The 575,835-nt window shown below is 42.8% G+C and overlaps 5 protein-coding genes across 8 annotated transcripts in view; 2 read left to right on the plus strand and 3 right to left on the minus strand.

Moving 5' to 3' along the window:
- Positions 1-3,343: 3,343 nt before the first annotated feature.
- Positions 3,344-75,636, minus strand: MNT (MAX network transcriptional repressor). Its single transcript, XM_026710215.2, has 6 exons — positions 75,258-75,636; positions 45,920-46,496; positions 42,180-42,221; positions 40,335-40,446; positions 5,438-5,630; positions 3,344-4,501 (listed from the first exon to the last, which is right to left on the minus strand). The coding sequence occupies exons 1-6, from the start codon at positions 75,325-75,327 to the stop codon at positions 3,795-3,797; spliced, it is 1,701 nt and encodes a 566-aa protein (XP_026566000.1). The 5' UTR covers positions 75,328-75,636; the 3' UTR covers positions 3,344-3,794.
- On the minus strand, positions 20,810-379,625 carry CCDC92B (coiled-coil domain containing 92B). Of its 2 annotated transcripts, XR_015742093.1 has the most exons (5): positions 379,439-379,625; positions 370,996-371,149; positions 346,020-346,067; positions 336,123-338,229; positions 20,810-21,505 (listed from the first exon to the last, which is right to left on the minus strand). XR_015742093.1 is itself a non-coding variant. In XM_026710214.2 (4 exons), exons 2-4 carry the CDS (start codon positions 371,123-371,125, stop codon positions 337,475-337,477), a joined length of 933 nt encoding a protein of 310 aa, XP_026565999.1. In that variant the 5' UTR covers positions 371,126-371,149; positions 379,439-379,625; the 3' UTR covers positions 336,031-337,474. The 2 variants fall into 2 exon arrangements, 1 of the variants encoding a protein (XP_026565999.1); XM_026710214.2 differs by lacking the exon at positions 20,810-21,505 and having other exon boundaries at positions 336,031-338,229.
- Positions 154,737-210,994, plus strand: PAFAH1B1 (platelet activating factor acetylhydrolase 1b regulatory subunit 1). 2 transcript variants are annotated; one of them, XM_026710141.2, is made up of 11 exons: positions 154,737-155,184; positions 176,046-176,257; positions 182,806-182,890; positions 186,623-186,697; positions 187,152-187,358; positions 191,970-192,138; positions 200,047-200,149; positions 201,846-202,074; positions 207,487-207,588; positions 207,943-208,099; positions 210,807-210,994. In XM_026710141.2, exons 2-11 carry the CDS (start codon positions 176,226-176,228, stop codon positions 210,878-210,880), a joined length of 1,233 nt encoding a protein of 410 aa, XP_026565926.1. In that variant the 5' UTR covers positions 154,737-155,184; positions 176,046-176,225; the 3' UTR covers positions 210,881-210,994. The 2 variants fall into 2 exon arrangements, with proteins under 2 accessions (XP_026565926.1, XP_087782400.1); XM_087926274.1 differs by lacking the exon at positions 154,737-155,184 and adding an exon at positions 155,352-155,544.
- CLUH (CLUH binding protein of NUMT mRNA) lies at positions 220,368-310,723 on the minus strand. Of its 2 annotated transcripts, none has more exons than XM_026710178.2 (26): positions 310,459-310,723; positions 274,738-274,922; positions 272,429-272,600; positions 271,697-271,840; positions 270,385-270,512; positions 265,971-266,125; positions 264,091-264,216; positions 262,990-263,137; positions 259,005-259,097; positions 255,568-256,262; positions 250,155-250,381; positions 248,570-248,674; positions 248,270-248,370; positions 245,421-245,573; positions 242,757-242,819; positions 240,792-241,036; positions 239,254-239,338; positions 238,172-238,325; positions 236,625-236,764; positions 234,140-234,220; positions 233,515-233,640; positions 229,812-229,933; positions 228,688-228,781; positions 226,483-226,617; positions 223,890-223,963; positions 220,368-222,015 (listed from the first exon to the last, which is right to left on the minus strand). In XM_026710178.2, exons 1-26 carry the CDS (start codon positions 310,553-310,555, stop codon positions 221,868-221,870), a joined length of 3,996 nt encoding a protein of 1,331 aa, XP_026565963.2. In that variant the 5' UTR covers positions 310,556-310,723; the 3' UTR covers positions 220,368-221,867. The 2 variants fall into 2 exon arrangements, with proteins under 2 accessions (XP_026565963.2, XP_087782265.1); XM_087926139.1 differs by lacking the exon at positions 310,459-310,723 and adding an exon at positions 301,468-301,522.
- A 157,612-nt stretch (positions 379,626-537,237) lies between the features above and the next one.
- The window catches only part of RAP1GAP2 (RAP1 GTPase activating protein 2), a 169,661-nt gene continuing 131,063 nt past the window's right edge, over positions 537,238-575,835 (plus strand). Inside the window, exon 1 of the mRNA XM_087926211.1 lies at positions 537,238-537,974. Coding sequence (XP_087782337.1) covers positions 537,868-537,974 — 107 coding nt within the window. The 5' untranslated portion in view covers positions 537,238-537,867. The remainder of the gene's footprint in view (positions 537,975-575,835) is intronic.

The following is a 575,835-nucleotide window of genomic DNA, read 5'->3' on the forward strand; positions in this document are numbered from 1 at the left end:
CCTCCAGCACTCTCCAAGTAGGTATATCCTAAGATGGACACTAGTATCTCTCCACCCCCTAAAAGCCTCATCTGTCCAATGAGGGCATTGCGCTGGAAGGCTGAGATGGAGGGACTCAGAACAGGTTTTCTGTAGGAGCGGCACAGATCAGTAGCTCAACTGTTGGCTGAGAAAAAGGGAGTCCGTTGGAAAACCCTGTTGTTGAGTTACCTCAATGCACGCCAGCCCCTTTAAATGTCAGCGGAAGGTGGCAGGCTATTCTCTTGCAAACGCAGTAATTGAGGGGGATTTTTTAAAATCAGAGTTTCAACCAGCCCTGGTCTCTCTTTTAGGCAAACGTATTTCAGAACGTTCCACTTTTCCAGCCCATTCGCATAGCCAGAAAGCATCAACACTTGTATTTTGCATTGCCAAATTGGGCTATATGCACCTCAAGATTCTTAAAAATGTAGCAGGGGCTTTGTGGTCCCAACTGAGCCAGAGTCTTGGGATTAAGGATAAAAAGGCCTTTCTTAGGAAATAACTTTACAACTGTGCCAGTATCCAAAGCTGATGCAGTCTTATCTCTGGATGTGGGTGCTGTTTTATGTAAGAACCTTCTCTTTTAAAGAATTTCCTAGGACACCCCAAAATATTCAACTAGGCAGGAAGTCAAATGAGAGATATTTAAATACAGGGAGTCCTTGTTTAGCAACCACAATCGGAGCTTACAATTTGATTGTTATGTGAAGCACTAAGTGAAATGGTGACTGTGCTTGCCTGTTTACAGGCCTACGAAGGTCATAAAAACAAGGATTGGAAAGTTACCTTTTCATCCCTGGTGGAACCGTGAATAGCAATAGCACTTAAGACTTATTTAGTGCTTTACAGCGATTTACAGCCCTGACCAAGTGGTTTACAGAGTCAGCATATTGCCCCAACAATATGGGTCCTCATTTTTACGCACCTCAGAAGGATGGAAGGCAGAGTCAACCTTGAGCCTGGTGAGATTCGAACTGCCAAATTGCAAGCAGCTGGCAGTCAGCAGAAGTAGCCTGCAGTACTGCATTCTTAACCACTGCGCCACCGTGGCTCTTGAATGGTCACTAAATGAGGCAGTCGCTAAGCATAGACTACCTGTGTGTTAGAATCCTATGCATTTGTCATAAGTGTCATTCATTCATTCAGACTCTAGCTTCTAGGAACATTTTCCCAAAACAAAAAGAAACATTTTCTAACATGGATTATTAGTGTTTCACTGCCTGGGAACCTGCTAGTTAAAACAGAAGAAAAAGGAATTGCAGCACTCTTCTGTCGTAATTAGGTCAGCCATGCTAAGCACACTTAAAATTTGAAAAAGCCACTTTGGATACAGCAATGGATTCCACCAGAAACTCCTGCTTACTGGAGCCCATGACAGATTCAGTATAGCACCTAAAATGCAGAATGATTGAGATTGACCAGTCTGCTGGATTTATTCTTGGCATTGTTAAACTACAAGTCAACAAGAAAACAGACCCAAACTATGTAAAAACACAGGCAAACCAATTGAATCCTTTAGGCTGGGTTCACACATCATCCGTAAGAGCCCCTTTGGTTTTGCAAGCTACATTTGAGTCCCACAAACCCAACCCTCCTATACCACAATTGAAGCATGTGGAATAAATGCAATTGTTACATCTTTCATCAAGACTGTGGTGTGAATGCTGCTGTTAGGGGGTTTATCAACTGAAACTAAATACATATGTGTTGGGCACCTTAGTATTTTTTTTTTCATCCAGAATGAATGCAATGGTCAGCACTAGCTTATGGCAAGAGATGATTGGTCCCGAAAGATGGGAATTATAAATTTTCACCCATCTCAAAACAGATGATAAAAGTTTTCCTGTCTCTTTTACCTAGTCTGTGTTACTTTTGCCTCAGCAATACAATTCTAGGCAGGCCAAAGGGATATAGTTCTGGGGTAGGCTTAGTAGCAGAGGATCGGTTAAAATAGGCGATCTCTGGCTGTTAGCTTTTGGTGGCTTTCATTTTGATTAGAAAGAACCCTATCTAAAATCTCAAAGAATTAATGTCAGCATAATCCTGGGTACTGGCAAGCAGCTTAGTCAAGCATGAAAATAAGTTTTTCTCCCCTTTTTCTATCAAGCACAGCTAATTCACAGAGGAATTTCTCTCCTAGGCAAACCATGGAAAGTATGCACATAACAGCCTCTTCTCAGTTGCTTGTTTAACGCTACAGCATAGTTTATTTTAATCACGGTTTACTGAATTAACCAAATCACTTTGATCCACCCAAGTGTACTTCAAAGTTCTCCAGCTGGGTTGATGCAACCCAGAACTGCCAATGAGCTAACAGTAATTTTGCTTGATAAAATCCAGCAGTGTGCTTTGCATGCTACTCTGAACATTTCACTTCCCTGAACATCTAACAAGAAATAAAATGTGCAAGTAAAAAAAATAAAAACAAAATCCCTAAAACTTATTCTTAAACTCACTTCAAGATTTGGAGGCTCCAACATTTCACTACCCTCACACAAACCCTCCGTGTTGGCTACCAACTTCGTACCAATTAAAAGATGGAATAAAACTTAAGAGCAAGGAGCTATGGATGAATTATGCATTTCAACAGAGAGAATTATGACTTGCTCCCTGCTCCTCAGATCACAAGATTTTTTTTTTTTGAGTTTTCATTTCTATCTGGATCCAAGCCACAGGTTGGATCCAAGTCATTCAGGAACCATTAGATATCCAAAGGCCCAGAATCAAACCCCAAATCAGGCATAAAAGCAGTAAGAAAACAATTTTTTTTTTTTAAAAATCAATTGATCAGGTGGTTTGAACATTACAATAAATCACAAATTCCACAGGTGTGCAACCTCATTTTTTTTACCTTTTTATTAGACAGAGGGTATCCTTAAAATGCCATAACAAGTCACAGTGATTATGGATGATTTTACTGAAATGTAAATATAGTGAGGAGTTGGGGAAGGAGTAATGTGTTTTGCCTTTTTTTTTAAATACCCTGGTCCACGAAACCATCTTTATCTTTTCAAGATGCTTTAAAAAAAAAGAAAGGATGCTATCTCTTCTCTCCTTTCAAAGCAGGAGGAGTGATGTTGACATGTGTCCATTATTCCTGGAAACAAAAGGATTTGCCCATCGATGGTGTTCATATTTTTATACATATGTAGCTATATGCAGGTAGATATATATATATAAATATATATATATATATTTTCTATTTCTTTTTCTTTTTCCTCTATGCAAAGTCTTAATAAAAGAGATCAGCCATTAAAAAAAGGAACTATGAAGAAGCAACACATCAAAAAATAAAATAAAATAATGGAAGTTTTTTTTAAAAAAAAAAAACGGTCGTGACGACTGGGGTGGTTGAAAGGAAAAGTCAATGTCTTAAGAACTTTATTACAGTCTTATTTCACTGATTACATGTCAAAAGAAAAAAAAATCACTGTGAAGGACAGTTTATTGATTTATTTATTTTTCTCTCTGATTAGGGAAAATTCAAGTGCAGAAGCAGCCCTTATGGGTTTTTCTACTCCCCACCCCACCCCACGCCCTCCCTCCCATGACCAAGTTTCTTGAGAGAAATCAAAACAGGAAAAAAAAAAAAACTGGGGAAGGGACAGGTGGAGGGAGGAAAGGTTATCTCTGCCTCTCCCGCAGCCCTCTCTCTCTTGCGCCATCTTCTCGCTGGAGGGTCAGGGCCTCCAACCCTCTCTCACTCCTAAATTCTCTGCCACGGGGCACAGTTGGAATGTATGGAGTTTTATCCAGTTGTTTTGCAGCTGATTCTACGCCAGCTTCAAGGTGCTTACGGGAAAAGGGGGCATGGTAACCATGGTGACGGGGTTCAAGACCGTTTGGCCCACCAGCTGTTGGTGGTGGATAACTTGAGTTCCAACGCCGGGCTTCGCCATGACCGCTGGCTGGCCAAGGCTGGCAGTTCCATTCACTTGCTGGTGAGAGATGGCGTGCGCAATGTGGCCCACCACGGGCTGGCTGACCGCCACGGGCTGCGGGTACAGGGGGAGCTGCTGACCCAGGTGGGTTACGTGGTTGAGGGCGGCCGGGTGCACAGTGATGTGGCCGATGGGCTGAGCCGTGGTCGTCAGCTGGACTGGGCTGGAGGTGGACGAGGGTGCGAGGTGGGCAATGTGCTTGGGCTGGGGGCCCGGGAGGACATGGTTGACAGTCTGAATGACGGAGGCGTGGGTAGTGGCCGTGTGGGCGATAACAGTCGATTGCACGGTGGAAGCCGCCACGAGGTGAGTCTGTGCAGGGACAATCGCTTGGGGCTGAACCAGGGCCTGGGGCTGGAGGGGGGGTGGGGCATGGGGTGGGACGTGCTTCTGGGCCAGCGGCAGAACCGATGGGCGATGGGCAGCAGCGATGGGGGCCACTGCTTTCAAGAGCTCGGGATGCTGGCGGTGCGTGAGCTTCGGCAACGAATTGACAGGGCTGTTGTCTTCCATGTCCTCATCCATATTGTCTTCTCCTTCTGCGGGGAGATAAAACAAAGGCAGATGTCAAATTCTGGGCGAGGGAAAAGGTGGGAACCCGCAGGAGGCCAAATCAGGTCATCTGACCACTGAAATCGCTATTTCCGATGCCACATGTTGTAAACTGCCCAGAGTCACTTTGATGCGATGGGTAGAAATTTAATAGAGATAGATAGATAGATGATAGATAGATAGATAGACGATAGATGACAGGTATAGATAGATGTAAATAGCTGATAGAGATAGATGATATATAGATAGATATAGATACATTAGATAGAGAAATAGAGATAGATGTTAATGATATATAGATGATACCATAGGTGGATGGATGGATGATGGATGGATGAACAGCAAAACTTACATACCACTTTACAGTGCTTTGCAGCCCTCTCTAAAAGGTTTTACATCTTGACCCCAACAATCTGGGTCCTCATTTTAACCCACCTCGGAAGGCTGAGTCAACCTTGAGCCAGTGAGGATCGAACCCCTGGCAGTCTGCAGAATTAGACTACAATACTGCATTCTAACCACTGTGCCACCAGAGCTCTTAGATAGAGATGACAGATAGATGATAGGTAATGCAATGCAGTTCATGCAGTAGTAGTGTTACTTAGAGTAACAGAACATCTTTTTATGTAATTAATTTATATGCCATTCATCTCACCACTGAAATGATTTCTCCAGCACATACAAGTTTTATTTGCAGTGCACATTTCCTTCCTTCCTTCCTTCCTTCCTTCCTTCCTTCCTTCCTTCCTTCCTTCCTTCCTTCCTTCCTTCCTTCCTTCTCCTTTCGTCCTGCTTTCTCTCTTTCTTTCCTCTTTCTTTTCCTTCCTTTTCCTTTCCCTTTTATATTTTGTTTATTTTTTATTTTTAATCTTGCCACAAAATGGAATCGTGTTGTGAAATGGCACCAAAACATTCCAACATACCTGAAGCAGTTGAAGTGGATGCCTGATCATCTTCTGGTTGAACTGTCTGGCGGATTATCCGGTCAATTTCCAAGACATCCATCCACTGACTCAACTCATTCTTCAGCTCTGCCAAACGTTGCTGTGTGGCAATTTTCTCTCTCGCCAGCCGCTCCATCTCATGCTCATACTCTTTCTCTTTGCGTTTCAAGGTCTGCAAAGAAAAGCACAAGGTGAAATCAGAAGAAAGGAGGTTCCAAAGGGAGATGGGGAGATTTTTTTTTCTTCCTTGGACAAAAGAAGCATTCCAGGGGTCTCCAACCTGGGCAACTTGTGGACTTCAATTCCCAGAATTCCTCACCCGGCTTTGTTGGCTAAGGAATTCTGGCAGTTGAAGTTCACAAGTCTTAAAAGTTGCCCAGATTGGAGATCCCTGAAGCATTCCACAGAAACAGAGCTCTGGAAGAAAAATCTCATCGCTTGAACTTTGCTCGACCATGCAAATTACAGGAAATCCTCATTTTCTTAGCACGCCCAGATAAGGGAGAAGCTGAGCTACAAAATTTTGTATATCACACTTGCAAGAATGTAGGCCATTAGCTGTCCTCTTCAACAAAGGCCGGGTTTTTCATGGACCTTTAGAAAAATAGCGTGTTTTAAAGATTTTTAGAAGAAACTGTTCAAAAGGAACACGGAATGCCTCTTCAAAGAAGTTGCCACATGCTTTCTCAGGCATGGGCTGCTCCTAACATTTATGATTTCATTTCCCATCACCCTCAGCGACTGGGATCAATGGCTCACACAGGACAAAGCAATTTAAGGACCCAGGATTGGGATGATTTAAAGCAGCGGCATCTTCTCTGCGTTGAATGTGGTAATGCCTCTTTTATATTCCTGTTGCAGCAACTAAAGGGCACAGAGGAGGGTGAAATACTGTTTGTAATTATCTTAAGCAGAGGTCTCCAAACTTGGCAACTTTAAGACTTGTGGACTTCAAACTCCCAGAATTCCTCAGCCAGCCATTCTGGCTGGGGAATTCTGGCAGTTGAAGTCCACAAGTCTCAAAGTTGGCAAGGTTGGAGACCTCTGCTCTTAAGCAATGAGGGTGACCAGCAACAAATCCATCAAGATCACTTGCGACAGGCTGCGGCCTTGATCTCTGTGCCAAGCCAAGTGTCCCCTCTTAATAGCGAGCAGAAAGAATTACAGGTAGACCTCAACTCACAACAATTCACTTAGTGACCATTCAAAGTTCCAATGGCACTGAAAAAAGTGACTTATGGTCCCTTTTCACACTTTTGTATGACCTTTGTAGCATTCCCATGATCACGCGATCAAAATTCAAGCGCTTGGTAACTGGTTCATAATTATTATGACCGTTGCAATGATCCAGGGTCATATAATCATCTTTTGAGACCTTCTGACAAGCAAAGTCAATGGGGGAGCAAGATTCACTTAACAACCATGTTGCTAATGTAACTCCTGCAGTGATTCACTTAACAATTGTGGCAAGAAAGGTCATAAAATGGGGGGAAATTCACTTAACCACCGCCTCGCTTAACAACAAATATTTGGATTCAATTCTGGCCGTAAATCAAGAACTACCTGTACACAAATCCCGAGGGAGGGGAGTATTTAAGAGATTTCCATTCTTCGGATCCACACTAGCTTTGGTGCACAAGGAAATCTGAATATCTATAGAGAATCCCAATCATCCAGGCCATGGTTGTCCCAAAGGTGTTTTTTTCAACAGGCAACTGGACTTCCTTTATTTTTCCTTGAGGATGTTTCTCTTCTCTCATCCAAGAAGCTTGTTCAGCTCTTTGCTCTCTGAAGAAGCTTCTTGAATGAGAAGCTAAACCGTCTTCAAAGAAAAACCAGAAAGTCCAGTTGCCTCTTGAAAAATGCACCTTTAGGAAATCTGACTTCCAATGCAATTTGTTTCTACTGGGAAGGAAGGAGAAGAATAAGGAATGAGCAAATGTAGGGCTGATTCAGGGTTTTCTTCACTGGAAACAATATCCATCATTTTCCCTAAGTGTGCGTTTGTCCCTCTCTGAAGCCTGAGAGACGAAGGAATCAGTGGCTAAACCAACATTGGGCGAACGGTGTTTTAATGATCCAAGGAACCGGATGAATGAGCTTATGAGGTCATAGCTCCTCTACTCAAACATGATTCAGTTACGCTCTGCTCGTTCGATGGCCTGAAGGAACAACTGCGTGAAGCTGAATGGAGTGCAAGCATATTTATATAACACAACCGAGGGAGTTTTTAGATTCAGCTCTTTGAGTCCTACGATTCCACAGCTGGTCTGTCATCACTGAGGGGGTAAAAAAACCCATGGCTGCTTTAAAGAGGTGCAACTGTTGTGCCTCTGTGCCCCACATCCTTTGGGGGAGTTACATTTGCTGAGCCCACTAAAGCAGGGGTGGGGAACAATGGCCCTTTTATGACTCGGGGACTTCAACTCCCAGAATTCCTGAGCCAGCCAGGAATTCTGGGAGTTGAAGTCCACAAGTCATAAAGGAGCCAAGCTTCCACATCTCTGCACTAGAGAGGTTTATCTTGCAACCTGAGAGTTTAAAAAAAAACAAAAACTAGCAAAGCAAAATGCTGCTCTTCCAAAGTTAAATGCAATCGCTGCTGAGCATTCCTGTCTAATTTAAGCTCTGAGAAGCCCCTTATGATAAAATAAAAATATTAAGGTTTTCTTTAAAAAAAAAACACAATTTAATGGAAAGGAAAGGGGATTTGGTTACAAAAATCTTGGCAATGGATAGGCTGATTTTAACATCTATCTGATTTCCAAGTTCATGAACAGGGAGCTTTTTCAATCCTCTTGACGCACCATTCTCCCAAAAACAAAAGAATGTGCCAATCTTACGTGTTTTTAATTCTTGACAAACTGCCATTCTCTGTCCCAAGCTCTGGAAAGGCCGTTTGGAGCTATACTAGCCATGCATTGAGGTCAACTTTACAAAACAGTCATTTAAGGAAAGTGAACATAAGTCTCACTTTCTTCCTTTTGTGCCAATTCTCTATACTGTACCTCAAAGCAAACTGAGGATGGAAAAACCACCTCAACATAATTCTCCTATCCTAAATGATCCAGTTGTGACTCAGATGAAGAAACTCCATGAGGTCTAGGACCTTGAAAAGAGGGAAGGTAGGAATGAGCTGAAGGAAGTGCTGTCTCGGCGGGCCTGATTCTCCCTTTTGTTTAGGGTCTGTGACAATTTGCCACAGCCAACTCGCAGGACAACTGTGAGAAGAAAGGCCGTAAAAAACAGGGCAAAACTCACTAAACGGCTGTCATCACTTGAGACTCTCAAGAAGAGATTGGACTGCCATTTGTCGGAAATGGTGTAGGGTTTCCTGCTTGAGCAGGGGGGTTAGACTAAATGACCTATAAGGCCCCTTCCAACTCTGATTATCCGTTATCTGCTCAGCAAGAGAATTCTGGGGCTCTATTGCTGTCATAAGTCGAGGACTGCCCATAAATTGTTGAGACGAGTGAACTACATTGCATTTAGAAAGATTAAATATTATCGGTTTGTATTAAGCATCTCTTAATGAACACAATCCAGGCCTGAAAATGTCTCTAGAGACAGATTATAAGGTTTTGCAGGCCAGGTTAAAAACGGAGCATTTCCCAAAACACTTAAGAGAGTAAATCTCCCTCCCTCCCTCCCTCTCCCTCTGTGTGTGTGTGTGTGTGTGCTCACATGGCCAAATACATTCTTGTGATTTATGAGTTTGTATTTTGGGAGGTGGGTGGGGGGAGGAGCAGCTTCCTTCCTTTGGTAGTGCGGCCTATTTCACTCCTTTCAGGCATGGCTGGACACCCCCCTCCCTCGCAACTACCTCACCCCACCCGGGCTGCTAATTTCGGCTGACGTCTATGAGTCTTGTTTTCAGAACAGCCTTATCTGAAGGGTGCAGCAGAGAAGGTGGCTGGTTCTGATTTTACCCCAAACAGAAAGGAGCTAAGGGGGGGGAGGGGGATGAAGGCAGGGAGGAGGAAACACAACGTATATCAGCCTCGGCGTAAGATCCACTTAACGCACAAAGGGATGTTCTGAGGGCAAGTTTGTAGAGAAAGGTCTTTTGACTGAATTAGACTGTCAGTCCTTAAACCAGGGGTCCCCAAACCTGGCAACTGTAAGACTTGTGGAATTCTGGGAGTTGAAGTCTACAAGTCTTAAAGTTGCCAAATTTGGAGGCCTCTGCCTTAAACCATCCTCCAGCGGATCTTTGGGGTTGAAAAAGGGAGCTTCTCAGAAAGGGCTCAGAAATGGGCCCTTTGATTTGAAAAGGGTTGCTTTTATCGCTGCAGCTCTTTCTGTGACCTAATGGGTGGCTACAAGTTTAGGAAAGGCAGGTGTTGATTCACCAAACCATTCAAAATTAATTGCAGACTGTGAAACTTTTTCTGTGAGTCTGTGAACTTTTCTCCATGTTATCACTTTCCCTGCATTGAACTCCGTTAAATTGGCAGTTCGGCCTGGCGGGACGGACGGGGACACGGCTTTCGAGAGGATTGCAGGTGAAAAATGTATATTGTGTGTGCACGAATGTATATTGAAAAGTGTATATTGTGTGTACTGCTTGTGCCGAAGAGGCCACAGAGAAGCAAAGTATATTACAACGTAATTATTGTCTTGAGAAAAAAGGGAAACGAGTAAGCTTAAAAAGTTCTGCTCCTTGCAAATACGGGTAATCCTCGACTTACAACGGTACATGTAGTTGACCGTTCAACGTTACAACGGCACTGAAAAAAGTGACTTAGGGCCATTTTTCACACTTACAGGCTTTGTAGCAGCCCCGTGATCAAAATACAAATGCTTGGCAACTGAGTCATACTTATGACGGCTGCAGCGTTCTGGGGTCACCTTTTGCAACCTCCTGACAAGCAAAATCAACGGAGAAGCCAGATTCACTGAACAATCACGGTACTAACTGATCAACCACGCTGATTCACTTAACAACTGTGGCAAGAAAGGTCGTAAAATGAGGCAAAACTCACTTAACAAATATCTCACTTAAGAACAGAAATGTTGGGCTTAATTGGGGTCGTAAGTCAAGGACCGCCTGTGTACACAGAATCTTTATAATAAAGTGCAGTCAATATGCAGAACAATTTGAAAAGTCACAAGAAAGAGAGAGAAGCTGTGAGGGAAAAGTCCTAGACATCAAGGGTCCCCAACTTGTGGGCCATGGCCTATTACTGGCCCGCGGCCTAACTGACATCGGGCCACATGAGTGGGCAGCCGGTGCGCGTGCCTCCATGAACACGTACAGCCTCACTTGCGTGAGTGTCGCAGGCAGTTGCAGCCCCACTCAAGCGAGTCTCATAGCGGGCACTTACGCCCCCACTCACACGTCACCAACGTCGTAGGCATTTGTGTGCGGGTACGCATGCACGCCTGCCCCTCCCACCAAACCATCCCCTCTTTCCCTCCTCCTCCTCCTCCCACTCCGGGGTGCCAACTCTGCTTAACATAACACAACTACCTTCTCTATGCAACTTTCGCCATTATAAACCCATATAAATATTTAACAGGTAACTAAAATGACAGGTTATCCTAAACGATAACAGGCTGCAACGCTTTGTCATTTTGACCCTGTTTAACACAACACACGCACACACAAGGATGCAATTGCTGCCAAGCAGCATGACTCATGTATTTGTGCAAAAGCCGAAGGCATTCATTACGCAGGACCAACCAACATCATCCTGTCTGGTGTCACAATACAATTTGCAAAGTCACCCCCCCCCCGCAATCTGTAGATCTGCCTTGTCCCGAGTGGCAGAACAAGCACTGAAGTAAAATATACAGAAATATAACACTGAACATGCATACAGAACAAACACTAAAGCAAAGTATACAGGAAACACAGCATAGACTACACCAGGGTGGGGCTTTCATTCAAGAAAATCAGAATATATTACATTCTGGAAGCCTGGAAAAAGTAAACTGCAGGTTGTCCTTGATTTACGACCACAATTTGTGTCCAGGATTTCCACTGCTAAGTGAGACAGTTGTTTAGTGAATTTTGCCCCATTGTATGACCATTCTTGCCACAGCTATTAAGTGAATCGCTGCCGTTAAGTGAATCTGGATTTGCTTGTCAGAAAATCACAAATGGTGACCTCGTGAACCTGGGACACAGCAAGCATCGTAAGAGTCAGCTGCCAGGTGTCTGAATTTTGATCACGCAACGGTTGTAAGTGTGGAACATGGTCCTAAGTCACTCCTCTCAAGGCCGCTGTAACTGTGAAAAATCACTAAATGAATGGTTGTTAAGTCCAGGATTACTAAGATGAAAAGAAAAAGAGGCAGGCAGGCTTAAGACCACTTCCCAGACCTTGGCAAGTCATGGTTTCTCAATGCTGACGCAACAATTACAGCAGCTGTATTTGCTGGCACAAAAAATGCACTGGGAAAAATGTGGCTTATTAGGGCTTAAGCTGGATTTCCAAGAAGAGAAGATCAGCACACTTGAGCAAGGATCTCTGATCAAGACTTGTGCAATGAATTAAGCAGGGGTGTTGCCAAAATGGGCCGCAATCTATTTTAGGGGTGTGGTCCAACCTTAGCAACTCTAAGACTTGTGGACTTCAACTCCTAGAATTCCCCAGCCAGGCATGAGACACCAGAATTCCTCAGCATGGCTGGCTGGGGAATTCTGGGAGTTGAAGTCCACAAGTCTAAAAGTTGCCAAGGTTGAAAATCCCTGGGCTAGGTAGGAGATGTGGTTGGGAGGAGTGGAAAGAGGCTCCCTGCAAAATTCCTATGTTAATAGTTACAATATCTTCCCCCAGATAGAAAAAGGACCAGGTCAACCGTTCTTCATAATTCACACCCATTAAATGCTTCAGTAAATAACACCAAGATTCTGAGCCATACTTGGAATGGAAGCAGAATGGACCAGATGTTGCTTTTATCTACTAGAACACGGGTCTCCAAACCTGGCAATTTTAAGACTTGTGGACTTCAACTCCCAGAATTCCCCAGCCAGCCATGCTGGCTGGGGAATTCTGGGAGTTGAAGTCCACAAGTCTTAAAGTTGCCAAGATTGGACCATCCCTAATCTACCTGAGGAAAAAAAAAACACAGGGAATCTTGGCTAATCGAGTTCACGGCCTGCATTATCTGTTCATTAGGGATGCACAACTAAAGAAGTGCTTCAGAGAAGCCTCTTGGTGTCTCTTTAATTCCAGCAGACTATCATTCTAAGGTCCTTGCCAGGTCGAAAAAAAAGGCAAAGCAGGAACAGGTGTATGCTGTACACACCTACACCTGTCCTAAACCATTTCAGCTGTACATCTCTAGGATAGGGTAGCTGAACATTACAGTTTGGGAAGTAAGCAACAATAAAGTTTGTGCTTTTAATACAGGCAGAGAAGTACAGTTAGTCCTCAGCTTATAACCGTTCATTTAGCGACTGTTGAAAGTTACGGTGGCACTGGAAAAAGTGACATACAGCCAAGTACTCACTAGAATTAGAATAACAGAGTTGGAAGGGACCTTGGAGGTCTTCTAGTCCACCTCTTACAGCCACTGTAACATCGCCATGGTCATGTGATCAAAATTCAGGTGCTTGACAACTGGCATGGATTTATGACGTCTGCAGTGTCCTGGGGTTGTGGAACATCATTTGTGACCTTCTCAGCTGGCTTCCAACAAGCAAAACCAATGGGGGAAGCCAGATTTTCTTAATGACCATATTGTTGTTAATAACTGCAAATGATTTGTTTTACAACCATGGTGGAAAAGGTTGTAAAATCGGGTGTGACTCACTTAACAACCAATTTGCATAACAACAGGCATTTTTATCTCAATTATGGTCAAAAGCCAAAGATTACCTGTATGACATAAGGATGACCTGGGGGGGAGGGGGAGGCTTTTCATCACAAACAACTTCAAAATTACGATTTGTTTTCCAATTTTACCGATATTGGAAAAATGAAGAAACAACCGTGAGATAAAGAAACAATTAAGAAGATACTAGACTATACAGAAATGGATAGACTGACATTGAAAATTAAGCAGAAAGAAGACAAAGAATACTATCAAACATGGAAACTATTTTACCAGTGGCTGGAAAAAAGGGGTGGAGATTGAGTATATAATCGGTATTGTTAAGCTAATTAAATGCCCAGACAACATGATGTTTATTAAGCACTAAGAAATGTAAAATGGCGCCAAAGAATTGAGGCCTTTGAACTCTGGTGCTGGAGAAGACTCCTAAGAGTCCCTTGGACTGCAAGGTGATCAAGCAGGTCAGCCCTAGAGAGGAGATCAACCCTGACTGCTCTTTAGAAGGCCAGATCCTGAAGATGAAACTGAAATCCTCTGGCCACCTAATGAGAAGCCTTAGGCTGGGAAAGATTGAGGGCAGAAGAAGAAGGCAGGGACAACAGAGAATGAGGTAACTGGATGGAGTCACTGGAGCAGTTGGCGTGAGTTTAAATGAACTCCGGGAGATGGTAGGAGACAGGAAGGCCTGGAGGAACGTTGTCCATGGGGTTGCGATTGGGTCAGACACGACTTCGTGACTTAACAACAACAACAAGAAGAAATGTCATTAACAAAAAGTCAATATTTTTTTTTTTAAAAAAGCCTACTATTTGTTAAGAAACAATTTTAAAAAATCTTAAGAACCACCATTCCAGTTTAGAACAGCAAATGAATGAACTTGACAATGCTGGAGAGAGAATCTGGGTTAAAAGAAGGGGAGGAACGAATCCAAGCAATAGCTTTGTCGGTGTTCCTATTACCCACCGTCTGTTGGGAGACAAGCGCAGCCAAGTTTAAGGCTTCCAGGAAATTCCTGACTTATCTGGCTGAATATTTTCCCCTTTAGAGGGTGGAGGAAGGGATGGTGGAGAGGATCAACTGTGCCAGACTTGATAAAAATCAACAGGGAGACTAAGTGGGAAAACTAGAAGAGGCAAACCCCTGGCCTGGATGCTTGAAAAGTTCTTTTTTTTTTCTTTTCTTTTTCTGCATACTGCTGAGTTGGACTAATGAGTTTCTCAAAGTTAGCCATTTTAAGATGTGTGGACTTCAAATCCCAGAATTCTCCAGCCAGCGAGGGAAGTCCACACATCTTAAAACGGGTAAAGGTTGAAGAACACTGGACTGAGATCATCCTTTTCACTGCTTCTATGGTTATATACGTTATATACTTAATCCTCTACTTGCGACAGTTCATTTAGTGACAGTTCAAAGTTACAGCGGTACCGGAAAAAAAAAGTTTAGACAATTGGCAACTGACTCATATCTAAATCGGTTGCGGTGTTCCAAGGTCATGTGATCACTTTTTGCACCTTTCTGACAAGCAAAGTCAATGAGGAAGCCAGATTGTCGAAGTGTTTGGAGCATGACTACTATTGTGAGACAACCCAGGAGCACAACACAGCACACAGAGTATTTGTCTTTTAACAGTGGTTTATATACAAGTCGTATACATAAATATACATGTTAGGCACATACCAGGCAAGCAATCAGTCTTCATTACTCTGCAAGGAGAACTACAATGGAGATAGAACATGAGGAGAGAGAGAGAGAGAAAGAGACACCCTCTCATAGCCACCTTTATATAGACAACTTCTTAAAGTGGCAATAACCCTGCTGGCCCAACCTCAGTCATAAAGTGGCAATACCGCTGACTCATTCTCATTGTATCAGCATTTACAGCAGCCTTACAACAGCTGGTCAGCTATTAAATCTCAACACCTTAACACAGATTCACTTAACAACTGTGTTATTTACTTAACAACTGCAGGGATTCACTTAACAACTGTGGCAAGAAAGGGGATAAAATGGGGTAAAATTGACTTAACAACTGTCTCACATAAATTTTGGGCTCAATTCTGGTCATTAAGTCGAGGACTATCTGTATTTAAGGCAAAAGGAACATTTGACACTGCCACCCCCCAAATTCATACTCACAAATACACCTGAGTGTTCACTCTTTCTGGGTGGGGAAAGGAACCCTTTCTCTGTAAGTTCTTACAGATGTACGACAGCAACTTTTAATAATTTTGTGTGAGTGTGTGTGCATGCACCACCATCAGACAAGGCTACCTCAAGGGAGTGGTTGCTATAGCAACTATGTACCTACCAGCTCCCATAGCTGTGCTAGCTGCATATCTAAACCATGTTTTGCACCTGGGTGGCTTTTACTTTTTTTTTGTTTTTTGGGGGTGTGGAGTGGAGAAGGGCCTAGTTCTTCTGGTACCTTCATGTCTTTCTTGTACCTTCAGCAAATCACAACCTGAACAATAGAGGTCACAGTGTCCCATCATTTCTAAGACAGACGTAGCAAAAGAAAACTGTATGCCCCTGTGTAGGGGATTTTTAAAAAGGGTGTAAGTCAATCAGATCTAAACCTTCGATGTGGATTTCACAAGTGATTAAAATGTGTGTCTGTCCATCAATAAATTTGGAAAAAAGAAGAAGAATGAATTTTAGGGGAAGATTTTTTGCATAGAGTGACGAGCAGTTCTCTATAGTTTCCTTTTATCTGTTTGTATATGTAAATTCCTAACTCTAACGTATTTCTTATAGGCAATGAAACATTAAATCATGTTTGCCCAATCTTTTGGCTTGCCTGGGTTGCATTCAGTGAAGAGGCATTGTCTTGGGCCGCATATAAATATATATAAAATAGTTAATGTATATAAATAACAAACTCCCTTCATTTTTTATTATTTTATATCATCTTGTGGGGCTGCATGATTCCACTCATTTGACCATTGGTAACAGTAGAAAATACCGTATATTACAACCCTTGTGTTTGAAGTGAAAATAAAGAATTGCCTACCAAAAAGAGCACCTGCAGTTTGAGGTGTCATAAGCACTTGTATTAAAAAAATAATGGTGTCCGTGTTATGTAAATACATGACACTGTTATCTGAGTTAGCTCTAGGAACACTGCTTATTGGATTGAAGTCTGATATTAGCAGAAGCATTTAGTTCACTTTACTGTCATTGCACCCCGTACAATGAAATCAAACACCATCTTCAGTGCACATCATGACCATGACCATGAAAATAAACACAAACACACATCCTTCACCCTTCACATATTGAACCGAAACCCCCCGACACTGCACCAATACTGCATTATACAGCAGAATTCAAAAGAACTACTGCCTTGGGATAGAAACTATTTTTCAGCCCATTTGTCCTTGTTTTTATTATCCTGTACCGTCTGCCAGATGGTAATAGTTCAAAATAAGGGTTCCCAGGATGAGATGGATCTTTGAGAATGTTTTGAACTTCCTTAAGGCAGCGGGAGCTATAAAGCTCTTCCAAAGAGGGGAGAGGGCAACCAGTGATGTTCTGGGCAATGACTTGAACGCTCTGGAGTGCTTTCCTATCTGCCACTGTGCAATTGGCAAACCATACCAAGGTGCAGTAAGTTAAGATGCTCTCTCTGGTGCAGCAGTAGGTCACCAGCAGTTTTTCATTCAGTTGTTGTTTTCTGAGACGTCTCAGGTAGTATCATCTCTGCTGGGCCCTTTTGACCAGTGCTGCAATGTGAGCACCCCAGGTCAGGTCCTCTTTTATGGTAACACTTAAAACTGGCCACTTGCTCCACTTGGTCTCCATTGATAAGCAAGGGCTGGATGTCTGATCTGTTCCTTCTATAGTCCACTATAAACTCCTTGGTCTTATTGGTGTTGAGGACCAAGTTATTGTCTCCACACCACAAAAGCAACCAGTCCACCTCATCTTGATAGGCAGACTCATCCCACCCAGAGATGAGTCCCACCACTGTTGTATCATCTGCAAATTTAGCAATAGTATTACTTTTTTTCCCAAAGTAAAAACTGCTAAAACTGATAAAATAATTTCAGTGCTTTAGATATCCCATTCCAATTTGTTTCATGCTTTAGTTTCTCCAAATTTACATGTTAGTTATATAATTCAACATCTGAATTGGTTGAACCAGCATCTTTCTCCAGGTTTACAGCCATATATATGTATTTTGAATTCCTCTCTGGAGAATCTGGGTGAAGAAAACAAACAAACACACAACGCTTCAGGAGTACTTCCTACCACAGTTCCTTCCATTAGACTGCTGTGCGCTTTGGAATTGGGAAATTTATTGAAAGGTTTTATTAAGTGGTGGTGGTGTGGGGGAGAGTGTCACATTATACCTGTAAACATTGTAGGAGAAATAGGGAGCCTGCGAAATACTGCTGATCTATGAATTACAGAGACAGCGATGGTGGAATTATGAGCTGCAGATAGGAAAGTCATAAATCTGAATAGCAGGCCCACTGGAAAATCTACCCGCATGTTAAAAAAAAAAAGCACAGTAGGAAGAAATGCTAAAATTTCCATTGCTAAGCAAGACTGTTGCTGAATTTTGCCCCATTTTATGACCTTTCTTCCACAGTTGTTAAGTGAATTGCCACAATTGTTAAGTTAGTAATACGGTCGTTAAGTGGCTTTGCTTGTCAGAAGATTGCAAAGGGTGGTTACATGACCCCGGGACATTGCAACCATCCACAAATACATGCCAGTTGTCTAGCATTCAAATTCTGAACACGACTGTAGGAACTTTGCACGGGTCGCCAGTATGAAAAGCAGTCAAAAGTCACTTTTTTCAATGCCATTGTAACTCTAAACGGTCACTACACAAATGGTTGTAAGTCGAGGACTACCTGTATTGTACAGCTACAACTCATGAAATCTTGCAAGTCTGAAAGTACAAATCTCCCGCCATCCCTTTACAGCCCCCCAAAATAGAGAGGTCCCTTCTGAATCTTTTGTCCTGCCCACTATGCAGCTGTAAGCTTGGGTCCCCCTTATCTGACCGCAGGCAGCCTCCGTCGGCCCACCTCACAAAGCCATATATACCACTCCTCTGAGTGACCTGGAGCCAGTCCTTTTCTTTCATTCCGACCCACCTCACAGGGTGGCTGTTTATGGCGAACAGCGGGAGAGCAAATATGAAACACAAGGAGGAAAGGAAATGGGTCCAGTATATAGAGAAACAAATATACAAAAACGTACCCAGTAGTGCCTGTATGCGCATGTGTGTCTTTGAGTCACTGACAACTGACAACTGTCTGGACCCTGCAGTTTTCTTGGACAAGATTTCTGAAGTTGTTTGCCTGCCTGCCTGCCTGTCCGTCCATCCGCATATCCATCTATAATTTACCTACCGACCTATCTACCCATCTGTCTCTGTGCCTGTCTATCTATTTACCTTGTATGTCTGTCTATCATCTGTCTGTCTATCTATCTATCTATCTATCTATCTATCTATCTATCTATCTATCTACCTACCTACCTACCTACCTAGTCTGTGTGTTTGTGTCTGTCTGTCTGTCTATCATCTATCTACCTACCTTGACTGTCTGTCGACATACCTACCTACCTTTTGTGTCTATCATCTATCTACCTACCTAGTCTGTGTGTCTATCATCCATCCATCCATCCATCCATCCATCCATCCATCCATCCATCCATCCATCCATCCATCCATCCACCCACCCACCTTGTCTGTATATCTGTCTATCATCTACCTAGTCTGTGTATCTATCTATCTATCTATCTATCTATCTATCTATCTATCTATCTATCTATCTATCTATCTATCTATCTATCCTTACCATGTCTGCCTGTCTGTCTAACTACTCACCTTGTATGTCTGCCTGCCTATCCATCAATATTTATTTGTATTTATTTATTAATAAACTCATTTTTGCTACCCATCTTTGCTTCCAAACGAATCTGTGCGGCTTACAGCACTGTCTGCTTTCCTGGGCTGTGAGGGAGGGCCTGGCTCAAAGTCACCCAGCTGCCCTTCCTTACAAGGAGCAAATCAAGCCAAGCAGCAAAGCAGCCCATTGAGATTCTCCTGATTTTTACCCCTTCAGAAAAACGCCTTCTGAATCTGATGCACATGCAGAATGCACGGCGAAACAGGTCCTGGGTATGTTTGTGCATTTTCTATGAGTTGCACGGAGATGGAGAAGCTCATGATGCAAGAGATGCCAAAGGCAACATTGCTCAGAGCCAGGGTTTCTACTTCCCTTCTCGTACAGGTATCAATTACCATTCAAAAATCCACCCTCTGGTGCAGAAGCCAGGGAAAAACAAAAGCTGAATTCAGCACCACGGATGAGACATACTTACACAGATTTGCATAACCGTCTTACAGCTGCATAAATTATACTAATCAGTGGGGATCCTGAAAAGAAGCCTTTCCTTTTCATAGACAAAAACTTCTGTCATTTCACTGGAGTATATTCATGAGGTCTAGCAACCTGCATCTTGTTTTGTAAAGCCAGCCCTTCTGTCTGGGCCTTACGCAGCAGAAGGTGCCGATGCAGAGAAATATAAAGAATGCAGCCCTGGTTCTGGCAAGCCAAAGCCAGTAATGACGTCTACAAGAGGTGCCGGAACCGTGTGTTCATCTGCTACGTGTGTGAAAACTCCACTTGTTTCCTAGGGAACAAAAGTGAGGGTTTCCATAGCAACCGGTTTGTACGACTGGCTCTTTCGGCGCTGCCAACAGCGGTGCCAATGGCAGAGGTTTCCTTTCTGAAATTCTCCTTCCACCAATGTAGAAATATGGGCAGGGAAGTGGAAATCTCTGCACAAGAGTCTTGTGTTTTTTAAAACATTGGGGTTTTTTTTTTAGAATAATCAACCAGTCGAAGGACTTGTCTCCAGAGGTTTTGGGGTGCTCCAACACTGGAGGTCTTTAAGAAGAGATTGGACAACCATTTGCACGAAATGGTATAGGGTTTCTTGCTTTAGCAGGGGGTTGTTCTAGAACACTGGTGCCAACCAGCTGGCCGGGGACCACTAGTGGTCCATGAGAAAATGTTGGTGGTCCACAGAGAAATGTCACCCCAAAAGCACCCCCCAAAGCAATTAATCCAGGCTGTGCCACCCATATGGCCTGCAGGAAGACAAAGCTTGCATCGCTTGCGTTGTGAACAATTGAGGTAGTGAGGGGAGGGGGGAAATGGCGGAGGTGAGGAACTTGCCCCACTCGGCCCACTCACCTGGCCTGGCCACCAGGCTGCTTCTTTCCGCTTCTTTCTTCTTCTGCTTTTGGCTACACACAAGGAAAGCAGCAAAAGTCTTTCTTTCTCTCCCCCAAACTCTGCCAGAAATGAGTCTTTGGGATCCTGCAAGGCCTCTTGCTCCAAGAGGCTGTGCCGGCGCGACAAGTCTCACAAACTTGAGACTCATTTCTGGCGGAGTTTGGGGGAGAGAAAAAAAGGCTTCTGCTGCTTTCCTTGCATCAAGCCAAAAGTCTCTCTCTCTCTCCCCGAGAACGGAGCTGGAGACGGTATCCTGTGATCCCAGATAAAGAATGATCAATCAGTAGGACAATGGGGTGGGGATTTTCCTGCAGACTTTTGGGGGGATTTTCCCAGGGTCTCTGGTCTGCGGGATTTTAAATTATGAGTTTGGTGGTTCCTGAGGTCCAAAAGGTTAGCGACCCCTGGTCTAGAAGACCTCCAAGGTTCCTTCCAACTCTGTTATTCTGTAGGTCAGGCCAGAAAATAGTCACTCCAAGAAATACTGGAACCGTGGACATCACAACATCTTGAAATCCTGGAAAGTTTCTGTCACACCCCTATCATGCCAAAGAGAATCAGGGCATGGTTATTTTTAAATTTATTTCTGATGCTTTTCTCTTTCTCAGGACTACATGGATGTTTGCCTAACGTTGTTTGCGCTTTTTCTACAAGGTGAACTCGAGATTCCTCCATGCAAGTTTAATTTTTCTAGCCTACATCACACGCCCAAAATATGTGAGTTTCTGCTTATGGATTTGGTCCAGTACGGAGTGATGAATCTTGCAATCCATGGAAGTTTGGGAAATTACAAGTAGGCCTCGACTTACGACTGCAACAGAGCCTGCCCAGCACTGAAAAAAAGTGAGTTATGGCTGTTTTTCACCGTTATGACCTTTGCAATGTCCCGGCGTCATGTGATTCCCTTTTGCGACCTTCCGACAAGGAAAGTCAATGGGGAAGCCGGGTTCACTTAACAACGGTGTTACTAATTTAATCACCGCAGTGATTCACTTAACAACTGTGGCAAGAAAAATTGTAAAATGGGGCAACAATTCATTTAACAGATTTCTCACTTAGCAACAGACGTTTTGGGCTCAATTGTGGTCATATGTCGAGGACTACCTGTATATGTGAATAGCAATAGCACTTAGGCTTATATACCGCTTCATAATGCTTTCAGCTTTGCTGGCTGGGGAATTCTGGGAGTTGAAGTCCTCCAGGCTTAAAGTTGCCAAGGTTGGACACCCCTGTTTTATAGCACTCAATAAGTTGTTTACAAAGTCAACATAATGCCCCCAACAATCTGGGTCCTAATTTTTCCGACCTCAGAAGGATGGAAAGTTGTGTCAACCTTGAGCCAGTTAGGATTGAACTGTGGACAGTGGACAGCTGTGGACAGTGTGTCAGCCTCCAATACTGTGTTCTAACTACTGCTCCATTGCCCACACCTCATGCCCACTCCATGTGAAGTGTTTTTCATTTCACTCATTCTCCCAGCTTCTTGGCACATGGACACGTTTGCGCAAAGGAGCAATCATAAGTGGGACTAAAAATGTACAGAGGAGCACTTCATTTGCCCTCCTGCACACTTGCTGAAAGGTTTTTCATAAACCTAGTGGCCCACTTGTAAATACATTTCAGTGAGGTCCATCTGCAAAATACTTTCACACCTGGTTCTACAGTTATTAGAGATACATTTCAAGAGCCTCTGATGCATGTCGCTGTTAGTCACAACCTGCTGTTTCAAAAACATGCCATATTTTTCAGGATGGGTGTCAGAATAGTGCTTTGGAGGTTGTGTTCCAGGTGGTAGGTTGGGCTGATAGAAAAAGTGGGATTTGAACTCAGGGCTTCGTTTGTTCACTCATCGACTGCCTCAAATCCTGATCTTATTTCTTTCTTTCAGCACTGGTGATCGCCGAGATGCCTTCTCACAGCCCCATCTACGACGGATGCCCATCATCTATTCAAGATACAGATATTCCTCAATTTGTGACCACAGCTGAGCCCAAAATTTCTGTTGAAGTAGGTCATAAGCACCTGGAAGGGGAGCATTGTAAGTGGAAGGCTATCAGTAAGTGAAAATTGCCAGCCATACTGAATGCAATTGGCCTGGATTTAGTAAAGGGTAGTAGAATGGATCAGGCCAGGTAAACAAACAGATGCAGATCCAGCCTGACACATGAAGTCTGACTGCCTGCTGATTTTGCAAAGAAAAGTTAGCAGCCCCAGTTTTACAGGACGCAATTTTGCCTTTTCAGGATGGATGACATTATAAAGCAAAATGAGATTAACCCAGATACCTCTGAACTTAAGGAAGAAGAAAGGAAGGGAAACGTGGTAGAGGAAAGACACCTCATACAGCTCAAGTTACCCGAAGAGAAAAACCCACCAGGCTGCAATGTTTTCTAAAAATCCTCTCTTGGACAAGGAGGACTAGAAGCTTAAAAAAACATTGTTTCAGACCCCCTATTGGAAAAACAATTTGCTTTTAAGGTTTTTTAAAATCTGGTCTCAATTGGAATATAGCTAGAAAGGACCTTGGAGATCTTCTAGTCCAACCCCCTGCTCAAGCATTTCAGACAAGTGCCTGTCTAGTCTCTTCTTGAAAATTTCCGGTAATGAAGCACCTACAACTTCTAAAGGAAAGCTTTTCCAGTGATTAACTGTCCTCACTGTTAAGAAATTTCTCATCAATTCCAGGTTGTTTGTTTCCTTGATTAATTTGCATCTGTTGTTTCCTGTCCTGCCCTTTGGTGCTTTGGAAAATAAGTTGATCTCCTCTTTATGGCAGCTTCTCAAATACTGGAAATACTGCTATCATGTCCCCCCTAATCCTAGTCTCTTGGAGCTTTGAGGGCTAGAAGTTTGATTTTTAAAAAAAAAATAAGCTGGGATTCTGATCAGAAAGAACGTAAAAGCCACATAGGCAAGCACTGAATGCAATGATATACAATCTGTTCTTTGGAAGAAGAGAGAAGGAGAAAGCATGACAGTTTCTTGGGCACAGCACAAGGGGGCATGCTTTAGAAGCAAAAATGTTTTAAAAACTTGCAAAACATCCTGTTGTATCTTGCTAGGAAGATCCGCACTACATCCCTGCAACTCATTCTTTCCATAGTCGGAATTCTAAAGGAAGAAGTGTAAAGGTCATTTACCGGAGCTTCTAGTTTGTCATGCTGCTTATCCCCGGATTGCTGGAAAATTATCCCAAACTAGAGATCTGAAGAATGTTAAGAGACCAGCGCTGTTGCAAAGAAAGTCTGAAAAGATCATTGGCGTTTCTTTCTTTTTTCTTTTCTTTTTAAACCTAAAAAGCAAACAATTTTTCCAGCATGGACCTGAAATATAGCAATTTTTCATCTACTGGTCCTCTTTGCCAAAGAGAAAATTTTGAAAAACAGGATACAAATGCCTTTCTATAGCTTATTCCTTTTTGTTATTTATTGAGCCAAAAGGGTTGTTGAATGCCTAGACACAGGTAGATATATAAACGACCCCATGTTTTGAAGTACCACACCAGCAATGGTCAACCTTGAATAGGATTCGTACCTCACACGGTGTCTGCTGGGATTCACTATATAAATGGGGAACAGCATCCTCCCATCAGTGTGATGTGGGGAGACAAACAACACAGACTCGTCCCCAACAGGCTTGTGTTCAATAGTGAAGGAACTCAGGGGAGAGAAAAACATCCCGCAGAAAGCACAGCTCCACAACACAGTCCTTTCAGCAGTCCCAAGAGGATGGATCCACACCCATTTGCATGACTCAGGTGACCCCTGAGGACACAGACAAACCTCCAAGTGGCCTCGATGACTCTCTAAAAAGAATGCAAATGACCAGCTGTCTGCAAGGAGTATAAATCCTTCCATTTCCCCACCATTCAGTCAGAGCTGAAGAAGCTTCTTGGATGAGAAGGGAAATGTCTTCAAAGAAAAAACAAGGAAGTCCAGTTGCCTCTTGAAAAAGCACCTTTGGGACTTGTGGGCCCCTCATCGAAGTATAGATCCTATTGTGACAGGCTGTAAGCTGAGGGCAGGTACCAGTGTCTGATTTTTTTAAAATAATGCTGTGGGCTTCAATGGTTAGCTGGCTATCTGAATTTGTTAACTGAACATTGCTTTCTGACTATATATATTTTTGGACATTCATATTTTTCCGAGTTTTTAACAGTAAATGGGTGAAATGCTAATATATATTGCAAGTTTTTAACTATTTGGACAACTATTTTTCTGAAATGATATAGGGGTTCTTGCTTCAGTAGGGGGTTCGGTTAGAAGACCCCCAAGGTCCCTTCCAACTCTGTTATAGCTTTTGTTAAGTCCATGTAGGATATGCCATGTGCTAAATAAATAAATGTATCGAGTAACAATTACTCCTGTTGTCTAACTGTCTAACAAAATGTCAATTAACTATGCGGCTAATTTAATTGAAAGGCACTCTACCATTATCATTCTTAAAATACATTAACAGGAACTAAAATAAAATAAAATGGATCCATCTTTCAAATTAAATAACCTAGAGCAAGATATAAATAACATTTCAAGCCTTAGGTATAGATTGCCAATATGCCAGTTCCTTTACAATGAAAACGAAACATTCCCAGAAAAAGATAGCAACTAAATAACAGTACTAGCTATATTTTAATTTGCTGTAATAAAATAATATTTATTTCTTTTCCCAGTTGATAGTATAAAAGCTATTACACACCCCAAAGTCTTCAGATTCCGATGGGTCAAAATTCCCAAAAAGCAATTCAAAGCTAGCAAAATGAGGACAAAAACGCCCAAACTCAGCAAGAATCTAGAAGGACATGTTCCCTGGTTCAGCATAAAGGTAGCCCTCAACTTGACTTACAACCATTCGAAGTCACAACAGCACTGAAAAAAAGTGACTTAGGATTAGTCCTTGCACTTATGACCACCACAGCATCCCCATGGTCATGTGATCAAAATTTAGGCACTATTTGTGCTGGTTGAGTGTCTTAAGATCATGTGATCCCCACTTGCAATTTTCCCAGCCTTGCGACAGCTTGCGACAAGCAAAGTCAGTGGGGAGAAGACAGATTTGCCTAATGACCGGGTGATTCACTTAACAACTGCAGTAATTTGATTAACAACCATGCCAAAAATCACGTGCAACTCACTTAACAACTGCCTAGCAATGGAAAATTCTGATCACAAGGATTACTTGTGTTTGCAATATTTGAGCAACGAACTACTGTTTGTGACCCAGCAGATTCATGCGTTGCACCACCAGACTGTGGGGCAGCTTCTGTGAAGAGGGAGGAATTACAAGTAGGCCTCAACTTATGACCGCAATTCAGCCTAAAAATTATGTTGCTAAATGAGGAAAGGAGGAGGGAGGGAGGGAGGGAGGGAGGAAGGAAGGAAGGAAGGAAGGAAGGGTCTTTGAAAAGTTTAGGAGCTCCTCTCCAGGAGCAAAATACAGATAGTCCTCGACTTATGTTTTGCCTCACTTCGCAACTTTTCTTCTCACATTTGTTAACAGAATAACTGCAGTTGTTAAATTACTAACAGAGTTGTTAAGGGAATTTGATTTCCCCACTGACTTTGCTCATCAGAAAGTCGCAAAAGGGGATTCCCATGACCTCAACACACTGCAGCCGTCATAAATGTGGGTCGGTTGCCAAGCATCCAAATATAAATCAAGTGACCATGGGGATGCTGCAATGGTCGTTGAGTGTGAAACAATGGTCGTAAGTTACTTTTTTTCAGTGCCGTTGTAACTTCGGCCACTAAGTGAACTGTTGTAAGTCAAGGACTACCTGTGCCAAACCAAAATTTTAAGCAAACCCTGCCCTATAATTCTCCAAGATGCTTGGGTTTTACTTTAAACATTGGCTTAAACAAGTTCTGCTTGCTAGAAGAATTACAAAATCCCAGACGTGGTTCGATGCAACAGCATTTTGTTCACGTTGGCAGGTTTTCTAGTAGTTTTAGCCACTGGCATTACGAGGAGGAGCTGCTAAAAAGGAACATCCAGGCACGTTTAAGCTGCCCAACAGCTGGAATTGACTTTTTTAATGTAGGTAAAAGCATAAAAACGATGCACAAAACAGCGCCAAGCAAAAACCAGACGTGAACGGAGTTGCCTCAACACGGCTAGAAATGAAATATAATGTGCACTAATCCTATTAATATCGCCTAATTGCCTTTAGAGATTATCAGAGTCTTTTTTGGGGGTGCAAAGACAGGCTTCACCCAAGTCAGATTGCTGTAATCTGCTTTCAGCATGAAACTTCTGCCCTTAAGCTGGGGGGGGGGGAAGGAACCATGTTCATAAGCACATACAGATAGTCCTCAACTCACCACAATTCATTTAGTGACTATTCAAAGTTACAACGGCCCTGACAAAAGTTACTTAGGACAAGTTTTTAACACAATCATTACAACATCCCCATGATCATCACATGATCAAAATTCAGACGCTTGGGAATTGGCTCCTATTTATGATGATGGTAGTCTCCCAGAGTCATATGATCCTCTTTTGCGACCATCCAATGAGCAAAATCAATGGGGAAGCCAGGTTCACTTAGCAACCGTGCTGCTAACTTAAGTGCAGTGATTTGCATTAACAACTGTGGCAAGAAAGATCATAAAATGGGGCAAAACTCACTTTACAATCCTCTCACTTAGTGTTGTGGTTAGCCAGCGGCAGGTGCAGATGGCTGAGGAGAGCAATGACTCTGATAAGGGGCCGGGACCATGAGGGAATGGACTGCTGCTGCCTTCAGGGATTGTGGGAGCTGGCAGCAGTGACGAGGAGGTTCCTGAGGAGCCTGTGCCAAGTGTGCATGAGCACAGGATGATTTGCAGAAGAGAACAGCTGGAGCAGCACAGGGAACTTGGGAGTAAGGATGCAACGTAATGGCCCCTCCCTCCAGGGAATATAAGCCTGGTTTCAAAAGGTTTTTGCCTTTACAGAAGGCAAAAATGCTCTAAGGATCCAGCATCGTGTGTAGAGACTCTGGCTTATCTGGAGAATTCTGTCAAGGCTTTTATGGTTGGACTAATTAGCTGCAAGCCATCTTTTATTTACAAAGAAGTTTATTTGTAGATTAAAGCTGTGAAGGTTTGAGTCGCTGCATTTGTTTGAGATTTTCTTGCTGGTAACCGGGTTGGGTCAGAACACTTAGCAATAGAAATTTTGGGCTCAATTGTGGTCGTAAGTCGAGGACTGCCTGTATACCAAACTTTTCTTCTTGGGTTTTAAGCCAGGACAAGCTGACTTCTGGAAGAGGGAAGAACACCACATATTCTGCTTTTTGAAGACTTTAAAACGAAGTCTGGAAATGACTTGAGAGCAGGGGAAGAAAAAAGTGAGTTTGAAACTAAGGCAGGAATATCCATGCAATTTTGCTCAAAAGGCAGACTTGATTAAAATGAACTTCTGGTGGGGGATAGTGCCTTGGCAGAAAAATAATAATAATAGCCGTGTTTTCTTAATACATTAAATCATTCCTTAAAATGCAAAGATTTATTTTGGAGGTCCTGTATTTTAAGGGATAAAAGCAAAAAGAACTGAATTCACACTGGCCATGGCAGATATGCACTCTTATAAGTGAGGCAAAATACCATGACCCAACTGTGACTATAGGGCCAAAAAACAAATTATCCAACGTAGAATGTCAGAGGGCCCCAATATGGCCTATATTGGAGGTTTTGCTGATGTCCTGTCTGTGATAAATGAAGTAAAAATAGTAGAATGCAGTATTCCAGGCTAATTCTGCTGACTGCTGACTGTCAGCTGTTCGATTCTCACCAGCTCAAGACTGTCTCAGCCTTCCATCCTTCAGAAGTTAGTAAAATGAGGAGCCAGATTGTTGGGGGGGCAATATGCCGACTCTGTAAACCACTTAGAGAGAGCTGTAAAAGCACCGCGAAGCAATATGTAAGTCTAAGTGCTATTGCTCTATATCTGTTATCTAGCCATACATTTACCATCTTTTTAAATTTTATTTTTTATCTTTTGCATTTTTACCTTTTGTGTTTTTATCGAAATGTGATGCAAACGTGCCATTCGATAAATAAATAAAGCGGGAAGCTTGGAAAACCAAAGCAATTATGTAACCTTAAAAAAAGGCTTTTTCTATTTTTTTTAAAAAAAGGCAAAATAAAAAAAAATGAAGAGGACAGAAAGAAACAGAATAGAAAGAGCAGCGAGTCCAAGCCAACCTCATTTACCGGCTTCTGAATTCTGCCTCTGACATGGGGAAGATTCCACCGCCTGGCATAGAAATAATAAAAAAAATTATTATAGCTTCTCCTAAAAGGGTCTCCTCAGTTTCTTGGGCATGAGCAGAGAAGCTCCACGATTTAAAAAGAGCCTATTTAGAAATTTAAAAAGGGGGAAATGGGACTTTTCGGGGGAACTGAATGGGCTTTTCGCTTAACTCTTGCCTTCCAGATTTCCAAGAAGGAGAGAGAGAATGGTGCGTTTCTGAGGGGAGGAAAAAGAAGGCGGGGGGGGGGGGCGGGAAACGGGATTCAAACAATTGGCAGGGCAAAAGCTTTGAGCCACAGAAGGTACTGCTGGCTGCAAAGCTTTTGCACGTTCTCCGCCCATGGAAGGGAGGGGCCCCTTCCCTCCTTCCAGGCCTCCCCAGTTCGTTCCAGCTTGCATTCCTGTCTGGGCAGGCAGCCCTGGTGACGTCAGACGCCCAGAGCCAGCCATGTGCTCTCTTCCCACGTGGTTGTGCTGGCGAGCACAGATGAGCGCGGAACACTCCGTCTGGGGGAGGGGGGGAGGGGAGGAGGCCAGAAGAGAGGAAGGCAGGACTCCAGGCCGACCTTCGCCCCCCCAAAACCCCGCCCCCTCCGCAACAGGGGTGGGAAGCGGGTTCTTGGACGGCGGCCGTACTCCTAGCTGTGTAGCTTACTAGTAGGGCCAGGCGCACAACACCCACAAAATACAGATATAGTCCTTGATTTACGACCGTAATTGGGCCCAAAATTTATGTTGCTCAGTCAGAAATGTGTTAAGGGAGCTTTACCTTTCTCGCCACAGTTTCTGAGTGAATCACTGCAGTTGATAAAGTTAGTAACCTGGTTGTTAAGCGAATCTGGCTTCCCCATGGACTTTTACTTGTTCGAAGGTTGCAAAAGGTGATCCCAGGACACCGCAATGGTCATAAGTATGAACCAGTGGCCAAGCGCTTGAATTTTGATTGCATGACCATGGGGATGCTTGCAAAAGTCACCCCTGTGGAAAAACGGTTGTGTGTCACTTTTTTCGGTGCCATTGTCACTTTGAACGGCCACTAAATGAATTTAAATCAAGGATTATCTGTATAAGTGTATGGGAATGCTGGCTGGGTTTGCTAGGACTGCCCAATCTTAATTATGAAACAAAGAGGAAAATATTTCGGAGGGGGAGGGGGAAGCACTCGACTCAAGGAAGGGAGTGTCTCCCAACTTTACCTTCTGGAATAAAATTGGGTCTGTTTTTCCTTTTACTTTAGTTTACTTTAGTTTATTGTCATTGCACCCCGTACAACGAAATCAAACACCATCTTCAGTGCACATCATGACCATGAAAATCAAACACACATCCTTCACCCTCCACATATTGAACTGGAAACCCCCGACACCACACCAACCCTGCACTATACAGCAGAATTCAAAAGAGCTACTGCCCTGGGATAGAAGCTGTTTTTCAGCCTATTTGTCCTTGTTTTTATTATCCTGTACCGGCTGCCAGATGGTAATAGTTTAAAAAAAAAAGGGGGCGGGGGTAAGGATTGTAAAGGTTTGCAGGTTGGAGAAGATACAGACAATCAATTTTTATTGGTGATGCTGTCAGATGAATGATAGCCAACTTCATCTCAAGAAGATTGGGTCAGGGAAGAAAAACATGCCTTGTGGGACACGCAGGTAGTCCTAGACTTATGACCATTCACTTGAAGATGGCTCAATATTAGGACGGTGCTGAAAAAAAGGGACTTAAAACCCATCCTCAAAGTTGTGACCCATTGCACCACCTCTGCAGTCACGGGGTTGTGATTCAGGCGCTTGGCAACCGGCTCATATTTACAACGGTAGCAGCATCCCGCGGTTGTGTGATCATTATCTGCTAGCTTCTCAGCCTGCCTCTGACAAGCAAAATTTGGACCAGACAATTTTTTTTAAAGAAAAAATCTTGGCTGCGTTTTCCAATACAGGTAAGTCCTTGACTGACAACCATTCATTTAGTGACCATTTGAAGTTACAACAACACTGGAAAAAAAGGGACTTGTGACTATTTTCACACTTATGGCCGTTGCAGCATCCCTAGGGTGACATGATCTACATTTGGACGCTTGACAACTGGTTCATATTATGACTGTTGCCGTATCCCGAGATAATGTGTTTTCTTTTTGTTGAACCTTTTGACAAGCAAAGTCAATGGAAAAGCCAGATTCACTTAACAACGGTGTTACTAATTTGACAACTGCAGTGATTCATTTAACAACTGCGGCAAGAAAGATCGTAAAATGGGGCAAAACTCACTTAACAACTGTCTTATATAACAACATAAATTTGAGGCTCAATTGTGGTCGTAATTTGAGTACTACCTGCAGTGGGCAGTCAAATACTTTCAAGTACCTTGCAAGCAGCTTTCTCAATCTTTTCTGCCAGTGTACAAACATGGACAGCAGCACAACTTTCAAAGCACTGCTAGGAACAACTCATATATTCACACATTACACAACACTGTTATGTTTTAACCATGCTTTATTGAACGAACCAGTTATAAGCTAGAATCTATGTTGCAGTTAAAAAGTCATCATGGCTTGTTTAGCCAATTCCTGGTTTGCTTCCCCTCTCTCTCCTTTCTCTTCTACTTTTGTGTTTTGTGGATTAGGAAGAAACCTGGGTAGAAAAATTATTTATGTTTAATTCACATTTTAAAATCTCCCTCAAAAAGGGACTCTAGGTAAACAGGGCACAGTAAAACATCAAAACATAAAACTGTATATCAAAATTAAAACGTTAAAAAGTTAACATTTTAGAATCAAAATAAGGGGGTGAGAATAAACCCTGTTAAAAAAAATGGTTGACAAAAGCGAAGGGAGGATTCTCGTGGCACCAAGCAACCCCACAACTTTTGGCTCCCCACACAAGGGTAACAGAACCATGTTTGAATCTTTTGAGAAAGAGAGGAGAGTAGGAGGCTACCTCAGTTCTGGAAAGTGAATATTCGATAGAGCGGGGGCAATGGCAGAGAACAGCCTTTTCCTAGACCCTGCCAATAATCCAGGTCCAACCAAACACAAACCAAGTGCAATTCTCCATTTCCAGATGCCACACAAAGCCATAGTTGTCATCAATACAGGGCTTGTTATGGTTTACTGCTGTTAAATAAACCATGGCTTATTTCAATAATGCCATCTGCACAACACAGACAAAACCAAACAGTATTATTTCAACGCTGGCTGAGAATTTTTGTTCCACTGTCACTGGTGCAAGAAGAGGTAACCTGGGGTAAGAAATTGGAACTTGCTCTCAGGTCCATTAAGCTTAAAGAAGTAAATTTCTGTATTCAATGCCTCTTATTTTTAATGTTATTTAACTGCTAACAAAAAGCATTACAAAAAATATGGTTGAGACTTCGGCAAAAATGCAAAAAAGAGCAACTAAGATGATTAAAAGGTCTGGGGACAAAAACTTACGAAGAATGGTTGCAGGAATTGAGTATGGCTGGCCTAGAGAAAAGAAGAACTACAGGTGACGTGATAGCAGTGTCCCAGTATTTCAGGGGCTGCCACAAAGAAGAGGAAGTCAACTTATTTTCCAAAGCACCAGAAGGCAGGACAAGAAACAATGGGTGGAAACTAATCAAGGAGAGAAGCAACCTGGGATTAAGGAGAAACTTCCTAACATTGAAATCAATTAACCAGTGGAACAGCTGGCCTCCAGAAGTGGCGGGTGCTTCATTGCTAGAAGTTTATAATAAAAAATTTGGACATTCGTGGTCACTTATCTGAAATGACTATCTATCCTACTTGAGCAGCAAGGTGGATTAGAAGACCTCTAAGGTCCCTTTCTAGCTCTATTCGGATTATAAAGCAATGGGAGACATACAGATGGAGACAGTTAAATCCTTTCTTCTCTCTCTGCCCCAAATCAGGATATTCATAATATACATACATACATAGACACACACACACATATATATACATATATACATACACACACACACACACACACACATATACATAAACACACACACACACATATTCTTAAGTTTTCGTGGGTATTTATATGTATGGTATTCAGCTTTGTTCGGGTATTTTCCCAAGTCATTATAGTTGTGCTTTTAAAGTTGTAGCAACGTTTCGGCAGAATCTCATCTGCCATCATCAGACGAACACTATGCAGAAGCCTGATGATGGCAGATGAGATTCTGCCGAAACGTTGCTACAACTTTAAAAGCACAACTATAATGACTTGGGAAAATACCTGAACCAAGCTGAATACCGTACATATAAATACCCGTGAACACTTAAGAAAACAAATATATAAAGGGTTGTGTACAGCAGCGGTCCCCAATTTTTGTGCCACCAGGAACTGGTTTTGTGGAAGACAATTTTTCCACGGATGGGATGGCGGGAGAAAGAGAAGTGTGCAACCTAGATCCCACTCATGTGTAGTTTCACTCACCTGCTCTGCACCTCCAACGGTGCAGCCCAGTTTCTAACAGGCCATGGACCAGTACTGTTGTACAGGATCTTAGCTGTTCCTAGCACTGAATCTTCTGTACAGAGAGCACTGATGTCATTCCTGTGATCTATTGGCCTCCCTTTCCCAGCTTAGGAGCCACAATCCTAAGTGTTCCTACCATAGTGTTCCTACTCTTTTTACTTTCTGTATCTCTACTCTAGTCTTCCTCTTTCAGGCCCTGTTATTTCTCCACCTTCTGCTATTTCTTCTTCTAGATGCTGCCGTCTCTTGGCACCACTATCTATCTATCACCACTGCTGTCTTCTCATCCTTGTCTGCTACTACAGCATCTGGTTAATTGGTCAATACTTGCCTGGATCAGGAAGTCCCACAGTATCTTAGTGCTCTTATTCACGATATTCTGTGGACTCTCTCATCTGGATTTAGGACGGTCTAATCCAGTGGTGGGATTCAAAAATTTCTACTACCGGTTCTGTGGGCGTGGCTTGGTGGGCATGGCGGGGGAAGGTTACTGCAAAATCTCCATTCCCTCCCCACCCCACTAGCCTGCTTTCCAGCTCTGTTCTCCTGTGGAGGGCAACAAAAGAAGACCCAGCCAATCAGCTGGGACTCGGGAGGCAGAGAATAGATGGGGCGGGGCCAGTCATAGGTGGTATTTGCCAGTTCTCCGAACTACTCAAAATTTCCGCTACTGGTTCTGCAGAACTGGTCAGAACCTGCTGACTACCACCTCTGGTCTAATCCCTACACTGTGCAAATGTTTCTGTACACAATGCCAGCTATACCCGGGACATAAAAGTTATGCCAAGGAACTGTGTTTGCACACCGGGCTTAGCATAAATAGCTGCACTGTAGCTACTGTGTTTGCTCAAGATGTTAAATTTGTTGAGTATTATCTCAGTGAGGACCTTTTGTGCACTTGTGATCCATTAGATTGTGAAAACCCACCAATTTACTTTATGGTTCAACATTTTTTACAAACAGTGAGAATTGGTTGAGTGAAGCACTGTATTAGTTGTATCTTGTGTATACAACCACAGTGCACATCCGGATCCTTGGAATGCCAAATCTTTCCCTTTTATCTTAGAAGTTTTTTTTTTTCTTTTTCTAAGCTCTGATGGGCATTTCATTTCAAATAGGACAAAAGTAACACAGATTCTTAGTTGGGATAAAATAAAATAAAACCCCAACTTCAAATCTAAGAACAGGTAATCCTTGACTTACAACCACAACTGAGCTCAACATTACTGTTACTAAGCAAGATGTTTGCTAATGGAAAGGTCCATTTTGTGACCTTTCTTGCCAACGGAATCACTGCAGTTGTTAAGTCAGTCACAGGGTTGTTAAAATGAATCCGGTTTCCCCATTGACTTTCCTTGTCGGATGGTTGCAGGAAGGGATTACACGACCCTGGGACACTGCAACCGTCATAAATATGAGTCAGTTGCCAAGCGTCTGAATTTTGATCATGTGACCAGGGGATGCTACAACAATCATAAGTGTGAAAAATGGTCATGCCACTTTTTTCAGTGCTATTGTAATTTCAAACTGTCATTAAACTGTTGTAAGTCAAAGATTACCTGTATTTCTATAATAAGGAGCACTCAAAATGGCACAAAAAGGGTTTCCAGTGTTTTTCTCCAAAGCTGTTGGTCAACTAAGGTGTCACTCCTATCATCACTGCCTTAAAAATATTAAAAAAATCAGGGAACACTAAAAAAAACACACCAACATCTACCTCATTTTTAAACTCTGTCTCTCCTGTCCCAGTTTTCAGCTGGCATTGTTTGGTTTGTGATTTTTAGTTGGTATTGTTTATTTTGTGTAGGCCTTTTTTTTTCCTTGGGTGTGTTGCACAACACCCAGAGCTGCATTGTTTGAGCTAGGAAGGCATCTAACCCTATTAAATAAATTATTAATAAGAAATAATAATAAGTAACAACTTGCCTCATGTAGAACGCTAGAGAGTATTTGGGAAATTGCTCATTCTTTTACAATCCTTTGGGATTACAGTCTGAGGTTTTTACTTTTGGCCACTGTCCCTTTGGATTATATTGTGTTTTTAATTTAGATCAATGTTTCTCAACCTAGGCAATTTTAAGATGGGTGGACTTCAACTCCCAGAACTCCCCAGCCAGCATGAGTTGATGTCCATCTATCTTAAAATTGCCTCCGCTGAAAAAAAACCCAATTTAGATTGTTGTCCATCCCTTTTCACCTCCTAAAGTTGTTTTGGCAAAAAGAGGCAGCTATATAAATCAAAATAAATCGTAAACATTTGAACCAGTCCTAATAAAGGCATTGCTCAGATAGGAGCTGGATTAAGCTTACTTGTTAGCTGAGCTCAATAAACTGTGTCAGAATTGGTTAATACCGTACATACTTACATATAAGCTCATATATAGAGATAAGCCGACTCTTGAATGTTTCACCAAAATAGTATGAAAAATGTGCCACCCACGGATAAGCCAACCAGCATTTTTCATGGTATTTTGGTTAAACATTCAAGGGGTCAGCACTTCTTTGGATTTATTCCCTGAATAAATATGTACGGGATTTTTTTTCTTCCTTTAAATCACGTCCGATTTTCAGAGACCGCCGTTTTTTGGGCAAGCTTTTTCACAAGTGGTTTGAGAGAAAGTGACTGGCCCCAGGTCATCCAGCTGGCAATGTGATAAGACAGGACTAGAACTAATGGATCCCTCAGTTTCTAGCTGGATGCCTTAACCACTCGAGCAAACCGCTGTCAATACAGGATACAAGGGGAATACTTTTAAAAACCCATCCATGTTGTATAACCCAATAGATAAACCCATCCATGCTATAGATTTTTTTCTCCCATGGACCAATCCAGCTGTTTGCTGCTTTTTTTTTTTTTTTTAGTTAGCTGGAAAAATTTCATCACTTTCTACAATGGGATGGGCATTACATTCCAAAGGTGTTAGAAAAAAAGAGAAATATGGACAGTCTTTGACTTATGACCAGTATCATGATCAGAACTTTTGTCATAAGTCGAAATGGACCTGATATAATAACAATTTTTATGGAGGTCATTAAGCAAATCCAGCTTCCCAATAGGTGTTTTTTTGCTGGAAATTGGCAAAATTCCCTCCCCTCTCTTCCCGGTCCAAAATGCAAAGGGCCAGAATGACATCTCCCTGTTATCAATTTTCTTTTAAAAAAATACACATATGGACTCTTGCTTAGCTCTTTGAAAGATGCCAAAAAAGCCAACAGAGTTGTAGGCTGCATTATCAGAGGGATAGAATCAAGATCCCATGAAGTGTTAATACCACTTTATAATGCCTTGGTGAGGCCACACTTGGAATTCTGCATCCAGTTTTGGTTGCCACGATGTAAAAAAGATGTTGAGACTTTAGGAAGAATGCAGAGAAGAGCAACAGAGATGATTAGGGGACTGGAGGCTAAACATACAAAGAACGGTTGCAGGAACTGAGTATATCTAGTTTGATGAAAAGAAGGATTAAGGGTGACATGATAGAAGTTTTCCAACATCTCAGGGGCTGCCACAAAAAAAGAGGGAGTCAAGCTATTCTCCAAAGCACCAGAATGCAGGATAAGAAGCAGTGGGTGGAAACTAATCAAGGAGAGGAGCAACCTAGAACTAAGGAGGAATTTCCTGACAGACAGAACAATTAACCAGTAGAACAATTTGCCTCCAGAGATTATGGCACTCCAACACTGGACGTTTTTAAGAAGAGACTGGACAACCCTTTGTCTGAAATGATATAAGGCTTCCTGCCTGAGCAGGGGGTTTGGACTAGAAGACCTCCAAGGTCCCTTCCAACTCTGTTATTCTATATGAGGTCAAAGAATTTCCCATATACCAAACGCAAAGCAAGAAGGTCTCTGAGCATCGATGTAAACACTCATGTGTGCAAAAAGAAGGGCCAGGGTTGCCATCTTGACTTTTTTGACCTTGCTTCCCTTTCAGATGCTGGCACAGTGAAGAATGCCAAGAGTGGGTGATAAAAGCAGAGTTTGTCCAGAAACTGCCTGTTTTTAAAAATATCCCTGTCTGATTCCCAAACTTTGATAAAAAGGCACAGAAAAGGGGGCCAGATCTCATTTAACTGCCTTTGCAGCCTCTCCCATCCAGACTAAGCTATAGGACCGTGATGGCAAACCTATGGCATGCATGTTGGAAGTGGCATGCAGAACCATTACTGCCAGCATGCGAGCCCTTGCCCAGAGCAGGTCTACTGCGTATGCGCCTGCGCCCACGCTCAACAGCTGATTGTCAGGTATTTGGTCCACTGAACAAATGTCTCACTTAGCAAGAGAAATGTTGGGCTCAATTGGGGCGGAGTTGAATACCACCAGTATTCAATTAGGATTTTGATTTTGATTGACTGATAAACGTGAGTTACATCTGCTGGACATTTGAGGATACAGTACAGAGTGGGATAAAAGTCAAACACATTACTTAACACACAAACACACATACAGGTTTTACAACAGTTAAGCTTCCTGCTTAACTGCCAGCTGACAGAGCTGAGGGCTTAACTTAACCGGGAACAACAGCATCCTGAGTCAGTTACATTATGCAAACTATAACCATCTTGTGGCAGAGAGTTCCACAGGTTAGCTGAGATTGCAGGAAAGCTGCCTTGCTCTATTCATTTGCTAGTAGACTCTTGTCTCTTGTATTCCCATCCTTTTTGCAGACATCAACACGAAGTAGAGAAGTTTTTGATTTTCTCTTCAGCGAAAATCATACTTTCAATAACCAACATGAGTAAAACTTTGGCCGCTGCCACTATGAGAAAAATATTTGCATGCTTTTCCAAGGAATAGCTTCACGCCAGCTTCTGGCATATGTAAGCCATGAGAATCATATGCAAGCTGTCAGCAAATCAATACATAAGGTCATTTGGCACAAGCTGGGTTTTCTACTGAAAATATATATATACCAATAATATTTTTCCCTTCCTTCCACCACAAATGCCACGTTTGCTTTCTAAATTCTCTTCCCCTGCACACCACTGAGACCAGAGGAAGGATCCCTTCAGCTACCACAAGCTGTTAAAAAAAAAAAAACCACACAAGTTTAAAAACTTTGTCATCCGTTTTCAAACAAAGGCTGTTCCTCCAATGGGATGGTACATCAACACATCCAATTACGCAAGGGTTGTTCAGTTCAGCCAACTAATGTCAACACATAGAAGACAGCTATGACCTGTTGGCATGAAATAGAACACAGCTGCGCTAGATTCACCACAGCCTTCAGACACCACATCAGATTCCAGCTCAAGAAATTTAACCGTTTATCTGAATGGGACAAACCACAGCTCCCTGTCATCATGATCTTCTTTTTAACGACTCCATAATCCCTTGCGGGGTGGACTGGGCAACTGAATGGAGCTAGCAGAGTGCTTTTTAATGGCCGGAGGTCCTTCCTGTCACCAATGCAGTTTCATTCGCCAGATATGTGTGCCCAGAGAGAGAAATATCTGCCGCTACTTAGGATCAAATTCACCGCCTCCTGATTGTGAGGCGAAAGCTCCACTTCTAGGCCACCGCACCCATTCCCGATCCACTGTCAAAAACCACAGCTGCCAGTCTGTCCCCCTTGATTTAATCCACACACACAGGCCACTGTTCTAGACCAATGCCCTGCCTAAGGCAGGAATCCTTGAACCATCTCAGTCCAAAGGCTGTCCAATCTTTTCTTGAAAACCTCTAGTAATGGAGCAACCCATGACTTCCAGAGGCAGGCTCTTCTGTTGCTTAACACAGGTAGCCCTCAACTTATGACCACAATCGGGACCAGAAAATTCATTGTTAAGCAGTACAGTTGTTAAGTTAGGTGTCACATGACTGTCCCTGATTTTGTAACTTTTTTTTTTTTTGGTCACCCCACAATCACCATTTGGGATCTTCCCTGCCTGCTTCCCTATGCTTGTTGGAAACTGGCTGGGAATTTCACAAACAGCCATGATGCAGCCACAGGATGCTGCATCCATCAAAAATACATACGGTTGTCACACACCTGAATTGCATTTACATGACTATGGGAACACTGCAATGATTTTAAGGGCAAAAAACCTGTTTGTAAGTCACTTTTCCAGCACTGTAGTAACTTTGGTCACTAAACAAATGGTCATAAGAGGAGGACTATCTGTAGCAATCATAACCAGGAAGTTCCTCCTTCTTTTCAGTTTGGATCTTCCTCTTTTAAGCTTCCACCCACTGATTCTTTTCCACTTGTCTTTTCTGAATCAGGAAAATGAACCCACGCGCTCTATGACATCTCTTCATGTAGTAGAAGATTACTATTATTACAGGCAGTCCTCAACTTACAACCATTCGTTTAGCGACCACTCAAAGTTACAGTGGCACTGAAACAAACTGACTTATGGCCATTTTTCATACTTATGACCGTTGTAGCATTGCCATGGTCATGGGATCAAACTTTGGATGCTTGGCAACTGGCATGTATTTATGACGGTTGCAGTATCCCGGGGTCGTTTTTTACAACCTTCTGACAAGCAAAATTAATAGGAAAGCCAGATTCACTTAACAATGCCACTAATTGAACAATAGCAGTGATTCACTTAACAACAGTGGCAAGAAAGGTCATAAAATGGGGCAAAACTCCATTAACAACTTCCTTGCTTAGCAACGGAAATTTTGGGCTTGACTGTGGTCATAAGTCAAGGACTACCTGTACCTAATTTCAGAGAACATCCCTTATCACATTCTTCTTCCCATATACATTAACCTATTATACATAGGACATTTTTTACAGCACCAGTCAACACACTATGATTTAATTAGATATATATTACACAACCAGAAATCTTTGTCTGCTTGTCCTGAAGCTTCCACCTATCAGGAAATAGAAAGACAGTGGGAAAATCCCTCCTAGCAGATGACATAATGTTAATTTCAATTATCCTTTGCTACACAAGCCATTTCGATTTTTCAAAAAGGAAGAAGGTTCAATATTTAGCTGGGTTTCCCCAATCCATGCAACTTCAGCTTCTATCATTCTAGGTCAAGGGGATTCTGGGAACAGAAGTCCAACATATCAGTTTGGACAAGATTGACACCTGGTACTCCCAATGGGGTCCTTCACATCTCAGAAAAGAGTCAAACCCCGCCCTCCCAAACAATCCATGTTGTAGCCCCTACCTGGATATATCTCAAGGCACTCCTTAGGACGCTGAGGTTTGAGGTTTTCTTGTCGTCAACATTGGGGATGTTTCTCTTGAGGGTCTCAAAACATTCTTTCAAGTGGGCACGTCTATAGAAACAAAACCCCAAATTTAGTCAGCCTGCAGAATGAACTTGATCTTGACGTTGATCAAGATGACGTGCCGATTGGCACGAAATGAGGAAACCATTGGGTATGAGGTTTAAAGTAGGACAAAAACACAGCCCCTCAGTAGCGTTAATTCAGTGTTTGTTTGTCAACCTTGGCCACGTGAACCTTGGCTACCTGAAGATGGATGTGGACTTCAACTCCCAGAATTCCCAAGCTGGGAATTCTTGCTGTCTAGGGAATTCTGGGAGTTGAAGTCCACACATCTTCAAGTGGCCAAGGCTGAGAAACATCAGTGATCTCAGTGAACGTCTCAAATTAATTTTAAAAAGTATTTTTAAATTGCTTCAAATTTTACAATATTCTGGGTGAATATAGTTAATGCATGAAATTATTGTGCAAAACTGAATAGGCTCGATTATTTTGTGATTTTTTTAAAAAAAAATGTTATTTATAGGAGGCACCAGATGCTTCTTAAGGTGACTAAATCCAAACCTAATGATTTAGGTTGTTGCAATGCTTAGGACTGTTGAAGCTAACTTGCACAACTGCTTCATTCAGAGGCATCTGCTGAATGAAGCCAGTGGAGGTGTGGTAGCAGAACAAATAAAAGTCCCCACACCCAAAGACGTAAACACATCTGTAAATTTGACTTTTTGCACCGCCTTACAGGAGTACAAAGTCAACAGAAGCTCCAGATAACTCACATCTCCTCCATTGCCTAACATAAAAAGGCTTTATTTATTAAATTTATTTGCCACCCATCTTGTTTTGAAGCTATTCTGGGCGGATGCAAAATATTTTGCGGCCTACCCAACCTGCTTAGGTCAGCTGACCTCATCTAAGAAATTACTCAGTTGAGATTCTTAAAATGTTAGCAGATGTTTTGGACATCCAGGGATGATCTTTGAAAGAGACAAATCAGAGCAAGAAAAAAAAAATCTGACCATGACAGGCAGGGGATAAAATGTAGGTTTGGAGGAATACACGTTGAGGTAAAGCATTTGAACTGATCAACTCAACATGGAATGAGAAGTTATTAAAATGAAAAAGGGCAAAACACACAGAAGAAAAAACTGGTCAGTATTGCTGTGGTCCAAAACAGGAATCCTCATAGAATATATTCACTAAGGGTTAAATTGTCAGATTCTCTTTCTCTGAATTTGGCTGTTTTTCTGGAGATATTTTCATTACCAGGCTATGTAAACACTTATTGGTGCAACCATCAGCTCGGAAACTGGAAATCATGCTTGGAAGTGGTTTTGCACGTCAGTTTAGCCTAAAACCCGCTTGATGGACAGATCAAGCCAAACCAAAATGCAAAAAAAAAAAGGTCAAAAATTGTTTGAAGAGGGCATCTAACATAGTTTACACATAGCACATTCATAAGGCATCCAAGTAGGCAAAACCACCTATAGCTACTGTTCTGCATAAATTTGGAGAGATGTGAGGTAAAAAAGCAGACAAGCAGCTTCACACTTGGTTTGTATACTGACTTTGAGAAATGCAAACCATGATTAGTGCAAATCATGGTTTGGCATGGTGCTTTAACCGAACAGTTTCTTTTTTGGCACATTCACAAAGCACAACCGATATTCTCAGGAATCTTTGTATGTTCAGAAGAACAACTGGAAAACATCCTTTTTGGAAAACTCAAAACTTTCTCCACTGTATGTGAAAAGATGATTGTTTCGGAATTGAAAAAAGGTACATACCTGTTCTTCTCCAATTTATTATGGACTTCTCGAGTGCCAACTCTAAAATACAAAATATCAGAAAAAGCAAAGTCATTGCCAAGCAGCCAAGTTGTAAAATTAGAAATATTTCTGGAAGAGAAAGCATCTTAATTTTTACACTCTGCAAAGTGTTGTTAAAAGCAGTAGAAAGGAAGTATTTTATTTCGTAAGGAGGGAAGAAGTGTGCATATGCTTGCACATGTACAGGTTAGGTATCCTCGACTTACGACCATAATTGAGTTCAAAATTTCCATTGCTAAGCAAAGCGGTTAAGTGAGTTTTGACCCTTTCGCCATAGTAGTTAAGTGAAGTCCTCTATTTACAACAGTTCATTTAGTGACCGAAGTTACAATAGCACTGAAAAAAATGACTTAAAACTGCTTTTCACACTTACAGCCATGGCAACATCCCCATGGTAACAGGATCAAAATCCACCTGCTTGGCAAACTGACTCATATTTATGATCACTGTGCGGTGAAGTGATCTGCTTTTGTAACCTTCTGACAGGCAAAGTCAATGGGAAAGTTACGTTCCCTTAACAACAACAGTGTGACTAACTTAACTGCAGTGATTCAATCAACAACCGTGGCAAGAAAGATCATAAAATGAAGCAAAGCTCACTTAACAAACGTCTCACTTAGCAACAGAAATTTTAGGCTCAATTGTGGTCGAGGAGTACCTGTAATGCGATGGTTAAGCAAATCTGGATTCCCTCATTGCTTTAGCTTGTCAAAAGCTGGTTGGGTAGGTTATAAAAGGTGATCGCATGACCAGGGGTGGATGCTGCAACAGTCGTAAGTGTAAAAAATGATTATAAGTCACATTTTTCGGTGCCGCTATAACTTCAAGTGGTCACTAAACAAATGGTTTCCAGTCGAGGGCAACCTGGATCTTCTCCCTTCATTTTTCTTGAAGCAATTCAGAAGGACTGCAGACTCTTGCAGCCTCATTGAGCCAAACACACCCAGTCCCACATCACAGACACGCAAGATGTGCATGGCGCACTGATTGCCACATCCTTGTTGCCCTGGTAACAAATGCATCTGTTGTTTGCAGGGAACCTGCTGAGGGAAACGCGCGGCTCTTGCACCCTGTTTCTGACAAGGAAAATCCAGGACATTAGAAATGTGTCATCACGATCACACAAGGCGAGATTATTTTGGGAACCACAAGGGGAAAAAACCTCAGGCAAAAATGGAACTTCTCAGGAATTCTGGAGGGAATCCGACGTACATATCAGATTTGGCATCGTTTACTTTAGCTTGAGGGTTGCGGCCTGTTCAAAACCAGGCTGCAAAAGCCGCAGATGAGGGCGCATGAGTGCAGCTCCACTAGTGCAAGCAGCAAGCACGTGTGTTGTGTGTGTGTGTGCGTGCGCGCACAGCTCCATTTGCACGAGTGGTGGACCCGCCGCTCACATAAATGAAACCATGTGTGCTAACTAACCTGCTGCTCAGGCAGAACCATCCCCTGGTCCCTTCACCACCACCATATCTGCCGGTTTGCAAAGCGGGAGGTGTTGGGGCCCACTACTTTAGCTTATTTCCTGGGATCTCTGCAGGTATTCCACATGCTTGGTCACGTGTGCATTACTGGATCTTCCCGCCAGTTGGTGTCTTTCACACAGGCTGGGACTTCAGATCCCAGAATCCCCTTGCCAATTGAGACAAAAGACAGGGTGGGATTCTGGGAATTCCAGCCTCAGCCTATTTCAAGAGCACCAGGTTGCAGAAGACTGGTTGTTCTAGTTCAGGCATCTGCTTCCCACAATGGCCAGTTAAAAAAACTGCAGAAAACCACCAAACCCAAATGGTATACAATTTCAGCCGCTAGCATTAGTACGTGTGATAGCTCTGAACGCTGAAAATTGAGACCAATTCTCTACAAAGGAGTGTTTGTTCCATGGCTCTCACGATGTCAAAGACCGGACAGCCATTTGTTTAGAATGGGAGGAGGATTTTTGCACTGGGCGGGGGGGGGTTGAACTAGAACCGTGATGGCGAACCTATGGCACGCATAGCCTTCTCTGTGGGCATGCAAGCCGTCGCCCCACCTCAGCTCGGCCGCACATGTGCATGCGCCTCCCGCTGGCCAGCTGGTTTTCAGATCTCTGCTGCACATGCTGGGGGCGGGGCGCATGCATGTGGAATGGCTTCCAAGAGACTGTTTCGTGAGGATGGCTGGTGTGATCGTTAGGTAAGGGCGTGTGAGGCAAGTTCCCCCCTCTCCCCCCCTGGTCTCCTCACCTCATGTTCTCGCCACTGCAAGCAACCAAAGGAAATGGCAGGCAACTGGCTGCGCCGGCACTTAAGTAGGGCTAATTTTGGGGGTAGGGCTTAATTTTAAGCACGTGCGTTTAAAAACATGATAACTCTTCTTTTCGGAGTAGGTCTTCTTTTCAGGGGAAACACAGTAGTTAAGGGAGACATCACGTGCTCACTCTTTAAAACCTTCCCTGCTGGCTTCCCTATTGATTTTCCTTGTTGGAAGTTGGCTGGGATGGTTGCGAATGGCGATCATGTGGCCCCGGGGCAGTACAACTGTCATAAATACATGCCAATAGCCGAAAACCCAATCATGATCACATGACCATGGGGAGGTTGCAAGGACCAATTGTGAGTCACTTTGTTTAGTGCCGCTATGTCTTAGGTACCTAAATGAAGACGACCTATAGCTCGTTCTATCTCCCAAATCTTTCTACTTTCAATGCACACAACAACCTCCTTAACCAAGTCACTTCAAAACACAGAAGGGGATCTTAGGACATGTGTGAATACCGCCCACTGAACTACTTGGTTATACAAGCTCAGGAGATGGATTAACTCCATAAAGTTAAGGAAGCTGGGTAAATGCAGCCCGCAGGTCTGCTGCAGCAGGGCAAACCACTCAGGAGTGATATTAATCATGAAGATGGCAGTGAGGATTATGATAATAATAATAATAATTCTTTTTTCTCCTTTATTCTCATCCTTCCTTCCCTTAACGGAAGAGAAGGCCATTTTATCAGGAAGAGACCAGACCCTTTTCTGTATTACGGAACTGAATCGACCACCACTGAGACGGGAATTTCTGTAAATAAATCATTGCTGTTGTAAGTGAAATCGGGCTGAATTTTTACAAGGAGTTTTACAGTGGTCATTCAGTGAATCATCACAGTCACTAAGCAAATCACACTATCATAAATCAAATCCAGCTTCTTCATTACAATGCTTCTTCAGGCATTTGCTTTGCCTGAAATTAGCAAAAAAGGACATACCGTATTTTTCGGACTATGAGACGCACTTTTTTCCTTCCAAAAAGTGGGTGGAAATGTCTGGGCATCTTATAAAGCAAATACAGGCCCGTTTTTGATCTGCAGAGTCCTTCTGGACAACGGGGAGAGCAAAAACAGGATGCGCGGAAGCAAAAAACTATTTTTTCTTGCTTTCTTCCTCCAAACCAAGGTGTGTCTTATAGTCTGAAAAATACAGTACGTTTAGATCATGGGATTGCAGGATATTGTAATTGGTAATAAATCCAGGGTGGTTTTGACTGCAAATTGCCCTCGTGTAACCACGAGGGTGGTACAGCTGTCATAATGCAAATGCAGGTCATAAATCACTTTTTTTCCCCGAGGCTGTGGTAACTTCGAACAGTCATTCAGTGAACAGTTGTAAGTCGAGGACTACGTGTCCTGAAACACACGCGGCCCAGAGCTGCACACAGGCCCTTCTACTCACCCGCCAGGTCTCTTCTTTTGCTCGCTGGGCTTGGCCTCTTCTAACGGGTTCACTTTGATGTTGAGTGGCGGAGGCACGTGATGCGGGAGGAGTGGCTGGTGGGCAGGTGGCTGGGGCTTAATTGGTGGCTGGGCCATATGATGTGGGGAAATAGCCAAGACGGAAGTGGCATAGTGGGGCAGCTGGCTGGGGCTGGCCGAAGGGGGTGTGGGGACCTTGATGTCCGGAAGAAGGGACCCCGAAGTTTTCTGGATCACGGGGGCCATCAGTGGGGGCTCCTTACTGAGACCCATGTTTAACATAGGTGAGTGCCGCTGGATAAGTGGGGGGGACAAGGTACTCTGGGGGGCTGGCTGAGGGGGGCTGGTGACGACTGGGATGGGGATGACGGAAATGGGAGCTGCCAGGGAGGGGGGAAGAGGAGGGGGAGGAGCTGGAGTGGGCGGAGACAAAGGGACAGCCTGGAGGTCTTTGTGGGATTCTTCCGGCTGGGCGACATGGTTAACCCTTTGCACGCTGGCCTTCTTCTGTTCCTGTTCACGCTCCTGGCAGAGTTTTTCATGTTTTTCATTTTCTTCTGAAAGAGGGAGAAAGAAAGAAAAAATATATATCTTTAATAAGCAATGTGCACAGCTCTATCCACTGTGAAATCACCACAAGAGAATTTTCAAGAATCCACAATTTGTGGCTTGTTACTGAGATAAGCTAGACTTTTTTTGCGAGCTGATGCAAACAGGAATGAGAAAGGGGTCAATGGAAGACCACCAACCTCTGGCCCAAAGGAAGGTCCCATCTCAACTGCGAAAGAATTGTGTAACAGCAATTCAAGATAAGTAAAAGGATGGATCTGATTCCCTCCCACACACACAAAAGAGCAACCTAAAAAAAATGTTTACCTCTCAAAGGGAAACTTCTCACTTATCAGCATTATCTTGTTAACCCCATCCTTTCAACCACATTTAAAAAGCTGCTAGTCCACAGGATTAAAGTTTGTTTTATTCTCCCTAATGGCTTTTCTGATGCCACCTTTTCTGATTAACACCAATTTGTGCTATCAGGCCTTCTGTCACTTTTAATTAGTAACTAACCCTTTAAGGTATTTTGAAATATTACTTCAAGAACCATTCCAATAAGCTCTTAGTTGTCATTGGTATACAGAATTTATTAAACAATAACCTGGTGCTTTCTGAGCTTGGCTGCCTTTCTTGCACGTGTCTCATGACCCAATTAGGAAACACTACAAGTAGTCCTCGACTTATGACCACAACGGAGCCCAAAATTTATGTTAAGTGAGACATTTGTTCAGTGACTTTTGCCCCATTTTACAGTCTTTCTTGCTGCAATTGTTAAATGAATCAGTGTGGTTAATAAGTTAGTAACCTAGTTGTTAAGTGAATCTGACTTCCCCGTTGATTTTGCTTCGTCAGAAGGTCGCAAAAGGGGATCACATGACCTTGGGACACAGCAAGCGGACATAAATATGAAACAGTTACCAAGCATCTGAATTTTGATCACAGGTGATCATGGGAATGCTGCAAAGGTTGTAACTGTGAACAGTCATAAGTCAGTGCCATTGTATCTTTGAGCTTTCACTAAATGAACTGTTGTAAATCGAGAACTATTGATATGCTCTCTGTCATCATCATCATCATCCCATCCACTGTTGATGTTACAGAGTTGAGTCAGGAAAAAACCCAACACAGAGAGCACCAAGGATTTCACAATTCAACCACGGCCTAACAAATATTCTCTTCGGTTGGAATCTATCTATATACTACTAAAAACTCTTCCATCTATATATTACTAAAACGCTCTGGTCTATTTGTAACAGCCAACTGGGTGAAATTGGAGGTGTATGTCAGAGTGTTTGCAGCATGACTACAATTGGGAGACAACCCAGGAGCCAAACACAGCACAGAGGCTTTGTCTTTTAACAGTGGTTTATATACAAGATAGCTATATACGTGGTAGGCAAATACCTGGCAATCAATCAATCGTCTTTACTCTGCACAGAGAACCACAATGGAGACAGAACACACGGAGAAAGAAGTAGGCCCTCTCATGGCCTCATATAGACAGCTTCTTAAAGTGGTAGAAGCCTGTAGACCCATCCTCAGTCTTAAAGTGGCAATAACCATGCAGATTCATCCTCATTGCATCAGCCTTACAACAACTGGTCAGCTATTAAATCTCAATACCTTAACAGTATAGAGCAGGCTTGTCCAGCCCACGGCCCACGGGCCGCATGCGGCCCAGGTCGCCTCGTAATGCGGCCCAGTGCCCACCCCAACCTTCGTGCCAGAGCCAGCGAGGAGGAGAGGCAGGTGCGAGGCGGGGCGAGGCGAGTGCCACACCAAACAGCAACAGAAAAGGTGGGTGCTGTCAGAGCGCCACCTCCTGCTGTTGCCACCGCTGCTGCCACTTCTGCCTCCGCTGCTGCTTCTGCCCCCGCCACTGCTGCCGCTTCTGCCCCCACCACTGCCGCCGCTTCTGCCCCCGCCGCCGCTTCTACCCCCGCCGCCGGTGCTTCTGCCTTCCAGTCCTGCCTCATCCAGCCGGGCCATTTGCAGGAGGAGAGGTAGGCGCGAGGCGGCGAGCTTTCTCCCCCCACAAAATTTGGCTGGAAAATAAACCGTGATAAACTGTGATAAAAATAAATAATTTTTAATAAATAATTAATAATAAAAACATCTCACTAACTTCATTTACAAATAAATTTAATATGTTAACTATGTTTTCTATGGTTTTTTTTGGATGATCAGGTATCGTTACTATTATTTTATTTTATGTGTGGCCCAAACCAAATTTTCATCTTCTAATGTGGCCCAGGGAAGGTGAAAGGTTGGACACCCCTGGTATAGAGCAACAATGATTGAACCAAGGTAATTCAAATGGACTAACTTACTAACTTACATAATGCCAGAACCCATGACTCCTGTGGGAGTGAAATTTGGAGAAACTGTGACCACATTAACATCACCGCTCCTTCCAATGACGCTTCCCAGAAACCTGTAGGTTGTGTGGCACAAGAGAAGACAGGAAGGCTATATCCACTGCTCTTGTTCTAACCTCCGACTCCTCCATCAATTGGCTGGTGCAAGATTTGACAGACCACTAACACTTAATAACTTGCCTAATAAATATTGATCAAATATGAATATGTCCTTTACTCAAAAGGTTTTTTTTTTTTCAAAATTCTGTTACTGGGTTAATTTTGGGCAAGATAATTTCTCAGATTTTTAAATATCACTGGGACAACAAAATATAATTTAGTTTACCACAGTGAACAATAAAACTTAGAACTGATTTCTTGTGTTGGGTCAATTCATAGGCATTAGGAAACAGAGTCAGTACACTAATCTCAGAATTCAATGAGTGGTTTTCCTCACCTCACAGAAACTTCTGGACCAAATTCATGTCTAAGGGGGGGTTTCACCAGTGATCATAAGCAGCCGTCCATTTTCTGATTGATCTCAAAAAAGAATCAGAACATCTAACATCAAATAACTATGCAGTCGTTTGATAAACCAGATTTAACAGGAAGTTGAAGCCAAAAAATAAAATAAAATCCCAATGAGATTCATTTAAGCCTAAAGATTTTAAAGACTTCCAAGAAAATCTGACCTGCTTAACTACAAAAACTTCATTACGCTGATGGAAGAGAAAACCATGTTCTTTACTTACAACGGCAGAAGAAAATTCATCTCGCACATTAAATTTTGTTCACAGAGAGATTGCAATCCTCAAATTTCGAACAGAACCACAACAGAATTACTAGAGAACGGGGTCAAAAAAGTCAAGATGATGACCATGATAGTGTGACCAAGGCCCTGCCCTTTATACATGGGGCATGGCTTAAACCAGGGGTCTTCAACCTTGGCAACTTTAAGATTTGTGGACTTCAACTCCCAGAATTCCTCAGCCAGCAAAGCTCCCAAGGTTGGAGACCCCTGGCTTAAACCACATCATTGCCACCACCATCTTGAATTTTCTGACCCACTCTAAGGAAACTCAAGTACAGGTCTGAACAAAAGTCATCCTGACATGGTAGTAGACTTCTAGTGTACCCCAACACTTTTAAGATGAGTGGACTTCAACTCCCAGAATTCCCCAGCCACCATGGCTAGCTAGAGAATTCTTGAAGTCCACACATCTTCATCTGCCAAGGTTGGAAAACACTGCTCTAGAAATTCTCTGAATTTCCAGAAAAAAATTGAAGACTACAGGAACCAGTAGCACTACTCAGGTGACCCTGAGGACACAGATAAACCTCCAAGTGTTTCAATGACCCTCTAAAAGGATGCAAATGACCAGCTGTCTGCAAGGAATATAAATCCTTCCATTCCCCATTATCCTGTCAACTGAAGAAGCATCTTGTATGAGAAGTGAAATATCTTCAAAGAAAAAAGTCCAGTTGCCTTCCGAAAAAGCACCTTTGGGACAACCATGATCTGTGGCCCACTGGTGGGCCATGAGAAAATTTTGGTGGGCCACAGAGAAATCTCACCCCAAGAGCAACCCCACAAAGCAATTAATCCAGGCTATGCAGAAACACAAGTGCCGCGCCACCCACATGGCCCATGGGAACCCTCCCCACCCACTCACTCCTTACCGAGTAAACTTGCCTGCTAAATTTTTATTTTTCCTTTTTCTGACCATCATCTGTTGTCTGTGCCGGGAGATTTAGATTCCTTAGGACTGAAGGTTTGCTTGCAAGCAAATTCAGTGCAGACTCATGGCAAGCAAATTTGAGAGACTGAGCTAGCCGATGGCAGATAGATAGATAGATGGATCACTGAATGATTCTGTGAGCAACTCAATCTGCCTGCTTTGCCTGATTTTGGGTAAAAGTTGCTCTTTTTAAAAAATAAAAAGTTCAATATTTACATGCATGGTGTGTTGTGAGTTAATTTTATGAGTTTGCTTGCGAGCAAATTTTATGACTGATTGAGCTAGCCGATGGCAGATAGATAGATCTCTGAATGAATCTGCGATTCTGCGAGCAACTCCATCTGCCTGCCAGCTTTGCCTGATTTTGGGTAAAAGTTGCTCTTTTCAATATTTATATAAATATTTATATTTACATACAAGCCATGCCCAGCCAATCACATGACCACCAAGCCACACCCACAAATTAGACCACACCCACAGAACCAGTTAGTGGTCCCTGTGATCTAAAATTATGAGTTTGGTGGTCCCTGAGGTCCAAAAGGTTGGTGACCCTGATCTGGATGACTGAGAATCTCTCCAGACTTTTTGCTCTAGAAAAGCTACAATGATTCAATGTTCTCCCTCCCATCTAAAAAATGATTTTTCCTCCATGTTTGCAAGTTATGAGTATGACATGCACATTTTAAGATTTTTCCAGATTCATGAACTGCTACATTCAGGATATGCCAACTGCAGGGATGGGCAGTGAATGTCAAAATTAGGTGAAGCTGCTTCCTCCAAGGACAGATACTTCATCTCCAAGCTTGAAGGTAGAAATGCGAGAAAGCCAAGCAATGCTGTTTCAGTGACCTTTGTACCTGGGGATACAGAGAGCAACCACAGAACTGGATGAAAGGATGTAGCTGCTTTAAAGAGTTGCACAGATGTGCTACAATCCTGTCCTTAAATAATTCAGAGCATCTTTTGGGAATCAAAATCTGTAGACTGCCTGATCCTATGTGAACCCCACCCTGCTTGGTAAACACATATTTACACTTTCAAAATAATCATACTCAAATTTCTTCAGAAGTAAAAGGACGTCAGAGCGTTTGGCAGCATGACTACCTTTATGAGACAACCCAGGAGTAACACACAGCACACAGAGACCTAAGACATTAACAGTGATTTAATATACAACAGGTATATACAGAGAATATACACATGGTAGCAAAATACCTTCACAAGCAAGCTTTTCTACTTCCTAACACAAGGAAAACTTCTGCACTGAATACTGGCCACAAGGAAAGAGAACTACACCCTCTAATAGCTGCCTTTTATACACACACCTCTTAAAGAAACTTTACCCTCCAGCCTTAAAGAGAAATACCCATACTCTGCTGAATCACTGATTACATCAGTCAGATTTACATCAGATTCACAGCATCGTGCAGCTACTCACTGCTGGTCAGTTTCTAAATCTAAGGAACTTACCTTAACAAAGGCTTTGTAGTACAAGGTTCTGTTTTGGCTTTCGAGTTATTCTATGTGTTCATAAATGATTTGAATGAAAAGTTAGAGCAATGTTTCTCAACATTGGCCACTATTAAATTGCCTGGACTTCAACTCCAAGAATTGCCCAGACAGCATGCTGAAGTTGAAGTCCTGACATCTTAAAATGGCAGAAGTTGAGAAACGCTATACGATTATCATGTTTGTAGATGAGTCAAAGACAGGAGGAGTAGCAAATACCTTAGATAAGAGTATAATCATTTTGGAGTATCCTGACAAGCTGGAACAACAGGCAGGAACCAGGAGATGGATTTTAACAAGGCAAATGCAATATCCTACCTACAGACTTGGGTAGGAAAAAAAAAATCAAAACTAAGAATATAGCATGGTGGATAGGCAGCAGCACACACAAAATGGACCTTCGTGAATCACCGGTTGAATAGGAGACCACAGCGTGATGTAGTTACAGAACAAGCCAACACAGTCCCAGATTGTATCAAAAGAAGGTCAAAGTCAAGATCGAGAGAACACATTGTTCCCGTCTATCTGATTTGATGACATCACAGCTAGAACTACAAGTTTGGTTCTAGGCATAGCATTTAGGGTGTACCCATTCAGATCAGAGTAGCTGAGACAAGCAGTTTAGTTACAGTTGTTGAGTGAATCACTGCAGTTGTTAAATTAGTAACATGGTCATTAAGTGAATCTGGCTTCCCCATTAACTTTGCTTGTCAGATGGTCTCAAAAGAGGATCACATGACTCCATGACACTGCAACCGTCATAAATATGAGCCACTTTGCCAAGCATCTGAATTTTGATCACATGACCCTGGGGATGATGCAATGGTTGTGTGAAAAATGGTCATGTCACTTTTTTCAGTGCCATTGTAACTTCAAACAGTCATTAGATAAATGGTTGAAAGTTGAGGACTACCTATATTTTAAGAGCTATCATCTAAAACTTGTGGAGAAATTCTTCAGAATTACCCCAAAGGCGAGCCAAAACACCTACAACAGATTTACATTACAATGACGCAGGTGACGGTTTGACATTAAAAAAATCCTAATAATAATAATCCTAACACAGGTAATGCTTAATGTACTACCACAATTGAGATTGGAACTTCCATTGCTGGGTGACACAGTCATTAAATGAGTTATGCTCAACTTCACAAACTTTTGGCCAGTCATTAAAGTGAATCACTATGGTCATTAAATGAATTATGTAGTTGCCAAGCAAATCCGGTTTACTCTATTGAGCTTGGTTCTTGGAAGTTGGCTGGGAAGTTGGCTTGCAAATGGTGCTCATGACACTGCAATCATTGTAAATACAGGCTGGGTGGCAAGCACAGATTCACAATCACGTTGACCACAGAGACACTGGGATAGCCATTAACTGCAAGGACCTGTCACTTTTTTTTTTAGCACCACCATAACTTTAAACAGCATTAAACAAATTGTTGTAAATTGAGGACTACTTGTAAGAGTTATTCAACAGACTGTCTATGAAGATGGTGGACTCCCTTGACCAGGGGTCGGCAACCTTAAACTGAGCCACAAAGGTCCTAACCGGAAATCCCATATTCCATTCTGGAGCCAACCGGAAGTCTGGTTCCCCCCATCATAGAGTCTCCTCCTAGAGCAGTGTCCTTTTTCCTCTGCCGACCAGAATTCTGGTTCCCCCACCCATAGTGTCTCCTCCCAGTGAGGCATCCTTTTTCCTCTACCTGTCCTAACTGAAAGCCCTATCAATTGTGGAGCCACCCGGAAAACCCGCCCCTTGCCATAGTCTCTCCTGGCACACCCTACATTTCCTCCTCCCCAACCGGAAGTTCAGAATTGTGGCGCTGACCAACAACAGGGAGCCACAGCAGAGGGATGAAAGAGCCACATGTGGCTCCAGAGCCTCGGGTTGCCAATTCCTGCCCTTGACAGGAATTAATTATGGAATATTCTAGTAATGGAAACCTACACAGGACATGGAGTGGATTCGATCAGAGGTCCCCAGTCTTTCTGGCTTAGCGGGTGTGTGTGTGTGGAGAGATGGTTTTGCACATGCGGTCTTGCCCACCATTTCCGCGGCCCAGTTCCAAATGGGCTGCAGGCCAGCACCAGGCCACGGACCATGGGTTGGGGGCCCATGGAGTAGATGATCTTCAAAATCCTTTTCAATGTTATCATTCAGTGTTTCTATGATTCAACAGGACTAGTTAAAACAACAACTGGAACGCATGGATCCTGTGCTGGTACCTATAAGTGCATGGATCACATAATACTAATTTTAACACCCAGTTTTTATTTTAAAAAGACTAGAAAGAGTTTATGACAACACAATCTCACATCACGGATGACAATCTGCCACATCAACCTCCAGGAACTGGCGTTCAAAGCTACGCTGCCTTCTAGACAAGGAGGTTCCATACTAGATCACAGTCAGTTAAAGGCTTAGCACCTGAATATACACTGCTCAAAAAAATAAAGGGAACACTTAAGCAACACAATGTAATGCCAAGTCAATCTCACTTCTGTGAAATCAAACTGTCCACTTAGGTAGCAACACTGATTGACAATCAATTTCACATGCTTTTCTGCAAATGGAATAGACAACAGGTGGAAAGCATAGGCAGGTAGCAAGACATCCCCAATAAAGGAGTGGTTCTGATCACAGACCACTTCTCAGTTCCTATGCTTTCTGGCTGATGGTTTGGTCACTTTTGAATGCTGGCGGTGCTTTTACTCTAGTGGTAACATGAGACGGAGTCTACAACCCACACAAGTGCCTCAGGTAGTGCAGCTCATCCAGGATGGCACATCCATGTGAGCTGTAGCAAGAAGGTTTGCTGTGTCTGTCAGCGTAGCATCCAGAGCATGGAGGCGCTGCCAGAAGACAGGCCAGTACGTCAGGAGATGTGGAAGAGGCCGTAGGAGGGCAACGACCCAGCATCAGGACCGCTACCTCTGCCTTTGTGCACGGAGGGACAGGAGGAGCACTGCCAGAGCCCTGCAAAATGACTTCTAGCGGGCCACAAATATGCATGTGGCTGCTCAAACGGTCAGAAACAGACTCCATGAGGGTGGTATGAGGATCCAATGTTGACAGGTGGGAGTTGTGCTTACAGCCCAACACCATGCAGGATGTTTGGCATTTACCAGAGAACACCAAGATTGGCAAATTCGCCACTGGCACCCTGTGCTCTTCACAGATGAAAGCAGGTTCACACTGAGCACATGTGACGGACGTGACAGGGTCTTGAGACGCCGTGGAGAACCTTCTTCTGCCTGCAACATCCTCCAGCATGACCGGTTTGGCAGTGGGTCAGTAATGGTGTGGGGTGGCATTTCTTTAGAGGTAGCCTGACTGCCATTACCGAGATGAGATCCTCAGACCCCTTTTGAGACCATATGCTGATGCGGTTGGCCCTGGGTTCCTCCTAATGCACGACAATGCTAGACCTCATATGGCTGGAGTGTGTCAGCAGTTCCTGCAAGACGAAGGCATTGATGCTATGGACTGGTCCGCCCGTTCCCCAGACCTGAATCCAATTGAGCACACCTGGGACATCATGTCTTGCTCCATCCACTAATGCCACGTTGCGCCACAGACTGTCCAGGAGTTGGGGGATGCTTTAGTCCAGGTGTGGGAGGAGATCCCTCAAGAGACCATCCGCCACATCATCAGGAGCATGCCCAGGCGTTGTAGGGTGGTCATACAGGCACGTGGAGGCCACACATTACTGAGCCTCATTTTGACTTGTTTTAAGGACATTACATCAAAGTTGGATCAGCTTGTAGTGTTTTTTTCCACTTTAATTTTGAGTGTAATTCCAAATCCAGACCTCCCTGGGTTGCTAAATTTGATTTCCATTGATAATTTTTGTGTGATTTTGTTGTCAGCACATTCAGCTATGTACAAAGTATTTAATAAGAATATTTCATTCATTCAAATCTAGGATCTTATTTTTGTGTTCCCTTTATTTTTTTGAGCAGTGTAGTCCAAATTGCTAACTCTAATTAGTTCACTTAAGCTGTTGTGCAAGAGGTTTCATTAGTGCATAGTTTGACATACTGTGTCAATTAAGAAAATAAATCAATTCATCAGGTTCAGGGGCTGGTGTGAACGCAACCTATGAGATTAAATCCTATGACCAGAATTGACAGGGATGGTTTTAATCAGTCTTCTCCAAATTGGCCTTTTCCAGATAGGTAAGGACTATCCTATCTCAAGAACGTCAGGATGGGAACACTGATTTAAAACTAGGCTTCCTAACCCTCTCTAAAGAATAATAAAGTCTGTTTGATTTTACCAATCAATCTTGAGCACAGTCCAGTGTGTTTGCTTTGGAGAGCAACATCAAGTAAAAGATAAGGTCCATCAAATTTCCTAAAACCAACACACAGGATGATAACGTACAGTAATAAAAGAGACAGCAAATACAGATTTCTACCTTCCTACATTTTCTGCCTCTCCTTGCAATGGCACACCCCAGTAGGACTAGTTGCCCAACAGAATTCTGCTACTTACCATTAGGATTCTGGAGTCAGTGCCTACAGATGGGTAATTTACATTAGAAGTCCTTGGGAGCACGCTTTATTCTGAAAATCAGGATTTGTGCATTAGTGTATTGTGGGAAACCAGGCAGTCCTTATTTATTGAGCAAACTATGGATTAGAGCAGGGGTGTCAAATGCAATTTCATCGAGGGCTGTATCAGGGTTGTGTTTGATCTTGGGGGGGAGGGTTGGGGGGGGCATGGCCAGCTCGACATCACTCGTTTCAGGGGCCCCTGTGGTGGCCTGAGCGCTCTGTCAGTTAAAATGGGCTCCCAGCAGTGGTGGGATTCAAATTGTTTCACTACCGGTTCTGTGGGTGTGGCTTGGTGAGCGTGGCAGGGGAAGGATATTGTAAAATCTCCAGTCAGAGGGGGTATTGGCTGGTTCTCCAAACTACTTAAAATTTCTGCTACCAGTTCTCCAGAACCGGTCAGAACCTGCTGAATACCATACCTCTGGCTCCCGAGCTCTGTTTTCAGCTGTGATGGCCTCCTGCAACCCTTTGCCAGTGAAAACAGAGCTCGGGGGGGCCGCATGTGTGGCCCTCCTGACCTCTGTTTTCGCTGGCAGAGGCACTGTGGGCCAGTCCTTTGCTGTTTTCAGGGTGGCCCTGCGGGCCAGATCTAAGCATCCTGCGAGCCAGATTTGGGCCTTGAGTTTGAGAGCCCTGGATTAGAGTGATGCGCGAGTCTCGTCTAAAATCAGGCTTGCTATGCTTAAATCCCGAATGAGCAATGAAACACATCCCTTACCATGTTTGAATTGCTCAGAAGTTTGCGGGTGATCCATCGCTAGAGGTTTCTAAGAAAAGTCTGGACAGCCATTTGTCCAGCATGGTATAGGTGTCTCCCGCTTGGACAGAGAGTTGGACTCGAAGGCCTCCAAGTTCCCTTTCCAATTCTATTATCCCCAAACCTAGCTTTCTGTAACCTTTACCACTAGACATGATGCAAGTCTGCATGTCCTGTCTGGCCCTGTTTATTTAAAACACAAGACAGAACCAGCAGCCAGACAGATTAAAAGGGAACTGCAGCCAGATCATTTCTCTATCTTTCTCTGCAACAGCCAGACTCTGTTGACTTACCTTCGTTGACTTCTGAAGTTCCACCGCTAAACATACCTGAGATTAACCTGTTTCAGCCCTTTTGAAAGCTAGACTTTTTTCTTTTTTTTAATCAAGGCTAAGATTCAGTGCATAGGCAAACTCAGGTTTCAGAATTCACAATTTCTCCCTATGCTAATATCTGGGATAAATCTTCTGAATAGAAGTCAAATGATGGCAAAGGGCAATCCAGTTTGTTGACTGAGCTACATTGTTCAGTCCCATATTTTCAATAAAGCCAAAACGAGTGCAGAGAAGAGCAACCGGGATGATTAGGGGACTGGAGACTAAAACACATGAAGAACGGTTGCAGGAACTGGGCTTGGCTAGTCTAGTGAAGAGAAGGACCAGGGGAGACAGGATAGCAGCCTTCCAATATTTGAGGGACTGCCACAGAGAGGAGGGGGTCAAGCTATTTTCCAAAGTTTTCCAAACTTGCCTTCAGAAGTTTTCAAGAAGAGACTGGACAATCACCTGTCAGAAAAGGTATAGGGCAGGGATCTCCAACCTTGGCAACTTTAAGACTTGTGGACTTCAAAGCTGACTAAGGAATTCTGGGAATTGAAGTGCACAAGTCTTAAAAGTTGCCAAATTTGGAGACCTCTGGTTAAGAGGATTGTGCCCATTTCATGACCCTTTTGCCACAGATGTTAAGCAAATCACGAATCATACGGTCGTTAAGCGAATCTGACTCCCACCACCTTGATTCTTCTATCCGTTAGAACCCCGGATGGGAAGGTTGCGAACAGTGATCACATGACCCTAGGACAATGCAACCATCATAAATACATGCCAGTTACCAAGCATCCAAATTTTGATCACATGACCATGGCGACGCTACAACAGTTCTAAATACAGTTAGTCCTCGACTTGCGACCACAATTGGGCCCAACATTTCCATTGTTAAGGAAGTTTTGCCCCACTTTATGACCTTTCTTGCCACAGTTGGTAAGTGAATCACTGCAGCTGGCAAGTCAGTAACCCGGCTGTTAAGTAAATCTGGCTTCCCCATTGACTTGCTCGTCAGAAGGTCGCAAAAGGGGAACCCATGACCCCGGGACACAGCAACGATCCTAAGTACCAACCAGTGGCCAAGCATCTGAATTTTGATCACGTGATCATGGGGGAATGCTACCGATGCTGTGACTGTGAAAAATGGTCATAAGTCAAGTCTTTTCAGTAACCGTTGTACTTTTGAACAATCACTAAATGAATGGCTGTAAATCGAGGACTACCTGTAATGTGTACAACCATCTTATTAAGCAACTTATTCAAGAAGCCGGTCAGTGGTAAAGGAACCCTTTTCCTAAGAAAACCTCAGGTGCTTCAGAACAAGCACCCGGAGTGAATCATATTTCACCCTGCCTGGATCTCTGGAGGCTTTTTCTTGATGCCAAACATCTCATAGCCTCCAGAAATGACTCATACCTTCTCCTGCCTGGCAGGGTGGAGACCTATCAGCCTATGACCAACAGGCAGCACCTGACCCCAATTGAAAGCTTCACTAGGGAGTCACCTGTTGGGGGAGAATTTTTCCTCTCACTTCCTGTGGGAAAATTAACTCACCTGGGTTCTTAAGGGGAAGAGAGAGGCGTTTCCCCGTCTTCAAGCAAGAGGCATTCACTAAATGACGCAGGGCAGCCTGTTGAACAGGTTGCCACTGACTTATTCCAGGGAACCTACTCCCTGCCAGCTGCCCAACAACTTCCCAGACCCAAAACAAAGACACCGGGGGTGCCTTGCAAGGTGGAAATTCAGAGGCAGCATGGTGTACTGGTTAAAGAAGCCAGGGAGATTCAGGTTCATATCTCTGCCTTCTGCCGTAAAGACTAGAAGTTTGACCAGGGTCAAAACCAGGGCATTACCTCGTGGGAATGATGCCAACCTCATCGATGCGGAGTCTAGAAAGAGGGCATGCACAGCAAAACTGCATCAGTTCTTAGCCTGCTATGATGTGCAACCCTGTAAGCCAATCAGCTATGGAGCAGTGTCTAAGCCCCACCCCATACAAATTCAAAGGAAGGGATAGAGCAGGGAGGGGTCTTCAAACTTGACAGCTTTAAGACTTATAGACTTCAACTCCCAGAACTCCTCCTCCAGTCATGTTAGCTCAGGAATTCTGGGAGTTGAAGTCCACAAGTCTTAAACTTGCCAAGTGTGAAGACCCTTGCAACCGAGTGAAGAGCAGCTCAAAACAGAAAATGGTAGACCCATGACTGAAGCCCAACACTGATTGGTTACAGTGCACAAGCCATACCCACCGCTACATTCCTGACCAATGAGAAAAGAGTTACCCATGCAATGAAGCTTTTGCCAATAATTCTTTTAGTTAATGGATGGAACTGGAGGAAATGGTGGAGATTATTCTCCAAAATTGCAGCTTCTGACCTGTGTTGTGTTAATCCTAGCCAAAATAAGCCATGACCATTTAGCAGCTATGGAGAACTGAGTTGTCTGAACAGAGCCATTTGAATTAATATGGGACCCTCCAATATTCTTCAAAATCTCTCTTCATTCAACCTGTCTTCTCCTCGGCATTCAATTTTGTCTTTGGATGCAAACACCAGGTTCTTTAGTTTGCTTAATCATGGTTTATGGACTAAACTGCAGCTGGCTTTCATATACATTACATGCTGAGCCATAAATTGTGATTTTATAAGGCCGGGTTCACCAAATCAATTTCAAAATCCCAATCCCTCTCAATGTTTAGCATACTGGGTGAAGAACAAGAGCAAAAACATTCTCATGCGTCTGACAGCCTCTTTGATCACAGTTGGAGTTTGACGCTACCAGACAGCATAATTCTAGGTTTATAAACATACATTTCAAAACCAAGTTTTCAACAGTAGCTGGCCAAGCAAGGTCACAGTTTGGCCATCTCTTTTTGTTCCTCTTCATGAGAATAGGCCCTGCTGAGATTAGGCCAAGGCAGTAATTCAGTCTCTTAAAAGTGGTTGATCACATGCATTTAAGGAATCCACAAACTGGAGATGAACAAAAAGAAATATTTTCTGCTATAGACACCAAAATCTAGGCTGGAGTGACTCCATCCTTGAAGGTAGCATCCATTCAACAAGCCACTAACACACATGTCCTCTGATACAGAAGTCTCCAATTTTGGCAACTTTAAGCCTGGAAGACTTCCAACTTCTAGCATTCCCAAGCCAGCTTTGCTGGCTGGGGAATTCTGGGAGTTGAAGTCCTCCAGGCTTAAAGTTGCCGAGGTTGGAGACCCCTGCACTAGTAATTGGTTTGGTATCTTTTTGAAGCTAATTAAACTAGCTTACCAGCTAAAAGGTGATTACGGTAGTCCTCAATTTACAACCAGTTTTAGTGACTATAGTTACAGAGGTGCTGAAAAAAAAAAGACTTACAAACAGTCCTTGCGTTTATGACTACACATGGGTCATGTCCATGGTTACATGATCAAAATTTGGGCACTTGGGTCAGTGACGTGTATATATGACGGGGTCACGTGATTGCCATTTGCAACATTCCCAGTCAGCTTCTGACAACCAAAATCAATGAGAGGCCAGATTCATTTAACTTTGTGATTCACTTAATGTTGATTCACTAACAACAGCAAAATTGTTGTAACTTTGAACAGTCATTAAATGAGTGGTTGCAAGTCAATGGCTACCTGTATATTTTGATATATTATTGCCAAGAAAAATAGACAGGAGGAAATTGCTCTGCTCAAGAACACAACAACTCATCTTGCAAGCTTTAAGGATGGAGGAGGTGAACACTGTTGGCTTCATTTTACAGTCTGGGTAAAACAAGGACTAACATACAGTGCTACCCACTGGCTGGATTTACATATCATGCTGTATCATGACAGTGAGAACAATCAACCAATGGAACAGAAGTTGCCCTCAGAAGTTGTGGGAGCGCCAACAGTTGAGACTTTCAAGAAGAGATTGGACTGCCATTTGTCAGAAATGGTGTAGGGACTCCCGCTTGGGCGGGAGGTTGGACTAGATGACCTACAAGGTGCCTTCCAACTCTGATTATCTGTATCTGCTAGACAATAATGAGACTGGTTGGACTTCAGAAGAGATTGATGCATGAATCCTGCCATCGTAACTTGTAAAACTTGGTTTATGATTAGGGATGCCTGACGGCTTATTAAAATAAAGTATTGTATGATATAAATGATGTAAAACCTCACTCATCGTGGGTTTTCTACTTGCCTGGTTTCCCACTGAAATGAAGGCACTCACGATGACTGAGGCATTTGACCGACCACCTTGAAGGATTTCATTAAGAAGTGAAAAACCAGGGGAGGCTGCAGGTTGCAGACATCAAAGACACAGCAATAGCACTTAAGACTTTAAGTGCTTGGCAGCCCTCTCTAAGCGGTTTACAGAGTCAGCTAATTATTGCCCCCAACAATCTGGATCCCCATTTTACCCACCTCGGAAGGATGGAAGGCTGAGTCAACCTTGAGCCTGGTGAAACTCGAACTCAGTACTGCATTCTAACCACTGAGCCACCATGGCTCATGCATAAAAAAAAAGCTACGTGAGTCCTGCTTTTTCCTCCCAACATCGTCAGAAAACAAGATTGTGTAAGGATTGTAATCCCAGGCTGCCAGAGCAGGCAAACTGAATCATACTTGGTTAAACTATTTCAGCAGAAACAACAATATGTAACAGCACTTAATATACTGCTTCACAGTGTTTTACAGCCCTCTCTAAGTGGTTAGCAGAGTCGGCATTTTGCCCCCCAAACAATCTGGGTCCTCATTTTAACTGAACTCAGAAGGATGGATGGCTGAATCAACTATGAGCTGGTCAGGATCAAACGCCTGGCTGTGGCAGAGTTTGCCTGCAATACTGCACTTTAATCCCTGGGCCATCACAGCTCTACATCACCAAGGGAGTCAGAATAACAGTTGGGAGAGGACAGGAGAGGGCCCAGCCCTTATTCCACCTGTGGAAACTATTCTTGGGCATCCTTATTGAGCCTCTATGAGGGTTCAACTGTTGGGGGTTGAACCCCCTGTAGGTGTCCAGCTTCTTTGTGGAGTCATTCAACTGCAACAAGCAAAGTCATAGCACACAGTCCACCTCCTCAAATCCCCCAAAAGCTTTTTTTTTTTTTTTTTCCTATCGAGAGATCCTTCCTCTTCTGCCACATCTGTGGGAATCAAAAAAAAATGCAAGGTAATTAGAGATCCAGCTAGCCTTGAATTAAGGGAGAAATTTCCTGACAGAACAATTAATCAGTGAAACAACCTGCCACCAGAAGTTGTGGGTACTCCAACACTGGAGGTTTTGAAGAAGAGATTTGGGCTGCAATTTATCCAGAATGGCAGAGGGTCGCCTGCTTGAGTAGGGGGTTGGACTAGAAGACCCCCAAAGTCCCTTCCAACTCTACCCTACCCTAACCTATGGAAAGGAGAACAGCTCACTATGCTAGAATCTCACATCTTGCCAAAGCACATTACCGGGCTGCGTTTTGTCTTTAAAGCAGTACGTGAGAACAGACCCAGGACCATTAACCAAACAGAAACTACACTGGCAGCCCGCACAATGTTGCTATGTAAGAAAGTTCCTACCTTTGTTTCCCAGGACATGTCACCCTCTTCCATCTTCCCCTAAAAATGCTTGACTTTATGCAACGCCCTTCCTAAACAAGCAAATATAGTTTGTGCCTATCAGGGGACAGGACTGGACTGGACTATCTGTATCATTTCTTCCTCTACAAGACTACCAAGTTACTCAGGCTGAACATGGACAAAAAAAAGATCACAATTCCAAAGGATTCTTCTGACTGAGACCTGCCTGTCAGATATCCACCTTATCACGGGAAGATTTGAATCCCTTTCATTCACACTCCATATTTCCTGCCAGTTGCATCTCTCTCTGCCCACTTAAGGTATGTAGGATCCTCCCTCCCCACCCCAGGGATCCATTAGAAGCCACAGTGATGTTTTACTCACAACGTCCTCACTAGGCAATAAATGCAAATCGCACGATTTCCCCTTGCATGCACAATGACATCACAATCTGTGTGACATCACCTGCCTTCCCCGTGCCACCATCGCTCCTGCCAACCAAGGAAAAGCGCAGAAGCCTTTTGTTTCCCTTTCTCTGCACATCCCTCTAATTGCACACACAGAAAGTTTAATTGCAATTGTGCACAGCAAGTGGCTTTTCAATGGGAAAACTACAAGGCTTCCTCCAGACAAGAAACAGGGGGGGGTGGGGAAGAGATTACTACTCCCTTGAATGACACGAAATTAAATAGTGAGGTTCCCTTTGGTCCCAGTAAAATCTCAAAGTGTACCTGTGCTTGTGTTGTATGTCAGCAATATGGACAATGCTTGTATTATTATTTTTTTTACAAGTCACACACACCTAGGGGTCATCTAGGGCATGGGGTATTCCTATATCTAAGGGGATGCCACAAAGAAGAAAGGGTCAACCTATTTTCCAAAGCACCTGAGGTCAGGACAAGAAGTAACAAATGGAAACTTATCCAACCAAGAATTAAGGAGAAATTTCTTGACGGTGAGAATAGTTAAAATCAATCAACCAATTTGCCTTCAGACATTATGAGTGCTTCAACTCTGGAGATCTTTAAGAAGAGACTGGACAACCATTTGTCTGAAATGGTATAGGGTTTCCTGCTAGAGCGGGAAATTTGGACTAGAACAGGGGTCTCCAACCTTGGCAACTTTTAAGACTTGTGGACTTCAATTCCCAGAATTCCTCAGCCAGCAAAGCTTGCTGCGGAATTCTGGGAGTTGAAGTCCACAGGTCTTACTTAAAGTTGCCACGGTTGGAGACCCCTGGACTAGAAGACCTCCAAGGTCCCTTCCAACTCTGTTATTCTGTTAAATCCTCCTGGTCACTACCTTCTATATATGGTTGCAAAGATTTGACACAACATGATGGCATCCATCCACCCACCCATTTTGATCATGGCATTGGAGCATGATTGGTTTTCTTTGTACAGATAGTCTCAACTTATAGCTATTGTTTAGCAACCATTCAAAGTTACAACTATAACAGAAATTATTCTATTTTTACCTATTATCTGCCAGCCCCCGCTCCAGCCCCACTTGTAACTATTCCAACAGTTCTCACCCCACTGGTGCTGGCATCCATTATATTATCTTCTGCACCACTGTTTTAATATTATGGCAAGCCACCTGACAGAATCTTAGTGGTGATTGGGAGCTTAGAACCAAATTCCACAGCTGACCCTGGAAATCCAAGAGTTGAAGAGATTACTCTCACTTATTTGGGGGCACACGCTTAAACCAGTCTGGGTCCAAGGGCAGGATCAACCCATGAAACAAGATGCCCGGAGGTTTCAGGAGATGGTATGAAGAATCATCGATCAAATTCAGATCAAGTGAAAGGAATCTCATCTTGCTGAGATCTCATGAAGTTCTCCAGAGATAGGATCTGTTCACCCTAGGAGAAGCACTACTACTGAACCAGTCAACTGTGGTCCTAGTATTCGCTATGTAACCTCTGCTGAGATGGAGAATGTGTGCCGTCTGCCCATGTTAATCGTCATGTGGCCCTGAATGACCCTTGATCTGAATCCACTCTAATTGTTTACACAAGCTTTGACAGTAATATTGTCTGTCTACCCAACTAAGGCCCTCTCAGAGCAGAGACAGGCTCAGAGAAATAGACTTCAGTTAATATATTAACCCCCAATCATAGTCACACACGTATTTAATCTACATTATTTTAGGCGAATGAGGTGTTATGACTGCATTTCAATGCTTTAGAACCACACCAGAAAAAACAAACATTATGTAAGTTTTAAACTGTCAAACCGGTCCAAAGTAGATGATCTTCCAGTACACATCTGTGCTTCAGAGACAGCTGTACTGTCCTCAATTTCAATGGTGTAGGGTCTGCTTGGCCTGCAGGTTGGACTAGATGACCTACAAGGTCCCTTCCAACTCCGTTAATCTGTAATCTAATATATTTGTATATTTGTAATCAGGGTCCTTGCAGTAACCTGTCTGGAAGTGGATCCTCGCATCTTTAGGCTCACCTCAGCAGCCCTCAGTAGCGTTCCCCATACCAGGTATCATGATGGGTCTACCTTGCTTGACACTCTCATGCACCAGTGAAATCAAAATAACAGAGTTGGAAGGATCCTTGGAGGTCTTCTAGTCTAACCCCTTGCTCAAACAGGAGATCCTATATTATTCCTGACAAAGGCTGTCCAATCTGTTCCTAAACATCTCCAGTGATGGAAGATCCACATGTTCTGGAAGCAAGACATTCCACTGATTAATTGTTCTGACAGGACATTTCTCCTTAATTCTAGGTTCAATCTCTCTCTTCCCATTGTTACTTCTTGTCTTGCCCTCAGGTGTTTTAGAGAATAGGCAGACCCCCACTTTTGTCTGTGGCATCCCCTCAAATATTGGAAGACTGCAATTCTGTCAGCCCTAAGCCTTCTCTTTGTTAGATTAGAGCAGAGGTCTCCAAATTGGGCAGCTTTAAAACTTATGGACTTCAACTCCTAGAATTATAGGGGGATAGTTGGCTGAGGAATTCTTTAGTATAGCTGGCTGAGGAATTCTGGGAGTTGAAGACCACAAGTCTTAAAGTTGCCAAGTGTGGGGACCCCTGGACTAGAGACATATCCAGATCCTATATCCATTCATCAGATCACCTGGCAATGAAATGAAGAGGGCAAGTCCATTAGACATTATAGTCCTGCAATGTTTCCAGTGTCACGAAGGTCAGTTCCACAGCCCTATAAAATCTGAAGACTCTTTTACTCCATACTGAAAGAGATTTCCAGGTATAGGATTTGCTCTTGGCCAAGCTGAGCAGAGATACATACTCCTAGAGGTTGTATGTTGGGGTGGTCACTGCTTTCTTCACAGGGGATGTTCTGAGAAGCACATTATGCACATAAGCACAAAGGAGGACCTCTTCGTGTATCCCACAAAGGCCAACCATCGCTCTGGTAAATACTGGAAACTAGGACCAAACCAAAGAGCAGTTTTTTGGTAATGGGACTCATTCTTCCTATATACCCGTGATGGCAAACCTATGGCACGTGTGCCACAGGTAGCATGCAGAGCCATTTGTGTGGGCATGCGAGCCCCAGCCAAAGCTACCTGCACTGCACATGTGTGCACCTCCCAGCTGATTTTTGGCTCATTTGAGGCCTTTTTCGCCCTCCTGAAGGCTGGAGGGAAGCTTCTGCAGCCTTTGGAGGCTGAAAAATGGGCCTTCCGGAAATACCGGAAGTGCCGAAACTGGAGGGCGAAAACGGCCGAAAATCAGCTGGGAGGTGCACGCATGCACAGTGCAGGTGCGGGGGGGGGGGGTTGTGCGCACATGTGCAGGAGGACGGGGTGCATTTTCAGCACACCACAACAAAAAGGTTCACCATCACTGCTATATACCATTTTGAGGAGCTTTCAACTGGAAGACTTGACTTGGATTAAGTAGACCATGAATAATCCATCCAAACTAGAAAATTGTATGAGAGCTTCTGCTTTACAGCTTCTGGGCTTTCAGGTCTCCATCCAGGTTCAATGCCTGATATGTCTGCCCAGCAGTCTAAAACTCAGGCCGATCTCTCCAGCTCCCATTTTCTTCAACAGGATCAAAAGAGAATAGAAAATAGCTGAAGAAAGTCAGAAAAACAGAAAGGAATTCTATTGCACAACATCCATAAGTGACGTATCACTTCCTTTTATCAGGAGTTGCTTCTCGTTGTTTCTGGAGTTGGCAGAGAGCATAAAACTTGGCTCTTTGTTTACATGCGATTTCCAGAACGTACCGTCCCAGGACTCATCTGTCCTTGCCTGTGACCTCCCAAACATGCTAAAATTTTAAAGATGCACATGGGTAGTCCTCAATTTACAACCACAATTGAGCCAAGAATTTATGTTGCTAAGCAAGACAGTCATTAAAGTCAGTTTTGCTCTATTTTACAACCTTTCTTACCGCAGTGGTTAAGTGAATCACTGCAGTTAATGAGTTAGTTACACGGTTGTGAAGTGAATCGGCTTCCCCATTGACTTTGCTTGTCAGAAGATCCCAAAAGGTGATCAATGACCATGGGACACTGCAACCCGTCATAAATATGAACCCATTGCCAAGCATCTGAATTTTGATCATGTAGCCATGGGGATGCTGCAAGGATCCCAAGTGTGACAAACGGTCATAATTCACTTTTTTTCCAGTGCTGTTGTAACTTCAAATAGTCATTAAATGAATAGCTGTAAGTCGAGGACTACCTGTACTAACTTGGGAAATAGCGGGGCAATGAGAGTACCATTTTTCTTGGTTCCTGCCTGCACTAGCGGCTGAAGATACACTTTCATCCCCATTCTATGTCTCCAATCCTTCTCAAGCAGGTTGAAATCTCTCTTTTTTTTTTGTCTTCGCAATTTTTTGGGACTTCATTCTTCTCTTTACTCCTTTTCTGCATGACAATGAGAAAAATCACGAGTAAGATTCACTTGTCAATTTTGACTGGTCCACTCTTTCCACTTGCTCTGAAATAACACATTTTGCATGACCCGACCCAAGATTGTGGCTTCCATGTTATGTGTGAATGGATGGGAACGAGGGGTGTGTGTTTGTGTGTGTTCCTTCTCAGGATTTTGAGCAACCATGCTGGGCCTTATGAGAATGGTTCAGGATCTCTCTTCTACCAGCCTCACCTTCTTGATTTTTGGTTGCATCTGGTTCCCCAACCGCCTTTCCAAACAAAGATAAAAATCTAATTCCCCAACCTGGAAAGCTTTGAGTTCTACTGTGTTGCCTTTTATGGCCTCTGCAATTTTCACAGCAGTTGGAAGGTTTGGTGCTATTCCAGCTGCCGAAAGAACATTATTGGTGGTGGTGTCGGCAAGTAAACATTTCCCTTCAGGTGACCTAAGAACTTACTTTTTTTTCTTATAAGAATAACCAGAAGAACAGAAGATAAGCACAGACCTGTAGTTTTGCGTACTCCCCAAACCAAAAGTCAATGAGATCCAACTTAGAATTAAGGAGAAACTTCCTGACAGTGAGAACAAATAATCAGCGAGACGACTTGCCAACGGAAGTTGTGGGTGCTCCACTGCTGGAGGTTTTTATGGACAGCCATTTGTCCAGAATGTATAAGACAGAGGTCTCCAAACTTGGCCACTTTGCCACTTGTGGACTTCAACTCCCAGAATTCCCCAGAGTTGAAGTCCACAAGTCACTAAGTGGCCAAGTTTGGAAATCCCTGGTATAGGATGTCCTCCTGCTTGAACAAGGGATTGGACTAAAAGGCCTGCAAGGTCCCTTCCAACTTCTGTATTTAGATTAAGGAGAAGGAGCTCTTGAGGAATCTATTTTTTTTTTACTGTGGTTGCTTATGCTTTGTCTATTTGATAAACCAAGATTAAACAATCCATGCGGTTGATCATTTTAGAGCAATATATTAACCAAGGCAAAAATATATTTCCTCTGAGCAAAATATTTAATTCCAACAGAGAACAGTCCAGACCTATTAACTGTAAAGGTTATCACCATGCTCCCCTCCAGATGTTTTACACTGGATAGAAACCATATCTGTATGTGTGTGCACATGCACATGCACACACACACACACTGACTTTCAACTTTTTAAGACCAAGGCTGTAAATTAACTTGGAAAGGCATTTCTGCATTTAATCAACTTGCTGTCAACTGGTTTTCCACTATGTATGTCGGGGTGACACGTTGACTAGGCAGCATGGTCAATTTTCTCCTTTTGCAGGTGGAGTAGGAAGAATAGCAACAACATGAAAGGAGCAGGTAATTTAAGGAATAAAGAGATGGTTGAGAAACATCTCACTAGTTAAGTCTTGGAGGAGTTTGCAGATGTCATCTCAAAGGTCTTTCCAGAGATCACTGAGAAGTCAACGGAGGATGGCAGTGGTGAAATGCTGCCGGTTTGGCCCGATAGCAAAAACTGCTACCAGTTCCCCTGAACTGGTAGTAAAAAAAAAAAGCTCCAACGATCAGCTGAGAGAAGAAAGAAGAGAAAAGTGCAGGACTGGCCCTTCCACCAACCCGTACTTTATCCTCTCAGCTGATTGGCATGGCAGAGCTTCAGCTGGTGTTTGGAACCTGTAGGGAAACTGGTAGAATCCCACCACTGGAGGATGGGTACAGTGCTAGAAGATCAGACAAAAGCAGAGTTTTTTTCCCATCTTCAAAAGGGGGCAAGAGGACTTAAGTAGGTATAGACTAGTCACCTTGACATCAATGCCACATAAAACTTTGCAATGAAGTGTTAAACAGTCCATTAGTAACATTTTGGGGCAGAAGGGGGGAAACACAGCACTGCCTGGCAGCACAAGTTTATGAAAAAAATCATGACAAATAAACCAGGTATCCTTATTATGATACAGCGACCAGTTCAGTTGATCAGAGGATTGGGCTGGATATAGTGTACTTTGGCTTTAGCAAAGCAAGAGAAAGCCTCTTTAAAAATCCTAGCAGAGAATGTGGTAAAACAGGGACCAATCTATGCTATCATTAGAGTTTGATGAACAAGCAAAACCAAATAATGTCCATCTCTTATGAAATTGGGAGTGCTGAATGGAGTTCTGGAAAAGCCCAGCAAAATGAATTTCAGTAGAGATGACTATGAAAATCCTTTATCTGAGTAAAAAAAATCAAAGGCATGTGCATTGGACATGGGCAACGTAGTAAGGAGTAGCCCATGTAAAAATTTAACATATTCTGGAGGGTTACCAACTGAACAATAGCCAAGAGTGTAATGCAACAGGGAGAAGAAATGAATTTCTATTCTGGATCAACAGAAAAGTATTAAGATCAAGAAAAGTTACAATTCCTCTCTATTCTGAGCTGCCAGGTAGCATTTAGAATACCGGGCCTGAATCTGGACACCATATTTTAAGGGAATAACATGAAGATGTTGAAATCCAAAGAACAAGAAAGTGGAACATTTCCAGAGAGATCAGACCACATAAGAAAAAAAAAAATATGAGGGACAGTTCATTTCTGGGTATGCTTAGCTTGCAGGAGAAAAACTGTGGTGAGAACAGGCTTGTGCAGTATTTGAAGGGTTATCATGTGGAAGACAAGGTAGAATTCTTCATTGTCATCTCAGAAGATAAGACACAATGGGTGTAAATTAGAAGAAAGCAATTTCAGTCAGATATCTGAAATAAATCATAAAAATTGTTCAGCAATGGGACAGACTGGAGGTGGTGGATTCTTTTTCAGAGGCTTAAACAGAAGCTAGATGACAATTTATCAGAGGTGCTGTAGTGGAGTCTTGCAATGAGCAGGGAGTTAACTAGAACATCTCCAAGACCACATCCCAGCCTCATATTATACATCCATGAAAACATTCCCAAGAAGCTGGGTCCACAGTCCAGAAGAATAGAAATAGGGTCCAGGAGACCTATGAAGAAATCTTGCTGACCAAGTTAGGGTGTCCCTAACTGGAAGAAAATATAGTTAATATGCCATACAAGAACCATCAAGTGTCTGACACATCCACTGAACTGCATGCCAAGAAAAGGACTCCTTGCAAATAAAATCTTAATAAGAACTTACAGGCAATAGAAACAGTTTGGATGTGGGTGAAAATGACTTTTAAAGGGAAAGATTCTCACTATTTTCCCATAACAGAGATGGATTAGGTTAAAATGCTTTGAGATTCCTGGCTCTAGGTCCAAAGCAAACAATATTCATTCCAACTTAAGAGTAACATGTCAATTCAAATCTTATGCCTGGAGGCAAGTTCGCAAATCAGATGCAAAATAATCCAAGCTCCCTCCTGCTTTTTTTCCCCCCTGCACCTGATTCTCTGGGATATATTATTTATAAACATTGACTTAACCGTGCAATTAACCAGCAGATCAACTTTGAGTATGTTTACATGCTTTTAGATTGGTGGTCACACAATAGGACCAACCCAATCCAAACCATTGCTGCTCTTTTATTTTTAGCAGCAACACCTAGTTGTTGTTTTTTTAAATTCCTCCTGAGATGTAGATTTAAAATGGGGTACAGGTCATCCTCCCAAACATAAATGGAGCCAGAATGTCTGTTGATAAGCGAAGTGTTTTAAGTGAATCACAGAGTTGTTGAGCAAATCCAGTTTCCTCCACTAGCTCTGCTGGTTGGAAGCTGGCTGGGAAGGTCACAAATGGCAATCACACAAATCTGGGATGCGGCAACTATTATATACACAAAGCAATGGCCAAGGGCCCAAGTTTTGATCATGTGACCCTGGGGATGCTGCGAAGGTAGTGTGGGTCCTTGGTTACTTTTTTCAGTGCCTTTGTAACTTCGAATCGTCACTAAGCAAACCATTGTTAAGCCAAGAATTATGTACTGGAGACATGTCATTGCTCTGAGATTCCCTGTACTTATGATGCTATCATTAGGAATGTTTGCTGTTATATAAGGAGAAAGCCAGAAGGTTATTAGAATGGGGGGGGAGGGGGGGCAGGGCAAATTCAGTATAAATATTAAGCTTTTTCTTTTCTTTTTCAGAAGTAAACAAGGGGGACTGCAGGACCAAACAGCGGAATCTTGTTCTTCAACTATTTCCAGAATCCACTAGGATTGTAGAGAAGTAGCCTGTTAAGCAGCTTTGCAGTTTTCTTTATAAACGTTAAAAACACAAAAAGCAAGCAAAACAAAACAAGAAATATGGCAATTTCAAAAGGGGAATGGACGATGGTCTCAGAAGCAATTTTCGTATACTTTGCTGGAATAATAATGATAGACAGATTGCAGTAAAAGGGCGTTTTTTTTCCAAAAAATAAAATAAAAAATACATTGCCCCCTGGCAGGAATCTTTCCTGAATTGTCAAATACACAAATAGATCTAAGATGATCATGGATGCGGAGAGAGGTCGGTTCCAGAAGCCGGAAAAACCCATAAAGGATTTATAAAAAAAAAGAATGCCAAGGGAAAGGGAGGGGGCCCCACATTGTAGCATTATGTCGTAATTCTGATCATCTCCCCCTCTGCCTTTTTTTTTCTTTATTCACGCTTCCCTCAGACATTTCTTTCTCTCTCTCTCTCTCTCTCTCTCTCTCTCTCCCTCCCTCCACCTCGCGGATGCACGCAGACACACAAACACACACACACACTCTCTCTCTCTCTCTCTCTCTCTCTCGCACGCCTTTCCAGGCACGCAACCCTCGCAAGGCCGGAGCAGCCGCCCCAGAGGGATGTGTCCCCCAGCGCACGTGGTCGGGGGCGGGGCCTCGACACGTCATCCGCTTCCCCTCAGCCAATGGGAGGCGTTTGGAACGTAGAGCAAACACGCAACGTTCCAAAACCTTGGAGGTGGGGGGGGCGAAAAGGAGGAGGGAGAAAGGAAGGGTGGGGGGGTTGAGACAGAGGCGACGCCAACGTTCCATTGTGCCCTTAGATCCCGACCACGCGCTACCGCATCTCGCCTTCAAGCCCCGCCCACTTTTTATTTTTACTTTCAGCCCCGTCGCCACCAGCGCTTTTTCTCTCTCTCTCTCTCTCTCTCTCTCCCCACCTCCCTTCCACCCTTCCCAAAAAATCCCCCAGCATATTCAAACGAGCGGAGCCTTCTTGAAGCACATTTCTCATAAAGGCGTCTCACTAGACACGCGTGCGGGGGGGGGGGAGGACAGAGAGAGGCGGAACAAGTATTAAGTATTATCATATGATTTCCCTCCTCCTGTTTCCCCCCCCCGTGTCATTTTCATCATGCAAATAAAAGGGAGGGGAGGGAGAAAACAGGGGGGGGAGAAATAGGCACTGCCTCTCCGCCACCGCCCTGGGAAGCGCCAAACGGGAGTGAAAGGCATGTGTGTGTCGTTTCCCCCCCACCCTCCTCCTCCAAGGAAATCCAGCAGATCCAAAGAAATCCAGCAGATCGGGAGGGCTGGAGAAGGGACATGCATCACCCTACCCGAAAGGAAAACTGGGGAGCGGGGAGGTCTTCCCCTCTCAACAGCTTTCTCTTGTTTTTTTTGTCTTTTTTTTCCAATTTATTTTAATTTAGGCTTGCGGGGAAGGTCGATTCCAATCCACCCACCCGTTTGGCGCATAACTACATGACATCTTAACTCACCCCGCCTCTTTCAGTCTGCCACGCGTTGGGATTAAAACTTGCGGGGGGGGGAGCTGGGAAAGGAACCGGGGGGGGGGAGAAAAGGAATCGGGGGGCACAGAAAAAGCAGCTTTCGGACGCGGAGAAGAAACCGGGCGCTGCCTGGCGATGGAGGCGGGAACCTATTGGAAAGCCTTCCTAATGAATCGAGGTTAATTTTATTGGGGGGGCTGCTTTAACTCAGCGATTAGATGGACCAAGGTGTTATTTCGGCCCCCCCCCACTCCACTCCGTCTCATTGCAAAGCTGGAAAAGATCGATATTTTTTTTATGTCTGTTTGTTTAAGGGAGAGCCCGCAAGGAAGGAACCAAAGCCGCTGGTTAAAGTCTGCAGGAAACGATTTTTTTTTATTATTTTTTTAAACTTTCCGGCTAGCATGTGTCAGCAAATTTTTAGAAAAGAAAAGAGCCCAAGGAGAATCCGAAACAAGACTCGGTTCGGAAGCTGCGATCCTTTTTAAAAGAAGACGGTGCAGTGTTTCCCGGCAATCAACCCCCCGATTAAGTCATCATCGGCGCTTTTACTTCAGAGTAGACGTGTGGAGAGACAATGGCGAGGAGGCTCACCCAGTCGCCCCTTGCGTAATCGGCCCCCTCCCTTGAAAACACCCCGCTTTTCTAGTCTCCCTGCCCATAATTTCGATGAAAACGAAATATAATCTCTATTTATTATCTATCTCCCGGAAGGGGGGAGGGAATCTTGAGGGGGGGGGTAGAGGAGACAGAGCAGAAACTTCCAAATAGGAAACTGACGACAAATCAGGTGACTTCTCTTTCATTACAACATCTCAGCTGAGAAACAGCCTCCAAAAACACGCTTCTCAGGATCAAAAGGGAAATCAAGCGCCTCCACACTCTTCCCCCCATCCCCACGTTCGATCCAACCCGCACCAAAACGGGCACGATCCACCACCGTGCTTTTTTTTTTTTTAAACACGGAAGCGAGTTCCGACGAAGGCAATGGGGCGTCGTGCAAAAAAAAAAAACATAACGAAACCCAATCACCCCAAAAAACCCACCCATCCACCCAAGTGCACCCAGGTCGCGAGCGATCCATAGGCGCGCTTTGCACGGGTGTATGTGTGTGTGTGTGTGTGTGTGTGTGTGTGGTGGGGGAGACAACTTCCCGAATCCCACTGCATTCACGCGGATTTCCTTCCCGTGTTTGGGGCTTCTTGGAAAGAAAAGGATGCCCTTGCCAAATTTGCGCTGCAAAAACTTTGTTCGCTTCCTTTCCGCAGCAAATTTCCTTTGGGAAACGGAGGAGGATTTAAGAAAGGGGGGGTGCTGCCTCTGTCACCCAGCGCCGCAATCCTTTTTCTCTCTTTTTTTTTTCATTCCGAATTTTGCACGCTCTTTTGCACACCCTCCCGGGGTGGTAGTGCCTCTTCTTCCACCGCCTCCCCCCCCGCGCTCACTTACCACGTGTTTTCTGTTGCTGAGCTTGCCATTCCAGAAATCTGGCCGCTTCTAACAAGGTCTCAATGCTCATTGCTTGAAGGCGGCGTCTCGGGGAAGGATCCAAAGTCTTGGGAGACTTCAAAGTTCCCCTTCCCCCACCCGCCCCCCAAAATAAAAATTAATTTGAGGGGCAAAAAAAAAACCCTCCTCACTTCCCCCGACGCCCGCCCTCCCCCCGTGGGATCTTGCTGGGCTGGTGGATCTTCTTTCCCCGCCTTCCAAAAATAAAAATAAATAGAAAACCCGCAACGCCGGCCAAAACGATGGCCCGCCAAAGCCGAGCTTCTACGAAGCTTCCAGACGAGAAAAAGGCTTTGTAACAAGATGGCGAAGTGTAACAGAAACACAACAAGAAAAAAAAAAGGCACTGACACTGCCCTCGGCTACTATACTCAAGAGTTGCATCCAAAACCCGGCCCGGAGTCTTGCGTTGGACGGGAGAGGAGCGTTTTGGGGGGGAGGGGGCGGAAAAAAGAGAGTTTCCCTTTCCAGTAAAGAGGCTGATCGCTTTTTCCTGGGCGGGACCCTTTCAAACGTGCACGTGGACGCCAGCCTGTTAATGTCTTCCCCTGTCAATTTAAACACACACACACACACACACACACAGAGTAGGAGGTCAGGCCAGGCCCTCTGGAGAAGCGAAATAGTTAGTACCTCTCGGCATAATGAGGTCTTTCCGCCTCACCCCGATTGTATCTGGCGACGGGATGGCGTTTGTACGTTTGAACTGCAATCACACGGCAAGGCAAGCGGGGCGAATTCCGGTTTTTGTTTATAGAAAAAAAAAAGGAAAACAAAAAAAAGGCAGGTGACAATCACAAGGCAAAGGGAAGCCGGCAGTTTAAGTGGGGAGTTTCCAAGACAGCCAAGGGGACTCACAAAATTGCAAAAGAAAGAAATTGCCTTGATGGTGGGTTAGAATAGCTTCATAAATGACTTAGATGAGGGGACAGAAAGGAAACATCAAAATTTGCAGACGATACTAATCAACTGGCAGGAATAGCCAACACCCTAGATCAGGGGTCTCCAACCTTGGCAACTTTAAGTCTGGAGGACTTCAATTCCCAAAATTCTGGGAATTGAAGTCCTCCAGACTTAAAGTTGCCAAGGTTGGAGACCCCTGGCCTAGATCAGTGTTGGCCAAACTATGGCATGTGTGCCGGAAGTAGCACGCAGAACCATCTCTCTGGACATGCCAGCCCGTCTCCTGTTGCTCTTCTGGGTTCCGGCGCACGCATGTGCACCAGCCAGCTGGTCTTCCCATCAAAGTGGTACCTATTTATCTACTCTCATTTGCATGCTTTTGAACGGCTGGATGGGCAGGAGCCGGGGCAAGTAATGGGATCTCACCCTGTTGCGTGCAGTCTTTCCAGCTGACAAGCCCAGCGACTGTTTCGCGCTGCCTCTCTGATTGTAATACCACTTTATTTATTTGGGTTTAAATGAATTCTGCTCAATCTCTGAAGTCCTCCAGGCAGATTACCCTGTCGTTTGAAACAGTAAAACAGCATAATTTGCTGCTCTTCCCTTTCAGGCCCAGAAATATTAATGCAAAGGTCAAAAAAAAGGGGGGGGGCACAAAATAGTGAACCGCAGAAATTAAAGGCACCCGATAAGAAAAGGAGACACCACAACGTAGGTGTGCTCCTGGACTCGTGTGGCAGAAAAGTCTCTTGCAGAATTGTATCTTCTTCGACAACTGTGCATCCCGATATGCTGTCAGTCACATCACTGTCAGCTCATCAATGGCCTGTTAGAGTTTGCCCTACATGGGCTGTCCTTGAAGACTATTTGAAAGCTTCATTGGTTCAGCATGCATCATAATACAGTCTACGAAGACAGGCCGTATTTATGATACCATATTAAGGGAGCTGCCCAGGTAGTTCTCGGGTACAATTCAGGTGACCCTGTTGTCACCTTTAAAGTTCTCCAAAGCTAGAAGACTTCCAAGACCATACCTTCCATCATGAATCTGCCCAAATTTAACAAGATCTAGGACAGAGGACTGTCTGATGATCCCACCGCTAATGGAATCTGTAGGGACAACATTGTTCAGCTTCTTATTTGAAGCCGCTTCCTTTGGAACAGCCTGCCTCATGGTATTTAGACAATTGGAATTCCAAAGACCCACAAAGGCATCTCTCCTCAGAAGATTTGGGGGGGAAAAGGAGAGTTACCCCCTAAACTCTGGTACATCAGGGTTCTCATCAGTTGCAGACCAACCACCATTTCAGCAATCTTTTCTAGAAAGAGGTTAAAGATTGGTTGGGTCCAAGGATCAAGTGGTAAGGTGACCTAGTGGTAAAGCTCTTGCCTCACGATCAGGAGGCCGTGAGTTCAATCCTAGGTAGAAGCAGGTAGATGATTCTCTCTCTGGGCAGGATGAGAATATATCTGCTGAATATAACTCCGCATTGGCAACAGGAAAGGCATCCAGCCACTAAACACTCAGCTCCATTCAGTTGCCCTGGCTCCACCCCACAAGGGATTATTACGGGGTCATTAAAAGATGATTGGGTCCAAGGATGGCCTCTTAAGGAAGGGGTGCACCATTGCCTCTTTCAAGGTTGAGGACACCACCCCTTTTGTCATAAAGGTCAATGCTACAGCATGGATGTCCCAAAGGTACTTTTTCGAAAAGACAGAGGGACTTTCTTAGGTTTTTTTTTTTTAACATTTTACTTCTCGGAACTGAGGAAGCTTCTTAAATAAAAAAATGAGATGTTTTCCAAGAAAAAAAACCTAAGGAAGTCCCACTGCCTTTTGGAAAAAGCACCTTGACAACCATGACCTGGATGATTGAGAAGCTCCATAGTCATACAGCACGGATGTAACTATGGGTCAACTCCTTGGCCATTTTAACTCCCCAGGAAAGACCTGGACCCAGCAAACAAATGGCTGAACTGATGGCAGAGAGACATATTTGCTTTCCCTTCTTTGAACTTCTCACCTCTCTCTTCCTGAGGACCTCTTCCACTCTACCCAACTTATTCAGGGTTTCCCTTTCTCTCAGCCGGAGAAGACAATATACGTGTGTGAAAAACATCACAACAGTAGCCACAACCATGCTTCTGTTGCATGGTGGTAAAGGAACCCTTTTCATTTTTCACGCACATTCCTACCAACACCCCTGCAGGAAGTATGGGGGAAAAAAGGGAAACACAGAGAACGTGAATACTTTAACAGCAGGTATCTTAATTTTTTAAAATGGGATGAAACGCTTTTTTCTTCCATCTCAGCCTGGCCACGTTCTTTGGCACGAAGGCCCTTCCTTGCACCCCAGAGCAAAGGTGGGGGGGGGGGGAGGAATGAGAGAAAGGGGCTTTTCAGTGCTCACCTAAACCAAGGGTGTAGAGTTGGAAGCCCACATGTCTTAAAGTGGCCAAGATCGAGAAGAACTGCTTTAAAGTAATTTTTGACTGCATCTCCATCTTCTGAAGGCACCCTCTGTGTCCCCTGCATCTGTTAAAATAGCAGCAGAGCTGAACTTTACTAGCAAAAAGGTCTCTGATCCTAAATAAGCTTACTTATTTAAGGTGAAATTTCCTGACAGAGCAATTAATCAGTGGAATGACACCACCAGTAGTCGTGAATGTTCCAATACTGGAAGTTTTTTTTTTAAAAAGGTGTTGGATAACCATTTGTGTGAAGTGGTGTAGGGTTTCCTGCCTAGGCAGGGGAGGGGGTTGGACTAGAAGACCTCCAAGGTCCCTTCCAACTCTGTTATTCTGTTCTGTTCTATTCCCAGGAGGAAGTCCTATTGATGGCTTTTAGGCACCAGGTCATCTGCATGGCACACTCCTATGAAAAATCCCCAAAATACAGTATGAAGTAGAGATCACAAAAGATCAATTGTGCAGGCAGCGTTTCTGGATTTAAGGGCAATAGAGATTATCCTGATTAGGTCAATCACAGAGAAATGTAAAAGGGGGACGCGGTGGCTCAGTGGCTAAGATGCTGAGCTTGTTGATCAGAAAGGTCGGCAGTTCGGCGGTTCGAATCCCAAGTGCTGCGTAATGGAGTGAGCTCCTGTTACTTGTCCCAGCTTCTGTCAACCTAGCAGTTCGAAAGCATGCAAAAAAATGGAAGTAGAAAAATAGAGACCACTTTGGTGGGAAGGTAACAGAGTTCCGTGCGTTCAATCATGCTGGCCATATGACCACGGAGACGTCTTCGGACAGCGTTGGCTCTTCGGCTTTGTAACAGAGATGAGCACCGGCCCCCTAGAACCAGAAACGACTAGCATGCATGTGCGAGGGGAACCTTTACCTTTACCTAGAAGTTTAAAACTACCACTATCCATTGCTACTGACATGCTGGCTGGGTCTAATGGGAGATGAAGTCTAAAACACCTAAAGAGTACAGGTAGTCCTTGAGTTACAACTGCAATTGAGCCCAATGTTTATGTTGCTAAGTGAAACATTTGTTAAGAGAGTTTTGCCCCATTGGATGACTTTCCTTGCCCCAGTTGTTAAGTGAATCATTGCATTAACTTAGTCACACGGTTGTTAAGTGAATCTGGCTTCCCTGTTCACTTTGCTTGTCAGAAGGTCGCAGAACCAGCTGCCAAGCCTCTGAATGTTGACCCTGTGACTGGGGGAGAAGGCTGCAAGAATCGTTTGGTGTGAAAAATGGTCATAACTCACTTTTTAAAGTGTCGTTGCGACTTTGAACAGTCACTAAATGAACTGTCCTAAGTCAAGGACTACCTGCATTTGTTGACACCCACTGATCCATATAGCATTACTTCAAAAGGTAGTAGAATACTCTACCTGACTCTGTGGTTTCTTCCCCAAACCCCAAAGACTTTAACCTTAGACTGTTTACTATTGACCTCAGCCCTTTCGTAAGAGGTCTGTAGGAGACGTGCATAAGCGCACCAATGTGCCTACCGTCCCTGTCCTATTGTTTCTTTTATTTTCTTATATGTACCCATTTCATGTATTCATACCTATGTATAATACCTATTATCTTGTAAGCAATTGACAAATCAAAATAAATAAAATAGTCTCCATCCTGATACTCTCCAGAGGTCAGGGAAGCTGGCACTGATGGGAGTTGTGGTCCAACTCTTGTGGAAGGCTCTAAAGCAGAGGCCTCATTCTCGCGGCCCGCCGGCCAATTGCGGCTTGTAGGATGATATCCTGTGGCCCCCACCGTGATATGAAAGTATAACATTTGAGGATATTTTTTTTGTGGAATCCCTTATGCGGCCCAGCCTCACCCAGACTCTGCCTCCAGCGGCCCCCAGGTAAATTGAGTTTGAGACCCCTGCTCTAAAGGTTTATTTTGTTGGCTGGGGAATTCTGGGAGTTGAAGTCCACAAGTCTTAAAGTTGCCAAGTTTGGAGATCTCTACTCTAATATATCCCTGCCCTAAGCTAGGGGTCTCCAACCTTGGCAACTTTAAGTCTGAAGGACTTCAACTTTGCTTTGCTGGCTGGGGAATTCTGGGAGTTGAAGTCCTCCAGGCTTAAAGTTGCCAAGGTTGGGGAGCCCTGCTTTAAGCCATTGCTTTCCCGATGTTCCTTTCCTCCTCTTCCTTTTCCTCCTCCTCCCCAAGGCCCGACTCTGTTGCACAACCAAGTTATTTTTCACGCTTGCTTCTCTCTCTCTCTCTCTCTCCGTTCCGTTTTTTTCATTTTCCTCTTTTAGCTGGGCTGCGGCAACTTCCCTTCTCCGGGTTTTGCGGCCGATCGTGCCCCCCCCTCCGCAGCACATTTGCAGGCTGCTCAAAGACGTCATCCGCGGCTGGCCCAATCGCCTCGCAGAACAACAAGGCATGGAGCAACTCCACATGGGCACTCCGCGCCGCGTGTCCCCGACAGCGTCCTCTTTAAAGGGGCCGATCGCTTTCGCCGGAGTTCCTCCTCGTCTCCCCCCACCTCACCCCCGGACAAGACCACGGGGAGAGGAGGGGAGGAGGGGTAGGCGAAAGCACGTGGTTCTTCTTCCCCCACCCCGGAAAAGGGAGCTGCTCCTCCAGCTTGCGTGCCAAAAAGGCGAGGATTTTCCTTCCCACGCTGCTTGCTGCAATAGCTCCGAATGGGAGAGGGGGAAGGGGGAAATGGAGCTTTGCTCATGCGGAAATAAAATAGTCGAGTCCGAGTCAGTCTTGCATGTATGCAAAAAATCTCTCTCTCCCTCCCGTCTTAAGATCTGCGGAGTGACATTTCCTACGATTCCCGGCGAGCGTTTAGCCTGCCGCCGATGTGTCCCTGTCTACGTCGGCTGGACTACAATACCCATCTTCCCAGCCCGATCGGCCTTCGGCGGGCTCCAGTACCCATCATCTCCAGCCAGGCCAATGCCTACGCGCACGTGCTGGGCGTTGCAGTTGTTTTCCACCCCACTCTTCCCACAACCTTTTGCCCCGTCCTATGCAGGGTTATTGGCGAGCGTTCCGGAAGGCTTTATTGGTAGGAAAGTTCACGGAGGCTTGAAAAGCGTCCTTCGGGCGATCTTTCTTGGGGGCGATCTTCGGTCATATCCCTGCAGGGCAAGAGACCCACGGATTTGGTTAAGCGGCGGGTCAGAGGTAAAGGTTTGGGTTAGATAAGCTTGTTGCTCCAGCTCAACAGGCATCAAAGGGCTAAACTCAAGGAGAAGCATCCAAAGGAAGCAGCTCAAACATTGCAATCCTATTGTCTCTTTTAAGCGTCGATTTGCTCCCAGAGCTGCAAATAGAACAGAATAGAATAGAATAAGCTGGAGGGACCTTGGAGGTCTTCTAGTCCAGCCCCTGCTGAAGCAGGAGAACATACTATTAAGGAAGATAAACCTGATCCTCCAAGCAAGACCCTCACTGAGCTCCTGGAAGGCCAGGCAAGGACTAAATGGATGGAAACTGACCGAGGAGATTCAACCTAGAAATAAAGAGGGATTTTTCTGTTGGTGAGAACAATCAACCGAAGGAACAGCTTTTGCCTTTGGAAGTTGTGGGAGCTTCATCACTTGGAAATGTCTATGGAGATCTTCAGTCATCCAAGTCATGGTTGTCCCAAAGGTGCTTTTTGTTTTCAAGAGGCAACTGGACTTTCTTGTTTTTGTTTCGTTTCTCATCCAAGAGAAGGACTGAATGATGGATGAGAAGAAAAACCAGACAGTCCAGTTGCCTCTTGAAAAAAAGTACCTTTGAGATCATCACTGGAGACTATCAAAAAACCTTGTTGCTTGTATCTCTTATTTGTTTCCTGGTATGATTTGATTGCTTGTTTAGTAACCTATGACTATCACTGTTGTATGCTATGATTCTTGATGAATGTGGTTTTTCTGTTTATGTACCCTGAGAGCCTAGTGCACCAGAGACAGATTCCTTGTGTGTCCAATCACACTTAGCCAATAAAGAATTCTGTGGGGGGTTGGACTAGATGACCTACAAGATCCCTTTCACCTCTGTTATTCTGTTCTGTTGTATTTAACTCTCCTCCCTCTTCACATTTTCCCCACAATAACAACCCTGCGAGGTACGCTGAGTGACTGGGACTGGCCCAGAATCACCGGGCTTTTATGTCACAGACCTGACTAGAATACACGATCTCCTTGTTTCTAGTTCGATACCTTAACCCGCTGGACCAATTTAGCTCCAGTTAAAGAGGATTTTACTGTCCACGGAAGAGAACCGCTAATGGCAACATGAACCCCTCCACCCCACGCGGTGCTTAGCAATCCCAACAAGGGCAGATTTCGTTTATTCCCACGAACCTGGAAAAATCGACCTTATGGGGCTTCGCTGTGCAAAGGGGAGAGAGGTGGGAGCCAATACTTAAAGGGGGAAGGTAGATCAGGCCCTCCCCGCCCCTTAAGCATTTTTTCCCCAAAAGTCTCTCCTTCAGTGCCCCAGAAACTCGCACCTCATGTGGACGGGGGCTTCCCGTCCACCTTTTACATATATATGTGTGTGTGTGTGTATATGTGTGTGTGTTTGTATATATGTATATTTATATATTATGTATGTATGCATGCATGTATGTATGGTATTCAGCTTTTTTGGGTATTTTCCCACGTAATTATAGTTGTGCTTTTAAAGTTATAGCAACGTTTCGGCAAAATCTCATCTGCCATCATCAGGCTTCTGTATTGTGTTAGTCTGAAGCCTGATGATGGCAGATGAGATTCTGCCGAAACGTTGCTACAACTTTAAAAGCATAACTATAATTACGTGGGAAAATACCCGAACAAAGCTGAATACCATACATGTAAGTACCTGCAAAAACTTAAGAAAACAAATATAAGTATGTGTGTGTGTGTGTGTGTGTGTGTATATACACATACACACAGGCGCGCCTTTGGGGCACTGGTGGTGGTGGTGGATGTTTAAAAGCCGCATGGGAGCTGTAGTCCCAACGCCTTGCGAGGCCGGGCGACGATCTGGGCGAGGCCTGGCCCATCTGCAACGCCGACAGAGCGAGGAAGAGAGGAAGCGCGCGCGCGCGCTCACGCGGTACACGCGGTTTTGCAGCTCCGGGACCAGCCGCCTGCACGAGACGTGCTTCCTTTCACAATAGCGGGGTGGGTGGTGGAGGGGGAAAAAAAACAAAAAAAAACGAGGCGAGGAGGCGGCGCTTGCGCAGACCCCGCCCACGTGCCTGACGGGAGCGAGTGGGTGAAAGGCGGGGCTTTGCTCGAACCCGGAGACCTTTCTGAGCCGGCCTGCCTAGTCATGGCCGGTGGTGGGAGCGGCGCGCTCGCTTCCTTTAAAGGGGACGCCGCCGCCTTTCGCCAAAAGAGGCGGGAGGAGAAAGCACGTGGGTCTGCGGTGCGCTATAAACCGGCGGCAGCGGCAGCGGCTCCGGCTCCTCTTTTTGCGTTGGAGGGGTGGGGTTGTCGTTTCTGCCTTAAAGCGGGAACGGTGCCGCTTAGTTTGCAGCGTCGCTTCTCTGTTGGGCTGGAAAAACAAGGAAAGGCCATTCCCCAGCTGCTCTTCCTTTCCCTGGAGAATAAATAGCGTCTGTCTGTCTCTCTCTCTGTCTCTCTCTGTCTTTCTCTGAATCTGTGTGTGTCTCTGTCTGCCTCTCTCTCTAGCTCTCTGTCTGTCTCTGTGTGTGTCTCTGGCTCTGGCTCTCTGGCTCTGTGTGTCTCTAACTGTCTGTCTGTCTGTCTCTATCTCTGTCACTCTGTCTAGCTGTCTCTGCCTGTCTCTGAATCTGTCTGTGTGCCTGTCTCTCTGTCTCTGTCTGAGTCTGTCTCTGTGTGTGTCTCCGTCTCTCTCTCCCTCTCCCCCCCTCTCTCTCTCTGTATCTGCTTGTCTCTCCCTCCCTCTCTCTGCCTTTGACTCTCTCTCTCTTGTATGTTGTTGCTTGTATCTTTGATTCATATTGTTTTGTGTAGTTTCCTATTATGATTTTGATTGATTCTTTAATATCCTATCTTATGATTCTTGATGAATGTATTTAATGATGACTATGATCCTGATTATCACTTATATCTCTTATGCATACTGAGAGCTTATGCCCCAAAGACAAATTCTGTGTGTGTCCAATCGTACTTGGCCAATAAAGAATTCTACCTGTATAATTATTGCTGTATTGGACTATCAGCCTTATCTATTACAGCCAATGGAAGCTGCATAGATCATTACATCTGTAAAATCCCTGATTGGGAAAGATGTGTGCAGTCTCCTCATCGATTTTGGAGTTCTCTCTCCCGTCATTCCTAGTACATGAACAGTATTTGTCCACCCTCTTTTTAAAAATCTTCCCCCATTGATGAAAGAAACAGAGGGGCTAATTCTGGCAACATAAGGCCAAGCCTTAAGAACAAATTCACACATTTTGCAAACAGATAGAAACCGATAGCAAATGTCGCCTCTGCAGAGAAGTTGAAGAAATAGTGGACCACCTAGTCAGTTGCTGTAAGAAGATCACACAGACGGACTACAAACAACAGCATGACAAAGTAGCAACAATGGTACATTGGAAGATCTCCAAGAAATACCATTTGCCAGCAAGCAAGAACTAAAATAGACAAAGTCACAGAAAAATGACTAAGCTGAAGTGACTTTAGAATTCAAAGAGACAGACAGCTAACATCCCAGATGAACAATTACCAATAAAAAAGACAAAAATGGTCTAGATCGTGGATGTTGCAATACCTGGAGACAACAGAATGTAGGTAGTCCTCAATTTACAACAGTTCATTTAGTGACCATTCGAAGTTACAATGGCACTGAAAAAAGTGACTTGTGACTATTTTTTGCACTTATGACCTTTGCAGCATCTCCATAGTCACGTGTTTTATATTCGGATAGAATAGAATAGGAGCTGGAAGGGACTTTAGAGGTCTTTTAGTCCAACCCCCGTGCTCAAGCAGGAGACTATACCATTTCAGACAAGTGACTGTCTAGTCTTTTCTTAAAATCCTCCAGTGGTGAAGCACCCACAATTTCTGTTTTGACAACTGACTCACTTATATGGTGGTTGCAGTGTCCCCGTCTCATGTGATTAATGAGGAAACGAGATTCACTTAACAACCGTGTTATTAGTTTAACAACTGCAGTGATTCACTTATCAGCAGCGACAAGAAACACCATAAAATGGGGCAAAAATACCCTTAACAGCTGTCTTGCTTAGCAACATAAATTTTGGGCTAAGTTGTGGTCATAAGTCGAGGACCACCTGTACCAAATCCAGTCCGAACATTTTGGTTGGTTGTGGGGAGCTGTAATGCAATACTCTAGGACAGGGGTATCCAACCTTGGCAACTTTAAGACCTATGGACTTCAACTCCCAGAATTCCTCCGCAAGTCTTGAGTCTTATTCCTGGATTTAAAAAAAAACTTTCTAAGCTAGTTATAAAATAATACTAACAATTTATTATTATTATTATTAATAATAATAATAATGCAACAATGTAGATATGTCTTGCCCTTTTCTAGATTTTTTTTTCAAACTTTCAAAACTAGTTTTCTGAGTTTCTTTTTCCTTTTCCCATCCAACTGGTAACTAGGCCAAACCCTGTTTACTTTCAAAGTGCAGCTCAGTGCTGCCACCTCCTGACGGACACTTTGCATCACCCAAGCCTGTTTTACCCTAAAGTGAACTCAGACCCTGCAGTTAGCATGCAGTCAAAATGTCTATACAGATAGTCCTCCGCTTACGGCCACAACCGAGCCCAACATTTCTGTTACTAAGTAGAGACATTGGTGAAGTGAGTTTTGCCCCAGTTTGTGTCTTCTTCTTGGCCACAGTTGTTAAGTGAATCACTGCAGTTTTTATGTTAGTAACACAGTTGTTGAGTGAATCTGGCTTCCCCGTTAACTTTGCTTGTCCGAAGGTCGCAAAAATGGATCACACGCCCTCCAGGACACTGCAACCGTCATAAATATGAACCGGTTGCCAAGAAGTTGAATTTGGACCCCATGACTACGGGGATGCTGCAAGGGTTGTAAGTGTGAAAAACGGTCGTAAGTCACTTTTTTCAGTGACTTTGTAACTTTGAACAGTCAGTAAACAAACTGTTGTAAGTTGAGGAATATTTGCACAGAATCCATTCCCCCCCAGTTTTCTGCACTTAACAAACAAGTGTGTTGCAATATACAGGTAGTGCTGGATTTAACAGCCCTTTGTTTAGTGGCCGTTCGAAATTAAAACGACACTGATAACAGTTATTTATGACTGTTTTTCATACTTTATGACCATTGCAGGATCTCCATAGTCATGGGATCAAAATTCAGATGCTTGGCAACTGCTCATATTTAGGAGAACTGCAGCCTCTTGCGGTCACATGATTGTGATTTGCAACTCCCCAGTGGTTTCCAACAAGCGAAGCTGGCACCAGGGACCAGTTCTGTGCGGAGAAGTTTTTTCCATGGATGGGAGGGGGCATGGCTTTGTATGATGCCTGCATCCCACAGGTGGTGCTTTGCTTGTTTGCGTGGCCCGGTTTCTGGCATGCCACGGACTGCTGCTGGTCAACAGACCGGGGGTGGGGTTGGGTACCCCCGGTGGTGGGATTCAAAAATGTTGATTATCGGGTCTGTGGGCGTGTCTTGGTGGGCATAGTGCATCTTGGTGGGTGTGTCATGTCTTGGTGAGTGTGGTGTTTTGACTTGGTGGGCATGGCTTGGTGGGTGTGACGGGAAGGATACTGTAAAATCTCCATTCCCACCCCCACTCCTGGGGGAAGGCTACTGCAAAATCCCATTCCCCTCCCACCCCACTAACCTGCTTTCCAGTTCCATTCTCCTGTGCGGGGCAACAAAAGAAGATCCAGCCGATCAGCTGGGACTCGGGAGGCAGAGAATATATGAGGGCAGGGCCAGTCAGAGGTGGTATTTGCTGGTTCTCCGAACTACTCAAAATTTCTACTATCGGTTCTCCAGAACTGGTCAGAACCTGCTGAATACCCCTTTGAGGACCCCTGAGCTAAACCAAGTGTCCCGAACCTGTGGGCCGTGAGGGGTTTGCAAAATGGGTGGTGGAAATGGTCGGCGAGCAAATGAGGATATCAGTGTTCTTCTGTTTATAAGGGCTTCAGGTATGGGTGTGTCCAGTGAGAGTCTTGTGATGGGTCAGCTGTGGGTCATCGGTGAGTTTTGCGATGGGTCTTGTGATAAGGAGATTATGGAAGACCACCTCGATTCCCACAATGGATGAATGGCTACGAAAGCTGATGGCGTTAGCAGAGAAGGGTAAATTGACTGCTTTGATTTAAAAAAACATACAAATACTTTCATTTCTACTTGGAAACCACATCTGGACTTCGCGCCTTGAGTTTGACACCCTTAGGGCATCTAACCATTGAAGTGCAGCATTGTTTATACTAAAAAAAAAATCAGATACTGGATCGGTATATGCCCATAGCTTACAACTGGTCACAATGTGATTTAAGTATGTTTCTATGTTACTGATGGTATACCTCGGGCATAGCTCTCAACTTCAACAAAACACACAAGCCCCTCTCCCACAACAAGGAGGTATCCACAAGGAGGGGACTTCTCTCTGAACATTTATTTTCATTTGTCAATTGCTTACAATATAATAGGTATAAGTAAAAACATAGTTATGAATACATGGATACACATAAGAAAATTTTATATATATATATATATATATATATATATATATATATATATATATATATACATATATATATATATATAATACACATATATACATATATATATATATATATATGGATCTTTGTTGTTCGGGTTTTCTCACAGCGTAAGATTGAAGTATCTAGGCAACGCTTTCGATGAAGTCTCATTCATCATGATGATGAATGATGAATGAGACTTCATCGAAACGTTGCCTAGATACTTCAATCTTACGCGAGAAAACCCAAACAACCAAAGATCCACATACAAATACCCATGAGAACCTCAGAAAACAAATATATATATAACAAATATTTGTTATAAATATATAACAAAACTTACAACCTAACGACCTACTAGTAAGCTTCGATGTCATATCCCTCTTCACCCAAGTGCCAATAAAAGAAGCCTTGACTGCCATCCAAAACAAATACAACCCCCCCAAGCACATCCTAGATCTGACCAACCACTGCCTATCCAATACATACTTCACCTACAATGGACAAAAATACAAACAAATAGAAGGAGCACCCATGGGATCACCCCTCTCACCTGTCATCGCAAACCTCTACATGGAACACTTTGAAACACAAGCTCTAGAAAAATACGACCACAAACCCAAACTCTGGCTCAGATACATAGATGACACCTTCATAATCTGGCCACACGGGAAAGAAAAACTGAACAACTTCCTCACACACCTCAACAGCCTACACCCCAAAATACAATTCACCATGGAAACAGAAGCCAACAATCAACTTCCTTTCCTAGATGTCTTGGTATACAAAAGATCCAATGGCTCCCTAGGACACACCATCTACCAGAAGAAAACACATACTAACCGCTATCTACATACACTCTCACACCACCACCCAGCACAGATCAATTCCGTAGCCAAGACATTCATCTCCAGAACAAAATGCTTAGCCGATGAACAACACCAAAAACCGAACTACACACTCTCACCAACGTACTTACAGCCAATGGATTCCAAAGAAAGAAGATTACCCACCTAATCCAAAAAGAAACCCCAACCAAAATCCAAGACAGAGAACAAGAAAACGGCAAAGCCCTCCTCCCATATATAAAAGGCACTACAGACAAAATTAGCAAGATCCTCCAAAAACACAACATCAAAACAGCATTCTGCACAAACAGAAAAATATCCACCATCCTAAGAAACCCCAAAGACAAAATCGAATTAGAAAACCAAGGAGTATACGAAATCCCCTGCACTGCCTGCCCTACTACATACATTGGACAAACTAACAGAAGAATAAGTGCACGCATTGAAGAACATAAGAACTCAATCAAAAAAGAAGAAACGACCTCTTCCCTGGTCCAACACCTCAAAGCCACAGGACATGAAATTGATTTTAAAAATACCAGAACCATCGCCAAAACCGAACACTTCAACAGCAGAATAATCAGAGAAGCCATAGAGATAGAAAAACGCCCACACAGCATGAACAAACGAGATGACACCTCCCGCCTTCCAGCCATTTGGAAACCCGCCATCATGAACAGATGAGTACCTAACATGAAGAAGGACACCAGACCCACACCCATGAGAGCCACACAAGATGCCACCACCACACTTCCATGTAGAAAACAGACTCACACCCACTCAGAAGATGAGACACGACCATGGACCAGAAGCTGCACTGCAGCTGCATCACTACCCACTACCCTCCAAGACATACATGAAGCAAACCGACACGCACTATGAAGATGCAGCACGACCACGAACTCGAAGCCAAACAGCAAGATCACAACTCACCAGCTCAAATCCCCCAGCAACTAAGACTAACCTGAGCACAACCAAGCCCCCACCTGAACAGAACACGCCTCCAACCAATCAGAACACGGCTAACCCCCAACCAATCAGAACACAGCCAAACCCCCTACCAATGAGAACACACCCCACCCAATCAGAACACAGCCAAGCCCCCACCCAATCAAGTCCCACCCCCACTGGCAGTTAAAAGGAGGAAGCAGCTGCAATCTCACATTACTCTGAGAAGCACAGAGCCGGAGACAGAAGCCTGAAGATGATGAATGAGACTTCATCGAAACGTTGCCTAGATACTTCGAATCTTACGCGGAGAAAACCCGAACAACCAAAGATCCATATATATATATATATATATATATATATATATATATATATATATATATATATACATACATATATACATACATACAATAGGACAGGGACGGTAGGCACATTGGTGCACTTATGCATGCCCCCTAAACATGAGACTAAATTTAAAAAAAAAACTTTCAATCTTCCTGTTATAAAGACCTGAGCAGGCTGTATCTCACCGGATGCCCAGAAATCTCCATGGTGTGTGTGTTTGTGTGTGTGTGTGTGTCTGTGTGTGAATAAAGACTGAATATTTGTCAGGAAAAAAGCAAGGACTGGATTTATAAAGTCTGCCTCTCCCCCTTGTGCAACCACACCATTTCTTTAGCTCTGAGATCTCTCAATCTCTCTCTCTCTTGTGTGGGTTCAGCCACACAATAGCCTGTTTGTTTGCTGCGTAAGTTACTTCCTTGCCAAGTTGAGAGCTGCCCCCCCCACCTCTCCCCAGTCAGGGGGAAAACATAAAGCAGATCCTTGATCGGGAAGCTCTGTCAATCCAAGATCGGTTCCCAGGGACATTGTGGGAGCAGAAAGTGGCTCACTGTTTAAATCCTGGCATGGCAGGAAGGTCCCTAAAATTACAGCTGCGGCTTTAAAGCAAAACCCTTATCCTGCTGTAACCCTGTTTCTCGGAACCCGCTGTAGGAAGTTAGCACCCAACCTTCTCCTAGAAAAATGAAATGTCCTAGGAAATATTAAAAAGGCAGAATATTTCCCCTAAAAAGAGTAGAAACTCAGAAGCAGAAGCTTAATGGGTGGGCCATTAAGGCCTGGGCCAGAATATTCTACATAACAAAGATTTCCAGGTAAAGCTATAGCAATTGCCAAAAGCCCTTTTCAGTGCATCATCAACAGCAAGGCTCAACCAAGCCTGGAACTCAGGACAGCCTACAGAGTTGCCACTGCATGGTCCCATGGGAGTCTGACAACCAATCAGAATACAAGCTCCAATTCAAATCTTAGCAGAGGGTGTAAAACCCAGGCACTCTCAGCATCTTGGCCCTTCCTCCTTCTCTTTTCCTTCACCTTAAAGCATGTGATCATCCTTCTTTGGAGCTCCAAGCCATGTGGTCCTGTCCACCATTAAACCATCCTTCCCAACAGCCTCCATGTTTCCAGTGTCTTTTCCCCCACTTGGAACTGAACCCAGAAGGATAATTCTTCCAACAATATGATGTACGCAAGCTCGAAGAGTGTATCATTTGGGATAGATGCTGGATGATAAAAGATTGCAAAAAAGGCAATTGATGGTTGGTTGGTGTTATTGTTTTCTGTACAGGTGTGGAAATGGGGTTTAGATGTTCAGCTTTGTAGACCAGCATAGCATCCCTGGGCTGATTTGTGATGTGATGTTTTGTGACTTGAATTGGGGGTTGAGGTGGAGGAAGCAATCTGTTTCACTCTAATTTAATTCCTGTAATTATAATTGTTTCTATATTTATAATTGCTTCCATATTTCTATTTTTTTATTGCACTCTAAGTCACGTGGTGTCGCTCTGCGGACCAAGATGGGGGCATATAAATTTAATAAGTAAATAAATAACATTTTAGGCAATGCATGGTTCTGGTTGCTACAATTGCTACATTCGTAGAATGTTTAACCTTAAAAATGAATTTATATAAATGTAAGGCACAGACATGTGTCTCTACCATCCATTTTCTTCTTACAGCCACATCAAAAATGAAATCAGACTTGAAAAATAGTAATAACTATCATTAAAAAGGGGTTAAAATAAAAGCAGTGTCAATTAAATGAAGAAAAATAAAAGAAACACACTTTAAAGAAGGAGTGGCTCAGTGGTTAAGGCACTGGGCTTGTCAACTGGAAAGCTGGCAGCCCAGGTTTGAGACCCAAGTGTTACAACGGGGTGATCTCCCGTTCATGTCTCAGCTCCTGCCAACCCATTACTTTGAAAACATACCAATACAAGTAGATGAATAGGTACCACTTTGGTAGGAAGGCAACAGCACTCCATGATGTCTTGCTGACCACATGACCATGGAAATCTCCTGGCTCAATGGCCTTGAAACAGAAATGAGCACCACCCCCTATAATTGCCAATGACTAACGGATTAAAATCTGCAGGGAATCAATATTTTTACATCACATTGTTGGGCAGCAGAACCCAAGTTACAGTAATTTCATGAGCAGAGGGCGTTCCATAGAACTCTACATGAGAGTTAAGAAAGCTCTCATGTGTCTTGACAGGCCGTGGACTTCAGAAGGCTATTGAAATGTTCAGAGAACAAACTGAGTCACATGGGAGGGGTTAATGGGGGTCAAATTTTGTAGAGTTTTAAAAAAAGGTCCCTTCCAACTCCGTTTATTCTGTATTCATAAAAATACTAAAAGAAGGGCTGAAAACTTCTGAGTGCCACAAAGATCTGGATTTTAATGCCAACACTGCCATCTATTGATCACAGTAGGAATACAAAAATAGCATCTTGTCTTCTCCTGGTCTTTTCTTTAATGGTCTTTGATTTTTTTCCAAGCATCAGGTTCTTCTCCAGGGCATTTTGACAAAATGGATCTAAGATTAGTAAATTTCACCTTTACAGGTAATCCTTGAACTATTATAACTGTCTGGTTTGTCATAGCAACCAAACAAGACAGAGACAGACTTCAATGGATCATTAGGATTGCAGAAAAAAAGCAATTTCAATCAACCTTCCTCCCATTGAGGATCTGTACCCGTTAGAAAGTGGGCTGTGAAAATATCTACAGACCAATGGTGGGATTCAGCCAGTTTGCACCAGTTTGGGAGAACCAGTTGTTCACTTTCTGAGCAGTTTGGTGAACTGGTTGTTGGAAGAAATCATTAGGTCAGAGAACCGGTTGTTAAATTATTTGAATCCCACCACTGTTACAGACCCCACCCTTATTGAAACCCCACATATCTTGGACATAAACTATTTCAAGACAACACTACTACATGCTAAAACAACTTGACACAGGGAATAGTCATCCCTCCCCCCTATGTTATCACACTACTAAATAACTAATTCCCACAACACTGTCTATGCCCTGAAATGTCAAACCACATAATAGGGTTGTATTATATTATCCTTTTCATCTTTCCTATTACCTATTTCCATAGTTTCTTATAAATTTGTTGCAAGTATCTATTATTTATATTGATTAGTTTTTATTTGGTATCCTATTATGATTTATGTTGTTTGCTTATTTAGTATCCTAGGATTATCACTGTTGCATCTTATGATTTATGATGATGGTATTTTATTATTATGATCGTGATTTATCACTTGTTGCTTATGTGTACGCTGAGAGCTTATGCACCGGAGACAAATTCCTTGTGTGTCGAATCACACTTGGCCAATAAAGAATTCTATTCTATTCTATTCTATTCTATTCTATTCTATTCTATTCTATTCTATTCTATTCTATTCTATTCTATTCCTTTCTGTTCTGTTCTGTTCTGTTCTATTCCCTTGTGTCCATTATGATTGCATATTTTTCTGGTGGTCTCTCATCCAGGTATTATTTGTTTGTTTAATTTATTTGCCACCTATCTCATTATGGGACCACTCTAGTCAGCTTACAACAATAAATAAAAACAATGAAATGAAAAGAACTGTAAACATAACAATAGTAAAAGAACCATAGAATAAACAATGACCAGGCTCTATTAACCAGATGTAGCCAAGCATACTTTTCAGCTAAGGAGTCGGGGGCTTCCCACACAACCTTGATAAATATATGCCAGTAACCAAGAGTCCAAATTTCGATCACATAATCACGGGGAAGTTGCAACGGTCATAAGTGTGGGAAATGGTCATAAATCACTTTCAGTGCTGTTGTAACTTTGAATGGTCACTGAATGAACTGTTGTAAGTCAAAGACTACCCGTATTTTGTTTACATTTGGCCAAAGGTTTCCAGAATAGTTCAGGAAGCAGACAAGAGTTAGTTGGGATAGGCTTAAGCCTGGACCTCTTTGCAAAACAAAATCCATTAGTCTTTCCCCCCAAATCTCCCATTTCCCCAATCTTTGACCATTCGAAATTGTTTTTAAGACATGCTTTCAATTTTCTTCCTCAGACTCTAAGCCATTGTTCCTCAGCCATGTCAACTTTAATATGAGGGGACTTCAACTCCCAGAATTCCTCAGCCAGCGTGCTGGTTTCTGGGAGTTAGTCCATAGGCCTTAAAATTGTGAAGGTTGAGAGACACTGACCAAGGATAAAGACCAGATTAGCCATTAAGTCAGTCTTGTTTGGAGTGGTGGTGCAGAGGTGGTATTCAGCAGGTTCTGACCAGTTCTGGAGAACCGGTAGCGGAAATTTTGAGTAGTTCAGAGAACCGGCAAATACCACCTCTGACTGGCCCTGCCCCCATCTATTATCTGCCTCCCGAGTCCCAGATGATTGGCTGGGTCTTCTTTTGTTGCCCTGCACAGGAGAACGGAGCTGGCAAGCAGGCTAGTGGGGTGGGGAGGGAATGGGATTTTGCAGTAACCGTCCTCTGCCATGCCCACCAAGCCACACATGTCCACCAAGCCGTGTCCACAGAGCCGGTAGTAAAAAAAAATGAATTCCACCACTGGGGGTGCACGGGATATTTTATATTTGTGTGCAGCAGAATTGGATGGGAGAATTGTGACTAGCTACTTCAATCTTTCCTTGCAGGAAATTATGCAGGATGGTCACACTTGGTTGTGGATTAAAAAAAGATATACCGGTAGTTAAGATTTCCTCCCCCTCAATGAATGAAATTTCCAGTGTTCTATACTTGCATTTCCATCTTTAAAACGTATCAGGAAGTGCCTCGTTTATCTGAATTATTTTTCAACCAGGATCAGATTTTGTTCAATTCTTTGCATTAGGATCCTGCAATTCTAATTCATAATCCGGGATTTAAAGATGGATGATGGATGATAGTTGCAGGCTATATATGGATGGATGGATGATGGATGATCCTGCTTGAGCTGAGAGCTGGACTAGAAGACCTCCAAGGTCCCTTCCAGCCAGTAGTGTGATTCAAATTTTTTTACTACCGGTTCTGTGGGCCCGGCATGACTTGGTGGGTGTGACAGGGGAAGGTTACTGCAAAATCCCATTCCCTCCCCAACCCACTAGCCTGCTTTCCAGCTCCGTTGTCCTATGCAGGGCAACCAAAGAAGACCCAGCCGATCAGCTGGGACTCGGGAGGCAGAGAAGAGATGGGGACGGGGCCAGTCAGAGGTGGGATTTGCCGGTTCTCCAAATTACTCAAACTTTCCGCTACCCATTCTCTAGAACTGGTCAGAACCTGCAAAATACCACCTCTGCTTCCAGCTCATTCACTCACTCATTCATTCATTCATTTTATTCAAAAAGTCTGAAGGCAGTCGTTATTTATTTATTTTATTAAGAAAATGTATATGGCTGCCCAGCTCCCTCATGGTGACTCCCGGCTTACAGAAATAAAATCCCCAATGTAAAAGTCAATAAATCCCCACTCACCCCGGTGACAACAATCAAACCAACCACTTGCTGGGCTCCATATCACCCTGGAGTCTTCAGGTGGCTCAGCAGAACCATGTCTTCAGGCTTTTTGAAAGAGCATCAAGGTGGAGGCCAACTGTATCTCCACAGGTATGATGATGTTCTCCAGGGAGGGAGACATCATGAAGAAGGGCCTTCTTCTTGGTCCCACTAGATGGATCTTCGTAAGAGGGGGAACCCATAACATATCTTTCCTTCCCGCTTTGGTGGGTTAAGTAGACATAACTGGGGAAAAAAGCTTCAGTTATCACTGGAGAAGGAAGAAGCTGTCAGATCCAAGGCTGATATATATTTGCTTCCAATTTTTCATAAATCGATTGACATATTTTGCCAGGTATGTCCATCAGCAGCTGTCTTGAGTTCATGTCCCATTACACCAGATCATCAGGTTGTAAAATTAAACTTCTATCCCAAGGCAGTAACTCTATTGAATTCTACCGTATAGTGCAATATTAATGTGATATCAGGGATTTTAAGTTCAACGTGTGGAGTGTGAGGGATGTGTGTTGGTGTTTATTTTCATAGTCATAAATTGTACACTGAAGATAGTATTTAATTTCATTGTACAAAGTGCAATGACAATAAAATAAGGTAAAATAAAGTGTGTCAACCTGAAGCTGACCTGACCAAAGCCATCTTGGAGCTTCAGTGCTGCCACACTGGAGCTGAGGGATAGGGAGGGCGAAATAGAGATAGCTGGGGTCTTGTAGCCAAAACAAAATACTTCCTCTTGGGAACCAAGGACATTCTCATACCAGGTCAGAGGAAGGAGGAGTGACAGCACCAGGCAACCAGACAGCGCTGTGATTGGACCATGTGACTGATGGTTTTGAGAAAGTGACAAACTTTTCATTAGGTGAAAACCGCAGGAATCTTCAGAGTCGGTTTTCACCAGAGCTGTGCCAATATGATATATCCAAATAAAATTATTCTTTGAGGAATCTACCAGCCTTGGAGTTTTGCTCACCATGGGTGTATTACTTGGATCCCTGACGTGACTCATTTAATGACCATTGTGCTTAGTGATGGGAGCTGGGCACAGTGAGGCCACAGGGTGGTCACAACCCAATGAACCTCTCTTTCATACTTGCAACATCACACATCATGGGTGTGTTATCACACACTGTATATAAGGGTTGGAGCTTATGTCCTCCCATCCTGCAGGCACCCATACGGTAGAGCTGGCCATAACCTCATTCATGCGGCAGCTGAATTGTCTATCCGTTTTAGCCCTTTTTCGGCAGTTGCCTTATCTGGAATAGTATTTGCACATCTGGATTGGCATTATTCATTGATCAAGGGGGAAAAATGCTTTCTGATGCAGCACGTGGTGCCTTAGCTGTCTAGGAGGAGGTGGGGGGGGAAAGGGAAGTTGCCATAGAAACATGCAATCCGTCGAATTGGAGAATTTTCAAATGGGAATATCGGCCAATATTTCTGCTTAAGCGGGTCTCCAGGTTCAGTGCACCAATCTATTTACTCAGATTCAGCAACCCCGAATGGTCAATGGGCTTCCCCCGTCTTCCCCATGAAAAAAGGACATCACATGTCCCTTTTCTCTCTCTGTACCAGCCTTCTCATCAGTTTGCAAAATCATCAGCTAAACTGATACTAAAAAGCTGTTGCTGGGGTTACTACACATCAGCAAGTATTCCTCCTCATCTTCCCCTGCTGGATTAAGCACCTTATACAAAGGACAGATAGCTATATTTTACTAACTCAAGCTTGATAGCAATAGCAATAGCACTTAGACTTATATACCACTTCACAGTACTTTACAGCCCTCTCTAAATTTACAGAGTCAGCCTATTGCCCCCAAATAATCTGGGTCCTCATTTTAATAATCTTGGAAGGAGGCAAAGCTAAATCAATCTTGAACAGGTCAGGATTGAACTGTTGGCTGTTGGCAGTGTTAGCCTGCAATACTGCATTCTAACAACTGTGCCATCACAGCTTTGATGGCAACCTTCTTGCTACTGCTACCGAAATCTGAGGGGCTGAAATCTGTTTACTGGGCTGCTTCTGCAGGTGCTTGGGAATATGACAGTCGATGAAAAAATGAAAAGATTGCCAGACAAACCTTGCAGCTCTAAGACCAGATCTGGATAATATTGCTATGTCTGGGTTGCAGATGACCACTAGATGGCAATACAGAGATAGAGATAGCTCTTGACTGCCATCTCCTGATTAAAAGAGGTCTTGCAGCCCAGATATGGCAATTGTAGACTTATTATTCCTGTTTTTCTGGGTGTGTCTGTGTTTGTCTTATGCAATGAGGAAACCTAGGTGAGGTGAGGACTGAGCAGAAGTAGATTCAATTTCTGTTGCTATTGTGATATTCATAAAGGAGAAGCTTTGTTTTTCAACTTAACCTTCATAACAAGGTTGTTTGTATTTAATGATGATTTGATAAGAGTGTTTTTCTCTAACACGATTGAACACCTTTTTATAGGATGAGGTATGGTTAATTCTATAATGCTGAAGGCTGGTTATTTTTATGCTTGGTTGTGACGAAAAGATTTCAGGCACTGTTAATCCAGGAAGAGAGAGAGTTTGCTGTACAGGTAGTCCTCAACCTACAACCACAATTGAGCCCAAAATTTATGTTGCTAAGTGAGAAATTTGTAACTTACAGTTTGCCTCATTTTATGACTTTTCTCGGCACATTTGTTAAGTGAATCACTGCAGTTCTTAAATTAGTAACATGGTTGTTAAGTGAATCTGGTTTTCCTATTAACTTGGCTTGTCAGAAGGTTGCAAAAGGAGATCACGTGAATCTGGGACACTGCAAACCATCATAAATGTGGGTCAGTTGTCAACCAACCAAATGTAAATCAGATAACCATGGAGATGCCGCAACGACCATAAATGTGAAAAACGGCCATAAGTCACTTTTTTCAGTGCCATTTTAACTTCAAAAGGTCACTAAGTGAGCTGTTGTAAATTGAGGATTACCTGTAGTGGCTAGAACTGGGAGATTGTTTTAGTCCTGTCTAAGGTACATAACCAGCTTCCAAAAAACCTGTGGAGACTTGCGCAGATAGATGCTGAGAATCAGACACAAGTGAACTGAGGAAAAAATAAATTCAGGAAAAGTTAGCGTTAAACCTAATTATGTCCTGTCAGGTGACATGGATTAGAGGCAATGTCTTGGCTGGAATCAGATAGTGAAATTACAGATGGCTCCTTCTCTGCATGGCGTCTTCTGGATCCCAGCTCCTCCACAGTCTTATCAGTGGATTCTTTCAAAAACTGAACGGTCCTTTTATCCAAATTGAATTTTTCCCTCCAGTCTCTTTCTCAATTGGCTATTTGGGGTGTGTGTGTGTGTGTGTGTGTCCCGTTATTGCTTTTATTTCCATTATTATTTTTGTTTCTGTTATTCTGTTATTGAAGTACGTATGTCTAGTCTAGTGAAAAGAGTGATTAGGAGTGACATGTTAGCAGTGTTCCAATATCTCAGGGGCCGCCCCAAAGTAGAGGGAGTCAAGCTATTCTCTAAAGGACCTGAAGGCAGGACGAGAAGCAATGGATGGAAACTAATCAAGGAGAGAAGCAATCTAGAACTAAGGAGAAATTTCCTGTTGGTTAGAACAATTTGCCTTCCGAGTTGTGGGTGCTCCAACACTGGAAGTTTCTAAGAAACTTCGACTTATTTGTTCGGGTATTTTCCCACATCTTTATAGTTGTGCTTTTAAAGTTAATAGCGACATTTCGGCAGAATCTTGACATTTCATTTGTCTGAAATGGTATAGGGCAGTGGTGACAAACCTTTTTCAGTTCCCATGCTGATAATTGCCTGTGCGCTCATGCTCACATGCCAGCACCCAAAAGGCAATGTGTGCTGCCCCACCACACCCCTGCTCAAGCGCGTGCAATCCCCCGCCGCATGTTGCATGTCTGCATGCGATTCCTGTGCCGTGCACCTCTGTGCATGCGTGTACGATCATCAGCCCCTATGCGCCGTGCGTTTGCACATGTGCACACGATCACCCCGTGCACGCCACTCATCTCTGTACACGTGACCCCTTTGTGCACGCTGCACGTCTCTGTGCATGCGTGCGTGTCTGAAGTGCACCCCCACCCCACCGCGCATATGCGCCAGATACCTGACAATCAGCCATAGGTTCGCCAACATGGGTATAGGGACTCCTACCTGAGCAGGGGTTGGATTAGAAGACCTTCAGGGCCCCGTCCAACTCTGTTATTCTGTGTTCGATGTTTTATCCCTGATGTAAGAGGTAGCAGTGGCACAGGATCAGGAAACAATGAAGATCTTGGGGAAATTATACAGATGATGGGTTTACAAATAGAAAGGACAGAATAATACAGGCCAGTTGTTCTCAACCTGTGGTCCATGATGTCATCACGAAGGTTTGAAACAAGTGCTATGATTCACATAACGACCCTGTTCCTAATTTAACAAACCACAGTGATTCACTTAAGAACTGTGGCAGGAAAGTTCGTAAAACGAGGCAAAATTCACAGAACCGTCTTGCTTAGCAACAAAAAATCTGGGGCCCAGTTTTGGTCATAAGTCGAGAACTACCTGTAGTCCTTGAGCTACAATCATTCCTTTAGTGACCGCTTGAAGTCACAGCAGCAGAGAAAAAAGTGAGAAGAGCTCCTTGCACTTATAACTATTTTAGCGTCTCCTGTCACATGATCAAAATTTAGGAATTTTGATTCCGTGCTTTTATGACAGTTGCAGCACGCCAAGGTCATAGGATTTGTGCTGTTTGTGACTTTCCATCTTCTGATAAACAAAGTCATTGGGGAAGCTGATAAATTTAATGACCACATTTCAAAGTTTAGTGTTCCACATTTGCTTAACAATTGTGGCCACAAAGGTCATAAAATCACCTGTGACTCACTTACCAATGGACTGGCTTAGCTACGTACATTCCGATCCCTCATCCTGGTCGCAAATTGAGGACTATCTGTAATAATTAAAAGTATTTTTCCTAGCTGTGGATGTAGAGAAAAGACACTTCTTTTCATCCTCAGCTTCGAAACAAAAGCAGCTGCAAATGGTTTGAAGCCATTCCATAATTATTACGGAGATAATGAGGTGGAACAATTTATTGGTCCGTCGTTGCTAAACAAATGAGTTCCAGTCATATCAAAGCTGTAATGAAGCTGTCAGAGTTGAAGCACCTTGAAAAGCCACCAGTAGCTGCAAGAGAGGTGACATGGAGGAATTGACATATATATATATCTTTTCGCGGGTATTTATATGTATGGTATTTAGCTTTGTTCGGGTATTTTCCCACATCTTTATAGTTGTGCTTTTAAAGTTATAGTGACGTTTCAGGCAGAATCTCATCTGCCATCATCAGGTTTGTGTATTGAGTTCGACTAAGACGAACTCAATACACAAGCCTGATGATGGCAGATGACATTCTGCCAAATGTCGCAATTAACTTTAAAAGCACAACTATAAAGATGTGGGAAAATACCTGAACAAAGCTAAATATCACACACACACACATACGCACATATCTACATACATACATACATATATGTAGGTCTAGGTGTGTTCAGGTCTTTTCCCGTGTAATCTTACACAGGAAAAGACCCAAACACACCTAGACCTACATACCTGTACCAGTGAAAATCTAGGAAAACACACACACACACACACACACAGAGGGGTGGCCTTCAAAAATTTTAGCAAGAGGTTCTCTGCCCAGTTGCTGGGTGGCTGCAGCCATGGTGGGCGTGGCCATGGTGAGTGTGGCCTAATTGGCCTCTGCACCATGGCGGAGGGGCGTTTTTGCCCTCCCTGGGTTTCAGAGGCTTTGCTCAAGCCTCCAGGAGGGAGAAAACGACCTTGTCGGGCTTCAAAGAGTCTCCGGAAGCCAGAAACAGGCCCATTTCCAGCCTTCCCGAACTTCACAGAAGCCCGTTTTTCTCCTTCCCGGAGCCTTCGCGTGTGCCCTGCACTTTCCTGCATCTAAAAGTGGCCGCATGGGGACTCCTGTGAGGGGAGGGGCAGAGTGGGCGGGGTCAGCTAGGAGTGGGATTTGGGGGTTATCTGAATTGCACAGAATCTTAGCTAGGGGAATCTCCTGAACCCTTGTGAACCCCCAGCACCCCACCCCCAGAGGTGAGATTCCCAATTTTTTAACAACTCCGTGCTGTGGGCGTGGCTTAGGTGGTGGGCGTGGCTTGGTGGTCATGTTATTGGCTGGATATGGCCAACTCAATATCACTCACATCGAGGCATCATCTCCTCGCCTGGCCTCTCATGACTGTGGGGATGCTGTGACAGTCGTAAGTGTGAAAAATGGTCATAACTCACTTTTTTCAATGGTCACTCCACACAAGCAAAGTACCAGCAAAGGAAGGGGAAAAAAAATGCCAGAGAGACAGGAAGTGTAGTCCTGCCAAGAATGTAATAAGGGTTAACGGAGAGGCAGTTTCTGTAAGCAACACCAGAATGTTTCCTTCCTGCCTTCCTTACAGGATTAGGCCAGTAATTTCTTCTAACAACCAGTTCTCCCAACTGCTTAGAATGTTAACAACCAGTTCTAGAGAATAGGTGCGAACTGGTAGAATCCCACCCCTGCCCACACCTGTGTTTGTGTGTGTATGTGCAGTTGAAAGTTACACCCACCCTTCTCCTAGAAGAATGAAATATTATAAGAAATATTAAAAAGGCAGAATATTCTACCTCCCTGGATGAGAAAAGGAGGAACATGGTCTTGGAAAGCAAATCCCACCTTTGTTAATAGCCCCAGAAAGACTGGTGCCAACCTATCTATAAGACAAAAGGCCGGGCCAGCTTATCTACAAAACAAAAAGACCTTCCCCTCAGGACAGGATAGGATTAGCCCCCACTCTAGATCCAAACCAGGATAAAGCCATTAAGCCATCATAGGAATTGCCCACCACCCTTTCAGAACACAACCCTCTTAATTACATCATCACCCAGCAAGATTCAGCCAAGCCTGGGACTCAAGACAACCTACAAAGTTACCCCTGCATGGCCCCATATGGGAGTCTGACAACCAATCAGGATACATTTCTTGCCACACAGAACAGGAAGCAAGTTCAAAGCCCAAGAGAGGGTATAAATCTCTCTCTCACCCATGTGCTCAATTGCTTGACCTATGACCACAGTTGAGCCCAAACCTTCTCTTGGGAAATGTCCCTGAGACAGACAGCTGTTAGTTGTGCATTATTATTATGCATTTACAACTTTTTTGTGACCGTTGCTAAGTGAATGACTGCAATTGTTAAGTGAACCATGTGGGTCATTAAGTGAATATGGCTTTCCTCACTGACTTTGCTTGTTGGAAACTGGCTGGGTAGGTTACAAATGGGGATTCCCAAATCCCTGGAACAGCGCAGATACATGCCGGTTGCCTAGCTAGGGTTGAGCAGGGGAGTGGGTCAGACTAGAAGACCTCCAAGGTTCAACTCTGTTATTCTGATGTTCTGAATTGTTTTTAACTCCAGCCTTCTCCCCGCTTCCATCTCTTGCGTTCCCCAATTGCAAGCCAAGAATGTGAGGTTTGAGACACCAAATTTGTTCCTCTGCCACCAATTTCACTTGCTCTCTCTCCTCCAAATCTGAATTTGCTCCTAAAATGCCCCTATTAAAGGCTTTCTCCCCACACCCAACTCAGATTCCTTGAAGTGTCACAGTTCCTTCATTGTGTGGTTTAATGGACCTTGAAGCCGGCTGCCGTAACCTGAAAGATTTTCATGCATGACAGAGAAAAAAGAAATAACTACTGGGGTCTTTTTGTAAACCCCTCTTTTAAAAAATAAATAATTAAATTCCTTCTGGCTGTAGCTTCATTTTTCTGCTCAGATGGAGAGGCTAACCAGCTTTGCCAGCCTTGCAAACAGAAAAACCAGCCCTCTAATCTGATAAACGGCAACCTATGTTTTGCTCCTCAACGGTGCACAGAAAAAGGGGAGATTTATTTATTTAGCATAGGGCACTTACAGAGGACATGCAATCACGGATATACAAATTTAGCTTAAATAAAGCGTCAGCAAATATATATATATATATATATATATATATATATATATATATATATATATATAGATTTTCAGGGTACAGGTATGCAGGTCTTGGCGTGTTGGGTCTTTTCCTGTGTAAGATTGAGAGTATCTTGGACAAGATACTCTCAATCTTACACGGAAAAGACCCAACACTGCCAAGACCTGCATATATATGTCTGTCTGTCTATCTATCTATCTATCTATCTATCTATCTATCTATCTATCTATCTATCTATCATTTACTTATCATTACCTACCTACCTATCTACCTACCTCTATCTATCTATCTATCTATCTATCTATCTATCTATCCATCCATCTATCCATCCAGGCTTCAAAAATTTTAGAAACAGGTTCTCTGCCCTACCTACCTACCTACCTACCTACCTACCTATCTGATATGTGGACAATACAATATAGGAGATAAAATATTAAATTGAGATAAAGCCATAATAAAATTACCATAATACGGAGCTATAAAATTGCAACGGGATAGTCCTTGACTTACAACAATTCTTTTAGTGACTGTTCAAAGTTACAACAGCACTGAAAAAAAGCGACTTAGGACCATTTTTCACACTTATGACCGTTGCAGCATCCCCACAGTCACATGATCATAATTCAGGCTCATGTTTATGACAGTGGTAGCGTCCCAGGGTCATGGCCTTTTGCAACCTTCTGACAAGCAAAGTCAATGGGGAAGCTGGATTCTCTTTAACAGCCCTGTTACTAACTAAACACCTGCAATGATTCACTTAACGATGGAGGCATGAAAGGTCATAAAATGGGGCAAAATTCACTTAAGAATTTTCTCAGTTAGCAATAGAAATTCTGGGCTCAATTATGGTCATAAGTTAGTCAGCCTCTAATTCGATATCTAAGGAAGCTAACCATCTAATCACTTCTGGTGTGGCTGTGACAGTGGTGGGATTCAATTTTTTTACTACCGGTTCTGTGGGTGTGGCTTGGGGGGGGCGTGGCAGGGGAAGGATGTTGTAAAATCTCCAAGCCCCACTAACCTGCTTTCCAGCTCCGTTCTCCTGTGCAGGGCAACAAAAGAAGATCCAGCCAATCAGCTGGGACTCAGGAGGCGGAGAATAGATGGGGGCGGGGCTAGTCAGAGGTGGGATTTGCCGGTTCTCAGAACTACGCAAAATTTTCGCTACCAGTTCTCTAGAACTGGTCAGAACTTGCTGAATACCACCTCTGGGCTTTGATGAGATTATCCCAAATTTCTTGAAAAAGGAGAGGTGAAATCTAAGACCGGTTGCCATCCTGCACCCCCTTTTAGGCCTAAAAGGATGTTGGAAAAAAAGCCACATTTCAGGCAGACACGAGACTTCTGCTTTTCAGGATTTTTTTCTTTTTCTTTTGTGGCAGTGAAGGAGATGACTAATCAAATCCCTTTTGCATTTGTAACACACGCTCATGGGGTCCTCCTCACAAAGGGGTTTATTTAGAAACTACTCATGCATTGAAATTCAATCATGCCACTTGACTGACGTAGGTTATGGTTGTTGAGGTGGGGCACGTCTTCCATGGGGCTGTCCGAAAGTCAAGGGCAATCAACCAGGCATTAGCAAAACTAGGAGGGGACAATGTAGATCCTCTCTACAGCCTTCCCCCGTGTCCCCCTCCCATCATTACAAATCCAAAAGAATCCTAAATGAAAGGAGAAGAAAGCTTTAGAGCAGGGGTGCCCAACCTTGGCCACTTTTTGGACTTCAGCTCCCAGAATTCCCTGGCCAACAAAAGAAACCTTTAGAGCAGGGGTGCTAAACCTTGGCCACTTTAAGACTCGTGGACTTCAACTCCCAGAATTCCCCAGCCAACAAAAGAAACCTTTAGAGCAGGGCTTTGCAACCTTGGCCACTTTAAGACTTGTGGATATGGATGGCTGGGGAATTCTGGGAGTTGAAGTCCACGAGTCTTAAAGTGGCCATGGTTGGACATCCCTGCTTTAGAGAGTAAAACAGAAACTTTAAGACAGGGGCAAAGCTGGCTGGGGAATTCTGGAAGTTGAAGTCCGCCAGGCTTAAAGTTGCCAAGGTTGGATATCCCCTGCTTTAAGGTAATGCAAAATGGAATAAGCATGCTTGAATTCTCCAAGGTCCTCATGCTGCAATGTTTTCTTAACAGTATGCAGTGCACATATGCTTTCCCCAAAAGACATCTTTCTCTGGGGTGCCAGATGGATAGCTAGGGAGGAGAAGGGAACCACTGTGTCAGTGGTGGGATTCAAATTTTTTATTACCAGTTCTATGGGTGCGGCTTGGTGGGGGTGGTAGGGGAAGAATACTGTAAAATCTCCATTCCCTTCCCACTCCACGGGGAAGATTACCACCAGTTCTCTGAACTACTCAAAATTTCCGCTACCAGTTCTCCAGAACTGGTCAGAACCTGCTGAATACCACCTTTGCTCTGTGTGTGTGTGCGCACGCACGTGCGTGCATGTGCGTGCATACAGGGGTGGTATTCAGCGGGTTCTGACCAGTTCTGGAGAACTGGTAGTGGAAATTTTGAGTTGTTCGGAGAACCAGCAAATCCCACCTCTGACTGGCTCCGCCTCCATCTATTCTCTGCCTCCCGAGTCCCAGCTGATCGGCTGGGTCTTCTTTTGTTGCCCTGCACAGGAGAAGGGAGCTGGAAAGCAGGTTAGTGGGGTGGGGAGGGAATGGGAATTTTGCAGTATCCTTCCCCTGCCACGCCCACCAAGCCACGCCCACAGAACTGGTAGTGAAAAAAATTGAATCCCACCAGTGTGTGTGTGTGTGTGTGTGTGTGTGTGTGTGAGAGAGAGAGAGAGAGAGAGTTTCGTACTCAAACCAGGATACACAAGGGGAGCTGGACGAAATCCTTTTATGAGAGATTCTCTTTGCTGAAAGATGCCTGAGAAATTATCCTGTTTTTTCTCTCTCAACAGCCTGTCGTTTCCTTCTCAACCCCTTTGTAGCTCCTGCTCAGATCAAGGGCTGTGCAGAGTAAGGGCAAAGAACAAAACCCCAGAAGTTTGCTTCTCTCTTTTGGAAGCAGAGGGCTGTGACTCAAGGGCATATCTAATTAATCTCAACCTCTGAACCTTGAAAGCATCAAGACCTGCTAATCAGTCCATCACGCTGTATATCCAAAGCGGAACAGGCCATTACATCCTCACACAAAATAATGAACGGAGCCTTCCTGCGCTAATTCTCTGGGTGGCAATTAAAATACTTGGCAGATGAGCTTTTTTAACCAGTTCAGGGCTACTCATGACTTATGACTCACCAAACAATTGGGAATATCCGTTCCTCCATTACTAAGAGAACCTCTGTCTGTGCTGAATAGAATAGAATAGAATTCTTTATTGGCCAAGTGTGATTAGACACACACAAAGAATCTGTCTTGGTGCAAATGTTCTCAGTGTACATAAAAGAAAAGATACATTTGTCAAGAATCATCTGGCACAATACTTAATAACAGTCATAGAGTACAATAAGAAATCAAATCATACTAGGAAACAGTCAATATAAATTGTAAGGATACATGCGACAAAGTTACATTCATACAGTCACAAGTGGCAGGGGAGGGGCGATAAGGAGTGATGAGAAGATTAATAATAATAGTAGTGAAGACTTTGTAAATAGTTGGACAGTGTTGAGGGAATTATTTGTTTAGTAGAATGATGGTGTTCTGAGAAAAACCTGCTCTTGTGTCTAGTTGTTCTGGTGTGCAGTGCTCTATAGCGTCGTTTTGAGGGAAGGAATTGAAACAGTTTATGTCCGGGATGTGAGGAGTCTCTAAATATTTTCACAGCCCTCTTTTTGACTTGTGCAGTATACAAGTCTTCGATGGAAGGGAAGTTGATAGTAACTGGTTTTTTCTGCAGTCCTAATTATCCTCTGAAGTCTGTGTCTGTCCTGTTGGGTTGCAGAACCATAGAGGTGCAGAGGACAGACTCACCAAAGCTTCACCGATGCTTTAACTTCTGGACTCAGTGACATTCATGGGTACCAACGCATCTCAGTTTCCTTGACATCCATCAGTCTCCTTCTTCCAACTGTTGTTATTATTATTAGAAGAGTTATATTGTTGCCTATTCGCACATGGCAACTCAAGATGGCTTACAGGGGTATAAAAATATCATATATATATATATATATATATATATATATATATGGATCTTTGGTTGTTCAGGTTTTCTCCCACGTTAGATTCGAAGTATCTAGGCAACGTTTCGATGAAGTCTCATTCATCATCTTCAGGCTTCTGTCTCCGGCTCTGTGCTTCTCAGAGTGATGTGAGATTGCAGCTGCTTCTTCCTTGCAGCTGCAATCTCACATCACTCTGAGAAGCACAGAGCCGAGACAGAAGATGATGATGAATGAACTCATCAAACGTTGCCTGATACTCTCGAATCTTACGGAGAAAACCCGAACAACCAAAGATCCACATACAAATACCATGAGAACCTCAGAAAACAAATATATATATATATATATATATATATATATATATATATATATATATATATATATATATATATATATATATATATATATATGGATCTTTGGTTGTTCGGGTTTTCTCCCGTAAGATTCGAAGTATCTAGGCAACGCTTCGATGAAGTCTCATTCATCATCTTCAGGCTTCTGTCTCCAGCTCTGTGCTTCTCAGAGTAATGTGAGATTGCAGCTGCTTCCTCCTTTTAACTGCCAGTGGGGTGGGACTTGATTGGGTGGGGGCTTGGCTGTGTTCTGATTGGGTGGGGTGTGTTCTCATTGGTAGGGGTTTGGCTGTGTTCTGATTGGTTGGGGGTTAGCCGTGTTCTGATTGGTTGGAGGCGTGTTCTGTTCAGGTGGGGGCTTGGTTGTGCTCAGGTTAGTCTTAGTTGCTGGGGGATTTGAGCTGGTGAGTTGTGATCTTGCTGTTTGGCTTCGAGTTCGTGGTCCTTCTGCATCTTCATAGTGGGTGTCGGTTTGCTTCATGTATGGCTCGGAGGGGTTTGAAGTGGGTAGTGATGCAGCTGCCGTGCAGCTTCTGGTCCATGGTCGTGTCTCATCTTCTGAGTGGGTGGGAGTCTGTTTTCTACATGGAAGTGTGGTGGTGGCATCTTGTGTGGCTCTCATGGGTGTGGGTCTGGTGTCCTTCTTCATGTTAGGTACTCGTCTGTACAAAACTTACAACCTAGCGACCTACTAGTAAGCTTCGATGTCATATCCCTCTTCACCCAAGTGCCAATAAAAGAAGCCTTGACAGCCATCCAAAACAAATACAACCCCCCCAAGCACATCCTAGATCTAACCAACCACTGCCTATCCAATACATACTTCACCTACAATGGACAAAAATACAAACAAATAGAAGGAGCACCCATGGGATCACCCCTCTCACCTGTCATCGCTAACCTCTACATGGAACACTTTGAAACACAAGCTCTAGAAAAATACGACCACAAACCCAAACTCTGGCTCAGATACGTAGATGACACCTTCATAATCTGGCCACATGGGAAAGAAAAACTGAACAACTTCCTCACACACCTCAACAGCCTACACCCCAAAATACAATTCACCATGGAAACAGAAGCCAACAACCAACTTCCCTTCCTAGATGTCTTGGTATACAAAAGATCCAATGGCTCCCTAGGACACACCATCTACCAGAAGAAAACACATACTAACCGCTATCTACATACACTCTCACACCACCACCCAGCACAGATCAATTCCGTAGCCAAGACACTCATCTCCAGAACAAAATGCTTAGCCGATGAACAACACCAAAAAACCGAACTACACACTCTCACCCACGTACTTACAGCCAATGGATTCCAAAGAAAGAAGATTACCCACCTAATCCAAAAAGAAACCCCAACCAAAATCCAAGACAGAGAACAAGAAAACGGCAAAGCCCTCCTCCCATATATAAAAGGCACTACAGACAAAATTAGCAAGATCCTCCAAAAACACAACATTAAAACAGCATTCTGCACAAACAGAAAAATATCTACCACCCTAAGAAACCCCAAAGACAAAATCGAATTAGAAAACCAAGGAGTATACGAAATCCCCTGCACTGCCTGCCCTACCAGATACATTGGACAAACTAACAGAAAAATAAGTGCACGCATTGAAGAACATAAGAACTCAATCAAAAAAGAAGAAACGACCTCTTCCCTGGTCCAACACCTCAAAGCCACAGGACATGAAATTGATTTTAAAAATACCAGAACTATCGCCAAAACCGAACACTTCAACAGCAGAATAATCAGAGAAGCCATAGAGATAGAAAAATGCCCACACAGCATGAACAAACGAGATGACACCTCCCGCCTTCCAGCCATTTGGAAACCTGCCCTCATGAACAGACGAGTACCTAACATGAAGAAGGACACCAGACCCACACCCATGAGAGCCACACAAGATGCCACCACCACACTTCCATGTAGAAAACAGACTCCCACCCACTCAGAAGATGAGACACGACCATGGACCAGAAGCTGCACGGCAGCTGCATCACTACCCACTTCAAACCCCTCCGAGCCATACATGAAGCAAACCGACACCCACTATGAAGATGCAGAAGGACCACGAACTCGAAGCCAAACAGCAAGATCACAACTCACCAGCTCAAATCCCCAGCAACTAAGACTAACCTGAGCACAACCAAGCCCCCACCTGAACAGAACACGCCTCCAACCAATCAGAACACGGCTAACCCCCAACCAATCAGAACACAGCCAAACCCCTACCAATGAGAACACACCCCACCCAATCAGAACACAGCCAAGCCCCCACCCAATCAAGTCCCACCCCACTGGCAGTTAAAAGGAGGAAGCAGCTGCAATCTCACATTACTCTGAGAAGCACAGAGCCGGAGACAGAAGCCTGAAGATGATGAATGAGACTTCATCGAAACGTTGCCTAGATACTTCGAATCTTACGCGGGAGAAAACCCGAACAACCAAAGATCCACATATATATATATATATATATATATAATGAATAAAACAAAATAATCAAACAATAAATTAATAAAATAATATAATAGCCCCCCACGTGTTAAGATATTTTACTGTTAAGATTTGACAATGTCCATCAAATCAGTGTTAATGCTTAGCAACCACATAGATGGGTTTTCTCCAGAGGGGCTTGTCTTCCAGAAGGACCACATTTGAAATATTGCATCCACTTCTGGTTGCCGTGATGGAACTTTGGAACTCTAGAAAGAGTCCAGAGAAAAGCAACAAAGATGAACTGGAGGCTAAATATATATGAGGAATGGTTGCAGGAATTGGTCATGTCTACTTCAAGACAATCAAACCGGTCAGTCCTAGAGGAGATCAATCCTGACTGCTCTTCAGAAGGCCAGATCCTGAAGATGAAACACAAACACTTTGGTCACCTCATGAGAAGGAAGGACTCCCTGGAGAAGAGCCTAATGCTGGGAACGATTGAGGGCAATAGAAGAAGAAGGGGAAGGCAGAGAATGAGGTGGCTAGATGGAGTCATTGAAGCAGTAGTGTGAGCTTAAATGGACTCCAGAATATGGTAGAGGAGAGGAAGGCCAGGAGGAACGTTGTCCATGGGGTCATGATGGGTCAGACACAACTTCACAACTAACAGCAACAAGTTCAATGAAAAGAAGGACTAGAGGTGACATGGCAGCAGTGCCCCAATATCTAAGGGGCTGCCACAAAGAAGAGGGGGGTTCAACCTGTTCACTGAAGGCAAGGCAAGAAGCAATGGATGGAAACTAATCAAGGACAGGACCAACCTAGAACTAAGGAGAAAACTCCTGATAGTTAGAACAATTAATCAGTGGACCAACTTGTCTCCAAATGCTGTGGCTGCTCCATCACTGGAGGGTTTTTAAGAAGAGATTGAATGGCCATTTGTCCACAATGGTAGAGGGTCTCCTGCTTGGGCAGGGGGTTGGACTAAAACAGCAGTAACCAACCAATGGGCTGTGGCCCACTGGTGGGCCGCAAGAAAATTTTGGTGGGCCGCAGAGAAATCTCACCCCCAGAGCACTCCTCCAAAGAAATTAATCCAGGCTGTGCAGAACACAAGGCTGTGCCGCCCACAAGGCCCGTGGAAACCCTCCTCACCCACTCACTCCTTACCCTGCAAACTTGCCTGCTAAATTGCTATTTTTCCTTTTTCCAACCATCAGCTGTTCTGCTGTGCTGGGAGATTTAGATTAGCTAGGAAGCAGGAAATGGTTGCATTTCTTGCTTTCTAGCTAGTCTTTAGATCTTCGGCTCAGCACAGCTGAACCTCCCTTAGGACCGAAGGTTCTATTATTCAGTGCAGACTCATGGCAAGCAAATTTTATGTGACAGACTGAGCTAGCCAATGGCAGATAGATAGATCTCCGAATGAATCTGTGATTCTGTGAGCAACTCAATCTGCCTGCCTGCTTTGCCTGATTTGGGGTAAAAGTTGCTTTTTTTTAATACAAAATTCAATATTTATATAAATATTTCTAATATTTACATACAAGCCATGCCCAGCCAGTCACATGACTACCAAGCCACACTCACAAATTAGGCCACGCCCACAGAACCAGTTAGTGGTCCCTGGGATTTAAAATTATGAGTTTGGTGGTCCCTGAGGTCCAAAATGTTGGCAACCCCTGGACTAAACCGTGATGTCCTTTACTTCTCTGGAATGCATTCCCTCCCTCCTGGGCATCCTGATAATATTCCATCACAGGATTAGATGAATGAAACTAGCAATATTTGCTCTAATGCAGTGGTCTCCAAACTCCAAGCAAGTTTAAGACTTGTGAACTTTAATTCCCAGAATTCCCCTGTCAGCATGGTTCATTCATTCATTCATTCAGATTAGAGCTGGAAGGGACATTGGAGGTCTTCTAGTCCCATCCCCCGACTCAAGAAGGAGACCCTATACCAGCGGGGAGCTGAAATCCATATGTATTAAATTGGCCAAGTTTGGAGAGCCCTGCTCTAATGAGAATCAAAGTGGCTGTCAGAACGTGAGTAAAGTAGTTCATTGGTGAAGTTTCATCGTGTTCCAATGGAAGCTGACAGTGGCCACATGCTTAACAGAATCATCAGGACCTCATAGCTGCATTTGCAAATCTTGCTAACCTTGCTGAAGCTCCTGGTAGCATTTGTGAATTTGTCCTGGTCAGTAAATATAGGCTTCAGCATGGTGCACAGACCCAGAAAATAGGTTAATTCCTGAAAGCTGGGTAAGGAAGTGTTGTCAGGGGAAATTAAAAACTCAGTAAAACATCAGCCATGGTTGACGTGACGTATTTAACCTGAATTAACTTAGTAACCATTCTCCAATAAAAAGTAATGAACTATTCTGCATTTGTGCCATACACTGTTGGCAAGGGAGAACTCACAGCTGGGAATCGTGGCCCTGTGGTCAGCTGAACGAAGAAAACAATCATGGTGTTTCTCAAACTTGGCAACTTGAAGACACATGGACTTCAACTCCCAGAATCCCCAAGCCAGCTTGCCAGGGAACGAGTGTCAGAACTTAGAAAACTGGGTTGTAAATACCATTTGGTGGGGGAGGGTCTGTTGGAATTTGAAACAGTCCTTAAACAATTGGTCGTAAGTCAAGGGCTACTTGTACAAGGACACTTATCTAGGATGGGAGTCTCCAACCTCTGGTCCATGGAGCGGTACCAAACTGCAGCATGCCAGCAACTGTTCTGCACAAACAAGCAAAGCCCCATCTGTGGGATGCAGGCAGTGTCAGCCCTCCAAGTAATGCACCCATTGAAAGCAGAACTCCAAGGCAGGTAGATTCCTCAAAGAAAAACTTATTGGATACATCATTTATTTATTTATTTATTTTTATGTATTGATTTGTCAATTGCTTACAAGATAATAGGTATAAGCCGGGGTGGGATTCTACCAGTTCGCACCTATTCGCTAGGACCGGTTGTTAACATTCTAAGCAGTTTGGAGAACCGGTTGTTAGAAGAAATTACTGGTCTAATCCTGTAAGGAAGGCAGGAAGGAAACATTCTGGTGTTGCTTACAAAAACTGCCTCTCCATTAACCCTTATTACATTATTGGCAGGACTACATTTCTTGTCCCTGGAACTTCTCTGGAGTTTTTTTCCCCTCCTTTGCTGGTACTTTGCTTGTGTGGAGTGACCATTTAAAGTTACAATGGCACTGAAAAAAGTGACTTATGACCATTTTTCACACTTACGACTGTTGCAACATCCGCACAATCATGAGAGGCCAGACAAAGAGATGCGTGCCTCGATGTGAGTGATTTTGAATTGGCCACACCCAGCCAATGACCACCAAGCCATATCCACCCAGTCACATGACCACAAAGCCACACCCACCACCTAAGCCACGCCCATAGAACTGGTTGCTAAAAAATTTGAATCCCGCCCCTGGGTATAAGTATAAACTTGAATAAGAATAAAGCAAATAGGTACGAATAAATAGGGGCAATAGAACAGGGACGGTAGGCACGATGGTGCACTTATGCACGCCCCTTACAGACCTCTTAGGAATGGGGTGAGGTCAATAGTGGATAGTTTGAGGTTAAAGGAGTGTGGGTTAGAGGATGTAAGAACAGAGTCAGGTAGTGCATTCCAGGCATTGACCACTCTGTTGCTGAAGTCATACTTTCTGCAATCAAGTTTGGAGTGGTTTACATTGAGTTTTGTGTGCTCTTGCATTGTTGCAGTCGAAGCTGAAGTAGCCATTGATGGGTAGGACATTGTAACAGATAATTTTGTGTGCTATGCTCAAGTCAGTGGTGGTATTCTATTGGTTCGGCCCGGTTTTCCCGAGCTGGAAGCAGCGATGAGCAGCTGAGACTGAACCGGTTCTCTCCACTGCTCTGCTGTTGGGCCCACCTGGGCTCACATACTCACCTTTATCCACTGAATTTGTTTTGACTGCAAAATCCCAGCTAACTATCCCCCCTCCCTGTCCCCTCTTCTGCCTTGAACCCTGAAGCCACAAAGATGGCCCCAGCCAGGTCCACTTTAGGGTTGACAAGCAGCCTGCAAAACCATACCCCCTCTTGGTCCACGGAAAAAACTTTCTCTATGGAACTGGTCCCTGGTGCCCAAAAGGTTGGGGTCTACTGATGTAGGATACTGCTGCCCCGTCCTGCAACTAAGTAAGTATTCTGTATTTTCTGCCTCTTTCAAAATAACGTTATTTTCTTTTCAGTTCCTTCTGCTTTCCGTATGCTGGATGGCAGGTGCAGTTCAGCTAGCCACTTTTTCCAGCAGTGGCTTTAAGAGAAAGATATATATGTAAAGAAATGAATGATTCAGAAAGTGTATAAAAGATTTATAAGTATAAGCATGTTATATAATGAACTGTATTTATTATTGATGGAAGAGCATTGTAAGGCCGTATAGATCAGGCGGCGCTTCGCTTTATTCTGCAAGCACGTTCCATCTGTCCCTCCCTCCCATAAGGCTTTACACTCCATTCATTCTCTTAGATCTCTGAAATATAACACTTCAGTAATATTTGGACGCATTTTGAGTTACCCATCCTTTATATTTGCATGCAGATCAAATAGGAATGGAGAACCTAAGAATGTGGCTGACTTACAATCGATGGCAACCTCTACTAAGAAGACCAACTGTGAGGAATCACGTAGAGATTTGTTGAGTTTGCATTTGAATGCAACCTTATATTATGCTGTATGTTGGAATGAATGCATGTACCAATCTGTAGGAGTACTTTGAAATTCACAGTATTCTTAATGTTTGCCATGCAGTTTCCCAACCATTTGCAACAGAAAAGCCTAGAAAAATTCATATACTGAAATGTTCCCGAAACATTACTTGAAAATAAAGTATTTTGCAAAAAATGTGCCGGTTAGTCAAAATGACAAAGAAAATGTTCTGTTAGGCCAGAGGTATATCCAAATAATTGAGTGCAAAGTATTTTTTTTTAATAAAATGTTTAAATAAGTGAAACTGAGCTTGAGCTGTTCACAAAGCTGAGAAAACCCAGTGTGATATAGTCACACAAAAATACAACACCAAAGTGGTCTAATTCATCCATCTCTGATGAAGGATGCTGGTAGTTGTAATTCAACAATATCAGAGTTCACCTCCTTTCATGTCGGAAACAACAATTAAGATCAGGATGTAGAACAGAGCCAATTGCCCAGCACCTGAATTTTTAATTTTGAGAATGTGTTAACAGTTGTAAATGTGAAAACCAGCCATTACTTTAAGTCACTTTTTTCAGTGCTGTTACTTCGAACAGTCACTAAACAAGTGGTTGTAAGTCGAGGACTACCTGTAATGAGTGGGGCAAGAGGCTCAGAAGAGACTCTCCCCAGTTTCTGGGGCTATAAAGATTTGGGGGCGGGGAGAGGATTGTGAGTTCTAATGTAGCTTTACAATAAAGTAGAATTAGCTCACCTGGTTGTGATCTCTATGTCAGTGTTCCAACTAACAAACTCCAAACCAATAAGCTCTGAGACAGGCATTTTCTCAAAGTTCCATTTTATTAGAGTTGTCATATTGGCACATCTGGGAAAACCCGAATCTGAGAGTTCCGGGTTTTCCCTTCCCCAAAAGAAATTCAAATATTCATCCCCTGCATCCATCAGTCCATCACATGCCCCAATCAAATCTTCATCCCAACTGGAGACCTCCCTCCAGTCACTCCCCTCCAGGTGCAGGGCAACATGTCCTTGACTCTCTGAGAAAGAATGTTGTTGAGTCTCATTGTCCAACTCTCTATGAAATGCCCCCTCCCAAATTCCCAGGCATTAAATGTGGCAGCCTCGAAACGTCCAAGTAAAATATGGCTTCCAAAGCTGGTTTACCCCATGAGCCAACCGAGGGAATCAGCCTTCAACTTTTCTCAGGAACACATTTTATGACAAAGCATATATTCTTGCAAGCTGCCTTTTCATGAAACTTGTTCATCTGAAAGGTGCTAGAAGACTGTTGATTTATTTCATGCCAAACTGGCTCTAGACTTTTATGGCACTAGCAGTTAGACTTATACATCGCTTTATACAGCTCTACACCCCTCTCTAAGCGGTTTACAGAGTCAGCGTATTGCCCCCAACAATCTGGCTCCTCATTTTTACCGACCTCAGAAGGATGGAAGGCCGAGTCAACCTTGAGCCGGTCAGGATCGAATCCCTGGCAGTGGGCAGAGTTAGCCTGCAATACTGCATTCCAACCACTGCTCCGCCAATGGCATTTTTATGATGGAAGTTTCCAATCTGAAATCTGATTTAGAGAGAATCTGGTTTGGGAGATGGGGGAAAAGAAAATTGGAAGGTGCTCAGTTAATTTTGATTTTTTTTTATTTGTTAGGTTTGTTTCCTGCCCTTCCTCCTTTTTCCCATTCAGCTTTTAATTGTATCTGGATTTGAACCCAGAACCCTCTGGGATCCTAATCCAGCACCTACGTTAGCCTTTCCCATCCTGGATGACTTCTGCATGAAAGAGACTTGAATTCCCAGACTTCTCCAGCCAACATGGTCAATACTGAGAATTCTGGCAGTTGAGAAGCTCACTTCTGGAGGCATTTAAGTAGGCACAAGAATGTTTATGATGGCTCAGATAGATACAACTATTCTAGAGAAAAACTTTGTTATGGGAGTATAAAGTAAGAATTAAGAAGCTTACCAAGAAATAACGGAAGTTAACTATACAAAGTCAGTAGAAGGAAACCTTTCAAAAACTATTCAGAAAATTTGACTCAAGAATATCAGCTGCCCCACTGTTTGAACCGGAAAGGAGTGTGGATCGGTGTAATCAGGTGCAGAGCAAATGAAAGGAAAATTGTCGCTTTAAAAGCAATTACTTATTAACATCCAGATGGCAGATGTGACCTCACTCACAAATGTGTTTCAAATATTTATGGGGGAAAAAAAAATATGGTAATTATTTTTTTTCAGGATGTTTGGCAGGAAAAAAAGAAAGAAAAGCACAAGGTCAAAAGCAATGAATGGTGGGCTTTGTTCAAACTTAATTAGCTGCCCAAGTATTAACATAAAAGAAAGTCTTACACACACAGCCATAGGTTTGGAAAAGGGTATAGATTGTAGGATGGAGATGGATTAAGAAATCGCAGCCGAAAGGATGTTCACAGTGCAGTTTGCCATTGTTATTTTGGTTGATTGCACCATCAATCAGATATTTAGACTGGATTTGGCATTTTTATCCATCTACTGCAGGGGTGTCAAACTCGATTTCATTGAGGACCGCATCAGTGTTGTGTTTGACCTGGGGGTGGTGGTGAGTGGGTGTGGCTGTGATGGGCGTGGTCAGGGTGGGCGTGGCTAGCTCCATATCCTGCAGCCTATGTGCGGCCTTCCCGGGCTTCGTTTTCGGCTGCGATGGCCTCCTGCAGCCCTCTGCCAGCAAAAATGGAGCCCAGGAGGGCTGCACGCAGCCCTCGTGGCCTCTGTTTTTGCTGGCAGAGGCACCGCAGGTCGGTCCTTTGCTATTTCTAGGGTGGCCCTGGGGGGCTGGACAGTGGTGGTATTCAAATTTTTTTACTACCGATTCTGTGGACGTGTGTCAACTATAAAACGTGTATACCAAGGCTTCTGCTGTGCAAAAATCTAATTGGAGAGTATGACTGATGACTCTTGACTATGGATGTGTTTCGTTGGATGATACACCCAGAGGGGTGGCGGGGAAAGCAGGATCAAGGGTGACAGTGAATTATGTATCTCAGAGTTGGCTACGCCCAGGTTAATGCGGATGTAGAACGTTAACTTCTAATAAATCCTTCTTAGTTTTGGGAATGTGGCTCGAGGCTCAGGATTTAATTGGAGTAACTGCCAGAATCCTGACAGCGTGGCCTGGTGGGTGTGGCATGGCTTGGTGGGAGTGGCTTGGTGGGCATGGCAAGGGAAGGATACTGTAAAATCACCATTTCCTCCCCTCTCCAGGGGGAGGATACTAACCTGCTTTCCAGCTCTGTTGTCCTGTTCAGGGTAACAAAAGAAGACCCAGAGGATCATCTGGGACTTGGGAGGCAGTAAATAGATGGGGGCGGGGCCAACCAGAGTTGGGGAGGGAATGGAGATTTTGCAGTATCCTTCCCCTGGAGCATGGTGGGAACAATGGTTGGAGTCATTTTTTTTTTTTACTACTGGTTCTGTGGGCGTGGCTTGGTGCGCGTGGCTTGGCTTGGTGGGGGAGGCTTGGTGGGGAAGGCAGGGGAAGGATACTGTAAAATCCCATTCGCTCTCCACCCCACTAACCTGCTTTCCAGCTCCATTCTCTTATGTACAGCAACAAAAGAAGACCCAGCCAATCAGCTGGGACTTGAGAGGCAGAGAATAGATGGGGGCGGAGCCAGTCAGAGGTGGTATTTGCCAGTTCTCCAAACTACTCAAAATTTCCACTACCGGTTCTCCAAACTACTCAAAATTTCCTCTACCTGTTCTCCAAACTACTCAAAATTTCCACTACCCGTTCTCCAGAACTGATCAGAACCTGCCGAACACCACCTCTGACTTGGAGGCAGACATATTCCTCAAAGAACATTTTATTGAGACATATCAAATTGGCATAATCTTGTTGGAAAACTGGCACTAGGTTCCCTTCCCGCCAGTTTTACACCCGAATTAAAAATAAAACTTGGTCACTTCCCCCTCAGAGTCTCCAGTCCCATGGTCCAATCAGCAATTAGTCCAGTTGCTAGGCTACCTCAGTTTCCACCCCTCCAATACCTGCACCAATGTCCTTTATTCCCAGGGGAAATAATTTTATTTTGGCTATAGCACTTCAGCTATCTCTACGCTCCGCCCTCCCCCTGTGTCAGCCCTGAAGCAGTGACAAGAGAAACCTCCCTAGACAAAAGCTACAAAAAGAAAATGGCCTCAGTTTGGCCAACTTCAGGATTGACAATGCCATTCTGAGTGGAGCTATTTTCCCCTTTTGGAAGAAGACTTGGGGAACTGAGGTTTAGCGCTCTCCCCAAAGCCCAACACACAAATAAAATATGGCTTATTTCTGGTGGGGTAAGGCACTATAAAAAGTAACAGTGGTTCCTTAAGTCTCAGCAAAGTTTTAAGGGATCCATTTTGTCCTCAACCCCCCTCCATCCATGGACCAAAATATTTGTCCGCAGACTGTGCCAGCCAGAACCAAGCAAAAGTGTAGCACAATCTTGAAAAGTGAAGTCTTCTTCAAATGGCATTCAAAAAGTTTTTACAGTATTAGGTTGCTGCATCTGTGCAATTTTCCTGCCAGCAACAGAGAAGTGATTTATTTGTTAGCTCTACTGTATTTATATATTTTGCCATTTGTCTGGTGGGGCCAGCCAGAGGTTTTATTTACCGGTTCTCTGAACTACTCAACATTTCCACTACTAGTTCTCCAGAACCAGTAGTAAAAAGTTTTGAATCCCACCACTGGGTTTAACTTGTCCCCTTTCAAAGTGCGACTGACCACTTGGCTTCTCTCCCCTGATAACAGCAATTGGCTGCAACCTGTGTGGACTTAGAAACGAAACCGGCCTGGTGTTCAGACAGGAGATGTCTAAAGCATAGTGCAGCTAAAATTAGGAGATGAAAAAGTGGCCTGGGAAAAGACAATAGGAAGCCACTTCTATTGTGTTGCCAAAACAAGCAACACAAATATGTCTGTCTTGTCACTATAATAAGCGATTTGATTTCCTGCCATAGTCAAAAGACTTTCAGTAGATGACAATCACATCCCATTAAATCCAAACACCCATAGTACAAACAGAGAGAATAAATAAATGGGAGGATAGCTTTACATTTTAATGTTTGACTTTCTCTGGTTTGTAGAAAAGGAAAGTTACTTTGGTTTGGCAGTTAATTTTCCAGGCAATTGCACTACTCAGGTGACCCTGAGGACACAGATAATTCTCCAGACCCAGGACATCAATCTCCTCAATGGCTCTCTAAAAGAATGCAAATGTCCGGCTGCCTGCAAGAACTATAAATCCTTCTATTCCCCACCACCCAGTCAGAGCTGAAGAAGCTTCTTGGACATGAAGTGAAATGTCTTCAAATGGAACCAGAAACAACCATGACCTGGATGATTGAGAATCTCCACAGACATCCAAGGCTATAAACTGGGAGACTGTAAATTCTAGTCCAAGGATCTTCAAACTTGGTAAGTTTAAGACTTGTGGACTTCAACTCCCAGAATTCCTGAGCTAACATGACTGGAGGAGGAATTATGGGAGTTGCAGTCCACAAGTCTTAAAGCTGCTGACCCTTGCACTAGCCTATTGAGGGAATTTTTGAGGGAATCAAAATGATTGAGGGAAATTATTATTGAGGGAACTATTATTATTGGGCTAGTGGTTTGGTCCAGTGGTTAAGGCACTAGGCTAGAAAACAGGTGACTGTAAGTTTTCCGGTCTTAACCATGAAAGCCAGTTGGGTGTAACTTTGAGTCAGTCACTCTCTCAGCCCAACCCATCCTTCAAAGTTGTTATTGTTGTTGTGCAGAACATAGGAGAAGGAAAGTGCGTTGGGTATGTTTGCTACCTTGAGTTAATTGTAAAAATAATAAAGGTATTAAGTTAATTGTAAAAATAATAAAGGAATGTACGTGGAGGAGGTTCTCTTCTAGTGCCCATCAGGCTTTAGGAAAGTTGTTTTTTGCTGCTGGCCTGGATAAATTGACTTCCTTTTGAGTTATTGCATTGTTTCTTTGAACAGGCTTTTAAGAATTCAGTTCTGTTTTTCATTGTTGGGATAGAAACAACAATTGTTGGACAAGAATCAACAGAGGTGAGCTGACCGAGCAAAGAAGTGACCTGGAGTGGAGGATGGGCTTCCTGGCAGTCGGGACAATTGACCAATGGAGCTGCTTGCCACCAGAGGTTGTGGGTGTTCCAACATTGGAGGTTTTTAAGAAGAGATTGCACAGCCACCTGTCTGAAATGGTGTGGGCTCTCCTGTTTGAGCAGCGGGGTTGGACTAGAAGACCTTTGAGGTCCCTTCCGTTATTCCATGATTCTGCCAGGGTCTCCTGCTCGAGCAGGGGGCTGGTCTAGATGTTCTCCAGTGTCCCTTCCATTGTTCCATGATTCTGTAAGTTTCTCCATTTGAACAGGGGGTTGGACTAGATGACCTCCAAGGTGCCTTCCATTATTCCATGATTCTGTCAGGGTCTGCTACTTGAGCAGGGGGCTGGACTAGACAACCTCCAAGACCCCTTCCATCCTTGTTCCTCTATGATCCTGTAGGGTCTCCTGCTTGAGCAGGGGGCTGGACTAGATGACCTCCAAGGCCCCATCTGACTCTGTCATTCTATGAATAGATAGAACTCCTTTTGTTCAGATTATAAATTGCCAGAGAACCCTACAGTTATAGTAGCCATGCAGTGGTCTCAATAAACACAAACAAATCAGGAGAAGAGAGGAAACTGACGTAGGGTATAACCAAAGGCCCACAGAATCTTTTCCCAAAGAGAAATTCTAGCCAGACCTGGCTGCTGCAGGAAATACATTTTGAACCCTTTAAGGCAGGGGTCTCCAACCTTGGCAACTTTAAGACTTGTGGACTTCAGCTCCCAGCATTCCTGAGCCAGCATGGCTCCACGAGTCATAAAAGGGAGCTGGGCAAACTTTGCCCTTTGATGCCTGGAAAATTAGCAGCAAACAAAAGTCTGGTTTTTCAAACCAGGATTAGATCACTCTGGCGGAAAAACAAATCTGGTCACGTTGCCAATTTCAAAAGCCGATACAAAAATTTATGCCACCAAATAAAGACCGAATGCACCAATTATCACATTAAACAAGAGGAAAACCTTCTAAGCACCAATTCCACCAGTGCTTTTTACAATTTTGTAAACAACAAACTAAAAGATTCAAGGTCCATCCCACCCCTGATAGGACCTAATGGTAAAGACTGCAACGACGACACCATTAAAGCCAACATCTTTAACACATTTTTTGGCTCAGTATTTGTAAACAGCAATGGATCATGCCCAGTATTTCCTAGCCGAACCACAGATAACTACAATGATCTAATACATATCGATTTTACAGAAGACAATGTTGAAAAAGCACTACACAATCTAAAACCATCTCTATCTATTGGACCGGATGGAATATGTGCCTATTTCTTAAAAAAGCTATCCACTGCCATAGCCAAACCTCTAAGCATAATCTTTGAAAAATCTTTCAGGACCAGTTCCTTGCCTAACCTATGGTCACAAGCCACAGTCATCCCCATCTTCAAAAGGGAGACCCTTGCCTAGTTGAAAATTACAGACCAATCTCCTTATGCTGCGTCACCTGTAAAGTCATGGAATCAATTATTAACCAATCCATCATCCTCCACTTAGAGACAAACAACCTACTCTCCAATAAACAATTTGGTTTCAGAAAAAACTATCCTGTAATCTGCAACTCTTACACTGCAAAAACATATGGACTACACAACTTGATCAGGGCAAAACAATAGATGCAATCTACATAGACTTCTGTAAAGCCTTTGATTCAGTGGTACATGACAAACTACTCCTAAAAATAAAATCCTATGGTATCTCTGGACAACTGCATAACTGGATAGAAGCATTCCTGTCAAACAGACAACAAATGGTCAAAATTGGGAGCGTCCTATCAAATTCTGTACCTGTCAATAGTGGTGTCCCCCAAGGCAGTGTTCTAGGACCAACTCTCTTCATACTCTACATAAATGACCTCTGTGATCATATTAAGAGCAACTGCGTTCTTTTCACTGATGATGTAAAGCTGTTCAATACCACAGACAATACTGCTACCCTTCAAAAAGATCTTGACTGTGTATCAGAATGGTCAAACAAATGACAACTTCAAATCTCAACAAATAAATGCTCTGTCTTACATATTGGCAAAAAAAATCCGAAAATAAAATACAAGCTGAATAGTCAAGATCTTGTTGATGATCCAAGCTCTGTAAAGGACCTTGGAATACTCACCTCTAATGATCTAAGTGCTAGAGCCCACTGCAACTACATAGCCAAAAAGGCATTAAGAGTTGTTAACCTAATCTTACGTAGCTTTTTCTCTGGTAATATCACACTAACTAGAGCATACAAAACATTTGCTAGACCAATACTCGAATACAGCTCATCAGTCTGGAACCCACATTACGTATCTGATATTAGCACAATTGAGAAAGTCCAGAAATATTTCACAAGAAGAGTTCTCCACTCCTCTACTCGTTGTAGAATACCTTATGCCACCAGACTTGAAATTCTAGAACTAGAAAACCTTGAATTACGCCGTCTTCTGTCTGATTTAAGCATGGTATATAAAATCATACATTGCAATGTCCTACCTGTCAATGAATACTTCAGCTTCAACCATAACAACACAAGAGCACACAACAGATACAAACTCAAGGTTAACCGCACCAAGCTTGATTGCAGGAAATACGACTTCAGCAACAGAGTGGTCAATGTCTGGAATACTCTACCCGACTCTATAGTTTCTTCGCCAAACCCCAAAAACTTTAACCTTAGACTGCCTACTATTGACCTCACCCCTTTCCTAAGAGGTCTGTAGGGGGCGTGCATAAGCGCACCAACGTGCCTACCGTCCCTGTCCTATTGTTTCTTTTATTTTTCTTTTATTTTTCTTATATGTACCCATTTCATGTATTCATAACTATGTATACACTTATACTTATTATCTTGTAAACAATTGACAAATAAATAAAATAAATAAAATAAAAATAAATAAAATCAGTGCATTTTTCCTTGAGCCCTAATATACAGCATTTATGATCTTTTAAAAAGCATGATTTTCTCCACCAGTTATATTCCAAGTTGGAGGTGGAGGAAGCCCCAAGATGACTCCGCTCACAGCAATACAATAGTATTATAGTCACTGACATATTGCTTTCAACGCCCAGAGCAGAGGTCTCCAAATTGGCAACTTTAAGACTTGTGGACTTCAGCTCCCAGAATTCTGGGAATTGAAGTCTACAAGTCTTAAAGTTGCCAAGTTTGAGGACCCCTGGCCTATAGAAACCTACACCTCTTAGCTTTCAGTCTTCCAAGAATTTGGGAAAAGTAGTTTTTTTTTCTGTTCAAAACACACGCTCTCGAAACCATGCAGCACCGCTGCAGAACTACAGCTCCCAGAATTCTTTGGATGACAAAGCTTTGGCCAGGCGAGCAATTTGAAGTTGTCTGACGCAGCATGATGCAAACTGGGTGGGGATGGGAGCGCGAGAGTGTTCAGTCACCAGTTTTGGCTTTGACTAAACCAAACCTTTGGATGTTAGAACCTGCTGGTTTGGTGTAATTTTAAATACACTTAGTAATGAGGAAGGTGCTTACGTTTAAAGTAAATAGGTACAAGTATATTATCAGTTTGCTAGGGGACACCATCTTTCTGAATTCTTTTCTGAATTCTTTTCTGAATTCTGCATATCGAGCCGGCTGATAAAAGCTTGCAAGTGTTCAGGCAAAAGGAAATGATGATGAAGAAGAGGAAGAGCAGGAAGAGGAGGAGGAGGAAAAGGAAGAAGAAGACAAAATACAAAGACCTACAAATAGAAATAGAATGACTGTGGCAAAGGCAGGCAAGGGTAGATAGTATCAATAGTAATGTATGCCTTGGGTGCAATCCCAAAACAACTAGAGCACCACTTGAACACAATCGTCATTGACAAATTTGCCATCAGTCAATTACAGAAAGCGGCTTTACTTGGAACAGCTTCCATCCTGCGACGATATCTGTAACACCGTAAAACATCCAGATTTGCCTATCCCAGGTCCTTGGCAACAACTCAAAAATGCAAAACCCAGTCTGAAAATCTGGTTGACTGTACGATGATCAACAACAACAACAATCAGAAAATGAGAATGGGATGAGAAATAATGGCCAGTGTGCAATAGATAACCGTATTCAGGGGTGGGATTCAAATTTTTAAACAACCGGTTCTGTGGGCGTGGCTTAGGTGGTAGGCATGGCTTGGTCGTGTGACTGGGTGGACATGGCTTGGTGGTCATGTTATTGGCTGAGTGTGGCCAACTCAATATCTCTCACGTCGAGGCACGCATTTCTTTGTCTGGCCTCTCATGACTGTGGGGATGCTGCAACAGTTGTAAGTGTGAAAAACGGTCATAAGTCACTTTTTCAGCGCCATTGTAACTTTGAATGGTCACTCCACACAAGCAAAGTACCAGCAAAGGAGGGGAAAAAAACTCCAGAGACGTTCCTGAGATAGGAAGTCTAGTCCTGCCAATAATGTAATAAGGGTTAACGGAGAGGCAGCTTCTGTAAGCAACACCAAAATGTTTCCTTCCTGCCTTTCTTACAGGATTAGGCCAGTAATTTCTTCTAACAACTGGTTCTCCTAACTGCTTAGAATGTTAACAACCGGTTCTAGAGAATAGGTGCGAACTGGTAGAATCCCACCTCTGACCGTATCTACTGTATATAGCTTGTATTCCAAAGTACAGAATTATATAGTGTATTAATACACTACATAAATCTGTTCTTTGGAATACAAGAATAGTAATTGCATTCTGTCAAGTCTCTTGACAATGAGATGGGTAGCATATAAATTTAAATTTAATAAATCACATAATCAGGTCACTGGAAACTGGTGAGGGGGTAGTTATTCTTGTTATTTTTGTGTTGATGTTTGTATAGTGCAATCCAGCTATTTTTATTGGACTGATCTGGAATCCTGCTTTGTTTACCAGACTTTGGCAAAGGCATACAATAAATAATTATCATTGGCTAATTTCAAGATTTGGAATGTTATGTACAACCAACCACTTTCAGAAAGTGGATTAAAGTAATCATAGGTTACGTATTGACTGCAGCCAGGAGATTCCTACACACTATATAATGGTTTCATAAAGCATATTTTGTGGGCTAGCCACAATTTTCCAAGTTTACACAACACACTCAAGCTGTACAACTGAGGCCGGGTTTATGCAAAACACTAAATCAAATAAACCATGTAGGTGCAATGTAGATGTGCACACCTAACACCAGTCCTAGAACAAATCCTGGTTCATACTATAGACTGGGTGTGTCCAACCTTGGCTACTTTAAGACTTGTGGACTTCAACTCCCAGAATTCCCTAGACAGCAATGGACACCCCTGCTACAGACTAAAACTTGTAACTTGATCTGGCTTAGTGTGTTCTGAGAGCCTTTGGGTCTCTTGATAAATTATAGATTCTTGTGTTAACACAAGCCCAGTTATTTTCTCCTTATTTTGGTATAAATATTTATTTAAGCCTATAGAACTATTGCTGCCTCTCTCCATTCACTTATTTCCATAAAAGTAATGTTTTTCGAGATCCAGTTCATCACTGAGTAGTTTCAGACTGAAGTCTGCTAGCCACTGACATTGTATTTGGCCTTGCCTAAAACAGCTTTGAGGAAGAATATCGCTTCTACAATGCAGAGTTTGGCACCATTCCATGCCTTCCACATGATAGGAATGACCCTATCATAATAAAAATAATAATGCATCAAATCTGAAACCTCTCTTTTATACAAGGAGAAAAAGCTCCCTCTCATTTGTACAGGTAGTCCTCGACATACAACCCCAATTGAGCCCATAATTTCTGTTGCTAAGTGAGACAAAGGGTAGCGGTGGCTAAGATGCTGAGCTTGTCAATCAGAAAAGTCGACAGTTCGGTGGTTTGAATCCCTAGCACTGTGTAACAGAGCGAGCTCCCGTTACTTGTCCCAGCTTTTGCCAACCTAGCAGTTCAAAAGCATGTAAAAATGCAAGTAGAAAAATAGGGACCATTTTGGTGGGAAGGTAACAGCGTTCCGTGAGCCTTCGGCATTTAGTCATGCCGGCCACACAACCACAGCGTGTGGACAGCGCTGGCTCTTCGGCTTTGTAACGGAGATGAGCACCACCTCCTAGAGCCGGAAACAACTAGCATGTATGTGCGAGGGAAACCTTTACCTTTACCTTACCTAAGTGAGACAGCTGTTACGTGTTAAGTGCCCCATTGTACAACCTTTCTAAGAGCCATGCTGGTGCAATATTGCTTGGAATGCAATATTGCAGGCTAATTCTGCCAACTGCCAGCGGTTCGAGTCTGATTGACTCGAGGTTGGCTCAGCCTTCCATCCTTCTGAATGGGGCAATATGCTGACTCTGTAAACTGCTTAGAGAGGGCTGTGGAGCACAGTGAAGCGATATATAAGTCTAAGTGCTATAGCTATTGCCACAGTCCTTAAGTGAATCACCGCTTGTTGTTAACTGAAAGTGGCTTCCCCATTTCCTTGGCTTGTCAGAAATTTGCAAAAAGATGGTCACGTGATCCCGAGACAGCGCAACAATCATAAATACATGCCAGCTCCCAAGTGAATTTTGATCATGTGACCAGTGGGATGCTGCTGCGACAATTGTGTGAAAAATGGTCCTAAGTCACTTTTTTCAGTGCTGTGGTAACTTTGAACTAGACAAACTGTTTTAAGTTGAGGACTACTGTAATTTTTTTTCTGCCAATGATGCTGCCCATCCTTTTCTTCCTCCTGAATGCCCTTAGTTGGGATTCCTTGTCAATCCGATTTGAGGGATGGAAAGAGCTTCGGTATTAGAGGCCTCGTGGCTCCTTTCAACTGTATGCTGTCTCTGTTTCAGAGGGTGCTTTGTGGTTATATGCTTAACGTACTCAGTTGAGGTGCCGCCCAACTAGCAACAGCTCTGGGCAGCTCGCAATCCAGCAAAAGAAAATGATGCAATGCAATGCCAAAAGAAAACAACACAAAGATAAAAAATGGATTGTTTTAAAAGAAAAAAAAAAAAAGCAAGGCGGAACTTGCCATCAAATGCTTCTTTCCAATCATTACGCCTTTATTGCTGGCCCTGAGCAAGTTCTTGCCAATTCCAGTTACATCTGGTAACGTTCACACATGCACACACCTCTTTCCAATATCTTCCTGGCTAGGGATTCCGTCACGGAGGTGGAGAAAAGACAGTTTCAGCTCAACCAACCCTGCAGTCCTGCGTTAACCCCTGCGAGCATTCACCACGTCAGCAAAAAAATAAGAAGAAGAAAAAAAAAAAAGAAAGCCAAAAGCCACGCCTTGGGGTGAGCCTTTGAAAGCGAGCTGAGAAGCCAGGAGTGAGCCAGTTTCTTCTGTTTCTCATTCGGCAGCTGTGGTGGAAGTCAGTAGCAGCCATCGCTTAGGCAGGGAGGGGTGGGATGATGTAAGAATTTTGGCATCTTTACTGCTATTGCGAGGCTGTGCCTTGTTTGCAAAGAGCAGGATGGGTCTTTAGGGCGAAGGCAGGAGAGCCAGAAAGCAGAGAGAGTGTATAGATGCTAAAGAAAGGACAGGCGTTCTTGCCTTATTTTCTTCTTATTCTTCTTATATTTATTTTTATTATATCACTATTATTATTATTATCACTATCGCTATCATTATTATTTGACACAAAAAACAACAGCGTACACAGCAAACGAGATAACCATGCTGGCTTTCGTATCACAAATCACTAGTCGAACACTTCCCAAGGGTTTAGGACTGCGTGATGTATCAGCGGATTATGAGAGCAGAGCCCAGTAAGGTGGCCTTCTGCAGCTGACCAATGGTGATTTTGTCAGCACCAATTGTTTTTAAGTGCTTGCCTAGGTCTTTAGGCACAGCACCCAGTGTGCCGAGAACCACTGGAACCACCTGCACTGGTTTATGCCAGAGTCTCTGCAGTTCGATTTTCAAGTCCTGATATCTGGTTGTTGTTGTTGTTATATTTGTTGGCTGCCCATCTCGCTTCTAAGTTTTTGAGGTTGGAGGGCTTATAAAATTCTTATTAAAATGCAGTAGCCACAGATCTAAGCAGTTTAGCAAGGATATATAGCTTACATCTCAGGAAAACAGTCCTGGACAAGATCTAGACATTTGGGGGTGAGGGGGGGGAAGCAGGAATAAAAACCAAAGGCTTTAAAAAAAATCTTCTCCAAATGGGTAATTAATCACAATTAAGGAGGTCATTTATTTTTACTACAGCTTCTTCTGCCTGAGGCTGGAACTAGAAGTTCAAAGGTTTCTGAAAGAACCAACATATGTGAATGTAATGAGGAATCAGAAACACCAGGTGCTAACAACGAGAAGAAATAAATCCTTTTTATACGCCAATTCAGGGTTTCACGATGGAAAGAGAAATAAAGAATCCACCAACCGTTTTCTTCAACTTGTCCTCGTTAAAACAGTAAGGACAGGACAACTCCTCAGCCTGGTAAATTGAAGAGAATAAGGCAATAGTATAGTAACTTCTATTGATTAGTCAATTGGCCATATTAAGAAAACAGAACATTGGGATCACAATCCAATGACAATTAAATGGAAAGGACAAAGAAGAAGATCTATATGGACGTTAAATAATACGATTTTAAAGGGAAAAGACTTCACACAGTGGATGGAGAAAGAATTGGCCTTTTTCTTTGGAGAAAAAAAAAAGAAGATACATCAATCCAGAATGTATGGGATACAATGAAGACATATGCCAGAGGCTTGATAATAGACTATATAAGGAAAAGAAATACCATGAAAAGATTAGCCTCTAAGGCATTAGAAGATGAGTATAAAGGACTCGAAAAAGAGCTACAGAAAATGCCACAGAGAAAGGACATTAAGTTAAAAATGGATATAACCAAACATAAAATGGGTCTAATAGAAAAAGAAGAATTAGCACAAAAAATTAGAGGTGCCAAACAGAACTATTTTGAAGATGCAAATAAACCAGGTAGATGGTTAGCATATAAATTGAGAAAGGAGAAAGAATCAAGGAAAATAATCGCAATTAATAGATGACCAAGGCCAAGTTTGCTATGGTAGTAAAGAGAAGAAGGAAATTATTCGAGATTATTATGGGAAACTATACACACAAGAGAATATGGATGAGGAAAGAGTTAAACAGTATTTACAGAATGCTAATGTACCCCAGATACCTAAAGAGATTGAAACAATGTTAGAAAGCAATATAACCATGATGGAGTTAACCGAAGCACTTAAGAAACAAAATAATGGAAAGGCACCAGGCCCAGATGGACTTCCGGTAGAATTTTACAAAACATTCCAAGAATCATTGAATTTTCCACTTCTAGAAGTTATGAATGAAGTTATGTTAAAGAAGAGGATACCTAAATCATGGTCAGAAGTTTATATCACACTTGTTCCAAAAGAGGAGACCGATCCATTATAAATCAAGAATTATATACCTATCTCCCTACTAAACGCAGATTATAAAATCTTTTCTTCAATATTGGCAGAAAGACTTAAAAAATATTTAAATAATTTTATCCATCCTGACCAAAATGGATTTCTGCCAAAGAAACAAATCAAAGACAATATGAGAGTAATCTTGGACACTTCGGAATACTACGAGGCACATCCTGAAAAACAAATGGCTTTGATATTTCTAGATGCACAGAAGGCATTTGATAATGTGAATTGGCGATTCATGTTATTAGTGCTGGAACAGATGGGCTTTGCTAGAAAATTTATTCAAGCAATAGAAGCTATATATCATAAGCAGATAGCAAAGGTAATGATAGAGGGAGAACTGACAGAATCTATCGATATAAGAAAAGGAACAAGACAAGGGTGCCCACTATCACCTTTGCTGTTTGTGTTAACTTTGGAAGTGCTAAACAGAAATATTAGAGATGAAAAGAATATAAAAGGGATGAAAATTAAAAAGGAAGAATTTAAGTTGCAAGCTTTTTCAGATAATCTGGTTTTTATCTTAGAAGACGCACTAGAAACAGCATCAAAATTGATAGAAAAGATAGAGACATATGGAAAGGTGACTGTTTTGAAAATAAATAAAGATAAGACAAAGATTTTGACAAAGAATATGCTATCAAGACAAAAGGAAGAATTGGCAGACCTATTGAAAATTCAGGTCACGAATAAGATCAAGTACTTGGGGATATACTTGACAGCAAGATGCAGTACACTAAAAGAGAATAATTATATCAAACTTAAACAGCAGATAGCGCTAGATTTGGCGAAATGGGAAAATATACAACTGTCATTAATAGGGAGAATATCAACAATCAAGATGAATATATTATCCAGAATTTTATATTTGTTTCAAACAATTCCAATTAGGCTTGGAAAAGACTACTTTGAAGATTTAAATAAAATTGTGTTGAAATATATATGGCAAGGTAAGAAAGCGAGAATAAAGTTAAAACTTTTGCAAGATGCTAGAATAAGAGGAGGATTTGGTTTGCCTAATTGGGAGTTGTATTACCAAGCTACAAATTTGATGTGGGTTAAGGAATGGATAACATTAAGAAATACTAGATTGTTGACATTAGAAGGACATGATCTGTTGTTGGGGTGGCATGCTTTTTTATGGTATAAAGGAACTAAAACACAGGGATACTTTAGAAGACATTAGATACGGGAGTCTCTGTGGTTAAATTGGGAGAAGATTAAAAGACAATGTTATTTGAAAATTCCAGTCTGGCTATCGACTATTGAAGCATTTTCTTATCCTATAATATACAAAAAGGAACAAACAGTTAGATATGGTGAAATATTGAATGAAAAGGGTGAACTTAAATCTATACAAAAACTAGAGAAACAAGGTATAAAGATGAATTGGTTTTCATATGCGCAAATACATTCAAGGTATGATAAAGATTCTAAAACAGAAGGTTTCTATGATAAATTGACTCTTAGATAAGATTTTGACAGGTACTGATGAAAAGGTGATTAAAAAATTGTATGGATATTTATTAGAAATTAAACTAGAAGAAGAACGAGTTAAAGAAACTATGATTGTTTGGGGGAAGAATTTTGGATATGGGATAGATCTAGAGAAATGGCAAAAATTGTGGTCTCAAAATTATAAAATGACAATGTCAACAGCATATAAAGAAAATTTGTGTAAGATGTTTTACAGGTGGCACTTTCCCTCGACAAGAATAGCAAGAATGTTCAAGAATAAATCCAAAAAATGTTGGAAATGTCATCAGATACCTGGCTCATATTACCAAATGTGGTGGGCTTGCGTGGATGCTAAAAAATACTGGACTAAAATCCACATGTAGTTGGAAAAAATGACAAAAAAGCATATAGATTTGAAACCAGAAATATTTTTATTGGGAATTTTACCTGAAATATATAGTAAAGACTTGAAATACCTGATTGTAAATGTATTAACAGCGGCTAGGATTGTATTTGCTAAAAACTGGAAAAATGAGAAAATACCATCACAGGAGGAAATCATTAAGAAAATATTGGAATGTGCTGAAATGAATAGATTGACATTTGAAATTAGAGAACAAGAGGATAAACAATTTTATAAAATTTTGGATCTATTCTATCAATGGTTAGACAATAAAATATAGTAATGAAATATGTAGACTTTTAGAAAATACTAAATATATAAAAAATGATTCTAGGATAGATCTGGGATGATAATATGAATTGTCATAAAACAAATTAAGTAAAATATGATTATTTGGGAAAACATGAATGAATAAAAGTATAGTCAAATGATTAATAATGATATTAATGTATCTAATATATTGATTGAAAATACGAGATTATATACAATGTAATTATAATTGAAGACTATGAAATGGAAGCACAAAACAATTTGTAAACCAACCGGCACACTGTATATACATATATGGAAGATGATTTGATGTGTTTATGTTTTGTTTGTTTATGTTTGTTTTAAAAACCAATAAAAATTAAAAACAAAACAAAACAGAACAGGAATTGGCAATAATTTGCAGCCCAAATACTGTTTGGGTTTGTTCTAGCTCAACCAAAACATGGCTGGTTTGTGTGAATCCAGGTAGTGTGGAATGTAAACCATGGCTTACACCTTAAAATGAAGTGTGAACCCAAGTTAACAGTTGTGAAGCAAACCATGCTATAGCCAGGGGTGGGATTCAAATTTTTTAACAACCAGTTCTGTGTGCGTGGCTTAGTTGGGGGGAATGCCTTGATGGTGGTCGTGTGACTGGGTGGACATGGCTTGGTGGTCATGTTATTGGCTGGGCATGGTTAACTCAATATCACTCACATTGAGGCCCGCATTTCTTTGCTTGGTCTCTCATGACTGTGGGGATGCTGCAACAGTCGTAAGTGTGAAAAACGGTCATAAGTCACTTTTTCAGTGCCATTGTAACTTTGAATGATCACTCCACACAAGCAAACTACCAGCAAAGGAGGGGGAAAAAAACTCCAGAGACGTTCCTGAGATATGAAGTCTAGTCCTGCCAAGAATGTAATAAGGGTTAACGGAGAGACAGTTTTTGTAAGCAACTCCAGAATGTTTCCTTCCTGCCTTCCTTACAGGATTAGGCCAGTAATTTTTTCTAACAACCGGTTCTCTGAACTGCTTAGAATGTTAACCACCGGTTCTAGAGAATAGGTGCGAACTGGTAGAATCCCACCCCTGGCTATAGCAATATATATGGATCTAGTCATTGGCCCGGTTTACACTTCTCTAATTACAATTGGCTTAATAGCACTAGCACTTAGATTTACATACCGCTTCCTAGTGCTTTATAGCCCACTCTATAGCCCCCAAATCTGGGTCCTCATTTTACTGACTTCGGAAGGATTGAATGCTGGCAGTTAGCAAAATTAGCCTGCAATACTACATTCTAACCACTGCGCCACTATGGAATAATGGAATAATCAATGAAACATTATCAGCTGGATTCACACAACACCTTATGCAAAAAAAAACCCATAGCCTTGGGACCACCTACACCCCACCAGTTATGGGTTCCCAGAGTGGGGAAGGCTAAATATTTTGGTAGGGTTTTTTTTTTGCAAAGGAGGGGCTGACAGGTAAGAGTCACTCATTTTACCTTTTAAAACTCCAGAAACCTTTGAAAATCTATCTTGGCCACCCCTACATTAGATGGTCCTTGACATACTGTGCAAAGCTTCTAGCCTGTGACATAAATGAGGCTTCACCAACCATTGGTTGGCTGCTACCAGTTCTCCACAGTTCAGGTGAACCCTTAGCTAACCAGTAGCTGATTTAATGACCAGTTTGGCAAACTGGTAAATCCCACCCCTGGCTGGCCCTGCCCACCCCAGGAGTTTCCACGCAGCCTGGTTTGGATGCCAGGTAAGTACAGGACCTGCACGGAAGCTTGAGGAGGGCAGCCTGGAGGCTCCAAAAGGCTGGAAATGGGCCTGTTTCCAGCCTCCAGAAGGGCTTCCGGAGCCTGGGCGAGGCTGTTTTCGCCTTCCTGGAGGCTCAAGGAAAGTCCGTGGAGCCCTGGGAGGGCGAAAAACGAGCCTCCTGGAAGTTCTGGAAGGCTGGAAACGGGCCCATTCCTGGCCTCCAGAGGGCTTCCAGAGCCAGGGGGAGACCATATTCACCTTCCTGGAGGCTTGAGGAAGGCCTCTGAAACCCAGAGAGGCCCAAAATGTCCCCTGCCATGGTGCAGGAGGCCAACTAGGCCATGCCCACCCAGCAACTGGGCAGAGAAACGGTTGCTAAAAAATTCTGCAGCCCACCCCTGTTGTCAACATGTTCGAGGCTGCAGTATGCCAGAAACCACGCAAACAAGTGAAAACAAGTGAAGACCCATCCGTGGGGTGCAGGCAGCATGAGAAACCACGTCCCCTTCAGTCAGCGGAAAAACCTCTCTCCACGGAACCAGTCCCCGGTGCCCAAAAGATTGGAGGCCTCTGACGTAAACAGTGGTTTATACATCATAGTGGCAAGTTTCATGTCCAAATTGAAACCAAATGAACCCTTTCTGGTTCAGCATGGTTTAAAAGCTCGGCCACAGCATCTGAAATATTTACAATACACCCAGACTCAGTGAGATAAACTCCAAACTCTAGGTAATGATTCAACCCTGCCAGGTGATGAACCAAACATCACAAGGGAAAGAATCAGACGATGCTGCAGTTCTGGTGGATGTTTTGCCGGCAACTTTAGCTTTGGGAAGGGAGCTAAGCATGCCCGCTTCTCTTGTGAATTCCAGCATTGTGTTCACCAGGATAATGCAGTCCAGTCTATTGACACATGTGAACATTTGCAGACAGGCCAAATAAGAATTGTTCGTGTAACAAGCTAACATTGGTGTAAATAAAGGGATGAGACCGGCTGTGCTTTGAATGTTTGCATTTGTTTTGCAGGGGGTGGGGGGGAATGGAGGCGGGGGGAGGCCCTGGGTCTGGACCAAATGAGCTGTAACTGGAGCGTGAGTGATGGATCTGGCCACCTGGTTCTGTTTGGCTCCTAGCACAAGGAGCAGCTCGCTTGGCAAAGAAAACCAGGAATGGGCCACCTGGCTAGTAAAGGGCCAATGGAGCATCTGACTGGCTCTGTCAGCCATTTTTTTTTCATTCCAGAAAAATGAATTTTTGTTCTTGTTCAGCTGGCTCCCCCCTCCCATTAAATAAGAAGAAACACCCCCCCTTCTCCAGTCTGCCTGTAAGGATAAAAGAGGCTCTTTAGCAGTGGCTCAATGGACACCAGATTCTTTCTTGCTTCCTTTACAGTTCCCTTTGCTCCTAATGAGCACAGGGTGTCTCTTCTATAACATCTCCTTCCCGAGTTCCTCGTCTCTTATAATCAGCACCAAGGGGTGTGGTAGTGGGTTGGGGAATTAAAAAAATCCCAGGCTCCATATTGGACAAGTGATGCTGTTCAGGGACTTGCTTAGTGCCTGGAGGTGCTGAGGATCTGGATAAGGAAGAACCAGCTCCAAATTCGCCTTGGTAAGACAAGAGTGGCTCTGGGTTTGGGGTCCCCTGAATCCCGAGAGCTGTCATCTTTATGAGGTAGCAATCACCCGAATAGAATAGAATAACGGAGTTGGAAGGGACCTTGGAGGTTGTTATATGTACAGAATAACCCTTGAGAAACAAGGATATGCACATGGAAATGTTTATGAGAATAGTTAGGAATAATTATTCAGCCACACAGAGCTACACTAAATTGAGCTAAAGTTTACTTTAAGAAATAGCACAGTCCAATAAACGGTCCAGGTCATATACGTTTAACAGTCCAAAGAATATCCAATTACAAAATCTTCTTACCGGTTGCCTTTGTCATTTACAGTAAATAAAGATATCAAAGAATAAGCACAGCTTAGATAGCAACAAGAATGTCAGAGATACAGAATGTCAGAGAGAGCAAGCCATGTTCTCTAGCTCCCTCTTATGGCAATTTGCAATACAATCAACCAATTAGAATCAATACAGTGATTTTGTCTTAAAGCTACAAACATACATTATCGTCTTATATATTGCCAATCCAACTAATTGTTGGACAGATTCCTAACAGAGGTCTTCTAGTTTAATCCCCTGCTTAGGCAGGAAACCCTGCACCACTTCAGACAAATGGTTATCTAATCTCTTCTTAAAAACTTCCAGTGTTGGGGCATTTACAACTTCTGAAGGCAAGTTGTTCCACTAATTAATTGTTCTAGCTGTCAGAAAATTTCTCCTTAGTTCTAGGTTGCTTTTCTTCTTGATTAGTTTCCACCTGTTGCTTCTTGTCCTGCCTTCAGGTGCTGTGGAGAATAGCTTGACTCCCGCTTCTTTGTGGCAGCCCCTGAGAGATCGGAACACTGCTATCATATCTCCCCTAGTCCTTTCTTTCCATAAGACTAGACATACCCAGTTCCAGCAACCGTTCTTTATACGTTTCATCCTTGGGTCCCCTAATCATCTTTGCTGCTCTTCTCTGCACTCTTTTTAGAGTCTCAACATATTTTTTTAAGTCGTGGCAACCAAAATTGAATGCAATATTCCAAGTGTGGCCTTACCAAGGCATTATAAAATGCAGGGGTGGGTTGCTGGGGCTTTGCAGGGATTCGGGAGAGCCCCTAGCTAAGATTCTGTGCAGTTCAGAGAACCCCCAAATTCCATTCCTGTCTGGTCCCGCCTACCCTGCCCTAGCCCTCCCAGGGGTCCCCACACAACCTGTTTTGGATGCCAGTAAGTGCAGGGCATGCGCGGAGGCTCGGGGCGGGTGAAAAATGGGCCTCCTGGAAGTTCAGGAAGGCTGCAAATGAGCCCATTTTCGGCTTCCAGAGGGCAAAAATGCCCCTCCCCCACTGTGGTGCAGGAGGCCAAGTAGGCCACACCCACCGTGGCCATGCCCACCCAGCAATTGGGCAGAGAACCAGTTGCTAAATTTTTTGAAGCCCACCCCTGAAAAAGTGTTATTAACACTTCACATGATCTTGATTCTATCCCTCTGTTGATGCAGCCTAGAACTAACTGTGTTGGCTTTTTTGGCAGCTACTGCTGCACACGGCTGGCTCATATTGAAGTGATTGTCCCCTAGGATTCTAAGACCCCTCACATAGTCACCACTATTGAGCAAGGTACCACATACACTGTACCTGGGCATTTTGTTTGTCTTGCCTAAATGTAGAACGTTACTTTTCTTCACTATTGAATTTCATTTTGTTAGATAGCGCCTAATGTTCAAATCCATCAAGATCCTTCTGTATCTTAAGCCTATCTTCCGGAGTCTGGAGAGAGTCGTGCCCAATTTTGGAGTCCTGAATTCCTGGCTCCAACTTGAGGAGTAGGTAGCAGCCATGGCTGAAGAGGAGGTGGATATGTATAACTGCACAACAGTTGCACCCATTCTTGGTCTGGTGGCCCCTGCTCAAGGTTATTCCAGTTAGTCTTTTCCTAACTGGTCTACTATGTTGCATTCTGTGCGGAAAGTTTCAACTGGCCAGAATGCAGTGACATGCATTTTGGGGTTAAATTCAAGATTTGCTTGGGTTATGCCATTATTGCACAAGCTGTGCTGACTCCTAGTCCTCTAGGAACAATTCAGGTTTATCATCCTGATGATACCTACTTATTCCACCAAATCAGATAAAAGGACCATGCTCCAGGAGCCCTTTATTAAATGATGTCATCTGGTAGGACTTAAGGGCATACCTTCTCTTTTGACTTGGCTGTGGATATGAAAAATGTTAGTTAATCTCCCTGTTCCTTGATCTATCTGGATGACATGGTTGACCAAGATAAAAGGGTTAATCCCAAATTTCAAAACAAAGACTGTTTCCAGCTAAAGTCCTTAATTGGCTAAGTCAGTAGATTAATTTTTCCTAGTTGTACAACAGGTTAGCCCCACCTCCACAAATTAGTTAATTGTGACCTGTCAATAGGGATAAAGCAGAGGTATCTTTTCAGAGAACTACCTAGCTTCCAGGGCTTCAAGGCTGTTCGCATATTTTTGTCAAATGAAAGAAAATGACTCAACGACCAGAAAGGCAGAGAGATAATATTTATCTGGGAAGAACAATATCCTACAATTTGCATAAGACAAAGGCAGGCAAGAGAAGTAGATCCATTTCCAATTTAACCTCTGCAAGTTTCTTTCTGGATACTTTTATGAAACACACTAAGCCCTAACCCAGATTAACTAACTAACATTGTGGGCTTCCCTTTAATTATTTATTATGGTTTTCTTTAATAGAGTAGAATTCTTTATTGGCCAAGTGTGATTGGACACACAAGGAATTTGTCTCCAGTGCATGAGATCTCAGTGTACATACAAACAACAAAGTGATAGGTCATAGATCGTGAATCATAGCTACAGTCATTAAACATAAGATAGAAACATAATAAATCATAAGATACAGAAAGATGAGAAGATGAGAAATGAGAAAGATGAGACAATGACAAGGATAATAGCAATACAGCCTACTACATGGGTAAATATCTTTAGGCCTAAAACAGTGCTATGGGAATATTAGGTGTTCAGCAGAGTGATAGCACAGGGGGAAAAAACTATCTTTGTGTCTGGTTGTTTTGGCATGCAATGCCCTGTAGCGGCATCCTGAGGGGAGAATATATATATATTCACAGAAGCCTGATGATGGCAGATGAGATTCTGCTGAAACGTTGCTACAACTTTAAAAGCACAACTACAATGATGTGGGAAAATACCCGAACAAAGCTGAATGCCATACATGTAAGTACCTGCGAAAACTTAAGAAAATATATATATATATATATATATATATATATATATATATATGTAGATCTTTGGTTGTTCGGGTTTTCTCCCGCGTAAGATTTGAAGTATCTAGGCAACGTTTCGATGAAGTCTCATTCATCATCTTCAGGCTTCTGTCTCCAGCTCTGTGCTTCTCAGAGTAATGGAGATTGCAGCTGCTTCCTCCTTTTAACTGCCAGTGGGGTGGAACTTGATTGGGTGGGGGCTTGGCTGTGTTCTGATTGGGTGGGGGTGTGTTCTCATTGGTAGGGGGTTTGGCTGTGTTCTGATTGGTTGGGGGTTAGCCGTGTTCTGATTGGTTGGAGGCGTGTTCTGTTCAGGAGGGGCTTGGTTGTGCTCAGGTTAGTTTTAGTTGCTGGGGGATTTGAGCTGAGAGTTGTGATCTTGCTGTTTGGCTTCTAGTTCGTGGTCCTGCTGCATCTTCATAGTGGGTGTTGGTTTGCTTCATGTATGGCTCAGAGGGGTTTGAAGTGGGTAGTGATGCAGCTGCAGTGCAGCTTCTGGTCCATGGTCGCTTCTCAAACCCCTCTGAGCCATACATGAAGCAAACCAACACCCACTATGAAGATGCAGCAGGACCACGAACTAGAAGCCAAACAGCAAGATCACAACTCTCCAGCTCAAATCCCCCAGCAACTAAAACTAACCTGAGCACAACCAAGCCCCTCCTGAACAGAACACGCCTCAACCAATCAGAACACGGCTAACCCCAACCAATCAGAACACAGCCAAACCCCTACCAATGAGAACACACCCCACCCAATCAGAACACAGCCAAGCCCCACCCAATCAAGTTCCACCCCCACTGGCAGTTAAAGGAGGAAGCAGCTGCAATCTCCATTACTCTGAGAAGCACAGAGCTGGAGACAGAAGCCTGAAGATGATGAATGAGACTTCATCAAACGTTGCCTAGATACTTCAAATCTTACGCGGGAGAAACCCGAACAACCAAAGATCTACATATAAATACCAGCGAGAACCTCAGAAAACATATATATATATATATATATATATATATATATATATACATACATACATACACATACATACACACACACACACACACACACACACACACATATGCTATGATCATATGTGTTATGATCATATATAATATGCTATGATCATAAATAAACCATATTGTGATTTAAGACTAGGTTCTTACGCCATGCAAGTTGGCATAATATTTTCATGTGAGGTTTCCTGAGATTTGAGCCCCTTTCTGTATGAGCATGTATATACCGGTAGTCCTCGACTCATGCCCACAACGGAGCCAAAATTTATGTTGTTAAGTGGATTTTGCCTCATTTTACAACATTTCTTGCCCCCATTGCTAAATGAATCACTGCAGTTGATAAGTTAGAATTCTGGTTGTTAAGTGAATCCGGCTTCCCCATTGACTTTGCTTGTCAGAAGGTCACAAAAGGGAATTACAAGACCCCAGGGAATTACATGACCCCTCTGCAACCGTCATAAATAGGAACAAGTTGCCAGGTGTCTGAATTTTGATCAAGTGACCCTGGGGATGCTACAATGTTCATAAGTGTGAAAAACTGTCATAAGTCACTTTTTTCAGTGCCATTGTAACTTGGAACAGTCATAAAACAAACAAATGTAAGTTGAGAACTACCTGTATATGAATAAATTTGGGTGGTCAGCAAGTAATATTTCTGGATGGCAACAACTATTGCTATTTTTTTGCTAATTTCTGGTCTATATCAGGATATGCTAAATTGGGGAAGACCCAGGTTCAAATCCAACTAGAGCTGCAGAAATTGGTAGGACAATTTTGGGCTGGTCTTTTTCTTTCAGCCAAAGGTGCCTCCCAAGATTGATTGATTGATTGATTGATTGATTATTAGATTTCCCCACCCTCATCTTTATTGCTTTGTAGGTAAGTCAAGGTTGCAAACCTACCTAATAGCAATAGCATTTAGACTTATATACTGCTTCACAGTGTTTTACATCCCTCTCTAAGCAGTTTACAGAGTCAGCCTATGGCCCCCAATAATTTGGGTCCTCAGTTTACCCACCTCGGAAGGATGGAAAGCTGAGTCAACCTTGAGCCGGTGATAATTGAACTGCTGAACTGCAGCCAGCAGCCAGCAGAAGTAGCCTGCAGTACCTGCGCCACTGCGGTTAATGCTACTACCATAGTATTCCCATTTCCCCCAAAAGAAAGTTGTGAAATGGGCCCACCCAGTCACCCAGCCAGCTTTCATGCCCAAGGCAGAACTAGAACTCCCTGTCTAGTTGGATTCTAGGCCAGCAATTTAATCAAAACACCACACTGAATGCTAAGATGGGGTGGAGGCAGGGTGTTGGAATAAGATGAAGGCATAAGTTTACATTATCTCAAACCCTGGAGGAAAAGGTGAATACAAGTCTATGTTGCATAAGAACAATAAAATCGTGGAAAAGTTAAGCAAGGTCACAGCTGTGAAGTATTGTGCTAGAGAAGTAAAAAATTCCAAAAGATGGCTATGGCAAAATATATAAATACAGTAGAGGTAACAGATAAATCACTTCTCTGTTGCTGGCAGGAAAATTGCACAGATGTGGCAACCTAATACTATAAAAAGTTTTTGAATGCCATTTGAAGAAGACTTCACTTTTCAAGATTGTGCTACACTTTCGCTTGGTTCTGGCTGGCACAGTCTGTGGACAAATATTTTGATCCATGGATGGAGGGGGGTTGAGGACAAAATGGATCCCTCAAAACTTTGCTGAGACTTAAGGAACCCCTGTTACTTTTTATAGTACCTTACCCCGCCAGAAATAAGCCATATTTTGTGTGTGTGTTGGGCTTTGGGGAGAGCGCTAAACCCCAGTTCCCCAAGTCTTCTTCCAAAAGGGGAAAACAGCTCCACTCAGAATGGCATTGTCAATCCTGAAGTTGGCCAAACTGAGGCCATTTTCTTTTTGTAGCTTTTGTTTAGGGAGGTTTCTCTTGTCACTGCTTCAGGGCTGACACAGGGGGAGGGCGGAGCGTAGAGATAGCTGAAGTGCTATAGCCAAAATAAAATTCTTTCCCATGGGACTAAAGGACATTGGTGCAGGTATTGGAGGGGTGGAGACTGAGGTAGCCTAACAACTGGACTAATTGCTGATTGGACCATGGGATTGGAGACTCTGAGGGGGAAGTGACCAAGTTTTATTTTTAATTCGAGTGTAAAACTGGCGGGAACCTAGTCTGGTTTTCCAACAAGATTATGCCAATTTGATATGTCCCAATAAAATGTTCTTTGAGGAATATGTCTGCCTCCAAGTCAGAGGTGGTGTTCGGCAGGTTCTGGTCAGTTCTGGAGAATGGGTAGTGGAAATTTTGAGTAGTTCGGAGAACCGGTAGTGGAAATTTTGAGTAGTTTGGAGAACCGGTAGTGGAAATTTTGAGTAGTTTGGAGAACCGGTAGTAGAAATTTTGAGTTGTTTGGAATACCATCTCTGACTGGCACCGCCCCATCTATTCTCTGCCTCCAGAGTCCCAGCTGATCGGCTGGGTCTTCTTTTGTTGCCCTGCGCAGGAGAACGGAGCCGGAGAGCAGGTTAGTGGGCTGGGGAGGGAACGGGATTTTGCAGTATCCTTCCCTTGGACTGGGATGGGAATGGAGATTTTACAGTATCCTACCCCTGCCACGCCCACCAAGCCACGCCCACAGAACTGGTAGTAAATTTTTTTGAATTCCACCACTGCTCCAAGTTCTTATTGAATGGGATGTATTACTTAGAACCTCGATAGATATCACTTGCTGGAGCCCCTTGGTACCTCTGTGAGAAGATTGCCTGCCCATTTTTTATAGACTTCTATACTCAGGACAGAGAAAAACCTCCAACTAACTTAACTGTAAGGACTCGCTGATAGCCATGACATGAAGATGGATATTTCTTGTATAAAGTTTAATGAGAGGAGCCCACTGATGACCCGCACAAAAGAAGATTGTTAAATATATTTCGGAAGAGGATTCTGGCTAAGGGTCATCTTCAGCTTTATTATCAAATTCAGCCTTAGAATAAAAAAAAAAATCCATCTTGGTTCTTGAAGGCTATTTCCTCAAATAGGGCAATACCCCATTGTAATAAATTCAGGGGAATAGCAGCCACATTCTATGTTGAGAAAAAAAAGAGATCTTTTGCGATGCAAAGTAGAATATTATCCACAACAGCTTTTTCCTTTCCTTTCCTGCAATCATTCATTGTAAAAACCCTTCTCAAAAACTGTGATTTGAGAGAGGTGAAATGGGACTGTTATTTTGCCTTGTTTTCTTGTTTTATCTTTGTTCTCTCTTCCCCAAAGCCCCTTCGTGCATTTGAACTTGGGATATGTATGTGAATGCCCAGGTAAATAAAACCGTGGGCTTTATATATTTTCTTTTCTCCTTTCTTGATGTCAAAACAACTCTACCTGTTGCTGTCTTCTGTCTTCCAGAGATTAAGCTGCCAAATTATTCCAGAACACAGATCATTGGCAGGGTTAGTCTTCCATTCTTCTCCCAAGCCATTTTGCTAGCTCAGCTCTTTTGGTCTCCATTTCTCCTTGCTGTTCTTTTGGCCAATGTCAGCATTGGTATTATGGTTTGTCACACTGTCAGTGAGTTGTTCAGACTGGATTTGGCCTTTTCTTCTGCCTATCAAGTGCTTCCCAAGGACCTGGGGTAGATATGTGGATGTTTGATGGTAGAGGTATCACCAGCATTACATATTGTCACAGAATGTAAGCTTGTTATTATTATTATGACCTCTGATGGAAAAGAGCTGCAGAAGAAGGAAGTACAATTTACAAATATTTGTTGTTTACAAGTGTGTGCATTAACATCCTTTATAATGGAAATTCAGGAACTGGTTTTCTACAGATGAAGCAGAGATTATAGATCCTAGTGGAAGCTGCATACTTTTCTTTGCCACCTACCACAAGTCAGCTGGTATTATAGCCTAAGGATTGTGAGCTGCTCATTATAGCAAGATCCTGGCTTGAATAAGTAACAAATGCCCATTATTTTTCCATTTGGGGACAGTCAATTGACGTTTTTGTAATAGTCCATATGAGATTCATTCTCTGTGGTGTTCTGGATGGTGTATCACATTTCTCTCCTTCTTTCCATTGGCAGGTTTATCAAATACTCAACAACTACTTCCTGGCCTTCCTTGGTGACTCCCTTAACATCTGTGATTCAATGGAAGCTACGCAATTTTTGGGGTGGGGGGCATTCGATAAGAGGAAGATGATACTCAGTTTCTTCCTTATATGCTGTTGTAGAAAAGACATTGATCTCAGGTGTGCAATCAACAGCATTTTCCTATGATGTTATCTTTACTGAGGTAAATTTTCTTTGTCTAAGAAAACAACTCACTCATTTGAGGTGTTTGGGAACACGACTAGGAAAATCCAATTAAGAAAAAGTGTCAAGTCAGCAGAACTGAAATTATATACATCCAAAGGGTTTTTTCCCTCCTCCTCTTTGCTGCAGGAAAAGTTTCTCCCTTCTATTGGTGAGAAGAATAGCACAGCACAGCACAGCACAGCACAGCACAACATAGCATAGCATCAGGAGTAGGATTCAAATTTTTTAACAACCTGTTCTGTGAGCGTGGCTTAATTTGTGATGTGCTTGGTGGTTATGTGCAGGGGTGGGATAAGACAGGGTTAACTACCAGTTTGGGATTTATGAGCTTCCCTGCACAGCTGTGAGCCACACGCCTGTAAATTGTCATCAGCATGCTGTGTGCAGAGACTCAGCCTTTGAAACAGCCCTCTTTTCCTGCTTTTTTAACTGCAGCTGTGCCTCGTTCGGCAGCTGAAGTTGAAAAATCAGGAAATAAAGATCAGGTAAGTGCCCAGGTGGGTGGGTGGGCAAAAACATCAGCAGACATAGAACCGATTCTATGTCTGCTGCTCTTCAGAGCTACCGGTTCTACAGAGGTGAACAGAACCGGTAGAAACCCAGCCCCGCATAGCATAGCATAGCATAGCATAGCATTAGCATAGCATAGCATAAAACAGAACAGGTTTATTTGGCCAATAAACCTGGCCAAATTAGACACACCAAGGAATTTCATTTCTGATGCAGAAGCTCTCAGTGTACATGCAAAACAACAGTGATAATAATAATAATGATACCAAATAAGAGAAGCAGAGGTGGTATTCAGCAGGTTCTGACCAGTTCTGGAGAACCAGTAGTGGAAATTTTGAGTAGTTTGGAGAACTGGCAAATACCACCTCTGACTGGCCCCGCCCTAACTATTCTTTGCCTCCCAAGTCCCAGCTGATCGTCTGGGTCTTTTTTTGTTGCTCTGTACAGGAGACTGGAGCTGGAAAGCAGGTTAGCGGGGTTGGGAGGGAATGGGATTTTGCAGTATCCTTCCCTTAGAGTAAGGGGGGAGTGGAGATTTTAGAGTATCCTTCCCCTGCCACGCCCACCTAGCCACATCCACAGAAACGGTAGTAATTTTTTTTTGAATCCCACCACTGAAGGTAGTAGAAAAGATGAGAAGGATAATAGTAATATAGCCATACTACATAGGTAAATATCCTTAGACATAAGACTGTGGAATTAGGTGTTCAGCAGAGTGATGACACGAGTGGAAAAAACTATCTCTCTAGTTGTTTTGGCATACAATGGCATCCCCAAGGGGAGGAGTTGAAACAGTTTATGTCTAGGATGTGAGGGATCTGAAGATACTCTCTCATCCCTCCTTCTGACATGTGCAATATACAGGTCCTCTATGGAAGTCAGGCTGGTTGCAGTTGTTCTTTCTTCAGTCTTAATTATCTGTTGGAGTCTGTCCTGCTTGGTTGCTGTACCAAAACCAGACAGTTACAGAAGTAGAAATGACAGACTCAATCATTCCTTTGTAGCACTGTATCAACAGTTCCTGGGGCAGTCTGAACTTCAACATGTTTTTATAACAATTGTGATAATAAAAATATTTTAAACAAATAAGATTATTTTAACAGTTTTGTCATAGTCCACATGGGGCTGGATGAGGAAAAAGCATAGAAATGAAAATTGAACAAAATATTGTTACATTATATTATGGGCACTTAAGAGCAATGCTAATTATAAAAATGTTTGGGAAAGCCAATATGTGGACAGCAAAGAGCACTCCCCAAGGCCCTTCAATTGTTAAAATGTGTTCCTTTTTGTAATTCTAAATGGTGAAGCCACCAATACAGTTGATTGTAAAAGGGGACTGGGTAAATTGATTTTGGTTTTGGTTTATCAGTGTGTACCAGTTCAGATGGTTTCATCTAGCACTTGCTGCTTTGTTTGTTCCCTGGAAAGCTATCATTTTTATTTTCTAAAAAAGCTTACAGGCTCCATTAGATGAATTCTAAGAAATGGACATTTTACTGGCAACTTGTTTTGTATTGTAGTAGAAATCCTTTCCTTACTCTGTTCACAATCCCACCACCGTTTTTTGCCCCCATTGGTTCTGGTATCCCAATGATTGCCCTGAGGAATGTGGAAGATGGGCGCTGTAGTCCAATAGCATCAAAGACAGTAAGGGAAGCCTTAATCCCTCCTGGGCACTTTGCATTTCAGAGGTATGCAGAGACCGCTGATGAAGTAAATGGGCTGAAGAGCAGCAATTCCTTCTGCCAAGAAAGGCATTTGGGAAAACTGTCTCAGCTCTCTTCCCATGTGCTGGAGTGATAGATGGGAAGTGACAGAGAAAGTAAGGAGTAAAAAGATTGCTTGCTGCAATTATCTAAATGGCTTAGGCGAGCAGAACATGGAATGAAAACGGGAAGGGATTTCTCATTTAAAATTGTCCCAAACACAAATGCTGCCAGGCATACGCAGATCTGATGCTATCTAAAAAGGGTGGGGTTTTCTTGGTGGGGAAAATAGAAAGCAGGAGTTGGATACACATACATACATACATACATTCTCTTTTTGTATATGTAATTACGCACACATGGTAGCTACAAACAGTTGTACAGCCGGAGCTATTTAGGACCTAGTTTTGAAGTTCCAACAGCAACAAACACCCCCACCCCCAACAATCACATGACTGCATTGTGGGCACTTGACAATTGCCCTGCATTTATGGCCGTTTGCAGCGTTCTGACGTCAGGAGATTGCAATTTATGATGGGCTTTTGGGGGGGGCGGCAGAAACTGGCATTTACTTCCCTTTTCCGGCAAAAGAAACCACCCTTTGGCTAATATGGGCTCGCTTAACAGCTGTAGTGTTTGCTTAGTGACCGAGATATTTGCTTAATGACTGCTGCAAGAAGGTTTGTAAATCGGGCACAGTCGTGTGCTGATCTGTTTAACAAGCAGCATGACGTTGGACCCTAATTCCAGGCTCAATTACCATCGTAAGTCAAGAGCTATCCATCTCTTGAGCTGTCTTGTCGGAGTATCTATGGGATAAAATAGAACCACGATGACTGAATTTTTTATATTGCTGTCCTTTCAAAGGAAATGGGATATCAGAAATCTTTTCAGGTTTCCTTCTGAGATTGGGGCTAATGCCTACCTTTCTAGCCTTAGGAAACAGGTGAGAACCTCCCCCCTTTGTCAGAGCTTTTGGGATTTGCTGGAAAGTTATTGGAAGATGGATTTTAAAATATTTGAAATGACTTTAATATTTATAGATATTTTAATGAATTGTTGTAAGGCCTCTAGGTTAATTTAAGTGGATACCAGATGAATAATTATAATAGGTATCTAAATAAATAGTGTTCCTGGACCAATGCTTAGGCTAAGCATGAACTTTTCTTGCCAAATCCATCAGAGTGATTGTGTGGGTTATTGCCTCCTAAAGAAAGAGATTGCCAACCCCATTAACAGAACAACAGAGATGGAAGATACCTTGGAGGTCTTCTAGTCCAACCCTCTGCTCAGACAGGAAGCCCTGTATAATTTCAGACAAATTGTTGTTCAATCTCTTCTTAAAAACTTCCAGTGTAGGAGCACTTACAACTTCTGGGGGCAAGTCATTCCACTGATTAGTTGTTCTGTCAGGAAATTTCTCCTTAGTTCTAGGTTAGTTCTCTCCTTGATTAATTTCCATCCATCGCTCTTTGTCCTGCCCTCAGGTGCTTTGGAGCATAGGCTGCCCCCTTCTTCTTTGTGGTAGCCCCTTAGATATTGGAATACTGTTATCAGGTCACCCCCCAGTTCTCTTTTCATTAAACTGAGCATATCTAATATACTGAATGGCTCTGGTTACTTGGAAGCACTTGCTATAAGGGGTATTAGAAGATCAGGGACTGAAGTCTTACAAGAAAAAAAAAAGTGTGAACTGATGTATTTAACACTTGCTGTGGCACACAGAGTACTCCTTACTCTCTTGCTTCCACTCAGCAACAAACTTTTGTGATGCACAAAAATAAATCACTGCACTGGTTCACGCTTATTGGCTAAAGGCAACTGTAAGACCGGATACAGGCCAGTTCTCCATAAAAGGAAATCGGGAAGAATGGTGAAGAAGGTGTGGTGCTACTACTGGTCGCTAATATTTGCTTTCTGAGATACAGGCCTCTCTGTCTAAAAGGGTAGGTCTGACCCTTTTTAAATGGTCAGGGTAAGTGGTGAAGGACAACATTTTGGGACCAAACGGAGTGCTGTGAGTGAGGGGCTTCCAAGATCCCAAGAAGTGTGATTAGCCCTTTTACAAAGTGGGTGGGGAAGATGAATGCACCTGTTAAAAGTCTGTTCCATAACAAAACAGCAATAGCTACCAGTATGCTTGTTTCTTAAGTTGAAGGAGGGCAATTTGAAAACATGTGGACTTCAACTCCTAGAATTCCCTAGCCAACTGGCTGGGGAATTCTGGGAGTTGAAGTCCACAGATGTTCAAGTGGCCAAGATTGAGAAATGCTGGTCTGTCCAATCCCATGGTAACTTTTGCTAGTGCAGACAGGACAACTGCAGTGTTAGTTTCCATACTTAATTTCATTTTGTAACTGTGTTGAGTAACTGTCATGTTCTTTCATTAGCAGGGATGGTTTCCTTTGCATTTTCAGGTCTATCGGGTGAAAATAGTGCTTCCAAGTCCCAAGAATTGTCTGGCACTGATTTTAATGATTTATTGGACGGAAGCTGAAGGTGTGCAGCATCCAAGTTGTACTCCAAGACAGCTGGCCTAGGTCCATCTACTTATCAGCTTGCTACTTTAGACCCACATTTGCGTTCATAGCCAACTAAGTCAACATAACTGTATCTTAACATGATATTATGAAAAATCACACCTTCTATAGAGTTTTAGACCAGGGATTATGAGAAAAGTGAAACCTTGTTAAACACATGGGGAAAATCGTCTGAAATTGCATTTGATTACTTTAATTAGGCTGAAGTTTAAAGTACATTTAAATATTGTCCTATCCCTGGAATGCTGATCCAAAGCTGAAAATAACCCTCAGCATGAAATCCTTCCACAACTGTGACTTGCGGATATTTGTGTAATGTTGCAGTGTTGCTTTCCTCAAAGTTTAGGCCCAGCCTGCAATTAATATAATGAACAGTTTTGATTCAGTAGTACAAAATCAAGTAATAATCATGACAAATTGTATATTGCTAATGGGATAAATAATTGCTTTGTCATTAAGTAAACTACTAGCCCTAATGTGGGGGATAAACCCCAGGAAAGCACAAGTAGTTTATATTGTGAATGTCTTTCGAAGAATAGTAGTCTGTTGAGAGCTATTTCATCCTAGCATAAAATTTGGCACGAATTGTTTTATCTAGAATTATGTCCTAGTAGCTAAATCACAAAGAAATTTCCTAAGTATTAAATGCCTGTCACGTTATACAGGCATGGTTTAAATTCTTTTTAGTTGCTTTTGTTAATATTATTCATATGTTATTATTTTTTAAATAGTGCCAGGTGAGCTTTAAAAGAGTAGACAATTACGCATTTTCCTCTGACAAATAGCTCTTACAGCAAAAGAGAAAATGTTGATTTTTTTTCATTATTCACAGGATATCGATGGCTTTAAAACATATGGGAGATCTGATTTGTTACTTAAGATGTCATTACTATGTTAGTATATCTTATACTTGTTTGTCAGGAGAACTTAACTGTAAGCACACAAATTAAACTTGGGTATCTATTTTATTTTAACGTTTGTCTTGTTTGTTTCAAGGAAACATAGAAGGATACTTAAAAAGGTGAATTTTGAATTAGTCTTCCTACCCAGTTCTTTCCAGATGTGATGAGTTGCAAGTCCTTCACTACAGCTTGCAGGTTATGGCTAAAAGTGATGCATTTTTTACAGGGATATCTGCAGCACTGGAAGAGGGAGAAAGAGGCAGGAGAAAGGGGAAAAAAATAGAAAGACTAGTATTTAGAATAGTATTTAGAATTTATTTACCACCTATCTCATCACCATGGGTCTACTCTAGGCAGCTTACAATAAAAAGGAAGAAAATAAAAAGAATACAAACAGAAGCAAAATAATAGTTGCTCCTGAAGGGAAGACATGGTATAAATGTAGCTAGCTAAATAAATATGAAAGCCAGATTAGTATAGTGGTTAAGGCAGCAGACTAGAAACTGGGAGACTGTGAGTTCTAGTTCCACTTTGGGCACAAAGCCAGCTAGGTGACCTTGGGCCAGTCAATCACTCTTAGCACCAGGAAGCAAGCAACAGCAAACCATTTGCCAAGAAAATTGCAGGGACTTGTTCAGGCAGTTGCCAGGAGTTAACACTGACTTGGAGGCAAACCCCCCCCCCCCCAATATTTATAAATAAGCAAATCAAGAGAGGGAGGGAGGGCATGGAAAAAGCAAGATATGAAAGAAAAACACTAACTGGTTGATTCCCTTCCACTCTGTACTTGTTAAAAATAAGATCTCCCTTTCCATTTTTCCTTCTTCCAGATTGCAGTGTTGGGATTTTTCCATAACTTAAACTAACAGTTTCTTATTGATTATTTTGATACAAAAACTACAAACACTGGAGTCATTTGATGAGTTTATTTATGTAATGAATTTATGAGGCAGCCAATCTTATATACATTTATTAGATTTTTCTATCCCACTTTTATTATTTTTATAAGTAACTCAAAACAACGAACACACACTGTACTCATTCCTGCTCCTATTTTCCCCACAACAATCCTGTATGGTGGGTTGGGCTGAGAGCGAGGGACTGGCCCAAAGTCAGCCAGCTTTCATGCCTAAGATAGTACTCAAAATTCCTGGCTAGATTAACAATTAAAACAAAAGAAGAATAAATGAAAACACAACTAGTGATTAAAAACAAAAACGAGACAGCATAAAATAGCAACCGTGAATAATCAAACATTACACGATCAATATAACCAATGATTTTACCTACACTTTCATGCCCTAGACTTGATGGCAAAAATCTACTGTAGTTTCAATGCTTTGCCAAAGGCCAACATATTGTTTATGTGTATAACAAGTTTCAAAATTTTACATTGGCTTTGAAAATGTATGAGTGGAGGAGTATAATAGTGAATAGCAATAGCACTTAGACTTATATACTGCTTCACAGTGCTTTACAGCCCTTTCTATGCTGTTTACAAAGTCAACAGAATAAAATATAATTATGTTGTGTTGTAAGCTTAAAAGTTGAGTGAAATTTTGTTAATCACCTGTTGCTGTATAGGAAGAAGATTAAATAATAGCGGAAAAGGCAATTTTGTCACTGCTTCTATTTTGATTCATACTTAACTTTTATTCTTTTTTCTACCTTCCCTATCCAATTTTCTTATAGTGTGTTCTCTGTTAAGACTGAAATAATCTGGCAGAGCTTGCCTTGGTTTTGTAATTTTTAAAATAGTCTACAAAATATTATACTGTAAGGCAGCTTTATCTCAATCTTGCCTTCTACTTTCCTATGTTATCTTAGGGTCACATGCCAGATTTTAAGCTCACTAGGGTCATATTCTTTATTTTGGCAAGCTTCTTTAATGATTTCAAGAGATTATTTTGCTAAACTAAACTTGTGATCAATTTTAATATTTTGTGTCAATTTGTATTTTATTTTAGTATGTAACCCTCCTGAGGACGCTTTTAAATAATTTATTTTTATGCTTTAATGTATTTCTGATTGTTCAATTATGTCTTACGCATGTGCATGTGCGCGCACACACAAAAACACAAAATAGTAGATGGTACAATCTCACTATCAGCAAGTTAATTATGAATAATTAAGATGGCTAATATAATCCTGATTTTGGAGTATAAAAGGCAGTGGCCTGCATAGTTTTCTTCAGGCCTAGGTGTGCATATGAGTCATTTCTCCAGCAGGAGCTGCATTGGCTGGGGATTTGCTTCTGAGTCCAGTTCAAGGTGCTGATTGCCACCTTTAAAGCTGTATATATGGCTTGGGATCAGTTTTTTTGAAGAGCTATATTCTCCCAGTTACAGTTACCTGATCTATCAGAACAGGGAGGCAAGAAATGCTGCTGGTCTCTTTTCCTAAGGAGATGCATCTAATGGGACCAAGGGCCTTCTCTGTGATGACTTCCTCCTAGTAGAACACAGGTGTAAAACTCTATCATGTCACATGACATATCTTGTATTTGGGGAGCTGGGGTAGGCATGGCCTGCAGGTTGACACCCCTGTAATGTAGAACATCATTCCCTGCAGAAGTAAGATTGCCACACACTTTGACACTATTTTGCAAGATCCTGAAGACCAGGCTTTGCCAACAGACCTGGGGAAGCCATGGGATGGAGCTCATCAAGTCACTTATTTGATTAACTTTTTTTGGGGGGGTGGGGGTGTAGCAGAGGAAACAGTATTGCTGTTTATTTTATATTAGGTTTTTATCTTCACAAGCTGCCCAGAGTCACAGAGAATGAGTTGGGCATCCATACAATTTTTCATAAATATCCTATTGTTCTAAATATAATAGTATTATTCATAAGCAAATGTCTACATGGAAATGGAAATATAATGGCAGGTTAATAGTGGTACCGATACCAACACTTTCAAATGATCCCCTTCTAATGGAGAATTCTAGTTTACTGTTGTCTGGTTTTACTGTAAAACCCAATAACTGTAGTTTGCAAAGTGTATTACTGTAGTGCTTTTCCAACCTTAGCAACTTCTAATTTGTGGATTTCAACTTCCAGAATTCATGCCTTGCTTTAAGCCAAGATTCAAAACCAGAGTTTAAACATACCTTGGTTTAAAAAGCAATGCACAAACTGTATCGTCCCAGAAGTGCTTTTTTTAAATGGCAACTGGACTTTGTCTTTATAATGCAACCTTTCACGGCTGGCTGGGGAGTTTAACCCAGGCTTTTCTGGCCCTGTTCCAATACCTGTACCTGTTTTCTTTCCAGGTTGTTTCAATAGGGATTGCCACTGTGCACTTTTAATTCAGGACTGGCTATTTCCGTGTTTCTTGTAAATGGAACAGACTGCAGGAAAGAAGAAGAGGATGAACAGCCAGAGAGCTGGCCTAGCTATACCGCAGACTAATACACGCCAGCCTGCTGCCTTCCACATTGTGCCAGGCTCGACCTGCTGCCTGAAAAAGCCGCATTAGCTCGGAATTCTGGGATTTGAAGTCCCGACGTATCTCGAGTAAACAAAACGAGGCTATATGGTTTTTCAAGCGAAAGGGTTAATGAACGCGTGCTTGCTGGCGTTGAGTTACAAAGCTGGCTGAAATACTTATTCCTTTCCTTTTAAGAGACGGTTGAACAGAAGGGGCAACCGAGACGCGGCAGCCGGAGTGACGGCCTGAGAGAAACAGGCCGCCGGTGCTGCCGGGAGTTGAGTCCGGCCAGCCGCCGGCTCCTTCCCCGTCGCAAGGCATGCCGGGAGGCGGGGCGCTTTAGAGCTTCCCCAAGATGGTATCCTGCCTCCCGTCCCCTCCCCTCCCCGCACATGCGCAGTGCTTGAAGCGGGCCGAGCCTGCTCCCTCCTTCGCCTTTCTCGCTCCGGCTCCCTCCCTCCTTCCTTCCTGGCGGCCGGGGCGCCACTGACACGGCCGGGGCGGAAAAGCCAGTCGTTGTCGGCGCCGCGAGGAGGAGAAAGACGAAGAAGGCCAGCACCACCATCAGCATCATCATCACCACCGCCACCACCTTCGACGAAACCGCCGCTTGCCGCCTTTGCTCCACCCCTCCTCCATCTTCTTTCTCCACACAAGCCGGTAAAAGAGAGCGAGGAGGGGGGCCGAGACCCCTCCTCTGCCGGGCCAAAGCCGCCGCTGCTCCTCACCTCGCAGGAGGGGCCGAAACCGCCAGTTCGCCACACACGCAGCAAACCCGAGCAGATGGGAGCGGCCTCGTAGGCGGCGGCAGCAGCAGCAACAGCAACAGCAGCGGCGGCTCCTCGGGTAAGGCCGGCCTCAGTCCTGAGGGAGGGGCGGCGGAGGGTTGTCGGTGAGGGTTAAAAAAGGAAGCTGTCGGGACAGCGGGCTCTGGTTCTCCCCGGGCTTTGAGGCGGTAGGCCCTGGCGGCCGGCGGCCGCTCCTCCCTCGCCCGCTGCTTTCCAGCTCGCTCTCAAAATGGCCGCCGCGCCCGTTGGGGTGGGGGGAAGGAAGGGGCGGGAGGAGGAGGAGGAGAGGGGGCTCTGCTCGGCACCCCCCTTTCACCGCCATGCGTGGGGAGTGGGGGGGCGGAGGTTTCAGACGCCCCCTCCGACCCGGCGGCTCCACGCCTGCGCTCCATCCTCCCCGGATCGCAGCGACCTGGAGGTACCGTCATTGACTCGGTCGCGGCGGGGAGGGGAGGGGGGTGTTGTCGGGATTGGGGTTGGGGCGCGGGGGCGACTGGAGGTCTCGCGCACTCGGTGTGTGTAGGGGGTCTTCTCCTCCCCCTCTTTCTCCGGCTCGCCTTTTTCCTCCCTGCTGTCATTTGCCGAACGGCGTCCTTTTTTTTTTTTTTGCACGCCTTCCTGCTGGCTGGGCGAGGAGAGATGCTTTTGGACTACAACACCCATCAGCCCGGCCGAACGATTGCGGGAGCCTCCTTGCCTCGTTCTTTTAAAACAACAACAGCAGCAGCAGCAGCAGCAACACAAAACGCGGCTTATCTTTCCTGTCTTTCAGAGGCTCTACCATGGATGGGGCTGTACAATCCTTCTTGCTTCTGATCCCCCTCCCCACCTCCCAGCTTCTCCTGTTTGTTCTGGCCTTATTGGCCCACTTCCCAGCCTCCCTCTTTTTCTCTGGGTGACTCTGCAAGTCAAGAAAGAGCATGGCTGGGCGAGGGAAGCAACCAAAAGGGGTTAAGGTTTTGTGTGGAGATGGTGTCCCCCCCTCCCTTTCTTGTGCTGCTGCACATCTTTTTGTCTTAACCAGACTTCTTGTGTCTCCCCCCCCCCCCATTTTCCCCTTTCCCAGCCTCTCTTGCTTACCCTTATACCTTTCTCTCTCTTCATTCATCCTCCATGCACCATTCCTTCATCCTCCAGCCTCCTCTTCCCTGGGTCCTTTCCTTCTTCCTTGGGTCCTTGGTTCACTCCTTTTTTTTCTTTCTCTAGTCTTCATTGAGCAGACCTTTTATTTTTCCCTCATTCCTTCCTTCCTTTTTTGTTTGAAGCTTTCTGTGCATCTCTCTTACTCTACACAAAGCAGCCTCCACGTTTTTTATTCCGTCTGGCTCTCCTCCACCACTGACCCAATCTCTATGGGATGAGTTATATCTTGCTTCCTATCAGCCTTTCAATAAGGTGTAGATGAGTGTCGTGACCCATATGCATAGGTGTCTTAGTAGATTGCCCTTTTTCAGTCTGTAATGAGATAAAGGTTATTTTCTCTTTCATTTTATCGGTCTTTCTTTTTTAAAGAGAGGTAGACAAGTGACTTTTTAAATAGGATTGTAGATGTACCTTGTTGCTTCTAGGGGCTTAAATATCCCTTATCACTCTCCTGTGTACCTTTTTGACAAGGAATATTTCCTCACTTTCTAATAGTACGTAAAATGGGTCTCTCTCAATTTCTGCCTTTCTTTAGACTGTACAATACTCTGTGTATGTGAGGATGCATCTTATTCTTTGTAACATAATACAACAGCTTCTTTCTCTTCATCTTGCTTCCTATAACTTTAGAAGAATTCCTTTATCAGTATATAACCCTTTTAACAGATAGCTATTATCTTTTAAAAGGTTTGAGAGTTATATTTTATATGTTCTGATGTAACTTGGAACATGTTTTGCATTGACCCAGAATTCCCCTTCAGCCTAAATATACTGTGTGATTGTTTCCTTTACCGTTCCTCAAGTCCCTTAATTGTATCACATACAATCTTATTTCCCTGCATTTCTCCTCCCTTTCTGTACACACCTCTTCATTCTTTACCTAATTAAGTAGTAAGTGATGGCCATCTTCCACTATTTATTCTCAGAATCCCCTTACTAGCTTACCTTTGGGGACTTAATTTGCCAATATCCTATGTTTTCCATCCCTAAAGCTTTTCTGCTTCATCTGTTCCCTGTGCTTTTTATTTATTTTTTCATCTTGCAACTGCTTTGTCACTCTGAAATCATATTTCACTGCCTTGCTTCTAGGCCTTTTGCTTCCCAGCATTGGCGTTTTTAACTCCTGGCACAGTAAGCACACCTTAGTGCATTGGCTGAGACAGCTAATAGCTTTTATAGTCAGCTATTCCCAGCTTCCTTAAACTAGTATGCAGCCTTTCCCAAGTAGCTCCTTATTTATTTATTTTTTGACATATCTGTATTATGTGTTGCTCCAGCTTTCTCTCAACTCCACATAACCAGATCTACATCTACCACGGCCGTATCCGTTGTCACTCAGCTCGTTTTTCCTGCATCCTCCACTCCCAATGCTCCAGTTCCATACTTTGCCAGCCTATAATTTAGTCTCGCCTTCCTATTTTCCTCCTCCACATAGTCTGTTATTTTTTTTCTTTTCAGCCCAGTGTTTCCATTAGCTTTGTTTCCCAGCCCATGGACCCAGCATGCTGCAGTACTGTATCTAGCTCCATATTTTTAAGGAGTCTTCTCTGTGTTTACCATCACCTCTCTTACTTGGCTATCTGGGTTTCCTAGTAGGGTTTTTCTCATGGTGACTTAGCAATAAAGGAGGGTGGAGGAGTTTAAACTAAGATGACTATTACAAGCCAAATAAAGAAGGGTGGTCTGGTTAAGAAAGGATGTGTGCCCCCCCCGTTTCTTTTTCACCCATCCTCCTGTTTTTGTTCATTAACTTCTTCCTTTCTTAAAAATGGGAGGAGATTTATTGTTTGCAAGGTGGCATAACTGTTTAAACAAATAAACAGAAGAGCTAAAGGTTAATGTGTTGGTGTGCTGTAATAAAGGGCCTGAGGATTTCAAAATACAGAGCAGTCTGACAGCTCTAATCTGATCTTCCAACAAGAGGCCCTTTTTCCCACCCCTCTCCCTGCAGTGACTGAGCAAGAGAAAAATCATTGATAGGAGGTGGCTCAAAGCTCCAGATTGAACCGCAGCAAAAATGGGAGGAGGATGTAGTGGAAGATAAAGAACAGGGAGATGAGATTGGGGCTAGCGTTTTATTGCTACTGTCTTAAAGATTCGGTGGTTCTTTTTTAAAAAACAAACAAACAAACCCTGCTTTGGTTGCATAAGGGGAAGGGGAGATAATATTGGTATATTTTCCTTGGAACTTGTTCAAATAGGAGCTTTTTAAATGTTACGTTCTGTGGCGTCTTTCATTCCTGACCTCTGGGGAAGAGTTGGTGTGACCTGTAGTTTTTATAAAATTTGTGTGTGTGTGTGTGTGTGTGTGTGTGTGTGTGTGTGTGTGTGTGTGTGTGTATATATATATATATATATATAATACTATTGCATTCGGTTTGCCTTGCCTTACTTTGATAGCAAAAATCTGTCTTGCTAATGCTGCAGTAGGATTTGATTGTTGCAGTTCAACTTATTTGGCAATTTTCTAGTTGGTCATTCAAATCTATCAATATAATTTCGATTCCCCCCTCTTCCCTCTCTTAACTGCTCAAACAGCAATTTTCTTGGTATACTAACCTGTTTGCGCATACATGTTTCTGAAATTCTTTAACATGTGGAGTGGCATCTTTGTAGGTTATAGCAGTCAGTGCGTATGCACACACAGTAATGTGTGTAAAAAGTGGGATTGACCTCCATTTTCAAATTTACTACTAAATGTACATAATTAAATGGTCCGAAAAGATACCCAGTTATATTCAAAGTGGTTCAGAATATTCTTGCAATGATTGAGATGCTGAACAAAGAAAACCTTTTTAGCCGTTGCTTTTTCATCAGAAAGCTAGTTCATCAGGAATGTTTTTGTTGCTCTTGTTCAGTTGGATTGTGTTTGTGGAGGGCGAGGACAGCCTTTGAGCGAAGGAGAAACTGGGTGGAGTAAGGCAGAAGCTGTGAAACAGCTAGATACCCTTTCATAGCGTTCCCCCTTCTGCTTGTGTTTTTGCCCGGTGGAGGGAATAGTAATTGCAGTAACAATGAAGTCTGTTCTTTAGGGAGGAGTCTAGTGATACAGAAATCAGATGAATGTAGGATTCTGTATTTATTTTTTTCCTCCTTTAGGGTGGATCTTGATTTGTCTGGCATTAAAGTGACCAGCCACTGTTAGAAAACAGGGATATTGTCTGAGCATCCTTCTCAAAATTGGCCTGGATATTTTTTCACTTGTTCACCTAATGTTAAGTAATTTCAGTCTGAAATTAAAGATCAAAATGTTATTTACATAAAGAATATGTCATATTTCCATATTGTCAGTTTGTACTTTCATTTATTCGAACATGCTAGTAGGTAGGTTTCCAAACTGCAGCTATGGCTCTTCGTCGTCGTGACTGAGTTGAGTGTAGTCATGAGATAGTAATTTTAGGTGCTAGTTGCTAATGCTTCACACAATTTAAAAGAGCATGGCCAAATACAAGGATAAAGGGTGTGGGCAATGAAATGGTAAACGTATTTCCTTTTTCCTTATAGTTGCCTAATGAAGGATGGTGTGTTTTTTTTATTGAAATCCAATCTTTGTCATGGAAAATTCAGTTCTTAAGGGTGAACATACATAGATTATATTAGACCAAATAATTTGATTCTTATCAGTATAAAGTATTGTTGATCAGTAAGTAAGTTGTAAAATCTGTTGTGGAATACTTGCTAATCAATGGCTTGTGGTGTGGAGGAGTTGTTTACTAGGATGCCCACATCAAAGGATAACACTAAGATAACAAAGCAAATTGACCTTGAGATTTGTATTCTCCCTTATTGAGCTTGACAAGAAAAAAGTGTGCATGCGTGGGCAAAATAAGAATTTGAGATTTAATAAATACTATGGGAAATCGGTTTTCAAAAAAGTATTGCAATTTCAAATATTCCATACTTGATCACATAGATTATTTCCTTTGGTCCAACACACTTTCTTTAGATGCAATATTTAGATTTTAATTATTTTCTATACTATGCAGTAGACAACCTCAGACTGCCAGGCAACCATGTGGCCTTTAAAAGCTTTGGATGCAGCCCCCAGAGATCTCGAAAAGTTGTTATCAATTTGTAATTTTAATGTGACAGAAGGAAAACAAGTTATTAAATATATGCTAAAGAGTAATCGAATTAACTATTTAAACTACATTGAAAAAGACAGCTGTTAAAGAAGTGGGTGCCTTTTAAATTTTCTAAATAAATAATTAAGTTACATAAACAAAAAACTCAGTTTCTGTCAAGAGTAGATTTGATTTAAATCTCTAAATACAATTTATTCAATAGACGGAGATTCTGTAATGATTTATAGTAGGAGTTTATTTTTGTTTGATGTAACATGAATACTGTATGTTATCTGAAGTTATTTGTAGGTTTTATTTTCAGAAGGTATGGACCATATTGCAGTAATTCATTATCTGTACATTTGTGGCATGATTAACACCTGAATCAGCTTATTTATTGTAGGTATTTGATAATGTTTTTGCCACGATGTTACACAATAACAACCATCACAATATTAAATTGTATTAATTGTACTGCATTTTGCATAGGTTTTGTATAATTTTGCCTTTTTAATAAGCTGCCCAAAGTTAACCTGTGGTAAGATGGGCGCCCAACAAAATTTAAAAGTAAACAAGTAAACAAATGTTATTTCACTGTTCCTTTCTTTTGCATTTTTAGAGTGTTTAGTTTCTACTGGTAAGTCTCCATGGTAGCAGATAAGAGATTATATTTAGAAGTTATAATTTTACATTTGAACGCTTAATATTTTAGATAAGGTTTTTGAAAAATCCATAAAAATATTTTTAAATTAGTTTTTGTCCTGGGTGCTGCACACACTGCTTTGAAGTGCAGCTTCTCATATAGCACTTAAAGTCCAAGGGTTTTAATGTGGATGACAATATGTATCCCTGTGATGTCTCCATAATATGGCTTAATTATGCCTCCTTCTGCTCAGGTATTGTTTTTTCCTTATACTGGTATTTACTGTATACTTGGATGGTTTTACAATTGATTATTCTATCTTTTCTCTGGTTTTGTTGAAGGACATTTTAACTGATACATATTTTAAATGTTTTGGTCTGATTAGATGTTTAATGTAATGTACACTCTTATGTTACACAGGTTACTGGTTTTTTTGACAGTTCACTAATAAATTTCATCTGAATACGTTTTCATAGATGCCAATTCATGCAGACTAATTGCATGGATTCTCTTTTAACTGGCCTAAGGTACTCGCACTCAGAGAAATACACAGTTGAACTCTTTCCCCCACCCCCATCCCTACTGATAGGTAGGTTATATGTGATGTGACACATGGCAAATAAGGAACAAAGGTTGTAGATGTCCTGATCAACTAGCTTTACTATAATAACCTTATCTTGGATACTAGGTGGAAATGATACTACCTGACTTAATTATATGCTGATATTCCAAGTATGGAGCATTGCCCCTAATGAAAGAATGGATCCTAATTATTATCAAAATATTTCTGGCGTGTGTGATGCTGTATTCTTAGGTACTTTTAATTCAGTTTCTTGGGAACTATTCTAAACCTGTATGATTCATATTTTCCTTTGAAGCAGCCCTATAAGATAAGTCATAGGTACAGCTGATAGTTTTCTCACTAGAAGGTAAAATTATACTATTGTAATCTGAGGACTGAGAGATGATGCAAGACTTTGTAGAGAATAAAACAAAAAGCTAAATTTTGTATGAACTACTACACCATTTCTTAATTTTACAGTTTATCTTTGCTTACCATTTCAAGACAATTCTTTAATTACTGTCCAAGTCTGCACATATAAATTAGTGTGATATGACATACTCTGTATGAATACTCCTAATCCTTTATGAAAGTGTATTTCAGAGAATTATTATGGAATATAATACGTAAATGTCATGTAGGTCAGTTAAAGTGTTAGGTAAGGCATGGGTGTGTGTAGTGTGGGAGGATAAGGCCATCCTGAGCTGTAAAAACCCATTGACTTGAGCCAATAATTCTTAAGACAGCAGTATTGCTGTTAATGGGAAAAATTGAGAACTGGTAGGCTTCCTTGAGTACCTGAATGAAAGACGGGATAAAAAAATGACTTCTTTTTTGTTAAGCAATTAATTATTATTATTATTTCTTTGCGGTTTAGTCTCCCTATCATGTTTTCAGTACATATCCTTCCAAGACATACAACTCAATATTTATTCGTTACAAATTGTCTTCGGAACTCTAAAAGAAGAATAACACATAAGAGGTTGTGATTAAAAATGCTTGCCTTCTGGAAAGATCTGAAAATGTTTATTTGATCTTCAATATAACTAAATAGTTCTCTTTTTAAAAGTATCTTAGTCTTAACACTATTTACAGATTAGCCACTTAAAATTTTACGGTGGGGATGATAGATTCAAACCTAGAGTGATTAAAGAGAAATTAAAAATGATAACACATCAGAATAGAATAGTCAGGTTACATCCTTTTATCTTGTATGTTACCAGACTGGAACTCTACTTCTTATGAAATAAGTAAAAAAATTTGCATACCACAAATGTTCAAGGTTATTATATCCTTTAATCAGATGGCCATTGGTTAAGGCTGTGGACTTGAGTTTCTATTCTGGAAGTTGTTTATTAACCTAAAATTATCCTGTCTAGTGATGTACTTGTAGCATATGCATAATATAATTAAGGTGAGGTTCCAGATTAGCTCATGTTGGCCTAACCTAGGCATTCATTATGTTATACAAGAGGAAAAATAAATACTCGTTAGGAGACTCTGAGACTTGGTTAATAAAAATGAAGCTTCACTTAATGAGAACAAAAGCAGAACTAAGAATGTTTCCAAGATTAATAATAGTAATAATGGTATGGCAATGAAATTTATGTTGCATTGTCTATTGAAAGAATAGGATAGGCATAATTGTTCAAATTATATTAATATAATTAATAAATTATATTAATAAATTATTAATAAGATATATTAATTACTTAATTGAAAGATATGGGATTGGTCAATCTCTGTGTATACTGTATTGCATATTTCTATGCACATACAAAGATGCCAACCAATATCAGTTACTTGAAGGTGGAAGATGCAGATCCATATATTTTTATTACATAAAATAGGAGATAGAACTGCAAAAACTTTTCTGGATACAAATATTTCTCCACAAGAAGAGGTATCTATGTTTCTTGATAGTCATGCTTATTTCTAATTTGAGAAATGAATGTCTTTCTCTGTAGTTAATATAAACTAAATTTAAACTGATGTTTTCATTAAACACAGTATATCAGCATTACCACATAGAGCTGCCAGAAGATTAAAAGCAATGTTGAGTTCCTTGTGGAAAGAACAGTATAGAGATGTATTAAATGGATTTATAATGAAAAAAGTTTCTTTTGACAAACATGGATAGAAATACTTTATTAATATTTGAAAAACTGCCATGCCTGAAGAGAGAGATCATGATTATTAAACATGTCCATCTTCACAACTGAACATCCTATGTGAGGAGACTGATTAAAATATTCTACTTGGTGATCAGTGATTAATGCAATCAAACTTTCTTTCTTGGGTTTATTTATATATTTATTAAACAAATGTATACAGCCACCCAGCTCACACTGATTCTGAATGACATTAAAAATCCATAGTATAAAACAGTGCCCTAAAATATCCAAAACACACACACACAGCATATCGTAACAAACAGTCGAACCAGCCACTTGATTGACGCTTCGTATCAACCTGAAATCTCAGGTCTGTTGATAGGACCTGTCTTCTGTCTTCAGAATCTTCTGGAAAAGCTTCAAGGTGGGGGACAACATGCCCTGCCTTCCCCATTCTTGTGGGCAGAGTAGACATTGCTGGGGAAAGGCAGTCCTTCAAATAATCTGGCCCCAAGCCATACGGAGGTTCAAAGGTGATAACCACCTTGAATTGCACCAAAGCAAATTGGCAGCCAATGTGGCTCCCACAAAAGAGTTGACACATGCACAAATTTGGGCTTCCTGAAAATTGTAGGTCACTCAAGGACTGTTTAATGGTGGCACTATTGCTTTTATCAAAAAGAAGTACTGTTGAATTTTGCCTGAAAATACGGCTGGAATTCTATCCTGCATTGGTTATCCATCACAATCGTAGATTGATAGGGCTTTTCCTAACTTCTGCACCAAATGAAAATGAAACATTGTCTGGAGTCTCGTAAAATCATAGATTTGGATCTATAGATCTATCTACAGATCTATATAGATCATCAATTCCGAGCCTTCTTTCTGTACTGAAAACCATATTTATAGTAGGTGGCCATTCAACTGCTGTTTGAACTCATGCAGTGAAGTTACCACCTACCAAAATGCTGGGTAATCAACCCCAGATTAACTTCTGTCTTTCTAACATCTTTGTTGCCCTTCTATGAACTTGTACCAGTTTATCTGAATCATCCTCTAAAGCAGTGGCCCTCAGCCTTTTGGGCATCAGGGACCAGTTCTGCAGAGAGAGGTTTTTCCAGGGACTGGAGGGGGTGTGGTTTCGTGGGCTGCCTGCATCCCATGAATGGGGCTTCACTTGTTCGTTAGGCCCAGTTGCTGGCATGCTGCGGCCCTGGTGCCAGTCGACGGACCAGCAGTTGGGGACCCCTGCCCCTGCATGCACACACACACACACACACATTTTAGCATCTGAAAGCTTAACGCTGGATACGTATTTTGTTGGATAAGAACACTTTTGGGTTTATAACCCCTGCTCTAAAGCATGTTGCCCAGAAATGAAGACAGTACTTGAATTAGGTTCTGACTGATCATTTCCCAAAAACGTATGAGAACATGGTCCAGGGCCAGCCTTGTCTAACAGCAGGACAGGAACTGGATTACCATAAATCCAGAAATCTAGCGATTCTGGAATTACGCCAATTATGACACTTGATGGATTTGTTTTTCCCCTGGGGATTGTACGATTAGAAGTGGTCCTGGACTCATTACTCAGGCTGATAGAGCAGGCATGGGGGGGGGGCGCTATGGCCAGAAGGCCCTTTACCAATTTAGACTGATGTATCTGTTGCAACCTTATGGAAATAAGAGGCGCTCCTAACCATCTCTTGTGCCTTGTCATCTCTTGTTTGGATTACTGTAATTTAGTTATATGAGCCCTCCTTGGAGACCACCCATAAAGTTCAACTGGTGAAAAATGCAGTAGCCTGTATGCGTATGCTAATTACAGCCACGTAACACTGTTGCCATGGGAGCTGCTTTGGCTACCGTTGTGTTTCCAAGTGCAAATAAAAATGTGTGCTGTCCCTATAAATTCTTATATGGCTCAGGGCCTGGGTATCTCCAAAATGTGCTTTTTCCATCTCGTCTCCGACTACAGAGTCTGAGCGAACTGAAGGTTGAAAGTTTCTAACTGTTTTCGGATCCAATCCAAAGAGGTTCATTGGGGACGGGGGGGTTCTCCTCATTTGGAATAACCCCCCCACCCAAGGAAGGGTGGCTCCCTTACCACCTTTCAAAAGCTTACTAAAACTGGGCTTCTTCAGGGAGTCTCCAGGGATTATGACTTTCTCCACAAAGATACTTGGTGTCCTTAACACTGTTAGAAATAATTGCTCCTTTATGTTACCATAGTGCTGTTTTATGTGGATGACTTAGTTTTTTTTTAAGTGGTCTATAAATGCTATAAATAGATAGTGTATACATTACTTGCTGAAGGGAATATCATTTAGCTCATTTTGTACAAGAAACCTGAATGAAAGAACAGTGTCTTATGGGCTCTGCAAATCTATAGGGTGGTATTGATGGCCTTGAATTAGGTAGAATCTATATATTAAAATCATCTTTTTCACTGGCTATGTTACTGATTATGGGAAATGTAGTTCAACTATAGTTTTAAAAAATTCTAGAGGTTTTACAATATTTTCTAAGCAATTGCAAAATAGATTCTGAAATATTTCCCATTGTTTACTTTTAATTTATGTTAAATTATTGAGATTTGACACAAAGTCTATATTTGAAAAATGTAAAATAAATTAACATGAAAATTGGAAGCTTTTGTAAATGTAGGCAACCTTACATGGCATGATAAGGATTAGAGGAAGTACAAATTACTGATGGGCAGCATTCAAATTCAGGAGCTAGTGATTACAGTGTTTCAGGTGCTTTTTAGTATCTGTTTGATACAGTTATAACCCTAAATAATATCTTTTTTTGTTTTACTGTAATAATGTATCTTTTCTGAGTTCAAATGAAATACTTGCCTCCACATGTTTGCAAAAAATACATTGTATGTTCATTCCTTAAGCTTTAATACCTTGTAACTTTATTTTTAATAAATATTAAAACATTTTAAAGCAAATTCAGTCTACAAATCTGTATTGTACAGAGTAATACAAATCTGTATTTTAAAATTTTACAGTTTTATCTTCCATAAAGCTCAATCAGTTATATAAGGAATATTTTATTTAAGAAACAATATGGCTTTACAATGATATAAAAGTGAATATTGTATATATTTCCCCCACAATTGTCCATTATTATTTTTTTTTAAGTAAAATTTTATATTTCTGATCTCCAAAACATCTGATTGGTTTCAATTTGTGTAATTAGTAATGTAATAAAACAAACAAGAAGACGGAGCTAGTAAAGTGACAGAAATGTATCTAAAACACCAAAAACCTCAGTATTTTTCCTTTTTTATACTGTTTTATGGAAAATGATTCTTTTTTTTAAAAAAAAATGTGAATAAACCCCATTTTTGATCACTTGTTTTTCTGTTTTCTGGTCACTCTTAATCTTTGTTATGGTTAGATTAAGAATGCAGGTAATCCTCGATTTAGGACCACAATTGAGCCCACAATTTCTGTTCTTAGGTGAGACATTTGTTAAGTGAGTTTTGCCCCATTTTACAACTTTTCTTGCCACAGTTGCGAATTGCTGCAGTTGTTAACTTAGTAACCCGATTGCCCTAAATATGAATCAGTTGCCAAGCCTCTGAATTTTGATCGTAGGACCATAGGGATGCTGTAAAAGCTGTAAGTGTGAAAAATGGTCACAAGCCACTTTTTTCAGTGCCGTAACTTTGAAAAGTCACTAAATAAACTCTTATAAGTTGAGGTTTATCTATGTTCTTTCTAATTTCTATGAATAATTTTAATGAAAGTCACCATTCCAGAATTGATTCCCATTTGACTAATGTGAATCAGTTCATTAGGTAGATATTTTAACTGGGTTTTACTCTAGAAATATTGTTCTTTTAAGCATTTGTAGAAAATGGATGGAAGAGATGAATGAAGAGAGGCTCTTCAGCTGTTACATTCATGTGCGTAAACACAGCTGTTTTTTTTTTTAAAGCTTAGAATCCAAGATCAGAATATGAGCTGCAATTGATAAATCTACATCCCACAGTAGTTGTTTTTTTTTAAAAAAAATATTTAGTTTCAAGTGGTGTAACCCATTCTTTTATTAACATACATCTGTAGCATTTATACACAATTACTGAATTTTAGTAACTGTTAACTGTCTGCAGCACAATTCTGAGCATGTATACATAGAAATAAGTTTCATTGTATCAAATTTTAGGTTTTCATTTTGAAAGATACCATGGAATAATGCTATAGTAAGATACATGAAAGTATGGCTACATATTGCTTGCCAACAGGCAGTTCTTTACAGTGTATTTTTAATCATTTTTATTTATTCACATGATTTTTTTACTATATTTTTCTGCTTTTATGATCTTGGGTTTTATTGCTTTAAATGCTATTATGCCCAGTATCCTAATTAAGTCCTGTCCCCCCCATTGACTTTTCTGACTGGGGAGCTTGTAAAGAGTGATCATGTGATCCTTGGATGCTGTGAGGATTATATGTGTGAGGATCGATCATAAGTCACTCTTTTCAATGCCATCATAACTGGCCTAACAAATGGTTGTAAGTTGAGGACTTACATGTAATGCTGTCTGGGATTTTTGGAAAAAATAGTAACATTCACTGACAGGACCCATGATCTTAGCTTCAGCAAGGTTTCTGCATTATGGATTTTCAGACCGTTTCCTGGCAATTTAAATGATAGCAAATATGCAATCAAACGTACCTACAAAATAAACCAATAAATGTATGTAATTTTGATACAAGAGTCTATGCTACAACAGGGTTTACCTGTAGAGATGTATTAATGTCATTGACAACTAAAAAGACCAAAATACTACTTTAGTCTTTTTAGTAGTAGATGACATTAATGTCAATTCCTAATAAATACATGTCAACTCCTAATAAATCAGCCTTGTTTACTCAGAGATACGGCTAAAGACTTATGATTTGGATGGGGGTCCATGTCGGAGTCCTGACAGCCATGATATAAATAAAGGCCAAACTGCATTTAATATTTTAAGAAAACACTTTGAAGTGGAACCTGCAATCTTTATAAAATGTCTTCCAAGCAAATTTTAAATCTTCATGACTGCATACAGGGAATTATTGCCAGTTAGTTATAGGGCTCTCCCCTGTAACAATGGTTCTCATCCTGTGGTCCGCAGTCCCCTGGAGGGCTGCAATGTCATCACAGGGGGTCCACGAAGGCTTGAAGAAATGTTATTATTTAAATCTTAATTTAAATCTTGGAGTTCTGTGGCCACAAAATGTATTTAAAGAGGGTCCTTGATGAAGAAAAGGTTGAAAACCACTGCCGTATAATGTTAAGTCACAAGTGGATCCATACAATTAACACAGAAGTAATAATTGGCTGTATAAACAGTCCAAGTCGTATTTTTTTTCTTTTCTACACACTGCTGGAAATAATGCCATGGTGATGTATTAACTATAAGGTAAAGTGGCTTTCTGGACAACAGTGTATTATAAACACTGCCACTGTCACCTTTGAGGAAAGGGTTTTTTGTTTCCCAGATTTTTTGTACAGCCTAAGGTCTTGGAGGTTGTAAGGCCCTGGAAGTCTTCCATCCTAGTACTAGTCAGACTTGTCTGTCTTTAAGTTCTGAAACGAGAAATGTTGACCAGGCAATATAGAGTATTCCAGTTCTGGAATTGAACATTTTGAATGTTTTGGAATTAGTCCAATCTTGAAATGTATATATTTAACACTGGACCAATTTCAAAGCACACTGAATTCTCTGTAATGGAATGTTTTACATATCGGTTGAGTAGTTCATCGATAAATTGAATAAATGAACAAGGGCACAAATATAAATAAAACTACAATCCTGGGAAATTTTAAACAGTAATTCCAGTAGGTGCAGTGTGTTACCAGAAGGGTTCCTTGGAGAGTCGGATGATGAACCTTTAACAGAGAGGATTCCAAAGTTAAAATTTCCAGTAAGCATTTAGGCAACTTTTCTTACTTTCCATGATTTGTACTCATTCACTCTTCTTCCCCATTCTTCTCAAAGCATTAACCATGGAGAGAACCAATTGGATTTCTTGGCATAAAACATGAAATGACACACATATTCTAATCTTTAATATTTAAGTAAGTAAAGTTCAGGATTTAAGATGATTATTTCCGTTATGATTATGCTCCAGCATTTCTGTAAGTTCAATTCCTCCAGATGATGAAGTAGATTAAGAAAGTGCAGTGCTAATGAAATCTTGTTTATATACAAACCAGTAATAAAGAATGACAGCAATGCAGTCCGAGATTTGACTGCTTGTGAGGAGTATAATATATAAAACACATAGTAAATTTTTTGAAGTCCATACAATGTTAAGACTGATTGCACATGTTCCATAGTTTTACTTTCTTGCCTGCTAATAAAAAAATCAGAAGAGGAAAATGAAGTATAAAATAACTTTTAAATCATTCAAGAGTTAATATGTATTTATCAAATAGCTTGCCCATCTCACAAGTGACTCACCACTAGTAAGACTAATAACTGCCTAGCTTTAAAGCAAATGAGGCATGGCTTATCAGAGCAAGGTTGTTATTAACATTACATGCTTAGATTTGTCAAATTTAATTAGCTGTTTTTTGATAAAATAGTTGTAGGATGCTTTTGAACTTTTTTTTTACTATGTAACACAAAACAGAATGTTAATGGAATTACAGTGAGTGGCATTTAAACATATTTTTTTAAAACAATAATTTGATCAGACAACCTTTTTGTAGTAAAGAGGGATATGTTTAAATTTTTAAAAGCCCTTTCTTTGTTGATCAAATGTTACAGGTGATTGGCAGAAAATGCATCAGAGACTATTGCAAAATACTTAACAACTAATCTGAAATTGGGTTTTTATCAATGTTGATCAAATGCGCTATAATTCCTCTAAGACTTTAGGATGGGATAAAAACTTAACATGCATTCACAAATCATGAATAGAGAGTATAGATGTATACTATTCAAAAAAGACATTGAAAAGGAGGGAAAACCAGTATAATAAGGAGTTGAAATAAGCATACCAATCAGATCCATCCACTTTGTAAAATATGATGTTTGCCAGGATCAGGGGTCAGGGGTGTAACAGATCGTTTTCTGGGAAACATTAAGTGCACTGACAGCCAATTTGGTTGGCCAGAGTGAAATTATTGCAAAGACCAACTATCCTTGTATACAAACATAAAAAGTTGGAGCTGGGGCCTTCATGGGATATTTTAATCTGTACTTCCACTCCATAATAGGACTGGAAATGGGAAGAAAAAAGAAAATAAAGGCAGTCCTTGACTCACGACCACAATTGATGTTGTTAAGTGAGAAACTTAAGTGAGTTTTGCCCCATTTTATGTCTTTTCCTGCCACATTTGTTAAGTGAATCACTGCAGTTGTTAAATTAGTAACATGGTTGTTAAGTGAATCTGGTTTCCTCATTGACTGCTTGTCAGAAGGTCAACATGACCCCGGGACCCTGCAACCATTGTAAGTATACCAGTTGTCAAGTGTCTGAATGTAAATCACATAGCTATGCTGTAGGGGTCATAAGTGTGAAAAATGACCATAAGTCACTTTTTTCAGTGCCATTATAACTTTTATCATTAAATGAACTGTTATAAATCATGGGCTCCCTATAAATCATTTTTTTAAAATTTCGGGAAGAATTGGTTTCTAGGGTCCTTTTACCAGGAAGGTGGGCTCTTGGCATATAGGGTAAAATACTAATAAAAATGTAATTTGGCCGAAGTAGCTTGAGGAGGGCTGAATCCTACTGAGATTGCATATGAAAACTCTAAAGGGAAGATATCAGAGTCTTGCACACTATTGAAAGAAGTAGAAATGTTGCTGAAATGGAGCCTGTTAAACTAAATGAAAAATCCGAAAGAATATAGGCTCATAAAGTTCATGGCCTTTGCTGCCAACATGCGTGTGCTCAGTGTGGGAAATAGGTGAACTCTTAGTGTAAGAAGGCAAATATAATGCAGTTGATATACATTACTTGAGCTTTGGTGGGGTGACTCTTAAGATTGCAACGCAGCAAGTGTAAAGAGCAGGATAAAAGGGTAGGAGTAAATATTGTTATCAGTAGAAGCACAGAATATCCATTTATTTTGAATGAGTTTAAATATTCAGTCTCAGATGAATTGCATCCTGGGCATTGAAGGAATGTGTGCATTATCATTGAGAATTCTAGAGATAACTGGAAGAAGATGTCTTTAAAGAGCCAAAAGAAGGACATAGGGATTAGGACTGATGTTATCTTGTTTGGCAATAAAATGTCTGCAAAACAACAACAACACCAAGTTTACAGAGCATCACAGAACCCACAAGGGGCTACTCAGCTGGATATCGGTATCTGAGAAGATTCTAAAAAAGATTTTGAATTGATTTTAAGGAATTTATAGAGCATTGGTGTGATTTATCAGGAAGAAGCATCGATTTTTTTCATGTTGAGGGTGGACAAATCTATAATAGCATACTTTAGATATCTGGATGGAACATTTCAAGAGCTATCCTATAGCGTTTCAATGGGTAGGACACAGAAGTGTTGCAGGAAGACAATTCTAGTTAAATGTTGAGAATATTTTCCTTGTGGAAGAATGGCTTAAAAGGGGAATCTGGTACCCAGAAAGATAGTAAGTCCCTTTTACTAGAAGCACTGAGACATAAATTGGGGGCAGCCATCCATTATAGACGCTTTTATTTAGATGAAATGGGGATTGGAGTTTATTTGACTAGGTGACCAACCCCTTACATCTTTCCTGTGAGGATGTCATCTACATAATGATGCTCTCCTGCAAATAAACCGATTTATGTAATAGATCACTATGCAAAGATGTAAATCACAGCAGAAAGTTAGTCAAGTGCTTGACAAGTCCGTTGCATCAAGATCTGGTAAATTGATCTTACATTGTGTTTTCAGTCTGGGTAAACACTACATTTTCTGGTATTTGAGAAAGCACATAACTATTTTTAATGAGCAATAAGTTGATTTCCTGTCATAGGAAACAGACTGAGAATTAAGGCTGTAGCTGAGCATTTTAATTCATTGTCAGAGCCATAAGAATCTATGTGAATTATTGATGGTTGATCATTTTAATATATTTCTTACACATGGGAGTTACGAGATTTTAAAGTTATTTGACATCTTTGCGATAAAGATTATTTTATTAAAGCTTTCCAATGAACAGTGGACAGTTGAAAGATGAAGAGGGTACATTGATTGGAAGGTACTTCTTGAGCAGAAAGAGAATCATAAAATTAAACAGGCTTGGTAATTATGCAAGAGGAAAGCTTAGATTAATTAGCCTCTAGCATATTTATATACTAGCATATGTAAACAAACGTAGAAACTCATTACCTCTTTTACTTGTTAAAACATTCAGTGTAATGCTGTAAGCATAACTTTGATATGTAAAATTCATTAAGGTTTCAAAATTAATGTCAGGTATATGTGTTTAGAAATTTTGGAGGGAAGTAAATCTTGATTAAATCTAATCTGAAAATCCCCTGTATGAAGTTGAACAATATTGGGAGAGGGTCATGTCATACCATTTGTGGTATAGCAGAATAGAGGCGATTGGATTAAGTTAAACCTCTGAAATGTTAAATGTATGTAACATGATTTGCTGAAAATTAGGTAATGCTTGTATTTTTCATTAAATATATTTTCATTCTTCTGGTGTGCATTCCATTGCTCTCAGAATTAGTTTGTGTTTACAGTCATCTGAAATATGACTGGATTATTCTATGAAGCACTCAAGAAAGAATTGTTTAAACTTTTATTAATTGACATGCATTAGGCACAGGTTTTGAAAAACTATTAATTCTTAAGATTGTAGCAATAACAACAACATAGCACCTAGTTGGCTAAAATAATACCTCTGTAATGAAGAAAGCTTGGAATAACCATGACTATTTTCTTAAGATTAAGGTACAGGTAGTCCTCAATTTACAACAATTCATTTAGTGACTGTTTACAATGGCACTGAAAAAAGCGACTTATGATCAGTTTTCACACTTACTACCGTTGCAGCACCTATGGCCACGTGATCAAATTCAGATTCTTGGCAACTGATTCATATTTATGATGGTTGCACTATCCCACGATCATGTGATCACCTTTTGTGACCTTTTGACAAGCAACATCAATGGGGAAGCCAGATTTACCTAAGAAGAAGGTCACTAATTTAACAACTGCAGTGATTCACTTAACTGTGGCAAGAAATGGAAATGGAGCTAAATTCACTTAATAAATATCTCAACAACAAAAATTTTCATCTCAATAAGTCAAGGAACACCTGTACTTTTAGATTTTTTTAAAACTTTATTTTTAATTTTTGTTATTTACATTAAAATGCTTAAAGATGATGCATTTGTAATTCTACGAATTACAGGGAAAAATTGTCCACTAAGAAATTAGAGAGGAATTTTAGAAGTCATGAGTAAATTTACCTCTCCAAATACTATTCCCCACCTCCTGGAGGGTTCAAATTATTGCCAAGTAAAAGGAACAACTAATGTGATTTAGTATAAAGCACAATCTTTATTCTAGGCAGGTGCTTCGTTTTGCCTTCGGATTTGGGGTGGAATCTTATACTGTGTATTGTATCTTCTGACGGGCCTCATTCTTTTCCTCTCCCTATCGTTGAATTATGCAGTACATTTGAGGGATCCCTACTGTTTCCAGTGGTATCTACCATACCAATGGATCTGGCAGAAGAGACTTATTGCAGGTCTATTAGAGAGTTTCATCTGGTGGGACCCGGAAGGAGAGCCTTTTTTTGCTGATGCATCCATGTATGGAACATCATTCTCCCCCCACCCCACCCCAAGGTTTGTCTGGCCCCAACCTTGATGGCCTTCTGTAAGGGCTTGAAGTCTTGGCTTTGCCAACTGGCTTGAGGATCGAAGAGTGCTGTGGAGCCCATACAGCGGTTGTGGCCAAATAATGCATAGTAATGACATAGTTGCTTACATATTAGCCCTACTTGAGATTTTCTTCACAGTAGCTGCAATTCATTGTTGAAAAGTAATTTACCTGCTAAGCCATAGCTGCAGAATAGTTTCAGTTGAATGTCTTAAATGTAAATTGGAATGGTTAGTTGCCGTCCCTGTAATTTTCTCAATGTGTCCATTGGTTTGGGGCGCGTCAGTCTGAACATGTATATCTATACATATAAAAGTGAAATACTCATGCATCATCACAAAATTTCCAGAACCGTAAAGCCTACACACTTGAAATTTGGCATGTATGTTCCTCTTGGCTTCTAGGTGCTCACTAAGAAAGGATTTTTCGAAATGACCACCAGAACATTAGTATTTCGTATATTATTATTAACACGCTCTGATGCTAAGGAGTTCTACTTCCCTTCCTCACCTGAAAAGAAATCTGTTCCAAATGCAAAGTATAAGCAGAGGAGAGGAGTTTCAGTTTTAGTTTCACAGCACCAAGCAGCCTCAGTACAGAACAGTTGAGCTAAGCCACGTCCAGGCTCCTTGCTGTCTCCTTGCTCACACAGCAAATACCGCTTCACTTTCCAAACAGCCCTCAACTCTCTCATACACTGGCAGGACGCTAGCCAGATGAATACCGATGGATGCTGGTAGGCAGAGGCAGAATTTTTTTTTCTTATTTCCCTCCCCAAAAACTTGTCCAATCACATAGTTTCGTAGTAAAGCACGGGTACCTTGCTAGTATTCATTATAAAGAATATTACAGAGCGGGTTTTTAAAGTAATAATATTCTTGAACATAAATTAATGGGATATTTCAGTATTTTCAAATGTGATTTGCCAAACCTTTTTATTACCTGATATTCTCCAACTGATGACTTTGAATATTGAATTTACTAGAATGTTTTTCTGTGGCCAATGACTAGTTCAGTAATCTTTGATTGGCTAATTGAGCCTACCATTTTACATACTGCAGTGTCAGTGGTATCATTGCTTTTTAAATATTTGGAGATATTTAAAGGGTAAGACTAGATCTATTCTGCATAATATGAGTTTAATGGGCATTTTATCTTAGAACAAACGACGGATCTAACAAATGACAAACATTGATGTTTTCTAATTTGCATAGTCAAATTTTTAAGCCATTGGGGCTGCTTGTAAAATATGGCAGGCAGAACAAACCAAATTTGGTTTAATTTATATTTAAATTAAGAATTAAATTAAGAATACAAGAAAGTAATTATACAATTATTGTTTGTATACAATATTTTTTTTTCTTCTGATGCATTAAAAATTACCGGTTGGTGGAAATTTAGGGGAAATCTTTTTAGGAAATGCTACTCTTTAAGCTAAAATTACATGTAACGCTTTTATGCTGCAAATATCCTTAAATTGAAAGAAACCCTGTATATATATTACTGACACATTCTACAAAATACTATTATTTTTGTTTTCTAGATGGAATGACTCTTCATTGTTGAATGCATCCTGCCTATTTGCTAGTGTTTACCTGTGGCAACGCCTTGTCTTTTGGGTTGAAGCCACTTTGTGGCAGACTGAATTGTGTATCACAGAATTTCAAAGGAGCTTGACGCAGAGGAGACAGCTGGATCACGTTAACCAGACATCACAGCCACAATGGTGCTGTCACAGAGGCAACGAGATGAGCTGTGAGTACTTGAGAAGCATCAATTTTTTAACATCGATTTTATCCTAAATCAGCTGCTGCTTGTGATCACATTTTATCTTGTTGAATTAACACCCACTGCTAAACACAAAGCAACAATTGCTAAAGAAAAATGGTGGCAGTTCATAAGGAACAAAGCACATCAGACTGCTTCCAAATTCTAATAATCTGGTTTCATATGGGGAAGTGGCTAGACATAGGATGGCAGGAGAGGGGGAGCAGCATGTTTTAAAGCAATCTTCCCAAACCTGGACTCACTCTAGATTGTAAACTGCAGCTTCCAGAATTCTTAATAAAAATCATGTTTATTATAGCTCAAGAATTCTGGGAATTCATGCTCAAAATTGGAGGATGTCAAGCTGCCTTATGCTTCCATCCGAAAGCTTGAGGAAATTTGAACCTTATTAAGATAAGCTGGGGTTATTTATAAAATAAATGTGAAATAATCACACATTTGGCAAATTAAGGAGTTCATATAAATTAGCAGTTAAGGGCATATAGCCTAGTTTACATACATTCACACTTAGCTCTTTTTTTAAATCATGATTTATTGATCATAGTTGGCTGGATACTGAACATGTTCACCCAGAATTAAACTGAGTTAGTGTGATATACTTCAATTCCAGAAAAGGAATGGAGCAAAACTTGAGCAAAATAAAGGAATTACTTGAAGACATAAATATTTGGAGAAAAGGTATAAGGACTGGCTTCCTTCATCAAAATTAATGGAAGAAACACAGAGTATTTACTATATCTGTCTAAGGTCATAGTAAAAGATCAAGATTATTTTATAAGTTTTGAGAATAGCTTCTACTAAAGCGTGTTCATTGAATTGATTTAGATAACCTCCCTGCCCCACCCCCCAGGCTGTGATTGTATGTTTTACTATGCCTTAAAAATGAGTTCATTTTGTAACCGTCCAAGTGTTCCTTTGGAAGTGGCTTTTGAAGTTGCTTCTTGAGGTCTTCTCAAGGTCTCTGGGTATATGATGAAGCAGCTGTCTGAGCCTTCAAGTGGCTATGGCTGACTCATAGCTTTAGTAATGGATCCAGAGGGAACACGCTATGCTGTTTGGTGCTGTGATTGAACAAAAATGCAGAACAGTCTCTCCGTGCAGTCTTGTTGAATGTATTGGTAAGTTTCAATCCAAGACCACTTGCTCATTAAAGTAAGCCGAGTCTTCCATCATCTATTGACAGAAGAAAATAATGTTGATTAAGTGAGGCATATTCTATGCTAGAAATAATATTACAGAATTTGCTTCTGAGAACCTGAGAACTGCAGCATTCCTAAGTATACACACATTTTAGTGACACAGTCTTTTCCTTTGCTCAACTCCTGTTCTGAATGGTATTGTATGCCTACTGCTGTGTTAATATTTGTCAATGCTGTGTTCACCTGCAGACTTTTGATCCTTTTATTGTAAGCCATCTTGATTGACCTTGATAATAGCTAGAAAGGTAGAGTGCCTGTTTTTTTTTTTAAATAAAGAAGGGAGAACATTGTGGCTACAGCACTTCTGTACTTCAGGAGCATTCGTCTAAAACCAAGTAGCATAAATTTATTCAGGATCCTTTTTGTTTTCCTCATCCACTTCATATTAACTTGGCACATGGATGAGGTTGATCATGTTGTGGGAACAGGATCAGAAACTCAGCCTTTCCCTATTTTATGTCTTCAGGGTGGGTTGGGCTTCCACCACCAAGCAGCCTCTGCCAGTACAATGAATGGCTGGGGAAGGCGCCAAGAAGTGATGCTGGCTATTGCATAGTATGGCAGTGCCACCTCAGTGGCATTTCAACATCACAGTTAATTCATCACATTACACCAACCTTATCTTAATCATCCTTTTGATGAATAGCTCACAACATTTCCAAAATTATTTTTAGCATGACAGTGTTTGAGAATGGATAGCTCTGTTTAACTTATAGTACAGTACAGTACAGGTAGTCTAAACTTTATGTTGTTAAGTGAGAAATTTGTGAGTTTTGCCCCATTTTATGACTTTTCTTGCCCCATTTGTTAAATGAATCACTGCACTGTTTCCCCATTGACTTTGTTTGTCAGAAGGTGTCAAAAGGGGATCACATGACTCCATGACGCTGCAACCGTCATAAATGTGAGTCAGTTGTCAAGCATCCAAATGTAAATCACATAACCATGGCGATGCTACAACGGTTATAACTGTGAAAAACGGTCATGGGCCACTTTTCAGTGATGATGTAACTTTGGTCACTAAACAAACTGTTGTAAATTTGATGGCTATGTGTAGCTATGTGTTGGTTTCTCCTATCTGATATAGTCCAGATACATAGGACTATAACTCTTACAATGCCTTGATCCTTAGCCAACACATTGGGAGGTGGTAAGGATTATAACTAAGCATGGTGTTACATGCTGTTTCTACTGTTACATAATTCTATACCTGAAGTGGCTTTAAAAAAAGAGAATTTTTCTTGGTTTGCTACCAAGAGGACCACAAAGGAGGTGCTAGGTTGAATGATTTAAGTGGAAAGACTTTCTAAACAGGGACCGTACTACTGACAGTCTTCCAGTTAATGAAATGTGGCAGAACATGCTCAGGTGACATTCCATTGACTTCCATAATTGGCATGCTGCCTATAGAAGGTCTGACTCCTATAGACTGAATTCACTGGTAGTTTCAGAGGCTCAGCGTCTTCAGCTAATCTTGATGGATGTGTTGGGAGAGTGTTTGGTATGTTATTTTTGAAGACCTTGGGTCTTAGGCTGTTTAAAGTTGAATAGACTGTTGTTGGGCATTTTAGATTGAACATGAAATTTATGCAGAGTTAATTTGCTTGTTCCAAAACTAACATATTCAGTAGGTGTGTGTGTGTGTGTGTGTGTGTGTGTGTGTGTGTGTGTGAGAGAGAGAGAGAGAGAGAGAGAGAGAGAGAGAGAGATTTCTAACAAGTTCTGGATTTACCAAGGCAGTTTTGTTTAACGAGGATATTATTTCTTGGCAAAATTATTGCAGTGTATACATTGAAGATAACTGCTCTGCTAGTTTGATGATGACTCCTTCCATCCTTCCGAGGTTGGTAAAATGAGGGCCCAGATTGTTTGGGGCAAGATGCTGACTCTATAAACCTCTTAGAGAGGCTGTAAAGCACTAAGTCTTAAGTGGTATTGCTATTGATGGTCACTCAGTAGTAATCAAAGGGTTAGTTGATGGTCAGTTAATTGCTGATCAGGTTGCTGTCCTGGTTCAATAAACCAAGTGATGTTATACCCTGTTTTATTTTGGTTATAGCCTGCCTGCAATCATAGCCCTTTTTGAGAATCAGTGTCTTTTGTCCTTATTTTGTCCTCAGTCTGCTTTTACCAGAAAATCCTTTGGAATAGAAACGCTTCTTGTTTAGACTACAGATGTGCATCCCTTACATGATTGGTTGGAATAATAGTTGCATTTGTTTTATGCTTCTTTAGAGTGGGGGGAACCCAGAAGGTACCAAAAATGCAACTTCCACATCAATTCTTCTGGGCAGGAAAATCATAAAGTAATCCAATTGCCAAAAAATTACCAGCTTTTAGAACTACAATGCTACAATTGTATATCAGGCTCTGTCGATAGTGCATGGATAATCCTAGTGCATATGAATGGAAAAGTTATCTTTGCAAACAGCTCAGATAGGGCTTTCAGGATCAGGACCAGCATTACAGTGAGCCTTGATATACACAGATCTGTTAGTTCTGATGTTGCCTGATAATTGCATCTGGAATAAGACAAAATAGCAACATTTACACACTGCTCAAAAAAATAAAGGGAACACTTAAACAACACAATGTAACTCCAAGTCAGTCACACTTCTATGAAATCAAACTGTCCACTTAGGTAGCAATGCTGATTGACAATCAATTTCACATGCTGTTGTGCAAATGGAATAGACAACAGGTGGAAAGCATAGGCAGTTAGCAAGACATCCCCAATAAAGGAGTGGTTCTGATCACAGACCACTTCTCAGTTCCTATGCTTTCTGGCTGATGGTTCGGTCATTTTTGAATGCTGGCGGTGCTTTCACTCTAGTGGTAGCATGAGACGGAGTCTACAACCCACACAAGTGGCTCAGGGAGTGCAGCTCATCTATGTGAGCTGTGGCAAGAAGGTTTGCTGTGTCTGTCAGCGTAGTGTCCAGAACATGGAGACGCTACCAGGAGACAGGCCAGTGCATCAGGAGATGTGGAGGAGGGCAACAATCCAGCATCAGGACCGCTACGTCCACCTTTGTGCAAGGAGGGACAGGAGGAGCACTGCCAGAGACCTGCAAAATGACCTCCAGCGGGCCACAAATGTGCATGAGGCTGTTCAAATGGTCAGAAACAGACTCCATGAGGGTGGTATGAGGGCCCGATGTCCACAGGGGAGGGTTGTGCTTACAGCCCAACACCATGCAGGACGTTTGGCATTTGCCAGAAAACACCAAGATTGGCAAATTCGAGACTGGTACCCTGTGCTCTTCACAGATGAAAGCAGGTTCACACTGAGCACGTGTGACAGACGTGACAGGGTCTGGAGACGCCGTGGAGAATGTTCTGCTGCCTGCAACATCATCCAGCATGACCGGTTTGGCAGTGGGTCAGTAATGGTGTGGGGTGGCATTTCTTTAGGGGTCCGCACAGCCCCCCATGTCTTCGCCATAGGTAGCCTGACTGCCATTAGGTACCGAGATGAGATCCTCAGACCCCTTTTGAGACCATATGCTGATGCGGTTGGCCCTGGGTTTCTCCTAATGCACGACAATGCTAGACCTCATGTGGCTGGAGTGTGTCAGCAGTTCCTGCAAGACAAAGGCATTGATGCTATGGACTGTCCCGCCCGTTCCCCAGACCTGAATCTAATTGAGCACATCGGGACATCATGTCTTGCTCCATCCACCAATGCCACGTTGCACCACAGACTGTCCAGGAGTTGGGGGATGCTTTAGTCCAGGTGTGGGAGGAAATCCCTCAGGAGACCATCCGCCACCTCATCGGGAGCATGCCCAGGCGTTGTAGGGAGGTCATTCAGGCCACATGGAGGCCACACACACACTACTAAGCCTCTTTTTGACGTGTTTTAAGGACATTACATCAAAGTTGGATCAGCCTGTAGTATTTTTTTCCACTTTAATTTTGAGTGTAACTCCAAATCCAGACCTCCCTGGGTTGCTAAATTTGATTTCCATTGATAATTTTTGTGTGATTTTGTTGTCAGCACATTCATCTATGTAATGAACAAAGTATTTAATAAGAATATTTCATTCATTCAGATCTAGGAGTCTTATTTTTGTGTTCCCTTTATTTTTTTTGAGCAGTGTATTTTGGACCAGATATTTTCAATAAGTTAGTTGTACTGCAGCAAACTGATATAAGAGAATGATTAGTTGGGTAGGCCCCTAAGACTAATCTCAGTTATCAAAGAAAAAGTTCATTGCCAGACTCTTATTTGGGAATACAGGAGAGATTTTTGGATCTGAATCTGATAGCTCAAGGAAGGTGTCTCATTAATGAGCCTGGTAGTCCTTGACTTAAACAAGTTTGTTTAGTGATCATTCAGAGTTACAACAGCACTGAAAAAAGTGACTTATGACCTGTTTTCCACATAACCCCATGGTCACACAATCTAAATTCTGACACTTCCACTGGCTCGTATTTATGGAGTGTTCTGGGATCATGTGATCACCTTTTCCAACCTTCTGACAATCAAAAGCCAACGGGGAAGTCAGGTTCGCTTAACAACCGTGTTACTCACCAATTGCAGTGATTCACTTGTCAGGAAAGATTGTAAAATGGGACAAAATACACGTAACACCTTGCATAGCAGCAGAAATTTTGGGCTCAGTTGTGGACTATCTGTAACCATCGTTCTTTCAAAACCTGATGTAAGTTTTACATTAATGGCATTCATCCAGCCCATTTTTAATTCCAGGAATTAATTCAGGATTTTTATTTGCCACAGTGGGGTTTAAGAAAGAAAAGATGTGTAGCTGAATGTTCTTGACACATGCAGTGTTAACTCCAGGTGCTTTGCCACCCCCTTACAATTTCTTACATGTAGATTTATTTTTTATTCTATTTATTACTTTTTTTATGACATCCATCTCCCCTACAAGGTAATTTTTGGTGGATGTTAAAATGAGTAGGAAGTCCAAAATTCTTCCCTCCACTGCATAGAATTTAGACATGTGTCTAACACTCCTAACTCTGTAAAACAAATTAGGACGGCAGCAGAAACAGTTATGTCAGAAACCTCTGACAAGTCCAGACAAAGTCTGATTTTCTTTCTTCCCTGGCAAAATAATTACTGTTACTACTAATAAATATACTGTAAGATAAATTTTATGTTGTACAGAACTATGACGGATATACACACGGATTGAGATATGAGTCATAATTTCCCTTTCAAAACAAAAGGGGGAGAGTTTTGTCTCCTTGTTGGTTCTGGTAGAGCAAGTATTGGAGATAACATAGGTTGGGGACTATTCAAAATTCCTGTGATTATTAATTTGTGAACCAAATCTCTCCATTTAGAAATCGAGCGATAGCAGATTATCTTCGTTCTAACGGCTATGAAGAGGCATACTCTGTTTTTAAAAAGGAGGCAGAGCTTGATGTGGTGAGTATATTTCTCATATTCCAGCTAGGGGGATAATTCTTCCCACAGTCTCTTATCAATTGTCATATAGTGTCGGCAGTTTCCCCTAGTATAGCATAATGACCTATAGTCTTAGTGATACTCATTAATGATGAATTTAACCAGATTTTGAAAGTTGTAGCTACATGTTGATAGACTGTGGGCAGACTTTGTTGGAATAATATTCCTCATCTTGAGGCAGAATAGGTAAGAGCATTTAAAATACGTGTATGATAGATGTGCATTTAAAATATGTGTATAGCAGCTTTCATTTATTTAAATAATGAAGCGAATTGCAAGAATAATGTGAAAATTGCTATAGGATAAAAACATAAACCATTAAACCAACTAGACAGAGTTACAGAATGGGAAAGATTAACATGACCAAAGAGGTGTTTTTAGACAGTGCCTAAAACAGGAACGATCAAGGATGTCTGTATTACCATATTCAAATGTTCTCATATCCCTTTGTTTTACATACTAGACAAAAAACAAGGAAAAATGTTTAACTACTTCCAGTGTCATATAACTGACTACTTTGGTTTTAGTCTAGTTCAACACTCTCCTCCCCCCACCCTCACCCCCAATCAACTCTACTGCAAAATCTCATAATATTGGAGCTGGATTAAGGTATAGATTTATCTGGGGCATTTCAATACAATTCTCAGTATTCTTTACAATTTTCTTTTATTGCTGTTTTCAGGAGGAAACAGCAAATCTCGTTTGTCATTTTTCTATATCTTCATTTTTTGTCTTTTTTTTAATGGAAAGATTAATGGAGCCTCGGTGGTGCAGTGGTTAGAGTGCAGTACTGCAAGCTACTCCCACTGCAGTTTGGCAGATCGAATCCCACCAGGCTCAAGGTTGACTCAGCCTTCCATCCTTCCGAGGTGGGTAAAATGAGGACCCAAATTGTTGGGGGCAATATGCTTGACTCTGTAAACCGCTTTGAGAGGGTTGTAAAGCACTATAAAGTGGTATATAAGTCTAAGTGATATTGCTATAAGTAGTTATTGAAAGTGTTCACCAGTTGTCCTTCAAAGTCTTTGTTTAAAATGCAAAACAATACCAACTAAGCTGTCTATTAATTTCTGTACTTAACGTATGCTTATTTAAAACATCTTTTTCTGCTTTCCACTACTTTACATTAGAAAGAAATTTATATTCCAGCCCACATCTTCACAGGACTTCATTCAATATGGATAGTTCTGTCCATATTAACAACATGTTTGGAAATCAAAGTCACTGTAAGCAGCATGTAAATGTAATAATAAAAATAAATGCTTTATCCTTAACAGTGAAAGTTAAAAGATGATTTTTCTGGTTTTTTGTTTAAAGATTTTAGTGTAAAATAGTTTCCTTAATAGTTTGGATCATTCATCCAATGATAGTTGGATTAGTTTAATTGTTGCACATTACTGGCATCTACGATAGGCTACTCATTAATTTTAGAATGACATAAATATAAGAGTCTGATAGAGAATATTCTTGTGCACAACTGTTAGATTTGCTGGAGCATCCATTTTTTTTCAGAACAACTTGTAAAGATGCAAGTAAAATTGGTGTGCACAGATACAAATTTCCTAATTATAAGTTATTTTCTGACTTTATCAATAATGATATACAGTTTCAGACTCTTCTCTGAGCAATTTCTGTCAGTAGAAACCAGGCCATCTTTCCATTAATATTATTTTTACCTGTGGAATGTGAAGATCTTATAGTCAGTTGTCTGCTTCCCATTTCATCTCTTCCTCTTGGCCTTTTTGGAAGTTTATGAACTGAAGAAGTTGCAGTATTACATTAGTCATAGCAGAAAAGATAGCTTTATAAATAAATAAATGAGAAATAACTTCAGCTTTTCTTTTTATTTAATCTTTTTTTCTTTTAAAATTCATCCTATATGCTTTCACATTCTATTCTGTGAAATATGTTTTCTAATACAAGTTTATTTTAATGTTTTGTGTTTAATATTGTACACTAATAATATACTTTTTAGAAGGTACTTACTGTTCTGTAAATGTACCTCATTGATTAGTTTTCTATAATAAAATATTTTAGGTTTTAAAAATATCTAAGTAGTATAGAATACCATCCTTATAAATTAACCTTTTTGATATTAAGACATTCCATTCACCTTCCAGTATGATCTGGAAATATCCCAGATCTTTAGACAACTCCAGACTACATGCAATTTAAATACATGTTAATCTCAGGCTGTGAAAACATCAAATTTCATTTTCCTTACAAAAATACTTACTCAAGGCTCCAATTTCATTTCTCTAACTCTCATTCACAAAAAGTCCTATTGTAATCTAGCTGTTGGTTTAATTGAAAACAGTGCTTGATGAGAGGACTGCTGCCTTATCCATCAATCTCATTAAATATTTTCCCCCAGAAGATAAAAAGGAGAATCTGAATATGCTAAATATTTATGTTATTCAGCCACGAGGGAGGCTTTCTCTCCTTATGAGAAGAATAAAAGAGAAGCTAGAAGAGGATGAATTCTGTAAAGAATGAATTAGTGAATTTAAAATATTTTGTAAAAATCAAGCAATGGCTACTATCTTTAAAGGAATAAAAAAATAAATAAGTATTTCCATCTCAAAACAGCTGAGCTAGAAACATTGAGAGATTTCAATGCTGTTCCCCAGTAAGAAACGGAGAGCCGGTTTTCTTAACTGCAGTGCATGTTTTAATCAGCTCATTGATTCAAGACTGTCTGCTTCATACCCAGTAACTGTTAATGGCTATTATCTGTGAGTAATTTTTGCTGACTACTTTCTACATTTCATTTTTCATTTGACCTTGCTTTTTATTGCTTTCTTCCTTCTCTCCCTCCCTAACGTTCTCACACGTTCTAATTACACATCTAATTCCCAGGGAAATCTCCATGCATCTGATAATATGGATTCCAGGAAGTTTATTCTTAATAGGCAATTTGTTAGTGTTTTTAAACTACTATAACACCTCCTGTTTGCTTACTCCAACTGAAGTAAGCATTTGTATCTATGGATTAGGCCTATTTTATATAATCTGCCTATAGTCTTAAATAACCTGTTATTCATCAGGTTCATCTACGGAAGCTTCTTAGTAGCTACGTTCTTAAGGCATATTGGTGACAGTTTTATTTTTCTGCACTGTGGATCAGAATAAGACTTGCTGCCATGAAATGTGTTGGTTTTCATCTAGGTAATGTTTCAGGCAGTCTGCCTCTGAGAAATGGTATCCAGGAAAAGAATCTAGGGGGCTATTTAGAGTTTTTCAGAGAGACTTCTGATTGCCTGCTGCAGGAAAAATGGCTGAGTTAGGTAAATCTTATATTTGTATGACAGATCAGCAGGTTAATATGATGACAGTGTTAACTTTAACAATGACTATTCATTCAAGTTATATACGTCTCAATCCCCATAACTCCTGGTGGGTGATAGTGTTACAAATCATTCACAACCCCTCCCCCCCCCCAGCAAACTTAGTATTGACTGACATTTAACTCTGTTACAAGCATAATACCTCCAGTCATAACACTTTTATTTTATGTAGGTTTCCAACCAGCAGTAATAGGTTTGTACTGATTCTTCATTAAGTTCCACATTTTTATGAAAACAGAAGTTGTTCTTCCTCTCTTCTTGAAGAAGAAAAACCAAGCATGGGGAAAATGCTCCTTAAAAAGTTTTGATTTGTTTAATGACTTTGATCTCTTTTTTCCCCCCCTAGAATGAAGAATTAGATAAGAAATATGCTGGGCTCTTGGAAAAAAAATGGACATCAGTTATAAGATTACAAAAGAAAGTAAGTAGAAACTTAAATTGGTATGTTACTGAGAAAAAAATGTTGTGCCAAGATTTTTAAGCAGTTTCTGAAATAAAAATTTAAATTTTTGAATTTAAATTTTGTGAAATTTGTGAATTCTAGTCTTGCTTTAGGCATGAAAGCCAACTGGGTGAATTTGAACCGGTTCCCTTTTTTCAGCTTAACCCACCTCACAGGGTTGTTGGTGAGGAAAAGAGGAGGAAGACGGTGCATGAAGTGTGTTTGAATTATTTATGAAAATAAGACAGAATAAAAACAAAAATAAAAAAGAATATCAGAAAAAAAATAAAGCCTGACATTTGTTAATTTCCGGTTTACAGCACAATCTCCTCACTTCTAAACCTGTTGAAAAAGGATAGGGTTTGATGGTTTTTTAAAAAGAAACAGTGTACCCTTTCCTAGCTCTCTTTCTTTTGATTCTCTGGAAACTTAGGTTATGGAATTAGAATCCAAATTAAATGAAGCTAAAGAAGAATTTACATCAGGTGGGCCTCTTGGTCAGAAGCGAGATCCTAAGGAATGGATTCCCCGTCCTCCAGAAAAGTACGCATTAAGTGGGCACAGAAGTCCAGTCACAAGAGTAATTTTCCATCCAGTTTTCAGTGTTATGGTCTCTGCTTCAGAGGATGCTACAATAAAGGTAGGACCTTCATAACCTGTGCTCTATTGTTACTGTGTTAAGTAAATATCTGGTGCAAAGCCAGCACGGTTGAATAATGACTACAAGTCCTTTGATACCTTAATTATTGTTGGTTACACAGCCAGCTATTTAGGCTTGATTTAGGATTTTTATCCACCTTTTGAGTCCTCTCCAAAGACCTGGGATACGGAAATTGTTTGATGGTTCTAAAGGTGGTGTTGCAGGATGTAAGCTTTTCCACATAAACCTGCCTTTTGCAATTGACTGGGTGTGATTTTTGTCAATGCCGACACAGTTCAAGTGATGCTCCAGATGTTTTGGTCCTGTTAGTATTGGTACTGTATTTGTTTTCTGTCTTTTCCCAAAGTAATTCTATTTCTATTTGCAGGTGTTTGTATTTTGTGACTTTCTCCAGATTTTTTCTTCTCTTCTGGAGAAAATGCAAGTCATCAAAAGATGGACTTAAGATCAATTTCTTTTTTTATTGTCCAAATTGACTAAAATAAACATCATGTTTGGTTGTAACAGGCAGGGGATGAGAACTAGTTTATATGAACACGTATCTAATCTTGAATCTCAATTTGCCTGGTTCTCAATCTAGAGTTGAAAAGAATTTTGAAAATGATGAGAGAAAATCAATAAAATAAGGGAGGACTTTTTTTTAAAGACAACATGCATTATTTCCCCCAATTGTTTACATTTCTACTACCATTTATTATTTCTGCTTTCTCTAATAGAAGAAGCCCATGGAGAAGACTAACTTTACTCCTAGCTTACTATCCTAATTTAAATTAGGTAGAAACAGTGGAGGTTATTGGATTAAAAAAACCCTCATCCTATATGTCTCTGTTGTGGTCTTAAGTGATGGAGCCCAAATGCAGGTTGGACATCTTGATGTGAATTAGGGATTTTGTTTTGTTTTTAGAACAAATCACTTAGAACCCAATCACCACTTAACACTACAATAGAGATACGTAGGATGAGGACTTTTTAAATCCAGTAATCTCTATTGTTTTTATCTAATTAAAATTACCATAAAACAGGTAGTCCCAGACTTATGACCACAACTGAGCCCAACTAAGCAAGACAGTTATTACATGAATTTTGTCCCATTTTAAGTTCTTCCTTGCCTTTCTTGTTGTCAGTTGCAGTTGCAACATGATTGTAAAGTAAACCTGGCTTTCCCATTGACTTTGGTTGTCAGAGGTGATCTTGGGACACTGCAACCATCATAAATATGAGCTAGTTGCCAAGCGTCCGGATTTTGACCGTATGGCCATGGGGAGGCTGCAATAGTTGTAAGTGTAAAAAACGGTCATAAGTCACTTTTTAGTGCCGTTATAACTTGGAATGGTCACTAAACGAACCATTGCAAGTTGAGGAATTCGCTGGAAATCCTTCCCCATTGAGCTCCTCCAGCCTGCTGCTTCTCTTCTAGGTTTCTGATCTCTCCTGATCCCCCCCCCCACACACACACACACCCTCTCCAAATCAGGCTCAGGAAGAAGGCATGCTGTGACTGAATAGCTGAATTTAGCAGATGTATATTTCGTACATTTTTCTTTTTTGTGTAATTACGATATATTTGTTTATTTTATGGGTGGTTTTTTTTTATTGTGGGGAGAGGCGGCTCAGAGATGTTTCTGATTGTTAGTTGCCTGGAATCTTCCGGAATGAATGGCATACAAATAAATAAAAGGCTGAGGTGCTTTGTGTGCTTCTAGAACAAAGCTTTATGGGGGTTTTTTTTGGGGGGGGGAAAGAAGTTACATAATGCATCCCTCCAAACCATTAAATTGTTAAGTGTGCTTTAAAAACCCACTTTTGTTATGTCTTTGTGGCTTCAAGAGTTCTTACTAGTGTAGCTCCTGAGACTAGAACATAAAAGCACAAGAGAAACTCTGGGTAAAAACATGACAGGAAACTGCTTCTTTTTTGTTGTTGTTCGTTGCAATTCTTACATACACTATATAGATTCAACCATTTATATTTTTAGCTGACTGTTCTCTGCTTTTGGAGATGACAGGAGTCTTGTATGTTCCTGCAAAATGCACGTGTGTGAATTAACATGCCAAAGTGGAATAGCAGCACTAAACGTTTATTCTCTCATGTATGCAGTATTGTTTGCAAGCAACAAATTGTTTTTAATTCTTGGGTAATATACCTATATCTAACTTGAGAAATTGTTAACCTTTTAAAGCAAATCTTAGTGTCCTTCTTTTTTTCTGTCAAAAAGCATTTTCTCTCTATTATGAAATTTCGAGGAACTGGTTGGAGTTTTGAGGGATGCCACCTGCATATTAGATCCTTGTCCCTCCTGATAAATTTAAAACCTTGTGAGAAGTGACCAACTATTGGCTTCAGGTGGTGGTTAATTCACCCTTGAGTTGGCTGCTTGGCTTACTGTCTCCTCAGGAAACCATCACTTGGCTTAGCATTGGTGGAATTTCTTTTTATCTGATTCTGGACTTTCCTTTTGGGGGAAGATTATGGAGAATGTGGTATGCATTTTATGCAATAACTTCAGAGGGCTCTGGAAAAAGTGAATTATCTAAGGTCTGCGTACAATAGTGACTGTGCTTGTAAGTGATTTTTTTGTGGGGAGGGAAGGGGGTTCCAAGAGTGGTCCTGCTTGATCTCCGTAGCATTTGATGCTACTGATTATTGTGTCCTTCTGGATGGTCTCTGGATATTTCAGGGCTCTATTTTGTTATATTTCCTTGCTTTGGGGAGTTTCTAATTGGTGTTGTTAGGAGCGGGGGGAATCCAGGATTTCAATCATTGGAAAAGATCCAAGACGTTTGTTTTGTGAGATCCCACAGAATTCAACACACTCTCCAGTTTTATTCAGCATCTGCCTGAAACTACTGGGTGAAGTTATCTCCTAGCATGGATTGGGTTCCATCAGTATGCCGATCATATCCAGTTCTATATCTTGATCCTTAGCCAAGTCGAGGGATACCTGTGCTTTTGAAGCAAATGTAGGGACAAAATAGCTTGTTGGAAATACACTGCTGAAAAAAAGGGAACACTTAAACAACACAATGTAACTCCAAGTCAATCACACTTCTGTGAAATCAAACTGTCCACTTAGGTAGTAACACTGATTGACAGTCAGTTTCACATGCTGTTGTGCAAATGGAATAGACAACAGGTTTAAAGCATAGCATCCCCAATAAAGGAGTGGTTCTGCAGGTGGTGACCACAGACCACTTCTCAGGTCCTATGCTTTCTGGCTGATGGTTTGGTCACTTTTGAATGCTGGCGGTGCTTTCGCTCTAGTGGTAGCATGAGACGGAGTCTACAACCCACACAAGTGGCTCAGGTAGTGCAGCTCATCCAGGATGGCACATCCATGTGAGCTTTGGCAAGAAGGTTTGCTATGTCTGTCAGCGTAGTGTCCAGAACATGGAGGCGCTACCAGGAGACAGGCCAGTGCATCAGGAGACGTGGAGGAGGCCGTAGGAGGGCAACAATCCAGCATCAGGACCGCTACGTCCGCCTTTGTGCAAGGAGGGACAGGAGGAGCACTGCCAGAGACCTGCAAAATGACCTCCAGCGGGCCACAAATGTGCACGTGGTTGATCAAATGGTCAGAAACAGACTCCATGAGGGTGGTATGAGGGCCCGATGTCCACAGGTGGGGGTTGTGCTTACAGCCCAACACCGTGCAGGACGTTTGGCATTTGCCAGAGAACACCAAGATTGGCAAATTCGCCACTGGCGCCCTGTGCTCTTCACAGATGAAAGCAGGTTCACACTGAGCACATGTGACAGACATGACAGGGTCTGGAGACGCCGTGGAGGACATTCTGCTGCCTGCAACATCCCCCAGCATGACTGGTTTGGCAGTGGGTCAGTAATGGTGTGGGGTGGCATTTCTTTAGGGGGCCACACAGCCCTCCATGTGCTCGCCAGAGGTAGCCTGACTGCCATTAGGTACCGAGATGAGATCCTCAGACCCCTTGTGAGACTATATGCTGGTGTGGTTGGCCCTGGGTTCCTCCTAATGCACGACAATGCTAGACCTCATGTGGCTGGAGTGTGTCAGCAGTTCCTGCAAGACCAAGGCATTGATGCTATGGACTGTCCCTCCCGTTCCCCAGACCTGAATCCAATTGAGCACATCTGGGACATCATGTCTCACTCCATCCACCAATGCCACATTGCACCACAGACTGTCCAGGCATTGGGGGATGCTTTAGTCCAGTTGTGGGAGGAGATCCGTCAGGAGATCATCCGCCACCTCATCAGGAGCATGCCCAGGCGTTGTAGGGAGGTCATACAGGCCACATGGAGGCCACACACACTACTGAGCCTCATTTTGACATGTTTTAAGAACATTACATCAAAGTTGGATCAGCCTGTAGTGTTTTTTTCCACTTTAATTTTGAGTGTAACTCCAAATCCAGACCTCCATGGGTTGCTAAATTTGACTTCCATTGATAATTTTTGTGTGATTTTGTTGTCAGCACATTCAACTATGTAATGAACAAAGTATTTAATAAAAATATTTCATTCATTCAGATCTAGGATGTCTTGTTTTTGTGTTTTCTTTATTTTTTTTGAGCAATGTATATATATTTATCAATTTCTTTGTCTAATTCCTAGGTATGGGATTATGAGACCGGTGATTTTGAACGCACCCTGAAAGGCCACACAGATTCTGTGCAGGATATTTCCTTTGACCATAGTGGCAAGCTGCTGGCCTCTTGTTCTGCAGATATGACCATTAAGCTATGGGATTTCCAAGGCTTTGAGTGCATCAGAACCATGCATGGTAAGGAATTGTTGAAAAATCATTAGCAATAGTATGATAAAATTAAAAACTGGGTTTATACCTCTTTTCTCTTCTAATGATGATGTGAACAAGAGGACATCACGTTCGAGATACTCGTCCCAAGGCTTAGTTCTCATATACAGCTTGATACCCATGTGTTGGAGGGTTTTGTGCAGCAAGTAGGAGAACTCACATCCTTAAAAGCTTTTCCACTCAGTAGTATCTTCTCCACATGAATGCCATAGTTTTATCCTGAGCTCCTCTCATGTATTAGCAGGTTATTTTCTAGGGTGGAGCATAACCTGGAGAGATATGACTCACAGCCCTGGAAGTGCTGTGATCCAGTTCATGCATATGTTAACTACTCTTGTCACTAATCTGTTACGTTGCCTGGTGTATTTTGTTTTCTTTCTGCTGGCTGCTTAACAATTTAACTTACTCCACTAGTATTAAAATGTTACAGGTTTTGTGCAATATAATGCATTGAACGAGAGCGGAAGGCTGTAGTGCTTCTTTGTTTACTATATGATGCCATTGCAACTCAGTCACCATGGGAAGCATCCATTTTGGTTCATTTTTGCTATTGTGATGTGTTCAAAAGCAAGAAATTGTTTCTCTCTTCATTTCTTTGAATCAAAAACTTGCCTGTTCTCCATTTCAGGACTGTGGCTGAGAGGCATTCAGAGATTTTATTTTTTTTTTGGCTTCCTAACTGTGTCTTTAAAGAGCCCCAATAGGCAGAACATGTTTCTGAAAACAAGTTTATGGCTTCTGGAGGAAGTTGAGTAGCAGTGTTTCTAGCCTAGAGGCAGAAAATGTTTGCTACTTTTCAAAAAGAGCAGCTAAAAATGGTGGCTAATATCTACAGACTTTCTCCCTGCGGGTTAATGAGTGGAGAGAAGAGATTGTTACCCTCCAAGTGTTGTGATTTTAACCCAATTCCCGCCAGCCTTAGCCAGCATGAGCAACAGCTAAGATTTCTCTCTTCTATGCACTGATGATATTACCTAGCCTGATAATTAAATGTCTGCAGGGGAAACCCCCCCTCCCCTCAAAGCTGAGAAAATGCCAATAACTTTTAGCGTCATGCATAATTTTATATTTCAGTAAATCCTCCTTCCCACTGCATTGCTGTGTCCTCTGGGGTTGCACGTGATTATTCAGCTTCCCCCTTTCAGCCTCCCTTTCAGTTCTGCAGTGACCTTTTTTGAACGTGACAATCAATTTTTGCTATTCAAAATATATCCATCCTCCCGAGTGCCCATTCAGATGACTGAACTTTGATTACAGAGTCGAATACATGGTTTTGAGGACTGAAAAAACAGTCTGTTTATGGGTTGCCTGAGGTCAAGGATGCCACTGGTCCTTTTTAAAATTTCTGAAGCAATCTTTTCTCCCACGAGCTGTTCAGAGCATCCAGAAGTGGGAGGTGCTTCAGTCTCTTCTGGAAAGGCTGGGCTTAAGACTCCGGACGCTCCTCCTCCTCCTCCTCCACGGGACACCTCCCCAGCGTCCCCCAGTTTTAGCTCAGCCTTCGTGGTAAGAGGTTGTGCACTCCCTGACAGGAACGGTTTTCTGATTCAGCTAGTCAAAATTCAGGTTTGCTCTTGGGTTAATTCGGCTTGTAAATTTTTCCCCAATTAATTTGGCGATTTCAAGGCTTGTGGCTCTATTAGGTCATTCCCCCGATCAGTTTGAGAGCAATTCTTTGTGCCACTCCGCAGACAGCCTGAGAAGGCCGCTTCAGGCAATTAGATTATCTAATCCCCTGATCGTCTTATCTCTGCAATCTTGGCGTAGCGCTTACAGCCGCAGCTCACCCCTCCTTGCCGTTTCGACTGACAGGATCATTTTTTTGACAATTTAGAGAGTCAGCAGCAGCGGCGCGTTAAACTGCTCAGGCAATTAACATAGGAGATTCTGCCTTCCCGCCATTTTCAACGGCTGGCTTCACATTCGCGCCTAAATATCACAGGCGCCATTCCCCGCTGTTTTCCCTTCTTGGGGACCGGGGCAGGTACCTTCCCACTCCGCTTCCCTGGCATTATTTCTCTTTTATCTTGCTGGCATTGGATAAGCAGGCTAGTCCTTAAACAGAATTTTTTTCTCTCTCTCTTTTTGCAATTGCTTTTGGATCATTACTTTGGAGTGAAACTGCAAGTGCCATTTCAAACAGTGGGACATTTTTGACAGGAAAGGATCCATCAGGCCCTGTATAGCTGGTTTCCCTTGTTGGGAACCAGGGATCCAGAATATTTCTGGCTTGGAGCGCTTGGGGGTTTCCGTTGTTGGGGACCCTTAGATACTGTTTCCCATATACACAGTTTTACATATAGATATAGGCACGTATGTGTATGGGTATGTGTGTGTGTGTGTGTATTGTATATATGTGTATGTATATATATTTGTGTGTGTATATAGATATATATATATATAGATAGACTTCCTGGAGAAGCGTTCTACTTTCAACCACAGGGGTAGGCATCACCCCTAAGTATTATTATTATTATTATTAATAATAATAATAATTTTTTAAAAAAATTAAAGTTAGAAGCACGAGAATCAGTCCTCCACAATGGAAGGTGACAACGTCTTCCACTCCAAGACAAATAAGTCCCGAGATAAGTCAGTGGGCCCCAAAAAGGCCTCTAAGGCAGCGGATAAGGATGCCCATAGATGGCACCAAGCCTTGGTGCCATAGACTCCACCCAGCCCAGACAGGCTATTTCTGGACAGCCTCCCATGGGCATATCTCCTCCAATGAGCACTGCCCGACAAATCCCAGAGGCAACCTTCACCCCTACGGCCGCCGGTTTAAGACGGGAGGAAGGATTACCTGAGACTATTCCCATCGAAATGAGGCAATGGATGGAGATGGCCATACAAAAGGGCATTGCGGCTGGAGTTCAGCAATCCATCCGGACCAGACACTTTTCGGCTACTTCAGAAGAGGGATCCCTGTCTGCTCGATCCTTTGCGCATATGGGACATCATCAAACTCAGGTATTCCCCAATATCCCTGACATACCAGTCCAGGGTCTTCGGGAGGAGGTGGAATTAGATGACCAGGATGTTCCCATGAAGGTGTGGTCGATTCATCAGATGGACTTGGGGTTGTCAGAGGCTGACCCACTAGAACGAGGAATGACGAAGGCCTCATTCCAGACCAACCTACCTTTTCTGGCCTTTTTCGTCCGCACCTCTTTAAATCTTTACTGTTCAAAGCAAAGAACACCGCTAAACTAGGCACATCAAGCCCTCATCCATTGTCAACAGGGTCTCAGGATGAATCCGAGGATCGAATATTCTCACAACCGGCTAATGAGGCAGAAACTATTCCTGTCCTTCGTATGTTTGCTGAATTAGTACAAAATCAATGGGCATCAGCAGCATCCTACCCAGCCCCAACAGGGTACGATAAACGATATTATAATTTGGCACCAGAGTTTTCAAATTTTCTTAAAACGCCAGAGGTGGATGAGCCCATTGTGGCACTGGCCTCTTCTTCAACCTTTCCCAACGAGGCCGAGGAAGCCCTGAGACTGGAGGAAAAGAGAACAGAGTTGGCACTCTGTAGGGCGCATGTTTCTGACACCTGGGCCATTAGGGCAGCTACAGCTGCGTCGTTTTTTACATGGTCCTCCCTACGATGGCTCTTCCACTTGAGGGATATATTGCTGGCGTCAAATGTCAGAGCCCACCAGGACATTGCTAAGATTATTGCAGCGGCAGAATTCTCCACTGACGCCACATTTAATGCAGTCAAATTCTCGTCTAGAGCCATAGCATCTCACGTATCAGCAGGGAGACTGCTATGGCTCAGACATTGGCAGGCGCGTACCAAGCATAAATGCAAGCTGGCATCAGCCCCAATATCGGGGGATAAATTATTTGGCAGTGTCTTGGAGCCCCTGCTTATTGAGAATAGAAAAAAGTCCCTCCCCCTCTTTTTCGGAGGTCTGAAAACAGAACGCCCCAGTCATTTCGAAGGGGTTCCTTTTGGCCCTACTATCAAGGCCCATACGTTCCCAGATCACAAAGAACATCAGGCTACAGACCCAGTTTTACACAGGATAGGTCAGAATCTTCCGACAGAGGTCAGTGGGGAGGCCAAAACAGAAGAAACCCCAGAGGTACTGGAGGCCGATTTTTTTCGTCGCCCCAAGTGAGTCCTTGACAGCAGCTCCCATTGGAGGGTGGCTAAAACTGTTCACTGATCAATGGGACAGCTCCACCTCTGATGCGTGGGTCAGGGACTCTGTTAGGTTTGGTTTGGCGCTAGAGTTTCAATCCTCCCCTCCGAACTTTTTCATTAGGAGCCCTAGGTCCACGGACCCCATTAAGAGAGCGTTGATTCAGGACGCTATCAATCATCTTCTGCAAATTCGGGCCATTAGAGAGGTCCCATCTGAACAACGAGGTCAAGGCTGTTACTCTCTATTGTTTGTGGTCCCAAAGAGTTCGGGGGTCTGGAGGGCAATTCTGGACCTCAAACGTCTGAACAGATCATTGGTTTATTGAAAATTCAAAATGACTACTCTCCAGTCCATTCTGCTCAGCATCAGAACAATGTCCTGATCTCTATAGATCTGACAGAGGCTTATCTATATACACCACTTAGACCTGCTCACTACAAATACCTTAGATTTTGCTATTGTGATCAGCTCTACGGATATATTGCCCTACCATTTGGTCTGGCTTCGGCCCCTAGGACTTTTACCAAGGTCCTAGCGGCTTTGGCTGCCTCCCTCAGGATCAAATCTATTTGTTTACAATGTTATCTGGATGATATTTTAATTTTGTCATCTTCCAGACATCAAGCAAATTTGGATACCAAGATTACTCTGGAGACCCTTCAAGGTCACGGCTTTTCCATAAATTGGGATAAAAGCCATTTGATCCCTTCAACTAGGTTAGTTCATTTAGGGGCAGTGATAGATACCGTGGAGGGCAAGGTTTTTCTCTCTCAGGACAGGTTGAATAGTATCCAGTCTTTGGCTGGATAGACGGTTTCCCTAGCAGTTCTGTCTCAACTGTTAGGGAAACTGATTTCTTGTTATTTGTGCCTTGGGCTCAATTCCATTCTAGAGACCTGCAATGGTTCCTGCTACCTTTCCAGCGATCCGGAAGAGCCACTTCCAACGTCTGGATAAAGGTACCTCACAGTGTTCTCCGATCTCTCTGCTGGTGGTCGGAAAACACGATAAACAAGGGGTGTCCTTTCACGGAACCTTGTAGGGCAACGATCACAACCGATGCCAGCCTGGTAGGATGGGGAACTCACTTCCAATCCCACACTGCACAGGGAAGTTGGACTATTTCTGAACAATCACAAAGCATCAGTCTGTTGGAGCTGCGAGCAGTTCATCTGGCGTTACGCAGTTTTCTACCCCTTTTCCAATCACGCCACATTCTGGTCTTGACAGACAATATCACAACCAAGGCCCACGTAAACAGACGGGGGTACCTACTCCAAACTTCTGATGCTGGAGACGGCCAGATTGTTCAAGTGGGCCGAGGCCAATCTGCTTTCGCTCAAGGCAGAGCACATAGCAGGGGCCTTAAACACAGAAGCGGACTGGCTCAGCAGGGCCACGATAGATCAGACAGAGTGGCGCCTACACCCGTCTGTCTTCCAGGAAGCAGTGTGGAGGTTTGGGCAACCGGTGATCGATCTATTTGCCTCTCCCCACAACGCCCAATTGCCCCAGTATATTTCAAGGTACCCGACTCAGGGGGCGGAGACCATCAATGCCCTGCAATGTCAGTGGCCTCCTGAACTTCTATATGCGTTTCCTCCACTCCCTGTAATACTCAGGTTGATCCAGAAGTTATTGGAGGAATGAGCGGAATTGATATTGGTCGCCCCTTGCTGGCCCAGATGAACGTGGTTCGCGGACTTACAGGATCTGTCGAGAGAACAACCTTGGAAAATTCCACCGTCGAGGGTTTCCCTCTTGCAAGGGCCGGTACTTCACCCGGACCCACAATGGCTCAGCCTAGCTGTATGGAGGTTGAGCGGAGCCGTTTAAGGACCCAACAAATTTCAGAGGATGCCATTGCCACCATACAAGCATCCAGATGGTCCTCAACAAATCGTATATACGAAGCCATGTGGTCCGCTTTCTGTTGCTGGTGCCGGGGGTCTAAGATCGACCCAACTGCCCCATCAATAGGACAATTATTGGACTTTTTACAGGAGGAGTTGACCAAGGGCCTATCTCCAAATACTTTTACGCAGACAGGTGGCGGCCTTAGCCTCGGTGATATCCTGGGGTGACCTTTGTTCCATAGCGCACCATCCACATGTCCGCAGCTTTCTTAAGGGTGCTGCAAACTTACGATCTCCTGTAATTCACCGCTATCCCACTTGGGAGCTCAACAAGGTGTTAACCACACAACTGGCCTGTTTGAGCCTTTAAGAACCGCTAGTCTCAAATTCCTGACATATAAGGTGGTCTTCTTAATTGCGATCACATCAGCAAGGAGGATTTCCGAATGGGCAGCATTGTCGATGAGAAAGGACCTGTGCGTGTTTCATGCGGACAGAGTGGTTCTCAGATTGGATCCATCGTTCACCCCTAAAGTAAATTCAGTCTTCCACAGAGCGCAGGAGTTGGTGCTTCCAAATTTTTGTCTGAAACCGTCTCATAGACTGGAGCATCAATGGCATCGACTTGACGTTCGAAGGGTTTTAAGCATCTATCTAGACCACATGGCGGCATTTCGAAAATCTGAGGCTCTATTCCTATCCTTCAACGCATCCACTTTAGGACACAAGGTGTCGTCGACGACCATTGGTAGATGGTTGAGAGCCACCATAGCTAAAAGTTATGAATGCCAGTCCATCTCAGTTCCTAAGGGCATTACAGCCCACTCAACAAGGAGTGCGATAACATCAGTAGCATGGCCTCACGGGCTTCCATAGACGAAATTTGCAGAGCAGCAACTTGGGCTTCACCATCGCCCTTTGTCAGAAATTATAAAATTGATGTCTATGCCTCAGCGGATGCTTCATTTGGCAGAAGAGTCCTGCAGAGGGTCCACAGAGTTTAGGAGTGGATTTCGATCCAGACGGAGTCCCTCCCTAAGGACAGGCCAAGCTTTGGTATGTCCCACTTCTGGATGCTCTGAACAGCTCATGGGAGAAAGGGCGTTGGTACTTACCTGATACGCCCGTTCTCTGTGAGCTGTGAAGAGCGTCCAGCCCCACCCATTTCTTTCCATCTGGTGGGGTTCCGTTCCGGTCAGGGATCTAGATTAGGTGATGAGTTCTGGACTTTGGCACTCAGTCTTCGCAAAACTGGGGGACGCTGGGGAGGTGTCCCATGGAGGAGGAGGAGTGTCCCGGAGTTTTAAGCCCAGCCTTTCCAGAAGAGACTGAAGCACCTCCCACTTCTGGATGCTTTTCACAGCTCACAGAGAACGGGCGTATCAGGTAAGTACCAACGCCCTTTTTCAATTTAAAATACTTGGGGATTCTGGCATGAAGCCGCTCCCTTGCTAGTTCCAGATTCTTTCCATATCTACCAGGTTACAGCTTTAAGAACGGTGGCTCCTTGCTCAAGTGCCTTGGGTGAAAATGTGTATTCTGGAGGTTTAATTAGCACACCACAATTATTCCTCAGAAGCTGTGCAACAAATCATTCTTTATAATAGCCAGGTAACTGCCAAAGCATACTATGTGCTTTTCCCAGCATCCCATCTTGTTTTTGCCTCTTGAGGATTACCATATGGCAGACTGGGATTGATGGCAGTTATAAGCTGGCACATCTGGAGGGCACCCAGTTTGGCCCCTGGATGCCATACAGAATTGTGAATTTAATAATGGCATTCACATGCATACATTGTGATAAAGTCACATGGGAACTTAATGTGAGTCTGTGCTTTCTTTTTTTTCCCCTCTAGGACATGATCATAATGTTTCCTCAGTAGCCATCATGCCCAATGGGGATTATATAGTATCTGCTTCGAGGGATAAAACCATCAAAATGTGGGAAATTCAAACAGGGTAAGAGCTTGCAGCTACATTTATATGGCTATGCATTTTTAGACATGCCTTTAGGAAATGAGGTGAACATTGTAGAGGAAGCCTTGGCTTGGTAGTGGAAAAATAGCGTTTCATACAGAAAAACTCAGAATGAATTCTTAGCATCTCTTAAGTTAACAGGATCAAGAGGCAGGTAATAGGGAAGACCAGTCTCAGGCAGAACCAACAAAGCTGTTCATCAGATGCAGATACAGAGTTTTCTTTGGTTGCTCAATTAGTAGATGATGACCATCAACACATGCCTGACCTGGGGTGGGTTAGGCCACAACATAACCAAGTCTGTTTAAAATATGTATCAACCTGTTCGTGGCTTTCCTGGTTCTCCTGGAATATTGGAAGGCAAAGTATTGAGCCATGGTGGCGCAGTGGTTAGAGTGCAGTACTGCAGGCTACTTCTGCTGAATGCCAGCTGAGTGCAATTTGGCAGTTCAAATCTCACCAGGCTCAAGGTCCATCCTTCCGAGGTGGGTACAATGAGGACCCAGATTGTTGGGGGCAATATGCTGACTCTGTAAACCCCTTAGAAAGGGCTGTAAATTACTGTGAAGCGGTATATAATCTTAAGTGCTATTGCTATTTTCTTTGCCAGTACAGACTTTAGTAGTACCACACACAGGGCCTCTGTTTGTTCCTAGAGACAACATATTGAACACTCACTTTTGGTCACACCTTTTCCAATGTTTCACAACATAGATCCCTGCTGTGAGCAGAAGGTTATTTACTAGGAACACACCAGTATCTGTAGCCAGTGTGGTGGTCATATTTTAGCACAGAGATGTAACAAGCGAGAAATAAAGGCAAATTGTCTCTATGAAGCTCTGGGCTTGTATGGTGACATGTGGCCCAACCTCCTCCTCTTTTTTTAAAGCCACAGTGATACTGAAATTCTGTTCATGGCTGAAAACATATTGATTTAATGTAATATCTGGAAACCTTGCACTTCGTAAAACGGAGTTAAAAAACATTCAGGGCACGGAGAGTGATCATGTTACCGTGTTTGGCTCAACATTGAAATCACTTGGTTTTGTACTTCATCCTGGTTGTGGCAACTCTAAAAAGACCATAGAAATATTTTATGAGTTGACACGAGTTGTCTCAATTTTAAAATATAGCCCTCGGCATTCCACACAAAAACCAAGTGTGGCCTTCAACCTATGTTGCTAGGTTACTGAATACTGATTTAACAACTTTGTATTTGGTTTATATAAGCCTAGTTCTTTTCATTTGTCTCATAGGCTGTAGCCCAGGAACACAAGAAGCATGATACATACGTTTCTTTAGACTTGCAAGGGAAATGATCTCAGATTTCCCATCATTCTTCGGTGTGGAATTTTGGATATTTTCTGTAGGATTGGTCTGATACTGGTGGCTGTCCTGGAAAACCCCTGAGACCATTTTATACCCTACTCAGATCTTTATTTCTTTAACTTCCCCCCCCCATTGCCTTGTTGTCTGCTTATTCAAAATGCCCATAGTCTTCCCAACCCAGTTTAATAACAAAAATTTCTAAACTAAATTGGCAAGAGTACAGGTTAGCTCTTGAAAAAAAAAAATTACGGTGTAACCACCTGAATTGTCCTCAGACCGTCAGTTTTATAGGTTCTGTTTTCTGTAGCAAACTTGTATTCATGCAACATATTTTCTTTTCTGTGAACAGCTACTGTGTGAAGACTTTCACGGGGCATCGAGAATGGGTCCGCATGGTACGACCTAACCAGGATGGCACGCTGATTGCCAGCTGTTCCAATGACCAGACCGTGCGTGTCTGGGTGGTAGCAACAAAGGAGTGCAAAGCTGAACTTAGAGAACATGAGCATGTAGTAGAGTGTATTTCCTGGGCTCCCGAGAGCTCTTACTCCACCATATTGGAAGCTACAGGATCTGAGGTAAGGGATTCCACTTAGAGAGACATCTTTACTGGTTTGGCAAACTTTTCCACCTGAGAGTTCGAGATGCTTTGGATTTTCTTCCAAGGAAAATCTTCTTTATCTTCTCTTTATGATTATGAACTCTGACCTTTTACTTGCTGTTTGTATATACACTGTGAGCTTATGCACCAGAGACAAATTCCTTGTGTGTCCAACTACACTTGGTCAATAAAGTATTTTCTATTCTAATTTACTCTGCTCTGCTCTGCTCTGCATTATTATGTTTTATGGTAAAAGTTTTCCATTGCAAGCTGGATTGTGTGATACAAAATTGAATATGTTTTTGTGAATCATACAAGTAGTCCTTGATTTAAGGTCCAAACTGGGACTGGAATTTCTCTTATAAGTTGGTATGGTCCTAGAGTGAGTGATTACATGACCAGACCTGATTTTATTACCATTGTTACTGTGGCCATTAAGAAATCATGTGGTCATTAAGTGAATTTCATACTATTAAGTGAATCCAGATTGACTTTGCTTTGTTGGAAGCCAACTGGGAAGGTTGCGAATCATGATCGCATGACCTCAAGATTCTGCAACTATCGTAAATGTAAGCTGGTTGCCAAGTGCCCAAATTGCAGTCACAGTAGTGTGACAGTCATAACTTTGAGGATGAGTCAGAAGTCACTGGTCACAAATGGTCATAAGTTGAGGACTACCTGTACTATGATGCATTACAATATAACTATATAATCTCACTGAGGAATTGTGGAAGCTGTAGGCCTGAAAGATGGGGATCTATGGCCCTTTTATGACTTGTGGACTTCAACTCCCAGAATTCCTGAGCCAGCCATGCTGGGAGTTGAAGTCCACAAGTCATAAAGGGGCCATAGCTCCCCACCTCTGATTTAGAGGAATAAATAGCATCAACTTGGGGAAGGCTGGGCACAGTCCTACTTTGAGCGATTGCTATATTTTTTTTTCATTTTCACTATTTTCTTCTGTAAAAAAAAAAGGGATGGCAGCAATGTTTATTCAAAATCATTTGTAATTTTCTGCTTTCAACTGTAGCCCATGCTTAACAAAATAGGCACATGACCCCTCCCCCCCTCAAATCTCCTGACCACCTATAAAAGCTATATGAATTAGGCCATAGTCTGTCTGTCTGCTTTCATAGACTCAACAATTAAGATTATAAAGATTACAGTAAATATTTTTTTAAAAAAATGACTGAATTCAAATAGAAAAGAGTGACACTTGGTCATTTGGGTAGCAGAGGGACTGTTAACGCTATCTGCCCTTAGGTTTTTAGCTTTCGCATTTCAGTGAAGCATAAATGAAATGCAACCGAATGGCCTCTGAGTGGGCCCACCACCGAGATGTAACCTCTGGCCTTAACATACTAAGCGCCTTAAATATGAGGCTCTGAATCAAAATAAATGACTCTCCATCCCCCAATGACACACAAGATCATGTTGCTTTCCAGTCTGTTGGCAGTCAGTGCAAGCAAGCCACTGGTTATTCTAAGGTTTGTTTTTTTCCCAAATAGACCACATCATGGTATCCCCAGCCTCGCACTTAATTGAGCATGAAGGCAAAGAGCTTGGTAGGAGAAGGACCCAAAAGGTGGATTTTTATTCATTCGTTTGTTCGTTCGATTTCAATGGCTGCCCAGCTCAGCCAAGTGACTCTTGTGGATATGGTTAAAGGGGTTGGACTAGATGACCTACAAGGTCCCTTTCAACTCTGTTAATCTGTTAATCTGTAGTGATAGCTGGCCACTTTAGCAAATTTTGGGTTAATTGCTGCTTGGCCTGGGAATCTGACTACATTCTTAGGGAACCAGAACTGCATTGCAGTGCATTTTCTACAGCAGATGTAAGCAGTGTGCGAAGTTCATTTTTGTAATGCATCTCTCACCATCCTAACCCATCCTATTGTGCCATCAACCATTTCCCCCCTTCCTTTCTATGAATAAAGTCCTCAGGGAACAAGCCACGCAGGAAAAAAAGGAGGCTTCTGTGTTCAATTCCTACCCACGCCTGGTCCTCTCTGAAACTTCATTTACTAAATGTGGAGATTTTCAATTGTCCAGGTCGTGGTTGTCCCAAAGGTGCTTTTCCAAAACACTGAACTGAAGAAGCGTTTTGGATGAGAAGTGAAGCATTTTGAAGGAAAAAAAACCCAAGAAAGTCCAGTTGGCTTTTGGAAAAGCACCCTTGAGTCACTTACTAGGTTTTTTTTTTTTTTTTTGCTAAACATTTACAATGGCACCATAAAAGGATTGCCACCAGTTTGCCTTTATTGTGATCAGGATTGAAACTTTTTCAATCTCTAAAAAAGAATATCTATGCATTCCTATAGTGGTCATTTCTCTCAGCTGACCTTATTTTTTTTTACCCAGGCCTGTACTGGCTCAATTCTGGAAAGATAACCAACAGCCTCCAGGGCTGAAGAAAATGTTAGATTCCCAATATCTGTTTACTAAGACCTTATTCCAGCTTTGCTTTTAAAAGTGAACCCAACAGTCACGGGGGCAGAGAACTTTGTTATAGCAAACCTCAGATTTAGCTGAATGTAAATCAGGCTTCCCCTGGGTGGATCTCTCTAGTTTGAGACTCTCCCTTGAAACATTCCCAGTTAGCACCATAAACATTTCTGGAGGGAACCAACTTGTGGAAAGCTCATTTTAAAAAGTAGCCTTGTGTCTGAAATTCTGTTTTTTTTTTAATCTCTGACATTTAAGACTAAATCATATGGTAAGGTGCCCCAGGCTCTCTTGTCCAGCATGCCAACGATAATGACCTAGTTGCTACTTAAGTCTCTTTAATGTTTCATGTCCTGTTTGGACATCCCAGGTTCTGGGTTTCTACTTGTTATCTTAGAGGAGCCTCTTAATCGGGGGTGTCAAACTCAAGGCCCGAGGGCCAGATCTGGCCTGTGGGGTGCTTAGATTTGGCCTGCAGGGCCGGCCTGGAAACTGAAGGACCAGCCTGCAGTGCCTCTGCCAGCGAAAACGGGCTCCCGAGCTTTGTTTCTGGCTGCAACGGCCTCCTGCAACCCTCTGCCAACGAAAACGGAGCTCAGGAGGGCCGCTCCTCCCGAGGTCCATTTTCACTGACAGAGGGTTGCAGGAGGCTATCGCAGCCGGAAACGGAACTCGGGAGCCTGTTTTCGCTGGCAGAGGCACTCGGGCCACCATAGGTGCCCCCAACACAAGTGATGTCGAGTTGGCCATGCCCACCATGGCCCCTCAAGGCCAAACACAACCCTGATGCAGCTCTCGATGAAATCGAGTTTGACACCCCCTGCTCTAAATGAAACAGATTTCCTTGAGGATAGGAGAAAAGGAGGCAAATGATACAAATTATATCTTCACCGTTGTGTCTGAACAGAGGAACCACTCCGTTCTGGTACAGAGTTGTTTGAGATATAATAAATCAATGGCATCTTATTTTTAGATCAGCTGAAAAGAAATCCCCAAGTAGTTATCCTAAAATTGACCACAACTCTTCAATTTGGATGTTAAAAAGCTGAAGGGGGAAAGATATATTTGAAGATAAATGGGAAATCCTCTCAACATCATGCTGTCAGATATCTTGCATGTTGTGGATTTAACCCACCTGAGGACACCAGAGTCAAGAATTATATTGTACTTGATGAGAAAACATGGGGTGAATTACTACATTCTGTCTATTTTTGAGACACTTGCAGTTATTCAGGTCAGGTTCTTCCACTAACTGGAAAGCAAAAATCCCAAATACAGCAATTCTTACACGGGCAAAATTATATGTGGTGTGGCTGTGGGACATCTTCAGACCATCTTCCTCTCAGTTCTAGAATCACTTTCCTCAACAGGTCTTCTCTGTTAATGAAAACAACCCCCAACCAATAAAGACAGGACTTACCAGTTCATTAAGGGAAAAAGGAGAAAAAGAAACTCTCCATAGAAGTTTACCATGGAGCCAATATTTCGATAAATTGGGCAGATTTGCTGGGTTGTTGTTGTTATTTTAATTGATGATTTGTGCTGATTGGCTGAACCTTAAGTAGCTCTGTTGTTTTTTATTTTATTTCTTTACCTCTGTTCCTCCCAGAGGAGCCTTGAGCAGGCGAATAATAAGAAAGTCCTACATGCAACCTACATGGAAAAAAACCCCCAATAACGAACACAGTAAAAATTAAAAAAAGAACAAAATTCGTTCACTAAAACAGAAAAGCAAAATAGCAGGCAATTATTCGGTCCATGCCTATTATTAGGCATTCTATATCTTGAACATTGAAGCTTGGTATAGATTCTCCTTACCACGGAGGGCAACTGTGCTTCTAGCGACAGATTAAAAGTCAAAGAAAGCACCCAGTTATGCATGTCCTCCTTTGGAAGAAGCGATACCTTCTGCCATAGAGAACATTTTCCTCATCCCTGGGTCTCCTGTCAACAGGATCTCTGACTTAGAAAGGTACAACAAGATTCATTGGAAAAGAGATTGACTTGAATCTCATGGTGACAACACAATCTCCAGGCGGTCACTTCCAGTGGTTGTGGATAGACAACTCAAAGTGAAATTTCCCATTAGAAACCCTCTGGGGAGGATACTGCACATAGGAATAAAACTTCTAGGAACTGAACTTACATTTCCTTACTCTCTGAGCTGTTGCAGCAAGGTTTTGTGGTCAGGGATGTCAAAAGTTGATGAGATAAAATCTCGAGAGAATGAAAACTAGGTTGTGTGCAGGCTGCATCTCTGGTGTGTGTTCTCTCTCTCTCTCTCCCTCCCTCTCTCTCTCTCTCTCTCTCTCCACCACTCTCTCTCTCTCCCTCCCTCTCTCTCCTCCTCTCTCTCTTGTTTCCTCTCTCTCTCTCTTCCCTCTCTCTTGTTCTCTCTGTCCTCCCCTCCTCTCTGTCTTGTTTCCCCTCCTCTTACACACACACACACACACACACTTTTGCTAACCAGCTTACGGTCTATGTAATAATACTTTCAGACAAGCAAAAGTCATAGGTATATTTACATCTGCTGAGACCAGTCCAATCCCAACGCTCTCTGCTGGATTCCTGGCAGCCATGATGGGCAAGGGCTTAGAACATACGAAGTTGGCCCTGCCATTTTGCCCCTTTTCTGTGATTGCAGTAATTGAACGAATACTATCAATTCTCACCAAAGAATGTCCGTGTGCTTTCAACATGATCTGCAACGACATCCAATTTAGGGCACCTTAGAGCAGCTTAGTCTTACTCAAAACGTCTGTGTGCATATCTGTTGGGAAACTCTTTTGCTGTTCCTGCATTCGGATTGTATTCATTCTGGATATCTTGAAGGGAAAATATTTTGAACTTCACCTAAGTCTCCACGTTGTTTACTTCCTTCCTTCACACAGAATTATCTTAATTTTTACAGAACATTTCTTTTTTTCTTTTTCCTCCTGTAGACTAAGAAGAGTGGTAAGCCTGGGCCGTTCCTGCTTTCTGGATCTAGAGACAAGACCATTAAGATGTGGGACATTAGTACTGGCATGTGCCTTATGACCCTTGTAAGTTCCCCTGAATATCCTTTTCTCTGTTCATCTGCTTTGCCACTCTGCCTAGTTGCTACATGAGGGAATAGATTTGCGCTTCTGACGGGGTGAGCTCAGGCATCCTCTTGAGGAATCCAAGCGCACGCATCAGAATAAATAGAATTGGGAGAGCTTGAAGGAAGAACAGAAAAACAGGTTTCAATTTCCACCCAAGAAACTCAACCCGCTGTTAGTTCTAGCCTGGAGTAAATGTGGGGCAAGGAGCGACACGATCTGAACCCCGGATTCAGACTTGTGTTCCTCCTCTCCCAAGGTAATCCCGTCTGTGATCTGCTTGTGACTTTGGGCTTTTCTATTTTCACTTAAAAGGTGGGCCATGATAACTGGGTACGTGGTGTCCTGTTCCACTCTGGTGGTAAATTTATTTTGAGCTGTGCCGATGACAAGACCTTACGCGTCTGGGACTACAAGAACAAAAGATGCATGAAGACTCTTAATGCGCATGAACATTTTGTTACCTCGTTGGGTATGTATGCACACACCTTAAGTGGTCTGGGAGCAGGTGCCCCTGTGACTGGGAAGCTGAGCCAAATAACCGTCACTTGATTGGCTCATGGCAAAGGCATCAACAAATAGTCCGTCAAGTCAACTTGCCTGCATCAACACAGGCAGTCCTCGACTTTCCACAGTTCATTTAGTGACCGTTCAAAGTTACAACGGCCCTGAAGAAAGTGACTTGCAGCCTCCCCGTGGTCACGTGATCAAAATTTCAGTCGCTGGGCCACCGACTCATAATTATGACTGCTACAGTGTCCCAGGGTCACATAATCCCCCCTTTTGCGACCTTATGACAAGCAAAGTCAGTGAGGAAGCCAGGTTCACTTAACAAGCATGATACTAATTTAACCACTGTAGCAATTCATTTAACAACTGTGGCAAGAAAGGCTGTAAAAATGGGCAACGTTCACTTAACAAATGTTTTTACTTAACAACAGAAATGTTGGGCTCCATTGTGGTTGTAAGTTGAGGACTACCTGTAATCTAGCTGGTGCAAGGAAATTCCAGTTATTTCTTTAATCCTCTCCAAACACTTCAGTCATGGGTTCCCAGCCCTGCCCCCTTTTTGCTTCTCTTGACAGTCTTTTTACCGCTCATTCTGCATGCTCATAGTGGGAGCTGTTCTTGCTGATCATCACCTCAGGAGAACAATCAGCCTTTATTTTTTCCCCCTGGTGGTTGTTCTGTCGCTGAGTTGCGTCCGACTTGGCAAGCCCATGGGCCATATAGCATGCCAGGCTGCCCTGCCCTACGCTGCCTCTTCGAGTCTGTCCAGACCTACATTCCCACTGCGTCAGTGACGTTGTCTAACCATGTCATCCTCCATCTTTCTCAACATCAAGATCTTTTTCAGTGAGTTCTCTCTTCTCATTTGGTGTCCAAAGGGTTTGAGCTTCGTTTTTCCCCTCCGGATCAATTGATGCCCCAACATGGGAGGTTTTTAAGAAGAGATTGGACAGCCATTTGTCTGCAATGGTAGAGGGTCTCCTGCTTGAGCAGGAGGTTGGACTAGAAGACCTCCAAGGTCCCTTCCAACTCTTGTTATTCTGTAATCTGGTGCCCTTTCTTGCTGCCCATAGCATTCTTGGAATACTGTACATATGGTAGGCTGGTGTTTCATCTCCAGAAGTCTTATAAGGCTGGAACGGAAACAGTTCCTGGGAGGAAGCAAAGGAAACATGTCTTTATCTGTTGCTTAAGAAAAGGAATGATAACTGCTGGAGAACATGATAGAAAGATGTCTGTGGAGATTCTCAGCCATCCAGGTCTACAACACAGTCCTTTCAACAGTTCCAAGAAGGCTCCACGGCCATTTGCACCACTCAGGTGATACTGATACGACAGATAAATCTCTAGGTGGCCCTAATGACTCTCTAAAAAAAATGCAATTGACCAGCTGTCTGCAAGGAGTGTAAGTTCTTCCATTCCTCACCATCCAGTCACAGCTGAAAAAGCTGCTTGGATGAGAAGCAAAACATCTTCAGTGAAAAAGCCAGAAAGTCCAACTGCCTCTTGAAAAGAAAAGGGAAAAAAGGCACCTTTAGGACATGATAGGAAGAAGAAGTTTGTATGGGCATCAGCCTCATGTTTTCTCATATTCCATTTGTTTGATATGTAGCATTTGATACATAACTTGGCAGTAGCGTCTGCAGTCCAAAGAACATTTTGATAAATACGCATGCCAGTATTTATTTATTAATTCAGTCTCATTACTGAATTGCTTAGGGTCCAGCGCAGAGCTTGTAAGAGCGTGTCAAAACTTAAAACAGGAAATGCCTGTGTTCTCACTTGTTCTTGTTTAAACTAAATTTGAATGGAGCATATAATGTTTTGTTGGTAAGCCCATAGCCGTCACCTAATAGATTGACTTAAAATCTCTGTAAACATTGAAGTGAAGAACAGTGAAGAAATATTTGGCATGGGAAAAGAGACTATCTCTGGGACACCCAAAGGTGCTTTTTCAAGAGGCAACTGGACTTTTTCTGGTTTTTCTTTGAAGACGTTTCACTTCTCATCCAGGAAGCTGCTTCAGCTCTGACTGGATGGCGGGGAATGGAAGGATTTATATTCCATTTATTTATATTCCATTCTCCAGCTCTGACTGGATGGTGGAGAATGGAATATAAATATAAATGGAATATAAATCCTTCCATTCCCCGCCATCCAGTCAGAGCTGAAGAAGCTTCTTGGAAGAGAAGTGAAATGTTTTCAAAGAAAAACCAAAAAATCCAGTCACCTTTTGAAAAAACACCTTTGGGACAACCATTAACCTGAATGTCTGAGAATCTCCATAGACATATATCTCTGGAATAGTTCCTCAACCTTTTGAGATATGTGGACTTCAACTCCCAGAATTCCACAGCCAGCTTAGCTGAGTCCACAAGTCTTAAAGTTGCCAAGGTTGAAGAACCCTGCTTTAGGACGTTGCTTATTATTAATTTAATTAAACATTGACTAATGTTTTATATAAGAAACGACAGTATTTCATTTCATTCCAGTAGTCCATTTTAATTACCTGACTTAAACCTGATGTCATGAAGATATGAGGCGTTGGAATTGTACCCACAATCCAAATGGTGTCATAATTCATAATCTTTTTAATTCAACTTCAGTAGAATTACCCTATGCGTACTAGCTTTTATTTTCTCCTTTTCTTTCCCCCTTCTTCCTTGCAGATTTCCACAAGACAGCGCCCTATGTGGTGACCGGCAGCGTAGATCAAACAGTAAAAGTCTGGGAGTGCCGTTGATTGGATTTACATCTGACCCCCTCCCTCCCCTCCCTCTCCCTCTGGATGCACTCGGATACCATGGTTACCCATTGAGCTCTGTTTAAAATAAATATTGTCCTTTCATGTAAATTATTCTGGATGTAGATTGAGCTTATTAAATGTTACACACAAAGTATTCATGCATGGTGAATCCAAATTGTATACTGTAAATTTACATACGTTGTCTAGAAGTACCATAGGTTTAAGAATTTGGGCTGGCATTGGTCACATCAGACCTAAGAAGGCAGAAGCCGGTTGGTTGAATTAGGGGCACTTAAACTGGTGACAGCAAAATCATTCTGTACTGGATAAGCTGAATCCCCGACTCTACTGTTGGTGGTGCCTATTTACTAAGTGACTCATAACGGGGGTTCTTTTTTGCGGGGGGCGGGGCGGGTTATTTCAGAAACACGTATCTCTGTAACATCACTTAAGTATGCTTAAGAAATCTAAAGTTACTAGATTTAAAACAAAGCTGCAACTTAGAATCTTAAATGTAATTAATGGAAACAAATAAAATTTCTGGTTTTTTTCCCCCCCTGTTATGGTATTTGCCAAATCAATAGGATATATATTTATTTTGGTTTCCTATCACATTTAAAAGAAGAAGAACAAAGTTAGTATGTTCATACTAACAGGCTGCAAAATAGGAAGAGAACCTTGGTATGATGTGTGTGTATCCCCGCCCTCTTCCCCCCCACCCAAAAAAATTGGTTGTCAAGACATCCTTGCATTCTAACATTTGACGCTTCATGCAAAACCCATGATAGGAGGCTGCTAGTCTTGCTCTTCCTTAGCTACCACTTGGAGCAGTTAGATGTGAATCTCCCAGTTGACTCCTGAGGGTTCAGCCAATGGTGTCTCTTGGTTGGTTTTGATTATGGTTTCAGGTTCGTGCAAAGCCAACAGTAGGGAAAGCCATCACCCCTCTCCCCCTTTTCCAACCCCCCCACCCCCAAAAGCTGCTGGAGATTTATTAAGTGAGACAATTCTGCACTCCCCTTTCAAAGGAAGCAGTCCCAGATTTTGGAATGTTTTGTGTGGAGAACATAGCAAGATCTTGCAGTACGACAAAAATTCCTGTTACTGCAAATGAAAAACAGTTGTATGCTAACTGAGAGCTTGCAAGTTTTTAGATCAGTATTTCTCAACCTTAGCCACTTTAAGATGAGTGGACTTCAACTCCCAGAATTCCCCAGCCAGCTTTGTTATGCTGGCTAGGGGATTCTGGGAGTTGAAGTCCTTGTCTTAAAGTAACTTAAGATTGAGAAACACTGATCTAGATCATTTCACAACCACATTTTGTTCCTTAAACCCCCCTACCACCACCTCCAACCTATTCTTTTTGAGGAAATACGGGCTACAGTCCTATTTCAATGTGGAAAATTGGAAGAAAATCCTATTTATTAGCATTATCTGCTCTTTTAACACCCCCCCTCCAATAAAGTCTAATCTTAACTGATCAGGTATATCTTTTTGTACCCCCAAACCCACTACATATTAATGTAGCAAGCTGCCAGTTGGACCTATTTTAAAAGAAATGGTTCTTTGCTTTTATTTGTTTTATGACTTATTTAACAAACAAACAAAAAGCAAAATGTGTCCCTTTTAAACACAAGTCACAGAAACACATTTTGGGAGGATTGAAATGCATGCTAAGAGAAAAGAAGGTTCCATCACAAACATTGGTTCACCCCACTGATGTGTGTGTGTGTGTGTGCGCGTGTGTGTGTGTGTTTTGAGGCATTTGGGTTTCTTATCCAGGAACTAGGAGACCAAAGGTAGCTTGAGAGTATAGAGGCTGGACCTGATCCTGTCATTTTGTGGTCAGTAAGAACTTGTAGACCTTGGATATTGGAGGTTTCCTATTTTAAAGCGATGGCTCTTTGGTTTTTTGAGCATGGAACAATGCCTGCTAACAGCTGAAAAATATTTCTTGGCCAGATGTAGTGACACTAATGATTTTTTTTAAAAAAAAGTGGAAGTAACTATATTTGCATAATCAGTGAAACAAGGGTACCTTACTAATGGGGGCTTACCACTGTTGCTTTTTTTCCTACTGAAACAGCAAATAGAGATTGAAGCCAAATGTTTTTCTTCAATTTATTTTTTTGGGGGGGGGGAAAGGAACTTGCAAATTGGCCCCTTAATTAATAGCCCATCATTAGTAAGCATTCTCAGGGACGGTTGTGGGTTTAACTAGTTAAATAAGCCACATTTTTCAACACCAAACCAAATGGGGGGAAAAAGTTCACCGTAGAAGCATTTGGTCATTTCAATCATGGGCAAAGTGGCTACCAAATGCCAGGTTTCTCTAGGGATAGCTCTCTGTGTCTGTTCAGTTGCAGGCAGTCTTTCTTGGAACCATTCCAGAACTAGGAGCTGAGACTGTGCCCATGAGAAGTCCTAGATCCAGATGTTTGTTTGTTTTGTTGTTTTTTTTTTGTTTTGGTTCTTTCACCTGAAAAAAAAGTGCAAACTTTTATTTTACTTTTTTATTTGGTGGTGGTGGTTTGAACACAAATCCAAAAACTTAAGTCAGGGTGTCCAACTTTGGCAACTTTAAAACCCTGTGGGACTTCAACTCCCACAATTCTGGGAGTTGAATTCCACAGGTGTTAAAAGCTGCCAAGATGAAGACACCCTTGACTCAAGTCTCGGAGCAATCTGCACTTTACACTTTTGTTTTTGTTTTAAAAGCCGTCCTACTTTTGTGTGTGGTGTGACCAATGATGTGCCCAGAGCACTAATAACTGAAAAATTACAAAAAAAAAACAAAAAACCAACAACAACCACAAAATATTAGTTGCTAGCAAGTTGTCAAGAGCTGTGGAGCACTGTAGTCTTTTGAAAGCTTTGGGGTTTGCTTCACTGCCCCCTTTCCTCTGATCTCCCGTATCCCTTTCCAGGTTTGTTCTGTCTGCTGATCTTTCTGTTTTTGCCTCTTATCTTCCTTTATGTCAGTCGAAGAGTTGGTCAAATCATCCTTAAACGGCCTGTTCTCGTGACTCCACAACCTGATCCATCGAAAGCTATTTAAACACAGTAATATTTTGCGTTGGGTTTCGCACACAGTTGTGGCTTGAAAATCCTGAAATGCAGTTTGGAATGTAAAATGGACCGGATTTGAGAGAGAAAATGACTTCTCTGTTTATGATTTCACAGTTACGTATTTTTTTAAAAAATGCCCAAGGTACTAGCTACTCTAAATCTCTATTGATGATGGTGTATAAAGTTGGTAAAAGTGATTGGGGAGGAGATAAGATAAGGTTGATTTTAAAAAAAAGTGGAACTGGATTTAACAAGTCACAACTGGATATTAAGTCGGTTCCACTTCCTTTTCTCTTCTTCTGTCCTTGTAACTGCTTTCTTGTCCTAAGCACATTCTTTGAATTTTTCCAAAGTTCTTTCTGGAAGTAATGAGCAAAACTTGTCCATGTTTTAGAAGTTTGATCCTGACACTGACAAGAAGACACGAGTCTCACTCACTCTCTCTCTCTCTCTCTCTCTCTCTTTTTTTTTAATCCAGTAAGAGCGATATAGAAATTGCTATTGGAGAACGTTTTTCCTCACCCCCTGCAGAATGTAGGAGTTAACTGAAGATATTGACACAATTAAAATTTAAAAAAAAAAATCAGTAAAGGAATGTATATAATACTGCTCTGTGTTTTACAGTAAGATTTGTTGCTCTCAGACTGTGTAAAACAAAATTTATTCATGTTTTCTGCATATTAAAACAAAAATCTTATTGTACCAATTGGTAAACTATTAAATGAATATAAAACTAAATGTGTTTCTCTTTTGTTTAGGTGCAGAAAAGATTGGATTGAGTTTACGGCTTGCCATCCGTGCTTGCCGTAAGGGAAAAAAAAGCAGATGTAAATGGTCTTGCGCTTCAATGTAGAGGACAATATTGATTTGAGCTCTAAAGCCGTGTGGTTGGTTAACGGAGGGGAGATAATGACAAGGCTGGGGACAGGCAGCTGATGGGTTTGGGTTGCATACACTTCCTTGCCTTTCAGAAAAGGGGCTCCTCTTCACTCACTGCTGTCATTTTTATTTCTACACTGCCCTCCGAGGGAGGCCAGAGTTGAGGGCATCCAGAATGCCAGCTTTGGCACCAGTCATCAACATTGGCTTCATCTTTAGGATGGAAAATTGAGCCCATGTGTGCCTCTCCCTATCTGGGCTGCTAAAATTGGATTCTTCTGCACAAAGAGGACTGAAGTAGCACACATGAGGCTCTGGCAAAGGTGATCGTGGTGATCACCGTCATTATCCCACCATTATATAATGATCCTGCCTGAGCAGTTTGATAGGCTAGTGGTGAAGATGCTGCCCTCCTAACTTGGAAGGTTGAGAGTTCAATCCTAGGCAGCAACAGATATTTTTCTGTCAGGGTGCAAAGAGAAAATATTTGCTGTGAACTCTGTTGGTGTTAGGAAGGGCATCTGGCCAGTAAATGCTCAGCTCCATTCATTCACTCAACTCCATCCCAAAGCAAGGGATTATAGGGTCATAAAAAGGAAAAAAATATATGATTCTGTCCTCTGTTTTCCTTACAACTGCCCCTGTTCGATGGGTTGGGCTGAGGGAGAGGGACGCAACCAACTTCCATGCCCGAGGGGGAGCATAAGTCACAGTCTCCCAGTTTATAGCCCATCACCTTCACCACTATGCTAAAGTGCCTTTGAAATATACACCAATTGCCCCTACAGGAAGGGCTGCAATTGGTGTACCTGTTGAAGCTGGGTGGAAAGAAGGTTTTTGCCCATGATTTTATACTGTCCATCCAGGAGCAGCAAAAGAGACAAGAGAGCTCAATGTTGCATATCCGCTCCCCTTAGGGCAGGGGTGTCACACTCACAGCAGCATCACGTGATGTATCCAGACTCTTCCCCCCCCCTTCGCTAAACTGGAAGGTGGCGGGGCCAGCATGTGACACTTCTGGCCCACGGGCTGCAAGTTTTACACCCCTGCCTTCGGGGGAAGTGCCTACTCAAGTCAATGGGACCTGCCCTGCAGATATCCCAGGCCAGTCAATCTTAGCTGGACCAGAGCAACAAGCCAGATGCAACACAGATTAGGATATGATCCTGGAGAATGAGCACTTACCTGCCCAGTGGAATGGCTTATCTTCAGAAATGGGTGCTCCATCACTGGAGGTTTTTGTCAGAAGAGATTGGACAGCCATTTGTCCAGAATGGTATGGGGTCCTCTGCTCAAGCAGGGAGTCAGACTGGAAGATCTCCCAAGGTCCCTTTCAAGGCTGTTATTCTAATGCAGAGGTTACGAACTCCACGGTTTTCCAGTATATGTGATCCCGACACATGGAGTGAAACCACAGTACCAGAAGGCAGGCAATTCTCAAGACAAGTTTGAACATAAGGTTTAAGTTGTACAAATCCATGTGTTTACCACTAGCACACATGGCTACGAGGGTTTGTTCCAGGACTTAGATCACAGAGAGAAGACACTTGTGGCTTGATGAATCTTCTAGGCTAGGCAGGACTGGGAACGTTGGATGAATTGCACAGGCATATATTACCTGGATGTGAAACAGATTTCCGTGTCTGCGAGGTTAATGGTTAGCAGGAATAAATGGAATTCATTTTAAATCCTAGCAGAAGGCCTCAGAGCAGCGATTTGACCTAAATTAAACCAACCCAAATGAATTATGGTGTTAATTGGAGCAGACACTATTTAATTAACCTAATTAGTATCGATTCTCCCATATCGTCTCTTCCAATAAATTGGTTTTTCCTAGACACACTATCTTTGCCTTAATTTTCTACATCAGGAAATCGTAACTTGATTACCACCAGTTTTATAAATAAGGCAACACTCATTTTGGAATAATCATTATTTCTGAACAGACCATTAGGCTGTGCAGTGTAGAAACCATGGTATATGTTATCTCTCTTTTAAGTTGTTGGCTTCCTCCCTGCCACCTGCCCCAAATAAGCAAAGAACACTTGAGAGTGACTGGCTCTTACAGGTTGTGCTCAATTTACAACCAGTTGCTTAGCCGCTCTTTGAAATTAGAACCAACCAGAAAAAGGGCTTACAATTCTGGATTCTAAGATCTGACGATTGGGCCCACTTTTACGGTCACGACTGAAATTTGAGCACTTAACAACATGGCCACAATTCAGCCATTTGCAGTAGTAACCCAAGGTCACACCACTGCATTTTATGAAGATTATTTCTGGCTTTTGGTGTGCCCATAGCAAATCATTGGTTTTCTTAACAAAAAAGGTAACATCAGATAAGTCATGTCACTGACTTGTTTTATAACTGTTATGACATAACGGCTGCAATGGGCAGGCTCCGTTATGGTCATATGTCTAGAACTACCGATACTAGTGCAAGAGAATCATTTAAAAACCGAGATTCTTCTAAAGGAGCCTTTTCATGTTATAAAATGGCGTCAGTACAAATGTTCTTGAGGTAGATACTTCTAGCTATATCGGAAAAGGTTGATTCTAATCAAAGAAATAAGTCCTAGTGAAGGCAAATTTGATGGATTTGACTCCATTTGAAATCCTAACGGCAGGGGATGCAAGCTTCAAACTTATGGTTGTCACCTAATGGAACTTGCAAATGGAATCAAATACTTCATTCCTCTGTTCTAGAAGAAAAAAATAGTATCAATAACACTTCAACTTACATACTGCTTCATAGTGCTTTACAGCTCTCCTTAAGTGGTTTAGAATCAGCCTCTTGCCCCCAACAATCTGGCTCCTCTTTTTACCGATCTCGGAAGGATGGAATGCTGAGTCCACCTTGAGCCTGTCGGGATCAAACTGCTGGCAGTTGGCAGAGTCAGCCTGCAATTCTGCATTCTAAAACCACTGCGCCACCAACAAGTACCACGTTGTTAGTCAGGTTGCAATCGTGTGGAAAGTAAAACCAGCCAATGTGGAAAATATTGCTAGAGAGGTTTCCACCAGCACCCCAATATTAAAGATAAATCAAGTGTGCACTTTCCTCCTAAGAATTCTCAGGTGTTTTATGGCCTGCCATCTTTCTATAGCAGGGCTGTCAAACTTGCGGCCCACGGGCTGGATGCATCACACACTGGCCATGCCTATGCCTGGTTTAGCGAAGGGAAAATAAGCCCCGATAAGTCAGGTGACGCCCCATCGCAATGCAACTATGACACCCCTGTTCTATCACATCCAACACCATTTGTCGTTCTCTCACAAGGCCATCACAAACCCACAAATGTGAAATGGGCAAGTTGGCCATCTCAGACTATTTTATTAATATCAAATGTATTTGCCGCCGATCTTGCAGTTCGAAGCGACTACTTCCAGACCGTCCACTGACCATAGGATGCAATGTAGGCAGGGGAGCCAAATTTCCTCCCACCCAGTAAAATAAAATTGGAAAATGAGATGCGTTAAGGAGAGTGCAAAACAGAAGTTTGACCATCTCCCTCCTGCTTTTTGGGGTCATTTCAGAAAACCCTGAAAAATCTAATTCACTGCTGCATAGTAGAGTGGATTCTGCTTTAAGCAGTACGGACAATTGAGAATTACAGGTAGTCCTTGATTTAAAGCAGTTCATTTAGTGACTGTTCAGTCACAATGGCACCACAAAAAAAGTGATTTATGTCCATTTCCCACACAACCATTAGTCATCTGATCAAAATTGAGAGGCCTGGTAACTAACTCACATTCATGACGGCTGCAGTTGTTTAGGCAGATCTTCTGACAAGCTAAGTCATTGGAGAAGCCAAATTCACTGAATGATGTTACTTAATAGCTGCAGTGTTTCACTTGACAACTATGGCAAGAAAAGTTGTAAATGGGACAAAACTCAATTAACTCTTGCTTAACAAATAATTTGGGGCTCAACAGTGGTCATAGGTTGAGGACTAGCTGTATGGCAAAGATCACTAGAAATTTAGCTAGAGCAATATTCTCAACCGTGGTCACTTGAAGACATGTGGATGTCAAAGGAATTCTGGGAGTTGGAAGTCCACAGCTCCTCAAGTGGCCATGGTTGAGAGTGCTGGATTATGGCATTGTCTAAACCAGGAGTATCAAACTCAAGGCCTGTGTGCCAGATCTGGCCTGCAATGTGATTGTATCCAACCTGCAGGGCCACTCCAGTCTACCAGGCATTGCTTGGGCCTGGTCTACCCAGTGTGAAGAGGAAACATGCCAGCAGTTTGGGGAGTGGTGTCAAGCTGGCCACGCCCACCCAGATGGCCACATCAACCCAGTCAGCTACACCCAGTGATATCAAGCTGTCCAGGCCCACTGCCAGCCATGCCCCTCCCTCCCCCAGGTCAACTACCACCCTGATGAGGCCCTCAATGCAATTGAGTTTGACACAGGGGTGGTATTCTATCGGTTCGGCCAAACTGGAAGCTCCGAGGATAATCTGTTAGCAAACCGGTTCACTCCGATATTCAGCTGCTGGGCCCTCCCACTGACCCTGGTTCTATACTGACCTTTTATTTCCTGGTTTTGATGCTCAGCTGCTTTGCGCAGCATTGCCGCGTGTCAACTGTTTACCACACAGGGAGAATACAGGATTGCAGAAGGTTGAAGTAGCAAACCCTCTGCGTGCACCCAAAGTGCGCCCACCAAGCCACGCCCACAGAACCAGTGGTAACAAAACGTGAATCCCATCCTTGGTTTGACACCCCTGGTCTAAACACTGTTCTTATTAGACTTTTGGGGCAGGGGAGAGACAATTTGTGGCCTAATCTGTCAACAAGGTACCTGTGGAGTTTGACAACTCTGAATAGCATCCTTTTACCTGTCCACAACAAATCATCTGTGGTGTGGGCAAAAATGGATGCAGCTCCCTGACAGAAGTGTCCCATTTCTTATGTTCCCCTAGAACAGGGGTGTCAAACTCGTGGCCCGCAGGCCATATGAGTCATATGCTGGCCACGCCCACCCCCGCTTTACTGAAGAGGAAAAAGTCACGATATGTCATGGGACGACAGGAGTTTGACACTCCTGCCCTAGAAAAACAAAAGGACCCACAGTCGGGGAGAGGCAGGGATGGTATTCTGGAGAACCAGTAGTGGAAATTTTGAGTAGTTCAGAGAACCGGCAAATACGGCCTCTGGCTGGCCCCGCCACCATCTCCCGAGTTCCAGCTGATCAGCTGGGTCTTCTTTGGTTGCCCTGCACAGGAGAATGGAACTGGAAAGCAGGTTAATGGGATGGGGAGGGAATGGGGATTTTGCAGCATCCTTTTCCTGCCACGCCCACCAAGCCACATCCACCAAGCCACTCCCACCGAACCGGTAGTGAAAATTTTTGAATCCCACCACTGGGTGAAGTCTCTGTTTTCAGCACTGGAGGTTGCCTTTTCAGAAAAAGCAGGACTGGCCCCAAAGTTAAAGCTATGAAGACAGCCTGGCCCCCCTCTCAAAACACCACGTCATGAAAATGTGTGTCTTCACACAGAGAGAAGAGAAATGAAAGCAGATGCAGCGTTAGATTCATGATTCTTGGTTTTTAATACATTCACAGATAAACCTTAGAAATAAAAAGAGACATTGATTCGATTCTACTGCTGGGGCAGTTCCCCCCTCCACCCACCCACCCCCAATGATGGCATTCTTGGTTGCATGTGTCCACTCCTTCTCTCCCACCCACTTCCCACGCCCACCCTCTGTTCCAAGGATGTTCTGGGCAAGTGGTTTTCCTTTTGTGCAAATGGTTCCCCCCCCCCCCGCTCCTCTGGAATTGGGGGGGGCACAGGGAGACCACACAGGCACTGAGGGTTAGCCAAGAGGCAGATGGGACGGGACAGTGTGGTGATGATGGGGAAGTTGACAGATTTCAAGGGTGGTAAGAGACGGTCAGCCCTTCCCAAGCCCTGGAACTCGGTGGCGGTCAGTGGCAGTCAGTGACACTCTCGTTCCCATCACACTCCGGGCCCCACGTTTAACCATCCACTTGCAAATGCTTGGGAGTGGGAGAGGGAGGGAAGGAGAAAGTGAGTTTTAACATTCCGGTTCCTGTACTTTCTTTGGGACGTTTTTATCTCATTCCATCTCGTGTGTATACCCGGAGGAATTTATTTAGGCACTCTTTCTTTCTTTTTTTTCCTGGGACCTGACAAAATTGCAAACCGAAATAATAAAATGCTCCCTTTTTTTTTTTTTTTTTTTGCCCTCCCCTAAAATAAAGCTAAACGTGGCACCTGAATAGAACACAGTGGCTTTTCTTCCTAAATGTGAGCAAGGGGGGAAAAAAAATGATGTGCCTTAAAAGTTTTATCTCTTCCGTACCAAATCCATTTGGGCTTTTTTTTTTAAAAAAAAAATCAATATGCAGATAAAAATATGGCTGAATTTATATTTAATATATAATATTTATAATGTTGCACACACCTAAACAGTGTTTAAGGGGCTGAGGCTTAAAGGTAGGAAGAAAGCAGGGGAAGGGGGAAAAAATACACTTTAAAATCCATAGTGGTGGGGTAGTGGCCAAAAATTTCTGCAAAGTTAAATGTCCATTTTTGTTTAAAGTCAACGTAAAAATGACCTGAGAAATATTATATTATCCCTCACTTGGAATTAAATCTCTTATGTACACAGTAGAAATGGATGGATGATACACTCACACACATACACGCAACACATACATCTCCTGCCCCTCATCTTCCTCTCTCGCCACCTCAATGCGGCATCCCTTGGTCTACGTCTAGTTGGGCCGTTTTGGGACACAGACCTTTGCTGTTCCACGCCACCTGAGATGCCTGCGGGTGGCAGTTTACAGACAGGTAGACTTCACTTTTCAAAATTTTGTTCTTTTGCATTGTATATTCATTGTACCAGTGCAAATCAAACACAAACAAAACGAAAAATTTTTTTTTATCCCTCCCCAGAAACAAACAACATTGCCAAAATTGTCCCAGGGTGAGGCTTGAACCACCTTGGGGCAAATTCTGTGGTGAGGACCAGTGAACTAAAAAGCTCTTTTAAGCTCTAAGGGGTGTTAGGTTGGGCAGGCTGGCTTCGGTCTTCCTCTTCGGGGGTTTTCTCTTCAGTCTCCGGCTGATCGCTGCTCCGGAAGGATTCTTGCAGCTGCTGCCGTCTCTGCACCTCGGCCTTAAGGCTCTCTAAATCTTTTTGGCTGTGGAAAGAGAAATAAGGAATGACTCCTTCTGCGTGAAGCTTCCATTCAGAGGCAATTATCAGAAGGAAGAGGGATGATTTTGGACCAAAGGAAGCTAGGCCGTCTTCCTTCTTTCAAGCAAGAATCTAAAAGGGACATTTTTGGGCCAGGAGAACTATCAAGACTGAAACGGAGAGGGCCACCAGGGTCAATTTGGGCACTGTAAAAGTAAGGCCTAAGCTGCTATAACTAAAGATGAAGCAAGCACGTAAAAGCAGGATGGGCGAAAGCCAGGAAAAGCTCCCTTAGCAGAGGTGGTATTCAGCAGGTTCTCACCAGTTCTGGAGAACTGGTAGCAGAAACTTTGAGTAGTTCGGAGAACCGGCAAATCCCACCGCTGACTGGAGATTTTACAGTATCCTTCCCCTGCCACGCCCACCAAACCTTGCCCAAAGAACCGGAAGTTTAAAAAAAAATTGAATCCCACCGCTGTCCCTTAGGGCTAAGTAGTTAAGAAGGAACCAGGCTGATCAGGAAACGAAGGGGGGGAAAATGTAAAAAAATGTAACGTGTACCAGATACAGCAAGGTGGGCCTGAGCACATGGGAAAACCCTCCCCAAGACTCATAAGTAGCTAACAAGACTTGTAAATCGATGGGGTGAGAGTAACTGTCACTCTTCTCAAAGTATAAAGCAAGGTCCTGAGGGGATAAAAGGCATCCTGAAAGCCAACCCGCTCTCTGAGTTCTCTTCGGATCCAGGCATGGCAGCTTCCTTCTCTCTGGCTAGTTAACTGCCTGCCTAGTTGAGGAGGTGGGTAAATGTGGAGGAGTGTATGTCTGTGTGTACATGTGAGAAAGAGCAAGTTATATACGTATATACAATAAAGTTTTGCTATAATTTTAAATTCACTGGGCCTCCCTGTACTCAAAGGAATTATTTGTGTCTCAGAGATTTGTGTGAGGCCTTTTTCCGGGGCTGTGTGTGCGCGAATGACCGTAAGCTGAACCCGTGTAAAATGTGTGTAACAAAGTTACCCTGTGGTGAGATGGGTGGCCAATAAATTTAAAAAATATAGATGAATAAATTTAAAAATAAATATAAATGAATAAAAATAAACAGTACCTAGCTGAAAGAAACAAGTTGTTTGGGTAGATGGATAGATAAATCTGGGTTTTTTTTTAGATAGATAATAGATAATAGATGATAGATAGATAGATAGATAGATAGACAGACAGACAGATAGATATTGATAGGCAGGCAGACAGATTTACATTAAATTCATATGCCAAAGTCAAGCTATTCTGAGTTCACATCATAATAGCAATATAAAATATTAAAATGTCAAAACAGGAAAAAAATGAGCATTAAAAGTTAATAAAACCTGGGCAAAACAGGAACCAATGCATAAATGGAGTGAAGGTGAGATCTTCTTCTCACTCCATTGATCATGTATGTTAAAACTCATAAATATATTATTTATGGTGTCCAATCAATATCTAGCACCAGAATTTTGTGCAAATGGGTTGTGTGCAGTAAAAGAAAAAAAATGCCCCAAGATATGTTTTTATTTTAACTGATAAACTCAGCAAAGATCCTGGGAAAGTCTACTATGGTTTATTAGTTAGGAAAAAAGGCTGAGAGCTGATAAGAAGAACAACGGATGTTTGGAAGCGAAGAAGGGGGGAAATTTTAAGACAAAATTCAAGCAGTAAAAAACATGCCAGTCCCTCAAGACCTACGGGGGAAAAAAAAAGATTTGTCTCTGCCCAACTTTTACCCCTTACGTCCAACTTGCAAACTTGATGGAAGCCTCCTCAAAAGAGCTGCACCTGCTGTTTGGCCTGAAGTGGAGCAACCTTAGGCAGCGGGTGTCAGGATGTAAGCCTTACCTTAGTGGAATGAAGAGGATTCCATTGATAATGTTCAACTGCTCTAAGACGCTGGCCATGCTGGGAGCTGTGAACTAGGAGGTGAACAAGGCGGGTTTAGTGCCACATTGAGGAAAGAAAAACAACCCAACTTCACGTTTTTCTTCTCATCCAAGAAACTTCTTCAGCTCTAACTCAGAAGTTCTAACTGCCTACAGCCCTTGGATGATGGGGTTTCCCTCGTTTGCGCCGAGCGGTTTCTGGCATGCCACAGACCGGTGAGTGGGGACCCCTGTGACAGGGGACAACTCTCCTGTGGGAGCTGCTTGTTATGTATGTATGTATGTGGGTGGGTGGGTAGGTAGGTAGGTGGTAGGCAGGCAGGAAGACAGACAGACCTTTTGGATGAATGTATAGATAGGTAGATAGATTGATCTATATTTGTAGATAGGTAGGTAGGTAGGTAGGCAGGCAGACCTTTTGGATAAAGGTCGATTTGCTTCCGGGTGCAATTCAAGATGCTGGTTGTCACCTTTAAAGCCCTTCATGGCTTGGGACCGGGTTATCCGAGGGACCGTCTCTTGCCGGTCACATCCACCCGACCCATCAGATCAGGGAGATAGGGAATGTTGCAGGTCCCATCCCTGAGGGAGATACCACCTGGTGGGACCCAGAAGAAGGGCCTACTTCGTGGTGGCTCCCTCTCTCCGGAACATCATTCCCCCAGAGATTAGAATGGCCCCCTCTCTAATACTCTTCCGGAAGGCGCTGAAGGCCTGGTTCTGCCAGCGGGCCTGGGGAACCCAGGCGGGATGGAGCCCATCCAATGCCTCATGTGATCTGCTGTCATTGGGACGGGGGGAGTTGAGGTGTGTGTGTTTTTCCCAACACATTTTGTTCTATTGTACTTCGTTAATTTATTTGATTCTTTCTGTTATTTGTTATTTTTATTTTAAATATGGTTTTACATTCTGTAAGCCACCCTGAGTCACCATGGGCGAATAGGCAGCAGTATAAATTCAATAAATAAGTAAACTTTCAGCAACTCAGAACTGAAGAAGCTTCTTGGACGAGAAGTGAAATGTTTTAGAAGAAAAACAACAACAACAACAACAACACACACACACACACAAAACCCACTTGCCTTTGGGAAAGCACCTTTGGGACAAAAGCATGAACAGATTTTGTTTTGGGGAAGGGAGCTGTGTTCAAATCAGGGGGGGATTCTCCTGGTCTGGACTGATTCGGGTGAACCCCTAGTTCCGATGATCAACTGGCTCTGAACCAAGGAGCACGTGGGCCTGCTCGCCCGTCCCTGCTCCGGAAAGGGTGCTTCGGAAAGGGTGCTTCAATTCATTGTTTTACACCAAAGCTGAAGAAGAGCGGTTTTGCCGCGCCTCAGCTGTTTTATTCACAGGGGCTGCAGTTGAAGGTAAGTATTAGAGCTGAAAATGGACTTTTTAAAGTGTGGGCCACACTTGCGGAGGGCTTGCTCACCAAACCGGTTATTACCCCGGCTGAATCCACCACCGGTTCAAATCCCTGCACAGCCAGCTAATTAGCTAATCTATCTTCGACATCTTTCAGCTGAAAGGGACCCCTCCCTTCCCCAGGACAGATGCAGGGTGCAGGGCGGTGATGTTTCTGCAGGGGCAGGCCAAAAATCTGGAGCCCATTTTTTTTTCCTAATTGCCAATTAGTTAAGGCAAAATAAATGTGAAAATAAATGTTTCTAAGAAATGCTTCGTGCACCTGTTAATTTTTATTTAATTTTCCCCCCACCCAAGGAAAAGTGATGCTACTGAAAAATAATCTTCATCATCATCATCATCATCATCATCATTTAATTACCCCATAATCCCTTGCGGGGTGAAGTCTGGGCAACTGAACGGAGCTAGCAGAGTGTTTTAATGGCCGGATGCCCTTCCTGTCACCAATGCGGAGTTTTGTTCAGCAGAGATATTTCTGAGTGTGCCCAGAGTGAGAAACATCTGCCTCTGCCTAGGATCAAACTCACAGCCTCTTCCTTGTGAGTTGAGAACTCCCACCTCTGGGTCACTGCATCACTCCTTACTGAAAAATAACATTCTATCCTCAATTTTGATTTTGCATTATTGAGGGACTCTAGAGACCAGACGTGATCGGACAAGATCTTGAAGCACCAAAAGATGTGGGCGAGACCAGTCAAGAAGGGCTGCAACCAACAAGGACACCAAACCCCTCTATTAACAGGGTGGAGAATAAAGTGGACAAGCTTAGTGAAGTAAATTTGCACAGGTTACTTTCCAAAGCTAGGCTGGCCACTCCACTCTGAAAATGGTAGAGGAAGAGTAGAGGTTGGGTTGGTTCTACTCTTCCTCTCCCATTTTCAGAGTGGAGTGGCCAGCCTAGTTCATCTCCAACATCCCTGATAGAGCAGTGGCCCCCAACCTTTTGGGCACAAGGGACTGGTTCCATGGAGGTTTCTCCATGGACCGGAAGGGGCGTGGTTTCAACTACTGCCTGCATCCCTTGGATGGGTTTTCGCTTGTTTGCGCGGACCGATTTCTGGCATGCCACAGACCGGTGTGGGGTGGGGGAACCCCTGTGATGGGGACAACTTTCAGCAACTCACTTTCAAGGGCATAATGTTGGCGTTGGATCCGTTTTTGTAGATCTCATTCATTGTGCGTTGGAGGGCCACAGCTTGTTGAGTCAAATATTTCAAGTACTCTGAGCTTTCTTTGGTCTTCTCGTGATGCTCACCAAGCTAGGCAGAAAAAGAGACATGGGCATCAAAGAGGAATTAAAAGGAAACCTTCTGCAATGTGCTTTACGTTGGATTACCCTCAAAGAGAACCCAGAGGCTGCAGCCAGTATGGAATGTAGGGGCATGAGCATTGGGCTTCTATATCGCTTCCTAACGCTTGACAGCCCTCTCTAAACAGTTTAGAGAGTCAGCATGTTGCCCACCCCGACAGTCTGGCTCCTCATTTTATCGACTTTGGAAGGATGGAGTCAATCTTATATCAGTCAGGATCGAACTCCTGGCAGTGGGAAGAGCTAGCCTGCACTACTGTATTCTAACCAGTACCCTGCAATACTGTATTCAATGGATGGAAACTAATCAAGGAGAGAAGCAACCTAGAACTAAGGAAAAAAAATTCCTGACAGTTAGAACAATTAATTAGTGGAACAACTTGCCTCCAGAAGTTGTAAGTGCTCCAACACTGGAGGTTTTTAAGAGATTGGATAACCATTTGCCTTAAGTGGTATAGGGTTTCCTGCCTGAGCAGGGGGGTTGGACTAGAAGACCTCCAAGGTTCCTTCCAACTGTTATTCTGTTCTAACCACTGTGCCTCCAGGGTTTTGATTGTGCATGTAACACCTTTGCCAAGGAAGCTGCACTGAGTGCCAATTTACTTTTGGGCCAATTTAAGACGTTGGTCATTACCTTTAAAGCTCTTCACAGCACGAGACCAAATTATCTGAGGAACCCTCTTGTCTCAATGAATCGAGGCATCCTACCTGGGCAGGTAGGGAGGGTATATGGAGGATGATGCCGGATAAAGAATTTTTACTGGCGGATCTAGGAAGAGAGCCTTCTCGGCCGCCGCCCCTCCCTCCCATGGAACACCTTACCCATAGAGGTGAGGCAGACCCCCAATTTCCTGGCTTAAGATCTAGCTCTGCCAACTGGCCTGGGGGTGTGTGCGCATCTAAGAGTGCCATGCAACCCATCGAGTGGTTGTTGGGCTGAAGGTGCTTCCTCTGCAATGGTTCTTTTTTTTTTTTAATTTTGCTTTAATCTGGTTTTTAACTTTGTTTTTAACTATATTTTTTAAAATATGATTTCACTGTTTTATTTGTAACCCGCCAGAGGCATGCAAGGGTGGTGGGCGGAACAGAAATTTGGGTAAATGAATAAATAAATAAAATACCGCCTTGCATTCAGAGCAATTTTTCTTCTACTCAGTGGCTAGCTAGGTATGGTGGCTAACATGCCTGCAGCTGCAATCATAAAACAGCAGAGAGAAAAACATGTTTTTGAATGTGCAGTATCCAACTACTGCGCTCTTCAGAGGTCAATAGCGTCTAACGGAGGGGCCTTCAATCTTGGCAGCATAAATCCTGGCGGACTTTAACAAGGCTGCTCTAAGAGAGCTCCCGCTTGTCCAACTACTACTGTTTCCGTACAGCACGAAGAAAGTAAATTTTGAGAAAGGGCCTGTTTTCTTTTCAAAGTTTTCTTTTTTAAATACACAGAACAGCCTTAAAAGAGTAAGAAATCCCACTTGGCTAGAAAATATCCTGTCCACAGATCCTAACATTTAAACAAATGCTTTTTTTTCCCCCCTTCTTTTTTTTGCACACTCGTGCACCGAGGCACTTCTGGGTTGAAAGATTAGCTGGTGGCCTCACTCTTGCCCTGGGGACGCCCAGTTGGGGAGCTCCTTTAATGTCCTCGGAAGGAGCTGGAGCAAAGGACGAGAGGCTCAACCCCCACCCCACAGCAGCACACGGGTCTCGAACATGGGCTGGCTCAACTCCTGCTCAGCGTCTCAACAACCCTCCTGAACAAGTGCTAACTACCCAATTTGAATTGGATCTTTGCTACCTGACATCCAATGTACTGGCTGGTCATTCCCCTGTTTCTCAACCATTTCCCCCGCCCTCCCCCCGACCGTGAACATTTCATGACTGGATCTCTCGCCTCTTGGAGAACGCCTGGTAGAACGATCACTTTCAAATTACATTACTCGGTAACCTGCAGATTAGTTTTGAAAGTTTGGAAAACACTCCCTCTATTAAGCCAAGCAAGGAAAAAACAAAATCCAACCTGGTTTTTATAAATGGTGTAGCCTTCTTTCTCGTGCTGCAGAGCTGACCGAAACTCAGCTTTACTCTCATAGACACGGGCTACCAAGTGATGGCTGAAAGACAGATACAAGAACGGAAGATGGGAAAACGTTTCTATGCATCCCTGAAAGAAAAGTGCGTGTGAGACAATGAGAAGTGCAAAACTGGCTGAGGTGGAAGAGTGGATACTCAGCATCTCTTAGAGGACCATTTAGCCTACTTAAAAGCCAGTTTTGGTCTAGTGGTTAAGGCACCAGATTAAGAAGCAAGAGACCGTGAGTTCAAGCCCCTTGAAAGCCAGCTGGGTGACTTTGAGCCAATCGCTAATTAAGAGACTGAGTTCTAATCCTGCCTGAGGCATGAAAGATGGCCGGTGACTTTGAGCTGTTCACTAATAGACTGCGAGTTTTAATTCTGCCTTAGGCATGAGAGGTGGTTGGCTAACTTTGGCCAATCACTAGGTGACTTTGAGTTCTAGTCCCTCCTTAGACCTGAAAGACGGGGCTTTGGGCCAATCACCAGGAGACTGTGAGGCATGAAAGGTGGCTGAGTAACTTTGAGCCAATCACCAGGAGATGGGAGTTCTAGTCCCATCTTATGCCTGAAAGCCAGCTGGGTGACTTTGGTCCAATCCCTCTCTCTCAGCCCAGCCCACCTTACAGGGTTGTTGTTGTGGGGAAAATAGGAGGAGGAAGGTGTCTGTTGGGATCTGTTTGTCATTTTATTTGTAAAAATATAAAAAGTGGGATGTAAACAAATAAAATGCACGACCCTTGCCTTCTGCAGCATTTTCTACAGGCATCTATGAAGAGAAGACGTTGGTTCCCTTTTAGTGTTTAGGAAAATACATGAGATTATTTAGAAAGAAGGGAAAGTGCCAAATGGCATGAGATTATTGGAAAATCTGTAAGAGGAAGCTCATTTTGTTGAAGGGACCATTGGTGCCTTTGTGTGGGTGGTTCGAGCAATAATTCTTGAATACTTTCAGTTTCACGGTTACCTCTACCAGTTGCTGGCATACCCTGAATAGATTCATGCAGGTTTCTACACAGGATGGGTGTTCAGTTGTCACCTGTTGGCAGAATTTGGGAAGAGGAATCTCACCTCAGTGCAACCTTTAGGGACTTGGCCCCGTGGAATTTGGAGTTGATCATAAGTGCGTTCTCCAGGAATCGCAGTGAGAGGTCGTATTCCATAACTCCGTGGAGGACCAGGCCAATATTGTTCTAAGGATGAAGATCATGTGCCAGTTAGAGCGAACAGGGCAAACTTTCAGCTCTGGGTTGATCTCTATAAACAGATCGCAGAAGGACCACCAAAGAATCCATCACAACATATACGTAGTGCGACTTCTGACCACAGCTGGGACCACAAACTCCGTCGCTAAGCAAGGTAGTTCTCAAGTGAGTGGTGCCCAATTTTATGGCCTTTTTTTGGTCACGGTTATTAAGTGAATCACACGGTCATTAAGCGAATCTGGCTTCCCCCATTGACTTTGCTTGTTGAAAGCCAGCTGGGATGGTCACAAAAGGAGATCACATGACCCCAAAACAGTGCAACCATCATAAGTTCATGTCAATTGCCAAGCGCCCAAACTTTGATCACAGGACTGTGGGGATGTTGCAACGATTGTTAAATGTGATGATTGGTCACTAATTATTTTTCAGTGCTCCTGTGACTTCAAATGGACACGAAACAAATGGTTGTAAGTTGAGGATTACATATACAAAACACCAGCTTTGGATCCAAGATCAAAGACTGAACAAAGAATTTGCAATCCGATGCTATTATTTCCGGCCTAACACTGTCCAATTTTTAAGTTCTGCTTATACATCAGGGTTTTGGTTTAAAGATTTCGCTGCTTTATTGGCAAAATACAGGTAGACCTCGACTTATAATGGTTCATTTAGTGACCATTCAAAGTTACAATGACCTCGAACAAAGTGACTTCTCTTTTTCACACTTAGGGTTGTTATAGCAACCTCATATCATGTGATCAAAATTCAGAAGCTTGGCAACTGGCATGTATTTATGACAGTTGCACTGTCCCAAGGTCATGTGTGATCACCTTTTGCAACCTTCCAACGAGCAAAGTCAATGGAGAAGCCAGATTCACTTAACAACTGTGTTATAACAACTGCAGTGAGTCCCTTAATAGGTGTGGCAAGGAAGGTCGTAAAATGGGGCAAAGTTCACTTAACAACTGTCTCGTTTAGCAAATAGAAATGTTGGGCTCCTCTGTGGCTTTAAGTCGAGAAGCATCTGTATGGATCTATGTTGTGGGAGCTCCATGACTGGAAGCTTTCAAGAAGAGATTGGACTGCCATCTGTCAGAAATGGTGTAGGGTCTCCTGCTTGGGTGGGTGGGGGGTTGGACTAGATGACCTAGAAGATCCCTTCCAACCCTGTTATTCTGTTATGCATGCCTGGCCAAGGTTTAACCTTAACCTTGCCCTTTTGCAGTTCAGTGAGTTAATTAATACCAGGACATTCGGTTCATAGTTGCTTCAGTATAAAGTGTGATATTGGAATCCAGCTACTATCTTAGCTAAGCTAAACCGTAAATGGTCATCACTTGAGACTTTCAAGTAGAGATTGGACTGTCGGAAATGGTGTAGGGTCTCCTGCTTGGGCAGGGGGTTGGACTAGATGACCTACGACGTCCCTTCCAACTCTGATGATCTGTTATCTGTTTATGCATTTAGGCACGGTTTGAAATCTGCACATATCCACTGTATTGATTGACCTGGATTGAAGCTTTGGCAGACCATGTGAATTTATCCCATTGGTTTACCCCAACAAGGAGGTGTGCACAAACTTTTGAGAGGCTACAGGCTGCACTCTAAAAATATTGAGTACAGAAGTAAGAAAAACCACCTTTTGTTTAATTTCATGTACATTTCAATGCTTACATTAAAATCAAGAGGGCAGAAAAGAGCAACTAAGATCAATAGGGAACTGGAACATAAAGCATACAAAGAATGGTTGCTGGAACTGGGTATGTCCAGTTTGATGAAAAGAAGGCCTAAGGGTGACATCATAGCAGTGTTCCATATCTCAGGGGCTGCCACAAAGAAGAGGCAGTCAAGCTATTCTCCAAAGCACCAGAAGGCAAGGACAAGAAGCAACGAATGGAAACTAATCAAGGAGAGAAGCAACCTTAGAACTAAGGAGAAATTTCCTGTTGGTTAGAACAATTAATCAGTGGAACTACTTGCCTCCAGAAGTTGTAAATGTTGCAACGCTGGAGATTTTTAAGAAGATGTTGGACAACAATTTGTCTGATATGTTTTAGGGTGTCTTGCTTGAGCTGGAGGTTGGGCCCCTGAGGTCCCTTCCAACTCTGTTACTGGCTTCTCTCCAGTTATTTAGTTAATGGTCTTCCCCCCCCCCCTCCACTGCATCAAAACTACAATATACTAACAACATTTAGAGCTTTGGTGCCTGTTAAAAGAAAGCGCCTGGGGACTGCAAGCAGCCCTGGATTGTTGGATCTGATTAAGACAAAGAGTGACGTGAATCACTCAACTGAGGAGGGATGGCAACACTCGCCCCAGGGGGAGCATAAGTAGCTACAAGGGAGTTACAATTTTTATTTCCTAAAACAGGTCAGGCAAAGCAGAAAGTTATGAGTGAAGCACGGTTCGAAGAGATGGCTCAGCTTGGGGCTTTATTTACCCCACAAAACACTCTGGTGAGCCAAGGAGTGCATCATTTCCTACCCACTGGGTGCCTTTGCGTCTGTGAATCTGCAGATGAGCCCGCCGTGGTAAAGCTCAGTGCTTTTAAATCCCCTTTATATTAATCCCCTTTTATTTTAAACGTCTAACTTCTCGAAATGGATTTGTTTTAAATTGAGAAGAGGAAAAACTAAGGATGACCAGTTTACTGCTAGACAAAATAAATAAAATAATAACTAAAAAAATCCGGAACTGGGTCATGTCTTTTCCAACTCACAAATTTTATTAAAAGGCAAACAGTTTTTGTGAGCTGTGGTAATGGATATACAGGCAGTCCTCGACTTGCAACAGTTTGCTTAGTGGCCATTCGAAGTTACCACAGCACTGAAAAAAATGACTTATGACCATTTGTCACACTTATGACCGTTGTGGCATTTTGATCATGCGATTAAAATCCAGACATTTGGCAACTGACTCAAATTTATGACGCTTGCGGTGTCCCGGGGTCAAGTGGATCATCTTTTGCAAACATCTGACAAGCAAAGTCCACGGGGAAGCCATATTCTCTGCCCGGTTGCTGGCTGGGAGTGGCCATGGCGGGTGGGGCCTAGTTGGTCTCCTATACCATCCTGGCCTGGGAGTGAAAACGGGGCCATGGGGGCCCCATTTTCACCCTCCCTGGGCTCCAGAGGCTTTCCTTGAGCCTCTGTGAGGGTGAAAATGGCCTCCCCGGGCTCCGGAGGCCTTCTGGAGGCTGGAAATGGGCCTGTTTCCTGTCTTCCGGAACTTCTGGGAGGTCCGTTTTCCACCTTCCCTGGGCTCCGGAGACTTTCTTTGAGCCTCCGGGAGGGCGAAAATGGCCTCCCCGAGTCTCCGTGCAAGCCCTGCATTTATCTGGGACTCCTGGGAGGGGTGGGGTGGGTAGGGCCAGCCAGGGGTGGGATTGGCCGATTCGCTGAATCGGCCAAAAATTAACAACCAGTTTGCCCGAACCGGGGTGAGCCGGTAGCCGCCCACCCCTGCAATTTTCCCTCCTAAGGCCACAAACCCCACGAGCATCAAAAGCTGAAGAAAAAAAAATCCACTTTTTTCCCCAGAGCATCAGCAAAGCTGAAGAGGCAACTTACATCCAAAAGGGCCATCTCTGGGTGATCCTCCCCAAATACCAACAGCATGAGGTAGCGTGCGCGGTACAGCAGATTGAGGGCCGTGGACAACTGGCTGTTTGCAAAGCAGTACAAAGCAAGATGCATCTGTAAAGGAAGGGGAGAAATGCTCAGACACACAATGGCTTGCCCACCACGGTGTCCGCTTGATTGAATCTTCTTTTTTTTTAAAAAAAAAAATAGTTTATAATATAAAATACAAAGATACCAAAGAAAATAGTGGGAAAATAAAGGAAGGGAAAAGTGTAGGACAAAACAAAAGTCCCTTTGAATTCCGACTGCCTTTGGTACAATAGGATAAGATAATAGTATCAAACCTCAATTTTTTTACTGTTACATAATAATATGAACTTAGCATTTCAATAACAAGGAACCTATCTAATTGGTAAATCCCAAAATCAAAGTTTCATCGATGGAGTTAGCAGAGATGGCTAAACTCACTGCTTTACTTTTGTTTCTACTTGGAAACCGCTTCTGGACTTTGTGCTTGTGGTGGATCAAAGTTTTTCAGATCTCCGTTTACGACAGGGACAGAAAGCAACCCTCCTCCTTCCCACCAGCCCTCTTCCTTCGTTTTGTTACTTACATATTCTTGGATTGTGTTGGGATGCTCAATGCCCAGGACTCTTTCACTCATTAGCACCGCTTTCTGTTGATTGCTTAAGGCCTAAAACAGAGAAGAAAATGCAATTGGGAAAACTACATCAACTGCTGTGGCTGGCATTTATCGGAAAGCTCCCATTTTGTGCAGCGGAAGCTATAACCAAGAGGGTGTGGCTATAGCTGCTGTGAAGGAGGAGAAACCTTTTTTTTTTTAAATTTAAATAAACCTCTAGATAGACTACTGCAACACACTGTGCATGGGGCTGCCCTTGGTGGTTATCAGAAATACAAAATGCAGTGGACTTCTATTTAAAAAACACGGTTGTGGATGCTGTACTGGTTGCCAGCAGGTTGCTGAGGATAAATGATAGTCCTTGTCATTACCTAAAATGACCTGCATCAGCGGTGCCCAACCTTTATGGCTTGGCAGCCCGGTTGAATGGTGGAGAGAGGAACTGGACTGTGTGAGCAGTGGGCCAGCACAAACACACAGCTTGACTTGAACAAGTGGCAGGCCAGTGTGCACACATCCAAGTGCCTACTATCTCCCATATCTTAACTTACTGCACCTGTGTATGGTTTGCGAAGTGCACAGTGACAGATAGGACAGCACTCCAGAGGGTTAACATCATTGCCCAGAGGATCCTGGGTTGCCCTCTCCCCACTTTGGAAGAGCTTTTTATAGCTCCCGCTGCCTTAAGAAAGTTCAAAACGTTCTCAAAGATCCATCTGATCCCAGGCACCATTTTTTTGAACTATTACCATCTGGCAGGCGGCACAGGATAATAAAAACAAGGACAAATAGGCTGAAAAACAGCTTCCATCCCAGGCCAGTAACTCTATTAAATCCTACTGCATAGTGCAGTATTAATGCAGTATCAGGGGTTTTCAATTCAATGTACAGAATGTGAAGGATGTGTGTTTATGTTTATTTTCATAGTCATAATGTGCACTGAAAACGGCATTTAACTTTGTTGTGTGAGGTGCAATGACAATAAAGTAAACTAAAACTAAAAACTACTGGCTTGCTGCTCGCACAAATTGAGCTGTGTGCACGCATGCTCTGGCCAGCTACTCACAGGGCCCAATTCCAAATATGCCACGGTCCGGTACTGGGCCATGGCCTGGGGACACCTGATCTACATGGCTTAGCGCAGTGGCCCCAAACCTTTTGGGTACCAGGGACTGGTTCTGTGGTTTTTCTGTGGATTGGGGTGGGGTGATTCCATGTGCTACCTGCATCCCGCAGATGGGGTTCCATTTGTTTGTACTGGCCAGTTTCTGGCATGCCGCAGACCAGTGCTTGTCCATGGTGCAGGAGTTGCGGATCCCTGGCTTAGCGCCTACATCAGGTGTCCAACCTTGGCAACTTTAAGACCTGTGGGTTTCAACTTCCAGAATTCCCCAGCCAGCATGGGGAATTCTGGGAGTTGAAATCCACAAACCTTAAAAGTTTGAGATTGGACACTCCTAAGTCTAGATGCTTCAAGGATCTCCTCCGCATAATGCTTAACAGGGCCTGCTTCCTACCTAGGAATGTTGACAATCCCGTCTCCTGGTCCCATAAGACTGATTTGGGCACAAAATTGCCATCTTTTCAGTATACACTTTCTCCCCAGGACACTTTACTACCAGAAATTCAAAGCTACTCCTCCCCACGCTCACTCCCCAACACTGTGGTATTTTCTTCTAGGTAAAACACTGCTTTGGTTTCTTAGACATTTTATCTGTTTTATTCTGCAACTTTTCCAGTTCAACAATATCTTTGGCGCTGGTGACCAGGACTTATACACAGCTTGCCATGTGGAGTCCTTGGTGTTTTCTGAGTTCTGGTTGTTTTCCTGCAGACCTTTCATCACCAAACTAGGTATCGTTATCAGTGAGTAGCGCTGACCTACAAACATTCTCTCCTATAGCTTGCCATTTTATCGCAACAGACAGGAGTTCGTTTAAGGCGGGGGTGTCAAAAGCTCGATTTTATTGAGGGCCACATCAGGGTTGCATTTGACCTCGAGGGGCTGGGATGGGCGTGGCCAGCTCGACGTCACTCATCGAGGCTCCATTTCCGGCCGCAATGGCCTCCTGCAGCCCGCTGCCAGTGAAAACAGAGCTCGGCACACGGCCCTCGGCACACTGGCAGAGACACTGCAGGCCAGTCCTTTGCTGTTTCCAAGGTGGCCCCGTGGGCCAGATCTAAACACCCCGTTGAGTTTGGCACCCCCGGTTTAAGGAGACCATTAGGCAGAACAGAAGGAAACATTTGTTAAAAGCGCATGAATTATGGATGCTACAAGTTGTGGCAATGACTTCCGACTAATGCTAAGCGTGAAAGCCCATCCATCCTTAGGACTGACAGAAGGGAACCCTCTGCCAGGTATGCAAAACCAGGTGTGTATCTGTGTCTTGATCTGCCAAGGCTCTTAGCGATTATGTAGAATAAACAGACTCGGAATCCTCTTTCTCCATACCTCTGAATAATCACCCATTATGTAGTTCAGGCGCGCCAGCAGCCGAAGACAGGCACAAATCTCCACGTGCATTGCGCCGTACACGTTGTTAAACAGGTTTAAGGCTTCGCTGATTAATTCACAACCCTCTTTCAAGAAACCTAGGAGAGAGATGGAAAAAAAATAAGATCCTCTTCCCTGAAGATACTAACCTCACGTACTGGGGTTGCAGAAAGCTCTCTGCTTGTTTGCAAATCCATTTTTCTAAGAAGCAACACTTGGTTCTCCTTCTTGCTCATTTTAAATCCACATTCCTGATCTTTATGGCAGTCGGTAGATAATAGGGTTCAGCCAGCTGATGATGGTGGGGTATTTAAAGAGGAGATCTGTTGTTTGCCAGCCTGAGGAAGTTAAGAGCTTCCTCAACGTTTTTCACCCTTAGTTTTTACCCAGGTTATAATGGCTCAAAATTTCCACTCATTCTGTGGGGAACGAAATTCCCCGCAGATCCAACTTTGAGAAATACTGAATTTCAGCAGCATCCGCAAGATCGCGGTTTCCCCATGCCCACGTTAGCACGTTTATTAATTTATTTCCCGCCTTTATTATTTTTATAAATAACTCAGGGCAGCTAACATACCTAATACTCTTTCTCCTCTTATTTTTCCTGCAACAATAACCCCGTAAGGTGGATTGGGTTGAGAGAGAAAGGGACTGACTTAAAAGACACCCAGCTGGCTTTCAGGCCCAATTCACGGGCTCCTGGTTTCTAACCTGGTGCCTTAAATTTATAAAATAAATAACTGGTTCTTTCTATGGAGATTCTCACTCATACAGCTCATGGTAGTCCCAAAGGTTCTTTTTCAAGAGGTAATTGGACTTTGTTTTTCTTTGAACAACGTTTCACTTCTCATTCAAGAAGCTTCTTCAGCTCTGACTGGATGATGGAGAATGGAAGGATTCATATTCCTTGCAGACAGCTGGTCATTTGCATTCTTTTAGAGCCTCGTTGAGGCCGCCTGGAGGTTTATCTGTGTTGTCAGGTTCATGCAAAAGGGCGTGGAGCTTTCTTGCAACCGTTGAAAGGAGTAGATTGATATCATATCCTTCGGCATAACCTATCTCCAGTCTGCAACACACTCCTTTCAACAGTAACAAGAAGGCTCCACACCCATTTGCACCACTCAGGTGAACCAGACAACACAGATAAACCTCCAAGTGGCCTCAACGACTCGCTAAAAGAATGCAACTGACCAGCTGTCTGCAAGGACTATAAATCCTTCCACTCCCCACCATCTAGTCAGAGCTGAAGAAGCTTCTTGGAGGAGAAGCAAAATGTCTTCCAAGAAAAATCAGAAAGTCCAGTTGCCTCTTGAAAAAGCACCTTTGGGACAGAACAATTGAATCCTTGTGGTCTCTATATTCCTGGAACTGAACTTAGGGGAAAAAAGGGTACCTTGCTCATTTCAAAGGGAACCAACATCGGATTTAATCAGCAACCCACTCCCACCACTGACTGTTCCTTTCCCATGTGAAGCTTGGAAGAGACTTCCATCAGGAGTTCACACCTTGTTGAACTTTTGCCTGCCCACTCTGGAAGAAGTGGAACGCATCCGAAGCTTTGGGGTTGACGTGTTTCACAACGGGGAAAATGTTGAGGACGTCCTCCTCAGTGAATGTTGGCTTGTGACGGTTATCAAAGTTATATTCTTTCAGCAGGATCTGAAATGTACAAAAGCCAGTTTTCTAGACTTTCCTGAAGTCCACAGGAAGACCTATGGAAAAGGACCTCTAGGAGATCACCTTCAGCTACCTAGGGTGGGGTCAGCAACATGTGGCTCTAGAGCTGCATGCGGCTCTTTGGGCCCTCTCCTGCGGCTCCCTGTTGGATGTTTCAACCACTGGCTGGCTCTGCCCCTGGGTAGGCATAGCTGGGGTGGTGGTCATGTGACTTGGTGGGAGTGAATGACACTGAGTTGGCCACACCCACCCAGGTTTTGTGGCTCCCAGTGTTTTGTTTTCTGTGGGAAACGGGTCCAAATGGCTCTTTGAATATTTAAGGTTGCAGACCCCTGATCCTAGGGCCTGGACGCTGTGCTGGGATATAGTCCAGGTTTTCAGGAGGGAAGGGCACTTTCCCAGTGGAGAATCCCCATTTGTACATGAAGGTTTTTCAAGGAAAGCTTTCACACCTGGGAATATTCTTCCCTTGGAGATGTGGCTGGGTAGCTTGAAGCTACTCTTATTCTAGAAGGCCCCAAAGATGGTCTTTGAACTGGATTTGCCCAAAATATGACAATTTTTTTTTACATTTGTTGTATTTTATGATGTTTCTGATTTATGCTGCGCACGACTCAGAGATGACTAACATTGGGCTGGTATAAAAGAATTCTAAATAATTAATCTCATGACTGTCTCCACCCAAACCATGCAGACAGATGCGAAGGAGATGACCTAAGGTAGCTTTTGTCATCCTGTAGTCTTCAAAACTCTGCCACAGTTAACCTTGCTGGATGGAGAATGGCATACTGAGAAGGTGTGCAGGTTGAAAAGGCGAGCTTGTGCATGAAAACTTCCTGGGTTCCTTAGAATTAGGTTGAAGAAGTGAGGTGTGGCGAACAGAACAACGATTTACGCATGCCGATCTCACCTGAATTCCAGTTTTGAGAGAAATCTCCCGCAACAGGGTAATCTTCTGTATGTTGTACATTTCTACTGCTTGATCAACGCTTTCACTGCAAAAGGAAACAGACGTCAAGAGGAGGAAGCAGAAAACGAAGCAGAACAAGTATCGACAAGCTCCTCCCTTGAGGTAAAGATGCTCCTTTGAGATCCAAGCCAGTAGCAACATTATGGAAGCAGTTTAGCTTTTTCTAGTTTTTTTTTACCCCCCGCCCCCAATTACTTGGCATTAGTAGTCCTCGAGTTATGACAATTCATTTAGCAACTATTCAAAAGACCGAGTGGAGCAAGTGGCCAGTTTTAAGTTTCTGGGTGTTACCATAAAAGAGGACCTGACCTGGGGTGCCCACACTGCAGCCCTGGTCAAAAGGGCCCAGCAGAGGTTATACTACCTGAGACGTCTCAGAAAACAACCACTGAATGAAAAACTGCTGGTGACCTTCTACTGCTGCACCAGAGAGAGTGTTTTAACTTACTGTACCTCTGTATGGTTTGCCAATTGCACAGTGGCAGATAGGAAAGCACTCCAGAACAGCAGTGGCCAACTGGTGGGCTGTGGCCCACTGGTGGGCCGTGAGAAAATTTTGGTGGGCAGCAGAAAAATCTCACCCCCACAGCACCCCCACAAAGCAATTAATCCAGACTATGAGCAACTCAATCTGCCTGCTTTGCCTGATTTTGGGTAAAAGTTGCTCTTTTTTATAAAAAATTCAATATTTACATGCGTGGTGTGTTGTGAGTTAATTTTGTGAGTTTGCTTGCAAGCAAATTTTATGTGACAGACTGAGCTAGCTAAGGGCAGATAGATAGATCTCTGAATGAATCTGTGAGCAACTCCATCTGCCTGTCTGCATTGCCTGATTTTGGGTAAAATGTGTTCTTTTTTATAAAAAATTCAATATTTATATAAATATTTATAATATTTACATACAAGCCATGCCCAGCCAGTCACATGACCACCAAGCCACACCCACAAATTAGGCCATGCCCACAGAACAGTTAGTGGTCCCTGGGATCTAAAATTATGAGTTTTGTGGTCCCTGAGGTCCAAAAGGTTGGCGACCCCTGCTCCAGAGGGTTAACGTCATTGCCCAGAAGATCATTGGTTGTCCTCTCCCCTCTTTGGAAGAGCTTTATCGCTCCTGATGCCTTAAGAAAGTTCAAAACATTCTCAAAGATCCATCTCATCCCGGGAATCCTTTTTTTGAACTATTACCATCTGGCAGACAGTGCAAGATAATAAAAACAAGGACAAATGGGCTAAAAAACAACTTCTATCCCAGGGCAGTAACTCTTTTGAATTCTGCTGTATAGCGCAGTGTTGGGGGTTTCCGGTTCAATGTGTGTAGTGTGAAGGATGTGTGTTTGTGTTTATTTTCATGGTCATGATGTGCACTGAAGATGGTGTTTGATTTCATTGTACGAGGTGCAATGACAATAAAGTAAACTAAAACTAAACCTAAAAAAAAAATTGGAGTGCAATTGCCCCCTTTATTTTCCACTCACATTTCCAGGCCAAAGTCGAAGTAACTCTTGGCTTCTGAGCAAATATTCTTCCACAGCTCCTGGGGACTCATCACAGCCCAGGCGGTGTTGTCGGCAGTGCCCAAGTTCCGGTTTTTCCTTCTTTTGTTCTTCTTCCGGGAGACCAGCTCATCGACAGGAAGGTGACCCACGGGGTTAGGGAAGGAGCTTAGGAAGCAGTTGAGGAAGTGACTGATGGCAGCTGACAACCCCGAGAGTTCGACTCCCTGCAGGGGAAAGAGAAGAGCCGGGGTTGCACCAGGCCTTATTTTTGGGGGGATGCCATCCACTGACTAACCTCACTTGTCCGCGTCAGCCCGGCCTCCTTTTCGCTGTCGGAGGCCTCAGAAACTTGTTCTGCATCCGGCAAGGATTTCCTGAAGGTCCCTGCAGCCAATAACAGAGCTCCGGATCGATCCAGAGCTTTGTTATCAGCTACAAAGGCCTCCAGGAAAACCTTGCCAGCTTTGCTGGCTGTTGAAGAAATGGGCTGGCAAGGCAGGTGTCGGGGTGTGTGAGGCCTATCCAAAGATAAGTAGTAGGGCAGCTCTACCACCATCCGATCCTAGCTTAATTTTTACCTGTCCACTCTAGAGTGGATGGGATCTTAATTAGGGCTTATTTTAGGGGTAGGGCTTATATTGGGCTCACACGTAAAAAATCAAGCTATGACTTACTTTCAGGGTAGGTTGTATTTTCAGGGAAACAGGGTATTATGGGGGTGTTATTTATTTGCATCCTGCCTTTCTTATTTTTACAAATAACTCAAGGTGGCGAACAGATTCAAACACACACCTTCCTCCTATTTTCCACACAAAACAGCAACCCGGTGAGGTGGATTGAGCTGAGAGAGAAGGATTGGCCCAAAGTCACCCAGCCGGCTTTCATGCAGAAGATGGGACTAGACCTCCCAGTCTCCTGGGGATTGGCCCAAAGTCACCCAGCCATCTCTCATGGCTAAGGCAGGATTAGAACTCACAGTCTCTTCAGGATTGTCTCAAAGTCACCCAGCTGGCTTTCAAGGGGCTTAAAAGTCATGACTTTCATGGCTAAAGCGGGACTTGAACTCATAGCCTCCTGCTTTCTAGTCTGGTGCCTGAACCACGAAACCACTAAAGCAAACGGACTGCTTCTCTTCTGCACTATTAAAAGGTTAGCGCAAAAAAAACCCAAAACCTCAGAGAGGTGTTATACTGTAAACCGGAGGGTCAAACTCGCATCGTCACAGTGACTTCACGTGACCTATTGTGACTTTCCCCCCCATTGGCTAAGCGGCGCATGGGTGTGGTCAGCACGCGATGCATCCGGCCCTCGAATTTGACAACCGTGCTCAATAATTGGGGAACCTGGCTTGTAGATGAAACCCTGGTTTAGAAAATGTTTCATCTGCACATACAGTAAAGGTGCGGGGATGTTTGTGAGTCATGAGTTAGCATGCAAAAACAAAACAAAAAACAACATTTAAGTCAAGTGTCTTTATTCCAGAAATAAATCCAAACAAGATTGCACAGTGTCCCAAGATCTGGCTAACCAAGAATGCTAGCTAAATTTACACCTTTACTCAAGGAGAAACTTTTTTTTTAGCTGTGCCAAAAACACTGCTGCAGAATCCACAACCTTCATCTGTTTCCCCGCACCCCTTTCCTCTGCTTTTTAAGAGGAAACACCAGGGAAGATGGGAACCTGGGTGAGAAATCTTTGCAACAGATGCACGCATGCATGCAAATGTTGCTGCACCCTCCACAGAGGCCTGTACCTATTTTAGGTCCTAATGAGATTGCATTTCCAGTTGCTAGGCAACAGTCCCAAGGGCCTAACGAGGAAATGGCTTCTCTTAGTTCCAGGAAGGAGACTTTGGGGTGGTGGTGGGGGAGAGAGAGAAAGATAATCACACTAAGGAAAGGGCAGCAAGTGACGACATTTGGAGTTGGATAACCCAATTCATACCTGCAGGTATATCTTGAAGATGTGCTTGGCTGACCGAGTGATCAGTTCTGTGATTCCTATTTTCTGCATTCCAAAGAACAAAAGCAGTTATTATAAAAAGGTGGGGGCTGTCCTATTAAAACAAAACTTCTCTAATTCTACATATGACCTTGCTTTGTATTCTTTTTCTCAAAGACAGAAATAATTCTGGATTCCTGATCTGGGGCTTACTGGCATGTTAGAACTACATCTCCCAGAATTCCTAGGCTCTGCTCAGGTTGGTTCAAAATTCAGGAAACGTAGCACTTTCCCTAAAAAAAAAGAATTGTAGAAGTCCCAGGTTGCAGGAGTCACAAACTACCCCTGTTTTGAGACTGGTGACTTTTCTAAATTAGGTGATCTGCAATTGACAGTTTCAAAATAACAAATTTTTAGTTTTTTTTAAGGTTTTCCCCACACCTTTTATGATTTTTATACGTAATTCAAGGTGGCAAAAACACTAATACTCCTATTTTCCCCCACAACCATAACCCAGTGAGGTGAGTTGGGGGGGAAGGAGAAGGAGAGAAAGAGAGGGGGGGGAGTGTGTGTGAGTGTGTGTGTGTGTGTGTGAAGAGAGAGAGAGAGAGAGAGAGAGAGAGAGAGAGAGAGACTGGCACATAGTCACCTAGCTGACTTTCATGTCAAAGTCAGGACTTGAACTCACAGTGTCCTGCTTTCTAGTCTGGTGCTTTAACTGCCACACCAAACTGGGTTTCTTAATGGAGGTTTTCAGCTCAAATCTTGCTTGACTTTGTTATTTCATAGCATCACTGAGTGAAGACTTAGTTACCCTACGGGCTATGTTCACACCATACACTTTCCCAGAGCAATTAAAAACACAGTGGCGGTATCTGCATAATTAGTTTTAACCTTGATTTGTTTTTCTAGGTTAGCATACTGTGCAAACCCAGGCTTTGGGTTAATTGATGATTCAAGTTTCGGGGAAATCTAAAAAATAGATTAACTCTATAACTAGCTTATGGTTACAATCCGTGAGCTGAGACAAACTGCTTGGTGTGAACTTTTAAGCAGACTCTTGTTGAAAACCTAGGTTGCACTTGATGAGAATTCAGCCTTTCTCTATCTAGATGGGGTTTGACTACAATTCCCATCAACTTTAGTGTGCAAATTAGTCAGACAATATGACTGTTCTTGTTCCTTAACGTATTCTGAGGTAAACTGCTGCTGAATATGAAGGCTTCATCTGACAAACCTGTGCAATAGGTTAACACACTAATCTACTGTATTTGGCTACACTGGAGGTAGCGAAATCCATCTATGGTCTCCCAAGTCTTTCTCTGTATCTCGGAGAATCTGCAGATTCTTTCTAGAACTTTTCAACCTTCTTCTTGCTTTGTAGATCAAAATGTCAGCCGTAAGTTCTGAAGTTCCAAATAATAGGAAGCCATAGCAGAGATGTTTCCTATGGTTCCTGAGCCACTGCTATCAGCACACCAATCTCTAACCAGGAAAACCTTTATTTTTATGTAGAAGCCATCAGGGGTCCTAAAGGTGCTTTTTTCAGGAGGTAAGTGGACTCTCTGGTTTTTCTTTGAAAGACATTTCGCTTCTCATTCAAGAAGCTTCTTCAGCTCTGACTGGATGGTGGGGAATGGAAAGGTTTATATTCCATTTATGTTTATATTCCATTCCCTACCACCCAGTCAGAGCCGAAGAAGCTTCTCAGATGAGAAGCGAAAGATCTTCAAAGAAAAACCAAGTAAGTCCAGTTGCCCCTTGAAAAAGCACTTTTGGGACAACCATGACCTGGATGACTGAGAATCTCCATAGACAACAAGCCATCAGGTGGAGAAGAAACACAGATAGGACAAATTGTCCCCATGACAGCAGCAATAGTTTAAAAGGTGGCTGTGGTAGCTAGGAGGTCCTTCACACAATTACAAGTTATGTACCAGTTATGCCCACTCCTGGAACCAACGTGACCTTCTCACCATCACTCATGCCCTGGTAACTCCCTGTCTGGGTTATTGTAAGGCATTCTACATGGGGCTGCCCTTGAAGAGTATTTGGAAACGCTTCAGAGATGCTTCAGAATGCAGTAGCCTGAACAGTTTTGCACAAGACTTGTGCGTGTGTCAACTCTTCTGCGGGAGCTGAACTGGCTGTCAATCAGCTTCCAGGTACAATCCAAGGTATTGGATTATCACCCCCTTTAAAGCCCTACATGGCTTGGGCCCAGTCTATTTGAAGGACTGCTTCTCCCCCTATTTCATCCACCTGGCTAATCAGGACAGGAAGGCAGGGTATCTTGTGGGTCCCATCAATTAGGAACATACATCTGGTGGGACCCTGAAAAACAGCCCCCTCAGGGGTGGCCCCTTTTCTGTGGAAAACTATTCCCCCTGAGATATGAATGACACCCCACCGCCCCACCCTCTTCTGCCTTTCTGAAAGGCCTCAAAAGTGTCGGATTTATCTGGGGACCACAAATGGTGATGGAGCCAAGGTCGATATGGTTGCGTTGCTGTTGCCATAGGGTTGGGATGGGGTTTTATGGCTTTCTATGCTTAGCCTTGTGAAGCTGCCTCGATGCATCTGGATATGAATTGGATGGCCATGTACATTTGTTTAATTAATTAACTGACAAATGAGAGAAGGGAAAAAACAAACCAGGAGGCTTACATGAATGTGATCGAGTTGATTCTGGGCGGGAGTCTCCATGATGAAGGTGACCACTTTCCCCAGGTAGCGCATGTTGATCCCCCGCTGATGCATGGCTTCTGCTAAGGTGGTGCCATCCATTGGCAACATGGTGTGGTCGAGGCAGTCCTTGACCTTCAAGGGAAAGTAAAAGTGAAGAGGGGAAGAGAGTCTCGGTTGGAGAACAGCAAGGCAGTAGCAGGTGGGGCCAACCGCTTCCTGTCTCCGCTTTCAACCTCTGGGGGATCTTAAGAAGAAACTGGACATCCGCCTACCTAGGCTGAGTTAATCCGTTTCTTATGATTTGTGATTGTGATTAGTTTCTTATGATGGGTTAATTAGTACAGGTAGTCCTCAATTTACAACAGTTCCCTTAGAGATCGTTTGAAATTACAATGGCACTGAAAAAAGTGACTTACGACCACTTTTTCACACTTTTGACCTTTGCAACATCCCCGTGGTCACATGATTTTACTTTCGGATGCTTGACAACTGACTCACAACTATGACAGCTGCAACCTTCTAATAAGAAAAGTCAAGGGGGGGAGCCGGATTCACTTAACAACCGTGTTTACCAATTGAACAACTTCAGTGATTCACTTAACAACGGTAGCAAGGAAAGTCGTAAAATGGGGCAAAACACACATAACAAATTTCTTAGCAACATAAATTTTGGGCTCAGTTGTGGCTGTAAGTTGAGGACCACCTGTATCTTATGATTGAAGATGATTGTATTTTAAGATTATGATCATGATTCATCGTTGCTTGTCTGTACACTGAGAACTCGTACACCAGAGACAAATTCCTTGTGTTCAATCACACTTGGCCAATAAAGAATTCTATTCTATTCTACTTTCCCTCTCCACTGTTGGCATGGACAAGAGTGGGGGTCCCCAACCTTGGCCACTTTTAAGACTTGTGGACTTCCAACTCCCAGAATTTCTCAGCCAACATGAGAGTTGAAGTCCACAAGTCTTCGAAGTGGCCAACATTCGAGTCCCCTGGACTAAAGGACCCTGGTGGTCTCCTCCAACTCCACAAGTTCAGTGATACTCTTCTCTTTTCCCATTCCTTAACCATGAGGCTACTGATGAAGGTTTTAATCCACTGCAGTGGCCTTCTGAAATGAGGATGAGAATCACAGGTTGCCAATCCTTGACTCAGAGGACAGTCCAAAGTCATCTTTTTATATCAGATCATCCACAAAAGAGGAGGGGTGTTAAAACCTCCCCCCAATAAGCAGCTTAGCAACCACAGAATATTCAAATTAAGCTTCTGAACACACACAGCCTTCCACCCAGTCAATCACCAGGGAATAATAAAGTAGGACGGTAACTTTGAAATGGAAGGAAAGAAGATGCAGAGAAGAGGAAGACAGTTTTTCTTCCTCCTCAGCGTAAAACTTTCGGATCTGATGCAAAATCATTGCTGTTGGCTTCTCTTTATTACGCAGCCATGGTTTGTCCAGCCTTTATCCAACCTGAATGCTTTCCAGCCGTGTGGCCTTCAGCTCCCAGAATTCTCCAGCCAACATGGAGGCCAGTGCTGAGAATTCTGGGAGTTGAGAGTTTATACGTCTAGAAAATACATAGGATGAGGGAGCCTAGTTTAGTCTATCACGCCATTCTTTCAGGATATTTAACGGGATGCGAAGTAATGATTATTCGTATCAATACTCCTCAAAGCTGTTCTATATTATATAAGATCACCTGACACCACGCTGGATTTTACAAAATGGAAAATTTGTTAATGACATGCAATTTGCTTTGCTAATTACTTAAAATGTCACGCTGCACATGGACTAACATGTAGTGAGGACAGAACAGTCATGCTTAACAATTGCACAGGATTCACCAGAAATGCCAGAAACTGCTGCCATGAGTTGGTGCATGACATGAAATCCCACTCTACGACTGTATCACTGAGCAACAGAACTGCCAGTCCCAATTACCACTGTTAAGTGAGGACTGCCTGTATGCTCTGGGTGCTTGAGCCATCTCAACGACAGCAGACATACAACCAGGATGATAGTGGTGGTAGTGGAGAGTGTCTTGCTGAGTTCCGAAAACATGGTCATGTAAATGCAGCACGTGGGAATGGGCCTGGCTATCACAACTGAGTCGTAAGTACCCTTTGGAGAGTCTGTCATAACTGTGAATGCTTGCTAAACGACCAAGTAATAAGTCGAGGACTACCTGAATGTTTTATTTGTAGTTATTTTTTCTTAAAAACAAACAAACAATGGAATTAGCTGTTCTGAATTGCATGTTAGATGGCTCATACTATGCAGTGATTAACTATATTAAATATCAAATTTCACATAGATAAGCCTCTTTGACCCCTCTTTCTGAGCTGTGGTGACGCAGTGGTTAGAATGCAGGATCGCAGGCTAATTCCTTCGACTGCCAGCAGTTCGATTCTCCTCAGGCTCAAGGTTGACTCAGCCTTCCATCCTTCGGAGGTGGGTAACATGAGGACCCAGATTGTTGGGGACAATATGCTGACTCTGTAAACCGCTTAGAATAGAGAGCTGTAAAGCGGTATATAAGTCTATGTGCTAGCGCTATATTACTTTTGTGATGAGATTGGAGCATATATTGAATTGAAAATATTTATTGGTAACCATAGGTTTTAGCAAAAGTATGTGGTGGAATTAATTTTGTTTCTTTTTGAAGAAATCGGGAATATCAAATATTGGTAGACACGTGTATCGTTATGCATATCAGCCATATCATTTGCAAGCTCCAGATGGGTTTTTTTTCCCCCTTCCCATCCTCTTAACCATGTTGCTTTCTCAAGGCTGTTCCTTAACCTTTTGAACGTTCACTCACCAAGCCTGGAATTTGATACGATACTAGAAAAGCAGCTGCATCCTTCAGTAATCTCTTTTGATCCTGAATTTGCTCTTTGCTGGACTCTGGAAAGCGGACACCTGGAAGACAAGCAGATTGTGTGTATTTTTTCCCCCCTTCCCTCTTTCAGATTAGATCAAAGCAACCCCCCCCCCCCCCATCTGCAAACTGCACAAAATCCCACCCTCAGGTCAAGGCTGGGCTGCTGAGATTGACAGCAAAGGGCCAAAGACTAGGACCTGCTGGAAAATTCCAATCCATCTAAAATACCATCCTCACCTGGAGAGAAGATATCTGGATTAAACCGTATATCAAAGGACGTGCTACTGATGGAACCAACGGCTTTGCAAGCGTTCTGAATCACTTCTCTGCTTTTGGGGTCCACTGTGTGAGGAAAAAAAAAGGAAAAGATGTGAATCAGGGTCCAAGAAACATTTATAGCCATTCAAATGAAAATCAAAGTATATCCGTAAGCAAATAGCTCTCAAAAGAGAAAATGGTTCCTTTTTGTGGACCTGCTGCAAAAAAACCCTACATAAATACTGCAGCTGATTGTCAGTTGGATTGGCCTCCTGACGATCAGCTGTTTCAGGCTGAAGGGATCGCCATCGCTTATTGCCGTCTCTGGGTGCCCCATTTTCAGCCTCCGCATCCCATTTTCGGCCTCCGCGAGCCCCATTTTTGACCTGTTCCAGGGGGCGGGGATCGCAATGGGCCAAAAATGGGGCACACAAAGGCTGAAAACAGGGCACGCAGAAGCCAAAAATGGGACGTGGAGGCTGAAAATGGGACGCGCGGAGGCAGCAATAGGCTTGGCGATCCCTGCAGTCTGAAACAGCTGATCATCGGGAGGCCTGACAATCAGTTGCTTGTGCTAATCAGGTTGTTCTGAAACTGACCAGGGTGTTTGCTGTTTGCTGCAAGGAGGCAAATTGTTGAGAGGCAGAGGCTGAAGGGTGGGTGGGGCGTCAGCAACATTTGCTGTATAAGACGCACAGACATCTCCACCCACTTTTTGGGGGAGGTGGGGAAGTGCATCTTATACACAGAAAAATATGGTACTAAATTTCTCTCAGTCCCAGAGCCCAGGTGGTCCAACTTAACTAGGAATAGAGAGGCTCAGGGCATAGTTCCCACCTCAGAATCAAAGCACCTGGTGAATTTATGCCTATTTCTCTCATTCCAAGAGTCAGGGTGAGGCTATGGTAAACAATCTGGACTAGGAGTGGAGACCCACATTTGTGTCCTGCCTTCAGTCATGGAAGTTCCCTGAGTGACTTTAGGCCAGAAGTGGGCAACTACAGCCACTTTACCACCTTGGTCGTCAACTCTTAGTATGGCTGGCTCAGGAATTCTGGGAATTGAAGTTCCCAGGTCACAACGATGCCATAGTTGTCTGTCCCCGTTTTAGGCCAATCTCAGTCATACAGCCATTGTGTTGCAGCGATGAAGGTATCTCACTGGGAGTGAGAAGAATCCAATTCTAGTCCCTCCCTCAGCCATGGAATCACATAGAACAGGGGTGTCAAAGCTCATATTGTCACAGCGGCGTCACATGATGTATTGGGACTTTCCCCCCCCCTTTGCTAAAGCAGGCAGGGGCAGGGCTAGCAAGTGACGCATCCGGCCCATGGGCCGCGAGTTTGACACCCCTGTCATAGAGTAACTATGGGCACGTCGTTCTCTCTCAACACAACCTATCTTATAAGGTTGCTCTTAGGTGGAAAATGGAAGGATGGACTACTATATATGCTACCTTGAACTTCCGTATGAAAAACAGGATGCAAATCTAACCCTAAACAAAACCACCTAGCGCGTGGAAATGGAGGACGCTGGTATGGCTTCCCACCACGAGTGTTGATACCTGCTCCATCATCTGAGGCGATGGTCTCTGTGAGCTCTTTCACCTGCTCTAGACCAGAAGTATTGTCCTCCATCTTGCTGTCTTCTAGCAGAGAGGTCTCCTTGTCTTCTACACCGTTCTCTGGAAAAGTAGGGGGGCTGCTGCCGTTTCCCATCAAGGGGCTACTTGGTTTGTTCGCCTTTTGCTGCATTAACTGCAGAGCAGCCAACTTCATGAACATAAGGTACCTGTTTTAGACGACGGAAGAAGAAGAAAAGAAGAGGAGCTGATTCAAGGAGTAAGGTTGATAGAAGGAGCAGGCCATATTAAGGCATGAGAGACCCGGGCTTTCTGGAGAACATTCGGAGCCTACAAAGACATCACAGAAAGCGCTGGAATTAAAAGAGTTGGGATTGTCGGTTTTGCAACTGCAAAATTTTAAGGCTGGGAATAAGCAACACAAGATCCTTCCATTTCCCTGCGAGACAGACACAGCTGTACCTTTTTGGGGTGGGGGAATGGAGAAGCCAGCCCAAAATCAAGCTGCAGATTTTTAGGATGAAAGCGATTAAATCTGGGGTAGTGCAATTTTTCCTAAAACCCACAGGAAAAAGACCCTCACTGTTTTTAGGGTACGAATGAACCCAACAAACCAGAATATCTCTATTAAAAATATAGCACTTATATACCGCTTTACAGCCCTCTAAACGGTTTTACAGTCAGCCTCTTGCCCCCCAACACTCTGGGTCCTCATTTTTCCCACTTCAGAAAGATGGAAGGCTGAGCAAACCTTGAGCCTGGTGACATTCAAACTACCAAATTGCAGTCAGCTGGCCTTCAGCAATAGTAGCCTGCAGTACTGCACTCTAACCACCGCGCCACTGTTATATATATAAATAAAACAAAGGTGAATCGCTGCAGTGGTTTACTTAGTAACATGGTTGGTTGTTAAGTGCATTTGGCTTCCCCATAGACTTTGTTTGACAGAAGGTGCCCCTAGGGCACTGCAATTGTCATAAATATGAGCCAGTGGGCAACTGTTTGTATTTTGATCATGCGACCATGGGGATTGCTGCAATGGTTGTAAGTGTGAAAAATGGTCACAAGTCACTTTTTTCAGTGCCATTGTAACTTTGGTCATTAAACAAATGATTTTAAGTTGAGGACTAATCAGTAAGGAACCACAAACCCTCGCTTTTCTGAAAATGGCAGTTAAGGTTGAAATAGAACCTGCTTTTTCCTATATTCAAATTATGGACAGATTTTGCTTCTACATAATAACATTTCAGAAGTGTAGAAGCAACGTATCTGTGCTGACTCTTCCACCTTTTCAGTCCCAGATTCTCTGCTCGGCAGACAAGCGACTGCTTAAAACAAGGTATTCTTTGTCTCCAACCTGTTTGTAACACCCATACTCCATTGTTTGGTGTGGCTTTTTCCTACGCTCACTGGAGCATGAATTTCTTACCCCCTTGGGCCACTTCTCAGCTGCAATAGTAAGATTTTAATGTTTAACTGAAGCAACTGAAGAAAAAAAAAGCTGTTGTAAAGACAGGAATGAGTGGAGAAACATTTCTGGAGCTGGAGGCTTTTAACTGCCAATTTTGTGAATGGATTTAACAGCAGGCGTTAAAAAAAAGAACAACCTCAAAATGACTGCTGCATCCACACGAATGAAGCCACACCCCTTTTTAAGTGTGTCCAAAGGAGGCGTGGCTTTGATCATATGATTTATAGCTGGGCTTTTCTGACCAAGAGCCACAGATGCCCCTGAAAAGGCACAGCACAATATGATGCAGCGTAGAAATCACATCCAATCTAGAGGATTGCTAACTAGTTTTTTTTTAAATCCATTTCTGCCAGAATCTAATTTGTCTGCTAATACCCAAACCAGAGGTGCAGATGGATCCCTGAGGTTCCAGCTTTCTTGACACATTCAGATGCACGAACATGCCTCTTTTTGTTCCTGAATTTTCCAGAAATACTGTGCACAAATGTTCACGGTTACATTTTAACAGCAGCCTCAGAATTATTTTAGTTCCCCAGCCTTTCGGAGGATGGTTTTAAAAATTTTGCTTCAAAAAAATACAGAATCGCTGTTCTGTATATTGGTTTAACTAATCAGAGTTATTTTATTGAACAATAACCAATTTATATTCAGTTGCAGGGCCAGAATGACTTTAATTTATGGGAAAAGTCATAAAAAAGCCTTGCTAGAATACACAACCAGGGTCAATTTGAGATGGTTAAGTTTTGAGCTTTGCAGAGGAAATTTTGCTAACAAATGAATATCTGGAGTCTTTATTTTCGTTAAAGTGTTATATATGAAAAGTGCTTTGTTTTTAAGAATCACTGGTTGATTTTAATCTATGGACTTAAATGTTGTTGGTATCATATTTGCCTTTGGAATGAAGTGTCAGTAAATCATTTACATTATATAAATGCATTTTAATAATTAGCAGTTTTATATTTCCTCCCTTTTCTATGCAATTATAAATGTAATAATACACAGAGGCAAAATCTGTAAAATAATGTATTTCTGGTGGGGGTTCTTTCCTCTTAGGTTGTTTTTTAATTATCTTTTCAGTTAATGACTTTAAAATTTAATTGATTTGTGAGCTTCCAGGAAGCTTCAGCTGGTATTTAGGTAAGAAATCTTTTTAGAATAGAAATGCCCTCCTAAGACCTCTGAACACTTAGCATAACTATGTTGCACAATCAAAAGAGACCCAAAAGTACCCCAAACAGAATCTTAACCATAACCTGCAACTCCTAATTAAGGACAATACAGTTAGGCCTCAAGTTACAACCATTCGTTTAGTGACCGTTCAAGATTACAACTTCACTGAAGGAAATTACTTACGACTTCGCACTTATGACCACTGCAGCATCCTCATGATCATATGATCAAAATTCGGGCATTTGGCAACCCCGCATGTATTTACAATGGCTGCAGCATTCAGAGGTCGCTTGATCGCCATTTGCAACCATCCCAGTCAGTTTCCGACAAGCAAAGACAATGGGGGAAGTTGGACTCGCTTAATGACCACCTGATTCACTTAACTGCAGCGACCAGCTTAACAACCGGGGCGAAAAAAGGTCATAAAATCGGTCGCGAGTCTCTTATCAACTTCCTTGCTTAGCAATGGAAATCCTGATCCCGTTTGTGGTTGTAAGTCAAGCACTACCTGTAACTAGGTTCATAACAATAAACTATACCAGGTCAAAATGAGATTGGGGAGACTGAACGTGTTGCATCAGCTGCACTATGATTTAGTTTATTTTGGGCACAGCATGTTTGCTAGCCTAGATTCAGAGTTTGGGACATTGGGTGAACTCTATCGAAGAGTAGCAAGGGCAAAAGAAATCTCAAAGAAGGAACCTGGACTCCTAGACCTTCTTCTACTCCCTTACAGAGTTGAAGAAGCTTCTTGGATGAGAAGCGAAACGTCTTCAAAGAAAAACCAGAAAGTCCAGTTGCCTCATAAAAAAGCACCTTTGGGACAACCATGACCTGATGACAGAGAATCTCCACAGACATCTCCCTTCATGTTGAAAAAAAAATGTCTTAGAAGTCCAACATGACAGGCATGTAGTAAATCACTATTTATTATTTAGCGATTACATTTTTATTGCCTCTTTCCTCTGAGAGCTCAAGGGAGGTCTTTCTTAATTTGTTTCCCACAATTCTTTTGGAAGGGTAGGTCAGACTGAGAAGCTGGCTATTTTCTGACAACGCATTTAATATCTGAAATAACCTTATTCTCAATAACCTTATTGTACAAGGTTGTACAATAGATGCAGCCCTCGGCTAACAAAAATGACTGAATTCACATAACCTGCTAAGCCACCAAAGAACTATGGTTAACGTAAGCCACACACAGAACGCACAGTGCTGTATGAATGCAACGGCTATTAGGTCTTCACTCGATCTGATTATTCATTAAGCCGAGTCTCCTTGATGAATGGGATCTGAAACTGGAATTCTTTGGCCAAGGTTCAATACCTCAACAAAATTACACGGGCACAGGAGTTGGCAGATGTCTTGAAGTTTTGTGGGGAATCCTGAGTAAGCTTACCAATATATTAAACTGAATTTTCCTTCAAATAAAATTGAAGGCTTATGAATGGCCTGCAGGCCCCGAGAAAACGGTGGCTTTCTAGAAAATACCCCACCCTGACAGAAAACGCCCCACCCTCTTCTTCCTGCTTGGTTTTAAATTTAATTGAAATTTTAAACTTACGATCCTTATTTATTGTTTTAATGCTTCATAGTGCGTATGGACTGAATGTCTGTAAGCCGCCTGGAGTTGCTCTCTGCGGAGATGGGCAGCATACAGGTTTAATTAATAATAAATAAGTAAATGTTATACAGGTAATCCTCGACTTACGAATGTCATGGAGCCTACCCATTACATTCATAACTCAAGGATTCGTTAAGAGTGAATCACGTCAAACGAATGTGATCGCTCCCTGCTTTCGCCCATGCATTTGCTAATCCAATGTGCAAGTCGTTAAGTGCACATGAGATATCTCAGGCTGGGGAAGGACATGAGGACCTAGCAATGGAACAGGCTACCTGCTTAAGACTACCCAAGACCTCACCTGACCCACTGAGATACCTCATGCTTCCTCCCCTGGGGTCCCACAATTGCTCCCTCCCCGCATCCTGCTGTGCAGGGTCACTTACCTTGTGAAGATCTAGTGAACTGTCTCCCCTCCAGCCTCTCTGCCATGGTTCCTTTGCTTGCTTGCAGTCTTGGCACAAAAAGTGTTTGCAAGCCAACAAGACTTTGGGGCAGCGAAATCGCATTGTTTCAAGGCTCCCATCAGCTTGCAAATGCTTTTCGCGCCGGGACTAAAAGTTTCTGGTTCAAGGTAGTCATCAACTCTATTGAGCCCAAAATTTCTGTTGCTAAGTGAGATTTTGTGAATTTTGCCCCATTTTACGATCTTTCCTGCCACTGTTGTTAAGTGAATCACTGCAACTGTTGTTAGTAATATAGTTAAGTGAATCTGGCTTCCCCATTGACTTTGCTTGTCAGAAGGTTGCAAAAAGTGATCACACTGCAACCGTCCTAAGTGTGAATCAGTTGTCAAGCAGCTGAATTTTGATCACATGATCAGGGAAAGGCTGCAACAGTTGTAAATGTGAAAGATGGTCATAAGTCACTTTTTTCAATTACGTTGCAACACTGAACTGTGTGAACTAAATGAACTGTTGTAAGTCAAGGACTACCTGTACTTAACTGTAGTGATTCGCTTAACAACTGTGGCAAGAAAAATTGTAAATTGGGACAAAATTAACTCAACTATGGTCTTGCTTAGAAATGGAAATTTTGGGCTCAGCTGTGGTCATATGCCGAGGACTACCTGTAGTAAGATGGGAGCAAACTTAAGGAGCCAAAGAGAAAGAAATACCAAGGCGATTCACCTATGTTCCACAAAGGCATCAACCAGCTCTTGCCGGAGACAACAAAGCTTGTGCCGGTGTTGCTTGGGGAAGCCCATCTTCCGACATTCTTCTGGCATTTCCTCCCCCTCCACTGGTAGAAAATTCAGGTCGGGGGGGAAAGTGCGGAGCAAGTCAAGGATGTAATGGCGCCCGTCGTTGCCAATGATCCCTTTGCATTCCACAGAAGAACACAACTCCACCTCTTCGCTCTTGTCGTTGAGGACCAAGTGTTTCTGGATCTTCAACGGCCGGCTGGTTTTCTCTAGCAGCTCCAAATACTTGGGGTGGGAGACAACTGTCTTGCCAAAGTCTATGGAGCCATAGATGACACTTTGTTCTTGCTCCCGTTCCAGAATGCCTGGAATGATAGACTGAGCCGTCACCCGGTACCCTCGGTAGTCCACCACCACTGTGCCCAGGGTGTATAGTCCTTCAATGTCCACAGCATTGTATGTCCGGACCCCATTGAGGTCATTGGTTGGGGCCACGTAAGCGGCCACATCTCCTCCAAAGTCCTTATAGTGGTCCCGGACATCAAAACCCAAGCTGAAGAAGATGTTGTTCCAGATAAACATCTGCATCTTGGTTTCTTCGCTCGGATTGATAGCCATCACGTTGCCATCGATGACGGCCATTGCCCCTCTGGTGGCCGCTGCGGTGAAGTCACTGTGCACCTGGGAAGGATGAAACAGTCAAAGGATGACTAGGTTGCGAGAACGGTGACATTCCTTAATTTAGTCAAATATTCTGCACGTCTGTTTCCAAGTACAGGTGCTCCTTGACTTACAAAGTTAGTGGCCAATGGAAGTTACAACGGACCTGAAAAAAGTGACTTATAGCAATGGCACTTATATACCGCTTCACAGTGCTTTACATCCCTCTCTAAGCGATTTTAGAGTCAGCATATTGCCCCCAACAATCTGGATCCTTGTTTTACCCATCTCGGAAGGATGGAAGGCTGACTTATGACCATTTTTCACATTTATGACCGTTGCAGTATCCCCATACTCATGTGATCAAAATTTGGATGGTTGGCAACTGACTTGTATTTATGATGGTTGCAGTGTCCCGGGGTCACACAATCATCTTTTGTGACCTTCTGACAAGCAAAGTCAATGGGAAAGCCAGATTCACTTAAACAACCGTGTTACTAACTTAACAACTGTGAGAAAAAAGATCGCAAAATTTGGGCAAAATTCACTTGGCAACTCTCTTCCTTAACAGCAGATATTTTGGGCTCAATTGTGGTCGTAAGTCGAGGACGATTTGTGTACCTCAACCCTTCACTTCTGCTTAAAAAAGACTTCATTGGACAATGCTCTGTTAGAGACTCTGGGTGACTGCTGTCAATCAAAAATGTTGGATTTGCACACTGAGACCACATCTGTGCAGCGCACTGTCAAATCCCATGCACCTGGGCAAGATTAAGCAAGCAAGAACGGCACAGATTTTAGCAAAACTCCTTTAATGCTAGCTTAGGGAGAACACAGCTTCTTGAAAACACTAGGAGCACTTTCCCAGCTTTACTTATAATTAAGGCTTCTGAAGCTCTTTGAATGAAAAATTTCTTCCCAGGCTTCTGGACACCTGGGCTAAGTTGTCATTCCGTGAGATAAGCTGCCAGCTCATTCACCTGTCTCTTGCTTGCTAATGTCTGAGATCATTTCCCTGACTTTCCCAGCCTCGTTAAACTCTCTCATACTTTCTAAGCGAGGGCGCAAATGGTGAATACCTTCCAGATGACACAGTAGATCATGTCTGATGAGGGTTTCTCAATCCCCCACTTTTTAAAGATCGACTAGTGGTTGCTCAGATTTGTTTTTGGTTGCAAAATGAATGAAATGTTTTCACAGTTGCCCAACTGGAGAAGAACTATTGCATGCAAAAACCTAATCATTTCCACGGTCTACTCTGCCTTGCCTTGCGTCTTTCCTTTCCTTTCTTTTCTCCTCTCCTTTCCCTTCCCCTCCCTCTCCTCTCCTCCCTTCTTTTAATCTTAGCTTTATTTTTGATCAGCTCATGGTGATATATAGCCTCTATTTTTCCCACAACAATCCTTTGTATCCTGTATTTTTTTATACCTGCTTTTATTTATTTGCATTCGTAAATTTGGTTCTTTTTCATTTTTGTAATTGTACATTAAAAAAGGAACACAATATAAAAAGTAATCCTCCTAGATATACCAAGATAACAATGAAAAGAAGAAAGCTTTTTTTGGGGGGGTGGGGGTGGGGGGGTGGGAATTCCATCCTGTCAAACTGCAGAATATAACAGAGAAAATATTACAATGAAATAACTTTTTCTTTAAAGTAAAGGGAACAACCTAATTTTGCTTTTTCTTATTGTTTATGCTGGCTGGAGAATTCTGGGAATTGAAGCCTACAAGTCTTAAAGTTGCCAAGTTTGGAGGCCTCTGATGTATAGAATCAGGCTCAGGAATTAAGGCTAAGTGAATTGATTCACTGAATCAACAACAGGAATTTAGAAGCTGGTGTGATTCATCTCAGCGCTTCTCAACCTTGACAACTGTAAAATAAGTGGACTTGTAATCCCAGAATTTTGGCTGTGGATGAGCTTCTACTGTGTGTGTATTTCTACTGCAATGCTGGCTGGGGAATTCTGGGAATTGAAGTCCACACATCTTAAAGTTGCCAGTTGCCAAGATTGTGAAAGATTGAACTAGCTTAATACTACCTACAGCTAAAGTAGGTTACCTGGTAGTTTCCTGATGTACACAACTTCACCTTCCACCAATTCCAACCAACATAGTCTGAACAAGGTTGCATAAGAATTGTTACCCAGCAATTTTAGGCTGCCAATTCTTCTAATTCTAGTAGACCTACCCTGACTGGCAGTGGCTATTACTATTCCCCTCCAAGTCTTCCTACTGACTGAACTTTGGACAAAGCAGCAGTTCTGGTGCTAAAGTCGGATTCTTCTCTATCGCCCTCAGTCATATGGACAATTTGCATCTCCCATTATCTCGAATTTAACTAGGGAAGCTAAGGATTAACCTTAGAACTTCTGGTATGCCAAATTTCAAATAGCTAAACTTTGACCGCTAACCTATGATCTCTTTCTTAATGAGAATCTGAGGGGTTTTGGGACTAAAACAGTCACCAGGCCACAGTCACCTCTTATGCAAGAAATATCCAACTTTTGCAATTTACCTTTGCTTTCAGCAATCGAGTGGCTTATTTCAACTGATTTTAGGAAAAGGATTAGTCCTGTAAACATTAATTATTGACCAAAGGAAGCAAATTTATCTTGTATGGCTGGCAATTCTACTACTGTGCCTTGCCTTAAACCAGACTCCATGCTCTTGCTGAAAAATAGCCTCACCAGACAATTGGCAAGTTCCAATTTTGACTTGTCTTTCCCGATTTGTTTATTTCCTTGCAGGGTTTGAAATTTACCTTAAAGATCGCTCGCTCCCTCAACAATCTTTCCGGAAGATTTTTGCGTGGCAGTTCTCGGGTTGTCTGCAATTCTTCATTCCAATCTCTGGTCTGAAAAGAGATCAGGGAAGAAGCTAAATATGTTAAATGCAAGCACACACAAAGGAACCAACTTTCCAACGTTGGGCAGAAATACAGAACATGGCCATCTGCTATTGTCTTGGGCTCATTGAAAGTTTCTGGCTTTTTGAAACCGCGTTTCCTTTTTGAGCTGAGCTACTGTATTTCATTCTACCAGGATTAACCAGAATTATCTATGCCTTGTCAGTTCAAATGGATCAAGAAATGGTGGCTTCTCAGCAGTCAAACTGGGCAGGAGCTCGTTTGCAAGAGAACAGCAGATGAGCTTTTTATTCATTTTTTTAAATTTATATATCAAACTTAGAAAACTCTACCCCCATCTCACTCACAGAGCAATTTTTATTTTAAGAAGGCAGGAACTGATTTTTTGCATCTACCTTATTATCTTGTGTGTAAACATAATTTAGCAGCTCCTAACAGAAACAGTAAATAGTTTGCAGTAATTTGAAGAGAGCGGGTAATATGCTATTTAAATTCAATTTGCACTGATTTATATGATTTGCATTATCGTAAACTGACACAAATGACACTGAGATGAAAAAAAAAATAAAGACTACATCAGAAACAACAAACGGTTATGTTAAATGTGAGTGGTATCCAAACGCAAAAGGTCTGCTAGGTCTAACTGAGGTCTGTTAAAACAATGATTTATGGGGTGTAAACTACATAATGTACTCTTATTCATTAAGTGACTTTAAAGGATCAGTGCATTGTTTTTAAAATAAGGTTTTAGTCCCTAAAAGGGCTTCTCAAAGCACTTGATTAAATGGAAGGAGGCATAACAAGCACTTAAACAAAGGTCTTAAAGTGAAACCGAGCTGAGTTACAAGGTTAAATCATGCATTAAAAGCACCTTTCAAGGCTGCAAAGAGTTGTGTGTCAAAATAAACAGATGAAACTGTTCTAAACTAAAATGGTTATTTTAGTGAAACTGTGGAGTTTTTTTGTCTATGGAGATTTTTAATCAGTATATAAGCAGTATATAAGTCTATGTGCTATTGCTATTTCAAACCAGTAGTCCTCTCTGTCCAGAATGTGGACTTTGCTGTGTTCAAAAGAACCACCTTTGTATTTCAGATGCAGATTGACTGCTAAATCTTATCCGGATGGGTTTGTTCTCTTGTGTTGTCATACAGATTTGTGAAGTGATTGTTTTGTTTCCCCAATATATAATCTGCACGTAAGTCATTGCATTGTATTGCATTTATCACATTGCTCAGTTTGTGTCTGGATGTTTTATTTTTGGGGTGGACAAGCTTCTGCCTTAATGTATTCTTGGGTTCAAAATGTGCACAGATGTTGTGTTGGCTGAAAATCCTCCTGAGCTTTTCAGATATTCTTACAATTTATGGAATGACAACATTGCTTCGTTTGTTGTTCTCTTCTTTGTTTGTTATGGAAGAACTTCTGTTGGGATAGCCACAAGTTCTGAGAAATTTCTTAGAATGAGAAGTGTAAAATTTTCAAGGAAGAAAAAAAACAGCCAAGAAAGTCCAGTTGCCTTTTGGAAAAGCACTTTTGGGATGTGTGGACTTTTTTTAATTCTCTCTCATTTCTGCAGAAAAAAACAATTACTACCAACCTCCCTTCCATCGAAGACCTGTATACTGCACAAATCAAAAAGAGGGCTGTGAAAATATTTACAGACCCCTCACATCCCGGACATAAACTGTTTCAACTCCTTCCCTCAAAATGACGCTATAGAGCACTGCACACCAGAACAACTAGACACAAGGACAGTTTTTCGCTGAAAGCCATCACTCTGCTAAACGAATAATTCCCTCAACACTGCTCAACTATTACAAAGTGTGCACTACTATTACTGTTAATCTTCTCATCACCCCTTATCACCCCTCCCCTCCCACTTGTGACTGTATGACTGTAACTTTGTCGCTTGTATCCTTACAATCTATATTGACTGTTTCCTAGTAAGACTTGATTGCTTATTGTATCCTATGACTTTCATTGTGTTGTACCTTATGATTCTTTACTCTTGACGAATGTTTCTTTTCTTTTATGTATACTGAGAGCATTTGCACCAAGACAAATTCCTTGTGCGTCCAACCACCCTTGGCCAATAAAGAATTCCATTCTATTCTATTTCAAGACCCTCAAATTCCCATATAAAATAAAAATATATCTTTGTACAAAAAAGGGTCAAAAAAGAAAACTGCTGAGTTTCTGTTCTTCTAACTTCTGATCTTTTCCCCCTCCAAGTAGCTTTATGAAAGATTATAATTACAAAATAGTACAAACAAAATGCAAACTGAAAGAAGAATAGAAAGAAAAATATATAAAATGAAAAGAATTGAAAGAAAAAAAGAAAAGAAAAATAAGAATAAGAAATATATAAAGGAGTAACTTTCCATCTTCATCCCAAGTACAAACAATTTTAAGAACTTTTCCCCTATTCTTAAATTATAACCAATGATCTCTTTTCTCCACATCCCATCTATATCTATAAACAAATCCATGAATTATCATCATTTCCGTTCCGGTATCAGCAAAAGTCCATTAAGGGTTACCAGAAATAACAACATAGCTATTTTAAGTTTGATCTAATAAACCAATTTTATATTCTTTCCTTTTACTTCTAAAGATCTTAATCTTTAGTCCACCAAAACAATGTCACAGGACTTATTTTAATTTCTTCTTTATCCCTTCTCAGAGATTCTTCAAAGTTTTAACAACTCTTTTTTGTAAGTGGAATATAGAAAAATTATCCGGGTCGCTCTCTTGGTTTATTGCGCATCCCTTTCCGTTATTTAAAAAAAAAATCATGTGGCTTCTTTTGTAACGTCTTTGTAGCATCTTTTTCCATGTAATTCTTGTAACCTGTCACTCAGTCTTTGTCTTGTCAGGAAAAACCAGTCCCTCTTTTCTAACAACTTTTGATCTATTTCTAGAGGCAGATATTGCTACTGGCATTGTTAATATTAACTACTGACTCGATGTTTCAAAAGTGTCCTTCAATATTTCCAGTATTAAGAATATTTTGCGTCAATCTGTAACTGTTAATCATATTTGTGTGCTCTTCTTTAATTGAAATCTTTAGTTCCCTCTAATGTCTAATTTTTAAAATCTTATTGCTATTTTTAAACAATTCAAAACAATTTAACTTTCCCACAGGAAAAATTCATTATAATTAATCCAAAAGTCTTATTTCAAATATATTTGGACCCTTAATTCATTTATAACTTTCTAAAAAAAAAAAATTTAAAAATAGCTTTTTTGCTGTTTATGTCAATTTCTTTTTTAAGATCTGAAGCTTGCAGTTAGAATTTCTTTCACTAAGGATTGAATTACCAGTGTTTTCAGATTTGTCTCTGAAAGGGTTCTAATAGCTGAGAAGTAGCTAGTAAGCAATTTCTGAATGGGGTTAGAAAAGTAAGTATGCAAATCCAGGGTCCTTTTAAGGCACCAACCGTGGTTTGGACAAGAGTGCCATTACTTCATCTCCCAGTTCTCAAAACCTATTTTTGTTTGGGAGTGTCCTAGAGAGGAGCAACTATCACTTGTGGAGAATCTCCCATCCACTCTTTGTTCAGAGAGATGTGAACAGCCCATCTATTCATCAGCTCTTCATTTTTCTCCATGATTGACTGTCTGCTTTACTTTTCACAGGCCTGTCTTCAGTTCATCATTTCTTCCTCCTTTTTTCCTTCTGATCTTTAATCATATTAGAAACAAGAAACCGTCCAGAGGTTATCAGCTTTCCTTTGGTCTCATCAGGCCTCAAGACATTGGGTTCTCAAAGTATTTTTTTTTTCCCCTCATGAGACTTAAAAGGTGCATCACGGATGGTAAGAATTAATGGAATGTAGAGACCGGCTGTGATCCACAAAGCCCAGTGTGTCTTTACCTGTCCCGGGATATGTTCTTCGTAGCCCAGTCTAGAGGTGTAAGCATCTTCTGCTCTCACACAATCCATGACATGTTCGGCTAGAGGAGCTGTCCACGTGTATACTTGGAAGGGGGTGGATATTCTCTCTAGCGGGTGCCTCTGGACCCTGGTTTGGAATAAAATGAAACGCATTACTACCACTTTTCTAAAACACACTTTTCCCTCCTAAGTCTAAAAAATTCCAGACTAAGATTAACATATTTTTTTAAACAATGGAATGAAAAGCTGTGCTAACTCTGCTGACTGCAAGGTTCCTCTTTTACAAATACTGCTTTTCTTTTCCTTTAGTATGGATGTTTTGTTCTAGTTCATTGTAGAAATTCTTACTTCAGTGTTGTATACTATCAAGAACCCAACTGATTGAGCAGCATACATGTTTAAATAATAATTATTATCTAGCTAGGCTTTTTCAATGTGGGTTCTGAAATGAGATATTAAATATTTACGATGGGTTTTTTTAATGGTTATTTTCCTTGGGTGCTCTACCAGTAAAAGCAAAAATTACAAACAAATATGTAAAAAATAAATAAATAGCCAGTTTCATGTAAGATGAAACCAGCAAACTCTGAGTTCTAATCCTACCTCAGGCATGAAAACCAATGGATGATGAAAAATTAATGATAAGCAACGTATAGGTTAAATGCTTACATTCACATAAATTGTATATACTTGTAAATAATGCACAAAATAGTAGTATAAGATGAATGCCACAAACTGTTAATGTCAAAATATTTACACTTTTTGTTTGTTTTTAAAGTTATAAAAGATTAATAAAGTTTATTTTTTAAAAAAAGCATGAAAACCGACTGGGTGACTTTGAGCTAATCACTCTCTCAGACCAGCCACCTTACAGATATCACTTACGAAGTAATACAGGCAGGGATAAACATCTGATAAATAATAATTTGCGCATCCTTAAAATGCTTGTAACCAAAGAATGAAAAGGAAACAAAAAATGAAAAAAAAAAAAGATCAGCTGAAATGCATAAAGGATGTGTGTGTGAGAGAAAGAGAGGAGAGAAGGAGAGAGACTGTAAAAGGCTAATAGAGAAAAATTACCGTTTCTTCTGCAGAGCTGCAAAATTTCTTTTGAAAGTGGGGCTAATTTGGTTCAGGAGCTCTACCAGGGAATGGCTGAGGAAGCTGGGATTAGCAGGTTTAGGGTTAAAGTTATAAGCTGTGGACCTGCAAGGAAGAAACATGAAGACGCTTAGTAGCAATGCCATGGCTAACAATAGCCTAACCTTTACCCAGCCACCAAGGCATTCAGCAAACCAGAAGTCAATCCCAGATTTGATTCTGCAGATTCTGGATGTAACAGGCTAGTTATGTGGTGTCTGATCAACTCAACTCTTCAACTCAAAAGGTTTCTCATGGGGAACCAGGTCCCACTAATCTGCCGTTGATTGCCAATTTGACCTCTGTAAAGAAGTACTACGTTGGAAATTCAGGATTCAAGTGTAACATCCCATTTCCTCCAAAAACAGATCCATGGTCAACACTCCTTGGGCTCAGAGCTTCTCCAGTCAGTCCCCTGGCTCTTTAGGTATATGACTAGTCCTTGCCATGGGAATGGGCAGGCTCTATTGTGCTTGCATGTCATGACGGTCATAAAGTGCATCAGTCACAATTTTGTGGCCTTTTTCTTTTACAGCGATCGTTAAGCAAATGCAGCATCATAAAGTGAACGCAGCAATTATTAGGGTGAATGTTACAGCTGTTGAACAAACCAATGGCTCACTAGGTCAGGGGTCTCCAACCTTGGCAACTTTAAGACTTGTGGACTTCAATTCCCAGAGTTCCTCAGCCAGCTGGCTGAGGAACTCTGGGAGTTGAAGTCCACAAGTCTTAAAGTTGCCAAGGTTGGAGACTCCTGAACTAAGGCAGCAGTCCCCAATCTTTATGGCTCGATGAGCTGGTGGGAGGGTGGGGAGAGAGAAACCAGCCCGCATAAGCAGCGGGTTGGTGCATGTGCGCACCAACCCGTCGCTTGCACAAGTCAAGTGGCGCGCAGGCTCATGCGCCAGACAACTCATGTGGCCCAGTCATGTGACCATGGGGAGGGCCTGACTGTTGGAACTTTGAATCCGGACTGTAAATCCCCATGTTCGGGTTAATTGTAATTTGGACCAGTCACTAAGCAGTAGGTTGTAAGTCTAGGACTATTGCCTGCTCTTGCTTCCTCTACTTGGTGGTACAAACATGGTTGTACAGAATCCCTATGTGACCTGCCAGTTTTCATTTCGTGGCCCAAGTCCCACCCAAAACCCAATTGGGCCCAAATGTAGAGGTTACTTTAAAGATAAAAATAGGTGTCTTTGGTATTGAAGATGCGCAAGAAACCCATTCTCCTAAAATGCCTTGTTTTTTCTTTCTTTCACAAAGGTCACCGAAATCCTGCCCTCTTTGGGAGCACTGTCCTTTTGCTGAAGCCCTCATACCTCTGCCAATGAACAGCATTTGGGTGATATTAGCATCAGCATTATGATTCAAACCCAGGAGCAACAGAAATGATATTGGAATTTCCAAATTTGAATAGAAAAATGGTGCAGGATCCAATCTGGGTCGGTCACTGGGACCAGAGGTTTCAATCTTCCCAGCTTTCGGACTTGTGCTAAAACCTCTGGTCCCAGTGACTGATCCAGATTGGATCCTGCAACATTATCCTGTATATATCCATGCACATTTGCCTTCATTTATGAGAAAAATAGTAATCATCAGAAATGGCAAATTCTACTCACAGTGTGAATTTCATGTAAGGTCTCACAGACTGTCTCCCAAAATCAATGAGCAGTCATTTGTTCAAAGCACAGATGTTCACCCCAAAAAGAGGGGCAGACTGTCCCCAAAATAAGGCTCTGAGAGACCAGCATTAAAAAACAAAACATTTGGCATTTGACAAGGGGGCGGAGAAAAAAGTCAGATATTTAGCTACTTACTGATTGAGGTAGAAACCTCGGGTGGATGCGGTAATGCTGACATGTCGATCTTCTACCGTGATGACATACAGGTACATGAGATCTCCGTGCATCTTGCGATTGCCAGGTGGTGGATTCCAGCCACTCATAGTTAGGACTTTTAGGCACTGTAGAGGCTTGGGGGAAGAGGGGTTATGGGAAGAGATAAAGAGAGAAAATTTAAAGGTGAATAAGAGCCACAGATTTACAGTCCTCTTTAAAAAAAAAAAGGCACAATGCAAACAATTCAGATAATCAATCAATGGCTTTGTGGTTTCTGTCTCCTTTTGGTAGTTAACAACTCAAGGATTTGCATTCCAGTCACTTCTTCTGAATTAAAATGGTGAATTACAAAGCTCCCATTTAGTATATTACGCCTTACATGGGGAGAGTGGCAAGAATTCCTCTATTCCCAAATTATTTTTGTCTCCACTTGTCTTTCTGTTCTCAATCGTTTCCAAAGCCTCAAATTTTAGACCACTGTTTCTCAACACCACAGATTCCAACTCCCAAAATTCTTAATGCATCCACGTCTCTAATGTGGCCTTTGATATTATTTTGTGTTTTATCAGAGCACAATATTTTGAGATAGTTACTGGGTGGGTTTACTCATTTCCCTAAACCATGATTTGATTGGAATGAAGAGATTCTATCACATCATGTTGATATCATGTTAAACCAGAGTTTACAAACTACAAATTAAAGGTAGTCTTTGACTTACAACTTTGTTTAGTGACTGTTCCAAGTCACGATGGTACTAAAAAAAGTGACTTATGACTGGTCCTTACACCTATGATGTTTGTAGCATCGTGAGTCACGTGATCAAAATTTGGATGCTTAGCAACCAGATATATTTATGACAGCTGCAGTGTCTCAGGGTTATGTGATTGCCATTTGTGGCCTTCCCAATTGGCTTCCGACAAGCAAAGACAATTGTCAAGGCTCCAACAATATACCCCCATTCAAATCATAAGTCTCTAGCTGCATCTCTCAGAATAAAAAAAAATGATTAGGAGTGACCATGTTGGCGTTACCTGGGTGCAGCCGACTCTAAGACACATCATTCATTTCACCCTTGACCCTGGTCTTCTCCCTACCCTCTGTATCACATCCATAGCCAAGAGTCATCAATTATGCTCTCCAGTACTAATCTTGTGTGCCAACAGCTTCGGCTGCCTAGCAATTATCTGAAGCATTTAAGGAATGCCCTACTTTCCCCACTCCCTTTCTGGCAACTAAAAAGACCAAAGAAGTATTTTTTAGTTGACAACAATGAAGGAAGACAGATTTGCTTAATGACCAAGTGATCCACTTAACAACTGCAGTGATTCCCTTAACAATCGTGGGAAGAGAGATCATAAAATTGCATGTGACTCACTTATCATGTGCTTTGCTTAGCATTGGCAATTCTGGTCCCAAATATAGTCATAAATCAAGGATTATCTGTGTATTATATTTAGTGCAATGCAATAAACCACTGTCCTGCTTGACTGTGGTGCTGTATTTATGCTTCAAGAAGTCTTGGTGGCATCTTAGCAGAAAAATGGTTTAAATGTAAGAGAGAAGCAGTTCTGGACTTTGTTCCTTCTAGTGACCGACTGCAGAGGAATAATTAACAGCCTCTTTTATGGGAAGGCACTTGGATTCAGAAAATTGTTAATAATTGAAATACACTTGGGGTATTTTGTCCTGCAGTAAAATCCAGAGGTTTTTCCTAGGCTGGGAAGTGGGTAGAATCATAGAGGCAACCAGCAAAAGATGACGATTTGGGAGAAAGCGATTCCCACTAAAACTCCAAAAAGTGACCACTCCTCAAATCGATCTCCATTTCCAACATAGAAAGGTTCTAGGGTTGCAGAAAGAGATCTGAACTCGAAATGGCCATGATGCAAGCACAACTCTGCTCTTCATTCCTTGCAGCTGCTTCTCACTGAGGGGACCTTTTGCATTTGGAGCAGTTCGCACTCAGAACATTTCCCCTATCCATTAGAAGCCTTCTTCAAAAGGAGAACGGTCTTCTGCAGTCACGACATAAGCCTAAGATTGAAAATCAAGCTTGTCAGATGTTCCATCTTTTCTATCATGCCCTGCGGAGTAGAGAGCTGGCCTCTTGACAGAAAGGCACTTGAAGAGAGACTAGAAGCATTTGAAATGTGGACTTACAGGCAGCCGTTACGTATCAGCTGGGTTGACAAAAATCAGAAATGATGAGGTGATAAGCCGCCTGGGAAAACCAAGGGAAATCATCAAAATAATAAAAAAAGCGAAAGAATATTTCAGATGTGTCATGCGATACCCGGAAAAACACGGCATACTTCACTTAATCCTCCAGGGAAAGATTGAAGGCAAATGAGGTCCAGGCAGAAGAACATTATGGCTTCAAAAGCTAAGGGACTGGTTTGGACAAAACTCAGCAGCACTTTTTCGTGTGGCTGTTGATAAAAATAGGATCGGCAACACGATCGCTAACATCCGATGACGGATGTGGCACAAGAAGACGACAACGATGATCCTTTAGAAATTTCCTTCCTCTGCTACAGTGCCAGATTTCCAGAGCGAAGAAGCATGTGCTCTGGGAAGCCCTGGGGTATTCATGAAGCTTCTTCTGGCTGGGAGATCCTGGTGAGGGTCCAGCAGCCAGAATATGCTTTGTGTGCAGTGGCTCTTAGGTCAGTGCAAACCAGCTGCAAGCTGGACACAGAAAAATTCTCATCCAAGATCAAGATAAGCTGTTACGATTTGGCAGCCAATTGTGAACCGGTTGACGAATGACCTGCCTTGGTACAAGAAGTCCTTGCTTAACGATGGTAATCGGGGCTGGGAATTCTGTCATTAAGAGAGATGGCTGTAAAGCACGACGTCACGTGACCACGCCAACTTATAACAGCACTCCTAGCTGTTTAAGATGCTGTTTTTGGACAGATCCTTTGAAGTTGCACCATCCCACAATCACATGGTCACAATCTGCAACCTCCTGTAGGCTTTCTTACTGACTTTGCTTGTTGGAAGCCAGCAGTGAAATGGTCTCAAAGGACCATCGCACGACTATGGGATGCTGTAACCATTATAATCCAGAAATAATTGCCATTTGCCCAGATCATAGATCATGATTGTGGAGCTGCTGCGATGGTCGCAACTATGAGGACTGGTCATAAGTCTCACTTATTCAGTGCCTTTATAACTGAACAGTCACCAAAGGAGTGTAGTGGCAATGTGGAAAACCGTTGTTATTTCGAGGAGTTTAGTGACATATTTTGGTTTCTCCTTCAAATTAAAAGCCTAGACATTTAGAGCTCATTCTGAGCTAACTTGCTTTTTAAAAATTCTTGTTCATTGAATAAAGAAGGAGAAACCGTCACTGCAAAGCTATTCTTACTGTGGAAGTCTCAGACTTTCAACTCCCATCCAGAATCATGTGCCAGCCAGCCAAGCCCAGATCTTGTAGTCTTCTGACCATAACAGGGCCACAAGGTCATGGTGTCCGGTTTTGATAAAAAAAAACCTTGCGGTTGTTGTCTGTGGGGAGCTTCTGCACGGAACCTAACCCTGGATATTGTGGAAACTGGCCACCCTTGGAGTATCTGAGCCGCGGTGGCGCAGTGGTTAAAATGCAGTACAGCAGGCCACTTCTGCTGTTTGTTGGCTGCCTGCAATTTGGCAGTTCAAATCTCACCGAGGTGAGTAAAATGAAGCCCCAGAAAAGCACTGTAAAGCGGAATATAAGTCTAAGTGCTATTGCTATCTCCGCTGTCATTATTTAGGAGCTCCTGACAGCTTGTAAGGGATCTGGATGTCAACTTTCATGGTATGTATGCTTTTTAGGTTATGTTTTTAAATTTGCTTGCTTGAGACAATAAGGCACTCTGTTAAAATCCCTTTATTGTCGCTGGATCCAAAAGAACAAATTGCCTGGGTACCCAATCACTGCCCTGACCCTTGGCAAAACAATGAGTGGTCACTAAACAAGGGCTACTACTACCTGCATAAAAATTGCTTCCTGTATTTTGAGAAGGAAAATAAACTTTGCATTTGGAGGCTGGGTTATTTGGATCCCTACTTCCATTTCAGTCTCTCTCTTTCTCTCTGTCCCTCCTTCCCTCTCCCGCTCCACCAGCAAAAAACGCCCCCCCCACAATACATATAAATAACATTACTGAATGGACCTGTTACCATTGGTAGTATTTCAATGTCCCCCCCACTTTTGGAATTTACATAGGAAATACCCACAAGGCAACTGACCAAGCAATGCCAGCCTCTTGGTTGGGCTTCCTTGGCATGGGATTCTAAAAGGTGGGCTTTTATTATCTGGGAGGAGGCAGGCGAGTGGAAAGGAGGCATTTTGAGCAAGTGCTGGAAGAGGTAATGAGCTTCCCCTTGGCAGATCTATGGATGCTACCTTCCAGTCTCGGTTCTGAGGCTGAAGAGGGCAGAGCGGCCTCTCTTTGCTCCCGGGTAAGATGTGCTCAGGAGGGGTGCAGTCGATCTGCTCCAATTCTGTGCCCTTCTTCTTCCGCTTGCCGCTCTCTAGAAGTAAAACACGAGGCGGGGGGGGAGGAGAGATTAAAAAAAAAAAGATATTAACCCCATCAGGGTAGACCCATTAGAAGAGAGGGCGAATGAATTAATCTCGTCCTCTGTGGTCCAGTTCACGTTTCCAAGAAGAGACCGGAAAGTTGGCCCTTCGAAAGAAAATGGAGAAAACCTTCATTCTCTGATATAGTCCTCAACTTATGAATGGTCGCTTAATGATTGTTGGAAACTAGGACAGACCCTCCCCACCACCCGCCCAATAGCTACTTATCACCAGTTGTAGCACCACTGCAATCGCATGAACAAAATTCAGGCAAATGCACCCTTCGCTGCCAACCCCGGGGAAACTGCAGCACCCCAACCTCTCCCCCGCCCCCCACCCCACCCCGCTAGGTCCCTGCAAGGAGGTCAGGGAGCAAATGCCTCAGTGCTTTGGTATCTCCGCCAGCAGTTTTAGACATGCACTTTAGTCCCTTCATAAGCGGTGCTTTGCATAGTCCCGGAATCCACCCCTCCGTGAAAGAGGTCTCTGTATGGGGACTAGGTTTTTTTGCTCCCTGCATCCCAAATCTGAAAGTTGGATGGATTAAAAGGGGGGAAAAAACGGGAGCAAGGCAGATGTTAGAGATGAGGTAGAAGTGCTGCAAGGACTGTTCCTGTTGAAAGGACTGTGTAGTACACTGATGATGTAGTATCCCACCCCCTCTGTTGAAAGAGGTCTCTGTTGACCACAGAGGGGAGGGATATGACATCATCAGTCTACAACACAGTCCTTTCAACAGTTCCAAGTCTCAACACCCATTTGCACTACTCAGGTGACCCTGAGGACAACAGACAAACCTCCCAGTGGCCTCAACGACGCTCTAAAAAGAACGCAAATGACCAGCTGTCTGCAAGGAATATAAATCCTTCCATTCCCCACCATCCAGCCAGATCTGAAGATGCTTCTTGGATGAGAAGCGTAACATCTTCAAAGAAAAACTAGAAAGTCCAGTTGCCTCTTGAAAATGGGTGAACTTTCGTAGTTATTTCCCTTGAAAATGTTTCACTTCTCATCCAAGAAGATCATTCAGTTCTAACTTAGAACTGGGACAACTACGACCTAAATGTTTGAGAAGCTCCAGAGACTAAGCAAGACATTTCCCACCCACTGCACAAGCACTCGTATTTCTCAATACCTCCAAGGTCCCCATCAGTGAAGACGCTGAGGAATGACAGCGAGTTGCAGTCAACACCATTGAAGGCATCTGACGGATCGAGGCTCTTGAGGAGATCCCGGATGTGTCGGACGTGTATCCGAGCTTCTCGAACTGTATATGGCTCTGGGAAAGTTTCAAGTATGTACAGAAAGTAAAAAAACAAAACAAAACCCTCATTACAGAGAAATGTCAGCTTATGGACTGTTTGCTTAGCCACCATTTGAAGTTATGAAGGAACCCCAAAAGGTACTTACTTATTTTCAAAAATCTGATGGCCAACCCAGGCATGAACATGTGACTGCATTTTGGGCACTTGGCCCAATTTGCAGAGTCCCATTGTCATGTGACAATTTATGATGTTTTGGGCAAAAATGTCCCAAAATGAAAAACGGATTCACTTAACGACCCTGACAACTGCTACCCACTTGCCTTCAATCGAGGACCTCTATAATGCACGAGTCAAAAAGAGGGCTGTGAAAATATATTCCTCAGACAGGAAGTCTAGTCCTGCCAAGTATGTAATAGGGGTTAACGGAGAGGCAGTTTCTGTAAGCAACACTAGAATGTTTCCTTCCTGCCTTCCTTACAGGATTAGGCCAGAAATTTCTTCTAACAACCGGTTCTCCGAACTGCTTAGAATGTTAACAACCGGTTATAGCGAATAGGTGCGAACTGGTAGAATCCCACCCCTGCTTGTATGTCAGTTCTTACCTTCAACTACCTTTAATACTGAATCTTCTTGTAAGCCTTCAATGGTCTTCAATTCAGCAAAGTTATCGAGAACATTGCCATCTAACTGCAGAGAGAAACACGTTCGGTGACAGGTATCCTCGCGGTCCATCAAAACTTGGTGGATCTCCTGAACCATCTCTTGGGGAGACACCTTGCAGAGCAGGGAACAGAGGAGAGAAGAGAGAATCACAACTGTCCTCAAGTTTTCCTTTAGGATTTCTACAGGGCATGTGAAGAGGGTTTTCAAAATATACAATTCATGCATTTAAAGTAAAACGCGTATTGAAGTCAGATCTACTCTACAAAAATGAGGGATAAAACGAAGTTTTTAAAAAGTGCAGTGGAAAGCAATTCACTAAACCAGTGTTTCTCAATCACAGCAATTTTTGGATATATGAACTTCAGTCCAAAATTCCTCAGCCATGTGACTGAATAATAAAACTTCTTGGAGAAAAGGAGGAATATTAAAATAAAACACTTTCTTTGAAAGCAACTGTCAAAGGCTAAGGAATGATCATGTTAATTCAGAAAGCAGAAACAGGAAGAGATATGGTCTTCATCTCAAATCCTGCAGAAGAGCCAGAATCCTAAATGCACAAAGAGGAATACAATTCCTTCTAGAAATGGAAGATCCCATTTTTGAATCTGGAAAATATAGTGGAGAAGGATACATAAAGTGGCTTGATTTGGCTCTTCTGGATATTCAACTACTGGTCTAGCTTGGATCACACATTTTGCTACATCAGGAGTTGGAAACAGGTTGGCCACAATAGGCCTAGATATTATCCACTGGCCATAATGGCAAAAATAAACAGTCAAAGCTGTGCTTACGGGAGACCTTGAAATAGTTTGCCCACCCAAAATACTTAAAACTCTGCCAAGTTACACAATGGCTTTAAATGTGTCTGGCTTTCCTAAGTTATATTTTCTTTAGCTTTTGCCTATAATGTTACAGAGACTTGGCTGTTATGGTTTTATAGCTTCATATGTTGATGGACATAGCCTACTGTGGCTAGTTAAACAAACCATGATTTAGCACAACGTATGAACAAGTTCTCTCACAGAATGGGTTTTGTGGGAGTGTTTGGGAGTCTTTTAGTCAGTGTTAACTTCTGACAACTGCCTGGACTTGTCCCTGCAGCTTTCTTGGCAACATGTCAGAATTGGTTTTCACTGCCTGCTTCCTAGGACTGAGAAAGAGTGACGTTCCCCAGTAGGCCAGGACTAGAAGTCAGAGTCTCCTGGTTTCTAGCCTGCTTGCCTTAACCACTATACCAAACTGGCTCTCTTTCAGAATAGTCTACACTTGTGTTTTTCAACCTTGGCAACTTTTAGGATGTATGGACTCCAACTCCCAGAATTCCCCAGCCAGCACATCTTTGAGTGCCTCAATCTATTCTCTGAAGTCTACCCTATAGTATAGAAAACCCTCAACATGTCACTCCATCCAAATGCAGCTTTTCTTGTTTTTCTAACAAAAATGCATTCAATCAGTTCCGACACTGCTCTAGAAGAATTTAACCCGGGGGAGAATTATTTACTTTCTTGCTCACTTGTTTGAACTTTGGCCAAACTGCAGAAGATTGTGTAAACAGAACTGCCAAAGAAGCCAAGATCTGCAGAAGCCTAAACTTTTCAGATTGTCTCCAGTCCTTAAAAGAGGAAAGAGATGAAAGCAAAGTGTGGATTTGGCATGATTACAGTTACCCCAGAGAGGGCTTGTGTATTTTCATACATTTTCTTTGAAGAACACCTGAAAAAATTAAATAGAAGCCTCTAAATAGAACTGAAGAAGTTTATTGAAGGAGAAGCAAAAGGTTTTCAAAAGGAAAAAAAAAACCACAAGAAAGTCCAGTTGCCTTTTGGTAAAAGCGCTTTTGGCACAACCAGGATGATTAAGAATCTCCATAGATAACTAAAGCTTCATTTATTCTCTAATTACTCCACATGGAACAGGAAGCAGCCGTGCAACAAATTGACCACACCTAGAGTACTGCATCCAGCTTTGATCACCACATTATAAAAAAGATGTCGAGACTCTCGAAAAAGTACAGAGAAGAGCAACCAAGATGATTAGGGGATTGCAGACTAAAACATATGAAGAACGGTTACGTCTAGTGAAGGACCAGGGGAGACGTGATAGCAGTCTTCCAATATTTGAGGGGCTTCCACAGAGAAGAAGAGGTCAACCTATTTTCCAAAGCACCCGAAGGTCAGACAAGGAATAATGGATGGATTTGGGGACTTGCAGAGAAAGTTAGATCAAACGGCTTTGTAGAAATACTCACTTGTAGGGGAAAGGGTTCTACTGCTGGCACATGGACTTTAACTGTGAAACCAGTGTCCTGGATGACAATGACCTCTTGGTCGTCTGTATGGTTTGGATCTTCATGGTCATTTTGCCTGGTCTCCTCCTTGCCGTTCTCGTGCAAGCTGTCCCCGTTCATGAGAGCAATGGTGGAAGGGTGCACTTCTGGTCATGAGAAAGAAGGAAAAGATGGTTTATAACTACAGTATCTGGAGCTCTTGAATAACATGGGTGCTAATCGCCCATAGCAATGAACTTTACACAAGGGGTGGGCAACTATGTCATCTTTACAGCCTGTGGACTTCAACTCCCAGAATTCCTGACTCAGCCCTGCTGGCTCAGGAATTCTGAGAGTTAAAGTCTACAGGTTATAAACTTGACAGAGTTGCCCATCCTTGCTTTAGACCATGCAGAAAGGAGGCCTTAAAACACTGGCCCTCAAACATTCTGATCTCACGACCCCTTTGTCAGGTGTGAAAGACCAGGTCCACAGGTGAAGGTCCAATTAAACCAGGGATGTCAAACTGTCATCCAGTGGACTGGATGCGTAAACACAGGCCGTGCCCACTCCAGCTCTGCAAAGGGGGGGGGGGGAGAAACGTAGTGATATGTCATGTGACATCGCGAGTTTGACACACGTGAATTAAACTGATTTATTGCTAAACAGCACAGGAATTTTCTCAACTAATGATTAGCATCTGTTGGAGTTAGCTAATGGTCCATGAGATTCAAGGGAGTTTAGATTTAGTCCATTTGTGGCTATGTAAGGATTCTAGACTGATTCCTCTTTTGACTCCACCCCTCCCCCACTTCCCCCCCCAGGTTCTGCCACTCCTTCTCCTACACCTTTTATGTTCTTAAAAATGCTTGAGCACCCCACAGAATTCTGGATTATGTGGACTACATCTATCAATATTTACTCTATTAGAAATTAAAACGGGATATTTTAAAATAATTTACTTCATGGACCCCATGAAAACTTCCGGGGACCTCTGAGACCACAGTTTCAGAATGGCCACCCTAAAAAAAATTGAGGAACCACAACTTTCTCTATTTTAATGTTACATTAACAGGTTTGATTTCAGAGAACATTTTCTTTGGTTCTGATAGCCTAATAATACAAACGGATGTTTTGGAATTGTTCTAGTCCTGAGAATTATTACAATAATTTGTGATCTAAGTAATCTGGAGGTTTATCAGAAGGTTATGATCTGCCTTATGCCCTCTTCAAGAAAGCCTTTGGAGTGTGTAGGAAATGCATTTAAATCTATCCATTAAATTTATAATACACAATGAATCATCACTGCCAAATTTCTTACATCTCACCCGTTTTTCTCACCCCAACAAGTATGGCTCACCACAGGTGCAAATATCCGCAATCATTGATAGGATTGAACTGACCTGACTCAACTTGAATAATACCCACTCTATTATCCTGCCTCTCAGATCAGCATATGGGGCTCAGAAATTATTTGGGAACACAGGATGACTAATTGTGCCCTTTCATAAAGCGGCTCAGGATTTGAGATTCTTGCCTCTAGGTCAAAATGAGGTCATACTGGGGTGTAATTTGAGGAGGGAGGGAGGGAGGAAGGAAGGAAGGAAGGAAGGAAGGGGAGGAAAAGGAGGAAGAGAAGAAAGAGAAGGGAGATGGGAAGAGGAAGAGAAGGCGGCAAATCAATTTGCCTTCTGTAAGAGTGAGCATTAAGCTACCCAAATTTCTACTTTAAACAGAAGGCATTCAAAAACTGTTGACTTACAACAATTCGTTTAGTGACTGTTCAAAGTTACAACGTCACTGAAAAATGTGAGTTGTGATCATTGCAGCTTCCTAAATGGTTATGTGATCAAAATTCAGAGGCTTGGCAATTGGTTCATATTTATGATGGTCCCAGGGTCATGTGACTTTTGCAACCTCCTGAAAGGCAAGAAAAATGAGGAACCAGATTCACTTAAGAACTGGGGCAAGAAAGGTCATAAAATAGGGCAAAACTCAACAAGGGAGACATTAACCAACGTCTCGCTTAACAACAGAAATATTGGGCTCAATCGTGGTCGTAAGTCGAGGACCACCTGGAATAGGCCCAAAGTTAACATCTTTTGCTTTTTTGCTCTTGCGTGTGAATGCTTAGGAGAAATTGATTTATGAAACTGATCTTTCTTTTTTCTTCTTCTTAGCATTTTTCCTCGCCTAAATGACTCATACTTTTTTATTTATTTTTTCTGCCTGGGGAAACGTATTTCAGAGAAAGGAGGCAACATGGCAGTTAATGGAGGAAGAGAAGCAGAGCAAAGGCGGTACAGGAGAAAACAAATCACCTAATTCAGTTTGGCTTGAATCATCCTCTTTAATTAAAGCGCAACATGGGTGTAGACAAACTCCTGATGTAGCTTTAACCTCTTTCCTGTCAAGACGAATAGCAAGCCACCCAAAACCCGAACCCCGTCTGCCTCAAAGCAACCTCTGGGTGTAATGTGCGTGGGGGGTAGCAGACCTTCTTGCTTATTTTATTCTTTCAGTTGGGAAGAAACAAAAAATGTTCAAACTCAATCCGCTGCAGGTAGGGTTTCAACAGAGACCAGATGGCCATCCGTGCAGTAAGTAGTGGACTCTTGCCCCAGATGGAGGGTTGGTTTAGATTAGGGGTGTCAAACTTTATTTCATTGAGGGCCGCATCAGTATTTGACCTCAGGGGGCCAGGTGGGCATGGCCGGGGTGGTGTGATCAGGATGGGCATGGTCAGTTTGACATCACTCATGTTGGGGGCACCCGTGGTGGCCCGGGCGGGGCTGGGGGTAGGATCCTCCTGCAGCCCTCTGCCAATGAAAACGGAGCTTGGGAGTGCTCTCCCGAGGTCCGTTTTTGCTGTCAGAGGCACCACGGGCCGGTCCTTCACTATTTTCAGGGCGGCCTCACGGGCCAGATCTAAGTACCTGTCCACCACATCCAGCCCTCAGGCCTTGAATTTGACACCCTTGGTCTAGATCAGAGGTGAGGAGCAATGGCCCCTTTATGACTCGTGGACTTCAACTCCCAGAATTCCCGAGCCAGCATGGAAGCACTGAGGTGCTTCCAGAACTCATAAAAGGGTCATCGTTTCCCTGCTCCTGGTCTAGATGATCTTCACGGTTCCTTTCAACAGTTCCAGTCTATGACGTTGTAATCTTGTGGGGTTTTTTTAGGGCAATTCCAAATTCAATCTCTGTATAAGCCCCGTGACAGATGGCGTTGAACTACAGGCCACCTCTTGGCCTTACTTATCCTACGGAATCGTTTTAGGAAGGGGACTGAATTCCCTACAAGAAAGGAAGGATAAAAGATCAACCCAGCAGGGTTGCAACGGAAAGAATGCCATTTTAATCCTTGCCAAGGAAGGGGGGGGGAGGGTGGGGGAGGCAGCAACGCTGTTCTTGAGCCACACGTTGTGCATTCCAGAACATTCCTCTTTCAGATTCTGTGCCGGGAGCAGCAATTTGTGTGTGGTATGTGGTCTAAATTATAGTTCGAACTACGCACAGACTGCTAAACATTTCCTGCTCTTTCTTTGCTGTGGTATACAGGTAGTCCTCGACTTACGGACACAATTGAGCCTGAACTTTCTGTTGCTAAGTGAGACATTTGTTAAGTGAGTTTGGTCCCATTTTACGATCTTTACTGCCGCAGTGATTAAGTGAATCGTTGCAGTTGTTACCCGGCTTCCCCACTGACTTTGCTTGTCAGAAGGTCGCAAATGGTCATCACATGGACCCGGGACACTACCATCGTCATAAATATGAATCAATGGCCAAGCATTTTGCATTTTGATCATGTGACCATGGGGATGCTGCAATGGTCGTAAGTGTGAACAATGCTCATAAGTCACTTTTTTCAGTGCCATTGTTACTTCAAATGGTCACTAAATGAACTGTTATAAGTTGAGGACTACCTGTATTGCCTTCCTTCTTAGTCTGATCTATTTTAATCATACGTCCGGCTTCCAAGTTTTTTCACGCAGAAGACCAGAAAGGAATGAGAGGAAGATCAATGAACCTAATTTTGCATTTACACAATGTTGTCAATGGCCCATCTCCTTGAAGATATTCCCATCTGCTTCATTACCAAGATGTACTAATGTTGATAGTAATGGTAATGATGACGACGACGATGATAATGTTGACTTCTAGCAACTACCTACATCAGGGTTGGGGAACTGGCTGTTTTATGACTTGTTGACTTCAACTCCCAGAATTCCTCAATGCTAGCTTCAATGCTTCCATGTTGGCTCAGGAATTCTGGGAGTTGAAATCCGCAAGTCCTAAAGGGAACACAGTTCCCCACCTCTGATCTAGATAGTGCAGGGGTGTCAAACTCACGTTGTCGTCACGTGACTTTTCCTTCACTAAAACAGGGGTAGGCATGCCCACCGCATGACGCATCTGGCCTGCAGTCCACAGGTTTGACACCCTGGGATAGTGTCATCAAATTGGTGTTGACCTCTAGCGGCTACCTAGATCCGTGATGGCGAACCTATTACACGCGTGCCACAGGTGGCACACAGAGCTATTTGTGCCGGCACACGAGCTGCAGGCAAACTTACCTCACTGTGCACGCGCATGCCTCACAGCTGATTTTCAGCCGGTTTGAGGCCTTTTTCGGCCTTCCAAAGACTTGAGGAAGGCTTCTGCAAAGCTTTGCAGGTCGAAAACTAGCCCCATTTCATCACTTCCGGTATTTTAGGAAAAACAGGAAGTAATGAAACGGGCTAGTTTTTGGCCGGCAAAGCTTGCAGAAGCCTGCAGAAGCCTTCCTCAAGCCTTTGGGAGGCCGAAAAAGGCCTCAAACCAGCCGAAAATCAGCTGTGAGGTGCAGTGCAGGTAAAGGGGTGGCAGGGGTGGGTGGGTGGATTGTGTGCACATGCGTAGGGGTGTGAGGGGTGCGTATTGCCTTCTGGGTGCTAGCACGTGAGCGTGCAAGGACGCACACAATTTTTGGCATAGGAGCCCAAGAAGATTAGCCATCACTGACCTAGACAGATTTTCTCCATGATAACCTTTACCTAACCCCATTCTTCATATCTATCAATGGTGCACTCAACATTCATGTAACTAAATGCGCCTACCTTGCTGCTAGCTGTCCTCTTCTTCTTTTACTTTATAAAGGCCCAATTTGAATACTCTGCAAACTTTAAGAGCTGCCCTCCGGTGCCTGTTTATCTTCTTTTGGGCATCCCTGGAGGTGAGGATGTCTTCTACTCTTTGATGTAGTTTCCTAATGGGCTCCTAGTTTGTGCTGAAGGGGATGGTGGGAGTCAAACAGCAGGTATTGGTCTCTGGCTGTGCATCTGCACATTCTTGTGGTGTTTGCCAGTGGCGGTATGCTACCGGTTCGGCCAAGACCGAAAAGCACATGGGAGGGTGGGAGGGTCATTCCTATCTTTTCGTTTCTTCGTTCTCTCAGCTTGTTAGGGGAGTGCTTGTTAGGGTTGCGTGCACCTATCGAACTGGTAGCGACTAAGGTAGGATCCCACTACTGGTGTTTGCCCAACAAAACTAACTTTGGTGAGATTAGATGAACATGATGTGCTTGTGACCCCAATCCAAGAGAGTTTCACCAGAAATGGTTCTTAGGCAATTGAATGTTCAGAATGGTTCTTAGGCAGCTGACAGTTTAGTGCTGAGATGGCGAACCTATGGCACACATGCCGGAAGTTGCAAGCAGAGCCACTTCTGCTGGCATGTGCATGCGCAGAGATGCAAGTTTCCGGCATCCCATGGCCATGTGACTGCAATTTCAAGCTCTATTACAGTTGCAAATCAAGACCTACCTGTAGAATAAACCACGGCAGAAGCTCCACACGTTAGTGGCTTAATCCATGTGCAAAACAATACAGGTAGTCCCTGACTTACATTTGTTTAGTGGCTGTTCAAAGTTACATCAGCACTAAAAAAAGTGACTTAGGACCATTTTTCACACGTACAGCGTTACTGTGGTCATATAAATCAAAATTTGAGTTCTTGGCAACTGGTACAGGTATATGATGGTTCCAGAGTAATCCCCTTTTGTGACCATCTGACCAGCAAAGCCAATGGGGAAGCCCGATTCACATAGCAACCAGGTTCCTTACTTAACAACTGCAAGTGATTCATTTAACAACTGTGGCAAGAAAGGTCGTAAAATGGGGGAAAACTCACTTAACGAATGTCTCATTTAGCAACATACATTTTGGGCTCAATTGTACTCATAACTTGAGGACTACCTGTACTTTCAAAACACTATCAGTCAAGTGTCTATGGAGATTCTCAGTCATTTGGTCATGGTTGTCCCAACAATGCTTTTTTGATAAGAGGCAACTGGTTTTTCTGGTTTTTCTTTGAAGATCTTTCGCTTCTCCTCCAAGAAGCTTCTTCAGCTCTGACTGGATGGTTGGGGATGGAAAGATTTGTATCCCATTTATATTTAACAGATAACAGATAATCAGATTTGGAAGTGGCCTTGTAGATCATCTCGTCCAACCCCCCACCCAAGCAGGAGACCCTGCACCATTTCTGACAAATGGCAGTCCAATCTCTTCTTGAAAGTCTCAAGTGATGGTGCTCCCACAACTTCCGAGGGCAACTTCTGTTCCATGGGTTGATTGTTCTCCCTGTCAGAAAATTTCTCCTTATTTCTAGGGAGAATCTCTCCTTGTTCAGTTTCCATCCATTATTCCTTGTCTGGCCTACAGGCGCTTTAGACAATAGCTTGACCCCTTCCTCTCTGTGGCAGCCCCTCAAATATTGGAAGACCGCTATCATGTCTCCTCTAGTCCTTCTCTTCACTAGACTAGCCATGCCCAGTTCCTGCAACCATTCATCGTATGTTTTAGTCTCCAGTCCCCTGATCATCTTGGTTGCTCTTCTCTGTACTTTTTCTAGAGTCTCAACATCTTTTTAATAGTGTGGTGACCAAAGCTGGATGCAGTACTCTAGGTGTGGTCTTACTAAGGCTTTATAGTATTAATACCTCACTTGATCTTGATTTATATTCCATTCCTCACCACCCAATCAGAACTGAAGAAGCTTCTTGGATGAGAAGCCAAACGTCTTCAAAGAAAAACCAGAACGTCCAGTTGCCTCTTGGAAAAAAAAGCACTTTTGGGGATATCAATTGAGGAATTCTTAAAACTTTTTCAAACTGGAAACATCCTAATTCTCCAATCCTAAAGGAAACAATGTTAGGGGAACTAGATTATTTAGTAAGCTAAGCACACAGTGCTCTCCATTCAGCAACTGCTGGGCTGATCCTTCTTCTTTTTTGCAAGCAACAAAACTGGAAACCTTTGGCTAGCTTTCCATTCTTTGCTTTGCACAAAAACAGGTTTCTGCAAAGTATTTTGATTTGTTTTCTCCCATTATTCTGGGCAGCAAGAGAAACCAAAGCTGCATTTCAATTCAACCTAAATATTTGCAAGAGGAACTGTGGTGGCAGCTTCCAAGCTAGCTGTAAATAAAACCCAAGGCACAGGCTCAGAACTGACACAACAAAGGTTGTAGACTGAAGGGCTCCAACTCGGCTAAGTTTTTAAACAAGGAAACGGGAAGAATGAAGAAAGCCATGGTCAGTTAGGACATCATGTATTTATCTGTACCAAACAGACTAGATGAACAGAAAAGGCATTATAGGTAGTCCTTGACTTACAACCATTCATTTAGCAACCTCTCAAAGTTACAACAGCACTTATACTTGGTCCCTGCCTTTACATACAGCATCCCAATGGTCACGTGATCAAAATTCGGGCATTTGGCAACTGGCATGTACTTAGGAAGGTTGTAGGATCCCAGAGTCATGTGACCAGTCTTTTCCTGATCTTCCCAGCCTCCTTCCAACGGGCAAAATCAATTGGAAGAAGTTGGATTCGCTTAACAACTGCAGTGATTCACTTTAACAACGGTGGCAATAAAAGTTGTAAAACTGGGTGTGACAGATTTAATAACTGCCTCACCTAAGCGATATAAATTCTGCTCCCAGTCTGTGGTCATAAGTCGAGGAGTTAAGACAGAAAACAGGTTGGAGGCCTACTTCCCATAAAGTTCTACAGAGGAATTATTGAGTTTGTCATCTGCATCTCTAATAACTGTCTGGTTTGGTTCTGCAACCCAACAAGACAGACGCAGACTTCAGAGAGTAATTAGAACTGCAGAAAAAACAAATGCTACCAACCTGCCTTCAATCGAGGACCTGTATACTGCACGAGTCAAAAAGAGGGCTGTGAAAAGATTTACAGACCCCTCACATCCCGAACATAAACTTCTACCTCAAAACGATGCTATAGAGCACTGCACACCAGAACAACTAGACACAAGGAGAGTTTTACCCGAACACCATCACTCTGCTAAACAAATAATTCCCTCAACACTGTCCAACTATTTACAAAGTCTGCACTACGATTACTATTAACCTTCTCATCTCTCCTTATCACCCATCCCCTCCCACTTGTGACTGTACGACTGTAACCTTGTCGTTTGTATTCTATTTTTATTGACTGTTTCCTAGCATGATTTGATTACTTATTTTACCCTGTGACTATCATTAAGTGTTGTATCTTATGATTCTTGATGAATGTATCTTTTCTTTTTATGTTCACTGAGAACATCTGCACCAAGACAAATTCCTTGTGTGTCCAATCACACTTGGCCAATAAAGAATTCTGTTCTGTTCTGTTCTGTTCTGTTCTGTTCTATTCTATTCTAAAGGCAGAATAACTTTTTGCATCATATACAGGGCATCAGGTCCAGGATGCAATGTTTCTATTTGTAACCACAACATAATATACAGGTAGTCCTCAACTTATAACCATTTAGTGACTCTTCAAAGTTACAATGGCACTGAAAAAAATGATGCGACCATTTTTTTACACTTACAACGGTTGCAGCATCCCCCTGGTTATGTGATCAAAATCGGGACTCTTGGCAACTGACTCATATTTATGATGGTTGCAATATCCCGGGGTCATGTTATCCCCTTTGGAGACCTTCTGGCAAGCAAAGTCAATGGGGAAGCCAGATTCACTTAACAACTGTGTTACTAACTTAATAACCGCAGAGATTCACGTCACAACTGTGGCAAGAAAGGTCGTAAAATGGGGCAAAACTCACTTAACAACTGTCTTGCTTAGCAACAGAAATTTTGGGCTCAATTGTGGTCATAAGTGGAGAACTACCTGTATAGGCCATATAAATGCTTAATATTACATCTGTGTCTTTCCCTTTTATCTTTAATGATTTGCAGAGGAAAATGTGCAAGGTTTATGTATCCAGGCAGCAAGACAAGATATTGTACTTTGGATATGAAGACACAGATCAAGAAATGATTCGCCCATCACTTCTGTAACTGAGTCCATCCATCTTACTGATGGTGGCCTCTTCTCTTTGCTTCTACCTTTCCCAAAGTTAGAGCTTTCCTAAGATTTCTTGTGTTTTTGGGGAGCTGAACAATGGAGAGCCTTGCAAAGAAATTCAGTAATCGCATAAGTAGGTTCTTGGGGGTTTTTCAGAATCTTCCTGTTCTTTTTTTTTTTTTTTAATCAATATAAGTTAGCAATCGTCTGCTAATATTTTGAGAGTCAATTTGGAGAAGCAGGGAAGATGCTGGACTAAAAATCAAGAGACCAGGAACTCTAGTTTTCCTTTAGGGCCTTATGCTGCCTGGGGAATTCTGGGAGTCGAAGTCCACACATATTAAAGTTGCCATTTTTTGAAAGACCGGTCTAGCTTAAGCACAGTCTCACAACTTTTAAGAGGCACCAAAAGTAGCAGATGAAAATTAATATTAAGCATTTACGTGATTTTTTTGAGAGTAACAGTTTGAACGTTTTCTTTTCCCAATGCAGTGGCAAGATATTGAAAAAGCAATGGTTTTGGGCTCTCAAAATGCACTACTGAAAATGTTATTCCACGATTGTTGAGCACTGACTACATATAATCATGGATTTGATTATATGCTAAGGAAGATGCTTCATCTGAAGGAAAAGAAGAATCCACTGTGCTGTATTTATCTGAAGATTCCCACTTTCTAAAAATATATTTATTACTGATTAAAATATGTGAACATAACATTAATCAAACCAGGCAGATTCCAGACTGTAATTTGTGTTCGGTAAATACTTCCCTCAAACTATGCATGCATCCATTATACAGAAAGATTTTGGGTGTGGTACAATTACTGTTTTAATAGCTTATACCCTTAATTGTCTTCGAGGAAAGCTTTGCTTTAATTGGATATTTTCCTGAACTATCTTTCTTATCAAAGATCTCAACTTGGAACAAAAAATCCTTATGTATCATCTATGCAGTATATCACCTTAATTTATCACAAAGTACATATTATACCTTAATTCATCAAAAGTCTCAAGGAATTCAGCTCAGATTCTAATGTTCTTTAGGATATGGACAGTGTAGATTTAATGATAAACTTTTCAAAAACTTCCAATAAGGAATATTAAGAAACACAGCTTTGTCAGGACACGAAGCATTTCTTCCTCATTATTAATTTTATTTAGGGCATATATGTCCCTGCCATCAACCTCTGCTGAAAGGGATAATCAAGGAAATTTTAAAACCGGGGTTTGCTAGTCAGTTCTCACCCCACCCCAAGCATTTAACCTAGTTTCACCAGCAGATTTTGGCACCTTGTCTTAACCAACAAACCCAAACAAAGGGAGAAAAATGGATTGAAATATTTAAGGTGTTAATCGCGGAATAGATTTTGCCTGAGAATCTACCAATGCGACTTAATCAGCCTCCTGAGGCTGTTTAAATAATTAATGGGTATATCCCCTGCATTTTAATAGAAGCTGTGCATTTAACATTTCCTGTCTTCTCAGCCCAGCTCAATCCTCAGCCACTCAAAGCAGAAAAACCGGTATCACTGGTTTACCCCAGTTGATTGACAGCCATAATGCGGGGAGATGTGGGGTGGGTTGAATGAAAAAGCCATCCAGGCATGGATCTCTTTTTCTTGGCTGTTTTCCAGAACTGACATTGTACGTGCAGCATGGTAAATTAATTTTGCCTCGGGGAAAGCAGGTTATTCAGTTAATATTAAGTCATTTAAATGTATGTTTGGGGGGAGGGTCGTCATACTTATATCAAAAGGTGTTCCCTCTTTGCTCTCTCCCCAATATATGTGTGAAAGCCATCTAACAGGTACCCCTCAATTTATGACTGCAATTGGGAACAGAATTTCCGCTGCTAAGCAAGGCAGTTGGGAAGTGAATTGCATCTGATTTTACGATTGTTCTGCCGTGGTTGCTAAAATGAATCACTGCAGTTGTTCTGCGAATCATGAGACAGTTAGTAAATCCAGCTTCCCCCATTGACTTTGATAGTTGGAAGGTCGCAAAAGGCATAATCCCATGATCCAGGGATGCTATAACTGTCACAAACACGTGCCAGTTGCCCAGCACCTGAGTTTTGATCATGTGACCATGGGGATGCTGCAATGGTCATAAGTGCGAGGACCTATCATAAGTCACTATTTTTGGCTACTGTTCAGTATATTTTGAGCAGTTGCTAAATAAATGGTTGCAAATTGAGGATTACCTGTATTATTACCATGTTTCCCCCCTAGAAAGACCCAAAATAAGACTCCAAAATAAGCATTAGGGCTTATTTTCAGAGAAATATGTTATCAAGGTGATCAGCCCAGCTGGGTGACCCTCCCAGTGTGCACACAAAAGACGCAAAGCATGTGGGAGCTGATGCTGTCCGGCAACAACTGCAGCCTACTGGTCCCTTGGTCAATACACTCTGGGGCTGTGCAGCCCATGCCACGCAGGTGAGTTGATTACTTGTCCAAGCAGCAGACGGAGGCAGAGGCGGTGAGAGAGACATGCGCTTGGCATGGGTGGTGGGAAAGCCGAGAGTCGGTGGGCCAGAATGGGCAGGTGGCTGCAGGCTTGTCTTCATGTCTCTTGGCTTGCCTGCGGCCCACATAACACATCTGGATCGCCTGCCTTCCACCGCATGCCTCTACCTGCTGCTGGTGCCACTGCGCCAGATGAGTCTCCCATGGCCAGCTGTCTGCTCTGGCCCACTGACTCTTGGCTTTACCGTGGCCCATCCAGATCACATGCCTCCCCCCCGCGTCTGCCTCTGTCTGCTATTTGGACAGGTAATCAACTCACCTGTGCTGCGCAGGGTGCGGCAGCTGCCGAACACCATCCCCACCCTTGCTGCCTCTGGTGTTGGCCATGCCCCCGCTGATGACAACTTTAACTAGGGCTTATATTACAAGCGCACTAAAATCAGACTAGGGCTTATTTCCAGCGTAAGTCTTATTTTCGGGGAAATACAGTAGTATCTTTTCAGAAGACTTTAGATAACTAATGTATTGATGCTATTATGAATTCTGATATATTATGTATTGAGGGTTTAAGATTGTGAGGTAATTATGAGCTACCTTTGGAGGATTATAATACCCTGAACAATTGCAGTTAAACATTGCTTCATAGCCCTGCTTGCAAGTCAGGATAATCTAAATATGCTACACTCTGAATATCACTAGAGTGGAAAATATGACTTGTGAAAATTCCAAATCTGGCCTTTTTAGGCAGCAGCTCAAGTGCGCAATTTTTTTCAAAAGAAGATTCAGATGTTTTTGTGTTCAGTTTCTACAAATAATTAAAGCTCTGGGCCCAATCCATATCACCGTGAAGTCACTATTCCTCAAACTTGGCAACTTTACGATGTATAGAACTCAATTCCCAATACAGAATTAAATCATGCCAAACAGCAAATGGTACGGCAACCAGAATTTGTAAGAAGCTGCAATCATACAAAGGTTTATATCAGATTTGGCTGGTCTAAGCTGGAAATAAAACTAGTGTGAAATTTTCCAGCATTTTTCCAATGTTTTCAGTTGATGCTGGCTCAGAAATTGTGGGAGTTGAAGTCTGTACATCTTAAAATGGCTAAGTTTGACAAACACTGCTGTACTGCAACCAGATTCTGTCTACTATCTTGTTTATGATTTGTATTGAAACCTTAAAAAAAGAAGAGAGCAACTAATATTACTACTATAAACTAATATTTGTATTAAACTTACATGCTGTCCGTCTTGCTAGAGGTGACTTTAGGCAGCCTACAATCAATTTAAAAAACCAATATTTTTATACAACAATCAATAGTAAACTGGTTTAAAATTGACAAAGATGGGGACGAAGGGAGCATGGTGGAGGAAGAGAAATATAAATTAATATAAAGTAAGGGAGGAAAAAGAGAAAGAATGCAAAGACAAAGCAAAAAGTGCAGGAAAAGAGGGGGGAGTTAAGGAAAAACAAAAAAGAGAGAAAAACAAAACAAAACATGGCTTACAATATTCTTCACAGTGGTTATAAGTTCATTTCATCAAGAACTATTTGAGGTGAGGGGAGGTTGAAAGCCGGTATATAAACATTAATACAGGTAGTCCTCAACTTATAACAGTTCACTTAGTGCCCATTTAAAGTTACAACAGCACTGAAAAAAGTGACTTATGACCGTTTTTCACGCTTAACGACTGTCGCAGCATCCCTGTGGTCGTGTACTCAAAATTCAGACACTTGGGAACCGGCTCACATTTATGACCCTTATAGTGTCCTGGGGTCATGTGATCCCCCTTTGCAACCTTCTGACAAGTCAATGGGAAAACCAGATTCACTGAACAACCGTGTTACTAATTTAACAACTGTGGGGATTCATTTAATAACAACTAGGGCGAGAAAGGTTGCAAACTGGAGGAAAATTCACTTGGCAACAAAAAGTACCTTCAGGGTTTAATATGAGGAACCCCACATGACAGGTAGTCCAAAACAACAGTTCATTCAATGACTGCTCAAAGTTACAACGGCACTGAAAAAAGTGACCTATGAACATTTTTCACACTTACGACTGTTACAGCATCTCCATGATCAAGTAATCAAAATTAAGGTGTTTGGCAGGTGACTCGTATTTATGATGATATCAGCGTTCCGGAATCATGTCATCATTTTTTGCAACCTTCTGACAAGCACAGTCAATGGGTAAACTAGATTCACTTAACAACCATGTTACTAACTTAACAACTGCAGCGATTCTTTATTTTTTATTTATTTATTTATTTTATTTATTTTGATTTGTCAATTGTTTACAAGATAATAGGTATAAGTATACACATAGTTATGAATACATGAAATGGGTACATATAAGAAAAATAAAAGAAACAATAGGACAGGGACGGTAGGCACATTAGTGCGTTTATGCACGCCCCCTAATTCCCTTAGCAACTATGGCAAGAAAAGTCACAAAATGGAGCAAAACTCTCTTAACAATTGTCTTGCTTAGCAATGTAAGCTTTGGGCTCAATTGTGGTCGTAAGTCGAGAACTACCTGTATTTTAGGGTGCCTAAGTGGAACCGCCAACCACATGGCCTTTGACCAAATGTGAAGGCCCAGAGAGCTAAATTTTACAATCTTCAAGCTTACTCTCTCTCTCATAGCCATCCAATTCTGGATATGATACCGATCAGGGGTCTCCAACCTCAGCAAAGCTGGCTGAGGAATTCTGGGAGTTGAAGTCCACAAGTCTTAAAAGTTAGTTGCCAAGGTTGGAGGCCCCTGATACAGAGCGCAATCAAGGACAAATTTCCTAAGAGTGAGAACAATTCATCCATCGGACATGCTTGCCTCCTGGAGTTGTGGATGCTCCCTCACTGGAGGTTTTCCAGAAAAGATTGGACAACCATTTGACCAAGATAGCATAAGGATTCCTGCCTTGGGCATGGGGATTGGACTAGAAGACCTCCAAAGTCCCTTCTCCTCTCCAATTCTATGATTCCCTATTCAATCCAACAATCTGTCACTCTTTCTCTACAAAAGCAAAAACTACCAACTGCATTATAGGTGGACATCTGAAGACCCATACATCCAGGGGTGGGCTTCAAAAAATTTAGCATGGGGTTCTGTGCCTGGGTGTTGGGTGGGCGTGGCCTAGTTGGCCTCCTGCACCATGGGAGGGGGCGCTTTTGCCTTTCCCGGGCTCTGGAGGCTCTCTGGAAGTTGGAAATGGGCCCATTTTCCACCTTCCTGAACTTCTGGGAGGCCCATTTTTGCCCTCCCTGAAGCCTCCGCACATGCCCTGTACTTATCTGCATCTAAAATGGGCCATGTGGGGACTCCTGGGAGGGGCCAGCCAGGAGTGGGATTTGGGGGTTCTCCAAACTGTGCAGAATGTTAGCTAGGGGTCCCCCTGAACCCCTGCGAACCCCCAGCAGCCCACCCCGGCATATATCCTGAAAAAAAAAAAAACCAACCCACCCCACGTCTTCCTCCCCACCCCCAATTTTCCACCCCCTACCTTTTCGCAGATTGGCCACAGATTTCCCTTTTTATTCATTTGCAAGGGTTCAAATCCTGCAAGGCTCAGAAGAGGCGAACCGAGACCTCTCTTTGGATGGTGCTTCGCTTTGGAAACCTCAGGAATGGTTTCCATGCATTAAGTTGCCACACGCTGCAAACTCCCTTGCTTTCGTATGGGCTGCTGTAAACAAGTGTGCACTTTTACCTCCCCAAACCGATTCCTTAATATGAAGGAGAGACATCTGCTCATCTGTGATGCAAGGGCAAAAGAAAACACCCCAGAGATGTAGCTCACCAGGATCCCATTGTGCTGACATCAGCTTGTTAGCACCTTATAATATATTCCGTGCAGACTTAAAAGAGATGGTGGAGAGATTGGTGGGGTTGTTCCCCCCCCCCCCGCCCCCAATTTCCAAACAGGGTTTGACAACTTGCAGCTTCGCATCAACTTTCCTCCTGCACACCTCAAAAATCCCTTCTAATCCCAACGGCTGAAAACACCAACAATTGGGGCTTCCTGCCACTCTAAAATAAGCTGAACATCCCCAACATGTCTCAACAGTCTCCATTACAGTAGCCAAAAACTCCTGGCAAAGGTTATTTTTTGGGGGCTATTTCCCTTTCAGGCGGATCTTGGTCTGAACAAGTTGAGACAGAAACAGATGCTTAGAAGCTCCTTCTGCAGCTGGTTTTTTTTTCTTCTTTTTTTGATGCAAATGGTGGAAAGGTTAGAAGAATAACACCAGTTTTCTATAAGGAACCATTTAAAAAAAAAAATCTGCAAAGAACGATGCTTCTTGTTTATTGTTATTTTTTCGTCCAGACCTAATCTAGGAGAATAAAGTGGGAAAAGAAGCGACTGGGAAATGCATTTTAAATTGGATTTCTGCGTGCAATGATGAAGCATGAGTCACATTTCGGCTTTCATTTTCCAAAAGCTTATCTAGGGAAGTGAAAGATGCTGTTGCTGGATAGGTGGGAGCAATTTTTAAGCTTTCGTAAGATGATTTAAAGAATCAGAATGAACGCACTGCACAGAATTAACGCTTAGCTCATGACTGCTGCTGATTATGTGCCATCAGGTTGACTCTGACTTAATTCCCTAGACCTTCTCCAGAACCTGGTCCTTTCAGGTCTTCTAATGAAGCACTTGTCACTGCTGTAACCGAGTCCATCCACCTTGCTCTTAGTTGTCCTCTTCTTCTCTTTTCCCAAAGGTGCTTTTTCAGGAGGTAACTGGACTTTGTTCTGTTCCTTTGAAGACGTTTGGCTTCTCATCCAGGAAGCTTCTTCAGCTCTGACTGGATGGTGGGGAATGGAAGGATTATTATTCCATGTTATATTTGTATTCCATTTCCCACCATCCAGTCAGTGTTGAAGAAGCTTCTTGGATGAGAAGCCAAACATCTTCAAAGCAAAACAACAAAGCCCCATTGCCACCTGAAAAAGCATCTTTGGGACATCCATGACTTGGATGACTGATAATCTCCATAGACATCTTCTTTTTCCTTCCACTTTTCCCAGCATCAGAGCTGGATTTTGGCATAATGTAGTGTTTCTCAACCTTGACAACTTTAAGATAAATTACAGAATAACAGAGTTGGAAAGGACCTTGGAGGTCTTCTAGTCTGCTCAACCAGGAGATCTATACTATACCAGGCAATTCAATCTCTTCTTAAAAACCTCCGACAACCAGAACTTCTTGAAGGCAAGTTATTCCACTGATTTTGTGTCAGGAAATTTTCTTTATTTCTAGGGTGGATCTCTCCTTGATTAGTTTCCATCTATTGCTTTTTGTTCTGTGTTCAGATGCTTTGGAAAATAGGAAAAATCCCCTCTTCTTTGTGGCAACCCTTAAGATATTGGAATTACTATTATCATGTCATCCCTAGACCATCTCTTCACTAGAAATGAAGTTTACACATCTTAAACTGGCCACAGTTGAGAAACATTGGCATGTCTGAAGAAAAATTGAGGCTGGACTTTTGTGCCTTGAATGAGAACTTTGAGACAGTTTTGTTCAATGATCCATTGGTTGGTTTTCTTGGCTGTCCATAGTATTCTCAAGAGTAATCTCCAACACTAAAGTTCAAACACCGCCATATTATTTTGCTTCTTCAACTTTTACTTCCATAGAATATCACAGGAAATAGTTTGCAGTCTTAGGATCTTTGCAAGTGAAGACACATCAGGGCATTTAAACATGTATTATAAACCTTCATGGCTAATCACCTGAGGGCAGGACAAGAAGCAATGGATGGAAACTAATCTAGGAGAGAAGCAATCAAGAACTAAGAAGAAATTTCCTGACAGAACAATTAATCAGTGGAACAACTTGCCTTCAGAAGTTGTGGGTGCTCCCATCACTGGGGGTTTTTTAAGAAGAGATTAGGCAACCATTTGTCTAAAATGGTGTTCAGTCTCCTGCTTGAGCAGTGGGTTGTGACTACAAGATTTCCAAGGTCTTTTCCAACTCTGTTATTCTGTATTCTATCTCAACTCTTCTGTATTCCTTCCAACTCTTCTCTTCTGTTCTGTTCCGTTCTATTCTTCATTCACAGCATATTTCTTGACTGTTTGTTCTATTACAATGGACTGTGTGACCTTCAAATTATGTAAAAAAAAAAAGAACATGAAAATTTGCAATATACCAAATTGTGTTTTGTTCTGTTACTAAATATTTGGGATGGAAATCCTGGGGTGATCCAATTGCTGGGGTGATCCAGTTGCTGTAAACTGGAAGGGAGGCTACTTGTGCTTCAAAAGTTGTGGGATGCCCAACCTCAATATAGTGCTTTATAATATATAAGCCTCTGTCCTCGAGCTTACAGTGTCAGTCGGTCACAGGAGAGGCAGAAGCAATATGGAGTTGGTTCCGCAAGGCATTACAGGCAGTCCTCGACTTATGACACAAATCCAATTGGATCCAAATTTTATTTTGCTAAGCAAGATAGTTGTTAAGTGAGATTTGCCTCATTTTACGGCCTTTCTTGCCACAATTATTAAATAAATAATTGCAGTTAAGTTAGCATCACAATTGTTAAGTGAATCTGGCTTCCCCATTGACTTTGCTTGTCAGAAGTTCGCAAAAGCGGCTCGGGATGATGCAATCAGCATAAATCTGAACCAGTTGCCAGTTACCAGTTTCCAAGCATCCAAATTTTGATCGCGTGACCATGAGAGAATGTTGCAATAGTTACTAGGTGTGAAAAACAGCCATAAGTCCTTTTTTTCGGTGCCATTGTAACTTTAAATGGTCAGAAAACAAATGGTTTTGTTTTGGATTATCTGGATTATTATTTTGAGGATTATCTGTACATGCCTATGTCTGGAAAACATCCTTGTATGCAGATGATCCCAAATTCAATCTCTAAGTTACCACCCTGGAATAAAAACCCAGGCTGCATATTCCAAAATGTTGCTGATGGTTGCAACAGACAAAACTGGGGTTTGGCAATTTCAGGGGAGGTTTTCCATTTTATTCCTAGCACGTCACACTTACCATACATCTTATCTTTTGGTAATCCTACTTCTACCTTCTCTATCCTAGTCCCCTCTCTATATGCACCAACCCCAATTCCCAGCTAATGGAGCTTTTGGCAGTCCCAATACTGCATCTGATCAGGGAAGCCTGCTGACAGCTATTATCATCTCTTCCGGAGATGGGAAGATTGAGAGCGAGCTTTGCTTAAGGCAACCAGAATACTTCTGGACGGCCTTTTCCATTCCCTCAATCCACAATTGCCTTCTTTTCCTCCACTTCTGTAACACTAAGAATGAAGAACAAAGTAATTTCCACACTTTGAAAATGGAAAAACAGGCGGCCTGCCCTTTCTGTCATTGTTTGAATTTTTTTGCTTCAGATCATATGCGTTTGCATTTGTCAGGTCGTATGTAAAATAAATATGTAATATAAAGCAATCTGAGCAGCTCCAGGGGGAGGACTGCTAAACCACCAAGCTACCATTCTCTTTTAAAGAACTTCTAGGATAAATAAAATTCAGGAGACACAGTGAGGACATAGAGGGACAATTTTGAAAAGTCATCATATTTTAAATAGGAGATGAGCCTTTTTGAAGTTTTAAAGGCCCTCTATGTAACCCAGAAAAAAATTGACTTGTTGCAATGCCACACACAAGAAGTCTGAACTGATCTTGGACTGGAACAATGCACAGTCTCAAAAGAAAAGCTGAATTCTGCATTAAAAACCCAGGCTGAGACGGATTAAGACTTCCCAGGCTTAATGGGGAGTTACCTCAGATGTGAAAACTCTTGAGAGATTTGCCATACAGGTATTGTACTCCTCAACTCGGGACTGTCATTGAGCCCAAAACTACGGTTGCAATTTGCAGGGGTCATTAAAGCAGGTCACCCAATGATCATGGCCAATTTTATGGCCTCTTCTGCAACAAGCATGTGAATGCCAAAGTCGTTAAACAAAGCTGTTTTTATACTCAATGGGCATTTTTTTTTTGCCAGAAACTGGAAGTAAATGTTAGAAACTGGCAAAAGAAAAATCATAATTGTGTGACTGTGGGACACTGCAAATAGTATAAATGCCACCTGGTTGCCAAGCACCCAAAATACGATCATGTGATGGGGAGGCACCGCAGAACTCAAACATAAGTTGTTCTGGAGAGGTTGGTCATAACTTGAAACATAGCAACTGGTAGTTAAGTGAAGATTGCCTGTATTTCTTCCTCTAACTGGGACTTCCCTCACCTCAATCAATGCATTTTCCTTAGTTTATTAAATAACTCGCAGTGATTCCATTCCTGCAGTAGGGCCTGTTTCCACCCAAAACTTCTAATTTAATAATTAAAGCAGGCTAATTCCAAAAACAAAGGTGAAATAGGGAAACGTTCATGCACAAAGCAGAAAAAAAATCCCAGTCCTTCGAGTCATAAATCAGATTTATGTTTCAAGCAGCAGCATGTGGAGAAGGGGAAGAGCATCTTGTTAACTTTGTTATATTTGGACATTCTTGGAAATATAAACTAAGGTGGTGGCCTGGCTCTGCAGCATGATAGCCCTCTTTTTTTCCTGTTTAAATTTAAAAGAATTGCTTCGCCCAAGTGAAAGTGGCACGCATAAATACAGCTACATTACCTTTCATTTTATCACAACACTCTTTATCAAGGCGGTTATGTATCAACTGCTTCATAATGCAGCTAGTCCTCGACTTACAACCACAATGGAGCCCAAAATGTCAGTTGCTATGCTCTTGAATGGTCACTAAATGAACTGTTGTAAGTCGAGGACCGCCTGCAATGGCAAAGGCATCCAGGGTAGAGAGGCATCTTCGTAAGCTCCATAATGCCCCACAGTTTCAGGGCAACCACTCATGCCTTTAAACTAGCCAGAAGGCAAGAGCGCATCCTTTGCCTACTGTTGCGGTGACCTGGATGCCCGCATAATGCAAGAAGGAAAAATAGAATAACAGAGTTGGAAGGGACCTTGGAGGTCTTCTGGTCCAACCCCCTGCCTAGGCAGGAAACCCTATACCATTTCAGACAAATGGCTATCCAACATCTTTTTTTAAAACTTCCAGTGTTGGAGCATTCACAACTTCTGAAGGCAAGGCGTTCCACGGATTAATTGTTCTAAGAAGAAAATAAAATAAAATAAAAATAAAAGGGTGCCTGTCGCTTTAAATCTCTCTCGGGCCAACGCCGGGGCGGAGCCGCTGTTGCCAAGGGTGGAATCTTCGCTGACAGAGAAGCGGCCACGTGCGCGGGGCGGGAAGGGAAGGAGGGAGGAAAGGAGGCATATCTGCCCCGCCCCCTCCCTGCTCCAGACCGGGCGCGCGCCCAAGGACATCGGGATTCCCCCGCACGCTTCCACTTCGCCAAACCCAGGGCCGGTTTTTAGGACGCGCGTCGTGGATGGGGGGGAGGGGGAAGGAGAGTTACATCTATTTGAACGATGACGAGACGGGTCTGGCTGGCGATCCTTCCTTCCACCCGTCGCCCCTCCCACCCGCTCCCCGCTAAAAGGTACTAAAGGACACCTTCCTAAAGGAACCCTGCGATCTTCATTAAGCCCGCCCACTCCGTCCGGATTGGCTGCGCCGGACTTGCAGCCCTGTGAAGGTGACCTTGAGGGAGGAGGAGGTGGCGGAAAGGAGACGGGAGGGGGAGAAAGAGAGGAGGAGGAGAAGAAACCCGCCTCGCGGTCGGGCCGTTGTAATTTGCACACAGGGCCAGCTGACACGTGCTATTCCTTCCCTCCCCCCCTCCCCCCAAAGCAGGCAAGGTGCTTTCCCCCCCCCCCCAACCCAAAGGTGCTTTTTTTCCCCCCCTCATGAGGCAACTGGACTTCTTGGTTTTCCTTTGAAGACGTTTCACTTCTCATCCAAGAAGCTTCCTCAGTTCTGACTGGACGGTGGGGACTAAACATAATATGGAACAGAAATCCATTCCCCACGTCCAGTCAGAGCTGAAGAAGCTTTTCTTGGATGAGAAGTGAAACGTTTTCAAAGAAAACTCACTGGGAATCTCCATATACGCTCTGACTGGTGGGGAACGGAAGGATTTATATTCCATTTATATTTATATTCCATTCCCCACGCTTCAGTCACAGCTGAAGAAGCTTCTTAGATGAGAAGCCAAACGTCTTAAAAACAACATCAACAACTCAGAAAGTCCAGTTGCCTCTTGAAAAAGCACCTCTGGGACAACCATGACCTGGATGATTGAGAATCTCCATATACATATATACCCACCAAACTTCAGACGATCTTCTCCCCCTCCCCACCCGTCTTACCCAATGCCAAATACACATGTATTGCAGTTCCCCCATCATTGGACCCAAGGGCTGCCTTTGCAGAAAAAAATGGTCTTTGAACCCAGCTTTAACTCATTGATTTGTGCCCACCAAAGCCTGGATTTACATTACGGTCAAAAGTATGAATGAGTCAGTCGCCAAGCATCTGAATTTTGACCAAGGGGATGCTACAAAGGTTGTAAGTGAAAAATGGTCATAAGTCACTTTTTTCCACGTCTGTTTTAACTTTGAACAGTCACGAAATGTACCAAGGACTACCCGTATTATTCTCTTCTGATCATTACTTGCAATCCTCAATTTCTCTCTTCCCTCTAATCCCAGCAATGTTGTAAAAACTCATTAGAACACTTTCCTAATCCGTTCAAAATTCCGGAGGTTATTTTTCAAAACATCTGCCAGGGACTCCTTGTGTTAGGATTACCTTTCCGGGAATGGACAAAGATTTTCTTCCTCAACTGTGTGCACAATAAGATAAGGAAAGGAGTCTGAAGATCTCAACTGTCTCCTGGCCTCTGGGTTAATTCACATCCACATCTGTTGGAAGTCTAAGGGGTTTTCCCTCCTCTTCTGAAGAAAAATACACCAAGGGAATTGCATTTATTTTTTGCAAATGAATACACATGTCAATCTGTAGCTAGCTGTACAAAGTGAAGTCTCCCGAATGAACAGACTGGGGAGAAACACAGTTTTAATTACCGGTAATCCTCGACTTATGACCACAATTGAGCCCAAAATTTCTATTGCTAGGCAAGACAGATGTTAAATGAGTTGTGCTCCTTTTTACGACTTTTCTTGCCACAGTTGTTAAGTGAATCACTGCACTTGTTAAGTAAGTCAACACAGTTGTAAAGTGAAATTGGCTTCCCCATTGACTTTGCTTGTCAGCATGTTGCAAAAGTTGATCACATGACTACCGGGACACAGCAACCGTCATAAATATGTGCCAGTTGCCAAGCATCTGAATTTTGATCACATGACTATGGGAAGACAGCAACGGTGATAAGCGTGAACAACGGTCATAAGTCACTTTTTTCAGTGCCATTGGAACTCTGAATGGTCACTAAACAAATGGTTTTAAGTCGAAGACTACTCGTACACAGGATTACTATGAGGTAGGTTGTTACTTGGAGAGTGACAGATAGACCAGGTAAAGTCCTAACAAATTATATAGAGATTCTCTGTCATCCAGGTCATGGTCGTCCCAAAGGTGCTTTTTCAGGAGGCCCCTGGACTTTCTTGTTTTTTCTTCTGAAGATGTTTCGCTTCTCATCCATGAAGCTTCTTCAGCTCTGACAGGATAGTGGGAAAGGAAAGATTTATATTCCTTGCAGACAGCTAGTCTTTCGCATCCTTTGAGGGTCACTAGGCGTCCAAGTGCTTCAAGTACCCTCAAAAAGAATACAAATGACCAGCTGTCTGCAAGGAATATAAATCCTACCATTCCCCACTATCCTGTCAGAGCTGAAGAAGTTTCTTGGATGAGAAGTCAAACATTTTCAAAACAACAACAAGAAAGTCATGGGTTTGCTTAGTCAGGTTTCCTGAAGAAGACACAACTGGTTGAGTTCACAAATAGGATTCATTCATGGGCCAAGTCAGGAACCCAGGCAAGAACAGTATGCAGTCCAGAGGGTTTTGTGGTATTCACACTATATCCTCATCTTTGCTTGCCAAGCTAATGGATTTTCTGCAATGATCACAAAGCATTGATTCATACAGCTGACCAGATAGACTGGGTTCGTACATCAGGATAAAAGGAAAACTAATCCCTCAATTCAAGGTCCAAATTAAACAGGCTTAACATTTCATGCAAGTGTTAATTCTTCAACAGAGCTGGATGTCAGCTTTGGAAGCCATATTAGCACCAGAAGTTTCCACGATGCCACATTCTTGTGCTTGGGAAATTGGGAGGGGGGATTTCATGGAGTGTATGTAGTTAGACATAACAGCATTCTTCTTTACAGTCAAGGTCATGTTATTCCTGCACCTGGATGAGGAGTGGTTTAAGGGATGTCTCAAGTTGGGGTGGAGGGTGATTGGGGCATGTGATGGTGCAGGGGATGGATTTTGAATTTTTTAATTATTGAAGGAAAACCCAGAACTCTCAGATTTGGGCTTTCTCAGATGTGCCAGTAAGACAGCTCTAATAAAATGGTACTTTGAGAAAATGCTTGCCTCGGAGTTTTGGTGTTGGAGTTTATTTTTCTGGAATGCTGACATTAACACGAATCTGAGAGTTCCGGGTTTTCCTTCAATAATTAAAAAATTAAATATTTTTTTAAAAATTCTGGAATGCTGATGCTGGCTAAACTACGATATGTATTTATAGGTAGACCTTGACTTATGACCTTAATTAAACCTGCAATGTTGGTCAAAACTCATGGTAGCCAGAAAGTGAGTCCTCACGCCTGATGTTATCTTTTTTTTTTTGCAGATCAAAATGGAAAATATTACATTCTTTTGATAAAACACAGTTTTCTAAAGGCCTGCCTACTTGTGTTTGTCTGGATTCCTGGTCACATTCATGTTGTTTTCTTGGTGACAGTACCAAAGTACTTAAGTCTTCTTCCAGGACATTTTTATGGCTTCCCAATCTAAGCTACGGCAGTGGGATTTCCTGATGGTCTCCCATCCAGCGTTAACCAGGTCTGACCCTGTAACCTTTTTTTAGATCTAGTGCAGGATTCGTGTGGCTCAGCTTTACACTGATCTGAGAGGCCAGCCGGGGGCTCTTTAATGGATAAGCTGTGCTGGCATGAAGAACTGATGTTGCTCAGATATAAGACCCAAATCCCTCTAAAACCCATCAGTAACAGTAATCTGAACTTACCCTGGCAGTCACTAGCAGGTGGTTTTGCAGAGATAGAAGACTGTGTGGGTCCTTTTGCTTATGTTTTTGTTCTGATCATTCGCAACCAGTTTTAGCCATGCCCACTGGCAGATTGTATAAGAACAGGGATTAGCAATTTTTTGCCTTTTCACTTTAACCCTCTTGCTTAGCAATGGAAATTGCTGGTTCCAATTGTGATCAAAGTCTCTAGTGTTGTTTCAAAAGTCAGTGAGAATAAGATAAAAGCAGAATAAATAATAATAGGTTGTGAAAGATTTCTACGATCAGAAAGACCAGCAAGAAGAAAACAGAGATTTGTTTAAGGAAGAAATTGTCAAATGGACAGAGAATTATATTCCATAGGTGGAAGGAGATAAGATGGGGGCATATTAGCTTGGGGGGGGGGGGCAAAGAAGAAATGTCATATAAAGGTCAGTGTTTTAAATAAAAAGATTATTTCCAAGTAGCTGTTAGGACCTGCAATCCCTGTTAAAGCCAGCTAGATTCGGTTTATAAATAAGTAGATATAGGACACATACACACACACACACACATTTTTCTCTGTTAGTTTTCTTCTGAATAGATTCAGTTCACATGTTCTTGAACATGTTAATATCCTGATCCAAAAGGAAAGAGATTGTTTAAATGGAAGATAAACTTATACGTCTTAGCCAGGTCATTAACTTAAAGACTGCCTTCATCCTATACTTTAACTCTAATAATCTGGTATTATTTATAACACTTGTATCTTGCATTGTGAGCAGGGCTGTCAAACTCCCGGCCCGTGGGCCAGATGCGTCACATGCTGGCTACAACCTTGCCCAGTTTAGCGAAGGGGAAAAAACAGTGCCGATATGTCACGGGATGCTACCGTGACGTGAGTTTGACGCCCCTGGTATAGAGTAAAAGATACCCTCAAATTTACATAAAGACTTGGTTTTCCAAAGTGTACTAAGCAAATTTATGTTAATAACGGTTTACTGAATGTGGGTTTAAACAACATCCTAGATTAAAAGGCATTCTACATTCCTTATTACACTAAACCAGGGGTGTCAAACTCACATTGTCATGGCTGTGTCACATGACATATGAGGACTTTTTCCCCCTTTGCTAAACTGGGTGTGGTGTGTGGCCAGCATCTGACGCATCCAGCCCATGAGCCAGGAGTTTGACAGCCCTGCACTAAACCAAAGTACATTAGTCCTTGATTTACAATCATTCATTTATATGGACCATTCAAAGTTTATAACAGCACTGAAAACGGACTTGCAACAGTCCTTGGACTAGTAACCATCACAGGTGCCCAGAGCCATCTTATTGCCATTTGCGATCTTCCCAGCCTGCTTCCAATAAACAAAGCTGATGGGGAAGCTGGATTTAGAATAGAATGAATTGGAAGGGACCTTGGAGGTCTTCTAGTTCAACCCCTCCTGCTCAAGTAGGAATCCCTACACAATTTCAGACAAATAGTTGTCCAATCTTTTCTCAGAAACTTCCAGTGTTGGAGCATTCACAGCGTCAAATTCACAAATTTGCGTGACAACTTCATGGTTACTTAACAACTATGGCCAAAAAGGTTGCAAAATCAGGCACGGCTCATCTTGCTTAGAAACAGAAATTTTGGTCCCAATTGTGGTAAACCGAGGGCCACCCATAAGTCAAAGTTTAAAAAATGGCTATTCCTGCAAGAATGGACTGTAAAACCATGCATCTTTTCAGCTTTGACTATTCTTATTTATGACATATGAAAGATCAACTCACCACAACTTCTTGACTTCCATGACATGAGTGTTCTCTGTAGTAACGACTGTGTTATTTACTGTAAAGTAATAGATATTGAAATGTATGCAGAACACTACAATTTTTTTGCTAATGTCTTAATATAGGTAGTCCTCGACTTATGACAATTGGGCCCAAAATTTATGTTGCTAAGTGAGACATTTGTTAAATGAGCTTTACCCCATTTTAGGACTTTTCTTACCACAGTTGGTAAGTTAATCATTGCACTTGTTAAGTTAGTAACCTGGCTTCCCCGTTGACTTTGCTTGTCAGGAGGTTGCAAAAAGTGATCACATGACCCTGGGCGCTGCAGCTGTCATATATATGAACCAGTTGCCAGGCATCCAAATTTTGATCTTGTGACCATGGAGATGCTGCAAGTGTGAAAAATGGCCATACACCTCATTTTTCAGTGTTGTCGTCACTGAATGGGCACTAAATGAACTGTTGTAAGTCGAGGACTGCCTATATATTGAGCCTGTGCAACAGACATAATTTGTTTCTGTTTGCACTATTACAATTTAATACCACGGTCAGTACCTCTATCTCATTTCTAATTAGTTGAGTTTTCCCTTGATGCACTTTCAGTACATCATTAAATCAAGCCAGGTGTATGTTGGACAAACAGCCAAGGTAAATCGAGATCATAGTATTATGTGTAAAATGTGCTGTGATATGGAAGATGGGCAAAGGTGAAGAGAACTTGGGAGGTTTTAATCAAATGATTACATTTGAACAGTCTGAGCTTTTTATTCTATTAAGAACTTCCATAGAAAGCCTTCATGGTGTTGAATCTACTTCTTTTTAACTGTATATGTATAGTTAAAATGTATAATCTGCTGTTCATCTAATGTTGAAGACAAGCAATGAGTTTGTTTGTATTCCATGAGACAGGCCTGTGATAACTGCATGCACCACAAGTAGTCTGTGAATTATGACTAGAATTGAGCCCAGAATTACAGTCATAAATTAAGGTGGCCATTAAGTGGATCATTCCATACTCAGATTTTACTGTGGGTTTTTTTTGCAGTGCACCTTAAGTGAATACCACAAAGCCAGTCCATTTTCCCCAATGGGCATTTTTTTTTTGACAGAAATTAGAAGTAAAAGGCCAGAAACTTAGCAAAAAAACACCATAAAAATTATGGGATGCTGCAAACGGCCATAAATGATGCCAAATACCCAAAATGCAATTATGCGACTGCTTGCAGCCATTGTAACTTCCCCAAATGGGTCATAAGTAGTTCTAGAGTAACCAACTGATAAGCAAGGACTACCTGTATAAGCTTTCTGAAAACAATCTAGGGTAGCTTTATTTTCTATACAGGTAGTCCTTGACTTACAACAGTTTGTTTAGTGATAGTTTAAAGCAGTGGTCGCCAGCTGGTGGGCTGTGGCCCACTGGTGGTCTGCGAGAAAATTTTGGTGGTCCGCATAAAAATGTCACCCCCAGAGCACCCCCCAAAGCAATTAATCCAGGCTGCGGAGGACACAAGCCTGCACCACCCACATGGCCTGCGGGAACCCTCCCTGCCCACTCACTCCTTACCTGGCAAACTTGCCTGCTAAGTTGCTATTTTTCCTTCCCCCCCCCCATCAGCTGTTCTGCTGTGCCGGGAGATTTAGATTAGCTAGAAAGCAGGAAACCATTGGATTTCTTGCTTTCTAGCTAATCTTTAGATCTTTGGCTCTGCCTTTAAGCAGAGCTGAACCTTCCTTGGGACTGAAGTAGTGGAGACTCAGCTAGCTGATGGCAGAAACACAGATCTCTAAATGAATCTGTGATTCTGTGAGCAACTCAATCTGCCTGCCTGCTTTGCCTGATTTTGGGTAAAAGTTGCTTTTTTATATAAAAAATTCTATATTTATATATTTATAATATTTACATACAAGCCATGCCCAGCCAGTCACATGACCACCAAGCTACACCCACAAATTAGGCCACACCCATAGAACTGGTTATTAAGAAATTTGAATCCCACCCCTGCCTCTGTGTGTGTGTGTGTGTGTGAGAGAGAGAGAGAGAGAGAGAGAAAGAGAGAAGGAGGGAGGGAGGGAAGTTAGATCAGATCTCTCTCTCTCTCCCACCACGTCAGCAAGCCACCGTCAGTCAAAATTCATATTAGTGGTCCCCGGGATTTAAAATTATGAGTTTGGTGGTCCCTGAGGTCCCAAAGGTTGGCGACCCCTGGTTTAAAGTTACAATGGCACTGAAAGTGGTGGCTTATGACGATTTTTCACACTCACGACCTTTGTAGAATCCCCATGATCATGTGATCCAAATTCAGATTCTTGGCAACTGGTTGATACTTATGACCAATGCTCTGTCCCAAGGTCATGTCATCAACCTTTGCAACTTTCTGACAAGCAAAGTCAATAGGGAAGCAAAATTTACTTTACTGCATTACTATCTCATCAATTGCAGTGATTCACTTCACAATTGTGGCAAGAAAAGTCGTAAAATGGGGCAAAACTCACTTAACAAATGTTTCACTAAACAACAGAAATTTGGGGATCAATTGGGGTCGTAAGTTGAAGGCCACCTGTACATTGCGATAAACCATACTTTGTTCTTCAATTTACAACATTGACTTACGACCCACAACTGAGCCCAAAATTTCCATTGCTAAGACAATGATTAAGTGAGCTTTGCCCCAGCTTACTTTTTTTTTTTTTGACACAGTTGTTAAGTGAATCATGCAGTTGTTCTGGCAATCTGGCTTACCAGACTGCCTTTGCTTGTTGGAAACTGGCTGGAAGGCTACAAAAGTTGATCAAATAACACCGGGACACTGCAACCGTCATAAATACATGAGTTTTAATCACGTGACCATGGGGATGCTACGACGGTCGTGTGAAAAACTGTCATAAGTCACTTTTTTCAGTGCCGTTTTAATTTTGAACAGTCACTAAATGAATCCTTATAAGTCAAGGACTACCTGTATTCCTGAAACTGCAAACTCTTGGCTCATGCAATTTACCATTGTTAAGCCATGACATATAAGCTTCACCACGGGGTTTATTAAACTAGATTAAGCCAAAAACTAAGGCTACGATGGTAGGGAGCAACCTGTGAACATTATCACCGTTTGTTCTTTGCCAGGATTAATTTAGTGTAGCCAACATCCAACAGGTAAGTGTTTGGCTCTTCTTGCCACCTTCCCAGCTCTCTTGTTGAAAAAAGGGAAGGGAAGAGGGTGCCCGATTAAGTCTTGGCAGCAGAAAGAGGCCAACGCCTTCTTAACACTTTCTCCTGCTTTCAAAATTTCCCAGGATCATAAATGATTGGCTGAGAGAAAGGGGAGTCAGTTAGCGTTAACTCCTTGCAAAAAGCAGTGTGGAAGGCGGAATTTATAGAGATCTATAAAAGAGGCTGTAATCCATTTTAGTAGAGAACCAGAAGAGGTAGCTTGCTTTTCCAGTGTTACAGGCATGAAAGAATGCGCCCTTATACAATGTAATCTAAGACACTAACGCGCTGCCTAACAAACACACCAAGAAGAAAAACTAACCCAGAAACTGTTCATCTCTGCCCCAACACGTGGAGTTAATATAACACTCCCGATGTGCCAATTTCAGGCCTTTCCTTCCACACCCCCCCCAAGCCTTTCCCAAATAATTTTTATACTGTTTTCACCAGGGTGCCCTACAGTGATTAATATCTTCCCATATCACCAGTCTTTGGAAAACTTTTAAAAAATACTCAGTACTAAATGGTGAGCTCTATGCTCAGTTTTATTCCACCCACCCTTTCCCTCTGAGCCGAAGAGATATTTTGTAAATTTGTAAGTTGTGAAAGAGAGATTTATGAGAACCGGAAGGATGTGTTATACATTTTTATGTACAAAGCAGTCCCATCGCATCTGATCCAGCCATTTTAGTGTAGATTGAAAATGCCAAAGGTAATTAAGGAGACAGATGACCTGTTTTCCTCAAACGTTACACAGTTTAAGGTGCTTTGTAATGTTCATAATAATAATAATAATAATAAAACTTGGGAAAGTTTGAGTGGAGATGGTGAAGAGAGGCAACATGATTTCTGTGGGTGAATATTATAGCTCTTCTTATTCCCTTCCCATAAAGGTAGAATTATTTCCAGCATGCAAATACGGAGAATATTTCCTCATTATCTCAGTCTGAGTATTAAGACTTAAGTATGATACATGCTGCACCAAGGTTGGTTATAACCCTCGTTCATGGGGAGTGGAAGCACCAAATTAATTGAGTCATATACAATACAAGAAGCTACAACCAAATGAACTACATTAATCATGTAAATAATGTAGCTGTTTTAGCTTACAGTGATGTACAAATGGGGGTCACTGAATAAATTATATTTTACAACTCAATATTCTTAGCTTCTAGATTTCAACTCTTCCAGGTATGATGTATCAACCGAAATCTACGGTTAGGTTGCGATTTCTCAGCATATACTGAGTTTATTTTTATGTGCCAGTCAAATCTCTATTCCAGTATTTCTCAACCTTGAAAACTTAAGATATGTGGACTTCATCTCCCATAATTCCTCAGCCAGCATGCTTGCTGGAGGATTCTGGAAGTTGAAGTTCCCACATCTTAACATTGCTGAGAAACATTGCTCCAATCAATCCATAGAACAGGGGCCTTCAAACTTGACAGCTTTAAGACTTGTGGACTTCAATTCCCAGAATTCCTCCTCCACTTATGTTAGTTCAGAAATTCTGGGAGTTGAAGTCCTCAAGTCTTAAACTTGCCAAGTTTGAAGAGATAGAGATAGAGATGAAAGGAGCTGACAAAGCAAGTGAAAGAACCAAGAAGGGGACAAACAAAATATATTCACTTTGCTTGACTGATATTTAATGTTTTACCATAATATAGGTAGTCCTTGACTTACAACCATTCATTTAGTGACAGTTCAAAGTTACAGTGGCACAGAAAAAAGTGACTTCTACCTGGTTTTCATACTTATGACCATTGCAGCATCCCCTTGGTCATGTGATCAAAATTCAGATGCTTGGCAACTGGTTTACATTTACGGCGGTTGCGGTGTCCTGGGGCCATATGACCCATCTTTTGCAACTTTCTGACAGAGTCAATGGGGAAGCCCGATTCACTTAACAACCATGTACCAACTTAAGAACTGCAGTGATTCACTTAACAATTATGGCATGGAAGACTGTAAAGTGGGGCACAACTCATTTAACAAATGTCTTGCTTAGCAACAGAAATTTTGGGGTCAATTCTAGTCATAAGCCGAGGACTACCTTTATGTGTTTGCTTCCTTAATGAATTCTGGGCCTAGGAATTCCTTCAAATACAAAAGCTGAACGCTACTGGTAAGCTGACTATGCAAAAAACAAACAAACAAACCATTCTTCAAATACATCAAGCTCTATTTTATCATCTCCCAAGATCCAATAGATAAACCGAGCTCTGTCTTTTATATGCTGCATATGTAGCATTGTATACCAAGACAGTCTATCTCAAGATATTACACTTTCTACTTTCCCATTTTTCTCTGCAATTTTGCATTCTGGTTAGCCATTACAGGAAATTGGATGCTTGGTAGATCTTTGGTTTTGATAGCAAACCGTATCCAAAGACTAGATATCCCTTTAAAGGAGATTAGAGTGCAGAATGTTTGCATATGAAATAAGGAGAAAAAAAATCTACATAATCCCCTACAGAGGCTGAGTGGCTTAAGTTATAACGTATTTTGGGGACATTCAGTAGCATGTTTTGCAATCCATCCCTTGAGGCTTGTGATCCACGCTTTATGACATAGTATGTGTGAACCCAGCCAACCTTGGTTTATTAAATGAACCATGCTTATGCAAATTGTGGTTTAGGACAGCATGTGAAGATAATCATGCAATAAGACATATCTTAAAAGGAAGTTGGTCAAATTGGGACCTTCTCTCCTAATCTCTAAGAAAAAAGAGAGATATTCAGATCAAGAAAGGAAATGTCAGTGGGGAACCAGAGAGAAGCAGATTTGATAAGAAAGTCTTACCATTTGAAGGAGTAAACCCTTGTTATAGTTTCTTATAAGTTACAAGAATGCACTATTATGTCAGATAGCAACAGACCAAATGTACAGTTTCTAAACAGCACTTTCAAAATAACACTGCCTTCCTCCAGTGTTGTAAACTTTTGTTTACTGATGTACTCTAAATGCATTTAGATTATATACAGGTAGTCCTTGACTTACAACCATTTGCTAAGCGACTGAAGTTACAACACTGGAAAAAGTTACTTCCCCGTGGTCACATGATCACCTTCCAAGCCTACTTCCAACAAGCAAAATCAATGGGGGAAGCCAACTTGCTTAAAGACCACATGATTCACTTAATGCCTGGAACAAAGATCAAAAACTGGGGTGCAACTCACAAACTGCCTTGCTTAGCAACTGAAATTTTGTGCTCAATTGTGATCAAGTTGAAGACTACCTATAGTTGGTGAGGAATTCTACAATTGTAGGCACAACTCATTTGGAAAGCACCAGGTAGGGAAGGGCTAGTACAAGGAATATCAAGCAGCACCTAGCACCTCCACGATACCTTGCTAACAGCTTGCTACTTATATCTATATATATACATGTGTATGGCATTTGGCTTTGTTCGGGTATTTTCCCACGTCATTGTAGTTGTGCTTTTAAAGTTGTAGCAACGTTTCGGCAGAATCTCATCTGCCATCATCAGGCTTCTGTATAGTGTTCATCTGTGTATATATGTATGTGTGTGTGTGTGTGTGTGTGTGTTGTATGTATGTATGTATGTATGTGTATATATATATATATATATATATATATATATATATATATATATATATATACACACATACATACATACACATACATACATACACACACACACATACACATACATACATACATACATATAGCATTTTGGGGAATAGGAGACCATGAATTCCCCTGCAAATTATGTACAGTGGGTGAAGAACTCTACATAACAGAGGCCTAGTTCTGTAGTAAGGAGCCTGTGTCCTGAAAAAGCAGACTCAAATTGCGTCTGGAGGTATTCAAAGAACAGAAATTCATAAAAATTATTCAAACCAGCACTTTATGAGGAAAGGAAAGCTAAAATCCTCAATCGTTTCATTTCTTTGTGGAAGAAATTGTATATTCTTTCAACGAGTAGCATTAAAACCACCACCAAGATTAGAAGCATGCAACCAAGAGGCCTTTATGTTTTGGACTTCAACTCCCATAAGCCCTCACGCCAGCACGGTCAAGGGTTTGTGAGATCTGATGCATCTGGAGGACATTAAATGCAGGTTAGCCGTTTCCGCAGGGCTAGGCCTTTGCAAGCCCAGAGTCCTAGGAAAGCTCTTTATCCAGAAGGTTACATAGGGGTCACAACATTTACAGAACAGAACTGGCCTCCTGGAAGCCATGCGAAGAGTGGGGGAAGTGGAAGCAGGATAAAGGTCACTACCTTCAAGACCATGGATACATATATGTACCTATGTTCTGGATACATATATGTACATATATGTTATACACACCACATGACTATTTGATAGTAACTAGAAAAAGTGGGTTCATCCCCAGAAAAAATCATGCAAGAATAAACCCACACACAAGAAGGGCAATACACAAAAACTATTTGTAATGTAGGTAAAAGGAGTTGTACAGCTCAGGTAAGCCCTACTTCTTCCCTTACTCTCCTCCATATATGAAGGGAGAATAAAAAGCATTGATCACAGGGAGCTCCAGGCCCCCAAATTAATCCACTCTTAAGTTCTTAAAACATGCAGGCTCATTTATCACTTTGAAACGCAGAGAAAGCACACACAACAAAGCAACATTATCCTACCTGCAAAAAAATAAATAAATCACAGGTATCATTAATATTACTGGTTATGGCCACCCTACTCCAAAAGTCTCTGGCCATGGAGATAAGCAGATATATCAGAAATACCCTTAAGCCTTCACTTGCACCCTAACCAACTTACACCAAGGGTTAAACCCCGGAGAGCATGTTCTTTAAGGCTTACACCTGAGTGAAGTTACCCACAATGGAAAACTTAGTAAATCTGCTGCATAGAAGTCTGGGTTAATGTGGATTGAGGATTGGGGGTGGTCAGGCTGGCCCAGTAAGAGCAAACTATTCTTCCCTTTGCGCAATCTCTTGAATTTTTTTTTTTAGGTTAAAGTTACTGTACTTACGATTGCTTCACGTGCAGCCTGCAAAATATATATGGATTGAACAGCTCAATAAACATGACTTGAAGGTTTACCAACCACCACTCTCATTTCCCCCAAACAGACCAAGGGAATTTACTCAGGAGTAGATCTCGCTTCTCTTCCAACCCTGCACACCCCAAGGGTGGGCAGACTGCAGCCTCTCCAAGTCTCAGCCCTGCAATCTTTCTACCCACAAAAGTAAAAGGCTCTCTTCTACCAGAAGAAAAGGGCAACCTTCGGAGCAAGGTTAAAAGACAGCCCGGGAAGAAATATAGGCCCGGTTAGCCAGAAGAGGAGGAGATGATCCCGAAGCTGATCTCCAGGAAACCTTGCCTCCCAAATGCAAGGCAGGAGAAAGGGAGAGCCGAGAGGCCCGTTTGCCTGCTTCCCACAGTCGTCGCGCCCCCACTTCCATGTTTCAAATCCTACCCAACGGCTTCCTCTCTGGAAGACCCTCTCAAAGACGGCAAGCTAGGATTCCCCCCACCTGGTAAGAAACTCCCTAGGAATGCATCGGCCGTATAGGGTGGGTGGGTGGCAGAAAAGACCCCCGCAGCCCCCGCAAGACTACACCGAGGAGACGAAAGGGAGTTATTCCAGGATAGCTACGTCGCCAAGTGGGGACGAGGTGAGGATCGGGCGCAGGAGCAAAGCGAGGGATCGCTCCGATCGAAGGTAGGGAAGGTGAAACGGGATAGGGGACAGCAGGAGGCTCTCCTCGGATCGACAACCCGGATCCTCCTCCTCCTCCTACCCCGGGTTCCACCGCCCGCCTTGTCGCTCACCTGCGGGTTCCCTCGGCGGGTCCTTGCCGGCGCTCTGGCTGGGCTGTTCCGCCGCCGCTCCTCCCGCAGGAGTCATCTCGTCCGCCTTAATGACCATGGCCGGCCGCCACCGCCGCTCACGCTCTGCTGCCGCTAGCCCCGCTTCGCCGCCGGCCCTGCTGCGCTGCCGCTGGAAGGCCAGTCGAGCCCGTCGCAGCCCCACGTGGTCCGCACTTCACCTCGGCGGCCGCTCCGACCCCTGACACACCGCCCTCGGCCGCTGGCCCCGCCCTCTCACCCCGCCTGTCACGGAAACCTCGCCCATCGGGCCCGACGGCGGCCGGCCGGGGGCAAAAATCCTTTGCGTTTTGCGGCCAACCTTGCAGCGCCTTAAAGGGGCAGAGCTGATGTACAGGCTAGGGATCCCCAAGAATGCTAGGAGTTGAAGTTCACCCCTCTTGATAATGAGAAACTGCGATACAGGTAGCTTTCAAGTTACGACCATTCATGTAATGACCGTTTGAAGTTACAAGACACTGAAAAAAGTGAGTTATGGCCGTTTTGCACACTTAACGACTACTGCTGCATTTGCCGGTGCTCACGTGGATCAAGATTCAGATGCTTGGCAGCAGTTGCGGTGTCCGGGATCATGGGATCACTTTTTGTGATCTTTTAAGAAACAAACTTCATGGGGAAGCCAGATTCACTTATGGACGGTATTCCTAATTTTACAGCTTCAGGGATTCACTTAATTGTGGCAAGAAATTCATTTAATCTCCTTCAGTTTGGCAGCGATTAGAAAAAAGGAGCCTGGGAATTCTACTTCCACCTTTGGCATGAAAAACGGGCTTGGGTGACTAAGGGCTAGTTACTCTCAGCCCAGCCCACCTCACAGGGTTGTTGTGAGAAAATATGTTGGCTGCCTCGAGTCATTTATAAAAAACAAAGATGGGAGCTCTGGACAAATTTATATCATTTTCTTGGCAACACAGTATGTCGTTTCCTTCTGTAAGAGGTTAACACCCACCCCTCTCCTAGAAAAATTGAAATATCCTAGGAAATATTAAAAAAGAATATTTCCCCTAAAAAGAGTAGAAACTTAGAAGCAGAAACTCACCTCAGAAGTAGAAGCTCACCCCCAGCTTTGTTAATGGGTGGGCCGTTAATGGCCTGGGCCAGAATATTTTATGTAACAAAGATCTCCAGGTAAAGCTATAGCAATTGCCCAAAGCCCTTTTCATTACATCATCACCAGCAAGGCTCAACCAAGCCTGGAACCTAGGACAGCCTACAGAGTTGCCCCTGCATGGTCCCTTAGGAGTCTGACAACCAATCAGAATACAAGCTCAAATTCAAATCTCAACGGAGGGTATAAAACTGGGTACTTTCAGCCCTCCTCCTTCTTCTTGATCTCTTCCTTCACCTTGAAGCATGTGATCATCCTTTTCACTTTGAAGCTCCAAGCCACGTGGTCCTGCCCACCATTAAACCATCTTTTCAAACAGCCTCCGTGTCTTTTTCCGCACTTGGAACTGAACCCAGAAGGATATTTCTTCCAACCCTTCTTTCGGAGTCTTCCCCTCCAATTTCTCAGCCTAGTGTACAGTTCTGTGATTTCCAATGAGTTCCCCATCCAAGTCCCGACCAGTTCGGCCAAATTTGCTTTCTTTCTGACAGTAGCAGCGGTAGGCAATGTGTGATCATCCAGATCAATGTTTCTCAAATTTGACAGCTTTAAGGCATAGACTTCAACTAACTGGGGAGTTCTGAGGAGTTGAAATCCACATGTCATAAGAGTTCAGTTTAATCAGAATAGAGCTGGAAGGGATCTTAGAGGTCTTCCAATCCAACAGGAGACCCTGGCCTATACCATTTCAGACAAATGGTTGTCCAATCTCTTCTTAAAAGCTTCCAGTGATGAAGCACCTACAACTTCTGAAGGCCAGCTGTTCCACTGGTTAATTGTCCTCACGGTGAGGAAAGTTCTCCTTAGTCCCGGGTTGCTCCTCTCCTTGCTTAGTTTCCATCCATTGTTTCTTGTCTTCTGGTGCTTTGGAAAATAAGTTAATCTTTATGGCAGCCCATCAAATACTGGAATGCTGTTACCATGTCGCCCCTAGTCCTTCTTTTCTCTAGACTAGCCATTCCTAATTCCTGCAACCGTTCTTCCTATGTTTTACTTCCCAGGCCTTTAATCGTCTTAGTTGCTCTCCTTTGCACTTTTTCACAAAGTCTCAATATCTTTTTTTGTGACCAAAATTGGATGCAGTTTTAGCAAAAGTTGCCAAATTTGAGAAACACTGCTCCAGATGCTGGACTACCATCTCTACATCATGCTAGCTATTGCTGATAAAGTTCCACAACATTGGGTAGATCAAGTGCTGCCATTCCTTGCACTATGGGCATAAACTGTACAATGAGTTGTTTTTAATCCCAACCCCAGCTAAGAGGCAGTTGATCATCGTGGATTTAGAGGTAGCCCTTGACTTACGGCCACAATTAGGACCAGAATTTTGTTGGTAAAGAAGGTGGTTGTGTTAAATGATTTGTGGCCTGGTTTTACAATTTTACAACTTTTTTCGCCATAGTTGTTAAGTGAATCATTGCATTTGTTAAGTGAATCACACAGCTGTTAAGTAAAACAAGTTTCCTCTATTGACTTTACTTGTAAAAAGTCAGCTGGGAAGGTCACAACTGGGGATCTCACGACCCTGAGATGCTACAGCTGTCATGAATACATATGAGTTGCCAAAAGTTTGAATAATGCGACCGTGTGGATACTGCAATGGTTGTAAGTGTGCAAACTGGTCATTAGTTACTTTTTTTCAGTGCTATTGAAAAGTACTAACTGAATGGTTGCAAGTCAAGAGCTACCTGCATAAGCTATCTAAGGGAATAAATAACAAATAACCCAAGAACTATGAAATAGGTTGACAGAAAGTTATTTTCCCCCATCAGGAATAATAGAGAAGAAGCAGAACATTCCAGAAGACAAGAGGATTATGGAGAGGAAGTGTCCATCTGCCATGTTGCGTTGCCTCTCTCATATTTCTTGTATGACTGAGAAAGAAAAATATTTTGGTAATTTTTACTAAAATTGTTAAACAAGAATGAAAATATAAATACAAACTAATATAAAGTAAGAAAGAAAGAAAAGAGAGAAATTAAAGAAAGCTCTAAAAGTGTAAAAAAAGGAAAAAAGTTAAAAAAGGGGGAAAGAAATAAAGATGTTCTAAAGAAGTAGTATTCCAATATTATTCATAGCAGTTATAACATCAAATGCAGTAGTTTAACTTCTCTAAAATGATATCATATTACTTTTATAATCTATCCCTGAAATCATAAATCACGTTCATTTCCCCCCATTTTTACGCCAAAAAAGTCCATAAGAGTTTTTAGTCACTAATAAATATGGATAAACATCTCTAATTCTAGAAGTCGATTTAGACATTTCAGCAAAATCCATCAACTTCCCTCTCCCTTTTCATGTCATTTGGGAACCTCAAAGAAGAGTAAGTTGATCCCTCCATCAAAAGTAGCAATGCAACCCAGTTCAAAGCCCAGCTGATCTTTGTTTACAGAGTATTTAGTCCTACTAACCAGATCCATTTGATTTGCAATGTTTTCAATGCCTCCTCTCCCGTCATGTGATTGCTTATCAATTAAATAGGGAGATTAGTCAGTAAGCTTGTCTTTTGATCTTTGGGCAGGGAGAGAGGAATCATTCAAAGCAAAGATTCTTGAACCCAGCAGTCAGTATCTAGTAGAACCAGCGCTGCATAGGACAACCTTCTGAAAACATTACAGGAATAGACCAGGATTCAAAAATCCCAACAACCGATTCTCTGCCCGGTTGCTGGGTGGGCGTGGCCATGGTGGACGTGGCCTACCAGAACTTCTGTTTTTTGCCCTCCCAGAGCCTCTACATGGACCCTGCACTTACCTGCATCCAAAACAGGCCACGTGGAGACTCCAGGGAGGGGCGGGGTGGGGTGGGCAGGGCCAGCCGGTCAGTTCAACTACTGTTTTGGTGGACCAGGTGTAAATTTAACATCTGGTTTGCCCGAACCGGCTGAATCCCACCCTTGAGAATAGTCCTTCTAATTATACTTCTACAATCCCATGGTTGCATGAACATTGCACAAAATCTGTGTTAACAAGGGAGTACTATAGTAATGCTGTGGCCTTGGAAAGCACAGAAAAGCCATTGGGCTTTGGAATTTCAGGGAGTTGAGTCCTAAAAGAAGACATAATGGACACAGACATGGTAAAGGCAAAGGATTCACCTGCCCGGTCATATCTGACTCTAGAGGACCATGCTCACATCTGTTTCTTAGCTGAAGGAGCCAGTATTGTCCGAAGACGTTTGTCTGGTCATGTGGCCAGCATGACGACAGGTAGACTTCGACTTATATTAAGAGCTGTGGTGGTGCAGTGGTTAGAATGCAGTATTGCAGGCTAATTCTGCCAACTGCCAGCAGTTTGATTCTCACTGGCTCAAGGTTGATTCAGCCTTCCATCCTTCCAAGGTCAGTGAAATGACCCAGTTTGTTGGGGGGCTATATGCTGACACTAAATGGCTTAGAGAGGGCTGTAAAGCACTGGGGGGGGGGGGGGGGGGGGGGGGGGGGGGGGGGGGGGGGGGGGGGGGGGTGGAGGGGAGGGGGAGGGGGCCAGGTTAAATGAGCGGGGGGTTGTATATATGTCTAAGTGCTTTCAAAGTTACAACGACCCTGAAAAAAGTGACTTATGACTGTTTTTCACACTTACAACCATTGCAGCATTCCCCGGGTCATGTGATCAAAATTTGGATGCTTAGCAACTGAGTCATATCATGGATCAACTCATATAATATTTCTATGGTCTTTTTAGAGTTGCCAACAGAAAGGGAGGGGGGAGCAGTGGGCAGCCTGCATTCCACAAATGTTTTCAAAGATAGTAACTAGATGACCAAAACTGCTGCTGCGCAAAATTCTAACTGGAGAGTATTTGATGACTCTTGGCTATGGATGTGTCCCATTGGAGAACATGAATTATGATACACCCAGGGGGTGTGGGAAAACCAGGGTCAAAGGTAACTATGAATGATGTGTCTCAGAGTCAGCTACACCCAGGCAGTGCCGGCATGTTTACTCCTAATAAATCTTCTTTTAGTTTTGGAAGTTTGGCTCGAGACTCATGATTTAGATGGGGGTAACTGCTGGAACCGTGACAGCATGTCCATCACAGGGTCCTTGCAGTCATATGGCAACTGGCATGCAATTGACACATATTTATAATGTTTGCAGTGTCCTGAGGGTTACATGATCTCCTTTTTGAGGCCTTCAGACAAGCAGGAAGCCAGATTCACTAAACAACAGTGTGACTAACTTAACAGCTGCAGGGATTCACTTAACGGTAGCAGGAAAGGTTGTAAAGTGGGGTAAAGCTCACTTAACAACTGTCTCCCTTAGCGACAGAAATGTTGGGCTCAATTTTGGTTGTAAGTTGAGGCCTACCTGTATATAGTTTCTAGATGGTTGTTCTTTGGCTGAGTCTGACCTGGGCATCTAAACCGTTTAGTGTCAGTGGTAATTGAAACAGCTGAGAAGCCTAGCTGGGCAAAGTAAATAAATATCTTTCCAATGTTACAGAAGCTTGATTTTCAGTCCCCTAAGGCAGGACTGAACCTTGGAAATTTTAAACTTTGCTGTCTGAGGAATTCTGGGAGTTGAAGTCCGCACATCTTAAAATTCCCAAGATTGAGAAACATTGCTCTAAGGCAGGGGTCCCCAACCCCGGTCCATGGACTGGCACCGAGCCTTAGCATGCCAGAAACCAGACTGTGCAAACAAGTGAAGATGACTACCTGCATATGCCGAAGTGCACAGATCATTGTTACCTTCCCACCGAAGTGGGATCTATTTATCTATTTGCATTTGCATGCTTTTGTACTTCTAGGTAGGCAGGAGCTGGGGCAAGTAATGGGAGCTCACTCTATCATGCAGTTCTTGGGTCTCAAACTACCGACCTTCCAGTTGACAAGTCAATGCCTTAACGCAAGGGTCTTCAAACTTGCAAGTTTAAGATTTGTAGACTTCAACTGCCGGAATTCCTGAAGTAACATGACTGGAGGAGGAATTCTGGGAGTTGAAGTTCACAAATCTTAAAGCTGTCAAGTTTGAAGGCCCCTGCCTTAACCACTGGGCCACCATGCCCCTATAGACATAGACACAGAATCATAGTGCTGGAAGGGACCTCAGAGGTCATCTAGTCCACCACGAAGTAGCTCATGAAAGTAGCCTATGTTTATATATGTGCGTTGTATTTGCATTGGTTTATTATGAGTAGAAGCATTGTGTAGGCTTATATATGTGGGCCAGGAAACATCAGGACCTTTAGGAATGATATCCCTGCCCTTGTTGTCCTTCAATTTACCTGCCAGGAGACACAGGTAGCTGTTGCTAATGTTGTCTAGGTCTTTTGTATGGAGATGAGAAGTGTGTCTAAAAATTGTTGGAGGAATTAGCAGATACCAATTCTTCTCTTACCCATCTGATTCTTGGGTTGCATCTTGAACTCTGCTTGGGGGAAAGATGGAGAGGTAATGCCATGAGTGATTTATGGCCAAGGGTAGAGAAGGGATTGGGAGGAAGAATATAATGAGAAAAAGAAAGAACCTTGAGGAACAGGAGGAAAAATCACTACCAAGACAGCGGTCAGATATAAGGAACCTGAATCTGAGCCAGCATCTCAGACAAGAGCTTCCCTTATCGTGAGAAGGGGGCACATTCAGACTGGCAAGATTCTGTTACCATAACTTTATAACAAATGTACTGCATGATTTTGGTTTCCTAGTCTGGTTGAGTTTAAGGCCTGATAAAGAGAAGGATTTAGTTCAAGATTTTGCAAGCCAGATGGGCTTGACCTGTAGGCCCAATGAGTGGTACACCATCTCTAGTTTAAATACAGATTTATAATTACCATTTGAACAGAAACATAGTGTGCTCTGGTATGGAGAAAATTGCAGTTTGATGGTACTTGTGATACTGTTAAAAGTTGATGGGTTATTGTCAGGCATCTCAATGTCATTAAATAAAGGCTTGTCCTTTGACAGCCCTTCCCATTCAAACTGAGTGCTACACTAGATAACTGGAACCTATGAGAGACACAAAAACTGCAGAGAGATCTACATTCAACCCTATCTATGGCGTGCTATCATGCCTCAGGATAATTTGGATGCTATTGCTTGTCCAAAATGAGAAGAATCGGACCGGAATGTCTGTAGATTGAAAGTCTTTTATTGGTAGCTTCTATCTTTTCCAATAAGCACTTGCTTAGAATGCTGTCCCAACAAATTATGCCCCTGATGGCTCACGTGATTAAAAATGCAGAGTTGGAAGTTAGCAAAGCCCATGTTTGAAACCTAAGAGCTGCATTTCAGGGTGAGCTCCCATCATTTGCTCCAGCTCCTTCCAGGGATATGAAAGGAGATCCCATAGGTATCCCCCGGGCAAATGGTGATATTCACTGGCTAATTTTTTCAACTCGGAAGTGCCTTAAGTTATTTCTCTGACACGAAGAGGAGGGGATGTCCCTGATACAATGCATCTCACCATTAGGAAAAAGCAGAAAAAAGCAACAGATTAGGGGACTGGAGGCTAAAGTGTACTATGAACGGTTGTAGGGACTGTGCATGTCTTGTCTAACGGAGAGAAGGATTATGGGTGACATAACAGCAGTCTTCTAGTATTTGTGGGGATATCAGAGAGAAGAGGGGGGTCAACGTATTCTCCAAAGCACCTGAGAACAGGACAAGAAGTAATACATGGAAGATCATTAAAGAGAGATCCAAACTAGAACTAAGGAGAAATCTTGTGACATTGAGAACAATTAATCAGTGGAATGGCTGATAGCTAGAATTTCTGGGTGCTCCATCACTGGAGATTTAAAAAAGAGATTGGACAACCATTTGTCTGGAATGGTATAGTCGTCTGCCTGAGCGTGGAGGTTGGGCTAGAAGACCTCCAAGGTCCTTTCCAATTCTGTTATTCTGAATTCTGCATTCTCAGGATAGGTGTTCCACCCCAGCAATTGCCCTATTGTTGGAAGGTTTCTTACACACCCAGTTTCGCTTGCTACCTTCAGGTGTGGTAGAATTGGCTGGTCCTTCCTCCATATTGATGTGAAATTCCAATGCTGACTTGTTTGGCTTTTGTTCATCTTAATTAAAACAGCAAGAAAACACAGAGGTATTTCCTGTGTGCTGAATTTTAGCTACAGTTTTGATGTTATGGTGCCCTCAAGACAGATGTTGAGGGCAGAGGCCCAGTGTGTAATGAGGCAGAACAATAGGGAATGCATAAGCACTACAAGGGAATTTTATTAAACAAACAAATAAACTACTGATTCAACTCAGTGCAAGGTTTGTGAAATAACCTCAAGTCGCCCTGACTCTACCCCCAATTAAGGAATTACAGTCGTTAAAGGGGAGTTGTTTGCAAGTAAATTAACATTTAGTCTAAAGAGGGACCTATGTGAGAGTTTACATTTCTCTTAAGACAAAAATTAAAGTGATTTAAATGTATTTTGTGTAGTCCTGATGAGATGGTTTTGCGAAATCCGGTAGCACACAAAAGAAGAGCTGTGTGAATCAGCAGTTTATCTTGTTTCCCTCAAGATGGTGTTTTGACGCAATGAAAATGAGAATAGATTCTCAAGGAATAAACTTTCTCTCCCCTTATTCCATTTCTGGGATCTCTGCAGATCAAACTTAATATTGGCATCTCAGGGTGAATGATTGACAAGAACAGACATGCCCAAAAGAGAGGTTCTTCCATATATTGCTGAAAGCAATTAATCTGACAAATGCATCCAGATAAAGTTTAGCTGCATTAGGAGGCATACTTCTCAAAACTCAGGGGATTTATGGCGATGAGTAGGCGGAAATGCTTGGGCAAATTGAAACATGATGCCAAGGACAGCTTCTCTTCACTTGTGAGGTTGGTGATCTCATCAGCAACACACCTAAAGTTGTGTTTCTCACATAGATAACTTCAAGACATGTGGACTTGAACTCCCAGAATTCCCCAGACAGCATGAATGTCTTAAAGTGGCCTAGGTTGAAAAACACTGCTTCAGAGAATTCTGGAATATACCCTCTCTTCGAGAATTCTCTCTCAATTTTGGCAACTTTCAGATGTATGGACTTCCACTCCCAGAATTCCTCAGCCACAGGGGGAATTCTGGGAGCTGAAGTCCATACATCTTATAATTGCCAAGGTTGAGGATGCACCGCTCTAAGAGGTGTGGAGGACCACAGCCAAGTTCTCCTAAATCCATTGGTTGACTTATAGCCACAGGGCCATTCCAGAAGACCGTGGTTTGTCTGGATGTACAACTGGGCAAGGTACCACAGTAAATCATACTGACTGTTGATTTAGGAAAAGCATTGAGCTTGGATGGGCTATCTGCTATTTGTCCTTCTTTTTGTCTTTGTCATCGGGGTTCTTTGGCATGATCTCAGAATTCAGTGACCAATCTGCAGCTCAGTTTTGCGCAGCCAAAAACTAAAACATCTTTATGCTGGAAATAGATCAGATGATTGATGGCTAGAGCAAAACTTTCTGCCTATATTGGGACTACCACTCCCAGAATTCCTACTTATTTACAATTCTGGATGTAACTCACCTCACAGGGTTGTTGTGCTGAAAATCAGAATACACGTTCCGTGTATTATGTATGTTTGCCATCTTGAGTTATTTATAAAGCGATTAAGGTGGGATTTTAAAAAATGTAATAAATAAATAAACACATCTGAAGGGCACTGGTTTAGTTAAAATTGAGCCAAGGAAAACACCCTTCCCTCTTTTGTTTCTCATAATGTTAGAATTTGGGCACTAGCCAACAAAACTGATTAGCTGATCCAGGAGACAAAATAAACATTTGCACATGGTGCATAATTTTCTAATTACAATAGGCATTGTCTTTCCAGGTTTCATTGTCGTTGCAGGAAGTAAAACAGAGGACGAGGCTTTCCCCTCATCTCTATTACCCATGAGAAAGCTCCCCATTCAGTTTATTTTTATTTATTTATTTTCATCCTGCCTTTATTATTTTTATAAATAACTCCAGTTGGCGAACATATCTAATATTCCTCCTTCCTCCTATTTTCCCTGCAACAACAACCCTGTGAGGTAGGTTGGGCTAAGACAGGGTGACTTGCCCCAAGTCACTCACCTGGCTTTTATGCCTAAAGTGGGACTAGAACTCCCAGTCTCCTAGTGATTGGCCCAAAGTCATCAAGCCCTCTTTCATGCCTAAGGCAGGCCTAAATCTCATCATCTCCTGCTGATTGGCCCAAAATTACTCAGCCAGCTTTCATGCCTAAGGCTGGACTAGAACTCATAATCGCCTGGTGATTGGCCCAAAGTTACCCAGCTGGCTTTCATGCCTAAGGCTGGACACAGTCACAGTCACCTGGATTCTAGCTTGGTGCCTTAACCGCTAGACCAAATTGGCTCCCACTGACTTAGTAACAGCAAGGGTGTCTGTAGCGCCCTCCCAAAAAGTCAAATTGGCGGTCAGAACCATGTGAGTGAATGTAAAAAATGGGAGTGTGTTTGTGCGTGTGTGTGTGTGTGTGTTGTTGTCTGGGTACAGTTAGTTTTGGAAAATAATAATAATAATATTCATAGAATCGATAATAATCACATAATATTTGCTTATCCATATTAATATACCTTCATTGTATAGTTAATCATTCTCTTAAACTTTTGAGTTTCTAAATTCTGTTTCTGTCAATTAACCACTGATAAAACAAATCCCCTGTTAAAAAATATTCTGTTTCTTCCTTCTCCTTTATTTTGAGAGTTAATCTATCCAGTTCTGTGCATTCTAATATTTTTATTACATTTCATCTGTAAGGATCTCTTCATTTTTGTTTGTAGATATTCTGAGTTGCTGTACAAGTAGTCCTTGACTTTACAATCATTCATTTAGTAACGATTTGAAATTACAATGCCACTGAAAATAGTGGCTTTCAACCGGTCCTCGTGACTGTTGCAGCATCTCCACAGTCAAGTGATCAAAACTGGATGTTTGGAAACCAACATGTATTCACAACAATTGAAGCGTCCCAGGGTTGCCATGAATTCTTTATTCTTTATTGGCCAAGTGTGATTGGACACACAAGGAATTCGTCGTCTTGGTGCAAATGGTCTCAGTGTACATAAAAGAAAAGATACATTCATCAAGAATCAAGAATCAAGAATCGTAAGGTACAACACTTAAATAGTAGTCATAGGGTACAATAAGCAATCAAATCATACTAGGAAATAGTCAATACAAAATCGTAAGGATACAAGCAACAAAGTTACAGTCATACAGTCACAAGTGGGAGGCGATGGGTGATAGGAACAATGAGAAAATTAATAATAATAGAAATGCAGATTTAGTAAATAGTTGGACAGTGTTGAGGGAATTATTTGTTTAGCAGAGTGATGGCATTCAAGAAAAAAATGTTCTTGTGTCTAGTTGTTCTGGTGTGTAGTGCTCTATAGCATCGTTTTGAGGATAGGAGTTGAAAGAGTTTATGTCCGGGATGTGAGGGGTCTGTAAATACAGTATTTTCACAGCCCTCTTTTTGACTCTGCAGTATACAGGTCCTCGATTGAAGGCAGGTGGGTAGTAATTGTTTTTTCTGCAGTCCTAATTATCCTCTAAAGTCTGTGTCTGTCCTGTTGGGTTGAAGAACCAAACCAGACAGTTATAGAGGTGCAGATGATAGACTCAATAATTCCTCTGTAGAACTGCATCAGCAGCTCCTTGGGTAGTTTGAGCTTTCTGAGTTGGCGCAGAAAGAACATTCTTTGTTGTACTTTGTTCTGTTGTGCATATACAGCCTTCCCACCTGGCTTCAGACAAACAGTCAATGGGTGAAGCTGGATTTGCTTAAGGACAAGGTGACTCAGTAAAAAATTTAATGATTTGCTTAACAACCCTGGCAAGAAGAGTTCGTAAAATTGGGTGTGACTCACATAACAACTGCCTTGCTTAGCAATGGAAATTCTGGTCTCAACTGACGACGTCAGTCAAAGATTACCTGTATATCTCTGCATCCAGTTAGAAAGGTAGACAGCAAGTCTCTTTTGAAAAGCCTCCACAAAGCCTTTGTTCTGTTCTTTTTACAAGTCTCTTCTTCCCCATTACAACTACAATTCATTTGCTATCACTTGCTGACACAAGGAACCAGCCTGAACTTGTAGCGTACAGTAATAAAGGTGTGTGTATATCCCCCTCGCCTGCCTTTCTTGGCAAGGGCTGTCCTGCAAATCTGGCCTGTTCTCAGAAGAAGTGACTCAGCAAAACGTCTTCTGAAATGACAATCCTGTTCAAACTTGGGGCCAATAAATTCACTGCTGAAAGAATGGAATAAGGTTGGCTATCGTGTTTATTGTAATCTAGGCTTACCCCAGCTTGCAGATCTGGTGCAGTAATCCAGCATGTTTGGAGACCAGGCAGCTGCTAAAGGGAACTGAGCTAGCCACATTCTCCAAATGGGTGTTAATTTCACCTGTTTGAAATGCAAAATAAATGCCAGTAAAATAAATAAATAAAAATGCTGAGCCGCAAATTTGGTGAATGCACCAGAGTTTCCCTGGGGGTGGTGAGGGTTATTATTGAAACGGGGAGGGAAGCTCGTTAAAAATTACTTAATTGCTGTCAAGGGCAGTTCTAAATGTATGTGAAAAGCCTCTTCATTGGTTGTCAACGAAGTATATCCATGCAATTAGCAAGGGAGGAATTGTGTGCCAGATGTAGTGCGCTGCAGGTAGCTTTGTCTTCCTAATGTAATTCCTGTGCATGAGACATTCTAGGCGAGGCGTTGCATGGAGGGAATTATGGATCTGCCTCATCCAGTGATATCTCCATCTTCTAGTGCTCTAAGCCAGGAGTCTCCAATCTTGGTAACTTTAAGACTTGTGGACTGCAACTCCGAGAATTCCACCAGTCTTAAAATTGCCAAGGTTGGACCCCCTTGCTCTAAGCCAATGTTTCTCAACCTTGGGCACTTTAAGATGAGTTGACTTTAACTCCCAGAATTCTACAGCCAGGGTGGCTATGGAATTCTGGGAATTGAAGTCCATCTATTTTAAAGTGACCAAGGTTGAGAAACACTGCTCTACACGGTATGGTATGTAGTAAGCAAAATCCAGTTGGTGGCATCTTGCAGGCAAAGTTTGAGCATCTGATTGTTTATATCAGGGATTCTCAACCTCAGCACCTTGAAAATCTGCGGATTTCAACTCTCGGGATTCTCCAGCCAGCATCCTGGCTGGAGAATATTGAGAATTGAGATCCACACGTCTTTAAAGTTGCTGAAGTTGAGAAATACTGGATTATGCCTCATTATGGTAATTGTTGTGATGAATTTATTTTGCTTACAGGGAGCTACTGTGAGTGTAGACATGACTTAACGATGTCACCAGAAGTGTCAGGGTGGTTTCCATGCTCTGGTCCCCCCTCCCATTTTGGGGGACACTTTTGTTTTCCATTTCTTTTTAAGTGTTGAGGCTTGTTTTATCTGCCTACTGAAAATGGGACCAGGGTGGATGGGTAGATGGATAAGAACGTATTGCTATCCTTTGACATTTGGCTTTGAACTTTTGATAGTTTTATGGGTTTGGAAGCATTAAAGGCCCATGTCTCAAATATGCTTTATCCAAAGGCAACCTGACTTCATTTTCCTTGAAGACGTTTCGTTTTTTATCCAAGATGCTTCTGCAGTTCAGAAAGGTGGCTGGGGAATTCTGGGAATGGAAGTCCACCCATATTAAAGTTGCTCAGGGGGAGAAACACTGTCTTAGAACAATGACTCACATTTTTAGTAAACCTTAAACCCGAAGGTGTTTTTTGGTGCAAAAATCAAAATTAAAAGGATATCTAAATGGCCCAAATCTGACCAAGCATCATACTTCTTACTTGAAACTTGGACAGGTTCTGCGGTTCTTTCCTGAATTCTTGGGTGCTATCGGTGGGGAGAAATCATATATGGTATGGTGTATATAAGGGTTTCATTGTTAACCATCGATGTGGTGTCCCTCAAGGTTTGTGATGATGAAGCCTTGGGCCACATCAATCAAAAGTTGGAAATGTAGCTCTAGAAAATTCCCTATGCTGAATCAGATTGTGTCCATCCAATTCAATGTCTGGGGAGATTCTCAGTCATCCAGGTCATGGTTGTCCCAAAGATGCTTTTTCAAAAGGCAACTGGACTTCGTTTTCCTTAAAAACATTTCATTTCTTATCCAAGAAGCTTCTTCAGTTCTGACAATGAACTATCCAAAGCACCTCTGGGACATTCAGATCAATCAAACCTGTATCACTGTTGAATTAATGATGCCATCAAATCCTGGATTTTCTGCCAACAAAACATTGGTTATGTGCATCAAGTCAGTGTTGACTCTTAGTAACCACACAGATTTTCTCTTTCAAGTCTTCCAATGGTGCACCGGTCAGCACTGTAATTGAGTCCATCTACCTTGCAACTAATTGTCCTCTTCTTCTGCTCTTTCCTTCCATTTTTTCCAGCATTAGAGTTTTCCCTAGAGAGCTAAGATGGCGTCTCAAGATGGCGCCACCAATGGTAGCCTCGGTGAAATGGTCTCTAGTTAGTATACTGAGAGTTCATACACTGGAGACAAATTCCTTGTGTGTCCGATCACACTTGGCCAATAAAGGATATTCCTACATTCCTAAGTCTTTGCATAATGTGTACAAGCTACACATTTGAATCTGGTCATTTGTGCCTCCAGTGAGAACTCTGTTTTGATTGTTTGCTTTATTGGCTACCTACAGCATTCTCAGGCATCTTGTCTGATCCCTGTCTGTTGATCCCTACCTGGATCCATCAAAAAGCTAGATCCCATAGATCAGGTGTCCCCAACCTCCTGTCCACAGCCCAGTGACAGGGCGCAGCCTGTTCGGAACCGGACCACTGAAGTGACGGTCGTGTGTGTGTGTGTGTGTGTGTGTGTGTGTGTGTGTGCACGCAAAGCTGCATTTGTGAAAGCACTGTCCATGAAATTATCCCCACTTCCCCCCCGCCCGCCGAAATGAGAAAGTTTGGAGACTGCTGCTGTCATAAGACCCAAGAGGATTGTAAGTTTTAGCACCAATGAGGCTGATTTTTTTTCATATGGCCCTAAGCATATTTTGCCTATTTCCCCCACCCAGAGGAGTCCTGATGAATTCCAACAGAACAAAAGCACAATACAAGATGTCCCTCGTGTAAAAACAGGGAATTTCCTCCCTCTCCTCCTTCCAAGATGAGTGGTTGTGGAAGACTCACAAAAGCTCATGAAATGAGGAAGTGATAGAGCCTCTATCTTTTTCTGTCTGAGTTTATGAAAAGGAAGGTGGATTGCATAGATGAAGCTAAGGAGAACTTTCCCATTCCAGGAAGGACTCCACAATGCGGAAACCTGTTGGAATACACATCCTGTCCTGTTTGATACTGTCATCCTCCAACAAGGAGAACATTCCCTATCCTCAAGCCAGGACAAGATCTTGATTTTGCCCGTTTACCCAGTCTTTTTCCTTTGGGAAGAGACATATTAGATGAAAGCGATTTCTACGTAGAGGTAAGATGAGGAATTACAGCAGAAAGTAGCGAACAAGAGCCGGAATAAAAACAACATTGTCTTTTTAGTTCATTTACACATAAAATTTAATTGAAATTAAGTATAGTGAGTATGATAATGCTCCAGAGAGGAATTTGGTCTTTTGAAATTTCTCACTTCCTACACATGAAAGATTGAAAATGTGTAGGAACTTTTGAAGATTTCCAGCAGCTGCACTAAAGGGTCATGTCCAGAGCCTTGTGGATTTCAATTTGTGTCCTCCTGTTGTACATCATTGGTTATGTTACACAGACACAAAGAAAGGATTCTCCCAGGGCCTGGACATAACCCTTCCCTAATTTCTCTTTTAGGTGGAACAATTCTTAAAAGACGTTAAATGCTTGACACAGATATGATGGAAGAAGAAAACAAAGCATTTTCAGGAGTGGAAACTTGCAACTAATATGAAGAACAAATACAGGTAGCCCTCGATTTATGACCATTCATTTAGTGACCGTTCAAAGTTACAACAGCATTGGGAAAAAAGTGTCTTCAATCTCACAGCCATCACAGAGTCCCTGCAGTCACATGATCAAAATTCAAAATGGCAACTGGCATGCATTTATGATGGTTGCAGTATTCTGGGGTCACGTGATGGCTGTTTATGGCCTTCCCAGCTGTCTTCTTTGACAAGCAAAGTCGATGGGGGAAGCCGGATGTGCTTAATGACTGCATGATTCACTTAAAAACAGTAGTGATTTGCTTAACAACCGTGGCAATGAAAGGTCATAAAATTGGATTGAGTGACTGCCTTGCTTCGTAACAGAAATTTCCGGTCCTAATTGTGGTCATTAGTTGAGGGTTACCTGTACAGCGCCGGTGGTACAATTTTAGGGCAGAGACAAAAGACACAAGGTGGGAAGCCAATGTCCTTGTAAGGTGAAGCTACAGCCCAGATCCAGCTGATATGTGCAAATCAAACATGACATTTTGGTTCAACAACAAGTTATTGCTCTGCTTCGCTTCTGTCTTCCAGAAGATACAAGATAATTTCACACAGAAACATTGGTCTTTTTTTTTATACAAATCATGACTGATTTCATTTGGTATGTTCCCTGATAAATGTAAATACAGAATAAGGATATGCATGTGTATGTCGTGTTTTGTGCACACACACACACACAGACACGTCTATGTAAATAATTACATATATTCTACCATCTATTTATACTTATTTCATAGGGAACTTATGACAGAAAGTGGTGGGAAAAAATCATTGTAAAAATATCTTGTACGCACTGTGGAATACACAAATAAGTCCATATGACACCCATCCACAGCTATGAGATATTCTGCATTTCATCAGGTGTGTTTATGTGTTATTCCTTCAGATGCAGGGACCTCTTGAATTAAAAATGTGGAAACAGTAAGCATGTATTGAATTTTGAGAAATATATATATATATATATATATATATATATATATATATATATTATATATATATATTTGTTTTTGTTATATATATATATCAGTATTTTTGTTCAGGTATTTTCCCACGTCATTAGTTGTGCTTTTAAAGTTGTAGCAGCTTTTGGCAGAATCTCATCTGCCATCATCAGGCTTCTGTACTGTGTCTGCCTGTGATACAGAATACACAATACAGAAGCCTGATGATGGCAAATGATATTCTGCGGAAACATTGCTACAACTTTAAAAGCACAACTATAATGATGTGGGAAAATACCCGAACAAAGCTGCATACCATACATGTAAGTATCCGTGAAAACTTAAGAAAACAAATATATATATATATCTCAATAAAAACTGCATTGCTTGAAACACATTTCATTTAAACTCACTGCTCTGGAATGAACCAAGACATCTTGCATGGTCTCTGGTTGCTGGTTTTAACATGGAGCGTCATGCGGGCCAAAGCGGTGCCATTCTGAGCTCGGCTGTGGCCATGCAATTGGAAAAACCATCACTGGGCATGCGTACCAACCCCGCCCCCTCCCCGTCAAAGTGTCAGCCACACTTTGAACTATGGGGGCTTTGGGATTGTGTCAAGACCTCTGCTTACGGGGTGTTTAAGGAATTGGATAGCAAGCAAATGTATAGGCAGGCGCGTAAGAAAATCTCTATTGCCTAATAGTATTATTGTTATGCAATAATTCAAGACTTCCATAGTATTTCTTTTCTTGACCAATGGTTAAAAGCCAGTGGAGGGAATCCAGGGCTGTGAGCCATATGCATTTCCAACATCTTTCCAGTGCTTCTCCTGAAGCGTACCCTTCCCCGGTCTGCAATATCAAAATGGGAAAGGAATATGCCCACATTTAGCAACATGGGTTTTTGCAGTTCCTCCAATACATTATTAAAAGGCAAATGAGGTATAGGAAGCCTTTGACAAGCTTGAGAAATTTATTTTCATTTTGGAGGTATTATTATTATTATGATCAGTGTTAGGTGCAATAACAGAAGGATGTAGAAAGATATTGACTTGCCTAAATCTGGAACATCTTAAAATGGCCCACATGTAAACAACAACAGTATTGTTACTAGATGTGACTTTTATGATTCCCAAGTCTCAGGGTGAGTTTGAATCCTGAAGCAGAAAATTAGCCAATATTGACTGTGACCCACGACTGGTGAAATTGGAAATAAGAAGAACTCGTCTGCCTCGTTCAGGTTCTTAGGAAGGTCTTGATAGGTAGATAAAAGTGCCAAATCCAGTCTAAAGATCTGGTTGACTGTGTGTTGAGCCATAATAATAATATATTTTACTATACATTATGACAGAAACTGGTTATGGTGGTCCCAGTGGTTATTTGGTACACTGGGGCCACGGCCAAAAAATCTTGGATGGTGCTTAGAAAATCTGTGTGCTTGATAAACGTTTGATAAATAAATAAAATAAAATTTCCTTCTATTAACTAAAAAAGGCCATGCTGTTTTGATCCATGTACATAACTATACGATCTATTACAGATAGTCCTTTACTTACAACAGTTCATTCAAAGTTACAATGGCACTGAAAAAGAGACTTATGATCATTTTTCACACTTACGACCATTTCAGTAACCCTGTCGTTATATGAACAAAATTCGGAGGCTTGGCAACTGACTCATCATATATATGACAGCTGCAGTGTCCATGTGATCACGTCATGTGACCTTCTGACAAGCAAAGTCAATGGGGAAGCCAGATTCACTTGACAACTGTGTGACTAACTTAACAACTGCAGCAATTCACTTAACAACTGTGGCAGAAAAGGTCATAAAATGTGGCAAAATTAGCAAATGTTTCACTTAGCGACAAAAAATTGGGGTTCAGTTGTGGTCGTAAGTCAAGGACTACCTGTATGAGATTCTTAGTTCTTGGGAAGAATTCGAAGTGTATGAAGACCAACCCCAGCTAAACAACTGGCAGTCGTGATTTCGCATCTTGTGTACATACATGACCCCAAACAAGCAGATAAACTAGAAAGAAGTGGGATATTTTAACTGTCTGTGATGTGATGATTTAAAGAGGAGAAGGCAGAGGTTGTATTCAACAGGTTCTGACCAGTTCTGGAGAACTGGTAGCAGAAATTTTGAGTAGTTTGAAGAACCGGCAAATACACCTCTGACTGGCCCTGCTCCCATCTATTCTCTGCCTCCCAAAACTCAGCTGATTGGCTGGGTTTTCTTTTGTTGCCCTGCACAGGAGAATGGAGCTGGAAAGCAGGTTAGTGGGGTGGGGAGGGAATGGCGATTTTACAGTATCCTTCCCCTGCCACGCCTACCAAGCCACGCCCATCAAGCCACGCCCACAGAACCAATAGTAAAAAGAAGTTTTGAATCCCAACACTGGTAGAAGGAAAACAGAATCAAAGTAGAATTATGATGACATTTGCTTCAAGGAGAAGCACTTGGAAGGTGGCTTCCAAGCAGAAGACATGGCCCTGCTGTCTTCTGTAGTGGTATTGTCTCTGCTAAGCTTCTGGTATTTTTCCCAGGTTGATAGAATAGAATAGAATAGAATAGAATAGAATAGAATAGAATAGAATAGAATAATTTCTTTATTGGTCAAGTGTGATTGGACACACAAGGAATTTGTCTCTGGTGCATAAACTCCCAATCAAACAGCAAATTTGCCTGACGAGTCACTGTAAACTATTTATTTTTAATTTGCTTTAAAACTGGAAACTGGGGGTGGTTGTGATTTATGGCTGTGCGCTCAGGTGAGTGCAGAAAAATAATCCTGTTTTGTCCACATCTAATATGTCAGAATAAAAACTCAGCTACACTGTTCTAACATTTTATATTTTTCTAGATAGGGGCATTTGCTTAATTGGGTCCATTTTACATTGGTGTCAATTATGTCCATTCAAGACCCAGGTATTTGCATGACCAGATTGAATTTGCTGTCAGAAGTTGCATTTCTATCAGGATTTGTGATTCAACAAATATTAAAAATAGTCCTTGACTTACAAACCATTTGTTTAGTGACCATTTGAAGTTACAAGGGCACTATAAAATAATGAGTTATGACCTGTCCTCGTATTTATGACCATCACAGCATGCCGACGGTCACGTGGTCATAATTCAGGCACTTGGCAAAGGGCAGGTATTTGTGACAGTCGCAGCGTCCAGGGGCTACATGTGTTCACCATCTGCAACCTTTCCAACATGCAAACTCAATGGAGGAACCCGGGTTCACTTAATGACTGCTCGATTCACTTAATGACTACAGTGATTCGCATTAATAATTCTAGTCCCAATTCTAGTCGTAAGTCGAGGACTACCTGTTATTCTATACAGTATCTGCCTCCACAGCACTTCACAGAAATATCCCCGTGAACAACTCAATTGAATGCAAACTGTGATAACATCTTTCCAAAGATCCCCATGTAGAGACCTCATATATGATCCTTCCAATCCTTACATTCTTTCATTTTCAAAAATCTGGATTCCTGAAAAATGTTTTTGGCATTTGTATTTACCTACGTTTTCTTTTCCATCTCCAGAGAAGAAACTCTGATGGTATCTCCTTGACTTAACTCAGGGGTGTCAAGCTTGATTTCACTGAGGGCCGCATCAGGGTTGTTTTGACCTCAGAGGGCCGGGGGAGGGGTGTGGGTGGGGGCCAAGGTGGGCATGGCACAGGACTCGTGTCTGGGGCTCCTGTGGTGGCCAACCGCTAAGGCAGGATTTCCTGAGACCCTCCCTCACATCCATCCTTCCTTCCTTCCTTCCTTCCTTCCTTCCTTCCTTCCTTCCTTCCTTCCTTCCTTCCTTCTTCTTCTTTTTCATTTCCTCTTCATTCTCCTTTCTTCTTCCTTCCCCCCCTTTCCTTATTTTTCCTTCCTCGCTCTCTTCCGATCTTCCCCTCTTTTTCTTTCCTCTTTCCCTTTCTCCTTTCCCGTCCCTTCTTGCATACTCAAATTTAGTTTGTTTTGATAGCCCTCTGCCAATGAAAACGGAGCCCAGGGGGGCACATGTGGCACCCCTGCGTCCCATTTTCAGCCTCAATCACCTCCTGCAGCCCTCTGCCAGCGAAAACGGAGCCCGGGCAGCTGTGTACAGCCCCCCACCACCACACACACATCCTGTTTTCGCTGGCAGAGGCATAGCAGGCCAGTCCTTCGCTGTTTCCAGGTTGGCCCTATGGGCCAGATGTAAGCACCCCGCAGGCCAGATTTGCCCCGCCCTGACTTAACCCCTCCACTGATTTTTGAAAAGAGAAATTTTATTTACAGGAGCTATTCCTTCCCCACCCCTCTACCATATATCTTGGCCTGGTGCCTCTTGCTCCTTCAATTTGAATTCCAGCCTAATTGTCTAAGATTGCGGTGTCCCTTGCTGCCTGATGAAATAGAGATGTCTCAAAAGCTTATTTTATTTCTTATTTAGAGCCTTGTTTTTCCATTTTCAACTCGCTTCAACCTCCTGTGAACCTGAGAGTTATATAAATAAGAAAGGGAGAGAGAGAAAAAAAATCAGAGAAAAGCATGCTCACTGTTAACGGACTCTCATTATCTCTGTAATATATTGACTCTTCTCTTTCTCTCCACTCATTTAGGGGGCTTTTCAGAATCACCATTAAAGTCCTTAAAGTGAAACACAGACCTTCTAAGCATGATGTTAAAACCTGGAGAAGCATGTATAGACTTCCCTCCCTCCCCTTGGCTGCAAAAATATGTTAAATTCTCATTATTGCTTTTAGAAGTAGCCTGCCACCTAGAGTTTGTTGAATGAAGGTAGGAAAGAAATTACAGAACATTACAGGAGTAGAATAACAGAGTTGGAAGACCTGGAGATCTTACAGTCCAACTTCTTGCTCAAACAGGGGACTCTATACCATTCCAGACAGCTGGTCAGTTTTTTCTTAAAAACCTCCAGTGATAAAGCAACCACAACTTTTGAAGGCAAATCATTCCACTGGTTGTCCTCATAGGAAATTTCTCCTTAGTTCTAGGTTGCTTCTCTCCTTAATTATTTTCCATCCATTGTTTCCTGTCTTGTCTTCGGAGGCTTTGGTAAATAGTTTGCCCCCTTCATCTTTATGCAGGCCCTTCAAATATCGAAAAACTGCTATCGTAGCATCCCAGTCCTTCTTTTCACTAGACTAAAGGTAAAGGTTCCCCTCGCACATACGTGCCAGTCGTTTCTGGCTTTAGGGGGCAGTGCTCATCTCCGTTATAAAGCCGAAGAGCCAGCGCTGTCCGAAGACGTCTCCATGGTCGTGTGAGCGGCATGACTAAACGTGAAGGTACACGGAATGTTGTCATTGAGGGCCACAGCAGGGTTGCGTTTGACCTTGGGAGGCCAGGGTGGGCGTGGCCAGGATGGGCATGGCCAGCTCGGCATCACTCGTGATGGGGGTGCCTGTGGTCACTCGAGCACTCTGTAAGAGAAAATGGGCTCCCAAGCTCTGTTTTCGGCTGCAATGGCCTCCTGCAACCCTCTGCCAGTGAAAATGGAACTCGGGAGGGCCACACGCCTGCCCTCCTGAACTCCATTTTCACTGGCAGAGTTTCTGAGGGCTGGTTCTTTGCTGTTTCCAGGGCAGCTCTGTGGGCCAGATGCAAGCACCCACAGGCTGGATCCAGCCCCTGGGCCTTGAATTTGACACCCCTGCTGTAGGGGAAGGGAATGTGAATGGGGTATACTGGAACAGGACACAGCCGATTGGCTGGCGGGGATCCTCAACAGGAGTGCTGTACACCATGGGTCCCCAACCTCTGGACTGCAGCCCACTACCAGGCCATGGCTGATTCACAACTGGGCCGCAGGCAGGTACATACACATATGCAGGGTGGGATTCTACTAGTTCGCACCTATTAACTAGAACTGGTTGTTAACATTCTAAGCAGTTTGGAGAACCGGTTGTTAGAAGAAATTACAGGCCTAATCCTGTAAGGAAGGCAGGAAGGAAACATTCTGGGGTTGCTTACAGAAACTGCCTCTCCGTTAACCCTTATTACATTCTTGGCAGGACTAGACTTCTGTCTCTGGAACATCTCTGGAGTTTTTTTCCCCTCCTTTGCTGGTACTTTGCTTGTGTGGAGTGACCATTCAAAGTTACAATGGCACTGACAAAAGTGACTTATGACCATTTTTCACACTTATGACTGTTGCAGCATCCCCACAGTCATGAGAGGCCAGGTGAGGAGATGTGCCTCAATGTGAGTGATATTGAGTTGGCCATGCCCAGCCAATAACATGACCACCAAGCCATGTCCACCCAGTCACATGACCACCAAGCCATGCCCACCACCTAAGCCACACCCACAGATCTGGTTGTTAAAAATTTTGAATCCCACCCCTGCGCATATGTCATACAAGTGATGGGCCACCCACATGCCTGCATGCAGCTTGACTTGTGCGAGTGGTGGGCTGTCATGCGTGCACATGTGCACACAGCTCCACTTGCAATCAAGCTGCATGTGCATGCGTGTGTAGGCCGGCTTGCCGCTCACAGTTCCATTCTCCCGTCCTTTCACCCCCACCCCGACAGGCCACCAAGTTGCAAAGGTTGAGGACTGCTTCTTGGCACAGACGTTTCTCAACCATGACCACTTTAAGATGAGTGGACTTCAACTCCCAGAATTCCCCAGCCAACCGCCGGAGTTGAAGTCCACTCATCTTAAAGTGGCCATGGTTGAGAAACAGTGCCGTACACTTTTGTACACATCTTTGTTGCAGAGTCAACTCATGTTTCAGTGATCTCCTTCCTTCCGTCAATCATATTTTCTAGTTTTCTCTCCTCCCCACCCCACATTAGGAGCAGCTATAAAGACATCTGCAGGCTAAGAGCACTTGGGATTACAACCTCAAATCGTACCAGTGTGGAAGAAGACAAAGGAAATGCACCCAATGATTCTATTCTTACGGTATAGATATATTTCTAGACTTTCTTGACAGGTTCAGAGTCCCCTTGAACCACGAGATGGGCAGCAAATAAATTTGATCATAATAATGATGATAAGATCCTAAAACATCAACATCTGGCTATCCCAGGCCTTTGGGAAGGACTTGATAGTTGAATAAAAATGTCAAATCCTGACTGAACATCTGGCATCTAATGTTAATAATATTAATAATAATGACCGGTTGCTCTTTCATCCTTATAAATAAAGATTGACAACATATCCTTCTGTCCATCTTGATTGTCATTCAGACATTTAAAAAAAAACAACAACCTCAAACCCTAAAAGTGACCCATTTATAGATCTGGAGAACCAAATCTATTCCTCCTGGAACTCTGTGGAACAGAGTAAGACACCTGCCCATTCCCAAGGACAAAGCTCATCGCTTCTTCTACATTCACTTTTCCCCAAATTCTGTGCAATTTCACTAGTTACCACTTCTCTGCATACAGGTAGCCCTTGACTTAGAACCATTCATTTAGCGACCATTCAAAGTTACCATGGCACTGAAAAGAATGAATGACCACCGGTCCTCAACGTACGACTGTCGTAGCATCCCCAACAGTTGGGTGATCAAAGTTTGGGAGATTAGCAAGAGGCACGTATTTATGTTGGTTGCAGAGATCTGGGATCACAGGATGGCCGTTTGCAACTTTCCTGGCGGGCTTCGGAAGAGCAAAGTCAATGGGGGGTAGCCAGATTCACTTAACGACAGCATGATTCCCTTAATAACTACTGTGGTTTGCTTAACAACCGTGACATTAAAAAAAAGGATCATAAAATCTACTGCCACTTAGTAACAATCATCTTGATTGGCAATGGAAATTCTGGTCCCAACTGCGGTCGTAAGATGAGGACTACCTGTAAGCTTATATACATACATATCAACAATCCTCCAACCAAAATTCCAGCCAAATTTCCAATCGTTCGGATTGTGCCGTTGAGATAACTGCTTTGCAAAGAGTTGGAAAAGATAGATATGACTCAGAAGATATCAACACCCAGGGATGGCAAGGGAAACAAGAGTTTCGACCTCCAAGCTAGAAAAATGCTCAGGATCTGCTCATTTAAAACCCTGTCATTATTTTTGGTTTTGCTTTTTGTTTTTTTAAACCACAATAAAGGTTCAGATCCATCCTTGGAAGAACGGTGATGAAATTTCTAAGGAGAATAGGAACGATGAACGGGAGGACTGGGGAGGCAGTTCCCCATGCTCAGATTCCCTATGTTTTTTTAGCTGAGGTCTCCCTTAGAATACAGGCAGTTCTCTACTTACAATAATTCACTTAGTGACCGTTTAAAGATACAACGGCACTGAAAAAAAAAGTGATTTATGACCGCTTTTTCACACTTACAACTCTCGCAGCATCCCCCATTTTGATCGTATGATCAAAACTGGCAACGGGTTCATATTTATGAGAGCTGCAATGTCCCGGAGTCATGGGATTCCATTTTGCGACTTTCTGACAAGGAAAGTCAATGGGGAAGCCAACTCACTTTGTCAGAAATGGTGTAGCATTTGTCAGACATGGTGCAGGGTTTCCCACTTGGGTGGGAGTTTGGACTAGGTGAACTTATAAGATCCTTTCCAACTCTGATTATCTATTATCTGTTAAAACACTTAATAACCGTGTTCCTAACATAACGATGGTGGCGATTCACTTAACAACCGTGGGAAGAAAAAAATTCAAATGCTTGGCAACTGATTCAAATTTATAGCGGCTGCTGTGTACATCTTTTGCAGCCTCCTGACAAACAGAATCAATGGGGAAGCCAGATTCACTTAAACAACCATGTACTAACTTACCAACTGCAGTGATTCACCTAACAGTTATGGCATACGGAAGACTGTAAAATGGGGCAAAACTCACTTCGCAAATGTCTCGCGGAACAACAGAAATTTCACGCTCCATTTTGGTTGTAAGTCGAGGACTACCTGTATTTTGCTACAACTTAGGGATGCACAATAGGTTTTTTTGTCCGAGGGCTGCCCTTCATTATTTGAATGTGTCTGCATTGTAAAAAAAAAAGGGGGGGAGGGGGAATTAAAAAAACTGGGTGTTGGGAGAGGCAATTCCCCAAAGTAAAGTCAATTTAGTGAAATTTATATTCACCTTTAACTAATTTTAATTTACGGTGTTACATACAATTTGTACGATTTCTCTCCATGGCTTTAATTATTTCCCATTTCAGGCGCTGTTAAAAAAAAAAATCACAATCTGGTGTCAGGTTTTGAGCATCTCAAGCCAGTGACATCGAAGGTTTTCACAACTATGGTTAACCCTAGGCCTGAGATCGTACATCCCTGCTTGGCTCAAAACACAGACTCCAAAATACCCAACCCTTTCTTTCTTTCTATTTATTTGCTGCCCAGAATGGTTTCATTATGAGATGAGCTGCAAATAAATTCAATCAATCAATCAATCAATATCCTAGAAAAGCCATTTTCCTCCCCACTCACATTCACCCTTCCTGGTCATCTTCTCCAGCAATGGATGGCATTGTAAGCAAACTGAACCAAACCACAGCCAACAGAGAGTGGCAAACCAGACCCGTTCAGCTTAGGGGAAACCTGACACTGACTTTTCGTTCTTTTTTTTTTTTTGGATGAAAGACAGATTCCCCAAATGCCAAGGGCAAAGCTTCTATCAGAGTTTAAAATAAAATGAAAATGAAAACCACAACCAGCAAGCAAGGCACAAAAACTTGAAGTTCCTTTTTCGGAACCCTTTTCGCCAAATTATGGAGCAAGGTTGCTTATCGTAACTACAGCCAATAACTCCAGGGCCCTCCTGGTATCGGGTCAGTCCGCTCCTACTGATGCCACTCCCAGGGGGATGCACAGCTATAGCACGTTGGTAGTTGAAGCAAGGTTAACAGTCCAAGATGATGGCATCTCAATGGCTTTAGAAGGGGGACATTTCCTGCCCCCGTGTCTCTTGACAGACGGATGTGCTCAAGACTAGTCGGCTCCTATGGACAAACTACTTCAAAAGGGTGCCCTAACTTTCTCGCCAGTCCTTCAGTCTTTGGCGGGGTGAGCGCTGGTGCTCTTTTGCTTCTGCGGTTCCCCTTTGGAAGATGGCAGCCGACGGGGACCCAATGTCCTGACGTTACTCGCAGCTCCCGCGGATTCTTCGGCGAGCTGCTGAAAAGGCTTTTTCCAACCACCCTTCCGGTTGCCTTGCTCGGGGCCTTCCTTGGAGGATAAATCCGACATGCTGTGCTCTGTCTTCTGACGGCGGGATGGAGGCCGGGGTCGTGTGGTGTACAAAAAAAGAGCCGGGTCGGGCATGGGTTCGAGGTCTTCCAAACTGCTGAGCCGCTCGCGAGCCACAATGTCCTTGAAGGCCCCTTTGCAATGGAAAGTGCTGCTCGCCTGCCGACGGGTGTGAGATTTCTGAGTCCTTTTTTTGGGCCTAGTCTCAGTGCTGGGTTGGGGGGCGGAGGGTTTCTCTGGGGGTCTCTCAGGCAGGGCCGTGCTTTTCTGCCGGGTACCGTGAAGTTTCTGTTTGGTTGAATGAAGCTGGAAGGAGAGGTAAGCGGCCGCCTCTGTCTGTTTCTGCAGCTCCGTGTTAAGGACGGTTACTCGGTGGCTTCTCCTCTTGAGCTCTTCCAAGAACTTCCTTTCTTTGTTCCTCAGGTTGGATCGGAGGGCGGCCACCAAGCTCTCTTTATGCCTCAGCTCCTTGTGCAATTCCAAATTGCCCTTCTCTTTCTCTTTCAATTGGGCTTCCATGATTTTGCACTTTTCTTCCAGTTCCTGGTCTATTATGTCTAATGCAAGCGAGAAACGAAAGACAAAAGAACAGATTTGAGTTCAAAATTCACCATGAAAGTTCACCAAATAGGGTCTCAGGTAAGGATTGACAACCGCTAAAACTGAATATAAATAGGTAAAGGTAAAGGTTCCCCTCATACATACATGCTAGTTGTTTCTGGCTCTAGGGGCCGGTGCTCATCTCCATTACAAAGCCAAAGAGACAGCGCTGTCCGAAGACATCTCCGTGGTCATGTGGCCGGCATGACTAAATGCCAAAGGTGCACGGAATGCTGTTACCTTCCCACCAAAGTGGTCCCTATTTTTCTATTTGCATTTTTACATGCTTTTAAACTGCTAAGTTGGCAGAAGCTGAATTCTGGGAGTTGAAGTCCACAAGTCTTACAGTTGCCAAGGTTGGAGACCCCTGTGTTAAGAAACCACAGATCTGTTAATAGTGGAAGATAAAAACTTTTCCCAAGGGAAGGCTCCTCCAGTGAGTAAGCCATTTCTAAATATGTCAGCAAAACAATAAATATGCTGATTCATCCTTGGTTCCCCTTTCTCTTTAAGCCGAACAGGCCCAATTCCATTTAGGAACTTACCACAACGCTGAGTCATTCTGTCATCTTATATCCAGGATACCATAACAAAATAACAGAGTTGGAAGGGACCTTGGAGGTCTTCTAGTCTAACCCCCTGCTCAAGCAGGAAACCCTAAAACATATCAGACAAATGCTTGTCCAATCTCTTCTTAAAAACACCCAGGGTTGAAGCACCACAACTTCTGGAAGCAAGCTATTCCACTGATTAATTGTTCTTACTGTCGGGAAATTTCTCCTTAGTTCTAAGTTGCTTTTCTCCTTAATTAGTTTCCACCCATTGCTTCTTGTCCTGCCTTCAGGTGCTTTGGAGAATAGGTTGATCCCCTCTTCTTTGTGGCAGCTCCCCTCAAATATTGGAATACTGCTATCACGTCACCCTTAGTCTTTCTTTTCATTAAACCAGACATACCCAATCTTTGTTATGTTTTAGCCTCCAGTCACCTAGCTATCTTTGCTGTGCTTCTCTGCACTTTCTAGCGTCTCAATGTCTTTTTGATACAGTGGCAATCAAAACTGATGCAGTGTTTCAAATGTGGCTTAACCCAGGCATTATAAAGTGGTACCAACACTTCATGTGATCTTGAGTCTATCCACTCATAGATTCTATCCACATATCTGCACACATTCTGGAGAGAGAGAAATTCCCTGAGGGGGGGATCCAGCAGAAGTTTGAAAACTTGGAAAATTAATCTTCTGGTCCCGGTTACCAATCCAGATTAGATTATCCTGGGATTATCCTGGGATAATCTAACAGAGACATTATCCTGAGACACGTACATTTGCGTTCATTTGATTCTATCCCTCTGTGGAAGCAGGAAAGGTGGTATTCAGCCAGTTCTGACCAGTTCTGGAGAACCGGTAGCAGAAATTTTGAATAGTTCAGAAAACTGATAAATACCTCCTCTGACTGGCCCTGCCAACCCCATCTATTCTCTGCCTCCTGAGTCCCAGCTGATTGGCTGGGTCTTCTTTGGTTGCCCTGCACAGGAGAACGGAGCTGGAAAGCAGGTTAGTGGAGTGGGGAGAGAATGGAGATTTTACAGTATCTTTCCCCTGCCACGCCCACCAAGCCATACCTACAGAACCAGTAGTAAAAAAATGTGAATACCACCACTGGGAAGCAGCCTACGACTGCCTTGGCTTTTTTGGCAGCTGCAACACACTGCTGGCTCCCATTTAAGTGGTTGTCCACTAGAACTCCAAGACCCTTCCCACAGTTACTACTGTTGAGCCAGGTCCAGAAGCTTGAAGAATAGAGTCTCAAGGATCAGAAATCTGAGATGGCAATCGAAAGTCCAATTTCTACCACTTCTGGAAGTCAGCAATCTAAAACTAAGGAAAGATTTCTTAAGGGTGAGAACAATTAACCCAGTGGAAGAGCTTGCCTTCGGGAATGGAGGTGCTCTATCACTGGAGGCTTTTAAGAAGAGACTGGACAGCCACTTGTCTGGAATGCTACAGGGCACTGTTGGCGAACCTTTCTGGCACCTAGTCCTGAAACAGAAGCGTGCCACGTAAACCGGAAGAGCAGCTCCCAGCGTGCGTGCAGGAGCACTGGAAACTGGAAAAGCAGCTCCCCGGCGTGCGCAGTTTGCGGCGCGTACATGCACGATGGCTACCTGGTCTTCTCGTTTCTGGCATGCATGAGCACGTGAACACCCAGCTGGCCGGCACGCCGATGCATGCCAGAAACCAGAAGCTCATCTTCCCAGTGTGTACATGTGCACCAGGGAGCTGTTTTTCCAGTTTCCGGCGCTCCCACGTGTGCGAAGACCAGTGGAACCCGGAAAAGCAATGGGCGATGGCTGGCATGCCCCGAGAGAGGGCTCTGCATGCCATTTCTGGCATGCGTGCCGTAGATATGCCATCACGGGTATAGGGTGTCCTGTTTGGACTTGAAGACCTGTAAGGTCCCTTTCAACTCTGTTATAATGTTCTGTTCTGACCCAAGAGATGCTAAAAAGTACAGCTGAAGATGGGAAGGCGGTACCAGCTGAATATGTTTTGATGAGCCAGGCGTGTTCTCCCAGGCGTGGCCAGAGGCAACTTCCTGGGGATGCTGCCATTTTCTTTTGCTAAGGCTGCCTTCCATCAACATTCCATTCCCCTTCCAGTCAGACATCTGATGCTCTCTGCACCCCCTTTGCTGTATGAACAGCCTCACCTTTTGCCCCGAGGCTGAGAGTGAAAACTTGCACACCCGAATAAAACCACGGCTTTGTGTGCGGTGGAAACCTCAAGACCCCGTTGTTCAGATCTCCCCAGGGTTCCAAATCTCATTAGCTTTGATCTCCCGTTTGATTTCTAGTTCTTACAACAGAAAGTAGTCTCTGTAGTTTCTTCCCCAAACCCCAAAAACTTTAACCTTAGACTGTCTACTATTGACCTCACCCCTTTCCTAAGAGGTCTGTAAGGGATGTGCATAAGCGCACCAACGTGCCTACCGTCCCTGTCCTATTGTTTTTTTCTTATTCGTATCCATTTTATAACCATGTTTATACTTATACCTGTTATTTAATAATCATTTGAAAAAATAAAATAAAATAAAAAAAAGCAGAAATACACAAGGAGCATTTCTCAATTTTAGCAACTTCAAGATGCGTGGACTTCAATTCTCAGAATTTTCCAGCCAGCTTGCAAAGTGTTTTTGTGGGGAGGCCCTTGAATAACAATAGCACTTAGACCAAGGGCCTTCAAACTTGGCAAGTTTAAGACTTGTGGACTTCAGCTCCCAGAATTCCTGAGCTAACATGACTGGAGGAAGAATTTTGGGAGTTGAAGTCCACAAGTCTTAAAGCTGTTGAGTTTGAAGACCACTGACTTAGATTTATATGCCGCTGCACACTGCTTTGTTTATAGCCCTCTCTAAGGGGTTTATGGCAGGGGTGGGATTCTACCAGTTCAGACCAGTTCGGGCAAAACAGATGTTAAGTTTTCATCTGGTTCACCGAACTGGTATTTCAACCGACTGGCCCTGCCCACCCCACCCCTCCCCTCCCAGGAGTCTCCACATGGGGCGAAGGCCCATTTTCGATGCAGGTAAGTGCGGGATCCACGCAGAGACTCTGGGAGGAGGAATATGGGCCTTGCGGAAGTTCGGAAACAGGCCTGTTTCTGGCTTCTGGAGAGCCTCCAGAGCCCAGGGGAGGCAATTTTTGCCCTCCCAGAGGCCTGGGGGAGGCCTCCAGACCCTTGAGAAGGCGAAAAACAGCCCTCCCGGAAGTTCCGGGAGGCCACACCCACCATAGTCACACCCACTCAACAACCAGGCAGTGAACCGGTAGTTGGGATTTTTGAATCCCACCCCTGGTTTACAGAGTCAGCCTACCAGCCCCAACAATCTGGGTCCTCATTTTACCCACCTCAGAAGGCCGAGTCAACCTTGAGCCTGGTGAGATTTGAACTGCCAAATTGCAGTCAGCCGGCAGTCAGCAGAAGTTGCCTGCAGTACTGCATTCTAACCACTGCGCCACCATGGCTCTTGCATACATACAATACCTTAAATACAGGTAAGTCCTTGACTTACGATCACAAATTGAGCCCCAAATTTCTGAGGCTAAGTGAAATGTTTCTTAAACGCCTGTTGTCCCATGTTACAGCCTTTCTTGCCACAGGTGTTACAGGAATGAATCACTGCAGTTGTTAAGTTAGAAACATGGTTGTTAAGTGAATCTGGCTTCCCCACTGACTTTTGCTTGTCAGAAGGTCGTGAAAGGGGATCACATGACCCTAGGACACTGGTGCCGTCATAAATATGAGTCAGTTGCCAAACATCCAAATTTTAATCATGTGACCATGGGGACACTGCAATGGTTGTAAGTGTGAAAAATGGTCATGAGTCACTTTTTTCAGTGCCGTTGTAACTTTGAACTGTCACTAAATGAACTTTCGTAAGTCGAGGGCTTCCTGTATTTTGAAATAAATTACCACTCAAACCGAACCAAGTTTCCTTCTTCCTCCAGTTTACAGCTACTGATTTAATTTCTGTATTATGTCTGTTATGATTTCAGGCCTGTTTGAATGGATGTTTCTATTGTCTCGTATTGTGAGCCATCTAGAGCCATTAAGGGATTGAGCAGCTTATAAATCTTGCAAATGAATCTACGAATGAATAAATAAATATGCTGTTAACAACACTTAATTTTTGTTTGTTTTTCTTTTGACAGGAAGATATGTTTTAGGACGCTGCTTATGAATGTTGTACTGCTTTGAGTCAAGATATTTATTCTTCCTTGGAAGAAAAGTAACAATAATACAAATAATTTATTTATTTACATTTATTGGGCTAATCAACTCAGACAAATGTGACTTTGGGTGACATACATACATAGAAAAAGAGCCAGAAAGTAAACACAATTAAAATAAAACCAACTGTATTTAATAGATGATTGGAAACTCTCAATGTGGCATCCTTGGTGGTTTGTTTGCGGATGTTTCATTACCCAACTAGATAATATCATCAGTGCTAGTGAGTGTGGGCTTTGCCTCAGTGGTGGGATTCAATTTTTTTAACTACCGGTTTGTGGGCGTGGATTGGTGGGTGTGGTGTAGCTGGGTGGGGCATGGTAGGGGAAGGTTAATGCAAAATCCCATTCCCTCCCCACTCCGCTAACCTGCTTTCTAGCTCCGTTCTCCCATGCAGGGCAACCAAAGAAGACCCAGCCGATCAGCTGGGACTCGGGAGGCAGAGAATAGATGGAGGCGGGGCCAGTCAGAGGTGGTATTTGCCAGTTCTCCAAACTACTCAAAATTTCCGCTACCCGGTTCTCCAGAACTGGACAGAACCTGCTGAATGCCACCTCTGCTTTGTCTCTTGTTTACATACAGTAGTATGTTTCCTGAACTGCTTGATGATCGTATGAGGTTCCAATAGAAGAAAATATACTGTATGTAGCTCAGGATTGGTCTGTGGAGTCCTTGATGTGTAACTCTCTTTACCAGATGGGTTCTCCTATGATCCTGGCCCCCAAAAGACGATGTTTTTAATGCCTCCCTAAAGCCAACAGGATCAAGGCTAATAGTATATAGGGTGAGGGATCAGTCCAGAGGGCAGGTGATGCAACTGAAAATGCACTTCTTAAGGGAGGAGGGAGAAATGGAACGGAATAGAATAGCAATAGCACTTAGATTTATATGCCACTTCATAGAGCTTTACAACACTCTCTAAATAGTTTACAATGTCAGCACATTGCTCCCAACTATCTGGGTCCCCATTTTATAGACCGTCGGAAGGATGGAAGGCTGAGTCAACTTTGAGCCGGTCAGGATCACTCCTGGCAGTGGGCAGAGTTAGCTTAAAATACTGTATTCTAAGCACTGTGCCACCACAGCAGAATAGAATGGAATGGAATAGAAATAGAATAGAATAGAAAAGAATAGAATGGAAATAGAACAGAACAGGATAGAATAACAGAGTTGGAAGGGACCTTGGAGGTCTTCTAGTCCAACCCCCTGCTCAAGCTGGAGGCCCTATACTATTCCAGACAAGTGGCTGTCCAGTCTCTTCTTAAAAGCCTCCAGTGATAAAGTGCCCACAACTCCGAGAGGCTTAACCTATTTCATTGGTTAATTGCTCTCACTATCAGGAAATGTTTCCTTAGTTCTAGGAAAAGAAGGAAAAGGAAAAGGAAGAGGGGTGGTCTGGTACAGAGCAGTTTTCACTGGGATTGTTGCAAGGGTGAACAAGTCTGACTCCCAATACCACGTCACCTAATTTCAAACACCTTTCTATGATCCTTCACTTTCTTGGTAGCTATGAATACTGTTAAATGCGGTGGAAGTGATAGAAGATACATTAGATTATTTGAAGGTGGAGAAAAAGAGAAAGCTCAATGCTAAGGCAAAGAGAGAGAGAAAAAATACAATGTCAGGGAGATGAAGAGAGAGAAAAGAGGATGTTTGAAGTTGCAAGACAGAGGATATATCAACAAGAGAGAAAACGGCCACGAAGTCTTGTTATCTATGAAGTAAGCATCTCCCAGGCCACCCTTAGAGTCCTGGATTCTAGGACTCACCCAAAGTAACATTTCATCAATGATAGCTCCTCAAATTGCACATGTCCTCAATGGATCATAGAGCTGAGCTACATTTCCCCCTGTCGATAATGCTGTAGCAGGAGGGAAGCTTTTGAAATGATTTTGAAGGCTGCAATGCCAACTTGCTTAGGATTTCAGAGAAGGTCAGAATTTCACGCCACTGGAAAAAAAAACATGAAACTAGACAAAACCAGATGCCAGAACAGGACAATGTTCAACTGGGAATCCTTCCAAGTCTGGATGATGCTACGAGCAAAGATGCCAGCTGAACAATATCACTCATACCCGGTCATTTGGCACCCTCTACTGGCTACTTTCAATTGGAGACTTGAATGAAAGGGATCATTCAGTGGAGGAGAGAGGAAGGAGAAAAGGAACTAGGAGTCAGGCCAACCACCCAGTAAACAATACCCCAATTAGGAAACTGCCAAAGAAGCCGACAGTTAAAGCTCAAACAAAGAATCTCTAAGACCGCAACCACCGCACCAACAAAGCAAGCCACTAGAATATAAACGGACAGCAGACATCACTTCTTACTAGAACTGATATTACCTAGTTTGGGTCATGAAATGTCTGTAAGAAAACAAGCACGCTCAGAGAACACCAAGGATTCCTCAGTCTGACTCCCTTAATAATTCCTTCGCTCCCATCGTTCTAGTAAAATCAGTGGTGGGATTCAACTGGCGTAACAATTGGTTTGGTGAGTGCCTGTGTCTACTGCGGCCCCGGTGAATAAAACAGCGGAGGCGCAGCAAACTGCCGCACGAATCAGCTGTGCTTACAAACAATGATATAAAGCACAGGAAAAGGGCAGAGGCAGGACCAAATGATAACCAGAACTACTGGTTCACCCAAACTGGTCTGAACTGGTAGAATCCCACCCTTGAATAAAATATATTTTTAAAAAAACAAATCAAGCTGGAACTACTGTTGCTCTTACAATTTACTGAACACCCAAGTTCTTCTCTCTTTTCCCATCTTCGCATCCACCTTGTTAGGTTAAGAGGGAGTATGGTAGATAGCTCAACTGCTAGCCATTCTGGATCCAATCAAACTTCAAATACCTTTTCCAGAATGGATTCCATGTGTGTGTAGATCGTAGTATACTAGCCCTAGTTTATGTTTGTTATTTCGGTTAAAAAGCGGGAAAATTATCTTCTCCCTTACCTTGCTGTTTGGCTTCCAACTCTTTCACTTCCAGATCATGAGTCAATTCTAAAAAAAAATAAAAATGAAGCAGGAAGGTTAAACATGAGATTGTTGATTATTTGACAGATCATTTGCAGACCTGCCACAACTTAAACCTCTAAATAAAACCGATCCTTTGTTCTGTTAGTTGAGAACGACAGTGTATTAGACAGTTTCTTAGAGATCAAGTGTATTGCAGGAGTGCAAAGCCAGAACTGAAAATTGTGCGCCAAAATCCCTAAGTTCTATTCTGAATTTGCTGAAATGGCAAAATTGACTGTTTTGTCAGGGATAAGAAAACACGTACCATATTTTTTGCACTATAAGATGCACTTCCCCCCCTCCTGCAAACAGTGGGTGGAAATGTCTGTGCGTCTTATCGAGCGAATGTTACTGAAGCCCCACCCACCCACTGGCCCCCACCCTTTGGCTGTGTTTGGCCTCCACGCGTCCCACTTTTGGCCTTGGTGAATCCCGTTTTTCGCCCATTCCAGGGAGTGGGGATTGCCACCTATTGCTGCTGCCACTGATCGCCGCTGCCAATTGGTGGTGGCAGCAACCCTCACTGCCTGGAATGGGCCAAAAATGGGATGCATGGAAACCAAAAGTGGGACGTGTGGAGGCCAAAAATGGGACATGCAGCAGCGGCGATAGTGGCGGCAATCTCACAGCCTAGAACAGCTGATCATCGGTATTTCAGCAGGCAGATCCAACTGCCAACCAGCTGCTCAATGCTAAGTCAGGCTGTGATAACATGCTGAAGCTGACCAGGCTGTTTGCTGCAAGGACACTAGCCAGATGAATACCGATGGATGCTGGGAGGCAGAGGCAAATATTTTTTCTTGTTTTCCTCCCCAAAAGGCTAGTTGCATCTTATGGACTGGAGCATCTTATAGTGCAAAAAATATGGTACTTTTATAAAAGAAATTTCATATGGATTTTTTTTTGCTGAAAATGGGAAAAAATATGATTTATGGAAGTACTGATTAAAAGGGGTTGAATATAAGAAGAGAATCGCATGTAGTCTTAAAGAGACAATAAGTTTGTAATTACTACGGTATAAATCAGCTTGGAAGTAATTTATTTATATCCGTTTTATTTTTTATCTATATTACTATATTATTTTTTATCACTTTTAGCACTTTCTTCTTTGATGTTTTCTTTCTTTTTTTCTTTCTTTTACTTTGCATGAATTCATGCTTATCTTTTACTTATGTGAAAATCTCTAATAAAAACGATATATTTGAGATGTTTTTCTGAGAAGGGGTCTGATCGATTTCATTAGACTCTGAATGGAATCCATGGTACAAAAAGATCAGGATCTCCGGTTCTAAACAGAAACGAAACCTTTTTACTGTGTGGTTTGTGTTATGTTACAACCAGGACGGTAATGCTGTCTATGTTCAGAGTTTCAAAGGTTTTATAGCTTTAAAATGCAAACTTTTAGGGATTCTCTTGACTTAGTCAGATTGGTTTTAACGGGTTTAATTAAAACCTTTTATTTAAATGGTTGCAGTGGGCTGCTATAAGCAGGTTAATTAAGAGCTTTTAATTGAGAGGCTTCATGTTAGAGGTTTGTAAACTGGTTTTAATTAAGGGCTTTTAATAGAGAGGTTTCTACAGAGGGGATCGTTACCACTTTGGCATTGCAAAAATAACACTGAAATAAGACAGGCAGACATGTTGTAAATATGCACCAAATTAAATCAACCAATCAGGGTTTGTTCAACAAGGGATGGTTGTCAGACTGAAACCCAAAGATGAGACAGTAAGATCCAATCAAGTCCAATCCTTTGTTTTAACCTAGTGGATGGAATCTTGCCAGACTAAAGCCATAACGTGCACATTCTGTTATACCAGCTTCAGTAATAATCATGCATCTTATTCAACATAGAGAATAAGCAAACCTACTGCTATGTGGAGGTTTTTATGAATATCTTGAGAGGCCCTCTAACTATAGATGATTTAGATGAGGGAATAGAAGGGAAACTTACCAAATTTGCAAATGATACTAAGCTGGCGGGAATAGCTAACACCCTAGAACAGGGTGTCAAACTTGATTTCATTGAGGGCTGCTTCAGGGTTGTTTGACATCGGGGTGTGTGGTGTGGCCAGCTTGATGTCACTCGTGTCTGAGGTGGCCTGAGCACTCTTGAAGAGAAAACGGGCTCCTGGGCTCCATTTTGGGCTGCAACGGCCTCCTGCAACCCTCTGCCAGTGAAAATGGAGCTCAGGAGGGCCACCTGCAGACCTAATGAGCTCCATTTTTGCCTGCGATGGCCTCCTGCAACCTTCTGACAGCAAAAATGGAGCTCGGGAAAGCCATGTGCCCATGGGCCAGGTCTAAGCACTCTGCAGGCTGGACCTGGCCCCTGGGCCTTGAGTTTGACAGCCCTGCCCTCAAGATAGGCTCAAGATCCAGATGGATCTTGACAGACTAGAACACTGGGCCATATCTAACAAAATGAAATTCAATATAGAGGTAAGTAAAGTCCTACACCTAGGCATGAAAAACCAAAAGTACACATACAGACTGGGTGAAACCAGGCTCAATAGCAGTAATTGTGAGAGGGATTTTGGAGTCTTTGTGGACAACCAGCTAAATAGGAGCCAGCAGTGTGCAGCAGCAGCCAAAAAAAAAGCCAGTGTAATCCTAAATTGCATTAACAGAGGGATACAATCAGACAACAGATAATCAGAGTTGGAAGGGACCTTGTAGGTCATCTAGTCCAACCCCCCACCCTACACCATTTCTGACAAATGGCAGTCCAATCTCTTCTTGAAAGTCTCAAGTGATGGCGCTCCCACAACTTCCGAGGGCAACTTCTGTTCCATTGGTTGATTGTTCTCACTGTCAGAAAGTTTATCCTTATTTCCAGGTTAAATCTCTCCTTGTTCAGTTTCCATCCATTATTCCTTGTCTGGCCTACAGGCACTTTAGAAAATAGCTTGACCCCCTCCTCTCTGTGGCAGCCCCTCAAATATTGGAAGACTGCTATCATGTCTCCCCTGGTCCTTCTCTTTACTAGACTAGCCAAGCCCAGTTCCTGCAACCGTTCGTTGTTTGTTTTAGCCTCCAGTCCCTTAATCATCCTGGTTGCTCTTCTCTGTACTTTTTCTAGAGTCTCAACATCTTTTTTATAATGTGGTGAACAAAACTGGATGCAGTACTCTAGGTGTGGTCCTACTAAGGCTTTATACAGTGGTATTAGTACTTCCCTTGATCTTGATTGTATCCCTCTATTAATACAACTTAGGATTGCATTAGCTTTTTTGGTGGCGGCTGCACACTGCTGGCTCATATTTAGCTGGTTGTCCACTAAGACTCCAAGATCCCTCTCACAGTTACCGCTATTGAGCCTGGTTTCACCCAGTCTGTATGTGTACTTTTGGTTTTTCTTGCCTAAGTGTAGGACTTTACTTTTCTCTACATTGAATTTCATTTTGTTAGATATGGCCCAGTGTTCTAGTCTGTCAAGATCCATCTGGATCTTGAGCCTATCTTCTTGGGTGTTAGCTATTCTTGCCAGCAATCAAGATCAACTGAGGTACTAATACCACTCTCTAAAGCCTTAGTAAGACCACACCTAGAGTACTGCATCCAGTTTTGGTCATCACATTATAAAAAAGATGTTGAGACTCTAGAAAAAATACAGAGAAGAGCAACCAGGATGATTAGGGGAATGGAGGCTAAAACAAATGAAGAACGGTTGCAGGAACTGGGCACACTTCTCTAGTGAAGAGAAGGACCAGGGGAGACATGATAGCAGTGTTCCAGTATTTGAGGGGCTTCCACAGAGGGGAAGGGGTCAAACTATTTTCCAAAGCAGGGGTCGCCAACCGTTTGGATCTCAGGGACCACCAAACTCATAAGTTTAGATCCCAGGGACCACTAACTGGTTTTGTGGGTGTGGCCTAATTTGTGGGTGTGGCTTGGTGATCATGTGACTGGCTGGGCATGGCTTGTATGTAAATATTATAAATATTTATATAAATATTGAATTTTTTATAAAAAAAGAGCAACTTTTACCCAAAATCAGGCAAAGCAGGCAAATTGAGTTGCTCACAGAATCACAGATTCATTCAGAGATCTATCTATCTGCCATTGGCTAGCTCAGCCTGTCACATAAAATTTGCTTGCAAGCAAACTCATAAAATTTGCTAGCAAGCAAACTCACAAAATTAACTCACAACACACCATGCATGTAAATATTGAATTTTTTATTAAAAAAAGAGCAACTTTTACCCAAAATCAGGCAAAGCAGGCAGATTGAGTTGCTCACAGAATCATTCAGTGATCTATCTATCTGCCATCAGCTAGCTCAGTCTCTCAAATTTGCTTGCCGTGAGTCTGCACTGAATTTGCTTGCAAGCAAACTTTCAGTCCTAAGGGAGGTTCGGCTGTGCTGAGCCAAAGATCTAAAGACTAGCTAGAAAGCAAGAAATGCAACCATTTCCTGCTTCCTAGCTAATCTAAATCTCCTGGCACAGCAGAACAGCTGATGGTTGGAAAAAAGGAAAAATAGCAATTTAGCAGGCAAGTTTACGGGGTAAGGAGTGAGTGGGCGGGGAGGGTTCCTGCGGACCCTGTGGGCGGCGCAGCCTTGTGTTTCTGTGCAGCCTGGATTAACTGCTTTGTGGGGGTGTTGTGGGGGTGAGATTTCTCTGCGGCCCACCAAAATTTTCTCATGGCCCACTAGTGGCCGTAGCCCACTGGTTGGCGACTGCTGTTCCAAAGCACCTGAAGGCCAGACAAGGAATAATGTGTCGTGCCCCTGTCAGAGTCTGAATCCAAGAGGAAGACAAACATCTGACAGGGAGTGGGAGTGTGGCTCCATTGGCTGTGGAGGAAGCTGGGGAAAGGAAAAGTCCAGCTGGGTAGAGCAGAGGAGAGATAGAACAAGGGAGAGAGAGTTCTGAGGGAGACCCAGACCCACCCCCTCTTCATCCTAGGGCACGCAGGGAGGAACGGAGAAGAGAGCAACCTGGGAATGAGAGTTTAAAAGAGATGTGTGGTGAGTCCGGCAGCTGCTGGGAGCAAACATGAGTTTATCTTGTATTGACTTCAGTTATCTGTCTCCCTGGCGTCTTCCCAACCGTGTGGAGTTATTGCCGTGCCTTCACGTCTGGAATTCTTGCTCCTGCCCTGCCAAACTAATTACCTCATTTGGCCTTGATTGGACTTATAGTTACAGTTTTTGTTGACCACATTTTGTACTTGATTCTCTGCAGCCAAAGGCTGTTCCTGGGAAAGTTTTTCTCCAGCCCAGAAGGTAACCAGGACATTGGGGGCAAAGTTGGAGCTAATAAAAGGACTCCTACTGATTATCTGACTGTGTTGCCTTTGTGCCACGCCCCGGGTCATCACATAATGGATGGAAACTGAACAAGAAGAAATTTCATCTGGAAATAAAAAGAAATTTCCTGACAGTGAAAACAATCAACTAATGGAACAGCTTGCCTTCAGAAGTTGTGAGAGCTTCATCCCTGGAGGCTTTCAAGAAGAGATTGGACTGCCATTTGTCAGAAATGGTGTAGGGTCTCCTGCATGGGTTGGACTAGATGACCTACATGGTCCCTTCCAGCTCTGTTAATCTGTAATCTATAATTATGTATGTGTGTACAGTATGTATCTCTGTGTTTATATCCCACCTTTATTATTTTTCAAATAACTCAAGGTGGCATATCCAACACATCTTCTATCCAACACACCTTCCTCCAATTTTCCCACAACAACCCTGTGAGGTGGGTTGGGCTGAGACAGAGTGACAGGCCCAGGGTCAACCAGTTGGCTTTCAGTGCTAAGGCAAGACTTGAACTCTTCAATCTCTTGCTTTCTATTCTAGTGTCTTAATCACTAGACCAAACATGTTCTCCGTGATCATGCAGTCATGCATTTTTATGGTAAAGTGTTAAGTCTGATAAACACAAAGGTGAAATAGACTTGGAAGCCCAAAGATCTCCAACAGGTAATCAAATACAAGGATCATCATTACTTTGACCTAAAGGCTGTAATAAAGATTTGACGATATATTATTATAAGGTATTAATTGGTAATCTATGACCTTCCAGATTCTGGATTTCAATTGTCCATTGGAATGCAAGGTTTCCTTTGCAACATTTGCTTTGGTTCTCAATCTTTCCCTACACTTCCCACATATCCCTTTTTATTATCTTTTTTTTTCTTTGTTTATAATATAAAATACAAAAATACAAAAAAATAGTAGGAAAATAGGGAAGGGAGAAGAGAAGGGAAAAGTGTGGGGAAAAGAAAGAAAAGGCATTGATTTCTGGCTCCTTTTGGTGCAGTAAAATAAGATAATAATATCAAACCTCAACTTTTTAACATTTACATAATAGTATAAACAAGCCATTTCTGTAACAACCACCCTATCTCATTGGTAAAACCCTATGTCAGACTTTCATTTTTTTCCCACCTCAAGCCCAAAGTCCAGAAATGATTTCCAAGTAGAAACAAGAGCAATTGTGGGTTTTTTTCTTTAATCAAAGAGGTCAATTTAGCCACCTCTGCTAACTCCCCACATTTCCAAAGCCATTAACAGTTTATTTTATTTTTTAAATTTTTGTGCTTTTCTTTTGAAAATCAATAAAGTTATATAAAAATAGGGCATTGGCAGATTGTGATTTTTCTGTAGAGCTCGGTTAGAAAATTCCATTTAGAAAGAAAAAGCTGCCAAAAGCTTTAAAAAAAAAGAAAAAACAACCACAGAATTATTATTTTTTGCTTTTTAAATAAACGTTCACACTGAGTCCAAACTTAGCAGGGACAGTAGGAAATCTTCAGTCCTGCCTCTTAGCTAGAAGGAGTAAGATTAACTCCTATCCTCTGTTCATGCCATCTTTAGTGACCAAGTTGCCTCTGCCTTTATAAACTTATATTATAAATCAAGTAGAGATAGCCCTTGAATTACAATAGTTCATTTAGTTAATGGTGGGATTCAATTTTTTTTTTACTGCTGGTTCTGTGGGTGTGGCTTGGTGGGCATGGCAAGGGAAGGATACTGCAAAATCCCCATTCCTTCCCCACCCCACTAACCTGCTTTCCAGCTCTGTTCTCCTGTGCAGGGCAACCAAAGAAGACCCAGCTAATCAGCTGGGACTCGGGAGGCAGAGAATAGATGGGGGTGAGGCCAGTCAGAGGTGGGATTTGCCGGTTCTCTGAACTACTCAAAATTTCCGCTCCCAGTTCTCCAGAACTGGTCAGAACTTGCTGAATACCACCTCTACATTTAGTGACCATTTTGAAGTTGCATCCTGAAAAAAGGGACTTAAGACCGTTGTTCACACTTACGACCATTGCAGCAACCCCGGTGGTCATGTGATTTACAGTCGGATGCTTGACAACTGACTCACATTTATGACAGTCACAGTGCCCCAGGGTCACGTGTATCCCCCTTTTGTGACCTTCTGACAAGCATCGGGGAAGCCAGATTTACTTAAAAACCGTGTTACTAATTTAAGAACTGCAATGATCCACTTCACCACCGTGGCAAGAAAAGACGTCAAATGGGGCAAAACTCACTGAACACACCTCTCACTTAGCAACATAAAATTTGGGCTCAATTGTGGTCATAAGTCGTAGAATTTTCTCAGGGATCTTTCATCCCCAATCTTCCAACATTCTCACCAAAAGTATTTAGGGCTTGAAGAGAGAGCAAAGCCTCTCATGGCATCTGATTCTGCAAGTGAAGGGAAAATGAACCAAACCCTGATGTTAAATTAGGCATAACTTTTCTGCTCATGGTTGTTAACAAGCAGATGCGTTCTTGAAAAAGCACTGCTCCTTTCTCTTGCAGAGGCTGGGAAATCATTTTTTTTCCCCCAGACACAAGAGGATATCTTTATTTGTAGGGAAAAAAAAAACTGTTGCTAGGGAAGACAGAAGAAAAAGAACATGTATGACTTAGGGCTGTGATGGTGAACCTATGGCATGCCTGCCAGAAGTGGCACGCAGAGCTGTTTTTGCCAGCACATGAGCCGTTGCCTGGAACAGATCCACTGCGCATGTGCGCATGCCTCCCACCAGCCAGCTGATTGTCGGATATCTGCTGCGCATGTGCAGGGAGTGGGGTGCATGTGGGAGACACGGGCGCATGTGCAGGGGGCGGGTTGTGTACAGGGGGTTGCATGCACATGCACAGGGGGTGAGGGTGGTCATACGTACATTGCATTATTGGTGCAAACACACATGTATGCACACGCATGCACACTTTTGGCATGCGACAACGAAAAGGTTAGTCATCACTGACTTACGATTTGTAACCTCATGCTTTGTTCTGGGCTACCAGCTTTGAACTGTAAACCCTCTTACCACCACTAGATGGCAAGAAAGAGATAGAGAAAGATCTGGCTTTGTTGCCATTTAGTGGTCAGCCAGATTTTGGCAACCTAAAATTCGATAACTCATGTCAAGTGTTCTTCCAACTCTCAAATTATAATACCATACAATGAGTATCACTTGCATTATTTTTGGGGGGTGGGATGTAGCTGATAGTTTCTTGCTGTAACTTTGAAATTAAAGTCACTTTCGGATGGTGAAAGAGAACAAGGTTAGGCACTCAAAAGCCAGAAATCAGTCCCCATGATGGGGTGAAAGCATTTCCTTCTGCTCCTCATTTTGATCTTGAAACTTGATGTCCAATTTTATCTTTTTTTTTTTTTTAATTCTAGCAGAGTCCTTAAGTTTTACTTCTAGCCTGCAATACAGCTCTTTGATCATTTCAGCCACTCTCCAAGGGCATCTCTGTTGTCTTGGAATTCTGGGAGTCGTAGATCTATTGGGCTATTATCTGTTGATAACTTGCTTTCCTAACCAAGGCACTCGAGGCGGAGGAGAAGTCAACCAAATGGTTAACAAATTGAGCAAGGATGGGTTAATTGATATCCCAAACCCTTTCAGTTCCTTGACTGGACTGACACCATGCATTAATCCTTAAACCATGAGTTGGTATGACTGTGAGTTATTGCATAAATAAATACTGGCTGGTATTCACAACCCTTGGAGCCAGAAGCTATGGTTTATACAGACCAGGGATTGGTTTCACCCCAATGCTAAGCTACAAGTTACCGAAGAAGTTGTGACATACTCCAAACTCAGTTTTCATGATAAGTAGTTTGGCATGTACAGTATTTGATGTACTGTTTCCATAGAGTATGTGCTGCTGCTTCTGAAATATAGAACAACTGAAATATAGGTTGGAAGAGACCCCAGAGGTCTTCTAGTCCAGCCCCTGCTGAAACAGGAGACCCTGTATCATTTTAGACAAATGGCTGTCCAATCTCTTCTTGAAAATCTCCAGTGATGGAACACCCACAATTTCTGGAGGCAAGTTGCCCCATTAATTAATTGCTCTAATTGTAAGTAAATTTCTCATTAGTTCTACTTGAATCTCACTTTGATAAACTTCTGTCACTTCTTGTCCTGCCCTCTGGTGCTTTGGAGATTAGATTGACCCTTTCTTCTCTGTGACAGTCCCTCAAATGTTGGAAGACTGCTGTCTTGTCACCCCTTGTCCTTCTCTTTGTGAGACCAAACATACTCAGTTCCCGCAACCGTTCATCGTACAATTAGAACAAGTCTTCACAGTTTATTTATTTCTAAATTAACAAGTGCCCCAATTGTTTTCTGGTGGAAAAAAACAGTCTTGTGATTCATGAACCAAGACTTTCATTTTTCTTTGTTCGGGGGCAACAATTAATGCACACTAATTCCCCCTCTGAGATTGCATTGTCTAGACTCCTCCAGCATCTAAGAAATAATGGGATAAAAAGAAACAGTTAAAGAGAGAATTTTCTGCATCTCTTTACGGAGAATGGGAGCCGAGCCAAATTCTTTCCTGCAAATGTCAGATTAATTTGCACCAGAAGACTCATTCCAACATGGCTTAATGACGCTTTTTATCCTTGTAAAACAGGTATCTGGAGAGATCAGAACGATAAAAAGCTCACTGCCATTGTAATTTATGCATTTATTTTATTCTTTCTTTGGAGCATTGGAAGGAAATTATGTAAACTGGGTCGGTTTGTCTGATTGTTGGTGCAATATCTTTCAGAAAACTGAACAGAATTCAGGTAGTCCTTAATTTACAATCATTGATTTAGCAACTGTTCAAAGTTATGATGGTGCTAAAAAACATGATTTATATCCAGTCCTCACATGTTCCACTGTTGCAGCCTCCCTATGGTCATTGGTGTGTACCTATAGATCAGGGGTGGGATTCTACCAGTTTGCACCTGCTCACTAGAACCAGTTGTTAACATTCTAAGCAGTTCAGAGAACCGGTTATTAGAAGAAATTACAGGCCTAATCCTGTAAGGAAGGCAGGAAGGAAACATTCTGGTGTTGCTTACAGAAACTGCCTCTCCATTAACCCTTATTACATTCTTGGCAGGACAAGGCTTTCCTGTCTCTGGAACATCTCTGGAGTTTTTTCCCCCTCCTTTGCCGGTACTTTGCTTGTGTGGAGTGACCATTCAAAGTTACAGTGGCACTGAAAAAAGTGACTTATGACCGTTTTTCACACTTACGACTGTTGCAGTATCCCCAAAGTCATGAGAGGCCAGGCAAGGAGAGGCGTGCCTCAATGTGAGTGATATTGAGTTGGCCATGCCCAGCCAATAACAGGACCACCAAGCCATGTCCACCCAGTCACATGACCACCAAGTATGCCCACCACCTAAGCCACGCCCACCATCTAAGCCACGCCCACAGAACTGGTTGTTAAAAATTTTGAATCCTACCCCTGCTATAGACCTATGTCTAAATCCATGTACTCAGGATATGATAGGTTTCTGGGCCCTGCTGGACTCTCAGACTGTCTCTCTCTAGGAACACCTTCCTCATTTTCTGGGTGTGTAACATGTAGAGATGAGATATCTCCCATTTATAACCCTTGTTCTCCAACAGTACACAGGATCTAAACAATCTGATCTAGTCAAATTTCTCTAGATGCATCTTTGCAGGGGTGGGCTTCAAAAATTTTAGAGGGTTCTCTGCCTGGTTGCTGTGTGGGTATGGCCATGCAGGCGTGGCCTAGTCGGCCTCCTGCACCACAGTGGGGTGGCGTTTTTACCCTCCCCGGGCTCCCGAGGCTTTCCTTGAGCCTCCCCGGGCTCCCAAGGCTCTCTCGAAGTTGGAAACGGGCCCATTTCCGGCCTTCCCAAACTCCCAGGAGGCCCATTGTTTGCCCTAACTGAGCCTCTGTGCATGCCCTGCACTTACCTGCACCCAAAACGAGCCACATGGGGACTCCTGGAAGGAGAGGTGAGCGGTGGGTGGGGCCAGCCAGGAGTGGGATTTGGGGGTTCTCCAAACTGCACCAAAACCTTAGCTAGAGGATCTCCCAAACCCCTGCGAACCCCAACAGCCCCACCCCTGCATATATATCCTTTAATGTCACTCTTGGTAGGCCTGGCTTGAGTTTTCTACTGCAGCTAACCAGCTCTGAGCTGGTGGTTTCTGCACTGCCTGACTTGGATGCCCCTCCCATGCTTTGTTCCTTTTCAGTGATGGAGAAATCTGTATTTTTTTCAGCAACTCTTTTTCTCCAGCTCATTTACTTGCAGGGCTAAGTAGGAAAAAAAGGGACGACTATAGAAACAGATGGACTGGTAACAGGGTTCTGAAATTGTGCCAGCTTTGCTGGCTGCTACCTCTGGTTTAATCTTCCCCATCAACTTAAACCAGGGGTGTCAAACTCAAGGCTCGGGGGCCAGATCTGGCCGGCGGGGTGCTTAGATCTGGCCCACGAGGCCACCCCGGAAACAGTGAAGGACCGGCCCGCAGTGCCTCTGCATGCAGCCCTCCTGAGCTCCATCTTCGCTAGCAGAGGGTTGCAAGAGGCCATCGCAGCTGAAAATGGCGCTCGCGAGAGCCTGCGGGCAGCACTCCCAAGTTCTGTTTTTGCTGGCAGAGGGTTGCAGGAGGCCATGGCAGCTGAAAATGGAGCTTGGGAGCCCATCTTTGCTGGCAGAGTGCTTGGGCTACCATAGGCGCCCCCGACACAAAGGACATCAAGTTGGCCACGCCCATCCCAGCCCCCCAAGGTCAAACAGAACCCTGATGCAGCCCTCAATGAAATTGGGTTTGACGCCCCTGGCTTAAACCATTCCAGCTGACTTTCCCTTAAAGTCACTGGTCTCTTATGGCATGGATTGACAGCAGCAGTGGCATTCAGCCGGTTCGCACCGGATCGAGCGAACCGGTAGCAAGAATTTGGCATGGGTCGCTGAACCGGTAGTAAGTTCTGGCTGGCCATGCCCCCCACCCGGTCACCCTCCTGCCCGATACTCGCTTCACCCTGCTCGCCTGACGTTCGCCTAAGGTATTTCTTTCTTTTTTTCCCCTCCCCGACAATCAGCTGTAGATACGATCAGCTGTGCTGGGATTCCCCTTGCTGAGGCCCAGGAAGGCAAAAAATGGAGGGAGGGCTCAGCCCCCCCCGTCCATTTTTTGCCTTGCAGAGCCCCAGAGGAGCCTCAGGGGAGCAAAAACGCACCCCCGAAACTCTTATGAGGCTAGGAAGCTCCCAAAATGGAGCTTGGAGGGATGCTGCATGCCCCCCGAGGCTCCTCTGTGGCTAGGAAGTTCCTCAAAACAGGTGGGGGCTGCAAAAAAGCCACGCCCACCCAGTCACATGGCCACATCCACCAAGCCACGCCCACAGAACCAGTAGTAAATGTTTTTGAATCCCACCACTGATTGGCAGCCTATGCCCATATGTGCCCCCCATCCTCCTCCTCCTCCTCTTCCTCCTCCTCCTCTTCCCCTCCTTCCACTCCCCCTTCTCCCTTGCTACTGAAATTTAGAAGCAGTTTTTGCTTGAATTTTGTTGATGTGATCTTTTGTTGGTGTTGTTCCTCTCTGCCCCCAGGAGTAAATTGTGACTCACTTTTCTTTTTTAAAAATAAAACTAGGAGCAGAAAACTGGGGGTGGGGCGAGGGGGGGGGGGGGAGCCAAAGGGTTCTAATACCTAACTATAAATTGCTCCCTGCAGAACAGAACAGAACTACAGAGTCAGAAGGGACCTTGGAGATCTTCTAGTCTGACCCCCTGCTCAAGCAGGAGGCCCTATATCACAGATGATGATTTGGAGGTGGGGTGGGACATGCCAGTGAGATTAAGGATTGATCTCCTTAAGAAAGATTTGCTCCCAACTTCCAAGATCTCCTCCCAATCCTCAGCCTTAGAGGCTTGAACAAAATATATTTTTCCTTGCCCTTCCCGTCTTTGTAAGTATATAATCCTGTATTGAAAGTTGCTGTGAGGCATTGTCGTTGCTGTAATGGAAATTAAAGCAAGGTGTTGCTGCACTGAATACAACACTCAACTGATACAAATAAGGAAGATTCCTGAAAAGGGCAGCCCGTGATTTTCTTTCATAAAGGGAAAGGAGCTTTTCTCTAGCAAACCATTCAAAAACCATCGCTATCCCTTGAGAGAGGGAGATTGATTTACCAAAGGCACGTGGTATAAAAGAGGCACCACTTCAAAAGACCCTTGAAGCATTTCTTTAGTAACCTGTTTAGGTCTGTGATTATTTCAAGTACATCTCACTTTTCCTATAAAGAGATGTAGTGGCAGTGCGAAAGACCGTTGTTATCCTGAAGAGTTTTGGGACACGTTTTGACTTTCCCCTCATATTAAGGAAAGTGTAGAAGTTTAGAGCTGATTAAAATAGAATGGAAGGGACTTCTAGCCCAACCCCTTGCTTAGGCAGGAAACCCTATACCATTTCAGAAAAAAATGGTTCTCCAATCTCTTCTTAAAAACTTCCAGTCTTGGAGCATTTACAACTTTTGGAGGCAAGATGTTCCACTGATTAATTGTTCTCACTGTCAGGAAATTTCTGCTCAGTTCTGGGTTGCTTCTATTCCTTGATTAGTTTCCATCCATGGCTTCTTTTCCTGCCCTCAGGTGCTTTGGAGAATAGCTTGACTGCCTCTTCTTTGTGGCAACCCCTGAGATATTGGGACATTGCTATCACGTCTCCCCTAGTCCTTCTTTTCATCAAAATAGACATACCCAGTTCTTTATATGTTTTAGCCTCCATTCCCCTAATCATCTTTGTTGCTCTTCTCTGCACTCTTTCTAGAGCCTCAACATCTTTTTTACATTGTGGTGACCAAAACTGAATGCGGTATTCCAAACATGGCCTCACCAAGGCTTTATAAAGTGGTATTAACACTTCATGTGATCTTGATTCTATCCCTCTGTTTATGCAGCCTTAGATTCTGAGCTAGCCTGTCGCTTTCACTTTTATTTACCAAATAAATAACAGATAACAGATAATCAGAGTTGGGAGGGACCTTATAGGTCATCTAGTCTAACCCCCCGCCCAAGCGGGAGACCCTACACCATTTCTGACAAATGGCAGACCCATCTCTTCTTGAAAGTCTCAAGTGATGGCGCTCCCACAACTTCCGAGGGCAACTTCTGTTCCATGGGTTGATTGTTCTCACTGTCAGAAAGTTTCTCCTTATTTCCAGGTTGAATCTCTCCTTGTTCAGTTTCCATCCATTGTTCCTTGTCTGGCCTACAGGTGCTTTAGAAAATAGCTTGACCCCTTCCTCTCTGTGGCAGCCCCTCAAATATTGGAAGACTGCTATCATGTCTCCCTGGGTCCTTCTCTTTACTAGACTAGCCAAGCTCAGTTCCTGTAACTATTCTTCATATGTTTTAGTCTCCAGTCCGCTAATCATCCTGGTTGCTCTTCTCTGGACTTTTTCTAGAGTCTCAACATCTTTTTTATAGTGTGGTGAACAAAACTGGATGCAGTCATAAAGTAAATAAAGGAGAAAGGAAGGGAATATATTCATACAGTTAGTCCTTGACTTACAACAGTTTGTTTAGTGCCCCTTCAAAGTTACAACAGCACTTAAAAAAAGGGACTTAGGGCCATTTTTCATCCTGATTACCATTGCAGCATCCCCATAGTTGCGTGATCAACATTTAGATGCTTGGAAACTGACTTGTATTTACGACGGCTGAGGGGTCCTGTGTGATTGCCTTTTGCGACCTTCTGACAAGCAAAATCAATGGGGAAGCCAAATTCACTTAACAACTGGGTCACTAACTGAACAACTGCAATGATTTACCTAAGATGTCAATCCTGAAGCTGGCCTGGCTGGAGCCATCTTGGAGCTTCAGCGTTGCCAGACTGGAGCTGAGGGATTAGGGAGACGGGGGAATAGAGATAGCTGGGGTGGTGTAGTCAAAACAAAATACTTTCTTTTGGGAACCAAGGACGTTCTCACACACTTGGTCGGAGGAAGGAGGAGTTGATGTCAGCAGGTCAACAGAAGGTGCCATGATTGGACCATGTGACTGATTGGGTTTGGTGGGAAAAATTTATCTTTTAATTAGGTGAAAAATCATGGGACCTTTCAGAGTTGGTTTTCACCAGATATGTGTCAATATGGTATTTCCAAAAAAGCTTCTTCAAGGAATCTACCTGCCTCTGAGTTTTTGCTTGCAAATGGATCTATCAATTGGAATCCTGACATAAGAACTGGGGCAAGAAAGGAGATAAAATGGGGCAACATTCACTTATTATTATTACTTTTATTGTCAGAATACAACATGTGTACAATGAGATTGTCTGAGCCTCCTTTCATGCACACACACACACCCAACACAACTCACAGTGAGGACAGAAGTCCCTAACCCAGTCCCAATCTTCTTACACTATGTGACCTTGTTGCACAATGCGCCAGCCCTGCAAGTGTATCATACTATGTTGAGATGAAGTTATTTTCCGTTCAGAAGTCTGACAGCCCACGGATAGAAACTGTTCTTCAGCCTGTTGGTGCGGCTGGCTATGCTTCTATCTCTCCTACCCGATGGTAATGTCTCCGTTAGCAACAGAAATGTTGGGCTCGATTGTGGTTGTGGGTCGAGGATGACCTGTGTAACTTCAAACCTTTTCTTACTGTGAAAGTCTCAGACTTTTGATTCCCATTCCATGGGCCGGCTAGTCAAGGTCCAGTTTTGCAGTCTTCTGGCCATAACAAGGCCATGAGATCATGATGCTTAGTTTCAGTAAAAACCTTGTTGCTTATGGGGCAATGGAGCTTAGCCCTGTGGGGAAAGGGCCACCTTTGGGGTGCCTCTGCTGTCGTGATTAAGGAGTTCCTGGCAGCTGATAAGAGATTTGGGCATCCACTTGCTTCAGTATGTATGTGTTCTGATCCAGCTCTCCAAACATGACAAACCCTTTGAAGTGAACTCCAAGATTCCTCTAATTAGGAGTGCACAGCAGGGTAACAAGTCTGCTTGGCAGGGAGATTAATAGCTGTCTGCCACATCCATTCATCTCTGCCCCCTGCCTTTTATCCCCAGAGCTAAGGTGGGGCTTCCTTGGCAGTGATGGCTCTTCCTTCCCGAGGATCAGCCCATGGATTTCCACTGCTCTCCTCTCCTCTGCCTTCTGCGCGTCCGCATGTCAGGCACTGGTCCCAGCTGTTCCTCCTCTTCCTCATCAGCCACCTCCAGACCTGGGGGCTGTTGACTTTCCATCTGAGGGGTGACGGACGGCCCAGGCTCCGCCTCTGTCCCACTCTCTGCCAGCTCCATTCCAGTGGTGGGATTCAAAGATTTTTACCACCGGTTTGGTGGGCCTGCTTTGGCAGGCGCGCTTTGCGCGCTTGCACACACTTTGCGTGCGCACCAAATGTGCCCTTTGCACAGGTGCAGAGGCGTTTGTGCAGGCACAACTCCTGCAGCTCCTGCACTCTCCCTGTTGCTTCAGCAGCTGCTATACAGCACTCTGCTGTGCCGCGGAAAGCAGCTGTGCTTCAAAAGGCAAGTATGGGAGCCCAGATGTGTGGGGTGGGCCCAACAGCAGAGTGACGGAGAGAACCGGTTCAGTCTTCGCTGCTCATCGGCGCTACCGGCTCAGCCGAACCAGTCCAAACCGGTAGAATATCACCATTGTTCCATTCCCTCTTCCCCCTCGGAGCTCTCAGGTTGCCTTGATGCTGACGTGGATTCCCACACCTCTTCCTCCTCCTCCTGTTTCAGCTGCTCACGGTTTCATCTCAGGCTTTTAAATTGTTTGGGTTGAGTTAATAATGAAGCTTAAAATCCATTTACAGGAAGTCTTCAACTTACAACCGTTTGTTTACTGACCGTTCGAAGTTACAGCAACACTGAAAAAAGTGACTTGGGGCCAGTTTTTGCACTTAGGACGGCTGCAGTATCCCCTATGGTCACGTGATCAAAGTTCAGGTGCTTGGCAATTGGCCATGTATTTATGACGGTTGCATTGTCCCAGGGTCATGGGATCCCCGTTTGCAACCTTCCCAGCTGCTTTCTGATAAGTGAAGTCAATGGGGGGAATTCACTGACTTTCCTTAAGATCCACTTTCCTTCATTGACTTCAATTCCTTGACTTCAATTCATGGACTTTATTTAAGTTTTGCTTGACTTCATTGACTTTAATAACTGGCTTTGATTCATTGGCTTTACTTCACTTAACAACTGCACAATTCACTTAACCACTGATTCGTTTAACAACACTGGCAAGAAAGCTTGTAAAACGAGGCACAACTCATTCAACCGCTGCTCTGTTTGGCGACAGAAATTTTGAGGTCATTTGGGAGCCAAAAGCCAAGGATAATTTGCACTGTGGAAACTGGCTGCCCTTGAGATATCTCTGCTGTCGTTATTAAGGAGATCCTGCAGCTTATAAGAAACCAGCTCGATACCTGTGCTTCGCTATGAAAGCTTTGTGGTCGGGTTTAATTTGGGGGGAGGAAAATAAGGGGAAAAATGTTCTGCCTCTGCCTACCAGCATCCATCAGTATTCATCTGGCTAGTGCCCTGTCAGTGTGTGTGTGACAGTTAAGGGCTTTTTGGAAAGTGAAACAGTATTTGCTGTGTGAGCAAGAAAGAGACAGCAAGGAGCCTGGGCGTGGCTTAGCTCAACTGCTCTGTACTAAAGCTGCTTGGTAAACTGAAACTGAAACTCCTCTCTTCTGCTTGTGTTTTGCATTTGGAACATATTATCTTTCAGGTAGGGAGGGGGAGTAGAACTCCTTAGCATCAGAGCATGTTAATAATAATAATATACAAAATACTAATGCTCTGATGGTCATTTCAAAAAACCCTTTCTTATTGAGCACCTAGAAGCCAAGAGGAACTTATGTGCCAAATTTCAAGTTTGTAGGCTTTACGGTTCTGGAAATTTTGTGATGATACGTGAGTGGTATATCACTTTTATATAGAGAGATTTGAGCACCCTCTCGCTTGGTATGTATGTTTTTTATGTTATGCTGTTAAATCTGTCTGCTTGAGCTAAAAATAAAGCTTTAAATCGCTTGATTTCTGCTGTGCTTTTTGTCTCTGGATCCAAAGGTACAAGCTGCTGGGCACCTGATTCACTGCACTGACCCTTGGCAAAACAGAAGCTCAGAGCATTTTTTTTTTTTTTTGGCTTCCATTTTCCATTCCACTATCTATTTTGAAAAGCTAGATTTCCAAATGAATGGATGAGTCACGCTTATAAAATGTCCTGCAGAAAAGTCTGTACAAAGACGGTGGTTAGCATAAGGCTGTGGTATGAAATCTGTGGCTTCTATACCTTTGAACTAATGGGGAAGCATTAGGAAGGTGTGTATTTTCATGTATATATATTGCACATTGGAAACATTTTTCTGCATTACGGGTTGGATTGGATAAGCAAATACTCAGCTTGCCAGGGCCAGAAAAAGAAACTGCAGATGGGGAAAATGCCTTGAGTAAGGGAAAAATGGCAGCCCCAACCTCGTTTTCCAAAGAACGGCGCCTGCATCCGGTTGGAAATACTAATAGTCCTTGGCTTACGACCACAATTGAGTCCAAAATTTATGTGGCTAAGCAAGGCGGTTGTTCAGTGAGTTTTGCCCCATTGTAGGGCCTTTTTTGCCACAGTTGTTACGTGAATCACTGCCGTGGTTAAGTTAGCAACAAAGTTGTTAAGTGAATCTGGCTTCCCCCTTGCCTTTGCATGTCAGAAGGCTGCAAAAAGTGATCACATGACCCCGGGACGCTGCAGCTGTCAGTTGCTAAGTGCCTGAAGTGTGATCATGTGATCATGGGAATGCTGCAATAGTTAAGTGTGAAAAACTGTCAAAAGTCACTTTTTTACTGCATCTATCTATCTATCTATCTATCTATCTATCTATCTATCTATCTATCTATCTATCCATCCATCCATCTATCCATCTATCTATCCATCTATCTATTATAACTGTCTATCTATCTATCTATCTATCTATCTATCCATATCATATCTATCTATCTATCTATCTATCTATCTATCTATCTATCTATCTATAATCTATCTAATCTATCTATATCATATCTATTTGTCTGTCTGTCTGTCTGCTTGTCTATCTATCTAATCTATCTATATCATGTCTGTCTGTCCATCCTATCTATCTATCTATCTATCTATCTATCTATCTATCTATCTATCTATCTATCTATCTATCTCATATCAATCTCTGTCTGTCCATCCATCCATTCATCTATCTAATCTATCTATATCATATCTATCTATCTATCTATCTATCTATCTATCTATCTATCTATCTATCTATCTATCTATCTATCTATCTATCTATCTATCTATCTATCTATCTATCTATCTATCTATCTATCTATCTCTGTCTATCTCTATCTATCTATCTCTGTCTATCTATCTATCTATCTATCTATCTATCTATCTATCTATCTATCTATCTATCTATCTATCTATCTATCATCTATCATCTATCGCAATGAAACCTCTAACTGTCAGAGGAAAAACACATGCTTACAGTTTTCCTTAATGGGGACTTTTCTTCCCTAGCTTTTATCCTAACATTTTTGTTCATGTACTGTACTTAAAAGCTAACATAAAAGCATAAAATCTAAATCTTGTGATTCATGGGGTAACATACCCTCACCAAAAGGTCTTGTAGGAATAAGGCCTGTAAAATAGTATTTTCTAAGAACCGTCCTGGGTCCTATTGTGGTTTAATCTTACATGGTGTATGAATGGTCCTTGACCAACGACCACCGTCACGACCAGAATTGCCACCGCTAAGCAAGGCAGCTTGTAAATGTGTCACACCTGATTTTACCACCTTCTTTGCCCTGGCAATTGAGCAAGCATTCTGAATAAGCAGCTGTTAGGTGAATCCAACTCCCCCCATCGACTTTGCTTATCAGAAGGGAACTGGGAAGCTTGCAAATGGTGATCACAAGGCCCTGAGATGCCGCAAAATACGTGCCAGTTGCCAAGCACCCAAATGATGGAGAGGCTGTGGTGTGGGACTGTCTCTTGCTAATCACATCTACCTGACCAGTGATGGTATTCAATTTTTTTTACTACCGGTTCTGTGGGTGTGGCTTGGTGGGCATGGCAGGGGAAGGATACTGCAAAATCTCCATTCCCTCCTCACCCCAGCTCCGTTCTCCTGTGCAGGGCAACCAAAGAAGACCCAGCCAATCAGCTGGGACTCAGGAGGCAGAGAATAGATGGGGGCGGGGCCAGTCAGAGGTGGGATTTGCCGGTTCTCTGAACTACTCAAAATTTCCACTACCGGTTCTTCAGAACCTGTTGGAACTGGCTGAATACCATCTCCGTGCCTGACCCACTAGAGCAGGGAAGCAAGGAATGTTGTGGGTCCCATCCCTAAGGAGATACATCTGATGGGGCCCAGAAGAAGGCCTTCTCCATGGTGGATCCCTCTCTCTGGAACATCATCCCTCCGGAGATTAGACTGGCCTCCACTCTTTCGGAAGGCCCTGAAGACGTGGTTCTGTCAGTGTGCCTGGGGAACCCAAAATGGGATGAAGCCCATTAAATGGCTAGTATGAATGTGTGTTGTCGCTGGAGTGGGGGAGAGGAGTGGGGGTTATTATTTTATTATTGTAATTTTTATTCTTTTTATTCCTTTGATAGGCTGTTTTTATATCCTTGTAACTTAAGCCACCTTGAGTTGCCGTGTGCGAGTAGGCTGAAGTGACGTAGGGTTTCTTGCCTAAGTAGGGGTTGGGCTGGAAGACCTCCAAGGTCCCTTCCAACTCTGTTATTCTATTCTATTTCTAGGTGGCAATATAAATTTTCTAAATAAATAAATAAATAAAAATGCTGTCTGGGGAATTCTCGGAGTTGAAATCCACAAGTCTTAAAAGTTGCCAGGGTTGGATGGTCCTGTCTTAAGGTATGGTTTCCTTTACAAAAGCCAGTTCAGTTACTAATTAGCCCATAGCATCTATTCTTTTTGAGATTTGTTGGGATTAAAACTAGCCTGATTGTGGATCCACAGAGATAGGATGATGAAAACATAATACATAAGGTTAAGCAATATGCCATCAAACCGAATGATTGGGTGCACAGGTTGCAGTGTGATTGTTTTTTACTTAGAATAATATATTGGAACCTACCTAGCATCATCCCGGGATCTGATTCGTATAGCAAGTAAGGTGTTAAACCAATTTGGTGTAGTGGTGAAGGTGCTGATCCAGAAACCAGGATACTGGGAGTTCTAGTCCCACCTAAGGCATGAAAGCCAGTTGGGTGACTGTGGGCCAATCACCAGGAGACAGAGAACCTGAAAGTCTGTGTGCTCCTGTACAATCTTAAGTGGAACCTAGTTTTATGTAGTGATTAAGGTGCCAGACTATAAACCAGGAGACTGAATTCTAGTACTTCTTTAGGCATGGAAGCCAACTGGATGACTTTGAGCCAATCACCAGGAAACTGAGAGTTCTAGCCCCACCTTAGACATGAAAGGCAGTTAGGTGACTTTGAGCCATTCACTCTTTCAACCTATCTCATAAGGTTGTTATGGGGAAAATAGGGGACAGGAAATTTAGATATGCTCACTGCCTTGAGTTGATCAAAATATATATTAAAAAACAGGATAAGAATCTAATAACAATGACCAAGACAGCTTCACCAAACGAGGAACTTCAGAACCCTGGACAGCACTAAGCAGATTTTACTGGCTGGGGAATCTACTCTCATAGAAGAAACTATTGAGAAAAGATGCTTCATAATGCATGAAACTGCAGAATCTCTTTGAAGCAGCCATTTCCTTTTTCAACCTTCTGTGTGAGCCTGAAGGTTACTTAAAATATGGCTGTCTAATGAGTCAACTAATGGCAACTTAGCCACCTCTCTGATTGCAACTGCAAAAAGTGGGTGGAATAATTATTTTTCATCATCTTGAGGTGGGAAGCATAAGGAAACATGATGCAAATCTGTTAAAAATGATGAAATAAACCAGAGTTCCTTAACCTCAGCAGTTTTAAGATGTGTGGACTTCCAACTTCCAGAATTCTGGGAAATCATGCTGGTTGGGGAATTCTGGGAGTTGAAGTCGAAACATCTTAAAACTGTTAAGGTTGACAAACTTGATCCAGCTATTTTCTATCTCATATGGCTGAGGAATTCTGGGAGTTGAAATCCACAGGTCTTAAAGTTGCCAAGGTTGGGCACCCCTTGGTCTAGGAATTCTGACCTGCACAAACGATGTTGTCTAGTTTCATAATGAAATGTTTGCAAGAAACCAACCAAGCTCAGAAAGCAACCGAGGACCCCACAATCCTGACCTTCACAAGGTCTGGTTAATGGACCAGGTTCTAGTATTAGATAAAAAATAAGTTAAGTTTTGGAAATTGAGTGTCAGCTCCTGGACATTCTGGAAATAATAATTTCAATTAATGTTGAAATTAAAAACTTCAGTGCCATTTTCTCAATGTTTTCAGTTCTATAGAATGCCAGCCAGCCAGTGTTTCTTTCCCTAGTTAGCTGCTGTAGCAGTAGTGAAGACATGTTGAATCGAACCCATGAGTCTTACATTGGTTGCATTTCTCCTTAATATGGTCAAGGAAAAGTTAAATCCAACTGATGGGGTGTAGGGATGTACAATACATGGAAGTGTTAATTAACCAAATGGGTTGGATTTGTATAATATGCTGACCAACCAATCACTTTGGTCAACTTTAATATTCACCTAAGGTTAGCGTGTTCTGCAAATGTAATTACTAGGCCTTTAGCTGACTTGGTTCGGCATGTTATATGGAAACACATGTTGAAGATTGCGATGGCTTATGGGACAGTGCTGGAATATTGCGGCACCAATGCTGACAATCCAACTCCCTTTGCAGTAAAAGCCTTAGGGCAGAGGTCTCCAAACTTGGCAACTTTTAAGACTTGTGGACTTCAACTCCCAGAATTTCTCAGCCTGCATAACATAGCTGGCTGAGGAATTCTGGGAGTTGGTCCACAAGTCTTAAAGTTGCCAGGTTGAAGACCCCTGCCTTAGGGGGTTATTACATTAAAAACCAGAAGCCTCCCTTCTACACTGTAATGATATGTGGAGTAGGGCCGTCTTCACAGCATTTTGGGCCCCCAGGGGCAAAGCAGTGTACTGGGTCCCTTATGACAACTATTCACAGGAATACAAATGTAAGTAGTTGATAAAATTAAACATATATTTGCATGTTAGTATTAATTAAAAAATGCAGCAAAATGTAATAAATACGTTGCTGTATTTATATGATACAAGGTGCATTGGAGGGTTAACATACACAGATTAGTATGGGGCCCCACAGATTAGTATGTGGGGCCCAGGGACAAGTGCCCATCAGGCCCATGTGTTAAGACAACCCTGATGCGGAGTAAGTTTGGGAGAAAGGAGGAAGAGTCACAGACTAGAGAATAGTCAGATAAGAGGCAGCTGAGCCCACAGAAAGAATCAGGCATGGCAAGCCTCTTAGAGCCGAGGTGTCAAACTCAAGGCCTAGGGCCAGATGCGGCCTATGGAGTGCTTAGATCTGGCCTGTGGGACACCCTGGAAATAGTTAAGGACTGGCCCACAGTGCCTCTGCCAATGAAAACGGAGCTTGGGAGGTTAGGAGGGTCTTCCCGGCTGGCAGAGGGTTGCAGGAAGCCATCACAGCTGAAAATGGAGCTCACGAGGACTGTGTGCGGCACTCCCAAGCTCGGTGTTCTCTGGCAGAGGGTTGCAGGAGGCTATCACAGCCGAAAACAGAGCTTGGGAGCCCATTTTTGCTGGCAGAGCACTCAGGCCGCCACAGGCACCCCCGACATGAGTGACGTCGAGCTGGCTGTGCCCATCCTAGCCACACCCAACCTGGCCCTCCAAGGTCACACACACCCCTGATGTGTCCCTCAATGAAACTGAGTTTGACACCCTTGTCTTGGAGGGAACCTTCCCTAGTTTCTTGGATTGTAAAGATGAGGGGGAGAGCTGTACTTTCAAATTTGCAAGTGTTTGTTAATGTCATCTTACAATAAAGATAGAACTAGTATTTTTGGAGGTGCTTCTTGTCTGGACTAGAAGGCTGACATCATCTATGTGTCAACTCATAAAACATTTCTATGCCTCTTTTAGAGTTGACATGAATGGGGGCGGGGAGGGAGGGAGGAATTTGAAGGAGCAATGCAGCAGTTTAAAACCAAAAGTGCATTCCATTCTTACCTTGCAAAGATTGTAACTAAGTTACTGGAGTTTCTGCCCCCCGAAAATCCCTAACTGGAGAGTGTGATTGATGACTCTCAGCTATGAACGTGTTTTGTTGGAGAATATGAATTATGATATACTCAAAGGGATGGGGGGGAAAACAGGGTCATAGGTGATAGTAAATTACATGTCTCAGAATTGGTTTCATACAGGTCATGCTGACATGTTCACTCCTAATAAATCCTTTGAAGTTTTTGAAGCTTGGCTCGAGGCTCATGATTTAATTAGGGCAACTGCCGGAATCCTGACACTACATTTGGGAGACTTAAGATAGAGCAGGACTGACCTTAGCTTACTAATGCTACACGGAGCCACTCTGCATGGGGCTCCGCCTTTTCAAGTTACTTATCAGTCCAGTGGAGCTGAAGGCTTCAAATCTCTGCCTCCTTGGAGGATCGATGCGGGACTCACCTGTGCAGTATTTTTGCAAGCGTAGGATCTCCAGATGCAAATCGTGGAGAAGTTTCATCTGCTCCTTTTTGAGGAAGGCGATGTGTCTTTGCACGCTTTGGATCTGATGCTCCAGGGACAAAGTCTCCATCGCAACACAGTGAAGAGTCTAAGCCTGGAGGGAACAGAAGTGAACTTGTGAACTGCCGGTTCAGCAGCGGTGGTGGCATGGGCCTGTAAGCAGTTGCTCAAGGTGATCATCATCAATATATCAATATAAATCAGAATGGAGCTGTAACTAAGGGACCTCGGAGGTGTTCTAGTCCAACCCCTTGCTTGAAGCAGGAACATCTACAACTTCTGGTTAATTGTCCTCACTACTAGGAGGTTTCTCCTTAATTCCAGATTGCTTTTCAACTTGATTAGTTTCCACCTTTTGTTTCTTGTCCTGCCTTCTGGTGCTTTGGGAAATAAATTGAAATCCCACCCCACCCCGTCTTTTGTGGAAGCCTCTCAAATACTGGAATATTGCTATCAGGTCTATCATGCCTTCCTACCAACCTTTTTCTTTCCTGAATGCTTCTGTCACTGTGCCAGAGCTACAGGCTATTTCTGGTTCTGCTTCGAGGCTTAAAATCTAGGCTGCTGATTTTGCATGGATAAGTTTTAGTTTTGAGCGGAAAAAAAAATGCATTAAGGTGCCTCCTGGCACCTCAAAGAAAAATTCTAAGTTATCATGGACTGCCAATCTTTTCATCCAACCTGTGATGGAAGCGGGTTACACGCCATGAAAGCTTCTGCTGGAATTAATGTGTTATTTTTTTTTTCCCAAAAGGCAACAAGATTTTGGGTGATTTGTGCTGCAAGAGAACTTAACTGAGCTGCTGTTCTGGAAATGGATAAAAATAGTTGGAAGGGGATCAGCCCACTCAGGGCTGGCGATGTCTAAGAATCATGTCATTGATTTTATTGATTTCATTTGATGTTCGGAGCACTACACAAATCTTTTCAGGGCTTTACAACCAAAAGACATTTAAAACAGGGACACGTTGAAGCAAATAACAAAACAGTCGTGGAAAAAAGTAGCAAAATAGGAGTTCATTATTAAAATGAGCAGCTAAAATCAGCGGTTGAAAGCCTGTACGAAAAGAACACAGAACACAGAATTTTAAGCTTTGAAGGAACCTTGGAGGTCTTCTAAACCAAACCTCTGCTTAAATAGGAGACCCTGTGCTATTCCATAGAAATGGTTGTCCAATCTCTTCTTAAAAACCTCCAACGTTGGAGCATCCACAACTTCTGGAGGTAAGCTGTTCCACTGATTAATTTTTCAACTGTCAGAAAATTTCTCCTTAGTCCTAGGTTGGACGTCTCTAGCCTTGGTGGTTTCATCCAGCCGTACCAATTTTCTTTTATAATTTTAACAAATAAGAACCAACCGTCTGTTTCAGGGAATTCTGAATGAGTTAACATTACTATGTTTAGTTTAATGAAAAAGAAGGACTGGGGAGACCTGATAACATTATTCCAATATCTAAGGGGTTGCCACGAAGAAGAGGGAGTCAAGCTATTCTCCAAAGCACCTGAAGGCAGGACGAGAAGCAACGGGTGGAAACTAATCAAGGAGAGAAGCAACCTAGAACTCAGGAGAAATTCCCTGACAGCGCAAACAATTGATCAGTGGAACAATTTACCTCCAGATGTTCTGGGTGCCTCCATTACTGGAGGTTTTTAAAAAGAGATTGAACAAGCATTTGTTTGAAATGGTATAGGGTTTCCTGCCTGAGCAGGGGTTGGACTAGAAGACCTCCAAGGTCCCTTCCAACTCTGTTATTCTCTTAACAGACCTCCAAAGCACTGAAACTTGCCTCTGAAGAAATGGCTGCAACCCCTCTGTCAAAATTCAGGATGTTTGCTTAATTCAGTTTTCCCAGCAAGGGATATTTCTGGTGGGGATCATTCTTAGATTTTATTGGGCACAGTAGGCAAGGCGATGGCGTTTCTATGCTTCTGAACCTAAATTAGGAGCTGTCTCACCCAAATAGGAGCGGTCCCATTCACTCCAGCAGAACAGGCATAGTAGGGGTCCCATTGGTCAAATAATTTTGGCTGATGTGGCCCAGCAGAAGAGCCTTTTCTGCTGTGGCCCCTGCCCTCTGGAATATTCTCCTGCTGGAGGTGAGGTTGACCTCCGCTCTCCTGGCCTTCTTGAGGAGCCTTAAAACCTTGTAGGAAGAGAAGAGACTGAACTGGAAGGCGGGGTTAAATGTGTCATCAACTTAGAGTCATTGCGTTGTCACAAGAGACCTAAGTTCAACTCCCCCCCCCATATATTCCGCTGACCCTTATCTAGCATCAGTTGAGCTTTGACCATTAGTTGATTAGATTCTTCTATTGGAGGTAGCAATAATAAACTCTTTCTGTGCTTTGAACTACACAAATGTTCCTGCTTATTTGTGCTTGACCAACCTTTACTCTGCCAGCTGACCTGGGTTCCAGTGGTGCTGCTCCATGCTAGGAGCGGCTGATGGGGTAAAGAGAAGACCCCCCCCCATCTTTGTGTCACCCATCCTCTTGATTTGCAGTCTCTATTTACTCCCTCTTAATTTTAATTGCTTTATATTATCTTTTATTTGGTAATTTATGTATATCTATTATTTGGTAATAAATTTATTTATTTGGTAAGCTGCCCAGAATTGCTGCGTTGGTGGGAGGGATGGCATGTACATGTAATAAACAAACAAACAAACAAATAAATGCAAATTGAAGGGGTTCCTCACAAATTTGGCTTCTATTGGATTTCAGCAGGAATTTCTACTGTCTTTGTGGGACAAAACTGCCAGTGAATTTGGTACCCCTGAGATCGCTTGGAACCACATACCTGTAGACATGCACAAATAAACAGGCACACCACAGATACACTCAAAAGGTTTGTAAGCCTTACAATTGCAACTCCTTGCATTCCTGCTCACTGGTTATGCATCAGCTTCTGAAAGATTCCAGGTTTTGTACTCCTGGGTGTAGGACAGGCTCAAATGATTCCATTAAAATAATCGTAGAACTATATAGGAGATTAGCAGCTTAACTGTTTGCCTGAAACTGGGCAGGTCTGGTGGAGAATACTTGAAAGAAATCAACACAGAAGCAGCTCAGCCCTCAGGATATTGTCATTATTGCATTAAGTTCTGTACTGTATGCAAAAATGGCAAAAAAAAAAAAACCATCTGAGGACATACAGATAGTCCTCGAGTTACAACCAGAATTGAGCCCAACATTGATGTTGTTAAGTGAGTTTTGTCCCATTTTATGACCCTTCTTGCCACAGGTATTAAGTGAATCATTGCATTTGTTAAGTTAGTAACCTGGTTGTTAAGTGAATCTGGCTTCCCCATTGATTTTGTTTGTCAGAAGGTCGCAAAAGCAGATCGTGTATGACCCTAGGACACGAACCAGTTGCCAAGCGGCTGAATTTTGATCACATGACCATGCGGATGCTGCAAAAGTCGAAACTGTAAAAACCCAGTCATAAGCCACCTTTTGTAGTGCTGTTGTAACTTTGAACGGTCACTAAATGAACTGTTGTAAATTGAGGATTACCAGTACAGACCTTGTCCTTTCAAGGTAACCAAAAGTACACAGACTGGGTGAAACCAGGCTCAACAGCAGTAACTGTGAGAGGGATCTTGGAGTCCTAGTGGACCACCAGCTAATTATGAACCAGAAGTGTGCAGCAGCAGCCAAAAAAGCCAATGCAATCCTAAATTGTATTAACAGAGGGATACAGTCAAGATCAAGGGAAGTACTAATACCACTCTATAAAGCCTTAGTAAAACCACACCTAGAGTACTGCATCCAGTTTTGGTCATCACACTATAAAAAAGATATTGAGACTGTAGAAAAAGTACAGAGAAGAGCAACCAGGATGAGGGGACTGGAGGCTAAAACATGCGATGAACTGGGCTTGGCTAATCTAGTAAAGAGAAGGACCAGGGGAGATATGATAGTGGTCTTCAAATATTTGAGGGGCTGCCACAGGGAGGAAGGGGTCAAGCTATTTTCCAAAGCACCTGTAGGCCAGACAAGGAATAATGGATGAAAACAGAACAAGGAGAGATTTAACCTGGAAATAAGAAGAAACTTTCTGATAGTGAGAACAATCAACCAATGGCACAGAAGTTGCCCTAGGAAGTTGTGGGAGCGCCATCACTTGAGACTTTCAAGAAGAGATTGGACTGCCATTTGTCAGAAATGGTGTAGGGTCTCCCGCTTGGGCAGGGGGTTGGACTAGATGACCTACAAAGTCCCTTCCAAATCTGATTATTTGTTAAAGACTACGTGTGAATCGAACTGAGCTATAGAATTGAATTGAGCCTGACTACTGATGATGTCCTGGATATATCCATGTAGACAGTTTGGTTTAGTGGTTATGGCATCAGGCTAGAAACCAGGAAACCGTGAGTTCTAGTCCTGTCTTAGGCATTGTAGAAAGTTAGAACCCACCCCTCTTCTAGAAGAATCAAAAATTTTGAGAAATATTAAAAAGGGCAGGATAAAATATTTCCCTTAAAAGAAATAAAAATCTTAAGAGAGACAGAAACTCAGCCCCAGCTTCCTATTCCCAAGCAGATACTAAGCTGAGGCCAGCTTTTAGAAATGCAGATTTGGTAATCCATTACTCCCTGCAGCAAGGTCTGAACAAAGGTAGGGTTAGCCCTCAGCCACAATAGGAATTGCCCAACAAGCCCCTTCATTGGATCAACCCAAACTTCAACCAAACTTAGCTCAGACAAACTCCTAGAGTTTGTACATGGCCCCATGCAAGTCTGACAACAGCCAATAGAATACATGTTCTTGCCCAGGAACAGGAAGTTCAAGTGCAAAGTCCAAGAGAAAGTATAAATACCCCTCACTCTCAACTCCATGTGGTCAGCTGCACCAGAGAACCATGTGCTTGGTGGTTCTGTTTCATCAATAAATGAACCCTCTTTTCAATCAGCCTCCAGCCTCCATTTTGTCTCCAGTGCCTTTTTTCCCAGCTTGGAACTGAAGCAGATGGATATTTCTTCCAGCAGCATAAAAGCCAGTTGTGTGACTTTGGGCCAATCACTCTTTCTCAGCCCAACGCACCTCACAAGGTTGTGGTGATAGAGAAAATAAACAAGAGGCAGGGACTTTTTGCTATCTTGAGTTACTTATAAAAATAACAAAGGTGCGGTATAAATAAATCAATAAATCAATGTGGACTTGACTGACTATAATCTTCAGGGATATGTTGCAGGTTGCCTGGTGTAGCTTACACACCAGGGATTTCTCAGTGGTCTTCCATCCAAGTCCTAAGCAGGCCCAACCACCATAAATAACCACAGTTAGTTTCTACCACCTGCCAATCAATCTCCATGTCCTCCCCCCTCCTTTGTGATATTAACCATAACAACTTGGTTGTAAGTATGGAAGATGAAATCTTTCCCCACAGCCTGTCTGCAGGGGTCCCATGTCACATTGTATAGATAACACTGGGACCAGTTGTAAGCTGAGGGCATATACTGGTCTAGTAATTGATTTTTTTTTCAGTATAAACAGTGCTGGCCTAGACATTGGTGTTTGAACTTAGATATTTTTAACATTTATATTTTACCGTGTTTTACTAATCTAGTAATTGCTGGTCTATGTATGATATCATCACCTTTAAACAACCCCATAATTCCCTTGCGGGATGGAGTCCCGGCAACTGAATGAAGCTAGCAGGGTATTTTAATGGCCAGATGCCTTTCCTATTGCCAATGAGGAGTTTTATTCAGCAGATATATTCCCATTGTGCCCAGAGAGAGAAATATCGGCCTCTACCTAGGACTGAACTCGCAGCCTCCTGATTGTGAAGCAAGAGTTCCATCTCTAGGTGAAGCTAAATAAAATAAATAAGATAAACAAAGAAACAAACAAATAAATACAATGAAATCCTTAACTTGTCTCCCTATTAATAAACTACCAGAGGCCTTTTGCTGGTAGCACGCCAGCGCACACCAGATCTACATCAGAAGTTTTTCAATACCAGTCAAAAGTGTCCCTCATCTGGACATCATCTATCAACTGCATATAGCAATTTTCAAATTTTACTTGAGGTTGCCTTTTGCAAGCTGTTTCGGGGTGCCACATAACTGTCCCTCTTTGTCTGGGTTGTATGTACATTTTCTCGAAGGAAGGTCAAAATAATTTCTAAAAAGCAGATAATCAAGTAGATCAGAGGAATGTCCATGGAGATTCTCAATCATCCAGGTCATGGTTGTCCCAAAGGTGCATTTTTTTTTCAAGAGGCAACTGGACTTTCTGGTTTGTCTTTTTGAAGACCTTTCACTCCTCCTCCAAGAAGCTTCATCAGCTCTGACAGGATGGTGGGGAATGGAAGGATTTATATTCCCTGCAGACAGCTGGACCTTTGCAGCTGAGGGACCCCAAGGACACAGTTAAACCTCCAGGGGCTTCAAGGACCCTCTAAAAGGATGCAAATTCTTCAGAGCTGAAGAAGCTTTTGTTGGATGAGAAGCCAAACATCTTCAGAGGAGAACCAGAAAGTCCCCTTGTGAAAAAAAAAAAAAGCACCTTTGGGATAGATCAAGAGGAAGGCAACTTCTGTGATTCAGAAATGCAGATTTTGTTGCCGGGCTGGTTGTCAGGCTTGATGTGGCCTGTTAAAAGGACACTGCTGTGGAGACACGGGTCTCCAGAGAGATGTAGATTTGGTGAGCTTAAAAGTAAAAAGACTCAGGGACTGTTTTCCCCCTCTACTTTCTCTAGGCAGGCAAATCCTAGATGGGGGGGGGTGGGGGCTTGAATGGCTTTGCTGCAGCAAAGACAGACTCTGACGATGAAGGTTTAAAAGATGGTGAGCTGAGATTGCTGGTCGTATCGGATGCGGCCGCGGATCAGCATCTCCGTTCTTTTAGATCCACAAGGGTTTCCTTTCCCAGAATTTAAATGCAGCTGCTCACAGGAAGGTGGGGGTGGGGGGAGCCCGGCAAGCCCATCGCGCATCATTATGGAGCCTTCCCCCGGCCATGGCAACTCAGCCGGATGGTTCCCTTGAGGCTTGCAGCCTCTTCTCCAACAGCAAGAGAGTCATCTGCCCAGCTAAACTTCTATCGGACCTGGGTGGTCTCCCTCCCTCCCTCCCTCCCTCCCTCCCTCCCTCCCTCCCTCCATCCATCCATCCATCCATCCATCCATCCATCCATCCATCCATCTATCTATCTATCTATCTATCTATCTATCTATCTATCTATCTATCTATCTATCTATCAACAGGAATACAGAATGCCGACATCCCAAACCAGGACAGTGGGATCTCCAAGCCAGAATAAGCAGCTCTTTTCACAAGAGAATCTGGGTTTGCTTCACCGTAGTTGGGCTCTTTTTGGGAGGGGAAAGGAGGGGTTGGGGGGGGTGGCAGCAAATGAGAAATTGAACCTAGGGATTCAGGCAGGTAAAGGGGGGGTTTCTTTCTGCATTAAGAGCCTGCTGTTTTCCCCTCCCCTCCTGCCCAAAGTTGGTCCTAAATCCATGCAATGCAAATCTTTTCGTTGATTTGTCACTAGGGAGGAGCGAGCTACTTTCAGTCTGGCCGATACAGGTAGTCCCTGACTTACGACCAGAGCTGAGCCCAACCGCTTCTGTGGCTAAGCGAGACCTTTGCGAAGTGAGTTCTGCTGCCCCGTTTTACCCCGCTTTCTTGCTTAAGGGAATCACCGCAGTGGTTTTTAATTCAGTTAACACGGTTGTTAAGTGGATCTTTGCTCGCCAGACGGTCGCAAAAGAGGATCGCGTGACCCCTGGGATGATGCGCCCGTCATAAATATGAGTCAGTTGCCGAGAGGCTGGATTTGGACCACGTGACCATGGGGATGCTACAAAGGTCAGAAGTGTACAAAACGGTCACCAGTTACTTTTTTTTAGTGCTGTCTGTTATAACTTTGAACAGTCACTAAATGAACTGTCATAAGTCGAGGACTACCTGTGCCTGTGACCCCTCTCTTAAAAAAGCCCTAGTCTTTTTTAGGGATGTCAACTCAGCCCACTATATTCGGGTTCAAGGGAGAGACCCCCCAAGAAGTCAAAGTACCAATCACCGCCTAGAATTCCAGGAAATTCCTACCTTTTTAGACTGACCCAGACTGAAACTGGCACTTCAGAGGGAGGAGAAGAAACCAGGTCAAGAAAGGCTAGGCTTGATGATCTCCAAAGCCCCTTCTCCCATCACACCTCTAGTTCTGGGGCGGCTCTCCTAGAGATCAGCCGGCCCAGCTTTGCCCCCTGAGCCCTTTCGCTTCTATTCCAAAACAGATCTCTGTGATCTAGTGGACAAGATAGGTCTTCTTTTCCACCCCTGAATCTGCTCACCTCCCCCAACCCACTCCAAATCACCCACACCTCTCTCCCCTCCCCACTTCCCCCCACCCGGGCGGGGGCTTACCTGTGCAAAATCAAGAGGTGACAGCAAGTTGTGATTTGGGGTCATCGAGGCACGCAGCTTTCAGGACAGTCAAAGGTGACTTCCGGAGATGCTCCCAGGGCCATCCAAGCACCGTCTCGCTGTACGTCAAGGTTGAGAATCCGGGAGGGGGAGGGGGAGGGTGAACACAGAGGAGGCAGAGGGAGACAATCCCCCCCCGCCGCGCCCGATGCTCGGGTTTTTCCCCCCCTCTCCCTCCCCCTCCTTCAAAGCATCCTGGTGCAACGGGTAAAAGGACAGCGGGTTGAAAGTTGCGGCCTCTCAGTTGACGGTTGGCCAGCCTCCCCCCTCCCTTCCCCCGCCCTCCCCGGCGAGGATGGGGTGGGAAAGACGGAGGCGGCGGCGGCGGGTTGAAGTGCTTTGCAGCCGGCCTGGCTCGGTTGAAGGAGAAGCAGATGAGAAAAGGAGAGAGAGAGAGAGAGAAAGAGATGGAGCAAAGGCGTAAACACAGAATAACGTGACCGGAACTGGTGAGATCAGCCCCCAGTTGGCTTGAGCAGCAGCAGCGGCAGCAAACTGGAAAGGAGGGAGGAGTTGAATGGAGAGAGAGAGAGAGAGGGGGGCTTCGCTTGACAAGACAGAGATGATGAGATCATCTCTGTCTGTCTGTCTGTCTGTCTGTCTCTCTCTCTCTCTCCCTTTCTGCCTCTCCCGACGTGATACATTGGTGTGATTGCCGATTCAGCTCAGGGCTGGATAAAAGCGGTAGTGAAAAGCATCTGGGAATGCCCAAATCCAACCTCCGTTCCTCTCTCTTTCTCAGGTGTTGTTTCCCCCCCCCCCCACACACACAGCGCAATTAAGCCGCCTGCTCGATTTGCCCACTTTCCAGATTCACACATTTTGGGTGTCTTGACCCAACCCATTTAAACCTGGTTGCTGAACCTGGTTGCTTTTCGTGGTTTTGCATAATCTGGTGAACAAAATAGGCTGAGTTTGCCCACTAGCTCCCATCTGTCCCTCCCACCTCTGCCTCCCGCTCCTCTATTCCCCGCCCCCAAAAACTGTAACCAACCAAGACTGACACTAGCCAAGTTTTCTATGATGTGTCAATGCAACCGAGTCCTGCATGAACAAAGCCTATAAGTTGCTTAAAGTCAGAACCTGTGCATTGTATAATAATCTTTCCAATCTTTCCATCTGATCAGTCAAATAACAATAGGAACTCTTTGTCTTCCAGATGCCCCCAAAGCAGAGAGAAGTAGTGGCAGACTATTTGCCAAAAGAACCCGAGTTCTGTGCTTGCACCCATTGGCATTTAAGTCCCTCCTAACCAGATCTCTGTCTAATATGTGTGACATATTTGATACAACTGCAAGACGGGGAAATTGCCTATGCGATTGGTATTGATAGGTGGCATGCTGGCTTCAGAGGATACAGAGATCGCTAACATTGAATCACATCTTTGTTAAAAAGGAAGATGAAAGGTTTGGCATTGTGGATCAATAAAAAAAAAAGTGTGTGTAGCCCAGAAACTTACACAATCGTCTGTAAAAATAGAACTAACGGGTGCAAATGCAATTGAAGTCAGTAAGATGTCCTTTTGAGGGACATCCATGGAATTCTGCTGGGTATCAATTATAGCCAATCTTACTCCATTTGAAGAATGTAAAATGATCGCCCTCATCATTGTAATTTAGTGATAAGGAATTCAGTTCACTTTCCTCTTTCACACTCAGCTAAAGAACTGGTCGTGGGGTGGGGGAGGGGGAAGAAGGAACAACCCTCTTTCAACCTAGCCTACATTCATGGCAGTTGCAGCGAAGAGACCGGCTTCTTTCTTAATTTTGTTTACCCAACCCTTCAGAGTAGTTGCCATGCAGGGAATAAAACAAGTCAGTTCCTTCCCTGTCTTGTTGTAATGACGAGGCAGTCGAGTTGTTTGATCATGAACAACTGAATCATGATGATCTTTATTGGAGTCTAGTCTTGCATTTATACACATTTTTAATTATCCTCCATCATTGGTTAACTTTGGTTACTGCTTAACTTTCGTTACTGTTTAGCACAGTAATCCATACAATTAACTATCTCTAGTTAAAGTCTAACATATGTTTACTTCCTCTCTCTAATCCTCCTTTAGATTAGTGACTTTGTTTACCTGAGTTGTATTTGCTTGGAAACATTCTTTATCTGGGGTTTGCCATCCGAGATTGGAACATTCCTGCAATTACAACTCTACACTTCCCCAAAGGTTTTTTTTTATATTATAGAAGGGATGGGGATGAAAAAAAATACATACAAAGGCATATATACCACTTCTGCAAAAGGTGTGGTAGCTGTCCTAATGGGCCAGCTGGCATGGAAACTCTTTGGGATCCAGTGAAACAAAGGCAATGGAAAGGTTGATTCCAAATGACTATTGCTATTGGAGGAAAAGGAGAAAACATAGTGAAGGGGGGAAAAAATATCATAATAACAGATTAGAGCAGCAAAAAACGGCAAGGATGGGAATGACTCCTCTTTCAGTTGATGAGCAAAACTGGCTATGATCTAACGGGAGCTGTCTATGGTACTGAAAACTTATTCCCCTCATCTGCGACCTTCCAGATTTATTACAGTAGACCAGTCTTTCTCAACCTGGGCAGTTTGAAGATGTGTGGACTTCAACTCCCAGAATCCCCCAGCTAGCATAGCTGAATGACAGGAGTTGTAGTCTACTGATGGGAGTTGTAATCTGCTGCAGTGTTTCTCAATATGATTTAGGGGACTAGAGGCTAAAATATACAATGAAGTACTAGGCAAGTACTAGGCAAGGCTGGTTTAGTGAAGAGAAGGACCGGGGAGACATGATAACAGCATTCCAATACTTGAAAGGCTGCCACAGAGAGAGTGGGGGGTGCCCCCTCCAAAGCACCTGAAGGCCAGACAAGGAATAATGGATGGAAACTGTTCAAGGAGAGATTCAACCTAGAATTTAGGAGAAACTTTCTGACAGTGGAAGTTGTGGGAGCTTCATCACTTTCGGAAGTTGTGGGAGCTTCATCACTGGAGGATTTCAAGAAGAAACTGGACTGCCATTTGTCCTAAATGGTGTAGGGTCTCCCGCTTGGGCAGGGGGTTGGACTAGAAGACCTTTCAACTCTGTTAATCTATTAATCTGCTAATCAACCCGGGAAGTTTGAAGGTATGTGGATTTCAACTCCCAGAATTCTACAGCCAGCATAGCTGAATGGTGGGCATTATAGTCTACTGACAGGAGCTGTAGTCTACTGCAGTCTTTCTCAACCTGAACAGTTTGAAGATGTGTGGATTTCAACTCCCTGAATTCCCCAGCAAGGATTGCACATTTTCAAACTGCCCGGGCTGAGAAACACTGCAGTAGACTACAACTCCTGTCATTCAGGGTATGGTCAAGCCAGCTTTGTATGATGGGAGAGGTAGTACCAGATAGTTGGATAATACCAGGTTCAGGAGGGCAAACCATTCTACCTGCTTTCTCTTGAATTTTGGACAAAACTTCCATAGCCACAGTGACATATTGTACAAAAAAGTGGCCTTCACTTTCTGCTTTGCTGTGTATATTGTGACTTGGAAACAGTCTGAGGTAAATAAAGACATCATGCTAGGAAGAAATGACACAAACACACCCTTAGATTCCAGCATGAGTGGGGGTTATTGCCTCCAGCTGTTAGAAGGCTTTAAAAATACATTATTATCAGTAATAAAAACACATAAGTGCTTCCTCAGTTTGCAAGTATATCAAATGCACCCATTAGAGCGATGACATCAGTGGGAAAATGGGGGTTAACAAGAAAAGATTAGCCAAGATTTTTGTGCCTCCTTTTCAATCACGCAGTGAGTTGAACTCTGGTGAAGCTCCTGTTTTGCACAAAGTAAAATCCAAACCAACTTTTGACCTTGTTGCAGATGCATTTGAAAATGCTCTCCATCAGCAAACCCTTGGAATGATCCAATCAAGTTCACACTTAGCTCAACGTTGTACCTGGATGCACAATTTCCTTCAAGCGACATTGGGCATGGTAAAATACCATCATCCATACGCTCTTGTGCTATTTGTACTTGGCACAGACAAGTCTGCACTTAGTCCAAAGCCACACTGAACTACGTAATAGCCTGCAGTTTGCATTTGATGAAAGGAATAGATTGGAGTCTAAGTGCAGTTAAATTTCTCGTTATAATGTTTGAACAACTTTGATACAGGCTTTAAATATCTCAGTTCCTGTTCTCTTTGAGAGCATCTCTCAGGTTCTTGATGAAAACCGGCTAAATCATACCTTCACAGAGCTAATCAGGTGGGAGTATGAGGTATTTTGAATAATTTATTCAACATAATCCTCTTATTGACAATGAATAATTCAACCAGCTCTATTTAAAGCTTGAGACCCACTTCTGTTTCTGCTTGAGACCCCTCTTAAGTTACGATGGGAAGATCAAAGAAATTGCAGTTGATATTGCAATATTTTCTACAACCTGCTAAATGGTTTTTACTGCAATCCATTTTTCCTCTGCTGAGCCAGAATGCTTTTGGTGGACAGGATCCCATGAATGCTATCCTTTAATACTGTACAAACCTACTCAGAATTTCCAGCCTTGAATGCATCATATGTTTCAATACCAAGGATGCATGTTTGACATTGTTGAAATCAGTGTGAAGCAGAAGCGGGATTCAAATTTTTTTTACTGCCAGTTTTGTGGGTGTGGCTTGGTGGGCATGACATAGCTTGGTGGGCGTGGCTTGGTGGACATGGCAGGGGAAGATTACTGCAAAATCCCATTCCCTCCCCACCCCACTAACCTGCTTTCCAGCTCCGTTCTCCTGTGCAGGGCAACCAAAGAAGACCCAGCCAATCAGCTGGGAGGCAGAGAAAAGATGGGGGTGAGGCCAGTCAGAGGTGGTTTTGGCCAGTTCTCCAAAATACTCAAAATTTCTGCTACCGGTTCTCCAGAACTGGTCAGAACCTGCTGAGTTTGACACCCCTGGTCTGCAGCCTCCTTGACTCCCCGTTTCTGTGAAATGGGGAAAAAAAATCTTTTTCCAGACAAGATTATGACTCTTACTTAAAGGGAGGAATCCTACTTAAGAGGCTTACTTTAAAAAGAGGACTTTTTTGTCATTGAGATGGTGTTGGAAACGTTCCCCTTTTCCCTGCTCATGCATCTGTTGTGGTTCACCGGCAGCAATCAGGAGGACGTTCCCGAGAAGCCTGTGCTGGGTGTGAGTGAGAGCAGGATGATTCATGGAAGAGCAGCACAGGCGACTCGGGAGTAAGAATGCTAATTAATGCCCCCTCTCTCTAGGGAATATAAGCCTGTTTTCAAATGGCTTTTGCCTTTGCAAAAGGCAAAAGTTTGAAGGAGTTAGTGTGATGATTTATTGGACTCTGATTTATTGGACTAATTGGCTGCAAGCCATCTGTTATCTACAAAGAGGGTTATTTGTGGAATAAGGCCGTGAATGTTTCAGTTTTGAACATTTCAGTTTTGGAGTTTATCTGTGTTTGCTTTTGGAAACTTTGGCTGGGACAGAACAGCATCATCCAATTTCTCTTCCTCGAATTTGACGGGAAAATTTACAAAAACCGTTGGGGTCCAACTCTGCTAGCTCGTGTGATAAATCACCTGCCTTATGGCTTTCAGCAAGGCTGTGAATCACTGTCAGGATCATAGAGATTTGGAACATAAGGGTTGGAAGGCTTAAGGGAAGTTCATCTGTTCCAACTCCCCATGGAACCCTCAAAGGGTTGGGGACTTTGTCATTCCAGATTTAAGACCCTTATGCACCTTTGCAATTGGGTCATGGTTCCTCCTCTTTTCCATCTGAAAAGTCCAATGCTCATCATTCGTCTGTTGAGATTCTCAGTCATTCAGGTCATGGTTGTCCCAAAGGTGCCTTTTTAGGAGGCAACTGGACTTTCTTGCTTTTTTTTTTAAAGATGTTTCACTTCTCATCCAAGAAGCTTCAACAGTTCTGACAGGATAGTGGGGAATGGAAGGATTTATATTCCTTGCAGACAGCTGGTAATTTGCATCCTTTTAGAGGGTCGTTGTAGCACTTGGAGGTTTATCTGTGTCAACAGGGTCCCTCAGCTGCGAATAGAATAGAATAGAATAGAATAGAATAGAATAGAACAGAACAGAACAGAACAGAACAGAATAGAATAGAAGAGTTGGAAGGGACCTTGGAGGACTTCTAGTCCAACCCCCTGCTTAGGCAGGAAACCCTACACCACTTCAGACCACTTCAAATGTCCAGCTGTCTTCAGGGAATATAAATCCTTCCATTCCCCACTAACCTATCAGAGCCGAAGAAGCTTCTTGGATGAGAAGCGAAACATCTTCAAAAGGAAAAAAAAAAAGACCAAGAAAGTCCAGTCGCCTTCTGAAAAAGCACCTTTGGTCATCGTTGTTATTCATAGTTGATTGACAGGAAAAGAATCGATTACCATAGCAGCCCTAAACCTTTCGGGCACCAGAGACCAGTTCTGTGGGAGAAAAAAAAATTCTACAGAAGGGGTGCATGTTGTGTGTGGTTTCACACACATGCCCAGATGAACTTCAGTCACTTGTGCTGCCCTATTTCTAATGGGCTGTGGACTTACACTGGTCCATGGCCCAGGGGTTATAGGAACCCCTATGTTACCAGATAGAACTTCTGATTATCATCTGTTAAATAGAGCTCTTTCTCCTTTTCACACTTTCACATTTTGATACTTCACACACACACACACACACACACACACACACACACACAGAGACAGAGAGAGAGAGGCAGCATGTATGTATGTGTCTTTGTGTGTATGTGCATCCATACCCTTTTGCAGAGAATGGGCTGCTGGGGGTTCTCAGGAGTTCGGGAGATCCTCTAGCGAAAATCCTGCACAGTTCACAGAACCCCCCAAATCCCACTCCTAGCTGGCCCCGCCCACCCCACCCTCCCTTCCCAGAATTCCCCACGCGGCCCATTTTGGATGCAGGTAAGTGCAGGGAGTGTGCAGAGACTCGGGGAGGGTGAAATGTGGGCCTCCCAGAAGTTTGGGAAGGCCGGAAATGGGCCTGTTTCCGGCTTCCGGAGAGCCTCCGGAAGCTGGGGAGGCCATTTTTGCCCTCCTGGAGGCTCGAAGATGCAGGAGGCCGACTAGGCCATGCGCACCCAGCAACCGGGCAGAGAACCCTTTGCTAAAGTTTTTGAAGCCCACCCCTGCATGTCTCAGCTGAGCTTTTTGTTGTTTTGTGGCCTGAAGATCTTTCCTAGCCTGAACAATCTCCAGACTTGTGGGCTTCAATTTCCAGCATCACCCTGTCCTGGCTGGGAATTTGGGAACTTCAAGTCTATGCATCTAATGGAAAAACCCTGTTCAGATATCAGAGGAATAATCTCTCCTCTGTGTGTGTGTTTATTCTTAGCTTCTTACATGCCTGACCTGTTATCTTCTCTTCAGCCTTGTCTTGCCCTTGTGGTTCTTTTCTTCCAGGAAAAATAAAAATAAGAATCAATTTGGGTGAATGGAAGTGGAAAGGGAAGGCTGAACGGAGAAGCATAACTTTCCCAATGCAAAGCTCTTTTATTGCTGTTCATTGATTTTTCGGCGCCGAAAAGAAATAAATGAAAACATGAGCAGAAATAAATATCCGATTACCCAGCGAGTGGAGAGCTATCTTTCTTCAAGCAGAGTCAAGAATCTGTCTGGATGCTTTTGATGCCTGAGGTTGTACCGTGATTTGGTGGCCTATGTGCCCCCTTTCAATTCTATGATTTATTTATTTATTCCATCTTGATTATTTTTAGAAATAACTCAAGGCAGAGAGTTAACACTCCTCCCACCTCCTACTTTCTCTACAACAATAACCCTATGAGGTGGGATGGGCTGAGAGAGAGTGACTGGTGCAAAATCACCCAGCAACCTTTCGTGCCTAAGGCGGGACTAGAACTTCGTCCTCTCCTGGTGACTGGCCCAAAGTCACCCAGTTAACTATGATGCCTAGGTGGGACGAGAACTCACAGTCTCCTGGTTTCCTTAACCACTGACCTATGGTGCCTAAGGCAGGACTAGAACTCATCATCTCCTGGTGACTAGCCGAAAGTCACCCAGTTGACTATGATGCCTAAGGTGGGACTAGAACTCACAGTCTCCTGGTTTCCTTAACCACTGATCTGTGATGCTATGATGTCATTTAGAAGTGTTTCTTAATCTTTGCCACAAAGACGTGTGGACTTCAACTCCCAGAATCCCCTAGTCAGCATGATACTTACTGTACGCTGTTATAAGTATCTGGGTGCCAAGCCATGAAGGGCTTTATAGATATAAACTAGCAGCTTGAATTGTACTCAACAACAACCATAACAGAATAACAGAGTTGGAAAGAACCTTGGAGGTCTTCTAGTCCAACCCCGTGCTCAAGCAGGAGACTCAGGGGTGGGATTCTACCTGTTCGCACCTATTCGCTAGAACCGGTTGTTAACATTCTAAGCAGTTCGGAGAACCGGTTGTTAGAAGAAATTGCAGGCCTAATCCCATAAGGAAGGCAGGAAGGAAACATTCTGGGGTTGCTTACAGAAACTGCCTCTCCATTAACCCTTGTTACATTCTTGGCAGGACTAGGCTTCCTGTCTCAGGAACCTCTCTGGAGTTTTTTCCCCCTCCTTTGCTGGTATTTCGCTTGTGTGGAGTGACCATTCAAAGTTACAATGGCCCTGAAAAAGTGACTTATGACCATTTTTCACACTTACGACTGTTGCAGCATCCCCACAGTCATGAGGCCAGGCGAGGAGATGCATGCCTCGATGTGAGTGATGTTGAGTTGGCCACGCCCAGCCAATAACATGACCACCAAGCCACGTCCCCCCAGTCACATGACCACCAAGCCACGCTCACCACCTAAGCCACGCCCACAGAACCAGTTGTTAAAAATTTTGAATCCCACCCCAAGGAGACCCCATATTATAACATTTTATACAAATGATTGTCCAACCTCTTCTTAACCTCCACTGTTGGAGCACCCACAATTTCTGGAGGCAAGTCATTCCACTGATTAATTGTTCTCACAGTCAGGGAATTTCTCTCTATTTCTAGGTTGCTTCTGTCCTTGTTTAGTTTCCATCCATTGCTTCTTGTCCTGCCTTCAGGGGCTTTGAACAATAGTTTGACTGACTCCCTCTTCTTTATGGCAGCTCCTCAGATATTGGAATACTGCCATCATGTCATCCCTAGTTCTTCGTTTTGTTAATCATAACCAATTCCAGCAACCATTCTTCGTGTTTCAGAGTGCCACTCTTCTTCACACTGCTTTGCAAAGCTGTCTAGATGGAAAGAGGTGGGACAAACCCAGTGGTGGGCTGCAATTTTTTTAATAACTGGTTCTCTGGATGGGTAGGCATGGCAAGTTGGTAATGTGACTGGGTTAGTGGTGTCACTCATCAGACCCAGCCCCGCCTCCCAGCCACTCGCCTCAAAGGAAGAGGAGAGATTCAGTCAGTTGGGGCTAACCCCACCACAGACTGGCCCTGCCCATTTTCAGCCCATTTTTCAACCTGTTTTTGAGGTGTTTCCAGAGTGTTTGGGGGCCATTTTTGGGGAAAAATGCCCCTGAAAAATGGCCTGAAAACAGCCTGAAAAACAGCCCAGAAAAAGGCCTCAAAATGCCCCCCAAAACAGGCTGAAAAACGGGCAGGAACAGGGCCAGCCAGTGATTTGCTGGTTCCCCAACTTGCACTTAAATTTAACTACCGGTCCACTAGAACCGGTGCGAACCGACAGCAGCCCACCTCCCGGCAAGCCTTGAGAAACTACATCACTGTGTGTTTTACTAACAGCATAGTAAGACTCTAACCTCTTATTATAAAATGGTTCTTCTCCTTCCCATAGTCCAGCATCCTGGACTCTTGGTGTGAGGGTGACCCCTTGTGGCAATATAGAGAAATTCAAATAGTGTCCAAATTTTATTTTTTATTTTATTTTATTTGGTTTGTCAATTGCTTACAAGATAATAGGTATAAGTAAAAACATAGTTATGAATACATGGATACATATAAGAAAAATAAAAGAAACAATCGGACAGGGACGGTAGGCACGTTGGTGCACTTATGCGCGCCCCCTACAGACCTCTTGGGAAAGGGGTGAGATCAATAGTAGAAAGTCTAAGGTTAAAGTTTTTGGGGTTTGGGGAAGAAACCACAGAGTCAGGTAGAGTATTCCAGACATCAACCACTTGTTGCTGAAGTCGTATTTCCTGCAATCAAGTTTGGTGCGATTAACCTTGAGTTTGTATCTATTGTTTGCTCTTGTTATGGTTGAAGCTGAAGTATTCATTGATAGGTAGGACATTGCAATGTATGATTTTATATACTATACTTAGTTCGGAGTGAAGGCAGCATAGTTCTAGGTTTTCTAGGTTTAGAATTTCAAGTCTGGTGGCATAAGGTATTCTCCAATGAGTAGTGGTGAACTCTTCTTGTGAAATATTTCTGGACTTTCTCAACTGTGTTAATATCAGATACGTAATGTGGGTTCCAGACTGATTCTGGAGTATTCAAGTATTGGTCTAGCAAATGTTTTGTATGCTCTAGTTAGTAATGTAATATTACCAGAGAAAAAGCTACGTAAGATTAGGTTAACAACTCTTAATGCCTTTTTGGCTATGTAATTACAGTGGGCTCTAGCACTTAGGTCATTAGAGATGAGCACTCAAGATACTTGACAGAGTTTGGATCATCAACAAGGTCTTGACTATTCAGCCTGTATTTTATTTTCTGATTTTTTTTGCCAATATGTAAGACAGAGCATTTATTTGTTGAGATTTGAAGTTGCCATTTGTTTGACCATTCCTACAATTTTCATCACGGTAGATTAGTTTGGGCACTTAAAACATTCTGAAGAGTGAAAGACTTCAACTGTTTGGCATATTAATCTCTCCTTCTCCAAAGATGATCAAATGGTAGATTTTTAAATAAGCAGGCTCAAGACAGATTAGAATGTGAACAAGAGACCACCAGGAAATCACCTTGATTTACTGGTACCCACAGAGTGTGATTTTTTTAAAAATCAGGACGATGGCCATGTTTTTTAATGCTCAATCCAAGAAATTGCTGGCTACATTAGCACAGGGAGTCAAGTGATAGCATCACTTTTGCAATGATAGTTTCTTAAGTTTTGTTAAGAGGAACTATTTTATTACTTTAGCAAAAGCTGATCTGTTACAAGAGGTCTAAGGACCAGGGGAGACATGATAGCAATCTTCCAATATTTGAGGGGTTGCCACAGATAGGAAGGGGTCAAGCTATTTTTCAAGGCACCTGAAGGCCAGACAAGGAATAATGGATGGAAACTGAACAAGGAGAATTTCAACCTGGAAATAAGGAGACATTTTCTGAAAGTGAGAGCTATCAAGCAATGGAACAGCTTGCCCTCGGAAGTTGTGGGAGCGCCATCACTTGAAGCTTTCAAGAAGAGATTGGACTGCCATCTGTCAGAAATGGTGTAGGGTTTGTTTGGGCGGGCGGTTGGACTAGATGATCTACCAGTTTCCTTCCATCTCTGTTGATCTGTAATCTGTAAATATCCTGTTGGATTCAATTACTGAAGCACCACCAGAGCTCTCCAAGTCCAGCCTGCAATCTTACAATTATACAACATGGACTGTAGGAATCCATAAAAACAAAATGGGGGAAAGGCCTATATTTAAAATGACGAATGGAAAGCAGATCCTAGAAAATCAAGATGGCTGATACTCAAACCACTTATATAGAATGCTCAACATGATTTGCATCCAGTTCTGAGGTAAAGGTAACATCTGTCATAGAGCTTACAAAGAGTTTGCATACAGATAACCCTCAACTTGTAACCACAACTGGGACCAGAATTTCCGTTAGAATTCATAGAACTACTGTAACATGATTGTTAAGTGATTCACATCCTTTTGTTGCCATTTTTTGTGAAGCAAATCACTGCAATTGTGAATCTTGTGGTCATTAAGCAAATCCACTTTCTCCCATTGATTTTGCTTGTTGGAAGCCAGCTGGGAAGGTTGAAAATGCTGATCACATGACCCCGGTGTCATGGTTAGGGTTAGGGTTGGGCTTAATGCTCCCAACCAGTTCAAGACTCTGGCCTTGGCTTCCTCAAAAATCCTGTTTATTGGGTACATCGTATGGTCAGCTGTGAAACCAACACTGAATAATTCTTGCATTTTTGGTATATGTGACCTATAACATGAGGAGGGTGGTCAGTATCTAAATAATAGATACTGTCCATCCCCCTCTTTTCACAGGTCACGTTAGCCAACCAAGCAGGTGATGAACTTCTCAGCACTCTTTCCTAGGGTTGCTTGGGCACATTGATCTGACCTTGGTTCTCAGGAGCCTTATCATTGTTATGTCTGGTACACTGGAGGAAAACATTCTACATTTCAAAAGTCCCCCTCCCCCTCCCCATAAGTATGGCAACTGGGAAACGAAGCAAGAAAAATATGGCTTCCGCTAGAGTCGTTTCGACAGTTGACACCCTGGACACTACAACCGTCATAAATACATGCCAGTTGCCAAGAGTCAAAATTTTGATCACATGATCATGGGGTTGTAAGTGCAAAAACCATTTGTAAGTCACTTTTTTCAATGCCATTGTAACTTCCAGCTCGATCCTAACCAGCTCAAGGTTGACACAGCCTTCCATCCTTCTGAGGTAAAATGAGGACCCAGATTGTTGGGGGCAATATGCTGACTCTGTAAACTGCTTAGAGAGGGCTGTAAAACACGGTGAAGTGGTATATAAGTCTAAGTGTTATTGCTAAAGTTGCTAAACGAACAGGTTGTAAGTTAAGGACTACCTGTACTGGGCTGTAAAATTCCCAGTGACCACTAGATGGCAGCTAAGGTAGAATTTTCTGAGCTTCTTTTTATGTCTCTAGTGGACTGCAGATTTCCTGCAGTTGAAATCTGGTAGCCCCAAAGTCTCTTGTCCAGAATCTCTCCTTTCCTAGTCATCACCATTCCATTTGCAGAAATCAATAATTGCCCATGATTGACAGTCTCTAATTTTGATTGGTTACATTCCTAGCCCATTATGCTGTCTCTTGGCTTATCTCTTGCTCCCAACATTTCCTTTTATCCCAGGAAAAATAAAAGCAAGAATCCATTTGAGCAAATGGAACTGAAATGGGATCTTACCAGGTTACAGAAACTGTTAAAAAATAAAGGCATCTTACTTTTTTTATTGAATCCAACCAAGCGGGCTGGGCCTCTCTGCTGATTTCTTTCTTTTTCTTTTTGATGAGCACCAAACCGAAATCTATCTCCACGCATCCGTGCATCCGAGCGAATTTTCTGCTGCCTTGGCGATAACAATAGGGATTTCTAAGCATTTGAAAGAAACTCTTTGCGTGGAGCAATGAAGCAAAACAGAGAGGATTTCCCAGCTAGGACGGCATAAAATCTCACCTTGTTTGTTTGTTTGTTGGTTTGTGGCAGATTCAGAGAGGAAGAGCATGGAAATTCTAGGCTGGGATGAAGTTGACTTTACGCTGTTGGCTCAGCATGGAGAGTTGTGAGATAAGTTCCTTCAGCAGTCTCTCTCTCTCTCCTCTCTCTCCTCTCTCTGTCTCCTCTCTCTCTCCCTCTCCTCTCTCTCTTTCTCTCTCCAATGCACCAAGGAATGAATATCTAGCCTTAATGCTGACTAAGAGCAGAGGCAGCGCTACTGCTGTTCTGTCTTACCCTCTGTTTGTCCCTGAGGGGAAGCACACACAGAATTCCCTCTTTTTGAGCTGAAGGAGAGGAAGAGGAGTTGGGGCAGTAATGTCTTCTAAGAAAACCTCAGGCCAAAGGAAATGGGAGCTGGTGAGATGGTAAGTGATACTGGGATAGCCCTGAGTGATGCAGAACGGGGAGCTGTGGGGAGCCCAGCTTCCTCCTGCCCAGGAGAAAAGCTCCAGGCTAGGGAAAAGCTTTGAGGGTGATCATTAGTTCTGCTTTAAAACCAGAAAAGGGGGCAAAAAAAAAAAAAGAAAAAAAAAAGAGGAAGAGATAGCAATCTCAAAAAGAAAGACCCAACCTGGACTTGGGTTTGTTGCCTAAACAAGGAGGCATCTGCGAACTTGGAGCCAGGGTTCAAGATAGGCTTCTCACCAGGGAGAAGCAGGTTGAATTAGTAGTTTGGTGGTGTGGTTAGATCACCACCTTCCAACTCGTCTCTTCTGGAGGTGGCTGGACCTATTTGCATGTCTTCATAATGCCGATGTTTGCAAATGCAAGTAGGCCGTAACTCAAAGTAAAATATTTAGGAAAGTAATATATTTGGACATAAAAATGGGAAGGTTTATTTATTGACTAGATTTTTTTTATCTTGCCTTTTTTATTACTTTGTAAATAACTCAAGGTGACAAGCATACATAACACTCCTTTCTCCTCCTCCTACCCCACCAACTCCCTCAACCTCCCCCCCTGCTCAAACCAGGGGTGGAATTCAGCTGGTTCAGGCTGGTTCGGGTGAACCGAATGTTAAATTTACATCTGGTTCACCAAACTGGTAGTTGAACCGACCGGCTGGCCCCACCCACCCTGCCCCTCCCCTCCCAGGAGTCTCAACTCAGCCCTTTTTGGATGGAGGTAAATGCGGGGTCTGTACAGAGGATCTGGGAGGGCAAAAAGCAGCCCACCTAGAAGTTCCAGAAGTCCAGAAATGGGCCTGTTTCTGGCTTCTGGAGGGTCTCCAGATTCTGGTGGAGGCTGTTTTCATCCTCCCAGAGGCCCGAGGGAAGCCTCCGGACTCTGGGGAAGGTGAAAAACAGCCCTCCCGGTAGTTCCGGTATGCCACGCCCACCATGGCCACGCCCACCCAGCAACCAGGCAGAGAACTGGTTGTTGGGATTTTTGAGTCCCACCCTTGCCCCCAACCAGTCAGGTGGGCTGGACTGAGAGAGGGTGATTGGCCCAAAATAATCCAGCTGGCTTTGGTACCTAAGGTGGGACTAGATAACTCAGTGTCTCCTGGTGTTTGGCTCTAAATCACCCAGCTGACTTTCATGCCTAAGGCAGGACTAGGACTCATGGTCTCCTGATAATTGGTCCAAAATCACCCAACTAGCTCTCAGTACTAGACTGGGACTAGAAGTCACAGTCTCCTGGTGATTGGTCTAAAGTCACCTAACCAGTTTTCATGTCTAAGGCAGGACTAAAACTCACAATCTCCTGGTTTCTATGCCAGAATCTTAACCACAAAGCCAAATTGGCTCTCTAAGTTGTCTTTGCAACTCCACAATATAAACTCTCTAGCAGCACAGTTCTGTCAGATAACACAACAGAACTTTGTGTTAGTAGTTCAACATAATACGAATAACTATTCCTTTATCAACTTTTTTGTACTGAGCACCATCTATTGGTAGTTGAATTGCCTGATTTGCTTGTAATTTATTTCTTTTGATTTTTTTTCTTTTTAGCAACAATTGCAAGGAAATATTGTACACATTCCTAGAAAAGACTGCATCCCGTTTAATGTTGAGCACTAATAAATTTGTTGGGATTTTTTAGGCACCACAAGACTGTCCGTTCTTGGGACTGATGGTCTTATGAATGAAAAGATAATTCATTCTACATACAAATGTAGAAACATTTCTCCTGCAAAAGAAATGTATACTCTGTTGCTTTGAGGGTAGGACATAAATTAATATTCTCTATTGTCTTGCTAGAACAAAAGGATGTTTCCCTCAATTTAAATCAATTACTGGTGATTTCATGGACATTTAAAAAATATTTTTGGTTTTCTAATATGCATACAATTTCAGCATTTTGTGCCAAGTAACTATCAGGTTCAATCCTGCTTAATTTTCCAAATATCTTAGAAGAAAGCAACAACGGATAATGTCTGCATTATCAAGACAATGGTATGGCTCCAAGATGTCAATTTTGACTCCAAGGTATTTTAAATTTTAGAAAGGGAAAGAATACTTAAATTTCAGGATGAATTTGCAGAATTTCAGAGGCCAAAAAATGAGTTATGAAGTTCCTGGAAAAGCAGATGGGGTCCAGGATTGGAAATGCCCCGTTTTGATTGATAATAGGAAGACTAATTACAAGGAGTTGTGGGATTGAAAGAATTAAAAAACAAAGATCAACATCCAGCATTTAACACCATTTAAAGTGTGTGTGTGTGTGTGCGTGTGTATGTATATCTTTTTAACACCGTTTAAAGTGTGTGTGTGTGTGTGTGTGTGTATATATATATATCTTTTTGTCTCCTGGGGATTGCCTGGAGTCCTGCAAGTTTTTATTGGCAAGATTTTTTGGAAGTCACTTTCCCCTACCTGCTTCTTATGGCTGAGAAATTTGATATTGTGCCAAGAGTGGGACTAGAACTCACGGTCTCTTGACTTCTAGCCCGGCACCTCTACCATTGCATTGGATTGACTCTCTGAAAAGCTTGAGAAAAAGTCACCCTCATCCCTGATAAAGTTCCAGAGAGTTATGAAGATTTTGGGCTTTGGGAAGAGGCATCTTCTGCTCAGGTGTAGGAGACCACATCCCTGGTTTTACTTCCCCAAATGGCCAATCCAACGATGAGATTTTAATTGTATTTATTTATATTCTGTCTTTATCATTTTTATAAATACTTCAATGTGGCGAATGCACAATGCTCCTTCCTCCTCTGATTTTCCCTACAAAAACAACGCTGTGAGGTGAGTTTTCAGTCAGCTTTCATGCCTAAGGCAGGACTAGAACTCACCATCTCTTGGTGATTAGCCCCAAATCGCCCATCCCACTTTCATGCTGAAGGTGGGACTAGAACTCAGCATCTCCTGGTGATTGGCCCAAAGCTTCCCAACCAGCTTCTATACTTAAGGCAGGACTAGAACTCATAGTCCTCTGTTTTCTAGTCTGGTGCTTTAATCACTAGACCAGAGGTGTCAAACTCGCAGCCCATGGGCTGGATGCATCATGCGCTGGCCACGCCCCTCCCTGTTTTAACAAAGGGAAAAAAAGTCACGATCTATGATGCTGTGTGTTTGACACCTTTGCACCAGACCATCCTGGCTCTATGAATGAAAAACTTCAGGGCAATTAGTTTCCACCTCTAAATGGTTCTTATCTCTGACTTTTTTTTTAAAAAAAGTATGAAAATAGGCATACTTTTCTGTATTTCTGCTGTGACAGCCCTACTGTGGGAATGATAGTTTTGGCTGCAGCATTTTCTAACCAGGAATCAAAGCAGACTTTTTCCCAAACCAGCCTGGGAAATGGGTAACTGTCCAGGGTCCTGAAATTGTATGCACACCAACGCGGAAAACACGAACAAGAGATCTGCCCGGTATTCTGGCAGACTAGAAGCTGACTTGGAAGCAGAGTAAAATTGGGTCTGATTGGGTGAGAAAGCACCTGGAAAATTTAGAACTGTAATCTAGATTAGGAGAGTAAAATATTCCAGAGTAAGGCCATACCATTACCATATTGTTGCCAAGAAAATAATATGGATTTGCAGGCTTGACTTTAGGTAACTGGCTAATCTAGTATGATGTACTCAGCTTAGTCAGGACTCCAAAAGTCCTCGGAAAATTCCCAACAACTTTTATTTAATTCTTTCAATGGATGATTATCAGATATGAATCTAAAACCTTTGAGGTCTAAAGGAGGAGATCATAGATCAGCCCTTCCAGAGACAGAATCATTGGGAGTTTTTTTTTTTTAAGGCTCAGGAGTACCAAGGCCTCTGCTCCAGAGCCGGTCTTTGAAATGCTCATTGGCACATTTGCCTTTACGAGGCAATGGCTGTTGACAATTCTACTGTGGTTGGTGATAGCTCTTCCTGTCAGTGGAGAGGAGAAAAGGCTGAATCCAAATAGATTAAAACTTGGGCTCCCTTTTCTCTCGTTTTTCATCAGAAGATGCTGAACAGGTGGGCTGAGGGAATGAGCACCAAGGGGACGAGTTATAATGCAAAAACAGTGAGTAGAAGAGGGGGCACTGAGATTTCTATTCCTCTGATTCAGTGGCGGTATTCAAAATATTTTACTACCGGTTCTGTGGGCGTGGCATGGCGGGCATGGTATGGCTTGGTGGGTGTAGCTTGGTGGGCATGGCTTGGTGGACGTGGCAGGGGAAGGATATTGTAAAATCTCCATTCCCTCCCCACCCCAATAACCTGCTTTCCAGCTCCGTTCTCCTGTGCAGGGCAACCAAAGGAGATCCAGCTGATCAGTTGGGACTTGGGAGGCAGAGAATAGATGGGGGTGGGACCAGTCAGAGGTGGGATTTGCCGGTTCTCCAAACTACTCCAAATTTCAGCTACTGGTTCTCCAGAACCTGTCAGAACTGGCTGAATACCACCTCTGCTCTGATTGCTCTTCCTTCCTCTTCTTCAGATTGCTTGCAAATCGAAAGGAAGGAAAGGAGGAAAGGAGGGAGGGAAGACTTCCTAGATGGATGTCACACAAACCTTCTCCCTCAACTGACTGCATTTGATGCCTCTGAAACCGCTAAACTACAGTAGGATGTGAGAAACAATCAGATCAAAGCTTGTGGCACCAGCATGCAGAAGGAACTCAATCTATAATGGAAATGAGTTTTTTTCCTTTTTTTTACACAAAGGGGACCAAAGGAATTGTTAATGGATTCCTCCAGTTCCATTAAGCTGAGCCAGCCATTGAGGATGATGGGATTTGAAGTCCAACTGAAAAGGAGCTGGGCTTAGGTGGTCCATACAGATTCTTAAACAACTTGTTCAGATCTGTACTCATGGGCTCTGGAAAAAAGCCTGCCACACAGAGGTGCCATTCAGCAGGTTCTGACCAGTTCTGGAGAACTGGTAGTGGAAATGTTGAGAAGTTTGGAGAACCAGCAAATATCACCTCTGACTGGCCCCGCTCCCATCTATTCTCTGCCTCCCATCAAGTTCCAGCTGATCGGCTGGGTCTTCTTTTGTTGCCCTACACAGGAGAACAGAGCTGGAAATCAGGTTAGTGGGGCAGGGAGGGAATGGGATTTTGCAGTAACCTTCCCTTGCCACGCCCACCAAGCCATGCCCACCAAACCATACCACGCCCACCAAGCCACACTCTCAGAACCGGTAGTAAACATTTTTTTTTGAATCCCACCACTGCTGCCACAGCTGCTTAGACTAGGACCAAGTCAGAGAATTCAACTTTTTTGCAAGAGGGAGTAAGGATTGGAAGATCTAAATTTTTAAAACAGCTTTTTAACACTGCAAGCCATGTTGGTTAGGTGGATCTTTCTGAATTAGAAAGTATGCCTTAGAATCTTGTCTGTGGAATGAATTATTTATTGATTATTCTCACTCTTCCTCTGAGTCGTGCAGCAGCTTCTATTTATCTATCACTGCAGTAGCCCTGAATGCCGGGCTTAGCATGGAAATGAAGGCTTGGCTCAAGACCACTGACTGCCTAGATTGGGTTGGCCCCAATTCTCAGCGGGGTGCACAATAACTCAACAGCTAAGAAGCTGAGCTGGAAAACTTGAGACTCGAGCGGCGCATAACTGGGTGAACTCCCATTATTGCCTCAGCTCTTGCCCACCTACAAGTTTGAAATCATGAACACATGAGTAGATAAATAGATACCACTTTGATGGAAAGGCAACAGCATTCCATGTTTTGCTGCATACTCTGAACTGCAGCATGATGTCATGCTGGCTACATTATTGGCGGAAATATCTATGGACAGCACTGGCTCCCTCGGCTAAGAAATGGAGACGAGCACTACCCCCTAGAGAAAGACACAACTGGATTTTTACCTTTATCTGTTTACCTTTATGTTTGTCTGAAATGGTATAGGCAGGGGTGGGATTCTACCAGTTCGCACCTATTTGCCAGAACCAGTTGTTAACATTCTAAGCAGTTTGGAGAACTGGTTGTTAGAAGAAATTACTAGCCTAATCCTGTAAGGAAGGCAGGAAGGAAACATTCTAGTGTTGCTTACAGAAACTGCCTCTCCGTTAACCCTTGTTACATTCTTGGCAGGACTAGATTTCCTATCTCAGGAACATCTTTGGAGTTTTTTTTCCCCTCCTTTGCTGGTACTTTGTGTGGAGTGACCATTCAAAGTTACAGTGGCACTGAAAAAAGTGACTTATGACCATTTTTCACATTTACAACTGTTGTAACATCCCCACAGTCATGAGAGGCCAGGCAAGGAGATGCATGCCTCGATGTGAGTGATATTGAGTTGGCCACACCCAGCCAATAACATGACCACCAAGCCATGCCCACCACCTAAGCCACGCCCACAGAACTGGTTGTTAAAAAATTTGAATCCCACCTCTGGGTATAGTGTTTCCTGCCTGAGCAGGAGGTTGGACTAGAAGATCTCCAGGGTCCCTTCCAATTCTTGTTATTATTCTATTCCATTCCATTCCATTCCATTCCATTCCATTCCATTCCATTCCATTCTATTCCATTCCATTCTATTCTATTCTATTCTATTCTATTCTATTCTATTCTATTCTATTCTATTCTATTCTACTCTATTCTAAACTATTCTATTCTATTTTCTCTTCCATTCCATTCCATTCTATTCTATTTTCTATTCTATTTTCTACTCTACTCTACTCTACTCTACTCTACTCTACTCTACTATTCTATTCTATTCTATTCTATTCTATTCTATTCTATTCTATTCTATTCTATTCTATTCTATTCTATTCTATTCTAAACTATTCTATTCTATTTTCTCTTCCATTCCATTCCATTCTATTCTATTCCATTTCATTCCATTTTATTCTATTTTCTACTATTCTATTCTATTCTATTCTATTCTATTCTATTCTATTCTATTCTATTCTATTCTATTCTATTCTATTCTCCTCTATTCTCGGCATCATGTGACTACCACTCCATCCTTCTGCACTTTGCTTTACATATCCTGGTGTAAGGCAGGGCAGCTGCATTCCCCACCCCCACCCCTTGGATGGATGTTTCTTTTGTGCTGCTCCACATTCCATCAAGGTGGCTTGCGCCTCATCCATTCAAAGGGTGCCAAAGGTAAGGGGAACTACCTTTTTGCTACCTTCACTTATTCGGTGAGCAGGGCGAGGTCGAGAGTTGTGTTGCTACCATGCAAACCTAAAACCAGGCAAAATGCCTATGGAGATGCTCAGTCCTCCAAGTCATGGTTGTCCCAGAGGTGCTTTCCCCAAAAGGCAACCGGACTTCCTTTGTTTTTCCTTGAAGACATTTCGCTTCTCATCCAAGAAGCTCCTTCGGTGTCCAGTCGCCTTTTGAAAAAAAAACCTTTGGGGACTAAAACCAGGCACATAAATGCATAGATGTAGACACACAAAAAGCTTCCTCTCACATTGTGGAGCCAAAGATGTTGCAGGGGGAAACCGTCTTTGCCCATCTCCTAGGTGTGAACCTAAAAAAAAACCCCCTCCTTCTTCCTTCCCCCTTTTTTCTTCCTCCTTTCCTTTTCAATGAATGATGATTCTCCTGAGTAAAGCTTTCAAAGAGCATAAATGCCACCGTGACCAGATTCTGCAAAAAAAAAGAAAAAAGGAAGAGCTTTTCTCAGAGCACAAATGGAAATTACAACCAAGATATCACCCTCTGGAATGTGCTTTTCAAACATAGCTCATCGTAACTCAAGGTCGTCTTTCCATCCCTCCCCAGCCATAATTTGCCACTGTTTGGTGCTATCAGGATTCTGGCAATTACCCCAATTAAATGATGAGTCTGGAGCCAAACTTCCAAAACTTAAAAACAGTTAACATGTCTGGCACTGCCTGGGTGTAGCCGATTCTGAGACACATAATTCATTGTCACCCTTGACCCTGGTTTTCCCTGGGTGTATCACAATTCATATTCTCCAATGGGACACATCCATAGCCCAGAGTCATCAATCATGTTCTCCAGTTAGAATTTTGCATGGCAGAAACTTCAGTCACCTAGTTATTATCTTTGAAAACTATTTATGGAATGCACTTTCAATTTCCAAACTGCCGCACCACTTCCCCCTCCTTTTCTGTTGGCAACTCTCAAAAGATCATAGAAATCTTTTATGAGTTGACATTTGGCTCCCCTCACTTCTTGAAGGTGACCTGTACAACACAAAAAGAAAACAAATTTATTGCACGTATAGATATAGGTATTCATATATGTTTAACTTGGTTGCTGAAGAAAGTGGTTCTTCTCCCAGGTTCCAGGACTGGAGCCCAGATGAGCACACGATACATCATACATGATAAGAGTCACGTGTCTACACTCAGGGGCACTGTTGTTCACCTTATCGAGTTTTATTATTTTTATCATCTTTTCTTTTCCTGGGTGTTATTAATCCTTGTTAGCCCCCCCAGAGTGGCTGGGGGGGGGCAGGGAGCAGGAAATCATTTAAATGGATTCAACAAAGAAACGAATAATGAACACATTTTCTGGCTTTGACCAAGATATTGAATTAATTATTACGAGAGAGCTAGCCAATCTGTAACCAGAGAAATGCTTGAATCATACCCTTTTTTGGTGGGGTTCTGCTAAAGGACGGGAAGAGATGAGATGAGAGTTAAGTGTTTATATATATATAAACACACCGTGTTTCCCCCCAAAATATGACCGGGTCTTATTTTCTTTTGACCCCTGGAAAAAAAAACAACAGCTAGGGCTTTTTTTCAGGTGGGTCTAATAGGGGCGTGGCTTTGATTGCCCAATCACAACCGCCGTCTAGAAAAACTCTCTCCCTGTGGGTGGCCCTGATCACCCTCTTGCTCGGCAGCAGCCAACAACGCCAAGCAAAGAATATCTCTGTGGGCACAGAGAAGAAACATCTGCCAGTTCTTTGTCTCACGTGCTCTGGAGCCCGTCATTAAAGAGGACCATTAAAGACACAGGACACCCTCGTCCTCTCATCCTAACCTTTGATTCCCCCCCCCCTCGCTGTTTTCCCAGCTGCGTCTTTCATCCTCTCCCTCCTCCTTCTCCAGAATTGTGGTGTAAAAACATATGCCATCTGTCCAATTTCATTCACTCCCAATCTCCGCTTTCGCCCCCCTCTCTTCTCCCCAAGGAACACCATCCCCATAATTATTCGTTTACAAGGAATCTCTGGATGGTAAACATTTCATATGTAAATGAGGCCACATTAACCTCCCCCCCCCCCCGCCCCAGCCTGGTTCCTGATTACTAAAAGGAAGAGTGAGGAAGCACCAGGAACCCCTGCAATTACAGGCATTTTGGCTTCCTCCCAATTGAAGAAAAAAACGCACCCTAATTGAAGTAAAGAGGCATGATTTGTGCCTGTAATGTTATTTAATAAGCTTCCACATCTGCCGTGGCTTTGGGAATGTGATTAGAAGGGCAGTAACGGTGGAGGGAATTTGTGATGTCTCACTTTGTCAGGGCATTCAGAGAGAGAGAGAGAGAGAGAGAGAGAGAGAGAGAGAAAGAAAGAGAGGGGGCGAAATTGCACCCCCCTCCCAGATAAATACAGTTTATTATAGCAGGAGGTGTGTGACCCATAATTTTTGCTCAGCAAGTAGTTAATATACATTTCAGTGGCGTCAGGGATTGTAAACTAGCACCGCTGAAACTGATGAGATAGGGGAAGAATGGAATAGAACAGAACATAGAAGACACTTGGCCACTGGCATATACTTATGACAATCCTGGGGCCATGGGATCTCTATTTGCAACCTTCCCAGGTGGCTTCCATCAAGCGGAGTCAATGGGAGAAGCCAGATTCATTTAAGAACCACAGGATTCACCTAACAACTGCAGTGATTCGCTGAACAGCCATTGCAAAAAAGGAAAGGAAAGGAAGGTTGCAAACTCTGGCCCAACGTATTTAACACTTGCCTGGCTTAGCAACGGAAATTTTGGTCCCAATTGTACTAATAAGTTAAGGACTATCTGTATGAATAGAACAGGACAGGACATGACAGGACAGGACAGGACAGGACAGGATAGGAATAATGGAATAAGAATAAAACAGGACAGAATAGTGAAATGGAATAAGAATGGACTGGCTTGGACTAGAATAGAATGGAATGGAACGGAATAGAATAGCGGAAGGCAATAAGAACAGCATAGAACAGAACAAAACCATGAATTTTGATCCTGTGACCTTGGAGCTGCTGTGATGGCCATAAGTGTGGGGACCAATCATAGGTCACTTTTTTCAGTGCTGTTGTAACTTGAATGGTTGCTGAATGAATGGCTGTGCATCGTACCTGTAATCCGTATCACTATTCAGGTACTGACCCTTTGCTGATTCCTGTAAAGCTGGAGGACTGATAATATCAGTTCCTTCCTTTCTTCCTTTTTTCTCTCCCTCTTTTCCTTCCTTCCCTTCTCTTCCTTCCTTCTCTCTCTCTCTTTTTCTTTCTTTTCCTTCCTTCCTTCTCCCTGCCTCCTTCCTTCTTTTTTCTTTCTTTTCCTTCCTTCCCTTTCCTTCCTTCCCTCCTTCCTTCCCTCTCTTTTTCTTTCTTTTCCTTCCCTTTCCTTCCTTCCCGCCTTCCTTCCTTTCTCTCTCTTTTTCTTTCTTTTCCTTCCTTCCTTCTCCCTGCCTCCTTCCTTCTTTTTCTCTTTTTCTTTCTTTTCCTTCCTTCCCTTTCCTTCCTTCCCTCCTTCCTTCCTTTTCCTCTCTCTTTTTCTTTCTTTTCTTTCCCTTTCCTTTCTTCCCGCTTTCCTTCTTTCTCTCTCTCTTTTCTTTTCCTTCTTTCCTTCCTTCTCCCTCCCTCCCTCCTTCCTTCCTTCCTTCTTCCCTCCCTCTCTCCCCCTCCTTTTATTTACTGCCCATCTCTGAATATCCAACAACTCTGGTGGCTTACAACATAAAAAAAAGCAGGGAAAAACATTAAAACCATCCGTTATAAACACACAGCAAATAAAACCATGAATAGATGACATGAAGGAGCCAAGATGGCAAAGAAAGAAGCCAGGCACCCGGATCGGCAGTTCATAGAAACAAGACTTGGAAAATGAAAGCGGGGGAAAATAACGGCTCTTGGATGGGAGAAAAACCACCAAGACGGTGAATGAAGCCCACTTCTATCCGCTGTGAGCGAAGCAGTCTTCATGCTGATAGAACATAATACCTACGTCGCCTTTCTAAAAATGGCTTTACAAACAATGCCCATAGCTAGGCCTTTAAGTACAAATTTTATCTGAGTCATCGGCCTTTCAAAGATGCTTTTGAGTTAAGAGAATTAAAAAGTATGCTTCTGGCAAGACTTGATGGGTTTTTTGAAAAAAATAAATAAATTCTAGAATGGTCTGATCCATATAGTATTTCTAAGAAAACGTACACTCAGCCTAACAGGAAGGATTGCTGATAGTTTTAATGTAGGATTAAAGCCGCAGGCAACCCTGCAATATTCAGGAGGTGGCCCCAGTGCATGGGAGGAAGAACAGATGCAAGATTTGCTTACATATCATGCTTCCATGGCTTCCATGGCTTACAAGTTTTTCTCCTAGGGCAGATCCATAACTTGTGAGCTGCAAGGGAGGTTTTTTGGGGGGATAGGGGAGTTGAAAGCAAAAAGACCCCAAGCTCAGAAGTATACATCAAAGATAGCTGGTTCAACAATTTCAGGTTATTAATATAATTTGTATATTATAGCCTTGACTTACAACCATTCGTTTAGCGACGGTTCAAAGTAACAACTGTCAACTCATAAAACATTTTGTATACACGTTTTATAGTTGACAACAGAAAGAAGTTGGGGGGGAGTTTCAAAGAGCAGGCAGCAGTGTGGAATCGAAAGTACATTTCATTCATATTTTCTCCAAAGACTGATTAGATGCTTCTGCCGCAAAAAAAAATCTAATTGGAGAGCATGATTGATGACTCTTGGCTATGGACGTTTTTTGTTGGATGATACACCCGGGGGGTGGGGGGGTGGATTGGGAAAGCAGGATCAAGGGTGACAGTGAATTACGTATCTCAGAGTTGGCTCCGCCCAGGTTAGTGCTGGACATAGAATGTTACCTTCAAATAAATCCTCTTTAGTTTTGAGAATGTGGCTCGAGGCTCATGATTTAATTGGAGTAACCCTAACAAGAACACCCCTGAAATAAATGACTTATGACCATTTCTCACGCTTACAACCACTGCAGGATCCCCATGGTCATGTGATCATAATTTGGGCATTTGTCAATGGGTTCATATTTATGACGGTTATGTTAGGGTTCCATAATAAACAGAGCCCTGAGGCAAGTAGATTCCTCTAAGAATTGGTTATTGGGCATATCATATTGGCATAAGCTGGTGAAAACTGACTGAATATTCCTGTGGGTTTTACCTAATTAAAAGTAAAAATTTATCCCTTTTCCCAAACAGTCAGACACATGGTCCAATCAAGGTCCTGTCCGGTTGTCAGGCAACATTGTTCCTCCTCTCCCTAGCCACCTGTGGGAATGTCCTTGGTTTCCAGGAGAAAGTATTCTGATTTGACTACAAGTTCCCTCTATCTTATTCCTCCCTCCCTATCCCAGTGTGATGACCCGGGGTGTGGAACAAAGGCAACCCAGGCAGATAATAAAGAGAGGTACCTTTATTAGCTCCAACTTTACCTTCAATGTCCCGGTTACCTTCTGGTCTGGAGAAAAACTCTCCCAGGAACATGCAACTGCCTTTGGATAACCTGCAAATATTCCAATCCAAAACGGTGTAAATAGAAAACTTTAAACTACAAATCCAATGAAGCAAGATAAGGTAATAAATCCGGCAGGGGAAGATAAGGAGTTCCAGAAATGGAGTAACATGGCAGTAAATCCAACCAGTTGGGAGGAAGCCAGGTACTAAGACAAGGGTCTTCAAACTTGACAAGTTTAAGACTTGTGGACTTCAACTCCCAGAATTCCTGAGCTAACATGACTGGAGGAGGAATTCTGGGAGTTGAAGTCCACAAGTCTTAAAGCTGTCAAGTTTGAAGACCCCTGAACTAAGATAACAGCAACTAACTTTAGCTAAACTCAATGTTTGTTCCCGACAAACATACCTCCCAACTGGTTTTCCTTTAAACTCCCTCCCCAGCTGTGCCTTGTGAAGGGAATCAGGGCCCTTTCCTCCCTCCTAAGTCATGCAACCCATGTTGCTCTCTTCTCCGTTCTTCCCTGTGTGCCCTAGGATGAAGAAGGGGTGGGCCTGGGTCTTCCTCTGAACTCCCTCTCCCTTGTTCTACCTCTTCCCTGCTCTGCCCAGCCTGACTTTGCCCTTCCCCAGTTTCCTCCAGAGCCAATGGAGTTACTCTCCCGCTTTCTGATGGCTGTTCATCTTCCTCCTCGGATTCAGACTCTGATGGGGGGCATGACATCCAGTGTGGCAACATTGAAGCGGTCAAGATGGCTTCAGTTAGATCAGCTTCACGGTTGACAGGTTGCTGTGTCCAAGGGTCACGTGATCACCTTTTGTAACCTTTTGACAAGCAACTTCAATGGGGAAGCCAGATTGATTTCACAACCATGTTGCTAACTTAATAAAGTGCAGTGATTCACTTAAGCAACCGTGGCGAGAAAGGTTGTAAAAGGGGAGAAATCTCACTGAACAGCCATCTCACTTTGCAACAGAAATTTGGGGCTCAATCGTGATCATAAGTCGAAGACCACCTGTACATATAAAGTCCTTGGTGGGAAATGGAGGAGAAATGAGTTCAAGATGAATTTTTAAAACTGTCCCTCCAGTTTTTGCACCCTGATCCAGAATAAACTGGGTAGAACGAAACTTTTCACTTTTTGGAACTTTCTGATGAGTTTTGCAAAAGGAAAACCTTCCTCGTATTGTATGTAAATTTTTCTGCACTTTTATCTTTTGGTTAAATAAGCAAATTGTTATGGAGATGGATGGGGGGAAAAATAGCTAGGAAAAATGAAAATCCGAGTTAAAAAAAAAAACCTGGACAGATTTCACACATCCTTATGAGTGGGAATTTTGGAAAATGTTTTATATTACTATTTGTTTGTTTGTTTATTTATTTATTTTATTTATTTATTTTACTAGGTTAAAGTTCACAGAATAGACCCTGCACAAATAATGTAATCAAAGTTTGACTCAAGTAATAATTGAATTTTCATAGTACAGGAAGTACAGTCCTTGATTTATAAGCATTCATTTAGCGACTGTTCAAAGTTGCAATGGTGCTGAAAAAAGTGACTTATGAATGGTGCTTGCATTATGGCTGGCACAGCATCCCCATGGTCATGCGATCAAAATTTGGGTGCTTGTCAACCAATGTGTATTTACAATGGTTGCAACCTCCCAGGGTCATGTGATCACCATTTGTGGCCTTCCCAGCTGATGTCTGTTGAGCCAAATCAATGGAGGAAGCCAGATTTGCTTAATGGCCACATGACTCACTTAACCACTGTGATGACTTATTGAACAACCATGACAAAAAGGTTATAATTTTGTGGTTGGTTCATATGGCATGCTAGACTAGGTTAGAGAAAGCATGGGTAGTTTGTGGTTCAGAGTTCCATCTTCTATACAGGTAGTCCTTGACTTATGACCGCAATTGACCAGAATTTCAAGTACAGGTAGTCCCTGGGAGATTGCAACCATCATATATCCATGTTGGTTGCCAAGCACTCAAATTTGGATCACGTGACATGGGAATCATCAGAGTTTGTTGCAGAAATCAAATCCAGAAAGCACACACAAATAACTGATTCAGCAGGATTCATTAACTTCTTTATATACATCATAACACATGAAGTAAATTTACAATACCAACAGCAGATTCTTCCAGCGTGGTAGCAGTTAGCAAAGGAGAGAACACCAGAGAACAGTTTCAGTTTTGATTCAGAGTAGCAGACTAGTTTGTAGCTTCAGAGCTCAGAGCTTCATACAGCGCCATGCCCAGGCTTCTTCCAGTTTCAGTTTCCAAACAGTCCTCATTGGCTGACTTAGTTACTATGCCTATTCATTGGCTGACCTTGTGACCAAGGTTCTATTCCAGTTCATGAATATTCTGACAGGGATGCGGTGCCAGTCATCGTGACTTATGACCACGTTTCACACTTATGACCCTTGCAGCATCCCCATGGTCAAAATGCAGACGCTTGGCAACTGACTCATATTTATGATGGTTTTCAGTGTCCTGGGATCACGTTTTGCAGCCTTTTGCGACCTTCCAACAAGCAAAGTCAATGAGGAAGCCAGATTCATTTAACTTACTAACTTAATACCTGCAGTGATTCACTTAACAATGGTGGCAAGCAAGGTCGTAAAATGGATCAAAACTCACTTAACAAATGTCTCACTTAGCACTTTTTTTCAGTGCTGTTGAAACTTTGACCGGTCACTAAATGAACTGTTGTAAGTCGAGGACTACCTGTATTTGTCAGCTCTGAAGCTGGCCTGACCAAGGCCATGTGGGAGGCTTCAGTGCTGCTATAATGGTGCTGAGGGATAGGGAAGGGGCGGGAATAGAGATAGTTTTGTAGCCAAAACAAAATAATTTCTCCTGAGAACCAAGGACATTCCCACAGGTGGCTGAAAAAAGGAGGAGTGATGTTACCAAGCAACTGGACAGCACCTTAATTGGACCATGTGATTGATTGTTTGGGAAGGGGGGAATAACTTTTACTTTTAATTAGATGAAAACCATGAGAGCCATTAGAATCGGTTTTCACCAGTCTGTGCCAATATGATATGTCCAATAAACCTGTCCTTTGAGGAACCTACTTTTCTCGGAGTTCTGCTTGCTATGAGTGTATTACTTGGAGCCCTGAACATTATTATTTTTGCTAAATAATAGCATTTAGCAAGGGTAGCTTGAGAAGAACTTAGAGAGTAGATGTCCACTTCTCTTGGAAAAATAAACAAGAAGCGACCAAATGCCATAATTTGGGCTCGTTACAGTTGGAGGAATGTGAAGTAATAGATTCATTCAGCAGTAGAATGACTAAACCCTGAATATTTTCAGCCGCATCTACTTCTATAATGCCATGTTAACCAGTCATATTTCTCTGGGGTTTTAGGTAATGACAGCCAATTTACTTTTCTAGGTAGGGATGCTGAAATTCAAAGATCTGATCTGTAAGGGTTCCAATCTCTCTCTCTCTCTCTCTTTCTCTCCCCCCCTCTCTTATTTTTTGCAGACCCTCAATTTACAGGTAGACAAAGAGATTCATACTTACTGGTTGTTCATATATACTGCATCAATCTCTCTTACAGTACTACTTTATATACGTTCCTGAATTTATATTGTATAGAAGATATATTTTAATGGATTGTATATTCTTCCCTGGAGAGTCATGCCAATGGAGAGATGTTAAATCAACATTTTAAGTAACCAACGAAGAAAAACAAAAACAAAAACCCAAGCTCTAGAAATATAATTTATCCAAGCACCGGGCAGATAAATTGTGTCTTATTTTCAGTGGTTGCAATTGCTGAACAACGACAAAAACCAGAGGCCTGCTGAAATCAGACCGGCATCTATCAATTATCTAAGATTTAACTAGCTTAGTTCATCTTTTGCTGATAACCGCTATAAAATGAGCAAGAGTCTGTATTTTTTTAAATGCCTTCTAGTTTGCCATTTTTAAATGTATCTGTACTCTTTAAGCTGAACGTGGCTGAGTCAACTGTCTCCCTGCAATTCTATTTTTCTTCCCTGAATTTCTTTTACAGGCAGTCCTGGAATTATGACCACAAATCAGCTCAAAATTTATGTTGCTAAGTGACAAATTTGTTAAGTGAATTTTGCCCCCTTTTCCCGACTTTTCTTGCCGCATTTGCTAAGGGAACCACTACGCTTGTTAAATTAGTAACACCGTTGATAAGTGGCTTCCCTATTGAATTTGCACGTCAGGAGGTCACAAAAGGTGAACACATGACCCAGGCACACCACATCCGCCATAAACATGAACCATTTGTCAAGCATCCAAATTTAAATCACATGACCATGGGGACGCTGCAAGGGTCATAAGTGTGAAAAAATGGTCATAAGTCATGGTTGCAGCATCCCCGTGGTCATGTGATCAAAATTCAGACACTTGGCAACTGGCATGTACTTATGACTATCTTGGGGTCATGGGATCTCCATTTAGAACCTTCTCAGGTAGCTTCCATCAAGCAAAGTCAATGCCAGAAGCCAGATTCATTTAACAACTACTTGATTCACTTAACAAATTGGAGTGATTTGCTTATCAACCATTGAGAAAAAAAAGGTCGCAAAATCAGGCCCAGCGTATTTAATAACTGCCTTGCCTGTGCTCATAAATCAAGGATTTCTGTATTAGAATGGAATGGAATGGAACGGAACGGAACGGAACAGAACAGAACAGAACAGAATAGAAGCTGGAAGGGCCATTGGAGATCTTCCAGTCAGAGATCCTATACCATTTCAGACAAGTGACTATCCAGTCTTTTCTTAAAAATCCCCAGTGATGAAGCATCTACAAGTTCTGGTGGCAAGCTGTTCCACTGGTTAATTATACTCACTGTTAGGTAGTTTCTCCTTAATTCCAGGTTGCTTCACTCCTTGATTAGTTTCCATCCATTCTTTCTTGTCTTGCCTTAGGGGGCCTTGTAGAATAATTTGACCCTCTCTTTGTGGTAGCCCCTCAAATACTGGAATAGTGCTATCACGTCATCCCTAATTCTTCTTTTCTTTAGATTAGTCCAGAGGTCCCCAAACATGGCAACTTTAAGACTTGTAGACTTCAAGTCCCAGAATTCTCCAGCCAGCTATGGAGAATTCTGAGAGTTGAAGTCCACAAGTCTTAAAGTTGCCAAGTTTGGGGACCCCTGGCACTAGCCAAACCCAAATCCTGGAGCTGTTTTTAGTCTGAGCAACCAGGATGATTAGGGGACTGGAGACTAAAACATTCAATGAATGGTTGCAGGAACTGGGCATGGCTAGTCTGATGAAAAGAAGGAGACAGGATAGCAGTCTTCCAATATTTGAGGGGCTGCCACAGAAAGGAAGGGGTCAAGCTATTCTCCAAAGCACCAAAAGGCCAGACAAGGAACAATGGATGGAAACTGAACAAGGAGAGATTCAACCTAGAAATAAGGACAGTGAGAACAATCTCACTGACAGTGAGAACAATCAACCAATGGAACAGAAGTTGCCTTCAGAAGTTGTGGGAATGCCATCACTTGAGACTTTCAAGAACAGATTGGACTCCCATCTGTCAGAAATGGTGTAGGGGTCTCCTGCTTGGGCGGTGGTGGACTAGATGACTTACAAGGCCCCTTCCAACTCTGATTATCTGTTGGGACATGCACTGTTCCCTGTGGTTGACCCTCATGGCAGAACACAAAAGCACTTTGGAAAGCTTCAGGCCACATCCTTTCAATGTTTTTTGTTTTGGATGGAACAGCAGCTCTAAGCATCAGCACAATATCCCAGAAAATGTGAACGTAATAAAACGAATCCTGGTGGAGATCTTTAAAAAATAATGAGGCAAGACCAATGGGCAGTTTTGGTTTCAGCTGCCTTCATGCTGGAGAAAGTGAAATGAAAGTTTGCACAAAGTTAACGCACTTTGTAACAATCTACGGTTTCAGGTATGTGAGGAGAGGCTGTTTCCGGATTGAGAAGAAAACCATGACTGCATTCCAGTGGTTCTATTCTCCACCCCAGTCTCGAATCGCCAGCAGACCAGATCTGAAAATCCAAAGCAGGTAAACAACCCCAAGCCAAATTATCAATTCAATGCATTTTTATGATGGGGGCCACTCCAGAGGTGGTATTCAGTGGGTTCTGACCAGTTCTGGAGACCCGGTAGTAGAAAGTTTGAGTAATTCGGAGAACCTGCAAATACCACCTCTGACTGGCCTTGCCCCCATCTCTTCTCTGCCTCCCATTGAGTCCCAGCTGATTGGCTGGGTCTTCTTTGGTTGCCCTGCACAGGAGAACGGAGCTGGAAAGCAGGTTAGTGGGCTGGGGAGGGAATGGAGATTTTGCAGTATCCTTCCCCTGGAATATCCTTCTATTTGCTGACGATGCTGCCATTACTGCTCACTCTGCCTTCAAAACTTATGGATCGTTTTAGCAAGGCCTGCCAAGGTTTTGGACTAACAATCAGCCTTAAAAAACACAAGTCATGGGTCAGGATGTGGATTCACCTCCCTGTATTACATTCTCTGCACAACTTTGTGTACTTTGGCTCAATTATACCTGACACTGTCTCCTTAGACACTGAGCTGAATAAACATATTGGTAAAGTGGCCGCCACGTTTTCCAGACTTACAAAGAGAGTATGGCTTAATAAGACCCTGACATACAAAGATTCAGGTCTATAGAGCCTGTGTCTTGGGCACACTCTTGTACTGCAGTGAATCTTTCCCCCTTTATGCATGGCAGGAAAGAAAGTTGAACACCTTTCATATGCGCTGTGTCCGACGTATTCTTGGTATCACCTGGCATGATAAAGTTCCAAATAGACTGAGAGTCTTAGAACCAGGGGTGGGATCCGACCGGTGTAACTACCGGTTTGGTTGATTTACGTTTTGTGGTGGAGATGAGTCTGCCTACTGAGATGACTTTCGTGGTTGAAGACAATAACTTGGTCCTCAACACCAATAAGACCAAGAAGCTTATAGTGGACTATAGAAGGAACAGATCAGACATCCAGTCCTTGCTTATCAATGGAGACCGAGTGGAGCAAGTGGCCAGTTTTAAGTTTCTGGGTGTTACCATAAGAGGACCTGACCTGGGGTGCTCACATTGCAGCCCTGGTCAAAAGGGCCCAGCAGAGATTAGACTACCTGAGACTTCTCAGAAAACAACAACTGAATGAAAAATGGCTGGTGACCTTCTACCGCTGCACCACAGAGAGTATTTTAACATACTGCACCTCTGTATGGTTTGCCAATTGCACACTGGCAGATAGGAAAGCACTCCAGAGGGTTAACATCATTGCCCAGAAGATCATTGGTTGCCCTCTCCCTTCTTTGGAAGAGCTTTATAGCCCCCGCTGCCTTAAGAAAGTTCAAAACTTTCTCAAAGTTCCATCTCATCCTGGGCATGAGGTAGTTTTTTGAATTATTACCATCTGGCAGATGGTACAGGATAATAAAAACAAGCACAAATAGGCTGAAAAACAGTTTCTAACCCAGGGCAGTAAATCTATTGAATTCTACTGTATAGTGCAATATTAATGCAATATCAGGGGTTTTCAATTCAATTGTATAGAATGTGAAGAATGTGTGTTTGTGTTTATTTTCATAGTCATAATGTACACTGAAGATGGTATTTTATTTCATTGTACAAGGTGCAATGACAATAAACTAAACTGAACTGAACTGAACTGAACTGAACTGAGCTAAGCTAAGCTAAGCTAAGCTAAGCTAAGCTAAGCTAAGCTAAGCTAAGCTAAGATAAACTAAACTAAACTAAACTAAACTAAACTAAACTAAACCAAACCAAACCAAACTATATTAAACTGAACTGAACTGAACTGAACTGAACTAAGCTAAGCTAAGCTAAGCTAAGCTAAGCTAAGCTAAGCTAAACTAAGCTAAGCTAAACTAAGCTAAGTTAAGCTAAACTAAACTATATTAAACCAAACTATATTAAACTGAACTGAATTGAACTGAACTAAACTAAACTAAACTAAACTAAACTAAACTAAACTAAACTAAACTAAACTAAACTAAACTAAACTAAACTAAACTAAACTAAACTTAACTTTCCAAAGCACCAGAAGGCAGGACAAGAAAAAATGGATGGAAACTAATCAAGGAGAGAAGCAACCTGGAATTAAGGAGAAACTTTCTAACAGCGAGCACAATTAACCAGTGGAACAACTTGCCTTCAGAAGTTGTGGGTGCTTCAGCATTGGAGGTTTTTAAGAAAAGACTGGATAGCCAACTATCTGAAATGGTATAGGCTCTCCTGCTTGAGCAGGGGGTTGGACTAGAAGACCTCCAAATCCCCACCAGCTCTATTCTGATAGATAAATTAATGGATTGATGTTGGTCTAGTTGCAGAACTAGAAAAAGATGGAAGGAGGGACTGTGAGGAAGCAAAACTGAAGGTTGTTGGAAGAACATGCAAGTAGTAGGTTTTTATGACTGTTGCAAAAAAAGGTTGCAAAATCAGGTCAATCACATAATGACCCATTTTATGATTGTCACAACTTACAACTGTAATGGGCATTTTCCATTACAGTTGTAAGTTGAGGACTATCTGTAGCAATTAAAAGGAAGATTTCTTTAAATAGCCCATTGCTCCAATAAGTGAGCTAGGTTTTACCAGGGTTTTGTTTTGAAAAAAAACCAATAGCTTAACTGATTAACTTGATTATTGATTAATTGATTTTAGTCACATTTATATAGCCTTAGAAGAGACCCTTTAGTTATTTCAGAAAACAAAGGAAAACAAATGCAACCCAAATTTATTTGTTCTAATTTTGAGTTTGTCCTGCTAATTGCCAAGCTGCATTAAAATATCAATCAGAATAGAGCTGGAAGGGACCCTGGAGGTCTTCTAGTCCAACCCATTGCTTATATACTGCTTATATACCGCTTCACAGTGCTTTACAGCCCTCTCTAAACAGTTTACAGAGTCAGCCTCTTGCCCCCAACAACCTGAGTCCTCATTTTACCCACCTTGGAAGGATGGAAGGCTGAGTCAACCTTGAGCCTGGTGAGGTTGGATCTGCCAAATTGCAGGCAGCCAGCAGTCAGCAGAAGTAGCCTGCAGTACTGGACTCTTAGGAAGTTTCTCCTTAATTCCAAGTTGCTTCTCTCCTTGATTAGTTTCCATCCATTATTTCTCTTGCCTTCTAGTCCTGATGGATTCCTAGCAGGATCCTAAAGCAACACTGGGTTCTTTAAGGATTGACCCAAAGCATCAAAACATATTGTTCCATGTTCCATTGTTCTACCTTTCTAGTGGCCCAGAACTCTTCAGGCAGCTAAGTGGGGCAGAGGTGACCAAGTGAATTGCTCCAACTGAACCTTGCCCATTAAGTTTCCAGGACAGACTGCAGCCAACATCTACAATTTCACTCAGAGAAAAACCTGATGGAGAATAAATCAATACTTGTGCTAATGGAGGTGGCTCTCTGGCTTTGGTGAACCTCCAAAACTTTTAAGAGCAATTAGGTCCTCACACTATGTTTCCAAACTCTCTGGATAAATAGAGAACTTTGCCTCAGTGTAGAAGTGGCTGGTTTTTCTTTGACAGATGCAGGAATACTGAACCGGGAACAGGCCGAGGTGGATGCATTTATGAAACATTCCAAAGTGTGTGTATGTGGGAGAATGATAAGAGAGAAAGGAGAGAGGAAGGGCAGAGGGGTAATAGAGGAAGAAAGTGATAAAGAGGGGAGGGGAGAGAAAGAGGGAGGAAAAGAGAAGAAGAAAAAGAGGGAGAAAAAGAAAGGAGTGGGAAAGAGAGAAAAGAAAAGGAAAAAATAAAATAAAAGAGGTTGTAACAGATGGTTCCCCCAATAGATAAGGGCTCTGGAGACCATTATGTAAACAGTGTTTCTCAACTTCAGCAAATTTGTGTAGACTTCAACTCCCAAAATTCCCCAGCCAGCAGGGAGGAATTCTGGGAAGTGAAGTCCATACATCTTCAAGTTACTAAGATTGAGAAAGGTTGGTGTAAACAACCAGTTGTAATTTCCCCAATTTTCAGGAAGGATATTAAGAAAAATAAAAATCAGAAAATGTCAGCTGTCCCAACTTGGTCAGTCAGAAAAGACTCTTGGACTCATGAGTGATGAAAGTGCGTTTTACTAAAGTCAAGTGGATATAGCACAGTAAAGTTGGATCTGAAGTTTCATGCCCAAAACATCTGGTTAACTTTCCCCCTTTCCCCATAGTTATCTTTTACTGTCTACAACAGTGGTGGGATTCAAAATTTTTTACCACCAGTTCTGTGGTCATGGCTTGGTGGGCATGGCATGGCTTGGTGGGTGTGGGCAGGGGAAAGATATGCAAACTCTCGATTTCCTCCCCACTCCACTAACCTGCTTTCCAGCTCTGTTCTCCTGTGCAGGGCAACAAAAGAAGATCCAGCCGATCAGCTGGGACTAAGGAGGCAGAGAATAGATGGGGATGGGGTTCTCCAAACTGCTCAAAATTTCCATTATCGGTTCTCCAGAATTGGTCAGTTCCGGGTTGTGTGGGCTGGATGGTACCACATTCCATGGGTTGACCTTGGAACAGCTAGCAGCTCTCACAGGATGGCACCATGAGTAGTTTTAATTTCCCTTCTGCTATCCTCCATCAGGATTCCAAATAACACACCCATAGCAAACAAAACTCTGAGGCAGGTGGATACCTCAAAGAATGATTTTATTAGATATGTCATATTGGCACAGGCTAGTGAAAACCGACTCTGACTATTCCCGCAGTTTTCATCTAATTAAAAGTTTTTCCCTTTCTCAAATCAATCAGTCACATAGTCCAAACCAGGATACAGTCTCGTTGCTAGGTGACTACAGTCCACTCCTTCTGAGCACCTGCAGGAATGTCCTTGGTTCCGGAGAGAAAGTATTTTGTTTTGATGCAAAACCCAACTATCTCTATTTCCCGCTCCCTGTCCCTCTTCTCCAGTGTGTCAGCACTGAAGTCTCAAAATCGCCGCAGTCAGGCCAGCTTCAGGACTGACACTCCCCTTATCCCACCTCACAACTCCCTCCCGCCTGTTGCACATGGCATAATGGCATCTAGAGAAGCATAGCTGGTGTGGTGGCTTGGCAGTGCTAATGGAAGGTCTCCACTCTAAGATTCATAGCAATACAGGTATTCCTCAACTTATGACCACCACCAAGCCCAAAATTTATGTTGCTAAGTGAGAAAATTGTTAAGTGGATTTTGCCTCATTTTACGACTTTTCTCAGCACATTTAACAGATTAACAGAGTTGGAAGGGACCTTCGAGATCATCTAGTCCAACCCCCTGCCCAAGCAGGAGACCCTACACCATTGTTGACAAATGGCAGCCCAGTCTCTTCTTGAAAGCCTCCAGTGATGAAGCTCCCACAACTTCTGAAAGCAACTTCTGTTCCATTGTTTGGTTGATTTGTCAAGTGAATCACTGCAGTTCTTAAATTAGTAACATGGTTATTAAATGAATCTGGTTTTCCCATTGTCTGTGTTTGTCGGAAGATCGCAAAAGGAGATCACATGACTTTGGGATACTGCAACTGTCATAAATATGAGTCAGCTGTCAATCATCTGAATGCAAATCATGTGACCATACTGATGTTACAATAATCGTGGTCAAAACAGTCATAAGACACTTTTTTCAGTGATGTTGTAACTTTGAACAGTCACTAAATGGAACTGCTGTAAGTCGAGGATTACCTGTATATTGGTTTTATATAGGAAATAGTTCAGTTGCAGGGATTCTGGTAACTTCATTCTTTGTTCATCACGACAAATCTTGCTAAAGAGAACTTGGGGGGAACCTTACTGGAAAAAAATCACTGGGGGGCGGGTTTAGGTAGCTGGCCAAGAGCTTGGAGAGTGGAGAGCGATTAGAAAGGAAGAGGAGAGAAGGTGGAAGAGCAAAGAGATGGAACGGGTAATGGGAAGGAGGAAAATAAAAGAAAGGGAAGAAAACTGAAAGAAAAACTGAAAGCCGAAAGAAAAATGGAACGGCGAGTGAGAAAAGGAGAGGTATAGAAAGAGAGGTTAAGCAGCAGAGGTGGTATTCAGCCAGTTCTGACCGGTTCTGGAGAACCGGTAGTGGAAATTTTGAGGAGTTGGGAGAACCGGCAAATACCACCTCTGACTGGCCCCGCCCCCATCTCTTCTCTGCCTCCCGAGTCCCAGCTGATTGGCTGGATCTTCTTTTGTTGCCCTGCACAGGAGAACGGAGCTGGAAAGCAGGTTAGTGGGGTGGGGTGGGAATGGAGATTTTGCAGTATCCTTCCTCTGCCACGCTCACCAAGCCATGCCACATCACTCCATGCCCACAGAACTGGTAGTAAAAAAAAATTTGAATCCCACCACTGTTCAGGACACACCATTTAAAGTCAGTTGGCATAGCTGGATGCAATGCAGGAAAACATTACTTCAATTGTCTTGGTTTTTGGAGAGCTGGCTGGTGTGATGCTGCCCCGTGTGGTGATCCACTGAATAGCTTGGATGCTTCTGGTGCTCGTTCAGCCTTTTTCTGGATGATAATCTTCCCGTTACAGTGGAAGAAACTGTTTTTTTTTTCTCATTTGTTAGAAGAAATATTCATCTGGTTTAGTTCTAAGTGGGGAGAAAGAACAGGAAACATGGAGGCTGATTGGACAGATAGTTTATTGACGGACAGGCCACTTGGGTTTGAGGTCCTGGGCAACTGACCACATGAAGCGGAGAGTGAGGGTTATTTATTACCCTTTCTCGGCTTTGAACATGAGCTTCCTGTTCCTGTGGCAAGAGCATGCATTCTATTGGTTGCTGTCAGAGTCATAGCTAATTTTGTAGGTTATCTGAGTCAAGCTTGGTTGAAGCTGATGCAATGAAGGGGGGCTGTTATGCAGTTCCTATTGTGGCTGAATGGCTTTGCCCTGAAGGAGAATCCCATCATCCTGGAGCTGGAGGTCTTTTGTCTTGTAGATAGGCTGGCCAGGCTTTCTTAATGGGCATCAAATATTTGCTGCGGGCAGGGAATTTCTGCCTTTTCAAATATTTCTCAAAACATTTCATTCTTCTAGGAGGGGGTGACTTCAATCACATTTTAGAGTTGTACGTAAAGGTTTTCTTCAGTGGTAGGATTCAAAAAAAATTTACTACTGGTTCCCTGGGCATGGCTTGGTGGGCAGGGGAAGGATACTGTAAAATCCCCATTCCCTCCTCACCCCACTAACCTGCTTTTCAGCTCCGTTCTCCTGTGCAGGGCAACCAAAGAAGACCCAGCCGATCAGCTGGGACTCAATGGGAGGCAGAGAAGAGATGGGGTTGGCGGGGCCCGTCAGAGGTGGTGTTTGCCGGTTCTCCAGAATACTCAAAATTTCCGCTACCGGTTCTCCAGAACTGGTCAGAACCTGCTGAAGACCCCCTCTGGCTGGGGCTGACATGATAGCAGCCTTCCAATACCTCAGGGGCTGCCACAAAGAAGAAGGAGTCAAGCTGTTCTCCAAAGCCACCTGAGGGCAGGACAAGAAGCAACGGATGGAAACTAAGCAAGGAGAGAACCAACCTAGAACTAAAGAAGAAATTTTCTGACAATGAGAACAATTAATCGTGGAACGACTTCCTCCAGAAGTTGTGAGTTCTCCAACACTGAAAGTTTTTAAGAAGAGACTGGACAGCCATTTGCCTGAAGTGGTGTAGGGTTTCCTGCTTGAATAGGGGGTTGGACTAGAAGACCTCCAAGGTCCCTTCCAACTCCTATCCTTTCCTATCCTATCCTACTCTATTATATATTCTATTCTATTCTGATGCCATTTTAGACAAATGATTGTCAAATCTCATCTTAAAAACCTCCAGCGATGAAGCATCTACACCTTCTGGAGGCCAGCTGTTCCACTGGTTAATGGTCCTCCCTGTTAGGAAGTTTCTCCTTAGTTCTAGGTTGCTTTTCTCCTTGATTAGTTTCCATCCATTGTTTCTTGTCCTGCCTTCTGGTGCTTTGGAGAATAGCTTGACTCCCTCTACTTTGCGGCAGCCCCTCAGATATTGGAAGACCGCTATCGTGTCTCCCCTGGTCCTTCTCTTCTTTAGACTGCTTCGCACCACCGTTCATCGTTGGTTTTCTTCATGTTTATCTCACTCCACCGAGGATCTGCTAGACCGAAAGCTCCCTTTGATTCTGTTTTCAAGGACAAAGAAACAATAAAAACAGGTTTCTTCACTGTATGAAATTATTTTGTGCCATTTGGCCCAGCCCAGTAGGCAATGTTGCATGCCAAACTGCCCTGCTGAGAAAAGCATTTTAATTGCCATTTAATTAGGTATCTAATTACTCACTTATGGAGATTTGGTACATGTTTGGAGGATGAACGAATGACCCAACCGTAAGCTTTGGCCAAATGCAAATTTCAAATGTCTCATCGATGTGCCCATATATATATATATTTTAAAACAAAGTTTTTACTCTGAATTTAGAACGTCACAGTGGGTTAAAAACATTTCATGGCTTCTGACTTGATAAATGCAATAGGACTTCCTATCCCACTTTCAAGGGATGATGACGCTCAAACCGCATCTGGTGGCAGATAAGTTATTTATAGGTGGTCCTTGACTTAGAACCATTTGTTTAGCGGCCTCCTGAAGTTATGACAGTGCTGAGAAAAGTGACTTATGACCAGTCCTTGCACTTATGACCAGTCCTCACACGTATGACCAGCATCCCTGCAGTCACGTGTTCAAAACGCGGGCCTTTGGCAACTGGCGTAAATTGATAATAGTCGCAGCATTGTGGTGTCATGGGATCACTATGCAAGACCTTCTCAGACAGCTTCTGAGAAGCAAAATCATTGGGGAGGAATGGCGGATTCGCATAACAATCATACGCTTCATTTAACAACTACGTTTCACTTAATGACCTTGGCAAAAAAAAAATCCCATAAAAATCAGGCTTGGCTGATCTTAACCACCATCTTGCTTAGCAACAGAATGGTATAGGGCAGTGATGGCTAACCTTTTCGGCACCAAGTGCCCAAAGTGCATATGTGCATCCCCAAAGTGCAGTGCGCATGCATCCCCATGCACGCACGTACATCCCCTGTGCATGCACCCACCCTGCGCATGCACCCCGTGCATGCACCCAGTGCATGTGTGTGTGTCCTCCATACATGCATGCACATCCCCCACCCCTGCACCCCACCCCTGTGCATACACTCCAGTGCATGCACATGTGTAGCAGAGACCCGAAGACCAGATGGCTAGCAGGAGGTGCACATGTATGCGTGGCAGAGCTGTGCTGGGGCGACGGCTTGCGTCCCCATGGAGAGGGCTCTGCATGCCAGCTCTGGCACGTGTGCCATAGGTTTGCCATCACGGGTATAGGTTTTCCTGATTGGGCAAGGGGTTGGACTAGAAGGCCTCCAAGGTCCCTTCCAAATCTGTTATTCTGTACTCCTGCTAGAGCAGCGGTCCCAGGGGTGGGACTCAAATTTTTAACAACCGGTTCTGTGGGCATGGCTTAGGTGGTGGGTGTGGCTTGATGGTCATGTGACTGGGTGGGAATGGCCAACTCAACATCACTCACATTGAGGTACGCATCTCCTCGTCTGGCCTCTCATGACTGTGGGGATGCTGCAACAGTCGTAAGTGTGGAAAATGATCATAAGTCACTTTTTTCAGTGCCATTTTAACTTTGAATAATCACTTCACTCAAGCAAAGTACCAGCAAAGGAGGGAAAAATAATCCAGAGACGTTCCTGAGACAGGACGTCTAGTCCTGCTAAGAATGTAACAAGGGTTAACGGAGAGGCAGTTTCTGTAAGCAACACCAGAATGTTTCCTTCTTGCCTTCCTTACAGGATTAGGCCTGTAATTTCTTCTAACAACCGCTTCTCCAAACTGCTTAGAATGTTAACAACCGGTTCTGGCAAATAGGTGCGAACCTGTAGAATCCCACCTCTGAGCGGTCCCCAACCTTTTGGGCATCAAGCACCTGTTCCATGGAGAGAGTTTTTTTCCACAGGCCAGACGGGGTGTGGGTTCATGTGCTGCCTGCATCTGTGGGTGAGCCTTTGCTTGTTTGCACAGACCGGTTTCTGGAATGCTGTGGGACCCGGGATTGGGGACCCCTGTGCTGGAGTGTAAACTACCCGACATCATTTTAGTTCAGGTTGGCATGTTGTGTGAAACCCACTGAAATTGACATTAAAGAAGATTTACATTACATTATAGCAGTCTTGCAATATTTGAGGGGCTGCCACAGAGAAGAGGGGGGCACCAACCTATTCTCCAAAGCACCTGAAGGCAGGACAAGAAGCAACGGGTGGTAACTAATCAAGGAGAGAAGCAACCTAGAACTAAGGAGAAATTTCCTGAGTGCTAGTTAGAACAATGAAAGAATGGAACAACTTGCCTCCAGAAGTTGTGAATGCTCCAACATTGGAAGTTTTAAAGAAGAGATTGGACAACCATTTGTCTGAAATGGTATAGGGTCTCCTGCCTGAGCAGTGGGTTGGACTAGAAGACCTCCAAGGTCCTTTGCAACTCTGTTATTCTGTTAAACAACACCCCCTTTGTTTACTATGCCAGCCAGGCCGAAATCTCACCAGCTTCCTGGCTAAATGTGAACGGAATATACAAGGATGCTTCTTCCTTCTTTACAGTTATTTTATTTTATTTGTCAATTGCTTACAAGATAATAGGTATAAGTAAAAACATAGTTGATGAATACATGGATACATATAAGAAAAATAAAAGAAACAATAGGACAGGGACGGTAGGCACGTTGGGGCGCTTATGCACGCACCAAGACCTCTTAGGAAAGGGGTGAGGTCAATAGTAGACAGTCTAAGGTTAAAGTTTTTGGGGAAGAAACCACAGAGTCAGTTAGAGTTGACCAGACATTGACCACTCTGTTGCTGAAGTCGTATTTCCTGCAATCAAGTTTGGTGCAGTTAACCTTGAGTTTGCATCTATTGTTTGCTCTTGTGTTGTTATGGTTGAAGCTGAAGTATTCATGGGCAGGTAGGACACTGCAATGTATGATTTTATATACTATACTTAGATCGGACCGAAGGCGTCGTCGTTCTAGGTTTTCTAGGTGTAGAATTTCCAGATTCATCTCCTTTCCTTTTCAACCCCTGGACCGGAGCTGGGTCTCCCTCTGCAACTTCACCCCTTCCTTAGCGCGCTCTCGTTCACCGCTTCCGGCCGTCTGGACGAGGCATCTCTTTGTCCTTCTCGCAAGTAGCAATGCCAACGCTTTGCCCAAATTCACGGGCGAGGTTTTGCAGCGGGAAGGGCCCCCTAGCGGCCACTAAGGTCCTCGCCGCGAGACGGTGGAGGGAGAGAGAGAGAGAGAGAGACCGAGCAGACGCATCCGCTACTACTCCACATCAACAATGCGTTTGCAGCCGCGCTTTCTGACGAGGGAATCTGAAGCAGCTGGATACACTCTTGAGTCCCGCCTGCCTCTTTCTCTCGTTCTGTCCCTCCCCTCCTCCTCCTCCTCCTCCTCCTTTTTCTTCCTTCGGTCACTAATTCTCACCTTGATGTCGGCTGGTGGGATCCCTGCCTTGTGAATCCAGTTGAAACGAGGGAGCAAAATTCCAGGTAAGGAAAGAGCCTTGGGCGAACTGCATCGTAAACCCGAAGCTGTGCTCCTAACAACGCGTATTAGGTAGAATTGGGGCTCTGGATCGGATCAGGAACGCTGAGGTCCTGATGACTTAAACGGACGCGTGTACATTTGGAGTTGTTTGTGCACATGGATTATTATTATTTTTTTGCACGTTCTTCCCCCAAAAAGGAGGAAGGAGGAAAACTGGCATGGTTGCGGAAGATTATTAAGGAAACAACTCTGTGCAACGTGCTTGGTCTTTTAATAAATGGGGAAATATGGAATTAATGGGGTTATTTGTGGGGAGGGAGGAAATCTCTATTCTCTAACTGTAATAGGAAGGGACAGACCAAGATTGGTTTTCTGGAGAATGTGGGATGGACCTCGTGTTTTGGGTGCAAGCTGAGATTCTGGGAGTGGGGGAAAAAAACAACTCAGGAAAGAGGGCTTAATTTGTTTAAGTCAGAGTGAGAGGGCACAGGTTGCTGATTGCATAAAGGTGGTGTTATACCTATGAATCCTGATTTGCCAACTTGTCAGCCCAAGCTGTCACTTTGCTTGACAGGGAGAGGAAGAAAATATTGTGTCAATATTGGGCTTTGCAAAACGAGGACGCTCAGATGTCCCTATCAGCTGCAATTTGAAAGTGCTATTTGACTACTTACATCTCTCTGTCTCCATCCCTCCATCCGTCATCCTATCCATAAATCACCTTGTTTTACTTGCAATTAAAAGGGAAGTGCAACATTTAGTTTAAGAACAGGATTGATTCAGCAGCGGGGGGAAAAAAATGTAATTTGGCAGCATGCTTTGTATTATGTTGGCTGAAAGGACAAACAAGTCTGCAGGAAGGGCAGTCCCCTCTCTTACTTGACCACTGCCACAGGTTCACGGCAATCATTGGCCAATGTTGGTTCCTGTGCTTTGAAGGTGGATTGTGACACAAGTGTTGGCACATGGGTGATGTGCTCTGAAATAGATGCGTGCCCGCTTGTGGGCAATTGTAAATGTGTGTGCGCCCCCTTGCTTTTCTCTCATGGTCAATGGGAGGTGTTCATGGTAGCCTTCTTGGTAAGTGGTTGCTTTCAAAGGGTGCTTTCATTGTGCAGGACTCCTTTGAATTGAATTCCAGTGCCTTATTTGACCAAGTGTGATTAGGCACACAAGGAATTTATCTCAGGTTACAGAACCTCTCAGTGCACATGAAAAGCAACAGAATAATCATCAGTCATCATCTTATCATCTTCATCATCATCCCAATAAAAGGAAAGATACAAAGAAGAGTAATTAATAATGCTACATGCTACATGGATAAATACACACAGACATTAGATAGCGCTGTGAGAATTAGGTGTCCAGAGGAGTGATGGTATGAGAGAAAAATGCTGTCTTTGTTTCGTTGTTTTTGGCATGCAGGGTCCTATAGTGCTGTCCCAAGGGGAAGGATTGAAACAGTTTTATGTCCAGGATGTGAGAGGTCTGGAGATTTCTTCTGCAGGAGGATGGGCACAAGACCCTGAATGTTTCTCTCCTAGATTAGTATTCATCCATTGTTTCTTGTCCTGCCTTCAGGTGCTTCCTTGTGGCAGCCCCTTAGACATGGGAACACGGAGCACAAAATTTGAGCCCAATTGGACCCAACATTTCTGTTGCTAAGTGAGACAGTTATGTGAGTTTTGTCCCATTTTATCACCTTTCTTGCCATACTCCTAGATAGTGGAGCTGGCACAAAGAAGATTTTTTTGGGGGGGGGGGAGTCAACCTTAGCATGTCTAATTTAATGGAAAGAAGGACCAGGGGTGACACAATAGCAGTGGTCCAATATTTGTGGGGTTCCTACAAAGAAGAGGGCGGTCAAGCTATTCTCCAAAGCCCCTGAAGTCAGGGCAAGAAGGAATGGATGGAAACTCATCAAGGAGAGAAGCAACATTGAAAAAAAAATCTTGACAGTGAGAAGAATCAGTGGAAGGACTGACCTCCAGAACTTAGGGGTGCTCCAACGCTGGAGGTTTTTAAGAAGAGATTGGATAACTATTTGTCTGAAATGGTATAGAGTTGTGATGGTGAACCTATGGCACGCATACCAGAGGTGGCACACAGAGCCCTCTCTGTGGGCATTCAAGCTGTCACCCCAGCTTGGCTCTGCCACGCATGCGCGTGCATGCCTCTTGCTGGCTGGCTGAACTTTGGGTTTCTGCAGCGCATGCGCAGGGGGCTGGGCGCATGTGGGAGGGGCTGGGCGCATGCACGGGGGCCGCACACACATGCATGGGGACGCATGCATACTGCATTTTGGGGATGCGCACGTACAAGCACGCTTTGGGCATTTGGTGCTGAAAGGGTTAGCCACTATTGGTATAGAGTTTCCTGCTTGAGCAGGGGTTGGACTAGAAGACCTCTAAGGTCCCATCCAACAGTGTTCTATTATCTGTTCTATTCTATTATCTGTTCTGTTATCTGATATTTGGAAGTAGCTCATTTCACAAAGCTTTCTTCCTCTTCGCCCTGCCGAGTTCATTGATTCACTCAGATACATAGGGAGCTTTCTTATACACAGTTTATCTGACTGATTAGTTCAACAGTATCTACTCCGGTGGCCCCCAGCCTTCAGGCACTGATTGATACAGGCGATCCTTGACTGACCATCACAATTGAGGTCACTGCTGAACAAGGCAGTCGTTACGTGAATTGTGCCCAATTGTAAGATCTATTTTTTTTGGCCCTGGTTGTGAAGCAAATCACTGCAGTTGTTAAGTGAATCACACAGTCACTAAGTGAATCCTGCTTCCCCCTTTGACTTTGCTTGTTGGAAGCTAATTGGGAAAGTTGCAATGGAGATCAGATGACTTCCAAATGCGGCAGCTCTTGTCAGTACGTGCTGGTTGCAAAATACATGAATTTTGAGCATAACAATAGCAATAGCACTTGGACTTACATATTGCTTCACAGTACATTACAACCTTCTCTAAGAATACAGAATCAGCATGTTGCCCCCGATAATCTGGGTCCTCCTTTTATTGACCTTGGAATGATGGAAGGCTGAGTCAACCTTGAGCTAGTCAGGATTAAACTCCTGGCTTGGGCAGAGTTAGCCTGCAATAGCAATAGAAATAAGATTTATTTATAATTTCATAGTGCTTCTGCAATCTTCTCTAAGCAGTTTACAGAGTCAGCTTATTACCCACAACAATTTGGGTCCTCATTTTACCCATCTTGGAAGGATGGAAGGCTGAGTTAACCTTGAGCCTGTCAGGATCAAACTCTGGGCAGAGTTAGCCTGCAATAGCAATGGCAGTTAGACTTACATACCCCTTCACAGTGCCTTACAACCCTCTCTAAGAATACAGAGTCAGCCTCTTGCCCCCAACAATCTGGATCCTCATTTTACCGACCTCGGAAGGATGGAAGGCTGAGTCAACCTTAGGTCCCATTAGGATTGAACTGTTGGCTGTGTGCAGAGTTAGCCTGCCACACAACATTCTAACCGCTGCGTGCTCATGAGCATGGTTGTAAGTACTGTACAAAGATTGGTTGTAAGTCACTTTTTTCGTTGATGCTGTAACTAAAGGAATGATTGTAAGTCTGCAGTTTTTTATTGGTCTGCAGTTTTCATCATTGTTGTAAACACAGGTAGAGTGAAGATCAGGCAGTCCTCAACTTACAACCATTTGTTTAGCGACCGTTCAAAGTTACAACAACCCTGAAAAAAAGCAACTCATGACTATTTTTCACACTTTTAACTGTTGCAGCATCCCCAAGGTTCCCATAATTGAAATTCAGATAATTGGCGACTGGTTCATATTCATGAATGTTTTTGACAAGCCAAATCAATGAGGAAGACGGGTTCGCTTTTACAAAGGTGTTACTGAGTGAACAATGGCAGGGAATCACTGAGCGACGGTGGGAAGACAGGTTGTAAAATGGGGCCAACTCACAGCTGTCTCACTTAGCAACAGAAATTTGGGGCTCAATTGTGGTCGTAAGTTGAGGACTATACCTGTACTGTGTATTTGTCAGAACTGCTCTGAATTAATATAAGGTTTTCCCTGATTTTCAAACAGAGGAAGCTTTTCCATTACTCGGGTGCCTGATCCTTCTGAAATGGAGATATCAGTGAGAAAACCTGGTGCACAGACCATGCTATGCCATTGAATCAATGGTGGGATTCAATTTTTTTTACTACCAGTTCTGTGGGCGTGGCTTGGTGGGCATGGCAGGAGAAGGATACTGCAAAATCCCCATTCCCTTCCCACCCCACTAACCTGCTTTCCAGCTCCGTTCTCCTGTGCAGGGCAACAAAAGAAGACCCAGTCAATCAGCTGGGACTTGGGAGGCAGAGAATAGATGGGGGCGGGGCCAGTCAGAGGTGGTATTTGCCGGCTCTCCGAACTACTCAAAATTTCCACTACTGGTTCTCCAGAACTGGTCAGAACCTGCTGAATACCTCCTCTGCATCGAATCAATTTTAGATTGGAAGATGGCTCTTTAAGTCACTGAGACTGACCTCCTACTCAACACAGGCATCCAATGGCTGTCCAGTTTCTGCTTAGAGACCTCCAAGGAAAAGATCCCCAGGACCTCTCTAGATTACTTCCATGATGGTTTGTTTGATTTCTGGCTCAGCAAGTGTCTGTTTTGTTCTGATCAATAAGTCATAGTTCAATAAACCAGCAGTAGCCTAATATATGATCTGAGTCATTTATTACAAACACTGTCCGGAAATGGTTGGTGGCAAATAATTACATTCGGTTAAAATCCAACCATGAAATAGCTAAAAATAGATATATATTTTTTGCTCAAAAGGAGGACTTCACACATTGCTCTGAGCCATAACCGTTTATTTGATTGGAAGCTTTAGTGTAATAAGTAATGGTTAATTTCACTAGCAAAGCAAAGCACCGAATAACACAATATTTGGTTCTAATAAATCCGTACATGCATCCAGCTGATTTAATATTAAGGATAAAGCCTGCTTTTTAGATCTGTCTTGCCAATCGCTACAATCCTGAGTTCCTGGCCAGTGGTCAGTGGAAACTGAACAAGGAGAGATTCGATCTGGAAATAAGGAGAGGTTTTCTGATAATGAGAACAATCAACCAATAGAACAAAAGTTGCCTTCAGATGTTGTGGGAGTCCCATCACCGGAGGCTTTCAAGAAGAGACTGGATTGCCCACTGTCAAAAATGGTGTAGGGTCTGCTTGGGTGGGAGGTTGGACTAGATGACTGACAAAGTCTCTTCCAACTCTGTTAATCTGTATCTGTATCCGACGAAGACAGCTGAAATTCGACAAAGTCAAAAGCTTGGAGTTTGGGTTTTTTGTTTTTTGAGTTATAGTCTAATGACAAAAGATGTTGGCTGATCCCAAAGATCCAGCAATTGTTACATAATTTTCTATGAAATCTGGAAACCCCGGCAGTTGAATCTTTGGCATGGGAAGCCAGATTTCTTCCCGAGCTTCTGTCCGTATGCTGAATAGTGGTCATTATGTGAAGATTAGAACAGAATTGCCTTCTTTTAGATCCACCCAGCACTGCCTGCTTTGGCATTAACACTTCTGGAAAAGAAGTATCAATAAAGGAGAATGTTTGTAGCTCAGGATTGGAAATGTGGAGTGTTTGGTGCTCTCTCAGCTTTGTGGTTTTCTTGTAGATGTTTCATTACCCAACTAGGTAACATCGTCAGTCCTAAAAGCATTTAGACTTATATACTGCTCCATAGTCCTCACGGGGTGGTTTACAATATCAGCATGCTGCCCCCAACAATCTGGGTCCTCATTTTACCGACCTTGGAAGGACGGAAAGCTGAGTCAACCGTGAGCCGATCAGGATTGAACTCTTGGCTGTGGGCAGTGTTAGCCTGCAATACTGCATTCTAACCACTGCACCACCACAGCTGCTTGTAAGAAATGTCTTCCCATCCAAGGCTCCAACACTGGAAGTTTTTAAGAAGAGATTGGATAACTATTTGTCTGAAGTGGTGTAGGGTTTCCTGCCTAAGTAGGGGGTTTAAATTTTTAGTTTTATACTTGCAGCTGGGTATTCTTTAAGTACAGGTGGACCGCAATCGAACCCAAAATGTATGTTGCTAGGTGAGAAATGGGTTAAATAGTTTTCGCCCCATTTTATGACTATTCTTGACACATTTGATAAGTGAATCACTGCAGTTGTTAAATTAGTAACATCGTTGTTAAGTGAATCTGCCTTCCCCATTGTCAGAAGGTCGCAAATGGGGATCCCATGACCCTGGGACACTGCAACCATCGTAAATATGAACCTGTGATGACCCGGAGAGTGGCACAAAAGCAACAAAGTCACAGCAGTAGATAAAGTCCCTTTCATACCTTCAACTTGGCCCCCAATGTCCAGTTATCATCGGCTGGAGAAAAAACTCTCCCAAGAACAGTTTTTAAAGGGAAGAAATTCAATCCAAACCCAAAGTACATATAAATTATAAATAAAAACCAGCAAAAACCAGGTTGCAGCAATTAGATAGGGCAGGATAAGGAATTGCAGACTTCCAAAAGATAACAAAACATACACAGTTAGGAGGATGCCAGAACCCAGATATGCCTGACAAACAGAGATAATGCACCTCTTGCTTCCAGCAACTTTGCCTTTTTAAACAATTTTTCCAGCTGCAGCTAATGAAGAGGATCAGGGCCCTTTCCTCCCCTGTAACCCACCTAACTCACATTGTTCCCTTCTCCATTCCTCCCTGCATGCCCTGGGATGAAGAGGAAGTGGCCCTGGGTCTTCCTCTGAATGTCCAGCCAGACTATGCCCTTCCCCAGTTTCTTCCACAGCCACTGGAGCCACACTCCCACTCCCTGTCAGCTACTCAACATCCTCCTCAGACTCAGATTCCAACAGGGGCATGACTGAACCAGTTGCCAAGTGGCTGGATATAAATCACATGACCATGGGGATGCTGCAATGGTCATCAGTGTAAAAAATGGTCACTTTTTTTCCAGTGCCATTGTGACTTTGATCAGTCATTGAATAAACTGTTGTAAGTCAAGAATTACCTGTACTTGATGCCTATGGAGATTCTCCGTCCTCAAGGTCATGGTTGTCCCAAAGATGCTTTTTCAAAAGGCAGCTGGACTTTGTTTTGCCTGGAAGACATTTTGCTTCTCATCTAAGAAGCTTCTTCAGATCTGACTCTTCTTCAGTTCAGAACTGAAGAAGCTTCTTGGATGAGAAGCGAAACGTCTTCCAGGGAAAACAAAGAAAGTCCAGTTGCCTCTTGAAAAAGCACCTTTGGGACTTTAAGAACTTGGTTTATTTTTTCTTAAAGCAGCATGGTACTCCTTCCCAAGTTAGTCCCTTGCCCTCATAATGATGGAAGCTTATACGTAGCTATGTGTAGACATCCACTATCACATTCCCCTAACCGCCACGGCCATTGATGAGGATTCTGGGTATTGAAGTCAATATTTTTGGAGAGAAATTGGGTTAACTGCCTCTTTCTTTCTCAGCAGTTGAACATCCTGTGAGCTACCTCATTCCTCCTTAAATCCTCTCCCTCATCATTGCCCGTCCATTCACGCAAACGTAAACACAGAGGGTCTGCCAAATTAACTAGGAAACAGATGGAACAAGTCACTAGGGACGCACTGAATTTATTGGAATAACATTTTGCTTGATCAGATTGGAATACATACAAATGTCCCACAAAAATAACACATTTTGATACATCCGTCTATGGCCCGGCCATGCTAAGAATGCTTTGCAGAGTTTTTAATTGACCTTTTGTAAAATAATATCAAGATAATTTATTGCATCCAGTTCCAGGCAATACATTTTAGGAAGGACAGACTGGAACAAATCCAGAAGAAAACAATCAAAGTAATAAGTAGCTGGAATGAAAAACTTCAGAGGAAGAGTTGAATTATAAAGAGATTATTTGTACTTCAGGATTGAAATATGGGATCCTTGGTGCTCTCCAAGCTTGGTTGGGTTGGTTTTCTTGCAGATGTTTCATTACTAAACTAGCATAGATGGTATTACCTAGCTTGGTATAGAAATGTCTGCAAGAAAACAACCAAGCTCAGAAAGCACCAAGGACCCCACATGGTGTATGTTTAGTGTAAAAACGTAAAGGTAAAGGTAGAAGGTTCTCTTTGCACACGTGCTAGTCATTTCTGGCTCTAGGGGGCGGTGCTCATCTCCATTACAAAGCCAAAGAGCCAGCGCTGTCCAAAGACGTCTCCATGGTCATGTGGCTGGCATGACTGAATGCCGAAAGCCGCACGGAATGCTGTTACCTTCCCACCAAAGGGGTCCCTATTTTTCTACTTGCATTTTTACATGCTTTCAAACTGCTAGGTTGGCAGAAGCTGGGACAAGTAATGGGAGCTCACTCTGTTACGCGGCACTAGGGATTTGAACCGCCGAACTGCTGACCTTTCTGATCGACAAGCTCAGCATCTCAGCCACTGAGCCACCATGTCCCTCTTAGTGTGGAAAAGAGATCACCAAAGGAAGATGTGTTCGCTGTCATGGAGAATATGGGGCAAAAGTTTTTCAGAATTGATCTAGAAGGCAGGGCAATAAACAAGCGGTTTAAAGTACAAGGAGGCAGATTTCAGGTGGACAGCAGAAAATGCTTCTGATGATCAGAATTGTCTGGTAAATGGAATAGATTCAAGAGTTAGATTAGACGACTTCCAAAGATACCTTCCCCCACCCTCCCATACTTTAATTCTATAGGACAGTAGATTTTGATGATTGCTGACCTCTTTATTGTCAGTAATTTGATTTTCAGTCGGTTGGATACTTGGATACATTTCTTGAAGCTAAGAGCAGAAATGTTCATCATGAAAATTTCCCCATAGTACAGATCTTCAAGCAGAAACTAGATGATCATCTGTATGGCCCAATGTTTCTCAACCTTGGCAACATTAAGATGTGTGGACTTTGACTCTCAGAATTCCCCAGCCAGCAAATAGCATGATCACGTGATCAAAATTCAAATGCTTGCCAACTGGTCTATATTCAGGTTGGTTGCAATGTCCTGGGCTCATGTGATCATCTTTGGCCACCTTCTGAGAAGCAAAGTCAACAGGGAAGCCAGATTCACGGAAACAATCAGTAACTTAACTATGGCCGTGATTCACTTAACAACTGTGGCAAGAGAGGTCATAAAGTGGAATAAAACTCAGTTATGGGGAAGGAAAGACAATGCACATCAGCTACTGATTTTCTCTGGAATACCTGTTTGACACCCCTCCTCCAAAGTTAACAATAGCCTCCAGCCACCAAAACGAAAGGAACAAAAAGGCTTTTTAAAATCCTGAATGTTCCTTACCTCCCTTAAGACCATTAGTTCCAAAATCTAAAATTATGTAACTCTACTCTGAGGGTTAATTATAATTTGCCCTGATTTGTTTCTAACACAATATCCTGCCCTAGAATTTGGTAACAGCATCACAATGAAAAATACTGCGTTTTCCCTAGCAGTACGGATTAAATTTAGGGAAAGGGAATTCATTTCTGGATTTCCTTTCAAAGGAGAAAAGAAAATTTAGAGAAAACTGCTTTTGAACAGTGAATGAGGTCCTTAAATAGTGACCATCAACAGCGGAAGGATTCCAAACTTTTTCCCCGCTGGTTCTATAAGAGAGCACTTTGCGCGTGAGCGCAGCAATGGAAAAACGTCCTCTGTGTCAGCGCTAGTGAGGTGAGCTGTTTTTTTAGCTCACCTGAGGCACGGCAATCTGTTCTGCCGGCAAATCAACTGAGCTAAAAAAACAAGGGAATATAGGACAGTAAAGAGTGGGGGCAGGTGGGCAGGCTAGCCATAAGTGGCAATTCTTGGTTCTCCGAACTAGTCAAAATTCCCGCTACCTCTGGCCATGAACATCCTCTCATTCATTACATTGATCCTCTCTAGCACTCTGCAACCTTTCTGGTTGATCATATTTCCAGTGAATCCAATGAACGATCCAGTGATCATGTAAGGGTACTTTTTATTGGGCTTTTTCTATATAGGTAGTCGTCACTTTACAGCCACAGTTGAGCCCAAAATTTCTACCGCTAAGCAGGAGAATTGAGTTGTACCCTATTTTTATTACCTTTTCTGCCACAGTTGTTAAGCAGATCCCTGCAGTTGTTAAGTGAGCCATATGGCCGTTCAATGAATGAGCAGCATGGTGGCCTAGTGGCGAAGACGCTAGCTTCCCACTCGGAAGGTTGAGAGTTCAGTCCTAGGTCATGGCAGATGTTTCTCTTAGGGCTCAAAGAAAAAAAAAATCTGCTGTGAACTCCACACAGGCATCAGGAAGGGCATCCAGCCAGTAAATGCTCAGCTCCACTCAAGTCGACCCAACTCTACCCTGAATTGAGGGATTACGGGGTCATAAAAAAGGAGTTTATGGTTGTTAAGTGAATCTGGTTTTTTCCAGTGACTTTGCTTCTCAGAAGGTTACAAGTGGACGTGACCCTGGGACAGTGGAACGGTCGTAAATACATGCCAAGCGCCCACATTTTAATCACGTGACCCTGGGGATACTGCAGCAGTTGGAAATGGTCACAAGTCACTTTTTTCAGTGCCATTGTAACTTTGAACAGTCACTGAACGAACTATTGTAAGTCATGTATTAATTTATGTTAATTATGCTTTTGCAACGGAGAGCCATGAGGAATAATGTCAAGATACGGTAAGCATAACCAGGGGTGACATTTCCAGGCTTGCAGAGGTAGAGAAAAAAGAATTAAAAATAAGTTTACTGGGGAAGGGGTAATATTTCTTTCATGATTGTTTGGGGGCTGCTCTGAATCTTGGAGGGGGCATAAGGAGGCATATTCTCGGTGCCGGTTTTTGACAACGTATTTTTATATCGCTCTGCAATTTCCTGAGCCACCCACACTTCCCAATCTGAAGGAGACCTATGTGGCAAGCTCCCTTCCTTAATGCTTCCCTTGGTAGGTAATAAAACATAATGAAAATTTAATGGAGTTTATGAAAGCAAAGGAATTCTGTCAGTGATCTTCTTTTGGCTCAGATCTGTTCTCATTACTGATTACCTCTGATTATTCCCTCATTTGAGCAGATACCTCAAAGCTCCATGGCCAACAAATACACAATTTTTCACCCTTAACTCCTTCACATTCCCATGTTGTTCTTTTTCAAGCCCATAGAAAGAGGGTGCAGTGCTCAGGACATGTCAGTCCTCAGCTTACAACAGGTCATTTAGTGACCGTTCAAAGTTACAACAGGAACCTATTTCCATTTGTGGTGGACATGGCCTCAAGCTAAAAATTATTGGTTTAAAATTAGGAAATGGCTGGAGGAAATTACAAAACAGAAAATTGATTTGAGACCAGAGACTTTCCTATCGAGTATGTTAAAAGATAAAATAAGTAAGAAACTGCAATATATTATACTACATATAATAATTGCAGCAAGAATAGCCTTTGTCCAGAATTGGAAAAGTGACAGCATTCCCTCCAATATTATAATAAAAACAGTTTTAGAGTGTGCAAAAATGGATAGGCTTTCAATAGAAATGAAGGAGAGAGAAGAGACAGAGTACTACGAAATTTGGAATTTATGGTATAATTGGTTGCAAGACAGACACAAAATAGAGAGATGAAGTGAAAGGTTGTGGTGTGATAAAATAATTTGGTATGAATAGGCATAACTATAAAGCAGTTTACACAGTATATTGTCCCCAGAAATCTGGGCTCCTTATTTTACCCACCTCGGAAGGACATAAGGCTGAATCAACTTTGCACTGGTGAGGATCGAACTCCTGGCAGTCGGCAGAATTAGCCTGCAATACTGCATTCTAACCACTGCGCCACCACAGCTCTTAAAAACAGCACTGAAAAACGTGACTTTTGACAATTTTTCACCTCGATTCCCCATTGCTCATGTGGTCAAAATTCAGTTGCTTAGCAATCAACTCATATTTATGACGGTGGCAGTGGCCCGGGGTCATGTAATCCCCTTTTTACAAGTGAAGTCAATGGGGAACTCAGTTTCACTTAATGACTGTGTTATTAATTTAACAACTGCAGGGATTCACTTAGAAACAGTGGCCAAATAAAAGGTCGTGAAATGGGGCAAAACTCACTTAACAACTGTTTCACTTAGCAACAGAAAATTTGGGCTCAATTGTGGTCATCCGTTGAGGACTAACCGAAATGGAAGGATTTTGATCGGCTACATCACTTTGGTTCATAACAGAAGGTAGACAAAGAAGAGAGAACTGCAGAAATTAATATCTTCTAGGAAGGGTTTTGCTTCCAAGAATTCAGAAAAGCTCAACAAGGAAACACAGCACAGGATACGGTTCCTCCGATGACATTACATTACACTTACGATACAGGTAATTCTTGACTTACAATCATTCATTTAGTGGCCGTTCAAAGTTACTGCTGCCCTGAAAAAACGCGACTTAAGACCAGTTTTCACACTGTTGCAGCTTCCCCATGGACGCCTGATCAGAATGACAGTTGCAGTATCCTGGGCTCATGGGGTCACTATTTGTAACTTCTCCAGCCGGCTTCTGACAAGCAAAGTCAATGGGGGAAGTCAGATTCGCTTAATGACCCCATGATTCACTTAACAACTGCAATGATTCGCTTAACGAGAGTGGCAAAAAATGTCATAAAATGGAGCCAAACTCACTTAACTGCCTTGCTTAGCAATGGAAATGTTAGAGGGATACAATCAAAATCAAGGGAGGTACTAATACCACTCTATAAAGCCTTAGTAAGACCACACCTAGAGTACTGCATCCAATTTTGGTCACCACACTATAAAAATACGTTGAGACTCTAGAAAAAGGACAGAGAAGAGCAACCAAGATGAATAGGGGACTAGAGACTAAGGCATATGAAGAACAGTTACAGGAACTGGTCTCGGCTAGTCTAGCAAAGAGAAGGACCAGGGGAGACAGGATAGCAGTCTTCCAATATTTGAGGGGCTGCCACAGGGAGGAAGGGGTCAAGCTATTATCCAAAGCACCCAAAGACCAGACAAGGAATAATGGATGGAAACTGATCAAGGAGAGATTCAACCTAGAAATAAGGAGAAACTTTCTGACAGTGAGATCAATCAACCCATGGAACAGCTTGCCTTCAGAAGTTGCGGGATCTTCATCACTGGAGGCTTTCAAGAAGAGATTGGACTGCCATTTGTCAGAAATGATGTAGGGCAAGGGTCTTCAAACATGGCAAATTTAAGACTTGTGGACTTCAACTCCCAGAATTCCTGAGCTAACATGACTAGAGTTGATCCACAAGTCTTAAAGCTGTCAAGTTTGAAGACCCCTGGTATAGGGCTTCTGCTTAGGTGGGGTATTGAACTACAAGGTCCCTTCCAACTCTGTTAATCTGTAGTCCATCTGTAATTCAAAGGGCCATTCTGATTTAAATCCCATCATTTTGAATATGGACTATTCAAAACCTACTAGTGGTAGCAGCAACCTGGGTCAGGGTGAACCTTGGATGAGGTTTTATCTATGCCATATAAGTTATAAGAAGGCTAAGTTGATTAATGGTTAATACAGGAGGAGAAAGTAGCAAAGGATGACATTAGAAAAATGTGTTCCACCCAAACCTCATCCAAGCAAACATATTTCATCTTACCCTGGAAGAAATTGCTTCTTGGATTTGCTGTCATTACATAAATTACCTTCTGTATCCATGATAAATAGAAATAAGAATAAATAAATAGAAAAATGACAAGGGCAACCTCTCAAAGAATCTTGTAAAAGAAGGAGCAGTTCTTTGTCACAAGCATTACTATCAGCTGGCCAGCCAAAGATCTAATTTGCAAGGTTCAAATTTGGGTCCACATCGCCCAGGTTTTATCTCAACTTCCCAAGGACTATCCTTTAATTTGCAAGTTCTACCTACGTATCATTGTGACAATCTGCTAAATAACAGAATAAAAGAGTTAGAAGGAACCTTGGAGGTCTTCTAGTCCAACCCCCTGCTCAGGCAGGAAATCCTATACAATTTCAGGCAAAGGATTGTGCCAGTCTCTTCCTAAAAAACCTCAAGTGTTGGAACACTTACAACTTTTGAAGGCAAGCCATTCCATTGATTAATTGTTTTCACTATCAGGAAGTTTCTCCTTCATTCAAAGTTGCTTTTCTCCTTGATTAGTATTCATCCATTGTTTCTTGTCCTGCCTTCAGGTGCTTTAGAGAATAGCTTGACTCCTTCTTCTTTGTGGCAACTCCTGAGATATTGGAACACTGCTATCATGTCATGTAGAGTTTTAATTGCAGGAATGTTCCAATCTCGGATGGCAAACCTGAGATAAAGAATGTTTCCAAGCAAATACAACTCAGGTAAACAAAGTCACTAATCTAAAGGAGGATTAGAGAGAGGAAGTAAACATATATTAGACTTTAACTAGAGATAATTAATTGTATTAATTACTGTGCCAAACAGTAACGAAAGTTAAGCAGTAACCAAAGTTAACCAATGATGGAGGATAATTAAAAATGTGTATAAATGCAAGACTAGACTCCAATAAAGATCATCATGATTCAGTTGTTCATAATCAAACGACTCAACTGCCTCGTCATTACAACAATGTCACACGTAGTACTTCTCTTAATTAAACTAGACATAGCCAGTTCCTGCAACAGTTCATTATGTGTTTTAGCCTTCTGTCCCCTAATCATCTAAGTTGCTTTTCTCTGTACTCTTTCTAGAGTCTCAACATCTTTTGTTTACATTGTGGCAACCAAACTAGAGAATAAGAATGTAAGACAATGAGTTGACCCAGGATTATTCAGTCTATGCTGACTTCCCAGACAACTCTAACATCTGAGTAGGCAGTTAGGTTCCTGCTCTTTCAAAGAGAAAGCCCATTATATCATTGAGACTAATGGGTGGGTTCACTGCTGTAAATAAAAAAAAACCTAATTGCTATATGAACCCAAGCTATTTGCTGGCTGGGGAATTCTGGAAGTCAAAGTCCACACATCTTAATAATGCAACGGTTGTAAGTGTGAAAAACAATCACAAGTCCCTTTTTCCAGTGTCAGTGTAACTTTGGTCACCGAATGAACTGTTGTAGGCCAAGGACTACCTGTATTAATTTATGTTAATATATTTTTAATTATCCCAGTCACAGGTCACTTTTTCAGGGCTGTTCAGCGCAGGGGGCTGCTAGGGATTCGCAGGGTTTCAGGAGAGCCCCTAGCTAAGATTCTGTGCAGTTCGAAAGAACAGTTTCAGGAACTGGGCATGGCTAGTCTAGTGAAGAGAAGGACCAGGGGAGACATGATAGCGGTCTTCCAATATTTGAGGGGCTGCCACAGAGAGGAAGGGGTCAAGCTATTCTCCAAGACACCTGTAGGCCAGACAAGGAATAATGGATGGAAACTGATCAAGGAGAGATTCCACCTAGAAATAAGGAGAAACTTTCTGACAGTGAGAACAATCAACCACTGGAACAGAAGTTGCCCTCGGAAGCTGTGGGAGCGTCATCACTTGAGTCTTTCAAGAAGAGATTGGACTGCCATTTGTCAGAAATGGTGTAGGGTCTCCCACTTGGGCAGCAGGTTGGACTAGATGACCTACAAGGTCCCTTCCAACTTTGATTATTTGTAATCTGTTACCCCCAAATCCCACTCCTGGCAGGCCCCTCCCACCCCTCCCCTCCCTCCCCTCCTCCCAGGAGTCTCCACACAGCCCGTTTGAATGCAGGTAAGTGCAGGGCAGGCATGGAGGCTTGGGGAGGGCGAAAAAGGCCTCCCGGAATTTGGAAAGGCCAGAAACAGGTGCGTTTCTGGCTTCTAGAGAATCTCCGGAGCCCGGGGAGGCCATTTTTGCCCTCCCGGAGGTTTGAAGAAAGCCTCCAGAGCCCAGGGAAGGTAAAAACGCCTCCCCCGCCACCCAGCAACCGGGCAGAGAACCCGTTGGTAAAATTTTTGAAGCCCACCCCAGTGCTGTTGTAATTATGAACGATCACTAAAGGAACGGTTGTAAGTCATGGACAACCATAACAAGATTTATAGAGCACCACCTCTCTCTCTGCAAGGCGCCATTTTGAAAACGTGTCTTCCCTCCAAATAAGAAACAAAGGACAGTGTGGTTTTTAGAAGCCCTGTGACCTTGAAATCCAATCTGCCTGTCCCTCTAAGAGGCTATTTCACAGGAGGCTTTTGAACCAGATTAATGATTTCTTGGATTTACTCCAGAAGCATTAAAAGCAGAATGAGAGACACTCTGAGTGCCCTTTCTAGACATGAATTTGTCCTGGAGGCTGAGCAGCTCCAACAGCTGTATTGCTTATTGCAGGGGTCTCCAAACTTAGCAAGTTTAAGACTTGGGGACTTCAACTCCCAGAATTACTCAGCCAGCCACAACAGGCTGGGGAATTATGGGCAATGAAGTCCATAGTCTTAAAATTGCCAAAGTTGGAGAGCTTCTAGCTTAGAGAACAGAAGCCATAGAAATTTCAGAACCCTTTCAGAAGCCCCGGAAGAGCAGTGTGGTGGCCTAGAGCAGTGGTGGGATTCTACCAATTTCCCTACCGGTTTGGTGATTGCACACTTCGTGCATCTGCGTGCACCTAAAGCGCGTGCAGCTTTCCAAACACCAGCTGAGGCTCTGCTGCACCAATCAGCTGAGAGGATAAAGAAAAGCACAGGGGCAGGTGGGAGGGGCCATCCTGCACTTTTCTCTTCTTTTCTCCTCTCAGCTGATCATCAAAGCTTTTTTTTTACTACCGGTTTGGTTGAACCGGTAGCAATTTTTGCTACCGGTTCAGGTGAACCAGGCCGAACCAGTAGCATTTCACCACTGGCCTAGAGGTGAAGCTCTCGCCTCACAATCAGGAGGCTGTAAGTTCGATCCTAGGTAGAGGCAGATGTTTCTCTCTCTGGGCACACTGAGAATGTATCTGCTGAACAGAACTCGCAACAGGAAGGGCATCCGGCCATTAAAACACTTTGCTAGCTCCATTCAGTTGCCCAGATCCCACCCCGCAAGGGATTATGGGGTTGATAAATGATTATGAGGATGATTTCAGAAGCCCTGAAAATTTGTCCCCTTCAGAAAAACCTGGGCAGGGCAGAAGTATTGGACTTCAACTTCCAGAATTCCTGAGGCTTGAATTGATGAATTCCATCTGAGAGAGCCTATGAGACTCATCACTTAGAATTTTCTAGCCACCAGCTATGTTTGATTAAAGAAGTTGCATGAGGCTGCGTGTTTCTACAGGTGGTCCTCACTTATGACCACAACTGAGCCCAAAATTTCTGTTGCTAAGTAAAAGATTTGTTAAGTGAATTTTGCCCCATTTTACAATCTTTCTTGACATCGTTGTTAAGCGAATCACTGCAGTTGTTAAGTTAGTAACAAAGTTGTTAAGTGAATCAGGCTTCCCCATTGAGTTTGCTTATCAGAAGGTTGTAAAAAGGGGATCATCTCACCCCAGGACATTGTAACTGACATTAATATGAGCCAGTTGCCAAGCACCCAAATTTTGATCACGGGGCCTAGGGTACCATATTTTCTCGGTGCTGCTATTTGTCAACTTATTTTTTACATCACTCTGCGATCTCCTGAGCCACCCCCACTTCCCAATCTGCAGCAGTCTTGTGTGGCAAGCTTCCTCCCCGTTGTAAGTCAAGGACCATTTGTAGAAGTGGTGATTTCACTTCTGAGGGAAATCCTATTGTTGTTTTAAAACATTTTAAAAATTAAGTTATAGAGTATTATAAAATACAAAAAAAATACAAAAGTAAATAGAAGAACAGAGGGAGGAGGGGGAAGGGGAGAAGTGAAGTGATGAAAGATAGGGGGTAAAAGGAAAGAAAAAAAAAACACTGACTTATGTTACAGTAGAAGAAGGCATTAACATCAAATCACAGCTTTTTGCTTTTCCATAATAGTATGATCTATCAGTCTAATCTGTAAAACCCAAAGTCAGAGTTACATTCTTTTCTACATCAAGCACGAAGTTCAGAAGCGGTTTCCATATGGAAACAAAAGTACTTATGTTCTTTTCTTTAATCAAAACAGTCAATTTTGCCATTTCAATAGGGAAATCCTATTGTTGAACGATGGGAGTGTGGTGGCTCAGAGGCAAAGACGCCGAGCTTGTCGATTAAAAAGGTCAGCAATTCAGCGGTTTGAATCCCTAGCACTGCGTAATGGAGTGAGCTCCTGTTACTTGTCCCAGCTTCTGCCAACCTAGCAGTTCGGAAGCATGTAAAAATGCAAGTAGAAAAATAGGGACCCCTTTGGTGGGAAGGTAACAGCGTTTTGTGTGCCTTCGGTATTTAGTCATGCTGGCCACATGACCATGGAGATGTCTTCGGACACCACTATCTCTTTGGCTTTGTAACGGAGATGAGCACCGCCCTCTAGAGCTGGAAAAGACTAGCACATATGTGCGAGGGGAACCTTTACCTTTACCTATTGTTGAATGATGGTTCCAAAATATTTCTTTTTCCCAGACAAATTTATTGGTTGTAAACCACCTAGAGTCACAGAAAGTGAGTGGGTAGCCATATAAGTTCAATCATTCAGTCAATAAATCATCAACTCAAGTCTTCCTGCAAATGAAATGAAGGATTTAATCTATGCTCAGTACTGGATTGTTTATTGACTGAAACTGGGTCCATAAATGCCTTTGATCTGAGGATGACAAGGAAATGGTGCCTTGCATCTATATAGAATCATTCTGTGGACCTACTCAGAGATATGAGGTCTATTCTATCGTAGAAAAACTGAGACTCATTAGCACTGTGGTAGCCATCTAGAAGCGTACTGTGGACGTTTTCTAAATTCTAAGATATCTCTTACATAAAAGCCAAGCTAAGGACAACTCCATTGCTTTTTGTGACATTTATCTAAATAACAATAGCACTTAGACTTATATACCACTTCACAGTGCTGTCTAAGTGGTTTACAGAGTCAGCATCTTGCCTCCAACAGTCTGGGTCCTCATTTTACCTGCCTCGGGAGGATGGAAGGCTGAATCAACTTTGATCCTAGTGAAATTCGAACTGCCAAATTGCAGGCAGCCAGCAGTCAGCAGAAGTAGCCTGCAGTACCACATTCTAACCACTGCACCACGGAGGCTCCGAACCTTTGCAGATCATTTCACTCAGCTTTGCTCCAACTTGAAGTCCATGTTCATAGTCGGTCTAATAACCTACTGTAGCGTCTGCTTCTTCTAATGTAGTGGATAGATTTCAGTTCACACAGTGTGACAATGCAGACAGGATTCTTATTGCTTGAGGCTGTCAGGGTGCACACTTGACTTGTTCTTTCTGGTTGATGAGAGAGAAGTGCAGTCAAAAATGGAGAGAAGGTTTCAATGTTGCTTTGAAGGAAGGAACCAGATTGTGCACGGTGTTCCTGTTGATTACAAGAAGTCCTTGACTTACCATCCCCATTAAGTCCAAAATTTCTGTTGCTAAGTGAGACATTTGTTAAGTGAGTGTTGCCCCATTTTTCTATCTTTCTTGCCACGGTTGTTAAGGGAATCATTGCAGTTGTTAAGTTAGTTTCACAGTTGTTAAGTGAATCTGGCTTCCTTATTGACATTAGCGGGATAACAGAGTTGGAAGGGACCTTGGAGGTCTTCTAGACCAGGGGTCAACAACCTTTTGGACCTCAGGGACCATCAAACTCATAATTTTAAATCCCGCGGACCACAGGCCCTGGGAAAATCCTCCCCAAATCTGTAGGAAAATCCCCCACCCCCTTTTCCTACTGATTAACCATTCTTTATTTGGGATCGCAGGATACCGTCTCCTGCTCCATTCTCGGGGAGAGAGAGAGAGAGAGAGAGAGAGAGAGAGACTTTTGGCTTCATGCAAGGAAAGCAGCAGAAGCCTTTCTTTCTCTCCCCCAAACTCTGCCAGAAATGAGTCTCAAGTTTGTGAGACTTGTCGCGCCGGCGCAGCCTCTTGGAGCAAGAGGCCTTGCAGGGTCCCAAAGACTCATTTCTGGCAGAGTTTGGGAGAGAGAAAGAAAGACTTTTGCTGCTTTCCTTGTGTGTAGCCAAAAGCAGAAGAAGAAAGAAGCGGAAAGAAGCAGCCCAGAGGCCAGGCCAGGCGTGTGGGGCGAGTGGGGCAAGTTTCCCCGCTCCACCCATTCCCCCCTCCCCTCACTATCTCGTGTTGTTCGCAATGCAAGCGACACAAGTCTTGTGTTCCCATGGGCCATGTGGGCGGTGCAGCCTTTGTTCCTATGCAGACTGGATTAATTACTTTGTGGGGTGCTTTGCGGGTGACATTTCTCTGTGGACCACCAAAATTTTCTCGTGGACCACCAGTGGTCCCTGGCCCACTGGTTGGTGACCACTGTTCTAGTCCAAACTGTTCAGGCAGGAAATCCTATACAATTTCAGACAAATGGTTGTCCAGTCTCTTTTAAAAACTTACCAATGTTGGAGCATTCACAACTTCTGGAGGCATTCAAAAGGTGATTCTATGACCTGGGACACTGCAACCGTCACAAATATGAGCTGGCTGCCAAGCAACTGAATTTTGATCCTGCGACCAGAGAGATGCTGGAATGGTCATTAAGTGAGAAAAAGTTATAAACTTAATTTTTCAGTGCTGTTTTTCAGTGCTGGTCACTAAGCGAATGGTTGTAAGTGAAGGATAAGTAAATGATCCTTGTGAGCTCTTCTAGTCCCACTTTGGAAAATTTCAGGCTGGTTTTCTATTTATTATGTTGAAGCAAGATGACTTTGTGGTGGCATCTTAGGTATTTAACCTTTTTTTTCTTTTTGAAAGAAATGATTCATCTAAAACTCTAATTCAGTGCTGCTTTAGAGTTAATCCAGGGGTGGGCTGCTACTGGTTTGTACTAGTTCGGGCGAACTGGTTGTTAAACTTATGGCCAGTTTGGCGAACCAGAAAATCCTACCCCTGGCTGGCCCTGCCTACCCCACTCTGCTGCTTCCAGGAGTCCCTGGTGGCCTGTTTTGGATCGCAGGTTAGTGCAGGGCCTGTGCGGATGCTCGGGAAGGGCGAAAAATGGGCCTCCTGGAAGTTCTGGAAGACTGGAAACAGTTTCTGGCTTTCAGAGAGCCTCAGGATCCTGGGGAGGCCATTTTCACTCTTCTGAAGGCTCGAGAAAAGCCTCTGGAGTCCGGGGTGGGTGAAAACACTTCCCGTGGCTCGTTTTCACTCCCAGGCCATGGTGGTGCAGGAGCAGGGGTGGAATTCTACCAGTTTGCACCTATTCGCTATTCAGAGAACTGGTTGTTAGAAGAAATTACAGGCCTAATCCTGTAAGGAAAGCAGGAAGGAAACATTCTGGTGTTGCTTACAGAAACTGCCTCTCCGTTAACCCTTATTACATTCTTGGCAGGACTAGACTTCCTGTCTCAGGAACTTCTCTGGAGTTTTTTCCCCCTCCTTTGCTAGTACTTTGCTAGTGTGGAGTGGCCATTCAAAGTTACAATGGCACTGAAAAAAGTGACTTATGACCATTTTTCACACTTACGACTGTTGCAGCATCCCCACAATCATGAGAGGCCAGGCGAGGAGATGCGTGCCTCGATGTGAGTGACATTGAGTTGGCCACACCCAGCCAATAACATGACCACTATGCCATGCTCACCAACTAAGCCATGCCCACAGAACCGGTTGTTAAAAAATTTGAATCCTGTGCAGGAGGCCAACTCGGCCACACCCACCCTGGCCATGCCCACCCAGCAACCAGGCAGAGAATCGGTTGCTAAAATTTTTTGAAGCCCACCCCTCAATTAATCCCTTCCAACAACTACATCCCATGAATTGAATTCCCTCAATCCCCTCTCCTGTTCTCCCCCTCTGGACCTTGTCTGGTTGGGAAGGACGCACAAGGAGCAAGAAAGAAGCAGGGGTGGGCTGCTGGGGGTTCGCAGGGGTTCAGGAGACCCCCTAGTTAAGATTCTGTGCAGATTGGAGAACCCCCAAATCCCATTCCTAGCTGGCCACATCCATGCCCACCCCTCCCCTCCCAGGAGCCCCCACGTGGCCCCGTTTTGGAGATCAGGTAAGTGCAGGGTCGGTGCAGAGGCTCTGGGATGGCAAAAAAACTTCTCAGAAGTTTGGGAAGTCAGAAATGGGCCTGTTTCCGGCTTCCAGAGAGCCTCTGGAGCTGGGGAGGCTGTTTTCGCCTTCCCGGAGGCTCAAGAAATAGCCTCCGGAGCCCAGGGAGTGCAACTCCTCCTCTAGGCTGACTAGACCACACCCATCATGGCCACGCCCACCCAGCAACCAGGAAGAGACTTTGCTTAAAAAATTTGAAGCCCACCCCTGGAAAGAAGGTAGATTTTCCCCAGCTAGCCTCAGCCAAGCCTGTAGACACATGCATTTAGAGAAACTAAATTTTCCATGAATCATCAAGTTGGAGCAAGCTGGTACACAGTGCTTTAAATAATATACATCTTTTTTCTTTAAAAAAAAAAAATCTTCATTTGACATTAACATAATCACCATTGCTTGCTTTCTGCTGTTGGAGGTTTGCCAAACTTGACTCGGTTTGGAAAAGAGAAAATAGCAGAGGACAGTTAGAAATTCTATGTGGTTCTTCTAAGATTCAACTATATGGCTTTGTTCCAAGAGTCACCCATATGGCTTGAAGAGTGCAGGAAATGCATTTGAATGCCTGCCATGGACTGCACCTCCTCCCATGTCCCTGGAAAATGTGCAACCCTTTCCCCATCTCTCTGCACATCTCAGTCATAAAGAGACGGGCTGGCTTGCCAGGGGTGTGAAGCATTAATGGTGCCATCAGTTTTTCGTTGCACAAGGTTGCAGGGGAGAAAATGAAGCTGATTTTCCCAAGCACCGTTTTCAGTGCAGTTGGATAAACCTCATGCATTAAAAAAAACAAACAAACCACAACACCCTCCAAGCTGGCCTCATATGGTTTTCCATAATCTTGAAATATTTTGCACCAATTTCCTTTGCTGTGGCCAGATCCTCCCAGCTCGCCAACATTAGTCGGAGAAATTAGTCCCTTGTGCCGCCATTATCAGCTACTAATTAATATTTAATTTTTTTCATTATGTGGATTGCTTTAAAGTGTTTTAATGGTCCTGATGTGGCTTTAATTGCTGTTGGTTGCAGGCTGTCCAGAGTCATATCATCCAGTGAGGTGGGAACTGGTTTAAATTGACTAAATAAATATGTAAAACAACAACAACAACAACCCAAATAATAGCGGCGTGACTACTTCAGTATTTTCAAACGGGTGTGTGTGCCAAAATATCTACCTATCTATCTTCCAAAGAAGCTTCTGCTTCCTCTTTTATTCTTCGTTTGCTTAATATCTTCTGTTGAATTTCTGTTAGTGTTTTGACAAATTTCCTTATTTTTGAAGATAGGAGAAGTAGAGCTGTTTTTGGTGCCTTCTCTGTAACTCTTGTTTTTATCGTTTTGCGTGTTTGGTCTAGTGCAGGGGTGTCAAACTCAAGGCCTGAGGGTTGGATGCAGATCTGGCCTGCAGGGTTACCCTGGAAACAACAAAGGACCAGCCCGCAGTGCCTCTGCCTGTGACAACGGAGCTCGGGGGTCGTCGTGGCCAAAAACAGGGCCCGGGGGCAGTGTTAGGATTCAATTTTTTTTACTACTGGTTCTGCGGGCGTGGCTTGGTGGGCGTGGCAGGGGAGGGGTACTATAAAATCTCCAGTCAGAGGTGGGATTTCCTGGTTCTCCGAACTACTCAAAATTTCCACTACCAGTTCTCCAGAACTGGTCAGAACCTGCTGAACATCACCTCTGCCCAGGGGCCTGCGTGCAGTCTCCTGGGCTCCATTTTCGCTGGTCGTGGGCTAGGAAAACAAACTAAAAACAAAAGAAAAGGAGAAATGTTTCCCCTTTTGCATTTGAGCATACAAGAAGGGACGGGAAAGGAGAAAGGGAAAGAGGAAAGGCAAGGAAAAAGAAGGAAAGATGGGAAGAGAGCAAGGAAGGGAAAAAAAGAAGGAAAGGGGGGAAGGAAGAAGAAAGGAGAATGAAGAGGAAAGGAAAAAGAAGGGAAGGAAGGAAGATTATAATGAGAGTAAGGGAGGGTCTGAGGGAAGTCCTGCCTTACCACAGGTGCCCCCAACACAAGTGGTGTTGAGCTGGCCACACCCACCCCTAGCTATGCTTACCCTGGCCACGCCCCCCAGGTCATACATAATCCTGATGTGGCCCTCAATGAAATCTAGTTTGACATCCCTGGTCTAGTGTTTAAGGCACTGGAATAGTAAACAAGAGACCATGAGTTCAAGTCTTGCCTTGGCCATCAACCAAGCTCAGAGAGCCCCAAGGACTTCAGAGCTCAGCCCTGAGTTACAAATATTCGTTTTTCTTGGTACTTCCTAAATTTCCAAATACTTCTTGATCTGGGAGAGGTTCCCTAATAATACCATTTAACTGTGGGAAGCCAAGGAGATTGTCAGCTTCTGGAAAGAGGAATAAAACCTCAGAAATCATTCACTATGTCCTTCCCTGCCGTTGAAATATCCACCACTCTTGAATCAGATGAGTAGTATAATTGCAAAAAAATTGCTGCTGAAGAGTGGATTTCTGCATATTTCTACTGCCTCTGTCTGACTCACTGCCAAATGATCCTGTCCTGACTTTGGGTGCACAGGAAGCAATAAGCAAAGCAGTTGGTTGATTCTCCCAACTTTGTTGTCCTTCCTTTTCTGTTGCCAAGAATGGGGAAGATCTTCCCTGTAACTGGCGAAGGGCACTCTCTAGCCATCACTCTCTATCCATCAGCTACAAAGCTGGATGTTTGGGAAGTGATGAAAGCAATTTTGGGCAAAGTCCACAAGGTAACTGTGATCACATCACGCAAAACCCTTTGGTGCATGATGTCATGATGTCACCCACAAAGGGGTGGAGCTTGCAATGCTGCTATTAGCATATTGACAAAATGGTGGATTCTGGATGGTCCTCTTTGCCCATCATCTCCTGGGACCTTCTTGGGTTCTTTCTTCTACAGTCCCTTCCATTGTAACACAAGGCCAATTCAATCAACCCTTTCCCCCAAGACTGGAGTCATAAAGAGAACCCATAAACACCAAATTTATTTTAGGATCTTTCTCCTAATCCCTTTACTTTGTTTACATAGCCATGAAATGTTGCTTCCGACTTCTATGAGATCTGGTCATTATACTATTATAATAGATCAGGGGTGTCAATCTCAATTTTATTGAGGGCCACATCAAGGTTGTGTTTGACCTTGGGGGGGTTCAGGTGGGCATGGTCATAATGACCGTGGCCAGCTTGATGTTGGGGGCACCTGTGGTGGCCTGGGTGGGGCTGGGGAGGGGATCCACTTCAGCTAGTACAGTACTTTGTCTTGCCAGCGAAAACAGAGCTTGGGTGCCCTCACGTGGCCCTGACAGGCTCCGTTTTCAGCTGTGACAGCCTCCTGCAGCCCTTTGCCAGCAAAAAGGGCCACTGCGTGCAGCCCTCCCAAGCTCTGTTTTTGCTGGCAGAGGCACCGTGGGCTGGTCCTTTGTTGTTTCCAGGTGTTGTGGTTCACTGGCAGCTGGTGCAGACAGCAGCGAAATTGGACAGTGGGGAAGAATGGGGACCAGTCAGGGAGTCTGGAGAGGACTTGGATCAGGGTCCTGCATCCAATGCAGAGATGGGGCCAGGACCATCTGGGTGTGGGGTGCTGCTTCCGGAGCCTTCGGAGTCCGGCAGCAGCTAGGCCAAGGAATAAGGGGAGCCTGTTCCCAGTGCGCGTGTGTGCAGAGCTGCTAGAAGGCGAGAGCAGTTGAGACAAAAGGGGGACTCAGGAGTAAGGCTTGGAGGTGATTGCCCCTCCCATAAGGTATAAAGGACAGGCAATGATGACGAAACCTTTGCAGGAAGCAAAGTCATTTGTTCGGTTCAGATTCATTCTTGAAGCTCTTTGTACTTTGGTTGTTGTTTTTTTCTAGTTCATTTGATACTTCTGTTATTGGCAGCACTTCACAGAAAAGAAAGGTGGGTACTTATCTCGAGGGACTGTTTGAGATTAATTCCAGCTGGGAATGAAAACAATAAAATAACTCTTGTTTTTAAAATAAGTGTGCGTGTAGTTATGGTCTAGGAAGGCTTGATCAGAACACCAGGGCAGCCCTACCGGCCAGATCTAAGCACCATGTGGGCTGGATCTGGCCTGCAGGCCCTAAGTTTGACACCCCTGTGCTAAATCATCCTGTTACAACCACTTCACTTTTATGTTATCTCAGCCATGGGTGAGCCACTTTGATTAAGTTACAGGCACATCTGCATCCAGATCTTCAGAGAGACAACAGTTGTAGTTCCCCCAGAAGGACCAGACAAGAAACATGACCAGATGAGCTAATTCTCCTTTATTGTAAGGCTGTATTAACAGACTCTTGCAAGTCTGAAAGTACTAATCTCCCATTGTCTCTTTTACAACCTGAGAAGTTAGGAAGTGTCCTTTCTGAGCTTCTTGCCCTGCCTATTATCCAGCTGAAGGTTGCACAGCCTCTTATCAGACCATTCTCTAGGCAGCATCCTTTGCCCTGTTTCTCAAAATCTTTCTTATATACCATTACATGAGCAGACAAGCCTGACTAAGGAGAAGTGTCAAATCAAATCAAATAACCTTATTACAGCCATAAGGCCAGAAAGCAACAATTTCCTTTGAGAGTAAATCAAAGGCTGACTTAAAGTCAACAAAGAGATGTTGTAGGATAGAAGTAGAATATTTTTTTCAGTCGGATGAACCAGACAAAGTCTGATCATTCCCCCCTGAAGCCAGCCTGCTTTTCCACAATAACATTATAACTTTGGACACATTCCAATAATTTTGTAACTAAAAATCTGGCATACAGTTTAATTATTATATTGAATAAACCAGTAGGCTGTTAATCTGTGGAGTCGAATCTATTCTTATTTCTTGTTATATATCTTATATCTGAACACGCATGTATAGATATAAGACACAGAACATAGAATAATAGAGTTGGAAGGAACCTTGGAGGTCTTCTAGTCCAACCCCTTGCTCAAGCAGGAAATCCTATACTATTCCAGACAAATGGCTGTACAGTCTCTTCTTAAAAGCCTCTAGTAATGGAGCACCACAACTTCTGGAGGCAAGCTATTCCATTGACTTATTGTATATTTATTGCAATAGCATATAGACTTATCTACCTTAAATCACCCAGAAAGTACTTTACAGCACTCTCTGGGTGATTTAAAATGTAAGTATTATTTACATATTGTCCCCACCAATCTGTGTCTTTATTTTACCAACTTCAGAAGGGTGGAAGGTTGAGTCAACCTTGAGCCGGTCAGGATCAAACTCCTGGCTGTGGGCAGGGTTTGCCTGCAATCCTGCACTTTAACCACTGCCCCACCAGGGCTCATTTATAGTACAGGTAGTCCTCGACTTACAACTGTTCATTCAGTGACCACTCAAAGTTACAACAGCACCGAAAGAAATGACTTTATTTTGGTCGTAAGTTGGGGATTACCTGTACAGAACTATATGTATATTTATATATACTCACTTTTTAGCTTGTATATTGTTACTTTCTGTAAGAAAGTTAATTCGATTTGAGCAGAAATGTCCACATCAATCTCAAGTGACCAGTAAGGGCTGCTGTGATCTCACCCTTTACTGGTCACCTAACTTTGCTTCTGTTATCCAGGTGGCCTTTGCTCGTCCGAAGGTGGTAAAAAGTGATCATATGATCCTGGGACACGGCAACTGTCCTAAATATGAACCAGTTGGCAAGCATCTGAATGGTGATCATGTGACCACAGGGATGCTGCAATCGGTCATAAGTGTGAAAAATGGTCATAAGTCAAATTTTCCCAGGTATTGTAGTTTTGAATTTCAGTAAAAGGAAATGTTGTAAGGGAAGGACTACCTGTAAGAGGTGGCTGAGATTAACCGTAGGAGGTAGCTATGCTGAGCCTGGGGGTGGGGTCAAACTAGTGGTGGTATTCGATTGGTTCAGCTTGGTTCTGGTGAGCCGGTAAGAGCGATGAGCAGCAGAGACTGAACCGGTTCTCTCTGCCGCTCTGCTGTTGGATCCGCCCGCTTGCCCAGGCTCCCATACTCACTTTTATCCAGGGGTGGGATTCTACCAGTTCGCACCTTGCTAGAACCGGTTGTTAACATTCTAAGCAGTTCGGAGAACTGGTTATTAGAAGAAATTACTGGCCTAATCCTGTAAGGAAGGCAGGAAGGAAACATTCTGGTGTTGCTTACAGAAACTGCCTCTCCGTTAAGCCTTATTACATTCTTGGGCAGGACTAGACTTCCTGTCTCAGGAACATCTTTGGAATTTTTTCCCCTCCTTTGCTGGTACTTTGTGTGGAGTGACCATTCAAAGTTACAGTAGGCACCCCCCACAAAGAGATACTTATGATGTGGTTCCAAAGTCCTGATGGCTGCCCCCCTTCACACTGACAAGATTGCATTTTGGGTGCTCAGCAAGCAAGCGACCCACATGGATAGCCATTTTCAGCCTCCTGCAGTCACCTGTCCACAGTGGATGATGCTTTTGCAAACACCGCCCTTCCAAGATTTACTTCAGGTTTTCAGCAAAAATGCTGCATCGCAGATTTGATTAACGGCCACCACAGAAAAAGGTCATCAAATCAGGTTGGTTGTGTGGGTGGCCTGCTTTATATGACCATCACGATTTATAATCCAGGGTCAGCGAGATGCTGGAGAGATTCGGGATAATGTCAGCGTTCCAGCAAACCTCCATTCCAACCAATAGCTCTGAGACAGACATCTCCCAAAGGTTCCTTTTATTTGGATAGTAACTGGTACATCTGTGGAATCCTGAATCTGAAAGTTTCGGGCTTGCAAAAATAAAAACTATAAATCCATCCCTCATGCCCATCATCACATCACATGGCCCAATCACCACCTGTCCCAAAGTAAGATTTCCTTTTCACTATGTGCAACACACCTTGACCTTGAATCAGAAAAAGAATGTTATTATGTCTAATTAGATATACTCCAATGACTCCCCCCCCCCACTTTCCTAGGCTTAATTGTAGCAGCGTGGGAGCATCAGATCTCAAAATGGCTTCCAAAGCTGACAGCCGGTTCAGGTGAACCTGGATGTTAATTTTACATCTGGTTTGCTGAAACAGTAGTTGCAGCGACTGGCTGGCCCTGCCCACCCCACCCCTCCCAGGAGTCTCCACAGGGCCCATGTTGGATCCCAGGTAAGTGCAGGGCCTGTGCAGTGGCTTGGGGAGGGCAAAAAACAAGCCTCCTGGAAGTTCTGGAAGGCTGGAAATGGGCCTGTTTCCAGTCTCTGGAGAGCCTCTGGAGCCCAGGGAGGATGAAAAATGGGCCTCCCAGAAGTTCTAGAAGGCTGGAAATGGGCCTGTTTCCAGTCTCTAGAGAGCCTCTGGAGCCCAGGGAGGATGAAAAATGGGCCACCCGGAAGTTCTAGAAGGCTGGAAATGGGCCTGTTTCCAGTCTCTGGAGAGCCTCTGGAGCCCAGGGAGGATGAAAAATGGGCCTCCCAGAAGTTCTAGAAGGCTGGAAATGGGCCTGTTTCCAGTCTCTAGAGAGCCTCTGGAGCCCAGGGAGGATGAAAAATGGGCCACCCGGAAGTTCTAGAAGGCTGGAAATGGGCCTGTTTCCAGTCTCTGGAGAGCCTCTGGAGCCCAGGGAGGATGAAAAATGGGCCTCCCAGAAGTTCTAGAAGGCTGGAAATGGGCCGGTTTCCAGTCTCTAGAGAGCCTCTGGAGCCCAGAGAGGGTGAAAAATGGGCCACCCGGAAGTTCTAGAAGGCTGGAAATGGGCCTCTTTCCAGCCTCTGGAGGGCCTTCGGAACCTGGGGAGGCTGTTTTTCATCCTCCAAGAAGCTCAAGGAAAGGATTTGGAACCTGGGGTGTGTGTGGAAAACAGACCTCCTGAAAATTCTGCAAGGCCAGAAACGGGCCCATTTCTGGCTTCCAGAGGGCCTCCTGAGCCCGGGGAGGCCATTTTTTTTCCCTCCTGGAGGCTCAAAGAAAGCCTCCGGAGCCTGGGGAGGATGAAAACGCACCCCCCTCCTGCTGTGGTGGAGGAGGTCAACTAGGCCACGTTCACCATGGCCATGCTCACCCAGCCACCGGGCAGATAACTGGTTGCTAAATTTTTTGGAAGCCCACCCCTGTTGTAATCGTAATGGGCAAATTTCATTCTGGTCATAAGTTGAGGACTACCCGAATCACCCTACTGAGGCAATGTCATGGCAACAGAGTAGAAAAGCAAAGTTTCTAAGGAACATTTGCATGGTTTGAAGTGGGGGAAGACCGTTGTGACCGCTGAGGGAAGGGAGGCTGTAGTTAGGTCTTGACCTGTGGTGCTGTAGCACGAAAGAGTGCGGGAGAACTTCCGCATCCAAACACAAACATCAGAATCTAGACAAAGGGGAAGTCAGGACAAGCAGCTGCTGTGAGATCCGCCAACAGGGGGCGTCTTTCTCCTGAGATATCTGCCAACCGACCCACTAATTAGCTGCCAACGGCAGCACGAAGCTTTGTTATTTATAAGCCAGATGTACGAAAATCACATCAAGAGGTCTGATTTTGCTCCATGCATAAATTCAGCCGGCAATTGCACAGACTGAAGGGGGCGGCTTTGGGGGCGGGGAACTTCAAGGTGGAACATGCAAATAACCGCTCAGAAAAAGCATGTTCTCCTGAGGCTGCAGCTTTGCGCAGCCCACAACTTCTTTTAATTGGTTAATTAAAGCGTTGCCCGGGGTGTGCGTGTGTGTTGCCGTTCCAGCAGAAAGCAACAAACTTTTGTGGGTCTCTCAAGTCTACCAAATGTGGAAGGGGATGACGAAGCAAAGTTTGACAAAGTTGGGAAAAAAGAGGATGTTCCTTGAAGCACGGTTTCTGCCCTTCTCAGTTGCCGTTTATGAGCAGAATAACAGAGTTGGAAGGGACCTTGGAGGCCTTCTAGTCCAGCCCCCGGCTCAAACAGGAAACCTTATACTATTTCAGACAAATGGCTGTCCAGATTCTTCTTAAACACCTCTAGTGTTGGAGCACCCACAACTTCTGGAGTCAAGTCGTTCCACTGATTAATTGTTCTCACAGAAAATTTCTCCTTAGGTCCAAGTTGCTTCTCTCTTTGATTAGAGCCACAAAATGATGGTAGAAAGCAAAAGTCAGAAGCAAAATCAAGAGAGGTCAAGATCAAGTGAGGTACTAATACCACTCTATAAAGCTTTAGTAAGACCACACCTAGAGTACTGTATCCAATTTTGGTCACCACACTATAAAAAAGATGTTGAGACTCTAGAAAGAGTGCAGAGAAGAGCAACCAGGATGAATAGGGGACTAGAGACTAAGGCATATGAAGAACAGTTACAGGAACTGGGCTTGGCTGGTCTAGTGAAGAGAAGGACCAGGGGAGACAGGATAGCAGTCTTCCAATATTTGAGGGGCTGCCACAGAGAGGAAGGGGTCAAGCTATTTTCTAAAGCACTCGAAGGCCGGACCAGGAATAATGGATGGAAACTGATCAAGGAGAGATTCAACCTGGAAATAAGGAGAAACTTTCCGACAGTGAGATCAATCAACCCATGGAACAGAAGTTGCCCTCGGAAGTTGTGGGAGCTTCATCACTGGAGGCTTTCAAGAAGAGATTGGACTGCCATTTGTCAGAAATGGTGTAGGGTCTCCTGCTTGGGTGGGGGATTGGACTAGATGACCTACAAAGTCCCTTCCAACTCTTTTTAATCCATATCAGAGCAATTGTAGGGAGCATATTAGCCCCTTGAGATATAGGTAGTACTCAGCTAACAATTCGTTTAGTGACCATTCAAAGTTACAACGGCACTGAAAAAAAGTGATTTATTGCCATTTTTCACAGTTACAACCTTTATAGCATCCCCGTGATCATGCAATCAAAATTCAGATGCTTAGCAATGGGCTCATACTTATGACTGTTGCTGTGTCCCACAAGGTCACCTCTTCTCACAAGGGAAGTCAACGGGGAAGCCAAATTCGCTTAACTACCAGGTGACTAACTTATCAACTGGAGTGATTTCCTTAACAACTGTGGCAAGAAAGGTCGTAACATGGGACAATACTCACTTAACAAATGTCTCCCTTAACAACAGAAATGTTGGGCTCACACTTGTGGTTATAAGTCGAGGACTACCTGTAGTCCAGACAAGAAGCAGATTCAGCATACTTCTCAAGCACCAGGAAAATTAGGAGATCCGGGCAGTTCAAATGAGTATAAAGATTTATTGCAAGCTTAAGGTCTCGGTAAAAATTTGAGCGGTAAAAATACGATCAAGGGAAGTGTGCGGGAATTAAGGCATTCAAGGTGGGCTGGACTTAGATTTCTTGTGGGCATGCAGAAACTCATGACTGATGATGTCTTTGACCCGCCATCCTTGGGCTCATCCTGGTCGGTGGTGGGATTCATTTTTTTTTTTACTACCGGTTCTGTGGAGGTGGCTTGATGGGCGTGGCAGGGGAAGGATACTATAAAATCTCCATTCCCTCTCTACTCCTGGGGAAAGGTTATTGCAAAATCCCCATTCCCTCCCCATCCCACTAACCTGCTTTCCAGCTCTGTTCTCCTGTGCAGGGCAACCAAAGAAGACCCAGCTGATCAGCTGGGACTCGGGAGGCAGATAATAGATGATGGTGGGGCCAGTCAGAGGTTGTATTTGCCAGTTCTCCGAACTACTCAAAATTTCCGCTACCAGTTCTCCAGAACCTATCAGAACTGACTGAATACCACCTCTGCTTGGGCTCATCCTGGTCATCTCCTACAATACTTGCTCTATTTTGGGGGGAAGGTTACATTAACAGAAACTTGTAAGACTGAAAATATTTCTTCCTCCTTTCCTTTTAACTCCCTAAAAAAACAGGAAGGAACCCTTCTGAGACGTTTTCTCACACCATCTCCCGTATTGTGGGCTGAGATATCGTTTACATGCCGATTTGCCCCATCTGTGGCTTTCCTTCTGTCTCCCAAGGTCATTCTCACATACCATTATGAAGTTCGATATGCTAATTCCCCAAGTCACTGGTCGAGATGCGCATCATCTCAACAATGAAAACTGTGATCAACTTCATACATAGTGTTAAGCTATTATTTGCTTAACTATCATTAGTTAAATAAGAACAAGACCCCAAAGCTGCAAGTTTGCTTAAGACGCTGAGACAAAGCAAACCATATTACAGCTTTGTGCAATGGGTAAACTAGGTTTCTGCCCAAGACAAGGAAAAGCTAAAATGAAATGCGCTAACAAAATGTGCCTTGCAATTTCTTTTCTTGTCAAAGAGGAGGCTGCAGTATTTCTGATCTCCAGGTGCTTGAGCATTTTTGGTGGGAAAAATGGAATTTTCCGGTACAATCCCACGGCATCCGTGAGAGTCTTTCTCAGTGGTGGGATTCAACATGTTTTACTACCAGTTCTGTGGGCATTGCTTGGTGGGCATGGCTTGGTGGGCGTGGCAGGGGAAGGATACTGCAAAGTCCCCATTCCCTCCCCACCCTACTAACCTGCTTTCCAGCTCCGTTCTCTTATGCAGGGCTGTCATGCCCCTGGTGGAGACTGACTCTGAGGAAGAGGAGGAACAGCCAACAGGGAGTGGGAGTGTGGCTCCAGAGGTGGTGGAGGAGGCTGGGGAAGGGCAGAGGCCGGCTGAGCAGTCAGAGAAGGATTCAGGCCCATCCCCTCTCCATCCTAGGTCACGCAGGGAGGAGAGGATCAGGGAAAAGCGAGGTCTTCTCAAAAGGAGGTTACCATGATCCTCCTCGTGGCTTGCAACTGGGAGCTATGTATATAAGTTTGTAACTACGCAGTTAGAATTGCTGGAGTCAAAGTTTAGTATTTACTTTGAAAGAGGTTTATCTTTGCTGGCGTTCTTCCCATGGACTCTCCTCGGTTATTTCCCTGGAGTCTATGATTAGTTATCTTGGCTTGCTTCAGAACTCTCGTCAATGGGCTTGGTTTTGGTTTTCTTTTTGCCTCATTATTTACTTTTTGTGACTTTAAACTGTGCCTAATAAAACAGTGAAGTTAAGTTGAAGACCTTACCGGACTTTAATATATGTTTTGGGTTATTTTGAGAGACTACGGGTCATCACAAGGGCAACAGAAGAAGACCCAGCCAATCAGCTGGGACTCAGGAGGCAGAGAATAGATGGGGGCGGGGCCAGTCAGAGGTGGTATTTGCCGGTTCTCTGAACTACTCAAAATTTCCGCTACCGGTTCTCCAGAACGGGTCAGAACCTGCTGAATAGCACCTCTGGTCTCCCTGCCTTCTATGGCATCAGGAGGGAACTTCTCTTATGGGGACTTTGAAGACCAAGAATAGTCACAATGGCCAGGGAGATTGCAGAATGATTGGGGGAAAGCACCTCACAGATAGTCCTTGACTTACAACAGTTTGCTTAGTGACTGTTCAAAGTTACGGCATTGGTAAAAGTGACTTATGACCATTTTTCACATTTGACCAAATTTGGGGCTCTTGGCAACTAGCATGTATTTATGATGGTTGCCCTATCCCAGGGTGGTGTGATCATCTTTTGCGACCTTCTGGCAAGCAAGGTTAATGAGGAAACCAGATTCACTTAACAACCATGTTGCTAACCACTGCAATAATTCACTTAATGACTGAGGCAAGAAAAGTCGTAAAATGGGGTAAAGCTTGCTTAACAACTCAGCAACATTAATTTTGGGCTGAGTTGTGATAGTAAGTCGAGGATTATGGGTGTTTCGAGGATTATTTTCTCATTGCATTTGTTAAAATACCCCTATTTAAGCCGCGGTTGCAGAGGTGGAGCCATTACTTTTTTATTCAACTTTCATAATGCTGGAAAGAAAAAAAATCCCGTCCAATTCCAAGCTGGGTGAAAGATGCTGGAAATAAAATGGAGGCTGACCATTAGGAAAGAAGATCTTGTTTTACTTGGTTTTTCAGCAATGTTTCTGGGGTGGCTGACCAAATGACTGGGTGACAGGATGGATTTTTTATAGGGTTCTGGGGTTTTTGTAATTGAGATGCTGCAGGGGGTCATGCAATGTAGCGAGCCTTGTGTCTTTTGCTATTGTAATATTGGTGGGTAAACCTAAAGGTCTTGTCCTGTCCTTTGAATTTGGATGGAGGAATGTAGATTTTAGGAGTCATTGTTTTTCTACTTTTTAAAAATCCCATCAGCTCCAGCCTTCTGCGGGAGCCTGTGGCTGAAGGAGTTTTGTTTATGAATAGATTGGCCCGGTGGTGGGCTGCGACCAGTTCACAGACGGTTCTTTGAGCACCTGCGGAGCATTCAATAAACACCAATTTGAACCTCTCCAGCTCACCTTCTAGCTTTCTCTGATAAGTAGAACAGCTGAGGCGCGGTAATCCATTTTGCAGCGCGAATCAGCTGAGCTGCAAAAGAAGGAAATGTAAGACAGGATAGGGTGGTGGGCGGTGGGCGGTGGGCAGGGCCAACTGATTTTCATTCATACCAGTTCGCTAGAACTGGTCTGAACCAGCAGCAGCTGGCTTGGCCGAATTTTCCTGAATGGATACAAAATCTCTATTCCAAAAGACCAGTCTCTTCTGCTTGAGACTGTTCTCCTATGGAAGGAAAACTGGGACTGCTTTCTGCCTTTAAGAACACGTTTCTCCATTTCTCCTTTGGGGAAATATAATATTCTGTCTCTTTTAATATCCTCCAAAATGTTTCATTCTCTAGGAAAGGGAGAGGGGCTTCCCTTAATACCTAATGGTGAGGACAATTCTTTTTATGGCTGGGACTGGATGCTGTCATTCCTTGGGGCTGGTGTGGTCATTCATCTTCTCGAACAAAATCTCAAGACAGAAAGGCCATTGTTGCCCCAGTGTCTAAAATCATTGCAGTATCGATAAGAACCTTTTGTGTAAATCTTGTCCACATGGTTTATATTCAGATTATTTTGCTCTTTCGAAAAACTGAAGCTGTGCAGCAAGAAATCCAAGCCAGCTTTTAAACTCCAATTAATCACAAATATTTGGGTTTATTTCCCTCGTTGCAGCTGTTTTGCCTTCGGGGCAGTTTAATGTTTGCACCTGCTACACCAATTTTCCTGGACAGCTATGAATAAGACTGTAAATTTCCTTAAATTACATTCAGGGTTTAATGGTTAGCTGTCAGTTTCAAATTGCAGGAACAAGTTTAGTTGATAACTATGCAGCCTTGCATTTCCTGTGGACTTTTTCGCCTGCTCTCCAATCCTCTCATTAATATGGCAATCAACCCCCGATCTGGCCCTGCACCATTTTGCATTATTTTATCCGAGCAGTACCAAAAGTAATACAGGTAGTCCTCAACTTATGACCACAAGTGAGCCCAAGCTTTCTGCCCTAAGTGGGACATGTGTTATGTGAGTTTGGCCCCATTTCACTTGCCACAGTTGTTCAATGAAGGCACTGCAGTTGTTATGTCAATAAAACGATTGTTAAATAAACTTGGCTTTCTCATTGACTTTGCTCGTCAGACGGTTGCAAAAAGGGGATTGTATGACACTGGGACACTGTAACTGTCATAAATACGAGTCAGTTGCCCAGCGTCAACTTTTGATGTCTGAATTTTGATCACGTGACCATGGAGATGCTCCAATTCTTGTGTGAAAAACTGTCAAAAGTCATTTTTTTCAGTGCCGTTGTAACTTCCAATGGTCACTAAATGAAGCTGTAAGGATTATCTGTAATTCTTCCCTACATCAAAAAACCCTAGCTTTTGATTATACTACCTGAGACTTCTCAGGAAACAACAACTGAATGAAAAACTGCTGGTGACCTTCTACCGCTGCACCATAGGGAGTATCTTAACTTACTGCACCTGTGTATGGTTTGCCAATTGCACAGTGGCATATAGGGCAGCACTCCAGAGGGTTAACGTCATTGCCCAGAAGATCATTGGTTGCCCTCTCCCCTCTTTGGAAGAGCTTTATAGCTCCCGCTGCCTTAAGAAAGTTCAAAGCATTCTCAAAGATCCATCTCATCCTGGGCACCCTTTTTTTGGAACTATTACCATCTGGCAGACGGTACAGGATAATAAAACCAAGCACAAATATGCTGAAGAAAAAAGCTTCTATCCCAGGGCAGTAGCTCTTTTGAATTCTACTGTTTAGTGCAGTGTTGGTGTGGTGTTGGGAATTTTCAGTTCAATGTGTGGAGTGTGAAGGATGTGTGTTTGTGTTCATTTTCATGGTCATGGTCATGATGTGTATTGAAGATGGTGTTTGATTTCGTTGTATGAGGTGCAATGACAATAAACTAAACTAAACTAAATTAAAGAGAAGTGTTAAGGGGGAAAATCAAATAAGGAGAAATTTTTGAAAATTTCTTTTGATGATGAGCATTCTGCCAGTGCCCCTTCCTCTGATAAGTTTCTTTATCTTCCATACTACAGATCCAATTTCCACCCTAAATTGCATTTGTTGGAATAGTGTGATTGCTGGTGCATGGAATTCTAGAAGGGGAAGGATCTATTAAGGCTACTGAGTGAGAAATTCCAATTAAAGCAATTTAACTTGGATAGATGGTTTCTAATAACACTCTCCCAGGAGAACCTCTGAAAGGCAGATTGCTTCTCTAACTAATTTTAGTGTAAAAGTATTTTTTTTTTCAAATATTCACTCAGAATTGGCCTTAAACATTTTTCTTTGAATCAATCTTGACTTCTACCAACATGGCATCCAGTTTTGATTGCCACAGTATAAAAAAGGATATTGAGACTATGAAAGAATGCAGAGAAGAGCAACAAAGATGATTAGGAGACTGGGAGCTCACACATGAAGAACGGTAGCAGGAATTTGATTTATTTAGTTTAACGAAAAGAAGGATTAGGGGTGACATGATAGCAGCCTCCCAGTATTTGAGGGGCTGCCAGAAAGAAGAGAGTCAATCTATTCTTCAAAGCCCCTGAAGGCAAGATAAGAAGCAATGGAGGGAAACAACAACTATCTGCATAGGAAGTATTTTTGTTAATTCAGGTAATAATATCCTACCAAGAGGAAACAGTTTTAGGAGATTATACAAATGTGTATTCAAATGAAACACTAATCCCATTACATCCCTAGCCCCCTGATAATTTACTCGAACATTTTCTATATAGCTACAATGGAAACCCATCATCCTAAAATATGTTGCTTTGTTATTCAAGGCAGAATCTAAGATCAGTTGAAGTCTTTGACACTGATGTTAACACCTATTCCTATTGTCTAGACTAAATAAGAATCTCTAATTCTTTACTCCATTCAGCCATTAACATTTGCATATCAAATGGATCCATCACCAGTAGAATTTAATAAAGATTAATTGTAGGTTTTTTTGTGTTACAGTCCTATCTGAGGCACAGGGAAAAGGACCTGCTATGTTGATGAAAATATTTTAAGACTCCAGACAACAAAAGAGAAACTAGGTATGGGGGAACAGTAAAATTTGCCCATAATCTGCTCAATAGGTTAGCGGATTTGCGGAATGTATTTATTTTATTATAGCAATAGCACTTAGATTTATATACCCCTTCATGGTGTTTTACAGCCCTCTCTAAGCAGTTTACAGAGTCAGCATATTGCCCCCAACAATCTGGGTCCTTGATTTATGTGGTGCAGTGGCCTAGGAGTGGATCTCTTGCCTCACAATCAGGAGGCTGTGAGTTCGATCCTAGGTAGAGGCAGGTATTTCTCTCTTTGGACACAATCAGATTATATCTGCTGCGAACTCCGCATTGGCAAAAAGAAGGGCATCTAGCCAGTAAACATTCAGCTCCATTCAGTTGCCCCAACTCCACTCTGATGCAAGGGATTATGGGGCCATTAAAAGACCAAAAAAAAAGAAAAGAAAGAAAGAAATCTGGGTCCTCATTTTACTGACCTTGGAAGGATGGAAGGTTGAGTCCACCTTGAGCGGTCAAGATCAAACTCCTAGCAATTTTCAAGCCAGATATGCAACAGATAGAAAACAGATATGCAGTTAAACTCACAATTAAAGGGTTAATTAAAACAAGAACCCAAAATACAACACTGCATATCTAAATTTGATAGCAACCCCCAGTTAGATCTCAAACATTTCTTGGAAGGGTTATCTTCAATTTTGCTTTGTTCTGAAAAACCTCCTCTTATCCCCAGTATGGAAAATGCTTCAAGACCAAGTGCATATTTCGTGTCCCTGGCTTGGTTAAAACATGCCTCGAAATCAGAAGATGAGTTGAAAAGAAGAACTGGATTTGAAAAAGAGCAAATCCTCCGAGGCCTTTCTTCTTCTTCTTGTTTACCCTCCAGCAGATAATTTAAAGTCATCTGTGAAAAACTGAAGGTCAGCATTTCCATATAAATAGGAGTTTGAAGTGAAATCACTTTCTCTTCTGTTCATCGTTGGTTTTGTAATATAGGGCAGTAATACAGTACCGACAAAGTACTTTCAGTTTTTTCCCCCACTTCTTCTTCTATTCCAGAGTGCTGGCTAGGAATAAGTTGTCAGGATTGAGAAATACTGTTCTAGCAGTGGTGGTATTCAGCCGGTTCACACCGGATCGGGCGAACCGGTAGCAAGGATTTGGCGCGGGTCGCCGAACCAGTAGTAAGTTCTGGCTGGCTGCGCCCCTGACCGGGTCACCGTCCCGCCCGATACTCGCTTCACCCCGCTCGCCTGACGTTCGCCTAAGGTATTTCTTTCTTATTTTTCCCCTCCCAACAATCAGCTGTAGATACGATCAGCTGTGCCGGGATTCCCCTTGCCGAGGCCCAGGAAGGCAAAAAATGGAGGGAGGGGCTCAGCCCCCCCATCCATTTTTTACCTTCCTGAGCCTTAGAGGAGCCTTATGGGAGCAAAAACGCCCCCTCCCCCCACGAGGCTCCCCTGAGGCCAAGAAGGCCCCAAAAATGGGTGAGGGGGGTGGCTGCAAAAAAGCAAAAAAAAAAAAAAAAAAAGGCCATGCCCACCCAGTCAAATGGCCACACCCTCCACAGAACCGGTAGTAAAAAAAATTTGAATCCCACCACTGTGCTCTAGCCATAAAGTCGATAACTTTCCCTCTTCCATCATATTGCAAAGAAACAGTTGGAGATCTTAGGAGGTAATGCCCAAGGGTTACACAGGCAGTCCTCAACTTACAACAGTTCATTTAGTGACCATTCAAAATAACACTTGGGCAGAGGGGTTGCAGTAGAAGACCCCCAAAGTCCCTTCCAGCCCTAGGATCTAATAGTCTTGTCTACTTGCTTGCCTCTCTCTCCTTCTTCCTCCCCCTCCCTCTCTCTCTCTTTTCAAGAAAAGATTGGAGAATCATTTGTCCAGGATGATATAAGGACTCTGGCCTTGAGCAGGGGGTGGACTAGAAGACCTCCGAGGTCCCTTTCAGTCCTAAGATTCTATGCTTCTACAGTGGTGCTGAAAAAAGTGACTTATGACCATTTTGTTACACTTATGACCATTGCAGCATCCCCATGGTTATGTGCTCAAAATTCAGATGCTTGGCAACTGGCTCATATTTACGACGGTTGCAATGTTCCTGGGATGGTGTGATCACCTTTTGTGACCTTCTGACAAGCAAGGTCAGTGGGTAAGCCAGATTCACTTAACAACCGTTTTTATTAACTTAAGAACTGCAATGATTCGCTTAACAACTGTAGCAAAAAAAATTGGATTAAAAATGGGGCAAAACTCACTTAACACCTGTGTGGCTTAGCAACCATAATTTCAGGCTCAGTTGTGAGCATAAGGTACTATTTGTATATGGCCTCATAGTCTATATGTCTGGTTTACAATAAATCATTGAATAGAACAGCAAGTTTAAAAAGAATCCTTACCATGCTGGCAGACTAACCTGTGCCCATGTCATAATCCAGAATGGAGCCTGATTCAAAGCTAATTATTTTCGTAGGTAACCCCAGAGTGCAGTTGTTTTTAATTCATTATGAAGAATTCCAGATGACAAGCTCTGTTTCCCAAGGTTTTTCTTATTGGTAAGAAATCTAAACTTTTACAGCCTTAAAGGACCTCAATAGAACGTTAGCCTCTGCGTCATTGCTTCCTCGCCAAAGGAGAGAATAACAATAAAAATGAAATCACACCAGGGAATTTTAAAAAAATCAAATGAAACATAACTTAATACTCCTTCCTCCTCCTGTTTTCTCCACAACAACAATTCTGTGAGGTGGCTTGAGCTGAAAAAGAGTGACTGGCCCAAAGTCACCCAGTCAGCTTTCATGCCTAAAATGGAACTAGAACTCACAAGGCCAGCCCCTTAACCACGACAGTAATTTTGAAAGCCTGTTTAAGTTCCTCTCCGCTCCATCTTATATTAAACAAAATTAAGTGGTTTAGGATTTCTTTTTCATGCTTCCTTCGTTCTCTCTCTCTCTCCCTCTTTTTTTCCAAACACGCTTCCCTTCCCCCTTTACGTTCCTTTGCAAATATAGAGGTGTATATTTTTGGGGTGGGCGGGCTGTTTTTCTTATTTGTCAATCTACCTGCATTGTCTTAGCAATTTTGGGGATGGAGACAAGACCAGCCCAGCTTGGCTAAACCATAACTTTCACTCTTGATGGAGAAACAACAATCCAACAAGGTTGTGCAAGAAGGACCAATGAGAGGCCTGAAATAGCATCTATGGTGTAATGAATAACAAGACAGGGGGGTGTGTGGATAGGAAAAACCAGAACTTGGAGGTTTCGGAGACCCATAACCAAGGCAATTTTAGTTTCACAGGGGAAAAAGAAACCCTGCCCAGCTTCTTAATCAGCAAGCAGAGACAGGGACAGGAAGTGGTCAAATTAGTTTCCCATCCATTCAGAGGAAGAGGGTATAAAATAGCTACTACAGTCTGTAAAAACACTCTGGTACTACACTCCGTGCAAACTATACACGGGTTGTCTTCTCCTCGGCTTGTCTGTGTGAATAAACTGCTGCTGTGCTGGACCAGGAAGTAGCCGTGATGTTCCAGAGAAAACGAAGTGTCTCCTTTGGAGGTTATGGATGGTGGGTTCCTTCCCTTCCCTCCTCTCCTCTCCCCTCCCCTCCCCTCCGGTCTTTATTACTTTATAAGTAACTTAAGGTAGTGAGCATACATAGTATTCCTTGCTCTCCTTTTCCTCACAACAACAGCCCTGTGAGGTGGGTTGCACTGAAAGCTAATGATTGGCCCAAAGTCACCCATCTGGCTTTCATGCCTAAAGTGGGACTAGAACTCAGAGCATCCTGGTTTCTCGGCCAGCATCTTAAGCACAACATCAAACTGGTGCCCCTTTCCTTTCTCTTCCTTCTCCCCATTTCTCCAGGAGTTGAAGGGACCTGATATTGTGCCGCTGCCCCCGCCCCTTCATTTTCTATTCCAAACTACAGCCCTACGAGTTTAATTGAGCTGAAAGAGAAGAACTGGTCTAAATCCATTGAAGGCTTGTCTGTGGCTGAGGGTAGATTTGAACCTGGTACTCCCACTCTTAATGCAGCCTTTCTTCACTAAACTCCACTGGCTTTCTATGGAGAGTAAAGGTTTGGGACAAGGAAACTTCTTGCTTAGTCTTTCTTCGCCTAATTCCCCAAAGATCTTGCAGTGAAGTCCTCTCGGGCCATTTCCCTTTAAGTGACTTGATGCAGGGTCTTTATAACACCTTGAGGACTAGACACTTGAAACAAAAAATGTCAAATGGATTGGCTAGGAAGCAGAGCCTTCTCAAGAGTGACCCCACAATGCTAGATTTACACCCTCAGGCTTATCTGTTTGTCTCCAGCGAACTGGGTTAGAAAAACTACCTTGGATTTTGAGTGCTTTGAAATCAGAAAATGATTTGAAATCAGAACTCTTTTCTTATTTTTTTTTTTACTTTAAGAACTTTGCTATTTGTCCAAGTCCCTCCAGGTTTTATATGACTTGGCTGAAAGGACAGTTTTTCTCAGAACGCCATCACTTTCCTAAACAAATAATTCCCTCAACACTGTCCAACTATTTACAAAGTCTGCATTACTATTACTATTAATCTTATCACTTTTTAACCATCCATCCCCTCCCACTTGTGATTGTAGGACTGTAACTTTGTCACTTGTATCCTTACGATCTATATTGACTATTTCCTAGTATGATTTGATTGCTTATTGTACCCTATGACTATTATTAAGTGTTGTACCTTATGATTCTTGACTTTTGACGAATGTATATTTTCTTTTATGTACACTGAGAGCATTTGCACCAAGACAAATTCCTTGTGTGTCCAATCACACTTGGCCAATAAAGAATTTCTATTCTATTCTATTCTATTCTATTCTATTCTATTCTATTCTATTCTATTCTATTCTATTCCATTCCATTCCATTCCATTCCATTCCATTCCATTCCACTCCACTCCACTCCATTCCATTCCATTCCATTCTATTCTAATTCTATTCTAATTCTACTCTACTCTATTCTTAAATGTTTTAAATGGCCCGTTGAAAAGATCTGCCTTTTTGCCAAAATAGTACATTGCTGAATTTGAGGTTAGATGTTTTGTAACACTGGGCAATGCTTTGGATTCAGGTGAACAAAAGTACAATGGAGAAGGTGACGATGCAAACAGATTTGTCCATCTGCAACTCAAAGTGGCTGAATTTTGGGGGGTCGGGGGAAGGGGTTGCATGGCTGCCCTGGATGCTGCAACCCCATCCTGAGCAGAGTTGCATGGGGTCAGTGCATCAGGCACTGATAAAAAATGGGGAGCATAAATATTTAAAACTACAAAAAGCATCCTTTGCAATGCTTCTTTGGATCAAAGGTCCCCTTGTCAGCAAAAAGAGCCTCTCCGGATTCTTTCCAGAGATTTTTTTAAAAAAGAGATTGGACAGCTGTTTGTCCAGAATTGTATGTGGTTTCTTGCCCAAGCAGGGGGATAAATTAGAAGACTTCCAAGGTCCCTTCCAACTCTGTAACAGGTAGTCCTCGAATTACGACCCAAATCGAGCCCAACATTTCTTGTTGCTCAGCGAGATATCGGTGAAGTGAGTTTTGCCCCATTTTCCAGCCTTTCTTGCCACAGTTGTTAAGTGAATCACTGCAGTCGTTAAGTTAGTAACCCGGTTGTTAAATGAATCAGGCTTCTCCATTGACGTTGCTCGTCAGAAGGTCGCTAACCCATGACCCTGCGACACGCTGCAACCATCATAAGTACGAGTCAGTTGGCCAAGCCTCTGAATTTTGATTGCAGTGTTCTTGGGGATTCTGCAAGGAACATAAATTGTGAAAAACGGTCACTTTTACCAGTGCCATCATGGTAACTTTTGCACAGTCACTAAATGAACGGCCATGAGTCGAGGACTGCCTGTATTCTGTCATTCTTGTTTCTTGAAGCTCAGATCTGTGACTCAGCAGTTGGTCTGGGAGGGTACCCACTGCCTTGTTTGCTGACTAGTTGTGTTAAAGCATATTTGTGTGTGTTAGCTAGAAGGCGCTGAGTTGTGTGACAGCTCTTTTATCTCAGCCATCTGGCCACAAACATTTTTTTCTCAGGGTGGGGCTGCCTGACCTCATCCGATGCTTACCACGTTCCACGGGCACATTTAACCAATATCAGATGCATGATTGTTTTGCACGGCTGAAATGTTTTCACAAGGGTCACTTCGTCTTTCCTTCTGATGGTTGTCCCAGAAGGACAATCCCAAAGGTGTTTTTTTTTTTCAACTGGACTTTCTGTTTTTTTCCGTTCCCCACCATCTAGTCAGAGCTGAAGAAGCTTCTTGGGTGAGAAGCAAAATGTCTTCAAAGAAAAACCAGTCCGGTTGCCTCTTGAAAAAAAAAAAAAAAGCACTTTTGGGACAACCATGTCTTGGATGACTGAGGATCTCCATAGACCTGAAGGACAATATTTCTCTGCTCTGGGACATAGAATCATAGGGTTGGGAGGGACCTCGAGGTCTTCTAGTCCAACCCCCTGCTCAAGGCAGGAGACTTATGCCATCCAAGTCAAGTGGTTGTCCAGTCTATAAAATGTCCGGTGATGGAGCACCCACAACCCCAGGAGCAAGTTGTTCCATTGATTAATTGTTCTTACTGTCAGGGAATTCTCTACTCCTCTACTCGTAGCAGAATACCTTATGCCACCAGACTTGAAATTTTAGACCTAGACAACCTAGAACTACGCCACCTTCGGTCCAATCTAAGTATAGTACATAAAATTATCTACTGCAATGTCCTACCTGTCAATGAATACTTCAGCTTCAACCATAACAATACAAGATCAAACAATAGATACAAACTCAAGGTAAGCCGCACCAAACTTGATTGCAGAAAATACAACTTCAGAAACAGAGTGGTCAATGTCTGGAATACTCTACCTGACCCTGTGGTTTCTTCCCCAAACCCCCAAAACTTTAACCTTAGACTGTCTACTATTGACCTCACCTCTTTCCTAAGAGGTCTGTAGGGGACGTGCATAAGCGCACCAACGTGTCTACCATCCCTGTCCTGTTATTTCTTTTTTATCCATATCCATTTCATGTATTCATGACCATGTTTATACTTATACCTGTTATCTAATACTTGCTTGACAAATAAATAAATAATAAGTAATAATAATTCCTCCTTACTTCCAGGCTGAATTTCTCTTTAGTGACTATGGAGATTCTGAGTTATCCAGACAGGTCATGGCTGTCCCAGAGGTGCTTTTTCAAGAGGCAACTGGACTTTCTGTTTTTTCTTTGAAGACGTTTTGCTTCTCATCCAAGAAGCTTCTTCAGCTCTGACTGGATGGTGGGGAATGGAAGGATTTATACTCCTTGCAGACAGCTGGTCATTATTTTGCATTCTTTTAGAGAGTCCTTGAATCAGAGCTGAAGAAGCTTCTTGGATGAGTTGTCTCTTGAGGAAAAACCACCTTTGGGACAACCATGACCTGGATGAATAAGAATCTCCATAGACGATTATCTGTATGGGATACACCTATAATATCCCAAGATGTATGTAGATGTTCCTATGTCTAGAAACAGTATGATGTCAGACTGGATTTTGGAAAGACACATGTTATTTTATCTCTTTTACAATGGAAAAGAGCTAGCCGCATTTAGCAACTTCATACTTATACTCAGGGAGTCATACAACTGCCTTAAATTTCTGCCATGCTGCCACCTCTTCCTCCTCATCTACCCAATTGGATTTATATTTTTTTGAAGGTGCAAAATAGGGGAGGGAGTCACTTTCCATTTCTAGTCTGCTAATTTTTTAAAAAAGGGTTAAGGATGGAATAACTGAAGGCCGCTTGCTGATAATTACCCGCAAGATCGTTTTAAGTGGTTCTGGAAACATCTGCATCCTTTCTGATAGAGATATTTAAGAAATGTACATTCTTTTCTTTCATGTTTCTTTCTCTCCCTAGTTCACTCGCCTTTTATCTGTTTTTTTTGAGCGAGCTGCCTTTGATGAATGCTATTGATGTTTAATAAATATGCATCAATCAGTCCCTTTTGCCACAAGAACTGAGTGATGTGTTAGGTTGGTCTACCCTGGATATGGGGAATGACTGGGATGTGCAAGGTCTGGAGACAAGCCATTCCACTGGTTAATCGTTCTAACTGTCGGGAAATTTCGCTTTAGTTCTAGGTTGCTTCTCTCCTTGATTAGTTTCCATCCATTGCTTCTTGTCCTGCCGTCAGGTGCTGTGGAGAATAGTTTGACTCCCTCTTCTTTGTGGTAACCACTGAGTTATTGCAACACTGCTATCAGGTCTCCCCTAGACCTTCTGTTCATTAAACTAGACACACCCAATTCCAGCAACCGTTCTTCATATGTTTTAGCCTCCAGTCCCCTAATCATCTTTGTCGCTCTTCTCTGCACTCTTTCTAGAGTCTCAACATCTATTTTACATTGGGGTGACCAAAACTAGATGAGGTAGTACAAAATGAGCCTGAGCCATGTTGAGTTATTTTTTGATCCTGGTTAGTAGATTTCCAGGTTCAGCAAAACAAACATGTGAATAGTTATTCTGTGGTCTTGCTATTCTGGGAATTGTTCTTCTAGCTTGGTACACAAACAGGTCATCCAATGAGGTTAACACAGTTTCTTTAGAATGTTATATGAATAGCAATTTCTTAACCCCGATTTACATTAAAATGTGTTACAGGTAGTCCTCTATTTATGGCCACAATCGAGCCCAAAATTTCCGTTGCTAAGCAAGACAGTTGTTCTGCGAGTTTTGTCCTGTTTCACTACAGTACCTTGCCACAGTTGTTAAATGAATCATTGCATTTATTAAGTTAGTAACATGGTTGTTAAGTGAATCTTGCTTTCCCATTGACTTTGCTCATCGGAAGGTCACAAAAGGGAATTTTGATATGTGACCACGGATCTGCTGTAATGGTTGTAAGTGTGAAAAATGGTCGTAATTCACTTTTTCCAGCACCATTGTAACTTTGAACGGTCACTGAACAAACTGTTGTAAGTCGAGGACTACCTGAAAATAAATCTAGCCAGTGAGTTCAAAGACGATCCCCTTGTTAGCCTGATGTTGGAATTGATTCTAGTCAGTGTTGACTTCTTGTGATCCTGAGATAAATATTTTCCCTGGCAACCGATCCCCAACCTGGTCTTTCAGGTCTTCTAAACGGTGGTAGGATTCACATTTTTTTTTACTACCGGTTCTGTTGGCGTGGCTTGGTGAGTGTGGTGTGACTTGGTGGCTGTGGCTTGGTGGGCGTGGCCGTGGAAGGACACTGTAAAATCTCCAGTCAGACGTGGCATTTGCTGGTTCTCAGAACTACTCAAAATTTCTACTACCAGTTCTCCAGAACTGGTCAGAACTTGCTGAATACCCACCTCTGCCACTAACCTGCTTTCCAGCACCGTTCTCCTGTGCAGGGCAACAAACGAAGACCCAGCCAATCAGCTGGGACTCAATGGGAGGCAGAGAAGAGATGGGGGCGGGAACAGTCAGAGGTGGTATTGGCCAGTTCTCTGAACTACTAAAATTTTCCGCTACTAGTTCTCCAGAACTGAATACCACCTTGCTTCTAATATAGACTTCCCCAAATCTTCTGGCTTTGCAGCTTGGCAGGAGGGAGAGGAAAGAGGCGGTGGTTTGGCATGAGCAGCGTGTAAGTAAGTGGGTGTAGCTCCATTTGTGTGCTGCTTGCTGACGTGCAATTGCTCACCACTTCTGTGGCCTGATTCTGAACAGCTCAAGGCCCGGCAGTGGTCCAGGTTGGGGGACCCTTGTCCTAAGGGTCCATCCATTGCCACTGTTACTTGAGTCCATGCCCTTTGAAACTGCTAGTCGTTTCTTCTTTTCTTTTCCTTCCCCCTTTCCTAGCAATTTAGACTTATCCTGACATTTATTCCCAATGATCAGATTTAATATTAGAGGCTGACTAGGACTTTTATTCGTCCTGGAAAATAAGGAGCACCAAACACTTCTCTTTAAACCATGCTTTCATTCAATTCACAATTCTGATTTTCAGAACGGTGTCCACGCAGAGCAGTCACAGGACGGTTGAGTTGCATTGTGTGGCTCACAACACACACTTGCTGAGCTATGTACCGTGTCTGGCCAGGAAAGGTCATTGGCCAGGAGTCTTGATGTCAAACCAGCCCCGTGCTTTTCATATGCCCAATCGAAGTGAAACTTTGGTTTCCTTAGAACACTTTGTTCTCTAGGTTGAAAACACACACACACACACACACATACACACACACAGATGTGAAAACAGCACTAGACCATTTTGTGCAATTGTGGCAACCTGTATAATTCTATGCTTTTTCAAGAGGCAACTGGACTTTCTTTGTTTTTCCTTAAAGATGTTTCCCTTCTCATCCAAAAAGCATCTTCAGTTCTGAACTGAAGAAGAATCCGAACTGAGGAAGCTTCTTGGATGAGAAGTGAAACCTCTTCAAACAAAGACAAAGAAAGCCCAGTTGCCTCTTGAGAAAGCACCTTTGGGACAACCATGATTGAGAATAGACATCCGTACACATCCGTATAATTTTACTGTAGTGAAACCTGGGTTGCTTTTGGGCAGTATTTCAAACCAGGTTTCCCTCAGTAAACTATCACTTTGCATTGATTTAAAGCTATGAACAGATAGTCCTTCACTTACGAGTGAAATTGAACCTGGCAATTTTGGTTGTAAATCATTATGGTTGTAAAGCGGGATTTTTTGTAGAAATTGTTTAAATGAACGCAATTGTTTTCTATAGGGACCCATTTTTGCCAGAAACTGGGAGTAAATACTGGATTCCAGCAAAAAATGTACATTGCAGTTGCATGACTGTGGGTCAGTGCAAATGAATGTAAATGCAGGTTGGTTGCTGAGCACTCAAAATGTGGACATACAGCATGAATGTGGTAGTACGGGCAGCCAGTACAACTTCAGAAGCCGCTTGTAAATAAACTTCATTAAATCAGACCAGAGCTGGAAGAAGCATTGGAGGTCTTCCAGTCGAGACCCTGTACCATTTCAGACTGGTCCAATCTTTTCTTAAACACCTCCAGTGATGGAGCACCCACAACTTCTGGTGGCAAGCTGTTCCACTGGTTAATTGTCCTCACTGTTCGGAAGTTTCTCCTTAATTCCAGGTTGCTTCTCTCCTTGATTAGTTTCCATCTATTGTTTTCTTGTCCTGCCTTCTGGTGCATTGGAAAAATAAGTTGACCCCCTCTTCTTTATGACAGCTTCTAAAATACTGGAATACTGCTCCCATCTTGGACATAAATTGTTTCAACTTCTACCCTCAAAACACCGCTATAGGGCACTGCACACCAGAGCAACTAGACACAAGGACAGTTTTTCCCCAAATGTCACCACTCTGCTAAACAACTAATTCCCACAACACTGTCAAACTACTTAGTAAGACTGTATTACTATTCTTCTTCTCATCTTTCCTATTACCTATCTTCCCGCTCAATGACGATAACCGTGTTGCTCATATCTTTACAATTTATATTGCTTTATTTGTTTCCTAGTATGATTTGATTACTTATTGTACCCTATAACTATTGTTAAGTGTTGTACCTTATGATTCTTGACTCTTGACGAATGTATCTTTTCTTTTATGTACATTGAGAGCATTTGCACCAAGACAAACTCCTTGTGTGTCCAATCACACTTGGCCAACAAAGAATTCTGTTCTGTTCTGTTCCGTTCCATTCCACTCCACTCCACTCCACTCCACTCCACCCCACCCTACTCTTTTGATCTCTAGAATAGCCAAACTCAAATCCTGCAACCATTCTTCATATATTTTGGTCTCCAGGGCTTTAATGAATCTTAGTTGCTCTTCTTTGCACTGTGTACCACACCCTTAAGGTATTGACACCTTTTTTGTAGGGGGAGTTCTAATATAACTTTGAATGTCTGGTAAATGACCAGTCATAAGTTGAGGACTACATGTATCTGGTTTGCAGCCACCCAATAGGAATTATCAACTAAAAGCTGGAAGGTTCTGTATGGGCTTTCTCCCCTATAATCTGCGAATTACTCATCAGAGCCCGGTGTGTGCAGCCTGATCTGTGATACTGTGCTACAGGTGATGGTAAAACAGATGGAGCTCTTTTCTTTGCAGATTAAAAAGAAAAGGCTATGGAGTGGCAGCTGTTGAATCTTTCATTGCAGGAGAGAACAGGCTGATTCAGAAGGTGCAGGCTGAACAAAAAACATGTCCTTCGCATTACGAGTTCCTTGTTATTTAAGGTGCAAAAGTGAAAAATTGGAAGCGTCTTACCAAATGCCAGCTTACATTGAAGCCTATCTAATTGCTGAATTTGGTTTAATTTATACCGATTTATAATTGGCTGCCTTGGGTGGGTGGGAACCCAGCTTTGGCACATTAAAAAAAAAAGGATTGTTTCCTTGCTTGCTGTTTGTGGCTCTTGGCACGATGTACATGGAGGGTTTGAAATGCTTTTTTTTGTGTGTCTGTGTGTGCTCTGGAGTCAGTGTTTGTCTGAAATGGAACAGGGTCTCCTGCTTGAGCAAGGGGTTGGACTAGAAGACCTCCAAGGTCCCGCCTTCCAACTCTTGTTATTCTGTTGTTGACTCCTGGTGACACATGCCCCTGCATTTTTTTTTTTTTCATGGCAAGATTTTGCAAGTTTGAGAGATTTTGGACCCGCCCAGTCATTTTGTAGAGTGGGAAGGATGGCATATAAATTTATTAAGTAAATAAGTTTGCAAAATGCCTGCTTCCTATGGGTTAAGAGCGGTGGCGGCGTGGTGGCTAGAATGTAGTACTGTAGGCTGGGGGTCTCCAACCTTAGCAACTTTAAGACTTGTGGACTTCAACTCCCAGAATTCCTTAGTCAGTCTATTCCAAATATTAGCCTCTACCTAGGATTGAACTCACAGCCTCCTGATTGTGAGGCGAGAGCTCCAGAACTAACAGAAAAATTAGGAATCCAAATAATCTCCTTGACATTCTTTTCTCTCTCTCTCTTTTTTTTTTCAGGATTGACAAAGCCATGCTTGCTGGTCTGAAGATAAAGTAAGTCATTGATTCTTGAAATCTTATTATTTTTCAAAAAAAAATATTGGCCTTATTGGCTTGCTTCTGCAGTTGTTTGCTACATACACATACATACAGCTGTTCAATGGGGTTGACCATTTCCTACAACCCTTTGCAAAACTTTTACCAGCCCAGATAATACAGGTAGTCCTCAACTTACAACAGTTCATTTAGCGACTTTTTGACTTACAATGACACTGAAAAAAGTGACTTATGACTGCTTTACACAGTTACAAGCATCCTCATGGTCACCTGATCAAAATTCGGCAGCTGACTCACGTTTATGACGGTTACAGTGTCCTGGAGTCACCTGATTAGCTTTTGTAACCTTCTGACAAGCAAAGTCAATGTGGAAGCCAGATTTACTTAGCAACCTTGTTACTAGCGTAATTTTGCAGTGATTCACTTAACAATTGTGGCAGGAAAGGTCGTAAAATGGGGGCAAAATTCATTTAACTGTCTCACTTAGCAAGATAAATTTTGGGCTCATAAGTAGAGGACTACCTGCACTATGTTTGCTAATGCTCTCCTTTGCTTTGGATGTCACGGACTCTTCTCACATGGAGATGGAACTGAGCATGAACCTCAAATGGTTGTGTCATTTCAAGTGGGAAGAAGTTTCTCTGCTCAAAATTTTCCTCCGTGTAAAAAGCTAGCCTATCAGGGAGGTGATTATCCGAGCCTTTTGCCTCTGAAGAGACGAGATTTCTATGTAAAGAGGCTCTTTTTTCATGAGAAGGAATATTCCATTTTTGCAAACCTCTCATCCTCAGTCTGCTGTGGCACAGCAATTAGTTGCCACAATGAGGTGTTGGAAAGCGACAAATGCTGCGTGTGATTGATTGCCTGGAAAGAAAGCACAGGAGAATCACTCATGAAAATATAATTCAGCAAGCTTTGTAATTGACAAAATATTAACTTTTGTTTAGGTTGCATCTGGGCTTCTGTAAAATTAAATTAAGCAAGCTTTACAAACTGGGGGAAACCAGTGAAATCCATTTCAAGGCTTTGGGAAGCCGTTGCAATTTTCCTGCAGGTTTCTGAAGGGGAAAATATTCTGAAGGGGAAAACATTTGCTAAGTCAGAGATTACGATACTTCTTTCTCGTGTGTGTGTGTGTCTGTGTGTCTCTCTCTCTGTGTGTGTCTGAGTCTGTATGACTCTATGTGGGTGGCTTAAAGTTTGTTCAGCATTTGAAGGTGGGAGATAATGTTTCAGAACAAGCCATCTTGAATTTAGAGAGCCTTATTTCTAAGAAAATCTGCAGCACCGTTTGGAAGTCGAGCCAATGGCAATTCATAACATTTTCTCATAGTCCTAACTCCATTGTCTCCCTAAGGCAGGGATGTCCAACCTAGGCAACTTCAAGACTTCTGGACTTCAATTCCCAGCCAGACATCCTATAGTTTTAATTTTAATGCATGGTCTCACCACTGCATAATAGCAATGATAGAGTTGGAAGGATTCCTTGAGGTGTCTGGAGGTGTGCACAATCCTGCCAGGAAATCTGTTATTCGTCTCTTCAGGCTTGGTGTGCTTCCGTATTTCAAAATCAATCAAAACAGAGCTGGAAGGGACCTTGAGGTCTTCTAGTCCACCCCCCACCCCACCCCCGCTTAAGCAGAAGCCTCTATACCATTTCAGACAGATGGCTGTCCAGTCTCTTCTTAAAGAACTCCAGTGATGAAGCACCCATAACTTCTGGTGGCAAGCTGTTCCATTGGTTAATTGTTCTCACTGTTAGGAAGTTTCTACTTAATTCCAGGTTGCTTCTCTCCTTGATTAGTTTCCACCCATTGTTTCTTGTCCTGCCTTTGGGTGCTTTGGAAAATAAACTGACCTCCTATTTTTTTGTGGCAGCCCCTCAAATATCAGAATACTGCTATCATGTCACCCCTAGTTCTTCTTTTCTTTAGACTGGCCAAATTTAAATCCTGCAATCATTCTTCCTATATTTTAGACTCCGGGCCTTCAATCCTCTTAGTTGCTCTTCTTTGCACTTTTTCTGACATCTTTTTTTGTAAGGTTTTGACCAAAACTAGATGCAATAGTCCCGGTTTGTTCTTACCAAGGTTTTATAAAGTGGTACTAATACTTTCTGTGATGTTGATTCTATGGCTCTGTTTATGCAACCGAGGATTGTATTTGCAAAAAGAGAAACCCAGGTCGGTGATACAAAGTTCCTCCTTACATGTATGGAAGTGTAGAGCAGGTCAGCTTTACGACTTGTGGACTTCAATTCCCAGGATTCCTGAGCCGGCAACTCTGCTGCAGGAAGGTTGTTTTTCGCCAACGGTGGTTAATGTCCAGCCATCTGCTCCCAAGAACTTCCATCCCCTCTCCTATCAGCCTTCCAAGAACAATTATCTGTCCTTCCTGTGGTGGCTTATTCCCTCGCGCAGCTGATGCAGATCCTAAGCCAAGCTTTTCTGAGCCTTGTGGGATTCCTGCATTAAAAATGGTTACTGCCGCATCCCTCGCATTGTCAGTTGACGTGTCAAGAGAGCGAAAGCAATAATGTTCCTAGCTCCGGGCTAAAGTACCTTATCTTCTCTCTCTATCTTTTTATTGTTATATTATCTTATTCTCCCAGGCAGCTTGGATTTGAAAACAATTTCCATCGGTCGTTTTATGAAAGTGATTTTTTTTGGGGGGGTTGGCTCCACTGTGAAAAGGATGCTTGTCCTTTTCACCAGGGTGGGAAGGATTTTGGAGCAGCTGCGCTAGCACAGGCACATCCGGGATGGCGGATGGGTACGTGGGTTGAGGGTCAAAAAAGCAATGTTGCCATCGGGCCATCATCACCCATGTTGCACAGCAGCACGTTGGTTGCATCATCACTTTACAATCATCTTTGTTTTGGAGACCCTTCCTGAAAATATCCCTCTGTCCAAGACCTTACCCATCAGAATGAGTCAGCGGATGGAAGAACAAATTTAGTTGAAATATGTAAGAAGTAGTACATTGTGTGCCTCGGTAGGATCTAGCTGACTTTACACAACACAGAATAATAGAGTTGGAAGGGACCTTGGAGGTCTTCTAGTCCAATTCCCTGTCCCAAGCAGGAGACCTTATACCATTTCAAATAAAATGGATGTCCAATCTCTGTTTAAAAACCTGCAGTGATGGAGCACCTTCCACTTCTGGAGACTAATCCATTCCACTGTGTCAATGAAGATTCAATCATCCAGGCCAAAGATGTTTAAAGGTTGAATTATGGCAACTGGACCATCCTTTGTTGATCTGAGATATTTCATTGCTCACCCAAGCAATGTCATATGTTTAAAGGTTGAATTATGGCAACTGGACCATCCTTTGTTGATCTGAGATATTTCATCGCTCACCCAAGCAACGTCGTCAGTCAGAGTAAAATCAGTTAGGCAGAGATTCAGGGAGACATTAGAATATACCTGTCAAGGTTGAAGGTGTGCTTATGCTGTTGCAACTGTTATCGCTTCTCAGCTTGCCAACAAACTGGTAGTGGTGGGGAGGATAATGTAGGCTCTAGATAACAAGGGTGAGGAATGGAATATAAATATAAATGGAATATAAATAGCACTTAGACTTATATACAGTGCTTTAAATGGTTTACAGAGTCAGACTATTTCCCACAATCTGGATCCTCATTTTACCGACCTCGGAAGGATGGAAGGCTGAGTCAACCTTGAGCCTGGTGGGATTTGAACTGCCAAATTGCAGGCAGCCAGCAGTCAGCAGAAGTAGCCTGCAGTACCACATTCTAACCACTGCTCCACTACAGCTCTCATTCCCAACCATCCAGTCAGAGCTGAAGAAGCTTCTTGGATGAGAAGCGAAACATCTTCAAAGGAAGACGAGAAAGTCCAGTTGCCCCTTGAAAAAGAAAAAAAACAAAAACCTTTGGGATTATAGAGTTGAAAGGGATCTTGGAGGTCTTGTAGTCCCAGCCCCACCTGTTCAAGCAGGAGTCCCTATACCAGGGGTGTCAAACCCGCGTTGTCGCGGTGTTGTCATGTGATGTACCGCAACTTTTTTCCCCTTCGCAAAACCGGGCGTGGGCATGGTGAGTGCGTGACACATCCGGCCTGCGAACCATGAGTTTGACACCTCTTCCCTATACCATTCCAGACAAGTGGCTGTCCAGTCCCTTCCTTCCCTGATACTTTCCGATCCATGCTGGCTGGAGACATTGAAGTCCACACACCTTGGAGTTTCTGAGAGCCACTGGTATTTAGAGTGCATGTTTTTCCTGTCACACGTTGAGAAACGCTGTATGGCAAGAAGGCGCTCCTGCCTTAATTCAAATTGAAGGGAGATGATCTCCTTCCGAGGTAGCTGAGTAATCACAAGCATGTTTAATCAGTCAACGATCATCATAACACTACGCTGTTTTAATTAGAAATCAGAAGGACGATCTGCAAGAGAGAAGGAAGCAAACCAAGCCAGGTAGGAGGTGAAATAAAAAGTTGATGGCACAAGCATTAGAAGTAAATGCCTGTTGTTGTTCTCCTTCAGCCAGAAAGAGGGAAAAAATGAAAGAAAGAAAATCGGAGATGAAGACAAGGCACCACAGTAATAATAAGGCGAACGGCACTCATCCTTAAAAGAAATTAGATTTTTCTCCCCTTCCTCACCTCTTGTGACAGTCACTCTCCTGATGCTGAGATAACGTAGCAACCAGCACAGTACCGTAGAGACCCTTAAAATTGATTCTGCTGTATTGTTTACTTTTCCTGACTCTGGAAAAAAAAAATCTGCAACCAACTGCCCTTTTGCTAAGTTAGAGATTGCTTCTTTCTCATGGTGTGTGTTTGTGTGTGTGTGTGTGTGAGAGAGAGAGAGAGCGACTGTGTGGGTGGACGTTGCCCTCCAAATTTCTTCACCATTTGGAAGTGGGAGGCAATGTTTTGCAGAATAAGCCTTCATGAATTTTGGGAGGCCTAAGGAAATCTACAGCACCCTTTGTGAGCCGACTGAAGGAGGTTTTCTTAGGGCCCCAAGTCCTCTTTCTCCTTAGAACATAGAATAATGGAGTTGGAAGGGAACTTGAAGATCTTCTAGTCCAACCCCCTTCTTGAACATGATAACTTATACCATTTCAGACAAATGTTGTCCATTCTGCTTTTTTGAAAGCCTTCAGTGATGGAGCATCCGTTTGAGAGCAAGCCGTTCCATTGATTAATTGTTCTCATTGTAAGGAAATTTCTCCTTAGTTCTAGGTTGCTTCTCTCCTTGGTTAGTTTCCAACCATTGTTTGTCATCTTGCCTTTTGGTGCTGTAGAAAATAGCGTGACCCCTTTGTCTTCGAGCCTCTCAGTAAGAGCCTCTCAGTGCTATCATGTCACCCCTAGTCCTTCTATTAATTAGACTAGACACACTCAATTCATTAGACATCTTAAGGCAGGGGTGTCTAAACTTGGCAGCTCTAAGACATCTGGACTTCATTTCCCAAAATACCACTGGCTAGGGAACTCTGGGAGTTGAAGTCCACAAGTCTTAAAGTTCCCAAGGTTGGACAGCCCTGGTTTAGGGAATCTGGAGGTTGTACATGAAGAACACCGAAGAATCTGCATACATACACCAAATGGGCTTTTAGTTATGTCTCCCAAGCCATCCAATAGCTTTTGCTTAATGTTGACTTCAGTGCACAGTCTCACAATTGCATAGTAGCAGTGTTAGAGTTGGAAGGATGCCTCGAGGTCCTCCAGTCCACCCCGGATTCAGTTTATCAGCTGCACCCGCCAAAAAAGGCGGCCAACTCACCTCTTTGCTACTGCAACTCTATCAAAAAGACAAGCTGCAGACACCCTAGTACTTGACTTAAAACAATTCATTTAGTGACCACCTGAAGTTACAATAGCACTGAAAAAAGTCATTTATGACCTTCTTCACACTTATGACCATTGCAGCATCCCCATGTTCATGTGATCAAAATTCAGACGCTTGGCAACTAACTCATATTTATGATGGTTGCAGTGATCCCCTTTTGCGACTTTCTGACAAGTAAAGTCGATGGGGAAGCCAGATTTGCTTAACAACCATGCTACTAATTTAACAACTGAAGTGATTCTCATACCACCTGTGGCAAGAAAGGTGTAAAATAGGGCAAAATGCACTTAACAATAGTCTAACTTAGCAACAGAAATTTTGGGCTCAATTATGTTCATAAATCGAGGACTACCTGTATTCTAATGCCAATAAAAAACTCTTACCTTTAAGGATTTTCTCCTGAAACTTTGCTAAATTTTGCTCCCCAACAGTTTTGGGGAGTTTTGGGGGGCACAGAAGAGTGGCATGGTGGCCTAGAGGTGGGAGTTCTCGCCTCACAGTCAGGAAGCTGTGAATTCAATCCTAGGTAGCGACAGATTTTTCTTTCTCTGGGCATACTGAAAATATATCTGCTGAACAAAACTCCAGATTGGCAACAGGAAGGGTATCCGGCCATTAAAAAAAACACTCGGCTAGCTCCATTCACCCAGACTCCACCTTGCAAGGGATAATGGTGTCGTTAAATGATGATGATTTTTTGGGGGGGGGAGCACAGAGGGTCACTGAATATCTACCCTGTGGATGACACTGTTCAGCTATTCAGAATGGCGGATTCTGACAGTTCTTGGAGCGACCTGCAGATGTTTTGGGAGAGGTTGTAGAAGGATGGAGGCGATCCTACTACCATCGGGGGGTGGGTGGGTATCTGTGAAGCTGGCATCAAATATCATTTCTTCCTGTCTTAGGGATGCTGGGCTGCACTTCCCTTCTAAACATAAGTGGTTTTGCAGCAGACAGCTGGTAGATTGAGGCTTTAAAAGCAGTCATTTCCGAAGGCTATTAAGACCTGCGGATGTTCCTTGGTGTGTTCTTAATTTTTTTTCCTTTTTCCTTAAATATTGGGTTGCATAACAGGATCCAGAGGTTATAGTCTGAACGAGCTAGAGTTTTCTGAACATTTAGGTATTTAATCTGGGTGTGCTGCCACTTTCATCAGCCCTCACAGGTTAGCTGTTTCGTAAAAGAGACCCAGCTGGAATGTCTGTTAAAGCTGGTTTAAAGTACAGTAGGCTTTGGCACATCCTGGGCACATCATTTCTGGCGGTAATAATAATGATAATCAAAGCTGCCTGCTGCTTTAAGGATTCTGCAATGTCATTTGCAACCGTTTTAAAAGCATGTTTGCTTGTTGACTCTACAGGTGGTCCTTGACTTAAGTGCTTAACAGAGCCTGTGATTTCTGTCATGTCAAGACAGCTGTAAGTCCAAGCTTCCACATGACCAACCTGATTTTACTATCTTTTATGCAGTGGTCATAAATAGAAAAAAGACTTACGGTCTGTAGAGATTCTTAGTCATCCAGGTCATGGTTGTCCCAAAAGTGCTTTATTTGGAGGAAAACTTTCTTGTTTTTTTTTACCTTGAAGATGTTTCGCTTCTCCTCCAAGAAGCTTCTTCAGCTCTGACAGGATAGTGGGGAAAGGAAGGATTTAGCTTGCAGATAGCTGGTAATTTGCTTTTAGAGGGTTGTTGAAGCACTTGGAGCTTTATCTGTGTCCTCATTTTTTTTCCCTCTGGAAATCCATTCCTACTCCCACACCATTTAAAGGGTATTCATCACAAATTTTATAGCTAAAAGTCTGTGGAGATTCTCAGTCATCCAGGTCATGATTGTCCCAAACTAGACTTCCTTGGTTTTTCTTTTGAAAGAAAATTGGGGATGAACATCCTTCAAATGGTGTAGGAGTAGGAATGGATTTCCAGAGGAAAAAATTGCAGACAGCAGGAACCAGGAGCACTACTCAGGTGATACCTGAGTGCTTCAACAACCCTCCAAAAGGATGCAAATGACCAGCCGTCTACAAGGAATATAAATCTTTCCATTCCCCACTATCCTATCAGAGTTGAAGAAGCTTCTTGTATGAGAAGCGAAATCAGAGGTGGTATCCAGCAGGTTCTGACCAGTTCTGGAGAACCGGTAGCAGAAATTTTGAGTAGTTCGGAGAACCGGCAAATATCACCTCTGACTGGCCCCGCCCCCATCTATTTTCTGCCTCCCGAGTCCCAGCTGATTGGCTGGGTCTTCTTTTGTTGCCCTGCACAGGAGAACAGAGCTGGAAAGCAGGTTAGTGGGGTGGGGAGGGAATGGGGATTTTGCAATATCCTTCTCCTGCCATACCCACCAAGCCATGCCCACCAAGCTATACCACGCCCACCAAGCTATACCACGCCCACCAAGCCACACCCACAGAACTGGTAATAAATTTTTTTGAATCCCATCACTGAGTGAAATGTCTTCAAAGAAAAAACAGAAAGTCCAGTTGCCTCTTGAAAAAGAACATTTGGGTCCCGCAGGGATCATCTGTGGCTGATGATGGACTTGCATGTGAGAATGCCAGTCAGGCTCCCTCACCATCGCACTGACTTCATGGTTCAAGAGAGAATTGGCTCAAGAACCGCAGGGAATGTCTATGCTTGTGGGTCACCTAAAATCAACCTGTCCCCGTTCCTAGTCCAGCACAACACTACTTGTATTCCTCAGTTCACAGCCATTCATTTAGCAACCGTTCAAAGTTACAATGGTCCGGAAAAAAAAGTGACTTATGACCCGTCCTCACACTTATGACACTTGCAACATCCCCATGGTGACATGATCAAAATTTAGGTACTTAATAATTGGTTTGTATTTACATAGATTGCAGCATCCCAGGAGCACATAATTTCCCCATCTGCAAGCTGCCCAGAGTCACCTTATAGCGGAGACGGTCAGCAAAGAAATTTAATCAATAAATAATAAATTTGCAGTCTTCCTAGCTGGTTTCTGGCAAGCAAAGTCAGTGCAGGAGCTGAATTTGCTTAATGAATGTATGATTCACTCGATAACTGCAATGATTTGTTTAATTCCATATTTATTTTCAGTTGTCTTTTCCGAATGAAAAAACCTCCCCAGTTTCTTCAGGAATTCTGTAGATGGCATAGCTAGCTGGAGAATTCTGGGAGTTGAAGTCCACAAGTCTTAAAGTTGCCAAGTTTGGAGACCTCCGGTTTAGCCTCTTTTAAGGGGTTGCCACAAAGAAGTGGGAGTCAACCAATTTTCCAAAACTCCAGAAGGCAGAATAAGAAGCAATAGATGGAAATTAATCAAGGAGAGACCCAACCTCGAACTAAGGAGAAATTAACTGATAGCTAGAACAACACTGGAGGTTTTTAAGAAGAGATGGGACAACCATTTGTCTGAAATGGTACACAGCTTGAGCTGGGGGTTGGACTAGAAGACCTCCAAGGTCCCTTCAAACTCTGTTATTTTGTTAATCTTCAGTCATCCATGGTGCTCTTCTTGGAATCTGCTGCAGTTTAAGTTTTTCTTAAAGTGGGATTCCACTTTAAGGACTCATTATTTGGCTTGATCAAAGCTGGTAGTAACCATCTTAAGGCCTCCTTCATTCTGAGTAACAGTAGCGCATACAAACCATCCTATTAGTTCACTTTAAAAGGTCATCCTACTATACCATAAAAGTCTGCTAGGAAGCCTTGCCCTTATTCTGCACCGGATTGCAGACGCGGGTTTGTTTTTGTCCCTGGAACGGCCGCTCTACTGAGATTAGGAGTGAATCATATTATGAAAATTGGAAGTAAATTACGTTTGATGCATGGGGACTTTTTAATGGCATAATCAGCATTCTTCAGCATCTGAGGGCATAGCTTAAACTTACGGTCAGAAATTGAATTCTTCTCAAATGAAACCATCCTTCGTTAGGAATGTAGGGAAAGAAGAGATAACAGATAATCAGAGTTGCAAGGGACCTTGTAGGTCATCTAGTCCAACCCCCCGCCCAAGCGGGAGACCCTACACCATTTCTGACAAATGGCAGTCCAATCTCTTCTTGAAAGTTTCCAATGATGAAGCTCCCACAACTTCTGAAGGCAATTTCTGTTCCATTGGTTGATTGTTCTCACTATCAGAAAGTTTCTCCTTATTTCTAGGTTGAATTTCTCCTTGTTCAGTTTCCATCCATTGTTCCTTGTCTGGCCTACAGGTGCCTTGGAAAATAGCTTGACCCCCTCCTCCTCCCTGTGGCAGCCCCTCAAATATTGGAAGACTGCTATCATGTCTCCCCTGGTCCTTCTCTTCACTAGACTAGCCAAGCCCAGTTCCTGCAACCGTTCTTCATATGTTTTAGTCTCCAGTCCCCTAATCATCCTGGTTGCTCTTCTCTGTGCTTTTTCTAGCGTCTCAGCATCATTTTTATAGTGTGGTGATCAAAACTGGATGCAGTACTCTAGGTGTGGTCTAGAAGGACTAGAGACAACAGGATATTTGAGGGGCTGCCCCAAAGAAGGGGGAGTCAACGTATCCTCCAAAGCCCCTGAAGGCAGGACAAGAAGCAGTGGGTGGAAACCAATCAAGGAGAGAACCAATCTAGAGCTAAGGAGAAATTTCTTGACAGTGAGAACAATTAACTAGTGGAACAGGTTGCTTCCAGAAATTGTGGGTGCCCCATCACTGGAGGGTTTAAGAAGAGATTGGACAATCATTTGTCTGAAATGGTATAGGGTCTCCTAAATGTCTATGGAGATTCCCAGTCATCCAGGTCATGGTTGTCCCAAAGGTGCTTTTTCAAGAGGCAACTGGACTTTCTTGTTTTGCTTTGAAGATGTTTAGCTTCTCATCCAAGAAGGGTCTCTTGCTTGGGTGAAGGGTTGGACTGGAGGACCTTTGGTATCCCTTCCAACTCTGTTATTCTATTCTGTTATTCTTTACCCCAAAGAAAGTCTGGAATGTATAGGATCTCCTGCCACAGGCACAGAGTTGGATTAGAAGACCTCCAAGGCCCCTTTCAACCAGTGGTGGTATTCAAATATTTTTACTACCAGTTCTGTGGGCGTGGCTTGGTGGGCATGGTGTGGCTTGGTGGGTGTGGCTTTGTGGGTGTGGCAGGGGAAGGCTACTGTAAAATCCCCATTCCATCCCCACCCCACTAACCTGCTTTCCAGCTCTGTTCTCCTGTGCAGGGCAACAAAAGAAGACCCAGCCAATCAGCTGGGACTCGGGAGGCAGAGAAGAGATGGGGGCGGGGCCAGTCAGAGACGGTATTCGCCAGTTCTCCAAACTAGTCAAAATTTCCACTACCGCTTCTCCAGAACTGGTCAGAACCTGCTGAATACCACCTCTGGTTAGGGTCAAGTTGCATAATCTAGGTTTGTCTGTCAACCCACTGAGATCTAGACATTCAGCTATTACCGGTACTCCTGCTAAAATAGATTGTAGATCAGAACAGCATCCCCCAATCTTTTGGGCACCAGGGACCAGTTCCGTGGAGAGAGGTTTTTCCGTGGACCAGAGGGGGTGTGGTTTCGTGTGCTGTCTGCACTCTGTGGGTGGGGCTTCGCTTGTTTGTGCGGCCCAGTTTCTGGCATACTGCAAACTGGTGCCAGTCCATGGACCGGGGGGTGGTGGTTGGGGACTCCTGGATTAGAAGATGATTTTAAAATGCACAGTATATGGAAACAATATTGAATTAAAAAATTGCTGCCCACAATGTCAAAATTTACCTTGGCGATATGGCCAAACGCTGTACCAAATTTGCATTGGCCATGGTAGAGGCGCAGACACCCTCTGCAAGTGGGGTAAAATACCATCACTGAATTGTGACTGTAGGGTGAAAAACAAACTATCCAAAATATAGTGTTAAAGTGCCAAAATAGAGCCTCTAATGGAGGCTTTTCAGATTTCCTGGCTGTGACAAATGAAGCAAAAATTATATTTGCAATCTAGACATATATTTATAATATTTTAGATTTTATTGTGTTTTTATCAAAATGCGATGGGAATGTGCCATACAATCAATCCATCAATCAGCCAATTTCAACCCATCCTAGGCTGCGAGTGGTAGCCAATGATTGGATTATAAAATGTGAATAAAACAGTGGGCAGGCAAGGATACAAAATGTAATCATATATTGAATTAATAAAATGCGGCGCATAGGCTTTCTTCTCGTAGATTTAATATTTTACCATTTCTGTCACAGTGAACGTTACAATTTGCTTTTAGTGTTGCAGACACAGCACAGCTGAGATTGTATCCAGCTGATTTTGGCTGATCTCATAAGGCATTAATTACTGGTTTGTATTTGGCTAGTTCTAGTTGTGAAGAAAGAACTGGCACACTATCTCTGTGTTACTGTTGTTAACAAAACTGCCTGGATGTTACCAGGAAACAAACTCCGAGGAGCCATTCTCTTTATCTTAAATGACCGAGGAAGGCTTATTTACCAATTTTAGGTTTCCTGTGAAGAGTTTTCAGAGATTGGTACGATTTTACTGCTGCGATGAGGAGCTTTAAGCACTGGCATTTGTGGGTTGGTCAACTTTTGTGAATTATCATCACACATAGTTAAAATATTTGGAGTGGGAGGGGGGAGAAATATATTCTTCAGAGCACCGTGGGAGGGTTTTAAATAAAGGAAAGAAATATGTGCACCTGCATATAACTCTTGTCATATGTATGGGGTGGGGGGGTGGGGGAATCTGCATATTATTATAGATACAAGAAGGAAACAATAAAGAATGCAGAACCGAGGGAGGCAGCTTCAATCCCACACGTGCCAGCCAAAATACAGACAGCATGCAGCAATTCTGAGTCATATAAACTGCCAGAAAGCAATTGTTTTTGCAAATGCTTTTCTGTTTAAACCATCCAAGACAAAAGAGGGATAATTAGTACATGGTTTGCATAAAGGAAATTGAAAGTGATCAGTATCAAAGGAGCAGGACAGCTGCTTGTTAAAGTAGGAAGTATAAGGCTTTGTTGTTAGTTTCGAAGTCGTGTCCGACCCATCGTGACCCCATGGACAACGTTCCTCCAGGCCTTTCTGTCCTCTACCATGTTCTGGAGTCCATTTAAGCTCACGCCGACTGCTTCAGTGACTCCATTCAGCCACCTCATTCTCTGTCGTCCCCTTCTTCTATTGCCTTCAATCTTTCCCAGCATTAGGCTCTTCTCCAGTGAGTCCTTCCTTCTCATGAGGTGGCCAAAGTATTTGAGTTTCATCTTCAGGATCTGGCCTTCTAAAGAGCAGTCAGGGTTGATCTCCTCTCTAGGGCTGACCGGTTCAAGGCTAAATAGGATCAAATAATCAAATAGCTTTTCCAGCAGTCACACTGAACAACCACAAAAAACAAACAAACAGTGGTGCTAATAAATGGATGATTTATCAGGCTGAGCGTGGTTCAGGAAACTATTACAGTATAGGAACAACTAGCTGCAAAATTCTCCCTTATCAGTAAAGAGAGCTATCTCCTAGCTCAGGAGTCTCTAAATTCAGCAATTTAAGACTCGTGGACTTCACTTCCCAGAATTCCCCAGCCAGAATGGGTAGCTGAGGAATTCTGGGAATTGGCTGGCTGAGGAATTCTGGGAGTTGAAGTCCATAAGTCTTAAAGTTGCCAGGTTTGGAATTAGGAGATCCCACTCCTAGCTGGATCACAGGAAGACTGTTAGAAAGAAAATCAGAAAGCCTTTGCATATATAGGTAGTCCTTTGAGGGAGCTTTGATGTTTTGTGACATATATGCACCTCAACAAACATTGTAATTTGCCAGTGCCCTGATTCCAAAAAGGCTAAATCGTACAACATAGAAGAATTGGGTTGAAAGCAGAGGTGGCATTCAGCAGTTTCTGACCAGTTCTGGAGATCCGGTAGCAGAAACTTTGAGTAGTTTGGAGAACCGGCAAATACCGCCTTTGACTGGCCCCGCCCCCATCTCTTCTCTGCCTCCCATTGAGTCCCAGCTGATTGGCTGGGTCTTCTTTTGTTGCCCTGCACAGAAGAACGGAGCTGGAAAGCAGGTTAGTGGGGTGGGGAGGGAATGGGGATTTTGCGGTAACCTTCTCCCAGGAGTGAGGAGGGAATGGAAATTTTACAATATCCTTCCCCTGGCACACCCACCAAGCCACGTCCACAGAACCGGTAGTAAAAACATTAGAATCCCACCACTGCTGCGCAGGGCTGTAATGGGGATAAAAGGACAAGAAACCACCCTGGAAGGTGGAGCCTTGAATTCCTAAAGGAAAGGCAGAAGATTCTCCTCCCAGAACCCCAAATTCTCTCCCCTTCCCCACATCTGATCCATCTTCAGACGGGGCACAATCCAAACTACCCTCCCAGTGCCATCTAGATTTTGGGACCAACAACTGAGCCTAGCCACGTCATCCCTTCTGCCACCCTTCTTCAGCCTGTGCTGAGCTGCGGATAATTCCCTTGACTGGAGATCATTGTTGTTTGTAGTTCCTCTCCTTCTGGGCGTGGGGTGGGGTGGGGGAAGAGTCCCCCTCTCTTTAGCCTGCTTTTGTTTTGATTCCTTCTCCATAGGTAAGCCGGGAGCCCATTTCTCCCTTTCCCCCCTCCTTCTCCATTGTCTTTCACACTTAAATTTGTTTTTCATTAGTTCCTATGGCAACCACGAATGTATCCGAGGCGGGTTTTGAAATTAAAAGAAAATGAGCGCAGATTACCGAAAAAGAGGGTGTGGGGGGAGTGTGTGTGTGGGGGGTAATTTGAGATCAAAGAGGCTGGTGGGAAATAGCCCTGCCTGAAAAATTGGAAGTTAAGCCAGTCGGGGTGTTTCTTCCGGACGAGAGACTCCTTATCCTTGCCATTGTAACTAGCTCAAGATCTTGTCCGAGGAGATAATCCTTTGCGTTTCCCCTCCAAAATGCAGAAAAAGAATGGCTGGTAAGTTGTTGTTGTTTAGTTTGTTGCGGTTCTTGTGATGCAAAGGGCAGGGGAACATGGTCTCTTTCCCCCCCTGTTCTGGTGCCCCTCCAAATAGAATAGAGTAGAGTAGAGTAGAGTAGAGTAGAGTAGAGTAGAGTAGAGTAGAGTAGAATAACAGAGTTGAAAGGGAAATCTTGGAGGTCTGCTAGTCCAACCCTCTGCTACATGGAATGATAGTCCTACAAATTCCTGCCAGAAGGGTTCTACATTGTGGCCACCAAGGGTAGGGTTCACCCAGCCTAGCTAGAAGGAGCCAGATTGAAGGGAAGAATGCTGTTTTGCCTTAAAAACAAGCTGTTTTGGCTTTCTAGCGCCCAGAAAGCCAGAGATGCAGCCTTCAAGGCAGACAGGCCTAGTGGGTAGAGTAGTGCGTCTGGCACTCAGCGTGCAGGGACGGTTCGCTTATTATAGTAGGTTTTCAAAGGTTGCCTTTCTGTTTTTCTGGACTTGCTGTCACGGTGCACAGACACGTCTTTCAGATTTCTCCTAGGGGTCGTCTTGACTTTTCCTGATACCTTGGAAGGGGGTCGCCATTGCTTTCCGTTATGTTATCTTTTCCAGTAGATTTCTTTCCATCGCTACGAAGCCTCTCTGGTTGTCTGTTCCTAATGAGACTCCCCCTAGGAGAAGCCCCCTCCATTGGGGAAACCCCCTCCCTGCTGTCTGGAAATGCTGGAGATGGGTTGAAGAGAGGTTGTACAGCGAGAAATAGGAGATAGATGCTTTCGTTAAAATGAATGAGAGAAGCAAGGCCCCGCCCTTGCAGTTCAAACCCCGCCCCTTTTGGACGGGCCTGTGATGTCACAATGCCCAGAACAAAAGGGGCAGAGCTTGCATCATTGTGGGGGGCGGGGGCTGCTTTCCTTAGCTTGACCCCTCCTGAGGAGGCCTCTGTTCACCCCTCTCCCCCATCTTGGTTCCCTTGCAAAATAATTTCAGAAAGATCATTTCCCACCCAGCTTCTCTTCTGCCTGGAGAGCAGTTTTGAAAGCCTTTAGCAGAATAACAGAGTTGGAAGGGACCTTGGAGGTCTTCTAGTCCAACCCCCTGCTCAAGCAGGCGACCCTATATTGTACCATTCCAGATAAACGAGGTGTCCAATTTCTTCTTAAAAGTTGTGGGTGCTCCAGTGGTGGAGCACCCACAACCTCTGGAGGCAAGTTTTCCCACTGATTAATTGTTCTAACTGTCAGGGAATTTCTCCTTAATTCTAAGCTGCTTCTCTCCTTGATTAGTTTCCACCCATTGCTTCTTGTCCTGCCCTCAGGTGCTTTGGGGAATAGCTTGACGCCCTCTTCTTTGTGGCAGCCCCTCTCAAATATTGGAATACACCTATCGTGACCCCTAGTCCAAGACATGATTGGACAACCACTTGTCTGAATTGGTATTGGGTTTCCTGCCTGAGCAGAGGTTGGACTAGAAGACCTCCAAGGTCCCTTCCAACTCTGTTCTATTCTATTCTATTCTATTCTATTCTATTCTATTCTGTTCTGTTCTGTTCTGTTCTGTTCTGTTCTGTTCTGTTCTGTTCTATTCTATTCTATTCTATTCTATTCAGACTACATAGTTGCTCTTCTCTTTCTGCTTGAACACAAGGAGAATTCAAAAGGGATAGTGTGCAAGGGCAATTTTCCTTACATACATAACACATTCCAGCATTGTCTTTTGAGATAAGCAATAGTATATAAAACAAAGGAAGTTAATGAGAAACAATGAGGGTAAGATAAGAAAATAGAGTCAAATCTAACTATTAGCTTTCCTGCCTAAGGTGGGACTAGAACTCATAATTTCCCGGTGATTTTTAGTCTGTTGCCTTAACCATTAGACTAAACTGGCTCTGGTTCAATCTACAGGTAGTCCTTGACTTACAGCTACAACTGACTCCAGTATTTCCATTGTTAAGCAAGGCAGTTGTTAAGTGAGTTTTGCAAAAGTTTTGGCTACAGTTGTTAAGCAAATGACTGCAGTTGGTAAGTGAATCCATTGACTTTGCTTGTCGGAAGCCAACTGGGAAGGGTATAAATGATGATCATGTGACCCCTGGACAGTACAACTATCATAAATACTTCCGCTACCCTGATAAATAAAATTCTTGAGTTGAGCTCAACTCCTAATTACAACCAGGGGTGGGCTTCAAATTTTTTAGCAAGGGGCTCTCTGCCCTAATGACGGACTGGTAGGCGTGGCTGGGTGGTCATGTGACTGGGTGGGTGTGGCCAACTCGATGTCACTTCTTTGGCCTAATTACCTAAGAAAAGATATATAAAGTTGTTTATTATTTCGTGCATTTAATATTTAAATAAAAGACTGGGTAAAACCAGGCTTAATAGTAGTGACTGTGAGAGGGATCTTGGAGTCTTAGTGGAGTTTCTGGTGAGTTACGTGATTCTTATTATTTGGGAATTAATCCCCTCGGAGGCTAGTGGCTATGTTATCTGATTTTCTCAAAGGCTCTTCCTCTCAAACGCTGAGTGGATTGTTTATCTAGCTTGCCACACTTTTACGAGGTGTGAAATGCTCTTGGCTGAACACCCAGAAGTTCAACTAAGCCTATTAAGAGCTTCCCTTGTTGCTTGTCTTTCTGAGGTTACTGGGGGTCTCGGAGCCCTCCAGAGTCTTAGCCAGGGGCTCTCCTGAGCCCCTGTGAGCCCCCAGCAGCCCACCCCTGGTTACAACAGACCTTGCAACATGCTCATTAGACTATTTTGTCCCCACACTGATGTCATCACGAGCCTCAATACCTTTATACAAAAGGTACCTTCAAATGCTCTTCATCTGACATCATCTGCCAGCAATGCCCTTCTGGGTTCAGCATAAGAGAAACATTGTGCAAATGAATGCATGGATACAGTTTTGACATTAGGACACTAAACAAGAACAAAAGCTAAGTAGTCCTCAATTTACAAACAGTTCGTTGCCATTCAGAGTTGCACTGGAAAAAGTGACTTTTGACCATTTTTCACACTTACCACTATTGCATCATCATCCCTGTGGTCACCTGTATAAAAGTCAGACACTTGGCAACTAACTCATATTTATGACAGTTGCAGTGTCCCAGGGCTCACATGATCTCCTTTTGTGTCTTTATGACAAGCCAAGTCAATGGGGAAGCCATTCACTTAATAACCGGTTACTAACTTAACAACTGCATTGATTCACTTCACAACGGTGGCAAGAAAGGCCATAAAATGCAGCAAAATTATCCTTACCAACTATCTCACTTAGCAACAGAAATTCTGGGGCTCAATTGTTGTTGTAAGTTGAAGACTACCTCTAACATCATAATGTCAACCTCCCAGGAAATTTCACATCAAATTACCACATTATAAAAAAGATGTTGAGACTCTAGAAAAAGTACAGAGAAGAGCAACCAGGATGATTAGCGGACTGGAGACTAAAACATACAAAGTGAAGAGAAGGACCAGGGGAGACATGATAGCAGTCTTCCAATATTTGAAGGGCTGTCACAGAGAGGAAGGGGTCAAGCCATTTTCTAAAGCACCCGAAGGCCAGACAAGGAATAATGGATTTAACCTGGAAACAAGGAGAAACTTTCTGGCAGTGAGAACAATCAACCAATGGAACAGAACTTGCCCTTGGAAGTTGTGGGAACGCCATCGGTTGAGACCTTCAAGAAGAGATTGGACTGCCATTTGTCAGAAATGGTGTAGGGTCTCCTGCTTGGGGGGGGTTTGGACTAGATGACCTACAAGGTCCCTTCCAACTCTGATGATCTGTTATCTGTAAATTTTGAAGTTGCTGTTTTTGGTACGTAGGATTTGAACAGCATCATCAGGTGAGACATGTTTCCAAAATAGCTAGGTTGAAAGCTCAACAGAGTAGCTGTTTTAGAAATAAGGAACTTTACAATCAGTTGAGGAAGATAATATGGATCGACATACATCAAAAGCTTTCAGGTTGACTCTGAGGGCCATAACAAACAGAATGGAATGTTAACACATTGGAGGTGTTAATTGACAAGATACTGTCTCACCTGCAGCCTGCGTCTTGAAACCCAGCCACGTTCTGTCTTCCCTTCTTTTTCCCTGCTTCATCTTAACTTAAATCCTGCATCAGTACAGCTCAGTGTTTCTCAAACTTGGCTAGGATGTCTGTGGAGACTGTTAGTCATCCAGGTCATGGTTGTCCCAAAGGTGCTTTTTCAAGAGGCAACTCGACTTTATTTTCCTTACAGACGTTTTGCTTCTTATCTGAGAAACTTCTTCAGTTCTGACTGGTCTGAAATCAGAACTGAAGAAGCTTCTTGGATGAGAAGTGAGACGACTTCAAGGGAAAACAAAGTCCAGTTGCCTTTTGAAACAGCACCTTTGGGACAACCTTGGCAGCTTGAAGAACAGTGGACTTCAACTCCCAGAATTCCCCAGCCAGCACTCCCAATTCTGGGAGTCAAAATCCACAGATCTTCAAGCTTCCAAAGTTGAGAAACACCACTTTAGCCATTCTTATGAACTATCAAAATTTGGCTTTTTAATAACATTTATTAATTGGAAAAGGTATTCCTGGACTGTTTCTAATTTTTAGAAACTTCAAGGTCATGTCCAACATGTTGATTACATGTTTCCCCACTGCTTCCCTCTCTTGATTTCCCAGCTACCTTTAAGCTCCTAATTTTTCCAATAACACAGGTCGTCTTGACTTACAACCTTCATTTAATGGCTGTTCAAAGTTAAACAGAACTGAAACAAAGTGAGCTACGACCATTTATCCCAATTAGGATTGTTATCCTGTGGTCACGTGATCAAAATTTGAATGCTTGGCAGGTATTTATGGACAGTTGCAGTATTCTGGGGTCCATTTGAACTTTTGAGAACTTCTGACAACAAAACCAAGGGGGAAGCCAGATTTGCTTAACAACTGTGTTATTAACTTAACAACTGCAGTGATTCACTGAACACGAAAGGTTCTTAAAAAGAGGCGAAACTCCCTTAACAACTGTCTTGGTTAGGAACACAACATTTGGTCTCAATTGTGGTCGTAAGTCGAGGACTACCTGTACCCAGCCTAATATTATACAGTTTTATCCAACCCTCATCTTTTAAATCTCAGCCAAGATTGGCTAGTGCTGCCCTCTATTGGAACTATAAATTAATATCAAAACTTAAACTTCAGTAGATGGAATTTATGCAAGGCTGTGGATCAGTAGTGTGACATGATAAATTTTCAAGCTGTAGAAATGAAATTTACATTGATTGCAAATTCCTCTGAAAGATAGCAGCGCTATTTTAAGAACATAACAACTCATACTATAATACCTTGATAAGACCACGCTTGGAATATTGCATCTGGTTTTGGTCGCCACAATATGAAAAACATGTTTAGAAAATAATTTGAACACTTCTTCTTTGTGGAGGCCTCTCAAATATTGGAACAGTGCTATTCATGTCCGTCTGTCCCCAGTCCTTCTTTTCTCTAGACTAGCCCAACCCAATTCCTGCAACCTGTTTTAGTCTCCAGTCCTTTAATCGTCTTATTTGCTCTTCTCTGCACTTTTTCCAAAGTCTCAATGTTTTTTTTGTAATGTGGCAAAATTACGTCTTTCTAGACCAGTGTTTCAGTCTTTCTACCAATGGTTCTCAACCTTAGTAAATTTTAAATTTGGGGATTTCTCCATGGTGACAAACACTGCTTTAGATCCTAGGTTTTCCTAATCTGTATTAGACTTTCCTATTAGAATGCATAATCGTGTTTTAGTTTTCTCCAAATTTTGTACGCTTGCCTTGCTGAATTTATGGAGAGAGTCTCTTTTTGAATAAAAATGTTGATGTCCACTCAAAATCTGGGTGATTCTGCTGTGCAAAATACCATCAAAACTATGAGAACAAACAAGGGAAGTGGAAATGGTGCAGTTTCAGCAAGAATGCCTATAAAATAAAACTGTCAAAAAGACACAGACAAACCGCTCTTTCACACTTCAGTCGGTGTTAAAAGGACCACCCTTTGACTTGGGCTGGGTTTTAACCACATCTACCACAGACCCCACCCAGCTGAACTGCCACAAGCAGTTCAACTTGTAGGAGGAGTTTCTCAATTCTATTTTCTTCTGTGTACTGGGTTATGAATGAGCAATCCGGAAAGTAGGTAAGGAAAGAAAGAACGAAAAAAGAAAGAAAGGAAGGAAGGAAGAAGGAAAGAAAAGAAAGAAAGGAAAGAAGGAAGGAAAGAAAGAAGGAAGGAAAGAAAGAAAGAAAAAAGAAAGAAAGGAAAGAAAGGAAAGAAGGAAGGAAAGAAAGAAAGAAGGAAAGAAAGATGGAAAGAAAGTAAGAAAAATGGAAAGAAAGAAAGGGATAGAAAGGAATGGAAAGAAAGGGATGAAAAAAAGAGAAAGAGAAGAAAGAAAGAAAAAGATGAAAAGAAAGAAAGAAATGGAAATAAGGAAGGAAATGAAGAAATGGAAAGGAAGAAGAGAAAAAGTAGAAAAAGAAAGAAAAAAGAGAAAGAAAAATTGAGAGAAATAAAAGTAGAAAGAGAAAGAAAGAAGAAAGAGAGGGAAGAAAGAGAGGGAAGAAAGAAAAAAAAAAGAAAAAAAGGAAAGGAAAGAAAGAATCTCTTTAAGAGATATGGATCATCTTCAGTATGAGGACAATTCACCTTATGACCATCTGCGCTGTCAGATTTCAAAGCTAGAAAGTAACTTTTTAATGTTTTAAATTCCTCACCAGCATTGAGCAGAATAGCTTCTGATTTCTAGTGTATGAAAAAGTAGTTCATGCCATTCATCAATGCACCCAAATGCCTGACACTTTCACTTTAAAAAACTGTTAGTAAGATATTTCCAAGCCAGCTGAAATGAAATGTATTAGCTTTGCATTAAACATGTCAGCAAGTGATATTACCGTTTAACCTGCTGGTCTTAGAACATAGAACAATAGCGTTGGAAGGGACCTTGGAGGTCATTTAGTCCAACCCCCTATGCAAGCAGGAACAAATAGTAGTCTCTACCTGGGATCGAACTCACAGCCTCCTGATTGTGAGGCGAGAGTTCCACCTCTAGCCCACTGGCTCCACACTGAGAGAGATTCCCTGTCCAAAGGAAGAAAATGTATTTTCTGCTTCTCCTTCGTTTCTTTCCTTTCTTCTTTCCAAGGACAGCCATTGTTCTTAGAAGTTGCTAAACCCTAACACCAGTAAGTCCACCTACAGAGGGAGAATGGAAGAAGTTTAATCAGGAACATCTCAAAGTTCACCAATTTCATAACAAAATCTCCTTCATAAATTCCATTGTAGGCTAGTTACCATAATGATAAACTTGAAAACTTTCTAATCACTGATGCATTCATTAAAACACTGGTTGCTTTCTCTAACACAATGTTTCTCAACGCTGATAGCATTAAAACTTCAACTCCATCTCCCAAACATGTTGCAGGTTAGCCCTCGACTTTCGACCACAATCCAGCTCAAAATTTCCGTTGCTAAGCAGGACCATTGTTTAGTGAGTTTTGCCCCATTTTACGATCTTACTTCCCACATGTGTTAAGTGAAACACTGCAGTTGTTAAGTTAGTAACATGGTTATTAAATTAATCTGGCTTCCCCATGGATTTGGCTTGTTAGAAGGTTGCCAAAGGGGGTCGCTGTCAGGATTCCGGCAGTTACTCCAATTAAACGATGAGCCTTGAGCCACACTCCCAAAACTTGAAAGGATTTATTGAAAGTTAACATGCTGGCATTAGCCTGGGTGTAGCCGACTCTGAGATACATAATTCACTGTCACCCTTGACCCTACTTTCCCCCGCACCCCTCTGGGTGTATCATCCAATGAAACACATCCATAGCCAAGAGTCATCAATCATGCTCTCCAATTAGATTTTTGCACGGCAGAAGCTTCAGTCGTCTAATCAGTCTCTGAAGAAAATATGAATGGAATGTGCTTTCGATTCCACACTGCTGCCTGCTCTTTGAAACTCCACCCCACTTCTTTCTGTTGACAACTATAAAACTTGTATACAAAATGTTTAATGAGTTGACAATTGCATGACATTGTGACCATCATAAATATGAGTCAGTTGTCAAGTACCTGAATTTTGATAATGTGACTGGGATGTTGTGACAGTCATAAGTGTGAAAAATGGTCATAAGTCATTTTTTAGTACCTCTGTAACTTGGAATAGTCTCTAAATAAATTGTTGTAAGTCAAGGCCTAATTGAGCCCCTAAATAAATTGTTGTAAGTCAAGGCCACAATTGAGCCCCAAATTTATGTTGTTAAATCAAAAATTTGTTAAGCGACCCCTTTTTACGACCACATTTGTTAAGTTAATCACCGAAGCTGTTAAGTTAGTAACATTGTTGTCAGTGGTGGGATTCAAATTTTTTTACTACCAGTTCTGTGGGCGTGGCTTGGTGGGCGTGGCAGGGCAAAATCTCCATTCCCTCCCCACTCATGGGGGAAGGTTACTGCAAAATCCCCCTTCCCTCCCCAGCCCACTAACCTGCTTTCCAGCTCTGTTCTCCTGTGCAGGGCAACCAAAGAAGATCCAGCCAATCAGCTGGGACTCAGGAGGCAGAGAATAGATGGGGGCGGGGCCAGTTAGAGGTGGTATTTGTCAGTTCTCCGAACTACTCAAAATTTCCGCTACTGGTTTTCCAGAACTGGTCAGAACCTGCTGAATAGCACCTCTGATTGTTGTTAAGTGAATGTGGTTTACCCATTGACTTCGCTTGTCAGAAGGTTGCAAAAGGTGATCACATGTCCCCGGGATTCTGCAACTGTCATAAGTATGAATTAGTTGCCAAGCGTCTGAATTTGGATCATGTGACTACGAGGATGCTGTCCCTGTCATAAGTGTGAAAAATAATCGCAGGTCATTTTTTTCAGTGCCGTTGTAACTTTGAACAGTCACTGAATCAACTGTTGTAAGTTAAGGAATAATGATTCACTTAACAGCGGTGGCAAGAAAGGTCTTAAAATGGGGCAACATTCAATAACTGCCTTGCTAGTAACAGAGATTTTGAGCTAAGTGGAGAACTTACCAGTGTTGTCCCAAAAGAAATCCCCCATGTTCTTTCTTTTATTACGGTCTGTAGCTTGTTAGATATCTTCAGAAAACGTAAGAGGGCGCTGTTGTCATAATCATTTTGCAGAACTTGGAAAAAGTTAAGTCTCACATTGCAAGAATCTGTATAGTTTCAACTTTTTAAAAAAGTGGGACCAAAAATGCTAGCTGGGTAAATCTAGAAAAGTGGTGGCTAACCTTTTTGGGCTCCTGTGCCAAAAATAGCATGCGCGCCAGCGCATACACACTTGTGTGCCAACCCCCAGAATGCAATGCGTGCCCCCTCCCCAATGCCCCTGCGCATGCACGTGCAATCCCCCCGCCACCTACTTACCTGCACTGCGCTTCACAGCTGATTTTTTGGTTGGTTTGAGGCCTTTTTTCAGCCTCCCAGAGGCTTGGAAAAAACCTCTGCAAGGCCTTTCAGGCCGAATTATAGGCCCATTTTGTCACTTCCGGTGTTACAGGAAGTGACAAAACAGGCCTATAACTTGGTCTGAAAGCCTTGCAGAGGCTTTTTCTAAGCCTCTGGGAGGCTGAAAAAGGCCTCAAACCAACCGAAAAAAAAATTAGCTGTGAGGCGTGTGCATGCACAATGAGGTTGCAACCGATGTCTTTGATCTCATTCCTTTTTATTCGCATCCATTTCCTGTATTCATAATCATGTTTATACTTATACCTGTTATCTAATACTTGCTTGACAAAATAAATAAATAAATAAAAATGAAAACTCTCACGGAGAGATGTGCAGGCAGAAAAGAAATAAACCCCATCCGTATCCTTTTTTTTATGTTAGGGGAAGTTAAAAAGCGTACGAACTCATTTCTGCATAATCTCAGAAGAGGTTTTTCTATTTGGCGTACAGGAGTACAGGTCGACGTACTACCATAACTGAACCCAACACTGCTAAGTGAGACCTTTGTTTTAACGCCTTTCTTGCCACTGTTGTTAAGTGAATCACTGCAATTGTTAGTCACCCAATCATTAAGTGAATCTGGCTTCCCCACTGACTTTGCTTGTAAGGAGGTTGCAAAAGGGGAGCCCACTGCAATTTATTTTTATGGCACTGCAACCATCATAATTATGAGTCAGTTGCCAAGCGTCTGAATTTTGATTGCGTGATAATGGTCATAAGTGTGAAAAATAGCAATAGCACTTAGACTTGTATATCGCTTCACAGTGCTTTACAGCCTTCTCTGAGCAGTTTACAGAGTCAGCCTATTTTCCCCAACAATCTGGGTCCTTATTTTACCAACCTCAGAAGGATCGAAGCAGGGGTGGGATTCTACCAATCCGCACTTACTCACTAGAACCGGTTGTTAACATTCTAAGCAGTTTGGAGAACCGGTTGTTAGAAGAAATTACTGGCCTAATCCTGTAAGGAAGGCAGGAAGGAAACATGGAGTTGCTTACAGAAACTGCCTCTCCGTTAACCCTTATTACATTCTTGGCAAGACTAGACTTCCTGTCTTAGGAACTTCTCTGGAGTTTTTTTCCCCTCCTTTGCTGGTACTTTGCTTGTGTGGAGTGACCATTCAAAATTACAATGGCACTGAAAAAAAGTGACTTATGACCATTTTTCACACTTACAACTGTTGCAGCATCCCCACAGTCACGAGAGGCCAGGCGAGGAGATGTGTGCCTCGATGTGAGTGATATTGAGTTGGCCACACCCAGCCAGTAACATGACCACCAGGTCACGTCCACCCAGTTACATGACCACCAAGCCATGCCCATCAAGTAAGCCACACCCACAGAACTGGTTAAAAAATTTGAATCCCACCCCTGGATGGAAGGCTGAGCCAACATTGAGCCATATGAGACTCGAACTGCCAAATTGCCGTCAGCAGTAGCCTGCAGTACTGCCTTCTAACCATGAAAATGGTTGTGAGAGACTATTTTCTGGGCCATTGTAGTTTTGAACAGTCACTAAATGAACTCTTGTAGGTCTACCTGAATTGCTTCACAGCAAATGCTTCCTCCTAGGAGACCGTAATTGCCTCTTTAATGTATACGAACATTAAAAATCATAGTCTCAGTTTGCTAAGCGTGGTTTGATCAGAAAGGGATTTCTTAGCTAAAATGAATACTGTATATTCTTTTGAAGAATGATTATATGTTTCCAGATCTTGCCCACGCTTACATCTTGATATGGCTATACATAACACAGCAAATGGTACCATAATTTCAATCAGATCAAGATTTCAGTTTCTTTTTTTGCTTTGGAATAATTGAAAGTTAGTGTTGGGAGGGTTCAGAGTGTGTGTATTTTTTTTAGAAAGATTGTATTATTTTTTTAATTTTAACAACATCCGAAAATCTAAGACTGCCTTAGGTCTTATAATCTGTGTACTACAACGGCTAGCAAGACTGTCTACAGGTGTCCTTAAAAATATTTTTTTAAAAAAATAATTATCTTTTTCCTCTTTACTTTCTTTTGGTATTTAATTCTTGTTCTATTTGCTATGTTTACCTATTTTCCCCTTTTATTAATATGTATAATATATAGAAAGAGTCAGTTTGATGTAATGATTAAGGCATCAGGCCAGAAACCAGGAGACTGTGAGTTCTAGTCCCCTCTTAGGCACAAAGTTAGGTGAGTATTCTTGTCTAGTCATTCACTCTCAGCTTTAGGAAGGAGGCACTTCTGAAAAATCTTTGCCAGGAATCAACCACACTTGTATAGAAGAAAACACAAACACACAAAGTAAACAGTGCAAGGGAGACTCTAATAGTTACTTAAGATTCAACCTCTCTTATATAATAATTATTTTGATGCGAGTTGTACTCAAATGTCCTTTCCCCCCCAATGCTATACTCAATCTTGTATGAAAAAGCTGCACAATTTTATGCTTGTAATATTGGCACCCTAAATCAGGGGTGTCAAACTCAACACCTGTGGAACCGGATCCAGCCCGCAGGGTGCTTAAATCTGCCCCACAGGGCTGGCCTGGAAATAGCAAAGGATCGGCCCGCGGTGTCTCTTGCAGCCAAAATAGGGTGCAGGGAGCCTGCCTTAGGCCCTCCCATGGCCTGTTTTCAGCCTAGATCAGTGGTCCCCAACCTTTTTTGTGCTGCGGCCCGGTACCGGCATCACAAAATCATCCACGGCCCGGTACCGGCATCAGCACGCATGGCAAGGCGAGCGAGCGACTGGCCAGCCAGCTGTCCCCCGCTTCTCCCCGCTACCTTCAACTCCTCCTTTGTACCTGTGTCGATGGGCTTCGCAATGGCTTCGGGACGGTTGCTCGGCTCGCCTTGCCATGCGTGCTGAAAGAATCCTCGCGCCTTAGTTTTGTTCGAAGCCGCTCCACCCTCGATGAAACTAAGGCGTGAGGATTCTTTCAGCACCCAAACGCCGCTTTCTACCCGGAAAAGCTCACCGGAAGCACTTTTTCATCAAAACAAGATGGCGGCGCCCAGCAAACCGGCAGCCCGGTAGAAATTGTTCTATGGACCAGTACCGGTCCAGGGACCGGTGGTTGGGGACCCCTGGCCTAGATGACTTCCTGCAGAACTTTGCTGACAAAAATGGGGCGCAGGGGGCTGTTCGAGGCCCCCGTGTCCCGTTTTCGGCCTGAATGGCACTGCAGCACTGCCAAAACAGGGTGTGTGGGCTGTGTGATCTCTCCCATCAGAGGTGGCATTCAGCAGGTTCTGACCAGTTCTGGAGAACCGGTAGAGGAAATTTTGAGTAGTTCGGAGAACCGGCAAATACCACCTCTGACTGACCCCGCCCCCATCTATTCTCTGCCTCCCGAGTCCCAGCTGATCGGCTGGGTCTTCTTTGGTTGCCCTGCATAGGACAACGGAGCTGGAAAGCAGGTTAGTGGGGTGGGGAGGGAATGGGGGATTTTGCAGTATCCTTCCCCTGCCACGACCACCAAGCCATGCCCACAGAAGTGGTAGTAAAAAAATTGAACCCCACCACTGTCCTCCATGTCTGGACAGCCTCCTGGAGCACTCTGCCAGCCAAAACGGGGCGCATCCCCTCCCCCCATTTTGGCTGGCAAAGTGCTGCAGGAGGCCATCCAGGCTGAAAATGCGTGCCGAAATTTTTCAATATTCCAAACAATGCAGACACAGCAATACTCGTAATAATTTTCAAGGATATCATACAAATGTCAATGTACTCAAACAATGCAGTATGTTAAGATTTAAAACAAAAAAAGGGGAAAAAATCCGAATAAAAGAAAAGTATAAAAGAAGAGTATCTTGGTGCAATTAAAGTTCTGCCGTTGTGGCTAAATTGACTTTTTCGATCACACCGTGTGGATCGACCAGGTGGCCAACCAGATGTATCCTGGAAGTTTGCAAATGTGTCAGAAGGAAGATGAGCGTTCACATCCTGGCTTGTTTAGTGCCTCTTCAGAAGTCAGACACCGTCTTAAGAGGGGGACTTGCTTCTGTAAGCCCCAAATATAAGGCTGCAGCAAGCAACAATTAAATGAAGATAAGACATAGCTAAGCAAAACAAGTTTTTAAATCGATTGGTCCCAACACAAATGGAAAACGTACAGTGCCAGGTCAAGGGAAAGTTGACCTCAGCCAATAAACTGGTGTCATAAATAACTAGATTCTAAGCATCACAACAGAAGGTAACCCAGATGCTGCAAAGGTGCTTCTGGCAAAGGCCAATGGTTCCTATGGAGACTTAAATGCTGTCTTCTGAGTACACACAGCTGAGGTCAAACCTTGCTTGTGAGTTTGGGCTCCTGCTACTTTTGAACAGCACACATTGGCCTCTCTTTCCATCTCTCTCTATCCCTTCCTTAACCTATCTACCTGTTTTCTGCCCAGGCAGGTGAGGCCTAATCTGTGAAAGGCCTGGGCTAATCCTACATCACCCTGTTTCCCCTTTCAGAGGCCCCGGTCCTTAATCTCCCTGTTTCCTTCCCCACGACCGCTTCTTTCATTATCCCACGGCCGTGACTTTACCTTCCTCCTGCAGCTGGCTGCCAGGGCTGAGCCATTGTTGTTGCTTGGCTCCCCGCCAGCTCACATCGCCCTTGTCACGAATGCCTGCAGCCGCCGCGTGTTTTTTTCAGTGCGGCTGGACTGCAGCTGCACCAAAAAAAAAAAAACAAAAAAACCCATGCAGTGGCTGGTGGCTTTTTGCAGCAAAAATTACCGACCTCCGGCTTTGCTTGCTCTGCTTCTCCAACGTGCCACTGCAGCCGCATTCTAGGCATCGGTACCCGCAGGTCCATCCCATTGAGCCCACTGCACCGGAGGGACTTGCTCAAGCAGATCCGAACAGAGCGGTGCAGCAGTCAATGGGATGAACCTGCATGGCCGGTGCCTAGAACACGACTGGATTCCAGCTGCACCGAAAAAAGGATGTGGCATCTGGAGGTTTTTTTGCAGCAAAAATTACCGACCTCTGGCTTTCCTTGCTCCGCTTCTCCAGCGCGCCGTTGTGGCCATCAGCGATTGTCGCTCATGCACAATAAGGACTGACCTGGCAGGGAACGGGGGAGCGGGCGGAGAGGAGCAGGGCCAGCCAGGGACTCATTTTACCGATTCTCCAAACTACCAGAAACAGTAACAAACCAGTAGAATCCCACTCCTGCATTGTGCCTGTGAGCAGCCCACCTCCAGCACTCCTCTGCTGCCCCCCTTGCCTCTTAGCACCCCCTAAGACATCCCACCGTCCCCCAGGGGGGACGGTACCACCCACTTTGGGAACCACTGCCCTACACCAATCGGGACAAATGGCAGTCCAACCTTAAAAATCTCCAGTGAGGGAGCACCCATGACTTCTGAAGGGAACTCATTCCATTGGTTAATTGTTCTCACTATTAGGAAATTAATCCTTAATTCTAAGTTGTATCTCTCTTTGATAAGCTTCCACCTGTTCTTTCCTGTCCTGCCTTCAAGTGTTTTGGAGAATAGGTTGAGCCACTCTTCTCTTGTGACAGCCCCTCAAATATTGCTGTCTTGTCACCTTTTTGTCCAGTCTTGGCATTGATCCTTAGCTCGATCCAGTCATAAAGGTAAAAATTTTCCTTGTCCATTTGTGTTCGACTCTAGAGATTGGTGCTCATCTCTGTTTTTTAGTCAAGGGAATCAGCTTTCTCTGAAGAACTTCCATGGTCATGTGTCCAGAATGACTATATGTCAAGGCACACGGAACACTCGTACCTTCCTACTGAAGTGGTACCTATTTATCTACTTGCATTTGCATGGTTTTGAACTGCTAGGTGGGCAGGAGGATCCAGTCTTAGCATTGGCTAACAGTGATTCATATTTGTTGTTTGCCAATCCTTCTCACTACTGTGCAGGGCATGCTGGGCGGCTTGAAGCTCCAGGGATGTGTGCAACCTTGCAAAATTTTGTGTGTCATCCCACCTTATTTCAGAAATTGTCACTTGAATTGCCATTTGTAGTAGAACAGGAGGGTAATGTGATTTGTTTATAACATATTATTTATAATATATTATTTATTTACAGTATGATTTAACTTATGATTTATCCCTTGTTTGTATCTTATGATTGTAGCTATGATTTATGACCCATGACCTTGTTTGTGTGTACGCTGAGAGCTTATGCACCAGGGACAAATTCCTTGTGTGTCCAATCACACTTGGCCAATAAAGAATTCTATTCTATTCTATTCTATTCTATTCTATTCTATTCTATTCTATTCTATTCTATTCTATTCTATTCTATTCTATTCTATTCTATTCTACTCTACTCTACTCTACTCTATTCTGCTATTCTTTCCATTCTTCTGTTCTGTTCTAATACTAAAAACTATCACGTGCTTTGTTAATGACATGTATCCATGAATCTCAACTCCACTGAAATGACATTAAATTATGTATTCTTTCATTCATTTACAGGGATTAGCTCTGCTCCAATTAAAGCTAATTATGCCTGAAGTAAATCTCCCATTCTTTGTAAATGTGGGTTAAAGACAAAATTCAACATAACAAGAGAAATAATAGGCCAAATCACTAGGAGAAAAAGACAGAAAAAAATGTAAAAATATCCAGGAATACTATGGTTAAGGAACTGGTAATTAAAATACATATTTCACCAAAAGAGTATAGTTATAGCATTCTGTGATCTGTTGGAATAAGCTTATTTCAATGAGCTCACAAAAGGTCAGGATTTGTCAGCCTTTCCTGGTAGAGCAGACAAGGAACATGACCTGAGGTGCTAATTCTGCTTTATTGTAAAGCTACATTAACAAGAACCTTGCAAGTCTGAAAGTATAAATCTCCTTCTGTCTCTCTCTTGTTGAGTTCTGTAGTAAAATTGCTCACGTTCAGTTCCTTTGATGAGACCACTCTCATTAAAATGCCATTATTTCTTACTATTTTTGGAGTTAAATGATGCTTCCAGCTCTGGTTGTACCCGTCAGCTCTGTTCTGATTCAAATCACTGATTTGATTTGGAACGTAAATCTTATCCTGTTCAATTTTCTAAATCAGTTTGTACTCATGCCTTGAATAATTTGGGGGGGCATTAGACAATATGATTGGAGTTGGAAAACTGATAAACAAAGTTACAGGTAACGTCTGAAAGCTTGGAAGACTAAACTTTTGGTCCGTGTCCAACCCAGACTGGTATTCCTTGACTTACAACCACAATTAAACCCAAACTTTCTGTGGCTAAGTGAAACATTGGTTAAGTGAATTTAAAGACCATTTAAAGACCTTTCTTGCCACAGTTGTTAAGTAAATTATGTGGCTCAGAGTTGGCTAGCTGTCAGGATTCTGGCAGTTACCCCCATTTAAATCATGAGTCTCAAGCCAAACTTAACAAGGATTTATTGGGAGTTAAACTGTCCGGTATTGCCTGGGTGTAGTAAAGAGGTACATAATTCATTGTCACCCTTGACCCTGGTCCCCCCCCCACAGGTGTATCGTAATTCCTATTCTCCAGTGGGACACATCCATAGCCAAAAATCATCAATCCTATTCTCCAGTTAGAATTTTGCGGGGCAGAAACTTCGGTCACCTAGTTACTATCTTTGAAAAGTATTTATGGAATGCAGTTTTGGTTTGCAAGCTGCCGCACTGCTCCCCACATCCTTTCTGTTGGGCTCAAATTTTGTGCTCAGTGTTCCAATATCTCAGGAGCTGCCACAAGGAAGAGGTGGTCAGCCTATTCTCCAAAGCACCTGAGGGCAGGGCAAGAAGCAATGGATGGAAACCAATCAAGGAGAGAAGCAACCTAGAACTAACGAGAAATTCCCTGACAGTGGGAATAATTGATCAGTGGGACAACTTTCCTCCAGATCTGTCTTAGAAACGTTTGGATGGCAGCTACGTGGTGGCATGAAGAGAGTACTAATCAAACTGGGTATAATCTGTTCAATAGGCCATAATCAGTGGAACGACTTGTCTCCGGAAGTTGTGAACGCTCCAACACTGGAAGTTTTTAAGAAGAGATTGGACAGTCACTTGTCTGAAATGGTATCGGGTTTCCTGGTTGAGCAGTGGGTTGGACTAGAAGACCTCCAAGGTCCCTTCCAATTCTGTTATTCTGTTAATTGTGATCATTATCTGAGGACTACCTATAACCAGCTTAGAGATTTTGATAGAATTCCCTTCAAATCTACCATTCACATAGTAATGAGGGTGTTCTACCACTAGTCGGCGCTCTGGGAACACCGAAGTTAACATAAAGCCATCAAGTTTTGTTTGTGTCTGTATAACTTGTCTCTCGAGTAAAATATCGTTGGTTTGGTGGACCTCTATGGACTGTACAAATTAAAATTAATTCTAAAATTAAAGGCTTTGGCCATTTTTAGCAGGGAACCTATAATGTTCAGGAAGAATAGGTGAAAAGATAAAACTTGAAGAAGGGGGGTGAAGTCCAGGAACAAGAAGCAAAGAGGTGAATTCTCATGAATTTTTTACTTAAGGCAGGAAGACATTGAAGTGAGAAGAAAACACTCTTCAGGAATAAGCTGTCTTGGTTTTCCCCATTTAATATCCACCAAAAGAAACAATGATAAGAATAAAAGCATCCAGAAGACCAACCAACATGGCTTAAAGCCATATTCTGGATGTTGTGGTCTTGTGGTCTTGATGTTGCGGGCATCAAGCTAAGGAAGGCTTGATGTTGGTGGAGTCTTATACAGGGAGTCCTCAGCATATGACCACAATAGAGCCCAAATTTTCTGTTGTTAAATGAGACAGTTGCTAAGTGAGTTTTGTCCCATTTTACAACCTTTCTTGCCATACAGAGGTGGCATTCAGCCGGTCCTGACCAGTTCTGGAAAACCGGTAGCAGAAATTTTGAATAGTTCGGAGAACCGGCAAATCCCACCTCTGACTGGCCCCGCCCCTATCTCTTCTCGAGTCCCAGCTGATCGGCTGGGTCTTCTTTTGTTGCCCTGCCCAGGAGAAAGGAGCTGGAAAGCAGGTTAGTGGGGTGGGGAGGGAATAGGGATTTTACAGTATCCTTCCCTTGCCACACCCACCAAACCACACCACACCCACCAAGCCACGCCCACAGAACCGATAATAAAAAATATGAATCCCACCACTGTTGCCATACCTGTTAAGCGAATTTCTGCAGGTGTTAAATTACTAACACAGTTAAAAGTCTGTAGAGATTCTTAGTCATCCAGGTCACAGTTGTCCCAAAGGTGCTTTTGCAGGAGGCAACTAGACTTCCTTGTTTTTTCTGCTGAAGATGTTTCACTTCTCATCCAAGAAACTTCTTCAGTTCTGACAGGGTAGTCCTTCCATTCCCCACTCTTCTGTCAGAGCTGAAGAAGCTTCTTGGATGAGAAGCGAAACGTCTTCAAAAGAAAAAACAAAGTCCAGTTGCCTCTGGAAAAAAGCGCCTTTAGTACTAACACAGTTGTTAAGTGAATCTGTTTTCCCCATTGACTTTGCTTGTCAGAAGGTCATTTACTTTATTTAGCGTATGGCAAATACATGGACTTATAGTGGATCAAATGTTAATGTCCAGTCCACCCAGGCATTCAAGGTCAGGGTGGTCTATGTTGAAAAAAAAAATCAAACAATGGGCTGGTATAAGCTCTTGATGGACATTTGGACACAAAGAGATGGATATTTTGTCGAGGAACACCATAGACACACTGAAGAGTATAGACAAGACCCCACTTAAACAATGAGTCCTGTCAGAAGGTCATAAAAGGTGGTCACGTGACCCCAGGACAGCACAAACTCCTAAATATGAATCAGTTGCCAAGCGTCTGAATTTTGATCATGTGACTATGGGAATGCTGAAATAATCATGTGAAAAACAGTCGTAAGTCACTTTTTGTTGTGGCCCGCCAGCAGCCAGCGGAGCTGGCGGCAGACTTGGACAGTGAGGAGGTTGTGGCAGGAACATGGGCTGGTCCTAGAGTCTGGGGAGGGCTCTGATGAGTGCTCTGTGTCGGAGGCAGAGATGGGACCAGGACCATCCGACAGTTGTCAGCTGCCTTTGGAGTCGGAGATCGGTGGGGAAGAAGAACAGTGAGAGCCTGTTCCCGATGTGCGCATGCACAGAGCTGCCAGGAGAAGGGAACAGTTAAGGAACAAGGGTCAACTTGGGAGTAAAGTCACAGGTGGACAGTGAATGTCCTCTCCCATAGGGAACAAAGAGGAGCGAAAGGGGAGTGGTGTTTGCAGGAGACAATTAGTTTATTTAATTAGTGCGAAGATATGTTCGTGACTCTCAGAGACTCCTTGCCAAGTATTTCGTACAGCATTGCACTTGGAAGCTATCGGCCTGGCAGCTCTCTAAGCACGATAAGGTCTGTGGTTGTAATTCACCCTTGAAAGACAGTTTGCTGGGACTTTGCTGGATGTGAATGATACGAATTCACATTAGCCTAATAAAAAGGGGTTTTGTCGGGACAAGGAATCTGCTTCGTGATTTTGTGAAGCCCAGCGAAGAACACTTTTTTCAGTGGCATTGTAACTTCGAACGGTCACTAAATAAATTGTTGCAAGTCGGGGACTCCCTGTATTTTGGTGGATGTTGTGAAATCTGGAATTGACGGAACAAAGAATCCTAGCCAGGCACCTCTGCCGAGCCTGTCGATCAAAGCGATGGCCTGCTTCACCTATTCAAAGGATCAAAGCTTGCTGAGAAACCCAGCTTTTATCTTTTGTTCGGAATCACAGAGAGTTCATGGTCTGTTGACCCAGCCACTAAAGATAGTATTGTATCTTTTGGCAACGGGAACAAATGGTGTTTTGAAAAGAGCACAATGATTTCATCTAATTTCCAATGAAGGAAACCAGTTTTTGTTTCACTTTCTGTTGTGGGTCACACTATTTAGCTAGGGAGTGGGCAAACAGGTACAGGTGGTCCTTGACTTACGTCCACCATTGAGCCCAAAGTTTATGTTGCTAAGGGAGATGTTTATTAAACGAGTTTTGCCCCATTTTACGACCTTTCTTTCCACCGTTAAGTGAGTCATTGCAATCCAATCCAATCTCTTCTTAAACTTCTCCAGTGATGGAGCACCCACAACGTCCAAAGGCAAGCCCTTTCACCAAGGGTGGGATTCTACCAGTTCGCACCTATTCTCTAGAATCGGTTGTTAACGTTCTAAGCAGTTCGGAGAACCGGTTGTTAGAAGAAATTACTGGCCTAATCCTGTAAGGAAGGCAGGAAGGAAACATTCTGGTGTTGCTTACAGAAACTTCCTCTCCGTTAACCCTTATTACAGTCTTGGCAGGACTAGACTTCCTGTCTCAGGAACTTCTCTGGAGTTTTTTTTTCCTTCCTTTGCTGGTACCCTGTTTCTCCAACAATACGGCCTCCCCCAATAGGAAGTCCCAGCATGTTTTATAGGCATGAAATGAAATTAAGCCCCTCCCCCCAAATTAAGGCCTATATTAAAACATGCGAAATGGGGGGGAAATGGCGGGGGGACTTGCAGTTAGGAAGTACTTATGTTGCACACCTGGATATGGTGCTTCCTGCGTTGACCCTGATACAAAGTGCCCCACCAACGCCGAGGTCAACATCCAAGCCGTCGCCGCCCACCCTAAGATGCAAGGGGGGGGGATTAAGTCACCCCCGAAAAGACGGCCTAGTCGTTTTTTCGGGGCTCAAAAAAAAAAGACCCAGCCTTATTATATGAGAAACACGGTACTTTGCTTGTGTGGAGTGACCATTCAAAGTTACAATGGCACTGAAAAAAGTGACTTATGACCATTTTTCACACTTATGACTGTTGCAGCATCCCCACAGTCCTGAGAGGCCAGGCGAGGAGATGCATGCCTCGATGTGAGTGATATTGAGTTGGCCACGCCCAGCCAATAACATGACCACCAAGCCATGTCCACCCAGTCACATGACCACCAAGCCACACCCACCAACTAAGCCACACCCACAAAACCAGCTGTTAAAAATTTGAATCCCACCCCTGCCTTCCACTGCTTAATTGTTCTCACTGGCAGCAAATTTCCCTTTAGTTCAAGGTTTGCCAAACCTGTTTGAAAAGCCATCTAACTTTTTTCCTTATGGTTCATTACAAAGAACATAACGCAGGTTTAAAAACAAACCTAAGCTGACAAATTGCCCAGCCTAGAGTATTGCATCTGTTAAAAAAAAGAAGAAGCTAAATCCAACAACGTTTGCACAATGAAATCTCTGGCTATTTTTCCTCTCTGTTGATTACATGAATTTCTAGGGCAGAGGAGGCTGACCTACTTTAAACCACTGTAACTGTAAATAGAGACACTGTGAGGGTGTTGCTTTCAAAGACATTTAGTTTTGGATCATTTGAGTCAGTGGTAGGATTCAAAAATTTTTACTACTGGTTCTGTGGGCATGGCTTGGTGGGTGTGGTATGGCTTGATGGGTGTGGTATGGCTTGGTGGGCGTGGCAGGAGAAGGATATTGTAAAATCTCCATTCCCTCCCCACTCCTGGGGGAAGGTTACTGCAAAATCCCCATTCCCTCCCCACCCCACTAACCTGCTTTCCAGCTCCGTTCTCCTGTGCAGGGCAACCGAAGAAGACCTAGCTGATCAGCTGGGACTCGGGAGGCAGAGAATAGATGGGGGGGCAGAGACAGTCAGAGGTGGGATTTTCTGGTTCTCCGAACTACTCAAAATTTCCGCTACCGGTTCTCCAGAACTGGTCAGAACCTGCTGAATACCACCTCTGATTTGAGTAGAGCAGGGATGTCAAACTCAAGGCCTGGGAGCTCGAGAGGGCCCACGGGGTTTTTAGATCTGGCCAACGGGGCCATCCTGGAAACAGCGAAGGATTGGGCTGCAGTGCTTCTGCCAGTGAAAACGGAGCTCAGGACGTCCTCGTGCGGCTCTCCCAAGCTCCATTTTTACCGGCAGAGGGTTGCAGGAGGTCATCGCAGCTGAAAACGGAGCTAGGGAGCCTGTTTTCGCTGGCCGAATGCTCGGGCCTCCACAGGCTCCCCCCTGACATGAGTGACGTCAAGCTGGCCACGCCCTGGCCACTCCCCCCCTGAGGTCAAACACAACCCTGATGCGTCCCTCAATGAAATCGAGTTTGACACCCCTGGAGTAGGGCTTAGTGCAGCCAAATAGTGAGCCAAGTCTTTGGGGTTTGATTCAATACAAATTTGGGGGGGGGGGAAGGGGGAGGAATGCACCAGACAGTCTGGTTTTGCTGCTGCAGGAGCAGTCGGCCACTGACGTTATTCATATTTGCAAACAAATACTCTTTCTGATGCCTGGATCAATTTAATGGATCCAACCAAATAGCAAAGGGAGTATATTAGCATCATAATTCAAAAGAGAAAGCAGAGTATTTTCAGAATGCTACTTATTTCTGCAATAATAATACCAATAACAGAATAACAGAGCTGGAAGCGACCTTGGAGGTCTTCTAGTCGAACCCCCTTCTCAAGCAGGAGACCCTGTATCATTTTCGACAGGTGGCTGTCCAGTCTCTTCTTAAAAACCTCCTGTGATAGACTGCCTGGAATTAAAAAGAACTTAGAGCAAAATCTCAACAAGACTTCCAAAAGATACATTTTAACTGAAATATCGCAAAAAAAAATCCCAGGAAGAGAAAGTGGAAAAAGAAGTAAAAAAAAAAATAACTTGGGACTATTTGGATTACTTGATGATTTCTGGATTTTTGGTTATTGTATTTGAATGACTAAAATCAATTGGGTGATTGTTTAAAACTGTTTAAAATGGCTCCACTTTTAGAAGAACTGAAAATGGAACTTAAAAAGTACAAAGAAGATGCACAAGAAGGGAGAGGTTCTTTTGGCTTCGTATTTCAGTTTTTAGAAATGGAGATTTGGAATTATGAGAAACAACAAGAAATGCCTGCAGAACAAGAAGATTGCGACAAAGAAGAAGCCATCTTTAATGAACAAGTAATCTTAGGTGGGGGAAAAAAAGGAAAGGGGGGAAAGAGAATGGAAAGTTTAAGATTGGGAAAAACAACCCCCCCCCAAATAGAGTGAAAAATAAGTATAAAATCAGAAAGTAACAGAAGAGGGAAATGCAGAAGAGATAATTAGAAGTAGAGAGACAAGGGGGTAAAAAGGGGAGGGAGAAGATGAGAGAGAAGAAAGAAAGGAAAAGAAGTTATAAAGGACAGAAACAAAATATAGAGAAACAGGGCCTATTTAGAGATAATGGGCGAAAATTTAATGGAAAAAAGGATTCTGCAAAGGTACACAAGATAGTATTGTTATATTAGAAACAGAAATAATTTTAGAAAATATGAAACAATGTATGATTAAAATGTTTGATAAAATAGCTATCGTAATTCAGTGGAATGCTTGTCAATAAATAAATGTAACAAAATGAATATTTAATGATTTACAAAACATATGTGAAGAGAAATAAGAGAAAAATTAATTATGGAAATTATGTGTCTTTAAGGAAGTATGATATTTAATTGAAAAGAAGTGTTAAAGATGTTAAGATTTTAATGATTATTAATGATGGAACTGAATTGGAATGGAATGAGGGTTTATAATTACATATATTTATAATCTTTTTTTAAAAATAATATAGTGTGTATTTTAAGAATATACCAAGCAGAATTTGATTGGAAGTTATGTATTATATTGTAGGTCATAACCTTAAGGTATATATTGAAGTTTAAATAAGAGTTGAATGGATGTAATTAAAAGATATAAAAGTGTCATACTCCAATTTGTTATTACAGGAGAAAATTTGTTTAATGAGAAAAGATAATATGAAATTGAAACAGAACAGACAAAAGTATAAATATAATGATTTGAATTGAGATGAGATAATCAAAATAAAATTGAGAAAATTAAAAGAGGGGAAAAACTATATAGAAAATGTAGAATAGTATAAGGCATGGAATAGAACACAAAAAGGAGCATGAAATTGAGTTTTGTGTCTGTATAAAGAAGTTCAACCTGGGACTATGCTATTTTCAAAAAAGATGTTTTACTTGTATTTTGTATGTGTGAAAACCCAAATAAAACTTTATTAAAAAAAAAAAAACCTGTGATGAAGCACCCACAACTTCTGAAGGCAAGTTGTTCCGGTGATTATGGCCTATTGAATGGAATATACCCAGTTCGATTTGTACAGGTAGTCTTTGACTTATAGCAGTTCATTTCGTGACCGGTCAAAGTTACAACAGCACTGAAAAAAGTGGCCATATGACCATTTTTCACACCTACAACCATTGCAGCATCCGCATGGTCACATGATTTACATTCGGGTTCTTGGCAACTGTTTCACTTTTATGATGGTCGCAGTGTCCTGGGCTCAGGTGATCCCTTTTTGCGACCTTTTGACAAGCGAAGTCAATGGGGAACCCAGATTCACTTAACAACCGTGCAATCTTAGTAAGACTGCATCTAGAATACCGCATCCAGTTTTGTTCACCACACTATAAAAAATGATGCTGAGACGCTAGAAAAAGCACAGAGAAGAGCAACCAGGATGATTAGGGGACTGGAGGCTAAAACATACAATGAACAGTTGCAGGAACTGGGCTTGGCTAGTCTAGTAAAGAGAAGGACCAGGGGAGACATGATAGAGGTCTTCCAAGATTTGAGGGGCTGCCACAGGGAGGAAGGGGTCAAACTATTTTCCAAGGCACCTGAAGGCCAGACAAGGAATAATGGATGGAAACTGAACAAGGAGAGATTCAACCTGGAAATAAAGAGAAACTTTCTGACAGAGACAGCAATCAACCAATGGAACAGAAGTTGCCTTCAGACATTGTGGAAGCTTCATCACCGGAAGCTTTCAAGAAGAGACTGGACTGCCATCTGTCAGAAATGGTGTAGGGTCTCCTGCTTGGGTGGGGGGTTGGACCAGATGACCTGTAAAGTCTCTTCTAACTCTGCTTATCTGTTATCTGTTTAAACTAATTTCGTAACTGCAGTGGTTCACTTAACAAAGGTGGCAAGAAAAGTTGTAAAATGGGATAAAACTCAACTGAACAAATTTCTCACTTAGCAACATAAATTCTGGGCTCAATTGTGGTCGTAAGTTGAGGACTACCTGCACACTCTTCATTACCACCATCTTGTAGCCATCCAAACAGATCTGGTTAAACCCAGGCTGATGACTAACGGTATTATTAAACTTTGGAAATAAAATATTTTTTTTTAAAAAAAAGGAAACTATGAGTTTAAAAGAAGGACAAATGAATCTCCATATATTGACCGGCAATATACCTCTGAATTCTCTAGCTATCACCAACAGAATGGTGGGAGCAATTACTATTTTTGCCATTATGGCAGATGCTGATAAATCTGTCCATATAAGCTTTCTATTCTACTTCAGAGCAATTTTAACTGGCATCCACTGTCGCCATGCCATGGAGTGCCACCCAGGTTTAGTAGGCTAACTTTCTGAGTCGGGCGGAGAACAAAAATGTTTAATTTGGTGTGTATCAAAACCATGAGATCCCATGAGCTCACAAGGGCTTCCCCACACATTCGTTCAGTGCCCCATATGAAGCACGTCTTCTACTCTTTATCTCAGGGCTTCATACACAGTCCTTGCTGAGAAATCTCCATGCCAGAAGTTGGCCTCACATCATTCAGAAAACCCAACCCGGCGTCCTGAGAAGCTCAATTTATCAATTCATGCTTATCAGCTTCCACCAGTCTGGTTTGAAAGAGCTCACTCTGTTGCCTGGAAGGATCCCAACTGTTACAAACCTGTGGGGAGCACAAGAGCCGTTGAGTTTCTGGAAGAGAGATTAGGAAAGGAAGGATTCTTAGGACGGCAGTGCAACCAGGAATCGTTCACTAAGGGCCACGCAACGAAGGTATGATTTTGTAGGCTGAGTCAAGTTCAGTTCCTTCTGACTGCAGGATCAGCTACGTAGTTCTCTTGGAAGCAGTCTGAGGTGATCTGCGTTGCTTTCTTCCAGGATTTCTGGTTCGTCGCACAGTCAGCTAGACGTTCAGACAGGATTAGGCATTTTTGTCAGCATATCGAGTCCTTCCCAAGGACCTGAGGTAGGCAGAAGATGTGGATGTTTAATGGTGTTAGAGGTATCTTTGCAGGATGTAAGCAGTTCTGGATAAAGCTGCCTTTTGCAATTGACTGATGGCGATTTTGTCGATGCCGATAGCATTCAAGTTGTTTTGACACTGCACCTAAGGCATCTATGACTATTGGCATCACCTTTGCTTTCTTTTGCCACAGTCGGTCTATTTCTTTTTTGTATTTTGGAACCTTCTCCAGTTCTTCCTCTTCTGCTGTCTCCAGGTTGTGCCACATCTGCTATCCCAGACATTGTTGTCTCTTATTGACAATTGTTAAGTCTGGGGTGTTAAGTGGCAGGTGCCTGACTGAAGTCCAAAGTCGTTATCATGGTTCGTTGCATGGTCAGACTGGACATGGAGTTTTTGTCTGTCGATGGAGTCCTTCCCAAGGACCTAGGATAGACAGATGTGGATGTTTAATGGTGTTAGAGGTCCAGTCTCAGGATGTAAGCAGTTCCGAGTAAAGCTGACTTTTGCAATTGACTGATGGTGAATTTGTCAATACCGATGGTGTTCAGTTGGTGCTCCAATTGTTTTGGGATTACACCCAAGGCATCTATTACTATTAGTATTACCTTTGTTTGCACTTTACTTCTATTTGCAAGTCTTTCTATTTTGTTATTTTCTCCATTTCTTTCTCTTCTATTCTGCTGTCTCCAAGTTCTGATACATCTACTATCCATACCTTTTTGTTTTTCTTACCAACAATTGTTAAGTCTGGGATGTTATGTGGCAGGTGCCTATTCGAATTCTAAAGTCCCAGGGCGATTTAGCTTCTTCGTTTTGTATGACTTTTTCTATTTTATGGTCTCACGGGTTCTTGCTTGCAGGCAAATGATATTTCTTGCTGATTTGCCAACACATCGTTGTTTTGCTACTGCACTTCCTGGTCTAATGCACAGCTTTGAAATTTCCTGGTGGTTCCCTATCCAATTGCTAAGCCTCTTAACCCTGTTTTATTTATTTTTTAAAAAAAATGAGAAACAGTACTAGATGCAGCCTCCTGCTTTGAGGATTCAACTAATGAGATGTTTCACTGGGTGAAATACTATCCCTCCTCCTTTGATAGCAGCTTGTTCCATCTGAATACATTAATGCTTATTTAAAACAATTAGTCCATTTTAATAATTTAAACAATACAGCCAAAAGACAAATAGAGGTAGATGCAAGCAGTTCATATTGACTGCATTACAATAACATGGTTAAAATCAGCCTCAAATATAATATACTAGCTCGATACCCGTGTTTCGCTACAAAACTATGTGGTTGGCCTTAGTTTTTGGGGAGGAAAATAAGGGGGAAAATTCTGCCTCTGCCTACCAGCATCCATCGGTATTCATCCAGCCAGTGTCATGTCAATGTGTGAGAGAGTTGAGGGCTGTTTGGAAACTGAAACAATATTTGCTGTGTGAGCAAGAAGGAGACAGCAAGGAGCCTGGGCGTGGCTTAGCTCAACTGTTCTGTACTAAAGCTGCTTGGTGCTGTGAAACTAAAACTGAAACTGAATCTCCTCTCCTCTGCTTGCGTTTTGCATTTGGAACAGATTTCTTTTCAGGTGGGGAGGAGGAGTAGAACTCCTTAGCATTAAAGCATGTTAATAATAATAATATACAAATTACTAATTTTCTGATGGTCATTTCGAAAAATCCTATCTTGGTGAGCACCTAGAAACCAAGAGGAACATACGTGCCAAATATCATTTGTAGACTTATGGTTCTGGAGATTTTGTGATGATGCACTTTTATATATATAGATTTGAGGCTGATTTTAACCGTGTTATTGTAATGTAGGTACTGATGAGTCAATACAAAATTTTTGCATATATCTCTGTTTGTCTTTTGGCTCTATTGTTTAAATTAATGCTTATGTTTATATTTCTTTGCATGTTTAGTGGACATCCATCAATAAGCAATCCAATTGATAGCAACAAAGCAGCAAAAGTATGTAGTAGGTAGTAGGTTATGTTCAAATGTCTAAGAAACTGCATTGATCCATCAGCCACTTCTCTGCACCTAATCTAATTTTGTTCATCCAGCCACCTATCCGTAAAAATCAAGTTATGCAAATTGACAGGCAGTATATGAAAGAGAAAACCATCTGCAGAGAGGAAGAGTGGAGAGACTATAAATGCACTGTGCTACATCAGTTTTCTCTGATGTCTCTAATTTGCTGAATGTCGTCATGGACCTGTGACTTCTGGCAGAGATGGCTCCTTCCCGGTTGTGGCACCTCATTGCTTTGATTCTCTTGCTGGCTTTTTAGATGTCAGGTTAGACTCTTAATGTTTGCCTATAGTCTCAGCGGCGTTTAGTTCCTTCTTTTGTTCCTTTGTTCAAAAACGGTTTGTTTAAAATGGTTGAATAGTTCTCAGCCACACAGTTCTTCTGCTCAGTTCTTAAAACGAGATGATTGGGGAGAAGGCATTTTGGCAATGTTGAGGCATTGTGAGGGGCCTTCAAAGGTTAGGTGTGTGAGGGAAGAATCCCAGTTATATGCAGAATTTTTAGGGCTGCTCAACTCGCAAAAATGGAGCTGTGGATATAATCTCACAACCGAGGCACTCCAATTGATTAACAGCAAGATTAACGTTAGCATATGATGAAGTTTTCGCAAAGAATATCTTGGTCATGGCTGCTACCTGCTCTTCGACAAGGACCCATAAGCCCAAGAAGTATCCTTGGGATGTGTGAGCTTCAAATCCTAGAATTCTCACAAATGGTCATACTGGCTGAGGGGTGGAACTCTTGCCTCACATTCAGGAGTCTGTGAGTTCAATCCTAGGTAGAGGCTAATATTTGGAATAGGCTCTCCTCCTCGAGCAGGGGGTTGGACTAGATGACCCCCAAGGTCCCTTCCAACTCTGTTATTCTATGATCTAAGTTCTTCATAAATTCTAAGAATTCTGGAACCTGAAGCCCATGTGTCGTGTGGCTCCCATGAGCGCCAGACTTTAGAAGGATGAAATAAAGGTGGGAACAGCTGCTGTGGGAACATCTGCCATTGTCTTCTTCTGAGGCGGGAAATGTAGTCCTGATACATCTGGAAAGGCCAGTGTGTGCCATCTTTGATAAGATGTTTTAAAGGATACCAAGGCATAAGACAATTGCTAAAGTCTCACAGGGAGGGTTTAATTTATTTATTAATATTTATTTTATAATTTTTATTTTATATTTATAGTTATTTTATTTTAAAATATTTTAGGAGGAGGAAGGGGTATAGTGTTAATAAAATAAAATAATTATTAACACAATACCTCTTCCCCCTTCTATTTTTTTCTACTGTGAGGCAGGCTGGACTGAGAGAGAAGGACTGGCCCAAAGTCACCCAACTGGATTTTATGCCTAAGGCGGGACTAGAACTCACAATCTCCTGGTTTCTAACCCGATGTCCTACCCACTAGACCAGGCTTGTCCAACCTGCGGCCCACGGGCCGCATGCGGCCCAAGTCACCTTGTAATGCGGCCCAGTGCCCACCCCAACCTTCGTGCCTGAGCCAGTGAGGAGGAGGAGGAGAGGCAGGCGCGAAGTGGGGCGAGGCGAGTGCCAGGCCAAGCAGCAACAGAAAAGGCAGGCGCCGTCAGAGCGCCACCTCCTGCTGTTGCCACCACCGCCATCGCCGCTGCTTCTGCCCCCACTGCCACTTCTGCCCCTGCCATCGCTGCCGCTTCTGCCCCCTCCGCTGCCGCTTCTGCCCCCGCTGCCGCCACTTCTGCCCCTGCCACTTCTTCCCCCGCCACCGCTGCTGCTTCTGCCCCGCTGCTGCTTCTGCCCCCGCCGCCGCTTCTGCCCCCGTCGCTGCTGCTGCTTCTGCCTTCCAGTCCTGCCTCATCCAGCCGGGCCATTTGCAGGAGGAGAGGTAGGCGCGAGGCGGGCGAGCTTTCTCCCCCCCCCCACAAAATTTGGCCGGAAAATAAACCGTGATAAAAAAAACGTGATAAAAAAACTGTGATAAAAAATAAATAATTTTTAATAAATAATTAATAATAAATAATAAAAACATCTCACTAACTTCATTTCCAAATAAATTTAATATGTTAACTATGTTTTCTATGGGTTTTTTTGGATGATCAGGTATCGTTACTGTTATTTTATTTTATGTGCGGCCCAAACCAAATTTTCATCTTCTAATGTGGCCCAGGGAAGGTGAAAGGTTGGACACCCCTGCACTAGACCAAACCAGCTCAGGGTTTCTATGGGATTGGGGTTGCGTGCCAGAAGTAGTACATGTGAATGAGACACCACAGCTGATGGACTGATGGGAATTCTGTCACGGGCTGCTGGAAGGTGAACAAAATTGAGTATAGACTCCTTCAAGTTGACATTAATGAATGACTAGGCCAGATCCACGGATTTTCTTGCCTACAGAAGGATGCGGTTTGCGGTGCCTTCTTCCAGGTTTTTTTTGGGGGACTTCCAAATCTAGCCATCAGCCTTGGAATTACCAGATCTAAGCCCTAACAGGGGTTAATCTTGTTTAGGCCCTGAGATCACTCAAAGTTGGTTAGATGTTGCCTCATAAGGTGAAATAGCAGCACGACAAAGGAGCATCAGAGAAGGAAATGGCAACTAACCTCTGACAGCTCCTGCCAACAACTATATTTTTATATGCAGGAATTTGGCTTTCGGCATCCTTGGAGGATTTGGTCTGTCCAGATTCATTCCAAATCATCCTTGTTCCTCCTCCAGACAACCCTGGACATAAAGGTGAAAGATTACCGGCAGTGAGAAAATGCCAGTGTTATTAGAAGATTTTATCTATGGGAGCTGACAGGCAGAAGCCCAGCTGTTTAAGTTAAAGGTTAACAGTAAATATAACTGGTAGGTACTGAGAAATTTCTTTTGCAAGAAATATGTGGGAAGGCAAGAGCCAGTTTGGTCCAGTGGTTAAAGAACCAGGCTAGAAAGCCAGAGACAGTGAGTTCAAGTCCTGCCTTAGCCATGAAAGCCTTTGGGCCAATCACTCTGTCTCAGCCCAACCTAACCCAGTTCACAGGGTTGTTGTTATGTGGAAAATAGGAGGAGGAAGGTGTGTGGGACATGTTTGCTGTCTTGAGTTATTTGTAAAAATAATAAGGGCAGAAACAAACAAATAAATAGGATTGTTGCCGTTCAACTGCTTCCAACTCTGCAACTTGACAAACATAATTCTGCCAGCTGGCCTACCCGTAGCTCTTTGGGGTTCTGAAGGTTCTGCTTGGATCATGGAGTGATAGTATCTCATCATTTTATCTTCTGTTGGCTTCTCTTTCAGTTACCTTCAACTGTAAAGTCTTCTCCAACGATGCTTGCTTCATTTTATGGGTCCAACTTTTTAAAGTTTGGATTTTGAGATTAAAGCAGTCTGGTCAGGAGTGGGCTTCAAAAAAAATTAGCAACCGGTTCTCTGCCTGGTTGCTGGGTGGGTGTGGCCTTTTCAGCCTCCTCCACCACAGTGGGGGGCTCCTTTTTGCCTTCCCTGAGCTCTGGAGGCTTTCTTCGAGTGTCCAGGGGGGCGAAAACGGCCTCCCTGGGCTCTGGAGGCTCTGTGTAGACCGGAAACGAGCCCTTTTCCGGCCTTCTGGAACTTCCAGCAGGCCGTTTTTCACCCTCCCCGGACTCCGGAGGCTTCTCTTGAGCCTCCAGGAGGGCAAAAATGGCCTCCTCAGGCTCCGGAGGCTCTTCTGGAGCCTCCGAGAGGCCCGTTTTTTGCCCTCCCCAAGCCTCCACGCATGTCCTGCACTTACCTGCAATCCAAAATGAGCTGCGTAGAGACTTTTGGGAGGGGCAGGGTGGAGCGGGCGGGGCCAGCCAGTTGTTGCAACTACCGGTTCTGTGAACCAGATGTAAAATTAACATCCAGTTTGCCCAAACTGTTGTGAACTGATAGCAGCCCACCCCTGGGTCTGGTTTTACTTCATCTCATATTTAATGAGGAGAGTGCAATGGCTCAGTAGTTTAAAGATGTTGAGCTTGTCAGACATCCCAGGTTCGAAATCTGTGTGCCACATGATGGGGTGAGCTCTTGTTCCTTGCCCCTGCTTCTGCCCACCTAGCCTTTCAAAAGCACGTAAATGCAAGTAGATAAATAGGTACCACTTTGATGGGAAGATAACAGCATGCTGCGCGCCTCAGTGTATAGTCACGCTGGCCATAGAAACATCTTCGTACAATGCTGGCTCCCTCAGGTAAGAAACAGAGATGAGCACCTTCCCTACGAGACGTAACTGGACCGGGGAAAACTTTAGTTTTAATATTTAATGACCGTAGGACTCTTCTATTCAGAAGTGTCTTTAAGAGGTGGGTAGAGTAAAAATAAATAAATAGCCAAGTTGGAGATTGTGGTTGGGATCCTTTGTTAACCCATGACAGAAAATTAGAGAATGAGCAAGACAGGAAGATATATCAAGATGCTTTTCAAGAAAGCTACGTTTCTGGAGGCTGAAGGAATTTGCAGCCTTCCTCCTGTTTTTTCGACTGGGGTCATTTCTGACATGCTTGGCTGTTGTGGTTTATTTCAGAACACCCTTTTTTATTCTACGGGTAATCCTTGACTTAACAACCATTCATCTTGTGACTGTTCAAAGTTACAATGGCAAAGTGACTTATGACCATTTTTCACCCTTATGACCGTTGCAGCATCCCCATGGTCACGTGCAATGGTTATAAGTATGAAAAGCCATCATAAGTCACTTTTTTTCAACACCATTGTAACTTTGGTCACTAAATGAATGGTTGTAAGTCAAGGACTACCTGTAAATAACCCACTGTGTTAAGGAAACCCCATTTCCTTTCCAAGAGTTTAAAAACATAATAATTCTTTATTTATAGATGCCTTTTTCTTTTTCAATTTGAATTTTAAAATTGTCACGATGTTAAGAGTTTTCCTAGGAGATTAGCAGTGCCTGAAAAATGGAGATAAGCTGGGGATCAAAAATCTTGGGTTTTAACTTTCTTCTTCAAAGAAGAAAAATGAAAGCCTTCTGCTCTTCCTCTGAAAAGTTGGAAGGGGCCATGTCAAAAATTTATTGGACATTAAAGGGTTCTGGGATGTAAATCCAGATATTCAAGTCGTTATAAGAATAGGAGTTTGTGAAACAAATTTGAATGATATAAAAGGGAATATTTTGTGGAGATACTGTAGGTCAGGGGTGTCAAACTCAAGGCCCAGGGCCTGGATCCGGGCTGCAGGGTGCTTAGATCTGGCCCTCAGGGCCGCCCTGGAAATAGTGAAGGACCGGCCCATGGTACCTCTGCCAGCAAAAATGGAGCAGAGGGTTGCAGGAGGCCGTCCCAGCCAAAAGTGGAGCTTGTGAGTGCCACACATGGTCCCCTGAGTTCCATTTTCACTACCAGAGGGTTGCAGGAGGCCATCACAGCCAAAATGGGAGCTCAGAAGCCCCTTTTTGCTGGCAGAGTGCTCAGGCCTCCACAGGCACCCCCGACACAAGTGATGTCATGCTGCCCCCCCAAGTTCAAACACAACCCTCAATGTGGCCCTCAATGAAATGGGGTTTGACACCCCTGCTTTAGATAGAAATGAAAGAACTGCTTTTACAAGGTCTAGAGCAGAGGTCTCCAAACTTAGCAACTTTAACACTTGTGGATTTCAACTCCCAGAATTCCTCAGCCAATTATACTGGCTGAGGAATTCTGGGAGTTAAAGTCCACAAGTCTTAAAGTTGCCAAGTTTGAGGACCCCTGGACTAGAGAAAGTTAATAAATCTAAAATGAATGAATGAATCAAGAGATGAAATTACACTCCAGTCCTTTTAACAGAAATGATAAATACGACATCTAAAGTGCGTTGGAAGGAATGGCAATGGCAATTGACACTTACAGGATATAGAAGAGATTTTTTGTCGCTCAGGGTTGAACTATGGAGTCCTTGGTGCTCTCTGAGTTCGGTTGTTTGCTAGCAGTTTGCTAATGTTCCATTACCCAGCTAGGTAACACCATCAGCAGTGGTGGGTTTCCAAATTGTTTCCCCAGTTCCAGTTCTATGCATGGTTCTATGCAGACCTCTGTCAATGTTGTAAGCTGCTTCCGTGCGTGCCTGCCTAACACACTTTGTGCACACGTGGAGGGCTCAAAGACTAACCTCTGTTAATGCTGGTCAGCTGAACTGTTTTTTTAGCTCAGCTGAGGCGCAGCAATCTGCTCTGCTGCGTGAATCAGCTGAGTTAAAAAACAAGGGAATATAGGAGAGGTAAAGGCGGGGGTGGGTGGATGGGGCCAACCAGAGGTGGTATTTGCCAGTTCTCCAAACTACTCAAAATTTCTGCTACCGGTATGCGAGAACCGATCCGAACTGTCTGAATACCACCTCTGACCATCTGTGCTAATGAGTGTGTGGCTTTCTCTCTGTTGCATATAATAGCTTGCTTGGCCAGTGTTGGTGGGTGTGTGGTTTTTTTTCCCCCTTGGTAATTCCTCAATTAGGGTATTGGTTTCTGCTTGATTGTCTGGTGTTAATCCCTACTTATCTGGATGTTGGCTGTTGGAAAGGCTGTTTTTTTTTATTGTCCCATTTGCACGGTATATAAATATAGTTTATCTTTATGTGATACATTGAGCTTTAATAGTTTTGTAGCTTGCTGGATTCATGCATGCATACGTGCCTTTGAGCCAGGGTTGATTTGAAACAGTTTGCAGTTTCCTTGGCAAGGTTTTTCTGGAACTGCTTTGCCTAGGGCTGAGAGAAAGTGGCTGGCCCAAGGTCCCTCAGTTGGCTTCATGCCTAAGGCAAGACTAGAATTTACGGTCTCCTGGTTTTTAGCCTGGTGCCTGTTAACCATCACACGAAACTGGTCCTGTAGCTGAATACATATCATTCATATTTATTTATTTATTAAGCATTCATGTTTATTTATTAACACCTGCAACCTTTTTGGAATTCAGTATTTGGTATTTTGGGTTTCTCAAACGTTTAGCAATTATATATTGTTCCTTTTCGTGTTTTTTAGACCGTGGGGTTTTTCTGAATTTTCAAGTTTTGATGAAATACACTACCAAAGCACTGCACGAAAACTGATCCCCTCCTTTTATTAAGAAAAACAGCAGCTATTGCTGGTTTCAGCAATATTCCTTAGCAAGGTTATTTATAGATAAATATGCCAAATCTCCTTGTCATCGCTATTGATAATATCCTACTTATTTTATATATATTATACTATATTTTATTCCAATTGTCTTTAATGTAATATGTGCAATCAGTTTAGAATTTAGTATTCTGCATTTTAGCTGGACAGATTAGGGATCAATGTTTTTTTGATATTTCAGATTTTCTTCTGTCCTTTAACATCTATATTTAATCTATTGAATCCTTGTTCATTTTAATCATTTTTATATTATCTTTTATCATTTTGTAAGTCATCCAGTCATCCATCTCATTCAACAATGAGATGGGCAACATATACATGTTATAAATAAATAATACTTATATACTATTATATACTAATACTTATATACTAATTATGTTTTAAATTTGTGTAATATGTTTAGTAGTATGAATGTTGACTAAATAAAAAAAACCTTTTTACCTGAAAAATGCCAGAGTGAAGGCAAGAATTATGGCCCTCACTTTGAATTGGCTTTAGATTCTGTATGTATAGTAGTATGTATGTATGTATATATGTATGTCTGTCTGTCTGTATGTATGTTTGTATGTAGGTGAGCCAGTATGGTTTAGTAGTTAAAGTAGCATGCTAGAAAGCAGAAGACCACTGGATCCAGTCAGTTCATAAAAAAATAAAAAAGAATAAAATTTTATGCCAGCCCATAGCATTGGCAGGAACAGCAACGATATTTGCTTCTACTCTGATATTGTAAATGTTAAAACATAATTTTAAAAATAGATGTTAGGATCAGTAAATCCTACATGTGTTGCTAAAGTAAGTGGATTGTACACTTTGCATTTTATGGCAGATCTCAACTAATACAGTACCTGGTTCTGTAATTTGTAAAACTGAATGATAAAATTTGGGAACATTTTGGCTTGGCCTAATGTGGTTACTGGAGGAAGTTACCTCAGAGTAAATCATTCATCTCTGATCTCCATTACTCCTGCATTTAAAAGACTTTACATAAAAAGAGATGCTCAATTTTATTTCCCAGAGTTATTTCACTGCAGGGTACTATCTGGATTTTCTAGTGCTAATGATGGCTAATAGACATACTTAACTACTAATTTTCTAGTAAAGCAGATCAGAATTTCCTTACAACAAAACCTTACTTCCTCTGCTCATTGAATTTCTTTTCATCTAAGTCTAAGTCTTGGAATTTGTATGATTGACAGAAGCGTTTAGCTCTGCGAGCAACATTTGAAAGATCAGGAAATCTGAAGGCTGGGAGATCAAAAGTTTAAGTAGAGCAGAACTGAAGAATAAAGAAATATAAATAATCCAAGAAGAAAAATTTATCTTCCTTTCGTGATTCTTAATAGGGTAATTGAGTGATGAAGAAAATATTATCCTATTTAGAAATTAGGGCAGATTTTTTTTTCACTTATTGATCAGTGGTGGGATTCAAATTTTTTTACTACGTGGCTTGGTGGATGTGGCAGGGGAAGGTTACTGCAAAATCTCCATTCCCTCCCCACTCCAGGGGGAAGGTTACTGCAAAATCCCCATTCCCTCTCCACCCCACTAACCTGCTTTCCAGCTCCGTTCTCCTGTGCAGGGCAACAAAAGAAGACCCAGCCAATCAGCTGGGACTCAGGAGGCAGAGAATAGATGGGGGTGGGGCCAGTCAGAGGTGGGATTTGTCAGTTCTCCGAACTACTCAAAATTTCAGCTACTGGTTTTCCAGAACTGGTCAGAACCGGCTGAATACCACCTCTGATATTGATTCTGATTATAGAAATAAAAAGTGACCCTGTACTTTCTATTAAAGCATTGAAACTGTACATAGTATGGACGCAACTTTTCCTCAGACCCATAATATTTGCATATAGTTTCTCCGATCAATGTACAAGTTGTCTTCAAGTAGTCTTCAAGTAGACCACAATTGAGCCCAAAATTTCAGTTGCTAAGTGAGACATTTGTTAAGTGAGTTTACCCCATTTTACAACCTTGTCACAGATGTTAAGAGAATCATGCAGTTTCATTGACTCTCCAGGTGGTCTCAATGACTCTCTAAAAGAATGCAAATGACCAGCTGTCTGCAAGGAGTATAAATCCTTCCATTCCCCACCAGTGCAGTCAGAGCTGAAGAAGCTTCTGGGATGAGAAGTGAAACGTCTTCAAAGAAAAAACAAGAAAGTCCATTTGCCTCTTGAAAAAAGCACCTTTGGGTCTCTTCTCTTTATTTCCACCTTTCTCACCATCAGAGCCTTCTCCAGAGAGCTGGGCCTTTGCATAATTGTCCAAAGTAAGATAATTTGACCGTGGTCATTTGTGCCTCTGGATCAATTCTGTGGATTGATTTATTCCATGATTCATGTGTTTGTTTTCTTGACTGTGGGTTTCCTCAGAAGTTTTCTCCAACACTAAAGTTCAGAAGCATGAGTACAGTAATTGTAATATCAGGGTCTGGAAGGATATCATCGTGAGGAACAGCATGTTCTGTTCTTGGTCATTCCAGAGAAAAGAAGACAAAATAATGGATTAAATATCTTAATGGAGGAAGATTCTGCTTGAACATTAAAACCTCTGTAAAACAGTTTGATAGTACAAACAGTGATCCAAAGTTGGATTTTACTGGGTGAGTTCAAGCATAGAGAAATATCCATCTGATGGGGATGCTTTGATATGTATCTCAGCACTGAACAGGGGGTTGGACTAGATCAGCGGTTGCCAACTGGAAATTTTGGTGGGCTGCAGAGAAATCTCACCCCCAGAGCACCCCCCCCCAAAACAATCCAGGCTGTGCAGAAACACAAGGCTGTGCCGCTCACATGGCCCACGGGAACCCTCCCCGCCCACTCACTCCTTACCTTGCCTGCTAAATTGCTATTTTTCCTTTTTTTGACCATCAGCTGTTCTACTGTGTCGGGAGATTTAGATTATCTAGGAAGCAGGAAATGGTTGGATTTCTTGCTTTCTAGCTAGTCTTTAGATCTTCAGCTCTGCTTTTAAACACAGCTGAACCTCCTTTAGGACTGAAGGTTCTATTATTCAGTGCAGACTCACAGCAAGCAAATTTTATGTGACAGACTCAGGTAGCTGATGGCAGATAGATAATCACTGAATGATTCTGTGAGCAACTCAATCTGCCTGTCTGCTTTGCCTGATTTTGGGTAAAAGTTGCTCTTTTTTTATAAAAAAAATCAGTATTTACATACATGGTGTGTTGTGAGTTAATTTTGTGAGTTTGCTTGCTAGCAAATTTTATGTGACAGACTGAGCTAGCCGATGGCAGATAGATAGATCGCTGAATGATTCTGTGAGCAACTCAATCTGCCTACCTGCTTTGTCTGATTTTGGGTAAAAGTTGCTCTTTTTTATAAAAAAATCAATATTTATATAAATGTAATATTTACACACAAGCCATGCCCAGCCAGTCACATGACACCAAGCCACACCCACAAATTAGGCCACGCCCACAGAACCCATTAGTGGTCCCTGGGATTTAAAATTATGAGTTTGGTGGCCTCTGAGGTCCCAAAGGTTGGCGACCCCTGGACTAGATGTCCTCAAGGACATCTACTTCGTTCATTCTATGATCATCTGAATCATGGTTTTTTTTTACCTTAATTAACCTTTCTCCACCTAACTGCCAACTATAATAATGTGATATTTTTTTTACAAAGTCAGACATGGCTGGAATTTATTAGCAACCCTGGGTCAAAGTTGGCTCATTGTCATAGTTTAGCATTTTTAGACATCTCATTTCCTTAGAAAAGTGGTAATTGGAAATTCTGAAGATTGCATCCCAGTCAGAGGATTGAAAGGCCTGATTGTTAATGGCCTCTAATTATCCATGGGGATAAAAAACACACACAAAAGGATCCTTTATTATCATTCTGAGATTATGTTTCTTATCTAGTGGTAGAACTCATTTCTTTGAAACCTAAATGTCAAGGTGTTTTTAATAGACTCCTTTTTTACTGCATAACGAATAAAGTCATGTTCTTTAAAGGCCATATAAAGCGTCCCTGTGTTTGCAGGCTAGTAATTTATCTTTATTCCTGAGGACTTTGTGGTCTCTTAATCCAGAAGATGGACCTGGATTTTCTAGATTGTTGAGGGACACTTGCATTTATTGACTTCTTGTTTATGATTCCCCCCCACCAAAAGGAGAATAAAATATTGGAGATTGTTGGTTGGTTTGGGGGGGTATTAATTTTCTTTTTATGACCCTGTAATCCCTTAATTTGGGGTAGAGTTGGGGCAACTAGATGAAGTTGGGCATTTACTGGTCAGAAGCCCTTCTTGATGCCATATGGAGTTCCCAGCATTTTTCTTGGTGCCCTGAGAAAGAAATATCTGCCACTACCTAGGATTGGACTCTCAATCTTCTGAGCAGGAGGTGAGTGTCTCAGGTTTGCTTGGTTTGGAGGGTGTTAAGGAGCCAAAATATCAGACACAGCTTGTCAAAGCTTAAAACATATATAATAGGTAGCAACATAGATAGCAACATACTGATGTTGTCTGGGCATGGAATCTATCCATACATCTTTATCTATCTATCCCTCCATCATTATCTATCTATCTATCTATCTATTTAACTATCTATCTATCCATCCATCCAACCAACACCATCATTATCTTCCTTCCTTCCTTCCTTCCTTCCTTCCTTCCTTCCTTCCTTCCTTCCTTCCTTCCTTCCTTCCTTCCTTCCTTTCTTTTCTACACTGCCCAACTCACAAGTGAGAGCTAAGGTATCTTCAGGTAATATTCTTTTTTAGCACTTATTAATGACCTATTTTTGGTTTTGTACTCTGCCCAGGGTCACTTGTTGTGAGATAGGTGGCTGTATTATATAAATTTAATAAACGAACCAACCAACCAATAACCTTGCAACTTCTCCTTTGCTCTGTCGAAGCATCTTTAAAAAAAAGAAAAAGAAATAGGCCAGGGCCGCTGCAGCTGCTCAGAGGTTTCAAGGTGTGCCCCACACTCCTGCAAATCCATTTCAGCTCCAGTGATTTAGAGGGTCACCTTTGGACAGAGAATGGACTGTCCTTGAACAGTTGCTCAGAATAGGACAGAGATTTACAGTTATCCTTTGGCTTGTGTGTGTCTGTGTGGTCCCATTTTTTCAAGGGAGGGGGTTTCTCTGCAAATACACCTTCTGTGGACTTTGCTGGGCACCTCGTTCTTGCCTGTTAATAATTAACATCAGTTTGGCCAAGATTGTAGCTGCAGTATTGGTGGAAAATGAATAAACAAGCCCGTGCAAGAAATGCTACTGATTTTTTAAAACAAAAGCTCCAACCCAAGTGCTCTCCTATTAGAGGACTTTGCTGGTTCTGCAAAGTAGTAAGCCTGTAATTATTATTTATAAAGAGTGGTTAGAATAGATTAAATTAAATGTACAGTTTATGAAGGTATATGAAGGGATTTAAGATGTTCCAGTCACCTACCCACTGACCAGCGATGGAAGACAGTTTTGGCTTCAATATGAAAAACAAGGTTCATTTAGATTTAAAATTAAGATTAATTTCCCCCTATCAAATGATTATCCCAAATGATAGTCAAATGATTATCACTTTTAAGATGAGATTGGACAGCCACCTGTCTGCAATGGTATAGGTCTCCTGCTTGAGCAGGGGTTGGACTAGAAGACCTCCAAGGTTCCTTCCAACTCTTATTCTGTTATTCTGATTAGATTCTATTAGAAATCTGGGAATCATTGGAGAAGAAGTTGAGGGGTTCAATTAATGGTTGGTGGTGCAGTATTAAAAGTACAAGACAGGTTCAAGTTATATCCATTGGGTTTTTTTAGATATTTGTGCTTGTTTGAGTTACATGTCAGTGATCTGGAAAATATATTGAAAATAGATATTGCCTGCAGCCAAAAAAAAAAAGGGTTTTAGAAGGATGCTCATCCTCTATTAGTTATTTTGTTTGTTTGGAGAATATGCCTCTCTTTCTTACAGACAGTGTATAAGGGCAATCCTAACTGCAGGATTTGGACTGCATTTGTGCTATATATTTAACTTCCCATTTTCCTCCTATAGTTTTAAAAAAGCTGACCTAAAAAACATTTAATTTAATCACATAACTTGTGTGACTTTAAGAGTAGCTTCAAATGGGGTGAGAGTTGTAACCTTCTTTTCTTTTTTCCCGGTTGGCTTCTAAACTTAAATTTAAAAGTAAATTCAAAACAAATCAGCGAAGAGGCCCAGAATTCAAAATCTCACTGATACTGTGAGAGTAGCTTTCCCTTTGCATCAGATTTTGTCATATGAGGAGCTGGCTAGGACAGAGCCCCCTCTTACAGAACCTGGTAGCATCTCATGTGACTTGACATGATGTGATTTGGCGATATCAACTACAGGTAGTCCTCGACTTACAACATTTCATTGGGTGACTGCTCAAAGTTACTACGGCACTGAAAAAAGCAACTTATATGATTATTTATCACACTTCCGATGGTTGCAGCATCCCTATGGTCACATGATTAAAATTCAGGCACTTGTCAACTGGTTCATATTTATGACAGTAGCAGTGTCCTGGGGTCATGTGATCCCCTTTTATGACCTTCTGACGAAATAAGTGGAGAAGCCAGATTCAATTAACAACCATGTCACTAATTTAACAACTGCAATGATCCACTTAACTATTCTGGCAAGAAAGGTTTTAGGCAAAACTCACTTAAACAAAGATCTCACTTAGCAACAGAAAGTTTGGGCTCAATTGTGGTCGTAAATCAAAGACTATATATATATATAGAGAGAGAGAGAGAAATGCCATCTAGGGAACAGTCAGATAAGAGGCCATAGCCCACAGCTGCATAGTGGGTGGAGGAAGAAACTCAAAAGGGAAGCCCTACGCCCAGGTTCTCAGGATGTAAAGCAAACAGTGGGAGATTTGTACTTTCAGACCAGCAAGATTCTGTTCATGTAGCCTTACAATAAAGTAGAATGAGAGCATCTGCTTTCCTGTCTGGTTACCTGAGAAGACTGACCTAGACAGATATACCAAGTTCTAAAATCAACTTCTCTTTATGATTTTAACACCATCTCTTTACATCTCATTTGAGCTTGTAGAAAAATCTTGTAAGGCTTCGTGTGAACCTGAAGAAGACGTATAAGATTTTACTGATTTAAACAACGGGGGCTTCTCTTGGTCTCAAGGCTCCTGCTTGGATAAGAGAAGAACTTTTGTCCAGCTTCAGCTAGTGCACCTGTGCTGCCCCACTCACTCACACCCACACGTAAATGTGGTTTAGAGAGTTTGTTGATGTTCCCCAGCAATTCCCTTCACCCAGAACTGTGCCAAATCTAGCCACAAGCAGGCCAAGGTTAGTCCACAAGGCAATTCCCAATAATCCATAAACAATGGAAGGTTGCTCCAACAAATAAGTTCACCAAACAAACTTAAAGCCACCAGGTCAAACTGAAAGACACCCACAAAAGTTGGCAAAAGAAGTTCAGAGCCTCCAAGGCCCAAAGCCAAGCAGGAAGCAAAAGAAACAAACACACACAGCCATAAACCAAACATGTTATTCATGTTATTTCCAGCAATGGCTTCCTCTGCCTGCTGTGATAAATAGCCTTCTGGTTCAGCCCATCAAGAAATGCAGGGCCTCCTCCTGAGTAATCTGGCAGATCTCCATTTGCTTTTGTCTTTTCTCTGCCCCACATGCTCTTAGATCCATCATGGGAGGCAGTTCCTCCTCCTCCTCCTCCTCCCTGGTTGTCCATCCCTGCAAGCTGTCCGCAGCTGAAGACCCCTGTAAATCTCTTTCGGCAGGTGGTTCAGAGTCATTAATTAACCCAGTTCCCGACACTCATCCTCGCTTGAACCAATCTTCAAGGAAGAATCTGAGGAGGCATCCAAGGGAGACATCACAGCAGCTCTGGGGCCTTTTTGTATCAGGATGTCATCATAACAGTAACCTTAGATGTTGTCACTGTGTTTTATCCAATTCTCTACTTGAAGATGCTTTTGAAAGTAACTTGGATGCTTTAGCTGGTCCAGTTAGTGGAACACTGGGAGCCATTTCATTACTATAGCATGTACCTGGGCTGGTTGCTCATAGTGTCTGAGTTCAGTTCAAAGTGCCGCACTTAAGATAGTCCTCAACTTACGATTTGTTCAGTAACCATTCAAATCACAACAGCATTGTAAAAAGTGACTTATGATCGGTCCTTGCATTTATGACTGGTCTCATGATTAAAATTTAGGTGTTTGGTACCCAGCATGTATTTGTGACAATTGCAATGTCCTTGGGGGCATGTGATCTCCATTTGCTCACCAGGAGATGTGCCACAGTGGTTAGAATGCAGTATTGCAGGCTAACTCTGCACACAGCCAGGAGTTCGATCCTGACCATCTCAAGATTGACTCAGCCTTCAGTTCTTCCAAAGTCAGTAAAATGAGGACCTGGATTATTGGGGGCAATATGATGACATTTGTAAACTGCTCAGAGAGTATTGTAAAGCATTATGAAGCGGTATACAAGTCTAAGTGCTATTGCTATTTGCTCCCTTCCTAGCCAGCCTCTAACAAGCAAAAGTCAATGGAGGGAGCTGGATTCACTCAACACTTGCAGTGATTTGCTTAACAGCTATGCAAAAAAGGTCATAAGATCAGGCGTGACTCACTTAACAACTGTTGGAAATTCTGGTCCCAAGTGTGGTCATAAATCAAGGACTACCTGTAACTTATAAGACCTCATGGGTCAGCTTCCATTGCTTTGGAAGACTGACTTTCCACCCAAACGTTGCTGTAGTGTGCATTCACTTCAGGAGTCTGTTCCGCCCCCAAATATTACATAAATTAAGGCTTGAGAACAGAACATTTCCACAGCCACACAGGCATTATAGATTATAGCACACCCTATTCCCGAGCTGTGAGAAGCCCCTACATTTCAGAGAGCAATAACAACACTTTTGTTCCAATGGATCATTACAATTGAACAGTACTGGCCAGATTCTGTGCTTTGATTCATTGATTTTACATTATATTATCGTTGGGTTAGATGGGAATGATTTATGTTTGTAATGTGGATTGGATTTTACTGGTTTAGTTGGCTTATATTTTTACAGTCATTTTACAGTAATGTCTGTCTGTCTGTCTGTCTGTCTGTCTCAGTCTGTGTCTGTCTGTCTGTGTGTCTGTCCATCCATCCATCCATCCATCCTTCCACCCACCCACCCACTGATCGGTCTGTCTGTCTGTCTGTCTATCTATCTATCTATCTATCTATCTATCTATCTATCTATCTATCTATCTATCTATCCACTAATTATCCAACTATCCACCCCACTCACCCACCTCCCAGCTAATGGGAGACAGGACAAAATAGTAAGCTTTATTATTTATACTGTAAAAAGTGGTTAGAATACATTAAAATAGATACTCGGTTTATGGAGGTGTAGAATAAAGGATGTAAGGTGTTCTAGTCAATGGAATGGAAGACACTTTTGGTTTCTACATGAAAAATGAGTTTTGTTTAGATTTAAAATTAAGATTAATCCCCACCTATAAAATGATTAGCTTTGATGTATTAGAAATCTGGGCATCATTGGAGAAGAAATTGAGGGGTTCAGATAATGGTTAGAGATGCAGTACTCAGAGTACTTCAAATTATACTCACTGGTTTTTCTACATACATCTGTTCTTTTGAGACATACCAAATAATTTGGAAACTCAGAAAAGAACATTGAAAATGGATATTGCCTGCTTCTGTGTCAGCAAAAAAAAAGAAGTTTCAACTTTGGAAAGATATTTATCCTTTGTTAATTTCTTTGCAAAATATGCCTCTCTATATTGGAACAAGCAGTGTATAATTGCAACCGTAAACTGCAGGATTTGAACTCCGTTTATGTTATATATTTTCCATTCTCACCCTATAGTTTACAAAAAGCTGACCTAAAGCATTTAATTTAACTGAATAACTTGGGTTACTTTAAGAATAGTTTCATATAATATGGGAGTTGTACTCGTCTCTTTTTCCAGTTTGCTTCTAAAATGAAATTGAAAACTAAATTCCTACAGATCAGCAAAAATGTTCAGGTGGGGAATTCTGGGAATTGAAGTCCACATGTCTTAAAGTTGCTAAGGTTAAAAAAATACTGTTTAGATTGGGGAACCATGATAGAATGAAGCTCCTGCCCTTTCAGGAAATCGTTCATCTCTGCTGTGATGATATATGGCTGTATGGGGCCAATCAGATTATTTGTATTAGGATGTCACAAAGTCTACTGAGGAGGAGGGACAAAGCATCCTAGAATTTGACTTGCATTGGCTCTAGTTTAAATCCGGGATTCTGCCATTTGTAGCTGGCAGTGAATGAAATCCCATGTAGATACTGCCAGTCAATTTAAAATGAACTTTTGTGAGATTCATTGTAAGGTAATTGGTGTGTATTTAATGGCTGAAAAAATTCTGCTTTGTTTTGGCACAACTTTTTGGAATACTGTATGTGGTGGCTTAAAGTTTTTTGAAAAATGCTTTGCCCATTTCAGCTCAGCCTCCAGATGGTGCAAGAATCAGCTACCACTTTCCACATGCACAGATGAATTGATCTGTGCTATACAACTGCCAGATCATTCTAAACCCAGCCCTTATTTCTGTATTATACTCTTACATGCTTTTAATCTCTGAAAACCATCAATAAATGTCATTTGCTAAAAGATTTTGGGGGGGGGGGCAGGGAACACATTTATTTTATGCAAAATATTAATTGCAGCTTCTGTGGTTAGCTTGATGATTGGCACAGGGGCAATGGTGCCCATTTTGCATGCAATTAGTGGAGAGGAGATCTTGTAGAAATAGTGATGAGGATGGAGAAGGAGAGGGGGAGAGAAAGAAAGATGGGGAATGAAAAAAGTGAGAGAAAAGGTAGAAGGAGAGATAAAGAAAGAAAGAGAAAAAAAGAAAAAAGTTAGGGAAGGAACAAAGAAGTGAATGAGAGAAAAAAAGGGAAAGCGAAAGAAGGAAAGAAATGGAAATAGGGAGGAAAGAAGAGAAAAATGGGAAAATAAGGGGAAAAAGACAGGGAAGGAAGAAAAGGTGAGTGAGTGAAAAGGAAGGAAAGAGAAAGCAAGCAAGCAAGAAAGCAATGGAAGGAAGGGAGAGAGGGAGAAGAAAGGTGGGAAAATGAGGAGAGAAGGAAGGAAGGAAGAAAGGAAGGAAGGAGAAAGATGGGAAAGGGAGGACGAAAGAGAAGGGAGGAGGAAAGGAGAAGGAAGGAAGGAGAAAGGTGGGAAAAGGAGGAAGAAAAGAAGGAAAAGAAGGAAGGAAGGAAGGAGAAAAATGGGAAAGGGAGGAGGAAAGGAGAAGGAAGGAAGGAGGAAGGTGGGAAAAGGAGGAAGAAAGGAGAAGGAAAAGAAGGAAGGAAGGAGAAAAATGGGAAAGGGAGGAGGAAAGGAGAAGGAAAGGAAGGAAGGAAGGAGAAAGGTGGGAAAAGGAGGAGGAAAGGAGAAGGAAAAGAAGGAAGGAAGGAGAAAGGTGGGAAAAGGAGGAAGAAAAGAAGGAAAAGAAGGAAGGAAGGAAGGAGAAAAATGGGAAAGGGAGGAGGAAAGGAGAAGGAAGGAAGGAGAAAGGTGGGAAAAGGAGGAGGAAAGGAGAAGGAAAAGAAGGAAAAATGGGAAAGGGAGGAGGAAAGGAGAAGAAAAGGAAGGAAGGAAGGAAGGAAGGTGGTAAAAGGAGGAAGAAAAGAAGGAAAAGAAGGAAGGAAGGAAGGAGAAAAATGGGAAAGGGAGGAGGAAAGGAGAAGGAAGGAAGGAGAAAGGTGGGAAAAGGAGGAGGAAAGGAGAAGGAAAAGAAGGAAAAATGGGAAAGGGAGGAGGAAAGGAGAAGAAAAGGAAGGAAGGAAGGAAGGAAGGTGGTAAAGGGAGGAGGAAAGGAGAAGGAAGGGAGGGAGGGAGGGAGGAAGGAAGGAAGGAAGGAAGACGACCAACTCTTTAATTACACCCACCTTTCTTTTCCCCCAGCCTGTCAAGTTGCAGCGGCTTCCCCCTTTTTCTTCTTTCGCAAACAGAAAAACAAAACAAAACCAAAACCATCCCACGGGTGAATTTAGGGATCTCCTGCCAATCGGTACAGAAAGCCACCTCCGGGTTGGGGTGGGGGCAGGCGGAGGGCGGGCGGGCGGGCGCCGCTCTGGGTCTTCCATCCAAGTGCCAAACGGTCTCGTCATTCCGAGCTTGCCGGATCCCTCGCCGGCCTTTCGAGGAGCGCCTCTGCCTCCGCGGAGCGCGATCTGCACCGGGCAAGGTGAAGAAGAAGAAGAAGAAGGGAGAAAGCAAGGGAAAAGCCCAGCCGCGGCCGAGCGCGGCAGGCGCGTCGGGGCGGCCAAGGCAGCACAACCCGCTCTCGATCGGGCGGGATCGGTGGCGGGGCGGAGAGAGCCCTTCCCTGGGCTCGGGAAGGCCACCTTTGCTCCGGGCTGCCCATCCATCCGGCAACCTCCAAAGCTGGCGCGGCCGAAGGACGAGATTGCCAGGTGTGACCCGAAGGTCACCAGATCCCGAAGTCGCACCTGTCTGCCGAGCCGCCTTCTCCCTCTCGCGGCGCCCCGTTTTAGCGAGGCAGGAGAAGAGGAGCGGCGGCGGGCGGGGGGAAAGAAGGGAAGAAGCGCCGGAAAGAGGCAGGGCTGCCCTGCCTCGCCGCCTTTAAGAGCTCTCCTGCCCACGGCCGGCGATTTGGGGGCGCTGGGAAGAAATCCCCCTTTCCTTGACCATGTCGCAAACTTCCGACAGGATGCGGTCCAACAGGGCAGGGATCCGAGCTGCTGTGGTGCTCATAGGGTTGTTGCACAAGTCCAGAAAGCAAAATAAAGAGAAAAGGTAATGCACCTGCCTTTTGGGGGTGTGGGGGTGTGGGGTGTGTGTGTGGGGGTGATGTATTCTAGGCTGCACGCTTTGGGTGGGTCATTTCTCCCACCCCTCCTGCCTGGGATTTGGGGCAGGGAAACAGGGGTGGGTGAAAGGGTGGGATTGTCAACATTGGGTGGGAGGAGGGGGGTCGAGATGTCAAACGAGCATTGGGCAGCCTTAGCTGTGGTGGTCTTAAAACTCCTCGTCCCGTTATCATTCTCAGAGGCGTGGGAGTGACCAAAAGCAGATTCCAATCTTGCAAAAAGTGTCTTGAAGCCAGATTTCACCCTCTTGGACTCTTAAAGTGGCACTGAGTTCCACTGGCACTCAGCTGACTGGCATTCAAAATTGAGATGCAGGACAGCCATACATATCGGCTTGTAAACCGCAGTTTGGATAAGCTGCCCTGACAAAATGGATGTTTCAGAACATTTTGCTGGGGATGATGACACTGAGAAAAGTTAACGAGGCGGGAGGGCAAGAGCATGATTTTAAAACGCTTTATTCAGTAAACAGTTTGCAGCGTGTTGTCTTCAAAACCTGAAAAACGCTCCGCTTTTCCTTTTGAGCCTTTGGTAATCATTCAGAATGTAGTTATTATATGGGATGGCAGGTGTAATTTACTTGAATTTCTCCCTTCCTCTCCTCTCTATAGGATTTAAAATACTCAATCTGAGGCCTTCAGATTTTCTTACCTGGCTAATTCTTTTTTTTTTTTTTTAGCTTTCCTTTCCAGCTAGACAACAAACGATTCAAAGTGAAAATAACAGGCACAGTTCTGGCATGATTGTGGGGCTGAGAGAAAACAATACAGTGGAAAAGTTCTTATGATTACGATTATAATGATGGAAGTTGGTTCTGGTAGCCACCAAGTTTCGGGAAACATCAGAACTCTTGTTATTTTGAAGTCAGCTCAAATGATTCCCTGCCAAAATAAGAAAGGACTGTTTAGTAGGAAGGGGTGTGTTTGACAAGGTAGCGTGGACAGGCTCCTGTTTATTTAGTGCATGCCACTTTAGGAAGCTGAATAGGTTATTGCTTCAAGGAGATTCACTCAAAAGAGTCTGGTGAGGGTCAAACAAATTATTTCAGCTAATATGTACTTTGGCTTGACAACAGAAAGGGACAAGGACTGTGGTCTAAGCTCTTGAAAGTAACACATTTCAGGTAAACTAGTAATGCAACCTTTGGGTCTACTATAAAACTGAGCTTCTTTGTGCTTGTTATCAGCGACACTTGTAACAAGAAGTGCTAATGGAACTTTTTAAAAATAATATGTGGCTGTAATCCTAAGGATTTTCCAGCTGATTTGTGTGGCTTATTATCTTTTTTATTTTCCTCCTTGTATTTATGTATCCCACCTCTCCCTTTTCCTCTCTGTAAATTGTCCTCAGTTTCTGAGAATAACAATACCTACAAGTGGTTAATTGTAGTTTGTTCTCCGAATGTAAGTAAACACTTAATATTTGTCACTGGCTCAGCTCACATCATACAAGGACACTTCACTGGGTCCTGAATTAACCTGTTTGTTGGGTTTGCATTGTGTGTTGACCGATAAACCAATCGAACAGGTCAGGTTCTTTTTAAGAGAATTAAAAAATTGATATATGACTAAGATAAGATTTTTAAAAGGCTAGTGTGTACTGCGGTTGTAGATTGGATCAGGTCTTCAAATGAATTGGTGTGTATATTCTATGAATGGTAGTGTTCCTCTCTGGCTTGAAGTTTTCTATTTTGGATCAAGAGAAGGAAGACTTGGGTTCAAATCTCCATCCAGTCATGAAAGAATAGAATGGAATAGAATAGAATAGAATAGAGTAGAGTAGAGTAGAGTAGAGTAGAGTAGAACAGAACTAAACTGAACTGAACTGAACTGAATTGAATTGAATTCTTTATTGGCCAAGTGTGATTGGACACACAAGGAATTTGTCTTTGGTGCATATGCTCTCAGTGTACATAAAGGAAAAAAATACACTCATCAAGAATCATAAGATGCAACACAGTGATAGTCATAGGTTACTAATAACCAATCAAATCATACTAGGAAACAAATAAAACAATATAAGTCATTGGATATTCGTAGATTTGGGGCTGGGTTTCTCAGCAGCATTGCAAGAATTAAAAGATGAATCATGATGATAATCCCAACTTGCTTTGGAGGTGTAAAAAGGCAGTAAATAAATACTGTATTTTCCCAATGCAGGAAGCCTTGTCCTATCTCAGTGGCCTTGTCAGAAAGTAAAAAAAAAAAAAAAGCTTTTATATTTCTGTTTATGATAAGCGTGATTACAAATAACACCATTACTTAGCTCAGAGAGTTTTAAAAGTAGAATCCGTGAAGTGTAAAATAAATGACTTTGATGGAAATCCTTCTTAAGATTCCTGGGGTGGTGGTAGAAAAAAACCTCACAATATACCAAGTCAGACAACATAAACATCCCCAATAAAGATGTGCGTAACAGCTGGTAGCCACCAGCAATCATAGCCATCTATGTTTCATTAAGCCCTTCCAGCTATTTGTCTTTCCAAGTATATAGCATTTCTAGCTGTTCATTAAGCAGTAGCTTGTAAAAACAGTTATTTCCGGATGAATATAATATTTGGAAGCCTAATGGTGGTCTACTTTGCTCTCTCAGATGCAGAGGGGAGAAGGTGACTGATTTTTCTCTCTCTAATGACTGAGATAGGTTGGGAAATCAGCCCAATTGCTCAACTATTTTGGGGCAAATCCAAATCTTTCAACGGCCAAAGCATCTGTTTTCTCCTATGAAAATGGGCTCCTATTTGTCAGGAGTGATTTAGAATTGCTTTCGAGTATATTTATTGTTGCAAAGGAAAAAAAATGAATAGCCTACTGTAGGGGGCATGACTCCCCTACCACTCGGACTCTCACTGAAGGCTTCGAAAAGACCCGTGATTTTTGGAACGACATCATTTCCAAGAATATTGAGGTCATCACCCATTGCAGGTGACTTCATTGCAAGTGATGGCAAAGAGGCGATTGTCATGTTTTCCCCCCCTCTTCTAGACAGGAATGACAATGACTCAACAGACGCTTCCTCTTTTTCTCATCCACATCCAATTCCCAATCTGAACAACTACCAGATGTATTGCATTTACAGACAGTCCTCAACTTACAAGGGCTCATGTAGTCTTTTAATGGCCCCGTAAGTCCCTTGCAACAGGGTGGAGTCAAGGAGTCAACCGAATGGAGCTGAGTGTTTCCTGGCCGGATCCCCTTCCTGTCACCAATGCAGAGTTCGCTGCTGATATTTACACGTTGTGTCCAGAGAGAGAAATATCTGCCGCTACCTAGGATCGAATTCACAGCCTCCTGATTGTGAGGCGAGAGCTCCACCTCTAGGCCACTGCACCACTCACAAGGGTTCACTTAGTGACCATTCAAAATTGCAACCACACTGTTGAAGCATCAAGGGAACTGAATCTTATTTACGATGGTTGCTGTGAGTCAGGGTCCTGTGATCAGTTTTGCAACTTTCTGACAAGCAAAGTCAATGGGAAAGCCAGATTCACTTAACAACCGGGTTAGTAATTTAATAACTGCAATGATTCACTTAATCACCGTGGCAAGAAAGATCATAAATGTGGCAAAATTCACTTTAACCACTATCTTGCTTAGCAACAGAAATTTTGGGCTTGATTGTCATATTTCAAGGACTTGTTCCTGGAACAATGTTTCTTAACCTTGCCCCCTTTTAACATATGTGGACTCCGACTCCCAGAATGCCTCAGCCGGATGCCTTTGCTTAGAATTCTGGTCATTGAAGTTCACGTTGGAAGTTGCCCTGGTTGCAAAATATTAATTGTACAGGTCGTCTTCAATTTGCAACTATTTATTTAGCGACTATTCGAAGTTACAATGGCTCTGAATAAACTTATAATTGGTTGTTGCACTTAGGACTGTGGCACCATTTTCCATGGTCACATAATCAATATTTGGGTGCAACCGATAGGTAGAGTATTTACAAAGATTGCACTCTCCCTGGGTCATAATGATTGCCATTTGTAACTTTCCCAGACGGCTTCCAACAAGCAGTGGGGGAAGCCAGATTTGCTTAACAACTTTATGATTTGTTGAACAATTGCACTGTTTTGCTTAACAAAATATCATAACATTGAGCGGGACCCACTTAACAAATGCTTGCTTTTATTTGCTTGTTTTGCAGTGGGAATTCTGGTCTTGATCGTAGTTGTAAGTTGAGGACTACCTGTATGTTACCATTTAGCAGTATCACAGTATTATCTCTCTTAGATTAATTTAGTGCCTCATTCCAGTGATCCCCAACCTTTCCAGCTTGGTGACCTGTCAGCTCGGTGTGTGTGTGTGTGTGTGTGTGTGTGTGTGTGAGAGAGAGAGAGAGAGAGAGAGTGGCAAACACACAAGCACGAACACAGCTCCATTTGTGCAAGTGGCACGTCGCACACCCTCCACGTGCACAAATGAAGCTTTGTACGCAAGCCGAGGGTGCTTCATGCACGAAGCTGCACTCACGTGTGGCAGTCACTTGTGCTCACTTGAAGCTCCACTCACACAAGCAGAGGGCGCTTGTGGTCATGGGCAAAGCTCTAGTGTGAGTGGCAGGCACTTGCGTGTGAAGGGAGCTTCGCATGTGAGCATAAGAACCTCTGCTCAAGAGCCTTCCAGTTGCATGAGTGGAGCTTCACGTGAGCACACACGTGCCCATTTCTTCTGCCGCCCGGTTTGAAACAGGCTGCAGCCCGGTGGTTGGGGGAACCCTGTGTTATTCCTTCGGTGGCCATCTTGGTGTTTTTTTGGAAACTCACATGCAAAGTAGAAAGGCAGTCTGATGGTTTCCCTCCAGCTCCATGCGTTTTCTGAGGGACTGCTTCTGACAACAGAAGTTCAGCTGAAGTCCCAAGAAAGTGCACAATTTGTTTTGGTCCTTTTTGCTTACTATCAAATGGCAACTATGGCCATATGGCAACTATGAGCCTTGGTGGCGCAGTGGTTAGAATGCAGTACTGCAGGCTACTTCTGCTGACTGCCGGCTGCCTGCAATTTGGCAGTTCGAATCTCACCAGCTTCAGGGTTGACTCAGCCTTCCATCCTTCCGAGGTGGGTAAAATGAGGACCTAGGTTTTTGTGGGCAGTTGGCCACACACCACTAGCCCCCTCCCCAGGGTCAATCACAACCCTGATGCAGCCCTCAATGAAATTGAGTTTGACACCCCTGTTTTAATGGCTATATATGGCTGAGGCAAACTGTCCACAGCCTGAAGTTCGATCCTGACAGGGCACCAGATTGACTCAGCCTTCTATCCTTAGAAGGTCACTAAAATGAGGACCCAGATTTGTTGGGGGCAATATGCTGACTGTGTAAACAGCTTAGAGAGGGCTGTAAAGCACGGTGAAGCAGTATATAAGTCTAAGTGCTATTGCTGTTGCTATGGCAACAAGAAAAGTGATAAAATGGGGGCGAGACTCACTTAATAACTGTCTTGCTTAGCAATGAGCTGTATTGTGGTCATAAGTCAAGGACTACCTGTATGTAAAGAAAGAAGCATTTTGAGGCCATTCCTCCTAATATATGCATTTTTGTATAGATGTCCCCCAATTCTGTTATTTTGTAGAGATTTTTGCGCGTGTTGGGGCTGGAGGTAGATAATCTGTTTGCCATAATCCAAGGCTTTTTTGTGTGTGCACTTGTTTCCCTGTGGATTTTATTTTGGTGCACAATTTTCCCCATTATGCATTTTTGTATGTGTTCTTTGAGTGATAAATTGCATTGCCAATTTGCAGATATAAATATATAATGTCACTTTACACTGTAGGGAAAACCCATTTCCCCAGAAGAATTTAAACGGGGGAGGTGGGAAATCATTTCTGCAGTTCTGATTTCTCAGGAGTAAAAAAAAAAATCTATGCATTTGTATAGAAATATGTGTACGTTGCCCCCAGGGGTAGGATTCAAATTTTTTAACAACCAGTTCTGTGGGTGTGGCTTAGATGGTGGGCATGGCTTGGTGGTCATGTGACTGGGTGGACATGGCTCGGTGGTCATGTTATTATTGGCTGGGCGTAGCCAGCTCAATATCACTCACATCGAGGCACGCATCTCCTCGCCTGGCCTCTCATGACTGTGGGGATGCTGCAATAGTCGTAAGTGTGGAAAATGGTCATAAGTCACTTTTTTCAGTGCCATTATAACTTTGAATGGTCACTCCACACAAGCGAAACACCCGTAAAGGAGGGGGGGGGGAAATTCCAGAGAAGTTCCTGAGACAGGAAGTCTAGTCCTGCCAAGAATGTAATAAGGGTTAACGGAGAGGCAGTTTCTGTAAGCAACACCAGAATGTTTCCTTCCTGCCTTCCTTACAGGATTAGGCCAGTAATTTCTTCTAACAACTGGTTCTCTGAACTGCTTAGAATGTTAATAACCATTTCTAGCCAGGTGCAAACTGGTAGAATCCCACCCCTGCGTCACCCTAATCAAAAGGCTTGAGTGGTTCACAACAACAACCAGGCCAATGCATCCTAATAAGTAAGACCTAATAGCACTTAGCACTTATATACCGCTTCACAGTGCTATACAACCCTCTCTATGCGGTTTAGAGTCAGCATTAGTGGTGGGATTCAAAATTTTTTACCACTGGTTCTGTGGGCAGGGCTTCTTGGGCATGGTGTGGCTTGGTGGGTGTGGCTTGGTGGGAGAGGCAGGGGAAGGTTACTGCAAAATTCACATTCCCTCCCCACCCCACTAACCTGCTTTCTCCTGTACAGGGCAACAAAAGAAGACCCAGCCAATCAGCTGGGACTTGGGAGGCAGATAATAGATGGGGCCTGTCAGAGGTGGCATTTGCTGGTTCTCCAAACTACTCAACATTTCCGCTACCAGTTCTCCAGAACGGGTCAGAACCTGCTGAATACCACCTCTGGTCAGCATGTTGCTGTCAAGAAATCTGGGTTCTCATTTTAACGACTTTGGAAGGTTGGACGGCTGAGTCAACCTGGAGCCCCGTCAGCATCAAACTCCAGGCTTTGGACAGAGTTTGCCTCAGTCGTATATAGCCATTCAAACTGGGGTGTCAAACTCAATTTCATTGAGGGCCGCATCAGGTTGGATTGACCTCCAAGGGGGGATGTGGCTGACTGGGTGGGTGTGGCCAACTTGATACCACTCACTGGTCATGGTCGACTGCGTGGGTGTGGCCAGTTTGATGCCACTCCCTAAACTGCTGGCATGTTTCCTCTTCGCACTAGGTAGACCGGGCCGAAGTGATATGGGCTGGTCCCTTACATTTTCCAGGACAGCTTTGTGGGTCGGATCTGACCACATAATGGGCTGGATCTGGCCCACGGGCCTTGTGTGGGAAACCCCTGCATTAAAAGCATATGAATAATCATAATCATGGAAGCCCTAAAACCGGATATACATTTAGGAACAGACCCGTTACAAGTAGTCCTCAACTTATGACCACAACAGAGGTCCAAGTTTTCATTGGTAAGCAAGACAGTTGTTAAGTGAATTGTGTCCCCTTTTTATGATCTGTTTTTGTCACAATTAAGCAAATCACTGCCGTTCTTAAGAGAATTGTGTGGTTGTTAAGTGACTCTATCAGAAGTGAGGTTACAAATGGGAAGGTTGCAAATAGTGATCACTTGACCTTCCCAGGACAGTGCAACTATCATAAATACACCGACCATGTATTTGCGTGACCATGGGGAAATACTTCAGTTTTTTTCATTCTGTCCCTCCTTTTGCATCCTTTCTTGAATGATTCTATTCCACCATTTCTTTGATAACAATGTGACTCTTGTCCCCCAGCGAGTTGTCCTATTGCGAGTTGGCCATAGTGAGTTGCCCAGTGGCAAGTTGGCTATGGTGAATTGCCCAGTGGCAAGTTGGCCATGGTGAATTGACCATGGTTAATTGTCCAGTGGTGTGTTGGCTGTGATGAGTTGGCCATGGTGAATTGTCCAGTGGCAAGTTGGCTATGGTGTGTTGGCCATGGTGAATTGTCCAGTGGCGTGTTGGCCATAGTGAGTTGGCTGCAACGAGTTGGCTGTGGCAAGTGGTCCCATTCCGCGTTCAAAGACTGTGTGGTCCTTGATGGCCCTCTGAGCTTGGTGGTTTTCTTGCAGACATTTCATTATCTAGCACTGTTGATGTTCCCTAGATGGGTAATGAGACATCTGCAAGTAAACCAGGACCTCACAGTTTCTATTTCCTGCAAAATCCTTTTTTAGCAAAACCATGTTTGGAGAAATGGGTAAGGAACACCTCAGTTAAAGGAATGAATTGCCTCGGTTTGTCTATAGAGCAAAAGGCCCTTTCATTCTCCTTCATTTTGAAGAAAAAGAGAGCAGCTGAGAGTGAGGGTGAAAGAGAAAGATTGATTTCCTCCAGCGCCTCTTAATTCTATTTGTTTAGATGTGTTAGTGCCTGTTGGTTTGATTCATAGTATCTGCTACCGTTTTGTGAGACACGGCAATCTCCATATTGCAAGGGGTGAAATTCTCATCTGAACCAGTTTCACATGGGCTCATTCATTTATATCTCTGAATATATGGTACCATCTTCCTATCAATCTCTGTGTTCTTTTTTTTAAATAAAAAAGCAATAGAATAATCTCTCTATATAAAAGCGAAATACCACTCGCGCATCATCACAAAGTCTCCAGAACTGTAAAGCCTACAAAATTGAAACTTGGCACGTATGCTCTTCTTGGCTTCTAGGGGCTCACTAAGGAAGGATTTTTTGAAATGAGCATCAGAGCATTAATACTTCGTATATTATTATTAACATGCTCTGATGCTAAGGAGTTCTATTCCCCTTCCCCACCTGGAAAGAAAGCTGTACCAAATGCAAAACACAAGCAGAGGAGAGGAGTTTCAGTTTCAGTTTTAGTTTCATAGCACCAAGCAGCTTTAGTACAGAACAGTTGAGTTAAGCCACGCCCAGGCTCCTTTCAGTTTCCAAACAGCCCTCAATTCTCTCACACACTGACATGACACTGGCCAGATGAACACCGATGAATGCTGATAGGCAGAGGCAGAATTCCCCCCCCCCCTATTTTTGAGTAGTTCGGAGAACCGGCAAATCCCACCTCTGACTGGCCCCACTCCCATCTATTCTCTGCCTCCCAAGTCCCAGCTGATTGGCTGGGTCTTCTTTTGTTGCCCTGCACAGGAGAACGGAGCTGAAAAGCAGGTTAGTGGGGTGGGGAGAGAATGGGGATTTTACAGTAACCTTCCCCCAGGAGTGGGCAGGGAATGGAGATTTTGTAGTATCCTTCCCCTTCCCCTTCCACGGCCATCAAGCCACGCCCACAGAACCGGTAGTAAAAAAATTTGAATCCCACCACTGGTCCAACCCACTTCACAGGGATTCTTGTGTGGAAAATAGGAAGAGGAAGGAACGTTATATATTATTCTGCCTTTATTATTTTGATAAATATCCTTGGGTTATTTAAAGAATAATGGAGGCAGGATAAAACTAAATATAAAGAAAAATTAGTGTTGTATTTCAACTCTTTCTCTTCATTCTCCTCTGAGGAAAAAAAAATCACCTATTTTATCTGTTGTTACCTGGACTACAACAGCTGTAAATTCTTAAAACAGATGCTCTGTATTGTTTTTGTACTTGGAATTTCTCATTTTTACATGAAGGTGAATCGGGCTGCAATGTGAATTGAGGTAAGCTATACAAATTGCATTAACAGTAGTGTCTTAATGAGTTATATATTATTTATTCATTTAATCAATGTGTATGATTGCCCATCTTTCCAAGTGACTCTGGGCAACAAACAAAGTTAGATAAAAATAAAAACAATTACAGCCATAAACACAAAAATTAAAATGCCTGGCAGCCGAGGAAGATGCCACAATTGAGTTGCTAGTATAGCCAGGAGACAGATCCTTCCATATACTTGGCCCCTTGAATCTGGATGCAAAACCAGACAGAAACAGATTGGATATATATCTTATTATTATATACAACATAAATATAATTTACTTAATTATAAATAATTGATAAAAAAGAAGCAATTTGAATTTGATCCAGGCTAGAAACCAACAGATGGTGAGTTCCAATTCCACCTTAAGCATGAAAATGGGCTGGGTCACTGGGCCAATCACCAGGAGACTGTGAGTTCTAGTCCTGCCTTAGGCATAATAGCCAGCCGGGTCACTTTGGGCCAATCACCAGGAGACTGTGAGTTCTAGTCCTGCCTTAGGCATAATAGCCAGCTGGGTCACTTTGGGCCAATCACCAGGAGACTGTGAGTTCTAGTCCTGCCTTAGGCATGATAGCCAGCTGGGTCACTTTGGGCCAATCACCAGGAGACTGTGAGTTCCAGTCCTGCCTTAGGCATGATAGCTAGATGTGTCATTTTGAGCAAATCACCAGGAGACTGTGAGTTCTAGTCCTGCCTTAGGCATGATTGCCAGCCGGGTCACTTTGGGCCAATCACCAGGAGACTGTGAGTTCTACTTCTGCCTCAGGCATGATAGCCAGCCGGGTCACTTTGAGCCAATCACCAGGAGACTGTGAGTTCTAGTCCTGCCTTAGGCATGATAGCTAGATGTGTCATTTTGAGCAAATCACCAGGAGACTGTGAGTTCTAGTCCTGCCTTAGGCATGATTGCCAGCCGGGTCACTTTGGGCCAATAACCAGGAGACTGTGAGTTCTAGCATATCACCAGGAGACTGTGAGTTCTAGTCCTGCCTTAGGCATGATTGCCAGCCGGGTCACTTTGGGCCAATAACCAGGAGACTGTGAGTTCTACTTCTGCCTTAGGCATGATAGCCAGCCGGGTCACTTTGGGCCAATCACCAGGAGACTGTGAGTTCTAGTCCTGCCTTAGGCATGATAGCCAGCCGGGTCACTTTGGGCCAATCACCAGGAGACTGTGAGTTCTAGTCCTGCCTTAGGCATGATAGCCAGCCGGGTCACTTTGGGCCAATCACCAGGAGACTGTGAGTTCTAGTCCTGCCTTAGGCATGATAACTATAGTTTGTAAGTTTGCCCAAGTTTTGAGTTACAACCACTCAATCAGCAACCATTCAAAGTGACAGCGACTTATGACTGTTTTTCACACATACGACTGTTGTAACATCCCTGCAGTCACGTCATCAGAATTCGGACTCTTGGCAACTGTCCTGTGTTTATGACGGTAGCAGTACCCCTGGGTCATTTGATTGCCTTTTACGACCTTCTGACAAGCAATGCCAATGGGGAAGCCAGATTCACTTAACAACCGTGTTACTAACTTAACAAATGCAACGATCCACTTAACAACTGCGGCAAGCAAGGTCATAAACCGGGAGAAAACTCCCTTATCAAACGTCTTGCTTAGCAATGGAAATTTCTGGGCTGCCTTGTGGACGTAAGTCGAGGACTACTCGTCCCGAATATTCAGATGTCTCTTGCACACCTTATAAAATCTCTCCCCATCAAGAAGGGGAAGATTTATCTGCAGTCGAGCAGAATATAGATTGTTGAATTTTGCTGTGTTAAACTCTGTTCTTTTCTTCAGCTAATGGGCTTGGTTTGAACTGGTAGAAACCACACCTTCCTTTCTCACTTCTTTCTTGCAAGCACTTTTTGACATTCAGGCAAGGAATGTGCAATCTTCTTTTCAGGGCATTCACACTACTCCCACCCCAACTTCTAATATCCAGAGGAGTAGCGCTTTGATGTTCAATCCAGATGGCTCTTCCTCTTTGTTTCTGGGCGATTCCCTTCTCCTTCAGCAACTGAACTCCCTAGCACCAAAGTGAGTAAAATTGAAGCCCAGCAAACAGGAGGGTCAGCTAGACTTCTTTACTAGCAAAATCTACAGTTGCAAATGGATTGCTGTCACTTTCTTTTTTCTCCAAGATAAAAGACAAAGCTCCCCCCTGCAGAGATCTCTTTCCCAGCACAATCAATCACACACTGGCTTCTTAATTTGAATGATCAGCCAATCATATGGCTCTTTTCCTGCCCAGACAACTTTGCAGGAAAAAAAAGAGAAGGATTTCAACCTGTTGAAGTTAATCTGTAGGTTCCCAAAACTTAGAGGGGATGGGATTGGGTGCACTTACTTATGTCAAAGTGGGTTGTGATTTTTTTTTTTTTAATGATGGGTTCACACTGATGTCAACTGAACAGATTTTAAAAGGTTTACTGAACTTTTGTGTTAAAGGAAGAAAAATCCAGTCTAGTTCCAAGCTAGGAGAAAAATAAATAAACGGAGGCTGGCTAAAAGGAAAGAAGGTCTCTGTTTATTTGGTTTCCAGAAATTTCAGGGACAGCAGCATTTTTTGGGGGGTGGCTGGTCAAATGGCAGAGTGAGTGGATGGCTCTTTAGCGGGTGATTGAGATGCTCCAGGGGGTTGTGCAATGTAGTGAGCCTTGTGTCCTTTACTATTCCAGTGGTGGTGGATTTATCCTATCATGTCTTAAAGGTTCTGTCCTGTCCTTAGAATTTGGGTGAGGGAATGTAGATTTTAATCCCATCAACTCCAACCTTCTGTCTGTGCAGTTTATTTATGAATAGATTGGCCCAGTCTTCCTGAATGGATACAAAATCTGCCCAGCCTCTTCAAGTTTCTTTGTTTGAAGTTTTTGTCCTATGGAAGGAAGGCTGGGTCTACTTTCTGCCTTTGTTAAGATTTTTTGTCTATTTCTCCTTTGGGAAAATATAATACTCTGCTTAATATTAAGAATAAAGAATCTTTTAATCTGAGGGAGGGACTTCCAACAGGTTTGCAAGATGCACATAGATGGACATTCACACAACTAGTCCTTGATTGAGAACCATTCACTTAGAGAGCATTTAAAGTTACAATGACACTGGAAAAAAAGTGACCAGTGACCATTTTTCACACTTAACAACCGTTGCAGCATCCCTGCGGTCATGTCCTCAAAATTCGGACACTTGGCAACTGGCGGGTTTATCACAGTTGCGGTGTCCCAGGCAGTGGTGGGATTCAATTTTTTTTTACTACCGGTTCTGTGGGCATGGCTTGGTGTGCGGGGTGTGGTTTGGTGGGCATGGCTTGGTGGGCATGGCAGGGGAAGGATACTGCAAAATCCCCATTCCCTCCCCACCCCACTAACCTCCTTTCCATCTCCATTCTCCTGTGCAGGGCAGTAAAAGAAGACCCAGCCGATCAGCTGGGTCTCAATGGGAGGCAGAGAGTAGATGGGGACGGGGCCAGTCAGAGGTGGGATTTGCCAATTCTCTGAACTACTCAAAATTTCCGCTACCGGTTCTCCAGAACTGGTCAGAACCTGCTGAATACCCACCTCTGGTCATGTGATCATGTGATCCCCTTTTGCAACCTTTGGACAAGGGAAGGGAAGCCAGAGTTACTTAACAACCATGTTACGAACTGAACAACTGCAGCGATTCACTTAACAGCAGTGGCGAGAAAAGTTGTAAAATGGGGCAAAACTCAAGTTATGAGCTGTCTCACTTTGCAACAGAAATTTTGGGCTCAATTGTCATAAGTAGAGGAATACCTGTACATAATAACTGTACCCTATTCACGTCTTTTTTTCTCTTCTTTAAAAAATATCCCTCTTATTGGCAAAACAAACAAAATTATACAAATAATTTATAAGCCAAATCTCCAAAAGAACATATTACATTTTACAGGTGAATTGTGGGAAAAACGTATTAAGGTTAGATTTTAACGTCTTTTGATTTACTTTTCTCCCATGCCGCATTGTGACATGATAATAAAACAAGGCTGCATTCGAGGGGAGGCTAGACTGCCATGTGCCATGGATGCTTTACTTAGATCCTGCATGAGTGTTGAGGACTCAGTATCTTAAATGGTTCCTTCGAACTGTGATTCTATGGAGACATTTATGTTTAAAAATCAGGCATCAAGAAAATGTTTATGTAGTAGAGAAGTGTAGGTTCAAAAAAGATGTGTATTTAAATGAATATGCTGGAGAAGTTGCAAGTCAACTCCTCTGTCTATTGAAGAAAGTTTCTTTTATTCATCAATCAAACATCCTTTTTTATAGCTGTCCAACACACCTAGTGACTCCAGGTGACTCACACCATTAAAATTCTGCAATATAAAAAGTTATGAGGGTCAAACTGATCAAACTACCAAACTACTTTAGCTTACCAACTCGAACAAATGGAATGGGTTTATATGGATCCACAGACACAGAAGAATTATATGTTGTATTTTGTAATTATGATTTATGATTCTGGAAGTGTGTATTTCTGTGTGTGAAGGCAGCGATCCCCAACCTTTCTGGCTTTGCAGACTGGGGGAGATGGGATGGTTTTGCACAAGCAGCGGGCACAGGTGTTTGCATGTGCAGCTGCATTTGCACAACTGTCAGGCAGAAGTTGCCCTTTGCTTGCACAGTCATAAAAGGGTCATCGTTCTCCACCTCTGCATTAGATGAATTCGGTTCTACCTTCAGGAATATTATGGAAGGACGACCTTAAATGAATGTGTTCTTGTATAAATAGTGTAAGAACTCATCTTTTAATTGCCTAAGCCGCTCAAGATTTCTCCAAAAGAATTGTTTATTTCATTGTGTGATGTATGCACCTTTGGCTGATAAATTGCCCGAGAAATGGATGATGAATCATTTTATTAATGACCTAAAAATTCTTCAACTGGACAGTTCCTAGGCTACAACTGCTTATGTCAGGAGGGAAGTGAAATTACCTTCCTTGCAGCTGGGATGGTTTTTTTCTTTTCTTTTTATCCTTGGCTGAAGATAGACCTGCCATTTGCATTAATCAACTTCATACTATTCTCCTTGGTAGACCTTCCAAGGGGCTTGGGGTTACCTGCCAGCCTGGATGCATTTCCAATTTAATCTCTGGGGCTTTATGTTTGCTCAGCAGGCTGCTGTGTCCAATTAGTTTTCAATCCACTCAATTTCTTTTGGTGACAAACCAGAGGGTCAAATTGAAGCGCGTAGAATAATCCTTCATACGCCCTGTGTCATGGTTCCGAGTGATCATCATAATCTTTTAATGACCCCATAATCCCTTGCGGGGTGGAGTCTGGGCAACTGAATGGAGCTGAGTGTTTACTGGCCGGATGCCCTTCCTGTTGCCAATACAGAGTTTTGTTCAGCAGCTATATTCGAATTGTGCCCAGAGAGAGAAATATCTATCTCTACCTAGGATCGAACTCACAGCCTCCTGATTGATGAGGCGAGAGCTTCACTTCTAGGCCGCTGCACCATCATGGTTCCAAGTAATGCTCCCGACCAATTCAAGACTGAGGCCTTGGCTTCCTCAAAAATCCTGCTTATTGGGTACATCCTATGGTCAAAGGTGAAACCAACACTGAATAATTCCTGCAGTTCTGGTATAATTAAAGGATGGATACTGGCCACCCCACCTCATGTCACAGGTCACATTAGCCAACCAAGCAGGTGATGAACTTCTCAGCACTCCTTCCTAGGGTTGCTAGGGCATGTTGATCTGACCTTGGTTCTCAGGAGCCTTATCAGTGTTACATCTGGTACATGGGAGGAAAACTATCTACATTCCATAAGTTGCCCCCACACCATAAGTATGGCAACTGAGAAACGAAGCAAGAAAAATATGGCTTCAGCTAGAGTCATTTCAGAGTTTCCATCCTGTATACAGGGAGTGCTTGACTTACAACAGTTCACATAATGACCGTTTGAAATTGATCGTTCTTAAAAAAACTTCGAGTGTTGGAGTATTCACAACTTCTGGAGGCAGGTCATTCGATTGATTAATTGTTCTATCTCTCAGGAAATTTCTCCTTAGTTCTAGGTTGCTTCTCTCCTTGATTAGCTTCCACCCATTACTTCTTGTCCTGCCTTTAGGTGCTTTGAAGAATAGGTTGATCCCCTCTTCTTTGTGGCAGCCCCTGAGATATTGGAATACTGCGATCATGTCACCCCAGTCCGTTTTTCATTAAACTAGACACACCTAATTCCTAAAACTGTTTTCTCAAACTGTTCTCACAAATTAAAACAGAGAGAGGAGAGGGGGGAAGGGAGGGAGGGATAGAAAGAAAGAAAGAAAGAAAGAAAGAAAGAAAGAAAGAAAGAAAGAAAGAAAGAAAGAAAGAAAAGAGAAAGGTGGGGGATTGTTAAGTCCTATTATACTGTCATGGCTGCCATGCATTTTCCCATTGCTCTGAAACTTAGCTAAATCAGCGAAGGAAGATAATGCTCTACCCATGAGGCTTTTATCAAAATGCTCTCCTTATTTGAAATACCTCTTCGAGACACTTGAGCATATTTTTGTTTCTTTCCCAGAGTCTTTTCATTTTCCTGCAAATCTACAGGAGAGCCCATGAGCGCAGAGGCTTGACCAGCATGGATTATACTCAGAATTAAACTACTGTACTCACCTTCTCTTCTAACCTTTTCATTTCCTTGAGTCTTTATGATTGAAAATCAATTCATTTCAGTCTACCTGAGACCACGGGGGTTTCTTGGAATTTGGGAAATATGTCTGCCTGCACCAATGGCAAATTATGGCCCTCTTTTGTGTCTGTAGGTGATTTAAATCTTGCAATTAATGTAGTCCCAGATTTACAGCAATTCATTTAGTGACTGTTTGAAGTTACAATCGCACTGAAAAAAGTGACTTAACAAATTCCACAGTTTGATTACTTTTTTTTTTTGTTTACTTATGAACACATTGATGACCACTAAATCGGATGGATTTAAAAGACCTGTAAATTTATGAAAGTTAGGTCTGTAAAGAAATACCTTTTTGAATTCTTAAGGTTACTGTCAGCTTTGGAAGCCAGAGTGAGATCCGATGCTCCCACGCTGCCACAATTGAGCCTGGGAAAGTGGGAGGGGGGAATTCATTGGAGTATAACCAGTTAGACATAATAATATTCTTTTTCTGATTCAAGGTCAGGTCGTGTTGCACATAAGTTGGGATGGATGGTGATTGGTTATGTGACGCAGTGATGGGTGCAGGGGATGGATTTGTAGTTTTTGCTTATTGTAAGGAAGCCTGAACTTTCAGATTCGGGATTCCACATTTGTGCCAGTTACTATCCAAATAAAAAGAAACCTTTGAGAAGAGGTCTGTTTCGCAGTTATTGGGCGGAATGGAGGTTTGCTGGAACGCTGACAGTTGCCTCAGAATTGGGAGTAGCATGCCTGTCCATTTGTTTAGTGACTGTTAGGGGCACTAAAAAAAGGGACTTATGACTGTTTTTCACACTTATGACAGTTGCATCATCCCCATGATCGTGCGATCAAAATTCAGACGCTTGGCAACTCATACAGGTGGTCCTCGATTTATGACCAAAACTCAGCCCAAAATTTATGTGGCTAAAATGAGGCATTGGTTAAGTGAGTTTTGCCTTCTTTTACGCCTTTTTTTTTTGCCACACTTGTGAAGTGAATCGTTGTATTTGTTAAGTTAGTGATACCGTCGTTAAGTGAACCTGGCTTCCCCTTTGACTTTGTTTATCAGAAAGTCACAAAAGCGGGTCACAGGGCCCCGGGATGCTACGAACGTCATAAATATGAGCCAGTTGCCAAGCATCTGAATTTGGATCACGTGACCCTGGGGGTTGCTACAGAGGGATAGAATCAAGATCACGTGAAGTGTTAATGCCACTTTATAATGCCTTACACCTGCATCCAGTTTTGGTCACCATATCCTAAAAAGTTGTAGAGCCTCTGGAAAGAGTGTGGAGAGGAGCCACAAAGATGATTAGGGGGCTGGAGGCTAAAACATATGAAGAATGGTTGAAGGAGTTGAACATGGCTAGTCTAGTGAAAAGAAGGACTAGCAGTGTTCCAATAGAATGGAATGGAATGGAATAGAATGGAATAGAATATGGAATGGAATGGAATAGAATAGAATAGAATAGAATAGAATAGAATAGAATAGAATAGAATAGAATAGAAATTCTTTATTGGCCAAGTGTGATTGGACACACAAGGAATTTGTCTTGGTGCAAATGCTCTCAGTGTACATAAAAGAAAAGAAACATTCATCAAGAATCAAGAATCATAAGGTACAAACTTCATGATAGTCATAAAGTACAATAAGCAATCAAATCATGCTAGGAAACGGTCAATATAAATCATAAGGATACAAACGAGAAAGTTACAGTCATACAGTCCCAAGTGGGAGGGGATGGGTGATAAGGAGTGATGAGAAGATTAACAGTAATATTAGTGCAGACTTTGTAAATAGTTGGGCAGTGTTGAGGGAATTATTTGTTTAGCAGAGTGAAGGTGTTTGGGGAAAAACTGTCCTTGTGTCTGGTTGTTCTGGTGTGCAGTGCTCTATAGCGTCATTTTGAGGATAGGAGTTGAAACAGTTTATGTGAGGGGATGTGAAGGGTCTGTAAATATTTTCACAGCCCTCTTTTTAACTTGTGCAGTATACAGGTCCTCGATTGAAGGCAGGTGGGTAGTAATTGTTTTTTCTGCAGTCCTAATTATCCTCTGAAGTCTGTGTCTGTCCTGTTGGGTTGCAGAACCAAACCAGGCAGCTATAGAGGTGCAGATGACAGACTCAATAATTCCTCTGTAAAACTGTATCAGCAGCTCCTTGGGCAGTTTGAGCTTTCTGAGTTGGTGCAGAAAGACCATTCTTTGTTGTGCTTTTTTGATGGCATTTTTGATGTTAGTTGTCCATTTTAGGTCATGTGTTATAGTAGAACTTAGAAATTTGAAGGTCACTACTGTTGATACTGTGTTGTCTAGTATTGTAAGAGGTGGTAGCATGGGAGGGTATGGGAATATTTGAGGGGCCCCCACAAAGAAGAGTGGGGGTCAACCTATCCTCCAAAGCACCTGAAGGCAGGACAAGAAGCAGTGGATGGAAACTAATCCAGGAGAGAAGCAACATCGAACTAAGGGGGAACTTTCCTAACAGCGAGAACAATTAATCAGTGGAATAGCTTGCCTTCAGAAGCTGTGGGTGCTCCATCACTGGCAGTTTTAAAGAAGAGATTGAACAACCTTTTGTCTGAAATGATATAGGATTTCCTTCCTGAGAAGGGGGTTGGACTAGAAGACCTCCAAGGTCCCTTTCAACTCTGTTATTCTGTTCTAATGACAAAGCACTGGCATATTATGTACTTGAGTAGTGAGAATGACATCGCTCTGCTGGCCAATGTGCTGCTAAATTGCTTTTGTGTACCTTTTCCAACCCCACCCCCCCCAAGCAGTTTGATTGACAGGCTAGAGATGAAAACCTCTGCCCCTTTCTAGCCTGACAAGTGAATTCTCATCATTCTTAAGTCTGTTTTAGACATTTATTTACTTGTGAATTGATGTAGTAATTACAGATATATACGCCTGCCCCTTCAGTCATCAAGAGTTTAGCTCCAAGTGGCTGATGAACAAGAAAATTACTCTCTTCCATCCATCCAATTTACAGTGCAGCCCATGTCCATGACCAACTCTGGGTGGCAAATAGAATTAAGATAGAATAAAAGCAATGATAAAAGTTTAACATTCAGGCAGCAGAGAAACGTCCACATGATAATATTGGCAAATAAATCATTATATACTATAAGAACTATAGTGACCATTAGCTCAAATCAATAAAAATACCTAGCAGCATCCTCACTGTGTGATTCCCTCGACTTTAAAGGCTCGCTGAAAAAGTCACTTTTAAAAAAATGTTCTGAATGTTCTGTGAAACAAGATAACTAGAGGAAAAGACACTAATCAAGGAGAGAAGCAACTTTGAATTAAAGAGAAATTTCTTGACAGTTAGAACAATGAATCCGTGGAACAACTTGCCTCCAGAAGTCGTGAATGCTCTGACACTGGAGGTTTTTTAAGAAGAGACTGGACAGTCACTTGTCCAAAATGGTATGAGCAGGGGGTTGGACTAGAAGACCTCCAAGGTCCCTTCCAACTCTGTTACTCTGTACAGGTATAGGTCCTCAGGGTACGACCACAATTGAGCCCAAAACGTATGTTGCTAAGTGAAACTTTTGTTAACTGAGTTTACCCCATTTTACGACTTTTCTTGCCATAATTGTTAAGTGAATCATTGCATTTGTTAAGTTAGCAACATGGTTGTTTAAGGGCATCTAGGTTCTCCATTGACTTCGCTGGTCTGAAGGTCACAAAAGCTGTTCATAGAATCCCCTTGCCAAGCGTCTGAATTTTGATCACCTGACCACGGGGGGAACGCTGCAACGGTCGTCAGTGTGAAAAATGGTCCTAAGTCACTTTTTTTCAATGTCCTTGTAACTTTCAATGGTCACTAAGTGAACTGTTGTAAGTCAAGGATTACCTGTATTTTATAGGAGGGCCAGGAACGGTTTGCTTCCAGGGCTCCTCCATGCTGCATTTTGCCACGAAGCGCGGGGACTCTGAGAAAGCTGGCATCTCTTTACCGATTAAAGAATAACAGAGTTGGAAAGGACCTTGTAGGTCCATGATGCCGAATCTATGGCACACTTGCCAGAAGTGGCACGCAGAGCAGAGGTAGTATTGAGCAGGTTCTGACCAGTTCTGGAGAACCGGTAGCAGAAATTTTGAGTAGTTCAGAAAACTGGCAAATACCACCTCTGACTGGAGATTTTACAGTATCCTTCCGCTGCCACTCCCACTAAGCCACGCCCACAGAACCCGTAGTAAAAACATTTGAATCCCACCACTGACACAGAGCCATCTCTGCCACCATGTGAGCCGTTGCCCCAGATCAGGTGCACTGGGCATGCGCGTACGCCTCCCGCCAGCCAGCTGATTGTTGGGTATCTGCTGCGCACGTGCGGGGGTGGGGCATGCACGGGAGATGTGCGTGCATGCACAGAGTTGCAGGGGGTCACGGAGGCCGTGCATTCATGGGCAGGGGGCGGGGGGAGTGTGGGGCATGCATGTGCATGCACAGGATCACATGCACACATTGCATTATGGGTGCAGGCACACGTGTGCTCGCATGCATGCACATGCATGCACTTTTGGCATGTGACAATAAAAAGGTTGGCCATCACTGTTGTAGATCATCTACTCCAACCCCCCCGTCCAAGCAGGAGACCCTACACCATTTCTGACAAATAGCAGTCCCATCTCTTCTTGGAAGTCTTTGAGGGAAGTGGCCCTGCAAACAACCAAGCCCCAAGCCAGATATGCACTTCATAACCAGCACATTGAATGGCATCTTGAATCAGGCCAACAGGCAATGTGGCTCCCCCAGCAATGGTGTTATATGGCATTAGGCAGTTACAGGTAGTCATTGTCTTATGACTGGTCAGTTAACATTCAAAATTATGAGGAAATCCCTCTAAGAAGGTACATACAATGTAAGAGCCGTGGTGGTGCAGTGGTTAGAGTGCAGTACTGCAGGCTACTTCTGCTGACTGCCGTCTGCTTGCAATTTGGCAGTTCGAATCTCACCAGGCTCCAGGTTGACTCGGCCTTCCATCTTTCTGAGGACCCAAATTGTTATGGGATCGAGCCCCGTTTTCATTCCGTAGCAAAGTTTTTCATCATTATAAACTGGAGCAGGTGAGACTGAAATGCCAAAGTACTTTTTCTTCCCCAGCGACGGCCCTGTGAAATGTGGAGAATAATTACCTCTTCATCCATGCATCCATCTGAGAGTCACGCCGAGGGTCATACATACCAAAATTTGCACACCATAAAACCCTTGAGCTTTTTTGAGGGTGCAGAGTAGGGACAGGCACATTGAGGTTGCCCTTGTAGACTTTTCAAACTTTGGGGGTCCCCTGAACAACAAAAGTGAGCAGTTTTTGCAGATAACAGATAATCTGAGTTGGAAGGGACCTTATAGGTCATCTAGTCCAACCTCCCACCCAAGCAGGAGACCCTACACCATTACTGACAAATGGCAGTCCAGTCTCTTCTTGAAAGCTTCCAGTGATGAAGCTCCCACAACTTCCGAGGGCAACTTCTGTTCCATTGGTTGATTGCTTTCACTGTCAGAAAGTTTCTCTGTATTTCCAGGTTGAATCTCTCCTTGTTCAGTTTCCATCCATTATTCCTTGTCTGGCTTTGAGGTGCTTTGGAGAATAACTTGACCCCCTCCTCCTCTCTGTGGCAGCCCCTCAAATATTGGAAGACTGCTATCCTGTCTCCCCTGGTCCTTCTCTTTACTAGACTAGCCAAGCCCTGTTCCTGCAACCGTTCATTGTATGTTTTAGTCTCCAGTCCCCTAATCATCCTGGTTGCTCTTCTCTGCAGTTTTTCTAGAGTCTCAACATCTTTTTTATAGTGTGGAGAAACAGATGTCACGTGCTGTCCTATTTCTCTGCTCTCTTCTCATTAAGACGCGAATCTTGACTTTCTGGAGCTGTTGGCAGTTGCTGTTTTGCACCTCCACAATAGTGTGAGATGTGACAGTGCAATAGGAGTCTCCTTAGTATTATCCTATTTTCAGAATTACAGGTCGCCCTCAACTTACAACTGCAACGGAGCCCAACCTTTTCATGGTGAAGTGAGTTTTGCCCCATTTTACGACCTTTCTTGCCACGGCTGTTAAGTGAGTGGCTTGCAGATGTTAAGTTAACAATACGGTCGTTAAGTGAATCTGGCCTTTGTTTGTCAGAAGTTCATAAAAGGTGATCGCATCACCCCGGGACACTGCAACCGTCCTAAATATGAGTCAAGGTGTCAAGCATCCGAATTTTAATTGTGTGATCATGGGGATGTTGCAACAGCCATGTGAAAAACAGTCATAAGCAGGGATCAAAAAATTTAGCAAAGGGTTCTGTGCTCGGCTGCTGGGTGGGCGTGGACACGGTGGGCGTGGCCTAGTCAGCCTCCTGCATCACAAAATGGCCTCCCCAGGCTCTGGAGGTTCTCTGGAAGCCAGAAACGGGCCCATTTCCGGCCTTCCCAAACTTCCAGGAAGCCGGTTGTTCAACCTCCTCGAGCCTCCACACGCACCCTGCACTTACTTGCATCCAAAATGGGGGCGCAGGGGGCTCCTAGGAGGGAAGGGGTGCGGTGGGCGGGACCAACCAGGTATCAATGTTCCAGAAAACCTCCACTCCCACAAATAACTTTGAGACCGACATCCTCTCCAAGGTTCCTTTTATGAGAATAGTAAAGTGGCACATCTGGGAAATCCTGAATCTGAAAGTTCTGGATTTCCTTGCAATAGGTAAAAAAAAAACTACAAATCCACCTCCTGCCCCCATCATCGCATCACATGCCCCAATCACCATCCGTCCCAACTTGAGCCGTCCCCTCAACCAGATGCAGAAATAACAGGACCTTGACTTAGAAGAAGAATGCTATTAGGTCTAACCACGTGAATTGGAATAGAGCGTGGTAACAAGGTCAGCCAATGAATAGGCAGAGCAACTAAATCAGCCAATGAGGACTGTTTGGAAACTGAAACTAGAAATAGCTTAAGTGTGGCTCTATATTAAGCTCTGCAGCTATGTTGAGCTCTGAGTCTGTCTATTGAAGATTGAAACTAACTTGCTTGCCTTCTTGCCTGCTGAACTAAAGTGAAACTGAGGTCTGTATCTGAGCCCCTGAGTTGCTACTGAAGTTGCTTGCAACATGTTTCTGTCTGAGTTTGCTCCCTGTTGGAGAAATCTACAACTGGTTTGTAAAACCTACTTATTGTGTTTATAAAGATGTTAAATGAAGCATCAGCCATCTGTGTTTATTTTTCTGGTGCTGAATTAACGCTGCAAAACTCTGGACACACATACACTCCAAGAAATTCCCCCCTCCTCCTATTTTCCCAGGCTCAAGAATGTGGCAGTGTGGAAATGTCTGGTGCTAAGATGGCTTCCAAAGCTGATGCCAGGAGTGGGATTTGGGGGTGCACAGAATCTTATCTAGAGGACCTCCCGAACCCCTGCGAACCCCCAGCAGCCCAACTCTGGTCATAAGTCATGGTTTTTAGCGCCATTGTAACTTTGGAGGCTCCCTTATCAAACTTGCAAGTTGAGAACTACCTGTATGTAGACACGGCCTTCCTTTGCCCTGGAGCTGAGAAAACATTTCTTTCCATCTTTGTCACTTGTCTCTTTTTCGTCTTGTTCTCTATCCAAAGAAGCACAACAGATTGAGCCTTTCTCCCTCCTTTCACAAATTGGTTGGTTTGTTTCCCAAAAGCAGAAATGACTAAGGCCTGGCTGGGTGGGAAATAAATTTTACAATTCTGTCTGCCTCCCTTTTCTTTTGTATCTTACAGCAAATTCTATGAAGCCTTCTGCCTGAAGAATCAGCCTCTCTTCCCCTCTCATTTAGTATGTTCCCTTTTGCAGTCTGATAAATGTTCCATCTTTTTCTGATTTATTTACATCGGAGCTTCCAGAATAGTTAGAACCACCCCTTTCTCTCTCTCTCTTTTTTTTACCAATCTGTACCAGCCTGTAAAAGCCTGATTTGAATCTCATGATGAAGAAGCTGTTTAGAAAAACACTTAGTTTCCGCCCCCCCCATCTTTTCAGAAACAGGGCAAAGTTTGGGAGACTCCAATTTCTCAGCCAGAAACAAAATGATGGAAGTTTGTAACGTTGCAACATTTTTTTAAAAAAAGGGGGGTGTCAACTCATAAACTATTTCTATGGTCTTCTGGAAGTTTGCTTCGAGACTCATGATTTAAATGGGGGTAACTGCGGGAATTCTGACAGGGGGATTAATTTAAGGAAAAGAAGGGAAATTAGGTAAAAGGACTGAGATTTATAAAACACATGGATGATTGTCTATGGAGATTCTTAATCATTCAGATACGGTTGTTCCAAAGGTGCTTTTCCAAAAGGCAACTGGACTTCCTTGTTTTTTTCCCCTTGAAAACATTTGGGCTTCTCATTCAAGAAGTTTCTTCAGTTCTTCATTTCATGTGGATGAATGTTTTTCTTCATTTCCAATAATACTAGAACCCAATGAGATTTAACCTGGAAATAAGGAGAAACTTTTCTGACAGCGAGAACAATCAAGCAATGGAACAGAAGTTGCCCTCGGAAGTTGTGGGAGCGCCATCAGTTGAGACTTTCAAGAAGAGATTGGACTGCCATTTGTCAGAAATGGTGTAGGGTCCCCCGTTTGGGGTGGGGTGGGGGTGTTGGACTAGATGACCTATAAGGTCCCTTCCAACTCTGATTATCTGTTATCAATGAGTAGTCAAATAGCAAGACATTCAAGATAGAATTCTGGAGGTTAAACCATATAATTGAGAGAAATGCATAGGTCTAGTCTAAAGAAGAGATAGACTATTGGTGATAGGATAGAAGTCTTCAAATATTTGAGACGCTGTCACAGAGAAAAGGGAGTTCACCTATTCTCCAAAGCACCAGAAGGCGAAGAAATAACGGGTGGAAAATCATTAAAGAGAGATCTCACTTAGAACTAAAGAGAAATTTCCTGAGAGTGGTAACAATTAGTCAGTGGAACTGTATGCCTCTAGAAGTTGTGGGTGCTCTGTCAGTGGAGGTTTTCAAGAAGAGATTGGACAATGATTTGTCTGAAATTGTATAGGGTTTCTTGCCTAAGCAGGGGGTTGGACTAGAAGACCTCCAAGGTCCCTTCCAATCCTATTTTTTATGCTGTGTTCTACATAAAAAGGAAAACAGCTTCACAGTGAAATCAGTTCAGAGGTTTGGGACTGGTTGCCCAAGAGAGATAGCAGTGCAATCTTGCACAAGAGCTTACACAGAGTCTCAGGAAGTTGGTTTTCTAGGTTTTTTTTTTTTTTCTGAGCGAGATTGAGGTTTCAGCAGGTTTGTGTGTGATCTTAAGAGAATGCACATTTTTCACCTCAAAAAAGAATGTGAAAATTAAACATATCAGTCTGGGGACTGCATAGCAGATTTGGGAGAGATAGGAAAGACCATGGGATTGAATATATAGGTCGTCCTTGAACTACAACTTCAGCTGAGCCCAAAATTTCTGTGGCTAAGTGAGACAGGTGATAAGTGAGTTTTACTCCATTTTACAACCGTTCTTGCTACGGTTGTTAGGGAAATCACTGTAGTTGTTAAGTTAGTAACATGATTGTTACGTGAATCTGGCTCCCCCATTGAGTTTAGAATAGAATAACTGAGTTGGAATCACAGATGGTGAATTCAGCAGGTTCTGACCCGTTCTGGAGAACCGGTAGTGGAAATTTTGAGTAGTTAGGAGAACCGGCAAATCCCACCTCTGACTGGAGATTTTACAGCATCCTTCCCGCTGTGCCCACCAAGCCATGCCCACAGAACCGATAGTAAAAAAAAAATGAATCCCACCACTAGTTGGAAGGGACCTTGGAGATCTTCTAGTCCAACCCACTGCTTAGGCAGGAAACCCTATACCATTTCAGATAAGTGGTTGTCCAATCTCTTGTTAAAAACCTCCAGTGTCAGAGCATTCACAACTTCTGGAGGCAAGTTGTTCCACTGATTCATTGTTCTAACTGTCAAGGAATTTCTCCTTTGTTCTTCTCTCCTTGATTAGTTTCCACCCATTGCTTCTTGTCCTGCCTCAGGTGCTTTGGAGAATAGCTTGACTCCCTCTTCTTTGTGTCAGTCCCTGAGACAATGGAACACTGCCATCATTTCTTCTCTAGTCCTTCTTTTAATTAAATTGGACATATCCAGTCCCAGCCACGGTTCCTCATATGTTTCATCCTCAGGTCCCCTAATCATCTTTGTTGCTCTTCTCTTCACTCTTTCTAGAGTCTCAACATCTTTTTTACATCGTGGTGACCAAAACTGAACACAGTATTCCAAGTGTGGCCTTACCAAGGCATGATAAAGTGGTATTTAACACTTCAGTGATCTTGATTTATCCTTCTGTTTATGCAGTGTAGAACTGTGTTGGCTTTTGGGGCAGCTGCTGCACACTGCTGGCTCATGTTGAAGTGATTGTCCCCTAGGATTCTAAGATCCCTCTCATAGTCACCACTACTGAGCAAGGTACCACATATACTGTACCTGGGCATTTTTTTTTTCTTGCCTAAATGTAGAACCTGACTTTTTTCACCATTGGATTTCCTTTCGTTAGATAGCTTGTTCATCAGAAGCTCACAAAAGGTGATCATATGACCCCGACATATTGCAACCAGTTGCCAAGAATGCAGATTTTGATCACATGGCCATTGGGGATACTGCAGCAGTTGTATGTGTGAAAAACAGTGATAAGTCACTCTTTTCGGTGTCGTCGTAACTTTGAATGATCACTAAGCAAACTGTTTCAGCTCAAGAACTACTTGCATTTGGTGATACTATATATTACTGTTTAGATCCTTCACTAAGGGCTAATTCAGCCACATATCCCAGGTCTCAAGCTTGGCCAAAGTCTAGATTTTTAGGGCATTATGGAAAGCCAATTAGGCTGTTGATTTGGCTATTGATTTCAATGGAAGACCCCTCCAGACTTTTCCTACCTGTAATTCCAGCCTCAACTATTCAAATGCAGTGAGATATTCAGGCTTCCTACTACAGTATTACCATTAGAAATAAGGCCTGTCAGATTTCAAACCTCTTGTAGATAATATTCCTGTTTTGAAAGAGATTAATAATACCATTAAAGGAGACACATCCTTATCAGATTGTGATAGTTTTGAAAGGGAAAATAGAATTGCTTTTCCTTTGCTTAGAATTACTTTGTTTTGTTTTCTTATGGGCAAAAAAAAAAAGAGAGTTCAGGAATGCTTTATGTTCTTGGAAAAGATGGAGTTAAGATACGGAGAGATGGGGACTTATAAGTTTTCTTGAGATCTTGAATAGCATTTTGCTGAAAATTTCTCCTACATTCTTCTCTTATCAGTTCCTCTTTAATTCAGTGAAAAAGGATTCGCTTTTGAAAGGAGAGAATGATTGTACATTTCTTATGAATAAAGCATGGCGTTCTTTCACTTATTAAGTTACTGGGTGAGCAAGCATGTGTGTGAATGTTCTGCCTTTCACTGTAAAATCATTTCTTCATCAATCTGGAGAGTTATCATGAAGTCATTTCATTGGGGTTTTTTATCCTGGAAAACATAGAATAACAGAGTTGGAAAGGACCTTGGAGGTCTTCTAGTCCAACCACCTGCCTAGGCAGGAAACCCTATACCATTTCAGACAAATGGTTATCCAATCTCTTCTTAAAACCTTCCAGTTTGTGGCAGCCCCTGAGATATCAGAACATTGCTATCATGCCATCCCTAGTCCTTTTCATCAAACTAGACATACCCAATTCCAGCAACTGTTCTTTATATGTTTTAGCCTCCAGTCCCCTAATCATCTTTGTCTCTCTTCTCTGCACCCTTTGTAGAGTCTCAACATCTTTTTTTTATCGTGGTGACCAAAACTGAATGCAGTATTCTAAGTGTGGTCTTACCAAGGCATTATAAATTGGTATTAACACTTCATGTGTCTTCATGTTTTATGAGTTGACACTTGATTCTATCCCTCTGTTTATGCAGCCTAGAACTGTGTTGGTTTTTTTGGTAGCTGCAGCACACTGCTGACTCATATTTAAGTGATTGTCCACTAGGACTCCAAGATCCTTCTCACACAGTTACTACTATTGAGTGAGGGAGCACATATGCTGTATGTAGTGTGATGGGAAGATACCTGACAGAACATGACAAAAAAATTGTTGAGCACTCCCTCATTAGGAGCATGGTGGCTCCAACTGTTGGGATGCTAAGTTGGAGGTTAGCAAACCCATGTTCAAGATCCAAGATCTGCTGTGGGGCAGGGTTGAGCTCTCATCCTTTGCTCTAGCTTCTTCCATGAAACTTTCCCCCAACTGGGACCCCCAGGACAATGGTGATGTTGCCAGCTAATCCTTTCAACCCGGAAGCTCCTTGTGTAAAAAACAACAATGAAAAAGCACCTGTCAGCCTTGGAAGCCATGTTACATGGAAACTTCAAGGCTGCCACATTTAGTGCCTGGGAGGGGGAATTTCATAGAGAGGTGGAAGATTAGACTCAACAACATTCTTTCTTAGAAAGTCAAGGTCATGTTTCTCTGCACCTGGGAGGGGAGTGACTGGGGGAAGGTCTCCAGTCCTGGGACGACATTTTTGATTGGGCCATATGATGGACTGATGGGTGCAGAAGATGGATTTTTGATTTTTTTGTGGGGGAAGGGAAAATCTGGAACTCTCAGATTCAAGTTTTCCCAGATGTGCCAATATGACAACTCTAATAAAAGGGAATTTTGAGAAAATGCTTGACTTGGAGATTATCGCTTTGGAGTTCGCTAGTTGGAATGCTGACCATACCCTCATAGCTTCCAAAATTGGTGGAAATTCAAAAAACACCACCAAGAAAACATTGAAATAGATCTCAAGCATCCTAAGCCTGTGGTAGAAATATAGAAGCCTCTTTGCAGAGGAAGCAGTGGCCTGAAAAACCGCAAGGTTGATTCTCATTCTAGCATTGAGTCAGGAATCGATCACATTCAAGCTACCTTCAGATGTCATTATGTTACAGTGCTCCTCAGACATAAATCAGATAGCAGTTTGTCAGTGATAGAAGAGACCCAGGTTCCACCAACCGACTCTAAATGGCCCTCTCCAATTTTCAGTGACCCGTGCTTGTTTTTACGGCAGAGTTCTGATTAAAATCAGAAAGAAAAACATTTTTACTTTGGTGAAAAAGAATGGAGTCGTTTCTTTTAGTAATAGTAATGAAGTGCTGTATTGCACTGTAAAACAAAATGATAAAGAAACACATTGAATGATCAAATAGGCAAGTTTTCAGGCTAAACATAGGTAGATCTTGATATATGACCATGATTGAGCCTAAAATTTCCTTTGCTAAGCAAGGCAGTTGTTAAATGAATCTTTTCCCACTTTTACCACTTTTTTGGCCATGGTTGTTAAGCAAATCACTGCAGTTGTTAAGTGAACCATCTGGTCATTAAGTGAATCTAGCTTCCCCTACTGACTTTGCTTGTCAGAAGCTCTCTAGGAATGTGGCAAATGACAATCCCAGAACCTTGGGATCCTGCAACCATTGTAAATTGACACCGGTTGTCAAACACTCAAAATTTCATGATGTGACTATGGGAATGCTGCAATAGTCATAAGTGCAAGAAGTGGTCATAAGTCACTTTCTTCATTGACATTGTAACTTTAAATGGTCATTGAAGGAATGGTTGTAAGTCACGGACCACCTCTATATTTATTGGAAAAAAATTATAAAATTGAGTTTAGTCATACAGTAACCTGCTTAATGATTGCCACGATTTATAATCTAAACTGTGGGCTCAACTGCAGTTGCAAATTGAGGAGTACCTGTATCATATTTTGTCAAAGTGCGCACAGTGTGACTAGGTGAGACAACCCAGGAGCAAATACGTACACAGGTTTGTATTTACATATAGTGGTTTTATCCCTACAAAAGCAGATATACATACAAGTACTTTGATACAGGCCTTGTATAAACAGCAATACAGTACTTACAGCATGCACTGAGAGAGAGAGAGTGATAGCCCTCACATGGCCTCTCTTATATTACAGCCTCTTAAAGCGGTAGCAGTCAAATAATCCTGCTGACTCATTGTTACCATTGCATCATCATTATATCATTACAGTATTACAGCATTACAGCATCTGGTCAGCTATTACATAATAATTACCCTGACATATTTTTAATTGGACTTCTTTAATTTCTGAGACTCCCCTTTTCATAGTAACATTCCTATCCTATTCCAATAGTGACCTGGAAGTAAGCAAGTTGTCCAAATCTCTCCACTACTCACATCCTTGATTTCTTACTCAATCCTTCATTGATCAATTGTTACATGCATGTCAAGTGACCCAAAAATGGTGACAAGAATAATATGTCCCTTGACATAATGTCTATGGAGATTCTCAATCATACAGGTCATGATTATCCCAAAACTGATTTTCTAAAAGGCAACTGGACTTTCTTGGGGTTTTTTTTCCCTTAGAAAACATTTCACTTGTCATCCAAGAAGCTTTTTTCAGAAGTGAAGAAGTTCTTAAGAAGCTTCTTGTATGAAAAGAGAAATGTTTTCCCCCACCAAAAAACCCAACCAAAACGAAAACCCCCCAAAATTCCAGTTGCCTTTTGGAAAAGCAGTTTGGGATAACCATGACATGGCATGATTGAGAAGCTCAACTGCCATTGTGTCAAGTGTCAAATTATTGTTCCTTGCCATTTTTCTAGAAGGTGCCCAAGAAACAAAAAAAAAAAAAAGTTTTTACAAGACAAACACATTTGAGCTAACACAGAGACTTAACGTGGTGTGAAGAACAGGAAATAGAACAAAAGCTGTGAGATATTCTTTTATTGCCAGTGACAGATACCATTATGAAATTTAAAAGAAATCATTATCTGATATGATTTTCATTTTAAAAAAGAGCATGGCTGCAGGAATCTTGGTGTCCTTAACACAGATGTTTTGTTTCTGTTTTAATACTGTAGGAAGTTGCTTTATATGAATCAGGCTGTTAGGTCTGTCTGTGTAACTCAGAGGTCTCCAGACTTTGCAACTTTAAGACTTGTGGACTTTAACTCCCAGAATTCTGTGGCTGGAGAATTCTGGGAGTTGAAGTCCACAAATCTTAAGGTTGCCAAGTTTGGGGATTCCTGGAGTAACTCAAAAAAACTCAAATCCATCTTGACAGATTCAAGGGAGAGTGATCAGCACCATGGACAGCTACCGCTTGTCCGTTTATCTGAGCTAAGGCAAAAAAATTTTTTTTGCTTCAACAGGACTAGAATCAAATGAGGACTTCAGCAAATAGCTGCACTGAAAAACCTGTTGATTTAATTCAGGGATCCACTCTTCAGAAATGGCCATGTCAGAACAGATTGTTCTAGAACTTGAGGACAGATCCATCAGTCCTGAAAAGCAATAGCCCACCTCCTTTTCCAATGTCTATGCGGATTCTCAGTCATCCAGGTCACGGTTGTCCCAAAGGTGTTTTTTCAAGAGGCAACTGGATTTTCTGGTAATTGTAAAATACCAGAATGTCCAATTGTCTCTTGAAAAAGCACCTTTGGGACTCCTTTTCCAATGTGGTGTTTTATGTACACGAAAATGAAGCATGTGGCAAACGGAGCAGGAATTGTAGTACTGGTTTTCAGAAGGCTCTGAAATTGAAAAGAAAAATGATTAAGACAAAAGGTAGATGACAGTTATGATTGTTATAGATTCCATACCTTCTGTTGCTGCCTTGGTTCTTTGTATTTGACTAGTAGGAGCAATTTCAAGGTTCATAGACCCAACATGGTACCTCATCAGACCAAAGAAGGTGATGCTGAAGTCTACTCCTGAAGGAAAAAAACTTGGGATATGTCTTTGTGCTGGCATTAAAGGAGCAATATATGGGTGACAATGAGTGAAGTATGTTCTTTCAGATATTGGCGTATTAAGACATATCTACTTATAGCAAGAATAAATCCAGAGGTCTTCTGTAGGCAATCCTTGTGGATAAGGGTACAGTCTTTCCCCAAGGAACATTCATCTAACAATACCCCTTTCTGCCCTTAATAGCAGCAGAAAGACTGTAATAACCCACACTGTTTCCACAAAGGGAATTGCAAATAGCAGAGCCACTATACTTCCAAAGCACCAAGGGAGTATTTAAGAAGATTAGACACAAAGAATCAGGACTACACACAAAATTGCAGTTAAGCCAATTCATTGCTCATGGCTGTATATGAGGGTTCATGGGTATCCAGTTAACTAACAGCACTAAAATGGCACTAAATAAGAGTGAACAGAATTCAAGAGGGGTTGAATTTAGACTTTGTGGGAACATAATGACTCTAGGCTGAACCTGCAGGTCTGCTGTCTGCTCTTCTACATCCATGCTATTTAACACAATCCATCTTGTCCAGGGGTGTCAAACTCGATTTCACTGAGGGCTGCATCGGCGTGGTGGGGGCCTGGGGTGGATGTGGCCACGGAGGGCATGGTCAGATGGATGTCACTCATGTCGTGGCCCGAGCGCTTTGCCAGCCAAAACAGGCTCCCGAGCTCCGTTTACTGCTGCGATGGCCTCCTGCAACCCTCTGCCAGTGAAAATGGAATTCCGGAGGGCTGCATGTGGCTCTCCCGAGCTCCGTCTTCTCTGGCAGAGGCACTGCGGGGCAATCCTTCACTGTTTCCAAGGCGGCCCCGCAGGCCAGATCTAAGCACCCCATGGGCCAGATCTAGCCTCCTGGGCCTTGAGTTTGTCACTCCTGATCTCGTCCAACATTCTGATTCATACGATAGTTATCCAGATCCTTATAGAAAGCAGAGAATATTGTTGCTATTCTATATTGCTATTCCCTCCAGTAGAAATATTCTGAAGACATTAAATGACAAGGGATTTTAAAAAAAAAAAAAACCCAGACAATCTAGTAGCCATCCCCACAGCTTATGAAAATTCCATAATTCATTTCTTTAAAAAAAACTGTCATCTTTTCTGAACCAAGCGCCAGTCATGTTCAGCTTTCCAGAAGTGACAGCGATGTCATTTCCCCCGAGGCTGCTTTTTGGTAACTAGCAGCAAAGCTTATATTTCCCTTACTGACCAACTTTCTGCCAGGCTATTGCTTTTCCATTCAGAGGCACCCCGGGCAAAACATTAACTTTTGCTCCGATGCTTCCGGGTAGTGAGAATAGCAAATTAAGTCATACCATGTCTGCAGAAAGGATGGAAAACCTATGGCCCTAGAAGGGATCAGCTCAGACAGCAAGCCTCGTCCCTTCCATCATAGTTTGTCACATGGAGAAAGGAGAGAAGAGAAGAGATGAAGAGATCAGAGAAAGAAAATGAACTTATATGATGGTGATGAATGGGGGATGTCAGTAGAACGGACCAGTGGTGGGATTCAGAATTTTTTAGTACCTGTTCTGTGGGTGTGGCTTGGTGGGCTTTGTTGGGCATGGCAGGGGAAGGATATTGTAAAATCTCCATTCCCTCCTCACTCCTGGGGGAAGGTTACTGCAAAATCCCATTTCCTCCCCAACTCACTAACCTGCTTTCCAGCTCTGTTCTCCTGTGCAGGGCAACAAAAGAAGACCCAGCCGATCATCTGGGACTCGGGAGGCAGAGAATAGATGGGGGCGGGGCCAGTCAGAGGTGGTATTTGTTGGTTCTCCGAACTACTCAAAATTTCCGCTACCAGTTCTCTGAACTACTCAAAATTTCCGCTACCGGTTCTCCGAACTACTCAAAATTTCCACTAACCGTTCTCCGAACTAGTCAAAATTTCTGCTACCGGTTCTCCGAACTACTCAAAATTTCCGCTACCGGTTCTCCGAACTACTCAAAATTTCCACTACCGGTTTTCCGGACTACTCAAAATTTCCGCTACTGGTTCTCCAGAACTGGTCAGAACCTGCTGAATCCCACCTCTGGAACTGACCCTGAAACTGATTGGAATGGAGAGAAGGAAGTGGTTGCACAGTGCCTAATGAAACTGAGTAATGAACAGAATCATTACTCCAGAATGTGATGCCCACTAATACAGGTGGGTTTAAATAATTAAACAGTGGAATCCATTACTCCAGAATGGGTTGATTGATCACTAATTCAGATGGGTTTAAAACACCCATCAATTCATGAAAGTTTTGTCTGTAAAGAGATACCTGCTTGAAGACTTAATTTACTTCCGAATTGGGGGTAGCATGCCTGACGATACAGGTCCTTGGCTTGCAATAGTTTATTTAGTGACCATTCAAAGTTGCAATGGCACACACACAAAAAATGTCTTATGGCCATTTTTCATATTTAGCAACTGTTGCAGCATCTCTAAGGTCAAAATGATCAAAATTCAGACACTTGGCAACTGACATTTTTGATGGTTGCAGTATCCCAGGTCATGTGATAACCTTTTGTGACCTTCTGACAAGTAAAGTCAGTGGGAAAACCAAATCCACTTAACAATAATGTTACTAACAACTGCAGTGATTCAACTGCAGTAAAAACCATGGCAAGAAAGGTAATAAAAGGGGGCAAAACTCACTTAACAAATGTCTCATTTAGCAACAGATATTTTCAATTGTGCTCTTAAGTTGAGGACTACCTGTCATGCTACGTCTCATTTTCTTGCTTGCAAATTCCCCAGAGATGACACTTCAAGAAACCTAATGCTGGACTAAGAGGGATCTTGGTTTGGTTCATCAGTAGCGCTATTCTTAGATTCACCCAATACAATACAGTACGAGAACAGAATATATTATCATGAAACAAATGGCAAGTGATCCAAAATTCAGTCTTCCTTTTTTTAAAAGGAGACGGTGTTTATTGAGTGCCCCAATAGCAAAGTAGCATTTCGGACAAAAGGCTGGACTGAACCAGTGGGATCATTGGGCCTGACTCAGTGGTGGGATTCAGCCGGTTCACACTGGTTCAGGCAACCCGGTTGTTAAATTATTCCCCCCTCCCCCCGCTATCAAGGTGGATCCTGGGCAATGGAGAAATGGGCAACGCAATGGCCAGCACAAGGGAAGGAGAAGCCCGCTTTCCCTCTTTCTTCTCCCTGCTCCTCCTCCTTCCCTCATGCCAGCCACTCTGTTGCTCGTTTCTCCATTGCAATGCAGCGCAGTGCCCAAGATCCACTGTGATAGTGGGAGGAGGTAATCTAACAACCGGTTCTCTGAGGGTCAGGTTGGCTGTCATGGAAGGCTCATCCCACATGTGTGGTGGAGCTGGAGGATGGGGATGGGCCACACCTCCCATGACAGCCAACCTGACCCTTGTTATTTGAATCCTACCACTAGACTCACTCAAGATGCCCTCCAGGTAATTTTGACGACAACGGCCATAACTGCTTGAGGTTTGCCGTGCTGGCTGGAGTGCAAGAGTGCAAAACAAGTACAGAACACCAGACTGCCTACTTCTGCTTTTAATTGTGGTTACATAAAGGCTTGTCCGATCCCAGGCAGTTCTGAGCCATTGCTAGAGAGAGCTGCCTCTTAATCCCAGATTTCATCTGAACATTAGCAAAATCCTTCTAATGGGAAAAGCTGCCCAACAATGGATCAGTCTGAGCCGGGATCAAGCCAGTCCACTTTCGCTGCCATATTCTAGCAGATGCCACATGGGCAGTGGTAGGATTGTGTCTGCACGTGTTTTACTTTGTTTTGAATTATTTCTAGGCTGTTTATCACTTAAGCAGTACGTGGAATAAAACACACTCAAGCACGGAACAGGACCAAAGCATTGCGATCCAACAGGGACTTACAAAAGAAATCTTTACCGAGTGTTCCCAGAGCAATACTCTGTAACAACCTGTCAAAATGAGGTCACCTGTGAAATTTGCACTACAGTAGTGGTTGTAATGAACAAGCCTTGAAAGGAGGAAATGGGCTTTCAGGTATCCCGCTTAGCAGATCATAGGTGAACAAAGGTATTATTTGTTAGACAGCCTTCAAAGTTAGCCCCATTTCATTTCATTTCATTTTGGGGGGTTCTATAATCTCCTGGGACTTGAAATCGATGCTTAACATTAGAACCATCATTAAAGAGGCACAACAGAGAAGTTCAGACAGCCCCAGGAACTGCTAATACAAATTTAGGGAGGAATTTTTGAATCATTTATACTTCAATAACTGTCTGGTTTGCTACAGTAATCAAACAGGACAGCTACAGATTTGAATGGATAGTTAGGATTATGGGAAAAAAACAATAGCAAAGTTCACTTAACAACCTTAGTATTAACCACTTCAGTGATTCACTTAACAATCCATTTCGGGTTAGGGTTAGGTTTAGGCTTAGGCTTAGGTTTACACTTAGATTTAGGCTTAGGTTTAGGGTTAGTCTTAGCAACAGAATTGTTGAGTCCCAAAATTCCATTGCTAAGCAAGGCAGTTAAGTGAGTTTTGCCCTGTTTAATGATGTTTTTTTGCCTTGGTGCTTAAGCAAATCATTACCGTTGTTAAGCGAATCGTGCAGTTGTTGAGCGAAGCTGGTCTCCCTAATGACTTTGCTGGTCAACATCTGGCTAGGAAGGTCACAAAAGGTGATCACATGACCCCAGGACAGTGCAACTGTCATAAATGCATGCCAGTTGCCAAGCCTCCACATTTGGATCACATGACAATGGGAAGGATGCTGCAGTGGTTGTGCGGAAAAAATCAACTCATTAGTCATGTTTTTCAGGGTCATTAAACAAATAGTTGTAATTTGAGGGCTACCTGCAAATCTTGTGATCTGTTGCTTATGCTCCTGTTAATGCACCCAAGAGAACACCTGACTTTTCAGCGGCTACATTATATTGCTGGCTTTTTTGATAAGATGCAGAGAGGTAGATCAATAAAGGGGAATGAAGTCAGAACTTTTTAAATTGCTGTTTTGCATGTATCTTCTCTCAGCATTGTGTCTTCTCGCCTTTTTCCCTTTCCTGATTTGCCACTTTGCATGTTATAAGAAAAGTTGGTTGGATCCAGCCAAGGGAAGGAAGACATGAAGGCCATCAATATTGTTGGTTTGTTTATTTCTATATTACTCTTCTTTCCGGAAATGATGCTCATTTAGCACAAACAACCATCATGCAACAATTAAAACTTCATTAAAACATAATTAAAAACAAATCTAGGAAACAGCATCGAACCAGGAAGCTAATTTTACGTACCACTGGTATGATGGAATAAAACATATATTTGGCAGCTGGTGGAAGGATCATAAAAACAAAACAAGCAAAAGAAAAAGAAAAGGAGAGGAGAAATGGCCTATTCACCTCTGACTGGATTTTTCAAAGTTGAGTGTTGTAATGACGAGGCAGTCGAGTTGTTTGATCATGAACAACTGAATCATGATGATCTTTATTGGAGTCTAGTCTTGCATTTATACACATTTTTAGTTATCCTCCATCATTGGTTAACTTTGGTTACTGCTTAACTTTCGTTCCTGTTTAGCACAGTAATTAATACAATTAATTATCTCTAGTTAAAGTCTAACATATGTTTACTTCCTCTCTCTAATCCTCCTTCAGATTAGTGACTTTGTTTGCCTGAGTTG

This window comes from Pseudonaja textilis, chromosome 1, assembly GCF_049901715.1.
Source record: "Pseudonaja textilis isolate UNSWEBS1 chromosome 1, rPseTex1.2, whole genome shotgun sequence".
NCBI lineage: Eukaryota > Metazoa > Chordata > Lepidosauria > Squamata > Elapidae > Pseudonaja > Pseudonaja textilis.

Coding starts and splice junctions, on each gene's coding strand:
- MNT (XM_026710215.2), bottom strand. CDS start 75,327: ATGAGCATTGAGACCTTGTTAGAAGCGGCCAGATTTCTGGAATGGCAA. Junction 40,447..42,179: donor AATAAATTGGAGAAGAACAG/GTATGTACCTTT, acceptor TTGTTTCTATAG/ACGTGCCCACTTGAAAGAAT. Junction 4,502..5,437: donor ATCCACTTCAACTGCTTCAG/GTATGTTGGAAT, acceptor ATCTCCCCGCAG/AAGGAGAAGACAATATGGAT.
- PAFAH1B1 (XM_026710141.2), top strand. CDS start 176,226: ATGGTGCTGTCACAGAGGCAACGAGATGAGCT. Junction 200,150..201,845: donor ATGTGGGAAATTCAAACAGG/GTAAGAGCTTGC, acceptor TTCTGTGAACAG/CTACTGTGTGAAGACTTTCA. Junction 208,100..210,806: donor ACATTTTGTTACCTCGTTGG/GTATGTATGCAC, acceptor TCTTCCTTGCAG/ATTTCCACAAGACAGCGCCC.
- CLUH (XM_026710178.2), bottom strand. CDS start 310,555: ATGGTCATTAAGGCGGACGAGATGACTCCTGCGGGAGGAGCGGCGGCG. Junction 241,037..242,756: donor TCTTCAAGATATACCTGCAG/GTATGAATTGGG, acceptor TTTCCCCTGCAG/GGAGTCGAACTCTCGGGGTT. Junction 229,934..233,514: donor CAGAGATGGCCCTTTTGGAT/GTAAGTTGCCTC, acceptor CTTCATCCTTAG/AACAATATTGGCCTGGTCCT.
- CCDC92B (XM_026710214.2), bottom strand. CDS start 371,125: ATGGAGACTTTGTCCCTGGAGCATCAGATCCAAAGCGTGCAAAGACAC. Junction 346,068..370,995: donor CTTGCAAAAATACTGCACAG/GTGAGTCCCGCA, acceptor ATTTTTTTTTAG/AATTGACTCATGATCTGGAA. Junction 338,230..346,019: donor GTTGGAAGCCAAACAGCAAG/GTAAGGGAGAAG, acceptor CGCTTGCATTAG/ACATAATAGACCAGGAACTG.